The sequence below is a fragment of the Notolabrus celidotus genome, chromosome 6 (assembly GCF_009762535.1).
Source record: "Notolabrus celidotus isolate fNotCel1 chromosome 6, fNotCel1.pri, whole genome shotgun sequence".
In the NCBI taxonomy this organism is placed as follows: domain Eukaryota; kingdom Metazoa; phylum Chordata; class Actinopteri; order Labriformes; family Labridae; genus Notolabrus; species Notolabrus celidotus.
This window is the reverse complement of record NC_048277.1, coordinates 6939021-7499605: the sequence shown is the minus strand read 5'-3', so window position 1 is coordinate 7499605 and position 560585 is coordinate 6939021. Positions and strand designations below refer to the sequence as shown.

The 560585-nt window shown below is 40.8% G+C and overlaps 25 protein-coding genes and 2 long non-coding RNA genes across 48 annotated transcripts; 12 read left to right on the top strand and 15 right to left on the bottom strand.

The window, feature by feature from the left end:
- Positions 1 to 41397: 41397 nt before the first annotated feature.
- Positions 41398 to 42481, top strand: LOC117813954. The gene is made up of 2 exons (XR_004631495.1): positions 41398 to 41576; positions 42021 to 42481. It is a non-coding gene; the product is annotated as an uncharacterized LOC117813954 (long non-coding RNA).
- Positions 42482 to 68694: 26213 nt separating this feature from the next.
- On the top strand, positions 68695 to 74926 carry LOC117813953 (protein FAM180A-like). Its single transcript, XM_034685032.1, has 3 exons — positions 68695 to 69394; positions 73339 to 73436; positions 73513 to 74926. The coding sequence occupies exons 1-3, from the start codon at positions 69319 to 69321 to the stop codon at positions 73837 to 73839; spliced, it is 501 nt and encodes a 166-aa protein (XP_034540923.1). The 5' UTR covers positions 68695 to 69318; the 3' UTR covers positions 73840 to 74926.
- zgc:110789 (Xan_ur_permease domain-containing protein) lies at positions 73856 to 85322 on the bottom strand. The gene is made up of 12 exons (XM_034685029.1): positions 85275 to 85322; positions 84311 to 84451; positions 83713 to 83870; positions 81022 to 81181; positions 78517 to 78698; positions 77905 to 78025; positions 77661 to 77817; positions 77296 to 77549; positions 76340 to 76504; positions 76143 to 76251; positions 75947 to 76042; positions 73856 to 74808 (listed from the first exon to the last, which is right to left on the bottom strand). The coding sequence occupies exons 1-12, from the start codon at positions 85320 to 85322 to the stop codon at positions 74558 to 74560; spliced, it is 1842 nt and encodes a 613-aa protein (XP_034540920.1). The 3' UTR covers positions 73856 to 74557.
- A 7836-nt stretch (positions 85323 to 93158) lies between these two features.
- Positions 93159 to 98721, top strand: LOC117813952 (retina and anterior neural fold homeobox protein 2). Its single transcript, XM_034685031.1, has 6 exons — positions 93159 to 93189; positions 95198 to 96086; positions 96188 to 96247; positions 96350 to 96498; positions 97369 to 97482; positions 98372 to 98721. The coding sequence occupies exons 2-6, from the start codon at positions 95861 to 95863 to the stop codon at positions 98540 to 98542; spliced, it is 720 nt and encodes a 239-aa protein (XP_034540922.1). The 5' UTR covers positions 93159 to 93189; positions 95198 to 95860; the 3' UTR covers positions 98543 to 98721.
- Positions 98722 to 102784: 4063 nt separating this feature from the next.
- bicd1a (bicaudal D homolog 1a) lies at positions 102785 to 155199 on the top strand. Of its 4 annotated transcripts, none has more exons than XM_034685022.1 (10): positions 102785 to 103370; positions 138847 to 139059; positions 143466 to 143618; positions 145136 to 145624; positions 148017 to 148409; positions 148532 to 149287; positions 149401 to 149552; positions 149675 to 149885; positions 151826 to 151901; positions 153370 to 155199. In XM_034685022.1, the coding sequence occupies exons 1-9, from the start codon at positions 103155 to 103157 to the stop codon at positions 151871 to 151873; spliced, it is 2631 nt and encodes an 876-aa protein (XP_034540913.1). In that variant the 5' UTR covers positions 102785 to 103154; the 3' UTR covers positions 151874 to 151901; positions 153370 to 155199. The 4 variants fall into 4 exon arrangements, 2 of the variants coding, with proteins under 2 accessions (XP_034540913.1, XP_034540912.1); XM_034685021.1 differs by having other exon boundaries at positions 102807 to 103370; positions 148529 to 149287; XR_004631494.1 differs by having other exon boundaries at positions 102788 to 103370; positions 149675 to 151901.
- Positions 128322 to 132552, bottom strand: LOC117813951 (trichohyalin-like). Its single transcript, XM_034685030.1, has 2 exons — positions 132523 to 132552; positions 128322 to 129904 (listed from the first exon to the last, which is right to left on the bottom strand). The coding sequence occupies exon 2, from the start codon at positions 129831 to 129833 to the stop codon at positions 128400 to 128402; it is 1434 nt and encodes a 477-aa protein (XP_034540921.1). The 5' UTR covers positions 129834 to 129904; positions 132523 to 132552; the 3' UTR covers positions 128322 to 128399.
- Positions 155200 to 156441: 1242 nt separating the features above from the next.
- On the top strand, positions 156442 to 232269 carry fgd4a (FYVE, RhoGEF and PH domain containing 4a). 4 transcript variants are annotated; one of them, XM_034685023.1, is made up of 18 exons: positions 156442 to 156760; positions 198200 to 198283; positions 214356 to 214508; positions 216756 to 216954; positions 220434 to 220860; positions 225559 to 225648; positions 225855 to 226000; positions 226101 to 226257; positions 226683 to 226821; positions 226905 to 226963; positions 227047 to 227193; positions 227540 to 227712; positions 228023 to 228053; positions 228148 to 228228; positions 228318 to 228443; positions 228989 to 229126; positions 229252 to 229392; positions 229918 to 232269. In XM_034685023.1, exons 1-18 carry the CDS (start codon positions 156658 to 156660, stop codon positions 230185 to 230187), a joined length of 2664 nt encoding a protein of 887 aa, XP_034540914.1. In that variant the 5' UTR covers positions 156442 to 156657; the 3' UTR covers positions 230188 to 232269. The 4 variants fall into 4 exon arrangements, with proteins under 4 accessions (XP_034540914.1, XP_034540915.1, XP_034540917.1 ...); XM_034685024.1 differs by lacking the exon at positions 156442 to 156760 and adding an exon at positions 179092 to 179622; XM_034685026.1 differs by lacking the exons at positions 156442 to 156760; positions 198200 to 198283 and adding an exon at positions 206719 to 206803.
- Positions 232270 to 232765: 496 nt separating this feature from the next.
- nup205 (nucleoporin 205) lies at positions 232766 to 251017 on the bottom strand. The gene is made up of 42 exons (XM_034686700.1): positions 250806 to 251017; positions 249165 to 249307; positions 248902 to 249073; positions 248620 to 248764; positions 248361 to 248520; positions 248048 to 248276; positions 247755 to 247919; positions 247461 to 247636; positions 247216 to 247332; positions 246510 to 246647; positions 246247 to 246397; positions 245666 to 245871; positions 245322 to 245504; positions 245113 to 245163; positions 244724 to 244933; positions 244384 to 244621; positions 244109 to 244298; positions 243891 to 244011; positions 243195 to 243276; positions 242941 to 243105; positions 242703 to 242827; positions 242421 to 242535; positions 241109 to 241258; positions 240725 to 240799; positions 240402 to 240559; positions 240236 to 240316; positions 238968 to 239159; positions 238654 to 238855; positions 238457 to 238555; positions 238196 to 238344; positions 237760 to 237951; positions 237533 to 237654; positions 235668 to 235800; positions 235422 to 235548; positions 235246 to 235319; positions 234982 to 235110; positions 234621 to 234747; positions 234272 to 234444; positions 233994 to 234123; positions 233683 to 233808; positions 233451 to 233527; positions 232766 to 233304 (listed from the first exon to the last, which is right to left on the bottom strand). The coding sequence occupies exons 1-42, from the start codon at positions 250831 to 250833 to the stop codon at positions 233152 to 233154; spliced, it is 5979 nt and encodes a 1992-aa protein (XP_034542591.1). The 5' UTR covers positions 250834 to 251017; the 3' UTR covers positions 232766 to 233151.
- A 311-nt stretch (positions 251018 to 251328) lies between these two features.
- On the top strand, positions 251329 to 260489 carry agk (acylglycerol kinase). Its single transcript, XM_034686701.1, has 14 exons — positions 251329 to 251718; positions 251798 to 251837; positions 252742 to 252821; positions 253009 to 253084; positions 253182 to 253307; positions 253429 to 253523; positions 253613 to 253682; positions 253943 to 254022; positions 254108 to 254165; positions 256899 to 257046; positions 257149 to 257246; positions 257457 to 257527; positions 259758 to 259842; positions 259997 to 260489. The coding sequence occupies exons 1-14, from the start codon at positions 251609 to 251611 to the stop codon at positions 260129 to 260131; spliced, it is 1272 nt and encodes a 423-aa protein (XP_034542592.1). The 5' UTR covers positions 251329 to 251608; the 3' UTR covers positions 260132 to 260489.
- Positions 253816 to 256110, bottom strand: LOC117815055. Its single transcript, XR_004631685.1, has 3 exons — positions 256072 to 256110; positions 254318 to 254435; positions 253816 to 254055 (listed from the first exon to the last, which is right to left on the bottom strand). It is a non-coding gene; the product is annotated as an uncharacterized LOC117815055 (long non-coding RNA).
- A 3373-nt stretch (positions 260490 to 263862) lies between the features above and the next one.
- Positions 263863 to 272395, bottom strand: dennd11 (DENN domain containing 11). The gene is made up of 9 exons (XM_034685169.1): positions 271799 to 272395; positions 270445 to 270544; positions 270162 to 270320; positions 267968 to 268121; positions 267744 to 267882; positions 267054 to 267185; positions 266808 to 266958; positions 266526 to 266594; positions 263863 to 266409 (listed from the first exon to the last, which is right to left on the bottom strand). The coding sequence occupies exons 1-9, from the start codon at positions 272202 to 272204 to the stop codon at positions 266214 to 266216; spliced, it is 1506 nt and encodes a 501-aa protein (XP_034541060.1). The 5' UTR covers positions 272205 to 272395; the 3' UTR covers positions 263863 to 266213.
- A 1280-nt stretch (positions 272396 to 273675) lies between these two features.
- On the top strand, positions 273676 to 280231 carry wee2 (WEE2 oocyte meiosis inhibiting kinase). Its single transcript, XM_034685168.1, has 12 exons — positions 273676 to 273781; positions 275761 to 276038; positions 276793 to 277001; positions 277213 to 277270; positions 277639 to 277808; positions 277907 to 278028; positions 278128 to 278274; positions 278370 to 278474; positions 278698 to 278783; positions 278897 to 279067; positions 279240 to 279388; positions 279770 to 280231. Exons 2-12 carry the CDS (start codon positions 275769 to 275771, stop codon positions 279918 to 279920), a joined length of 1638 nt encoding a protein of 545 aa, XP_034541059.1. The 5' UTR covers positions 273676 to 273781; positions 275761 to 275768; the 3' UTR covers positions 279921 to 280231.
- Positions 280232 to 281675: 1444 nt separating this feature from the next.
- Positions 281676 to 286083, top strand: bida (BH3 interacting domain death agonist). The gene is made up of 4 exons (XM_034686546.1): positions 281676 to 281808; positions 282142 to 282416; positions 284641 to 284771; positions 285518 to 286083. Exons 1-4 carry the CDS (start codon positions 281762 to 281764, stop codon positions 285713 to 285715), a joined length of 651 nt encoding a protein of 216 aa, XP_034542437.1. The 5' UTR covers positions 281676 to 281761; the 3' UTR covers positions 285716 to 286083.
- Positions 286084 to 286175: 92 nt separating this feature from the next.
- bcl2l13 (BCL2 like 13) lies at positions 286176 to 310508 on the bottom strand. Of its 4 annotated transcripts, none has more exons than XM_034686542.1 (8): positions 310198 to 310508; positions 308342 to 308534; positions 306470 to 306565; positions 304552 to 304641; positions 303131 to 303287; positions 299371 to 299443; positions 299036 to 299164; positions 286176 to 288927 (listed from the first exon to the last, which is right to left on the bottom strand). In XM_034686542.1, the coding sequence occupies exons 2-8, from the start codon at positions 308469 to 308471 to the stop codon at positions 287902 to 287904; spliced, it is 1701 nt and encodes a 566-aa protein (XP_034542433.1). In that variant the 5' UTR covers positions 308472 to 308534; positions 310198 to 310508; the 3' UTR covers positions 286176 to 287901. The 4 variants fall into 4 exon arrangements, with proteins under 4 accessions (XP_034542433.1, XP_034542434.1, XP_034542435.1 ...); XM_034686543.1 differs by lacking the exon at positions 310198 to 310508 and adding an exon at positions 309560 to 309772; XM_034686544.1 differs by lacking the exon at positions 306470 to 306565 and having other exon boundaries at positions 310198 to 310504.
- An 891-nt stretch (positions 310509 to 311399) lies between these two features.
- On the top strand, positions 311400 to 323550 carry atp6v1e1a (ATPase H+ transporting V1 subunit E1a). Its single transcript, XM_034685313.1, has 9 exons — positions 311400 to 311585; positions 313907 to 313972; positions 314058 to 314167; positions 316057 to 316123; positions 316260 to 316349; positions 319936 to 320004; positions 320156 to 320250; positions 320334 to 320421; positions 323044 to 323550. The coding sequence occupies exons 1-9, from the start codon at positions 311553 to 311555 to the stop codon at positions 323104 to 323106; spliced, it is 681 nt and encodes a 226-aa protein (XP_034541204.1). The 5' UTR covers positions 311400 to 311552; the 3' UTR covers positions 323107 to 323550.
- Positions 323551 to 325158: 1608 nt separating this feature from the next.
- Positions 325159 to 338113, bottom strand: slc25a18 (solute carrier family 25 member 18). 2 transcript variants are annotated; one of them, XM_034685311.1, is made up of 10 exons: positions 337878 to 338113; positions 331705 to 332097; positions 331331 to 331453; positions 330258 to 330313; positions 329927 to 330017; positions 327550 to 327665; positions 327154 to 327340; positions 326513 to 326685; positions 325901 to 325976; positions 325159 to 325786 (listed from the first exon to the last, which is right to left on the bottom strand). In XM_034685311.1, the coding sequence occupies exons 2-10, from the start codon at positions 331722 to 331724 to the stop codon at positions 325645 to 325647; spliced, it is 984 nt and encodes a 327-aa protein (XP_034541202.1). In that variant the 5' UTR covers positions 331725 to 332097; positions 337878 to 338113; the 3' UTR covers positions 325159 to 325644. The 2 variants fall into 2 exon arrangements, with proteins under 2 accessions (XP_034541202.1, XP_034541203.1); XM_034685312.1 differs by lacking the exon at positions 337878 to 338113 and adding an exon at positions 333187 to 333476.
- On the top strand, positions 337671 to 394620 carry LOC117814159 (cat eye syndrome critical region protein 2). Its single transcript, XM_034685304.1, has 19 exons — positions 337671 to 337980; positions 368079 to 368173; positions 371270 to 371453; positions 372089 to 372216; positions 372441 to 372524; positions 374223 to 374299; positions 374460 to 374620; positions 381344 to 381436; positions 382622 to 382772; positions 383713 to 383842; positions 383934 to 383971; positions 384064 to 384155; positions 384312 to 384438; positions 385187 to 385566; positions 385709 to 385903; positions 386057 to 386861; positions 387413 to 389417; positions 389879 to 389946; positions 391609 to 394620. The coding sequence occupies exons 1-18, from the start codon at positions 337861 to 337863 to the stop codon at positions 389928 to 389930; spliced, it is 4917 nt and encodes a 1638-aa protein (XP_034541195.1). The 5' UTR covers positions 337671 to 337860; the 3' UTR covers positions 389931 to 389946; positions 391609 to 394620.
- On the bottom strand, positions 377990 to 402002 carry LOC117814166 (phosphopantothenoylcysteine decarboxylase subunit VHS3-like). Of its 3 annotated transcripts, XM_034685321.1 has the most exons (6): positions 401856 to 402002; positions 400901 to 400978; positions 399798 to 400816; positions 399568 to 399694; positions 378560 to 378664; positions 377990 to 378449 (listed from the first exon to the last, which is right to left on the bottom strand). In XM_034685321.1, exons 1-3 carry the CDS (start codon positions 401872 to 401874, stop codon positions 400281 to 400283), a joined length of 633 nt encoding a protein of 210 aa, XP_034541212.1. In that variant the 5' UTR covers positions 401875 to 402002; the 3' UTR covers positions 377990 to 378449; positions 378560 to 378664; positions 399568 to 399694; positions 399798 to 400280. The 3 variants fall into 3 exon arrangements, with proteins under 3 accessions (XP_034541212.1, XP_034541211.1, XP_034541209.1); XM_034685320.1 differs by lacking the exons at positions 377990 to 378449; positions 378560 to 378664 and adding an exon at positions 398726 to 399481 and having other exon boundaries at positions 399568 to 400816; XM_034685318.1 differs by lacking the exons at positions 377990 to 378449; positions 378560 to 378664 and adding an exon at positions 398726 to 399478 and having other exon boundaries at positions 399568 to 400816.
- Positions 400905 to 410218, top strand: LOC117814164. Of its 4 annotated transcripts, none has more exons than XM_034685317.1 (5): positions 400924 to 400992; positions 408625 to 408680; positions 408842 to 409201; positions 409289 to 409387; positions 409662 to 410218. In XM_034685317.1, exons 1-5 carry the CDS (start codon positions 400982 to 400984, stop codon positions 409769 to 409771), a joined length of 636 nt encoding a protein of 211 aa, XP_034541208.1. In that variant the 5' UTR covers positions 400924 to 400981; the 3' UTR covers positions 409772 to 410218. The 4 variants fall into 4 exon arrangements, with proteins under 4 accessions (XP_034541206.1, XP_034541205.1, XP_034541208.1 ...); XM_034685316.1 differs by lacking the exon at positions 400924 to 400992 and adding exons at positions 404766 to 404805; positions 408365 to 408400 and having other exon boundaries at positions 409289 to 410218; XM_034685315.1 differs by having other exon boundaries at positions 400905 to 400992; positions 409292 to 410218.
- On the top strand, positions 402232 to 430472 carry ada2a (adenosine deaminase 2a). 3 transcript variants are annotated; one of them, XM_034685306.1, is made up of 13 exons: positions 402232 to 402455; positions 417557 to 417612; positions 417774 to 418130; positions 418218 to 418271; positions 422012 to 422320; positions 424558 to 424777; positions 425730 to 425943; positions 426029 to 426156; positions 426268 to 426358; positions 428088 to 428196; positions 428751 to 428908; positions 429361 to 429563; positions 429667 to 430472. In XM_034685306.1, exons 2-13 carry the CDS (start codon positions 417564 to 417566, stop codon positions 429755 to 429757), a joined length of 1983 nt encoding a protein of 660 aa, XP_034541197.1. In that variant the 5' UTR covers positions 402232 to 402455; positions 417557 to 417563; the 3' UTR covers positions 429758 to 430472. The 3 variants fall into 3 exon arrangements, with proteins under 3 accessions (XP_034541197.1, XP_034541198.1, XP_034541199.1); XM_034685307.1 differs by lacking the exon at positions 402232 to 402455 and adding an exon at positions 414146 to 414217; XM_034685308.1 differs by lacking the exon at positions 402232 to 402455 and adding an exon at positions 415574 to 415600.
- On the bottom strand, positions 430460 to 436190 carry ribc2 (RIB43A domain with coiled-coils 2). 2 transcript variants are annotated; one of them, XM_034685310.1, is made up of 7 exons: positions 435809 to 436190; positions 433213 to 433294; positions 432480 to 432786; positions 432276 to 432396; positions 431083 to 431295; positions 430698 to 430864; positions 430460 to 430593 (listed from the first exon to the last, which is right to left on the bottom strand). In XM_034685310.1, the coding sequence occupies exons 1-7, from the start codon at positions 435917 to 435919 to the stop codon at positions 430524 to 430526; spliced, it is 1071 nt and encodes a 356-aa protein (XP_034541201.1). In that variant the 5' UTR covers positions 435920 to 436190; the 3' UTR covers positions 430460 to 430523. The 2 variants fall into 2 exon arrangements, with proteins under 2 accessions (XP_034541201.1, XP_034541200.1); XM_034685309.1 differs by having other exon boundaries at positions 432276 to 432394; positions 432469 to 432786; positions 435809 to 436182.
- A 1104-nt stretch (positions 436191 to 437294) lies between these two features.
- Positions 437295 to 445628, bottom strand: LOC117814379 (probable polypeptide N-acetylgalactosaminyltransferase 8). Its single transcript, XM_034685666.1, has 11 exons — positions 445221 to 445628; positions 443724 to 444048; positions 443367 to 443533; positions 441780 to 441966; positions 440985 to 441182; positions 440795 to 440909; positions 440225 to 440410; positions 439984 to 440121; positions 439089 to 439181; positions 438809 to 438979; positions 437295 to 438655 (listed from the first exon to the last, which is right to left on the bottom strand). Exons 1-11 carry the CDS (start codon positions 445396 to 445398, stop codon positions 438536 to 438538), a joined length of 1878 nt encoding a protein of 625 aa, XP_034541557.1. The 5' UTR covers positions 445399 to 445628; the 3' UTR covers positions 437295 to 438535.
- Positions 445629 to 447495: 1867 nt separating this feature from the next.
- Positions 447496 to 460111, bottom strand: LOC117813944 (probable polypeptide N-acetylgalactosaminyltransferase 8). The gene is made up of 11 exons (XM_034685018.1): positions 460006 to 460111; positions 457160 to 457409; positions 456365 to 456531; positions 456082 to 456265; positions 453009 to 453206; positions 452755 to 452869; positions 452460 to 452645; positions 449204 to 449341; positions 448526 to 448621; positions 448231 to 448398; positions 447496 to 448055 (listed from the first exon to the last, which is right to left on the bottom strand). The coding sequence occupies exons 1-11, from the start codon at positions 460109 to 460111 to the stop codon at positions 447921 to 447923; spliced, it is 1743 nt and encodes a 580-aa protein (XP_034540909.1). The 3' UTR covers positions 447496 to 447920.
- Positions 460112 to 462452: 2341 nt separating this feature from the next.
- On the bottom strand, positions 462453 to 473341 carry ndufa9a (NADH:ubiquinone oxidoreductase subunit A9a). The gene is made up of 11 exons (XM_034686571.1): positions 473213 to 473341; positions 469278 to 469451; positions 468783 to 468880; positions 468594 to 468685; positions 468166 to 468307; positions 466774 to 466876; positions 464117 to 464187; positions 463602 to 463678; positions 463014 to 463109; positions 462832 to 462898; positions 462453 to 462731 (listed from the first exon to the last, which is right to left on the bottom strand). Exons 1-11 carry the CDS (start codon positions 473265 to 473267, stop codon positions 462561 to 462563), a joined length of 1146 nt encoding a protein of 381 aa, XP_034542462.1. The 5' UTR covers positions 473268 to 473341; the 3' UTR covers positions 462453 to 462560.
- Positions 473342 to 474743: 1402 nt separating this feature from the next.
- Positions 474744 to 511663, bottom strand: dyrk4 (dual-specificity tyrosine-(Y)-phosphorylation regulated kinase 4). The gene is made up of 15 exons (XM_034684963.1): positions 511385 to 511663; positions 510705 to 510774; positions 485579 to 485662; positions 484024 to 484176; positions 483624 to 483774; positions 482844 to 483007; positions 481164 to 481300; positions 479957 to 480097; positions 478678 to 478816; positions 478402 to 478483; positions 477745 to 477917; positions 477398 to 477458; positions 477122 to 477251; positions 476809 to 476990; positions 474744 to 476528 (listed from the first exon to the last, which is right to left on the bottom strand). The coding sequence occupies exons 1-15, from the start codon at positions 511414 to 511416 to the stop codon at positions 476245 to 476247; spliced, it is 1983 nt and encodes a 660-aa protein (XP_034540854.1). The 5' UTR covers positions 511417 to 511663; the 3' UTR covers positions 474744 to 476244.
- A 1940-nt stretch (positions 511664 to 513603) lies between these two features.
- wfdc1 (WAP four-disulfide core domain 1) lies at positions 513604 to 535642 on the bottom strand. 4 transcript variants are annotated; one of them, XR_004631447.1, is made up of 7 exons: positions 535152 to 535642; positions 519368 to 519563; positions 519152 to 519235; positions 517174 to 517314; positions 515182 to 515241; positions 515031 to 515093; positions 513604 to 514951 (listed from the first exon to the last, which is right to left on the bottom strand). XR_004631447.1 is itself a non-coding variant. In XM_034684805.1 (7 exons), exons 1-6 carry the CDS (start codon positions 535248 to 535250, stop codon positions 515032 to 515034), a joined length of 633 nt encoding a protein of 210 aa, XP_034540696.1. In that variant the 5' UTR covers positions 535251 to 535642; the 3' UTR covers positions 513604 to 514951; position 515031. The 4 variants fall into 4 exon arrangements, 3 of the variants coding, with proteins under 3 accessions (XP_034540696.1, XP_034540698.1, XP_034540697.1); XM_034684805.1 differs by having other exon boundaries at positions 515191 to 515241; XM_034684807.1 differs by having other exon boundaries at positions 513604 to 515093.
- An 11524-nt stretch (positions 535643 to 547166) lies between these two features.
- Positions 547167 to 558923, bottom strand: si:dkey-246g23.4 (uncharacterized protein LOC559426 homolog). The gene is made up of 7 exons (XM_034684756.1): positions 558872 to 558923; positions 556791 to 557061; positions 554913 to 555056; positions 554141 to 554826; positions 552493 to 552733; positions 548028 to 548313; positions 547167 to 547315 (listed from the first exon to the last, which is right to left on the bottom strand). Exons 2-6 carry the CDS (start codon positions 557023 to 557025, stop codon positions 548177 to 548179), a joined length of 1443 nt encoding a protein of 480 aa, XP_034540647.1. The 5' UTR covers positions 557026 to 557061; positions 558872 to 558923; the 3' UTR covers positions 547167 to 547315; positions 548028 to 548176.
- Between the last annotated feature and the right edge of the window lie 1662 nt (positions 558924 to 560585).

Genomic DNA, 560585 nt, shown 5'->3' with positions numbered 1-560585 from the left:
ACCTTGGCCTAGTGATTAATTTGCATGCCCCAGGTACCCCTTTCCTGCATGTCAGCCCCCGCTCTCTCCCCAGGTTTCATGCTTGATTCCCTGTCATATCCCCACTAAATAAAGGTACAAAGGCTGTAAACATAACTTTAGAAAATAAGAAAAGAAGGCAGCATTTGTCGGCCGCATTTAAATTAGGACAGCTTCTGGCTCACAATTGCGATGCAATCTGTCTCAGATTGCACCCTCCAAGGTTGCAGCCCTTGAATTGGGACACAGCTTGACTCTGGGAGCCACCGCCAAATATTCAGGGCTTCTGGTCGACTTCTGGCCAAAACTTTCTTTTGCATGCATCAACTTTGTTTACAGTCTGACTAGTAATTTGAGATAGAGTTAGTGTTGAGACACAGCATTGAGGAGGGGATAATTAGCTGCACTTGCATGCAGAAATCATCTTCAATCTCTATTAATAGAGAGTACCCTGAGGCTGAGATCAAGAGCAACCAATTTCTGTCAGGTTAATACTCTCGGATCGAACAGTCTGCTTTCTGACTGCTCTGATTTTTGTTAATTAAAGGAAAAACGAAAGAGCTGACTTGAATTGAAGGTCGTAACGATGTAAACTGCCTGAGGGGATGAAAGTTTCTGCAAGGCTCTGTATTTATGTAAAGGACTGTTTACACTGAGATGGTAAAAGCCTCTGAGCAACAGGACCACCACAGTTCAGGTGAAAATGAAACAAACACACTCAGATTTATATTGATCGTTCATCATAACGGATGTCAGATATTGTGCTAAACACAGAAACTCCAAAGTCTCCGTTGCTCGGTTATTAGTCCGAGCAGATGTGAGAGTGCAAGTTCAAATCGTTCAGGAAATTAATTAAAGGGATTTAGATGAATTCAACCTTCCCGAGGGCATGAAAGCCAAATAATTAGTGGTCACACATGGGAGTGGGTTTCCTCTCAATTTAAAACACAAACACAGAAATTGCTGGTTTCTTGTTTGGTCAGACAAAAGGTCAGACATGACTCGTGGTAGAACTCCTCCGTAACTTCTGTTAGGAACTAATGTCGAGCCGTTGAGATGAAACTGGAATCTGAGAAGCAATTAGCCACGTTTTCTCTGCATGGTTTGTTTATGTTTCCACTGAACTTGATCTCAAAACAACGAGCAGTCTTGCATAAATACATTCTACCAATGGGGGGAGATTAGTTAAAAATAAAGACATACAAATTCCAAGATTTAAATTGGGAATCCAATTGCTATCACTGAAGCCAAACGCTGTAAAATAACGTTGTAAAACACAACAAGCTTAAAAGACAAATTTGATGAATTCAAGTAACTAAATATCAACATGGACAATGAATTTTCATGGGCAATGTTCTTTTTCTTTATTTTTTACATATTTTCCTAATGTGTTCTTGACGAATCAGATCCTTCAAAATTGGAGATGAACTTGAAGAATAATTTGAAAGTTGTAATTGTGGGACATAAAAACAAAATGTACTGTCAAAAAACATTGCACATACAAAAAATAGACTAAAATGATCATGATAAATAGTATATAATTAAAAAAGCGTGCTTTTAGAGCAGCTAAAGGTTGAAAAATACAACACCAGGTCTCAAAGGGTTAAGTCTCATAATGTGTAGGTCAGAAACAGGAAGCAGCGACACTGACCAATTAAAAAATACTGCTACATACTACCTACTAATGTAGTAGGCAGTACTGTCTACTACATACTGCATTTGAATTTAGTATGTGGTATGACTGTTCTGTTCGATCTGTGTTGCAGTATGCTCGACCAGAAGTCACTGAATTTCCTGTTTGGGAAAGCGAGGTAAACAACGGCGGAGCTGATAAGGAAACTGATTTTCTTAGCAACCACTTATAATTTAAAAAGTTAGGAAGTGGTTTATATGGAATTTAATAATTTTCACAGCACCTAAAAACTGAGTTCCCCCCGTCAAAAAAAGAAGAGAAAAGAAAAAGTGGAACGAGCGCTGTGCATTATGGGAAACAGTACGCGAGGCAGACTGGTCCGATGCATACTGTGACATTTTCCTGAATCAGTACGACATCCAGGGAGTTTTGGCATACTGCAGATTTTGCTCTTGTTCACTTGCTACTTACTACATACTGAATTTTGGCCAAATCAGTATGTACTGCTAGTATAGTAGGCGGTTTCAGAAACAGCCTCTGAAATGTTGAATCCACACTAAAGAAAGAGAAGGGGGGAAGTAGCCCTGCTGTGGTTCAGTGTGGATGTGTCATTAAGTGGGGTTTTCTTTTCTGCAGGAAACAGCGCCGGCCTGCAGAATTTACAAGCAGTGAACTCAAGAGTGATCCTTTCTTAATTTATTTGAACTTTTATGCACCTAAACATGCGACACATGGACAAAGAGCTGCACTGTGTGAGTGCTGCTTTGTTAAAAAAAAAAAAAATACAGGTATGGTTTGAGTCACACAGCAGCTTTTTGTGTGATGGACACCTGCAGGAAACAGTGAAGCGGAGAGAGGAGTGTGTGGGTTCAGATTTTACCTCTTTTTCTTTATGATTTAATGCCTGATGCGTGGCCCTGCTCAAAGTAAATGAGTCACTGTGCAGAATGTAAATATATATTATGTGAAACTGCACCAATTAATTAAGAATGGATAATTAATTAATCAGAGGTTCGGGTTCACAGTCGTCCAAATATTCTTTATTACATGTTCTACTCAATGTGCCAGACCTCTGACCAAACAAAGATGTTCTGTGAGCAGCAAGGAGCTACAAACGTTCACCTGTAATTACAAGTTCACCACGACTTCCTGAAAGTCCCAGAAGATCATAAATCAGTGCTGGGTCGGTCAACTAAAACACTCGTGTTAATACAACATCAACAGCAAATGAGCCTTCAAATGAACATCTGCAGGCCATACCGGCAGACTCCCCTATTAGCTCTGAGTGCAGGAGACCACATGTGAAATGTGTTGGTGATTCACAACTGACTCAACATGAAGGTACAGGTGAGATGAAAAGTAACACAAGGTTTTATATCCTGACACAGAGGGGGAAGGTGACCTGGGGAGGGGTCGTTGTAAAAGTGTTGCTGAAAGAAGGTAGAGCCACCTTTTTGTTTCCTCTGCCCTTTCCCTTGTTTGTAGAGGAAATGTATGCAGTGACCTTTTGTTCACACTCCACATCTGTAATGTCAGAGCTCCCACTGGAGCACCAGCTGCACCTGTCAGCCTGCTCACATGAAATATTTATCAGGGACATGTTCAGGGATGAAATCCTCAAATATCACATTACGAAGAAATAACCAGACTTTCGCTGACATTCCATCTAACTCTGTTGGCCATGAAGAGGCATCGGAATAAGAGTGAGACTATTACAGCATCAGTTAAAGACTCCTCACGGTGCCTCAATGCATCAAAGTTTGGTATGAGTTGTACTAAGACATTAAAAGTGAATGTTATACAAAATGGAGTTACTTGAAAAAGAAAGCCTTCACAACTTAAAGATCCCTTTTGAAGAAACTCAAGTTTTTCACCTTGGTAACACAATCGTACAGTGTTTTTAATTTAACACAAGATGTATCACAAATGAAATATCTGACCTTGGAGCTGCAGTGTTCCAATCTCTCAGAAACACAGATTCAGACAGCGAGGAGTTTCATACATCACACAAGAAACAAACCCTGCAGTGTGCCACTGCTGTCTCTGTTTCCATCATTCATCCAGTATCATTGCAAAGTCTTCGCGGGGTCATTGGTAGTGTTGGTAGTAATATTAAAAGCAAAGTACAGATACTCCCAGTAAATACTAAAGTAAAGTAAGAGATGAATATGACTCTGTTACATTGCAGCACTGTGCGGGTGGATGCTGGGTGGACATTAAATAATAAAAATGCTTTATGTTCAGCTGCAGTGACAAAGGCTTAGTATTCAGGTGAAGACAGGAGGAATGGCTGTGAAATATTTAACAGGTCTCCTTTGGCCGGTACACTGTGTTCATACAAAGGTTGCTTTGGATGTGTGTCACACTGAGAGCCTCAGTCGAGCTTTGTAGGGGCGTACACATGGAGGAGGAGGCTACACCTTCTGACTTATGGTGCAGTGAAGGAGGTATTGTGCTCTGTATGCAGCAAATAGAAAAACTAAAGAAATACTTAGAGGTTATTTGGTGGATAGGTGAAAAGACAGACTGACCATCAGGAATTTAGACTGATGGCAGAATGACTTTAGGCTTCATCGGCTGCTCAGGACAGCGTTGCATTGGTTTTAAAGATCACATTAATATAATACATTTCACTTTGATGTTTTGATTTAAAGAGTTATTTGAAAGGTTCTTCTCCAATAGACTAAGAAAGATAATTCTTTTGAATTATGTTGTCTTTTTGTTAAAAAAAAATATGCTGAAGTAATGATTTGTTCTTGTGCTGAGATATTGCTCAAGTTCTGCAGGAGTAGTATTTCATGTCATCAACAGAGTAACTTCAGCTTGCAGCACTGACTTCATAAAGTGAAGGCCTTTAATAATAATAATAATAATAATAATAATAATAAAACATTGTATTGCCTTTCAAAGGTCACCTTACAGGGCCTTTAGTTATTGTAAAATGCACTCTAGCTGCGCTGCTCTTTGGATGTTTGGACTTATCTCCTCTAGTCAGGGATGTGTGCAATCTGATTGGCCACTCCTGGTGCAACCCACCACCCTATAAACTATAAACTATAAGCTGCACTCTTAACTATGATCTACATTGTGATTTCAATGTGACACTTTTCCTTTTGTTAGGACCTTAAATGTTGACTTTGGACAGAAATCCTCTTTTTGCATCCTCAACATTTTAAATTAGAATATTTTGATTTTGCCACTGTAGAGTCAAAAAAATACACAGGAATATAACAGTAAATCATTAAAGTGGATAATTTGAATGAGAGAAGAGAGAGTAAATAATGTTATTCGTACATGTGTACTTCATGACACCACAAATGAGTCATAGCCCAGTGTTGGGCCACTTGAGTCTAAAAAGTCTGGGCACTGCCCCTGCGTATCATTGAGCGTGTAATATTGCGGAAACTGGACTGTATTTATATTTGTTATATGATTTCATGGCATCTGAGAAACTGTAACAATAATAATGTCTGACATTTAATTTGATTGTTGGTTCTGTTTAGCATTAGTAAATCTGTGATTTTGTCTACCTTCAACAGCTGAATTTACATGACCACTTTTTGCTATTCTGATTACAATCTCTCAGATTAAAAATTTGGTGTCATCTGTTACATGAGGCATGATCTGTTACCGTCTGATGTTTACATGCTTGAGGGGCTGATCGGCTGGTCATACCCTTAGTAGCATGACATCATAGCAGATTCATGGTAAGCCCGCAAATGATTTATGATGTTTAATTATTTTGAAATGTCCAACTGGACCCTTCTTTCATTGCAGTTTACCACTGCCATGTTGCTTCAAAGTGTTCACGTACGATCTCACTAGAGACAAGGAACACACATGCGCAACAAAGTACAATCGAAATGAATGTATACATGGATGTTTAATTGGAAAAAAAAGGAACACCCTCCTTTAATTCCAATCAGATCAACAGTTTCATTATGATCCAAATGTTTTTTTGAGTTTTTTTATTCTGTTTGGCATTTTTCCAATTCTAATCTGATTATAGGTGGTCACGTAAACCCCCCGCATGTCAACATTTAGGTGGGGTTGGTGTCCAGCGTGGAAAAGGTAATGAACTGCAGGTCTGCTGCAGTTCATTACTTTGTAAACAGAAACGTGTGGAGAGATAAGAGATGAGTGTATGCAACAGACTTTATGAACACCTCACAGACAAAGGGGCAGTCTTTGAAACTGTTTGAGTTACCAAACTCTAAACCTAGTATTTGAAGTTTCCAATTCGTTTAAAGCTTTTTGGTGTTCCAGAAGAAGTGGTTCACAGGCTGATTTATTGCCTCAAGTGATGTCACCGGGGTCAGCAACCATTAGGTCTGAGGACTGAGTTTGAATGTGACTAAATCTGAGAAGAAAGGTAAGCGCTCACCGTCTACTTGTTATTTACGCTGGAGGCCAACAGCCCGAGGCTACTTTGACTTCCCGAAGTCCAACAAACTTTGATGTGAAAGTGAAATGTCAGCAGTCAGGTCACATTGGCTTGGGGAAGAAGACTGTGTGAACAAAATAAGAAAAAAAATCTGGTACTATTGAGGTTTTCTGTGCAGACATTTCAGTTTAATACTCTCCCTTTTAAGTTTGGTGAAAACACAATCATATATGCTTCAAAGATAGAAACAATTTTCAACATGTCAGATTTGAGCATTAAAAACCTTGTCATGGATTTTTTTATCAGGCTTCAGCAGAATTGTCCAAGTTTTCATGTTTTGTAATAATTTGTAGCAGCATGTTATGTGAGTGTATCAATGCATCAAGTCAATGGCCTTAAATCACTCTCAGACCTTGTTGCATAAACACCAGCACTGCTTGTGAATGGTATGTGTCCATACTGTTTAGTTTTATGGAAACAAAACATTTCAAGCATTTCAACATGATCCAAACCATGTTCTGCTCTCGATCCAGCTCGAGTGGTTCAAATCTTTCAGAAAGATTACAGTGTAAATCTGTAAGGTAAACACAAACATTCTGCAGAGCCTGTTCCTCAGACTGGTTCACGTGAGCGCGTGGTTTCATTGGGGGGAATAAGTTGTGCAGCAGGAGAGGAAAAGGGAGTAAGAGAAGGAGGTGGACCATGCCAGAATATGTTGTTTTTTATAATTCATCAACATGTTGAAAGACTTTCCTTAAATTGTTTGCAAGGCTTTTCCATCTTTGCTCGTTCATATTTATTGTTCCACATCTTTTCATCGGTTATTTCCTCTGATGTGGTGTCTTTCATGGTATTTTGTTGCTTTAATGCTCTTATTGATCTATTTATTTGCTTTCCTTTAATGCTTAATTACCATTAAAGGTCTGTCTTATTTGTCCCTTTATTCCTTTCTTACAGCGATGTTTGTAGACCTTCTGTGTTGCATTTCATTGAATATCTCGAATACTCTGTTTTGCCCGATTGTTGAATGTCTACTCTGTTATCTTTCTAAGTTCCTGCCTTTGCTTTGTCTGTCAAAGCACTTTGTAAACATCTGTTTTTAAAGGTGCTATTTAAATAAAGCTATTACTATTATTATTTTCTTCTCCGGTTTTCCTGCCACCCTGCCAAATCTCCTCTGTTGGGTTTTACATGCCTGAGGTTATAGCAGGACAAATTAACCATTTACTGCTAGATTACCCAACAAGTGAGCACAACCAGCCTTGGGAGAGCTCCAAGGAGGAGATCAGAGGAGCTTTGTTTCTTTAAATGAAGCAGCATGAATCTGTTTATACGTGCAGCACAGAGCTCACTGGTGCACATACCTTATGCAAGATGATTATAGATTTTCCCCATGAAATCATCTTTTCAAAACACACTTGAGACCTCTCTACCTGAGGCAGCAGATTCTTGGACATTTACAGTAACTGTCTGGTCATATGCTGAGTTATTCAGAGTTTGTTTACACACCAGAAATGTGAGCTTAAGTTTTGTTTGTGTGCAGCTGAAGCATCCCAATATTTTGGCAGATTTGAGAGAGGCTGAGCTCCAGACAGGGAAGTCAAAATGTCGCTGCAGGTTCGGTTTCTTGTTGCAGAGATGTTTGGTTTTGTCCCCAAACAGCTACATAGTTTATATATCATGACCACTTTATTTTCAATTGTTAGAGTTAAAATAATTTATCTGAAATGATCCCCTTTTTCAAAGTAAACAAGAAAGATCATGGTAAGAACATTATTTCCCAGCTCCATTCTTTTTAAAAGTGCAAATTAAGACATTTAACACAGGCACGTCTTGTTTCCTGCATGTTCTCAAAGCCTGACTCTCTCTGACAAAGCATGACTTAACACACGGGTATATGATGTACTGGTTTAACCTCCATATCTGATTATAATCAAGTATGACTCACACTCTCCACAGATTGCAGTCCCCTGACATTAATCAGATATATTAGCTCTCAATCAGTGCACTCCTCACTTTGCAGAGCTCACTTGTCTCCACTTTACTAACTGACATCATCAAGAATCTGATGCTCCAACATCTGTGTTTCATCATACGCATCCTTACCCTGGATGGCTCCTTTTCACCGCTCATAATTTTTCAATAAACAACCCCAAAGGTCGGCATGTGGGGAGAAAACACACCAACGTATGAAACAGGTCTGCTTTGGTAATCAGCTGCAGCAGATGTCCACGACTTTGTACCGAGACAGGAAAACGTTTGGGAAATAAATGCAGCTTATCGTTTAAAAAGCTCCCGGTGGGCAGGACGCTTCATTTGTTATGAACATGAAAAAGTAGAGACGCTTTTCATTGCAGGGAAGGGCCCATTCGTCATGCCGTGGTATGACAGTGGAGACAGATGCCGTATAAGCTGATATGATAGATATTCCTGTTTCATCACAGTGATGTTTGCCAGAGTTTAGCTAACAATGCTGCAGCACAGTGCGGTGAGTGTATTAGAGAGGGGATCAGTCACAGCAGAGGACGCTTTGTAGTTACATTTTTAGCACTAAATGGTATATGAGCTGAACCTCTGTAACATCTTTACAATCTTTCAACCATTTAAAGCGCTGTAATTCAACATGTCATATTCCCCTCTCACACACCGTCTTACATTAATGTAGCTCAATTCTCAGCAAACAATCAGCTCTTCGCTCACTAACGTATGACATCGTCTTGAAAGCAATGAGAGATCAAGTGTCTTCTTTAAGGACACAAGGAAATGGAGACAGGAGGGGCTTGGGATTAGACCAGAGACCTTTGGATGAGACAGTAACTCTACCTCTGAACCATTGTTGGCACATTTTGAAAGTTTGCTTTGAAGAGAAAAATAACTAAATAACAGCTGTAGTCATTGGCTTGACTGTAAAGAACGTCATAGCCTAAAAACAGAGATATTGACAGCAAACCAATTCATTTAAAAGAGACAGAAATACATTTTGGCAATGTTATCTCTATGAAGTTTTTCCTCTTGTCAGAATTGTCAAAGATGAAAAACCTGAGATCTGACAGGAGTTGTAAGCTCTCCGCTCCAGGGAATGGATCCCCAGACACCTGATCATAGCAAACTTACAGCAAACTGGTGTCTAATGAAATGATGTATGTTTTTTGGCCAAATACCTGCAAAGCTGTGCCGCTTACATCAGACCTTGCAAATGTTGCACACTGATATGCTGAATTATCACATTGGCATTTCACTAAAAGTCTAACTGTGCCAAAAACAACCACACAGTTCACCGACGATAGCAACAGTGATTTTATTCATGAAGCACATATCATCAAAGGAAAGCTTGATGTGCTTCACACAGAGGATAACACATGTAATTAAAATCAGTAAAGGATGCTTCTACAGTTGTGATCAAAAATGTACACATTTACAGAGTTACTGTCATACACTTTCAAAGACAAATAGGTTTTGAGTTGAATTTATAAGTACAGACAGTTGGGATGATCTCAGGTCAACTGGAAGTTTGTTCCAGAGTGAAAGGACCACAGTAATCTCAATCTGGTACAGTTGAAAAACCTGTTGACCTGAGGGTCTGGAACAGGTTGTATTATGAGTGTAATCGTAATATACAGCATGCACACTGTGAAGAAATGAAGCATATGTTGGCTCTGGTTTTGAGCAGTGAAAATAATACAGACAATAAGGGCCTGTGTCGACTCAGTGTTTCTTTGGGCTGGATAGCAGTGACCATGAAGTTTGTTGTAAAGTTCTATGTGCTTTCTATTTACTTTTGTACAAAGGAAAATTCATAAAATAATGACATTATAAAAAAGTTATAAAAAACGTCAAAACCATTGGTAGAATAGTAGCATAGTATTAGCAGCTCTATACTTGTAAACTGTACCCTCAAAAAACAAGTGTGTTAGTTTCTCCTGCATACAGACCAAAGTTACAGGCCAAAGTTGTAATGAAATGTCCCACCCCTTCTTGATTTTGACTGGTCGGTAAGGGGAGTGATATCGTCAAGCGTATTAAGTTAGAGTGTTGTGTGGCCACAATGGAGCTGATTACAGAGCGGGTTTGCACCTAGAATGAAGAGCACTGAAACCTTGAACTGGATTGGTTCTGAAGAGAAATAGCTGCTGCAACCACAACAAAAGGCTGTTAGTGGACACAGGCTCTAAAGTTATTCTGCTGTTTGGTACAATCGATTTCAGACACATTTCTCCCTCCAAACAATTTACTTTGTTTATTTTCAAGAGAGAAAATATCATAACATCTAATTTATTTCTTCAGAAGTAAGCTATTAGTTTATTCTAAGATCTGTAAAGCTACATTATAAACCACGATGCATATGCACATTACAACGTAAAATTGCTGTGAAGCTTATCATAATAACTATCCCTGGCTTTATTCAGCATGTATTTGCTGCATGCTGCCTTTCAAGAAGAGCTGGCTACACTGACCATTTCAGTTCTCTACATTCTTCTTAATCAATCATCAGATGTATTCTTAAACACTTCTGAGAGAGCATTACAAACAAATCAGAGAATTCAGACAGTTTAAAGGAGACAGGAATGATCAAACTGTTTGATTATTAGCAGTCTAAACATTGAACTGTTGCCTAGTTTTATTTCAGAAAGGAAAAACATGAGGAATAAATAATTTTTGAAACCATCTTATTGTGGTGGACGTAGTTTTCAGGGTTTCTTTTTCTCTGACCCACATCTGGGTGGTCACTAACAGGCAAAAATCATGGTTATCATGCCATTCATCAAAGACTCAACCATCCAACAGAAACACTGTCAAACCCATTTAGTCTGTTTGGTTTTCCCTAATTTGAAACCACATTCCCATGTGTGTTCATTATGAATTGATTCATCTAAAGTTCCACATCAGTGAGAAAGAGCTGAGGAATCAATCCTATTTTCTCTGCAGATCAAAAGCAGAGCTACATTTTATTAAAGATGCAAACTGCATCTTATTCTCCATGTTCCTGTGAAAACAGCAGCCTCAGAGCATCTGACCCATGTGACACTTGTTGCATTATTTATCATACATTAATAATAAACTGCTCATCCAAACAACCCTAAACATCCCTCAGAGACAGCAGATAAAAATGTTTACATTCTGTTTTGGGGAGCATGATGATTATTAATTAGTCTGCGTGAAGCTGATCTGAAAGCTGTTACAGTAACTGCAGGAAAACAAGACGTGAATCCTGGAATAAAGGCTGGTAATGATTGATGTGTTTGTATTTTCTGAACTATTCTCTCTGGTGAAATGTATTTCATCTGACGTTGCCATTTTCCTGACACTGCTGCTGAATAATTAATCACCAAAGCAGGAAATGTACCCAGTAATTGCTTTTGAAAGAAACCATTTATGCCTGCATGAAAGAGTAGTTTTCAACCAACTTACATTCATTCTGTTGGCTTGTTTTCATCTGGGACTCGCCAGACCTTTCAGGATGTGGACTGTTGACTCTACGCCATCACAATTAGCTTCTTCGTTTACCACATTTCACTGCTCTGTTCATTAAGCCAAGAGAAAACTGTGCTTTTGGAGCTTCTGTCTCGTTCTTTTCCCCCCTGTACTGTACCATAACTAGTGTGTCTATAAAGACATATACTCAAAACATTGACTGTTTCCTCTTCTGGCATAATGCTAAACTCAGCCAACCACTTTCTGTGCTAGCTCCAATCTTACTGTAAGCCTCCTTGGGAGCTGTGTGGATATATTTTGTCTCAACTATAGACTGTAATAAAAGATGGATGACATGACAGCAACCCCAAAGTGGTGCCAAAATATTTGGAGCTCTCTGGCTGGCTGCAGGAAAAGTAATAGAGCCTCTTTTCTCCAAGTTAACAGGGTAGAGCTCAAAAAGTAAAAATTCAAGTCTTTATGGAGCCAGCTGTTAATACTTTTCTTTTTTTTTGTGGAAAGACAAGACAACATTACATTTTAAAAAGAACTTGGGTTGCTTTAATCAATGTTTTTTTGTTGTTGTTTTTTTACCTCTGCCTAAGAGCGATTTTACTAAACAGATCTTAAAGACATGACAACTTAAAGTTAGTCACCTTAAGTGTAGGAGGGGGTTGCCTGTCCCACAACAACAGCAGGAGGAAGAGCTGACAGAGTTTTTCGCCCTGAAGGCAGTTAAAGGTTCTACATTTTGGTTTAATTTGATGCACAGTGCTGATGCACTTGGTTAATGGTAGTTGTGTTCCCCGCATGCAAAAAATGTGTTTGCAGCTTGAATTGCATTTTGTTTCCTCCTTATCTTTTGCTTTGGTAAAATTTTAGATCTCTTCAGAAACAGCCATCCTCACAATAAGCTGACCACCAAAACTCTTCCTCTCTAGGGTTTAATACCTGTTGGCTCGCTTTAATTCAAAAACTGTAGCAGAGAGTTAACGTATGTTTGTGCAGCAGTGATTTGACTTAAATGATATGACTCGTCTCGTGTCTCTCAGTCGTCCTGGGCAGAATAGATATGCTTTTGAAAAATGTGGAACCCTCTAGGAAACGGGTCCTATTTTAGAAACAGGTTTCCATCCCCATCCCGAGAACAAGTGAGCTCTCCATAACAGTGAGTATCTGCTTCAAACAAACAGAAGAATCTGACCTGCCTCATTTGTTCCAACCATAGACTGTATAAAACATGGATGTGGTATCCGTGACGTCCATCAATCTACATCCATCATAGTACTAATGCATTGGACTCATATTTTTAGATAGGAGGTTGCCGCTTGGTTCCAACCTGAGAGATCTGTGACATCCTCCTGAAATGTGTGCAGAAAAGGCGGGCCGTCAATACCTCATGTCTGTGCAGACCCTGACTCCAAATAACGTCACCAGTCCAAGATATCAGCAGTACCTTGGCTTCATTTTTGTACAGCAAGAGGAGCTAGAGAGGCATCATTCATCTTCATATACAGTTGGTGATCTCAACTATTAGTATGCTACTATTACAAAGTGTAAACACAGCAGTTTCCAGTTTTACGACATGTACATTCGGCACCTGTTTCCTGCCTTAACGCTGAGCTAAGCTAAGCTAAGAGTTGTTAGCACCCAATGACAGTAGGGATGCTATAATGTTATTTATCTCTCATCTAACTCTTTCAAAAGTAAAATATGCTTTTATCCTTTGTTTCTTTTTAGTGCACTCACTGTGTGTCGATCAGAGAAATCTCACGAGCATCGTTCCACGGTTAAGTAAAAACTCTTAAAAGGTGCATTTAACACACACCCTTTGTTTCTTGAATGCAGTTGCCACTGCCTGTTGTGAATCCTGCTCTGACCCTTCACTAGGTTTCTCTCTGTGTTTAAAGAAAGAGCCTGCTTTCACTCTTGTCAGTCCTTTGCTAATTCAAGATCAGCCCTACACTCCTAATTACTCACTCATTCATCCTCTTCACACACTCTTTCTTCCGTTCTATGTTTCAGCACCAGCATGCAGGAATGCTGGGAGAGCGTCCTCATTACGAAGGAGGACAGCAGTTTGGGACTCTGTCTTTAAACACCAGTTTGGTTCCTGCTTTACTTGGAGAGATACCATCGACCCTGAAGTGTCCCTGCGGGGGGAACACTAAAGCTGAGTTATGCAGCCGAGTGTGGGAAGAAAAGTGTAATAACTTTCACCTGAATGCTTCCACTCTACCAAACACCATGGGTTTGTCATTCACAAGCATCAGACCCCCCTGCATTCAGAGAGGGGGCCTGCAGGGATCTTGCACTAATGAGGCAGCAGGCATTTCTCTGGCTCGTTACAAACTGCTGTGTGTGAAGCCTTTTTCTGGACTGGAAGCTTCACCCAGTACCAGCTACTATTTCTCAGAGTGAAAGGGATTCACAATTAATGATGCAATTATGCTAATGGAGTTGCCAAGCTGCTGGTTTGCCTCCCCTCCTACTAAGTATCAATCCTGTTGAAGAATGAGAGAGTGAAAGCATCAGTGCTCAGATTCAGGCAGCATGTCTGTGAGGCTGAGCTCTCCTCAGGCGGTGAGAAGTCGATGACAACAATTGGCTAAGAAATAACTGAACTCTTGTTTCAGCTTTTCATGCTTGCGCAGGGACAAGGATTGGCAGACAGGACGAGTAGTTTCAATCAAATGTTGGCCATAAAGATGGATTTCATATTGACAGAATGACATCATTTATGTGCTGCAGCCTCGGAGCACAGTGTGAGCTACTCTGACTCAAAGACACATGTTCCTTCTGTCAAGCGAGGTCAAACCCTCCACCCACCTCCAGGTTGTATTTACTTAGTTGTTGATGGTCTGATTGAGTGAATTATTTTGTCATACATGGACAGACCTAAGACATTCTTTCATTGAAGTTCTGCAACAGCATGAAGCTCATCATCACTACACCTTTGTACTCTTACGCTGAATCCAAAACAGCATTATATTACTGTTCCAGTGATTGATTTCATGAACATTACAGTGTTGCAAATTCACAAGAAGCACTACATGTTAGCCAACAGGAGGAGCTCCCCACAGAGACACTCAGACATGCACACAAACACGGCCTTGCTGTTTAACACTGATCTCACCTCACTGCTGTTTTGCCTCTGTCTCTGATGCCACCTCAGCAGTGGCACAACTCTGCCCGCCATTCCACCTTTTTCAAGTTTTGTATTGCAGTAACAGTAGCATAACTGTCTTAAATTGGCTTCAGCTTAAGATCAAGCAGGAAGACTGTTTCACGGCCAAATTCAACCAGATCCGTGTCCGGTCCGTCTCCGATCCGTCACGGCACCGGATCTGATAGATTACTATTCTAGTCAATGTGTCAACCCACACTGTGTATCTGATCCGTTGCGTTCCAGCTGCGTCTCGGAACGCAACGGATCAGATACACAAGACTTCCATTTTTGCCGGATGCTGGAGTATGATGCATCAATCTCAACAGAGCAGAAGGAGCAGGACAGAAATTCAGGCACTGGAGTCAACAGATCAGAGGTTTCCAGAGGCTGATAGTGACAACATGGATGAGGAGAGGAGGAGGATAATCCTTGATTCAGTGATTACAGCGGGAAAACCTCAGTCACATATGACTCCAGCTGTCCCACGGTCCAGACAGCAGCAAATCGGAGACGGACCGGACACGGATCTGGTGGAAGTCCCGTCTCATACTCATTCCTTAATTCCTCCATCAATTGTTCATGTCACTCCCTCTCTTCAGTTACTGCTCTGATGAACTGTTTATTAGCGTTAACTATTTAAGTACCAAACCAACCAGATTTCATCATGACCTCTCTATGAACCAATCCTCCTGCTGCTGTCTAATTTTAAAATCCATTCTCTCCCTTTTCTACATTCAGTCATGGTTAAAATCGGATCACTACAACCCTCATCCAACTCAAGCCCAGCTCCAATTTTCAGAATAAAACACTCGATAACACTCACACGTGTTATCGTTAGATAGTTTTTTTAACTTAACTATGACAACAAAATGTCATTTTGAGCGGAGGCAGTCCTGGAGTCATCAAGTCAGAGGACCATAAAGACAACATGGATGAGGAGTGGAGGGGGTAAATCCTTGATTCAGTATTACCGCAGGAAAACCTTGGTCACATGACTCCAGCTGTCGGACGACAGAGCAAGGAGCCGGACCATAGCTGATCAGAGATGGCTCAGACACGGATCTGGTGGAAATCCTGTGTGAGTTTAGTTGACCTTTACTTTTGCATTACGACCATCTGCCCTCTCCAATCCACATGTTAATGATTTTGTCACGTTGGAGAAAGCAAACAAAGGTGCAGGACCCAAAATGAAGACTAAACAAAAGGTTTTAATAACAAAATATGTAAAAACAACTTACCTAAATCAGAGTCCATCAAAGAAAACACAATAGTATCAGAGGGAGCATGAGAAGTCACAACACTGAGCATGATATAACAAAATGAACCGACACAGCAGGGAGGAAACACAGAGACTAAATACTCACAGGGGTAATCAAACACAGGTGAGACAAATGAGACACAGGTGGAAACACTCAGCACACAATCAAAATGGAGGGAAAACAGACGAAGACAGGAAGGACGACAAGACAGGACCAGACCCGACGCTAGGAACAACAACCACAAAATAAAACAGAAACTCTTCACACAGGTAGTACACACAAGACATGAAACACTAAAACCATGAGAAAGACATGAGGTCAACTTATAATTAACAGAATACACAGAGAGGAAACAAGACTGAAGCACAAGGTAAATCTAGAAAATAAAACAGGTATTCAATGACATAATACAATCAAGGACAACACAAATTAAACGAAAACCACTAATGACAGATTTTTTTATTTAGAAATATTCCTGTCTGTGTTCTTGGAATGAAAAAGTGGAAGCAGTTGCTTTCTCTGCTTTTGTCTTCAAGTGTTCGGCTTCATTACCATAATCTTTACACGGTTGCCATTGTTTGAAAATCTTGGCTTTGGAATAATCCGAACTGTTGGATGCCAAAACGTTCACAGCTTGGAAACAAACAACCAGAGCCAAGCCTTTTATCACACCTTGCATCCAGGAAAATAATTCCAAAGAAGTCAGAGGCACCACAAACTAAAATATGATGTTGAGTTTCTTGTTTTGATATGTCGAAACACTGATAAGAAATGATTTTGAAGTATCTTTGACTCAATGCCACACACAGATCACGTGCTGCATTATGCCAATTGAACCACATTCATAAACATGCAGAGGGTGAAGCTCAGGGGTGGTTGTGTTGTGATTAAACTTCAAGCTGCAGTAATTGAAAATGTTACACCTGAGAGTTTCTGCATAATCACATTACTTGTGTTGCCAAGATCTTTCCACTCCTCTTCTTTCACCAGAGACGAACTGTGTGATTGTGAGCATGAAGACATCTGTGTGATTGTTTTGCTCCACTGTGCTTTGGCTCACTCAGATGAGTAAAGGTTAATTATATCAGAAATGCACAAAGGACTCGTGTGTGTCAGCTGCAGATAAAATGCTGAATTAAATAGCTATACGCCTTTTCACTTACATAAACAGTTTAATGCCTAAAACTCTCATGACACTCAAACATTTTATTACACTTTCATACACTCTTTCATTTCTTTTCTTAAAAAGCCAAACGCAGTCAGCTCTCCTAACAATAACTGTCACATTGCACAACATCTAAAACCACACTACACAGGCTGAACAATGAGCACCCAGAGCCTGACAATCACACAGTGGAAGAAATGAATACTAACTAATGTTAGACAATCCTGTCTGTGTGAGCAGGGGCTTGTAAATGTGGGAGTATGGAGTCTGTGAGGGGTTCCCAGGAGGTTTCCCTGCTAAGAACAAAGCCAAGGCTGCCACAGTGTTTGCTCATGTCAGTCACCTGCCAGATGACGACAGAGACGAGCCAGCCAACAGCAGCTCCATCAACTTCAGACCCACAGAAACAGAAACACAGAAACACAGCCGCTTTCTTCTGACTCACTCTGCTGCTTCCAAACACGGAGTGGAGACAAAGTAGGTTAAAGTGATACTGAAGCACCAAGACTGTTTTCAGGATGCGTGTGCTTTATCTTGATGCTTTTCACATTTCATAACCATAAGATGCACTTTTCATACGCCTGAGTGCTGCAGCATCTTTCATAAATCATGTGACACTTGTTTTTTCACATTGAAAGCAAGTTAATGAAATGAAAACAACCATGCAGAAATCATAATAAGCTGAATATTTTCACAAGTGAACTAGAGCAGCAAAGAGCAGATTTCAGAAAGTGTTCCTGATGCTCAGACCTCACAGACTCTGCCGGGGTTCCTCACAGCTCCACATTTCATATGTGTGATTTATTGGAGGTGGAAAGCGGAACACAACACTTGCACAGACAATTAATGTTGTTAGTGAAATGTAGAGAATGTGGTGTAGCCTCCACAGATGGAAAGAGTTTAAAGGGATTCAAGCTGTCGCAGCACATGTTAGACAGGATCATTCTTCTTCTATGAATGATTACAAAGTGTGGTTTCAGAGTGACTCTAAACATCCAAGAAACATGGAACACGTTTTTTAACCATTAGAACAACTTACTTTCTGAAAAGTGTTTGGACTAGGGCAGGACGGAAAGGTCATATTTCCTACCCTATTATTTACAAACTGCATTAAAAGATAAGCACAAGGCAGCAACATGTACTATAAGAAAAAGACAAAAAAAAACCTCAGATTCCTCATTTTACAGACCAGTATGAATGCTTTGTTTTCAGATTTTGAACCATAAATTGTAAAGGCAACAATCAACTTTATCGATTTCTTATTCACATCTTGAAACAAATTTACAAACTTAAGAGGGAAATATTTATTTAAATTACTCCACTGAGTCCACAGCAATGCATGAGGCCCTTTAAGGCTCTATAATAAGCTAACCAGCATACCCACTGTGAAAATGCTAGCACAATTATGCTATAGGACATAATCTTCACCATCTGAGTATAGTATCCTTCTACATGCTGACACTCATTTTTGGCAGGTAGTTCTGCAGCCGCTGTAATTCAAACTGATTTCCCACCAGTCTCAGATACATCGGACCAATCAGGGCTGTTTATTTAGAAATCAGGTGGCTTCATAAAGATGACAACTCAGGAGTGTGTCTTCAGACCTGTTGTAAATAGCCATGATGTCAGCTTCTGCTGCAGGGAGGTCTGTTTAACCTGCTTCTGCAGCAGATTTAAATGTATTGCATGATGTATTTTGAAATGCATGTCGCTACTGTTTACATTTTTTGCTGCTCTGCGCTATGTCACACATCACATTGCTCTGGTCTTGGTTGCAGGTCTGTCCAAGAGGCACTTTTGTATGCAGCATGCTAATTCCCTTTGGAAAGAGGAAATTAATTAAACTGGTCCAGACTGAGGCTGTTTCCGAAATCGCCTACTATACTAGCAGTACATACTGATATGTCCAAAATTCAGTATGTAGTAAGTAGTATGTGAACAAGAGCAAAATCTGCAGTATGCCAAAACTCCCCGGATGTCTACTGATTCGGGAAAATATCTCAGTGTGCATCGGACCAGTCTGCCTCGCGTACTGTTTCCCACAATGCACAACGCTCGTTCTGCTTTTTCTTTTTCCTCATTTTTTGACGAGAGGAAATCCGTTTTTTGGTGCTGTGAAAGTTATCAAATTACATATAAACCACTTCCTAACTTTTTAAATCATAAATGGATGCTAAATAAGCATTTTATTTATCGGCTTCGCCGTTGTTTACTTCCGCTTTCCGAAACCGGAAATCCAGCGAAGTCTGGCTCAGCATGCTGCATGACAGATTGGACAGAACAGTCATACTACATACTAAATTCAAACGCAGTATGTAGTAGGCAATACCTACTGCCTACTACATTAGTAAGTAGTATGTAGCATGCCGTTTCGGAAACAGCCCTATTCACCCAGGTGAATCAGTCTGACGATGTCAGGCTAGAGGTCAGGCTCAGGCTGATGGGAAATTTACAGAAATTTAGTTCAGAACCGAAACTGTAAATTTGATCCTGATGATGGAGCGGCACAAAAAGTGAAGGGACAGAAAGCTGATTTGGGTTAAAAGTCTTGACAACATCTTCGACACAGACAAAGACAAGGAGCTGAGGTATGCCTTCAGCCTAGTGGTGTGCAGCCTCAACACGCTCGCCTGGCAGTCAACCTCACCACCAGTGTGTAGAAATCAAGAAATAAGCCATCCAGACCAAAACCACTTTTGTACCAGGCTGTAGACACGTTTATTTCTTCTGTAAAAATAGACTTTTCATTTTTTTTTTTTTAATACTTTTTATTTAGAAATTTTCACACACAAGAAACAACAACAAGGAAACAAAACAAGACAAAACAAAGACGTGGCAGCATGTCAGCATTGGATGAGTTTTCTTACATATATAAAAGACTATCTTCTGTGAGTAAAAAGCTCATTTTGAACCCATTCTTGAGTATAGGATTTGATACCCAATGCAGAAACACACTTTAAATAAAATGTACAAAGAAAAAAAATCTACAACGTCAACAAGAATAAACAGAGAAAAAAATAAACAAATATATAATAATAATAATAATAATAATAATAATAATAATAATAATAATAATAATAATAATAATAATAATAATAAAATAAAATACATAAATCATAATCAGATTTTATTTAGGCCTGGATATGTCTTTATTCAATGTTAGTTATTCTTTTCCATTGTGACTCAAAAATATCACTTAAATTCCTTATCCTGTGTTATCCTTTCCATGTTGTGAATTTCATTAATAGTTGCTTTCCATTTCAGTATCTGTGGTGGGGTCGGTTTCAGCCAGTTTTTAGTCACCTGTTTCATTGCTGATTTTCTTAAAATCCTGTACAGGTATTTATCTGATTCAAGAGACAGTGCCTGGGGGATTGTTCCTAAGAGCAGGTGTTGTGGACCTAGGGAAAGATTACAGTTAAAAACCATACTTATTTCCTCTCTGACTGCAGACCAGTACTGTTTCAACACAGGGCATGAGTATAATATATGAGTGTGGTTGGCTTCAGTTTCTCCACAGTTACGCCAGCAGCATGGTGTGATATTGCGGTTATATTTTGATTGAATAACAGGTGTTTTGAAATATCTCATTTGGAGTTTCCAGGAGAACTCCCTCCAGAATAACGAGCTTGTAGTTATCCAGGTGTTGCTGCAAATTTTTTCCCATTCTTGCTCTGATATGTTAATTTGTAACTCATTCTCCCAGCTAGTCAATGGACTTTTCAATGTAAGCTTTAATGAGGTTTCTTGGCTTTTAGAGCATCCTCAAGTGGACACTCACAGAACTGCAGTTTTTGGCACTTTCTTATGTGCTTCATTTTTCAACACTGAATGATACCACTTGGTTTTGATTCTCAGACAAATGTGTTCACAGTGAATACATCTGTGATTAAAACAATAATACTGGATCCGTTATGATAATTATAATGGACTTCACAGATGTATAAACTTCTATCTGGTTAGATCAAATATGAATGATATCCATACAATAGTTGTTTGGACATTTCAGTCAGAATCACTTGCATCAACTTCTCAATGTTAGAGGATGTGTAATGGATTTATCCCCAGGAGATCATGAATGTATTCATAAAAAAATCTCAAGAACCCATTAAATAGTTGTTCAGGTATTTTCACCTGACCCAAAGTGTTTGGCTGACCAGCAGAACAACAATCTGTGGAGCAGAGCCATTAGCCTGCTGTAACACACAGCTACAGTAGCTGGTCTCATGAATCAGAGCGCTTGTTCATTCATCCATAGAAATCCCATTTTCCTCTCCTTAATGTGTCCTTTATTGAATCATGTATGTGCTCGACTCTGCACCTCAAACACGACTGGATAAAAGTATCAGCTGACAGGAGATGAAAGGCTTTTTTCACCATTATTATAGCTCTTCAACCCAGTAGCTCTCCATCCAAATCCCACCTTTATAGCAGAGCCTATCAATGTGTAAAATATGCATATTAAATCTATATTTAGATTAAATCAGGATTCAATTTCCCCAGGAGCTCTGCTCTCCCTAGCAACAGAACAATACATCAGGAAACGGGTGGCCCACTCACTTAGTGTCTTTCTTTTTCACATTTCCATATTTCTGCCCTCACAGAGCTTTCTGACCGCCTCATTTACATCGCAGTGGCGGCTCTGGTGGTAGACTAACAAGAAGCCTTCAAAGTCATTGCCCAGAGCCTCTATTCAGATGTGGTCCACCGTTTGATGACTCAAATACCGCTCTGTCCAAAGTTTTCTTTTCTAGTGTGAGGAAATACTGCGGGCGCTGGCAGTGGCAGGGTTGTTGTGCAGAAACTTTTTCTACAGGTCTGTTTGGGCTTCACAGTGCATGGCTGGTGTTTACAGTAAATCCCTGTGAAAGGATGCTTTCTGTCTGAGATAGTTTGCTGAGGTTTCATTCAGTGGACTGGAGGAGGGCAGAATGAACACGGTGGCAAACATTTTGTCCACCACGTGGTAAATGTCAAACAGTCTTTTTAAAAAGGTTTAGGAACCAAACACAACATGGTGACGTTTTGGGAAACAATAAGAAGAAGGTTTAAACATAAAGTTGTTTGATTTGACTTCTCAAAATACTGAGGCAGTGTTTGTTCGACTGCCTACTTTGTTCTCAACATCCATTTCTCTGAGCATCTAAATCTGTCACAATAAGGTTTACAGGTTTAAAGGTTTAGTCACACACATTACTTCAGAAACTGCTATAGAAAAGAAAAAAATAAGAAAGACCATTTCCACAGCATCTGAAATAGAGAGAAATTAAACTGGAACTCCTGAAAACTGCAAATAGAGCATTAATCAGGGATCACTGGACGTCAGTGAGTAATTAAAGTTATCTCAGAATCACTGCACACCATGCTGACACTGATTGGACATTTTATAGATGCACTCCTACATATTAATTTATGTGTAATAGTGTTATCCTAAAAAAATGTAACAAAAATAAGCTCAGTATTTGACAGAATCATCACTTTGAACCTGTTTCCTACCTGTAAGTCATGGTATCAGACTGCACTGGTGCAGCAGTTCATAATACACTTATATACACAAATACACTTATTTGATTCCTAAATCAAGGCGCTGACAATAATTGCTTTACATTGTTATTATAGACTGAAAACTACAAATTTTGTACACAAAATAATGTAAGTTTAAAAGTATGATTAAAAGTGTGATTAAATGTGATAAACTTTAAAAATTGTGCATTTTATTGTGATTTTGAGAACTCATCTTTTGAAAGTCCAGCTTTAATTTTCTGTGAGGTTGCCAGTATTTTATGGGAAAGCAAAAAAGAGACAGGAAATGTGGGGAGGAGAGAGTTGGGGATGACAGGAAGCAAAAGGCCAAGGTTGCAAACTGAATAGCAGCCTATACAAGAAGGACTATTACCTCTATAGAGCAGCTGAGAACGACTGTGGCTCAGCGGTAGAGTCCATCGTCTATCAATTGGAAGGTCGGGTGTTGATCCCAGCTCCTGCAGTCACATGCGAAGTGTCCTTGTGCAAGATACTGAGCCCCAAATTGCTCCCTCTGTTGTTCAGCGGTGTGTGAATGTGTATGAAAGAGATTAGCTAATACTGATGGTCCCTTACTATAGCAGCCTCTACCATCAGTGAGTGAATGTGGTGTGAATGGATGAGCGTGACGAGAAGTGTAAAAGCGCTTTAAATGGTCAGAAAGACTAGAAAAGCATTAAATAAGTAAAAGTCCATTTACCATTTAAAATGGGTTAAACCAACCCATGAGCTGAGCTTTTTACTCCTTCTTCACTGTAACCTAGAGTTTAACGGAGGAAACTAATCCAAAAATATATTCTATAATAAAGAGTGGTGCGGTGGTGTGGTGGATAGCCTCACCTTACAGAAAGAACGTTCTGGGTTTGAATCCATCGTCTTATTGTGTGGAGTTTGCATGTCCGTCCCCCCCCCGTGCGTACGAGGGCTCTTTCCATATATGCTAGTGTCTTCCATCAGTCCAAAGACAGGCTCGTCAGGTTAATTGGAAGGTTTTGTTTCTCTCCATGTGTCGGTGCCCTGTAACCTGTCTAAAGTGCAACCCCCTCTCCCGTCAACTGTCAGTAGTGATTGGCTCAAGACCTCCCCCCTGAAACTCTTTAAAAACAAGCAATTTTTTTTTTGTGAATTAAAGAGATTTTGAGCTTTTGTTGTATTCATGCATAAATTTAACATATTGAATCAACAGGTGCATCAATAAACAAAGACGAGGAGTCCCCTTTGATGGCCCTATCATCACATGTCCAGAATAAATGAGCATCCCTTGCCTCCATTACACTGCTTGTCCCCCTCACACTGTGACATTTCAGTCATGTCCCCCATAACTGAATGTCAACCTGGGTGCTGTATCCCGGGCCATTAATCTCCCTAATTGAATAAAGATGAAGAGCAACCGCTGTGATGAGAAAGGGCAGGAGAGTGTCTGGGGTGTGATTTAATGACCCCAGTGATTTATGGCCGAGGATAACACCCCGTTTAGGACCGTGTGGGTGGTGTGTCAGAGGACAGCTTGCAAAAAATGCCCTTTTTGCCGTTTCCCTGTAGTGCTCCGAGCATTGCCTCGGCTGCACCTCAGCATCGTAAATTTCAAGAGAAGCCAGAGCCAGCGTGAGAAGGAAGGTTTGTCTCCTTAGTGGAATACATAAGCAGTAAAACCTGGAAGGAAAGGAGAGGAAAAAGGGCATGGAAGGATGGAAAAAGTTAGGGTAAAATTTAAAGAAAATGATACAGAAGGGACTGAAAAAGGAAGGAAATTAGGCAAAAAGAAGATGGGAGGATGGAAAATGAATAAAAGTAGGAGAAAGGACTATGGAGGAAAAGTAAAATGTCAAAGAAGGAATGAAATAAAAATGAAATAAATGGGCAGATAAAGAAAAATTTGGGAAATGCATGCAGATAAAGATGTGGATAAAAAATGACAGGAAAGGATGGAAGAAAAAAAGGTAAAGAAAATATAGTAGGGAGTTGAACAAAAAAATGGAATCAGGGAGAAGAAGACAGAAAATGGAAGAAACAAATTAAGTCTAAGGGAAGTAGAGAAAGGGAAAGAAGTGCAAAGGAAAAAAATGTTAGTGAAGGAAAGTAGAAAAGCAGAAAGAAGGGGAAAGACAAACAGAAGGGGAAAGAGAAAATTAGGAGAGAAAAGAAAGACACAGGAAAAGGGATGGAAAAGAAAAAGGAGGGTAAGGAAAAGCAGGGTCTGTAGGATGTCAGGTCAGTGCCTGTGGGCCTGGTCTGCTGATCACAGCATTAACTTGACAAATGAAAGGCAACCCTTGGTGGAGTATGGTCTCTTTCAAGCCTCATTGGGGTACAATCACAATTCTTTCATACTCTGTCAGGTTTCTGGCTGCTGGAGTGGCTACTGTAAATACACGCTTTAATTAAGACTTCAGGGCTCATGAGAGGGAGGGAAAGCACCAGTTTGGTCACTGTTAAAAAACCACCAGGAGCTTTAACAAAGGAGGAAGCCATAGAGTGCACACCTGCTTTTAAAAAGCCCAGCCTCCTTCCTCTTCTTCCCTTACATATTTCAAAGGAGGGCTAATGACATCCACAGACCCAGAGTGATTACACGGCATGTTAACGCTCCTGAAGACAAAGTCGTGTCTCAGGCCTGGAGGGGAAATGTATTTTACAGCAGGAGCAGCCCGACACAGATGTTAACAGAATCACGGCCATCTGCCCGGAGGTAGCCACCCTGCATGCCCCTGCTGCTAAGTCATGCCATGATAGTGCAACACCACACTGTGCCCTCAGCTGTCAAGTCACCCATCATGAAACAAAGGGTTAAATGTGAGCAAAGGCATGTTACACAGCTGGACACGCACACAGTGATATCACAGACACAGAGACAGAAGCTTCTCCGTGTCATTTGTACGCTGTCTTCACGCTCCGATCCATCACACAAAGCACAATGACTGCAGGTTGGTGATTAATGAGCTTCTCAACATGTCTGAGCCTCCGGGTGCTATCACAGAACGTGTGCGGGTGTAATATTAGATCCTCAAATACAGCAGGAACGCTGCCATGAGTGTCGTGCTGGAGTATTTTTATACAAGCCCCCGGCTGACTGTGTGGGCTTGTTTCAATATCTGTGAATTTGACTTTAATTCTTTTATTGTTCCCATTATTCCGACCTCAAGCCATATGCACTCAGTGAGGGAAACTGAATACACTCAAAAACGCTGAAATAGAGGCATACTTTCATCATGCAACTTCTCTAATGTGCAAAAGACATTTCAAAGTAAAATCAAGCAGCTCTCACATAGTGGTTTGATGCCAACCGAGGATCAAGGACCCAGGATGCAGCAGGGGTTTGTTTCCGTGGTGAAGCTGGCAGAGACCTTAAAAAGAGGAAACCAGCAACAGCTGTGACATTAAGCAAAGAGTGAGGCACTATTCTTGGATGACTGGCACCAAAAGCGACGCCAGTTTATGGAGAAAGTTGGAAAGAAGAGCAGAGGTCTCAGTTAACGGGTGTAATGATCGCAGAACAAGACGGCGAGATGGAAGCAAACGAAGCAAAACACCTGTGCACTCGTTTCCGCCTCTTCACGTCCCTCATGTGTTACACAAGAAAGGTGGAGGAGCCCAAAGTCAGAAAATCTTCAAATTCACAACTTTTAACTGGAACCTGTTTGAAGTCTGATCAAACATCCTGAGGTCTGACTGAAGTCACAGCTCTGCAGCTCCTGCAGAGTAATTGCACCTCAGTGGCAGCTCTTCCCTACAGCTGCAGGCCCCCGCAAGTGTGCATACATTCAGCCTCTTATTGCTACATTTACATAAAAAGAACAGAAGAAGGCCAGACTGTTGCTGGGAAGACAGCTATAGAAACACAGCGGCGCCCCAGAGGATTTATTGAATTTTCTGAAGCATGCTAATGCAAAAAGCACACATAGCTCGCATGATGTTTACATAATGTCTAAAAAGGTGAATCATGTAGTCGCACTCGGCATAAATATTGAATATTGTCTCTCAGAGACATATGGCATTTTAATGCTCGTGACAGCATGAGCGTGCATTTTCCCCAAGCCATTAAATAAGTGAATGTGTGAAATGCAGAGATAGGAGCACAGAGTCCCTGCAGAGTTGATTCTGTTTTCTCTCAGGTTTGAATTTAAATCAGGTTCATTAAAGGCAGACTGTGAAATTGAAAAGCAAAGTTAATGCTTTTGAAATCAGGAGCTGGGGCGCATGCATCAGTGAAGAGGAAACACTTGTCACTTCTTTTCGAAATGGAGTTGTTTATAAATATACGATGGTGCTTGTGCAACCAAGTGTTTCCATGTTTATCCTTAAACGATAGAAAACAATAAAAATGTTCAGAGTTTGATAAAAAAAAAGAAGAAGTGCAGCTTTCAGCAGATTTATTTAACAGATCTCTGCTTTGTAAGAGATGATTTGAACCAGTCCCTCTCTCCTTTCATATCCTATTGGAAACTTAAACTCTGCACCCACCACAGCCTTGATCTCGTCTGGTCTTTCCGATCATAAAGTGCTCAAAGTTACACCCTCCAGAGGTCACCTATATATCCTGATGATGCTCAACATAAAAGAAAGTAAAACTAAACATAAAAACGTCCTTCTCTTCCCACGGCCCGGTGACATCTCTGAACAGAGGAAATGTTGATAGGCAGAGTGAAGCCCTCTGCTGACACAAAGAAGGAATGCACCTTGCTTTTTACTTCTTTATTTTCTCTTTGCTAAATGATATATTTCCCTGTGTGGACGTGCGTGAGGCTCTAGTATTTTTGGTGTGATTTGTGGAGCAGACCCACCCTTAATGACATGCAAACATGTGCCCTTAAATCACATTCAAGAGGATCAGTCTCTGGAGCTCTGAGGCATTCAGTTAATTAAACACCACCCTCACCAGTGAAGCCCTTTTTGTAACGCAGGATTTTTATGTCCCTCATTAAATCCTCTTTTTCTTCTGCTCTGCTCAATGTTCCTCTTTTGGAAAGTTACCAAACAGCAGTCCATGGAGAAAGAAAATACACTTTTTGGCACTCCCTTCTGTTTCCCTGTGCAATATCTGTGGGAGGTTAGGAGGGCACTTCATGCAGTAAAGTTAACTTAAACATATAAGAGGTTAAGTATTTTACCAGGATGTGCCTGGTGCAACTCAGGAACTATGAGCTTAATAATGCAAGAATTTATATGTCTGATCAAAGCGTCCTAAAAACAGGCTGAATTATGAAGCTTATATTGCAGTAAGACCAAACTAACTCATTTAAATGAGCGTTTAATCAGATTCATGACTGGATCATTGCAGCTCTCATTCAGTGCAAAACAATACAAAAGCCCTCTATAATAGGAAACACAACAAGTGGTGAGAATTCCCCTGGAAGAGAAAATGATACAGTCAGTTCCCTAAATGACTCTTTACGCCCCACATTACACAGTAACAGCCTCTGCTGTACTTCTATGACCCTTTGAAAGTCAAGTAAATGCAAAAATAAAGCACCCTGCTATATTCTAAAGGTCAGCCGGGGCCTCCCTCTGTGATAATGGCAGTGCTTAACAAAACTTTATCGCCCTCTCGCTCAAACGCAGCTCTGCGTCTGAAAGTGAGGAGCACTGTCAGCATTTATTTATACAGCAGCTTTTATGACCATAAAGTGCAGAGACAGAAAAGAGCAAACAAACCATCTGTTTGGCAGTAAAACTTAAGGACGGTGATAATATTCAGGGCAGTGATGAGGATACTGATCATTTATTCAAAACCCTAATCTCTGTCAGCCCTCAACCGTCAAATCATTTACAATGAAACTCTGACCCTTTGACTCTGGAGTCAGAGCAGAGCCGACTGAAACATAAAAGAAAAGAGGAATAAAACTACTCATTGAGGACATAAAGTTTGTTTTGTGTCGTATCTGATACATCTGTAATGAATTTTTGAAATAAATACACAGAGCACATTTTTCTCCCCTTCATCTGGCTTAGCTAGGCTGCATTTACTTAAATAATAAAACTAAAAGTCAAGATCATAAAGTTTGTTTCATCACATTCATTTGATTCCCAAATCAAGACACTGGTAAGAATCGCTTTACATTGTTGATATGGACTTAAAAAGTGTTTTTATAATGCAAAATTTTGTCTGAAAATTAATTAAAAAGGGAACTATTTGTGATAAACTCTTGATATTCTTCAATAAATTGCAAGACTGTCCAAAAATTGTTTGACAATACGATCATAACTGATTCTGTCTGCTTGTCTGGAAATGAAAATCATCAATGAAGTTAAGGGCTTAATCCATAAAATTGGACTGTAGATCAGACAGTTTTGCTGTGTTGGGTTCACTGCAAGTGTCTAATAAACTCAAAAATACCTGCAACCCACTCATTGTTATAGCAGCTGAGTCATGTAGAGGCTAACTTTACATTTCCTGTTGTACTGTTGTCCTGTCACTGATGGCTCTGCTCAGATATCTCACCGCTGCATACGCACTGTGATAGCCGTAGTGAAATTAATCAATACTGACTGTAGACAACCGCTATTAGGCTTATATTGCATAGTCATTGTCCTTCCCTACTCAGTATGCGCAATCTCATGATTAACTTTTTTACTTGCCTTTTCCTTGTCTTCTTTCTTACCGCTCCTCTCTCCTTCACAAATAAGTCATGCACAACTCTTAGCCTCACCAAAAACCTTTAATGATCATAAAATATAAATTATATCACTTCCCATTTTTTTCATCAACCGAAATATCCTGCCACAGACCAATCATACATGACCCATACATGACTTAACCATTCATGTTTGTGTCTGTAGACTGTCTTTTATTTTTGTTAATGTTCCTGTTTTTGTTTCCCTCTTTCCTTTCTTCGTTATATCACACATGTCATGTTTTCTCACATAAAGCAAAAAAAAAAAAAAGTCTGAGCCTGTCACCATCTTCTCCTCAATGGTTCTCATATTTTGAACATGGTGTTCTGCTTACGAAAACTCTTAATTGTGGCACCCAAATAGCTGGACGAGACTGCATGTGAATGTACTTTCAGGTGAAAAAATACCAAAAAACTAATAAAAACATTTTAAAAAACATGTATCTATACATAAGTCTGAGTCCCCATTACTCCATACTCCACGTCTTAATGCTGGAGTTCAAGTCCAAGTCTTAGTCCTCTGTGTTGAGGTTAAAGTTGAGTTACGAGTCCTGAAAATCAGGTATGAGGTCCTAGCACTATAACACTGTCACTGCTTCACAACAGGTTGCTTATTAGAAATACAAAGAAGGTTAAAATATCCCTGTTTCCACTCTAAACATTCATTTAAGATGTTACTTTGCTGTATAGAGAGTATGGTGCAAAAAAAGATGACTGATGAAATCACCTTATAAACCTGCCGTGTAGAATTTGATTCACACGAATTGGCAAAAATGTCTGCAAAACCACATATGAGTGATAAACTGACAACCTCTACTTTGATTGTTATTATTAGCAGGTTATCTTATTTATACCTTCTCTAACCCCACAGGCTTTTTGGTGCATTGCATGTATCTCAATGTACTCAACTGGTTTTAAGAGGAAGAATAATCATACTGAGAATGTAGAGCTCTTAAAGGATAGTGCATCAAACATGATTCACTTGGTTCATGTCTCTTGATGATCAAGCAAATCCTGAATTCATGTAATCAGATGTTACTCTTGCTCTCACTTCTGTTTGAGTAGCTATCTAACTTTCATTCCCCCTGGCAGATCAAACAAAGCCCCTGATGCTGGCTGTTGAATGTGGTAAGCTCATCTGAAGTCATCATGATGCCTGGGATCGTCCCTGGACGTCACACTCATTGAGTAAGAGGCTTTGAAATATGAGAAACAGTGTGATAATCCCACAGTGACAGAAGATGAAGGATCCAGCATGACAAGCTCCGTTGAAAACCATAATCCCAGTCTCCATTTGCACCAATCCATCAATCTGTAATGATTCATGATGCTATAATCTGGTGCTACTTCCCTAACTCTCTCTCTGTCTCTCACACTTCTCCATGAAATAGTTTTGATGACACTCCTGTTGTTTTTAACTGTTGAATTATGAATATGTACAGTACAGGACACAAATAGAGTTGTGGTGTTGCTCATGTGTCTGACAGATGAGAGCAGAGTGCTCTAAATTATGGATCTGTTCATCTTGTCTTGAATTATAGAACTGCAGAAGTTGTTGCATTGTGAAAAGATAATCATTGTAGTCGTTACGTTATTCCAAAAATAGAGACACAAACGTAAGTGTGACTTTCTGATGCATGTTGTTTTATTCAGTAACTTATTCATTCAGAACTCTCAGACTCCATGTTGAAAAGTTTCACTCTTCTGATCTGTAAAAACACAAAGTTTTCTGAGTTTCAGACGCTTCTGTCAGCAGATATTACACGACTCTGGAAACTGCTCTGGGAAAAGTGTAATATTCCAAACAAATAACTGGATTCTGTCCTCTCTCGGCTTTATGAGTGTGTCAGAGATCTCATCCTTCAATATTCTGTAAGAGGACAAGCACACAGGATTATGAAAGAACTCCCAGTGGATTAAGATGAAGACAGATTCCTTTAATATCTCTGTAATAACATAACCAGGACACCTCGCCCTCTTTCTGCGTTTCTCAGAAATATTGTCCAGTCAGAAGTGATTACAGCTTGCTGGTAAGGAAGGCCACTGAGGGGAATAGGGAGCAGGTGTCAGTTCTCAGAGGACATTGAGACCATCAGTCATCTGTTGGAGGCTGTGACAGACAGCCTGAGGGAAAGACAAAGCACAAAGGCCTTTAGTTTCAAACAAAAGGCAAAAAAAAACAACAGCTTTGAATAAATAGTTCAACAATTATTCATAATTAATATCAATCAAACAGACCGGTTTGTTTTGTTCACTCATGCTGTGCAACAAAGCATTTTACTTTACACCTGCTTCCATGGCTTCCAAAAACACTCACACTCAGGGGAGGTGTAGAAAAACTCTACACAGCATATCCAGACTCTCTTTTATATGGTGTGATTGTGCCAACACAACAAACAATATCTTAGTTTGAATCAGTTTCTCACTCTAAGTGTAACGAAGCTGTGAAGAAGGGAAGAGCAGCTTCTGAATATAAATGTGTCGCTGTTGAGCTGCATTTCATTTTAAGTCTGCTCAACAGGTCGAGTGTTAACCCACCAAGGCATGTAGACAGTTTAGGTTTTATGACCCCAGGCTGATGGAAAGTCTGTCTATGATGTAATACATAGTCACTGGAGGTGAACTGAACTGAACGGTCTGATGATGGCAAAAAAAAAAAAAAACATTTAACAGGGCTAGAGTAACGCCTGAGGCTCAGTGATGCAGCCAAACTTTGCATCAAGCTTTATTTGAAGCAGGATAACAATCAACAAATAGGACAATGCTAATCTCCCTCATAGATACTAAGTAAGTAGCCTGGCATTGTGTAACCAATCTGCCAACTCATTTTCACTGGCAGGTAAGTTCAAGATTCAAGATTCAAGATTTAAGATTTAAGATGTAAGATTCAAGAGAGCTTTATTGCCAAGTGAGCTTGTACCCACAAGGAATTTGACGTGGTGATTTGAACACTGATACTCAACAACAATACAGTAAATAGGGACATTCAATAAATACAGAAACCTGAATCTAAAATTCTAAATAAAAATACCATCTGTAAAAAGAAAGGTATAAAAGTACTATTCAAAGACATAACTAAGTTTGCTTGAATCGGCGGCGTAGCCCACGTCGGGGGTCCGTGTAGCTCCTGTACCTACGCAGAGGCCTACACACGTACCTGACGTGCACCTCCTCCAAAATGTAACAACCTGTAGAATCAACGCGGATCGCAAGCCTTGTGATTGGTTCACTTGGCGGCTGGTATTTCCCACATTTACAACACCTCCGGGATCACCGTTCATCGGCTGCAAGTCGGCCGTGTATTTCATCTCCTCCTCTCTATTCTTCATGTAATCATGTCTGTATGATAAACAGCAAGATGTATCAGCTGTAGATTAACATAACACGCTCTGAATCTCTGTGGAAAAGTAAACAGAGATCAAAGCGGGGCCGGAAGGAAGCGACTGGCTACCAGAGAGACCACATTGCGTTTTGGCGGAGAATTGGTGCCTGACACGGACACATCGACGCACAAGTATGTGGTGCTCATGTCCACGTCAGTGACGCAGAAGTATAAACCAGCCTTAACGATTTCCTCAGATTCTCAGATTCACGGGACCAATCAGAGTCCTTTATTCAGAAATTGGGTGTGCTTTATAAGATGATTACACAGGTGTGCTTATTCAGCCTTTTCTTAAACAACCAAGATGGCAGCTTTCATCACAGGGAACTCCACTGAATCCACTGTTGCAGTAATTTTTAAACTAAATGGATTATGACATTTCAAATGCATACCACTGTCTGTTAACATGTTCTTGCCACTCTTTGCTACGTCACACGCTGCGATGCTCTGATTTGTTGCAGGTCTGTCCAATCCCTTCCAGAGACACTCCTGCCTGTGTCAATTCCTAATGTCCCCTGGAAAGGGTGAAGTTAAAAGATCCAAACTCATGCATGAAGGTGAAATGGTCTGACAACAGCCGGCTACAAGATAAGACTTATTTCTGCCTTTTTCCTGCTTCCAGTAGATTTCTATTCTAGTCTACAGAGCTGGACTGGCTGAGTGATCTTCAGACCAAACACCACTGCCCTCTCATCCTCCAAGCTTTGAAAGTACAAAAGGCTTTGACTCTCATCTGGGCTTAAGAACAAAGCACATCTAACAGTTATCCTGTTACCTGGAATTATCAGCGATCACAGTTTTCATTTCTACTCAACAAGCTCATGAAATGCAAACTTCAGGAAGAACTGTAGATCCTTCAGAGTGAAGGGGACTCTTGTTTGTGGTGTTTTTATCTTTTTTTGGGGTGTATTTATCTTTTTTTTATGATTTGATCACCAGAAATGAAGCTGTATTAACTTTAATTTGGTTGAAGTGTCAGCAGAAGTCTCTGGAAAGAAGATGAGAACAAACCAAAGCAGCTTACATGACCAAACCCTTTATTCTTTGAGTTACAGTGAGTACAAGTTTACGAACAAGAGGAAGGAGGGACTGGGGAGAGATCTGGTCTGAATCGTGATTTTAGATCATTTATAATTGTACACATATGTCATAAATAAACATCTGATGGTATTTCTAAATCATCCCACTGGTCCCACAGAGCTTATATTTACTGTTAACTCCAATCCAAAACAAGTTTTATGGACCAAACACACAAACCAGCTCTCCTCAGCCCTTAAGAAACCGTTTTTTACCTTATGACTAATGTTTGAGACATTCCACGATGGTGATGTGGTTACAAACATCCTGAAGAGCGCTCAGGGTGAGAACACAGAGGAGGATGTTAAATCTTCACGATAATTCATGTTTGACACTCACAGACAAAAGAGAGAGGTTCACTTCTTGAGAACAAGCCTCTTCTCAGCCACAAGAATGCGCGTGAGCCGAGTGTTTTCAATTACATAAAACCAGAGTGACCATAGGCTGCTTCATTTAGCTGCCTGTATCTGGGTCCACACAAAGTCCCCTTTCAGTAAATCACAGGAAATACAACATGTCTTTGTTCACTCACTGCTAATCAGACTGACAGAGAGGCTGTCACGAGTTTCTCATTTTCAGATCAAACTGGCTTTAGATGGCTGGATCTTCGTTCCAAAATAGGCTCCCTCCCCTGAGCTAAATGTACACTTCTGTGGCTCTGTCAGAAGAAAACGCCACAGTGACAATTATGAAATGCTCTCTGCAGAACATTGAACACTGTGGGGGCAAAGTGGTGCAGGATGTCAAGACAACTCTGAAGGACTTCAAAGACGATGTCTTGTATCAACACAAAGAATGACTTACATTAGCCTCTTTAACACATGCATATTATCAGGAGCTCTGCCCTGAAAGTTTACAAAGTTTCTTGTTCACACATGTTCCTCATTGTAACCTCTCACACGCTGCAAATCTGCATAGCACAGGAATAAATTCACACCATCACTACGCTCTTGTACTTACACACTGCACCCCAAAACAGAGACATATTGGTGTCTCTGTGTGTGATTCAGATACTCCAACGATACACATGGCTACTGTCTTCCCCTTATTCAACCTCTGAGGGAGGAACAACTCTGCCCCATCATTACCCCTCCATGTGTTAGATGAGACACAACAGGGGTGCAGATATCGTGCGTTGAAATGACAGTATGTAAGAGCCAAGTGTGAAGTCTCTCCTGTCTGTCAGATGAGGATAGTGCTGGGCAGGGGGTCGTAGATGAGTCTCAGGAGGCTGGACATGACATCAAGAGTCTGCTGTGAAAGCCCCAGTGTGACGCCACACAAAGCAACAGAGACGTACGCTATGTTGACAGTTGTAACATTTTTGTCAATGCTGTATGTATGCTTATGGATGTCAGACATCTTCACTGTTCTCTTCTTGAAAATGACACTCCTTCAACCTTTGATGATTTTATTCATCCTGTTACATGTCATGAGCTTTCGGAGTTTCCTCCGAGGGGAGACTTCAGAGAGCTTCTGCACCTTAGTATTGAAAGGAGCCAGTTGAGGTGGTTTGGGTGTTTGGTAAGGATGCCTCCTGGATGCCCCTCTATAGATGTTCTGTCCAGCTGGGAGGAGGCCTCGGGGTACATCCAGAGCTTGCTGAGGGGATTATGTTTCCAACCTGTTCTGAGAACGCTTTGGGATCCTCCAAGAGGAGCTGGGATGTCTGGGTCCACTTGCTAAGACTGCTGCCTCCTTGACCTGACCACAGATAAGCAGATGAAAATGGATGGATGGATGGATGGATGGATGGATGGATGGATGGATGGATGGATGGATGGATGGATGGATGGATGGATGGATGGATGGATGGATGGATGGATGGATGGATGGATGGATGGATGGATGGATGGATGGATGGACGGATGTTAACAAATATGGCCTGCTGTGATCTCACATCAGCTTAACCTGCTCTTCTGCATATTTCTCACATGCAGCCCAAACCGGAACATTTGAGGGACAATTTCAGGAGTTTTGTGCATGAGTAAGTACAACTAAAATAATATTTTCTATGAGAAATATAATTGATAATTATTCTAAAAAAAGATGGAGAGTCATAACAAATGAGGATGTGCATACATAATCATGGGGATAAAGTTTGGTGGTTTTTGCTCAGTGACAAAACTTGGATTCTTGAAGTTCTCTGGGTTGTGGTTTACCAGAACTCCCAGCAGACCCGACAGATCTTTCCCAGGCTCTCTGTGAGCCAAACAGAGATTTGTTTAATTATCCCTCAAAAGAAGAGACCGGTGAGCACAATGTGTGTTTTTATGCCCATCCACAGGGTCCTGGTTCCCACAACGTGCCCCCCAACACTCAGGGTTTTCAGACTGTGTAATGCCCCCTGGGACTCTTGAACATGGCTGTCACTTTGACTCTGGCTCATAGTTGGGAAAGCAGCCACCTTCTCTTGGGCAGAAATCTCACACCAGCTCGCCTTGGCCCGCGGACAGCAGGCTCACAGTTCCCAGTCCAGCTTCCTGCTCTCCATGGAGGCCCGGCTTGGTGTGCAGACTGGGAAAAGAGATTGGAGTGGGGACAGAGAGGAGGCAGCTGAGGGAAGAAGAAGGGGGCACATTTGAAGGGATATTTCCTTTCATGGCTTCCGCTCTTCTCATTTTCTCCTTATTATCAGGATGTCTGGTGCCAGACCTCCTTCTGATCTGGCTGAGGTGAGAGATGAGGTACAAAGTGCAGACAAAAACCTGAAAGTGGCAGCTGATGATTTTGAGATTGGGGGGGAAATGCCAGCACCAGTTCTGAGGTCTGCTTTTCATTAAGCTTTCAGCAGGAGGGGTTAAAGAAGAACAGTGGTCCCTCTGTATTTGGAGAAATACAAAAAAATACAAACAAGTTATTTATTCATCCGCCCACCCTCCCTTTTCCTAAACCCCTCTAGAATAATCCCCAATTCTTCATCAGCAGCTAAGTCCTCTTCACATCACAGCATGTGTTGCACCTCCTTGACTTCAGCTGCCTTCTATTCACATAAACCCACAAAGGCCTGTGCACCTCAACTCCCACATTGCTGCAGCCATGAAGGCAGATAAAAGTGTATCTGATGTTTAATTTACAGTGACCACTGCAACTGTACTCCCACCACTGTTGCTGCCCTCCTCCACCAGGCCACAACCTTTGCTGGCAGCGTGTGATGATCTGTGCAGCACAGCCAGCACTTTTATACTCCGCCAAAAAAAGAGTTGGGCAGAATTAAATTGTGCTGGTCTGCAGGGCTGCTGAGAGGCTGGGTGGTTTCTCTACCGCAGGGATCCACAGCACAGTTGGATGTAGAGAGACTCATGCACACAGAGGCATTCCAGACGTGTGCATGCATCTCTAAGGAAACAGACGGGCTCTTTCCCCTCAAGTTTCTAATTTCACAACAGGAGCAGAGACTGATTTGATTAGACTTTGTGACTTCATAGCCTAAACTGAAAACATTAGCTGTGTTTCACTGTTGTTTGTAAAGCTATTTAAAAGTGTAGCCTTTCAGATTTCTCTGCATAACTCAACGTTATAGGGTGATAACAGAACGTTTTCTTAATTGCTTCTTTAAAGACTCACTAAGCAGCTACTGTGTCACTAATAGTGCAGAAAAGACACAAATCCATTGTCACAGCTGTGTAAAATAATGCTGTTTACTTGTTTTAAAGTGAGGTCTTTCTTTTCTCCTTTTGTCTGGTCAGTTATTTAACATAGTTCTCATATTGAGTGGACAATAATAATCAAGCTCAAGATCATTGTGACAACAAGCATGTGTCATTCCTGCGTTCATACAGCACAGCACAGAACAATATTACTCTCCATAACTACTAGTAAAATCATTATTGATGAATTGATTGGCTTTTCCATCTGTTAACATGGAGAGGCAGGTTTCATGACAAATACCACAGCCAGCCACCAGGGGGACGATGATCCATCACCCCTTAGTGCCCCCTACAGGCCCAGTTGTAATGGTAAGGGGACTTTACACTTTTCTAGTCTTTCTGACCATTCAAAGTGCTTATACACCACTCTTCACATTCATCCCTTCACACCACATTCACTCACTGATGGTAGAGGCTTCCATAGTAATGGACCATCTAATCTCACTTATACATTCACACACCGCTGACCGCGTCAATGAGAGCGATTTGGGGTTCAGTGTCTCGCCCAAGGACACCTCGGCATGTGACTGCGGGAGCTAAGATCGAACCGCCAACCTTCCCATTGAGAGATGGGCGACCTCACCCATTGAGCCACAGCTGCCGCTAATGGCTAGCTATTCAGTGTTTTTCAGTGTCATTTCTTGGTTTGTGTTTTGGGAGTTGGGACTGTTTAAGTATCTGGGGCTGGCTGTGTTAAGCTCTTTTTTATTCTTAGCCCTCTAGAGAATTTTTTGTTATTATTTGCAGCACGTTTCCAGTGTTGGATTCGTTTGCGGCTTCTTTAAAGGTTTTTTGTTTTGGATTATTCTCTGAATTTGCAGCTCATTTCTCCTTAGTTCTTTTGAGCCACTGACGTTTTTCATTGTTGATCTGACTCTTAAAAGACTTAAAGACAACTGAAAAAACAGGCTCAAAGTTACAGACTTAGACAGAAAAGAAACGGAGAAATATAAATCTTAAGTATGATGACTTTCAATGGCTTTATGCGGTAGACAGTAACAGTAGCAGGTAATAAAAAGGAGTGCCAAATGTAATCTCACTCTCAGACTGCATGCTCAGACTTTTAAATAGATTCCTCGCATGCTTTTTCATGGCACATGGTTTTCTTTCCAGTTAGAACTTAAGCTTCACTGCTCTGCATTCACCGCTCCGTGGTGAAATAGATTATATGTTAAATCAAAAGTGACTCTCAGGAAAACAACAGAGAGAAGCTGCTGACAGCCTCTGCACAGACAAATAAAGAGTTTATTGACCCGGTCTCATTTACAGTCCAATTTCAGGCTTTTCTCTCCGGGCAACGATAAAGAGGTTCACCAAACTTCACTACCTAAAGGCACTGTGGTCTCTCTGCAGCTTAAAAAATCTACAATACTCAAACACATATGTGATTATCAAATCCTTTATTTTTTCAACTTATATTTTGTGGCTTTTTTGCCTTTATTAGATCAGACATTTGAAGAGAGATGTGAAACATGGAGAGCAAGGGGCAAAGATTTGTAGCTGAGAAACGAACACGCGTTTGCTGCTGATCATCAAATCTAATATGGAGGTTACCGGATACACCAATGATGCCACAACACAACAAACATAGATGTGTACGTCAGCCTGCGGGACATTGATGTATGATGGTTTCACTGCAGAGACTATGCTAACCGCTGAGGTGTGTGTTTGTGTAGATCAGAATCACTGATATTTCTGCAGCCGGTCCTGTTTCCCCTTCACCATAAGTCACTGTCATATGAGTCGGCCGTTTGTCCCTGAATATACACGAGTGGAAAAGCTCACACTCGGGGTCGTATTGAAGCTGCATAAGCAGAACAACTCTGAGATTGTGATGTTTTGCTTGCAGCGCACTGACAGGTCAGAAGAAAGGAGAGAAACTGGATAGTGTGCTCATTATGCTACCTTGACCTCTGAGGTCGGGGACAGGAAGGAAGCCGGCGGACACAGAGCTGAACTGGAACTGAGGTATTTTCTGTTTTCAAAACAGCCACAGATAATGAGATGTATTGTGTTCTACTGGAATGAGAAGGATAAAATCACTACTACTTTATTATTACAGGTCAGTGTTTATTTACAGGTATTTATGTGTCTGAGAAACTATGCAAGAATTCCAGACAACCAAAACTAAACAAATGAGACGTTTTCTGATCTGTCTGATCAAGATTTAGGTCAGCAGAAGTCAGGTAGATAGAAAATTATCTGTTACAAGATGAAAACATTTCTAACAATGAGGACAAAAAGAATTAATTCAGGCTCAGCAGTCAAACAGATGCTGATGTATGGTATGGGTCTGATTCAAAACCTGTGTGGAAAATTTTAGGGAATGTATTTTTAATGGCACCACAGGAACTTTACATGAATATGCCTGAAAAGAAGAAACACAGATACATTTAGTGTTTTTCCATTTCTTTAGTTCTCTGTTACTCAATACTTTCGAACTCTCCTCCCTGTCTGTGACATTTAACCAAATTTCTTCTGGCTCCTACTTCTACCTAAAGTCTAAAATCTTATAATGAGCCCACAGACATCTTATTCAATTTCCTCTTCTTTAGGACTTAATACTTCTGTAAATATCTATGCACAGTTTCTGACAAATGGAACTTCAGCTGGATTAAATAGTTATTTTGTTTGGGTTTGTTATCAGTGGTCGATGAAGACACATTCATATAAATTTGGTATTTATGAAAGCTAGCTGTACCACTTTGTGAGGTTGAGTCAAAAAATCAACAGTTCCCATATTCATGGCAGGGTGAGATAAGACGCTCGGTTTCACATTGAGGTCATGTTCACCCAGTCAGGCTTTTAATTTCCAGGCCCACCAAACTCACTCTACATTTATTCCGCTCATCACCTATCCAACAAATAAACACATAAAACAAGTTGACACAAAATATTGAGTTAAAGATGAGTGAAGCAATTTATTTGTGCAGCTGAAGAATAAAAGGTCTCTTTGATTTATTATCGGTAACGCCTTCATGACAGCAAATTCTTATCAGCCTCCTTCTGGGATGAATTAACTTTAAACGATTTATTTAACAGTCATTTAAAACAATAGCCTGCATATTTGTTACAATTCACATTAAAGCTCCTGTGAATGTATTGTTTGTGTCAATTTTGTCACCCCCTGTGGACAAAGCTGTATGTGTTATCCCTCTAAGGTTGTCGTGTACACATGTAAGAAGTGTTTCAGATGAAAGATTTCATTTTGCTGTCTTTAACAGTCAAATGTATCATCAATGTGGAAGAATTCAAAGGCCAGCTTTTATCTTCAGTGTGCAATCAATGGTCCGATTTAACATCTACCTCCTTACAGCAGTTACAGACATTAAAACCACAACATAGGAACTGCCAGACTTGTTGGAGATGGTCTTGTTGGCTTTTTTTAGGCCATAAGGAGGAATCACTGTAAATATCAGTCTGTTTCATGACCGGCTAAAAACTCTTCACAGGAACTTTAAAGTGAACATTTTAGATCAGGTTGAATTTAATGTCACTTTTGCTGTTGAGAATTAATTACTAACGGTATGGGGTTTTAACCAATCAGAGTTATAACAGTTTTTAAATAACAGTGTAGGACAAAGACTCTTCAGGCTTGAAAAACAAATTTTAGTGTATGGTTATTCAGGCTCCAAAGGGATGCTTCACAGAAAATGAAGATCGCTGCTCTTTGAAGCGCAGTTAAACATGCTTTATGTCTTTACAACGTGACATTATATTTGTTCTCTGGATAAAATGAAATCAGTGCTAAAACCTGTGTTTACTGTGCTTTCTCACAGTACTTTACAAAGAGTGTGGAGATCTGCAGCAGGCTTAAAACAAACTGTGAGTGTAGTCAGTGATTTACAGAGTATGGAAACATCCCTCTGGTTTGTATACAGAAAATCTGTTTTCTATTGCCTACAGTTTTAAATAAATGAATGTAAACTGGTTGCACCTCCCATGAGACCAGAAAACTGAGTCGGTAATGTGATGAAGCTTTGCTGGAAGGACGGAGGGTGAAACAAGGAGGGGACAGAAAGGGAGGGCTGGAGGAGGGAAGGAGGAGGATGCAGTGTGAAGAGAGAGAACACTTTAGTCTAATTAAGACTAATGTGCTCTGGGTGAAAGTCATCATGTTTAGAGAGGACTGGTGAGAAGGGTTTGGCACAGCAGGAGAGCATTACAGAGGAGTTTCACAGCAGATGAAGGATGGTCTGATGCAATAAAGTGTTTGATACCTGCAGAGTTGATCAGGATTTTTACATCCAGCAGGATGGGGAAGGTCAGACGATTTATTGGAGGACAATTAAGGTACAAAGCCATTTCTCACAAGGGTTTAAAGTTATTTTAAAATACATGCATTCGATAATTAAGACATTACTCTGACTATCATAATGTGATTCAGTGAAGCTTTTTTTTCTCTGTAATACTGTAAAACCACAAGTTTTGTCTGCAGATGTGAGATCCCCTGATCTCTCAGGGAGACAGGGTGAGACAGTGTTGTTGTAAAACATGTGGCAATCATTAAATTGTCATTATGGCTTCAAATTGTAATGATACGCACATTTTAGGATCAGCATTTGGCTCTAAGTGAGGCCAACAACAACTAAAGTCACAATCTGTTAGAAAACCATTTACAAAGGGACTTTTCGTCGGGGATATCCTTATAACATCATCTGCTGTAGAAAAACAAATCTATATGATTATACTGATGAAAGTGGAACAATTCATCTTCTACACTTTCCCCTTTTTCAGCATTTTGTGCGTCAGGTCTCAGCTGCAGAAATCCAGTTGACAAAGGGGAGAAGGATGGGATCTGTTTCAGGTCCAGGGCTGCGTTCAAAACACCATTAAACTTTCATCTCCATGACCTTGAATTCAACCATGAATTACAGAACCTCTCCTGCTGCAGACGTTTCATTTCACCTCTAAATGGAAACAGATATGTATGCAGGTCTGTGAGGAATTGTGAAATAAGGGTCATGAATAAAATATAAGGAACCCATGCAGCAAAATGTGTGTTTGTTATACATGCATGGAGAGATAATCACAAAAGCTTCTGCCTCAAAAACATGAAAATTCTGTCTCATGAGGAATTACCTTTTCGTTATTTGATACCTGGATGTTTTAATTTTGACCTTCCAAACAATTTCAGATGAAAATAAGCTGCATGGTATCTCTGATGTGAATTTGAAATAAACTGACATTTAAAAATATCACCGAAAGATGACTTTCTATTCTCCTCAGATTTTAAAAGGTAATCCATTTAATCTAAATTACGTTGTTGTTTATCTTTCCTATCTTCTGTCAAGTGTGGTCGAGATTGAAATGTCTCAACCTCTTCATGATAATATATGGGTTCTGACTTATTTACAGAATATGTTTTTTGAAATATTGTCTTGACTCAGGTTGGGCTTTGGGTCTGTATTGGAAATTAGCAGATGCCTTGGTCCAGTGGAGAGTGAATATCTGTAATAAAATTGTCTCGAGTTTGTCTTTCAAAGGTTTGTTTCTTGCAAGAAAGGCCAAACATTCAACAGAATATTAGGTCTGTAGAGGAGAAGTGACAAAATAGAGAATGTGCATAGATGATATATAGAAAAATAGGAAAACAACAAAGGAGGACTTAAATCATTCAGTCCACGTAGAAGCACACTGTTTAGGGAGTGTGAGACACAGTGTGCTTTCCCACAGCTATGTTTTGAGAACATAAGACACAATACATTTTCTCATAGACGTACCCGAAAACAACCTTCACTTTAGCAGACGAGCATGTGCGGCAACAGATAGCAATAGTGCTGTCTGGTAAACCTCCACTACACTTGCTGTCTTGGAAATGTTCCATTACAGATCTTAACAGGCTATACATAACATGGACGACTTTTTCATTTCCACCCATTGTGAGATGTGAAGCCAAAAGACTGCCTCGATAGGCGCTGACATATTACACTGATCCAGCAGTGGAATGCACACCTGTTAAAGCCTCAGGACTGATATCACACCCTTTCCACAACCTATGTGTAACCAAGCTAAGACTGGAAAGGGATTTCTGGGTTTAGAAGATAAAATACCAACAACGCCACCTTGGGACTTTCACCCAAAGAGTTTTAACAATATACTTATTTTTTAGTTACCGCCCCTTTAACAGAGGGTTTCCCCTTTAACAATACACAGGTTAGTCCACAAATGAACACAAAGGCATGGTTTAGAAAAATATATACACAATCTTTATTTAATTGGCAGACAAATAGTTTTAAAACACAATTATTATTATTACTTCAACCATCAACAGACATACTAGAAATCAGTGTTAGGACACCGCTAACTGTAGCCAGGTTATCTGAATCAGGCCTATAAATACAGCGCACTCACTACAATAACACACATCTAGTTAATAAATTAGACGATGCAAAGAACATGAAAAAGCCTGACACAATAAACTGTAGCTACAGCCACGGCTGCTTACACAGCCTGGACGGGGATACTTTAACACTGTTACTGAGTAGAGTCTTTAAATCACCCTGTTACTGAGCAGAGTCTGTAACTCAAGACAAAAAGACAAGCAAAAAGAGACAAAAAGACAAGGCAAAAGTGGCAATCTGCAACAAAATACATGAATGTTAACCACTTACATACAACAACAACACACGGCACATTAAGATAAACAAAACCCAGTTGAGATTTACCTCGGCCGTCCGCAACCCTATCACGTCACTACCTCACGCTCGTACCGCGTACTATATGCGTTGCCGGCACACAACGATCCGCCAACCAGAAAGGAACACCGTCCTGCTCTCAACCCGGAGCTCTGCAGAGACTGAAGGGAGCTCCATCACTCAATTTTATCCCCGCAAACAACCAGGTAACCGCTGGTGATTGGTTCCCACCCAGCTGTGGGGCAGGAGCGCTAATCAGCCGGTTACATCTGTATAAAATGTGAAAAATCCCTCAGGTAGGTCCAGTTCTCAGGTGGGTCGAATCCACAGCAGAACAGATTCTTGTGTGGGTTTGAAGCAGACCCTGAAAGTAATGTAAAGAAAGTTCAATGACTTTTGTTTTAGTAGTACGTTCCCCCTCAATTCTGATGACACGCGGGGCAGAACACTGCAAGAGCCTCATTGATCAACAGAACTGTCAATCACCTTTTAAATTCAAATAACAAATCAAAACTAAACTACTGAGGAATGTGAACACTTGGACATAAATCAGCATGATAACTAACTATAACGTCAGAAGCCTTGTTTGAAAAAATGCATTTGATATATATCTTAGTTTTCTAGTTTCACCCATGTTCCATCTGTTAACACAGAGGAGGCGGGGTTTATGATCTATATTGTTGCCAGTCAGCAGGGGGAGCTCTAAATCTTTTGGTTTCACAGTCATTGAACACTTGTGGTGTCCTTAGTATATATCTATGTTCACTACCAAGCAGGTTCAGATGAGTTTACTTTATTTTCTAATAGATATCTGCAGGAATATTACATTAGCAATAGTTTCAGCTGTACTTTGAATTTACAACAAATCAATAAATGCACGCCATCTCTAAATGACAAACTGGTGAACATTTTAAACATTATACCATGCCCTGCTTTTCAAACTGAATCTACGTATTTATTTTTATTTTCTCCAGTATGTTACACTCAATGCTGCGGTTACCCTACATAGAAAAACACTCTGCCACAGGATGCACACAATAACAACTTACAGCTTATCATGACTTTTGCAGAGAACCAGACCCTCTTGCCCAAACGAAGGTTGCAATGGATTGCTGAAAATTTGAATAACCTTCAAAAAACAGGAAATTTGGAGACACACGACATCATTTACCATGCTAGAGATGCCCATGTTGGTTCAAGTCACGTAAAGTTTCTTCTGCAGCTTTAAAGAAAGTTTCACAAAGAACCAAGAGAGCTTGCATAAAGTAAAGTGCGACTTTATGTAAAAAGAGATTTTGCTTTTTTATTCAGCATTTGACAAATATGAATAGGTAAAGTATATATTTAAACTTTTCAGGTAGACTAAACAGAATAAAAGTATGGGTCATTGAACATATCCGTGCTTGATGTCAGCATGTTAGCGCTATTGTTGTGCATGCTGATGTAACTGAAGTACAGCCTCATGGATCCATTAGGATGCAGACCCTCAGGCTTGCATCCTCTCGGTCACACAGGAGACTGTCTTTGAGAAGTGAGGACATAAACGTCTATTCTTATACTCTTACACTTTGCAGTTCAGCTAAAGAGACACTTTCAGTAAGTATTTTCACAGATTCTAGCTCTCTGTTGTCTCTCTAACTATCTCTGTCTCCAGAGTGTTGAGGTTTACACTCACAGACAAAGAACAAAACAATGTTGGTTTACAGTTGTGGTGAAACTTGTTTTTTTCATTGATTCTCTTTCTTTCCCACTTACTTTATTTCATGATCACAGGGGTCTGGATGGCATCCCAGCATGCACTTGGTGGGAAGTCAGGTTGTGGCAAAGTTTGATTTAAGCAGTCTGAGGTCTGGATTTTACGGCAGTCTGTGTCTAAACAGACAAGCAAACTTGCATAACCGCTTCCTCTACAGTCCTTCAGGGACAGTTTCTGCAGTAATAGTAATGGATACACCGCACTTCAAACTGGAGACACACACTGACACGTCCTTAAATCATGAAAAAGTGCTCTATTATTACATGTTCTATGTTTTGCACAGACACAACCACAGATGACAATAGAACAGACATGTGTGACCAATTTCTGTGTCTTTTATTTCATTTACTGTAATCGCAACAGAAAAAAATTGAACCCTTTAAACAGAGTATCGATGCAAAAGAAAGGAACGTGGTCAGCAACAAAGGCATGATTCACGTTTGACCAAGGTGAAGCTGGGTCCTCCTCAGCAGAGTGTTTGATTTACGTGAAGACTGATCTCTGTAAAAACCACACACAAGCACATGTAAACACATTTTGATCAGCTGCTTGGAGGAAGCAGGGGTGAGCTTTGGAGCTCAAACAGCTGCTCTCACATATCACCTTTCCCTGCCACACCAAAGGAGCAGCTCTGTGGGCTCTCTGATGTCCGTGTAGTTACAGTCTGAGAGGAAATGTCACACTTCCCCACTGAATGTTAATCAAGCTACCAAAACAAAATCCCACAGAGCCAGAACAACACGCAGGAATCCTTTAATGATACTTTAATGAGGATCTGATCTCCTCTTCTCTATTGCAACAGGAGATAAAACACTGGAATAAGAGCATAATTGCATCATGTATGGTCATCAATTTGCCATTTTCTCCTGGAAGAAAAACACAGAGTAATTGTCTTAATTTGTTCATTTTCATTCACAAACGCAATGCAACCTAATAACACGTAATCTTCCTGATTGCTGCAACCCAGTCACTCTGATGCTTACTCTTTTACGACTGCGTATTGAGTTATATTTTGGAATCATTATCCAAAGTAATTCACCCAGGTTAAATTCCAGCCACTTAAAATTACAACTAAAAGGCCGTCCAAGTGCGCTGATTAATGAGACTCTGCAGCAGACGAGGACATTACACAAAGAACTAATTGCTCTGCACTCTTTTCAGCATACAGTGAAGTTTCAGTTGTTACATTTGTCTGCAGCTTTTTAAAGGAAGATTGTTAAAGTGGATTATGTTGCCTCATCTCCATTAATTTACAAACACATACCGTAGAAATGAGTGAGACTTAGTTATTAGCCAGCTCAGCTCTGCTGTATCTGAGAGCGTGCAGTGTGTTTGTATGATTTGTGTTTTATTTAATTTATTCTGCCTTGTTACATTTTGTTTGGATAGCTTTCCTGCAGAGGCAGCATCAATCTGATGTTAGAAGATATTGAGTGCATTTCTTGAACACTAATACCTTTTTAATGATCAAGTTTGTGAAGTAGATTTGTCATGCAGGGGCGCCATAAGGAGGGGAAAAGTTGAGATGAGTCTAATGGAGCGTTTCCACCAAGTAGTCCAGTTTGGTTCAGAGAGGTTTGGTATGGTAAACCTTGATCTCGCTTGCGTTTCCACATCAAAGTGTACCCTTCGGCACTTCACTCAGGATGCATGACGGCTCCGTAAATGCTTGATTTTCATTTCAGTGTGTATGTAAACAGATCAGACCATTCTGCTGTTTTGGGCCGCAAGTCTCACACACTGAGAAATACAGAGAATAAGGTGATCTTTTTCTCTATTGCTGCCTGCAGATCTTAGCTAAAAGACACAGAAAAATGAAACATTATAGTCTGTATTGTCTTTAAATCAACTAATTTATATTTAAAGCATGAAGAATATAGAATGGAAGCACTTCAGGAATGCTTTTCAAAGCAAAATCCTGATCTGCTTTTTTCAAGAGGAAAGTGAAGAGACTCCACTTGTTTTCGCACGGTGCATTTGCTCCAAAGTTGTGCCCAGTGGTAAAGAAGTAACTTGCATAGTGCTTTATTTGAGTCTTGGGTGAACTCTTATTAGAACAAGTTATATAGATATATATAAATATTAAGTTATATAAATATTTTGTCTTGTGTGATCTCCCTCTCCCTTTGCATCCATCTCAGTGACCCTCTCTCTGCTCAGCTGGGGTCTTTGTTCAGCTTACGTTCTTGTTCACAAGATCGTTTTCTGACCAACCATGGCACGTGTACAACACTTGAAAGCATTCCCTGTTATGTAAAAAAAAATGCAGTAAAACAAAGTCACTATTAGCTAAGGTGCATAATTTTATTGATCAAATAACATCAGGTTAGGAGAGGTGTAACCCAGTATCATCTCTGCCTCCTCTTCAATCTCAATCAAAGGATTGCAGTGCATCTAGCTACATGTTCATGTGGTACCCCAACAGAAGGGTGCCAATAAATATGGATCGGTTGAAATTGGTGAAAGTGCCAACAAATGCGTAATGAATCGTACCATACCGAACCAGAGGGCTTGGTGGAAATGCAGCTTAAGGGCTCATAACTGACGGAGGTCCTAAATACATGAAAACACTAATTTTTTTCTTCATTTAGTCATTAACCTTTCACTATGAGAGAAACTCTCATTACAGGGTACTAAAAATAACAGTTTCTTTATTTTTGTTTTGTAATATTTAGAGCAATAGCAACATACGGTAACTTTTAGACTGCCCCTTTCTTGCTAACCTATATCTCTGTATTTACATGAAATAGTGCTACCTAAAATGTAAAGCAACTTTCCTGCTATGGAGGATTTGTGAGTAAAGTCAAAAGACTCTTAATTAAGACATCACAAATATGTGCAAAGACTGCAGTCTCTGTGCAAGCATGATCTACTGCTATAAAAAGCCCACAGTTATACAGCAGCAGGTGGAGAGAGGAGGTGTGTGTGGCACTGCCTGACAGATGCAGAGGAGCAGGTGTGTGTCAGGGAAGATGAGGTACATCATAAGCAAGTGAAGATGAAGCAACAATGAGCATTAACAAGCTAAGATGAGCATGTTCAAGCAGTGAGAGACCCTGCATACACTGTGTAAAGTGAGGCTGAGAGTAAAACTTAACCGTCCCTGTGGGGCGACTTGTTGTGCAGACAGTTGGTCCGCATAAATACAATAATACATCACAAGATTTATCCACTGTCACCATAGATCACTGTATCTGAGCAGATTTTAGAGCTGCAGGACTGATTGTGAAGACGGGCCAAACTTCAGCCCAATCATGCATTGATTGCCTTGTAGTGTACAGGGGGTCACAAGAGCCCAATCAGCTGCTCCAGACTGGTCGAATGAATTTCTGGCATCTCCAAAATTTTGGTCGGCCAACTGCACTTTCTCGCATCGTGAAAGCAGGGCAGGAAAGTGAGGCCCGATGAGATATTTCTTCAGGCGACAAAAACTGAAATCTCAGAAATGTTAATAGGCCCTGGATTTGAGGAGCACCTGACATAATAACACAAAAACCCTGTGGCATGGACACACCTGCCCCTTTTTACAACAGAACTAAACGTGCTCACAGCCGGGTAAAAAAATGTCACAATGGGAAAAACTGGACGAAGAACCAATGTGCAGAATTACAATAAAAGGTATTAATAAACAAATTAAATAAACAAAAACTTACTTAAATCAAAGTCCACTAGAAACAAGAAATTTCACAAAAAAAATACAAGGGTATCAAGGAACAATTCAATTGAGCAGGAGAAGGGAACACGACATAACATAATGAACCGACACAGGCGGGAGGAAACAAAGAGACTATAAACACACTGGGTAATGAGTAACGAGACACAGGTGAGAACAACCACGCACAGGTGTAGACAATCAAAGAGGAGGGAAAACACAGGAAGTAAAACTAAACCAGACACACAGGGAGCAATAACTACAAAATAAAACAGGAAACACAACTAGAAACACACAAGGATAACTATGTAACACACGGTTACAACACAGGACAAGAAGCACTAAACATTTAAGCAATTAGGTAAATCTACAACAACATGAATGGAAATCAAACAACACAAAGGCAATCAAAACTAAACAAATCAATATATGACACAAAAAGCTATTTTATATTTTGCTCTCCATAACTAATTTCTTAATTTGTGATAACTGCAGAGGAGGTACATTTTTAACAACACTATATTTTGATTATATTAAGGCTAAGTTACACATAATTAGGGGCGTGGCTCACGTATGTGCCTGATACGTGTGTATCTTGTACCTAATGTCAGGCAGGAAGGCTGTAGCATAACTCCACCGCTTTACTGGTTTCAAGAGTGATCAGTAGTTAGTTGTAAACAACCGCAGTCTTTTGGTGTCATGGTGCCTCTTCAGAAACCAGTGTGTGATGTCACTGAGACTACGTCCATGTTTTATGAAGTCTGTGGTTTTTATTCATATGATGTTGGTTTCAGAGACTGAGATGGTCAGAAATGACGACAAAAGAACACAGAGACCATCAGAAACCTGATTACTGTCATGATAACACATAGAGTAAGAATAACTAGTTTCTCATGTTCCATGTGAATACCTCATCATGAAAATGCTGAAGAGCAAAATAAAAGCACAGAACCAGACTATTCATGTCCATGAAAACACAATCTTGTGTCCAGCCAGAGGTCAGAGATCCTGTTATCATGACCAGTGTGTTGCTCATTTCCTTATTCCAACTTTGACAAACCATGAATCACATCGAGGACTGCACAGCTTCTACACACAGGGTGAGTATTGTCCACATACAGTAGTCTGTCTGTTGTTTATATAAATGTTTTTCTGCAAATAAATCATTTGTACATGTCATTTGTATATATTATTGTTTGGCTCTTGTCAATATGAGTTAAGGCATTAACAACATGTAAAGTAATATGCAGAGTGAACCACATGTGAGAACAGCAGAGAGAAAAGGACTCAGAGCGAAGTGAGCGTGTGTTCCCTAAGGCCATGAAACTTAGTGGGTTACTAAAGACGGTCATTTTCAGTAAGTACACTAAAGAACTAAATACCTGCTCACAAAGTGAACCAAATCCTCCCTTTAGTGCGTGACACAGTGAGCGGTCAGACCACAGAAGGACTGATTCACTCACAGCGTTCCCGTAGACAGAAAGTTGTTTTGATTTAGACTGTATCGCATGTGATGGAGGAATTATCCCTGAGACGGTGCAAACCTAATTCCAGTAAAACTATATATCCTGCCAGTGTAGTCATCCAAGGGCAGATTATTCCTAATTAGTCATCCAGCTGGGCAGATTTTGTTGTTTTATGAAGTGAGGTCTACGTTATGTAGAATCAACAGAGGTAGAAAATACTTAAACTCCTGTTGTTTACATAATAAGAAACAATTTACCCGGCACTCCCTTCTTTATTTACCACTGCACTCGGCCATGTGAACGTATAAGGAACACTGGACTCATCCGCTGCCAACACACCCAGTAGTTAAGATCTTTCACAGCCTAAACAGAGGAAGACGTCATACCTCATGTGAAGGATAATACTTACTGAGGAGATTGTGATGTCATGGATATAAAAGTCATCACTGAATTAAAAAGGTTTCAAAATACATGTTCAAAACAGTCTAAAAATATCTGGTTTAAAATAACATTATATGTCAAAAAACATTCAAATACATCTTTAAAGATACTGTGAAATTATTAAGGTCAAGGCTAAGGTTAAAATGTAAGGTCATATTGGTAATTGATTGGTTGCTCTATGATTTGTTATTATTGTACACTTCCAGTTTTAGCCAGTAGTTGGACCATGCTCTATGTGGCTAGTCATGACACTGTGAAATGAAAGCCAGCAACAACCTTACCTTCCAATTTTCCCTTTACAGGTAGGAATAGAGCTTGAAAATATATAAAACTTTACACATACAGTATGTTATCCTAGTTAAAAATAATATGATTGTGGTAAAATAGCTCTGTGTTTATTTAATGTTTGTAGTACTTAAGTGCCTAAAGATGCTAACATTTTTACTAGAGCAGGTGCTAGCTTAAAATCATACAGCGTGGTGTGAGAGACATACAGCGACATCTGGAGAGAGTTTGAGAGTTTGTCAGTATTTATGTGATGTTCAGTAAGGAAGTACTGCTGTTATGTTTTGTTGCACTTCAGTTGTATGATGCACTGCACTGGTAAATAGATTTAAGAGGAATGTATTTGTTTACTGTTGCATATTGGACCTTTGAATTTTTATGAAAACAACAAATGTTTATTTTTGCATTAATTCATTACATGTGGAATGAAAGCAGGCAACAATGTGTCTGTTTCTTTCCTTCCTATTTCTCCCCTTACAGCACACTGTGCAGGGGTGTGACAGTAACAATCAGATCATGTTATTCCACTTATCAAACTTCTGTTACTTAAAGATCATTACTCTCAAGATCTATAAAATGATCTGAACAAGAGTTCTTTTTTTTATTTTATTTTTTTTATTTTTTATTTTTTATTTTTTTATTACACAAAATTATAATACAACAACACAACTCTGACTGGACAAGGTCTAAACAAACAAACAAATATACATACAAACAAATAAACTTGATAACCTACAACAGGACAAGACATGGGAGCAAGGGGTGGAGCGTAAATATTGTTCAGTGTATACATAAAGCGATAGAAAATTGAAAAATAAATAAATAAATAAAATGTATACATTCATGTTCATTCAAGAATTCATGGGGTTTAAAACTCAGGTCAAGTATCAATAGGAGCCATCAAGGTCTTTTATCCATCACTGATAAAATAAAATTCAAAGAGCCTCTGTGGCCAAACCTGGATCTACAAGTGCTGATGCTGCTTGCTCCATAGATATCAGTTCTAAATAATCTTTAAGCCAGCTGTCTATATCAAAACATTTTGCCTTTCTTACCTTCCAATTCATTAAAATTGTCCGTTTTACAGATAGAAATGCTAACGCGATCAAGTGTTGTAATTCTCTGGATGTTATTCCATCTATCTTGTTTCCCAGTAGGGCCACTGTAGGAAATAATGATATATTGATATCAAATATTTTGCACAAAAAATCTGTAACATCAATCCAGAACCTTTGGATCTCTGGGCAATGCCATAGTTGATGCATTAGTGTTCCCATCATCCCACAGCCATGCCAGCACAGAACTGAAACATGACAATTCATTTTCTTCAGTTTTTGTGGGGTGATGTATGACCTCCACAGAATCTTCATTTGGATTAACTTGTATCTAACACATTTTGACAAATAATTTGAACGTCTCAGAATTGCTTCCCGTTGCTCTGCTTTGAGGGGAACGCCCAGATCTTTCTCCCATTGAGATAACACAGGTGCATGACAGTCAAAACGAATGTGGCACATTAATTTATATAGTTTAGAAACAGTTCCTTTGCCAGTGGCTGCATCTCTTAATTGATTATCAGTTGTTTTATTATTACCTAGGGTAATGTTTTTAAATTTCTATTTACGTAAACAAAGAGTTCTTAATGCTGACTTATCTTCCACCAAAAACCCTGCATACTCTGTTAACTGTTTTATGTCTTTATTTCACTTTGTACTTTTTTTAAATGACCAGTTTCAGCTGTTAACAGTACCAAAGCTTTGGCTTCTTGCACGCTCCTGCTTCTTTCATTTTTTATTTGTTTTACTTATGTCTATATATCTTGTCAACACAACATTCAGGGCTCCTTGTAAGTGTGACATGGAGATAAAACTCAAAAAATGGTGGTTGAAAATACTATTCTTATTTGTATTATGTAGAATATTTCTCTTTAAATGTCTCAGTTCATTCTCAGTTCTGTATTTGATTACAATTTCTCAGTTTCCCATAAACTGCGTCATTTAAGAACATAAAACTGTCTGTAATTATGTCGTGGTCACATCATTGAACAATTTAGACCTTTTGCTATTGTGTTTGTGAAATCAAAGGGTAGAGTAAATCAGCAGGATGCATCCAAAAACAGATTATAACAAGTTATTGCTGTCTATATGTCTCCACTACAGTCCGTGCAACACACCTGCTCACAGGGACATGAATCATGAGAGCAGCAGCAGTAATCTCATCATTCTTGCTGCATTAGAGCCGGATCTCTGTGTTTAGCAACGCCCGGCTCCATGATTTCATTACAGATTCTTGATTCAATACTAACAACTCCGATGACTTCAGGTCAATTACTCAATGACAGCGCTGCAGGCAACACCATCAATCACCTACAACTAACCTTCATCTCATCCCCCCCTGCATGCTGCAGCTCTACCTGTCCTGGTCTCTGTAACAACACTCTCTGAGTCTTCTTTTCCCCCTTTGAGCTCAGCTGTCCTGATACTGTACACACCACTCACTCCAGCCTTAAGCACCAGAGCCAAGTACACAGCTGCAAAAACAATCAATTCACATTTTTTATCTCACTTCCACAGGCTTAGAGTTCTTTAGTGCCTGGGCTGCTTGTACCTTTCTATTAACGCACTAAGGTCTGACGGGGTGAGTAAAAGAAAATCATCAGATTGACAAGATAAAGCTGCTCCTTCACCAGCCCAAGGTCAGACCGTACCCGCCTGGCCAATACAAAGGTGTTCAACTGGACTCACACACAGTGGAACAAGAGAAAAAGCAGCTATACAAAAAGTTTACAGCCATGCCAGCTGCTGTGTGAGGCTGCAGTTAAACTAGTGTGTCCTTGGTTTCATCTTTTCCCTACAACACTTTCTGATTTTGGTTTTCTTTCGCCTTTAACTGAAAAGAGGATTGTAGTATTCAGGCATGGACTTTATGCTTATAACTGAATAGCTTCTCAGTGAAAGCTGGCACTGGCTTTTTTTGTTTTTAGCATTGGAGCTAGCCAAGCCAACAAAACCGCAGTCAACATCCACAACCTAACAAGCTTTGACACCACTGGGACTGTTTACTGTGAGGCTGTCTGACACAAGCACGCACAAAAAGACAGGATACCAACCTTAAAGAGGACATCCGCCATATTTCTGACCTGACTGACAGACGGGCACTCTGCAGCTGTTAGACAGGAGGCTAAAGGCCTCAACACCGCCTCTGTTCATCTTGGTAAGTCGACTTAAAGTAAAACTGAATCAGAATTTCCAATATGATGATCGCCATTGAAAGGCTTCAAACCTCTGTATCAAAAACAAATGGGTGACATCACGTCAACCGAGGTCAATGGGAATTGCAACTAAATCTTTATGAAGGTGCAGGACATTGAACGATTAACCAGACATTGCAGTTTGAGGGAAGCACTCTATTTAATAGATTTGCAACAAATTCAACTTCAAGGTGACGATTAAGATAAAATTCACCCTCAGGGATTTTAAGTGTCTCTCAACTGCATGGTGAAACTTCTAGTAGTTGAATTAATATTTCAGTCTGGACTAAGGTGGTGGTCTGACTGAGAACAAGGTTGGCTTTCCTGTACTGGACTTGCCAAAGAGAGGGAGGATTAGGGCCTATGTCCTCTAACAGGTTTGCTATTTTTGGTTGGCAGCACCCACCATCTCACTTACAGCGCACAATGGTAGTGAATGCTGCGTCGGTACAAAATTTGTCTTGTTGCACTTCTGCTCCCCCTAATTTTTTAAGCAAGGAAACTTTACTTAGAAAAGTAAAGACAATGAAAATGAACATTATCCTGTTATCAGCAGTAGCTCCAGGAACTTGCACCCCGGAAAAAAACGAGTCTGGGTGCATGAGATAAAAACGCTCATGGATTAATCTCAGCCATTTTTGTGGAAGTTGATATTGGACGTCCCGCCTCTTCTTGGGTTTGATTGGTCAGAGGGTGAAATAACATTGACGAGCTTGGCAGTGTTTCAAAAGTTGAACTATTATCAGCTGATAGCTAATCAGAAAAGACAAACAGGGAGAACTCTGATTGAGACGGAGATTCAGGGTGAACCAGATAACAAATGCTAAAGTGACATAATAGGATCTTTATCTGCATGTGAAGGAGCTCTGATAGAAAGTCAGGAGCCTTAATTGTAAATTCAATGAAACTGAAGTCCATTAGGTTATTGAGTGCTGTGTCAAATATTCAGAGCCAATAGAAACACTGGTTCTGTATTTTCTGATGAGCTCTTATTGATCTTATTGGGATCATATGTGTGTGTGTGTGTGCCTGCACATGTAAAATGTTGAGCATGTGTGTATAAAAACTCTTTCCTTCAGACTGCAGCTCTCCATCTCCTCTACTTTGCTTTATAACATTTCGTTTTATGGGCACTAAAAGATTAAAAGAATGATTTAGGCCAGTAGGGCGAGACGCAGACCCACCTCCCAGCTCCCAGCAGGGCCCGCAGTTATAACTGAGGTAATGGTCTTGAACTACAAGAGCGTTCACAGGCTGAAACAGAGCCCTACGGTCACTTGAACAGATTACTGAGCCATTACTACAGCTTAACTATAAGAGAAGGAAGTGGAACCAAAGTCACTTCAAAGGGATGGAAGTGAGCGTGTTGTAAAGTGAAGTATTGCCCCAAACAGCGCTGGGCTGAAATCTATCTCTTGTGTGATTTTTAGTGTTTGTCTGCGCTCCTCATCACCACGTTCTCCCTCTGATTTGTGAGGAAGACAGTTTGCTGCAGACAGCCAATGTCAAGGTCGAGGCAGATGAGAGGAGGCTGCCAGAGCACAAAGACTTAAGAGGATGTGAGAGAAGAGGGATATATGGAGAAGGAGGAAAGGACCTTGGATTAGCATGAATGCCGATGTGGATCTGAGGATTTGCAGACACACATATATTGTTATAAAAGTGCAGACACATGCATGCACACACAAAGTCAAAGACTCTGAGAACTGGATGTGAGTGATGAGGGGTGCGTTCAAGGCCTTGCCACTGCAGACAGCTCATCTGTTGGCCTCAGAGATAAGAGGAGGATTCAGACGTGATGGATCCTGAATGTGAGACCGTGTCTGCAGGCAAAGTCTTCAAGTTTAAAAATGACTTGAACTTATCTGAATAAAAAATAAGGCCACAAAACAAGACTGTGTTGTCCTGTCGGCGTTATGTGTTCACACAACAAAGAAAGGAAGTTCAGAGCTGACAGTAACACTGCATCTAGAGGTCATTAAATTCATATTACATTATTTGACAAAATTCAAAGGGAAATATGACATTGAGATGGAATTTTTGTTTCAAAATGCAGGTATGATGATGGAGTAAACTCAAAGTTAACTTACAATTACAGGAATCGGCCTATTTAGCATAACCTTTCAATGAGTGAAATGAGGGAAGACACTAAATAGACTGTTTTTATAATCCAGTTATACGTAGAGTAACCAGGATCAGACCTTTAGGTGGACTCAGAGCCTAAAGAGGGCTTTTTTTGTTGTCAGTCCTGCATCAAATAATCAAATAGGGAATTTCAATGCATGCAGAATAATGCATCCATGTCTGTACAGGGTGATATTTTGAGGGCTGGCAGGGTATTAAGTATTGAAGTGATGAGGCCCAGTGTGATATTTATATATGGAACCTAAACTCCCTGAAGGCGCCCCTGTCTGCTAGTGCAAACCTGCCATTCTGAGCATGACATTTGGACGAAACCAACTGAAGAGAGAGGGGATGCTTTTTCAGAAAGGATATATGGCTTTAGTAGTGGAATATGTTTTTCTTAAAATGCTGTTTATTTTGCACACTTTCTTCAGAATGACAGATAGAATATTAAATTAAGACACAAAATACCTGTTGAATTCTAAAACCTGGTTGGACACATTCACGTTATTTCTGTTTCAAGGGTGCTGAGATTAAATTTTGTGATGCTGCAGCATCCCTGAAAAGGTCCAAATATGCTATAAAAAGTAATATTTCCTTCAGTGTCACCAAAATGTTGAATAAAGTTTCCATGAATGATGGAAAATATGTAACATCTTACCAAATCTAAAGGAGCTTTTTCAATTCACAGGAAAAAGTCGATGCATTTTTTCACAGTTGACATTTTTTCAAAGATGCAAATGAAAGAAAGACTTTTATTAAACTGCCAATCAATATTTACATCATTAACTTGTTTTTCATTCAGGTAATACTCAAGCTCTTCTGATGTACTTTTAAACAAAAAGAAAACAAAGCAGGGTTTTTTTTTTTCATTCATTCATTCATTTTATGTATGAGACACATCATCCATCATTTTGGCAAATGACATAAGCCTATATTAACAATTATAGACCATACTGTTGACTCTTCTGTTGGGAAAGATATTTTTATTTGTAAATGATCTACAACTCTGAAGCAGCTGTTATTTATTTTTATACAAAGAGCTGTGTGACCTTCTCTCTTCTTGCTGTCCTTGTGTCTCTTTAAAACCAAGAGAGAAAGAAAACCATCAGCAATCTTAGATTTACTATCGTGGTGTAGAAACAATGCAGTTGCTGCCTTATGCCCATATACGGCTTGATATTTGTTGCAACTTAAACCTGAAATGCAAAAACACATGTGATTTGTCAAAGTATGGTAACTGTGTTGGGTCCAGAGCCCAGAGTCTGTTCTTTTCCCACAATGTTATTTTCAGTCTCCTTGTGGATGCAGACGGTCCCAGAGAGTCACGTTCTGCCTGCTCTCTGTGGGGATTTTCAACTTCTCCATGCAGCTAATTACAGTTGTGGCTTTGCTCTTATGCTCTGTGTCTATGAGGAACAGATGGACAATGGCTCTGACAGCCTGACTCGATGACGCGTTCCTGCGCCAGCAAAAGATCGGGTCAGAGAGTGTGTCCCACAAGTCAGGAGTTATGAGAAGTTGGTATCATTTTAAAACAGGAGGGTGGCTGAACGGATCATAGACTGGGTTTGGCTTGAGGACAACAACACACAAAACAACTTCAGAGCGCTGACAGATGGTCTGTGAGGGAGCTGGGACGTGTACAGCACCAGGCTGTGAAGTGGAGACTGCCCAGGGTGTGTTAGGATGCTGTGTACAGTAACTCCAAACTCTGGCAGTGAAAATACTGATGTGCTGACAGGAAAGGTAAACATGTAAAAGCTTGCCAAGTTTGTGTTCAGAAAGGGATCCAAAGTTCAGTGCTGTTCTGTTGAGAGGAACTTCCCATACAGGCTCAAATAGTGATGAAATCATGTTCACGTCAGAGAGACAGTGTGTCTTATAGTGCATAAAAAGATGAAGGAAGACAACGTCAAACTTGAGTTTGGGTGTTCCTGTGAGGCAGGCCACAAATAGATGAGCTACTGCAGATAAATGCTTCCCTCTGGTGGAAGAGCACTGCTATTACAAACACAAAGCCTTATTGGAGTACATGTGTTCACATATTTTATACAGTTTCTTTAAGGGAAGATCTGAAATTATTACTATGCTTTAAAATGCCAGACACTCACTCTATGGTGTCGCTGTTTCATCACAGGCCAATCTCCTCAGGTACTTTTTGTTCCTAATGTTGATGTAATCTCCAAGAAATACTGGACTCTACAAGTCACTATGAGAGTTACAAAATGTCTAATAACTATTGTAATTTTGATCCTCTTCCAAAAAAGTGCATTCAGTGAATATCCTATATGAGTGTCCTCTCACAGAGGGGATTACAGGGGTTACTTCTTGGAGTAACAGCTTGTGTTTTGTGCAAAATTAACACAACGTCACTTCATCAAGGCCGCTGGATCTTCCTGTTGTCTTTTGCATCATTGACAGAGGAACAGTGACATAGAAAGTATACACTTTGTACAACAGCTTGCATTACAATGTGCTGAAGTTGTTTGTTGGCATATTTAGACTTTTATTAAGGATTCCATGCAATGTTTTATAAAGCGCAAGAGACCCTGGACTCTGACTCAGCCCACAACAATCAGTGATTGGAAACCTCAGAGCCATCAGCGATGATACCTTAATGTTGATTCATGATATTATTCAGGATATGACAGTGCCACTGATGTTGTGTTTGCAGCACAATATTCCAGGTCAACTCCAGTACTTACAGGGAGATGGAGGCACACTCCAGGTGTTGCAGGCTGGACTGAAAAACACATTAAAGCATACAACAAAAAGTAGTATAATTCATGACAAAACAGGTAATAAATGGGATGTATGATTACATTTCAAGAAGAATACCAACCTTAAATAAACCAGATTTTCTGTGGCACTTTGCTAGCCTTAAACTTTGTGAACTCTGTCTATGGCCAAGTTATTGTCCAGAGACATGAGGATGTCTTACTCCAGATCACAAGCGTGAATGCTTCCAGGGGCCCATGTGCTCTTTTTTTCCACTTGTGATGCGTTCAGTGACGGGGAAACTTCAATCACAGGCTTTTTATGTGTCACAAGCAGAGTGAGAAGGAACTTTTACTCGCTCACTCTTCTCACTCTCATGCCACTTAAGATTTTTGTGTTTCTGGTCTCACTTTATATTGGGTGTTAACTCGGTGCATGTAAATTAAATATTTGCATCAGTGCCCTCTATCACCTATCAGTGAAGCTGTCTGAAATAATGATATAAAATACAATTTGAGATAAATGTTCAGAAAAAATATTTAAAAATGAACACACATAATTTACAGATTTTCCTCTCTAAGCAGACAGGATCCTTCTTGGACAACAATATCTATTTACAGTTTATATCAGTGCAGATCTGGCATTTGACTGCAGACTGTTTTCTAAAAGAAAAAAGTTATATCAATACCAATGAGCTCCAAGATAGCAAACATTTATCGAGGTAAGATAAATATGTATACCTTTATATTTTAAACATTTTTAAATTAACAGCTGTATAATATCAAGATACTCCTGTTTATATTTACCTTATGCAGTTAAAGGTAAATAACCAGGAAGTCCCATTGAGATTAAAAATCTCCTTTTCTAGAGAGACCTGGCCAAGGTATCAGCATTACCAAAAGTTTTACTTTACAACCCAACATGGAGAAATCCCAACAGTCAACATTTTTAAAAGATATTCAAATACACAGTGGGCTTCAAGAAAATGTCCCTGTCCCTACACTCTTTTCGATAGTCTTTATGATAGTCTTAAATTTGTTCAGTGTTATTAATGTGTCCAATTTTAGCTCCTTTTGAAGATTGTTCCATGTCTAAGGTGCGTTATAGGAAAAGGTAGTTTTTCCAAGATCTTTCAAAACTCAGGTAACAACGAAGACCAACAATAAGAGGATCGTAACTGGTACCTAGTAGAGTTGGAGCAGAAGGGTACAGAGGTAAGATGGAAATTTTCCCAACCCCTGTGACATCCACCTGAGCATCAGGGTACCGGGATTCATTCTCCAGGTCCAACGTCTCTCTTGTGCTCAAAGACAAACCTGTTGACAGTTAAAGCTGGAGTAGGAGATCCTGAGAAAGCCGCAGCAGTTAGCTTGATTTTGAAAGCACACAGCCGAACAGAGCCCTCCCCCTCCTTCAGAGCAGCCTGTAGGGAGAGGGGAGGGACACGCCTCCAAACACATGAACGCGCTGTGGCAGACTCCAGCTGGAGGATGACGTCACGATAGCTAGCTGTGGAGCGACGAGCGATTTACTTTATTTTCATGGAAGGAAAACATGTCTACCTCCCATGTAAGTAAACCGCTTATATTACCACATTAAAAAGTAATGTAATTAGTTAGAATGCACCGCATAGCCTGCATGTTAGCTTTACTTGTGTGTTTTTATCATCTGAATACAGCTAGAGTAAGTTGTTGCTGCCGTGCTAATAACTCCTGGCTAGCCAGAAAGGTGGAAACAGTATTGTCAGCATTACAACTAAAGTCGGTTCTGAATGTTTATTTTGATTTAGCACCGCATTTCATGATGTTTAGTTACTAGACGGCTACAGTGCTTATATATTTATTAGCGTTCACCATTGTTGACAGTCTTCATTTTCGTGTTGGAACTACAACATATTGACTGTTTTTTGTGCTTGTTAGAGCTCTCATGATGACTGCTGATTACGATCCTGAGCCAAGCAACTCAGGTCGGAGAGGAGAGGACAGCATGTAGACTTTATACAACATCCCATTCATCCTGATACAGAGCAACAGAAGAGCTACCAGCTAACAGACCGTATACAGGTCTCTATAAACATAGCTACAAGCCGTTAGCCGGCCGCTAGCATTAGCCGAAGTTATCGCTAGCTGTCTCATAGATGAACTAAACCATGAACACAAAGACAAATTAAATGACATGATTACCTGTCCAGTAGAAAATCAGTAACCATGGCGTCACTTTAGAGACCCTTCTAATCCTTCAGCTGTCGCAGAAATGCAGCCCGAATATTGACTCGTGTTTGTATCTTCATCCAACGTTTTTTAGTCGTCTCCTTTTCCATCACAGTCTTCCTCTTCTTGCTCTGTTTAGCGGCAGAACTTGAGGGCAGAAGTTGGTTTAAAATCGTCTGTTTCTCTCTCTCTGACATGTTTATCAGGTGTTCTGAGTTAGTGAACAGCCTGTTGATGACGATCTCAGTCAGGTCACGCGCACTCCTGTAAACAGGAGGTGTGTCTTTCGGCAGGTCACAGGTCATCCGGCCGGTCAGCCAATCATTCAGCTCGGTGGCGAATGAATGATTGGACGAACTTATTGCAGCCTAGCTGCTGACACAGACAACTGAGATTTCTCATCTCAGTGTTAGATCACTTTGTGTATTACTCCCTACCGATGTATACATCGCTTTTTAACAGTAATTGACAACAATGTATCAAAATAACATGTCCTACTCCAGCTTTAAAGTTAACTTACTTTACTGCCACATACTGACCCTGCTCCTACAAGCCTAGCATAAATCCACTATCAGTGCTGTAGGGATCTGACTAGATCCCCCTAACCCAACAAACAAGCTGTTTTCTCACAGAAAAGCCAGTCCATGCAACTGCAGTGGTTGAATGTGCCCCTGACTAGCACTGAGTCAAACAAGAGCAGAAATGCTACACACTTAGTGTCACCATTGGTCTACTAAGGGAACGGGTGAGGGTTTAAACTAAACAAATGAACATGCCGGACAGTTTGTCAGATATATATGGTTGTCTTGCAGTATATCAACTATACAGAATCCCTGTATCATGATATTAGCATTATTGTAAACCACAAATATTGTATTTCACAGCATCATGAGTCCCACCTCAGTTGTGAAGCAGTCTCAGAAACTAAACCACAAACTCCAACACTCAAGAAGTGAAACAGCCTCTGGCAATACGAGCTCTCTCACTCTGTGTCCAACAAGATGGACGGTGCAGACAATTAAATCTGTCCTTGACGATTACTCTGTACTTTACTCTCTAATGACAGAAATTAATGAGAAATCTTTTGCCAGCAGGAAAACTGGGGGAATTTTTACACAGCTCGACACATTCAGCACATTCTTTGGCCCGCACCTGGAGTTAATGTGTGCTCTTTATTCTGAACAGCTGCAGGGACCTACAGACTGTAAACATGTTGTTACAGGATGCACACAAAGCTACACAAAGCTTTACTCTAAAAAAACATGCATTTGTTGAGTTCTACAAAAATGTGGTTTCAGAATTAAGAACTAACGGATGTCCCTTTGTAGACGAGGCAACAGAACACCATCCAAAGTTTTCTACTGGGGAGCAGGAAATAGGACTTCTGATGGTGAGCAGGGTGGCGTTATGAGCAGAGAGACCTGCATGAGGCAGCTGACTTGGAGCACCTGATTCTGTATGCTGACAAACTATAAGACCAAAACACTCTTCCAGAGTCTTTTCTCACCCTAATTTGCAAAACCACCTATCCACTAAACATCCCACTTTGTGAGGGGGGCTGTGGCTCAGTGGTAGAATCACAATATATGGTTGGGGGTTAAATTCCAGGTCCTGCTGTCACTTGAACCCCTATACTGCCCACACTGACCTTCCTCCATCCTTTTTAATCCTGCCCTGCATTTGACTAGCCTACAATGCCTCAGAGGATGTTGTTGTTCGAGTTTAGTCTCAAAAATAGCAACTTCAGCAAACTAGCAGCTTCAAAACACATGGATAAAACTGAAAAACCGACCACCTTCAAATTTATCTGAACCAGATTGTTAGCAAACAAACCATGACTGGTTTATTTTGGAGTGTTTAATATGAGATATTAATAGGATTCATGGTGTTTGCGTGGCATTAAAAGTGTCCCTGTGAATACAGCAGGATGCACTGAAGCTCCGACACTGGCACACAGAAAGGAATGCAGCCATAATTCACATTATTAGTTACACCTGTGTGTGACGCATCAGAGTGCCTGTCATGAGAGCAGGCTGAGCTGTGTCCAAAATCATTCTCTCCTTCACTAAGTCGTGCTCAGTGGAGGATTATTCAGCCTTTGAGTTGTTTTCTGAAGTAAAAGGAACAAAACAAAATTAAATTGTATTGTCAGCAAATTGTACTGAAAACAGGCTGTTTCTCTATAATAGAACATGGAGCTGAAAGATAAGCTGAAAAGGAGCTTTACTAATAAACTGCTGAACTAACTTATTGATGCACTCATTTATATGCAGCATTTCATGTACCAGACATCTTATAGCTGCTGTTGGTAGTCCTGGACTAAACATCAGTTCAGGGAGAGATTTTGAATGTCAACACTACCCCTCCACACCAGATTTCCCTCTCACTACACCCCTCTCCCCCCCTCTCTGCTCCTGTAAGCCCCGCCCACAAACAGATAGTAGTGCACGCTCAATCAGATGGACACGATGTAGGAAACCCATTAAGGAGAGTGGCTCTGATTGAACAGAGCTGACAGGAGCGATTGTAATTTATAGATTGCTGGATACAGAGGCAAAGGAAAATACAGAGATCTCATCATAATCTCAAAATACCTCATTTATTGATGGGTGCTGATGAGTGTTATGACTTTTTTGCCAAACACAGCACAAAATAAGTACTGTTTTTTTTTTACCCCAATCATACCAACTGCAGCTTTAAAGCTAGGGTTGGTAGTCTCGGAAAACCAGCATGAATTTGAATGTAGCTTTTCCTCATGACTCCGTCTAACCCCTCCCCTCCTCCCTCGGAGCTCCTCCAAAACGACGCCCCCCGCTCACATGCACGAGCGCTGCTGATTCTCGACCATATGATCGTGACTGATTCAAAACCGGTCCTCAACAAAACATTATCATAGTGAAAGTTAAAAACACAAACAAACATGGCTGCTGTTAGTACTCACAACTATCATGCTAGCAATATCCAGTTGTACCGGTGACACGATATCAGGAGAAAAGTTCTAACACATATATAATACTGTAACAACTCTACTGTTTGTTAAACGTGTTCAGTGTAGATGTTCTTAATTCCTACAGTGTTGACGGTCAGTGAAGGCATCAGGAGAAGTGTAGAGTGTGCGAGTGGGAGAGAGGAGAGACAGTCAAGAGGAGAAGTTTTTCATTCATTCAAACATTGATCGTTGCTTTGTTGGTTGGCGTGATCACGGCCGACAGTGACCGGTTATTAAAGCTCAACGTGTTCACGAATCGGCTCGTCATCCCTACAGCGTCCGGACGGACGCTACAATAAATATATATTTTCTGTAGGACTTACTGAACGTCATTAATTATTCTGCTTGTCAGAGCCCCCCGTGGTCAGAGCTTTTTAGACTCTGATCCGGACTACAGTCCTGAGCAAAGCACCTCATCAGGTCAGAGGGGACAGGCCCGAGGACGAGCGAGAGGGGCAGTAAATAGAGTCAGGGGAAGTAGAGGCAGGAGACGGGGACTCGGAGGAGTGCACGCTGGGGAAATGTACACGCAGGAGGTGGGCAGAACGGCTGGACGGGATTTGATTGGTTTAAAATTTGGGGAGCCAAAAAACGGTGATTGGTTGGTGTTTTCCCAGGTTTACTCCGGCTGTAGATAGCAGTTTTTTTTCACTCTTTTTTAGGAACACATCATGTAATGATTGCCATCAGGACATAAAGATCATTTTAACCAGTATGACAAAAAGTGTATCTAAATCTGATTACCAACCCCAGCTTTAACTACTGTTTCACTAGCAAGGACCACACCACACAAGGATATGAGTTCAGACATTTGATTAATTATTTGTTCGTCGTGTGGCCCAGCAGAAGGAGACTCAGGATGGGGGTTCAGTCTCAGCGTTATCCTGCCGAGCTGATCTTGACCCAGGCTGTACCTGGAATTAGACAAGGGCATAGAAGAAGCGAGAACAAGTTGAGTAGAAAGGAATAAGGAAAAAAGGTTAATTGAAGTAGAGTAAGGTGAGGGAGGGTGGGTTGAAGAATCACAGACAAACAGTTCGAGTAGGCTGGCTACGTTTAAGTAGGCTTGTCAGGTGATTGAGGGAGTGGTTAGGCAGGATCCTTCTCCCGAATTTAAATTAACATCTTCACTTCATTTCACTTGCAAAGACCACGCCACACAAGGATATAACTTTGAACATTTAATTAATTATTTGTGCGTAGTGTGGCCCAGCAGAAGGAGACTCAGGATGGGGGTTCTGTCTCAGCGGTATTCTGCCAGAGCTGATTTTGACCCCCAAAAGAGTTGAATTAGATGGATTTTTGTTAAGTGTGACCTTGATGCAAATCGTTGAGATTTTTGCAGATGTATGAGTTATATGCTTGAAATAACCAGCGCCTGAGTATCTGTATAGTTCCATCTGAGATGCCTGACCTGGTTGCTGTGGATGCTGCACGGATGCCGAATGAATGGGCTGAATAGTGCTCTGAGGTGATGCCTGAGATGCGGAGGACTTGATGTAGATGTTTATGAAACCAGAATCGAGCGGCCATTTTTCCGATTTCGGTGATGAAGAGTGGGCCGTGCGGAGATGCTAGATTGGCATACCGAGAGCTGATGTATTTCGTCAGTGGTTCATATGGGCTGAGTCAAGACAAAAGATGTAGACGAGGAAGGAGACCCCGAGCTGATCAGTTTTACTGCGTAGGAGCATGGATATTAGAGAATCTGAGGTGCGAACTGTGATGTCAGATAATCTGGGATGATGGGAAGGATTAAAGATAGATGAGGTAGGGGCAAATTCTGAGCATTGGATGAGACCAAAATATGCCAGTAGGAAGATGGATTCTTGGGTAGAATCAATTATAGAGGTTAGGTAGCCTGAACGGAGAGACTGGATGCAGAGACTGAGGAGGTCAGAGGTGAGTGGAAGGCACTTCGAGGTGACTGCAGGTTCCTGTTTTCTTAAACCTTTTATCAACATGGTTACATGGTAATTGGGAGATGGAAGTGCAGTGGAGGCCAATGGGTAGTTTAATGAAGATAATTCCAGTGAGGTAGGTTTGGATGGTCGTGGACCGGATTTTCTGAATGGAGTGAGCATGAGAGATGAAGTTGCAGATGGACACGATGTCGACGAGTTATCAGTTCAGAGTCATGTTATTGATACATGAGCTTAAAGTTTTCAGACTTGTGTGCATAGTTTCATCTTTTGTGAATAAAATGGGGAAAACTGTTATCTACAGCTACAGTCACCTGCAGTTTATCATCAGTCTACCTGTTGTTGGGGTTGTGCAAAGTTGAGGATGTAGAGTTAAATAGTTAAAAACAGTCATGCACAGTTCACTCATTCCTGCATATTCACCATCAAAGATCTCCCTCTGTGCAGTGAGTTATAAATCAAGATGTCAGACATTTATAAATCATCAGGATGATAAGTGGAGTCAAACTTTCAGCAGGATGTGAGTCAAACTTTTGGACCTTCTAGCGTTATATAATTGGCTCTGTCAGTCCACAGGCATGTCCTTTTATAAATGTTTATTCTCTTATCACTGCCAGCTCTGTTATTTCTGAGAGGAAGAATAGTAACATTATCTATCACAGCTTACCTTTTAGATTTACCAACCCATCATGAGCGTTCAGGTGATCGTCTACTGTCCACTTTTAATATTTTTTTGTCAAACATAACACAAATATGACCTTCCTCAGGCTCCATACACACCAGTGTTAAAGAGGAAATTATTTGGGATCCCGCCTGGAATAATATTGTCATTTCATTTGCCCAATGAAAGAATAATGTGTTTCTTTAAGCTCTTGAACTGTAATTCTTGGAGGTTTCACCGAGGCCAAGGTTCTGCTGCCAGTTCCAGCGCAGTCTGCTTCTGCATTCCTCTGCAGCAGACCGACCGTCTCGTCTCAGATCTGTCGCTCTCTGCAGCACAGCACAGTCTGACGGCCACATGTTCAGAAACAAAGCTAGAAAACATAACTCTGTGCTGCTCCTACATGTTGGCATCATTTTCATACTCAAGTGAGAAAGGTTAATGCCACAATAGTGTTCAAACAATAAAATACATTTTACAGGTTTGCACTTTAGCTAACAGCTCCTCGGGCCTGTGGATGACGTGAACTGTGCCAAACAGAAACAAAGTCCTTCTTTGTGGTTCCAGCATACGTGTTCCTGTAACAACTCAGGGTGCGTGCATTTTACAATTACAAATAACCAGATTCATGTTCAGGGAGTGTGAACTTTCCACACTGGTCCCCCTAAGGAGTATAAAGTAAGCTGATTGCCAGAGGTCATCCTGGCAGTGTTACATACACTGCACCCTGCCGTGAGCTGTGCTGCTGTTAAAACAGAGCAAACTTTGACTTCAGAAAGACACAAACCCAGCTACAGGAGGAGAAAACAAGGAGTGTCCTTTAAATAACAAACAGTGAAGCCAAGAGAAATCCCCTTTTGTTCCAGCAGATTGTTTCAGTTAGAGATGATGTACAGTGAGCAGGTGGTTATGCAACTAAGAACCACAACATGGTGAGTCAAGACAGAGAGGTCTTTCAAACCCTGAAAGGTTGTCATCCAAAAGACCCGCTTACTATACATTATTACCCGGCCACCTACTAAAGATATAAACAAGCTGACATTAAATATTGATTTCAGGATTATTTATTTCTTATCAGCACTCCTGGAGGACAAAGTTACATTAAAGTGAATATTTCCATGAAGGTAACGTAAGACGAGGTGACAAGGTGAACTGGACTTCAGCAGGAATATTGATGTTGACATTTCTGTCCTCATTCAGCTCTTCTTCTCTTTGACGTTGACACACCTTCAAGCATAAATGAGACAAATGTCTCAGCTTTGAACATTGTTGCTGTTATCTCTACCTCTTCTGGTTTCAGTGACTTTGTTGAGATCAACAGCCAACAGATGCTCTCTCCAGCTCTGCTATCGTTGTCTGGATTGCAGGACAGGATCTTGCTCCACTTTTCCATCTCAGAGAGGGTTGGGGTCCTCAGGCTGCTCTCACATCTGTGCTCGTTAAATGTCATTATTTAACTACAAAGAGGACACTTTTGCTTCAATGACTAGAAGGTAAATATGAACCATGAAGAAAATGATAGTAATGAAAAGGATAATGAAGTGTTATAATCATGTACCTGTTATCTGGTGAGAGCAGCGTGATTCAACAATGAGACGGTGTCTGTTTACATGATAATAACCAGATGAAGGTTTTAAAAGAGTGTTTGAGGAGCAGAGAAAGAAAAGTGGGAGAGGGGAAGAGATCAGATGTGGATGGGAGGGGGAGAGGAAGAGACACAGAGGGAGAAAACACAAGTGATGAAGAGGCTGCACAGAGCGAGTGAGGCAGGCTGCAGCAGATGCTCAGTAAAGAGTAGAGGAGGAATGCAACAGAAGAGCGCTGGCTGCTAACAGAGAGAGAGAGACTTTTGGAGGTGCCTGAGACCTCTGCCTGGAGCCACTTACATGCTCCTATCAACAGGAGAGAGTTCAGGCTGCCATGCTGCCCTGCAGGGTGCTCATTGTCTGCCTTTTCTACTGCTGCATCAGAGTGGGGGTCAGGACATCCAAACAAGGTAAGACCTGCACCTTCATTTCATTCAGATATCTATATTTTTCTTCACAGAGAACACAGTATTCTGCAGTTGTGTTGTCTTTATTAAGAATTTAACTGTGGATTAAATCCAGTATAGCTTTACTGATTTGTGCTCAGGCCACATGAGCATTTATAGCATTACATTTTTTAATAGTTGATGATGCTCCACAAAACTTTTAATTGAATATTTTACAAAACAGTTATAAGTCTGTACGGTCCTTTGTTTAACCTGTACTGTAATATAAACCCAGAGAAAACTGTGAAGTTACTTTTTTTTCAAACTGTGAAGATTTGACTAAAGTCCAAATTGCAAAACATTGAAGAAGACATTTTTTTTCTTCATGCATTAAGAGTGTAGAGGCCAGTACTCCTTTTAAACATCTCTGAAACATATTTAAAGCTTGCAGCTACACAAAATAGCATGAAAATATTTAAGTTCACAATCAGTTTAATCTCAAAGACAAAATATGTTTGCATCATGTTACAACCAGGATCAGATCTGCACCTGTTTCTGATTCTGACTGAAGAGGAAAAATGCATACTGCTGTGAATTGAGTCCAGCTCTGTCAGGAAATGCCTTTAATAAACTAAGATCTTCACGGATTTGATAAGAGTCCTCGCTTTCATCACTCACTGAAAAGAAAACCACACAAATGGAGAAGACTAAAAAAGGAAAGATGACTTCATGATGAAAGCTTTGCTGCTTAATTTTATTTTTCAGTTCAGTCGAAACAGCAGTAAAGAGTAGAGAGTAAGACTCTCTGTGTTAAAAATTTGGAGTCATTAAAGGTTCATGTTTGGTCACTTTGATCCATAGATACTCAGAGTTCAGCTGGTAAACATATGAGTTCTGATGAACATGACTTTTTTGGTATGTCTGGGTTTTTCACAGCGTCACCTCTCAGTGCCAGCTAGAGCTGCCAGGCATGAGGCTGCCCAGCAGATTGAAAAGAAGCATGTGATCTCAGGACAGAGAGAGAGAGAGAGAGAGAGAGAGAGAGAGAGAGAGAGAGAGAGAGAGAGAGAGAGAGAGAGAGAGAGAGAGAGACACATGATCTTCTTTGTTATTTCCGTTTTGGAATTTCCTCTTACATCAGCAGATTATGGGCCAACAGTATCGATGATACTAAAGGATTAAGCCAATTATTAAAAAACTGCAATAAGTTTTACGTCAGAAATCATTGTCAGGAAATCTCTAAGTGAAAAGGTTAGATGATTTGGTGAGATGTTGATGATGAGTTGGTAGAGCCACCAAAATCCTGAGTGGAAGCATTTATTGGCATTTCTGGCCCAGATCATTGTATAAACATTATGACAGACTGGCGTGCATCATATGATCGTGCAGAAGTCTATTAAGACGCCCTCATCTGGTTACACTTGTTGAGCCAGATGTAAACAAGTGGATAACTGTTGACTTTGGCTGAAACATTTACTGAAAGTGTTTGAGTTTCCTTACTTCTCTGGAATGATCAAACTTAATGAAGTAGCCACAACATCTTGATTTCAGACTAAACTGTTCAGGTTTTTGATTTTGTTGTGCTGTTGCTATTAAGAAGAAGACATCAAAACTCACAGAGCTGACACTCTGCCACGTCCTTGTCCCTGCACAGTAGGAAGTTTTATGTTCCATCTGCACTGACTGCGGCTCTATGATATCCTCTATTTGTCCTTTCCTTCTCTCCTGCTGTTCTCTCTTTTATTGACCCAACACTGTAACCTGGAGCTCACCCTGCTGCACCTGAGCTGTAACCTGCCTTAGCTTCAGATTAATCACACAATAATAAAACCAACCTGCGAAGAATGTATAAGATACTGGGCAGAAAGTGAAAACAGTCGTCTAGATCCCTCTATGGTCTCATCCTCTCATGGTCAGTGGACAGCAGTGTTAATCTGAAGAGTGGTGCATCCACTTTTGTTCCAGACTTAAATATTTTAACAACAATCTGATGAACTGATGCAAAATTCAAACCAGACGTTCAATTTTCCAGAGAAGGTTAAACCCTCTGTCTTTGATTCTCTGACTTCCTGTAGCAGAAGGAGCAGACCAAAGTTTTCACTCATCTGGTGAAAAGTTTAAATATCTGGTGAACAGACTTGTGCCAAATTTGGTTTGGAAATTCATGGTTTCCCAAAATGTTACTTTGAAGTTCCTGTGCGGAGGAGATTTTAACAGGATATGAAACAGACTGAAGTTAGGACTGATGCCTCTTTTTGACCTACCAAAGCAAACATGACAACCGGCATAAAGATTGATTATTTCTGTACAGCTATTTTGAACATCTAAAGCTGCTGCCAGGGGGCAGGCGTCAAGAGGCTTAAAGAAACAGGTTAAAGAAACAGTCTTATTTACATTTTCACAGCAAAGATCCACTGTAACAGATACATTTCAATGGTTTCCAGGATACAGTGACCTGCAATTCCACATTCAGGTCTGTACATAGTGTTAATTAGCAACAATTATGATGCTAAAATAGCTAACAAATGTAATATTATTATTCTTTTATTATCATTATGTTATTTCTATTTAAATTTTTTTTGAGTATTTAACCATTTCTTTCACTATGGTCTTTAACCTTGAGCACTGGGAAATGAAGCCATTGTGAAAGTGCAAAAAACTGCAGTACCTTGAGTGTCCACATGAGGCTAACTCCAAAAGCCTAGGAATCCCTGTTAACACCCATACTAAAGTGTCAATTTTTTATGAAAATTAAAGATTATTATGACCTCGTCCAAGATACATAGCTGTTGAGACTAACACCTTGTTTCCATTTGTGTAAGTCAACCCGATGTTTATTCATCCCTATTAGAATCTATGCAATGTGCCAGATAAACAGGATTTCACAGGGGCTGTATGAAAGCATGCTAGCTTAGCTAACATGCTGCTAACTAGTTCAAAGTCTATTCCCCTTAATTATGTTGCCTATGTTCATGTCAGATATGTTCTTATGAGTTAAAAGAACTCATTCACTTATAGTTTTAACACATTGTGAATCTGAGTAGTCTTGTTCTGTGGTTATGCCATACGGACATTCAGATCATCTTTATCAGTTATTAGTAACAACAATATTTTTGCCATCTATCATCTCAATGCTTTGTCATTTTAGCATGATAGCTTGCTAACAATACTTATTTTGCTTGAAGCTTGTGTAAAGCCTTACAGAGCCACTGGCATACTTAAAGATCCTGTGACATCTTCTTGTCTATTTATTTTGTTTTAAAATGTTTGAGCAATAAGTTATTTTTTGGTATAGTCATGTCGTATATGATTTTCTGCAGGCAGAGAGAGAGAGGGTTAGGGCAAATCACACAACAAATCAGGACCATAACATTTTGTTCATAATACAACAGCTCTGCACTGGAGGCTGTGTGCAAAGCAAAGTACTTCCTCATGCTCAGGGTTTTAACTTTTAGCTTTCAATTGACTGCCCCAGATTATTTATGCTAAACCCAGTCTAAACTGTGGGTTTAAGGAATGCTGTAAAAATTGGGCTAAAAAGCTAAGCCCATACTGTACATACTGAAATAATCTGCAGCCTGTTGTATAATCCATGTGTTACTTCACTGTAGATTTATTTTTGTGCCTTTGAAGTTTGAGGTCACGTCTCATGGTCTGCAGATAGAAGTCATCTGTAAGGTCAGAGATCACAGACTTTGAGTGCACACAGCACAGATAGACACCACTATACAGAGGCATGAGCCTGATGAACCTGGATGTCACATGTGCCAGATCATCAGCAGCTGGTAAATCCTGTTCTTCATGTTTTTATGGAGTCACAGGGATTCCCAACTTAACAGATTCAAGAAACCTTCTGGGTCCACTTCAGTGAAGCATGAGACTTAGAAGTGATGACATGTGAAGGAAAGGTCTGCTTAGGAATCTGCTCATGCCTTTTACCATCCTGTCTGTCTGTCTTTACCTGCCAGCCCTCTTTCCAGCTGCAAGCAGAGCCAAGAGAGGGGCAGAAGCAGGGGGAAAGCTCACATTTCAAAACTCCCTGGAGGATGTTAACCTGTTATATGAGGTGAGACAAATAGATTAATGATTTAGTATTTGTTGAATCTGCGGTGAAACCTCAATAATTTTCCTTTCATCCTTAGATCCTGCTGGCTGGCACACGCTTTGAGACCAGCGGGGAGTTTTCAGTGCACGATGCCGAGCTGGCTTCAATGCGCAAGACAAAAAACCTGGAAGTCATCTGTGAGGAGATCATTCCCAGGACGCTTATCGACATAGTTACACTCATCTCTAATCTTTCAAGTCATACTGGTGATTTGCACCCGGACGATTTTGAGCATATCTTGTTGACCCTGGTTTTTACTGCCCAGCAGATGGCCTCCTCCAACGAACAGCAGAGAGAAATGTGGGCAGAGTCCTTTGTTAGTTTGTACAAAGCCATCAAGCAGGACCTGACAGGGAAACACTGAAGAGATTCAGGCTGTGCACTGGCTCCATGTAGGAGTTTATTATACACATATCAAATACCTTTTTTTAAATATCCTTTAAAATAAGTGCACTTTGAAACAATGCATCTTGTCGAACTGCAGGACATGAGGAGCCTTTGTGAAACGTCCTGCAGACAAACTGTTGCCACAGTTTGATAAAGTGCATCGACTGAGCAAAATCATAAAAATACTGACTGTCAAAGGCACGTTGTTTCAAACATGAGGTACTGTATATACATGGTTACAAGCTTGGATTTGCATGTTAGCACACTGACATGTTGGATTTACTTGTATTCTTTTCTCTTCAGTGTTTGCTCTCTAGCACCCTCACCTTTAAGGCAAATAAAATCATAAAAACTAGTATAAAAATCAAGCTTTCACCCAAAAGATCAGTGTTGCTCTATGAATACAAATTACTTGAAAGAAAAGCAAATGAATTGAAGATTGTATATAAATGTCAGCATTTTATCATTGATACTTTACAAAAAATCCATGAACACTAACTACAAGTCCATGTGTTGACAGATCTAATGCAAGATGCCACTTGCAAATGTCACCTCAGAGTGTCATGTGAAAAACTGTGCCCATGTTTCTACAGTACAGAGTCTTTGAAGATGAACAGGAGGTCCAAACTAAGCTGCCTCTAACGGTAAAGTTTCAGAAAAATCCTACTCATGGCACTCTGAAGAGAGTACACTGCTCAGAGAGTGACTCCGATGATGAGCTGTGGAGGCTCTGGATGTCCCAGTGGCTGCTTTGGCTCCAGGGCGGCGCTCTCCAGCGAGGTGGACTCACCAGGAGGGCAGAAAGGTATGTAGCGGAGCCAGGAGGAAGACGAGTAAGAGCTGAAGCCGAAGGGAAGGTCGTAGACTTCTCCGCTCTCAAGAGTGTTGCTGGAGTCGTCCTCGTGGGCCTTGTTCCACGCCAAAATGCCTCGTTCATGCTTGGATCCTGTTGGACATGTTTAAAATGTGTTAAACAATGCCTCGAGATGAAATCACTGAATCTGCCTTTGTGATATTTTCTCATTTAAATTGTTTTTTTTCACAAAGCTGGGGAATTCTTTATAATGTGCCAGGGACTTTCTTGTTTTTAGATATTGTTCCTCTTTTACTTTGGAGAATAAAATGCTTTTGTCAAATATCTGTAATTTATACACTGCTTTGAATTTATACACTGCTTTGAATCTAACACTCAGTGAAACTGCAGCCAGGTACAAACAGTATAAGATGGTCAACAAGGCTGAACTTCATTAGGAGAAACCGGGTGCAAGTTTAGAAATCATGCAGATTTATAGACACATTCCAAATCCGAAAAAACGCAACAGCAGAAACGTTAAGCAAATGAACATAACAGGATATACAGACTACTGCCTTAACAGCAAACACACTTCAAATACATAAACAAAGCAAATCAGAAATCACAGAAAACACATGCCAAAGAAAAATGCTGCAAATCGAGACATGACAAGTGAACGCTGAGTGGACACAAACAGTTTTTCTCCTACTTAAACTTTACCCAAACTTGACATGATTGATTGTCGAACTGGAGAAGTGGAACAGTATTCAGAGCCTGACGCTGGGCAGGGTCAGGCAGTAGTACCACTAGCTGTGTGACTAACTGAGAGCCATAGCTTATATGAGCCACACTTAAAGGTAATAACTTTAGCTTAGCTAGCTGGAGCACTTCCATTGTCAAGGCTTGCTTTGCAGTGTTTTTTTTCTTTTGCACGTTTTCATTCATTGATTCTTAATTTGCAGCAAATTTCTCCTAGTCAGGATTCTTTACCCATTGCAGCTAAGTTAGCCTTGTTGGCCACTGTGTAAAACAGCTCAATAACTTTTATTTGGCTCTTACCTGCACATTTATTTTATTTTATGTAATCTAGTGTTGCTTTATAAATATCAAGTACAAACTCATGTCTGTTTGCTGAATCTCTAACAAACTTTAATGCACAACTTCTCCTCATCTGCCCTAATGTCCAAATCCGACCCCAACAAAATGACTAACAGATGTACATATGTTTAATTTTCTGAAAGTCTGATAAGCCTAAAATTACAAAACTATTTAGGGCAAATTTATGAAATACCTGGTATTGTGTTGTCCAGTATGAAGCCAAAGAATCCTCCTACAAACATACTGGTCGTCAAAAGAACCTGCAGCACCTGGTCCAGTTCAACCACACCTGAACACAACAAAGATTAAAGAGTTTAAAGTCTGTTAAAACTGAAAATTGAAAAGTATTTTAATAAAAACACACAGAGAGAGAAGTTTAGTTTGAGCACCTGTAACCACAGCCTTTTGATTTTTCAATATCCAGTTGGGAATGACCAAACCAGAGAACATGGAGAAGCCAAAAATGAAGATGTTTCGAGATGAATTCATATCTGCATACTGTTAACGAGAGAGAGAGAAAAAGCAGAGGTTTATTAAGTGTTATATTAATGTAATGTAAAAATGAGTGTCTCTTATGTAAGCATACCTGCAGATTAGAAACTCCTGCTGCAGCGATGACACCAAACATAACCAGGAACATCCCTCCTACCACGGGGGAGGGGATGGTGGTGAATATGGCGCCCACTTTACCAAACAAACCCATGACCACCAGCAGGACTCCGCTGGCGACTATCACCATGCGACTGCCAACCTGGGAAAGAGAAGATGGAGAAAGAAAAGACATGTCTTGAGTTTGTATCAACTGACCTTAAAATAATTAATTCAACTCACAATTTAATGAATGATGCCAGGTGCAAAACGTTTCATCATAACTTTATGAGGGTGTAAGAAAACAAAAGACACAAAAACCTCTGCTAGATCATAAAGTTCCAGGAGTAAATAAAAACAGCTAACATAAAAATCAGCAATAAACGATGTTGAATTTATTAGGACCCCCTGCAGAGGAACACGCTCTATGGAAGTTGTAAAGTTCTCTCTCTCTCTCTCTCTCTCTCTCTCTCTCTCTCTCTCTCTCTCTCTCTCTCTCTCTCTCTCTCTCTCTCTCTCTCTCTCTCTCTCTCTCTGTTCCCTGCAGAGCGTGTATCACAGTAGGTGTAGGGAGAGATCTAATGGTATGAGATGGCAAACTTTTATAGATACAAAAAAAGAAAAATGTTTGAATGGTCTCCAGATATTTTTGTCAGGCAGCCTAAGAAGGAAGGAAGGTATCTGAATGAAACACTGGTGGTGTATCCTAAACTGCAAATCTTCACCTTCACACCTCTATTAATCTGCAGACTCAAGAGATGTAATAAAGTCAAAAAAGAGAAGCCAAAGACAGATAGTGCCCTCTGTCGTTTTTTCACATCATCCTTCTATCATCCTGTACGTGGCCCCTTACTGTCACATCATTAATAAATAAAACAAGTCAGGACTTGCAACAATCAGGTTCCCAATTTACACATTTATATTTTACACCCCATGCATGGAGGCTCATCTCACCTTTGTAATGCCGAGGGCTCCTACGTTCTCGCTGTATGACGTGGTACCATTCCCTGTCCCCCAGGCTCCAGCCAGCAGACAGCCCAGTCCTTCAATCCCAATACCCCTGTTGATTGCATGTTTGGGAGGAGGTGGAGCCCCAGAAAGCCTGGCACAAGCATGGTAGTCCCCTACAGACTCTACCATGGAGGAAATCACACCAGCCAGGATGCCAACCACCCCTGCCAGGCTCACAGTCGGCACACCCCACTGACCTAAGTTAGGATTCAAACACAAGAGGACAGTGAATGGTTTATTATGGACAACCTTGCATACCTATTTCTATTAACTTACTGTATTCAAATATTTAAGTTTGTTAGAGTTACCTGGATAAGGAAAGGTGAACCATGGGGCTTGGCTCATAACGTCTCCCTTCAGATCAGTGCGAGCCCTGTAACCGTAGTCGTCAGGATCAGCAGGGAAAATGTTGTATATCGTCAAAATGTAGCAGACAAGCCAGGACAAAGAGACTCCAAGCAGAACCTACAAGTACATAGACAAAATAAGTCTCCTTTCATGTCCTGTTGTCTGTTAACTTTATATAAAAATGACAATTTGTGCAGTTCATACAGGGAGGATCTGGAAGACGTAGACACGGGAGGTGTGCAGCTTTTTGTCCTTGCTGTACATGGGAAAGGGCACGGGGATGTGACGGAGGTACTGTGAGAACAGGATGATCAGTGCTGTGGTCCTGTGAGAGCAAGAACAAAGACATGAATTCACAACATGAATGAACAGTGTTTAATAACGCTGTGACTAAGCAGAGCCAGATAGGTCGAGGTCTAATCAACATACAGTAAAGAACATTTAATAAGAGATCCTTTGGCACAGATTGTAATAGGCTTTTCAACCCTGTAAAGAGATTAAGACTTTACACTGATTTAGATTTTCATTTTTATTAAAACTTGACTGTACAACAGACTCAAAGAGTGTGAGCTGATTAACAATAACCTTTCAGACAGTTTGTTTGGCGAGAAAGTAGAAAGCTCTTAGTTAGGTAAGGAGCTTGTTAACTGCTTCATTCAACATGGTCAAAATGATCAGTTATTACATTATCTTAAATTATTTTGCAATTAAAGATTTGAGTAGAAAAAATGCACATTTTTTGAATATCCATTGTTCATAATGCTCTACAGTAAACACTTCTACATCCTGAAACATTTTATAGCATCTTCTACTCACATTGCAGAGATTCCCCAGTGGTAGCCAGCACTGGTACCAGCTGAGTCAAACAGGGACAGTCCGATGAGAGCGATGGTGGGAGCGATGGTGAGGGGACCGATGAAGCGCATGAAGAGGCCAATGAGGCCAGAGAAGCCGACAAACACCTGGAAGAGTGAGCCAACCATGATGGAGCCCTGGAGCTGGAGACAGACAAAGGTAAAGTATTAATTATTCTAGTCAAGTCAAATCAACTTTATTTTGAGAGCTGATCGAAGTTCTTAACAGACACAGTCCAGTGAGCAACAACTGATGTCTATGCTGAAATTTGGCAGAAAACATAAATTCAGGTTTGAATGTCCAAGACCTTTTTTTCAAATAATTTTCAAATGGCTAAAAACAGGCCATAACATGAATGTGTCAGAAAATAAAATTTGTTTTATACATTTTGAAAAAGGACTGGAGGATAGAAGTTAAGTATGACGTAATTTTAACTCCCTTTATTGTTCACACAAAAGCTAACTTCAGCGTATTTGACACATTATGGACTGTAGAAGAAGATTGGGAAAACAGTCTGTATGCACTGCTACTTCAACTGTGCAACTTTGACTACAACAGCAGAGCTACGTCTGGATGTTGATATAGGTTCTTGATGTTTTACAGACAGCAAACATTTTAAAAGCAGTGTGACTGACGGCAATGATCCCCCGAGCTGTCTGTGTCTGAATCCCGGTCATGGACTTTATTGTTTCAGTGGTGACTGTGATGCATTGCTGGTTTGCTCAATCATTGTTGCCACTATATAAGATTTAATATCCTTAAGTTTAGGGGCATTTAGCCTTTGATAGCTTGGAGTCAAATGGTAGCTGTAAAGACTGAGGGCTGTAACATTATAGTGGGGAATATAGCTGGATAGTATAAACAAAACCATGAAATGCTATGTAATGCTTTGTGATGAAGGGACCGTGAGAGATAATGTAGAGGAGGCCCAAGAACAGAGCTCTGAGGAACTCCACAGGTGAAAGATAAGATGGGGAAAAGTTATCGCTCACACTTACATAAAAACTTCTGTTTTTCAGAGACGTCTGGAACCAATTAAGTTCTGTTCATGGCTCACATTATTCAAGACTGAAAATAAGCAGCTTTAGTATTAAAAACTGTATTAATAAAATAATACAGTTCCCATTGTCTGAAGTAAAAAACAAATCATTAGGATATTTTAAAAGAGCTGACTCATTGCTCTTGTTCTCCATAACACCAGATTAAAAAGCTTACATATTTATTTGGCTATCACCCATGTCACAAAGATTTAATTAGAAAAGAACATACGCTTTAATCTTTGAACAAAAACAAAATGAATCATCAAATTTGTGTTTCATGTGCCAATTACATCTAAACAGCTGCTTTGCAAATGTCCACAGTATTTCCTGAAGACTTTGTGGTTCAGACAGGTCTCATTTGGATTTTCAGGGGGCAAAAGTATGTTAGTTCAAACTGTTTTGTCACCCATAAATACGTGATAAAATATGCATTAAAGATGCTGCTTTTTGAGTGCATTTTATCAATCTTCCAACTTGGACCGTATAAAGCAAAACGTTATCTCAGTTATATCACCCATTAGTTTCTGAAGCAGAGTGTTGAAGCCCACGAAGCCTGTTGGAGACTCAACCTAACTTTCAGTCAACTTAACAAGAGTCAAAGAGGCAGAGATGGGATGAAAAAAATGTAACCTTAAGACCTTCAGTAATAATTTTTTTCTAAACCTGTGTACAGGTAGAGAAATTATCTATTAAGACTAAAATTGTTTACGAACCAGACTGTAAACATGTTTATGTTTGCTGTAAAGATTGGCTTTTTGAATCATTGTGTATGTGGATGACTGGGCTTTTGGAGCCAGCCTCAAGTGGACACACGAGGAACCACAGTTTTTAGCACTTTCACATCAGCTTCATATTTCCACACTGGAGTTGTGTACTTCAAAGGATAAACCCTCAGAATGGACACAAGCTGCTGTAATTCCAAAAAGCCAGCATGGACTGAGGCACTCCATGAGCACTCACATGCTTACTCCTTTATGAAACACACTCCAATAGATGAGTAAATTCTATCATTACTAACCTCAGACAAACATTTTAATGTCAGACAGACACTCTGTACTCGGCCCTGTCATGTTGAAAGTAACTCCCATGAACATCAAATCTACTCTTTACTCACAGCCAAACCATGAAGTTTACACAAGTACATATGAACCAGCTAGTCTTTAGAGCATTCATTAAATGTATTAACATGTAAGTTTTCAAATCTTTTAACACAAGGATCTTTTTAATAACATAGAAATTTGGTGTTTGTTTTTAATCCAGTAAAAAGGCAGAACAACACGTTTCATTCCTATTCCAAAACTTGCGAGAGGCCATTTAACTGTGAACAAAACACTATTTACTGGATTTGATCATGCTCCAGTTCTCAACAAGAGCTCAGTAAGTTAGGCTGTAAGTTGTTATTAGAAACATCACATGGTTTACTTACTGCTCTCATGCGACTCTGCCACACGTCCATGAATTCGGGGGAGGAGGTGTTGACCAGGCTTGCATTTTGCGTCCAAGCAGGACATTTCCACTCTGGCATGGAGAGCATTGCCATGGAAGGTAACAGCAATGTGAAAGTCCCACCTTGGAGAATGGGCAGTCTGGAAATGAATAGCAGGAACACATCAGGTGTCAAGGTCAGACATCATCTACCCTCTTACTATATTTCACATAAAGTTTATTAAAGCACAACATTGGTCTTTGTCAGGTGATAGTTTTAGAAGTCAATGGACCACACTTAAATATATAGATTTTGCACAACAGTATAGGCTGACCAGCACTTTGATGGCTGGTGATCAAACATATACAGCCCAAAGGAAGAAAATATCAATAATAATATAATTCAGATACATCTTACAGATATAACTATAGGTCAGGAAATGTGTAAGTGAAATCTGATTTAAAACTATTACCACAAAATTAGTATTCTAAAAAAATTACATAAAACATAAAAAAAATTAACCTTGCAGTGTGATTAAATCAGAATGGAGAAAGCACATATGAAGTGTGTTTGAAATAGGGATGTGCACGTTTAGTTGACTTAATGATTAGACGCTGGCATCAGAGTTACGAGTTACTTCATAGAATTGTTGATATTGTGATAACTGTGGGTCCAAAATGTTGGTCGTTTGTCATATCGAAGCACGACCATCCACCAAGATGATGGCCACTGCCATAATGCTATAATGCTCTACTACCAGGATGTAAACAATTACAGATAGCAGATATCTTGTAGCGTGGCATGGTTTTCAGTTTGTTGATCTAGTAAATGGAGATATGGACTGTCTGGTTAAACTGACATGTAGCCACTCAATCAGAGCAATGAGTGAACAGCACAGGCATGCGGACATTAACCTGCAAGGAGGACTGAAGACTGGTGGTGCTAGCTCTGCTAGTGTTAGCCACACTCTGCAAACCAGTTTGATATAATTTACCTGCAGACTCTGGGATCCTGTGTTCAGCTGTGTTGAATAATCTGTGCAAAATGTTGTCTCTTTTCTGAGTGTCTTCTTACCTTTAGACTGTTTGGTCAGTCAAGGTTTAGATTTATGTTTATTTTTCGCTGCAGGAAAATCCCTATTTTTCATGCATTCTGCAGCTACTACATGATGTGCATATAACCAGCCATCTTCAGATAGACAGTACCTGGCATTAGTTTAAGAACATGTCAAGACAAAGTAAATATGTGATCAGCTGTCATAATCTCAGGAGCTAAACAGCTTCAGACGATGAGTAAATGAATGGCCTCAGTCCTTAAGAAAACTAATAAAGGTTTACAAGTTAGATCAAAATACAGCTCCGCTCTAGTCCACCTCATGAGACTATGACTGTATCTACAGTGTCTGACAAATGAAAAGGTAAATTAAAATCATGTGAAAGTGGAGAGGCGGCCCCTCTGATTCAGACTAACCGCTGCTCTAGAGGTTAACTGAGTTACAGTAATCAGCCATGTAATAATCCTCATTATGCTGCTCACTTCACTGTCTGCAGCTCACATCAGGCTGCAGCAGACACAGAACTGAACATTTTACAATGCTTCACAAGTAAGGAGACAATAATCTATGTAAAACTAAAAACTCAAGGAAAGAGCAGAGACACAGAGAGAGCAACTATCTTCAGATAACCTTTGCATATTTACATCCTGGAGGACATACATTATTGTGTTGTTTTTTGCATTTGTTGAATAATGCAGCTAAATATATGGTTTGTTTTCTTATAGCTGACCACCAGGTGTTTATAGAGAGACAAGAAAGCATCAGTGGAGCTAAACCAGAGGAATGCGGATTTAGCAAGAACTAAATTCCAAACATAATAAGATGGAAATTCCTCCACTAATCCTACTGTGACACTTATATTGACCCAGGCTGGGTAGTACATGTTTAGAGTAACAGAACATGGTTCAAGACTGTAGCTTTTCAAAATTTAGTCAGTCATTTCAAGACTTCTGTGCATCATTGAATGCTACAGGTACATCTCACACTGTGAAGAGAGTTTGTTTTGGCTACTCTGTTCTGGTTTGTGCTGCAAGAGAGACAGAGATGTATTGTCCTGGTTCAGCTTGAGTCATAATGTAAGCACTTCATAATCTTTGTGCATCATCATGTATTTTATTATGATGACTTTTTAGGACTTTAAGAGAAAAGGATAACATTTTTCCAGACAATAATGTTTCTGAGCATGAGATTATTTCTTTTACACATGATTGAAGCTAAAAATATTGTAATAATTTATAAGCATCTTAACATTTAAATTCTACATTCCCTTTGATAATCCCTTTAATAAAAAGCTGCACTCATTTAAACACCAGAATATTCTATTGTTTGTGGTCAAGACTGTGCAGTGCTAACTTTGGCAGAGCTCACACTTCAAAAGGAGTTAGGATGGAAAGCTGAGAGTTTGTATTGTTCTGCTTTCTAATCAGCGGGAGCAGCATGGTTAAATCCACTTTAGTAAAGCATTCACGTGTTAATTAATGCATGAACCAGCAGAGCAGGAAAACAACACTGAACAGCTTTCATCCAGATCACAAATTAAATCTATAGTCCATGGCGTCTTTAATTAAACCTTACATTTATCCACAGCATGCTACAAACAACCTCCTACTCATTAAACACTTATCCTTCTTTCTTACCTTATGCCGAAGGTCACTTGCAGCAGAGTGCAAAGACCAGAGACGAAGAAGATGGTACTGATGAGGTGGCTTTGTGTGAGGCCGTCATGTTGCAGACACAAGCCCTGAGACAAGATTAACGGGATGGCAACGATCCCTCCAAAAGCAGTCAAACAGTGCTGGAGGAGCACAGACAGGGGGACATCCAGAGACATGATTCATTTTGGTTTGATGGATACATGCACAAACAACAACAACATTAGACTAATGTTTAGTTTGAATTAGCCATGCAGCACTGATTTTAAAAGTGAATGGGACAGATTACAAAGTGCAAAGGGTGAATAGTAAACAGAGCTGAATCAGGGCTTCCTGGAACAGCTGCTAAATGCATTATCCAAAGTCTCCATGACTTCACGTTTCAACTGTATCTGAAGCTAATTTTACATACAGACCTGTGTGATGAAAACCAAGGCTAACTAACCGTGAATAACAGGCCTCTCATGTGACTCTGTGGTCATGTTTGCCTTTTTGCATCACATCAATAACTAAACAAGCTTTAATCAGGAAATGACTTCAGGCTCATTTACAAACATGACCTTAAACCACTCCACAGACGTACCTGGATTCCTAGGAGGATGCACAGATACCATGGAGGTACATCCGTTACACAGTATGCTAGCTTGTTGCTGTCTCCTTCCAACGACGTGTCCGTTTCTTCCACATGTTTCGTGTCAGGTAGATCACTGAAACGCTTTTCAAGCTTCAGGAGGCAAGACAGAGGCAGACAGAGGTCAGTTTGAGATCAACATGAGGAGATGGCATCCTGCAGATCTTTACTTTGCAATGTGGAAAATATAATTTTCTTCAGCATGTTTAGAACATTTCCTATCTTGACACTTTTGTTAGGGAGTGTGGCTAAATGCTTGTTAGTTCATGACTTTCTAGCAGCCATAGGGATTCAGGCTAGATTAATCGCATTGTATCAGACCCGTAGAACAGGATTTGAAAACAAGTCACAGTCAGATGACTTACTAATACAATAAGTTCAGGAGTTATGAGCAAACATTTCTTTTGTCCTCAGATATGATTCAAATCTTGTGATGAAAAACATTCTGCTTATTTTACAATGGTACTAAAACATTTGTTTTCCCATTTGAATATATTCAATAATATTTGAAGCTGCTTCTTGAGTTTCTCTGTTTCTATTATATAATGTGATTTCAGGCATGAAGGAGCATGGATGTCTGTAAGTTCTTTAGTGCTAGTTAATGAGTATTTCTACCTAATGTACATTTATTCCCCGGCTATTACATGGAGTTTCTGAGCAGAAACAGAGCAGGTTTCATCCAGTTCAGTGACTTTAAGAGGGATAACTCACCCTGTAATACTGATACACTAACATTCTTGGTTTCACATTCCTACAATAGAGTTACTCACTAGATTTCAAAGGTAGAAAACTGGAGTGTGACTCTCATGTTAGAGGTCAAAATGATCCAGGTTACCATCATAATAAAAAAGATTCACCAGAAGTCTGCATCCTTTTTAAATCCTTTTAAAACAGATAAAAGAAGAGTCATACTCACTGTGAATGCATAGTTGCTGAGACCATTTCTTTCCTTTTCTGGAGCCATGTCAGCTTCAGCCTATCGGCTCAGGTGGTGGTCTTCTGAGCCCGGGAAAACAAAACAGAAAAGTGAAAAAACATTTATGTGAGGGGAGGGAACACATCAAGAGAGAGTCTAGTAGTCTAGGAGAGAATGGAGAGAGCAGAGAGGTGGGAGTACAGGAGGGGTGGACCGTTTGGTAAGAAGGAGCAGACACGAGATCGCTGAGCCTGGTGATTGAAATGAGTCCCACCAGCAGCTCATGTGAACCCAATTACAACAGTAACAGCAGCTGACTGAGGCTGACCAGCTGACATCTGTCAGGCAGATAGTCTCCAGTCAGGGTCAGACAGATTTTCTCCTTTTCACTTTCTTTACTATCTCTTCATCTTTAATCTGTTAACTTGAACCCTCTATGGTAGCCTGAAAGAGTATAAATAATTCCTGGAGAGTGCTGTGGGAGCAATTCATCCCCTGCTAATTTCTCTGACCTGTTTTCAAGGTGCTGGACTGGTAAAACTCCAGCCTTCTGGGAAGAGCTTGCTTCTGTTTTGCCCTCTCCTGCCTTCTTTTCTCTATTTTTTATACCAAACATTTCCTCAGGGAGGGCAAGCTTTCATAACTATGACATGTGCCAAAGTGTCACATGGTAATACTGGCGATGAGTAAATGTTCGGGAAATGTTAACTTAATTTCCCAACTTTCCTAAAACCCCTAAAGAGAGATTAGATGAATTAGATTATTAGTCCAAATGAAGAGTTTGATAGTAGACCAAATCTACTTAATTAAAAAAGGTCCAATGAGAGTGTTTGTGTTGCTTCTCACACTGATTTTATGTGGGTCACAAGATTGTGCATCTGAATCTCTTTATTATTCCTGAGTCAAGATCCAGGTCATACACAGGCCGCTGCAGGAGAAAGAAATATGAGACATAAGAAATCACCTCTGCTGCAGGGACACATACACATCTTCCAGCTGTCTACTTCTGGTTAATGGAACACCTCTCTGCCAATGATGTGGCCACGGGTGTGCCAGGGTTAAATTCTGATTCAGGTATTTTTTCTATTCTCACTAAAAGATTAGAACTTAGATTACTGTTTTCAAAGTATGCTACTTGTTCATTTTAAATGTTATTTGAATTATTTTCGATTTCAAAAGAAACAACATCCGCCGACATGCAAGGCCTGCCAAATCCGCTAATAGTAGCTGACCTGACTGTGAACCCAACACCTTTGGGAGACGTTAGCCGCTTTCTAAACAATGTTACGTATGCCAGCTTACCAACATGAAACAGAGCTTCCTTCTTAATGTCTTCAAGAAATCTCAGTTTGATGGACAGCCACACATGAGGCCTACACCTGAAGAGGATGTCTCACACCAACAAGTGGACATCTCTGGCACTCGTACGCACAAGTCAGAGATGTGACTCCATTTATTATTTAAAACTCAGACAGACTGTTAGTACAGGCTCTAATGATAACTAACATCAAAGGAAGGAGGTATGCTATCTTTATTTTCTTATTGTTTAGCTGATGGTTCACATGGCTGTATTCTGTGTTGCGTGTGTAAACGATACTGTTTAGTCTTTATTAATGTCTTGGCCTGGTGGTTGGTGCTACAATACATTTTAGGATTGTAAAGAAGAAGTGTGTTATTATGTGTTCAGGGGTGTGTCTCTTTTGCCTGTATTCATAACAGTCAGAGTGGATGATCTGCAGGGTGTAAGATAGCGCTCATTGTCTTGCTATATTAACTGACTGGGTCTTCAGAGTTGAGCGACTTAAATAAAATAAGCATAAAAGTGTATTTCACTGTTGTGTTTTTCTTATAGTGCATATTGAACTTTTCTATTTTGTATCCTTACTTGTCTGAAAAAGTCAAGAAAAAAATGACCTAAGTAGTTTGGGCCCACCCTTAAAAATCAAATGCCTGCCAATCACTCTCTTCTTGTGCAGGGACTGGTTGTAGAGAAAATGATAAGTTAACTAACTAAATCAGTTGTTTTTTATGATGGGCCAGAGACCTTTGTTGCCCATATAGACTTCAGAGTGACTATTAGGCATGACCTAGTGCCAACCTCCAGTCTCAAAATATGAAGCCAATGTGGAAGTGTTCAAGTGTTCGAGCGTCCACTTGAGGCTGGCTGCAGAAACACCGGAAACCACAAACCTCATACACTCCAATTCAACCAAGCAGATCTTTACAGCAAATATAGACATGTTTATAGCCTGGTTAAAAAAAAAGTTTTGGTCTGAATAGTTAATTTCTCTATCGGCACACACTGTACAGAAGGTGAATGTTTTACAACTTATTTTTGAAGAAAGTCCGAGCAGGATTCACAAACCAGTTCAAGCCTTTTGGAGAGAGCTTTGGTCTGAAGTGTTCACGCTTTAGTAGAGGGATCTTGAGAATACAATCCAAACAGAAGAGTTGTAGGAAATTAAGCTCACATGAAACTCACAAAGCGTGGAGAGAAGCAGAGCAGGGACATCATGGGGTCTGCTGCTCTGCGTCCACGTGATTCTGTGCAGTATACTGTATCCAGGATCAATCACATGTCAGGTAGGGATGGCATTATTTAAAATTACTCTCATTGAAAGCTGAATTGAGATAAAATCACAGTATTATATAATGTTTCATGTGTGTGTTACATGAAAGCCATCATAATAAATGTATTTCAGCCTCAGTGGTTGAGTAATATGCAGCTAAGGTCTTGCTGTCATGTGCTCATTAAATCTTGTTAATCAAAGCTCTGAGCAAACGTAATTTGTGAGTGTTTGTCCCTCGCAGGTCTTTATTTTAGCTTGTTACCTGATTTGAACCTCAACCTGTTATTGATCTCACATCTGAGTTTCTACGTTACACTGTAACACAGCAGCACATGATCCCAGTAAGCCACAGAGACAGAAGTCCATAATCAAATTGGGTGAGGGGCAGTGTGTAATCAATCACTGAAGACAGGGAAGCCTTTGCAGAATAATGTGTTGCACATGTTGGATTTGAAGGTGGTGTCATTTAAGGTCTAAATTTAGCACGTGACCAGAAGGCTACTTAAAATCCAGCAAACATGGAAGGACATTTTCTTTTCTCTTTTAATTAGTTTTTGGCTCTTGCACTGTGAGAGAATTGGAAAACATTTCTTAGAAGACTTAGGGGGACAGTTTGCCAAATTAACAGTTCTTGAGGTAAAGTATGGGGGCATAGGAACCGTTTAGTTACTTGAAGAATAGTTCCCGGGGCTAAAAGTTCCTTGAACTTCTGGTTGAAATGCACCTTCGGCATTGTACTAAAAGGTGAGTTCTCTCTACTCGGGCCAGGTTGAGGCTCATTTGGGTCAGTCATGTTTGTGTTGCCTACCACTGGTTTCAATTTAGGTTAATCCTGCCGGCAACGCCATTTGTGACAACAGCAAGTGAAAGTATAAGCGACAATAACTGTCTGTTAAAAGAGTCCTCTCAGGTTTATTGAAAAAGGTAAGTGATTACTTTAAAATAGGCAACACTAAAACACCAGGGTTAAGATTAGGGAGCTTAAATACACGAAGATGGGGGAGGGAGGTTAAATGTTTGTGGCCAGGAGCACTCAGTTTTCTCTAATGCATGTGGCCAAGCCAACTAACATGGCAGGATTATTGTGCAGCTGGGCTGCTCAGGGGATGCGGCTGACCTGTTATAATGTCAGTGTCAGGTGTAGTCCTTCTTTGGAGCTCTTCCAGTCAGCTGTTTCTCAGGAACAAGCAGCTCGCCAAACACCAACCAAGCCACGGCATATAATTTAACACACCAAAGCAGGCTCACACCCCTCCCCTCTGTACATGATGTAACATGAATAGAGAAATACAGCACAGGGTCTTTAACAAAGAAGCTGTAACAGTCAGAGTGGGCCATGTCATTTATTCACAACATGCCAAAAATTGAGGAAATGATAGGAAGAAAGATAGTTGTACTACGGCCGAGATGCTGATCATCCACTGAGAAGTGGGTGGTCAGCATCTCATCAACCCGTCACACTGCACTGCATACGAGCCCACACACAGCAATCGACCCCACACCATACATGAAAACTACACCCACAAGGTGCTCATCAATAATGGTGATCACCACACAAAATCAAGCTGATACAGGTCTACCCTGATACACCACACAATCTCTAGAAGAAAATAGCAATGGCTTTCAATGTTGACATCTTACACTGCAGCCATGTGGCAAAGAACACTTTGAAAACTCTGAAAATCAACAAAACAATCTGAAAATAACTCAGTGTCTCCAGCTTGATCTGATGCCAGTTTCTGATTGACTAAGAGAATTGAGTTATCAACTTCTTCCCCGATGTACGTATGGCTGTAAAAATAGAACAGAATATAATGCCAAAGTTTGATGTTTCTCATGAAAGGAAAACTGTTTCCATTCACTTCGCTCCCAACACACTCGCATACACACAACTGGACAGGGTCGTTTTAAGACAACAGGAGAGTCATAAAAGAAGTCCTTGGAAGAAACTGAGTGGAAATCTTGATGTAGACAGAAACTGTTTTGGCAACTCCTCGTACAGGATTGTGAGCTGAGCTACCAATTGCTCAATATTAAGTTTAACAAGTAAATAAAGTTTATTTGGTATAGCAACTTTTACAGAGCATAACCTCAAGTTGACTAATAAACATCAATATGGGTGCAGCAAAAGTCAGGGTCCAGAGCAGCCTCAGAGTATGTTGCCACTGTGGTGTCTAAAAAAGAGAAAGGACAGTGAAAACGGCTATGAACTTTTATTTGAGCATCCCAATGTTCTTATTGCTGCTCAGAGGAAAGAGGATGGAGAAGAGAGGTCGTTGTCAGTATTCAGAGCTTCAGTGTTTTGGACCAGCTGAAGAGAGTTTAGAGACTTACAGTATTTGGCAGTCTTTTAAAGGGGAATTGCATTAATCCAACCTAGAAGTGACGAATGCGTTGTCTAGTTTCTGCATCTTAATGTTGCAGGAGGTGCATGATTTTTGCAAAAAATATTGCTAAAAAAAGACTCTTTGAATTTTGTTTTTGACCAGTCAATTTTTGCAGAATTCACAGTTGAGACATTTATAGGAGTGTATTGTATAATCAGTCGTATTTTTAAGTTGCTTTCGATGAGACATGAAAACATTCTGCTGTGAATGCAAACTAGAAGGGATCGTCTATGCACTACTTCAGAAAGATTTTGGGGTGTAGTATTTTTTCCCATTGATCAACCTGGACATCTGGATTCTTTCACTGGGTATTTCACATCTGAAGTGGTCTTCCCTCTTGTGGACTTTCCTGAGATCAGTGAAACAAAACAGGTTTAACTCTGCACTGAAAAAGGATACAGTAGATGTAATACTGTATAAAGTGGAACACCGAGTTCAGCCAAATAACAGAACAATTAAGTTTTTGTGCTTACTGTAATTTGTTTCAAGTCCCAAGCAGAGACAACCTCATAAATGGTCATTTAAAGTAAATACAAGCCAAAATCTTTCAGCTCCCTGACTGTTGTTCAACTTTAGGAGCTTTAAATAATCGCAGTGAGCTTAGTCGTCGGTGTCACACTCACAGGAAGCATTATTAGTACTGGTACACTGTTTCTCTTGTATCAGACCGCACAGTGAGTGAAAATCTGCTGCATCATATCTTAAGTTATAGCACGAACACATACACTGTCCATGCATTGGGTCTCATAAAGTCACAAACATTAAATGTTCCTATTTTCTTTGATATGAAAAATACTGCTGCTGAAGAACTATTTAAAAATATTAACTTGAAGTATTAAGTCTGTATTTTGTGCATGGATTTAGAACCTGTCTGTTTTTTGCAGTCGTGTTGATATTGTGATTTAACATGTGGAAAATACACTCATGAAAGGTTCACTTGTTAAAATGTGTGTGACGTTGGTACATGAAAGGTGCACTCCGCTGTTTTTACACGTGACTGTTAGCTCACTCAGCATGAGTACGACTCAGCCTGGCACTGAAGGATTCTTTTCTTCTTTTTTTTTGTTTTCTAAGAAAAGGATCCTGATGAAGTCATGGGGATTACCTCAATTAGATCAGAGAAAAGTACTTATGGCAGCAGAAATTTTACTTTATAACACAGGGTGTTTGATTTGAAAGTAAAGAGCATTCAATTGGCAAATAATTAATTACAGACATGTTTTTGATTGTAAATAAAGGAATAATTGGTTCCAGTATTTTTAGAAGTTAGCCTGAAGAGGCCAACTTGCCATGTCTGAGGAAGAGAGAAGAAGAAAACACAAACAAAACTGCAAACAGACATGAAAAACTGCAGTCCCTTAGATGTGGCCTTCTGTGGCTGTCACCAGAAGAGAGTCAACCTCATTCAGGCTCCATATTGAAACACCCAGCACAGTTACACATGTTAACGTCCTGGTACACACCTTGGTTTAAACTCAGTAATTCCCTTTTTTGACAAATGTACAACAATGATTTTAATAAAAGTAAACAGTATATGCAAGATGATGCAAACATAGAGGCTTGACTCCTTTTAGTTAAGCCAGTTACTGAACTTTACCTCTTATGTGTTTGTGTTGTTAATGATCTTATGTAAATATGCTATACGATCCTTCTTTTTCGGTGAGTAATAATCTTGTTATGTTGAAATAGTTTATTTTTATTTATTTGTCAGCACTAGTTTGCAGGTATTGTAGTCTGGGTTGACCTGGCTTCTTAACTTTTTAGTCTGTTTAGTACTTCTCATATGTCAATGTCTGTTTAGCTGCCTGTGTTCTGGAATCAGTATTGTCTTTCCTGCAGAGAAGGCAGCAGGCCAAAATGATGAGAAGACTGGTCACTCAAAACCAGGTTTGTGTCATTCAGTCACCGCTATGCCAATGAACGTGTGTGTTCCAGGGAACGGCTGAGTCATCTACATTTCACAAGCTCTCTTCTTTAGTCCGGTAAATAAACAAATCCAGTCACTACAAACAGAACCTTCTTCTGTGTGAGCCTACTAACCACTTAGTTAATCACAGAATTAGTGTTTGGTCATTTTTTACTGAAGCTTCGTGTGTTTGGTTATTCCTCTTCCTGTCTGTTGAAACTAAAATCATAAGATTTGGGCATCATAAATATGAAAAGTGATTTGGGAAGCGGTTCTGTGTTCTCTCTTGCCGTGTGTGATGAACCAGGCATAACACTTTTATTTTTGGCTCCAACATGCTGTTTATATTGATAACAGAAGCATGTAGGTGTGTCACATCCACCTTTTTAGTAATGAGCTAAAGAAAAATGAAGAAGTTATCTTCTAGAGAGCAGAGCATCACAATATGAGCAGATATTACTCTACAATAAATCCATATCATCACATAAGTGTTTCATATTCATTACAGAGGTCCTCTGAAACACAGCACATTGATAAATAGCTCTCATAGGAAAAACAGGTGTAAGTTAACTTCATACAAACACAACATGGGATGCATCTTCAATACTGCCCAGCAGAGGGCGCTCATGTCACATATACAATAGACTGTCTCAGTGCAATGCTCATAAAAATACATGATTAACAATTTATAAACATTAAAAAAAAAAAAATCTGTCACAAATAATGGCCGCTGATGGAATCATTACCACTGCTGCATTTATACAGGTCAATAAAATATGTGCACAAGATAAAAAATTGCATTTCCTAATCAGTGACAATCTGATCACACACTTCATATCCAATTAATCAGCATAAAGGAGTGCAGCACATTCCCGCTCTGCCTGTTGACACTGTGGTAAAAATGTAGGCTGGTCTTGAGAGTGGGGAAATAACGACAGTTAGCGGGCACAGATGTGAGAGCAGCCTGAGGAGCTACTGGACCCCAACCATCTCTGAGAGGGAAAAGTAGAGCAACATTCTGTCCTGCTATCCAGACAAAGAGAGCAGAGCTGGTAAGAGCATCTCTAAGCTGCTGATCTCTACACAGTCACTCAAACCAGAAGAGGTAGACATGATAACAGCAATGTTCAAAGCTGAGACATTTGACTCATTTATGTTTAAAGGTGAATCAATGCCAAAGCTCTGAGATGGAGAACTGAATAAGGACAGAAATGTCAACATCAGTATTCCTGTAGAAGTCCCGTTCACCTCATCTGACGTAACCTTTATTTTTTAACTTAATAAATGAATCGTTTTTATATCAATAAAATCATCTTAAAAGGTAAGTGGGTAGAAATAGTACTTAGGGATGTCGAGCAGTCAGACTGTACAGTGAAATGCTTGCTCACCCCTCCCATCTGTGAAGCTCCTATGATGCATCAGCAAAGACGAATTTGAATGCCCTGCCAAGCAATCACCACCAGATGGAGACAAACTAAACCTTATATGTGCATGTACTGCACATATAAGGATCAGCTGCTGGATCAGCTGTCAGTCTTTAACAGCTGTTTGTGTCTGCACACATGTGCACAGTAATAACTCTAATGAAATATTCATAGTGACTGTTCATTTTTCTCTATATTCTGTTATCTTTCAAACACCTGCACATGAAGAAACATCTGCAGCCTGTTTTGTGTGTTGGTAGAATCCTAAAAAAAAAATGTCATTATTATATAATTCATCAGTTATTTTTAATTGTATTCACCGATAAGCTAATGGTGAACTTTATTTTATAAAGAAGGCAAAAATGGAGCACACTAACACTGTGAAGGTGCACACCTACACAGCAACACTAAACACAAAAGTCAGCACACTCAAGGTCCTTTTCAACGAATTAATCCAGGCAATAACTCAGACCAGTAACAGACCAGTACAGCTACGGACGCGGTTTGGCACATAGCCTTCCTCAGCATAGAGGATGGCTATGTGCGGAAACACTTCCCTCAAGTCTAGAACCTCTATTTATACTTTTATGATGTCTAGGAACACTGGAAATGATTAACTACGACTAAGTTTATAGGAAAACAGAAATTATGCAACACTTTTCAAATCTGGACACTTATTTATGATCAGCCTGATGTAAAATTTTGAAGTGATGATAACTGTACAAAGTGTTTCTAATAGACACTAACCATAAAACACACTGACTACACATCTCCTCACGTGCAATAAATCAATTTGCATTAAATATCCTGCCCCCCCACCCCAGTGCAATACTCACAGCAATAAAACTGTTAATACAAAATAATTGTAAATACCAATTATTTTTTTAAGTAAAATAATAGTTGCTGCTACTGCTGTTTGTATGTATATTTGTATGTATGCATCAACGGAACAGCGCTCCTAATTTCATTGTTTTCTAGTCATGCAATGACAATAAAGGCATTCTAGTCTATTTTATTCTAGACAGACTCCTACTCCTTCAAACTTTTATTTTATTTATAACACAATTTAACAGGAGATATGACTGATCAAAAAGACAACATTTCTGTTATATCAATGATATTACACAGACGTTTTTTGTTGGTTAATCAGAAAAATATTTAGATATTAACCTTAGCGTATATGTTCAAATATTACAGTCTTTTCTTTATATTGACATTCTATGTACAGATAATGAAGACACTTGAACCGTCTCTGTTTGCTTTGAAAGTCAGTGAGGTTTGGTTTGAAAAATCAATAAAACAGTGTGCTTCAGATATTAACCTTAGCACTGATCTGTCTATTAGATTTATGAAAGTTATGCTCCAAATGTTTTGGTTAAATCTCACTTTTTAAAATTCCATTAATCACACACCAACTGTTTATAAATCAACGTTTGTTTATTATCTGTTTCAAGGCACCCCCTGGTGTCTGCTTTAAGGTCAATCTTTTCTCTGCTATTAAACTCTAGTGATTTGAAGGTTCAGTGAAGTCTGATCCACTGCAGGGTCTAATCAGGGAGTAATAAAGGTGTGTGTCTGTCACTTAAAAGACTATCGTGAAGGCTACTCTTATGTATTCTCGCTCATTGCTCCTCAGATTTCCCTCCTCTCTCCTCGATCCTCTCTCCTTTGTGCTGTGTGAAGTATAGCTGTGTTCTCTGAGTTTGTGAAAGGTGAACTGCAGTGTAAGGGTTATTCAGAGGCCAATGTGATAAAGGTTATCCTTCCAATAAAAAGTGGAGATAAGAAAGAGTAGCAAGAAAATTAAAGTTTTATGGTTGAATACTATCTTGGTGTTAATCAAACTACAGAACCGAGATTTGGCTGGAGCGCGGACATTGCAAGAGTTTGTTTTTATATAAAACAATAAAATCTCAGAACACATTCAACAACTCAACTCTATTACATAGTCTGTGAAGGAGTGATAAGAGCACATGATAATATCAGGAGAATAAGTTTACATATTTACAGTGAGCACAAACTTAAGAAGAGATGTTGACTTCAAGGGATGAAGATTAGAGATTTTTCCAAGAAGTGTGAAGCGGTTACATACTGATAATTGCTCCTCCCTATGGAGGATCATGTGATGCAGGTCAAACACAGGTTGATCTTAGCTAGCAGAGGGTTGAGCACAAAAAAAGATAGCACAGAGGAGAAGAAGTCATCAGAGGAATACTCCAGAGAGAAGCAGAAGAGGAGTTAAGGATACTTTATAAACCCAGGACACTGCTGAATAAGGACATATCTGAGGACAGAGGGGATGGCTGGTGATATATTAGGTGAAAAATTACTTGAAATGTGGAATAAAGAAGAGACAGAGTTTGGCATGGACCAAGAGCAGGAATCTCAGCCAAGCAAAAGATTATCCCACTCAATTGAAGAAATACTGAGGAGGCCCAGCTGTGTCAGGAAGGAGAAGAGAGTTCATCGCACCTTGTCTGTTATCAAAGAGAACACCAGGATATCCAACCAGCTCTCATGTGCAGGTATGAACCTTTAAAAACACCTGGAAAAGTTCTGCTGTTGTGTTAGTTTAATGAAATTTCACAGAATAGTCCTGTTAATGGCAGCATTCTCTCACTTCCAGTAGAGAGTCCAGAAATGAGACTACATGAAGAGTCCCCAAAAGCCACAACAGCCTGTATGAGTGAGTACATCATGTATTACATGTAAAGCACTGTAACAGCGACATGTTTAGATGTCTGTTTATCTGATGTGGAAGGTGTGAGTGACAATAATGTGTTTACAGGTCAGAGGAAAAAGAGGCAAACGAGGGTCACTTTCACGACGTTCCAGGTTCAGGAGCTGGAGAAGTTCTTCCAGCAGACTCACTACCCTGATGTGAACACCAGAGAACATTTAGCCTCTCGCCTGAACCTCACCGAGGGAAGAATACAGGTGAGACACATGGAAATCATCACGGAACACACAGAGTTTACTTTCTAACATACTTAATGATGCATATTATTTTTGTAATTTTAAGAGATGTAAATAAATCAAACTGGGGTTACTCCAAATGCAGTAAATGTCCTCAAACACTTATTTTATTCTAAACTACCACCTATTGAACAAAATGTATGTTCACAGAAAAATTATAAATACAACACATGACCTCATAACACCAGTAAACTGAGGCACACTCAAAAAAAACGTGTCGGTCGTCTAAGTAGAAAGGTTTTCACAAAGGAAAAATGTCACAAGTGTTTTTATGTATTATATTTGATTTAATTTAATTTGATTTATTTATAAAGGGGCCATGTACAATACTGAACATTGAACAACCATTTGATGCATTGTACCAGAGTTAGCTGTAAGCTTACATATAGTATATATATCAAAGTGAATAAAATTCAGAATTTTTGTGAGTATTTCTTCTTCCTTTGTGTCATACCTCACTCATTTCTCTGTCAAGTGTAAGAGATTCATCCTGTGGCATGAAAATAGTCATTAAATCGGTCCTCATATGTCACTCTTAAAAAATGAAGACTTAGAGATCATGTGTTTTTAGAAGATGTACTTTGTAACTGTTGTAATTGTTGCTGATAACATGCTACAGCAACATCTCGTATTACTCTACCTCTCTTTCTTTTTTAAGATGTGAACGCTGATATTCAGGTTCTATAGGCGCTTATTTCTTTGTTAACATTGAAATAGTCTAGTTGTGATTTTTTTATCTAACCCTTTCTGTACTTTTGTTGTGTGCTTTGTGTTTTGAATTCTCGTATAACACCATAAACAAACGGGATCTATGATGTTTTTGTTTTCTAGATTTGGTTCCAGAACCATCGAGCAAAATGGAGGAAAACTGAAACACTGAAGGACATCGAGCTGATCAGCAGCCATCACATACAGTCACCTACTCATCCCCTGATTTATTATGAGGTAACTAAACATCACTCATTTCATGTATTTCTTTTATTTTGTTGATGTACATATGTTATATTATGTTTGAATGCTCCATGTATGTGTCCATCTCTGTGATACAGAGCATTTACATACAATAAACACATTTATGATTTGATTAAACATCAAAACATAACACATTTTATAAATACATGTATTATCATTTTATTATTTATAGATTATTTGGGGTAACTACAACACCATAATTCACCAATAAAAACATGGCTTTTTTGAGACACAGCATCAATACTTTCATGATACATTAAGTTTAAAGGGAATGTGTGGCAACTCTAATACAGAAAATTTCAACTACAAGAGCACTGAAATCGCTTCAAAGAAGAGATAACAAGAACCAGGTCAAAGAGGAAAATAATCCAAACACAAAAATTCAACAAGGCAGTTTAGAAACTATGAAAACAAGACATTCGAGAACTAAGAGAGATACAATAAAAACACCTCAAATAGACTCCAAAATATAATGAGACTGATGTAAAATATAAAAGTTTAAGTTACTAAAAATCTGATTCAGAAATACCCTAATTAATTCCAAGGGGAGAAAGTAAAGCTTCACAGGTTCTCTTAGACAGAAAATACAGATTAAGGGATACAGGAATCAAGATGGAAGTAATAAATATGTTCAATATGTGAGTTATCCATTGATATAGAGGCATTGGAATAAAATAACAAGTATAAGCAGAATGTAAAAAGTGATAAAATAATAAGTAAAAAAAGAAAATGGGATCTATGAAGTGATCATCAGGTGTAAACAGGTCAAAGAGGTATCTAATCAGAGGTGATTACTCTGTACAGTTGCCACAGGTCACATAAGGGACAATGGGTTAACTTCTCATCTTCATGTCCTCTCCAGCTCTTACAGAGGAGCCCCCTGCAGGCTGCGTGCTGGCTGCCGTGCTGCTTACCTCAACCTGTTCAGTCCAGGCTGTTCCTCAGAGCGACTTCTACACCCTCCCTGCTGACCAGCACACATTCCCCACATCACAGGACTCTGTATTTTGACCCTCTGGGCACGGACAGATAGCACCCTGAGTGCTCTTACAAAACAAGACTCTATTGTATTGAGTGGTTTTTAAGGACATGTCATACAAAGATTATACAGAGTTCCTCTGGTACTCAAAGTACGACTAAGATAAGTTGGCCTTAGTTGTTTGAATATGTTGTTTATACTGTTTTAAAAATGTCAATAAATGTTTCAACAAATGAACCATTTATTCATTTATCTATAAATGTACTCAAATTGATATCCTTTTTTGTTTGTGCTGTGTTATTGTGCCGGAGAGCATTTTCTCTTTTTCATGACACCACACTTCCTTGTCAGAGATAAGATTTCAAACAGCCATAAAGTGTTCATCTGTTTGACTTTTTGACAACCTCTCCTTATCTTAATTTGTGTTCGTAAATCAGGGTTATTGGCAGGTCAGCAGCAGTCTCAGAGGACTTTTAGATCAAAGGGGAGCTGAATGTAAACCTAATATTTGTGCTGCAGATCCATTAAAACAGCTGTTCATGAGAAGAGAAGTAAACTTATAGATTTCTTCATCATGCTTAAAGATTGTCACACCTAAGGTTACAGTGAACTTCCTGTAATAATGCAATCTCAGTTGCTTCCATGAAAATATCTACATCTAACAGCAATAAACTTCTCTGGAAGTGATCCAACATCAGCATAAACCGATCCCTCACCCCTTCTTTCCTAGAAGTGTTACAAACTGTTTTTTCAAATAATTGTCAATTAAAAGAGAGATAACTCTGCATCACCCTTTCTATCGACACCATAAACTAATTAAACTTAACAAGCCTCTGAGTGTGGTTCAACTTTTCACCCCACTCATATCTGCTTTTATTGCCTCTGTTTGTTGAGATAACCGAACACCTGGCTGCAGGGCGAGGTGACAGAGGACAAAACCATTAGTTTATGAAGATGGACTCAAATGAAAAACCTTGACCAAGAAAAAAAAAAAAAAAAAAGAAAAACCTTGACCGCACTGGGTAACTAAAGTTTGGCCAAGACAATTAAAGATTGGCAAAACTTCCTTGTGTAAACAGTTGCTTTTCTTTTCCTGACACAGAGACAGTAGGCTCATTGTCATTGGTTTTATCTAATGTTAGTTAAAGGGGTTGCAAGAAGACACCAAAGAAAAAGATGCCTCATGAATATTCTACCTTATTTAAAATAGCATATTTGATATGAAATAATATATAATATATAGAACAATAGTGGTTAAAGTTATAAAACAGAACTGTGTCATCTGCATTTCTTTGTTGCCACATAACTCTGATGTGCTTATGAGATTAATGATAGCACTGGTTCAGCAGGTCACTTTACAGCAGCACAGTAAACACAGCGGTATGTGCACATACGTATGTTGGCTAATGTTTCTGCAGACCAGCTAAATTAATCTCAGGCTTTAAACCAGAATGAAACTTTGATGCACACAGACACACCTGTGCATCTGCTCCTTAAACATGCATGCTCTCTGTGATGAAGTCTAAACATGAGATTACTGTAAATCTGCTTCCTGTTTGGCTGGTGTGGTCTTTTATATTGTTTGAACAATAATGTCTGTTTTTGAAAAGGTCTACGGGTGCATGTGCACAGCAGTGTGTAGTGTTTAACCTCAGAGGGGAAGTGGTAGTCACCCGTCTCTGGCAGCATTATCTTAGGGTCACAGGCTGAAAAACTTTGGGAATCTCTGCTCTAAACAATTCTGTAACACCATGCATGTATTGTAACAATTGATGTATTGTACTACTGGCTGTAAACCCTGCCTTTAAATATGGACAACACGTCTCCATCTACGATGAAAAAGTGAAGCCAAAATACTTCAGTCCTGGGTGCAAAAATATTGTGCTGGTGACATTTTTGGAGCCAAGGCAAGTACCAATCATGATCTTGCTGGTGGAGCTGCAACCTAATTACACATTGAAGTTACAAATGAAACATCAAAGATTGCCACAGTCTACAGCAGAACAGATTCATGGGTTGATTCAAAGCAGACCCTTATGGCAACATTCAATGACTCTTGTGTAAGTGTTTGTTAAGTTTTCTCTCACTGTCCCTCCTCTACTCTGATAACCCAGGTACAGAACACTGCCAGAGCCTCATTAATCCACAGAGCTGTCAATCATGTGTCACATCTGCTCTTTGTAGCATCAAAAGACTACTTAAACCTAATCTGCAAAAATGATTATTTGGACATAAATCAGCATGATGAGAACTCAGTATAATGATAGAAACCATGTTTGAGAGATAGTTAAATGATGTGTTCTTAGCTTTCTTAGTTGGACCTATGTTCCACATGTTGACATGGAGGAGGGGGCTTTGTGACCTATATTGCAGCCAGTCAGCAGGGAGAGCTCTACAAGTTTTGGCCTCACTTTGAGGAGCTGTTTTTCTCATTCCAAATATTCAGAGAGATAAGTAAAACATTTCTTCTGAAGATGTTTAAATCTGAAAAATGAAGTTTTATGTTTTTATTGCTGTGTTTTCTGTAGATTGGTGTCTCTTTATTTCTGGATTTAAAACTATCTGTAAACATTCTGAGGGTCTCATGATTTTTGTTTGTTGGTTTTCAATATGTTAAATTGGACACTGCATTACTGTAAATATCTCTGGCCACTCGGGGGCATCACAAACATGTTGAGCACTGCTTTGCTGCTTTGTTGAGCTTGTAGCAACAATGTTTCTGTCCTCATCAACAGCAGTGGAGCAACTTTAACATACAACTGAAATCATATCGAGTGAATGTGAAATATTAACTGACTTTATCTGTCTCTGTTTATGACCTCTCATAAAGTCATGACTCAAATATTTGGTTAATTTGCTGATTAAAGCTCCACCATGTTCACCAGACACTACTGCAGAAAAACAGGGACAGCACTAAAGCACCGAAAAAGTGAAGCCAAGGCTTTTAGAACTCCCCCTGCTGACTGGCTGCAGTATAGGTCATTAATCGCGGCTCCTCCTTTATGAAAGAAGTAACATAGGTCAAACTAGAAAAACTGTGTTTTGCCTTCATGGACAGGACAGCTGCAGAGAGACAACAAAGTTGAGGAGCAGAGACTTGGGGAAGACTTGCAGAGAGGGGTTGCGGATGGGATTCAAAACAGTGACTGCTGCAATGAGGACCATAACCCCTGCACATGGGGCATGCACCCAAATTGCTAAGCCAACCAGCACTCCAAGAGTTGATTTTGGAGAAAGTGATTATAACCACCTACTTAAAGGGAAAAAAAGGGGAAGTGACATCATGATTGACAGCTCTGATGATAAATGAGGCTCCTGCAGAGTTCTTGATTATCAGAGTAGAGGAGGAAGGGCTACAGAAAATAAAGAACACAAACAAAAGAGTCATTGAACCTTCTATATCTGTGAGTGTTTGCTTCAAACTGACTGCAATTCATAAACTGTTCTGCTGTGGACTGGACCCACCTGAGGGATCTTTGACGTTTTACAGGTAAATTGAATGTGTTGTGGTTTGTGGAAGGGGCATAATATCAGTCCTGTAACTCCATCAGCTTTATTGCTTATGTCATGGCTAAGGATAACAAATAGGATACCTGCAACCATAAACATTTATACGACATTTTTTATTCCTTAATACAAAACCATATTAATATTGTGTTTCAATATTCAATATTTGTTTATCACTTTTCAATTATTAAAAATAAAATGCAGAAAGCCTATTCCTACCTGTAAGTGTGCAACTTAAAGCTGCTGTGAGGAACTTTTGTTTTGTATCGATTCTGGCGCCCCCTTGTGGACAAAGTGATACCTCTTATCTCTTGTCCTATACATGCAAAAGTAGTGTTTTCAAGAAAAATCTCATCCTGTTGTCTTTTGACAGTCAACTTTATCAGGCAATGTGATTATTTTCCATGAAAACAGTCAAATAAAGGCTGTTTCTGAGCGAGATGTCCATCATCTGGTCTGACACCTACCCCCTCAGGGCGGTTTCAGGCATTAAAGATGACAACAGAGAAGGTGTCTGTGTTGCTGCTGATGGTCTTGTTTACTATTGAAGGTCATAAAGAGGCATCAGTATCATTTTCAGTCTGTTTCTCAGCCAGTTCAAAACTCCTCACAGGGCCTTTAAGTTGCTCGCTTTCTCATCCAGCTGTGCGTAAAGTTAAAGTCAGATTGTTTTTTTTCTTCCATACCAAGTGATGATGTTAATATAGTTAGAGCACACAGGCACATTTATCTTGTTCAGCCAGGTGCATAGGTGAAAATAAACATTGGATGATATACCCTAAAGGTGCGGACAGGTGGCGCCCTTGCACCCATGAATAAGCAGAAATGATGTTTTGCTGAGTGTCACACAGAAAGCTTCACTGACCTGATTTTCCTTCTCCAAGCTTCATCTATCTGACACTATGGTGGTCTGAGTGTGATGTACCTGCCGTGAGGTGCTGCTAACGACACTGCGGAAGGATTCATGTAAGTGTTCCTCATTGCGTTTCATATTTCCTCTGCCTGTCCGGACTGGCTCTCAGGAGAGGGGGCGGATATTCTACAGCATCCCGCAGCCTCCGCCCGCCTCTGTGGCACTGTGCAGAGCTGACGGGGGACAGTGGGACCGCAGACCGACGGGAGGACGGAGACGCGTACAGAGAGAGACAGGAAAGGGGCGATGGCCGCTGGTGCAGGATGCGGGGAATCGGTGGATCAGTACCGGGCCGAAGTGGAGCGGCTCACAGCGGAACTGGCCGAGGCGAACCGGGAGAAGATCAGGGCTGCAGAGTGCGGACTGGCCGTCCTGGAAGAGAACCAAGCTCTGAAGCTCAAATATGCAGACCTGGAGACCGATCAGGAGACTCTCAGGAAGGAGTTGGAACAGTTACAGGAGGTAGGGGGAGCGGGCTCTGCTGCCGTGTGACTCTGCAGGCAGATGTGTGTGTGTATGTGTGTGTGTGCGTGTGTGTGTGTGTGATCAGCTGCATCGGCTAAGCAGGGTGCACCTGACATGAGTCATATCTGTTTGTTGTGTTAATTTGCACTCAGAGGGTGTTTATGAACTTGATTGGCATCCAGAGGAGAGTGTGGTCGTTGCGTTGTCTCCATGGGTGCCAGGACAAATGAGGAATACTTCAATGTTTCTTTAATTACTTCAAATCCTTTAATAGTGGGATATATATGAGTCTATTTCCAAAACGCTTCAAGCTCCATCCTCTATGAATAAGGTATAATTCTTGCTAAAGTGAATTATTGATGCTCTCTCTGTGTACTGGATTCATATGCAACAGCACTGAACATTTTAATGTCTGCAACGAAAGCTGAGGATTCTGCAAGAACTCAAAAAAACATCCAACTGCAGCCCTCACATCACTGTCATGGTTTCAGGTTCCTTCCCTGTGTGTGCATAGCAACAGTCAGTACTTTCAGGAAACTCTGCTGGGACTGTTTTGGATCTTTGCCAAGATATATATATATATATTTCTCAGAAATCCCTCAGAGATTGGATCTTTAAATTTGTCCACTGCTGTAACACGGTGGCTCAGTTGTCTATTGATCTTAAAGTCATGATCATATCTCCAAAGAGAACGAGCTAAGAGACCCGACGTATATCACCATCATACAGTACCACTGGTCTGATACCATGAGCTCAGAAGACAAAGGTGCTCTGTTACACTGTGTGGGATTGATCAGAAATAAACAGTTCAGACAGTATCTGAGACTGGTTTAAGGGTGCTAATGTCAGAAGTCCATCTGTCCGTGGTCAAACTCCCTGATGTTGTTGTGGATCAGATTGTGAATGTGTAGTGGGTATATGGATTCATCTGCAGAGTAGTACAGACTCAGGATATTGTTCCAAATACATCATTAGCTGCCTAAATCCTTGGTCATCTATCTGGAAAAATGATGGCTCATCCAGTGCTGTGAATTTACAGATTTTTGGAGTTGGTTGCCTCTGCGTTGGGTTGTCTCTGCAAAATGTTGTACATTTCTGTTTAATCTGCATGGCAGTACTCGCCATTGATTTGGTGCTAGTCTCGGTGGTTGGTTTCTTCAATACATCTTTGTTCCGATGACGACTTGCATTGAAATTTGAGGACCCTTTACCTCCTTTGAATACTTGCAGCACATGTTTTGTAAATTGAAATCGTGTTCCGATTGGCCTGATACATATCCTGCACCCCTATACATTCAGTTGTATTAGTTAGATATTTGTACAATTTCAAAAACAATGTTTAAAACATGAATGGGAAGATAGAGATAAATAAGACAAACTTGAAGGTTTGAGTTCTTGAAGTAAACACAAAGCTTGAAAGGCTTTTTTAGTTACCGTTCACACATCTTGAACCCAAAACTTTTTCCAAGATTCACAGCAGAGAGGGTGATGTGCAAGCCCGCTTGAATAATACATGCTCACTGTGTACGTTCGGTCATTATTGCATACATGCATATTGCAACAAGACTGGGATGCTGACAGAGTTCCCAGCTCAAGGTTACATATGGAGATGGAGAGGAGCCAAAGGACCCAGAGAAGGAGGAGCCTGACGCTCACTTTGAAGGCATCTTTAATTCATGAAGATCATATCTGTTTATGTGTACACAAGTAACACAAGTAAATGTGGTCAATGATATAAGTTCCTCAGTCAAATCCCAACAAATGTACTAGAAGCGTATTACAGCTGTTGCAGTATCTCTATCAATCAATAAGTTAAATTTCCGAAAATGTGTTTGCAGAAGTTTTTGAAGTTCCTGCATGGTTCTAGTTATAAAAGGCATCAAAGTGTTAAACATTGATGGTTACCCAAATTCAGTGTTAGGATTTTGCATTTGCTACATTACATTTTGGGGGGGCTTTTGCCTTTTGGTCGGACAAATAAAGACATTTGTGGTGTTTAATTATGATTTTAGGTGTTGTTAAAGGCAGCTATGAGCTGAAACATTACATTGTAAACACTGTCTGTTCTGTCCATCAATCCCCATAAAATGTTATGTTTGAAGCCAAAAGAGGAACTTGGTTACATCGTTGAAATCTAATTTAAAATAAATATTTACGTCAAAGGTTAAAAGAAGAAGGATTATCGTCTGTCTGCTAGATTACATCCCAAGGCTAAGGTTTTGTCTTCATTCATCCTTATCACACTTACTTAAATCCTGGTGTTAAACCAACCCAGATCTGTAGAGAGCTGTGTTTACTTTGGCTGACATATAAAATATGGTAATGAACCACAGAAACATGAGCAGCCTGAGCTGCATTTATCTCACTCTGTTTAGAAGAAACAAATTACCTCTGCATACAAACAGGGTTATTTCTGTGAAAAAACATTAAGTCAAAAACACAAAGTTAAAATGATATATTTCCATATTTTTGGTCAACATTTTAACGATAATAAAAACAGTAAATGCACATTTCACAAAATGATTCAGCGATGAAACATTACTCCCCATCAGTCGTCTCTTCTTGCAAAGCTGGCTCATCATACATGATGCAACCAAATGAAAAAATCATGAAACCGCTGCACCCACTGCGCAAACCATGTGACATTATGCATGCATATCATGTCACCCACTTTCCTCCGAGTGCCCTTTTCCTCCATTTCTCCACTAGTTGTACTTTTTGTTTTGACGTTCTCGCAGAATGAGAACGATCTTTGTGCAGCTCACAGCAGACTGTCAAAATAAAGTGACAGTCTGATGCAGACGGCAGCAGAGTGCTGTCCAGCTGATGTCTGGAAAGTTTGAATTATTGGAGGATGGGATGATGCAGCAGATGAAAGCGGAGAAAGAGACGGAGAGGAGAAGAAGCAGAGAGAAGCAAAGAGTTCTTAAATATGTGAAACAGTGCTTTGGTGTTTGTATGTGGTCCTCTTGGACTCAGCTGTCTGCATCATGGAAGTAAATCTTAGTTTCACCTCACTACAAAGTCAGCCATAACTCTGTTAGATCTGCAGCACTGCTCTTTTTGTGATCTGTCATCCGTTCACGTTGTATCCTCTGCCCCTTCCACCTGTCTGTCTCTGTCTGTCTCTACCCTCGCCTCTCTGAGGGAACATTTTTTTAAGAGCTGATATTACTTCCACAGAATAAACACCTCCTGGTTTCTATCTGTCTGTCGCATATTTCTCTGAATATGAGACCGAGTGCCAGAGTACAAACCTGCCACTACAATAACATCACATCTGCTCGGGCTGTACTCAGGAGAGGTGCATTAAGAAAGGTCAGGGGAACTGCAAATGGAAATTGGAATTGCTTCTGGGACTGGGTGGCCTATACATCCAGTAACTGTTGTCTATTGTCTATTTGAAGGACTGAAATTCCATTTCACAGCCTCTCCTTCTTTTTATTTTTTTTATTTGAGCATGCATTGTGTTTTCTGTGTAAAGCTGTCAGGGTTTATACTTCAAAAACTAGAGCCTGTTTTACCAGATATGGAGTTACATGACACAGACTGCTCTATCGCCTGCTATATCCTATAAATAATCACTTCATGCACGTGTTTTTGTAGATTTGTTCTTATTCACATAAACAAACCTGCAGAAAGATTGCTCTTATTTGCATGTGTGTTACCTTCGTGTTTGCATACGCTCTGTGGTGACACAAGATCTGCGTGCACTGGTTTTGTGCCCTCAGACCAGATCCCAGCTGGTGGGCACACACACACACACACACACACACACACACACACACACACACACACACACAGCCACATGCATGCAAAACTAAAAGCCATACTCAAATTAGACTCTGGGCACGAGTGAGAGGGCTGCTGTTAAACTGTGATAATTCTATGTTGCTGGCCGTCACTTGGCCGATTTGTATCTGGTGTGGGTTTGTATCTTGCTTTGATATGGAAACTATTGTATCACAACACAAGGTCGCTACAATAGAACATACAAAACCTCCAGCCCTTTTCACATACTGAATGCACTCACAAAAAAATCTAGAAAATTCCTGAACAGCCTCCCCAAACGATTTTCAAAGTTGCTCATTCAGCGACTCACAGTGTGACGTTGTCCCTGTCAGATTGGGGAGCAGGGGTCTCAGGAGGCAGGACATGACATAAATGGGATTTGTTGTAGTCACCATAAAACGTTAGCAAGATATCCAAAATGATGGGTGGAGCAGAGTCAAACACCATGTTGGCGTTTTATGCCTTTATAGCATGCTACCTGCTACCTCTTTGATATAAATAAGCATCTTGTTGCTTCAACTTGTATGCCTGTTTTGGATAATGACGATCTCTTGTACATTGACACCTCTGCTCCACGGCCTCATATGACTTATACAGCCATGCATCCTGGAGGTATATTACTAATTGTAAAGCTCTGACTCACCACTGTGAGTTGTACTCCCGGGTTAGATGGCCATCTCTGGCAACGCGTAGGCCGATGCATTACTACAACCTAATATAGAAGGCAATTCTTGGCCTTGGACCACACTATCTCTGTGTTTTTATCTCAAAGAAAAGTGCTGCCAGCGCTCCCTGGACTTCTATATGCTCTTCGTCCAAAAAGCCTGAACAGAGATAGGGGAAAGGTCTTTCTGTTACTCTGCACCCTCAGTCAGAGTTTACTGCAGAATGACTTGAAACTGAAGGAGCTGGTGTCATGAAATGTTTTAAATCTGAAATGATGGACTTTGTTTTTAGCTCACCTGGTTACACAACTGAACCCAAGATAGCTTCGCTGCTATTGAAAAATGTTAGTGCTTTAGTGAATCATACTGTTTCCCCGTGTGTCTGTATCTAACCTTTCTGGGTTGTTTTTTTGCTCCGGCCTGTCTCCCTCGAAAAAAAGAGCTTCTTGATCTCAATGGGACCAACCTGTTAATTAAAGGTTGTGTAAATAAATTAGACATAATCACAGTATCAACCAGTGAATGGAAAAGATCCCTCTGACAGCAGAAAAGAGAATATAAAGCAAAGATTGCACAGGTTGCACACCCGCTGAATGATATAAATGTCATCATATCCACTTGTTAAGGGTGAATTTCCCTGATTTTACCTGCTGTGTGCACAAATCAGCCATACAGACTTCTAGTGGAAAAAGGAGGCTGGCAGGCAAATTTCCCGATAAAGACAGGGTGACAGCTGATTTCTTACTCTTATCCAGAGCTCAGATTACCTGTGTTGTTTGAGCTGCATTAAATATCCAAAAGAGATTCACTTCAGATCATGTATCTTTTTTTGAAAACAAACATTTTACTGTGTAGAGTAATTGGTAAGGTAACAGTCACAACTTTTAGATTATCCCTCTATGTGACTTACAAAAAAATAATCAGACAATCAGCCAGAAGATTGACTGTTTCTTTATTTATATATATTTGAGATCTGACATCGCTGCCACAGGGTCAAAATCATATGAAGTGAGTTACAGCATGAAGACAGAAACAGCTTTAAGTTCCAAATACTTCTGCTAAGATGTACAGCGAGAAGAACTTTATGTTTACATTAAGATCAAGGCAGGATGAGATTTTTGTCAGACAACGCCACACATGTAGAGGAAAAGAGACAAATCATACAGCTTTGTCCACAGCAGTCACCAGAATGGATGCATAATGATAGCTACTCATTGAAGCTGTACAGGTAATAAAACAGTTGCAGTATCAAGTTGTTAATTGCTAAATCAAGTTATCAACTTATTGATTGATCTATAGTTAAAGTACAATACTACTTATACAACACACAGAGGATAAGACCTTGCGTTCTCTTCTCGCCTACTCAAATGTTAAAAATAGCAAGTTAAGGCTAATCATCACTTTCTGCTGGTGCTCTTCATTAATGTCAATCCTATTATTTGCATAGTGCATCCTTTCAAGAAAAGCTTCATGCATCTCATTTCCATCTGCAGGGTAATATCAGAAATAAGATGCCATAAGCATGTTTCTATCCTTTTTTCCTCCCTCTGCAGTTTCCTCTCCATTCCTATATTTTCCCTTCATCCAGCTCTTTCATTCAACCTCCCTGCCTCCCTCTCCGCCTGCCGGCCCCGATCACTCTCTCCTCCCTCGTATCTCTGCATGTACTGAATGTCTCTGGATAGCTGCCTAAGCAGTGACGGAGACACCATTACCCCGTGGTTCTGGCTTGTTAGTGCTGTCTCTGGGCAGATCAACCCCGGATAGGACACAGGAGGAGGCAAAAGGCGGAGGATGCCGTGGCTCCAGAGATGGAGGGAGAGTGTTTTTGTGTTCCCTTCAGTAATATTTGCATCACACTGTCAACAAGGCCACAAATAGATTGAGAGTTCTGGAAATAAGCCTTGTAGTCATGAAGTCATTTCATGTCAGGATTTTGTGTAAGTCAGTCATATGATGGGATTTTCTAAAAATGCCCCGTTTCATTCTCTCCTGGGTCTTCAATATGAAAACAAAGTTCCTCCCTCGAAGCATCTTGGCAACGTAAAGGTCTGCTAATGTGCGTGTAAAGTAAGTTAGTCATTTAATCCACTGTCATAACTTGTCTTTTGAGCTCTTTAAAGTCTGCAGAGTAATTGACATTTTTTATAAGTCGAGAGCAGGCCGTTCTCAGGTCAGCTGTGTTTCAGAGGCTTCAGGCTGAAAAGGTGACAAAAGAAATCTGCATCAAATACTTCATATGACATCTTAAAACACTTCAGAAGAAAGATTCAATCATGATTCATCAGGTCAGCTGAAATCTGCTGTTAAATATCTCCCAGCTACAAAGTCGCTCCGCTGCTTTAAACTGTTTTCCTTCTGAAGTGTTTGCACACATTCAACATCTGAGACTCAAAGTAGTTTCCTGCCATTCATCTTTCAAAGTAAAACACACCTTTTATGTTTTCCTTTGTTATTTTAATTTGTCCTGTTTAGGAGAGATGAGTTTATTATAGGCGAAAGTGCCTCTTTAAAACACACATCTTTAAATTTCTAAACATTTTCAGGGTCTATGCTGTGGAAATTATTCAAATGTCCCTCACAATGTGAAGTATGGCCTGTGGGATAAGGGGGTGGTGGGTGGGGAAAAATTACCAAAATTACATTATTGTATCCAAGGCTCGCTGCTTAATCGACAGTGTAATGTCTACATCATGATGGCTAATGAAGCAACAGAGATCGACGCCCTGACAGATGACAGTGTGCATTTACATCAGTGCTGTGTGGAAATGGACAGATGTGCGGACACATTCACTGATCTCGTCTGCAAAATGATTATCTATCAACATTGGATGTCTTTATTTACCCCATGGAATTGCACCAGTCGCATGTTACAAATATCATCCCCCCCTGCTGACATGCTTAATTTTCCAGAACATTATCAGCTGTGTTCTCACATCCACTCACAATGACTTCTTATTATTTAGGAGCTGGCAGGAAAAGTTGCAGGTAAAGTCAGAGGTGAAAATGTCTCCTGTTTACGATCCCAATTGCAGCTGCCATGAAAGTTTCGTGCTCATGCAGAAATAGTTTGTTACTTCGTATTTGTTGCATCATTTTTCTTAATTTTATTTGTGAGCTGTCATTTCACGCTTTCACACATTAGCACAGTTCATCTAAGCTAATCAGGAAGATTCTCTCTCAGCCATACATTTGTGACTCAGTGTGGTCACTAACACAGAACAGAAGATATGATGTATAGATTGCCTGTGCAAGTGACTTATCAGGACCTATATGTATTGACTGTAGAATATTATGACAGGAGGAAATAGGGTGTCAAATGAAGAAGTATGAAGAGGGTGTAATTCTGCGTAAGGTGGAGGTCAGGATGTTTGGATGGGTTGAAAGCTACAGACATTTACACAGTAAGCTGTTTGGATTGCTGTACATCAATCAAATGTCCTTGTAGACCTACTTTAAACTGTGTGTGCAAATTCTACATGATGAAACATGGCTTGTGTACATCCCAGCTTTAAACACATTAACTTTTTGGGGATTTTGTTATTTTAAGTTATAATTTGTGCATGTTTTGCCTTTATTGATTGGGCAGCTGAAGAGGGACAGTAAATGTGGGGAGGAGAGAGTGGGGGGAAGACGTGCACCAAATGGTCAGGCTGGGAGTCGAACCAATGACCAATGTGACAAGAACTATAGCCTCTATGAGGCACGCTTAGACCGCTAGGCCACTGGTGCCCCAAAATGTATTTACTTCAACCCAAACCATGATCTGAACTGTAACCCTACCAAGAAGTTTTGGTGGCTCAACCACACCAAACTGTTATGCTTTACAGTGCTAGCCTGAGTCAGAATGTTTGTCCATTAAGCCTGTTTCTGGTACTCTCATACCTGTTCTGACTTTTCCCTTCTTTCAGTCCTCACTTTTTGCCTCTGGCTTTATGTTTAGCTTGCAGACATTTGTGGCATCAATCTTCTGCAGCATTTTCAAGGATGTCTCAAAGATGAGCTCTCTTAGGATTGTCTTAATCAGGACTTTTAGATCTTGTTTCAACAACAGAACCTTTGACTTTCACCAGACCACACCAAACTTGTCCTTCAGAAAGCCTGATGTGTTTGTGGTGCTCAGGATGATAACATATTTCTTCATTTAGCCGCGTATGTTATAATCCTGCATTATTCTCAAGGGTCGGCTGTCAAAGTCAGTGATATCAACAACATGCTAAGGCTACACTGTAGATGATTGATTAGCTGTGAGTCCATTCCCTCTGAGGTTTTCTGCACAGCATCTATTTGCATAAGTTGAGCTAATATCAAACGACTTCTTGGTCATCAGGGAGCGGTGATCAGAGCGTTAAGCTGTTTCTCGACTTAACCCTCTGCAGAATAGATTATGAAGCCAAGAGAAAGACCTGAGCAAAGTCGCACTGACTCTCAAACCTTCAAGGAGCAGTTCAGTCTGAATGTAGGATAGACATGAAGGTAAATTAGCTGGAACATATTTCTCTGGTTGACTCTTGGCTGCTGAAGTTAAAATAGTGAGAGGAGAGAAGACACCAGATGTGACGCTGAAGCACATCTGGTGTTTTTGCTTCTTTGAGGTGCTGAATCACATTAAATAAAAGGATTAGCAATCCTTGAACACTTAGTAACATTTATTAACTTTTTTTTTTAAAACACTCAGAAACCCCTGTGTGTTTGACCTGGGCTCCAACTCAGAGACAACAATCCAACAAAGAGACTAGCTGTGGTTGTAAATCGGTCTGTCTTGTCTGAGTGGGGAGGAAGGATGCATTACAGGTTCCCCTCTCTCCTCCTCTCTAATGTTAGCTGGGGTCTGTGTGGGGGGGCAGTAAACATGTATGCAGGGGTTGAATCAATAGCTCACAAGAGGATTGGTGTTCCCTTCTTTCAGACCACCATCCCCCACCCTCCTCTGTGGTCCCCTCACTGGAGTGAAGTGGGAATTATTCATTGATTTGTGCTCTGTGTGGAGAAAAATGTTTCATGTCTGAGGGAAGCTGTGCACCATTGTGTGCACTGCAGCATGTATTGTGGAGCTAAGAGTGTGTTGGTGAAACACATCTGATGGATTTGATGTGATTTCTTCAAAGTGGATGATAAGAAACAACTGTTGAATAAGTTGTAAGGCTTTTTTGTCAGAAGTTGAACATTTAGATGTCTGCCAGAGACCAGTCCTGAAAATTAAGCATAACCAGGTTTAACAATCTTTATACTGAGCAATGATAAAAGCACAAAAGTCACAGACTGTTGTCCAAATGAGAAGTGATGCAACCACAGAACGGCTCTGTAACCTGTTGTTTGTATGTTGTTGTTGCTCCTGGCTGATCTGAGCTGCGCTACACATCAACACGCTTCTTGTGTAGCAGAGCGCACACTGCCAGACGGAGCAAAACTGTGGCACATACGGGACATGGTGCATGTATATGTATATATGCTGCAGGTTTTATGGCCTTTGACCCCTACAACAGGCTCAGGATGCAGTTGAGCATATAGATAAGGACCTGTCTGCCCTTGTGTTCGGCCTCTGCAGCTTTGTGTGGGAGTGGCTGATTTAGGTGTGTTTGTTCAGGACCTGAGGGGAAGGTCATTAGAGTTTGTGGTTGAGGGAGTCACACATCAAGGCCACTTTTCCTGCGCATATGTATGTGTGTGCTTTAATGTTTTTCTTCTGCGTCTGTGTGCAGTGGGAGAGGTTTGAGGGTTTGGGTGTGGATGTTGTGATGGAAGCTGAAGAGGGAGGAGCACAGGGATGGAGAGGTCTCTATCAGGGTCTCTTTGTTTCAGGTGTTTATGATAGAGGAGAGGGGACAAAGACACAAAGTGGTTAATGATCATTGTGCGTAGATGATTTCCGATTGTTGAGACATTAAAATAAAAGCATCATTGTTTTTGTTCAGCCTGACTCTTACTGTAAAGTTCCTTTAGTCCCTGTTTCTGTAATCTAACAATCCTTACATGAGAGAAGACATGAATAAATGAAGCTGTTCTCTTTCTCTCTGCATAGACGCCTGAGGCCCGCCCAGCCCTGCACAGATTATGTTTTTGAGAAAGCTCCTTTTTGCTGCAGTGAAATACAGGAGTGTGTGAGAGAGGGAACAAGACTCCCCTGCCTGCAGGCTGCTGTATTGATTAGTCGTCTACTTTAGCTGTGTGTGCTGCAAACTCTGAAAGCATTGCAAAAAAGCAGCATGTCCTCTTATAATGAAAACTTTGTCTGTGCCACCCAAAGGTCTTCCCTTTGCTAATTTAAGAACTATGCCATCTGCTGCTTATATGTATTGTAAATGTTTTCTTCCTTAAAATCAGGAGTTTAAACATCCCTGAATTCAGCTTCATTGGATGTGTCTAGACAGAGGGATTGAGTTTCAGTGACAGCCTTCTTTCGTGCATGCAGAGGAAGGCGCAGCCTCGTATCTGGATAACCAGAGGCCATTATATCCAGCAGCAATGTAGAACAATCACAGTGCACATATACCCTGGCATGCTTGAGCACATACACACCCAAACATGCTCTTGTTCTGTGTGACACAGAATCAGGGTCAGAGGATCCATCTCTGTCACTTCTACCCTGTTAGGGACGTAAAGCATTGGACAGGTATTGAATCATCCTCTACTTAACTCGTTTAATTAACCCCTTTCCTCCATCACAGGAGAGATGATGTCAGGTTAGGTTATATGAAGGAAAGAGAGGAGAGGAAGGGGGAAGAGTGCTGAAAAATAAGATCAACAGTGACCTGCTGGGTTTGTTGTCTGGAGAGAAGCTTTTTTTATCACCAGCTGATCTTTTATCTATGTACAACTATACCGTCTTGAGAATGCAGAAATGTATGAGGAGAAATCACCACAGCCATGTGAGACCAACATGTAGCCAGTTCACAATTAAATAACATGATTTAACTCAAATGAAACAAATCCATAAATCATAAAGTCACAACAGGAACAGGTCTGATATCATTAAGCTGAAAAGTGTTGAACCTGTTCAAAGGATGTTAACTTGACGAGCATTTTCCATATAAAATACATTTCAGATGCTGTTGTATGGATTTTATATAGACATTCGGTCCCCAGAGGAAGAATCCTGAATGCCTTTGTCCTCCTCTTTTAGCTTTGCCACATTAATGCTACAGATTAAAGTTGTCATTACTCAAACTGAAACAAAATCATTGTCTACAAGATGAACTTTTCCAACTCATGATTCCCTGAGGATTCACCCTAATGTCTGTGGTGCCCTAATGATCATCGGAGACAAAATTACACTCTCAATCCCAGGATCAATTGTAATTCAATTTACTTCACAAGAATAATTTAATTCTGCATTATTCTTCTAACACCCACAAGTCATTACCTCTTCAGTTTGTGTTTAGTGATAATTAGCAAATACTAGATTGGTAAATAATACTAAATTAACTGCACTTGTAAAATGCTCTTTTTGTCTTTTCTGACCACTCAAAGTGTTCAATATGGGTTGCATTTACCCATTCCCATCACATGGATACAAAAAGGATGCTGTATTAACTTTCCATCAGTATTAACTGATCTCATTCATATGGTTCACAAAACGCTGGTTGTGCCGACAGGAGCAATTTGGGATTTAGTGATTTGCCCAAGGATACTATGACATGTGGACTGCAGAATCAACCTACCAGCCGTCTCGTTGAAAGTTCACAGACTCTTCTACTGAGCTGCGGACGCCCCGATATAATTTAACTATAGACTGCTAACATGCTTACTGTACGCCTTTAAACTTTGATATGGTATCATAATAAGCACAAGAATGCTTTGTGTTTTAAATACTAAAGTATTTTCTATTTTATTAGAAACTCATCTGCAGTCCTGCAGCTTCACAGATCTGTTAGAATATCTGTCGTGTTGCTTTACTAATAATCCCACATAGTACAAAATTGATTAATTATCAAGCAGAAAAAAATGAAATAAGCCTTGTTTCAAAACTTTTACCACCAGTCTGTATGATATGTAATGATACTTGAAGAAAGTACAGCAGTTGTCTTGTGGTTGAATTCTTAGATAACTTGGATAAGAGAGGATAGGCCTTGTTTAAAACATTTAAGGGCAGGGTGAAATGCTTCCATAGACGTCTTATTTATAGTATCTTTTAAAAGCTGTTTACTGTACACAGACTCCCTCAGGTCTGCAGGCTGGGAATGGATGCTCATCTGTGTCTGCTCAAAAGCACTGAGTCACCCAGAGAGAGGCCTCATATGTCAATACCAAGAGGGTCTCTCTGTGCAGGCCAGCCGTTCTATTGTGATGTGTGTTTGTGTGGCTGGACTGAGTCCACTCTATCAGCAGGGCAGAGATCCACTGCAGAGAGAGGAGACAATGTTATCAGTTTTATCAGTCTGCTGTCGCTCTGTCTTCCTCCCTCTCTCTCCTGCGTCTCTGGATGAGTCTGCAGGCACTGACACAGAATACCAATCAGCCTCCAAACACCCTTATCTTTTTATCTCTCAATGCCATCCTCAAAGCTCACTTTCCCTAGCTGTGTTTCTTCCTGTTAATCTAAGGCTCTCTGTCCCATGGAGAACTACTATCTCCTTTATTTAAACAAAGAGATGGAGGACTGAAGAACGGAGGGAAGGGAGGACTGAAGCAAATAGGAGGCAGAGTGGTTCAGCCTCAACCTTCCTTACATTAGTGCTCTAATTCTTCTTCACCTCAGGCTAGTCCCTGAACACTTGACTGACTTAAGAGACTCAGTGCTTCCAGTAGTTAAGGATCACAATGGAAGTGGTCTGTTGTTATTTTGTTGACTATCAGGGGGGAAGAAACCACTTAAAGAAGAGAAACTGACAGACAAAAATAATCATCACAAAGTGTTTGTGCTCTGAGAGATCAGAAAGATTGTTTACTGTTTGTGTTAGACCTCTGGGATCAGGAAGATTGAAAGCTTTCATTAAGTTTCGTTGGTTCTGTTAGTTCAGTGTTAACGAGTTTGTTAAATGCAGTGAATCTCTGGCGTCTTTCTCAAACGTATGCCTAAAACTTTATAGATATTTTCAGGAGCTCTGTCCCTCAGGTGACCAAAGTTGCGTGTTCATGTAGGTCCCTTACAGTGTGATGTCTTACCTGTCAGATGAGAGGGGTGATGGGCTGGAGATGAGTCTCAAGAGGCAGGACATGACATCAAAAGCATACTGTGAAAGCCACAGTTTAATGTTACAACATGATGAAATGCACCACATGAGTTTTTCCATTTATATCAATACTTCACGTAAAGGGACAAATACTGACAACCTCACTGTTCTGGTCTCGACTCTTTAACCTCAGATCCTTTCTCTAGGAGTGTAAAGCTTCTCCGATCCGAATAGGTAACTGATCTTAATGTTAAAGACTTGAGTGCCTCTGTCTGCTGCACCATGGATCTGGTGCAGCAGACATATATTATATCGGCTGATGACCAGGCTTTTACCTTTAACACAAGTAATGTTAGTGTTAGCTCGCTCCTAGCAGGAAAACAACAACATAATTGGTGAAAGCATTTTACAGTCTCCACCTCAGAAATCAAGTCATGATTGAAAGAGATTATGTAATCATCTGCAAGAAAAATCCCACCTGATGAGATACATGAAGAAATCTATGCAATAATGCAAACATTAGCGAGCAGCAACCCGATCAAAAATACTCAGGTCCTGTAAACACTCAATGATGTCACAAGTGTCCGTTTCTGTTTTGAGTAACTGTCCTTGATTTATTTTGGATTGGAGGTGGGATTATTTAGGACTGTAGTGGTTCAGTGATTGAAGACATTCATTTTCTGTCAAAGTATTTATACATATATTCATTATTTGCTTTTCTAGTCCCTAAAAGTATAGAGTTAGAACAAATAGGAACAAATGAATTGTCAATCATCTGCAGCCTTGAAAGCACTGTTCTAGTATAATTCCTAACAATGGGTGGAGGGATAATCTGATGGTTGTGGGGTTTTTTGTTTGTTTTTGGGAATAAATTGAGCGAACTTTGGGTCCTGTCTTTCATTTTTTCTTTTAGTTTTCTGTCTTTTAGTCCATCTCACTAAAATAGGACTCAGAGCTCTGCATCAAACCCTCACCGCTCCTCCTCACTCAGTGCTTTTTGTATTTTTTTCCAGCCTGTCGGCTCTTTTTCTCTCTCCAAACGAACGTTAGGATTGAGAGATGAATATCACTGAAGTGCATGTAGGAGTGTGCCTGTAGCCCTGTGTGTTTTTTCAGCATGTATTTTTGGGCTGGGATGGCCCTAAAGGGTTTGGCCATGTGTTTTTGTGGTTGACTTGCTTGTGATCTGCTGCAGGGCACATTACCAAGCAGAGAGAAAGCTGCACATGACACAGTTCCAGCTGGTACAGTCTGTGCTCCAATGTCTGCTCAAGCTAATCAGAGTGTGCTTCTCAATGGCAGAGCTAAAAGTGCTATTCCTCTTTTCTCCAGTGATTCTGTCAGACATGACGGCTCTTTGACATTTTTGGCTGCATGAGCTGTGCTTTTGCTTCATGGTGTTCTTATCTTCTTCCCCCTTTTCTGTTATGTTTTCATAAAGTTTATGTGCAATATATTTTATTTTTGGTCTCTGTTTGCATTATAATAATTGGATAATTATTTGTATTATTTGTAGTTATCAATAAAATGGTGAAGCAGCTGAGGTGCCGCACTTTAACCTCAGACAAACTCTATTAGGGGACAGCAAAGTGGATCATATAATTTCAGGGCAACATGATGTTGTAAAAAACTGATATTGCAATATTTTCCTCTCTGCAGTCTACATTAGAATATGAAAAAATACCAGAGCTTACACCAGATCAATGCAACTGTGTCCAGACCTCTGACAGAGACTGACACCTGCATGGACAGACAGAGAGAGCATGGAGCATAGGCTGAGCAGCACGTTACTTCATAAACTTAACAAATATACAAATCACCAGTTATTTCTGACGATGTTTAAAACTATGTTTGATCTGTAGTTCGTACGTGTGTCAACAATGTTAACAAGCACCAGGACGAGCGATAAAAACACTCCACTGTTATTGGTCTCACAGAATTGCTTGAAGCATTTTCTAGTCTGAGACGGCAGCAGCGTTGTATGCATGTTTACATTTTACAGTCATGTAACACACATACAGACTGCATTCACAGCAAGCGGCAATGTCCGGTCTTAATTTATGAAGCCAATGCAGAAGTGTTAAAAACTGCAGTTCTTTGAGTGTCCGCTTGAGACTGCCAGCAGAAACACCAGTATCCACCAGGCTCACTTGACTGCTGGTGGGTCCCCTGTAGCTGTTAGAGAGGAGGCTAAGGGCCCAGTTCAACTCCACGTCTTTGCGTCATACTAGAGCGACCAATTTCAGTTTGAGTCAGCTTTTCCAATATGGCCACCACCGATGATAGGCTTTGAAACTCTGCTTCAGAAACAAATGGGCAATGTCACAGAGACTACATACTTGTATTATACAGTCAATGAGGCAAGGCAAGGCAAGGCAGCTTTATTTGTATAGCGCATTTCATACACGAGGGCAACTCAATGTGCTTTACATTAAAACATTAAAAGCATTGGAAACATTCAGACAGGCATAGAAGAACATAATTAAAATGACTAATATAATAAAACCGAAAAGAAAAGGAAAATTAGAAATATATAAAAAATTACATTAAAATTTTAATTTAAAGTGAGTTAAAATGAGCTAAGATAGGAAGGCAGTGGCAAATAAAAAAGTTTTAGTCTTTGATTTAAAAGAGGTGAGAGTTGGAGCAGACCTGCAGCTTTCAGGGAGTGTGTTCCAGATATGTGGTGCATAATGACTAAACGCTGCTTCACCATGTTTCGTTCTGACTCTAGGGACTGAAAGCAGATCAGTACCTGAGGACCTCAGAGGTCGAGGTGGTTCATAAAGTAGTAGCAGATCAGCAATGCATTTTGGGCCTAAACCATTCAGTGCTTTATAAACCATCAGCAGGATTTTAAAGTCTATTCTCTGACAGACAGGAAGCCAGTGTAGGGATCTAAGAACTGGAGTGATGTGGTCTACTTTTTTGGTCTTTGTTAGGACTCCAGCAGCAGCATTCTGTATGAGCTGCAGTCGTCTGATGGACTTTTTAGAGACCCCCATTACAGTAGTCTAGTCTGCTAAAGATAAATGCATGGAGGAGTTTTTTCTGCATCCTGCTGAGACATAAGTCCTTTAATCTGCATCTATCCATGAGCCGTCATTTCTCTGTGAGTATATGTGTGGGGCTCAGACAGACTTTCCTTGAAAATTATTTATGAAAAACAAAAAACTGTTGACTGTATAATGCATCATGGGTCCTGGATGTGACTGCTGGGCATGTGTACTAATCGATGGTCTAAAGACTTATCATTCAGCGCTTCATTACATCACGTCGTATCACACCATGTAATATTAAATCATGTCATATTTTACTTTTATCATGTCTTGTCATATCGTATCATATCCTATTGTATTATATCATCATATCTTGCCTTATCATATCTTTACATACCATACCATGTCTTTGTGTGTTGTTTCATTTTATTTCATTTCATATCATCTCCTATCCTATGGTATCATATCCTTTTATCTTTATTTTGGGTTTCATTTCGTATGGTTTCATATCATTTATGATATAGTTTTGTATCATCGTTTCATATCTGGACGTATTGTTTCATATTCCATGGTATTGCAGGATATCATATCATTTTGTTTTAAGTTTATTTCTGGGCTTTTGTGCCTTTATTGAGAGGATAGGATGGTGGATAGAACAGGAGGCTGGGAGAGAGAGTGAAGAATGACATGCAATAAAGAGCTGCAGGTAGCGTGTGATTTAACCATGAAGCTAAACTTGCACCATAGTTTCATATAATTCTGCATTGTTTCCTGTCCTACAGAATCACATTGTTTCATATTGTATCATACACCTTTAAAAGTGCGTATTGTTGAGAATGTAATAACTTTTTTCCTAAAGGAAAGATGGAAGTTTAGGAGGAGTAAAGAATATGAAGATGGATTCAAGGATGTTGGAAATAAAGAGTGGTTTTTAATCTTGCATAACAAACCCTGAGCCCAGCTGTCTCTCTGTCCACACATTCAATGTCCATCCAGCCAGACACAGACTGAGCACACTGAAGTGAATGTCATTCTGGGAATTAATCCAGGCATCTTTCTTATCTCGAGCAGACCCGAGCCAAATTGAATCACTCTAACAAGCCACCTCGGTTTAACTGAACAGATCCTTTCTCTGTCAGGCCGTCAGCTGTGGTGCACACACTGTGTCAGTAAGACGGTGACAGATGTGACGCTATTGAGGATTTTCTACTGTGAAGCACATTAAAGCTTTTATCCTGCATTTTAGATTTTTACCCCGCCTTAGTGTCGACATAATAGCATAATGCTATCAGAGGAATAACAGGCTTCACTGCACTAAATAGCATTTCAGTAAAGAGGAGCGGAAAGCAGGGCAATTCACATTTAGCCTCCTTACTATCTATAGAGCACTTCCAGTCGTTTGCTCAGTGTTTATGTCGACAGTGATTCATGAATAGCAGAGCTCTCCACCTACGAGGGAAGGTGTAAATACAGGATGTAAATGGTGCAGCAGAGCCAGCCTGTGCACTCAGCTCTATAATGAAACCTCTGTGGATCCAGTGGAGGACTGCTAGAGCTTTAAAGCACAAAACATAGCAAACATGTGATGTATACATTATCACACAGTTTCTGGTAGTAGGTCATGTTTTTTTTGTAACCCCAGCTGTAAAAATGTGCTGATATGTTGCTTCTATTTTTAGTAAGGTATACTTCTTCATCACCGTCTGCTTTAATTGTTAATTGTGTTAGTGTGACTGACCTCCAGTGCTGCAGGGCTGTGATTACCCAGCTTCCCCTCGCTGTTTGAAAATGTGCCCGTGTGTTTTTATAGATGACAGATCTCTTGACTTGGCACTTCTCCCTGTGGCTGAGAAGCACATGGGGACGTTTCTGTGTCCTTGTTAGAGGACAATGAAAGCTGGGGCAATGTTTCCCATAAAGCTGTCTCAGTGGCTCATTATGGAAATTGGCTTTAAATACGTCAGAGTTTCTCCAGGAATTTAACACACTGAAGACACTGAAGAAATTACATGCATAAAACATCATCCTTTCTCTGGCTGGATATCAGAGAAGATCAACTTTCTAAGAAGACTGAATAACTTTAACACCTATATGATTTTACAAAATATTCAGAGTCCTTGTCATAAAAAAGTATCGCTCTGCTAAAACTGAGCCCCAAAGGGAGCTCTTAACGTTTAAAAAGAAAGAAAACTTTGTGATATCAAATTGAGTATAGCATATAAGTATATAAAGTGAATATAGAGGGTCTGTGAAAGGGTTTAAAAGAAGTCAATCTTGAAATCTATTGGCTTGTATCTTTATGAAAATCAGCCTCTGAGAGCAAAAGACAACTTTTAGAGGCTTTCTGTTGCCAGCTGTTATCTGGATGAGCAATAAGGAACAGCTTAGCCAAGACTTCAACTTAATGAGACAGTCTTTGTTTTAGGTCCAATATCAAGTCAAGATGCAAGAAGTGAGTTGAAATGAAGGAAAACATCCAGGACTGGATTGTGTACTGCAAGTCCAGGATGATGTTTTATTAGAAATATGTTAAATACAATGTTAAATGATCCTATGAGTATGCCTAGTGTGACAGCTCAGTGGCTGTAGGAAAACTGTAACATGACAATAAAGATATTATTGCAGCACAGGAGGGTTCTAGTTCATAGTTAAATGATAAATGATAGAACTCAGTTTGTGTGTTAACAGTGATTTCAGTTAGAAGTAGTAAGTATTGAATACTAATATATGTACATTTTTACTCTCTAACTTAGCCTTTCTCACCCTTAAGTGTGCATAAACTAAACATTTTAAAATACAAGAATTAAAACTAAATAAATAACTGTAATCCAATCATTGACAGCCAACAGGAACAGGTTATTAATATATGTATATGTATCGTATTATAAAAATCTATATTGTGCATCCCTATCAGAGACATAAACGTTATTGGAAACCTGAACGTTCATATTCTGGTAATTGTTCACTCAGGGGATGTGTTTGAAGTTAGATTGCCATACAGAGTCTGCGATGTCTGGAGGTCGAAACTCAACATTTTCCTCTGAGTTCACTGTGCTGTTGTCCTCCACAGATGTGTGTGTGTGTGTGTGTTTTGATTTGTAAAAAGGACTGAATGTACCAGAGATAGTTTGGTTAATCAGTTGGGCCGAGTAACAGCATTTTGAAATAATCATCATTGGCTGGTAACTACACTCAAGTCACAAGGCCGATTAAAAAAATGAACACATGATGTCTGCAGACACTGCAGGCAGCCTCGTCAGCATGGCTGCTGTCGAGTGATGTAAATGTCCCTCTAAATGATAACAGGTTTTTCAATCCTGAATGACAGCTGATCAATCTGTAACAGTTACCTGCTCATGTTTAATATAAACTATGTTATGATGTAAAGAATAATTCAGTTTGATATTGCTTCTGACATAAATATCAGCCATGCTTTGAAATCTAGAGCATATCCGAATGTCTTTTTCATGAATCCATTACAAATCTATCCAGAACATGATACTGGCTAAGATTAGCAAGTATATTTGACAACAACAACAACTGCTACAACATGATATTGTCACTTTATATCAGCCGTGTTTCATTAATTCCCGTCAGGCTGCTGTGTCACGATGTGGTACATTGATTCTTGTTGTGACTGAGTTTGACACACATCAGGTTTTTTCTGACTTTAAGTCTTAAAGATATTTTTATAAACCCACATTTCCATCCCTCCATCTGTATGTGTGAGCTGCTCTTTTGTTTCCGCCTGCTTTTGTGCAGATTATCTGTTGATCTCAGAAAGTTGTTGTGGTTATCTTTGGTCAGGAAGAAAGAAAGCTTTAATGTGAATGACCCAAATCCGTTCAAAGGAGCAGTCGATTAACTGTTATGTAAGAAGTTGAAGCAAGGGACTTTTTTTTCTTTTTATCCATCCATTCATCCATCCATCCAGTCTCTATCCATGGTTCTGAAATCTCTCGTGTGTGGTTGGCTGGCTGACCATCTGGACAGGAAATAATATGGTGTGTGTGTGTCTCTGTCTCTGCCTGTGTGTATGTGTGTGTGTGTGTGTCTCTGTCTCTTTCTGTGTGTGTGTGTGTGTGTGTGTGTGTGTGTGTGTGTGTGTGTGTGTGTGTGTGTGTGTGTGTGTGTGTGTGTGTGTGTGTGTGTGTGTGTGTGTGTGTCATTCAAAAAATATCTTCTTATGAGTTATAATACTTTGATTCCTGATTTCCTATAGATGATCAAAATGTTGTCACAGCAGACAGATTACAGCTCGGCAGGATTGACATCTGAATCATTTCAACTCTCTTCCGTCTGAAACTGAGAAATACAATTGTTTCATGTCTCAATTTTTACCTGCAGAAAAAACAAATTGTTTTTTTACAATCATATAATTTTCAATCCCTCTTTATCATCAACAATATGAAGTTGTCCCTCCATGACTCTGCTGGCCGTTTATGTGATTGTTGAGCTGAAACATGTCTGATTTAACAACAGTCTTTTTCAAACATTTAAATGAAAGTTGCAAGATTTTTCGGCTCTTAGTTTACATATCTCCTGTGTGCAGCTACAATAAATGCTCCAATAACGGACATCTGTTTATTATAGATTATTTCAGGACCTGCACAGGTATAAAACCATTGTTACACTTGATGATGCCTGTGGGAAAACAGGGTCATAGATTCAATTTGTGGAAGAGTTGCAGAGATTGGTTGGTTTGCAGGAATTCTCTGAAACCTGAAACCTTATAACTTCATGGAGGAACTGATAAATGGTAAGTCTTGACTTTTCTTTGATCTTGTCACATTATTTTATTTCTGAGTGTACACTGATTCACAATCAATCAGTGTAGTAGTCAAGTCCCCAAAAGACCCCAAAGTCCCCAAAGACAAGTCTGAGTCGAGTCACCATTACTTGAGTACGAGTGACTGGGTGAGTCACTTCAGACATGTAGCTAGCAGCTAACAGTCTACGTAACTTTATCATCCCACTTACTTTCTGGTTGCATCCTGGACAGATGTCTGTTCAAGTTTCTCCTCTGTCACATATGGAGCATGTTCCACTGCTCATTCTGCATTCTTTGTAAAATCATTGAAAGCAAACCACACAGTCAGTGAGCCTCTTCGGGCATCCTGGCAGGAACTGTTGCTGAGCAAGACAGCAGGTGAGCACACAAGCCAGCAAAACTGAATACATTATTCAGGCGTTATATATTTCATAAAAGTGTATAAACAACAACAGTCTCTATCAATAAATAAGACTGAGCTCTGTTCATTTTTGAGTCCCAGTCCAAGTTTGAGAATTTGCTGCTTGAGGCAGGAGTGCTGAAATACAGGACTCAAGCCAGACTGGAGTCTGAATCCTGGACTTGAGTACCAGAGCACTGTAATTAACTGAAGCTGCTCTGAGTGTCCCCATCACTATTGATGTAGATAATTCAGATAATCTGATTAAAATCCAGGTTAATTAGAAGTTAAATACACCAGGACACATTAATAAATCATTAAAAATAGTTTGTATTCGTGCCTGTTTTAACATTTCTGCACTGTTTAAAGTTAACCTGAAGCGTTTGAGCATTGCTCTCTGACCTTTAAAGTTTGTGTTTATTTAATGTTTATTTGTTGGGGCCAAGAATGAAGCAGATAAAGCGATTTCACGCTCTGCAGCATTTAAAGCCTGAGTTAGAATGCAGTGCCTTTCCATGCTGGGCCTTTAAACACACATTAAAATCAACAACAAATACACAAGAGACTGTAAATGATCTAACTTCATTAAAACCAAGACATTTATTTAGATCATACCATCAAGATCATACGTTAAAGGATCGATCCCTCTCCTTGAACAGTTTCAGTCTGAGCTCCTGCTCTTTAAGGTTCACATCCCTCTTTGTAAATAAACTTGTTTTTTAACATCTGTGCTGCTGGGTAGACCCTGGGAATCAACTTACTCATGAACATTTGGTGGAGATTAATTGCTGTTGTAGAAAAAGTTATCTTTTCTTCTCCCTTCTGGGTTTAAAATTAGACTCCTGCTGTGTATACACATACACACACAAACAAGATCACACACTCACAGATCCTCCCCTGACTCCTCATTAGGAACTGCAGCAGACAGGGAAGGATTTTAGGGTTGCACACGCTCCTCCTTCTTTCACACTGGTGCAGCATTGGGTTTGTTGCTTTTGTCTGCTCCTCTTTCCATGGCCTCGGGGATGAATATCTATAGGAGGGGGCTCTTTTGTCTGGACTTTATCCACAGAGCCACAGAAGGCCGAGGAGCCTCAAGGTTGAATGTATTATCAGGATTTCAGTTCACAGAACTGAGCAGGCTGCCTATCAGTGGCTCCATATTAATATCATCCTGAGGAAATGTATTAAACTTTAATCCCCCACATTTTACCTCTTATCTTGTCTGGCTTAAATAACTGTGGTATGTTTGTCAATCAGGACACAGATACACGGCTATCCCAGCTCCATCACTATAACATGCAGCATACAGCATGCAGGACTGCAATTACCCTGAAAAATGCAGAGCCGTCACAGTGTTATTTTTAGCCCCCGAGAGGCCGAGGTGCTGCAGCATCAGGAGGGTCAGAGCGTGCTGTGCTCCTTTATGTGTAAACATTGAACCTCGGCTCTCAGTGTGTTCACTCTGTTCTCTTTTGAGAAGGGGAGCAGAGGGCAGATGGAGCAGTCCGACTTCGAGGAGCACGGCTCAGCCTGTGAGGGAGGCTTGTCATGAAACCATCTGCCTCTCGTTACGCTTCCAAGGTCTGCTGATTCACCGTGGATGAGTTAGTCTTGAATCACAACTTTTATCTGTGACCGTCTGTCTGTTACTGTGTACTTTTGGTAGAGAGGCTGAAATACCCAAGAAGTGTCCTCAGAGAAATCAACCTTCCCTCTAGGTGTATGGTTATGGAGCCAAAACGATGACTTTAATGTTTGGTATTAAAAATAAAATTTGGCATTGAAAACACACCTTGAAACTGAAAATAAAAACATTGGCATTGAAACACTTATATTGTAAAAAATTGTAACGGCATCAAAACAAGTATTGGCATTGAAAAACTTTCACTGAAGTTAAAATCACACACATTAAATGTTATATTATTTAATTTCTATAATTTTTTGCATTCTAATGAGTTTTTGAATGACAATCATAATACATTTATTTGATGTCACTTTTTTTTCAATGACTGATTTTTTTTCGATGACGTTTTTCTTTTTTGAATGCAGTTTTTTTTCAATTATTGAATTTTCACTTACAACTTTTTGTCACTGTTTTGGCGTGGAGGGGAGGGTTTGAGGGAAGGGGCCATGAGGGCGTGATTTACAAATAATTTGCATCATTTGCGTCACGTGACCACCGCAGAAGCATGGAGGCAGGCAAGGCAGCTTTATTTGTATAGCGCATTTCATACACGAGGGCAACTCAATGTGCTTTACATTAAAACATTAAAAGCATTGGAAACATTCAGACAGGCATAAAAGAACGTAATTAAAATGACAAATATGATAAAACAGAAAATAAAAGGAAAATTTGAAATATATTAAAAATTACATTACATTTTTAATTTAAAGTGAGTTAAAATGAGCTAAGATAGGAAGGCAGTGGTAAATAAAAAAGTCTTAGTCTTTGATTTAAAAGAGGTGAGAGTTGGAGCAGACCTGCAGCTTTCAGGGAGTGTGTTCCAGATATGTGGTGCATAATGACTAAACGCTGCTTCACCATGTTTCATTCTGACTCTAGGAGCTGAAAGCAGACCAGTACCTGATGACCTCAGAGGTCGAGGTGGTTCATAAAGTAGTAGCAGATCAGAAATGTATTTTGGGCCTTAACCATTCATTGCTTTATAAACCATCAGCAGGATTTTAAAGTCTATTCTCTGACAGACAGGAAGCCAGTGTAGGGATCTAAGAACTGGAGTGATGTGGTCTACTTTTTTGGTCCTTGTTAGGACTCGAGCAGCAGCATTCTGTATGAGCTGCAGTCGTCTGATGGACTTTTTTTTGGGAGGGCAAAAAAGACAGAAGTGACATGACTGCTTCCATTCATTTAGACGTGTAAAACCGTCTCTTCCTTACTGAAAGGACACCGTCAAGCCTCGACACTAAATATCAACCTTCTCCTTATCTTAACCGAGAACACTTCATCACCAGACTGGCAGGATAAAGGTGACCAGCTGGGTGATATTCATTTTAAAAACCAGACCACTAAGCTGCATACCATAGAAAATATTTCATCAAAAGCTTTTAGTCCAAAAATACCTCAACGCACACAAATGTTTTTAAATTATGTTGAAATGTGGGAACTTTGGTCATACAAGGAGCATGCAGCCTAGTTATGATTTATTTTGTATTTGATATTTGATAAGAAAGTCAGTTCAGCAACTTTAAAAAAATTTTTGAGTTTTTATTTATTCAGTTTTAATTGTTGTTATTTTTGTTGTTGCATGTATTGTTATTGGTGTCATGGTGGTGGGTTTGGAGAGGGAGTCCCTGCATTTCTTTTAAAAAAGTTCCTGAACTTTTTCTTGAAAGACATCTTTGGTGGTTTCCTCGCCTCCTCGACCTGAGTCTCTAGGTTCTTCAGTCTGTCCATTAAGCTGTTTTCAGTGTTGGTTCTGTCTTTCTCTTCATCCTGCAGAGACTCGTTGATGGCGGTTAAAGTCTCCCGGAAAGAGGTCTTCTCCTGCTCCCACTGCAGCTTTTGTTGTTTCAGCTCCTCTTGGGCCTTGTTCAGGGCGGTCTTTATCTTTAGAGCTTCTTTCTGCTCTTCGAGGAGCTGTGCTCTCTCCTTCTCCCACTCACACTTTTGATTATGCAGGTCCATTTTTGCCTGCTGCATCATGATTGTCTCCTCCTCACGTTCTGCCAGGAGACGGGACCTGTCCTCCTCCCACTGTTCTTCATTTAGCTTTGCCTTTTGTGCCATATCTCTGAACAGGAGCTTGGTCCTCTCCTCTGAGTCAAGGGAACACTGGGTCTTTATCTGGGCTTGACGCAGGTCAGCCTCCAGCTTGGATGTTGTCTCCTTTTGCTCTTTTAAGAGGCGTGACTTGTCTTCCTTCCAGAGCTGCTGCTTTTCCCTCAGTTCTTCCTGGGCCTGGTGCAGAGCATCCTGTAACTTGATGGATTCCTCATTCACCAACAGCAGAAAGGATCTTTCCTCTTCCCACTCTCGGCTTTTGTTCTCTAGTTCTTTCTTGGCCTGGCTCAGTGCAGCTTTCATGGTGGCGTTCTCCTTCAGAGTCTCGGCAAGGAGACATGAGTCTTTCTCCTCCCTCTGGTGGTCCTTGTTGGTTGCCTGATTGGCACAGGTGTTAGTGATCGCCTCTGTCTGGAGACGGGACTGGTCCTCTGTGGACTGACGCTTCATCATCTCTACTGCCATGTTTGCGTGGTACAGTGCATCACACAGTGTGGCGTTTTCTCTAAGGAGAATGGCTCTGTCATTTCCCCACAGTAGTGACTGATTCTGCAGGACCATGTATATGCGAGACAGCTCAGCCTGCAGTCTGATGACCTCTGTTTGCTGGGCTGGATGTTCGTCTGTCTCTCTTGGCTCCTCCTTTTTCATTTCAAGGGCTTCCTTAGGTTGTTCAGTTTGGAATTCAGGCTCAGGGATCTGAACCTGAACCTGGCTGGAACCTACACTTTCTTCTTTCGGCTCCTGCAGAGATTGCCTTTTTACTGGCTCCTTCTGCAGTGCAGGAAAGTCTTCAGTGTCCACCTGGTGGACTACCTTCACTCCCAACTGCCAGACTGGGATGATGGCATCCTCCTCGTCCTCTAGGTCCGCAGGCTTCATGTGCGTTCTGAGGGCATCTGCTTCCTCAGTCCACACCTGCAGGACAGGGACGGCGGTCTTCCTGTTCTTGCCTTTCTTTATGTTCTTCTTCATCTCGATGATAATCGTGGGTGTTCTGTTGAACTCTTGTCTGTCAAGTGAATCAAATTCAATGTCTGTTTGTCTCTCGCTCTGGTGGCTCGAATGAAAAGATTGCAGGAGAGTCCGATCATTTAAAGACTTTTTTGAGAGGCGCTCTGACATCATAGCTCAAGATCAAAGGCAATAGAATGTGACACTGAGGCTGTTTGTATGCATTCTAAAATTCCATAGTATGACTTTACAGTTTTTTCTCAATTGTTAACACACATTTTCTGAAAGCATGCCTCATACTCTCAGAACTGTACAGAAAAATCAAAACACACACACAAACACACACAATGGGCAAAACCCCCTCAGTTCTCCTGCAAAATGAAACTTTACATTCAAAAAAATGTTATTTCTTCTCAAAATGGTCTTTTGTTTTCAAATGACACACACAAACCACCATATGAACAGACATTTATAAGAACCAGTTGAACACTGATGTGCTCAATGGAAAACACTTCTTCTCCATTCATCATAATGACTTAGGCCTTTTTTTGTTCAGTGCTACACTTACTACAGACAGTACATACATAAGTGTGTTGTAAAACATTCTCAAAACACACAAATACACGGTAACAAATATATTTTATTCCCCCCCGCCAAAACGATGACTTTTAAGTTTGGTATTGAAAATAAAATTTGGCATCTACTTTTTTGGTCCTTGTTAGGACTCGAGCAGCAGCATTCTGTATGAGCTGCAGTCGTCTGATGGACTTTTTTTTGGGAGGGCAAAAAAGACAGAAGTGACATGACTGCTTCCATTCATTTAGACGTGTAAAACCGTCTCTTCCTTACTGAAAGGACACCGTCAAGCCTCGACACTAAATATCAACCTTCTCCTTATCTTAACCGAGAACACTTCATCACCAGACTGGCAGGATAAAGGTGACCAGCTGGGTGATATTCATTTTAAAAACCAGACCACTAAGCTGCATACCATAGAAAATATTTCATCAAAAGCTTTTAGTCCAAAAATACCTCAACGCACACAAATGTTTTTAAATTATGTTGAAATGTGGGAACTTTGGTCATACAAGGAGCATGCAGCCTAGTTATGATTTATTTTGTATTTGATATTTGATAAGAAAGTCAGTTCAGCAACTTTAAATTTTTTTTTGAGTTTTTATTTATTCAGTTTTAATTGTTGTTATTTTTGTTGTTGCATGTATTGTTATTGGTGTCATGGTGGTGGGTTTGGAGAGGGAGTCCCTGCATTTCTTTTAAAAAAGTTCCTGAACTTTTTCTTGAAAGACATCTTTGGTGGTTTCCTCGCCTCCTCGACCTGAGTCTCTAGGTTCTTCAGTCTGTCCATTAAGCTGTTTTCAGTGTTGGTTCTGTCTTTCTCTTCATCCTGCAGAGACTCGTTGATGGCGGTTAAAGTCTCCCGGAAAGAGGTCTTCTCCTGCTCCCACTGCAGCTTTTGTTGTTTCAGCTCCTCTTGGGCCTTGTTCAGGGCGGTCTTTATCTTTAGAGCTTCTTTCTGCTCTTCGAGGAGCTGTGCTCTCTCCTTCTCCCACTCACACTTTTGATTATGCAGATCCATTTTTGCCTGCTGCATCATGATTGTCTCCTCCTCACGTTCTGCCAGGAGACGGGACCTGTCCTCCTCCCACTGTTCTTCATTCAGCTTTGCCTTTTGTGCCATATCTCTGAACAGGAGCTTGGTCCTCTCCTCTGAGTCAAGGGAACACTGGGTCTTTATCTGGGCTTGACGCAGGTCAGCCTCCAGCTTGGATGTTGTCTCCTTTTGCTCTTTTAAGAGGCGTGACTTGTCTTCCTTCCAGAGCTGCTGCTTTTCCCTCAGTTCTTCCTGGGCCTGGTGCAGAGCATCCTGTAACTTGATGGATTCCTCATTCACCAACAGCAGAAAGGATCTTTCCTCTTCCCACTCTCGGCTTTTGTTCTCTAGTTCTTTCTTGGCCTGGCTCAGTGCAGCTTTCATGGTGGCGTTCTCCTTCAGAGTCTCGGCAAGGAGACATGAGTCTTTCTCCTCCCTCTGGTGGTCCTTGTTGGTTGCCTGATTGGCACAGGTGTTAGTGATCGCCTCTGTCTGGAGACGGGACTGGTCCTCTGTGGACTGACGCTTCATCATCTCTACTGCCATGTTTGCGTGGTACAGTGCATCACACAGTGTGGCGTTTTCTCTAAGGAGAATGGCTCTGTCATTTCCCCACAGTAGTGACTGATTCTGCAGGACCATGTATATGCGAGACAGCTCAGCCTGCAGTCTGATGACCTCTGTTTGCTGGGCTGGATGTTCGTCTGTCTCTCTTGGCTCCTCCTTTTTCATTTCAAGGGCTTCCTTAGGTTGTTCAGTTTGGAATTCAGGCTCAGGGATCTGAACCTGAACCTGGCTGGAACCTACACTTTCTTCTTTCGGCTCCTGCAGAGATTGCCTTTTTACTGGCTCCTTCTGCAGTGCAGGAAAGTCTTCAGTGTCCACCTGGTGGACTACCTTCACTCCCAACTGCCAGACTGGGATGATGGCATCCTCCTCGTCCTCTAGGTCCGCAGGCTTCATGTGCGTTCTGAGGGCATCTGCTTCCTCAGTCCACACCTGCAGGACAGGGACGGCGGTCTTCCTGTTCTTGCCTTTCTTTATGTTCTTCTTCATCTCGATGATAATCGTGGGTGTTCTGTTGAACTCTTGTCTGTCAAGTGAATTAAATTCAATGTCTGTTTGTCTCTCGCTCTGGTGGCTCGAATGAAAAGATTGCAGGAGAGTCCGATCATTTAAAGACTTTTTTGAGAGGCGCTCTGACATCATAGCTCAAGATCAAAGGCAATAGAATGTGACACTGAGGCTGTGTTTGTATGCATTCTAAAATTCCATAGTATGACTTTACAGTTTTTCTCAATTGTTAACACACATTTTCTGAAAGCATGCCTCATACTCTCAGAACTGTACAGAAAAATCAAAACACACACACAAACACACACAATGGGCAAAACCCCCTCAGTTCTCCTGCAAAATGAAACTTTACATTCAAAAAAATGTTATTTCTTCTCAAAATGGTCTTTTGTTTTCAAATGACACACACAAACCACCATATGAACAGACATTTATAAGAACCAGTTGAACACTGATGTGCTCAATGGAAAACACTTCTTCTCCATTCATCATAATGACTTAGGCCTTTTTTTGTTCAGTGCTACAGTTACTACAGACAGTACATACATAAGTGTGTTGTAAAACATTCTCAAAACACACAAATACACGGTAACAAATATATTTATTCCCCCCCCCCCCCCCCCCCCCCCCCCCCCCCCCCCCGTATGGAGCCAAAACGATGACTTTTAAGTTTGGTATTGAAAATAAAATTTGGCATTGAAAACACACCCTGAAACTGAAAACATAAGGAGAAGGTTAATGTCGAGGCTTGACGGTGTCCTTTCAGTAAGGAATAGACGGTTTACACGTCTAAATGAATGGAAGCAGTCATGTCGCTTCGGTCTTTTTTGCCCTCCAGGCTTCTGCGGTGGACACGTGACTGAAAATTATGCAAATTATTTGTAAATCACGCCCTCATGGCCCCTCCCCTCAAACCCTCCCCTCCACGCCAAAATAGTGACAAAAAGTTGTAAGTGAAAATTCAATAATTGAAAAAAAACTGCATTCAAAAAAGAAAAACGTCATCGAAAAAAAAATCTGTCATTGAAAAAAAAGTGACATCAAATAAATGTATTATGATTGTCATTCAAAACCTTATTAGAATGCAAAAAATTATAGAAATTAAATAATATAACATTTAATGTGTGTGATTATAACTTCAGTGAAACGTTTTCAATGCCAATACCTGTTTGGATGCCGTTACAATTTTTTTAAATATAAGTGTTTCAATGCCAATGGTTTTATTTTCAGTTTCAAGGTGTGTTTTCAATGCCAAATTTGATTTTCAATACCAAACATTAAAGTCATCGTTTTGCCTACATACATGGTCTGTACTTCAATTTGAGAGAATATTTCCTCATCTAAGTCATACATTAATACATGTTTTGCCTATTTTATATTACGGATAAAACAATACAACAACAAGGGATGTATGGTTTGTCAATTTTTTATGATAATTAACTTACAGAATAATAACCACCCCCAAAAATTAAAATAAATAATCACTTTCTCACTGTTTTAACGCTGCACGTATGAGTCATTTAATCCTGACTAAAAGAAATGTGTAAAATGCAACAAATGGTCATGCAGACCCCAATATACAAACTAGGCAGTCTGCCGGCCAGAGAGGAGAGTGAGAACACTTTGCAGGTCTGCTTTATAGCCTCTTCAACCACAACTACCTGAAACAAGAAACAGAGCCAGCAAAGGGGAAAGGCAAAACAAGTTGAAAGGCCAACTCTGAGGTTGACACGACTTACAAAATGAAAATAATAATTTGCCAAAGAGATGAGATGTGGATCAGGGATGCACACATTTAGACGACTTAATGATTAACCGTCACCGTCACCATCCTCGAGTTTCGTGATACTAGAAATCTAGCAGGTTTTTGGTGGCTCAGCCCCCCCCCCCCCCCCCCCCCCCCCCCCCCCGTATGGAGCCAAAACGATGACTTTTAAGTTTGGTATTGAAAATAAAATTTGGCATTGAAAACACACCCTGAAACTGAAAACATAAGGAGAAGGTTAATGTCGAGGCTTGACGGTGTCCTTTCAGTAAGGAATAGACGGTTTTACACGTCTAAATGAATGGAAGCAGTCATGTCGCTTCGGTCTTTTTTGCCCTCCAGGCTTCTGCGGTGGACACGTGACTGAAAATTATGCAAATTATTTGTAAATCACGCCCTCATGGCCCCTCCCCTCAAACCCTCCCCTCCACGCCAAAATAGTGACAAAAAGTTGTAAGTGAAAATTCAATAATTGAAAAAAAACTGCATTCAAAAAAGAAAAACGTCATCGAAAAAAAAATCTGTCATTGAAAAAAAAGTGACATCAAATAAATGTATTATGATTGTCATTCAAAACCTTATTAGAATGCAAAAAATTATAGAAATTAAATAATATAACATTTAATGTGTGTGATTATAACTTCAGTGAAACGTTTTCAATGCCAATACCTGTTTGGATGCCGTTACAATTTTTTTAAATATAAGTGTTTCAATGCCAATGGTTTTATTTTCAGTTTCAAGGTGTGTTTTCAATGCCAAATTTGATTTTCAATACCAAACATTAAAGTCATCGTTTTGCCTACATACATGGTCTGTACTTCAATTTGAGAGAATATTTCCTCATCTAAGTCATACATTAATACATGTTTTGCCTATTTTATATTACGGATAAAACAATACAACAACAAGGGATGTATGGTTTGTCAATTTTTTATGATAATTAACTTACAGAATAATAACCACCCCCAAAAATTAAAATAAATAATCACTTTCTCACTGTTTTACGCTGCACGTATGAGTCATTTAATCCTGACTAAAAGAAATGTGTAAAATGCAACAAATGGTCATGCAGACCCCAATATACAAACTAGGCAGTCTGCCGGCCAGAGAGGAGAGTGAGAACACTTTGCAGGTCTGCTTTATAGCCTCTTCAACCACAACTACCTGAAACAAGAAACAGAGCCAGCAAAGGGGAAAGGCAAAACAAGTTGAAAGGCCAACTCTGAGGTTGACACGACTTACAAAATGAAAATAATAATTTGCCAAAGAGATGAGATGTGGATCAGGGATGCACACATTTAGACGACTTAATGATTAACCGTCACCGTCACCATCCTCGAGTTTCGTGATACTAGAAATCTAGCAGGTTTTTGGTGGCTCAGCTGTCGCTGGGAGGTCTGTTCGGACTCTGACAACCCCTCATTTGTGGAGAGAATGCAAGCCCATTCAGTCACAGTGTGCTCAGAATTAATCAGAGGTTTTGTTCCTGAGGCCCTCCTTCTTAATGATTCACTACAATCAGACTGTGCCTCCCCAGAGAGCGAGAGAGAGGGCACGAGGGCGAGCGAACAAGAGAGTGTGAAACATGAAAGAGACGTGGTGAGAGAGGGACGATGAGGCAGAATTATTCTACAGTGTTTTTTGCATGAGTGGGACTCCCGGAGGATATTTTTCATGGTTGAATGGTGAAGTGTTCTGAGTATTTACAGGCTCTTATTCATATGCTAACTGTTACATTTGTCATGCAGAGACAAAACAAAAGGAGAACTGATTTGAATAAAATGTGAATAATGACTCTGAATGAACAGGTCTTTATTTACATGATTTACATCATGCAGATTCAGTGTGAACGTATATCAACAAAATTTATTTGAGATGTATGATTAAACCTGCAGGTATTATGTTAGGACAGTGTTGGCACAGACTGGTTTGTTCACCCCGGATTAACTGTTGCTCTGCTGCCTTGTGGTGCAGGTTTTATACAGCAGGTCATATGTATCAATCAATCAATCAATCAATCAATCAATCAATCAATCAATCAATCAATAATTCTATTATTAACAAAGACCCAACATCAAGACAGGATAAGATCCAGTCCCATCTTACAGACAGGACTCATCTGATCTCATCTTAATCCACCATGAGCAGAGCACTTTGCAGCATTTAGCAAGTTACAGTGGCAAGGACAAACTTCCTTTAACAGGCAGAAACCTCCAGCAGGACCAGACTTATGTTAGACACACATCTGCTGAGACCGAGTTGGGTTTGGAAAGAGGCATAGAGGGAGATGAAGAGAGAGAGAGATGATAGTGGTGAGACAGATAGTAGTAGTTGTAGCAGCTTGAGTCTGGCACGTCCGCAAAAGCAGGCTGTCTACGGCAGAGATCCAGAGGAAGCTATGAGACAAGGGACTCCAGAAAGGTCTATGGGAAATTAAATGGGACACAAAGATTTAAATTAAGTGACAGGCTGACAGAAGAGCGAGGGAAAGACAGGATTCCAGTGTGTCAGTTACCCCGGCAGTCTAAAGGCTGATTTTTACTTTTGCGTCGAATCGACGGCGTAGCCTACGCCGGGGGTCCGCGTAGCTCCCGTACCTACACAGAGGAGGTACATTTTGGAGGAGGTGCACATCAGCTACGTGCACCTCCTCCAAAATGTAACAAGCCATAGAATCGACATGGACCGCAAACCCTGTGATTGGTCCACTCAGCGGCATTGTATTTCCAGCATTCACAGCCTTACTTGGATCCCCGCTCATCGGCCGTGTATTTTATCGTAGGCGACCAGTTATCAGAGTGACCGCACTGCCCTCAAGCGTTTTGGCGGAGAATTGCTGCGTGACACGGACACATCGACGCAGAAGTATGTAGTGCTCATGTCCGCGTCAGCCCCTGCTGCGTAGGGGTGACGCAGAAGTATAAATCAGCCTTAAGCCTATAGCAGCATTACTAAGAGCTAGTCCAAGCCTGAGCAGCTCTAACTATAAGCTTTATCACAAATGAAAGTTTTAAGCCTACTCTTAAAAAGTAGAGAGGGTGTCTGATTCTAGGACCCTGACTGGTATGTGATGCCAAAGGAGAGGGGTCCTATAACTGAAGGATGTACCTCCCATATTACTTTTAGAGACCCCAAAAAGAGACTACTCTTATTAGCTCTTTCAGGTCAGAAGACGGATTTTAAATTATCTTCTTTCAAGAGGACAGAGGTTTGTAGAATTCATAATGAATCTCACTGTTGTCATATTTGCTTATCTCACTCCCTCACATGCAGTGTACCAATTTATTCAGAGATGATATCACAGTTATTATTTATTGGTGAGTCACAGCTTATTCCAGTATTTACACTGATTATCGTAGAGGCTGAATATCCGTAGGACACCCCTTTCTGTTTTTGTGCTGCTGCTTTACACACCCTGATCTGCACTGAAGTAGCTTTCTGACTGTAATACATCAGCTCTGAATAACAATGGGATGTCAGCCCTCTGAGTGGTGCTTACTTAAGTGTTTGCTCATGGATCAGAAGCAAATAGAAAACTGAAAAATGACGGTGGAAAGAAAAGACTGCAGTAGAGTGGAGCTCATTTATTCTCCAAATAAGAGATTGCTTGTAACTTATAAATGATTCATCCTGGACAGAAAACAATGTTATGATGTGGTGGTAGGATTGGGAGGACTTTAGTGAATTATTCATACTCTGGTTTTCCACAATATATGACTCCCTGATGATTTAGGTTGCAGTCAATTTGCTGAAGTGACCTTGTGCATGATAGCTCTAATAACTACCTATACTGTGTTGTTTACAGTTCCATGGCCATTGAAAACTATGAAGTACTTTTCAGAGGTAGCAGTATTGATCCAGGGTCTCTTGTTGAGGCAAGTGCAGGAAAACAAACTCATTTTTCTGCTGATGTGCAGGGAAAGTGAAGGAGGCTTCATAGTATTTATTGAACCACTCAGACAGCTGCTGCATGTGTGCACAGTTACAAGTGATGCAACTCTTTCCACACACAAGCAGGAAGACATTCATGCAATATAAATGACATGTTTTCACTCAGCCTTGCACAAAGTATCCATATTCTAACCTTCCTTTAAAGCCACAGAGCACTGCTCCATCTGTACTAGTTTGCTACAGCAGATCTAGTATGGTGAGGCTGGTTTGCTGTTGATGCATGCTTTGATTTTCTCAATCAAGCCTGGGCTCCTTTGTCATGACAAGTCAGCTCTCTGTGCTGTGAAAACCTGTGTCAGGAAAATGGGAACAGTGTGTCTATTGATCAGAGTGAAACATCATCCCACATAGACAGGGAGCAGGTATCCTTAAGGGACGGGCCCTGCAGCAAGTGTGCAGTCAGTGCTGGTGGTGGTGGAACATTCAGCAAGAGAACGCCTAGTGGCCATAACTCTGAAAGATGTAGCAGCTGTACTCTACATGCCAGTGGGCACAAATCCCTGCCGTGGATTAGGATGCTGATGTTATATGACAGGATTTGGATAAGTGTCAGTTCAATTCTGACTTTCAAAAGATGTTGTTTGTTATTTGGTTGCTTTTTTCTCAGAACATCACTGTTTTTTCTTCCCCAGGCATTCGGACAGGCGTACACCAACCAGCGTAAGGTGGCAGAGGATGGGGAGACCAATGAGGAGACGTTGCTGCAGGAGTCGGCCTGTAAGGAGGCCTACTACATGGGCCGGCTGCTGGAGCTGCAGACCGAGATGACGCTGAGCCGTTCTGTGGCGTCAAATGCGCAGAGTGAGAACGAGAGGCTCAATGCGCTCGTGCAGGAGCTGCGTGAGGTGAGCCGATCAAAGGTTAAAAAGGGAACCTTTTGCAGACGGGTTTAGATCTGAATGGGAATGCTAGAAACTCTTTAGAACTTGTGATTCTGGATATACAGTCAGTTTAATAGTGCCACAAAAAATGTCTTCAACTCAGACTTTATTTAAACAGTAAAACACAAATTGACCCACAAAGAATTTTTCAGGATTGTTACAGAAATGTAACAACTGGTTTGTGAGTCAATTTCTTAAATATTTACTGCTTTGTTGAGTTTGAGTAAAAGAGATATTCATTTTTAAAAGGCTTAGTTATTGGGTGCATTTTGGTTTCTTAAAAATTGAATAAATCTGCTAACTTTGTGACTTGAAAGTTAAGCCTGGCCTTGTCTACTCTGTGCATTAACAAGCTCAGTAAGAATGATAAAGGCTGGGGGTCTGGGTGATGGACAGAAGGAGGTCAAACCTCACAGAGATAACAATATGTGTGTGCTTACTTGCAAAGCATGAGTTCATGCATTCATACGTGTCTGCAGCCGATGTGTCAGGAGTGAACAGGAGTTCGAGTGAGGGTCAGACACGGCGGCCACGACCCCATTGTTTGGGGGCAAATCCGGTGCTAAGCTGGGGGCTAAGTGAAATGCCCTGAGCTCGGCACATGTGGAGGAACAGAGGGAGCCACGCTGCTCTCATCACACAACTAACACAACAAACACACACACATACACAGGCACACACGTTTTCATTCATCAGAGGGTGTATGCAAAGTATTTTAAACACAGCGGGTTTGTTAGGTAACATATTCAGCAAGTAGCGTAATGAGTTAAATCTGTATTTACAGTTGAACTGACATGTTATTCTGCACAAACACACACACACACACACACACACACACACACACACACACACACACCTGTCACCAGTTTGCATCCTGATCACAGCACTTTGATGATGTATTTATTAGATGGCTTCCCGCTCTCTTTGAAATCCTCATGCTCTCTAAGAAGGAGGAGTGTTCTTTCATCCTGAGGAAACATGTGTTGAATCCTCACCAGGAGCTTCGTTTGTCACAAATCGTGTCTTATCAAAAGGTTCAAGCGGGCTCTGAACAACCTGTCACAAACGTTATTAACAAAAACATTAAGAAGAAAAAACAGAGGGCCTAAAGGTTGTTTTTGTTTCAGAAAAGTTGACTAAGATGTTTAAAATGTAGTTGTGATAAAGAACATAAGATATTTTTAAAAAACAGTCAAAGAAGCCTTTTTTCATGCAAAGATCTCAGAAAAAAAATATTTTTGTACATTTACAGCACCCCATACAAAACTTAGATAGTTTATCTCAACATCTGCCCAACCTTCAAAATATCCTTAAAAAATCTACCTTTGAAAATATCACAAATGTTGTTACTGTAGTTACCGTCCGTCTTGTGTTAACATTTGTGTTTTTATTCCCTGTAACTACAGCAACAGTGGTGGCAGTGATGAATGAATGCAAGATATCTGGACTTGTGCCATATTTGCTTTTGTGTCATGAATCCAATAAAGCTGTCACTGTCCCCGTGTGTGCTGTGAACTCTGGATCGGGGGCGAGTCGCACACCCAGCTCTGCCCTGTGGCGGGCTCGCTGCCAGCTTCATGAGCCGCACTGTCCCTGACCCCGACCACTGAAGCCCCTGATCAGCTCTGCTTCTATAGAGCCACGCTGAATGATAATTGGCCTCTAATCCTTTGCACTTCATACCCAGCTCAGTGTAATTCCCCCACATTGACATGAATAAGTAATTAGACAACATGATGCAGGGGAAGGTCATTATTAACAACAAAACAGCATTCATCAATGTATTGTTGTATAATCTCACACATGTTAATGAGGCCTGCTCCTAAAATGTAATTTGGCTTCTGGTATCTTTTACAGGATTAGTGTAAAAGTATTTTCAGTGCAGCTGCGGCTCTACTGTACTTCTATTCTCTTTGCAGTCCCATTAGCTCCAAGAGCAACAGAGCTGCTGTCGGATACTGTACCAATCAAATGGTCAGTGCTTAATAATAGACTGTAGGTTCAGTCCAGTTTCCAGCTCCAAAAGCACCATGACCATCTCCAGTCACTAAACACACTCATTCATGTACTCATTCTGTAGGTTCAAAGCACAAAAGAGACTAAAGGTGTCGGTGAGTTTCTTCCTCCTTTGTGAGTGTACCCACCCACACACTCCTGACACTATCTCTGGGTCAGCACTTCTGCCATATGCACAGAGAGCTGCAGGGGAGCTGCAGGCAGCTCTGCAGTGCCTGAAGAGAACACATGGACACATATAAATTATTTTGTATCCATACAGTCAAGTCTTTATTCTTGTTTTTTTTGCATTGCACTGTACACATTTAATCAGTCTGTGGTAGGAAAAGGAGCCTAAATCATGTTCTGTTTGTCATTTCAAATTGAAAACACTCTTACACACTATCCAACTTGCAAAGAAGAACAACAGTTATCAGTGCAGAGATTTCAATCTTAGAGCTTCATGAATATATTTTTCTGTCTCTCTCCTCCCCAAGCGGCTATCCTATGAAATACAAGTATGACATTTTCCATTATACATGAAAAAAACTAGAATAATATTAGTTGTTGGAAATTAAGAAGAGTAATTGCTCTTAAAAGGGACCAAGTTTACAGAGTCAGATCTTTTGATGAAAACAGCATCAGAATCTGCCAGTCAGGGGTGTATTGCCTAGTATGTTTACACATTCTAGCAGGGGCGGATGCAAGGTGCTGCCCCCCTTGAAACCTGACTAGCCACCTGTGGTGCCCCCCCCCCCTTAATCCTAAACTATGATGCCCATTAGTTAAATTTAACTATTCTGTCTGTGTTTCAACAGGCTACTAGTAGCTTTTTTCATTTTAATGCAGCACATTTTCTTTTGTTGGGACTTTAAATTGTGACTTTGGACATACAGCTTGTTTTTGAGTCCTTAAAGAGTTAAAGTATAAGGATTTATATGTTGCTATTCCGCACACGTGAGTATAATATATTTTAGATTGTTTGATGATCATCTGTAACATTATCTGTGAAATGGTTAAAGAAAATGCTCCTCATCCATATGTGAGCACACATACTTCATGCCTCCCCTGTATCACAAAAAGTCTGGATCATAGACCATATAAAACATGGAAGTAGTCTCAGTGACGTCCCCTGTTGGTTCCTAAGGAGGAGTTATGAAGCTGAACAACAGTAACGGCCTGAAAAATCATTACAGCATGCCTGTCAATCAAATCAGCCAGGCATCTAATTATGCCTAATTATAAGAAGTTTAAACCCTCTTATATCTTCAGATGACTTACAAAACATTTCGCCAGCCCTGCAGTGTGTGCAGTTATAGAAATGTGCTATACAGATCTGAATTGTTTTTGTTCCAAGCCATAAACATGTTCATTTGTCCTATGAATACAGCCATTTTAAATCAATGTTAATGGGAATCCTGTTGTTTTTGGATCCAGCCTCAAGTGGGCACTTGAAGCACTGCCGTTATTTGCAATTAGGCATTACTGGAGGTTCCTGCTTGGTATGGATCTGCCCCTGCATACAACAGATTTATCTTGTAGTTTTTGGTTCATTCATTTAAACAAAGTGAACAGCAGGATCTCTACTGTCAATAAACATTTATGGGGAAAAAATACACTCAACATATAAAAGAATATATGTGCAAACATGTCTTTAATATATAGCAATGTGCAAGGTGTTGCAAAAACAGTGAGCATAGGTTCACAGTGTGAACAAAGAATATATACAGTATGTACAGAATCAGAATCCGAATCAGCTTTATTGGCCAGGTATGCTTGAACACACAAGGAATTTGACTTTGGTAAACTTTGCTCTCTTTGTACAGAGATAATAATCCAAATGAAGTGTGTAAATAAACACATGGAGACAGTTGTGGTGGCTTAGTATGAAGAGACTTTATTCATCTTTATCCCTTTGAGTAAAAGTTACTCTCAGAGGATGTGTGAATACAGATGATTTAATGTTCTCCTGATGGTGCTCCTTGCTCTCCTTAGATTTATGACTCATGTGGCTGCTGCATTTCTCTAATCGGCGATTAATCTGGTCCAGCATATGCTCACGTTTCTCTTTGTGCACAGCAAGTGACCTGAAATATGAATACGGTGCTGACTCGTGATACAGAACTGTGCCATAAACTTCCTCATGCTATGAGAGATGAAGAGTCTGAGCGGTGTGTTATGTATGAGTTATATTACGTAGAAGAGTTCCATTGTTCAGCCTTACGAGGCTGTGCATATCATCCAGCCTTAATCTGACGGGACAGTTTAAAATTGTGAGGCAGGGATTTACATTGTGAACTGAATTTAATCCTCTTCCTCCGCTCTCTTCATCGTACCCATCTTTTTCTCCCTCTTGTCTTTACTTTCTGCTCCAGAGTAACGAGATGCTGGAGCTGCAGAGGAGCAGGATGAGGGAGGAGATAAAGGAGTACAAGTTCAGGGAGACCCGGCTGCTCCAGGATTACACCGAGCTGGAGGAGGAGAACATCACGCTGCAGAAACTGGTGTCAACACTCAAGCAGAGCCAGGTCCGGATTAAGACTTTTCACTGATGTAGCACCTGAACACATTTGAACATTGTTACTGATGGTCATCACTTTAAATGTGAGACACCAACCCCAATCTTAGTTAATATGAATGAGTCACACTCGGTTTCCTGAGTGGTCCCCTCTCACTTCCAGAATGCCCTTCGTTGAACTATACACTCATTCAGATGTTTGTCATCTTTCATTTCATCTAAGGCACTAAACCCTCCCTTCTGCATCTACATACAGTTTTACTGTATCTGGATTGGCTTTAGTCAAAATTTCTAATCCCTGCGCTGGCTGAAGTAGATTAAGGTCATTTATCAACATGAAATCTCTCTTGTGATGTAGGACTTGGACGTTGCTGGTCTTATTGTATAGTAAGTCACAGTTAATGTTGGGTTCATAAGAGTAGAGGTGAATTCCTTTAAATCCTTGCATCAAATTAAAATAACAAATAACATTTTTAAGGTGCAGTGCGTAATATTAAGCGGCATTTATCAGAACAGACTTGGTAGAAATGGAATATAATACTCATAAGTATGTTTATATTAGTATATAATCACCTGATTATAAAAATAATTGTGGTTTTTTTTTAAACTCAGAATTAACCTTTTATATCTATATAGGAGTGGGTCCCCTTCCATGGAGGGGGCCATCCTGCACAGCAGTGTTTCTACCCTAGCACAGAACAGACAAATTAGTAACATGGTGTTTTTGTATTTAGCAAGTGGATAATATAATGCATAATGCACCAGTTGAAAACAAAGAAGAAGAGAGCTGCACAAAATAATTTGTATTGATAGATGTTATTGATGGTAAAAACATGACAAATAAAGGATCATACTTATTATGCATCACAGGAGCTTCTTGTCCTCAAAAGCCACCCTCGCTTCACCAACAGGAGGGGTGAGCAAGGGAGTATTTAAATCTCTAATCTGACTGCTGGATATCACTTAATACTCCCATTTCTACACTACACTACAATAAACCTTTAAAGAGAAAAAAGTCTCTGGAAGAGCTATACACTAAAAAAAGATTATGAAATATGCTGCATTTCTTATTCCCATCTATTTCTGTTTGAATGTAGTTCATACAATATCGAGAGAGCAGTCTTAATACTATTATTAAAATAAAATGCTAAAGGGGTTACTTTTCCTTAAAGAAAATATGAAAACAACATACTTTTTACATTTTAAATATTAATAAAGTATTTTGATTTATATTGTTTTGAAGTACATTTTGAAATGTAAAAACTAAATCACAACACTAAAAATGAGTGTTGTGTTTCTCTTCAGTAATTATTGCGTGAATCTTTAAGATTTCAAAGAGGAAACACTTCTTATATACCTGGAGAGTGCTTCCCTTCACTTTTCTGACTCATTTTTTAAAATGTACCCTCTGATTTGGGTTATTTCAGATCTTTTCGCCCTTTGAAAACAGGATTCTTGATTCGTAGTTTAATTACTTTTCTTCAACTCTTCTGTCTTCCTGTTCTCATCTACTTTCTTCTCTCTCAGGTGGAGTATGAGGGACTGAAACATGAAATCAAAGTTCTAGAGGAGGAGACTGTCCTCCTCAACAGTCAGCTGGAGGACGCGTTACGTCTGAAGGACATTTCTCAGGGTCAGCTTGAAGAGGCTCTGGACGCCCTGAAGAGCGAGCGTGAGCAGAAGAACAATCTGAGGAAGGAGCTGGCCCACCACATCAGCCTGAGTGACAGCGTCTACGGGGCGGGGGCCCATCTGGCGCTTACAGTTACTGGGGTCGAGGGCCTCAAGTTCCCTGAGGAGACAAATGGAACCAACGGCACTGCCATTTCTGCTGCTAACGGCAACAATGAGGACAGCAACCGCCGCAACGGCCATCTGCACGCCGGTACAGGATTGGCTAAGATGAATGGGGAGTACAGACCAGGCAGGAAAGGAGACGGCCTGCACCCTGTGCCGGACCTGTTCAGTGAGCTCAACCTGTCGGAGATGCAGAAGCTTAAACAGCAGCTGCTACAGGTGGGTCATCATCAAAAACCTTAATGCAGAGTGAGTTCAACCCACAGTTTATTAAATCACCCATCAGGTCCAATCACTAGAGTGACTTCCAGACTCATTTGGATCTTCCCTTTTATATCACATGTTCCTTTTAAAAGGTCAGTGATGATGCAAAGTGAACACCACATTTGAAAGAGAGTAACATCTATAAAATTTTGATTGCTTTGAAGCTGCGATTACTTCAAAGTCCAGGACGACTTTCTGCAGAGTGATGAAAAAAGCTGCTTGCAGCACATAAGAAAATGGCTCTATTGATCCTCTGCTTTCCCACAGCACATTGTAGATTTTAGTGTAGAAACTGAGGACTCTTATCAGCAATCCTGCTTAAGTCTCTGTAGGCGTTTGTTTGACTTTGTTTGCAGTGATAATCACAATTTGTCAGTGGTATCTGCAAGGGAGGAATAGAAAAAAACTGCATAGTTCACTGAATGTTAGATCTCTTGAGAATAAGTTATAGCACATAAACAGGACACCTTTTACATGTTCATTTTAGCCTTTGTCCACACTAATATATTCGTATGTCAGTGTTTTATAGACGCTGTACTGGAGTTGTGTGATAAATAGTACTCTTGGAAAAGAACAAAGAGTCCTGCAGTCGTAGCACAGGCTGTACATTTGCGTGTTGCATAGGGAGCACTGTCAGGGTGATTAGTGTCCAACAGGCTCAGGGAGCAGATGCAGAGATAAGACAACGACTGATTATTTTGCTTTACTTCAGAGGTAAGGTCACAGAAACAGGCAGTTAGGTATACATGATAATTAGTTTCAGCCCTGTGGGAAGCTACATCCATGAAAACAGAGGGTAAAAAAATAGAATTTAAACTTGAAAGTGTAGACACTGTTTACATACAGACACAATCACACTAAGTCACCTCACAGCATATCACTGATAAACAGGCACCACACACAAGAGTAATTCATACAGTGTGTTAAACGACATGAAAATCAAACGTTGGTTCCATTCATGCTGAAATCTTGTTAAGTCATTACTGCAGTTTTTACCCTCACTGAGCTCCTGAGGGAAATACAAGATTAGATTAGTGGCTGATATATAAGCAGTGTGCCTTTCTCTGTAAAAACAATTACTCTCCAATCAGTTTCCTTTTTCCGGTTGATTATTCTGAGACTGATGTGAACTCCAGCAGCATCAGGCATGGAGTAGTCAGGGGTGTTTTTGTTTTAATCAACTTTGTCTTTCTGAATATGTAGAAGAACATTCACACTTCTGTATCAGGGGGATATCATGCAGTAAATGGTTGGTTATGTAAATTTAAATCCCGACAGGGTGAGAAGCAGAGGGGTCTTTCTCACCCTGTCATGGTTAGAGGAATGTGAAGGGTTACTTTCTCCTTCCCGCAGGACTCTTATCTGAATATTGATGTAATAAGATGTGTGAGCTCAGGTTGTCCCTGGTGTTGTGTTTGCTATTGGGAATTAATGACTTTGTCATGGGGGTTTTGACCAATCAGGATCAAGTATTTCACACAGTTAGGTGATTAGTAAGAAAGCTGGAAAAGAAGACCCCTTAAACTTTTCTGTTTCTTATGCGTCCCACAGCGATTCTCATGAGTCAGATCAAGGAAGTTTTAGCCTTTCTATGCATGAGAGCACGCTTCCTGTCTGAGATAACTGATGATGAAGCATGCGAGCAGCACTTGGTGTCAGTTTCCATTGTCTGTTTTGAAAATATTTGGAGACAAGCCGGCTGCAGCATTTCACTCCTTCTTACAGTCAGAGAAGTAGAATGATGGGAAGCATCAGAAGCCCCGAATTTGTTTGCATTTGATGAAATGTTACTTCATAGAATAGAATTGATTGGTTAGTCTAAATTGCCCGTAGGTGTGAGTGTGTATGTGAATGGTTGTCTGTTTCTCCATGTTTGCCCTGTGATGGGTTGGCGACATGTCCAGGGTGTACCCTGCCTTCTGCCCAAAGCCAGCTGGGATTGGCTCAGATTGTGGCTCGAACAGGGATAAGCGGTCAAGATAATGGATGGATGGGTAATTGATTAGTAAAATAATTAGTTACTGCAGCCCTATCATAGATACAAATGCAGGCAACAGACCCTTTATGCATCAGCTTCTTGAGTTATGAATATGTGTAGGTCATAAAATGATTACATTTCTTCAAAATTTGGTCTACTTTAGTGTGCTATTAATCAGCTGCAGCTGGATGTTGCTGCTTTTTCATCTTAATTTTTTTTGTGCACAATCCTCTAAACATGCACACATTACTCTTGAACCACCGTCTGGCTTCTATGGATGTGTCTACCATTAAACACACACATATGCAGTATTGTATCATACTCTCACTTGCTCTCTCTCATGTAGTTGTGTATCCATTTGTTCTACAGGTGGAGCGTGAGAAAGCGTCACTGCACATGAACCTGCAGGAGTCTCAGACACAGCTGCAGCACACACAGGGCGCCCTGACCGAGCAGAGCGAGCGGGTCCATCGCCTCACCGAGCGCGTGAATACCATGAAATGTCTCAACGGAGACAAAGAGCTCGATGACCCACAGGAGAGTGAGAAGCCTGACGGGGGCTCAATATCACCACCAACCAATGGACATCATGACCCCGATATCCACGGGTTTGAGATTCTGGAGTGTAAGTACAAGGTGGCAGTGACAGAGGTGATCGACCTTAAGGCAGAGCTCAAGGTCCTGAAAGAGAAGTACAACCAGGCTGTGGAGGGTCAGGGAGACGTCCACAGCGACGACAGGGTGCAGGCGCTGACTGAACAGGTTAGTCATGGTCACATGATGCACACTTGTACTGCAAAGTGACAGTATCTTGTTTATCAGATGGTATTCCCTTCACACAGTTCTTTGATGCTGCAAACCTCTGATCTGTTTCTTCCAAGCAGGTAACTCATTTGGAACGTAGTTATCGTGACAGCAGGGAGAGGGTGGCGAGCCTGGAGGCAGAGCTCCGAGCAGCAACAAGCATGTCCACAGAGAGTCAGGGCATGCTGAACACAGCACAGGATGAGCTGGTTACTTTCAGTGAGGAGCTGGCTCAGCTCTACCACCACGTCTGTCTGTGCAACAACGAGACACCTAATCGCGTCATGCTGGACTACTATCGGCAGAGCCGCGTCACACGTAGCGGCAGCCTGAAAGGCTCTGATGACCCCCGTGCCCTTCTCTCACCTCGCCTGGCACGTCGCCTTGCTGCAGCAGCTGCAGCCTGCTCCTCTGACTCCCCTCGCAGTCCCATGGACTCCCCATCCAAAGACGCCCATCACAGTGAGACGACTCACACAGCAGACTCATCATCCTGTCATAGCAGCCCCACACGCATCCCTCCAGGCTCCCCATCCATCAACATCTCCCCCTGCCCGTCTCCAGTGCCCTCAGAGGCAGGCGGAGACCTGCGGAAGGAGCCCATGAACATCTACAACCTGAACGCCATCATCAGAGACCAGATCAAACACCTGCAGAGGGCCGTAGATCGCTCGCTGCAGCTGTCCAGGCAGAGGGCTGCAGCCAGGGAGCTGGCTCCTATGCTGGACAAGGACAAGGAGCTGTGCATGGAGGAGATCCTGAAACTGAAGTCTCTGCTCAGCACCAAGAGAGAGCAGATAGCCACACTCAGGCTGGTGCTGAAGGCCAACAAACAGGTCCAGAATTAATCTTGCTTTAACTCTACTTCTTTTTGTGTAAGTGATGCAGTCCAGTCATAATCTGAGTAAGACCTGTGTACTTAAATAGAACATCTTTATCCAAATTACAGACAGCAGAGGGTGCTCTGGCAAACTTGAAGAGCAAATATGAGAATGAAAAGGCAATGGTGACAGAGACCATGATGAAGCTGAGGAACGAGCTGAAGGCTCTGAAAGAAGATGCCGCCACCTTCTCGTCTCTCAGGGCCATGTTTGCTACAAGGTGAGAGAGGAAACATGAGACCATGAAGAGCTTAAACTTACCATAAATCAATCAAAGGGGATTGTGTAAACTAAATCTTTGCTTCTTCCCTCCTTTCTGTCCTCTCCTCTCTCTCCATGCAGATGTGATGAGTATGTTACACAGCTGGATGAGATGCAGAGGCAGCTGGCAGCAGCAGAGGATGAGAAAAAGACGCTGAACTCTCTCCTCCGGATGGCCATCCAGCAGAAGCTGGCCTTGACCCAGCGGCTGGAGGATCTGGAGTTTGACCATGAGCAGACCTACAGGGGCCGTGGGGCCAAAGTGCCCAGGATAAAAAGCAGCCCGCCCAAAGTAAGTCAAAGAGGTGCTTTCACAGCTCCCTCCAGCCCCACCAGACTTAACAGCCCCTCCCTCATCACCACCCAGACCCTGAACACCACCCTGACCCTTCACAGTCCTCCGTCCATGTCTGTGTGGACTCCAGAAACAATCCAGACCTCAACTCTGACTAGCATCAGTTACCCTAGTTTGTCCCTGGGTACTACGCCCATCATGATAGACCCCGAGAGTCTTACGGTAAAGTTCAGACCAGTGATTTTTTCAAGACAAGAAGTAGGTCACCTTACCCCACCTCGCGGCACTAATAGATCTTCTTCAGTATCTCCTCACCTGCGGCGAAAGCGGTGATTCTGTGTCACCTCTATACCCAGCATAGATGTCTGTTTTGTACACAGTTACCAGAATCCTCAGGTTAAGGTGGGACACAGAGCGGAAAACAAACTGGTTTCTCATGCCAACAATACAAGAACACTCAGGAAGATGGAGCCAATGACAACATGCTCCATCCTGAAAACATCCTGAAAAGTGCACTTTCTGGCTCTCAATGCTCATTAGCATAAGTGAAAGTTGGACTGCACTGACTTTCTTATTTAAAATGAGCATCTTTCTTGGCGTCTGAATAGCTTTTACTGTAAAATATGACATCATGTGCAGCTCTCACAGAGTGATGGGAAGTGTTTCAGAACAAAAAACAGGCAAAAAAGTGCTGCAGCATCTGCTTCAGCAGAACCCCAGTGACCCCCTGTGGCAGACGCTCTGAACAACATGTGATTTTTAAACTTTCATCAGTTGAAGTATATACATACATCCATTCTGTAAAAGTGATTATATTGTTGATAATATTTTAGCGATTATACTTTGATAAATGTTTACTTAAGTTATTTCATGCATGCCTAATTTGTCAAATCTAAAGTCCTGTCAGAAAGTATTTAACGGGCTCAAAGTGTGTCACATGATTAATGTGTGATTTCAAATACAATAGAAACCAGTCAACCCTCCTCTCTGTGCCCTGACCTCCTCTTCGATTGACCTCCTCTTACCTCATATAGCATGAAAATAAAAAGGGAAGGGAAAACTCACACAGTATTCCAGTTTCCCCAGTAGATGGCAGTATCAGCAAACATTTCCATTATCTCTTCTTTTCAAATGATGTTTGACATCTCACTCCCTCTCTCTCACTTCTTCTACCTCAGATAACTCTGATTGTGTAAAAGAGAAACAGCTTAAACAAGTCATGCAAACAAACAAGCAGATCATGCACTGAGTTAACGCAGCAGGTGTCGTGGAGTTGAGCAGGATGGGATTGTATGGCATCAGCCCCTCTGTGTCTGTCTTTCTCTTTGTGTGCTGCACAAATCAATATAGTATTGGATTTGGAAGTGTATGTGTGATTTAATTGTGTCCATGTCTCTGTCTCCTAGTGTTTTCCACCTCCAGTGTTGATTGCCTAGCTGTGCAGAGACTGGTCCTGTCAGATGAGGCTGGTTTACAGTATTAGTCACATTCACACTGTGCAGGAATGTAATTGGCATGTAGTAGATTCAGACATTTAGATTTTACTCAAGTGTTATTCCTGCCTTTTCTCCTCATGAGCTCATATTTCTCCACTTGCTTACTCTTCTGTCCGGCTTCTCACATTCATTCACATCCTAAATCACTGATTCCAACAGCAGGTGGATCAGTTTTCTTATCCCCGAGATTTAAAGCATCCTCTCTGGGTAACAACAGACTCTTGCTTTACGTTGCACCATGCTATGAAAAACAACCATTCAACAACAAGGATCAGAGCGCTGCTTCAGTATAAAACTAATAGCTATCACAGCAGTGAACCAGCAGGACCCTCTCTGTCCCTGACAAGGCGCCCCCTGTTTGTCCTCCGTGTCTTCTGTCTCTCTGTCTAACCCAGAGTGTCACCACTCTGTATATCTGTCTAATTTATCAGTTTCTTGTAGATTGTCAGCAGCCTGCTGCCTCAGTACCGTCACTCTCCCCACAACTAAGGCGAGGGAGAGCCTCCCGAGCCAGCAGGTAACCAGCTGTAGAACTAGAAGTAGGCTCATCCACATCTCTCTCTCTCTCTCTCTCTCTCTCTCTCTCTCTCTCTCTCTCTGTCTCTCTCTATCTATCTATCTATCTATCTATCTATCTATCTATCTATCTATCTATCTATCTATCTATCTATCTATCTATCTATCTATCTATCTATCACTGCAAAGTCACATTGATTTTCACATCTTTATATAATTAAAGTTTTAAACACTTTTATCTGCACAGGAGCAATTGTCTGCATGCTCTTAGTTTTAAAACTCTTCAAATATTAATGGCTGAGATTCTTGTTTTGCATAAATAAAAAGCACTTCTCAGGAACTGTTATTCACTTTGCATGTAGACTACTTTTTCACGTAGCAGTTCAAAATGAATGCTTTTCAATGCATCAGTTGCATTTTGTAATTGCACTTCAGATAAATGTTCCATCAAGTAAAATCTAACTTGAAGCTTTAACACTGAATACTCCAGGTAACTGTCTTACAGCAGACTTTCTCCATGACACACATGTTGGTTTCCCATGGCACCATCGGCACAAGTGTCAGTAATAATTTTGGAAGAGTCAGATTCAGCAAAGTTAGTAAGCCAGTAGCTTCAGTTAGCATCATTATTGTCTTGGAAAAGTCTTAGCATTTACTTCATGGGAGGTCTAGTTCTAAAACTCTGCATTCAGTCTATATTTAAACCAGGCAAACAAGTTGTCTTTATTTCTCTCAATGGACTGAAATGTTCACAGCAGACAACTTGGACACTGCTGACAGATCTGAGACTGTTTGGTTTTAGTTTTGTGTCACCCAGCCTTCTTCTCTAACTCTGTTTTGTTTTTGTTTTTTTAAGTTTTTCTCGACTGATACATTGTCTTAAAGTTTGATACAAACTGCTCCTTCCTTATGTCTGACATGGTTGAAGGGAAGAGTTTGAGTTTTGGGGAAATATGCTCTCTTGACAGGCACAGATGAGAATCATACCACTCTCATGTTGCTAGCAGCATTTTAGTTCAGCAACAACATCAAGCAAACATAAAACAGACAATCTGTTTAAAGCAGCATGTTGTGGGGTTAAATGATGAATTATTTCCTGACTGGAAGCAGTCACCTGTGAGTTTCTTATAGAAACTTTACAAAGCCTCTCCTCCTTTTCATCGAGCCAGACTTGCTGTTTCATACTGTTGTTGGTCTTAATGCTAAGCTAAGCTAACTGCCTGTTCACACAACTTTATATTTATTTTCCAGATATGAGTTAATTATTACATTTTAAATGTGGTTAAGAAAGACAATCAAAGTATTTCCCCAAAAGACTTTTCCCTGAAGAAACCATGTCACTATTTTTCTCGTCAACTGTTACATTTCATTTTGTTTAACCTTCTCTCCTCCATCATCTGCTCCCCTCTTCTGAGGCTCGTAGATAACCTATCTTAATTCTCTTCTCCTGTCTTTCTGCGTTCTTACAGTCCTAAATTATTGGCAGACCACACAGTCCTGTTGAGCAGAAGTAGTCTCCTCTCCCCCTGCGACCCTCTTAACTGTCTCGCCCAGCTGCCTCAGCCCCCCTAAACCTAACCCCTAGCCACCCCACTCCGGCCCGGGTCCTGGTCTCGGCCTGGTAGGAGTCCTGCAGAGATAGAAACGCTCTTGAGGGGGGGGCTCCCTTGGAATTTTCCCCACCCAGCCTACCTTGCAGTCTAATCTGGTGCTTACTGGACTCTGTGACCCCACCCCCTCCACCAAACGCTTGTGGTCTGGCCCTCAGCAGGCCTCCTGGTTACCTGGGTCGCAGAAGAAGAGCAGGACTCTCTCTTCTTCTCTGGAAACAAAGGGACTGAGTTGTAAAAAGCCAGAGTGACAAATCAGGGGAATCTCTTCCCCTCGGTGTATTAGTATTTATGAATTATTTATTTACTCTATTGATTATTTATTTACACATTGATTTGTGAATCTTTTTGAGCTATTTATTACAGGAATGTTTTCTCTTCGTTGTACGTCATTTCACAAGATGAAAAGTGTTTAACTGCTGTGGTGAAGAGGACGTGAAGCAGAAAAGTTCTTTCTGGTTTAAGAACAGGTTTAAACTGTAATAACACTATACAAAGTTAATCTGTTCGATCCTGATCATATGATAATCAAACACATGTATGCCATTTTTACATAGGAGTGTTAGTAAATTGGGTTTAACACTTGAAAGAGACTAATGAAGGTAAGCATGATATTACAGACACAGTGCTGATGTTGTGGTGGTGATGGGTGGATTTCGACTACCTTTCTAACGTCACTACTCTTTCTTTAGATGCTTGTGTTTTTTATACAGAGATATTATTTGCATATCATGTGCTTAAAGACTATTTTATACCTCCTATAATTTATATTTATTTTTACAGCAGACTCTAGTGACATGGGTGTGTCTGTTTCGTAGCTCAGATCTCTGCAGAGTCTGAGGTAGACGAGAGGCTGAGTGATTGAGGTCAGGACTAGGGCTGTTGGCCTGTTGTTTTATTTTATACTTTGCCTTTTGAATTGCACAGGTTTCAGTGACCATGGAGTGAACTGATCTCCAGCTTTTTAACAGTAGTTTAAAAACAGAGGATTCCTGAATGGTGTGCCTCTTCTAGAGTTCTCCTCTCTGCCATTTCAGCGTTGTATTCTCACTGTAAAGTATCGTATGTGAGATCTTTCATTGTATTAGTCACAACCCCAGGAATCTGCTCTTATAGTTCCTCCTACTGTGACAGAAATTAAATTATTCAGATAACAATGCTTCTCCTGTATGTCATCATTAAATCTCCATGTCCCCACATGCTTCCCTCAGTCAGTACACAATACTGTCCAAGCACAATTCTGCACTATGCATTAAAGCAATACATAATCTCCGGTCGTAGAATGATTTGAAAAATAATTACCGAAATCTTTGAACTATCTCTGTCACAGTGAACTAACCAGCAGGCTAACAGAGCAGTGTCCCCAACGTCCTCAAACACAGATAAAGACTGTTAGGTTCATGAATGAGGTGAAAGACGTGGATGTAATGTGGACGTTTGTTGCATAATGAAGACCCTTCTCTTTGTCTTTACTCCCTCATGATGTCTGTACTGTAACTAAACTGTTCTCCTGGTGGCAGTGAATCAGATAATCTACAAAGCCAGTGAAGTGTTGTGATTACAGATGAAAGCATTTCTTCCTCATCAGTGGTGGATGATTGACTCTTTCTGTTCTGTGTACATCTGTCGGATCTGTCTTTGTGCAGATTTGCAGCCACCAAGTGATAAAATAAATGTGGTCCAACAGAAGCTTCTGGACTCATGCAGGCTCATTGGTGACCTAACTCTCTTGGTTTGTTTGCACAATATAGCGATGGATGAAGAGAGACTAACCCAATGAAAGAAGAAAAAAAACAATGATAGTGATGGATGTAACGGTTTCTCCTCCATTAAAACATGTTTAATTGGTTTCACAAGTAAAATAAAGACCTGCCCTTGAATTTGTATGTGGCTTTGTGTCTGTGTCTGTTTTTCTATCTCACTCTGTTACAGGCATGGAGAGTTAGGGTGCTAAGATCAGACATGGACCATCACTGTGAAAGACATTTCAATGTTTTCTTGATTTTTTTACTAGGTTACATGTGCAGCTGTCAAACACTGGTTCATGTGTTACTTGTATCTTTATGTTTGACAGAACACAGCAGGTAGGGGCATTTCATCTTTAGAAAAACGAATCTGCATTATGATAAATTATGATAAGCATGTCAGAGGTCACATCTCTTATTCTGCATATTAATCTAATTCCATGAGCAACTCTGTGGAATTTCCATGCTTGACACAGAGATACAATCCAAATGTTAGGAAGTGTTATTTCTAATATGTAGACAAAATATCTTATTTCACTTACTGTAAGTCGCATTCACCTGACAAGTCTACATATATATGTGGAGCTTATTTCAAGACATTATCTTTCAAAATCGAGTACTAAATCATTTGATTTAAGTAAAATATCTGCAGATGCAGCAGGAAGATCTTTCTGAATATGTTTTTCGAAACAAGATTTCATAGTTATTTATTCTTTGTCTAAATTCATGTGCTAAATTCAACACAAGCCGAGTCAGGAGCTTTAATGAATACAGATTAAAAATACTTTCTCAACACGAATTAGAATTAAATTAATTTACAATCAGCTTCTCATAAGTTTGACTTTTGTATCATTTTTCATCATTCTGAAACTTTGTTTTTTGAAATCCTTGGATATACTTTTCATGTGACTGTATAAGTCACATTTTAAATAGCCTATTATCCTGTTTATTAAAACAACTGCATCTAGAATATGTAATCAGTACATATTGATTAGATGTCGAAAATATCGATTTAACTTAAAACCAGTTAAATGTGTGGGCGCGTGTGTGTCGTGCTGACCAACAGTAGGAGCATTGTCTTGCTGTAATAATAAGGAGGTCTGCACCGTCAGTACGCACAGAGGGGGGAGGAGGGCGGGGCTTTGAGGAACACCCCCATCAAGGTGACATTCCTCAAAGTGAGCTGGATTATGTCGACACACCTGACACATGTGCACAGGTGTTTACCAAACTCCGGGGTCCGTCTTTGGCGGGTTTTCGGTACTTACTGGCCTGCAGAAGAGATTCCGATCCTTCCAGACGCGCATGGTTTACGACCCTCGTTTTACCTGCCAGGAGTGGAGGCGCGCGCTACTTTCTCTCGTTTCCGGTCACTTTGAATGCGTTTCACTTTAGTATCTCGATGCTGGAGCGGTCACTGCCTCACAGAGGAATGGAGGGATTTAGCAGAGTCGCTTTTCGCAAGAAACCCAGGAGTCTGGACAAGTCGGATCTAGAAGAAGAAGGTGAGTTATTTGAGGAATACTTTTTTTCATATCAAATAACTGTCTCCAAAGAGATCCCCATTTCCCCTCTGTTATGGTCTTATTCAAACTATGTTAAACCCTGGGCTTGGTATATAGGCTACCTATTCTATTGTGCTGATAAAAAATCATATTGTGTACCTATGTCTGTCCAGTTTTGCTCGCTGGTTCTACATTATTATGATTTGTGTTCTATATTTTGCATGACTCCATATGGAAGCTGTGTGCTCTCACCTTTGCACTGTTTTGAAGTCTGAGTAAAACTTAAGAATGAGGCCATTACAGGCTTTAAAGTCTTTAGCTGGCACGCTGCTGATGACTAAGTGTTTTGACCCTGTGGCAGGTACAGGTCTTGTTTTAACCATCATGTTTTGTCAGGCTGATTGGGAAAGCATGGAGGCGGCGGACTGTAACACACCTACATTATAACCCATGTTTACACACCACTGGCTGTTCAGCAGGTATGAAGGTTTCTGAGGCAGGTCCCAGCCTGTTGTGTAACCATGTACATGCTGCAGGGCACATTTCTTTTCCTCATGGAGACCACTACTCTCAAGGAAGGCTGGGATCTGTCTGATTCCATCTGGAGCATGCAGAGATAAGTTCTCTGTGTACTTCTGATCCTGATCAAAAACAGTTTGTGGATCTGGCTTACAGATGAATCTTGCAGAGCCACAGCCTGGCAGCTGTGACTGAAAGTTTGCCCAGGCTTTAGTGTGATTAAGCAGTTATTTTTTCTCTGAAAACTGGAATCCAAATTCATGTCAGTACTCCTGCTGCGGTGTGTTACTGTCTGGGCATGACTGTCTTATCTTGCAGTTGTATGAAGTTCATGTGCAAACGTGCAGCTAAAGAAACTAAATGCAGTCTGATGTGAACTTTGCTCTAAGGTTTATATCGCCACTGTTATGATCAGAGAAGGTGTCTGTCAGCAGTCCGTCACAGTGTAATGAGCTGTGCAGGGCAGGAAGTGAGGTAAAAACTCAAACCCCCAGAGATCATATCTGTCAGTGAGTCACTGTGTTAGCAATACTGGAGTTTTAGTTCTATAGATTATTTTCATCATCATCAGCCTGCAGTATGTTTCCACTTTAAGCAATATACTGAACAATATCCCTGGAGGCTGATTAACCTGAAAACCATACAGGAGTCAAAGTACAGATATCATCATCAGTTCATTTATATAAATCCTCAGAAAACACATTGAGGGAGAACCCGAGGTACAGACAACAACAGAATACATTTAAAAAATAATAAAAACAAACAAACAAACAAACAAATAATTAGAGAAGGGTATGGTGGTGCAAGGGCACACATTTCCACAATAAAATACATTAAAACAATCGATAGAACAGTAAAAACAGTTAGGGGTCTGTGTATTGAAGCAAAATAATTAAAATCAACAAGATCAGAAATTAAAATTTGAAATTGCCCTAGTGTAATTCATGTGGTCAGTTTAAAGTTCTTCTGTAATAAATTCCAAGTATTGGGAGCATAGAAACTAAAAGCAGGTCTTCCTAACTGTGTGGATTAATATCACAGCAGACAATGACTCTGATAAAAGTGGAAACATTATTCCAATGTTATGTTGCTACAAATTTCTCTCCCATATTTTCTGTCTCCACTGTCCCGTTAATGAAAGCAAAGGCTAAAATATGTTGTTAAAAAAGAACAATAAGACAGCTGTCTCTGAAACCATCACTTTCCACCCGTGTCAATTCTATGCGTATCTACATTTTGGAGGAGGTGCACGTCAGCTACGTGCGTCTCTGCATAGGTACGGGAACTATGCGGACCCCTGGCGTAGGCTACGCTGTCGATTCGACGCAAAAGTATAAATCAGCCTTTAGACTCAGACTATAGTTGTGATATCTTTCCTGAGAGTGAAAGATCAAATTTGTGAAGATGAAAGGACAGTATGTGAAACATACAGAGCCACTGAGTCTGTTTTCCTCAGACTTCATTAAATCTGTTTTCTGTATCCCCCATCATCCTTTTGGTTTCATTACAGAGCTCTGACAAACAGTAATTCTGTTGTTGAATGAATCCTACCTTGAGTTGACCCGTGGCTGATTTAGAAAGCACTCAATCAAAAAAATGGGTACATATTGAGTTCCCCTTTCATGTTGAATGTCTTTCCATATGACTTGATGCACTACAGATAGATCTTAATGATGGAATGTTTCTAATGTGGCTGGCTGACCCCACATCTATTCATCATGAGTATGATTTAAATTGAAGACAGTACACTCTCTATGCTCTGTCCTGCTTTGTTATTTTGAATTTATACATGTTCTTGCTTTGGTTTTACCAGAGTGGGGTGATCTTAGTCGATATTATTAAGTAGTTCAGCTTTTGTTTCCTCTTATTACCTGAAAAATTGATGGAGAAGTGATTCCTTCTGCTTTTATTATGCAAACTTGATTCATTCAGGTCCTCCTGTTTTATCCATCCAGCTATGGCAATTAACATAACGTGTTGCGTTTTAGGGACGGTAAAGAAATCAGGCGCCTCATTGCTCTGACAACCTGGAAAACAATTAATATGTTTGGGCTTCTGATCGAGGCATCACAATGCAGCACAATTGCTTTGCACAGCTGAAAACAGGATCATTTCGTCTGCAGGTAAACAAAGGCAGATTGGTCATCCTTGTGTGGCTAACATTAGCAGAGCTAGCACCACCAGTCTTTTGTTCTCTTAGCAGGTTGACATCCGCATGCCTGTGCTGGTAACTCATTGCTCTGGTCAAATGCTTATAAACCAGTATAACCAGACACAGCCTACTAATACTTAATCTCCATTTACTAGGTCAAAATACTGACAAAACAGTCCGTGCAACCAGATGTTATCTGTGCCTGTTTATATCTTGGTTGTAGTGCATTGTAGCATCATGGCATTAGACTTTAACGGGAGCTGCAGCCCAGGCTAGTGGAGAGTGACTGCTCTACAGCTTGGACACAAAGTAAGGCCTACATTTTGGGCCCTTGATAATAAAATATTAATCATTAATTTAACAGACTTCTGATTCTGGTGCCAACTGTGTGGGTGACGACATTTAATTGTTCAGTGTTGGCTGTAACATTTGGTGTCATGGACACGACAGGTGTGTTATTCCACAAACTCGCCCTGTCTTTGTTAAAAGTGCTTTCACTGTTTTTCTTATCTTGATTAGCTACAGGGTCATCTTAAACCTGAGTATTCTTAGCCTAAAGGCTTTTTAAACCAGGATTAAAGATCATCTAACCCCTGTATGCACGTCTTACTGCTGAAGGCTGGTAACTTATCAATTGATGTCATTTCTTCTGGTTATAGACTGTTGTTTGTTCTTTGAGTGACTTTTTATGCCGCTTTGGATAAGAGATGACATGTCAATGGGAATATTGCTTGTTAGATAAAGTTTGAATTAAAGATCTGAAATAAAAATGTTTGCCCACTTTTCCTGGACAAATGATAAGTAATCAGCAGTCTATAAGTCTGGTTTGCTTTGGCCCAGCTATCTTTGAATGTATGCTGCCAACTGTATTTCCTGTCAGCTATATTTGTGAAATGCTTTGGTTGCACAATTGCTAACAACTTAACAACAATAACTTGATGTCTTTGGACACCATCACACACTTCAAAGAGCTCCATTTGTTTCTATGTCCCTTGTATTTGAAGTCAAGTTAGCAGAAAGCAGAAACATTCCGCTTTCTTTGAAATAAATTGAATTTCATGCTTCATAAACTTTACAGCACACTGCCTGAGTATATGTGTTATTGTATCTCACATGGAGTTACATTTATTTAGTGTTTAAAGCACAAATAGCCAGTGGGTGTTTGGGTTTGAGCTGCTGCTGGTGTGCGGACAGCTGTATCATTCCCTAACAAAGGATCAGTTTGTTTCCTGTGTGCAGAGACAGAAGCAGTGGGACTGTGTGAATCAGACGCTGTGTGGCCTGCTTGCCTCCTGCTCCGTGGATTGTTTTTCTGCTCTGATGTGCATTCATCCTGAACTGAACCCTCTCACTGTCCTCGGCAGGCTTTAACTTACTGCAGCAAACACTGCTTCTGTTGTGCAGCTCAGTTCATGAAGGCTCAGGGGTTATTATTTTTTGTGTGTCGTGCTTTGCTGTACCACATCAGTACACACTACATATAAATCACAGCTCTATAACCACTTGACATGACTGGTCCCAAACTACTGAGCAGCATTCATCATGTGTGATTGGTATCTGAACTCTGAAAGGTCAGTTGGAAAGTCTTCTTTCCCCTGTGCTTTGTGGTGAAACCAGAGTCAGAATCCAGTAAATAACTACTGAACTGAACAGAATAGAAAAAGAAATGTTTCTTGTCAGGATAGAAATCATGATGAGAAAATAAAGACATGGTGCGTTCAGGTTCCCACGGACCAAAGTGCAGAAACTTGTGAGAGCCCTTCATTTTACTCTTACTCTAAACTTATCAAGCTCTTTGTCGTTGACCACACAAACACACATTTCATGCAAATCTTCGGGGGTCGAGTGATGATCAGCAATGGTCCAATATCAGGGCTGATATTTAGCCTTTGGCCATTATCTGTGTCAGCATTTTATTTTACAAATCAATTACAAAATTACTGCTAACTCCTTTGAAAGATGTTGAAAGTTTTGATCAAACATTTCTTAAAGACATTTAAACAAAGTCATGTGTTTGAGTCTGTGACATTTGAAATTGTTATACAGGTTCTGCTGTTATTTTCTGCATCTGTTAAAATTGCCAACAGAAAAGCACTAATGTTTAGACTTAACTGTGACTGAAAATCTTAAGATTGATGTGATTTTTGAAAGTGAAGTAGGACTCTACCTTAGTAAAAGAGTTAAGTTAAATAATACCCCAACCTGCAAGTATGTCACTACTTCTAGGTATACCTAATGTTACTGTTACTGATAAATATAAGAGGAAACTTTCTAAGATGTTAACTTTCTGTGCCAGAAAGTGTATTCTTTTAAACTGGATCACAGATAGGGTCCCTTCCAAGGTACAATGGCAGAGAGTTATACTTGAATATGTCCCACTGGACTACTTAACTTGTAAACTACATTCCAGAGACGATGTTTTCTGTAGAACATGAGAACCCTTCCTGATATATATTGGGCTAAATGTTTCCACTATTCTTACTAGAGGCTTTGTGCTATAGACACAACTTTTTATTATCATTATTATAATTATTATTATTTTTTAATTATATTTATTCCCTTTTTCTCTTTTCCTCTATCTTTGCACCTCTGCAATGTACAATGTGAATCCTGTGCCTGACGCCTGTGTTAACTTAACTTGAATGCTAACCATGATATATATGTGAGCCAAATGTATATGTTTTGTTTGTTAAAAAACCTAATAAATATATTATAAAAAAAAAACAACATCCTGCAAGTATGATAAGAACACTGTTGGGTGCATAACAAACATTAGAATCTGAGGGACAATTTTTTTAGCTGCATATATAAATCCTCTTCAAATCAATACGTTGTTTCAGCTTGTCGTATCTTTAGAGAGTAAACGGGTAATAAATGGGATAATGTATAGGGGCGGATGGTTATGTGAATTAGAATCCTGACAGGATGAGACACTGCATTCCCCCCCTTCACTTCATGTTTGTGTATTATCTCACCCTTCTGGGATTCACCCGTTACACATTATTCCTTAGACTCTATCTGTGATCAGATAGAGTTTCTGAGTCACTGCGATTTGACCTGCTTGATAGCATGAAGCTCAGGTTTTCTTCTTTTTTTTAAAATCAGACTATTGTGATCAACAGTAACCTGTGTGATTTCACATCATGTTATGGCGTTGTGGAAGTGAGGGAAGCTCAGTTTTTAAGCACACAATGGAGGCGCTACACACATACACAGGCATGCACATACGCACAGGCTACACATCACCACTTTCTTCTGCCCAGATCACCTTTGTTCACCCTTCGGGGCAGGATCAGAGCAGGAATGACCATTACACAGCCACCGTGTGTTATTTACACTTTGCAGACATATAAAAAACTTACAGTAAATTTCCTGCCTTGAAATGACGGTATGTAAGAGCCAATCTTAAGACACCTTAGTCCCCAGCAGTAAATTAACTGTACTAGTCCTCACTTATGGGTCAGTGTTTAAACTTTGTTGTTTTTGGCAACAAAAAAAAAGTGTTATTAACCCTTTCTGCCTCAACCAGAAGAGAGACTCGGTGAGCTGCAGTGATTAGTTACAACTCTAAATAAATGTGGTGGTCTTTTGTAGATGTGACTCTATATTAATATCATTACTTGTCTTTAAACTTCTTTAATTTAATGTGAAATGACAAATTTAAGATGTTTGATGTCTTATAAGCACAGACTTCAAGCACTTCAGTCATTCAACTTCAGTGGAATTATTTTGTCTTGAAGATGTGTCCAGAGTCAGTGAAAACAATAAAAAACAATTCAAACACATACAAAGTAGCTATGTTTGTATTCATCATTTTACACTGAGCGAGTCTAAAATGGTGTTTGGTTGTTGACTTGTAAAAAAAGAACAAAAGCAGGAACATGCTCATGTTTAGTTTGGAGCTGCTTGTGTCTCAAACAAAAAATTTTTGGTATTTGCATTCTGTTTTTCTTCAGGCGCTCAAAACCTTTCAACTAAACTCAGATCAATCTCTGTTAATGCTTTTTAAATAAAGAGATGCAGAATTTATTATTTGCTTGTTCAAATAATTTCCCTGAGCTTGCTCAGCGATGCCTCACACTCAAGGTGAGTGTGTATGGAGGTGTGGAGGAGGTTAATGTTTACTCGATTGATAACATTGTCTGTAGGCTGCACTTGGCAGGAAGTGTATAATTCATGTACTTACTTGTGTAATGTTCCCTGGTAGTTGCACACACATACTGTCACAAACATCAGAGATTTCAGACTAGGGTTTTAGTCACTGCAGTTTGCACATCTACCAGTAGGTGGGGGTAAATGCTCAGAAAAGATCCATCCAGGGAGTTGCAAGTGAGCCTGCTGATCAGAGAGAGGTGTGGACACATGCAGAGTTTTAATGGACCACATTACAACAGCACTACCACCCAAAAACACTTCCCACTGTGCTGCTGCCCCCAAATCAATCAGATAATAATCAGAGTGATGAGTTTGGTGAGAGTTTCTGATGTTGATGCTTTTCTTTCCTGACTGACACTCAGATAGATTTAGAAAAGATGGAAATGATACATCTGGCTTTATGTGACTGACTGAGAAACTGTTCCTGTTGTTGTGGGAGGACAGGTGGACATTTCTCTCAGCAGGAAAAACAATGAGGTAGACAGAGGAAACTAACAGTGTGCTACTTTTAGACTGTTTGTGTAGAAATGTGAAACAAATGTCTCCAGAAGAAGGCTGGTTACGTCCTCAGACGATCTCTTAAATGATACCTTTTAGAGGCACACACCCACTAAGGCCAGAATTGCCTTTATACATATTTTTATAACCTCCTTACCTTATCAGCTCAGGATTCACTTAGTCTGAAATAATATGAAACTGTCAGCGCTTACTTTCAGAATCCTAAAATGCAAAGTCAATAGCAGACTAAATATCTTCTGTGTGTGGGCCAGGTCCCTCTGTTTTTCTTTCCATGAACCCGCCAGTGTTTCCTGATTGCAGTGTGTGTCGTTTCCCCTCCTGACTGGCATTGTTAGCCTGTGAGCTTGTCCTCCTCAGACTGCACTCTGTTACCACACAAGCCCAATCTGAGATTGTTACAGGTCAAAACTTCTCAACAACGAGGAACCAAGGGGGACTTTGAGGAAGTACCTTCACAGAGAGGAAGATGTGGGCCAATTCTGTTGCCCAACCTTTTTTTTCTCACCTTTGCGAAATTGAGGACATAACATTAGTAAGAGGAGGGAGGGATGGGTAATGTGGAGTGGTCGGATGACTCGTCTTGTCTGTCTGCCCATGAGCTTCTGAGTATTGTAGGTGTCAGTAAAGCGTCCTGTCAGGGGAGTAGAGGAAGGAAGGGGAGAAGCAGAGGTGTGTTTCAGGCCTCTGCCTTCAGCGGTTAGTACTTTTCCTTGACCTCCTAATCTTCTCATCCAGCTCATTTCTCTACGTCTACTTTATCTATTGCGGTCTGTCTGCGGCGTGGACACAGCATGGACTGCCTGACTGCCGCCTGCTGGAGATGCCATTTCAGACATGTCGTCTCGGGTAGGTGATCCTTACAGACCAGTCAAAACAGAGATAATGAACGCTGTCATTACTTAGACAAACACTCAAGTCAGGAGGAAAGCTTGGGTCGGTATTTCCTTTTTTTCCCTTTTTTTTCTTAAAATAATAGACACTGGACTGAAATGAAACGACGGCGCAAGTACTGGTTTTGGAGCCGGAAAGGTAAAAACTCAAAGATGTGTCTGCTCTGCTGTTATGGTAAGATTTTAAGACTCAATATTTGGCATCAAAGTTTCAGAGTTGTGGATAAATGGTGAAAATATCTGTAATTATGTGAAGGCTATAGTGTTCCTTCAGCCCATCCTTATTACCATAAAACATCCTCTTGACTCATTGTGGCCCTGCAGCCCTGTCATCCTTGTTTGTGTGATAGCTGCTCTTTTTAAACCTGCAAACAGAATCAATTTTCTAATTAAATCTGGTGGCTGCTCCTCCAACTGGACCATTTACTTTCCTCTCTGCTGATTTGAGACTTTTCCCTCTAAGTTACAGCTGCTCAAAACAAGCAGATTATAGAAATGTTCCTCCCCTCTGCAGTGCAGCACATAAGTGGATACTTTGACCAGGTTTTGCTAGCAGTCAATGAAGTTTGTCAGGGTGATAGTTTGGTAAAATGCAGTTGTTTCACTATTGATGGTCAGATTGTGTGCATAGCTCAGTAATGTATCTTAAAGATGTGTGGGTCATGTAGTGGCCTAAAGGAGGTCTTATCTTTTTCCCTTGTTTGTGTTGCGTATCGTATCATATTGTATTGTTTCATATCGCGTCATATTGTCTGGAACAGTATGATGTTGTATGATATGGTAAGGTATGGATTGTATCGCACCATATTACATTGTGTATCTTATCGGACCAAATCATAGGGTATAGTATGGTATGGAAAGGGACAGTTTGATACTCTTATTGTATGGCTAGGTTTCATATCATATCTTATTGTATGGTGTTGTACCTCATCGTATCTTTATGTCATTGTTTCTGTGACACGGCAGCGTGACGTGTATGTTTACACTTTACGGCCGTGCTCAGTCTCTGAAATACCTGTGTAGAAGTGTAAGATTCAAAAATGGAGAAAATTGCCGCGACCGTCGCTAATGTTTTCTTCTTCTTTTGCTAGTTAATGCAGTTAGCATTCTTCTTCCTCCAATTTCTAATGTGGTTAGTAAGTAGCTTTAAGACGCTCTATAGCCACCGTCTGGCTGGAATACCGTATTACAACCAGGCACCGGTAAATACGATGTACTTTTAAAATGAGAAAATATTTGAATTAACTCTTTGATTTTTACAAAGTGAACGAATATTTGAATATTCGAAAATCATTGCCCATCCCTAGTAATGTGTTGTATTCTGTTGTATTATATTGTACTGCAACCCGTTACATTGCATCGTATCGTACCTAATCGTAACTTGACGTACGGTATGTTATGGTTTAGAATTGCGGTGTACTGAACCTTATTGTTACTTTTTTATATTGAGTCATATTGTAATGTGTTGAATTTTAATGTATCGTAACCATAGACTGTAAAAACTCTGTTTCTGAACGCTGTTTTGAAGCCAATCGGCAGCGGCAGCCATATTGCTTCTGTCAAGCCAGTGTGGCGTAAAGGGGCGGGCTTTGAGCCTCCTAGCCAACAGCTGCAGTGTTCCTGCAGGCAGCTGAGCCTCTCATTGGAAGACTAGTAATCTCAATATCTTCGAAATTCCCGAATTAGATAAAAATTCACCCCCCTCACAGTGAGAGGACATCGAGACATGAGCTATTCAGACTACACTCATCTTTTGTACCAGGCTGTAAACATGTTTATTAATGCTGCAAAGATCGTCTTTTTCCCATTCATGTGTATGTGACTTCCGGTACTTCCGGAGCCAGCCTCAAGCGGATCCTCGTTGAACTGCAGCTTTTAACACTTCCGCATTGACTCATATTTTTAGACCGGAGGTTGCCGCTTTATCATAACCTTTTCTTTTGTATCCTATCGCACCTCATCTAAACTAAGCGGTTGGTTTGACATGGTATGATATGGTATAATAGGACTTCATGTTGTATCTTATTGTATAACGTTGTATCATGTCATATTGTGTTGCATTGGTTTGATATGGTATGGGATTGTGTTGTATTGTATCATTTTGACAGTTTAAATTGTAAACTGTTGTATTGTCTTAAATTGTATGGTACTGTGAAGGATCAGACCTTATTGAAACATAACATAGTATATATCACATCATATTGTATGGTGCAGTATAATCTGGTATTGGTAGGTACAGTGCTGTATTCTGTTGTATGGTCTGGTTTGTAGTTGTGTTGTATTGTTTCCTATTGTTCCGTATTGAGCTGAATCCTGTGGTATGGTACAGTATGGTACTCTATAGTATGGTATGAATAGGTATCAAATTGTTTCACATTGTATTGTTTAGTATCATACTGTATCGATGGATTGAAATTTGCCTCATGGTATTCTGTGGTATGATATGGAATCATGTTGTACCTTGTCGTATTATTTCATAACATTTCATAAACAGTGAGCATGCGTAGATGTGGTGTGTGTGGATTCACTGAGCTGCAGCTTTGGTCTCCATGTGGACCGGCCTGCTGCTGTGGAGCTGAGCATGAGGGAGAATTTAAATCCACCATGCTGGAAAGAGAAAGCAGTTTTGTTCTCAGAGGCCTGGGAACTGTTTTCCCCTCTTAAGACTCTCTTCCAACCACTCTGGACTTTTGGCAACATCCCCGATGGCCCATCACCCAGCTGCGTTTGTGTGTTGCGTGTGTTTAAAATGCAGCAGAGCAGAGTGTATGTGAGTGTGTGTGTATTGTAACATTGAAACCCCTCAACTGTGCACCTTTCCCTGTGGGATGTATTTTCAGTGAGCTGGGGTGACTCACCCTTATTTATTAGCAGAGCAGAGGAAGCACAGTGAAGTGTTCGGCTTTCATTCTCTCGGGCAGGAAGGAAAAGGTTGGGAGCACCGGCAGGCCGGGGTCCTTTCACCAACATCATTGTTCCTCTGTGGGAGAGGGACTTACAAGAAGAAGTGGAATACATTTTCAGTAAATATTTGAAAAGGTTTCTGTCAGGTAGTCGTGACATTCAGAGAGGGGTTGTAGTTATAACTTAGTTGATAATAACTGAACATTTTTGTTTTTGGTGAACTGTTCCTTGGTGTACATTATTCACTCTTGTGGGGATACAATTTCTAAAAGCAAAATATATGATTGAGGTAGTTACTGAATCAGTCTAACATTTTTAAAGTCTTTTAGACTTTTAATAAGTGTTTAATTGTATATAATTAAACCTCTAGTTTACCCTCTTGCTAGGGTGTTCTGAAGAAACTAATGAATACATTGAAGTTTTAATATATGACAGTCATTAAGGTTATTTTTTGCTCAGGATTTGAAGTAGTTGTATGTGAATTGAGCATTTATGAATTTATAAGACTGCTTTCCTGTAAAAATAACTTTATTGAAACACTGACATCATTATTGTATCCTGTACAAATTGATTGTTTTTTAATATATGCTCCATAAAGCATAATGGAGATATAAAAAAGTATGTTATCAGTGCATATCCTAAGATGCCATCTAATAGTGGCAGACAAATGGATCAGTCAGGTGGCTCTAATGTTATTTATTATTGTAAGTATACATGATCTGTACAAAATGAATCAGGATGATATAAGAGATAAAATATCTTTTAATATCAAACACCCCTTTGATTCTTTTCCTTAGCAGCAATATCATCTCTTGGACTCAAACAGTGGGTTGTTGAGCCTCCTTTTTCATCATTTTCTGTCCAAGCTTTAATTGTAATATTCCCTCTAAAACGTGTTTGTTGTTGTTTTTCATGACCCATTTTTACTCAGACTGTGCACAGGTTTTGACACTGAAGGTAACACAGTCAACCTCAGATACTGGACCAGTTCTCAGCCTGATTACTCAGGAACTTCCCCTGTGGCTTTCTTGCGTGTGCTCTGCTGCTGTAAAAGAACTCAAGCTTCATATCAGCACAGTATGTTCCCACAGATTAACCGATGTGTGGATGTCAGAGAGTGGAGATGAAACTAGCAATTCAGACAGTCAGGTGAAGTTGAGGAGCTAAATATAGAGCTGTTGTTTGTTTCCTCTTGCTTTGTGTCTTTATGTTTTTCAGCCTGCTCAGCAGTGAGGGCTTCTTGAAAGGAGCACTGTTTCTTCTTTCTAACAATCATCTCTTTCTCTCTCTTCACTTCTTCTCTCCCTCAAGATTCCTGTTCTCATTTTCTCTCTCTTCATTGATCCACATGCCTCCCAGCACGCCTGAGTCCTGACATCATGCTCAGGTTGTTTTACTGTTGAAGGAGCAGAGATATGTTTGCACACATATATTAACTGGTATGGCACTTTGAGACCAGAGGTGCGGGGACAAGGGCATTGAATCATTAATCACAAGCAAACACAATTCATCAGACCTGATTCATATTGAGCAGTTTATTCTTCCTAGACCCGTGCATGCTTGTTTTATGGACACATACTCATGGAACACATATACCAGGTCTACTCACCTATTGTTTAGAGGGGCCACGTAAGAAAAAGAAGGCACTGAGGACCTGATATTTGCTGAAATAAGACATCCTAGACCTCCAGGAACTTCTACTTAATAACAATGAACACTTCTTAAATTAACTCTTTACCTTTGAGGAGTTTTACTCAGTATTATTCCATTAAATGCTCTATGCTTGAATGAGATTATCATGAATCTTTATTGAGCCCCTGCGGGGAGAAAGTGCAACAGCTCATACAGACAATAAAATGAAATGAATACCAAGAGAAAAATAAAGAAGTACAGGTTATAGAAATTCTAATCTATTCTGTTCTGAGTCTGTTGTCACTAATACTGTATAACAGATGAATAACAGACAGAAAGTGATTGCACAGGATCAAATGCATACCCATAAACATACATATATCTGTATTTATTTAGCAGGTAAGAGGGGAAACTGAAAGTAAAAACTGAGCTGATGTTGTAGATGTGATGCTGGTGTTATTAAGTCTTACTGCCGATTGGATGAATGACCTGCAGTAGCGCTCCTGATGCAGGGTGGATATCACCTTGTTCTCTCACCCACCTCTTACTTTTCTCCTTTCACCTCCTCAACGGAGACCAGAGGACAGTCCAGGACAGAACCAGACCTCCTGACTAGAACAGCCTTGTTTAATTTAAAAAAAGATATGTTTCCTTTTCAGTGTCTAACAAAAGAAATAACTGATAAATAGTCTAAACAGCTTTCTTCTGTATGATGATCTTTTCATAATCAGACAATGTGCATTGAAGAGTGAACCGACTTTGACCCTGTATGGCTGCATTAACAACAAGACAATGGAAATTCTTATTCAGAACTTTTAATCTTATTTTTGAAGGTGTCATTTTCCCTGGATTATGAAAGGGCCTTATTTTGCCCGGTGATTGTGAGTTTCACAGGTCTTGTATATGGAAAGGTAAATATAGTTTTGCAAATATGAACATTAATTCTCTAAGAGTGGTTGACCATATCCAGTTTTGACATATTATTTATGTCTAAGTAGCTGTCTCTTTAATGTCTTCTGTTGTATTTGACCATATGTAACATCACTGATGTGAGGAAGCACCTGCTCAAGTATTTGATTAATTGTAATAACTACATAAATACATTAACACATAATAACAGGCCCTATAAACACTTTTTTAAATTGAACATAATTTGATATTGGATGTTGTGACATTGCACAAAAAAGAGCCCTCTTGTCAGAGGATTGTAATTCCAGATGTGGCCACCTGAGGGCTTCTGTCAGCAGGCTTGTCAGTCAGAGTCACCCATGAGCAACACGAGCACAGTGATCTCTGTGTTTATCCTGTTTGGAGCAAAACAAGAGAATGCTGGCTCAAGTCTGGCTCAAAAACAGTGAAAGTAATCAAATTTTCCATCTTTATGTATTAACAAGCTCAGATTATAAAAACCAAAACAAATACATAAACTCACTGGTTTGTAATGTTTTGCTTCAGTCAGCACATGAATGAAATCTAAGCCTCCCATGTTGCTTGTTATCAGTCAGAGAGAGCGACAAATCAGTCCAGTGTGCTGTAATGTGATTGCCTTTTAAGACTGTTGAATGACGTACAGGAGGACGTCAGTCAGTCGTCATTTATAAAAACCTGCACAGAACATTTATTCCATCAGTCAGACAAAAAGAAGAAGACATGTATGAAGTGCATCTGTGCTGTATCTTCACACAGCACTTACAGTCTGTTTTACCACTGCATTGTTTACCCTTAATACAACCCCAGTTCCAAAAAGTAGAGTAATATGTTAATGAAAACATAATTTGATGGTTTGAAATGATATTAAAAGCCTATATTAAATTGAAAATATAGAGCAAAAACAACATATTAAATGTTGACACTGAAAAATGTAATTGTTTTAGGAAAAAAATCTGCTCATTTTAAATTTGATGCCAGTAACACGTTTTAAAACAAAGAGGACAGAGGCATGTTTACCTTTGTGTTGCATCATCACTTTTAACAGCAATCTGCACGTTTGTGAATCCAGGGGACCAGTTTGTCCCAGTCTTGCCTGATATATGATTTCAGCTGCTCAACAGATCAGGGACTCCTTTGTCATATTTTCATTTCACGATGCTCCAAATGTTTTCAATGGATGACAAGTCAGGACTGCAGGCAAGTCAGTTTAGCACTGATCTAACCACTAAGGTCTTTTTCTGGATGGCAGCATATGTTACTCTAAAACCTGTATAGTTCAGCATTAATGGAGCCTTCATAGATGTGTAAGCTACCTATGCCATGAGCACTTACGCACCCTCATACCATGAGGGATGCTGGCTCTCAAACTGTGCACTGATAAAGAGCCTCACCTCTTAAGAGGTGAAAGATAATTGTCTTAACCTCCATGTTTCCAGCAGCACTTGACTTCATAAACATACCTCTTCTACACACATACTGTCTGTGAAGCTCTCCTAAACATAGAAATAATGAGGCACTTATCGCTCTCAGAGATCTGGCTCCCCTCTTAGAGTTAATTCAGGCTGGATTATTTCTGGATTTATTTTGTGTGTTTACTGCGAGGAAAGATGAGAAAGATAAGGTGGATAATGAAAGCAGCCAGGCGTGCTCGATGCTGAGATGTTTTTCAAACACGGGGAGTAAACTAATTATTGAATCAATTCCGTGTCTAAATGAACTCGATTGTCTGGCCGGGTTGTTGATGATATCAAAGTAGTGTTCAGGACCCACTCTGCACAGTCAGCTTTAATTTGAGCAGGTTTTGGCTTTTGCAGAAGCAGACTGACAGCATGGTTCGCAGAATAGTGTGTGTGCATGTGTGTGTGTGCGTGTGTGCATGTGTGTGAGGCTGAATATGGGAACCAGTCCAAGGTGAGTTGTTTGTACGATGCAGGGGCAGATGCTGACCTCGTTGCCTGCAGTGCCCTCATGACAGATGTGCCCTGCTGCTGTAGAGACACAGATTCATGGTGTGTGTACCTGGCCTGCTGTGTTCATCTCAGCTTTTGTTCCTTCATGTGTGTGTCTTTGATCATGTGTGTGTGTCTGCAGACAATGCCCATCATTCATCATTGACCTTCATAATGTGTGTGGTATATGGGGAGGGGGAGAGAGTCAATGAAAACAGCGTGGGCTCAAATGTAATGTGTGCATGCCAAATGTGTGAATGTATGTGTGTGTTGGTGAGTTTGCATTTTAAGTGATGGGGGTTTAATTAATGATGTGTGTGTGGGAGGCCCATGGTTCTGCACTCATAGAGATGTGGTGGGTAGTAGCCCAGAGCCATTCTGCCCCCCTCCCCTCTCCTCTCTGCTGAGGCCAGAGACAGGAGACAGAGGGGGGCTGGAGTATGAGTGGAGAGGTAGGTGGATGTGACAGAGCGACAGCTGAGTGTGCAGGAGGAGAGAGAAACGCCAGCTGCAGTGATAAGAAGGTAGAGGAAGGTGTGAGGTGGGCAGAGTGAGTGTCAGTGATGAGTGGGAGGAAGGTAGCAAGGCAGAAGGAAGGAAAGGAAGAGATGGAATACATTACAGCCTCAAAATGGGGCAAAATAAAAATCAAATCGGCCAGTTTGATGCTCTGAAAGAAGTCAACAAGCAAACGGAATCACTCATATCTGAATCCTCTTAACTCAAAATGAAATGGAGGCTTTTCTTTTCATCCAAAAATCTGACACAGATAAGAAAGACTGAGTTGGATGAAGAGTTCTGACAGTTTGAATTTGGATCTGCTCTGTATTCTGCAGCCAAACAGGAAGAAGCACTCAAAAATCCCCCCCACACACATGAGCTGAGCTGCAGTCATCTGAGGCTTCAGGTATGACCAAAAAAACAATATTTTTAGACTGCTTCCCGAAAGCTGAACTACTTATCTTTTTTATGATGGCCCCAATTATTTTGGGCATTTTCAAAAGAGCACTGATTTTTACACTTGGTGCATCCTTTGTGGATACAGTAGATTTTTAGTGTATTGGCCAATCCCTGCCTATGCGGATAAGGGATTATACATTTGGGCACATAAAAGTGTGTTAAATTAACAACAAAAGATTCCCTCCAACACTTAAATGCATCATTCCCTCGTTTTTGTAAACGTGAAAACAAAAAAAGGAAGGACAGATATGAGTTCAAACTGCCTTTAAATGAAAGACCAAACTCTCCACTACCTTAAGTCCACACAGGTACAGGGTGTCTGCATGTCGGGGCAGGTGAGAGCTTCTTCAGGGTTACCCGAGTGTGAAGAGGAGGGTTTGATTCGGTCAGAAATATATGGAGCCACACATGGTGCTGTTACGTGAGGAGTTTGATTATTTTAAAGTTTTAGCTGGATACAGAAAGGAAGTCGACTGTGTGTGTTTGTGTGTTTGTGTGTGTGTGTGTGTGTGTGTGTGTGTGTGTGTGTGTGTGTGTGTGTGTGTGTGTTTGTGTGTGTGTGTGTGTGTGTGTGTGTGTGTGTGTGTGTGTGTGTGTGTGTGTGTGTCGTGAGATACAGATAGGACTCTGACGTTCACAGTGTGTGACAACAGATTGATCTGTGGTTGTGAAGCAGCGAGGCGGGGCTTATCTTCCAGCGTGCAGTGTGTGTATTAAGTGTTGGATTGCTTTCCTCATTCCAAGCGGTGTGTGTTTGTGAGTCAGTGTCTTTTCATGCATTCATACTGTATGTCTGCCTCCCTGTGTGAGTATGTGTGTGTGTTCTTTGTGCTCGGGCCTAGTGTAAATAAATCTATGGATTTAGAAAGCGTCTGGTGTTAATGCCTTCATATTTGCTGGCGCGTTCACGTCAGATTACATCTTGTGTGGAGAATACTTAAACAGGCCCATTACTCACTGTCTCCCTTAAAAGCAATAGGCTACCTCAGTGAAGTGTCACCATGGAAACAATGTGCTGTCTGTTCAATAATAATCAATGAAAGCTTTGGTACATACAAGCTTTGATTAGCTTACTTGATATTCAAATACGCACCACACCCCAGATGACTGACGTCGTGTGAAAGTCATTTCCTGTTGAAATCCCTCGGCTCATAACCCCTGAGATAATAGCTGGACAGGTTCCCATCATCTCCACATCACTTGTTACACTGGGTGTGTATTTTTGCTGTGAGAGTATTTTTTACTGAGATACCCAAACAAGGCTAAATGTTGCTGAGTCATGCTGTCCCCTTTAAATCAGCTCTCTGTAACAATTATCGAGAGTCATGCAAACCCAAAGTGTTTAACAGAATGAGCACCAGTGATGCAGAAAGCTGAGATGCTCATAAAGAAACATGCAACACTGAGTTTAATAGATAGGTTCATTTAATAGGGTTAAGACACTGCAGTGCTTAATGAAGCCCTAAACCTCTGTCTTTAGAAGTAACCAGATCAATGTAAGATCACAGATTTCCTCTAAGTTCACTTTAAATTAGCTGACTAAATGTTGTCCTAAATGTTGCTCCACAGAGTAAGTCTGAGCAAAATGAAATGCTCACATGAAGAGAACCTAAAAAGATATGAAAGTGAAGTCCGTTATAAAGGGACTCTTTGAGCTCTGTGACTGATCATCATCATACGTCTTTTTATCAATGCTTTTTTTTCTCACCTACTTTGAGACCACATGAAGGACTCACTTCATGTGTTTCAGCCTAACTCTAGTTATAGAAACCTACAAGTGATGCTGCTGAGAATAAGTGTGTGTGGTGTTGTAGATATTTACAGAGATCTAACCCAACATAGGTTTAAGACTGTTGAAAAACACATTTATTCTGCTCTGTCCCTCTTAATCATCTGTTATAATTTATTCGTAAATGATATAAACTCAAACTAGGCACCATATCATCATGAACACGCCATTGATGAGTCATGTTCTAAATCAGACAAGCATGATTCAGACATCTGATGTTGGCTACCTTTAAAAACTTTGTGCTTTGCGTCTATGTAGGTTCAGACTGGTTTTACTTGTGAATAAATGAATGATGAAAATGAGTTATTAAGTAAATAAGTTGCGGGTGAGCGGGTTGTTGTGTGAATTAAAATCACAGCAGGGTGAGGCAGACAGTGTAACAGTGTAAATTGTCTTTCAGAGTAGTGACGTGTCGGCCATGAACGACTCGATTCTTAGAACTGACTCTTGTACGAGAAGAGACCTTCATAAATTCTGCTCAGTTCATGCAAAGTAACCTAATCCTAACAAGTGAGCTGTTACCACTGAGTGACCTTATCTGTATAATTATGTCAAATGTATCTACGAGAATTATGAATGGTTAGTTGATTACATCACATCCACATTAAATCACTACAGAAGTGCTGCATGTCATGTCTTTGCTCATTGTAAAATCAACTTGATTGGTTTTCTGGTTTTGTAGTTCGTTAAGCAGCACGTTTTTCCACTTTTACACCTTTTACTTTCAGTTCTTCACCTTTCTTTTGCTCCTTAATGTCATTTTTTCAGTTGTTGCTGTCATAGTTGGTAGAAATGTGCTAAAGAAGAATCTGCTGGTGTCATTGAGTGCCTGGTTGGAGGTGAAGGTGTGCATGGCTGCAGGCTGTGGCAGCAGCACTGGCCTGGTGGTAGTAATATATCAGCAGTTAATAGCCAGGAAGAGAGTGAGTGTGCAGTTATTTCTGTGGCACCCTGGTTTCCTGCATGTGGTTTACACACGCTTACAGTCCACGGAGACATCCAGGCAGCACACGTACGGCTGCTGATGGGGAGGTCTGGATGTAGTTATTGCTCCTTCGGCCTTCCGGTCACTAATTATGCTGTTGTGTAATGAGGTCTGCACTGGCTCACAGTGTGTATCAAGGTGTGTGTGACACTGACAGTGTGTATTTACGCCGTGAGCTGGTCGTTTCATGTAACTGCTGAAAGGATTTCATTTTAATGAGCATCCATGTCCGGCGCTATTTAGAGAGGGTTGACAATAAAGTGTGTGTTGAATCATTAGAGAGAGAACCACACACCACCTGCTGACTTTCCAGGTGTGGGGAAATGTTAGAAATTGGAAAGTGAGATGAAAAGAAGAGAAAGGGAGATTGGTGAGGAGGAGCTGGGCGAATAAGGAGGATTGAATAATGAGGTGAGGTTAAAAAGAGACAAAGAAAGAAGTGAAAACAGAGATGCAATGACAGAGAGGAGGAACAAAAGGAGGTCAGGACTGTAATGGCTGCCAGTCTGAATTAGAAAACAGACAGCGTGAGCTCCTCAACATGGTTTGCAGTTTATTTTCAACTGAATGCCCGAGGTGTGACTGTGTGTGCACTTTATTCAATAGCACGTCTCACAGACACATTTTCTGAAAGCAACACGTCTGTCTCTGCAACACGTATCGGTGCCTGTGGGTCATTTCACACTTTTGTCAACATGTGAACAACTGAGTTCTTTCTCTCGCTTCATCCTCTGCAGCCAAATACAACAGAGAGCTGTCTGCTCTGAAGCCCACTGTTTTGTTCAATGAGTTATGAAGTAATGAAGTAAAAAGCAATACATTTAATGCATCTCTTTAAATAATGCATTTTGCAGTCACAGGCCTCATTGTTTCGCTCTGAGTTGGCTAAATCTGACTACTTGTGTTTATGACGTTAACTTTGTACTCCGAATCTAAACACAACATGCGCTGTCATCATGCTACAAAAATATTACTTCCTGATATGTAGACACTTAAGAGGCCTTCAGAAGAGCTGCTCATTTACCAGTTTGAACTGGACCTGACTCTCTGTGAAACTGACATGAGACTTGAAGAAGGAAAAACTCCCATGGCCTACATTTTTACCAGGTAAATTCTGAAGTAAGGAACTATAATCTACATCCATGCAGGGCTTAGATAGAGCGGTCATGTAAGCTGAATGAAAACACCAACATAACCTTAGACTCCTTATTTGAAAGGACTGCTGGAGAGATAGGTAGAGGAGATAGATAAGATTAGGGGTGGACTGCTTATCTGCGTGGCTAATTATCAGGGGCTGATATTTGGCATTTGGCTGATTATCTGTATCGGGATTTAATGTTAATGACTGTCATTAAAATTTGTGAATTAAAAAGTTTGCTTTTTTGGCTCTACTGCAGGTGTGTCTTTACCTCCAGGTCTGTTCCCTCTCACCACTCAGTCTCTTCTAATGTGTATTAGTGTATTTTTTTAATTAAATGTCGACATCCTCAATGGTGGCAGATGTGATTTTACTGTAAATGCATATAATTTCAAATATTGGTGATAAAACTATGAATAACCGACCCTGAAACACCAATATTGGTGGATTCAGTGTAATTTCTGCAGTTTTTGATGAAGCTAATGTTGCTCTGTCTCTGTGTGGAAGTTATCTTTGCAATTAGCATTGCCTCACACCTTCAATAAAAGCTGATATTAAGACAGAACCTCTGTAGACTTCAGTGATATGCATATTAGGAGACACAAGATAAAATAAACCAAGAAATAATCTCCTTTATAAGCTTGTATTAAAAATAACACAAACAACAAAACTGGAGAGTATTTTTACATGTTAATACAGTAAGATATGGGATTAAAATGATCTATCTGTTATATCAAGGTCACATTTTGAGTTTTGAAACCTTCCAGGTGTTCCCAAATCTCCAGACTGTCACAGTGGCTAAATGCTGCCTCTTCCTGGGGAGCTGTTCTGCCGCATAACCTGTAAAAACGTCAATGTTTATACATCATATATCACCAAGTTTATACAGCTGAATGAAACCACACAGTAAGAATGCATCATGCTTCGAGTCCATGGTGAATATTTTAATCAGTAACATCAACTTAGTGCAAGAGCAGTCAGTTTCTCCAAATGCTGTGGTTGTCTTTTCCTAACTCCTTACCTCCACCTTTTCTTGACCCTGTGATGCCCTCCACCAGAGTTAACAAAAAGTGATGGGGAGAAGACTTCTTTTAGACTATCCCACCTGACCCACAGACTTTATATCAATCCATGCAATAGATGGTACTCACCAAGAGACTGGTCATCTACAGAGAAGCACTGCTAGCATGGCTAATAAAAATAACCCAGACTCAGACTGAAGACCCTGTCTTTACTTAAATATTTATGTATTAAACTAGTAGACTGAATGTACTAGCCTCCACTTTATAATGTTCCGTTTCTATAATATAAAATATTTACATCCAGCTTACAGTTGCCTTATGAAGTTGCTTAGCTCTGACTTGCTCTGAAGGACTTGAGACTCCATGGACTAGACTTGAACTTGATTCGAGACGAGACTCGGGAATTGTCTCATGAATTTGGATGTAAATAATAAACACATGTAAATAAGCTCCCTCCTGAGGCTGTGGTGTGTGACTGCTGGTTTTGTTGTCATGAGGAAAGAGTGGGTGGCATTTAATCCCCCTGCCTCCAACATATACTCTGTGCCAATCTGAATGAACTCCAAAGAAAGCAGTTGAAAGCACATCGTTCACGCTAAAGAAAAAAATGAAGAATGGAAAATGAGTTACTGTAAACTATAACCTCAGGCTTCTTCTTCTTCTTCTTCTTAATTCAGTTCTTCTTCAGTTCCCTCTTTCCTTGCCTCACCCCTCCTCTTTTCCTGGAGGGGGTTGTTTTGTGTCAAACTCAGCACCTATATCTGCTATAGCCACCAGCAGCAGGGGCAGCAGATGAGTCCGGCCATTGGCTTCCCCTCTCACTGGCCCTCCCCTCACCCGACACAATGGGACTGATTGTCCATGCGACACACACTTCGCACACTCACACACACACACCCACACACACACACACAGAGGGGGCTTTACTCCGGGGCTGAGTGTCGCTCCCCCGCCATACGCCCCATCTCCGCTGGAATGTGATTATCTTCACTCACCATCGAGAGGAATGAGGAAAGGATAAAACAGAAGAGAGCAGCATCAGAGAAAGGGAAAGGGCGAGTCAGTCTGTCACTGAGTGTGCAAGAGTGTGTGTGTGCGTGTGTATGTGTGTGTGTGAAGGAGAGAGAGAGGGAAGGAAGAGGATGCAACCAATGCAGCGAGGCAGCAGTTTAACACAAGCCTGAACCTGCCAGTGCAAGCGACAGAGCGCAGAGAGAGAGGGAGGGAGAGGTCTTTTCACCAGAGTCTAGCGGTGGATTTTAATTTCTTCTCTGGACTCCACCTCGCTGCTCTCACAGGAGACACAACCTCCACTCAGGTTAGTGCCTCTCTCTTTCAGACAGCTTTACTGGAGCACTGCGTCCATCGAGTGCACAATGCAGCCATGGGGCGTTGGGTTAACAGAGACGATAAACAAAATGTGGGTGGTTCATGACCACAGAGACACTTAAAATGCTGTTTCTTATGCTACACACACAGATACACACACACACATACACACATACACACACACACGCAAGTCGCCGGCTGAGGCTGATTGTTAACAAAGAGGGGGAGGACACATCACAAAAGACAAACCCTGGATATCACCACAGGATGTTCATCTGGTAGGTGCTGTATCTTAGTGTGGCAGTGGTGGTTGTGTGTGTGTATGTGTGTGTATGTGAGATAGAACTACAGTATGTGTGTTTGAGAGGGAGCTGCTGTACTCTAAGCAGTGGAGTTGTATTGGCTGGAGGGAACTATTAATTTTCTGTAAGGCGTTGTTTACTGAGCCTCTCAGCTGCCGGCTGTCTCAAGATATTCACTACACACGCACACACACACACACACACACACACACACACACACACCCACAAACGCACAACAAAACGCATGCTTTTGCACTTAGAGGCTACTGCTGCTGATTCCAGTTAACTCTGTTTGCAATGATTGGCGTAATCGGCCTCAGCTGTCCTCAGTGAGCTGTGGGAAAATATGCAAGTCTCTGTCTGGAGTGGTGTGTGTGCATGTGTGTATGTGTGTGTATTGTGGCTTGCTGTTTCTTAACCCACTGCAAACACAGCTATGATTTTAAGTCACCTTGTCATTACAGCTGTCATACGATCTCCTGCTCATGGATGTAATCCTGACTGCGTGTAGCTGCTGCACTCAGTCCTGATTCCTCAAGTAATTGGAAGAAAAGAGCTCCATAAATGTTATTGATAATGCAATAAAATGTTGCATTAATGACATTTTAATTATCAGGCACATAAAGAGAGAATATGCCTCAAGCTTTTTGCCTCTTTGAGCTTAATCTCCCCGCTGCATCTCCCTGCTGTGAGCACTCACTGTAACTCATTTGGCTATCACTGCAGTTGAAACCATTAACTCTGTCTGCAGCAGTATATTTCTTCCTCTCTCTAAGCCTGGCTTCTCACACAGGCTGCTGGTGGTAGGGCTGTTATCAGATCCTGCTGGGATGGAGTCCATGTGTGTCTGCGTTTGTGTGTTTGATCCCACAGAGGGGGTCTTCCAGGATCAAGGAAGTCCCTGCAACGAATCAAAGAGCTCAGTTTAAAACAAAGGGAGGTTAGATTCACAAGTGGAGAGGCCTATGTGGCTCAAATACCAATCAGTGAAGAGGATTTGAAGAGGAGAGTGGCTGTGGTCAATGGAGAAGTTGTCATGGAGGTGAAGGGTTTAGGTTTGGTGAAGACTTTGATTGCTCTCTACATTATTTATTTTTCACATTGTTTGCTTTTGTTAGAAAATATCAGCCTCTAAAGTAAAGTTAAAATTTTTTTGGTGCCAAAACATGCCCACTTTGTTCTGACAGTACACTTACCTCTGTTTGAAATCAACAAAGAGTAATATATAGTGCAAAATGACAGCATAATTTTTGACAAAGCATCACAACTCTACAGAACACCTGATCAATGTCATCAGCCTGCACTCCCTCGCCTGCAGTGAATTTTACTGAATATGACTTGCTCATGCAAATTTTACTGGGTGGAAAACTCCCATTTAAAAGTCAGGGTGAAAATTTGAGCTCTTTGTGTTCACACATGCCACACATAAAGATTTTAGTAGTTTTGTGCATGTTTTAAAGCATTATTTAAGACATAAATGAAAGAGGAGACAGTAGAGAGAGTCTAGAACACTGTTCTACTTAAATGAGCATAAATAAAACAGAAACTTTCCCCACTGGTTGAGTTCATGTTCTGTCTTCTTAAAGACGTACCATGGCGTGTGTTGTCACTTGACTCTGACACATCCGGCCTGTGACATGAAAGCAGCATAGAGGAGAACTCAAACAGCGAGCAAACTGAGAAACTGGAGCAGCTTGTACCAAAGAAAAATACAGTATCTGTTGTTTGGACACATTTTGGCTGTAGTGAATATGACACCGAACAAAAAGGAGAACAGTGCATGGCTTAAAAAAAACGAGGCTGACAAGCACCCAGCAGCAACTGCCTCCACATGGCAGCTGTCGATAACACGCACTAACAAATGGAAAATTTAATTCAAATAGAAGAAAGAGTATTGAAGCTTCAATAGTTGAGCATATTGAGGATGAAAACCTTGACAAGGAACTATGAGGGCAAAAACTTAATAATTGTCCATTAATTGTAATCAAGGTAAAATGTTCAAAGAATCCTGCTATTGATTTGAGGCCATATCGCCCAGCTCTACTGTTATGGAACTGCTAAAGCAGAAACAGAGGCCACGTCTTAGTACAGAGAAGGGAACTTGTCGTGCACACAACAGAGGCCAACAATTGGGTAAAAGATGGTTTCTTAAGAGAGCTAAAAGGAGGAAGGACTGCTGAGAGCTTCCCACTATGAATAATAACGTTCACATACAGCCTGAATAAGAGCCCTCTGCTCCTCACATCATGGCTAGCTCTTGCATTTTTAAAAGCTATGAGTGTGTATGTATGCATGAGTATATAAGTCCCCCCTGGCCGGTGTCTGGCTCCATGCTCTGCAGGCATCTTCATCACCGTGGGATTCATCCTCCTCACCCTCCCTGATCTCTCTCTCCCCTTTATTTCATGCTCTAATGTGGTTATTTTTTCTGTCCTCTTTCTGAAACTGCTGTATCATCATCGTCCTGCATGGCCTGTCTCTGGGCAGGTTTGTAGCAGCTGCTCGTCTTATCATTGTGCTCTCTGCGGACGGTGGTTTGTCTTTTTGCTGAGCCTCCCGTGACACAGGCCAGAAATGCTGATACTGTTTGACACTTTATTCCACCAGGACGTGTCTGATTAAATTTTGGTTGTGCATATGTGTGTGTCTGTGTGTGAGAGAGAGAGCAGGAGGGAGCGCATGCAGACGTAGAGAGAGGCAGGTGACTCAGTTTAATTGCACAGTGGGTTTATATAAGGAAAGTGCAGATCTGGCTTGACATGACAAACATGCTGTCAAAAATGAGGAAGAGGGAATATAATTTCTCTTTAAGCATGCCTCTTAGAAGAAGGAAGTTTGTGTCATGTTAAATGTTGTTGTCTCTCTCTCTCTCTTTCTGCCTCATTAATGTCCTGTTCTTGGCTGCCGGCAAGCCTGCAGGCTTGTTTTCAGGGTTGCAGGCTTTTCTGTGCATTCCAGCTCCGCGCTGAGAATCTGGGCTCCAGATCCTCCACTCAGAGAGGCTCATTCATAAGGAGCACAAAGATCCTGTTTGAGCCACAAGTTTGTACCCACGCTGTTTGATTGGCATTATTCAGCATCTACTTACTTCATCCATAATGCATTGGGTCAAATCAGCTTAGCATTAATGAAGCTTTGTGGCTTACTGTTTCTTAAATGTACCAGAATAAATAGAAGAACAAAAGAAGAGATCCAAATGTGGACCTCCTCAGAAGTATTTTAAATCGAAGGATGTGTTCAATGAATTGCCTATGCCAGATTTACTAAATTGAAGTAATTTTTTCAAAGACAGGGTTCTTGATTTCAAACAGCAGCATAATTCTCAACTCTAGCAAGCAAACATTGGCTCTGCAGACTGAAATACCAGATGCAGCAGATTGTACAAGTTGTAGCCAAGCAGCAGCCTCCTCTCTGCATAAAACTGCAGTTCCTCAAGTGCCCACTGGAGGCTGACTGTCAATCTCTAGGGAACCCAGAATAGAGCCCATAAGCAACTCTCATTTAACAACAAAAATAAATGTGTTTGCAGGCCAGTAAGGAAACGATTTTGGTCTCTTTACTTAATATAATAACACATCCATTTTGTGTATATTAACGTTATGAGCTTTGCATTGTTAGACATGATTTAGAGCATCTCTGATTTGACTGACGGGTTGGTGCGATGTAGCTGTTTGCCAGGCAGCAAGTCTCTGACCTTGACTTCACATGTTAGTTGAAGTCAACATTTCCAACATGTCAGCTGTTATCACCCTTTCACAAACGAATGAGTGACATTAATGAGCCTAGGGCAATGTTTTTCGCAGTCTATAGCTGCTTACAGATGTCAATGTCATTGCACCCTGAAATGATGATATATTGATGTCCAAATGTGTGATTTCATATCGTGCTGTAGGAGCACAAAAGTCACTGCTGGTAAACACACAGTGGGAGGGCAACTTACATAAAACACTCAGACATTTTCATGCACACATTGTTGTTCAACCCAGCTAGCTCAAACACGTCGCAACCTTTTTCGTTCATTCTGCCTCTGTTACTACCTCAGAGGGACGATGAGTGGTGGAACAACTCTGCCCCACCATATCGCAAACAGTAGCACAAGTTTCAAGAAGGGTTGCTTGAAAAATGTAGTCTCATGTTGACCATGTCCGTGTTTTAGGCGGACTTGTTTGAAACAAGAGCCCAGTGAAATGATCATTAATATGCACTTAAATTGTTTTGTTCTGAAAGCCGTAGCTTATGTTATGTTTCCAATAAAACTAATAATACTGATCATAGAGGGTCTTTCCTTGTTAACACATCAGTCACAGTGTAACGCTCATCCTCACAGACCTTCATTTTGCTATGGTTTGTTGTTGCAATGATCTGTGAAGACAGAAGTAAAGAAAGGACTCAGCCTTCTGTTTTGCGGTAAAGTACTGTGTTGTTAATCATGGTATTGTTACAAGAAATGCTGAAAGAGTTAAAAAAAAAAATCTAAGATCATGTTATGCTTAATTCTGTTATAGGCTAACTCTGTCTGAATGCTTATGCCAACCGATTTAGAAACAAATATTACATGATCTCTTATGGTTGTTCAGCAGTATATTTCAGTTTTCATATCATAAAAAGGACTTTATGAGCTAAAAATACATTCTAATAAATGCATATTTTGGGTGGTTAGTCTTCTTTTGAGTGTCTTTAACTAAGGAATTCATAGTGTAGGCAGAAATGTTAATGCTAACTAATGCTAACTAATGCTAACTAATGCTAACTGATGCTAATGATGCAGCTTCTACACATTAGGAGAAAAAAGCACAGGGCATGTCGTGCTGTGAACTAAAGTTTATCCTTTTTATGTAAACTCTAACCTTCCAAAATTAGGAAATGCTCCAAGAATTGCTTGGTCTTCAATATTCAGGCTAGTTACGGGACATGCTAAAATTTAAAGCTTCCATTAGTCTAGAGCAGATAAACATTCTGATTAACCCATTTGTTTCATTTCTGCTTTTGTATTTTTTTTGTTTTAGAGAAGCTTAAAAAAAACCCACCATAGTTCAAACATTGTGTTGTTCTGACTAACCCTGTGCACTCTGCTTCAACGTGTGCACAAGCCTCACTGATCTGCTGTGCATCAGTTACGGTTGCTATGCTGTTATTTGGCGTTGGCTGCTTGAGGGAAGAGTTTATCAAAAGGCCAATAAAATTCTTGATCATTGCGGTTTCAATCTCCATTTTCCTCAGTGCTTTTACTTAAATCAGAAAAATACTCTTTTTAAACCATCACTGTTACCAATTCAGTCGTTTTATACATAAAACAACAACACTACTTCTGATGTATTCTCAGATAAATATCTGTCCTCAGTGACCTTTCATGAATGTCACGCCCTGTCCCTCGCCTTGTGCAGAAAGCCTCTGTTGTGGCTTTATGCCTCTTACTCAATGCATGAGTGTATGACCGATTGCATGTCTTTTTTTTTCATCAGTGGGCAGCACGAGTTGTGACCGGCATTAGATGAGTATAAATAACAAACTGAGAATTTCTCATAAGGTTATTTTTAGGCACAGGGCTGGTGTATTTTAGCTTCAGGAAGTCATTGACTTTGGGTGCACTAGTGGAAATTCCGATGTTATTTCTGTGGATGTATTGCTTAAACATGGATTTGCATGAACATTGGATGGAAACAGCTTGATTGCAATAAAAAAGAACCTCTGGGGGGGACAGAAATATGAGAGTGCAGCTGGTGTGACTGAGTTTTAAAGACACATGCTGACATTTGTTTGTTTTTGCTTCTCTACACACATGCACAGAATAATGGTCTTCTATTGTGAATATAGGTCACTTTCACATATCTGCACTTAATCTGTGAGACATTTCAAATCCATTTGCTTCAGTCTTATCATAAAAGAGTGTGCTGTGTGAATAAGCTCTGTTGTCCTCTCGTGAACAGAGCGGTCTGCCGGGGCCCGGTCAGACGTGCTGATTGGGGGGACAGCGTATTGATTGACACATTTGGGAGCTCCAGCCCAGCAGCTGTGATCTGTTTTCCGAGGTAGACAGGCGGATCGTAGGGGGTTGGAGGCGGAGGAGGGGGTGGATGAGGAGGGAGAAAGAAGGTGATAAAGCCTAAGACTATAGACTGGCATAGAGAAGCAGAGAGGCCCAGTGAAAGGGAGGAAGTAAAGAAGAGGTAGGGAAAGAGAGAATGACTGCTGCATGTCGATGCTATCTTATTTCCAACAATCAATCCTTTACTCAGTTCTCACTCATCACAGAGTCCACTCTCCACTCTGCTGTTTGGATCTCAGTTATATAACATCAATAAATCTCACTCTTTTTTCTTTTTACATATTCTCATGTTTTCCTTCGATCTGTTGAAGAACTAGATGTGTCTGCTGTCTGATACCTAAAGCACATCAGATAATCAGCTGTAGTTTTGCATTATGATTTTAACACAGCTGTGACAGGACACTTTTTTCCTCTGAAGTACAGTCACAAAGCATTAACACGGGGAGGGGGTTTGGGGGTTCAGTTGCCCACTTAGCCTGCCCTCATTAGACACGGGCCACAGAGCATGTTCAGATCATGCTAAAAGCTTATCTTTACATGCTGGGGCCGTGCAGGGAGCATACTGGGACAGGACAGCGTTGGCACATGTTCAAATGTGCGAGGTTCATGTCTAGGGTGCAGATTGCGAAGAGCAGCAAAGAAAACAGGCAACGCTGGAGCAAAAAATTTTAACTTTTTGGAGGAAGGAAGTTGCATTACTAAGAACTAAATATATTTTGTAAAACAACAAACATTACCCTAACACTTGTGTTTTCCTACCATTCGCACGTGTGACTACAGCACCTCTTGTGCATTCATCTCAAGAAACAAGTCTTGCAAGAAGTTGCGAATGGAGAAGTTCTGGTTTCTGTTTGTAGAATCATCTGATAGCTACATTTGCCTTATGCAGAAAACAGCAATAGAGCAGGAACAATTTGTATATATATAGTCATTTATCTCTCTAAACAGACATCTGCATATGCAGGTGCAGCTAACAACAGGTCGAAGGTTTAGTCTCAAAATTCAGACTATTCTCACCTCTGAAGCTTCCAGTTTATTTTTTAAAATGAGCATGAACATTTTTAGAATCCATGAAACAAATGTTGCAGCAAAACAATTTGTAAAAGCAGGCATAGATCTTAAAATGCATAAATAGATTCACAGATCTGTCCACAGATTAATACATAGATCTGCAAATGCGTACATACATCTACTAATGTCTATGCACACCCTCAAATGCGTACACAGATCTAGACCAATTTGGCTTTAATGGCTGAAAAGTCTGAGTGCTTTTGCTCCAAGAGCTAAAAATACACAAGTCATCATTTAAAACGAAGGCGAGCCTCTCAGTTGGCTGACTATTTACTCATAGCTTTGGTTACATTACTGACATCGGTGACAAGTAAGATCTGCAAATTTGTCCCACTGTCTACAAATTAATGTTACAAGAGTTTGTTCACTTTGAGCTACGGCTCACAGGCTTAGTATGTCTTAGAGATGATTTGAAGCTACTTATTTACATACTATTTAAACATGAATTTAAATTCTGACTAACCGACTCATCTAAGGTAACTGTTGATGTCGATGGAGACCAAAACAAAGCTAAAAGGAGGGGAAATGTTTATGAACATTTGCAGGTTTGATCAAATAATCTAAATCGCTATAAATTTGCGATCAATACTTTATTAGCTTGTTATGTGTGAAAGGTTTGTTAGATGGAGGTTAACTACATAATGTGCCCATGTGTGCTCCAGGAGCCGAGGGTCTCATCTGGCTTCTTTCATCACATCAAGGTTTACAATGCCTTTTAATTTTCCCTCTATTCTGTTTGTGGCAGTACACCATAACTCTTTGGTAATCGTCCATTACAGAGGGACAGGAGGAGAGGAGACAGACGCATCTGGTCTCATTCAGCAGCCAATCTCTTCTGAGTCAAGCATGAAAACCTCCGACATGTGCTCACACACACGCAGACACACACATTATCACCACGTGAAGCAGGATGATTGAAGGGGAGTGACTTGGCATATGAATACGTTCTCCTCTCTACATTATTTATGAGCAACGTTTGAATGGTAGTAATATCGATGCAGAGCAGCCATGCTAATGAGGCCTTGGTTACTTTGCATTACTCTGTATATTTAATAGCATCTATTCCTCATCATTAGACTGTGATAAGTGCAGATCCCCCTCTGTGATGTGGGTTTTTAATTTCAGAATCTCTTTGTTCTGCTGCTCTTTATCGAGACTAAGATTAGGCTCAAATTAGGCTTGTTGGGGGGTGTGCAGTCAGATTTGTGTGAAACATTAAGCACAGGAGAGAATACATTTAGAAAAGAACACAGGCAAAAAGACGACACAAATCATGATGTTCGAAAGGTGTTAGATAATAGGTTCTCAGGTTATTTTGCAGAACTGCAGATGGTTAAATATGAACTGTTACAGCTGGTTAATTTTCATCGCTTTCACTTCTCTATGTGTGCACATGTTCCCCTCCCTCCTCCTCATCATCCCCCTCCATCTTCACTCTCTAGTGATTTACACTCACAGTTCCCACCCTCTCTTCTTCTTTGGTATCTCTCGTCTGCCCACTCCACCTCGCGGTGACTTTGTCCTTGAGTGCTGGCAACCCCCTGAAACATTATTATTATGGAAATGGTTAAAAGTGACTGGGAAGCAACGTCTTGAAGGACGGCTTCACCATCCTCCCTCCCTCCCTCCTTTTCTCCTCCCTCCTTCCCTCCCTCCCCGTGTTTCTGCACCTGGTGACTCTGGTTTCCAGGGAACCGGTTTGTGCAGTAACAAGGCAGTGTACTCTGATGGGTAAAAACAGACATGAAGTAACCAGCTGACGGGAAACACGCATGTCAGAGACGAGATTCATTCCCTGTACTGATGCTGTTAAATCTGATTTGAGGAGATTCAGAGATGGAGTATTATCCCCATGTTGACAGGAGACTGAAAACCAAGCCATACTGGAGACAAGAGTTCCCAGGTACTGTACAGGTGTTTTCTTTTCTTAAATAGCCACGGGGCTCAGAAATGTCAAAAGGTATACTTTGTTTTGGTTTCGGTGAAGACATTGGAGGAGAACTGTGTGTGAAACAGCAAGAAATGAGGTGGAGGAAGTGATTGTTTTACCGCAGAAACTCACACACATACTCACTTTTACTCACACACACAGGTGCTGCCAGACAAGTGGATCCATCAGTGTGTGTAGACTCACCTGAAAAAAATTTGAAACATGCAGCTCATGTTTTTAGAGGAAGTCATGCAGGTAATCACATATGACATGACGAAAGAAGGGAGTCTATATTTAAGATGTGGAAATTTTTCTCACTCATTGTGTTCAGATTATGAAACAAATGAAAATCAGGTGATTTTATCTTCTACTTTGAGCTGCGAAGTTAAATATTTGAGTACCAAATATGTGAACATGAACTTGGTTTCACATAATGTACTGATAAAATATCTTATTATAGTTTTTTTTACATCAGGACATGTTTGGGAAATTTACTCTGATTGGTTTAAAAGAGGATTTCCTTTGTTTTGAAAAACTGAAGTGTTTCTTTATCAAGTTTGACTAAAGTGTTTCATCTCTGTGTAGAAATAGATGATTGATATTGGAGTGATTTAACATTGAAACTCCCCGTTTGGAAATCTTTTGTCTTCTCTTTTGATTGTTTCAATTTTTGAAGTTTGTAGATCTAGTTTCTCTTTTCTTTTAAATTGAAGAAGAAGGTCCGGCCTTCCTCTTCATCTTTCTGTGGGCCATAAATAAGGGACATGTGAGTGTTATGTAAAACAGAAGGTCCTCTTTCCCATAACTCTTCTTGTTGCATTTTGTTTTTTCTCAACTGGACCTGTGACTCTGGAAAACCTCAGACTGAGTTGTGGTTTGTGTTTGCTTTTCTGGGGACTTATCAGCTGTGAGTGATCAATTATAGGTTTCATATTCCCCAAATAACTTAAAGATAATCATCATCAGAAAAATCATCCATGTTTTTAATTTGGCTGATTCTGAGCAGTACTTTTTTGTTTCAGGGCCAACAGAGGAGATGATTTGATATGATGGGTGTAATCAGGTTAATAACCTTTGTTATGGAGTTTTGAGCAATCAGAATCAAGTATTTAACACAACCACACTGTGGTTTGTTGGAAAGTTGCATAATAACCAAATACAGATTTGTTCTCATATGTTATGAGAACATGTGCACAATAGTTGGTAGTCCAGTATGGTGTTCAATGCCTTTCAAAAGTTTGGGGTCACTTAGAAATGTCCTTATTTTTGAAAGAAAAGCACTGTTTTTTTCAAGGAAGATAACATTAAATTAATCAGAAATACACTCCATACATTGTTAATGCGGTAAATGACTATTCTAGCTGCAAACGTCTGGTTTTTAATGGAATATCTACATAGGTGTATAGAGGCTCATTTCCAGCAACCATCACTCCAGTGTTCTAATGGTACATTTTGTTTGTTAATCGTGTTAGAAAGCTAATGGATGATTAGAAACACCTTGAAAACCCTTGTGCAGTTACGTTAGCACAGCTGAAAACGGTTTTGCTGGTTAGAGAAGCTATAAAACTGGCCTTTCTTTGAGCTAGTTGAGTATCTGGAGCATCACATTTGTAGGTTCGATTATACTCTCAAAATGGCCAGAAAAAGAGAACTTTCATATGAAACTCCACAGTCTATTCTTATTCTTAGAAATGAAGGCTACTCCATGCGAGAAATTTCCAAGAAACTGAACATTTCCTACAACGATGTGTACTACTCCCTTCAGAGAACAGCACAAACAGGCTCTAACCAGAGTAGAAAGAGAAGTGGGAGGCCCCGGTGCACAACAGTACAAGAAGACAAGTACAGTAGAGTCTCTAGTTTGAGAAATAGACGCCTCACAGGTCCTGAACTGGCAGCTTCATTAAATGGTACCCGCAAAACGCCATTGTCAATGTCTACAGTGAAGAGGCGACTCCGGGATGCTGGCCTTCTAGGCAGAGTGGCAAAGAAAAAGCCATATCTGAGACTGGCCAATAAAAGGAAAAGATTAATATGGGCAAAAGAACACAGACATTGGACAGAGGAAGATTGGAAAAAAGTGTTATGGACAGACGAATCGAAGTTTCAGGTGTTTGGATCACACAGAAGAAGATTAGTGAGATACAGAACAAGTGAAAAGATGCTGGAAGAGTGTCTGACACCATCTGTTAAGCATGGTGGAGGTAACGTGATGGTCTGGGGCTGCTTTGGTGCAGGTAAAGTGGAAGATTTGTAAAAAATAAAAGGGATTTTGAATAATGAAGGCTATCACTCAATTTTGCAACGCCATGCCATACCCTGTGGACAGTGCTTGATTGGAGACAGTTTCCTCCTACAACAGGACAATGACCCAAAGCACACTTCAAAATTATGCAAGAACTATTTAGGGAAGAAGCAGGCAGCTGGTATTCTGTCTTTGATGGAGTGGACAGCGCAGTCACCAGATCTCAACCCCATTGAGCTGTTGTGGGAGCAGCTTGACCGTAAGGTACGCAAGAAGTGTCCATCAAGCCAATCCAATTTGTGGGAGGTGCTTCAGGAAGCGTGAGGTGAAATTTCTTTAGATTCCCTCAACAAATAAACAGCTAGAATGCCAAAGGTCTGCAATGCTGTAATTGCTGCAAAGGGAGCATTCTTTGATGAAAGCAAAGTTTGAAGGACAAAATTATTATTTCAACTAAAAATCATTATTTCTAAAATTCTCAATGTCTTGACTATATTTTCTATTCATTTTGTAACTCATTTGATAAATAAAAGCGTGAGTTTTCATGAAAAACACAAAATTGCCTGGGTGACCCCAAACTTTTGAACGGTAGTGTAAATGTCAAAAAAAAAAAAAATCTGGATAATTGATTGATTCCTACAGATTTACATGTTACAGTGCAATGCTTTTAATAACAGCAATGCAGGTTTGCATAAAGGAGTAAGCTTTGTTTCTGGTCATGATTACTGTTAATTGGATTTTTAATGGATTTAATTTATTTTGAATATTAACGGTCAAACCCTTTTATTAATATTTCTCAGTATCACTTTTGTTGAGTTGTTGTGTTTCGTTTTCTTTGACTCTGTACCCGGTGAAGTGGGGATTCTTCCACTGTAACGTAGTCATCTATTTCTGCTCGCGATGGCATCTGGTCTTCATAAATAAAAGGCTTTTATAATCTACAGCACACCGCGGCCTCCCTCCACATCTTCAGATGTAAATCACAGAGCAGGAGTGGAGAGGAGAGCAAAGTGAAAAGGCGAAGGTTTCATTTTGTGTGTTGACTGAAGGCCAGACTCTGGTAATAACTCATCCTAAACACCTCAGTCTGGTGTTCCTGTTGCTACAGAGCAGGTGAATGTAAACAGAGACAGAGCGGCTATCAGCAGCTGAGAGAGTGACGTACCTGATAAGAGGTTTGTTTACAACACCTTTCAACAAAGAGATCCTGAACATCCACACACACAGACACACAGACACACAGACACAGAGTTATGGTTTGATAAATGTCACAGCTCATTTGCCGCCCTTCAGCAATCAAAGATAAGTCATCACTGCTTTAAACCAGCTTGAATTATTCAAACTAAACATAAATAAGACACAGACCATTCATTTGAAGGGACATCAGAGTGCTAAGGGAGCTGCCTCTACTTTCCTCCAAAGTACTTTGTTTCAGGAGGAGCGTCCATTAAAGAGCTGATTGCTTTCATTGTCAGCTAAATGACATTTTTATTTTCCTCGACTGCCACCATCGCTGGATTTGCTGCAGTTTGCCATCTGTGTTGATGCGATTTTAAATCATGACGTTAACTAGAGGAAGCTGAGCCCAGACACAATCACAAGGGAGATATCAGCTGTGTTTCTTTGTGTGTGAAAATCTTTCTTTTACTTGATAATGTTAAGGTTTATGAATACCAGAGCCTTGGCACCAGTGAACTCACTTGATCCCAGAGAGTGCAGTCCAAAATTTGGTCGCACATAATGTTCTTCAGTTTAATACCACTTGAAGATGACTTGCTGAAGACGAGAGCAGAGAAACTTAGTTTCTGCTCCATGTTTGAGCCGCTGTAGTGTTGGTAATAGGTCCCCTCAGGATGCCCAGTATTAAATATGAGATCTTCTTCTATGTCTCATCAAAACATCCCAGACAAAGCTGAACACTGATCAGAACTAAAGTGAGATTTTCTCATTTGTCTTTATAGTGACTCCTGAGAAATAAACTCTGTTCAGTCTCACAGATATCACTGTGGGTGTACTTTTATATTTCTTAAAGTTGTTTCATTCCTTGATCTTAGAAAAAGAAAGATTGGTGCAGTTTGATCTCTCAAATTAAGCCTTCATAGTGTGAGTCTGGAACAATGCTGTAACAAAAGCTCCACCCTCATCACATCTTTGTGCTTTCATATTGATCCTGCAACTGTGCTATATTGGCATCCCAGTTGAGACTATGTTGTGTTACTGCATCGACTAAGTCCTATGATCACACCTCAACTCAACTACTGTTTTTGTTTATATAGCGCCTTTCATACATTCAAGCATGCAGCCCAAAGTGCTTCACAAAAGAACAGAGACAAATCAAATGATACAAGGCTAAAACAAGACAGAGGAATGTGATATGAAATACTTCAAAATTATTAAATTAATTTAAATCAAATAAATACCAGAAAAATAAACTAAAACAATTCAACAAGAAGAATATAGAATAAGATAGAATAAAATAAAATAAATAAATAACAATGCTAAAACAATGGTCATAAAAGTAATGCTACTAATAATGCAGTCCAGGGCTAAAAGGAAATTACTCCACGTTAAAAGCGAGATTAAAAAGGTAAGTCTTAAGTATACTTTTAAAAACACCCAGAGAGCTCACTGTTTTAATATCCAGGGGCAGAGAGTTCCACAGCTTTGGTACTGTTGTGGAAGTTTTCGCCGTTACTTCCCGTTACTGCTGAATAATGAAATAGAGACTTCTGTCGGCCGACAAGGTTTTATTTTCTTTGCAAGGAAAAGGTCAGTCAACACCCGAGCGGTTGGAATGAAGAAAGACCTCGAACATGGGGAAAGCTTGAACATTTATACCTGAGGACTGCCCCCTAAGGTGTGTTTCACACCCTTTGTCTGTTGCAGGTATCTACATCAGGGCGGGGTCCCTAAGGTGTGTTTCACACCCTTTCACACCCTTTGTCTGTTGTAGGTATCTGCACCAGGATGGGATTGTGTATTCATCAAGGAGGTTTCAGGGTCTAGACGTCACAATTTAAAACACAATGGGACCTGGTGTCTTGATGAGGGGACAAGAGATGGGGCGTCTCAGGCAGTTGACCACAAAGGAACCAATTTTACCATTACAGTACATGAAACCAGAAAGCTCTCTGGCCGGCGCTTGTGAAGGATATGAACATTTAAAGGGAAGCATTCAAGGACCTCAGTGAACGTGGTGGAACATAAAATGACAGGAGATCAGTGATGTATGGAGGAGCAAGGCCGTTAAGAGCTTTAAAAACAATTAAAAGAACTTTAAAATCAATTCTAAAGGAAACAGGTAACCAGTGCAGAGTTTTAAAAAGAGGAGGTATATGATCTGTTTTCTTTTCTTTGTTAAAAATCTGGCAGCAGTGTTCTGAATAAGTTACAGTTTTTTAAGAGACATTTTTAAAAAGTCACCTTTGAGACATTTGAAGGGGAGATGTTACAGGGGCATCAATGTCATACTTTAAACTATATATGAAAATGACCACAGTCTGAGTTATTAAAGGGATGGTTCTTGTTTTTTTAAGTGTGGTTACATGATGTACTTGTCATCAGCTCGTGTATTACCCACAGAGGATCACACCACAGGTCAGGTCGGGCTCTTTGTTGAGAAACTGTCCAGAGAACAAAAACAGAAGCTAGACCATCAGCTGCTGCAGACGGGGTCAACTCTACCACGTAATTTAGATAATTTTAAGAACGTGTGACCCAAGCATTATTGTGGTTGTAAGTCTGCATGCTATTCAAAATGTTTCAGCACTTTATTTTGACATTAGATTTATTCTCAGATGCGCAGAAGGTTACCTTTTTAGTTCTGAGCCCTTTTTGTCACTTTGTGCTGTTTGTTGTTCAGAGGAGGCTGACTTACTGCAAACCAAATCTACCCACAGTATAAATAAAGTAACCTTGAACCTTGAACCTTGGAGACTGATGTGAGATCAAGGTCTCAAACGAATCTCAATGTGATCCAAACGACAGAAAACACCTAAGACATCTCAATTTGCACTTTTTTATGTGCTTCAGCTTCAAAGTTTAACTGTTTCAAACCTGAGCAATGTAAGCCGACAACACTTTTTTTTTTCAGTATAGCTGTCATGCATGACAGCAATGTGTCAATACCTGTATATCCACCTTCACCTGTGCAGTTTGTGTTTAATGTAGCTGACTCTTAAAAAGACAGACATGGATGAAGATACTCGACCTAGCTACTTCTACTGGATCTGTCATTTTGTGAGAAAAAATGTGATGTGCATTTGCATTATATTAAAGAGTGCATGTTAGTTATAACCAAGTTTCTGTGTCTATCTGATGTTCTTTGTGTTTTACACTCTTGACCCTGCTGAATCAAAATAAATCCATGAATGTTTCTTTAACGGCTAAATTGACATTAATTCATCTGAGGGTAGCTTATAGCTGCTTGATTTATTGTGTAGCCCTCCTTCCTTATAGATCCGATATATGATGAGGCATCTTAAACAGTCTGTCGGTCACTCTCAAGTGTGTGTCACTGCTTCAAGGATCAATGCCTCTCTGTCTTTGTGTCCATTTTGTAAACTGGTTGTTGTTCAGGCAGGATTTTGTGATGTGAAACCTCTGTTCATGTTAGTGTACTTGTTTTCTTAGTTTCTCTTTTGTTCTGTGGCCAGAGAGTCGCAGTGATCTCTAATGTTGAGACCTCCAGATTATAGAATATGAAAACAGGAAGCTGACAGTCAGGATGAGGAAGTGAAGGTCAGGCCAGTAGCTGAACCAGTAGACTTTCCCCATCATACATCATGTCTGAAGTACATTTCCCCAGCCCCACACACACCTCACACACACTAACAGAAACCAGTTCCTCTGACCTTTAAATCACTCTAAGATGTTCTGGCAGAGTGTGTGACATTAGGTTTTTGTTGAGTGTGTTTGTGTTGGCAGTGCTGACATAGAAACACATCCCCCACTTCAGGAAACAATAGGCGTATGATGACTCTGGTCACAGGGCTGACAGTCTGCTGAGGAGGGGGGGGTCTCAGTAAAGAGAAGCGTCTGATGCTTAGGTGATGATGATGATGGTGTTAAGCTGCTTGTGCACTTTATAATCGGAAGAGGGAACTTATATAACAAATAAGGATTCTCTCTGTGTGTATAATGGATACACAGACGTTTGCTAAAGGCTATGTGTGTGTGTGTGTGTGTGTGTGTGTGTGTGTGTGTGTGTGTGTGTGTGTGTTTGTGTTTGTGTGTATGTGTGTGTGTGTGAGCAGCTTGCAGGCCTGTCATGAGGAGTCCAGATGGTGGGTGGAGAAAGCCCTCCTTTAATCCCTATGCCAGGATATTATACCCCCCCATCCTCCTCTCCATTAAAACACACACACACACACACACACACACACACACACACACACACACACACACACACACACACACACACACACACACACACACACACACGCACACGCACAAACACACAGTCACACAGCCATCAGCACCTCCTCACAGCTGTTTGCATGGCCCCACACTGAGTTTGCCCACTTTCCTCCTACGTGGCATTAACCTCATGTCATTATATCGGCCTTGGTTCAGCACGTCTTTGTTGAGACGATACATCCTGTCTTAAACTTTCCAGAACAGGATGCAAATTACAGTTTAATGAGTGGAAACAGGAGAAATGATAAAATATGTCAACATGAAATTAAACTAAAAGAGGAACTCAGAGAAAATGTGTATGACTAGAATCAAAAATCCTGTCATGGCATTATGTGTTTCATACTGATTCTTCAGAAATCTAAGCAGACTCATGTTCTCTCTGAATGTTGAAGATAAAGATGTTCTAACTGTCTTCATAAATTAAAAAGAACACATTTGATTAATGAGCACCGTCACCCACTGCGGTAATGAAAAGGCTCTTGCCAAAGCGTGCAAATGAATGAATACAGATATTCTTTTTAATCCAACTTTTCCTTGTTCAAGACAACTTTTATCAGGATGCAAACTCTGATATATCACCGTTAGTTAGCTTACTGAAGGTGAACAGTTGACCGGTTTAGTGTTACCCATCACGATGTCACGATGTGAGCTCCAGTGTCCCAATAAATCTCTGAATAACATAATTACGCACACAGTTTAACCTTTTAGTCCTCAGAGAGCAGTGAAGCATTCACACGCCAAGTCGACAAAATCAACATTCAAATTAATTAAGAATTAATTAATTAAGACATCCATCTTCAAGTAATAGATGACCAGGAAAAGGTCAGTAGGACACCTGTCTTAGCTTTATGACTGATAAATGTGATTAACGCTGTGGTGAAAAAAGTGGACTGAAGTCACCTTACCTTCATTTGTGACCCAGCTGACATTTTGCTCTGTGTGCACAAGCTGCTGCACTGATCACTCACAGCTCTAAAGCTTTATATTTGATCAAACAGGGTGCACGCTTCTCTTTAATTGTGTCTGACTTGTATTTATGTGCGTTGGAGGGGGCAAACTGATACTCATGGGGGCCCATCATTGTTTTTACGACGGTTTCTATTTTCTCTTTAATCTTTTATGTGCATATTAAACGGCTGTGTTGATAGAGTATGAGCTCTCCCCGCAGATGATGCCCTACATTTCACAGACGGACTAATTAGGGTTTCTATCTCCGAGGGGCGGTATTTCCTTTTCATTCTCAAAACAAACACAAGTCGGCTCCTGATCTTGATAAATGCAGCTACCAGAAGAGAGCAGCACATGTGAATATCTCCAGCTCAGAGCGCTGCAAGCATACAGTCTCAGCCGTTGTTAGCCAAGAGACTGTGTTTAAAAAATGATAAAACATAACGTCTGTTAGCTTCCTCCTTTCCTTTATTCCTCCATTACTGATTTTTATGTCTTCTCGCTGAGCCTGTAAATTAAACATAAAGGTTCCCTGAAAGTGCTCCTCTTCTCGAGTCTGTGTGTCAGCTTTTTGTTTACGGTGAATCTTTTGTATTTTTGTTGCAGAAAAGAAAGGCAAAGCTGGATGTTTGCAGTCCAAGAGTGCTGATGAGGAGGCCTGTGTGGCGGTGAAGATCGAACACTCCAGAGGTAAGCAGCGTCACCTTCTCTCAGCATTAAACACCATTATGACTTCTTGAACTCATTCTCTTATATGTAGCTTTAGTTTTTATTTCTGTACGCGCTAAGTTAAATTCAGAATTGCATTCCTGTTCGCACACATCTCATTGAAGAGTCTCTCTTTGGTTTCGTCTGTGTCTGTTTCTGGGCTGGGGTTGAAACTGTCCATTTTCACCCTGTGATGTGTGTGGGAGACAGCGCTGTCACAAGCCAAATTAAGATGCAAAGCTTTTTTTACTTGACACTCACCACCTCTGATGCTCAGTAGGAGGTCTGCGCGTTTTTGCATTTGAAATCAATATCATGCAGAGAGGTGCAAATCTTTGGAGAACTTCTTCTGTATCTAAAAATGGGCCAGGATGAAGTGAACTGACAATAGGATGAAACAGTATCTCGCAAACTGTTAAATATCAGTATGCATAAAGAATTATTCAAATCTGTGAGGTGAAATATGACCTAAGATTGAGGATGTGCGCATTTAGTTGACTTAAAAATGAAATGTCGGCACCCCTAAGAAAAATTATTACAATTTGTATCATTGTTGGTCTGAAAAGCAGATCATATGATGTGTAAGATCCTGGCGTGGTTTGTCAGTATGTTGATAAAGTAAAAAGAGATAAAGTTGTATGTAGGCTGTGTCTGCTTAAACTGACATATAACCACTCCACCAGAGCAATGAGTAACCAGCACAGGCATGTGGACGTTAACCTGTAAGGTGGACTGAAGGCTGGTGGTGCTAACTCTGCTAGCCTTAGCCACACTATAATCATATTGACATTGTTTACCCATAGACTTTGTGATCCTGTTTGTCCACATTAAATAAATGATGCTCAGTTTTGACTTTTTTCTGCATTTTCTCATCTTGAGTCTAGTTGGTGAATCAAAGTTTCCATTTGAACAAAAAGCAAACAAGCAGTTCCAGAGCATCTCTAATAATGATACCTTTTTTGAAGCAGCATAGTGCGCTATCTGTCTTTGACTTCTCTGGTTGGACATCGTCATGTCTCTTTGGTCTGTAGCTGAATAGAGGCGTCCAGGCAGGGTCACAGCAGGTGGAGATTTGCAGATGAGGATTCAACCCCAGTGTTCCCTGCACATAGACGATACCTGAGCCCGCCAGGGGATACTTCAAGACAGCTTTAGCATTTTTCAAGCTTTTCTTTATCCATATAAGATTGTCAGTCTTTATCTGTAAACTAGTGGACAAACTCGCTTAGGTTTGACATTTTTTTCAGTACCAAATAAGGAGCCCGGCGTCACAGCTGCATGGTTATGGTGCCTAAATGTGTTGTGTATGCAGGAAATGATTATTTGAACTGTTTAGTAGTTTCACTAAAAACAGTATTATTTCATATCAACGACACCCATTTTTCTACAAGAAGTTTCCCTGAACTGACACATCATACCACAGACCTCCATCTGGGAACAATTGTTGATAGTTTTATTACAGATTGAAACCATGACCTAATCATGGCCCCTCATTGTGTAACTCAAAGATGAAATTGAAATTGGAACTAAATGATCCTAACTTGGGCCCCTTGTGACCCTCTTATTGACCTCTGACAGTGCCTGTACTCCACTTTCAGAACTTCTTTAGTAAACCTCAACATTAATAAGATAAATCACAGTTTGGAACCTTTCAAGAAAAATAATGATAATAAAAATATATATTTAAAATCCAAAACAGAGGTCACTAAGTTCACTTTTCCATGGATGTTTCGTTCTGCTCTTGGCAGCTTCAAGCAGACTCTTGTGAAAAAAAACAAAAAACACCATTACCACTCACATCTTCTGCTAGCGTAGCCTTCTTCTGCATCTCTGCAGCAGTATGCTGTGTAAGGTCATTCTCACCTTCATGCCCTCCTGCAAACACCCAGAAGGCTTTTTTTGAGTTGCTGCTGACTGAATCTTCTTGGCCTCTCATTGCTTGTTGTAACTTCACAGTCTTTTCTTTCACCACTTAATCCATTTTTATCTACATTAGTGCACAACAAGTCAACTAGTCAACCCAATCGACAAATTCAACTTATTTCTAGTTCTTGTATTGTTGTAGGTCAAGCTAATGCACGTGAGGGGTGTGTGTGATTGGATGTTCTACTGTCTGTGTCAGATCTGATGTAGGATCAGTGAAGTGTCGTCTTGTGATTACAGAAAAACAACGTCAGTATACGGGACAAGGTCAAATCAGTTTTGCCTTTTGGGATGTCCTGACTGTTACAGGATGGCTGAAACAACCGTAATCCCTCTTTCTCTCCCTCTCTCTGTTCTTTGTTACCTTGTTGTAAGTTACAGCTAACAGAAAGAGATATGAACGAGACACTTTGGATCTTCTCCAAGCTTTTGCCATTTGCTCCTGAAACTTTTCATATAAGAAGTACCTTTAGTGTCCTATCAAAATGAAATAATGTTTTTATCAAAACAGGAAATAGATTGGAGGCATAAGGAAGTAAAAGCATCATAAGCAACATTTCTTCTGAGGCAGACCTAAAGCTTCGACTGCACACACTTCAAAATTGTGGGAAGATAAATCATGTTTTTGGTTTCGTATTGTAAGTTGAGCGTATGGTTACATCCCTATTGAGACGTGTTTGTGCCAGGGGAGAGGATGCAGGACGAGGGCAGTATGAACAGCTTCCTTCTGCAGCTCACATCTTGCAGTGAAAGAAGCTGCAGGTCTCTGCTCTATTTTTATATCAAACTAGTTTCTGTGTGTCAGTGTGATGAATGGTGCCTTCCTCCTGCCCCCCTTGTGTCTTCCGGTTTTCACTTTTTCTCATTTTCTCCTCTCAGGTCCACTTTTTCATTCTGTCCCATAAATCCCTCTATCCTTTCACCTCTCTCCCATCTGGCTTTTCATCTGTCTGTCTTCTATTTCTTGCCTGCTGTCATCATGCCCTCACATCTCCCTCCTTCCTTCAGTCCCTTTCATCATATTTTTCCTCAGCCCAGTTGGAGGTTCCTCCGCTCCTTTTGCTTTAACCTCATCGTCTTCATCCTGCAAACAACACCTCCAGTTCATTCAGCTATTCCCCGTCCATGTCTCATCTCACTCCCCCCCTGCCACTTTTGTCCCCTCACACCACCAGCCTCCTGTTTCAGAGCAGGCTGGGGTTATAATCTCACTCTGGCCCTTGGATTAGGGGATGAGGGAGACTTAATCCGAAGAAAGTCTGGGTAGTTTAACCAAAACAGCTTATCCCACATGCCTCGTGGTTATCTGTCACCCTGTCTGTTACACACACATGCAGGCACGCACACTCACACACACACACACACACACACACACACACACACACACACACACACACACACACACACACACACACAGTCTGTGCCAGCTTGATGGACACAATGAGAGCTTCCTGTACCAGACATAAACTGTAACTATGCTCTCTCTAATCTCACTGAGTGATGTAGGGCAGCAGAAATGGTTAGAAACCAGGTTTTCTGCGCTTGTGTGTGTGTGTGTGTGTGTGTGTGTGTGTGTGTGTGTGTGTGTGAGTGTGTGTGTGTGTGTGTGTGTGTGTGTGTGTGTGTTGCTTGTGGGAAGGTGGGAGGAAGCTGTTACTGTCACTGTCTTTTCACACTTCTGCTGCGTCATTGAGATTTAAATTAAACCACTGCAAAAAAAAAACTGAATTTCATGTTTGTTGCAGGATGAGCATTCACAATATAAACCCTGAAAAGGTCTGAAATCATTGTGATAAATAATAAATAAGTATTTTATGTAAAGAAGCTTTCTCATGTGTATTTTTAGCTGTTGGATGGAGGCCTGAGTCAAACGTTCGTGCTTTCACACCATTTTGAAACAGTCAGATGAAACTAGGCATGCTTTCAGCTAACCGCAGATCAATTGGTACAGATTTTAGTGGTGGAAAAAAAACTGTTCATGTAGAATTTTTTTGGAGTCAGGAGTGGCGTGTTGCAAACTCAGTTGAGTAAAACATGCAGGGCAGCAGATAGAAACAAAGAAACTAGTAAACATTTTACTTCACTCTGGCTCAGATGATTTAATAACTGGTGAGCTGACTGATCTGATGACTCTCTTGGGAATCTGAGAAATGAAGTCCCAGTACAGAGTAGACCAAGGCCTTGATCAGCTGCCCCATTAAAACTAAAATGTCTACTATTGCATTTTGTACCTGCATGGCGGGGCCGTGACATCAATGTTTGACCACTTTGCTGATTTACACAGGAACAGAAGAGGTGACGTTTTCAAAACACTGTTTTCGAGGAGCGGGCAAAATTATTTTGCCCCCCCCCCCTGTGGGTAAAGTGGCCCTTCTCATTTCTTTGGTCTCGTAATGTTTATGTGGAAGTGAAGTGTTTAACAAAAGATCTCACCCTGTCTACTTTGTCATGAAACACCACTGAAGGATATAGGTGCATAAAGGTGTTCTTCAACACAGTACAAAATACTCTCAACAGAGAGTACACACTATTTAACAGGAAGTGTAACACACGTGTGTGAATGAGACTGGGAATTCAGAAGGGGTGGTGTTCAATTATACCTCTCTGGAACCCGGTTTCAAATACTTATTTCAAATACTGCATTTTCCGACACCTAAAACACCATGAATGAATGTGAATGAAGGGCCAAACAAAACTTTGCAACAATAGTTACGGTTGGTTAACAGTTCCCTACTGAAGACATTTCCTTGTTCACAGCCCTTCAGTTTTGAAATTGGGCTGGTAGCTGGTGAGGTGCCAGCTCACCGACTGGGCACTGCTGAGTTGCCCTTGAGCAAGGCACTTAACCCCAAACTGCACAGCGCTCATCCATGTCTCATCTCTCTGTTGGTGCATGTTCATAGTTTGTGCATGTGTGTGTGTTTCAGCCTGTGTGTGTGTAACACGTTCAACACCAGAGACAAAAACATCGACCTTCCCCTCAGCGATTAATGAAGTATAACTTCCTCCGAATAAAAACTCTTTCATATTACAGCCTGTATGTTGCACCTTGTTGTTATCACTAGGGGTGAGCCCGACTAAGGATTTGCTTAGTCGAATCTGATTCATCAGATTTTGCCCATAGTTGACGAATAGTCGAATGTTTGTTGTTTTTCCTTACTGACCCAAAGTCTGCATGATGGTGACCGCATGACAATATTACGCATAACCCTTTACAATTAAGAGACTCGGAGCTTAAAGTAAAAGGGTCAACAGGATATTATAAGCATAAAACTTAGATTTTTTAAATCTATATTGCAAAAACAATGAGGTGATGAAGAGAAAACTCAAATAAGACCACCATCCGTTAAACATCGAACAACGCGCCGTTATAGAATAAGGAGCCAGGAGATATTTAAACAGTGTTCACACAGAGGAGAGCAGCGCTGAGGAGGGTAGTTTGTCCAACTTAAGGCTAAACATTTTTATAATGTTCAAAATCAAACCTGAACCAGCTAGAGGGTTTTTAAATCTCTTAACAGTACCTTCTAAAACAGTCTTTCATCGCGTCTTTGTCCGCTTGAGTCTTTTCAAATTGTAAGCGAGGAAAACCATCGTGTGTACGGGCAGAAGTGCGCTCCTTGCTTTGTTAAACTGTAAATCCTGTTATAGAGAATATCCTCTCTGATGGCGTGGAGGTGGATGGGATGCTGTGGATTGTTTTTGAGGCTTCGGACAGCTTTGGGTATTCCTGCTCGTTCTTTTGGCCCCATACAGTTTTTGTGTGGTCCGGTAATCCTTGATCTCACAGCCCTCTTCATGAAGCTGCTCCTCATCTTCATCACTATTTTTTAGGACCAACTGAAGTTTTATTTCCTGACATTTTGAGCTACCATGAATGTAGAAAGATTTAAAGACCAGCTGAGGTACGTCTGCTCCACAGGTCCCGCTAAATGGGAGAGTCCACCTTTAATTACCACTTTGAGGAGATTTTACACTTCAAGAGCTGTTCTCAGAATTACATTAAATAAGTCTATATTTGTATAAAAATAGGCTAAATGAGACACTATTTTTACGGGAAACAGGAAAATATTGTAAAATTAGACATTGAGCACCCCTATGGTTTGAATGGAATGATCCACGTTTCATATGCAAATATTCGACTATGAGATTGGCAGTCGACTAAGGCTCGTTAGAACGAATCGTCGAATATTCGACTATTTGGGGTCACCCACAGTAGTAAATAATGAAATTCCACATTGCATTCTCTCAAATTATGCAGATCTGATTTACTTGTAATCAACCAATCTTTATCTCAATCAATCTTTATTGGTATAGCGCCAAATCACAACAAACGTTATCTCAAGACTCAGTCTTACCCCACCTTAATCCACCATGAGCATTGCACCTCGCAATATTTAGCTAGTTACAGTGGCGAGGAAAAACTTCCTTTTAACAGGCAGAAACCTCAGGCAGAACCAGACTCATGTTAGACAGCCGTCATGCCTTGTAAGGATTTCCAGGTTCCTCTCCTGTTTTTGACTGCTGATACAGAAAATAGATGTGGGTTGAATCCACTTGTTAAAACCAAGAATATTGCTGTTTCAGCAGAACAGGAGGGAAGGATTTGTTCATGGGTTTGAACTTCCACCAGTTCCGCATCAAGTATCACCAAAAAGTGTTACAAAACTGCTGAGCATATATGTTAACGCACCTCATTGATGTATGCAGTTCTGTGCAGACCCTGTTTGAGATCAGAGGTCAAATTTTCCCATCTGTATGAGACTCCTGTCAGAAATACGTCCGCAAGCCGCATCTTGCGTACAGACACTGACTCATCATGTCTGCACTGGTGAGAAACGAGCATGAGAATGCAGACTCTAGTCACAGTTTCGCAATTCACTTTTTTATTTTTCTTGTTGCATTCATTTTTGCAGATAAAAATCGATGTGTGCATCTCATCTCAGAATTGGATCACAATTGTAGGTGTGCATAAATCTCTGCAGGGCTCTACGTCATGGTACTTTGGAAGGAATGTGCGGATTGGAATTTGTTCTGGACAAACTGGTTTACTGTGGGAGGCAAATAGTGCCTGTCATTCCTTCTGATACTGCTTTGCTGTTGCATAATGCCTGTCAGAGAGCATGCAGGTGTTTGACAATGTGTGCACCATGTGTGTGAATTTGTGCATCCAAAACAGCATACATGAGCGACTTTAGCAAGATGACAAGAGCTATTTTTATTGTTATTATTTTTATTTGAGAACTTTACTTTTACTTTAAGACAGGAGTCCAAAGTGATTTCCTAAAACATGTTTAATGACAAAATCAAGAAAAAAAGTTCACACCGACAGCAGAAGCTACTGTTTTGGTTTGAACATCTTAACTCTCTTTTACTTTGTCTTGCTTTCATCTGTTTTGTGGTTGCCTCCTTCAACTCATTCTGCTTCACATGAGCTATTATTGTCACATCATACATTCTGGTAAACTAAGACTTCCTGAGCTGGTTGAGGGCTCTTTTTTTCTTTCGTGGTCGCGTGAGGTCTCACATATAAAACAGTAGAGCAGCTCGGACTCAGAGGAACAAACTCTTCTGAGCCTATTACTGGCACAAGTCAGTGCAGCCCTGCATACGGGATCTGACAGAGCATGGAGAAACATAGGTCCCAGTTCCCTGTGGTGACTTCTGCAAAAGGTATCTCAGCTTTACTGTTAATGAGATCTTTGTTTCGTTTCCATGTAAGTTTATTTAGTCATGTGTTGTTGGTGGTTTCACATGGTGCACATTTAACATTACTTTTTTTTGTTTTTTACCTCTTGTTGATCAGTCTCAGGGATCTCATTTAATTTCTTCAATATTTGCACAAGAAATGAGCCCGAGGAAGAGGAGTTGATGGTTTGGAATAAAACATCAGAGTCTGTTGGGCTTCATGTAGATTTTAGCGGGCACATGAGGGAGCTGGTGTTTGTGCTCCAGGCTGCTGTTCTGTAGTGTTTGTCAGTCATTGATCAGAGGGATGCTGGGGGTGGACAGAATGACAAGTGTGGTGGCAGTTATATAAGCGGGTCTGGTTCTTTTTGTGTTCAACCCTTCCGGCAAGCAAGGTTAATGTGATCACCTGTTCATACTCTGAGAACAGGAACAAGCTGGAGAGCACTTTAATAATGTTTCACCTGCAGGAGCTGTACATGTACTGCTGAATTTAATTCCACATTTCCCACCATGAAATGGATTTAGCACTGTTTATTTCTAAACGCTAACAGCTACACAAAGCAGGAAGGCAGCTGGGCTGAAGTTCTCACTTCTTGCTGCTAAAGTCTAAATGTGCAGATCCTGTGTGTGTGTCTCAGGCAGTGTGGCTTTTTAAGTCACTTAAATAGGGGGTGTGTGAGTGTGTGAGAGAGAGTGAAGGAGGAGTCTTGTGCAGCTCTGTGAGTTTCCTCGTTGGTCTGACTCACTGCGTCCGAGTTGCCTGGGAAGATCGCACCAAAGCTAAACTTGGTGCTCTTCAGGGACACACACACACACACTCTCACAAACACACGCACACTCACTGAGGATACTCTCCACAACTGTTTTCCCATCCATCTCAAGCACTGGGTGAGTTCATTCACTGGCATATTTAACCTGACTGAATCTTTAATGTCTTCTGTGTGTCTTCCACTTCTTGTTCGATTATTTTTAATCTTTGTTTTGTGATAATTTGCAGTCGACATCATGTTGGCAAAGGCTGAAACAAACTTGTGTTTTGTTTGTTGACCTCCTCTTTATCTGTTGATTCATGAGAATGAAACAATGATGCAATGTTTACCCTCTAAAGCTGGCTGAACTTTAGATATAATAAATAGTCTGCGTATGTAAACAGGTTCAGACAGGACTCTGGACTTTGCTCTTTCATACTTAACTCATCCTCACAGCTTTCAAAGGATGTACGGTCAACTGGAAAATGTGACTTTAAAAGATTTCTGATAAGATATGGCGGTTAACTCTTTCTCCATAACATCTCTATCCTTCTTCTTCTTCTCTAATGATTTCTGGCGCTGCCGTAGTCACCCAGACAATCTTTGATATGCCGCCCCGTTCATTAAGAAGAAGCAGAATGTGTAAAAAGCTCTCTCAGACATTCCTTTTGATATGAATATGGTGCCTTTGGGGCCAGTGGGACAGAGCACAGAGCCTGAGTTTCGAGCGGGGTCAGGCGCATGTTGTCCCAAGGTGCTGGCAGGGTGGGGACCCATTGCATCACACAGACAGGTGTGCCCTTTGTGTTGATACCTGCAGCTCTCACTGACTGAGGTATCAGAACACATTTTGCCAACAGAGTTTTGAAAGGAGGAAGAAAAAAGTGACGCGAGGGACATGTGAGGAACAGGAAAGGTTGCACTGCTGTCAAGTGAGGTTTAGATGGCATGGGTGTTTGGCAGAAATTCGTATGATCATTCACTTAATGCAGAACATAATGTTCTACTGAGAGGCTGAGTGACAATTAATTGGCATGCCTTCTCACCTGCAAACACATGAAGGGTATACTGACTTTTTGAGGCACTGCTGCACAAAAAAAGAGAAGTGTGCTGTGTTGTTTCATTAAATGTTAAGTTACTTTTTATCAGCACAGATCCACAGAAAACTTAGGAGCAATTTAGTGACCCCGGATCCTTACTTTGGGGTTCCCCGACTTGTGATCTGGGGTCTTATTCAGGTTGACCTTTATATCCATCTCTATTTATAATGTATTAAGTTCAGTTGAGCACAAATGTGTTGCACCTGCAAATAGTGCTTCAACAGCTGAAAACCCACATTGATGTTTAGATCAGAGTTTCAATATGTGATCTAAGTTAGTTGGTAGAGCTGACCCGTCTGCAGAGATTTTGATTGTCTAGCATCCTTGCAGGTTTTCTGACTGGTGGTAAAATGATTAGCAGAGAGTGTGCATGGAGAAAGTTGATGTAGCTCTTTCAGAAACATGTATCTTAGTAACTTGGGAACAAAGGCTCTGCTCCTTACTATCACCGGTGGCACACAGTTTTTGGACACAACTTTGGATGATTCACTATTTTCGGACATGGTTTGTTTTTTTTGTTGCAGAGGAAGATATTTGTGTCCGTGTGATACATTCCTTCATTCTTCTCCGCTGACTTGTGGTAAACTCATTCCTCCCCAGCTTGAGGGCATGTCTCTGCTGCTGCCGTACCATCACAACACTGCCACACACGCATTATGTACAAAAGAAACACACTGAGGTCAGGTAAACCACACAGGAGGTTACATCCACTGTGGGCTCATAGTAGTGGGGAAATGTGGCAGAGCTCAGTCTGACTGAAAGATTCACAGAATAAGGGGGGACGCGGATCTTGATTCGAAGGGCTCTTTGCTACCCACAGTCTGCATGTGTCACTCTTTCTCATCTACACAGCTTCAGACATCTGACCTTCATTAGAACATTTCTTTTTTCTCAAACAAGCTGTGATTTTTTACTTATTGAGGTAGAGGCAGATGTCTACTGGCTCAGTCCACTCAAAGATCATTTTTGCATCTTCATCAGGTGACAGGGACGTTGGTGATGGCAGAAACTCTTACCATCCTCCCACAAGAAGTGAGGTAGAGTTTGAGTTTCAGTTTGAGTTGTCAGTTTCTCATTTTTAGAGTTGCAGCAGCGCTCTAACAGTGTTTGTGTGGTCTCTGTGGATAGCAGATCTTACAATATATAGAATAAGACGAGCTATCACACCATCGCTTAAGAATAAAGATGCTAATTGATGTCTCGTAAAGAACCTCTTTGATGTGATAAAACATACCTGGCTGTGACCTTTCCCTGCTGAAGTTGCTTTCCTGTTTCTGTCATCAGCTAGTCTCAGATGCAGACAGCAGGGCTCATTCACTGTTGCACAGATGGAGGAGGAGAATCAAAGTGTTTCTGCTGGGTGGAGGTTTACTGCCACTAAATTACTATACACAGCGGTCTGTCACTTCTGCCAAGCCAGATTTAATGAGAAGATGCCAGAGTGAGCGTGAGCAGCAGCTCCTGCCAAGAAACTCTGGGTCTGGGAAAGGAAGTGGGGTTTATCTTTTATTTACTGTAACAGAGCCGGCTCTGCTACATTGTCTTAATGGTTCAGATAGCAGCTCACAGAACAATCATCCTGTCAATTATCACATATGCAGCACCAAATCTGAACAAAAGTTATCCCAGGGCACTTCAGATAAAGAGCTGGTCTGTTGTTATATTATTTACAAAGACCCTACATTAATCAGCCCTGAGCAAACGTGACAGAAAATAGCAGGTAACAGGGGTGAGAAGAGACTTCCTTTCAACAGGCAGAACCTCGGGCAGAGCTAGACTCATGGTGAACAGCCGTCTACTACAAGTGGAAGGGCCAGAGGGGGTGGGACTGAAGCCTTTCTTACTTCTGCAGCAGCTCTGTGACAAAGCTCTGCTGTCATTACGCCTTTGAACTGTTACATTGACTCTGCAGTGGTTACATGTTGATGTCTCAGTCTGTGATTTTACTTTATGTTCTGGTGTAATTGAACCAGATGGGAGGCGACGACCGAGCAGCATCATCTTTGAGAATGATACTTTGATTAAGAGACGGCCGTGGCGAGTGCTTTCAACTCAACTGCATGTCATACTTAATCTTGCTGTAAAGTTTTTGCAGTCTCAAACAAAAGTGCTCTATATTTTGATCAACATGATATGAGTCATGGTAAACTACAGCAATCTCATAGCCTGCGTGGTTGTTGGTTGCACAAATAATACGTCATAAGACAACACGTCTGCTCTGCCCTGTCTGCTCAGGTCTTTTACCGTCATCCTGTCTCACCCCTGTTGTGCATTTGTAACTACCTCCAACTCTGGCTCAGTGGAAGGAAGACTTGGTCCAATCATTACGCCTCTCCATATATGGAAGGCAAGTTCATACAAGGGTGTAAAAGTTTCTCCTTTAACTATCCAATGTAGAAGAGGCCATACATAAAGAGATGAGTAGAGACAGATGGAGTAACGGTGGCAACACGTCAGAGAACAAGGACTTATGGCTGCAATGCCAACAACAATAGTAACAGTAAAGTAAATGTAGCAGCTGGAGTCAGGCAGGTAAACAGACGCCGGTCATCTGCAGCAACAATCCAAAAGAAACCTTCAAGACAAGGCAGCTCAAGAACGTCAAGGAAAATATACATTTAACATAAGACTCAAAATAATAATGTGATGCTTTTTTAACTGATTTATGTTTTGTTTCAAACCAGCTAATAAAAAAAATAACACATGAAACTAAACGTACACAAGGGTTTCATCTTCAACACAAAGCAACAGCACATGTTCGAAAAGTGAAATGAAGTTTACACTTTCTTTAACCTACCCCTTTTTAAAGACCTGTCTGCATATATCTCTATTTACATCTCTGTTTCCTTATCTTACACTCTAACACTTAAAATACCAGCACATGCTTGGGTTGAAGTGAAAGTCTGCAGCACAAACATGATCTTCAGCTCAGGCCTGGTGTTTGACACCGACACAAACAACCCACAGAGACGGCTTCAGGCTGTGAGAGTGGACCCCCTCAATCTTGCAGAAAGATGCCCTAAATGGAGAACCGTCCGCAGGCTGAGGCTTCATTTTAAGCCTCACATATATAATATGGTGTGTAACTTGTTGCTGAGTTTTTTCATATATTCTCCTAATGTGGCCAAGAATGGAAGCCAAGCACGTAATCAGGAGAAATTCCTGAGGCTGCCTTTGGGATTGATTGGTAATTTCAGGGCCGTGTTTAGAAAGTTTGCTCCCCCAAACACGGCGTGGGACACTTTCCAGTCAGACAGTTTCTCGAGTTGTTGTCTTTAATTACGGTCAGGCTGTAAAAATAGAATCGTGACTGTATGATTCTGTGGCTGTTATTTTCTCTTTCTGTTCCAGGGTTGGTACGATAAAGATCAGTGTAGGGAAAATAAATAAGGGGTCCCAAGCTGCGTTTTTTGCTTGTAGTAACAACAAGCTGCATCTAAGAGGGTACGCCACTTATAGAACATCCATTTTTTACTCTGATGACAGTTGTTTACATACTACATCTTCAGATAACATTCACTACATCCACCATAAACAGGGACCTCCAATGTTGAAAAATGAAGCCAATGCTGAAGTGCAAAAACACTGCAGTACCTCAAATGTCCGCTAGGGGCTGTCTCCAAAAGCCCAGGGAACCCTGTTACAGTTATTTTACAGCAGAATTAGACAAAAAAAGGTTCATTACTGCTTCTGTTCCTACTTCTGATGATATTAAATGATGTCAGCCAACTATTATTCCTTTGTGTGTTCACAATACGTGAAAGACTTAAGATTAAGAAAGCAGCTTTCATAGTGCAGATTCAGTGGTTCGCAGCATCTCTGCAGGAGCGAGAGTAGAGCAGTATTTGTGTGAGAGGTTTTTCTGGAGTAGTGGAGCATTTACTTTCAGAGACTCTGGATATAAAACTTGATTTTAATATTTTCATGGCTGCAAGTAAATCATGTGCTCTGCTCTTGAGTAAATACTGGGACGAATTAGACTGGAACAATTGTAACCACACTTGCATACCTCTTTTTGTCTTTCTCAATAACAAAAATAAAAAATGCAAGTACAACAAAAGCAGCCAGCACACATGCCAACTTCCTTTTTTCTTTTTTAATTTAAGAAATTATTTTTTGGGATCATATTTGGTTAATTAAATTTTCAATTAAAGGAGGTGAAGTTATTTGTGAAGCAGGGTGAAAGATAATTGTCTAAAGATAATTATCTTATTTAATAATCCATTCTTATTTTAGTCAAGACGCTTGAAGCAAAATCTATTTTGGGACATGAAATTGAGACTGATGTGAAAATTTAGTTCCCAATGACTGATTTTCACACAAGAATAGAAAGCTTGTGCATATTTGTGTCACTGTTTGCCAAACAGAGGAGGATCAGACTTTTCTGCAGACCCTTGTGATACAACAGAACGTTTACCAAATGCTGAAATGTAAATGTAGTCTCTTTGTAATTCCTCTGTTTATTTCTACAAGCTAGCCGAGCACGGAGCTGCATTGATTTCTGCATCTAACCCATACATTAGTGTCACTTATTAAAACACACACAGCCAGTTAAATGCCCACCTTAAATGGAAACTAATGAACCAAGAGAGAGTAAAACAGCGAGAGCTCCGACCAACTCCTGGTTATTCAGTACCATAGATGGTCATTTGCCTTTCTGAGCACAGCAGTATGTCTGAGTACACACAATGGCCATGCATGTGTGAGTGTGTTTTAGTGTGTGTGTGTGAGGTCAAAGAGAGGTAGATTGAGGCTACTGTAAACACTGTCAGTCTGTGTCTGTCACTCCATTAAAGCGGTCTGTCTGCTCTCTAAACACTGACGCTGTACCATCTGTGGCCAGCTGGTCGGGTAAAAGCCTCACTGGAGATGATCATCAACCGGATCATTAGCTGGATAATCTGCTCAACTGTCTGACACCCTCTAATATTTAGCCTGCAGCTGTTTACCATAAACAAATTTACAGAAATAAAGGTATACAGTATGCCACATGTGTGAATGTACTGTGATATCAGGGACAAGAGACAGGGGGAGATATAGAGCACACTGAGGCATACGGTATGATATGATGGAAATCTGTTTCTCAAAGGCCCAGCTTTATAAACTGAATATTTAACCCTCCTGTTATGTTGCGGGTCAAATCGACCTACGATGGGAGGTGAAATCCACCCATCGTAGGTGAGTGAAACTCTCTCTGCAGACTGCAGAGCATCCTCCATCTTTACTCTAGATGAACTTTTTCTCTCTTTCTTCTTTTTGGTTTTAAAGGCAGTTGGCACAACTATGAACTTCCTTTGTATTACTACGCCATCCTCTTTTGCTGTTTTACTGGTGTTACCTTCTTTGGCCTGTTAACCTTCGTCCACGTTACCCTCATTCATGTCTTTAGCACCACTACGAGGAGCCATGAAGTAGTGACACACTGAGTCGTATTGGTAGGGAAATATGTTTAGAGTTCTATTATTTTCAATTAAAAACCTGTATTTAGTTGTTGCACATCAACAATTGTACTACACAAGTCAGGCCCATGATATATATCGCTGTATATATATTTTGCACACATGATGTATGACACACCATGTTTCATCTCTGCTCACTGTTGGTCTCTGCAGTTACTATCTTGAGGTGTTAGATCTGTGATATGCAAAATATTACAAGACTGTTCCCATAATGCAGTACCTCCTGTAAGTGAGGCAAGTCCATAATAAAAAACAGACAAAGATTATTTTTTGCAGAACCCACATAACAAAACGGCACCAAAATCTTAACGGCACCAAAGGACAACATACTGTAAGAAACAGATGTCACAGAAATCAGACGTCTGCAGAAATGACACTTTAGCTGTGCCTCAGTATCATTATAATCAACCTCACAATGTCAGCAGTGGTGCCTTTGGCTTGATAACACACCTGACAACATGCCTTTGTGACATATTGATGTACCAGTGCTGCCATTTGAGTTACAGATGCAAGACAGCAAGGCATCTGCCCAATTATTTGATAGTTTAACATGGAATGGTTGGGTGTCTCTGTGTGCTGATTAAAGGGGAAAAAAGAGTACGCGGTCAAAATTTCAATGATGTTTTTGTAATCTCAGTTAATTAGTTTGACCTTATAAGTCACTTCTGAAGTATACTCTCATCAACAGACTTTAAAGGGCCGGTAAATCTAAATTTCGTATCCCTTACTTTGATTTTTGTGCAGAAATTCAGCCAACACTTGATTTAACTCTGATTGTACAGGTGTGTAATTTGTATCTCTGTTAGTGGTCATGTTGTTTTAAGCTGTACTTGCAGATCTTACATCCTTTATATTGTTTGCTTCGTTGTGTAGACTGCAGTTGTATTTATGTTTTATGGAAAGCACTTCATAAACACTGTTTTCAAAAGTACAAATTAAGTTGTCTCAGTTTTCATTAATTGTACACAACAGTTTTGGACCTGTTCTCATGCTTCCTCTCTCTCTCTCTCTCTCTCTCTCTCTCTCTCTCTCTCTCTCTCTCTCTCTCTCTCTCTCTCTCTCTCTCTCTCTCTCTCTCTCTCTCTCTCTCTCTCTCTCTCTCTCTCTCTCTCTCTGTCTCTCTCCCCTTTAGCTCTCGGCAGCAGCCCAGCGTGCGAGCACAGCGCCCCGCCCAGCGTGCAGGCGTGTCTGAGCCGTGCAGGCGGAGGGAGGACTGACAAGACAAGTAGAGGGGTCAATGGAAGAGTTTCTGCCAGCAGGCCGGGCTTGCAGTCTAAACCACAAGGTACATATTGACTCACAGTGATTCAGCCAAACACTGTAGAGTGGGAGGGTCAGTTGTATCAGTGTGTGATTCATTTGTGTGGTTAGTAAGAAAGTATTGACTCATGAATATCCAGTTGTTTCAGAGTGGCTTTCCCGTTGTGTTAATAGTATGTATCTTTTTATGTGAACTGTGTTATTCTCTAAAAACACTTCATATTCTGTAAAGTCAGCCACACCTGAGGGTTAACGGCATACCTGGGGAGGTGGAGGAAGTGTTCAGATATTTCACTTAAACTCACTCTGAGGAGATTTCTTCACTGGTTTTGAAACAGTCTGAATTTAGTGCTGATGACTCCACATGACCTAAAAAGAGAATCAGGTCATCAGTTTGTAGACTGATTTCTTCAGTCAGCACTGTCACTGGGTCGATTCAGACAAAGCAGTTACAGCATCAAGGCAATGAGTAGTCTTTCTTACTCAGTAATGATGAACATACAGTAAATAAAACACATGGAAAGAAGCGGGCAGACTACTTAAACTATGCAGGACAGGGTCAGGAAAAAGCATTCAAGATTCATGTTAACATGGAAAAACTCTGCATGTGGGTACAAACGTGATATCAATTTAGCAGGTTTGCTCCATTTAAAGGTTTAATATTAAATATAAAAGACAAATATTAGTATGAATAATATCAATATAAAATGAAGTAAACTAAACATAAACAAACGTAAACAAACAAATGTTGAAGGTGATTATGTCCAAAAACATGAAGAATAAAGAGAAAAATATGGACATATTCAGCAGTATTTAGAAGCACACAGTGTTGAATAGCACTTGTGTGAGTCTTGTTTATTTAAAGTATTATTTCCTGGTAGAAGAAGCGGTTCTTTAGTGCTTTTGGAATCCTTTAACAGGAGTGTTCGCCATGCTTAGGTGCAACACTTTGTTGTCAGACATTAAAAGTTTGCTGCTAGCAGTATCAGGGATGAACTGGAGCAACTTATCTCCCAGTCGTTTCAAGTAAATCTAAACTCTGACTTTTCAACTAATGTATAGATAAGAAAGAAAACACTCAACACAGGATCACAGAGTCTGCAGGTAAATCATGTCAAATTAGTTTGCTGAGTGTCGAAACATTAGAAGTACGATAGAGGGAAGAGTTAAAAAAGAAAGGACAAGTACAAGTAAGAGTACAAGTATTTCCAATGTGTACTTATGGCACCTGTAAGGAGTTTTTAACAAGTTATGACTGATATTAACAGTGATACCTCTAAGTGACCAATAAAAGAAAAAGAGGCCTTCAGCTTTGAGACAGATTATTTCTATGCTTTCATTTGTAATGCCTGTAAACGTTGACAGATATGCTGGGCCCAGCCTAAACAGCCCTCGTTTATATTTTCCATGGAAAAGTTCTACAGTCAGTGATAGTTTCAGGAGGAAACACTTCTTAAACACGTTCAAGAAAAATCACCAGAGAGATAAGAGATGTTGCTTTGACAACAGGGGGCGCCAAAACTGACACAGGAGTAGGAGTAGTTTCTATGAACATAAAAATTGTTTAAAATCGTAATGTGTTTTAAGCTTTCCAGGCAACACATGATTTATAAAAAGCTGCACAGGAAAAAGTACAGGTAGCTGAGGTCGTCATAAGCCTATGCTCTTGTGCAAAGGTACATAGCTGCATTACACCACAGTACACTGTAGTTCTCCAGGTACGCAGGCCCCCTTAGCGAAAGTGTAAAAACAGGAACATGGTAATGTAAGGGGATCTGTGAACCTTGAGCATTGTTCCCTTTTTATTTGCACTGAGTGAATCATTGGGCAGAGATAAGAGCAGAGGCAGAGCTCTATTCTCTCTCTGCTGTTAATCATGAAGGAAGGGAAGGTCTATTCCTGGCTCATGATTTGTGATCGAATTAAAACTGCTCAGTTACCATGCTGAGCTGGAGTTTTAGGATGTTAAATAAAAGTGTCCCCCTGTGAGGTGTCAGTGTGGGAGCTTATACCGCCCCCTGCAGGTTTAATTTGACTGTGCAATGACATATTTTTTGATGAGCTCTGTTTTGTATTCATCCTGTATGTATCCTGTGTGTTAGGCACTTTTAAAAAGTGCCACCTTGTGTGTTAATGGCATATATTTGCACACACATCTGAGACAAGTTCCTGCCTTTTGCGTGCACAAGTATTTTCATCCCTCTCTGTTCTATAAAAATCAATGCTTTCATTTGTATCCACCCATTAATCTCTTCTCTGTGTTTTCCTCCAGTGCCTCCAAAGCCACCACATCTTCAGAGCCCGGTGACGGAGATTACCCCCTCGTGGGTCCGAGTCCAGAAACAACTGTTCAGACCGGGCATGGAGGAGGGAGTAGGAGTAGGAGGAGGGAGAGGGGCTGTAACCAGGGAGAGAGTCAGGGAGAAAAACTCCAAAGTCTCAAACCTCATCAGCCGCTTCGAGGAGAGCAGGTAGGCGCTCTTTACTCCCTGGTGTTGCGCTCCCTTTCACAGAGAGAAGCTGAGCTGAGGCTGGAGGGATTTTGCAGGATTTTGTGTATAATTGCTAACTTCATCAGATGACAGTCTGGAAGATTCTCCAGTGAAAGCTGGTCTAGTTTCAATCTGAGAATCCATCAGCAGTTGTCTGAGGATGGTGTAGGCTTCTGGGAAAGATGGCCAACTCTGCAGGTATTCTGGTGTGGCCTTTGGTTAAAGGACTTCCAGCCATGACTTCCTTTCTGTGCATTGTTTGCAGTCACGTAGCAGCTTGAGACACATTCATGTGTTCAGATCAAAAGGGAAGCAAATATTCCCCTTGGTTCATTATATCCCCCAGGACGGCACCTGTTTATCTGCTACAGTTGAGTCTCAGTTTCACTGTAAATAAGGAGCTACCCAGAGGCCTCACTCTGGCTTACCTCAGCAGTATGAACCTGAAAAAGAAACAGCTTTTCTTTTGCAGTACTGACATTGCCAGGTCTTAGATTCGCTGAAGTAACATCATGATGCAGAGTCGTAAAAAGTCAAACCTTTTCAGTTCTGTCCTCAAGAGGAGAAACTTTTGAACTTTTAATTTGAACTTTTAAAACAGTCAGATCTGTAATTTCTGATGCATTCCAGAAAGTTGGAAATCATATCACCTTAACAGCAGAGGGAGTGACGAGCATTTTTTTAATCGAGTTGAAATCTTTGATCTAGAGATTGTTCGCTGCACTTTACGTGCAGATATCTGTTATGGAGATGAATACATTGTTGTTAGATTGCCACAGCTAAAAGCTTGGATGTGGTTAGAGTCAATCCGGTTCCGCCTGCTTTTGCTCTCCATAAGGACTTTTTTTCCCCAGTATACACTAAAGCATGCTGATACACGATTAATCAATACTGCTCAGACTACAAACCTATCCCAAACGGACACAAGAAAACTTCCCATACTGAGAATCCAGACCCTCAAGTTGAGGTCTGTTTTAATGTAGATCTGTGAACAGAGAGTGGAGGCTTCAGTGAAAGTTACTCTGATTTAAAATAGTATCACACAGCCGTGTCAGGAGGTTGATAACTCATCCTACGTCACTTAAAAGCTTTTGAAACCAAACGACCTCACTCAGCCTTTTGTAATCGCAGTGACGGAAAACTTTGTCTTTCTTAACGTTTCCTAGCGCTGGTTATTTCAAGGATGAAAAGCAGAAGTACCTCCATTAAAGTCTTGAGCCTGACTCATTGATAGTAACACAGCAGACAGGACAAGCAGAGATTAGCCCGTGCTCCACGAGCCAAGCGTTAGCCAGGGGATGAAAGGAGATTTGTACAGGCGAGGGGAAACACAGCTCCTCATTCAGTGGTGGGATAGGATTCAGCGCTGTGAGATGAAGCCCAGGAGAAAGAGGTAGGATCTCCTCTGTTAACTTTAGTGTTTGATCTCACACTGACATGATGAGAGAGGTATTCTGTCGGCTTTGCTTTGACCGGCAGATTCTTCATTCAGATGCAGGAGAGATTGAGAAGTATCCACGATGTTTACCAAAAGCTTCCTCTGTTTTTGTGCATTTTTATTTTGTTCTTTTATAAGTTATGTGAGCTTTGATTGTCGCTGCAGCCCCCTCTATTTGAGGGAAGCTCATTGAGAGGCACAACAATGCTGCCCTTGTCCCCAGCTGTTCTTACAGTGAAGCCCTAAAATATTTGGTCTGCAGCAGTGTGCCCACTAAAGTTTCACTGTTCGGTCTGTGGCCTCGGATTCTGCCTCCTCTCTGCTCTGGATTTCTGAAAAACAGACTCAGAAAATGTAAACAGACTCCATGGCTCTTCTCCACAAGACTCTGAGCGTTGAGTCAAGGTTTTTTTTTTTTTTTTTTTTAAGTTATATTTTTGGCCTTTTTTGCCTTTATTTGAGAGGACAGCTGAAGAGAGACAGGAAATGTGGGGAGCAGAGAGTGGGGGACGACATGCAGGAAATGGTTGACCGGCCGGGAATCGAACCAGCAACCCCTGCGACGAGGACTATAGCCTCTGTATGTGGGGCGCTTAGACCGCTAGGCCACCAGCGCCCCAAGTCAAGGTTAATCAAATAAATTGGGTGTATCTTTGTTCATTCAGACACTGTGGTGCTGTGGGGATTAGCCCTCTAGTGGCTCTGAAGGAGAGAGAAGAGAAAGGCTTGAGAGAGCAGAATTAGCCTACTAATATACTAATCTGGTTCACATGGCACTAGGCTGCCTTAAAGGCACCTGAAAAGAAGGCCACATGGAAGGTGAGGCTGTGCTTAAATCTCATCTAGTTAGGCCTGTTTGAAAACACTGTGGTGTGCTGGATCACTTGCCGTGCTATTTGTATGCAAAGAGGAACTGCTGAGCACTTTAAAGCAGCGTTTTGTGTATGTGTGTGTGTGTGTGTGTGTGTGTGTGTGTGTGTGTGTGTGTGTGTGTGTGTGTGTATAGGTGTGTGTGTATTTTAATGAAAACTGATCAAACTATCTGCTGTTTGTGATTCAGTCTTCCTCTAAGGAGTGTGGACGGTATTGTTACATGTCCGAATGCCTCAGGTGGCCGACAGCCCAGAAGTGATTCATGTGCGGAGTTTTTCACCAGCTCGTTGTTCCTCTATTTTTACATACTTCCTGTTTCTGCCGGACAGCGACACTCAGTGCAGAAGTGAACAAAGCTCGGCCTGAAAATCACCTGCATGGCCTAAGATCTTTTGCGTCAGTTCAGGTCAGATTGCAGATATTGCATTTCTTGTTGCTTTCTGTTAGAGATGTGGTCCTCTGATCGATTTCCCTCGATCTGATTTGTGGCCAGTTTCACAACAGAAGTGAAATCAGCAGACCGAGCTAAGATACAGCAGCTACTGTACAGTTGGTTTCTGTTTGCTGCTCAGACTGGAGGTCTGGAGGGTCGTTTGCAGGGAAACAGCTGCCGGTACAGGATGTAGAGCGGATGAATAATGTCTTTGTACATGCATGTGAGTGCGTGTTTGTGTTAATCTCTAAGCTTCCATTCCTGCTCTGTATTTCAGATCGTCTTGAGCAAACTGTTTTTTCCATTACATTCATGTTGAATCATCCAATGGGAGAGATGCAAGAGTGCAGTGTGTGATTCTCCTTAGAAGTAGGACAGCGTCTCTCTCTGGAGGTTAATGCTGTAGCTCTCCCCCTCGTTTCTTACTGTACCTCCAGTCCTCCTGAGCTCACACACACTTCCTCTGCAGTGCACCGGCTCAGCCGCCTCACACAGGCAGAAGTTTGTGCATCGCAGTTTTATTTTTAACTCTCACACTCGCATGTAAAATCTCTCTGCTTACCGTCGAGTCCCACACTCCCTGCTCAACGCTCTGCCATGAGCAGCTCCTGCACACACTCCTGTAATCTGCCTGCTTTTTTTGTTAGTGAACTCTATCTGTGGTCTTGCAGCGCTGACTGACTTCCCCCTTTGCCTTTTCCTCTGTTCCTCCAGCAACACAGAGAGCAAGAGAGACGGCTCGCCGGTCAAACAGATCAGCAGGTCGTCCAACGGCAGCCCAGCTCACCGCACCCAGCAGAGGCCGACGGACTCCAGCGGGACTCAGGCGAACCAGTCCTTTGCTCTGGACGTGCAGCAGGATGCTCACAAACAGACGGCTAATGGAGTGGTAGTGCAGATGGAGCAGGAGAAGGAGAAGGAGAAGGAGAAGGAGAAGGAGGAGAGGAACAATGACAGTGTGAGGATAGAGACTGCAGGGATGGTAAACGGAGACATGGTGGATAGAAGCACAGAGCAGAGTGATGAACACTCAGCTGCTCACATGGACAGGACTGGTACAGAGAGCCACTCTGAGAACGAGGACAGTGAAACTAAGACAGAGGATGAGCACAAGAGTGAAGAAGGAAGCGCAGACCAGAAGGTACGTACCCGTCTGCTGGGTAACTTTTCATGCTTCCTTTATTTCACCCAACAGAACAGTCTATTTACGTCCTGTGTGTCCTAATATTCAGAGCTCTGACAGACCAAACATCAGCATTTATTTATGCTCTGGGATTTCAGTGTGATTAAATCTCCTGAACTGGCTCAACCGTAGGTTACTCTAATATTGTTAGGGTAGAGTTACAGGGGAGTGTGTATCCTTGTGTGTGTCTCTGTGTGTGTGTGTCTATGTGTGCGTCTCAGAGGGTTATTTTCTGAGAGGGCTGAACAGATGTCTTAAGCGTGAGCAGCTGAGTACGTGCTTCTGTGACCTCCCCCCTGTGGGAGCTGCTGTCTAGAGATTATAAATATCTTAAATTCAGATCAATCTGGGTGTCCTCACTGCTGAAAACAAGCACACAGTCTCTGTGATATCTGAGAGGAAGAGCTGCGTGCAGTACACAAATGATAAGTCAGCTGTGCAGTCAGTCACTCTACTGTGAAACGTACAGCCAAAACAGCGCATGTCTGCACCGCTGATACTGTCCTAACAGCGAGCTTCATCATGTTGAAACTTAACTTTAGTGATGGACTTCATTCTTCTGGTTTCGGATTGAAGCCGATGCAACTGCAAAACTTAAATCCGGAATCCATTCAGGTGCTAAATTAAATACATTGATTGAAATGTTTGTGCTGCTTGACTGCTGTAAGTGCATATTTTCACTCAGTGCTGGTCGGTACAAAATAATATTCCTCATACATCAAGGTTATGTACTTTATTTGCAGTTTGCAGTGGATGAAGTGCAGCTCAGGAATTTCAGCATTCACAACATGTTGAAATAAAGACTTAAGTAGTTTGTGCTAAATCCATTTAAGACCAATTCAGCTTTATTTTTGTCTGCAGCAGGACAAGAAATATCATTGCGATAAATACAGATGATCTTCTTGACAACAAAAAATGGGTCTTACATTACCCACAATTCAACCCAACCAACATTTTAGTCCAATGAAGCGCCTTTCACACATGACCTCCAGCCAACTCCTGAATAATTTGATTAACCTGCTGTTCTCACATACACCTCACAGCAGGAGAGACTCGCTTTCACAGTTCTAAATACTCTGCATGGTTTAGCTAAAGGAGGACTAGGTTGCATGTGCAGGGGGACAAGTAGTCGTCTTCTGAAAATATCATACCATGATGTTTAAGGAACTTTCTACAACACAAACTCAAAAGTCGAAAAATACTATGAAGCAGGGGCGCGGGTTTGGCTCTGTGGCTGGAGCACTGTGTACAGTGGCTGCAATCCTTGTTGCATTGGTTTTAGGTTTGATTCAATATTGGGAAATTGAAGTAGTGCAGTGCATGTGTGGGAGGGGATAGAAGTCTTCTTTTAGCGGCACATAGCCTCAAGCTGCAGCCTCAATCAGAGGTCTGCTGAGCTCTCTTTTCAAACTTGTACTTTGGAGCCTGTGAAGTGCTCTTTACCTGAGGCAACCATCATACTTTACTTCTGCAGCCACACATGGGATCATACAACCTTTTCTACTCCAGAAAATCAGTTGAATCACTTTCATTTTTTAAAAAGCAATGAGGAACATGGTGGTCTTGGGTGATTGTGATACGATCTAAGGTGAACATTGTTTGTTCTTTTGTTTTATTATGAGAAACTTGAAGTGAGAGAGAAAACTAAACCAGAGACTTGTTTACTTTTGTTTGTATCATGGATCATCAATAGCTGCTTGACGGTTTCATGCAACAAGCTGATGTAATGAGCGATGTAATTTTACAGTGAGATCATAACGGTCTAAGAGTTATCCAAAGAATTCTTCAACACCTCCCCTTGCTGTTAAACACCATTTCTACCTGAGTTATAATGATTTTGAACTGCAGTGGTGCTTGTTTTTTATAAAGACAACTCCCATGACCCCATGGTTCCTAATAACACCTTCAAACTAGGATAGAGTCATAAAATAAAGGACTCTTAGCTGCAGAAATAAAATAATGTGTATTTAATAGGCAGGAAACTATGAAAAATTCCTCTTGGCGAACCATTAACTGGATATTGAGTGGATAACACACCTTTATTTACGCCTATTGTGAGATGTGAAGTCAAAATACAGTCTTGGTGGGTGCTGACATATTGTGTTGGAGGAGCCGAGGCGTGCACTGAAGCGATCCGGCTGGTAGAGCCACGGGACTGACATCACACCCAGCGCTTACCAAACCACACATTTAACTCATTAATAAATCATCACAGCTCCCTCAGGTTGGTCCAGTCCTCAGCTGAACAGATTCATTAGGGGGTTTGAAGCAGACACTCATGGTTATGGAAAGTTCAATGACTCTTGTGTTAGTGTTCATTACATTTCTTCTCACTGTGCCTCCTCTACTCTGATAATCTGGTGTAGAGCGTTGCAGGAGCCTCATTGGTCAACAGAGCTGTCAATCAATCATCTATTTAAGATCCTACAACTAGTTAAAACTAAACTTCTCTGAAAAACACTGTGACATGAATCAGCATGGTAAGAACTGACTGCTTTGTCAGGAACCATTTATTCACCTGCAAAAACTCAAAACTAAGCCAGGGTTTTTCTTTTTTTTCCAGTAAAAATGTCTTATTAGACTCAATATCAGCAACATTCATCTGACAATGCTAGACAAAAACTTATTTCAAGAAATAACAATAACGATATAACGATATGAATGAGTAAAAAACAAAGTCTGCAAGTGGAGCAAGAAAAATGTACTCATCAGGTTTCTTGAGACGGGAGCTAAGTGTCTTCAAATGAGAATTAATGTCTTATTGCTCACCCATCGTCAGATGTATTTAAACTTATTTAAAGCAACTCAGGGCTTAGTTTTGACTTCAAATATCTAAATATGAGACATTCTTCTGGACGTGACAGGTGAATGTGGAAAATCTGAAAATCTATTATTTGTGTCTTTGAGAAACAGAGAACTCTCAAGTGGACGTGCTTCAACTCTTACACATGTGAAACATGTCAGGGGTCCTAAATTGTGATCCACAGCAGGTTTAATCTTTGCATTATGCTGCATTGTTTGAACTAATGTATTTAGTGGTAGAAGATCATCTCGTGTTGCTTTTGCAAAAAAGATCTTAAACTGCAAGTTAACACATTAATGGAGTACATGCAGCACAAAGAAAGGTACAATACCTCCTTCAGTTATTCCACTAGTATACATGTACCCAATGTTCTGGGTCACCCTCTGTTACAGGCCTTATCTGCTGTTCATGTGACTCATAATACTAAAAGGGATTTCTATGTAAATCCTCAATGATTACTGTCCATTTAAAAAACATGATATAATAGGTTCTAAATTTGGAGTCAGGTCAAACATGTTGATGCTTTATCATAATTAAATCTGTTATTGTTACATTCATATCAGAAAGCATCAAAGTAAAATAAAAAAAGACAGATCTACGGTCGTGTTTCAACCCAGAGCTGCTGCAGGAGACAGAGAGAGAGAGCAGCGGTGGTCGAGTTATACAGAGATAAAGAACAGAGAGTGAGCTTGGCTAATGAAGACAAAGAGGTGAAACAGGAAATCAGGTTATTTATCAGTGGGTCAAATGTTGGTCCGTCTTCAGTGTTTGCTCTAAACCAGCTCTATTTGTAGTGCTGTGATAAAAGATGAAAGATACGCAATCGTAGTTGCACTGGAGTTCAAGTGTTGTAGCCATGATATTAAGAAACATATTGATATGATCTGATTTGTACTAGTATCATATCAAAACTTAGAACTCTGGTGTTGTGTCAACTCTATTCTTGATGATTCTTGCAAAGCAGATTCATGAACAGAAAAGACCAGCCAAGGATTTACAGCTCTGATGATTTATTGACAAATAACTCATGTGGAAATGTGCTGATTTCTTTCAGACCAGCATTTCTGAGAGACACGATGCTCCTGTTTAATTCTGCCTGGCGTGAAATAACCTGCTGCCATCGTTGATATAGTGTTTTTATCTGTCCTGTCATATTCAATAACACACATTTTATCATGAGTGTTTGACTGGTTGAGGACATTTTGAGTGCACAGTAATTGTTTGCTAAACGGTCTCTGATGGACGTTGTGTCTCTTTGTTATATTTAGTGTCATTTCCCTTTGTCCATATTTTCATTTCCTATTCTGAGAACTCGTGCTACACCACAGGCCAGTCTACCATCAGCCCAGATTTCAGGACACACACTCTCACACACACAAACTTTAGTCAGTGCTTCATGCTGCTGTTTGCAGAAACAGAGAAAATAAATGTAACACATGGCTGCACTCAGCAGAGGAGTCACTGAAGCATTGAAACCGATTCAATACAATAACTGAAGAGTTTCTTAGATGGATACTTTCTTTGTGAGATACTGACGTGCATCACATGGTTCCTCAGATATACAGTATACTGCTTACAGCTGTTTAAAGACAACAGAGCGACGGGAAACTACTTCTGCAGACAACTCTGAAATAGGAATAAAACCTACAAGCAATAAAACCTACTGCAGACATTATCTCCACTAACATCATCCAGATCAGCATAACCTGAAAAGCTTTATTCTCTATGACAGACCAATCAGTCATCATTTGTGAGCAGAATAAGATCACTTTCATGCTTGGCCAGTTCACTAATGATCAGAAGTTCATTAAAATCACAACACGTATTTAAACTTCACTTCTCTCTGTTTTTAGGAGACGAATGAACAGAAGCTGTTTAAGATCGCCAGCGAGCTCCTGCAGACAGAGAAGGCCTACGTGACCCGACTAAACCTGCTGGACCAGGTGAGGGACTTTTAAAGCCTGGTTCATTTCTGTCTTTTGACGTGTCACACAGTTTAATGTTTACATTAATATGCATGAAAACTTTGATTGATTAAAACATGCAAGGTCAATTTAGACTAACAAATGTTTATTTAATACCCGGTGCTTTCATTGGGACAAACTCTTGAGCTGTTACTCATCAGTGTTGTATAATGTTTTATTCTTAGGTATTCTGTACTAAGCTAATGGAGGAGGCAAACAAAGGGACTTTCCCTGTGGACGTAGTGAAGAACATCTTCTCCAACATCTCCTCCATCAACGCCTTCCACAGCCAGTTTCTGCTCCCAGGCCTGGAGAAACGCATGGGAGAGTGGTGAGTGATTCGGCCTGCTTAGCTAACACAATCTGATGACACTGACATCTTCAGGGTCCAGAATAATGGACAACACACTAACCACCTTTTCCCCCAACAGGGAGTCCAAACCTCGGATCGGGGACATCCTGCAGAAACTCACACCCTTCCTCAAAATGTACGCAGAGTATGTGAAGAATTTCGACAAGGCCATGGAGCTGCTGAAACAGTGGACTGACCGCTCGCCTCAGTTCAAGGCCATCATTCAGGAGATACAGGTAGAGAGCAAATCCAGTCTGGAAAGATGAAGTTTAATTTCAGAAAGAGGATCAAATGACTGAATTCAGATGAAAAACAAAGAATATTTTTCTTGGGATAAACATACAGTGCCTTGCATAAGTATTCATCCTCTTTTAACTCCTCCAGTGTTGACGTGTTTCTGCTGCAAATTAAAAATAAATAATTAAGGGGTTGCATGGAGTGGGCCAAAACACAAGTTATCAAGATATATTAGTAATAATATGAGGATTCAGGTGTAGATGTTTGCCTTTATATCAATTCCAGGTTGTAGCATAAGACTACGGAAAAGTCCAGAGGAAGGGGGATGAATGTTTGCACAAGGGACTGTATTTCAATATAACACATTTAAAAAAACAAAACAAAGATAGGATATCTAAATAATTTTTGTGTCATTGTTGGACAGAGTACAGACGTATGTGGCAGCCTGACACTTCAGCATCACATGTTGGAGCCGGTGCAGAGAGTCCCTCGCTACGAGATGCTGCTCAAAGACTACCTGAAGAAGCTCCCTCAGGACGATGCCGACCGACGAGATGCAGAGAGTAAGATGAAAAAACTTAAATTCTCTCTGTCATGAACCATTTTTATTTGGCTATTTCAGGTAATCATTCTTTTCTTTCATCAGAATCGTTGGAAATTATCGCCACAGCAGCTACTCACTCCAACAGCGCCATCAGAAAATCTGTAAGTACAGAGGTTTCAAACTGAGACTGAATCTATCCAACACATCTACATCAAACTAAAGTAAATGTCCCATCTTGTTTCAGGATAATCTGAAGAAGCTGATGGAGATCTATGAGATGCTGGGTGAGGAGGAGGACATTGTACACGCCTCTAACGAGTTCATTAAGGAAGGCCACATCTTGAAGCTGGCAGCGAGGAACACCTCGGCCATGGAGCGGTACCTCTTCTTGGTGAGTGAAGCATCTTTTATCTAATGAAGGACTCTGCAGGGAAATATGCTGAGGCCAGACTTTGTCTACAATTGAAACAAGTGAATCATTTGAAGCCAGGATCACTCCTGTGTGAAGATGCATCAGGGGCACATGAACACATCTCTAAATTACACAGATGGCCAGATGATGAGATTATGTTCTGCCAGTTTCTTATTAACTCCGGGCTCAATGCCTCCCATCTGTGTAATCTGAGCTACCTGCAGTGTTTAAGACTGCACCCTTTGGAGGAAAACAACACATGAAGCCTGAAGAAAAACAGCACTAAAACCATCAGTGTGACGCTTTCTGCTTTATTTTCCTCCAGTTTAACAACATGCTGCTGTACTGCGTACCAAAATTCAGTCTGGGAGGGCCGAAGTACACGGTGAGGACTCGGATCGGCATCGACGCCATGAAGGTCCTAGAAACCACCAACGAGGACTACCCTCATACCTTCCAGGTGTCAGGGAAGGAGAGGATGCTGGAGCTACAGGCCAGGTTTGTTTTTATGCATAAATTTTACCAACAAGAGAGAAGTTAAGAAAATACAGCTTCTCTCTTATAAACCCTTTAAAGGAGTGTAAAAGCGTCCCGCCTTTCCCACACTGAAGGGTATAATTGTGTGACATTTGTTACCCATGCAGAATATTTTCACATATATGTGGGAGACCACCTAAATGAGCACACCCTAACTCCATCTTTCAGTTCTGTAAAGCTCTAAATAAACTCTTCTACCACGGCTGACTGCTGTGTGATTAGTGGAACAAGAACTGCTGTTTAATGGTTTGACTTTTTGTCCCCCTGTCAGCTCGGAGCAGGACAAGGCCAGCTGGATTAAGGTACGTACAGCACATAGGCAGACATTTTATTCTTTTTATTTGATGTTATGTGTTGATGGTGATAGAAACTGAATTCTGTGTTTTTGTTCTTCAGGCTTTCCAGGAGACCATCGAGATCTTCCAGCAAAAGAACGAATCCTTTAAGAACGCACAGAAAGACGTGGAGGAGGTGTCGGTCAGTGTCGCATCAGCACAGTTAAAAACCCATTTGTATAATTTCTGCTCCGTCATACCCGTACTGAATCTGATTTTCTTTGGATGTAGAATGCAGAGCTGGGGAAGCGAGCTCCTCGCTGGATCCGTGACAATGAAGTGACCATGTGCATGAAGTGTAAAGAGCCTTTCAATGCTCTGACACGGAGGAGACACCACTGCAGAGCCTGCGGCTACGTGAGTAATCTCATTGTCGTGAAGTCATGAATCATGCATACACAGTCCATAAGAATAGCTTAGTCATAGAACAAGGGGCTTTTACAGTCAGATACCACAGTGCTGATTTGAAACATGAAGAATTTACTAGATTTTAGTTAAATGCTCATGATGTGATCCTATTTTTAAAACCTGATTAGGAATTTACCACAAGCTCAGATCTTCATGAGTGTTGTTACTTCTGAACGCAGCACCCACTGTCTCTGTTTGAAATTAATATCTGGATTTTGGTGCAAAGTTTTACGCTATGTTTCCCACATCTACGAGCAAAAGAAATCCTGCAAGGAGACATTTCTTGCAAGTCATCCCTCCTTTCTCTCCCCTCAGCTTCTCTCACACTCAGCTTAAAATAGTCCCTGTGGCTTTAAATAGTTCCTGAAAGCTGAATTTAAATAGAAGATGCTCAAAGCCACTTCCAGTTAGAGATGGTAAATGGTTTGAATAAGAAAAAGTTATGTCATGAAGTTTCCTGTGATAATGACAGATCCTCTCTGTCTTCCTTACAGGTGGTGTGCTGGAAATGTTCAGACAACAAGGTGCCTCTTGAATATGATGGAAACAAAGTGAACAAAGTCTGCAGAGACTGTTTCTCCGTCCTGACAGGAGAAAGTGTAGCAGAAGGCAAGAAGAAGGGCATCCTGGAGGTAAGGAGGATGTATTGATACACATGCTCAATGTGTGCACATGCTGGGATCTCCGTTTATATTCTTGAACATGTAATTTAAAGTAGCTTGATCTGGTGTTAATCTGCGTTGTCTTCGTTGTGCAGATCGAGGCAGCTCAGTTCTCAGGCAGCAGCATCATGTGTGGCTTCCTGCAGTACTGTGAGAAGAACAAACCTTGGCAGAAGTTTTGGTGTGTCATCCCAGAGAAGGAGTGCCTGGTGCTGTATCTGTACGGAGCTCCACAGGTAAAACACCAAGAGCGTGAAGCAGAAAAGTTACCCGCTGTGCAGGGCATGCATGTGAGGTTACAGTATGTGGGAGTCACTAGGGTTACACCCACTGAGTGGGAGAAAACATGTACTTAGTGGCAGCGCCAGCGTTTAGCCTGAGGGCTGCCAAACACAGAAACAACTTCTTAAATGTGAAAGAGCTGTTGTGTGATTGACTCTACAAACAGATCAACCAGCAGCAGAGCCGTCTCTCTTCACACTGATAGAAACAGATAGAACCAGACACTGAGATGTTCACCTGCAGTTTTCATTCTGTGTCAGACGTGTTGGAGTTTGAGATGAAATCATACCTCAGGTTATTCTGTACCTACGACTAAATCTTTAAATACCTCACATCGCTGTCATGTCACAGGATGTTTTGCCACTCAGTCTGTCTTGGGGGTGTGTCCCGGTGGAAAAGTTATGTCTGCTCATATCCTCCATTGATTTAAGATCTAACCCTACAGTTAACATCCTCTTCCTTCCTGCCTCTCCCCACAGGACGTGAAGGCCCAGTGTACCATCCCCCTCCTGGGCTACTCTGTGGACGACATCGCCCGCCCCGCAGACCCTCCAGCGTGTTTCCGCCTCTCCCAGTCAAAGTCCACTCATAACTTTGCTGCAGAAACTGAGGAACTGAAGCAGCGCTGGCTGAGGGTGATCCGGGTGGCCGTGACGGGAGAGGTTCCAGAGTGTCCTCCAACTAACGGCAACAACCCCTCCATGATGGACAACAACAACACGCAGGAGGCGAGTACAGACAGCACATAAGGAGAAGCTGCTCATTAAAGTCATGGTGTGCACAGTGTGCTGCACACAAAACACAGATGTACACTCCTCATGCTGTCCAAATCTGAGTCTTTAAGACAGAGTGGACTGGATAAGCTGCCTTTCCTCATAAAGCTACAGAAGGACTTTGGGTTCACCGCTCGATCTGTGCTGGATTACTAAAGGACATGTCGGGTACAATCAACACTAGAGCAGAAGGCCTCAGGATTGATTGACTCCCCTCAAACTGGCACTGTAAAGGACAGCTCAAACTCACTCATCATGGACTTACAACCTGTGTCAGCTTCTCTTGAGCCAGTGGACCACCACAGACTTACACAGCGCCCTCTACAGGATGTGAATCAAAGCAAACTTCAGTCTGCTGGTGCTGTAACTCAACTCTGTGTACCTGTACAGTATATGTTATTTTCTTTTCTTTTCACAAAAGAATAATTGTGTTTTTATGTACAGAAATCAGTCCCTACTTTGTTTTGATAACATAGAAAACGACTAAGTATGATAAAGTATTTACAGTATTCCCCGTTTCTGTGCGTAAGAAAATGGATCCAAACCTGGAGAGTGATCCTGTGGTTGGATAACAATGGTCTCGCCTCTGTCTCTCACGTCTTAATGCAGAGTCATCAACAGTCTAATCAAACTGTGGAAGCATGATGGCTGCTCTGACTGCTTTGCAGATGGTTGCACCTGTCGTAAAAATGTTTCTTATAAGGAGCAATTCTGTTTGATTGCAAATCCACATGAAGGCAATATGCAGGGGCGCTGAAGGGAGGGGGTCAGGACAATATTAAGGGCCGATGACTGAAAGGGGTCATAATATGTGTTTGTGCATTAGTTGAAGTGAGCAGTAAAGTCCATTGTGGTATTTTTACATAAGACCCAAAGGTCCCTAAAAATCCTCTTTGCTACATGTTAGCATTTGAGCGTTCATTTTGCCAATGCATTTTATAATTCGAGTACATTATCAAGAAAACAAGCTGAGACACAGCTTACACTTTAAATAAGATAATGTGAATGTTTTTTTATCCTGTGACAAAATACCCAACAAAACAAAAGTCTTTCATCGCAATAATGCAGCAATCCTTAAGATTCATAATGCTGATAACTCAGGCTTGCTCACTGATTTCAACACCATCCATCAACAACATAGTTGTGCTTCTTTATAAAGTTTGGAGTATTACAGAAGATTTGTTTAAACTCTAATCTTCTAAAATGTTGGAGCCTACCATTCCCATGATGCAACTCATTAGCAACAAAAATGAGACGCTTCTCTGCTTCTAAATGCAGATTTTGAGTCGTATATTTGAAGAATAACCCGATGAAGTCACTGTGGCATCAGTCACATGTTAGGACAAGGAAATGCTGCCTCTGTAAAAGAGGATATAACAGGATGAGTGTTTTTAATCTGACAGTACGTTTTGTTTAACATCACTCAGTCCCGTGCCTCAGACAGTTCAGGTTTAGTTAAATAGGCAATCATGTGTATTCTAGTTCTGCATCACATCCGATGAATGAGAGTCATTACGTGAGAAGCTCTGAAGGAATCATTAAACTCAGAGCAGGATGGACCTCAGCGTGCGAGCAGAGATGAGCGCAGATCATTGTTGTCTTTGTGTGGCAGGTTTTCTACTTAACGCAGAACAATCACAGAGTTAGCGAGCAGGTGTGAGAAATGTAAATGTGTTTCTAATGCTGTAATTAATTTTATTATTTAAAGTAATTTATAGAGTATGATGAGCATGATCTGTTAAAAGTAGCACAAAGATGTTCCCTCAGTATCGACTCAGAGAGCAGGAAGTAGATCTTATTTTTCCACTAACTTACCAAACACATCACCCCGCTACGAGATCTCCCGTGTTCTCAATGCTGGTGCTCACCTGAGTCTGATCTCCCCCCCCCCCCCCCCCCCCCCCCCCCCTCAGTATTCAAATAAAATACAAGGGCACAAACTTCTGTGTGTAAGATCTGAATGTAAATCCAGATTTTTATGTCCTCTGAGAATCTGTGCACTTTACAGTCTTATAAAGTGTACCTTCAAAGAAAATAAAATGAAATTAATTATTGTTATTGTGGATCCATCTTTGTTTTTATGGTGTTTTTTCTCTGGAGTTCCCTGACCTGCAATTTGTTATCATAGAAGTTCATGTCAGTTCAGCATCTCAGGTGATATCAGTCTTTGTGACGCTACTTTTACAAAGAAACTTCTCGTTTCAGTTCCTTGTTTTGCCTCTCCTGACGTGTTTTCACTGTAAGTCACCTTAGGCATGCAGGTGAAAAAAGGTGAAGTCAACAGTTGCTGTTATCAGAAGAGGTGGACACTTGAGAGGTACCATCTCAGTGAAGCTTTGTGTCATCTGTAGCTGGCTTTTAAAAGTAAAAATGTGAGTTAAAGATTCACCATTAGCAGGAAGATCTTTGCAAGAACGATGCATACACACCTGAGTGCACGTCAGCAATTGGTGGATAGTGACTCAGGTTTTCAATAAGCAACAGCATGAACTTTGAACTCTTCATGGTGTGAATGAGATGCTTTGTTGTGTGAATTATGTTAACTAGACAAGAATTCAACAGGTTTAGAAAATGTTTATTTGCACAAAAGAGAGAAATCAATCCAAACAAAGGAATATCAAATTCTCTTAATGAGTAAAAATTTAGGAAGTGTTTGTGCAAGTCACTTAATCTCACTTCTTAGAGGAACACTTGTTGCACACAGTCAGTCAAACATAATTAGGAATGGTCACACAGAACGCAACACATGCTGATTGGCATGAACATCCAAAAATACTTCAGAGAAAGCTTCAACAGGTGAGTAGAAAAGAGTGCTAGAACCAGAAAAAGCAGAGTGACAGAAGGTTAACAGTCCTCGGGAGTTCTCCGGCAGAGGTTTTCATTCAATTCATGAAACTGAGGATTTGGGCTTTGGCCAGTCTTTGTGTCTTTGTGTGTGTCTCAGCTCTTTGACTGTCGCAGCAGGCCGCGGATCCTGCGGACCAGAGCCTGGATGAAGGTGTATCGGGAGCGAACTTGGCTGTACAAACCCTCCACCTCCAGCAGCTTCCTCTGCAGAGCCTCTCCAAAACTGGCTCCCATGTCGCTCTTCAGCTGCATGCACACAAACAGAACAAAGACAGACGGATGAGGGCTACGTACAGAGTTCAAATATAAACGTAGACAGATACATAAACAACATCATGCTGTCAGGGCAACATGAACTTTGAGCATGCTTCTAGATTACAGTCATTTCTTACCAGGTCCAGGTCTTGCTGGCTGACTCGGGACAGACTGATACCTCGTCCTCCGCTTGCCTGCAACCCACCAAACGAGTCTACGGAAAGGAACACTTGAATTGAGTCCACATCCAGAGGAAGTCTCTGCAGACTAGAGTGCTTTAAAAACAATCCCTGTTTTGTTTGTATTGTTTTCCCTTATTGAGATAAAGTCAACTGAATGCATCACTGGCTCAGTCTGCACATATCTCACCGTCTGCGAGGCGTGATCTAAATAAACCGGCTCCGGGCAGCAGGTCCTTTGGGTTAGTGGGAGTACAATGCAACAGGTAGTACTCAAGATGGCGCCACAGCACAAACAAACAGGTCTCGATAACGTCTGAAGAAGAGGGAGGTCAAGGCATTTCACAGGTTTTCATGGTGTGGCTATCTGCTTGGTATTACTCAGTGTTGAGAACTCCAAGGACAAAAACAATCTGTTGAAGGACATTATGCTAATTAATTGTAATTCTGGTCTCGTCTTCACTGCGATTACAGCTGAACCTGCAAAGGACCAAAGGATACAGGAGCAGAGGGCCAGCAGCTTCGCTCTGCTGTTAATAAGCTGCACCAGTCGTCGCTTTGCCAGCAAGTTCCTCTGAACTGATGGGATTTTCTCCACCCCTCCTGGACCGGACACCAGGCCCTGACACAGCTGATAGAGAAAGAAGGAGTCAGTACAGAGACAGAATATGCTGGAGTCTTTGAGGTGCATCCAAGAAAGAACAGTGGCTTATAATATTTAAGGGATTACAGTTAGATAAGTGTGTAAAAAGTGAATGCATGGTTTGATCAATCGATACCTCCTTGAGCTCCTCTGGAGGCAGCTGATCCAGGCTCTGAAGCTTCCCCAGGCTTTGTCTGTGACTCTGGTGGAATCTGAAGAAGTCTGTAGCGCTGTTCTTCAGCAGGTAGAGGACCAAGCCCAGGCTCGGGGCACGGGAGTAAGCTATGGAGGGCACAGTGGCTGGAAGATCTGGGGGGAAGACGAGGTGGTTAAACACTTAAAGACCATTTATGGTAAAAGGTAAGAGGGGATTAGGTTGAGAACTCAGAATCACTGAAAGCAGTGACATCAAAAATGACAGGTTGTGCTCAGAGTCACAGTCACAGGAGTCGAATTCGTGAGAGTACAGGCAGAATATCACTGACCTGTGCGTCCTCCATCTCTGCCAGCTGGTTCGCTGCCTGACGGGCTGAAGAGGCAGATGCTGAACTGGGCCTGGGTTGAGCTCTGCAGCAGCAGGGTCTGGCAGTACTCCATGATGTTAGCACACACCTGGACACAGAGGACAGCACCTCTCAGGTCACTTACAGAGGAGGACTGATGAATAATCATGACTATGGATATTGGACACCACATTCATTGTCAGTGCAATTTCATCCCCCATGCACCCACCATCCATCCTGCTGCGTGAATACATAATGAGTAGCTTCTTATGATGGATACGCTGACACAGCCACGTCTCAACATACATCTCTCACTCCTCAATAAGAAAGATTTGTGTCAGACCTGCTGCATGGCCACTTCCATCTCCTCTCGTCTCTCCACTGATTCTCCGGGTGCAGCGATCTCCGCCTGCTTCAGTAACCTCTCTCGCTCGCTCCCTGCCAGACGGCTCAGCAGGGACAGACAGAGGCGCTAAAAATGGAGAGACACGTTACTGTCTGAACAATTCACATGGTGGCGTGGGTATGCAACAGCAGGGATAAAGAAGGCAATAACAATATCTAATTTCTACTGTAGTGTGTGATTAAACAATGGCAGTAGTCTAACCTGGAATCTGTTGATATGACCCTGGAACTCAAGGAGGGCCGCACCGTTGACCTCCCCGCCCATCTCAAGAACACCTGAAGGATCAGGAAACACAAAAACACAACCGATCAGGGTCTCTGGATTTGATTGAAACATGAAAAGTGGACTATAAAGAGTATTTCTTATTTCATAAATACCTGGCAGAGCAGTTTTACTAATGATGCCTGTAAGCAAAGAGAGCTCCTGCAGAGCTCCCATGCTGAGCTCCTGACAGCGCAGCAGAGCCTGAATGGTGTCTGCATGGACTATGAGCCACTGGAGAACCTACAAACACAAGGTGGAATGAAAGGAATGATAAGCATCATTAATTACAAACAAACTCAAATTAATCAAATCCTCCAAAAACTCTGCTACAGTGATTTTACACCCAGCTGTGTGCGTACCTGTGCTGCCCCCTGCTGGTGGTTCATGGTGGTGGAGGTCAGGATCACCTGGAAAAGCCTGAGGGTGGGTAAGAGGATCTGCCTGTAGCGATCTAGAGGGCTGGGGATGAAGCCTGATGGGTCTCTCATCACTCTGTGGATAACGAGGGAGAAGACACAAACTTATGTTGGAGTTCTCCTCGACTGAGTTCAAGATTTTCACGGACACACCAAAGAAATAACTCCTCCTGCTTCCATTAAAACACATTGCTGGAGTCAGAGGAAGATTTAGAAAGAAGGATTTTTCCAGCAGGTTAGTTTACTGCAGCTCAACAAAGTTTCAAAACAAGCTGTTAGACAACTTTAACGTGTCTCAAATATCATAAGCGTCACTAAGAAATATGACCACATTACTCCAGTTTTAAATCCTTACTCTGGTTACCTGTTACTCAGAAAATTGACTTTAAAATATCTCTGTTGATGTAAAAGTATCTCTGCTCAGTGTCCAAATACATCTTCAACATACTTCTGACATATGAACCACCAAGGACCCAAAGAACATTAAGCAAATTGAACATACTCTTCTTTCTTTGAGTGAGCTGTCTCAACAAAGCCTGAAGCTCCAGTTAAAGGTAACAGGTGACACAGTTTAAGTTTCTCTCGCTCACATGAAAGAGGGTGTTTATCGTGTCATTTGATGATCCTTCTGCACAAAAACAACAATCACCGTCTGTCTGCCTCAGTCAGACTGATGTGAGATAAGATGATGAATATAAGTTGTAGCAGTAATAACCGACACTGCTGCTGCAGATAAGGACAGAAAATCTGCAGAGAATCATTGTTGATTCGCAGATTACCATAGCCTAATGATTTAACCACACTGTACAGTTTCAGTGCTTTCAGTCCTGTTAACTTCTAATATTACAACTCCACATAGTGCAACTGAATCAGTGTTAAGTAAGGTTGTGTCATACTATAAATGGAGATCAAGAGTAGAGAGAAATAAGAAGTCTGAGGATATTTCTACTTAAAGCTGCTGTGAGGAACTTTTGATTTCTATCAATTTTGGTGCCCCATTGTGGACAAAGTCATACCACTTATCTCTTGTTCTGTACATGCAAACGTAGTGTTTTCAACAAAAACCTCACCCTGCTGTCTTTTAACAGACAGATTTATCACTCAATGTGATTATTAGCCATGAAAATAGCTGAAATGGGGTGTTTTTAAAGCCAAATGTCAATCATGTGGTCTGACCATAGACTGTATAAAATATGGACGTAGTATCCGTGACGTCACTCATCTGTTCCTGAGAGCTGTTTTGAAGCAAATCGACGGCAGCAGCCATATTGGTAATGCGGAACTCAACTAGGCAGAGTGTGACGTAGTGTGAGTCTCTTAGCCAATGGCTGTGTGTTCCCAACCGGGAGTCACGTCAGTCATGTCCTTATTTGGGCAAAACTCATAATCTTAATATCTTCTTAACCGTCACGTTAGAAAAAAATTCACCCCCCGTACAGTGTGTGCCATTAGAGAGATTAGCATTGTAGGGTGAAGACGTTTTTTGAACCAGGCTGTAAACATGTTTATTAATGCTGCAAAGATTGTCTTTTTCCCATTCATATCTATGTGGTTTCCGGTGTTTCTGCAGCCAGCCTCAAGCGGATTTTCGATGTATTGCAGTTTATATCACTTCCGCATTGGCTTCATCGTTTGAGACCGGAGTTTGCCGCTTGGGTCTGACACCTACCCCCTCTGAGTGGTTTAAGGCATTAAAGAGGCATCAGTGTTGGTTTCAGTCTGTTTCTAAGCTGGTGAAAAACTCCTCATAGTGCCTTTAAATAAAATCTTTAAAGACAGAAACGGTTTCCTTCCACTTCAGTCCGTACCTGTGAGAGTCACTGTCAGGTACCATGTCAAACACCTGACACTCGATCAGCTGAGCCACCAGACCACAGCGCAGCAGCTCCACAGCTCCCAGTCCGGTCTTCGCCACACGGGTCAGCAGAGCCTGAAAAACACAGCACAGTTTGAACCTGAGGAATCTTGCTCTGAGTCTGGTTTTAGATGGAGGCTGTTCAGCCCGGAGTAGTCTCAGTGTCAGTGCACATCTCACCATCTTGCTCTCATAGATGTAGAGAGGTTTGAGGAGCGGGGGCTGAGGAACGAGCAGGCTCTGCAGGGCGACGTCATCCTGTCTCAGGCTCTCCACCAGTGAGCGCAGGTAGCCGCTGTTACAGACGTAAGTGAGCCACTGGTTTTGGCGGTCTATGGACAGGATCCGGTCCAGCACCGCCAGAGCCAACATCTGACAGACAGGGAGAGGAGACAAGGTGAGAAAACAAGCACTGAGTAAGACAAACATGCGTGGCTTGGTGGTTAAAGGGTAAAGACTTGTCTTAGATTTTTAAGATATTCTGACTCAGTTCCTCCTTTTTATTTAGCTTTGCTCTCAAGTGAACTCTACTCCTTGTGGCCCTGCTCTTTACAACTATTTAATTTTTTTAAATGTAGAAAACTTGTGAACATTTCCATCACATGTTGGCTCTTACCCTGCTGATTTCATGGCCGTCACATGCATCCCGACACACCACCTCCATCAGAGACTTGCCGTAGCTCTCGATGATGGCAAGGTTCTCTCTCTGCAGTTTGGAGAAACCGTCTTCAGGGGCCGTGAGACGCTCCCACATCGCTTTCCCAGCTGCAGGAATGGAGAGAAAGTCTTTTTCAAACAAGCAGACAACTATGTAGATTGTTTTATTTGACATCAGGACCCATAAAAGACTGTTTCATTAAATTTGTCTGAGCCATACCGGTCTGCAGAGTGTCTGGCTCTTCAGGTTTCTGGGCGATTTGAAGGTAGTACAGCAGAGAGCCGTACAAGTGAGCACGCAGACGCTGGTATCCACCTCCTTTAAGAGTGAAAGACAACATTATAAACTTTAACCTGATCAAGGTTTGCCTAACCAAGAGTCACATGTGAGAAATGTAGGAGTAAATCACTACACACCAGTACAAAGGATGAAGTCCAGCAGCTTGCGGAGAATCAGGTGGAGGGCTGAGTTTGCGATGGATGCAAAGCCGGAGGATGCTTCTAATCCCGCCCCCTGCTGCTGCTCGGACAGCACTGATTGGCTGAGATGAGCCGTCAGAGTGAAGACTGCCCCCGCGACAATGGGCATCAGCTCTCCTGCTGCGTCCTCAGATAACACCTGGACAACGTGCAGCAACATTCAGTTTGGTTTTATAACACACTGGAGATCTGAGATGGACTTCAGTTCACTCCTGTATGGATAATATCTGGGGTCTTATTCCCTCACTGACCTTATCGTGCAGGTCCAGCAGCAGGTCTCTGATGATGAGCTGTCTGTCATCAGCAGGTATGAGATCAGAGGGACAGGCTGTCAGCAGAGTCTCCACCAGACTCCTCCAGGACCGCAGTGCGTGCCGCTTTGCACTCAAACTTCTGCGGACACGATTGCGTTCCACCACCTGCTGCAGGATGGAGTTCACCTCCTACAGGGACACACAGAGGGACACGGTTACAGAATAACAATCAACTGTGTGATTGCTCCTGGAAACTACTGCTGTAATGGCTCTTTGAAATAAAAAGCTGTGTACCAGTCATCTTATCGAACATGGCAACTCTATCCTGGATTATATAGAAAACCTCCCAACCTGCAAATGGCCATACCACTGTGTAGTCTGACTACAGCCTCTATCACACCTGAACCTTTTTAAATATTTGCCTCCTCAAATTTCTAAAGTTGCATGTTCACACATGTCCCTCACATTGTGAAGTGTCCCCTGGTGGATGAGGGTGATAGTGGGCAACAGTTGAGGGGTGTGCCTCCTCAGGAAGAAAGCCACAGAGTAATGTTTGAAACATGACGGCAGACGAAGAAACAGAGACCTATGCTGCGATGGCAGCTTGGTTTCTTTTTAGCAATGGATGTGCAGAAATCTTCCCTGTTCTCATCTTAAAAATGATTCTCCTTCTTCGACCTCTGATGCTTTTATTCATCCTGTTGGGTAGAACTCTTCAAGGTTTGCATCAGCAATATTCCTGCTGCATTCTCACATCAGATCACTCTTGACTTCATGTGGAAACTTTACGAGGGAACTTGCATGAAAAAGTCTGGTGTAGTTGGGGTGAAAAGTGTGGCTGTTTGCATTCACACATGCAGCCAAACCCCCAAAATGTGAGAGGTTTTGTGCACATGTGAACACAGCTTATATCAAAACACTTCATCGGCTTCCCGTTCAAAACAGAATCCCTTTCAAAATCATATTATTAGTCCATAAAGCACTCAATAGTTCAGCTCCCCAGTACATCTCTGACTTGCTCACAGTGTAGAACCCGACCCGGACCCTTTGTGTATGGTTAAAAGTCTTCCATCTGCTAACCTGAGTCAAATTAAAGTCTGGTGAAGGGGCCTTTAGCTACTGTGGAAGTTGACACGTGTCTTCCAGTATTGAGTTTTGTCTCTTTATTTTGTTGTCTTCTAATGATATAAATACAGCTCCTGTCTGTCGATGTGTTCACATTTCAAAAAGCAGAATAAAACTTGAAACAGTCTTTGTTCACTCACCTCCATTAACAGGGGCCTCTGCCCGATGGCTGCCATCCCCTGCAGAGCGTTCACCTCCGCCACCAGCACTCTGTGCAGCAGCTGAGACGAAACAAAACATGTTACCGGATGATTGAACAGAAACGCTAAAAGAACAGATGATTACATGTTCGACCTGGAGGCTCACCTTGACGTTGCACACGGTGTGTCCTTGCTCGTTGACGTGCTCACAGTTAGAGATCACCTGCTCTATCTGAGTGCGCTCAAAGAAGTCCAGCTGCAGCAGCTCGGGCATGTCCTGACTGAAGTCGATGACGTCCAGCACACTCAGGAGCTTCCTGCGTACTGATGGCATCAAGCAGAGACAAGGTGAGAGTCAAAGTCAAAATCAAATGAGGGTTCAGGGTCAGATTCTGAGCCTGACATGACAGCGTAAATACTGAAATCTATAAGGATGTGAAGATGGATGAAGCAGAGTTAGATCAATGTTTTTACTGGAGAGGCACCGACCTTTAGAAACGGTGTCAAAGTGAAGGAAGCCACTGACTGATCTGGTTTCTTCCTCCATGCCAGATTCTCCATCCACTGAAAAAAACAGATATTATGAGGATCCTTTAGTGGATGCATGAATGAGACTTTTGTTGATCATAATTACTGGAAAAGCATGTGTGAAAAAAAGAGAAATTGATATTTTAGGTTAAATTATTGACAGGCTTTGGACAACATAAAGTTTGAGATCTTTTGAACAAAAAAAAAATAATAATCAGAGTCAGGAATATTTGTCTTAATAAAGTAAGTGTATATACATTGAAATGTCCAAATATCCTGTGTAGAGAAAGAGATGTGTGATATTTAAGACCTTTACACCAACAAATTAGCTGAAAACAAACATACCTGTATGCTGAGTGTGTGGCTGGTCATCCAGCAGGAGGCTGACGAGGCGCTGTGTGTGTGAGCGCTGGCGGTTCAGTGAGGTCACCCTCAGCTCGATAGCAGCTGTCTTCATGAGCCAAGACATCTGGGAGAGGGCGGCGATTTGATTGCCTTAAAAAGCAAAGAGAGGAAAACTAAGGCCATGAAAAGACGAGACATGCATTGAATTTTTATCAACACTATCAGGGTGGAGGATTTCAACATGCCTCAACATAAAAAGCTCATGAAATCCAAAATGTTTGACAGAAAAAATCTAAAAGCTGCTGAATGAGCAGAAAATAAACTTCAATTAATCACCACAGACAACTATCCTCTCCCCACATCATGTGTATTTACACACACGTCTGATAAGTACGATGCATTTTTATATTCAAACATGCCGTCAGCTTGAAAGCTTGCATCAATGGGAGTCGTTGCTGTTATTGTACTTTGTCACAGAGATCTGCAGCTCTCTAGACGCAGAGACTACACTGAGCTACACAATCAGAGTGAAACTTGACCCTGAGAGCATTTAAACAGAAGCTGTAAATATGGCTCCTTCCTACAAGTCTGTGCAGAGCTGAGTGGAGCTGTGGCTGTGTTTGTGAGTGCTTCAGGACTTAAAATGAAGAAAATAACGCTGATGTCTCTGACTCCGTTTTCTTCTCATCAACACTCCTCATCTTCGTACAGTCAAGCTCGCATGACCACTACTCTGCACACACTTGCTCTTTTTGAATTTTGTTATCTTTGATTCAGGCAGTCAAGTTTTATTATGTTTCAGAGTATAAATAAAACAGTAATTTATTTATGATTAGATTATGATTACGTGGAGTCTAAATACCAGGAAGAGGTAAATCCTTGCTGTTCTGCCTTTTAAGAATAACTCAGATAATCCGATTAATCACATTATCCAAATTCGGGATTTTTAAGACATCATAAAAACATTTTTTGTTTATTAAATGTTCAAAAATATATCAGGGAAATCCTCTGACTCCTGTCACATGAAGTAACACAGACTATTTGCCCTGAATGGAGCAGACTGGTTATACCTGCTGCTGTAAGAAATCAACCCAAAGGCTAACTTTGAGTCAGAAGAGCCCTGACGTCCACACACCTTCAGAAGCACACTACAGTTTAACATTCACTTTCCAGCACGATACAAAGTAAAAGCTTATTTTCCCTTTATTGCCGTTGACATCCTACCCATTTTTTTATTCATGCTATTTCATGTTGACATCTGATTGTTCTTATATGTTTAGAGTAAGTTCATCAGCGTGGACTCTGTACTCACTGGGCAGGATGAAGGGGAGATGCTGCAGGTGAGAGAACAGGAAGTCCTGGCTGGTTCTCAGGTAGCGCATGGTGGGTCCTGATGTGTCCGGGAAGGCGCACAGCTGGTAGATCACCTGAGAGAGGGGAAAAAATGATGGAGACACTGATTAGACAACCAGACCAGGTATGAATACACAAACATTCAACCTGCTTCAAACTTATGATATATAAAAGTGAGGTGCTGCTGTGCTTCATCATGAGCTGCAGAAAGGGACCACTCTATCAGACGGTTGAGGATTACCTGGTAGCAGAGCTCAGCCAGGTGTGGGGCTTGCTGTGTGAGTACAGGTCCTGATCTCTTCTCGGTGCCTCTCTGCAGCAGATTCAGGATTGCGTGAAGGCAACTCCTCGGACATCCCAACACACCTGCAGCACACAAATGCAACCATCAACTCACAAGTCTGCAGATTTTAACATGTAATGACGATATGGCTGAAACAGCCACCAACATAAAAAAGCATGGACTTGTTGTGCCTGACCTGCGTCCTGCAGGTTGGTAGTGGACACAGGTTTCTTGACCTCATAGCCCAGAAGATAGAGGGCCAGGTTTGGTGTCTTCAGCTCCAGGGACGTGATGAGCAGGTTCAGGATGTGGATTTGGGTTTCATGTCTGATTCTTGAAACCTTCCTTTGTTGGTCAGAGTCTGGAAGTATTTGTTGACATGTTGAGTTCTTACAGCATTTAAACAGCAAATTAAATACACAAGAAAGTACAACAATATGTTCCTCTCACCGTCTTCTTTCTCTGCTCCCTCCTCGGCCTCTTCATTGTCCAGACACTCCACGAAGCCCGCCATCAGTTTATCACTCACAGTCTGAGGGGCAGAGAAAAAATCTCCTCAACCTGAACCCCAATTCAATACTGACCCTAGAACAAACTTCAGTAACAAAGCAAGATTTGATACTTCTTTTAAATAACATCTAAAAGTTCATAAGAGAGAGCTCCACTGACGGAAACAGTGAAGTAATTTGTTTGGTATCTTTTCTCAGTGATGACACTTTTAAACCAAACTAACGCTCTCAGACATCTGCAGAGCCCCTGCTGGACGGTGCAGACTTTTGTTCAATTGCAGCTAAAAGCCTCGATCATCCCGCCTGCTGTGTGCGGTCTGCTCTGTCATACCTCCAGCTCTCACACAACCACGACACAGCAGAGCTCTCAGTCACAGGTCAACAAATACAGAAGTTTGTAGACGTGTTAAGACCACAAACACAGCAAAATGATAAGACAGTAAGAAAATACAGAGAGCCGAGCCTCTGCAGTTATGGAAACCATCATTTTTTTCTAGGCTGTGAAATGAGCTATGATATCATTTATATCACAAGTATTATAACAAGTTGACAAATGCATATCATCTGCATATACACTTATGCAAATGTTTTGTAAAAAAAGTTCTCCTTAATTCATTCAAATTCAAGATATCTGTACCTGATCATGTGTGAAATCTCCCACAAGCCTGTTCTGGATGTTGGGGTAGTTGGCAATACGGCGCAGGATCTTGGCACTCTGGAAGGCAGCCTCTGGGCTGGTGCTGCTGTGGTACAGATACCTGCAAGGGACAAAGGTAGATACATCACGAATAGTAACTAATCTGGAAAAGAAGGGAAGGAAGTTGCATTAGCATACTAAAACCTGGGTGCACATACCTTGCAATGTTGACTATGTGATCAGCCCTTCGAGTTTGAGGACTGACCCCCTGGAGGAGCTGCTCCAGTGGGGACACCAGGAGGGAGGACTGGCTCTCCCTGAGGAGGTCCATGAACATCACCTCCTTCTGTAGAGCCAAGTCCAGCAGGCAGAGGCAGTGCAGCACGGCTGACTCCAAGTGCTTCTTACCTGTCAGCAAAAAGAAACAGAGCGTGTCGTCACAAACACACACATAGACACAAAAGCATCTGTTTTCTTGCATACGTTTTCTCACCAGGGAAGGGTGCGTAGGTGTCCAGCTGGCGTACGCCCTCCTCCAGCAGGCTGAGGCAGAGCGCCAGCATGGGCGAGTCGTTGAGCAGGTGGAACATGATGCTGTGGCCGGGTGGTTTGTCGGCTGGGAGCTGCTCACCCTGCAGCTCCACCATCTCTTGGACAAAGTCTGACGGCTGCGGCTCATAGTCCTGCAGCAGCTTGTGGAACACCTCTAGGACAGCATCCGCAACTTCCCACTGGGGTAAAGTTTGGGAATGAGAAAGAAATGAAGAGATCTGTGTGCTGCTGTAAATGCCTGCATGTTTAAAAGTGTGAAAAAGCTCAACATGCTACTTTACCTTCTCCGCTGGGCGGCGATATGCTCTGGTGGGGAAGGGCAGGAACACAGAGTCACGCAGGAAGTTTAGGTAGGGTTGAAAACCTGGGACACGTAGCCCCGCCCCCAAATTAACTGGCATGCTGCTCTCGACCAATGTGCTGGTCAGATGACAGAAGCCTCGTGTTAGGGGATACTCCTCGCAGCTCGACTCAATCTCATTCAGCTCCACCTGAGAGTCCAGAGAAAAAACATGAGGCAGCTTGCAATATATACTGTGTGTGTTTCTCTATATTCAAGGAAGAATGTTTTCCACCGTGATGAGGAGGAAGCCAATCATTAGTCTCCAGATTGATTGTTTGTATCTAAAATCACATCCATGGGTTCTAGAAATATCTGCAGAAATCTCACCTCGATTCCAGCAGCCTGCCTCTGCCCTGGGGCTCGCACTGTCTGAAGGATCTACGATAAAAGATACAGATGAGAGAATGAATACACTATTAGAGAAAAACAACAGCTACATGACGTTAAAGTTTTACAGTTTAGGTCCAGTATTCACAAAAACTGACACTTGACAGACTCTCCTTCTAAACTGGTTCCCTGAGTCTATAAGTGCTGACCTGTGTGTACTCCAGAGACTGCCACAGTGACGCAGCGATCTCTGGTGACTTCCCAAACGCAGCCAGGCAGTGCAGGAGATCAGCCTTCAGGACGGGAGGAACGCTGCACTGCAGCAGCCCCAACATCACAACAACCGGGGTCCACTGGGGATGCTCACACAACGCCAGACGAGCATTTTCACTCTGGAGAGGAACAAACATCATAACACAGTTTAAAATAATCTCATTAACATGTATAGAAGATAAAAAAAAATAACCTGATGACTCATTAAACTTCACATCATTCTTGTTTTGAATCTACATAACATGAGAGTTTGATTCTTCTGATGAATGTTGTCCCATACCCAGGTAATGATGGTGGTTAGTAACTGAAGAAATGAGGTGAGTCCCTCCAGCTCTCTTTGTGTGATGCCCCTTAGTGGTGGGTGGCGGTACTGCGACGCGTCTGGATTTGGAAAGTCTCTCCGCAGGTTCTCGTGGTACAGCATGAGAGAGTGAAAGAAATGCTCCCAAGACACGGGGCTGCCAGAAACTCCCTGGATGTTGTCACCTGATCACGTGAACACAAAGTCAGATCATTCAGAGACGTTCTATGAGAGCGTTGGTTTTGGTGCAAAATAATGGATAGAATAAAATAAAGAGGGACTAAATGGCAGAACGTTTACAATCAAGAAACTAACAATACAAGTCTTGCAATATAAAATACAGAGGTATCGTAAAGAGACATGAACACAGACTAATACTCCAATGGTGGATATCCCCAATCCAGATTACCACTTAATGAAAGTGTTTCCTCAGAGACACAAAGCTGAGACATCCAATGTTTTCTCAACAAGCTTTCATTCTAGAAATCATTCCAAATATATCTGAACTGAGTCTAAGAGATTAAAAAGCCTTTCATGTTATTACAGCAGTCTTCGCTTACTGTGTGTGGCTCCGTTGGTTTTCAGCAGGCTAAAGCAGTAGTGCGCACACTGAGGACCGTTGGCGAGGCCTTTCAGCATCCGCAGGTACGAGATGTAGAGGGTGGAGGGCAGGAGGTCTCCCATCTGACGCACAAACTTGGATAAAACCACCTGCATCAAAGCACAGGGAAAGATTTTGAAGAGGAAGAAGCACAATTTATGCTACACACATTTCAGATTTGAACACACATACCTTAAATACAAGTCTGTGAGGCGCCCTTACCTGTTTATGTGGAGGCCTCTGCAGCGCCATTCCCAGGTAGGATCCCTGCAGCGAGGTGTGCTGAAGAGACTCTGTGGGACACCAGAACTCCAGACCCAACTCCAGCCCAAAAGAGTCCTTATTGTAAAACTCTCCAATCTGAAAGACAAATATTAATCATGACTGTTAAAACCTAAAACAATGTTCTGTTGTTCTCCATGTAGATTATCACTCATTTATTTCTGTTTTAATATATCTTTTTTATTGTTATTCTTATTGCTTTTATACCTTTTCCAATTATTATTTTTTTAAACATTAACATATTTATCTTATTGTAGTTTCACTTTATTTATTTTCCTATTTCTTTATCTATTTTCTATTTTAAATTATCATCATTTATTATTATTGGTTGCTATTTCGTTCATTCACTTACTGTGTCTCTTATATAAAAAATATCACTTGCTTTAATTGTTTACATTGATCTTTTGGATGTAATGTGTAAAAATTCAAATAAACAGATATTTGAAAAAAAAAACTAAAACACAAACAGTCTGCAGTGTTTCAACAGTTTCATGACTTTAAACTTTTAATGCTGCTCATCTCAGATGTGAAGCTTGTTCTCCTCCACCATCAGTACCTCCATTTTTGAAAACTTCAGTGAAACGCACTGTGATATGTTGGCTGATGTGTTTATGTACGTGTGCATGTGATAGGAGAATAGACGTACAAGGATCATGAGGTGGTCCAAGTCTTTGCGTAACGAGGATGGAAGCTCACTGTCCATCTGCATGGACATGTGCACCAGGCGTGCATCCTCATCAGCACGGTTACGGAGCTGCTTCACCTGCAAAGACAGAAAAAGATGTTAACAGCGTCTGTCCTGTTATCGTCGATTCAGATTAAAAATTCTAAGATATTTAACAAAAGAATGTTTTGTTTGCAATGGGAGTGGAAACCTTTAGAATCTCTCACCTTCATCGGCATGAGTGCGAGGAAGTCTGTGATGAGCGAATGAAGGCGGCGGATATAAAACTCTTCCTGGGCAAAACTCTCACATCCCAGCATGCCCTCCTTCATAAACAGAAAGACGTCCCCCAGAAGCGCCTGGTCAGCCAGAGCCTCGTCTGCCTCAGTGAACTCCACCAGGGCTGCAGAGCACATGTACAAAAAAAATACCACGTTTAAGAGTCTACGATGTTTGAGAGATCAACTTTGGGTTTGAGGATTTTCTCCAAAATGCTGGAATCTGAGAAGTAGGGTTCTCACCAGATCCCTGTGGAAGCTGAGAGAGGACCCTCAGAGACAGAGCCCAGGCCAGTCGACACACAGCCTGCAGGCCTGGGAGCTTCCAAGGCTGACCGTCCATCAGACGACTGTGCACTGCAGACACATACTGCCTCTCTGTCAGTAACGGCAGAGCCTGCAGGAGGTCTGAAAAACAAAATAAACACAAAATGTCAAAACAAAAAACAGGGAGGTAACATCAGTCCTGCGCATTCAAAAGTCAAAGAGTTTAAATAAACTGTGACCTGTGTGTAATTGACAGTCTGTGCTCTCACCCTCTCTGTCTTCTGTTCCCTGTTCTATGAAGCTGACGTCCAAGCAGTACAGCAGAGCCATGACCAGAGCCATGTTCACACAGTCCAATGAGCCGTCAGCTTGAGCTGTGACTGTCTCCAGGTGGCCAATCAGAGCCAAGGTGTCATCTTTCGTCAGCGGTGACTGACAGGTCCATGAAAACAGGCTGTCTGCAAGAGCCTGTCTGCACTCTTTGATGAGGTCAGAAACCTGGGGACGAGAGGAGAGTCAAATAAAACCTTCTGTACAGAGATCCCTCCAATAAATGTTCCCACCCTGGTCCCTTCATCACACCTCTTTCCTGTGTTTCTCGTTTCCCAGGCCGCGCTCCTTCTGCAGACGTTCAAACTCTCGTGTCACACTTATCTCTGACACCAAGGTTAGGATGCGTTTGGTCAGACCCTGGTTCATCAGTTCATCTGTGAAGCGTGTGGTGAAAGCTACCAGCTCTCCACTGAGAAGGAGCACACACAACAGCACAGGTCAGTTATAAAAACACATAGCTCTTTAGCTCTGTTAGTGCTTGGATGTTATTCACAGACAGCCTTCTTACCTTAGGTCCAGGGTGAAGGTCTTGCCCTGGCGTGACTGGATGAGTGTGCGCAGAGAGTTTGCCACACAAAGCTTTCCATCCCAGTAGAGGAGCACCGCTACAAGACCTCGAGTCAGGCCGGGAAAATGGGGCTGCTGCTGCTCACCTGGGGACACATGATTAGTTGTGACAAAATGTCTTTATCACTGAATGTGCTTTAAGTCCAAATCATGTAATCATCAGAGAAAACCAGCAACAAAACAGCTGTTCTATCTTTTGTCACATGTTTTATGTCCACCTTACCTGCTAACAGAAGCTCTAAGGCGGCCAACTCTCCGATGTCAAACAAATCACTGAGGATAAAAGCCTCCTTCAGAAGCTGCTCCGGGAGGAGACGTGACCCCTGCTGACCCTGGATGGCAATGCCTTCTGTGCTGGCTTTACGCACCTTTTCTCTCTGCTCTGCACTCTTGGGCTAAAAAATAACACCAGATGATATAAATATTTAAGTTTTAGAAAACACACTGTATGACAAATCTGATCAACGTGTGTGCACAGCATCTCACCGGGTTTTTGAAGAGTGAGAGGAAGTTGGCTTTGTGTTTCTTCAGCAGCAGATCCAAGAGGTGGACACACTCAGGCTGTCTCCTCAACACCGCCCCGTCCACCGTCTCCCACAACTCCTTCAGCGGCCCCCACAGACTGGCTCCTGGGTGGGTCAATTAAAAGGTTGGTCTCACGACTCCTCCAGAGAACTGATCTCTACCACTCTAGTTATGGTTACTTCTTTTCTTCTTTGATCTAATCTTATGGTATTTTTTTTCTTAACATGTTAGTGTATCTTGTCTGCATAACACCAAGCTCAGTCCTGTACACTGTAAACCAAATTATACAAACTAATTACTAGATATATAACTTAAGGTGTGCTGGCAGCTGGGTAGAGCTTCATATGACTTCATCCAAATGGTTTAAAAGCATGCCCATAATGTAAATAAAATACCTGACCTCCATCTAACAGGTGAAATATACACGCTGAGTCTGAAAAGATTGATTGTATTCATTAAACAGTTTCCTAATTTAATACGATTAATTGAGATTTTTGTGATGTAGCAGTAGTTTGCCATTTACAACTTATCAACAGAACTTATGTTGGATCATTGACTCTTTCATGATGTTGTTATATCATGAAAGAATAACCACAGACATGTTTGTGTAGGCCTTACACTTTAATATGACTGATTAAAGGCGGATATATTAATACGAGCTTCCTTTTTTAATACACCTGTTAAATTAATAACTTTAGTTAAAGTCTCATTCTTGTAGAATGCTCCTTTTATGTTGATATTATCACGTTTTTATTAATTGCAGTATTAAAAAACCTACAGAAAGCCCAGAAGTCACCCAATCCGGTGTTGCGGTTCATAATGTTACCCTGTGAACTGGCGACTTTAAAATGAACGCGTCTGTGGTTGCCGTAGTTACGTCTTGGCCCCACCTGTTAGTTTGGTTTTCACTGAAGACATGTCTGATCAGTACATTTCGACATGATTATGAAACAGGGACTTTCGAGGGACTGTCGTGTTGTGAATGCTCATTGAGCTGAAAGTCGCCAGTTAACAGGGTCACACATTAAACCGACACACCGGTAAGGAAAACAAATCTGACCAAGTGTCACAGGTAAACAAGTGAAATAGACACATTGCTCACTATTGGTACTTTAGACTGAGGGTTGGTTTAGTACCTGTTTCATAAAGTTAATCGAGGCAGACTATAACTGTGAGTGAAATTACTTTATATATCAAACAATGATGTCAAACATTCATCTGCTCTCTATGTCACAGTTTCACTTTTGTTTTCTGATAAATAAACTTGTTGCTGGTTCATCTGAAACAGTTTCTTCAGGTTTTTCACAATACCTTCACAGAATGACCTAACTTTATCGTACAGGTGTATTTACTCAGTGTGAAAACGTGCTAGCCCAAGAGTGTTCCCTCATCAGCTGCGTTTGCATGCAGGCTAGGCCCAGTTAGCCTAGCACAAGTGCCAAACTTGAGCGCCCCATCACCATAAGGTGACATTAACACCTGCGACTGAGCTGGCGCTACAAAGGGGAGGGTGTCCGTGTTTCTGTGTGGCAAACAAACTAGTAGCAATACATATATCTGTAAGCGTATGTTTATAAATGAAAGAAAATATGTGATTCATACCCGAATTTACCGCCATCTGCGCCGCCATGATACTCTCTGACAATCAGCAGGAGGGTCCGCGCTCGTGCCGGTGTGAAATTTAAAATTATCTCAACAAGTTAAAATCCGGTTCAACCAATCAAATAAATAATATCTACATGCATATGAATGACCTACAAAGAATAAGAGTATGATTATAACATTACAATAATTTTCTTTAATTCTTTTCAGGCGAGGTCCTCGGACGGTTGAGGCTGCCTTGTTGGAAGTGAGTTGTAGTTTAGTTGTGTATACAAGAGGAGTAGTGCATTAATTATATTTCAGCTAGGTTTGAGGAATAAGAAAACACCACCCTATTTTACTAATTGTACTGTAGAAAATCGTCAGTGTACAATTTTAAACTTTACGATATTTTTCTCTAGTTTTCTTCAGGCGAGGTCCTTTGGTCTAAAGACCCGCCTTGCTAACTGGGAGTTGTAGTTTATATATGTAAATACGATAAATATGCATTTGTATTGAAGTATGACCGGTTTATGTGGATTCCATTTTCAATACACGGTCAAATATTTATTTTTATGAATCTTCTTTGAAAGAATCCTTGTGTTTCATGAAAATATGTCATGATAATCAAGCGGCTACAACATTGGTTCCGCCCTGTGTTTCTCCGTACTGTTTTGGAGTTACACCAAGATGTCCATGCTGCTGACATTTGTAGACCAGTGACCGCAGGGATGGAAATTTGTCATTCATGACATTAGCGCGTCGGTATTGACATAAATGTAGCACTTTATAAGACATAGGTTTGGGGAGTTTTAATCTAAACTATGGCTCGGGTTGTGAAAATGTTCCGTACTCTGCGGAATCACTGGAAGAAGTCCACAGTAGCTGTGTGTCTGCTGTCATACGGAGGCCACTGGCTGTACGGAAAGCACTGGTAGGCACCTCTGGTTCTGATTACAGGTTGAACACAGTGTTGTTCATGTTTTTAACATTTATTCATTGTGTCTCACCAGTGACAATGTTCTGCGGAGGGAGGCCTGTACCGCTGCCAGGGTAAGACATCACTTATAATCAGGGATGGAAAATAACCTATTATACTATACTGACGTTACTGCATTATGGAGGAGCGTTTTATGTACTTGTGCCTTTCTAAAGAGCTTTTTACTATCAGTGCTTTTCATTTTACTTCGGTATTTTCTTAAAAAGGGTATTTCACTCCGATACATTTTACATAGCAGCTGTTACTGAGTAAATAAAGTGCTAAAGCCTCCAACTCTCCTTTACCTACATGACAGCTGATTGGATGATGCACAAACTGACTGAATTTGTCTAATTGCTAGTCCAAATATTGAATTTAACTTAATATAAGCTATATTGACCTGACAGGTCCAAATACAAATCAGGTTTCAAGATATTTCATGCCAAAATTTCCCCTTACTGCATGGATACAAGTATTACATCTTTTTTGAAAAGCTTATTTTTCTTGCTGCTTTTGTTTGTATTTTCACTGTTACCCTACATTAATTTCTTAATTTTGCTTGTAATAATAAGCCTCTCTGCACCAGCAGACATGACTTGAGTATGTATGGACCGTCTACAAAGTGCAGCAAGAGTATTCAATACCTTCACCCTGGATGGGTGCAAAATCAGCCCACACATTAATGCTGCTGGTTTTATAAGTTTGGGAAAGTGTGCTTAAATTTGGGAGGCATGATACAAAATGCATGGATAGACTCCAGCTGCTTCTCTCTCTCTCTCTCTCTCTCTCTCTCTCTCTCTCTCTCTCTCTCTCTCTCTCTCTCTCTCTCTCTCTCTCTCTCTCTCTCTCTCCCTCCCTCCATCCCTCGCTCCAACACGGTCTCAGCAGATATTCGTCTAACATGAGTCTGGTTCTGCTCTAAGTTTTCAAACATGTGAAACCTCTTCTTCATCTCTGTGTCTGATTCTGTCATCTCAGGAATTTGGGCGGCAACTGATTCAACCACAGGAGAGGCTGAGGAAAGCAACAGTGATCTTAAACCCTGCAGCTTGCAGCGGGTACGAACACACGCATATTGTTTACTGTTTCAGCCTCAGATGCCAGTTTCATTAGAATATGCACAACCTGTGAAGTTGTGTTTATTGTCATTCATTCATATACCAGGCAAAGAGTTAAATGAAATATCTGTTCTCTAATGCAAAAGAAGAAGTGCACATAACAAAAAAGTGGTCTCTTGTTTCTCAGGAAAGCCAACAACCTGTTTGAAAAGAATGCTGCTCCCATTTTACACCTGGCAGGTGTGGAGATTACAATAGTAAAGGTACGCTGAAATTATGGAATCCATGAATATTATAAAATCTTGCATGAAAAATCCCCTTTGTGTGGCTTCATGAAGTGTTTACCTTTTTCCTCCACAGACAGATTATGAAGGCCAGGCCAAAAAGCTGATGGAGTTCATGGAGCAGACAGACATGCTGATCGTGGCCGGAGGGGACGGCACGCTGCAGGAGGTCGTCACAGGTTTACTGCGAAGGCCAGATCAGGTGAGCATCACACAAGCTTTCATTTTGATCTCTGACCTGGCTTAGCTTTATGTCTTATAGAAGAACAGATGTATTTAAACTTTTCTTTACTCATTGACTGACGGGTGTTTGATGACTACAGGACACATTCAGCAGCACTCCCATTGGGTTCATTCCTCTCGGCGAACACAATTCTCTGAGTCCAAGTCTACATCATCTCAGTGATAACAAGGTCAAGTAAGTATCTCAGCAGCAGAACACGTCCCCTGATTATCTTTATATTGGATGTTTTTCATTTATTTAATACTTTTGGAACATTTTTTCAGAGACATTGTGTCAGCAACACTGTCCATCCTGCAGGGAGAAACTGTCCCTCTGGACGTGCTTCAGATCAAAGTGAGACACTCCTCTTTACTCTACAAAGCTGTTACCTTCTTTATTTCTTGAAGATAGATACCTGCCCACATCAGCGTTTGTTTTCAGATTAACGAAACATCATTCAAGAAAATAGTTTTGAAATAATGTCAAATTGTTGAACATATGTGTCTTATTCAAATGAAGTGATAAGATTACATTATTATGAAGGATGATAACTTTATTTGTGCGAGGAAGATTTCTTCTGACAGCACAAATGTGTGTTTGTCCATGTTCTCCAGGGCGAGACGGAGCAGCCAGTCTTCGCTCTGATGGGTCTACGCTGGGGTGCTTTTAGAGATGTTGCTGCAACAATCAGCAAGTAAGATGAAACATTTGGTTTCCAAGATGAGTCCTGTTGAATCATATCAGTAAATCAATGAGTAATCAAACATTTCTCTCCACAGATATTGGTACCTTGGGCCAATGAAGACCGAAGCAGCACACTGGTTTAGTACTCTACGGGTAAGGCTTTATACTTTTTGTCCCGGTGTGCTTTGGTCAGAGTTTAATATAGAGACAGTGGGAGCCTTTCATAACAATATCTGGTATTCTTATGCCTTGTACAAAGAGAGCACAGTTTACCAAAGTCAAATTCCTTGTGTGTTAAAGCATACCTGGCCAATAAAGCAGATTCTGATCCTGATATTGGTATTAAGCCATGTCAGCTACTACCAAGGAGGATAATCCGATATAAGAACACTATGTTTCTGCTGAGTATCTCTTGTGTGTCACCTGTTTTAAAGAAGAAAGATAAAAATAGATTAGTCTCAAAGAATATTCTTTGCCAGGTTTCTCCAACATTACAGTTCAAAATAAGAGTAACACAACAGAATGAAGTGGTGTGCCAATAGACCAATAAATCATTGACATGTCATGACATTTATCAGTCATTGCAGAAAGGCTGGCTTGTGATATTGTAAACATCATCATACCGTATACTGAGTTGCCCTGCAAATCCCACACCTCATCATTTATGTCAGATATTACAGGATTATTTCTTCCATAAAAGTTAACTCACATGCCGTATCTTACAAAATACAGCTCTGGCAAAAATTAAGAGACCACTGCAAAATTAACAGTTGCTCTGATTTTACTATTTATAGGTATGTGTCTGAGTAAAATGAACATTTTTGTTTTATTCTATAAACTACTGACAACATTTCTCCCAAATTCTAAATAAAAATATTGTCATTTAGAGCATTTATTTGCAGAAAATGACAGATGGTCAAAATAACAAAAAAGATGCAGTGTTTTCAGACGTCAAATAATGCAAAGAAAACAAGTTCATATTCATTTTTAAACAACACAATACTAATGTTTTAACTTAGGAAGAGCTCAGAAATCAATATTTGGTGGAATAACCCTGATTTTTAATCACAGCTTTCATGCGTCTTAGCATGCTCTCCTGGCGCAAAAATTCAAGCAGCTCAGCTTTGTTTGATGGTTTATGACCATCCATCTTCCTCTTGATCACATTCCAGAGGTTTTCAATGGGGTTCAGGTCTGGAGATTGGGCCGGCCATGACAGGGTCTTGATCTGGTGGTCCTTCATCCACACCTTGATTGACCTAGCTGTGTGGCATGGAGCATTGTCCTGCTGGAAAAACCAATCCTCAGAGTTGGGGAACATTTTCAGAGCAGAAGGAAGCAAGTTTTCTTCCAGGATAACCTTGTACGTGGCTTGATTCAGACGGCCTTCGCAAAGACGCATCTGCCCGATTCTAGCCTTGCTGAAGCACCCCCAGATCATCACCGATCCGCCACCAAATTTCACAGTGGGTGCGAGACACTGTGGCTTGTAGGCCTCTCCAGGTCTCCGTCTAACCATTAGACGACCAGGTGTTGGGCAAAGCTGAAAATTGGACTCATCAGAGAAGATGACCTTACTCCAGTCCTCTATGGTCCAATCCTTATGGTCTTTTGCAAACCCCAGCCTGGCTCTCCTCTGCTTCTCATTGATGAAGGGCTTTTTTCTTGCTTTACACGACTCGAGCCCTGCCCCTTGGAGCCTGTTTCGAACCGTTTTTGCCGTGCACTTCACCCCAGCTGCCATTTGCCATTCTTTTTGTAGGTCACTTGATGTCATCCTACGGTTGTTGAGTGACATTCGAATGAGTTGACGGTCATCCCGGTCAGTGGAGAGTCGTTTTCGCCCTCTGCCGGTCTGTAGCTTTGTTGTCCCCAATGTCTGCTGCTTGACCTTGTTCTTATGAACAGCCGTCTTAGAAATTTTAAGGATGGAAGCAACCTGACGCTCACTGTATCTCTCTGCCAGTAAAGCCAGAATTGAACCCTTCTTTTCCTCAGTCAAAACTTTTCTTTTCAACTCTTTTGGCATGGTAAATAGCTATTTTTTGATTCCAATTACTTTAGAGGTTTTTCTAGCACTGTTTTTGCCATCCAGCTGGTCCTATTGCAAGAGACTAGTGATGACCTCAGCAGTGGTTTTTATACTTTTCCTCGTTAAATAAGATTTGTTTCAGGTGATCACCTAATCAGTACCTCATTAAGTAGAATGAGGTGTGCTTGTGTTGGAATTCAACATACACTGGAATAGAATGGCTGTCATACATGTAGAGATGTTGATTTCAGAAAAATGTGCAGTGGTCTCTTAATTTTTTCCAGAGCTGTATATGTGATTACTTTGTTTGTTGTTTGTTTGTTTGTTTGTATGTTTACATCCAAAAGTGCATACCATACAGTGGGCTAAAACATGAGCTTACACACTTGTAAACATTCAGTTAATGTGACATTAAAGATTAAAATCAATGTATCATTCTACCTTAAGAAGCTGCCCATCTGAAGTCCACTCACCAAAGTGCTGCTGTAACTTTTGGTATCATGAAAGAGAAATACTTTTAATTTGAAATATGATTTAAATTGTATTTACATTTTAATGCAGTCTGCAGACTGATGTTCATTGTTTTGAAATCTCTTGTGTCCAGGCTTTCTGGGTACAAAATTTTCAGCGGTCGTCTTTTTAAAACACATCCCTGATTCAGTGGAACAAATCTGTTGAGATAGAGGTTACATTAAATGATTCAAAGACTTACTGTAAAAATGTTCACTTTGATTGGGTCAAGATTGAAGCAGACATCATGGGGTTATCGTTAGTTATCTATAATCCTTATAGTTTCATCTCTGATTCAGTGCCTGGTCTCTGTTTTAATCTTACACTGTGTTGATATCTATCAGGAGTGGCCTCTGGCCCGGAAAGTCTCCGTGACCTACACAGCTCCCAGCCTCAGGCCTCCAGATCTGCCCCCTCAGAAACCCACCAGACCCCACCTGCTGCACCGCATCATCCGCAGACTAAAAAACTACTGGAACCCACCCGTTGAAGGTAAACTGTGTGTTTGAGTGTTGATATATGGATCACAGCATGGAAACTACACACCAGATCCTGACAGTGAAATGTTGTTGTTTGGTTTGTGTTTCCGCTCAGAGCCTCCAAAGGTGGAAGAGCCAGTGGAGTGGAAGGAGCAGCAGCTGTCGACGCTGGAGCTGTTCGTTCAAACGCACAACAAAAACCCAGTGCAGAGGGTCAGTCCAAAAATGATTAGGATCATTGATTATTGATCTTCAGAGGAGACACGTTCGTCTTACAGTAGATCATTGAAAGAGAAAACTAGATAAACAGAGGGTTCACATTTACTCAATCCACATCCATGTTCTTCTAAATGATGAGCACTTGATATCTGATCTAATCTGATGTTCACCGTGTCTGTCTGTCTTTTTATTTGATTTCTGCAGCGGCTCGATGATTCCCTGATGATCTCTGCTGAACCAGACGACTTCACAGTGCGCGAGTTCATCACTGTCGGGTTAGTAGCATACATGTTTTTAATAGTCTGCTGCAAACAGAGAATGATGCCACAGTTATATTGATCAGGGATGTTCCAAAGCGACATATTTCCAAATCCTTTAAGCAGAAATTGAAACTCTGACTAACCAACCCGTGTAAAGGTCAGAAAACAGCAGAAATTCAGCACACAGCTAAACATGGGGTGACAGAATCTGCAGGTGAGTGAGTCTAACATGAGCAGAGCTAGCACCACCAGCCTTCAGTCCTCCTTGCAGGTTAACGTCCTCATGCCTGTGCTGGTTACTCATAGGTCCAGTGGTTATACACTAGTTTAACCAAACACAGCCTACATACAACTTTATCTCCATGTTGTAGATCAAGATACTGACAAAATGCACCCTGCTATGGGATGCCATCTATCATAAGGATCGGCAATTAATGGAAACTAAATCACAACCAACATTCAGAACCTCTCACTGACATAACCTTGGCCATGCTGGTTCCTTCTTTTTTATTATTCTGTTGACAGTATGAAGATGGTTATGAGCAGCACAGGAAGGATAATGTTAGGACATGTAAGGGCTAAAATGTGAGGTGATAATGGTGGTTCTGAGGTTGAACTCAACCTGATGTTTTTGAATAGACAGCGATGAGCCATGATAGCTGTTTGAGATATTTACAGGCTCTGATGCACTTTAAAATACGACATTACAGCCAACAGCTCCGCTAAAATAGTCTGATTTGTTTTCTATCAGCGCTTTGTTTCTGTGTCTTCGTAAAAACTTCTGTAATCACCTTTGATGAGGTCTTAAACTCTGAAGCTGTATCCACATTTAAAAACCCTATGTTTTTTTTTTACTTGTGTAGTCAGAATGTCGTCGCTCTTTTCTTTGCATGGTTGTGTATTTTGTAACGGAGTATTCAGAAGCAGCACACCGTTTCTCTCACTCACATGCAGATGCGAGTATGCATTGTCATTGTCATAGTCGTGGTCCGTGTCCATCACTGAAGCTTTCTTCTGTTCATACGAGTCCATTATTAGCAAAGCTGTAGATCTCCTCTTTGTTGCATGGACTTGGCTGCCTGACATCATTTGTCACTGAAAATAATCACAGTCTGATTGATCAAGTTTAAGTTTCCTTTCTTGTAAATGCTTTGAACAAAAAATCCAGTGATTTTATACAACGCTGCATCAACCATACTGAACATACGCTCCGTGTTTGTAGCCTTCCACCCTAGAAATTCTGTGGTGTTGAAATACCGCTGAAACCGAAGTTTGTAAATGTATCAAATGGTATCAACAGGATCCATGAGCGCGTTTTATGAGCTTGTGTTTTAAAGAAGAGATCAACATTTGACATTACCTGAAATTGGATACTAAATTACATGGATTATATATCATTGTGCGTTTGTATTTTCCTGCTTTTCTGTCTGATGCCATCACATCCCTGATAAATAGTTCAGTTATTGTAAAATCACAAAGATGAGACATACACTTATTCATTAGAAAAACATCCCAGCTTTAATATTTGAGGTTATTTACAGCACAAACCCCGTCAGTGATCTGAGAGGGCAAAAAACAAAATGATCATTCATTAATCGAGCATCTGCTTTAGGCTGCAGAAACACACATACACACCCATTCAAAAAAGAAAATCTTTGCACCATAAATAAACATGTTTACAGCCTGGATCAAAAAACGGCTTCAGTCTGAAGAGCTAATTTCTCTATCGGCACACACTGTACGGGGGGGTGAAGATATTAAGATTATGAGTTTTGACTGACTTGACTAACAGGCGGGAACACATAGCTGTAAGTGAGGAGCCTCAAAGTCCGCCTCTTTACCTCACACTAGCTCGACAGAAGTTATGTTGAGTTCAGCCTTTGCAGTATGGCTCACGCTGACGATTGTTTTCAAAACAGTGCTTCAGAAACAGAGAGGTGACGTCACGGATACTACGTCCATTATTTATACAGTCTATGATTCTAGCATTATGGTCGTAGCCATTAACCAGAGCTACAGCTCCTACTAGTGGTGGGGGGATGCGTTACAGCTTGGACACAACATGCGACCGACATTTCAGAAAATAATATGAACATGTATATGTATAATAAAACTATAAATAATCTGCTCGGCTGATAAGTGAGGGAGATGACAATTGATCCTTTGGTTGACTAAATGTGAATCATTAACATTGGTTATATAGGAAATCCTTTTAATGTAAATGGAAAAATGTTTTCTGTTGCAGAAATAAAAAAGAAGAGGACCCAACAGTTTTCACTAAAAACTCCACCAAACTGGAAGTCAGTGCATGTCAGCTGCAGCTCCCAGAGGTGAGACTCCTTTCATGCACCTTCGTCCTTTCTAACCGTGTCACTTCAGAAGAAATCAAAACTGTTTTTGCACAGCACCAGAATCACTGTGTTTACTTTCTGAAGCTCACATCACTTTCTCTCTCGACATTTAACGTTCTGCCCGACCTTGCAGGGTGCCGGAGGTTTTTACAACATCGACAACGAGGAGTATGAGGCCATGCCTGTAGAGGTAAGGCTGTTGCCAAGGAAACTACGATTCTTCATCAGTGCAGAGCGGAGAGAGCAGCTCCTCTCTCAGACTCAGTGATGAGAAAAACATCAGACCCAAAACCCAGACGAGAACAGAAGAACAAACACTGATTTGAAGAGAAAGAAAAGGACCAGATGGCATGAGAGTCAGACGTGGATTTCTGGTTTTGAGCAGTTTTAAATCCAGAACTTGTGATTTAAATAGATGTTGTTTTCTACACATAAAATTTACAGAAAATATAAGTTAAAAATATTTTAAAGAATCATGAGGAGGATTATATTACAAGCTGTTGAATATGAAAGGACCAAGGCTTTGTTTCCAGGTGCAGGTTGTCTTACAACAGACTTTATGTTTACTGAATGGTTTACTGTCACTACATCTGAACGTGGTCAATAAAAATGGCTTTCCAATCACAGTGTATTTTTACTCTCATAATTCCTCATAGAAGCATTTAGCAGATACCTGCTTTGGGTGAGGTATAGAAGTTTGTCGCATACATGCAGATGAGGATGCAAAATACAAGTTTTGGACACGTATTCACAGCAGAAGGAGAAAGGATTGTAAATCAACAGTGTTTTAAAGTTTGTAATAATCATTTTATTGTCTTGTGTTGCTACATCAGTGAGGATCTTTAAGCTACTGGGGCTCATAAGAGTTTTGGGAGGTGATGGAGGTATTATAGATGGCTGACTGAGGAAGAATAAAGGGATGCTGCGTCGTTCTGAAAGGTTTCCAAGTGCTCATAATCTCAGATGAGGAGTTTGGCAGACTCCCCGTGAGGCTGGGTCTGATCTGACAGATGGTGCAGACAGAAAATCTGCAGGATTAAATGAGAAGCTGCATTTCCGGCCTCATGTTGGGATGTTCAGGAAACAACAAAGGAAGGCTCCTGGTGTAATATTTTCATAGATGATGGTCAAATCTGATGAGAACCTTTTACATTTAGTGGTTGTCTTGTCTTTCATTACAGGTTAGTACAAATATCTTCTTTTTAATTCAACCTTAAATTATTTTTAACATTAAAACTCTGGTGTAGAACATCTTAGTGCCTCAGCCTCTTAGTGCTTTGATGATTTTGATGTGTTCCAACTAAAGCATTTATAGACATTAAAAATAAGCACATTTAAACAACGAGTTTTGTCCCTGAGAGGCATGAATCAAAACATGGGGATTTTTACTGGTGGTCACATACATATCCGGTCAGTCGTGCAAAATAGTGTTCAGTCATTACAATAGACGACAAGGTCCATGGCTAATATTTGTTGTTGTTTGTGGATGATAACAAGGTCAACGTAAAGTGTGAGTGTGTGTGTCTCTTTCTTTATGCATGAGAAACAGTGCACATCAAAGACAGCATGTAAGATGGAGTACTTGGTGGTATCTAAATAACTAACTAACAAGTCAGTGTGTTAGCTGCTTCGCTCGTTAGTAACACAGTTATGAATCAGCTAAGTCATTAGTTTGTTTGTGAGGAAGTACCCAATTAACTACCAAACTACCTAACTAACTAACAATTATAGAAGTCACGATGCGAAATTAACACAAAAAAATGACTTCTTCTTCTCACAGAAGGCAGACTTATCAATGGCAGAGTTGTTAAAAAACAGACATCTTTTGACAAACATTTCTCTGAAACGGAAACAGAAGAAAACTGTCAAACAATACCATCTCCAAAAAAGTTGTGATACTGTTTAAAATGTGGACAGAAACAGAAAATGTTGCTTGGCAAAAATATTGAGACCTATCTAACTATATACAGCCTATGGATATGCCTGCATTTGCAGATACAGCAATGAACTGTGTTCAAAGCAGTGGCGGAGCCAGACAGTTTTGACTTGGGTGGCCAAACTGGGGCACTGACTGTTGAAGGGGTGCCCAGGCGTGGAAAACATTAGGGGCTTATCTCAAACCAAGGAGGGTTACTTCCAATAATCACATCTACTTTAACTTCTTTTTATAAAATAATTTAACAAATGTTACATTTTTGTGGATTTCTAACATTAACATTAAAAATGTAACTCGACAGAGTATCAACATTTAAATCTGCTGAACTGAACTCTGTAAGTACTCAAAATGAAGATGATTATCCAAAGTAAAAGCATCAACAAAAATAATATTCAAATCAACAGAAACTACTGTCTCTACAGCTTATTGAAACACAACAACACATTAGCTGATTTCAACATAAGCAATGCCTGTGACATGGCAAATAGCCAATCATGTTTAAGAATTTCAGGGTGGCCACACGGGTGGCCAATCAGTTTTCAGAGGTGGCCATGGCCACCCCTGGCCACCCCCTGGCTCCGCCACTGGTTCAAACACAAAGGTATATGGTAGTAATTTTTCAGTCCATGCAGTGATTTCTACTACAGAGTAATGCCTATTTTTAATTTAAACTCAACAGCCTCTATGAAGTCACCCTCTGTCAACCAGAAAGCTGTTTGTAAGACTTTTTCGCAAACAAGCACTAAAAAAATAACATCATACTTATTTTACTTATTAAACAACTGTGAGCTGTCTTTGCTGTAAAAAAGTACTCAACATTACATGACAGTTTATGACAACCGAGTCGAACTTTCTTTGTAAAACTAGCAGAGTGCTTTTTTTCAAACCTTAAAATTAGACATACTTTACTTGAATATACATCCACTTTAACCAGCAACACAGTTAAATGCTTCCTATTTGAAATTATAGATTAACTTAAAAAATGTATTAATAAATAAAAACAAGTGATGGCTGTTTTCTGCACAAGTCCTATTGATAAAGGTTCTTTATTCGGGCTGTGCAATTGAATCATTATCTGAATTTGAGCATGTGTAATAATCACATCCCAGGAATCTGAATTTGTTGCATTATATATATATATATATATATATATATATATATATATATATATATATATTTTTTTTTTTTTTTTAAAACACGTAATGCTTTCTCATTCAGCATGCACTAGCTACATTTGTCTTGATTTCAAACACAAAGAAGTTTGAGTTGTGTTTGGTTTTTATGAAAGGTGCTCTACATATGAAGCTTAATTGATTCCCTTAGATTGATTAGTACAAATTCAGTGGTGAAAAACAACCATGGACTTATTCTGGATGCAGGAGGGACATGTTAGAACAGGTAATGTGTTAAACATAAAGAAACAGCTGATCGACCAAAACTGTGACCTATTGCTGAAACACACTGTTTATCATATTACACCTGCTCTTGATGAGCATTTTGTTGGACTTTTTTAAATCAACATGAGGTATTCTTGTTCAAATGTAAAGGATAAGCGCTCAGTGAGGAAACTCACCCACACTGCACTTTCATCCCAATATATATACTCCTTATATCCCCCATAACCCACACATAAAGATGGACGAGGATAGATGGGCAGTGAGAGCCAGGACACCACTGGTATTTTGTCAAGTTAGGCCAACAACACCTTGGGGAGGGTCAACAGCTGGCTACAGCATCCTGTAACCTCCTGTCTCCGTGCTCGCTCTCACTGCCCATCACACCCAGCAAATGAAAAGAAATGAGAAAAGCAATGAAGAGGGACTAAGTGGAGAGATGTCAGGTAGAGAACAGGGTGAGGTGACAAGCCTGTTTTGGCCCTATCTCCCCCGACTGCTTTTGATTTTTTCATTTCATTGCAGCTGCCGGAGTTCTTTCTTTGTTTGCCTGGATCGTCCTAAAAGTTTATTAGAAAACAATGAAAGCTGTAAATCTGCTGAGAGAAGGAGGAGAGAGGAGGAGGCTGAGATTATTTAAGAAATAGATGAAAATAGTGATGCAGAGGATTAGATAACACCTTACTGTATCAATGTTTTATTGTTTAACAATGGCAGTACAGTGAAATTAACAGTTGCTCATGCTATTGAGTTCATGGGTACGTTACTGACATTTCTTACAGTGTTTCACATTATTAAGGTGAAGACTTATTATCCAGTTATTCAGGTGAAAGCTCTTGATTTACAGTACAATCCAGAAGGAAAACATTACGTGGATGTGTTGCTGCATGTGTGCAATACTTTTGCTGTCTTTGACATTCAGTAGAGTGACACACAGTACAAACAACTCACTTAGCTAATGCTGGTACACATTTGTGAACGGCTCAACAAAGAAGGCATTTTATACAGTAGTGTGTGTTGTGTACATTCCCTTTTAAATTTAACGTACACCTGTAAAGCAAACATCATTACAGGCATCAGCCACTGTGAATGAGTCAACGGTTAAAGGACAGTCTTCTTAATCTTTTAGCAAATACTGTTGACGCGCAAACAGAAAAAAGTCAGACACTTTGCTGTGGTAAGCATGAGAACATCACAATTCCTTAAGGCCCCATTTAAACAACAAAGCTTTAGTGCCTTTCTCTTTATAATACAACACTTGGTGCACTTCTTCTTTTTTATTACCATCCCAGAAAAAGCTCACAGGATCCAATCAGAGCACAGAACTGGCTTTAAGACCATCAGTAGTACTTAATCTGGGGAACAGTCCCCAAAAAGGTCGTTTCATCAGCGTGAGAGTAAAAAAGTGAATCAAAAAGATGTGTTAAAAAAAGACTTGGTATTTAAGCTTGCATGTTTGAGAACCACTCAGTCCAAATTTTTGAGGCGAGCATCCGCCTCATGTGTTCCAACATGGAACAAATTATCTCTCTGATTGGCAATGTGATGGAGAAACTTAACCAGTCCTGCCAGGCAAATTCAAAAGACACAGTTGGCCCATCTCTAGAGCTGGATTCACTCAATGAGACTGTGATGAAAAGGCGGAGAGAACCCCTCAGCTGGAACCGACGGGGGGGCCTCTATATAAATCTGCCCAAAGAGGACCAACACCAGATCCTCCAAACACAAAGAGATCTTTGTCAAGGACGCAGACAGACAGACAAACAGGATCTCTTTGAAGCTGGTCAACAAGTAAACCACAAACAGCTCCATCAGGGACTCTTCCAAAAACAGGAGCACAGAAGATATTATAGAATAGTGTCCGCTGGTCCTCAAGCCTCTGGTTCAAGTAAAAAACAACAACAGCCTGCACTTGCAGACTGTAAGTCATTAACATAGTTTAAAAAAAGGTACAGTTAAGCATGGACACCGTGTGCAACGAGAAACAATCCAGTGTTTTACAAAGTGCAGCATTCATGTTAAGTTAGTCATATGGTCACATTCACTGACAGTAAAAACCTCCAGCTTACGAAGGGAAAACGTGACATAAGTGTAAGTCTCCATCAGACCTCCATCACACAGAGACACACAATCAGATAGATTTATGTTCAAGGTGCAAAAATGGTGAACAGCTTTTCTCATTCTGCAACACAGCTTCATTATTAACTATCTTTTTCATGAAAAAACACTCAACAAACTTCTTAAACTTTTCTTTTACAAACACTCAACACTCTTTCACGTGTGAAAGTTATGGCTGATGATTTTAACTATGAAACAGACTCCTATTGCTTCCTTTTCCTCTTAATAAAGCATCTCATATACTGCTCCCTCAGAGTCACAACAACAGAAACAAAACCATCCATATCATTGTTTGATATTTTTTTGGATGGATAGATGGATAGAATATGTCATGAAGTTCATTTCCAGCAGTAAAAACTCACCCATATAATGTGAATCTTTCTTCATGTAAGTGGTCACTAAAGCTGCAAAGGAGTGAAGGTCTGGGTGTCTTCTTTGCTGTGATTGGTGCAGAGGATGACGACTAATCATCACCCAGCTGTGATGACCACAGCAAGATGTTTAATCCAGTGCTTCAGGGTGAGCTCTCAGTCAAAAAAGCATGAATTAGTGAACAAATATTCCTGAAACATGATGCAGGACTTGAATGGAAATAAGAGCACACTGCTGCCCAGGGCACCGTCTGATAGGCAAGAGTGTTTATCAGCCACCGTGGGACCTGTGCAACAACATTAAGTGTCTCTGTCATCCACACAGGACGGAAACGAGCTCCACAGGTCACATGAGACACACACAGAGTAAACAGACACCCACAAGGGGATTGCAGGCGTCGGAAGGAGGTCCCAGGGAAGAGGCAGTGTCTCTGAGTGTGTGTGTGCGTGGGTGTGTGTGTGTATGTGTGTGGGGGGCCTTAAAGGCACAAATATCCAGTGGTATTCTGAGTTTCTGAAGCAGAGAGAGGCTTAGGGACAGCAGAGAGTGTCTATGACCAGGGTGACATCGATGCCGTAAACCTCCAGCAGGTCGATCAGGAAGGAGCGATCGCTCTGGGGGTCGAGCCCCATGGCCCTCATGTGCTCCTCGGTGAGGGTGGGATCAATGCTCCCTGCTACCTCAGACAAGGTCTGGAAGATGCGGTTGTTCAGCTCCATGAAGAACCTGGGAGGACGGGTTGAAGGACAGCTGTATCATAAACCCTCCACGACACATTCTTGTGACAAAACCAACACAAAGCAGCATTATCCTTAAACATGAAACACTTTTCAAGGACTCACAGGATGAAAAGATCCTCTTCATTTGAAGTGCAGTCTCCATCTACCTCCTGAGAGTACAGCAACAGTTGTCTGGAACACAAATAATCATCTATGATTAAAACATCTGATTAAAAGATCCTCTAGCCTCTCATGTTGCATGTCCTCTTGATGATCCCTCTGCAACTACAACCAAACCTCCCTCGCCTTATTTTGTGAGTCTATTTTATTTCTTGCAACATTTTTCAGTGCGTTGAAAACATTTCATTAATCTGATGGTAGTTTTAAGGTGTGCTGTGTATGTACCTCTGTTCGCTCAGTTTTCTGTACTTCTCTTTATCCGATGCGTTCACTCGAAGCAGCGACTGCAGATGAGCTTTGTGAGTTTTCACATTCTGGTTATCAACATAAACATCATACAGCTCCTTCTTCTCCTCAAAAATCTTCTCAGTGGTACCTTGAAAGTAAGAAAACATGGACACACATTAGGTGTCATTTAATAAAAAAAATTACAAATAAATACAAACATTTTCACAGCAAAGTTTCACTCACAGGCTACGTATGACAGCTCGGTCTCCAGGGCGGGGATGTCTGCAATGTTGACGTAGAAGAAGGGCCGTAACTCAGGCACAGTGACACCAAATCCAGGCAAGGAAACATTGGCCAGGCAGCAACAGCAATACACTAAAGGGGCACAAGAGCACAGTGAATGACATATCTCAAGGACTTCAATATAAGAACACATCTAGGACATTTACAACACTCTTTGTACTCAAGAATAAAGAGACAGCAGCTCTGATGTGCACGGATTTATAAGAGCATGATCATTTTGAATAGAAGGGGATGCATTCATTGTTGTTGTACATTACACCAAGAAATTTGCCGTGCATCACTTGAAACAGATAATGCATTTTCCACGTGCTCCCATTAATCTCAACCACAAGTAGTAAAAACGAGGTCAGGCATGTATTTCTTAAAGGAAGTTTTGCAAATCATACAAATTTTATTGCAAAACAAAACATTATTGCACATTGAGTTATATTTCAAACTAAATGTTTTCATTCTGTTAGTTAATACAGTTTAAATATCAGTGTTGTTGTGTTAAGTGTTGTGATGATGGTAGTGAGGGCAGTGCTCCCGGCTCTGAGGCAAACCCTGTTTATAAGTCAGACTCCTATTTACAGTGATAATAAGCATTTAAACAGCTGTGTGTGTGTAAGTGTGTGTGTTGGAGCCTCTCACCTCTGTAGCAGACAACGCCAACAGGTGGGGGAGAGAAAATGAGGATACGTTTCCTAAGTAGTGCCAGCTTCCACAGCACCATAATCTGCTCCCCAAAGAACTGGATGAACTGAGACATGCAGCCAGCTGGGTGAGTGATCTACGGGGGGCAGAACGGGACAAAAAAGGGTCATAATCTGTGAAGCAAAACTGGTTTTACTGACAATACAGGACTGTTCTCAGACCTTCATCTCTGGGTGCATGCAGCGATTGATGGTAGTAACACTCCAGGTTGGGCAGGCGGTGACCAGACCGTTTCCTGCAGGGGGGAGCACCGCCTTTTTATCATCGTAGAAGGCCTCTAGTGGAGAATACTGGCCTGGACACTGCAACTGGTGTCTGAAGGAGGAGGAGGGGGAGGAGGAAGAGGAGGAGAGAAAGAAAATGTTCAGGTACAAGTCATCCACGTCTAACCAGCTTTGTAAAATAAAGGAGACAAAGCATGCCTAAGCATGTTCAAACAAATCACATATTCATATCAATGCTCTGTCAACGCTGCTCTGTTATGAAAGCGCATCACGGTCACACCTCATGCTGTGTAAGCCAATAGATTTAAATAATAAAATAACTATCAGGATTATTTTACTCAATCAGTGTTTGTCTGACATCACAAGCAGGAGGACTTTTTAACTGGGCGGACCCAGCAGGGTGCACAGACATATGCAGGGGTGGCATGACGTATGTGTGCACAAACGCACACTAATGAACAGTACCCTTTCTACCTCAAATAATCACATCTACTTTATCTCCAAACATCATGTATCAACAGATATTAGATTCATTTTTTAACTTAAGAAATAAAAAGCACAACAAAGTGGCAGCACATAGATCTCCTTTGCTTGATTCTTTAAAGAAGATGTTTGTCCAAAGTAACGGCAAAAGAAAATATGCAACGCTGAAACACAAAGAAAGCTGGTCACAACCAAGTGGAAACCTCCGGCCGCTAGAATTGAAGCCAATGCAGAAGTGTTAAAAACTGCAGTTCCTCAAGTGTCCACTTGAGGCTGGCTCCGGAACAGCAGAAATAAACATGTTTACAGTCTGGTACAAAGGAGGAGTGTAGTCTGGACAGCTCATTTTTTTCAGAACGTGGAAGTTAAGATGATATTAATTGTACCAGTTTTTCTGTTATGAGAGGCACAGCTGACTTGACTGACAGGCGGGAACACTGTAGCTGTTGCTTTACCTCACACTAGCTCGACAGACATTAGGTTGACTTCAGCATATCCAATATGGCTGCTGCCGACGATTGGCTTCAAAACAGTGCTTCAGAAACAGATGGGTGACGTCAGGGATACTACGTCCATAATTTATACAGTCTATGGTCAACACAGTGCAAAAAGATGATCTTATCACACAAGTGACATTTCTGACAAGCCCAGGAGCCAATCAAAGCTGAGGGACTTGGGGTGGCCAGTCAGATTTCAAGGGGGACCTATACCACCCCCTGACTGAAAAGGAAACCATTACTCAGGCCACTTGTATAATAAAACTGCCACTTTACTATTTTTGTTTCACCACTGTAGGAGCCAAATCTTAAATACATTAAATTCCTATGGAGAATATTTTAGTTGACTGCGTATGTGCCCTTTTTGATACACATTAGTGAAACAAGATGGTATAAAAGACTCCTTTTGATGGCGTCATCTTGATAAGTTGCCGCTGGAGGTGCTTCAGGATGCCAATTAATGATCAATCTCAACAGGATTTTCCTTTGTAAGGGTTTTTAGTTTGAAGCAAATCTTAGTTGTGTCTTTTCTCTGGGTTGCAGCTGCACAGCCTTTAAAGTTTAACAGCGTTCTGTGCTGAACCAAAGAGGACATCATACTGTGAGAAACCTGCTGGATGAGCTAACCTTACTGTGCACAATGCTTGGTGAAAGAAATATGGCTAGAAAGAAGCCATAGCAACCACTTTAACCATTTAGTAATCTTCACTGACCTACTTCACCATCTCAGGAATCTACTTGCTCCAGCACAGAGACTTTAAAACACAAGACAACCCAGACAAATGACATTTTAAGCCTCTCTTTTCAGATAGAGGTCTGCAGCAGAGGAGCAGAGCTACTGGAGAAAATAAAAGAGAGGCTGTCAAGGCTTCATCTACTTCCGTGCTTATGCTTAAAACAAAACCTGCATGGAAGTGTGCTACTGTGATGAAAGCTGAGCTGGGACTCTGAGTTCATGATAAATGGATGAGGGGAAAATGTAACAAAGCAGCAACAACAGGAGGCAAGCATAAAAAGAGAAACCTGTGGCCACAGTGAGGGGAAAACAAATAAAGGTTAACAGGATACAGAGGAGAGGGTGAATGCAAAGGTGGAAAAATAAAAAAGGAACTGAAGGAAATGGACACATGACGCACTCATGGACGACTTACCTAACTTGGTTCTCCAGGAAGTGCATGTAGCGATAGAGCAGAGTGTAGGAGGGAGACAGGATTCCCACAGACTTCATCCTAGCTCCACGCTCCAGCTCGCTCTCCACAGGCATGTTCGCGAAACAGGCCAGCCCAAAGTAACAGCCTTTACGGAAATATCTAGCCAAGGGCAAAACAGAGAAGAGGAGTAAACACAGAGACAGATTCCCTGCAGGGATTGAAGAGGCAAATGTTCCCCCTCAGGACTAGATTTCGTGTTTCCTGATTTGGTAAAGGTACATACATGAAGTCATTGGTGACCCGATGGGAACCGCTGGCCATCGATTTGAACTCAACCCCATCTAGGTTGATGTCATGGGGCAGGCACCACTCCACCATGTTCCCTGCACATGACACACAAGCAGAAAAAAATGAAACTACTTCCCATATTCTCTGCTTTCATCTTTGCGTCTTCCCTTCAATCTGTTTGTGAGTCATGTGGTGTCAGGAGGTCAGAGACAGTAAGAAAGCACGGACTCAGCAACTGTAAACACCCATACACTGACATCCTCTTTAAATGAAGCCCAGTGCTGACATCCTGGCCTTGTTTTCAATGTTTTTATGAGGTCTGGCAAATTATATCCTAATTGAATGAAGGGGGTGTTTTCATTTATACAAGATGGCCTCATTCACTCAATTCTTTCTTGCTTACAGTACATTTGATCACTCAGGGAGTCAGATCAGGAAGTTCATTTTCTGAGAAAGGAGCGTTATTTCACCAGCACTGAATGATCGTGTATCAGTTTACTTCTTCTTCATAATTAAAATGTTTGAAAGCCCAAACTGAGCTGAAAGCAGTGTGCATTATTTTGATGACTCAGTATAATGCACTTTAGCTCATTAGACAGGAGACTGGTGTTTACAGACTACAATAATAGGATTAACATTTTAGAGATGTAGTTATCTTGTTCAGCTGAGATGTTTAGTTAAAAGATCATAAGGGTGGGACAAAATGCTAATATGGCAATATGCTGTAGTCCTGACTCATGCAATATGGTTATCAAATCACTGACATCAAATATTAAAAAATAGGTGCTTTTAATGAGTTTTAATCACTGTGTCACTACTTCATGACTTCTTGTGGTAGCATTACTGACATTTATACTTATATCTAAAAGGGACATTTGTCAGTCAGGAATCGCGATGGATCGTCTAACAATTTTTAAATTATAGCAGAATGGCAGTTTGGTGATATCATCGTTTTCATGGTCTCTGTAAATCAATCAATCCGTTTATATTATTTGTTTTTGTTTTTTATGACAAAGACCAATATAAATCTATCATTTAAGCAAAACACTCAGCAGAACTAGACTCATGTTGGAGAGCCATCAGGTGCAACTTTGTTGGTCTCAGAAGGTGGGGCAGGTGATGCACAATATGGATACAGACAAACAACAAAAACAACAACAGATAAAACAGATTTATGGCTCTAGGGTAAAGACCAAGGATGAAAGTATATGTGGAATGAGCAGGAACAGGAAAGTCTGATAATCGACTGATCAATACATGTCGATAATATGGGGAGCGCTGGTGTATCGTGAGTCCCCTGTGGTTCCCACCCTTTGCTCTTTTTGTTTTTTTATAATGTGATATCTTACCTGATCTAGTATCAAAGGTAACTACAAACACAGCCACGATCTGGTCTTTCTCCTCCCACTGATCCCTCACGGAGAGGCCGGGGAAGGGAACATTACGATCCGTACCGAGGAGCTCCGGGCGATCCCAGCCGTGCCCAGAGATCCCTGTCCGCGGCCGACCCGGGCTTCCGTTCCCGCTGGCCACACCAGCTGTCAGGCTCCTCGTCGGGCTGCAGGTGATGGGGCCGTTCCCGTTACTGCTCCACCCAGTCCCGGCCCCGGTACCGGTGCTGGGTGTCCCCCGGCCAGTAGGCTGAGAACTTTTCTCCGCCGGTGCGTCAGGCTGCGGCGGGGCCGTCTGGTTCGCCTCGGGTGGTGGGGTCTCCTCCCAGTCCAGCAGCGGGGCTCGGTCCGACTTCTTCACCATGGTGCTGCTGTTTCGAAAAAGGAGACAAATATCCGTAAAGTCTGCTGTCCGGTTGATTCGAGCGCACTAAACACGGTACTGGAGCCGGATCATGGTGTCCTGCTGCTCTCTTGGTTGTTTTCTGTGTATTTGTAAGCGTGTCACATCCACTGACGGACTACTTTCCCTCCGCCCGTCTCACTGTTTTGATGACGTCGCAGACTTCCGCCCACGTGTCTTTATTACTATTTAATAAAATGACCCATTTTTGGTTCGACGCAAACTCTGTGCTCTTATATTTGATCAAAACTCAGTATAACCCTTTATCCAATTCTCATTTAGGTCACTTGTAATTTGAATGGCACAGTGTCTTCTCCTGTGTACTCATACCATGGTACCACAGCATCTGTAAAACCTGTAGATTCTATCTTATTGATAAAACACACAGATTGGTTTGGTGTGACATTAATGGTGGCTTTGTAATGTTCTCCTTTGGGCGCACTGTTTTCTACCACTTGTATAGAAATATTATTTTTATAAAAAATATTATGGAGTTATTAATAAAAGAAGGAAAAACATTTGAAGACACAATTTCTTATTTTTTGTATTTCGACTTTTATTTATTTTTCTGTATTTTGTTCTATAACAATATAAATGTTCTGTGGTGGCCCTGAAGATCGTCTGCAAAACATTTCATGACTAAAAAAATGTTTCACTCATCACCAAAATAAATTCATGAAACAGATAATTCATGACAAAGATTTGAATAAAATGCAAATATATTGGGGCGATGTTTGCCCCCGCCCCCCAAATTCAAATGTCCCATCATTAATGGAAAAAGTGCCCAAAATTATGCAATAATATTTCATGAAATGTACATATATTTTACAAAGGCAAACTTGTTTCATGAAAAACAAACATCTCACAAAATGCAAAAAATATTTGATAAAACCCATGAACCACTCACTGCCAATAAATGTTTCATGAAAGGCAAATTATTTCTTGAAAGACAAATATATCATAACTCTTGAAAGAATTTGCAGAACTCAAATATATTTTTACCTTTTATGATTTTTTATATGAGACGTAAATGTGTTTCATGATGTATTTGTGTTTTAATGTTTGCATTCAGTGGAATGTTTTTTTGCTCATCATGAACTGTTGTGCGGTTGACCTTCAGGGCCTCCGTAGTTTCTCACATGGTAATCTTCGAAAAATCAGGTTAATATATTTTTATAACGGATCTTTCTTTTTGTGTATCATGAATGTTTTGTTTTTTATTGTTCTTTCTTCTCGTCAAACATGTTTTACATGTTATTTAAGCAGCCATTCAATGTGAATGTGTGTGTATTCTACTGTGATAAACTAATAAACATGCATCCTTGAATTTCATACATCGTCCTTCATGGTTTTAAAACGCTGTTTAAAGTTGTTTATGCAATCAACAACCATTTTAAATTCAGGTGTGCCGAAACCTTTCAGCCAATCAAAGAGCAGGGTGTGTGTTCACCAGGTAGCAAAGGTCATTTAAGCAGGAAGTAATTTACATACAGCGCGCGAGATTCAAACGTGCTGGTGGTGGCAGAGGAGACTTCATCGTGAGTATTTGGCAAACAGACAATATCAGACTAATGAAACATAGTAAAGTCTGATTTTATGACTCATTCTGTGAAGCTTTTCAAATAAGTGTGACATGTGAGCCTGGGGGCTGCATGATTTTGAAATACTTGAAATATTCCTCCTGGAAACACACCAATCAGGGATATTAAAGGGTTAATTTATTTAGAGCACACAGTTCATAGCAGAACTTAAGAGATAATCAAGCAGCATGTTGTGGTTTTTTCCTCTCTCTTTAAGATATTAACTATATTTTACTTTTTCATGTTTCAACCAAACATTAAAACGAATTTAATAAGGTTGCATGATATGAACCAATACAATTGGCTCACCATTTTAAAGTATGCTGGGTTCAAATTATTTATAAATGGAACATATTAAAGGTTTATTTGCATACAGGCACAGTAATAAGAGTACTAAAATATTCGACTCAGGTAAAAGTTCAGTTACTTTGATGAAAATCTACTTTAGTGGAAGTCAAACTAACAGCCTGAGAATATACTCAAATGAAAGTAAGATGTACTTTAAATGACATTTACTTGAAGTAGGAGTACTTACTTTTGAGCCTGGAGAGGTGATTTTATAGACACTACACTTATTTAAAGCTTGATCCAAAAAGACACTGGACCTGGTCACTATTGATGATGACCTCAATGACTTGTAACTTCCACATACACTAAACCTGTCCATGTTTTTCAGTATTGCACTTCGTAGACAGTCACTGAACACAAGTCCCAGCCTGCTGTGCTTAGAGGCCTGTGTTAATTGTCCAGCTCGCAAGATGTCTCTTTCTGATGAAACATTTATAATTGTGGCCTGCTGACTATTTTATTGAGAGGAGAGAGGTGTTGGATTTGAAAAAACAAGTAAGATTAAAATGACTCATTTTGAAAACTACTCAAAAAGTACAAGTACACAAAAAAGCTACTCAACTACACTCTCATAAGTAAATCTAATGAATTACTTTCTACCACTGCTTTAAGGTTAACTTGCACCCTTGGCCCAGTTTTTTTAAAAGTAATCTGATCAGATTAAACCATGAAAACTGGTTGTTAAAAAATATTTATCTGCACAGATTAGATCAGGTGCAGCACATGAAGGACTCACACACAGAGAACAAAAGGCAAACGGATGGGAGTTAGTTGTAAAAATGCGTGTTGAATAAAGTGAGCCAGCTTTAACTTTATTCAACAATAACTTTTGCAACCAAGACTCCTGTCTGTCTGTCTTTTGTTCTCTGTGTGCAAATCTTTCATTTGCTGCACCTGTTTGTTCCTGACTACCGCACCAGAGAAGACATTACATGTAGGAAAGTTCCTACAGACGCAGCACAATACCTGTGCAGCTTAGATCAGATTGTATCAGGTCATCCAGTCTTGTTTTTATCTGTATAAAACCATTCAAACTGAAGGCAGGTTAGAGAAAATATTTTAATGATGTTGAGACTTTGAACATTTGTTCAAACTTTGGTTTTGGATTGCTTAATTGCTACAAACAACATTGACGAGCCAGACTTTGATGCAGTAAAAAGAACAAGGGATCTTGTCCCAATAAAATGTTTCACCTTTAGCTGTTAATATCAAACAAGTAATGATATTCCAGATTTGGTACAAGTCTGTATCTGGATCAGGTTTATCCAGTCCAGTTTTCTTTAAAAAACCAGGACGGAAGCGAGTTGTCTTACCTAGTCATGTACGGCAATAAAAGTGGAGTCTCAAATCTGCATCAGTCTCATTTTTATTCAAATCTTAAAGGTTAAAAAGCCAGATCAAGTCCATTTGAACTTCAGCTTGTACCTGTGGAAATGTGGAAAAAATCATGGGTTGGGAACAGAAACTCAAATGCAGGTCTTGTTGTATATTGCACAACATTAATCCCACGTCATTGTGTATTGAGTGTTTCATTTTTGTCAGAGGTGGTCACATGACGGATATTTACAAGATATCTCTGCCAAACACAGGCCCAATTATGGCGACGGTGTTTGACGGGATCAGCCAGGCGCTGGACTTCTCAAGCTGTGGAGAGGAGGGGAGTAGCAGTGACAACAGCTCTGACGACTGCACCTTCAGGATCAAGAGCCCCAGGATCCGCAGTCCCGGCTCTGCATGCAGGACGCCCAGGGTGCAGCGCCACCGCAGCAGAAGTATCACTATATCTTCCCCTAGACATTGCACCAGCCCCATACCCTACGCTTCCTGGAAGAAACTGCGGCTCTGTGACTCCCCAAGCACGCCAAAGGTGGGGATTAATCCAGAGTGAGTTTGCACCTGTAGATGATTTGTAAAAGCTTGTCTTAAATGTCACGCCAGTAAAAGAAGCGGTATCTTTAAAGACTGTAGAGCGAACTCCTAGAGAAGATGACCAAACAACCTTGCTCCATTTCTGAGAAATATTGCAAATGTTCCAGTATCCCAGTAAGATGCCAAAAATCTTCTCAAGGCATTTATCTCAAGTAGACTTGGCTACTGTAATGCCCTCTTTCTTGTATCGATCACAGTCCATTGATAAATAATATCTAATTAAGGTCTCTACTTCTCTACTGCCAGACTCTAAAGATGGCATGAAAGAGAAAGCATATCAGCCCAATTAAAGCTTACACACACTGCCTCCCCCTGTCTTCAAGGACTGATTCAAAGTCTGTTTTCTCCTTTACAAGGCTTTTAACGGTGTAGGACAGTCCTGCATAACTGATTCTGTCATTTTGTCATCTTCACAGCCTCTTATGTCCTCTACTGAGAGTTTTCTAAATGCAAACTGTCACAAAAATAAGAAAAAAACCTGCAGCTCTGTCTTTAACTGTTGATCTGCCTCTATAAGGCTCTGAGAGATATGGACTCTGACCATTTTATTACACATTTCATTGTGCACTTTGTTCTCATATCTTATTTTGATATTCCATTGACTCCTTTTGGGGCTTCTTTAGTTTGATTTTGGGGTTTTATGCTGCAGTATTTGTTCCCTTACTGACATGACTTCCCTTTCCCCTCCGTAGAGCCTGCTCTCTAAAGCGACCCAGCCTTGCTCCAGCACTAAGATAGGTCGTCATCAGAGGACTTTGTGTTTTGTGTCAGCTGCTCCTAACCTCGTCCAGGTCCCCTCTGTCAACGTGAATCCTTTCACCCCTGACACGGTCCGCAGGGACAGCGAGATGCATAGGAGGACCAACTTTAGGAGTGATGATGATGACGATTATGGACGCAGGTAATGTCAGCTTTATGATGTATCTTAGATGTAGATGACTGAGTTCTTCACACCTGAGCACTTTGAGCACACACAGTGCACTCAGGTGAAGGTTTAAATATCTGACTTTCTGTGTTCAGCGCACTAACTCAGCTGACTCTTTAATCCTTTACTAACACAGTATGGATCAGAGCCTATCAAGGTCTAAAGGCCCATTTTTTATCTTTGGCAGGTTGAAACACAGTTTAACGTCATCTGAGGAGGATGATGAAGCCTTCCTCCCACCAAAGGTACAGCTATTTTTATCAGTGCTTTCTGCTGGATGTAACCCTCCCTTTCAGATGCCTCTGATATGATTTCATCATCAGGCTTTGTCATCTTCAGCCGCCTCCTCACTTGTTGTTTGGTCCAAAATTACATGCTGTCAGTCCTGCTTCCGGGATATCTCTAAGGAATCTCCGACTAAAAGCTCCGTCAGAAGCCTCACCGCACATTTTCCACATGGAAGTGCGACCATATTTGGTGAAGCACCAAAGACAAAACAACCTGGATCTCCTGGCCGTCATCAAACCAAGCCTGAGCTCTGTGACGTATGTTCCTCCTTTTAGACATCTCTTTGGTTTTTCACCACCCGGCCCTCTGTCTGTTTCTCTGGCAGAGACGAGCTGTCCAGGCCCTCATGCTGTCGCGCTATGAGAGTGAGTTCCTGGAGCTGGAGTGCATTGGCGTGGGCGAGTTTGGGGCAGTTTACAAGTGTGTGAAGAGGCTGGACGGCTGCTTGTACGCCATTAAACGCTCTCGCCGACCCCTGGCAGGCTCGGCCAATGAGTGAGTCGACATGTTGCTCTCTGGCAGAAACAGATCTGTCCAGTTTTGTTTCATGTTGGTCACAATGTCTTCAAATTGATCCCTTTATGTCGTCTCAGGCAGCTGGCCCTGAAGGAAGTGTATGCACATGCTGTTCTCGGGCACCACCCACATGTTGTTCGCTATTATTCAGCATGGGCAGAGGAGCATCACATGATTATTCAGAATGAGTACTGTGATGGTAGGTTTTCCCTTCAGCATTAGAAGCTCATTTAGTCTGACGTGTACTCCTAAATAGATTGAATAACTCAGTTCTGAAACTGTAATGTTTGTGTGTCAGGTGGAAGTCTTAACGATGCCATCCTGAAGAAGGAGATGCATGGTGAGCTGTTTTCAGAGGCTGAGCTCAAGGATCTGCTCTTACAAGTGTCAATGGGGCTCAAGTACATCCACAGCTCAGGCCTCGTACACCTGGACATCAAACCAAGTACGTCTCCTTCAGAAGTTTGTATCTGTCGTTTTGGTCTGTCTAAAAGAAAATGCTCCTGAGCATGAAATCTACCTTGGGTCAAATCTTTGCAGGCAACATATTTATCTGCCAGCGCTCCTGCACAAGTGCAGAGGGAGAGGGAGAGAGCGAAGAGGAAGATGATGGAAGCAACTCAGCAGGAGTCATTTACAAAATAGGTATTTAATGTTGAAGTGTGGACACATTTCTGCCTTTTACATACAAGAAAAGATGTAATTGTATTGTCCCTGTCACAAACATGGAACAACAAAAGTAATCAACAAATCCACAAAAGACAGAATCTGATATCCCAGCACATACGACATATGACTCATAACTGTATTTCCTTACCTGTGGTCAAATCTATCGTGCTTGCTTTTATCAGATTTTTCTTTCCTGCAGGGGATCTGGGTCATGTGACATCAACAAACAGTCCTCATGTTGAGGAAGGGGACAGTCGCTTTCTGGCCTGTGAGGTCCTGCAAGAGGTGAAAACATTACGCACAAGGAGGATTTCTCTCTGTCTGCTTGAATTAAAATAAATAAGGTAGTTGTGTTGTGTCATTCATACTGATTATTCAGTCATCTTGATGTCATGCAGGATTATAGCCAGCTCCCAAAGGCAGACATCTTTGCTCTAGGCCTTACGATGCTGCTGGCAGCCGGCGCTCCCCCTCTGCCCCAAAATGGAGATGAGTGGCACAGCCTGAGACAGGGACAGCTCCCAATACTGCCACAGGAGCTATCACCTCCCTTTAAAAGCCTACTTCAGGTACTCTTCATTACTGGAATGATTAGTTGTTGAATGTTTGAATACAACAGAGCTGAAGATTGATGCTTAAGCTCCCACCTGTTTAAAAAGCATTAATGAAACCACTTTACATTAACTCTTGTCTTCAGCAGTACTCATTGAAAACTTTATAATATGTCTTCTTTTTCTTCAGTCTTTGCTAGATCCAGATCTGACAAAGCGACCCACTGCCAAGGAGCTGTGCAAGCACACAGTCCTGAGGGAGGAGCGGACTGGGAGGTTGGCTGCTCAGCTACGCAGAGAGCTCAATGTGGAGAAGTTCAGGACGGCTATGCTTGAAAAGTAAGATTAAAAATATGGTTCTGAGGTGCTGGTTGGCCTTTGCAGTGAGCTCCTGAACTCCTTATCGCAGCGGTCACTGGTTCAACTCATGGCCACAACCTTTTTCTACATGTGATCCCCTGCTCTCTACTTCCTACATTTCCTGATTCTCTTCAGCTGTCCTATTAATAAAGGCAAAAACGCCCAAAATATAACTTTAAATAAGGACTGGTTCAGCGTTGTAGGCCCTTGTTTTCTTAATCTAGTCACACTATCCCTTAATCAATGAAAACAATACTTGTGCCAAGTTTCTCCAAAATGATGCAACAAACTCTGCTTCTGATCTGTTTAACTTTCCATGCTGATGTTTAGAGCGTTCACTTGTTCCCATTTTCTCCACAGAGAGCTCCAGGAGGCTCGTCAGGCTGCTCTGTCCCCCAAGCAGACCCTCTCTCTGGGGCTGAAATTGTCTGCAAAGATGGGTTCTCTACCCAAAACAGGGAGGAGGCTGGTGGGTAGGAATACTGCACGCTCCATGAGTTTTGGTTGCTAAGAGTGTGAGGCCCACATGCCATTTCTTTGCTCTGATGCAAGTCTTGGTAAGAATGCAGCATGTATACATGAGACATTATAAAAATGTTTTTGTTGGAAATAACTGGAAAATCCTAAATGAGTCTTCTGAGTGGATGTGTTTTTTTGCAGTGTGTTTGAAGGACTTAAGAGCCCTGACAAATGTTGATGAAGAACTAATATATTACACTTGAAGTGATTTTGACAGCTTGTAACTGCTGCATGCCAACATACTTAACCAAGCATGAACTTTTTTTTTAAACTGTAAATAAACTTTTAAAGCTTTTTATCAGATACATTTCAGTGCTTATTTGCCTCTAAAACTATTGTCTTAATGGCGCCCCAAGTACAAAACATCACCAGGGACTTTCCACTAAAAAATGCTCCTCTTATCTCTAACTGCAGCCAACCACATGGTGATTTGTGGTTCAGTGACTTGGAAAAGTCAAGGAAGTGTGAGCTAACTGAAAGTGAAGTTATTATTTTTTTGTCACAAGATAAGAGTGTTAAACAATCCTTGGCTTGACGATTGAATTCAATTTTAACTGAAGTATATCACTGCATTTATTTAACAATATACAATTTTGAACAACTTGGAAGTCACAAAGGAAAGTACATCACTCAGGGATTTCAAGTAAGAATTTGGTTCATAGGTGAATAAAAGATGAAGCTAAACGCAACTAGAATGTTTTCCTCTTTGTGTGGTGACTTGGTTTCTGTTTTGATTCCCCTAAGTGATTTTTCAACGTCATTGAAATGAAACCATCGAGACTATTTCCGACGGTATTTGAATGCATACTAATGCAACAATGGACTCTGGACCACAACCGACCACACACATTTCGACGAAGCTCTGCTGCTCGTGTAAAGATCCGCGTTCAGGTGATGTCCAAATAATCGGACAAACAAGTTTCCAGCTAGGGGGAATCCATGCACCCTAATAGTGAAGCTGGGACAACAACTAGTAAAGTTTGTAAAAAATAAATGTTATCCGAGTTCACAGGGTTGACACAAAAAATATGGCTGTTCAATAAGGATATATATTCAAGTGCCATTTTTCTCATTTCATCTTCAATGTGCTATTACTCCTGAACTATGAGCTCATGTTCACTAGGTGGCCTCAAGTATAATTAAATTAACGACTTGGAAACGTCGAGCTTTCAGTGGGTGATTTTAAAAGTAGACTTAAGACTTACTTTTTTTACTTTAGCTTTTAATTTGGTGTAATTCATTTTTAGCCCTGCACTGCATTATTATTTTTATTATTTTAATCATTGCTTTGACATGTATTTATCTTATTTAATGATTTATTTATCTATTTATTTCCTCTATTCATCTGATCTTAATGCTACCTTATTTTTAGCTTTTCTTTCCACTATCAATTGTTAATGGAAGAGGATTAAGGCCACTGAAAAAACAAAATATATATATTATTCCTTTTTTCTTAGAACAATTATAAAAAAAATATATTGGACCTTAATTCATTTACAGTGGCCCTAATCCTCTTCCGTACTTATTTTATTAATTTTACTGTATTGATTTTATTTTATTTGTAAGTATTTTATTCATAATCATGCCTTTTATAATTTTACCATTGCTGTTTTCTGTCTCTGATTATTTTGTGAAGCACTTTGGGCTGCATGTTTTTATGTATGAAAGGTGTTATATAAATAAAGTTGAGTTGTTTTGAGCTCAATAGCGCTCAGTATTGCACTGGAATATGTGGTTTCCGACTGTAACAAAGGCAACGTGAGGCATTCAAGGAACCATCCCACCCATGACCCCACCCCCTCTCACTCTTCAGATAATAAACCGAGCAGCACGATGAGCTCCTCGGGTTGTTTAGGAGAAGCTGGTGTACTATCTGGACGGTGAGCGGTACCCAAAGACACATCACTTTCTAAGATACTTTGAAGAAGTCGAAAACTTAATTTCAAGTGATAGGAAACGAATATGAGTACAGGGAGTTATTCATAAAGTGATGAAGCTGTAACTTTGTTTTTTGTTGAACTTAAACTTTGATTAACAGAAGTTAGCATTAGCTCATCTTTCAGCTAGCTTATCAGTTAGACAGCAAACATAATTTATTACGTAGAAATACTTAAAAGTGTGTATTCAGTTTGTAGCAGTCAATAGTGTGTAGTTGATTCATGTTAAATACTCACGTTAGTGAGTAACTTTACATTCCTATTGTTGTGTTGAAGGTCTACATCCCGAGTCTCGATGGAGGACTTCAGAGGGGGACAAAATGCTGCTTTGGTCGTCTTGACTTTTCTCCAAGCGGACTACAGAAATCCTGAGTACGGGAAGGAGCTTCACTCTTTGGGGAGGGAGATCTGCCTTGCCCGCGACATCAACGCGAACGACCCCCTGAAGGATGGTGTGGACGATGGAGACCTGCAGACTGACGGTCATCAGATCAGCTGTGTCAGGGCTTCTCTGCAGGGTCTGCAGCCTTCAGCGGATCAGCCGTGGGCCAGTGAGTGACTACATCTGTGACTTTAACCTGCAACATAATGTTCATATACACAGGTAACATAAGCTTAACTCAGCTGTGCAATACTCTGCCCTTATTAATACTTCCACTGATATTTACATCAGTAACATCCTGTTAGATGCACATTTATTTACACATTATCATGGTGTGTGTTGCTACATTTCTTCAATCAATCAACCAAGCTGTATTTATACAACACCTTTCATACCAGTCAAATGCAACCCAAAGTGCTTTACAGCGATTGAAAACAAGAAAGAAGCAGAAATAAAATAATGGCAAGACTTATTTTAAAAATAATAATAAAAATTGATTTTAAAATAGAGACTAATGCTCACCAACAACAATACAATATTTGTAATTAAAATAAGTTAAAGCGTCAAATTAATATTAAGAATATAAATCATTAAAATAAATACAATTAAAGAAGGGGAATCAGAATCAGCTTTATTGGCCAGGTATGCTTGAACACACAAGGAATTTGACTTGTGTGTTCAAGCACACTGTGCTCTCTTTGTACAAGGCATAAGAATAAGACCTACAAATAAAAATAAAATGAAAATAATAACAACATCAGCTATAAATACAAAAGAACAACAAATAGGCATGACTACTGTAATATGTACAGGCTAAAACAATATGATAAAAGTGCAGTGGTGAGTAGCAGAGGTAGTTTTTTCATTAAAAAAATAGCAGTTAAATAATAAAATAAATAGAAATATGGAATTCTGCTTGGAGAATTGTTGCATTGTATATTTACATGTATGTTTACAGGGTATTGATGGTAGAGTGTAGAGGATAAGAGTTGAAAATAAAATTAAGGCTAAAAATGTCAATAAAACTGAGTAGATAAATAAATGAATGAATAAATAAATAAATACAAATAAAATAAGTGAAACAGTTAAAATTAGCAAAATAATAAAGCAACATTTAAATCAATATAACAGTAAAAAGGTAAGTAATAATATTGTTAAACCCTACATAAAATCCAAACTGAATAAATCCGTTTTTAGTTTACGTTTAAAGGTCTCAATATCTCAATCAGCTCCTCTCAGATCCTCAGGCAGGCTGTTTCATAGTTTAGGAGCGTTGTGGATGAAAGCAGCGTCACAAATGTTTTTGTTCCCCTCTGAGGAACAGCTGAAAGAGAGGAGCCGGAGGATCTGAGAGACCTTCCTGGTTTATACACTAAAAGCATCTCTGATGTGTAGTCTGGTGCGAGGCCATGCAGTGCCTTAAAAACTAGTAAAAGAATTTTAAAATCAATAAGAAAAGTAACAGGCAGGCAACCAATGTTAAGATTTTAAAACAGGTGTAATGTGTGCTCTCCTTCTGGTCCTCGTTAAAACTCTGACTGCTGCATTTTGTATTAGTTGCAGTTTGTTTATTGTGCTCTTTGGAAGACCAGAAAGGAGAGCATTACAGTAGTCTAGCCTGCTGGTTATAAAAGCGTGCATTAGTCTCTCTGTGTTGCTCAGAGAGTTCATTTCTTAGCTAAGTCCTATATATGTTATTGTGTTGTGTAGTTTTATTGAATACTATATATATATTTATAAGTATATCTGATAGCTTCATGCTTACATTCTGTCCAAAAGCAACAGAAGGAAAATAAGTGAATATAAAAAGTAGAATCTAAATTAAGTTCGTACACACACCTGCTTACACTTTCATATAAAGAGTTATGTCTAACACAGTCCAAAAGTCAAGAGTGCTGACACAAACATCTGATAACTCGTCCTCTTTACAGCCTCTTTATAACTTAACACATAGAAAGTGAAAGAAGGAAGTTTTTAGTCATCTTCTTCATTCTATAACACCTTTGATGTGAACTATGTTCAGACTTGTACTTCTCTCACTTGAAACAAACAAAAAAGATGTGCTACAAATTAAATGGTAAACCGTGCAATACACTGTGCAGTATCCCTGCCACTTTAACATCTTTGTATATAATAGCTTAATTCCCAGCTTTTGTACATAGCTAATTTGAACTATTCTGTATATACTTTATTATTTTACTCTATTTTATGGATCTTTGTTTTATTTTATTTCTATTTCCATCTTATTTTACTCCTTCTTTTATTAATATTTTGACTTTCTTACATACTGTTTCTAAGAGCTCTGTAATGAGCTGTATGCTCATGAATGGAAACAGTTGTCAGAAACATGTTAGTCCTAAGTGTGCTGATGGTTTAACTATCTGATTGTACAGGAAACCGGGATGAGGCAGGACTCCTGCGGGTTGCAGAGGAGCTGAGAGAAATTGCAGACCAGCTGGAGCGCAATGTGATGGCTCAGGCGACCCAGAACCTCGGCAGGGAGATATCAAGCTCCCCCTTACATGTAAGTGCGTCCCTATGCACAGGTATTTTCATGGTTGATGTTATAATGATTATTCTCTGTAATGAATGAAAAAAACTCTACTTCTCTCCATTTCAGTATTTAATATATAATGCTTAAAGATTTCAGAGGTTTGTAGTGACTGACTTCCTTCAGAGCCCCAAATTATTTGTCTTTAAAAATCAACCCACTGGGGCCACATTTGAGTTAACCCATTACTATCAGGTCAGAGTTACAGGACCATGACAACATGCACAAACAGGCTGTGGAAAAACTTCTCCCCTAGAGCTGTAACCTCAGTCACCACCTCATACACACACACACTTTTCCACAGCTGCTGATAAACGATCAGACAATATGCCATTTAAATTGAACATTCAATTTACACAGATTTGTAGTGTAAACCTGCTGCTGCTCATTTATTAATGACACACTTCATCCTTTAAGCATAACATTGTTTGGGATTTTGTGTTGCTTTAATCTTTTAAAAAATGTTGATGCAAGTTTTTATGTGCATCATTTGTTGTATAGCTACAATAGCAAAGTGTTATCTCTTGACTTCATGCACCCCTGCACAAATAAAGAGGTATATTGCAATCTTTTTATCTGCTTGAATTAACTTGGTTAAACTTTTCATGCTCCCAGAAACCACTTTGTATTAAGTTTAGACGTCATGCATATGTTCCTGCTTTTGAAATAAGATGCATGAAGCTTCACTGTTTGATCCATGTGTTCTCTGTGCTTTGCAGCAGTGGAAAGACCACCTGACTCGTGAGGTGGATAGGGTGATGAGACAGGGAGTGGGTCTGGAGCATTTGGCCCAGGAGAGGGTCGTTGTAGCCCTGACTCTGACCCTGGTGAAGGGAGTGTGCGAGCAGGCGCCACACCTGCTCAGAAACCTTTTCAACATCGCGCTTCAGTACGTCAGCGATGGAGGGACCAGGTGACTGTAGAGCTGAGAGGAAATAACTGAAGAATCATGAAGAGGAAGATGACTGAATGTGAAAGTGGCTTCTGCAACCCGTTTCCTGCCGTCTGTGATCAGGCAGAGTGCAGAGGAGTAGAAATGAAAGGGAAGTAATCAGTTTGTTTACAGTCAGTATTTAAAAAAGAAGAGGTTGTGTTTAAAACTTGAATCTTTCATTAATGCACTCTTTTCTTCTGACTCCGTTTACTTTGATGAATTGTATCTTTTCAAATGACGCTTGAAATAGATGTACTTCTTTCTTTCTTCCATTTTTTACTTTTAGCATGTTTAGAACATGTATGACTGTCAACAAATTAATTGTAAAAAAATAAATCTATTTTTCTTGAATCTGAGTTTTATTTCAAGCTTGAGTAGTGCCAGTTAATCTTTTATCAGCAGGTCAAGTTACACACAAGAATTTCAACAAACCACCACAAATAAAGGTTCTGAAATATTCAATCTTTTATTCTCATCTCAAACAAAATATCGTAGGAAACTCAGGGTACAAAGTGTCATGTTTGGGACCTTTTGACATCCTTCCTGCTCTGTTCCCTTAAAGTTTCCCTTTAAAAGTCCATGAGAACTACTGTGTCTAACATGGAAACATCCCTTCTGTACCAAACATGCTTCGACAGCAGGTCATGAATTCTCATGGTGAAACAACTAAATGATTCCCAGTTTCTCCAAACAGACATTTTCGAAGTGGTGATGCAGTAAGTGGGGGATTTTAAGGGCAGAGAAGGAAACTTCTTTGTTCCTGATTTAACGGGTTGGGAAGCCGGGGGAGATTCCACCAAGGGCTCACATATTCAGTGGAAAGACTCCTGCACTGTAGTGTTTGTTAGCTCGATAGTAACTGCACAAAACTCAGCAAGTGGGAGATGTAGTCATGTATTTCTAAGCAATCTAAAACTGGCCTCTCTATGCACGAGGAACCATAAAAAGAAATTGATGCTGTGTTGATCGTTAAAGATGAAATACATTTTGCGTTTGATACGGCGGTACCTTACTTAAGTGCTTTCTTTTAACTCAAAGAGGGGTTGGAGTCCTAACTATCAAACAGCATGTACGACCAGTTTAGGTAAAGGTATTAAAAAAGAACTGAAATGAGAGTGATCAAATTATGTAATAATTAAATCCATTGAAGGTTAAAAAGATGACTGAAATCATGTTCTGCAGACTTTCTTCTGTCGTCACGTGTAACTTTGAAAGTAAGAATAATCAGTGGCTCAAAAGCCGACAGTGCTGAAGTGAAGGATGAAGAGGGGGAAACCGATGACAAAAGGAGTCAACCTTTTGTTACTTGATGTGTTAAACTACTCAGCTGGACCTTATCAGTAGATTTAAGTCTATTTAAATCATATCTGATGATGGCATAACAATGGCTCAGGAGTAAACCCGGCCTGATGGCTCTTTCATCATCACATGTAGCAACTTTATCGTTGTTTAACTAGAGACAGTAAAACACGCTGCCTGTAGAGGGATACAACTCCCCTGTGCAGTATGAAAAAAAAGAATGAGTCAGATCCAATACTTCCATTCTGTGTCAGAGGTAGTTTCTAAAACTGACACACAAAATCAAAGTACTTGTTTTATAACCATATCACATTTGGTTTAGTTCATCAGAGACAGTATCTGATCAACCCGTCACAGTGAGAGGGGAAAGAAAATATAATTGCAAAGGAGGGAAGGCAGTTGGAGTTTGAAGTTGGTTCACCTACGCAGAAATTCAATCAGTTAACCACAGACACAAAAAACTGAAACTAGCAGGAGGAGGACTTGAGTTCACACACTTTCCAAAGTTTGAAATGATGAGGCGGAGTTTGAAGAATCTGAACACAAGCTTGTAAGTGAACCCGAAAGGTTTGGAAGAGAAGACATAAAAATAAGAAGTGTGGAGTGCATGGTCTCCCCCTCTCTGTGATTACACCTGACAGAGTGAAGCAGCCAGGGCTCCCAGCATTAAGGATGAAGACGTGTGAGATTCTGGTTCTCTGCAGGGATGTTTTCACAGACTCGTGACCTCTGAAACCTGATGTGAAAAAAATGCAGCCTCGTTTGATGTCCAACACACTTTGTAAGGAGAGTCCCACCACGTGTGTGCTAGTACATTTATTTTAACCTTAACATCTTATAATTTGCATTCCCTCCCCTGAGACAGACGCGTTACTTTCTCCTGTAGCTTATGACTCCGTAAGCCATGACAGCGAACAGAGCCACCAGAGCAGCTCCTCCGTACAGCAGCACTTGGAGATCTGTGTTGATCTCTGGCTGCGCCGGGGGCTCCTCAGCAGGGGCTTCTGGGACAGGAGGTGCAGCTAGCTGGGCATCTGGTTCTTCTGCAGTCTCTGGTTCTGGCTGGGGAGGCACTGTGACAAGCTCTGGTTCTGGCTCTGGTTCAGGGGCTGGTTCTGAGGTGACTTCAGGCTCTGCTGGTGCAGCGGGGGTTTCCTTGGCCAAAGATTGGGGTGCTACCTCAGCAGGCACTGGGGCAGCGTCAGCAGCTGGTTCTGGCTCAGGGTCTGGTTCTAATGCAGGAACAGATAAGGGTGCTGCGGGTGCTGGCTCAGAAGGAGGAGGGGCAGCAACCTCTGGGACAAGAGGAGGCAGCTCTGGTTCAAAGGATGTGAGGGAAGGCTCTGCTGATAAGATTGTAGGCGTCTCTATAACCACTGGCTCCTCTAATGAGAGCAGGGAGGCCGGGGTTGCGGAGTCCGCCTCGGCTGGCTCTGGAACAGGTGGAGTCTGGTCTCTAAATTCTTCCCTGAGCTCAGCCAGCTCGCTCTCTGTTCCTAAAACGCTCATCATGCTATCTTCTATTGCTCCTTCTTCTCCGCCTTCCTCCAGCAGCTCAGCCTCCTCGCGCTCAACGTGGACAATGTCCGAGTTTGAGGAGTTGTTCTCGCTGCGCTCCTCAGCAAGAGCCCCGCCCTCAGTGCTGTCCAGGCTTTTGGCGTCCTCGGGGTCCATCGCAGCGACCTGTGCCCAAGACTCGTGGCCTGCCAGAGACACGGGCAAGCTTTCTGTCTGCCAGGAGCTGTGCCCGCTGCTGTTGTCTCCTGTGCAGAGCAGAGAGGACGGGGGGCTGAGCTGGTCTGGATGCTGCTCCCCTGAGAGGATGTAAATATCGTTGCTGTCTTCAGCGATGGTCACACCTCGCTCCTCCTCGGACTCAAGGCTGTATATTTCACCCTGTGGTAAACAAAGACAGAGATGTTATCAACTTATGTTCGTCATAAAATATTTTATTAAAGATCTTTGGGTTGTAGTAGAAAAAGTCTAATCTGTGGTTTTGACATGACAGAGATAAGAGAGACAGAAACGTTCATTTAAAGCTCAGTGTGGGGAAAATGAAACCTCCAGCACTGTTCATCTTTCCAAAGTTCACCTTCAATGCCACCTAGTGGTATCAAGCATCTAACCAACAATAGATCAGACTATCTGCAGAGCTCTCTCATTATGTAACAGGCATATCATATGATCATCTGACACAGAGGTCAGCTCACTGAAACAGAAGGTGTTGAAATAAATCAAACAGAGGAATCTGCAGAAACACACATTTGTCCTCAGAATACTCAAAAGGTCAAACTATTGCTCTGAAGCTTTCACAAACAAAAATAATAACACGCTTATCTTTGCATTGTGCTGAGTGTGCAGTCATGTGCTGCAGAATCTATGGCTCAGAAATGGGACAGAGAGGGTTTATAATGAACCAGATACATCCTGACAGGCTGACTGTCCTGAGGGCAGAAACACTGAAGGGATGCACTGCAGTTTGCTGCAGCTTGAATTGAATGTTATCTTTCCACACATTCAAAACAGAAATTAAGTCCAGGTTACAACCTCAAAATCTTGACCAGTACACATCAGTACGATCGCTTAAAGCTCCCCCGAGGACAAACTTTAAATGTGTGCTGACCTTTAGTGACCCCTGGGGGAAAAGCAGTTTGTTTTATCACCTTGCTGTTTAAACATATCACTCACTGTGGACATTTACTGTGTAATAAGAAAAAACTGTAAAAAAAAAAAAAAAGGAAGCTAATTCTTCAGCATGCTGTGAATCGTCGTGTCTCACACCTACACAACCGCATCAGTTACAAGCATCGGGTTACAAGAAACCTTCACTCCAGCTTTGAATAACCAAAGGGCAAACCATGAGCCATGAGCTGTCACCAGAACAATGCAGAATAACTCACAGCACTAAAAACACATGATCAAACCTGTTCTCTTTACGAGCTGCTGTTCTTAAAGATTCACAGCAATGCTAGAGGCTTTGTGAAGCTGTGACTGGACCAAGCAGTGCAGAGCTAAATGCTAACTTAAGCATGCTACCATTCTCATCATGACAAAACAAATGCCAATGTTTAGCAGGTTACACTTTTTAGCATTACATATCAACCAGTTTGTGTAGTACAGTTGCCAAAGGGAGGGTATCTGGTCCTCAACCATAGTAATGTACTTTTATCCTCCCATAAACCAGGACCCAGTCTGAGATCCTCTGACAGCGCTCTGCTAGCTGTTCCACGGTCTACACTAAAAACTAAAGATGACAGGGCCTTTGCTGTCAGAGATCCCCGACTGTGGAACAGCCTGCCAGAGGAAATCAGACTTGCAGATTCAGTCCCTAATTTTATTTCACCAATCAAGACACCTTTTTAGTAAAGCTTTTAATTTGTGACTTTATTTTAATTCTTAACATTCTACCTATCTGCTTTTATTTTCTGTTTGCTTTTATTGTTTTTGTGAAGCACTTTGTTACTTGTATTGAAGAGTGCTATACAAATAAAGGTATTATTATTATTATAATTATTATTATTATTGGTCTCATTAATGTGTTGAGCTGATGATGTCACTGGAGGTGTAGCTATGACTGAAGTAATATTGCTAAGAGACTAAGTGAGCTCGTAACTGATGCATGCAAATCATAACAAAGCCCAGTCCTTTTTTTTAACGTTTATCAAACGAAGGAAAACTGAAAATGAATCTAATACATAGAAAGCATGTGACACTATCAACTTTATAATGAAGTTATCCAAACACAGTCATCCTCTATGTTTACCTACAGCCTAATGTGTTAAAACAACGTGATGTAGTGAAAATAACGTTTAGCCTTGCTGTGTTAAAAGCTTGATTCTGATCGGTCAAAACCCTTTAACAACAGTGATCAATTCTCAAAGGCAAAAGTGGCGCAGAGGACAAAATGATCACAAACGCCATATCAAATTAACCAGCATAAAGCAGTCCATCACATTCTCCCTCTGTTTATACTGTGGTAAACACATTGTAGTGGTCTCAGGCTGGACTTGAGAGTGGCTAATTAATGATGGTTAGTGGGCACAGATGTGAGAGCAGCCTGAAGAGCTACTGGACCCCAACCATCTCTGAGAGGGAAAAGAGGAACAACATCCTGTCCTGCCATCCAGACAACAACAGCAGCAGAGCTCGAGAGACCATCTCTAAGCTGCGGATCTCTACAAAGTCACTTAGACCATAAGCCTTTGTGATAATAACAACAAAGTTGGGACAATTGTCTCTTGTGTGTTTAAAGGTGTGTTAACTTCAAAGCTCTGAAAAGGAGAGCTGAGTGAGGACAGAAAGGTCAACAGCAATATTCCAGAAGAAGTCCTGTTCATCTACCTTCAGTGGAAATGTTCACTTTAACGTGTTTTATCACAAATATGCATAAGCAACCCAATAAATAAACAACCCATCCTTTGTGTCAACTTGTGACTGGGTGATAAACAGGATGATTTATGGCGAATGTAAACATCACTTATAAACCTCACTGTGGTGTTGAAGGAGACATACTTCATCCTCGAGGGACTGTGAATGACTTCACATCAAACCAACATGTCTATGTTAAGACATGATCACACTTAGTGGTCATATCTATTTGATCAGGTGAAAGGGACAGTGAAAGAAAGCTGGCTGTCTGATGGATGACTGATCAGAGCTCACAGATCAGGAACCATGCACGCCTTGGTTGTGGTTAAATTTGGATTTGTCACTCTACTGTCACATTCCTGTAGGTGTGACCTGAACAGATGAGATTCAAACTGACAGTGGGCACTGAGCTGTTTGTCTAAAAGGGAGGGTGTATGTGTGTGTAAGAGTGTGTGTTCAGCAGACAAACAGGTTCTCACAGAGACACCTTCCAGTTTAAGAACATGATAACACGTCGTTATCCTCTTCAGATTGTTAAACGCCAATTTGCATCTGATCAACACATCATTTAGCTGAGCAAGCTCGCAGTGTGAAAACTACTGTTGACCCATGGAAATGTGATGTTTGAATGACATGGCTGTGTGAAGGTTATTTGCCTTACAAGGACACTCTGCGGCGTGCACGGCAGCTGCATCAAGGGAGGCAGCGAAGAGATTAAATCGAACAGCGCTGCATCGTTATCCAACATTTGCTTTTCTCTGTAAGCTGATTTTCATGTGAGAGAGAAAACCCTGGTCCTCCTCAGGGGGCAGGTCCTCATCAGCTGGACGGGACAGGGAGGCCATGTGTAAGAGCCAGAGCTGAAGGTTGCTCTGATGGTTTTCATGAACCGAATCGATCATGCTGTCTCGTGTTTGAAGTTTCTGATGCCAGCATGAGCTGAGCTATCAGTAACCCTTAAAGCAGCTTTAACTGAGCGCAACAGAGATGATCAGGTCAAGTTTTACTGTCACGCATAAAGCACAGATTGTTCAACCCATTTCCTCAATAACTTTTCATGCAGTTCGGTGATAATAGTTAAAGTATGTGGATGTACACGGACATGATCACGAAGTCAGCGACTGAAGTCCAAGGCTCGAGGCCTTTCACACATACAAGCTTTTGAACAAACAAATTAACGACAAAATAACTTTTAAACCTGCAAAAATAAACCAACATGGACTAAAAGATCTTCAAAAACACACCTGAGGAGACGATCCACTCTGAATCTGCTGGTTTCTAAACTCCACACTGTTGTCCTGTCACACTGCTGAGGCTGGGAAACACACTGACTTTAAAAGAGCCGTTCTCTCTCCACCCTCGCCCCGAGACAAAGTCTATAAAACTAGAAGAACACATTCCTGCTGCAGAGCCAAGGGTGTACTGTACTGTGGGTTTACCTGTCATTGATTTGCATTTCTTCCCTCCCTGAGCTGCCTGTGCTGCACTGTCAAACATCACACAGCTGTAAAGACTTTAACAAATTACTGTCTCTGAATAACTTCAGATTTTTGGGAGCAGAAAATAGCTGCCACATTCCTGTGACTGTAACGAGTCCTCGCTATGAGACCACAAACTGCCAACATGCCGCGTGCTCCTGCACATACAACACTACAAAAAGCTCAGTGTGCTTGAACACAACGTCAGAGAGAACACAGGACATTTTCTAAATAGATTCCTGAATCAAATTTAAACCGTTCACCATCAGGATTACTCTCATCAGTGTAATATTCTGGAGCTCATATCTACTCTTGACATTTATGAGGATTATGTAATCTGTGGACAGGCTCCGCAGGAGGTCACAGCAGCTGGTCGGTGTTAAACCAAACCAGGACTAACAGGGAGTGATCATCAGGGTTTCATTGTGCTTTCATTATAATTCAATGAAAATAAAACAGTGTCAGTCGGACGTTGCTCATGAATTAGCTTTTTACCACCCAGTATCAGGCTGTGAAGAGTGTGATCATTCACATCCAGATACACGCAATATTAAAACTCTCTGAATATAAAGCAGGCGACATCTATGAAGCAGATAACAAGGAGCTGGAACAATAAAATCCACCTGAACTTAAAGCTATGGTTTAACATCAGTGATGAGGGATGACTCAAAAAATGCAAATGAGACCTTCCCCAAAGACAGACTGGGTACACTGATATTATACAGATCCAAACGAAGACCTGCAGTAAACAACATCCCCTAAAAACATTGTCTCTCTCTTTACATGTCATCTGTAATCACTGCAACTAAATAAAGTCAGAAGAAATTAAACTGAAGGCAGACTTTTTATAAACACCAGTGGAGATGATTTGTATTCATGCTTTAGTCCAGATTCTGCTGGACGCTGAAACCTGTGAGCGCCCACGTCTCCTACAACTTGCTCCAGCAAATAACCAACAACCAGTCTCACTACTTCATCCACTTTTTATAATTTATTTTCCTCTAACACCGTCTTTTGACTGAATGTAAAGAAAATAAACCCCCTTTTAGAGCCTATAATGAGTGTATTGTAAAGTTTAGACACAGGATGTCACGTTTGTGCATGCAGAAGCCCCTGACAGTTAAGATGTGTTTGTGGACTCTGACAACTCTGAGAGCCTCGAGCAAAACCCCTGTTATGTGCAGCCAGACAGTTGCATCAGTAAATATTGGTTTTGGCCAGTCATCTTACTGTGTTGTGGCAGCAGTGATGCTGATTGATAGAGGGGAGGACAGAGAGAGAGAGAGAGAGAGAGAGGGATGGATGGATGGATGGATGGATGGGTGCCCTGTTTAAACCCTGGAAGTCAGCCAGAGCACCGCAGCTGTGCTGAGTTCCTCAGCACGCCACAAGTGGGCCGGTCGAGCCCCTGGTGGAGATGCTTTTAGAGGATTATGGGAGTTATTTTTGGGGCTTCCTCAGACTGCACAAGCACTTTACTCAAGTAGTCCAGGGCCATGTTGATGAGCTGATACAGGGATGCTCACAGATTTCCTGGAGCGGGTGAGAGAGGGAGCTTTTACGTAATAGGGGGAGCACTGTGGCACACTGAGTGCAGCATGATGAGCCCTGACAGGGAACCTTACAGCACCCTGTCCTCAAAATACCATCACTGCTACATCACTGTCTCCATGCAGCATTAGCATCAGCTCCTGTATAACTGAGGGCGTGTAGAAGATGCTTTATTGCCTTTCAACATATGCTGCTTTGACTATCCGTCCGCTGCAGTGAAATGATGACTTTATCACCTCTTTCTCTTTGCAGAGAGGTCAGGTGCAGTCGTTAGTGTGCAACTTTTAAACCTCAGGAGTCACATTACATCCCGCTCACAAGGACGGTAATCTGAAATGGCTAATGTGCAAACTCATGCAGCGGTTATCACTGTCGGACTCTGAAGGACAGTCGTCTCGGGACTCAAGGGGACAGAGAGGAAAGCTGCACGCGAGCAGACAAAAGACAGACTATTACAGACAACCTAAAGCAGCTGTCTCTAGCATGACTGTAAACTGTGTTCTCCTGTTTTCTTGTACACCTCTCTTATTTTAGAATCTGTCTCTCTGTAGACACATTTTTTTCTCATCTCCCCTTTTGTACCTCCCCAATCTAGTCCCCTCAATCCCTCCCACCGGCCCCAGGCTGTGTTGTCTGAGGGCTTCAGGTTTTGTTCCTGCCAAATGAAGTGTGCATCGCATTAGGGTCATCATAATCCTTATTGTACTCGAATGTGAGAAAGAAAAGACAATATGAGGGGCACCCAGAGCTAAGACGGGTTGTCACTTTTACTACAGTTCTAATAATCTCCTAGAAAACTAGATGTTCAGAATGTCGACTTATTATCAATTCAACACAGAAAAGTCACCCGTCATCATCCGTGCAAAGGTTGTTTCTGCAAGACATACCCTCTAAATAAACGTCACAACACAATTTTAATGCACGTTGAAAATGTTCGTTTTGTGCTCCATGATTTAAATAAATGTAATCATTGTGCTACAATACAATCAATCCATGCAGTATGCTGACACGCAACTGAACAGAGCTACTCAGCTGCTGGGAGTTTGTCACTGCTGCACACTCGTTCTCAGAGGACACACTTGCACGCACACGTCCAAACCAATGAACTCACTCGGAGGTCGCTAACATCAGAAGTAAATCGTCCTACCTCAGAGTAAAGTGGTCGGCGTCCCTGGTTTCACCTGAACAGACTAACTTGGTGAAGATGGAGTGGATGTAGAAGCTGGCTGCAGAGAAGTGTGAACGTGGACAGCTGTCAAACTAATGGAGATTTCACTTTGCTCTTACTGGCCCACCCCCTTTCCTCACACACCCCTCCCTCCTTCTTACTCCCTCCCTTCATGCAATCGCTCTCCTCCTTTCTCTTCATCCCTCCATTGCTGATCATGCCAGGCTTTCATTCGTTCATCCCCTATGACATAACAAAGGGTAATAATGTGTCTTTGTTTGGAGGGATAGCACTCTCTGTTCACGTTACACTGCACGAAACATAGAGGAGCATCATCACGATGAGATAATGGCGACCGGTGCGACAGTTAATAGGTCATGTGACCCTCCATCAGTGTGACCTCATTCGTAGGGATCATCTGTGACGCAGTGTTCCACTTTTTGTGCTTGGAGCATCGCCAAAGAAACCTCAGCCGATATTAATACTGAAGGAAGAACTTGAAGCAGCAAAATGTGTATGGCGTGAAAATATGCTCCGAGTTTGAGCATGGAGAGCGTGAAGAAGACAGGAAGTGATGTCGCTGCTCTCGCCTCATTCCCCTGAGCAAACAGAAAACTGGAGACGGTGTCTATCAGAGTTTTACCTGAGGACATGTCAGTTACAACTTTCACAGAAACTGCAAAGATTTCTGTCAGCGTGAGAATGCACACACACAGAGGTCATAGAGTGAAAGATTTCTCTCACAGCTAAGGAGACAATCTGCTTTTTTTTTCCTAAAGAAAAAGGCAATATCTTGTGTAACAGAAATACAATCACATTGTTGTCCCTAACTATGATTGAACAATGACAAACAGACAGATGTTTCACAGATTACATGAAACATTAGACCTGATCATTGTGATAACACTTAAATACTGCAGGTTATTTCTGGAGATGATCTGCTGAGGATTTGTTGTCACACATCAGGGTATGATGTATGTTTTAATCCCATGTACGGGCATGTGCTAGTTGTGGATCACTGAAGGATCGGGGACTTTAGGGTATGAAACATCTGTACAGGTAGCTCACTAACGCCCTCGTGTGGATTTTTTTAATTCTGCACTTCACTGAGGGCCTGACTCACTGAAAGGACTGAGCTGCTTTTGTGAAACTTGTGCAAAACAAGCCCAAAAAGAATGGCTGTTTTCTACTATACTAGCAGTACGTACTGATTTGGCCTAAATTCAGTATGTATGTAGTTTGTGAACAAGAGCAAAATCTGCAGTATGCCAAAACTCCCCAGATGTCTACTGATTCGGGAAAATTTCACAGTATGCATCGGACCAGTCTGCCTCTCACACACTGCACAGTGCTCGTTCCACTTTTTCTGTTCACTTCTTTTTTTGACAGGGGAACTCAGTTTTTAGGTGCTGTGAAAATGACTAAATTCCATATAAACCACTTCCTAACTTTATATATATATATATATATATATATATATATATATATATAGGCATTACCAAGCGTGTCGGATACGGCCCTGGTGGTGAGGCTTTCAGCAGTGTGACTGCCCCCTGGTGGCTGGCTGCAGTATGGGTCAAAAAATCCGTCTCCCCATTCATTTGAATGGGGGAGCAGTCAAACAAACATTAAAAAATAAATACACGTTGTACGAATGTTTCTCACATCCGTATGCTCTGGTTATATGTAGTTAGTATTTGACTGTTTTGTGTCCGCGCACTCTTTTTTCTGAAAAGTTTATTTTTCGTTAGTTATTAGAGTTTAAAAACGGGGTTTTACTTCCGGGTTTCCTTTGATTCTCAGCCGCCGTAGAACGAAACTTCAAAGGGCACACAGCGTCTTGTGACGTTACGCTGTAGGGCGGAGCTTATTACAAAGGCTTCACAGGCTCTGGCTGCACAATGGCTGCGCCCAGGAGAGGGATTTTTTGGCTTCAGAATTGTACAACGGGAAGAGGCGGAGCAACGCTGTCCATTTTTATTTACAGTCTATGGGCATTACCTACTGCCTACTACATTCGTAAGTAGTATGTAACAACCATGGTCTAATTCAGAACACGCATGCAAAGGGTTTAATGCTCCACAAACTGTGCTATAATGTCACTCTGTACTGGTGTTTCTTGCACACATTGCAATGAGCTGTTAAGCATTCATTTTGGACACATGCCCTGTCTGAGCAAACAAGCCTCATTTCTAATAAAACCTAGTTCACTTACACTAGTGCTAACAGCCCCGCACAGTGGGCTGCAGTGTTTATAAGTACTGTTACGCTCAACACCACAACCTCTGGATGACCTATAATAGAGTAATACTAAAAGACTTTATGTGCAGATGTACTGACATTACTATTGTTATAGTAATGAGGGCTTTAATCAGTGTGAAGTGGTCTGAGGATCAACTCCTGCACATACGAGCTGTGACATTGCGCACAACAGTGTGTTTGTTTTTTCCTAAACAAGCTGTTTTTTATGAGCTCGCTCCAGCTGGACAGTAAAGGTGACATTTGTGTCAGATCTGTATGAATCTGCTCCACATCAAACTGGTAAGAACTTTCCCTCTCCATCCAGCTCACCATCAAAGTGGACAGAATTTAGCTGCATCAGGATGAGACCTCACAGCAGAGCGTGGAGATGCTTACAGCTCCTCTCAGTCACATTGAAACACAAAACTGAAGCAAACTGCACAGAGCTGCAGAGCTTTGAGGACTTCTCTATGCCTGAATATCATTAACATAGTTTACTTTGTGAGTTTGACCTCAGACGGAGCAGATGGAGGGGCAAATGATGCACACTTCTTCCCTGAATCTTTCCGTTTCCTTCTTGGTGCCTTTTGAACATTCTTGCATGATATTCAGTTATTTATTGGAGCCGATATATTCTGCCCTTCAGTCCTCACATAAATGTTTTGTTTGTTATATGTTAGAATTTCTAACACTTTATGTTTCTGGAGGCCTGACAATCAAAAGCCCTCTGAACACATCCTGTTCAGGACAGGTCTGTAACACCTCTGTTACACGTCACTGTCTGTGTTAAAGGTAAGGAGGTGATGTTCCACTACTGAGACAGCAACAGAGGAAGTAACAGCGCTGTTCCATCCTGCTATCGTCTATGTTTTCACAGACAGTTTTGCCACTCTGTGTTACACCTCATGCCTGTTTGGTTTCAGCTGCGAGGTGAGGAAGAGAAAAATCAAACTGTGACACTATTATGAAGTGTCACAGTGTGATTTGTGTGTTGTTCAAGTATAAAGGCTGTGTAATGTTTTTGGCGTCATTTGGAAATTTCTGTGTAAATAAGGCAAAAAATTTAAACATCTGAACATCTCTCGTCATTTTAACGCTGAAAAAAACCCCAACACTTTTCTTCCATTTCTTAGTGACTTTGGAATACACATACAGAAAGGTTTGCATCATCTCATCCACTGTGTGCTTGAAAACTCACCCATCCCCCCTGCTGCATGATGAAGCCAGCTTCATCCTCCTCTAAGAAACGCACCCCGAGATCTAACAGAGTCGTCAGTGACTGTCCCTTGCTTTCTAAAGCCTGGAGCAGCACCAAAGGCACTAACACCTGAGAGACAGAAGAGAAGAAGGTGTTACAGGTGAGGGGAAGAAGAGAGACCATGCACAGACATGAAGAGTGCAGAGGTTACAAATATAAGAAACAGGAATCAAATACTGCACTGTGGCATTGGTTTAATTGTGTGTTTTGAAGTTACAATGTCATAATAAAGGCTGATATACATAAGGAACATATAACACTGACGGCAGGCTCACCTTGCTCCAGCCTCCTTGTGTGTGTGATGAGAGATTCACTGATGTGTCTCTGAATCTCTGATAGTCCAGAGGCCTGGAAGACAAGAACAACCAGACTGGAATAAAACACAAGCTCTTCATAAGTAAGAAGAATTAGCGTTTTAAGACTTGAATCCGTACAAAAGTCAAGAAACACAAACACAAGACTTGGATCGCAAATAAGTGTTGATGCTGTCCAGGACTTCATTTTCATTTCAGTGATTTCTGTTAGTATCTGCTTGGAAGGAGTCAGATTTAAGTTTGTAAATGCACATGTGATGAGTTCTGAATCCACATCTTTCCCAGTCTCGTTCACACCTCTGACATCATGTTGCGTTTGGTACTCTACAGTCTTGTACTATGACAACAGATTAGTGTGCTTTCTCCTATTTCTGCATGAGTTTTGTACTCTGCGAGGCGGTTGGTGAGAAGAGTCTGCGACAGTTATATTCTGCTGCACACTGTCACAGTTAGAGGCTGCCAAGTTCACCCAAAGTCTTATCTGTTGGCCACAGAGCGGCTCTGCTGGAGCTGCTGCTGATTCAGAGTCTGTCTCAGGTAGGGCTGCAACGGATCACTAATCTCACAGTTTGGATCGCAGATTTGTGTTGTGCACTGATCATTTTTCAAATCAGCCTCAGTCTGGGCAGATGTGTGTCTAACATGAGTCTGGTCCTGCTGGAGGTTTCTGCCTGTTAAAGGAAGTTTGTCCTTGCCACTGTAATTTGCTAAATGCTGCAAAGTGCTCTGCTCATGGTGGATTAAGATGAGATCAGAGTCCTGTCTGTAAGATGGGACTGGATCTGATCCTGTCTTGATGTTGGGTCTTTGTTAATAATTTAACATAAAGTACGGTCTAGACCTGCTCTGTTTGGAAAGAGTTTTCAGATAACATTTGTTGGGATTTGGCGGGGTACAAATAAAGATTGGTTGATTGATTGATTGACTCTGATTGCACACTTAAGGGCACAACTAATCAAAACGCTTCTCTATGCAACTCAATATGTATCACAGCCTCTTTTCACTACTTTGCCACAACGACAATAACAAATACAAGCAGTCAGACAAAACCTGGAATCCCTTTTCTTTCAGACCATGCTTTTAAACAAATACACCAGGCTGTGATATAAAAAGCTGAGTCATGTTAATAACAGTATGTGTTACTCTCCAACCAATAATATTAGCACGAACATGAAACAGACATCCTTCTGAGAATAACATCAACATTACAACTTTACAGACACTGTGGTGGCACGCAGCCACCAGCTGATGCTCTCATAATAAATACAGACACACTGAGAGTGAGAGGAGAAACCACAAAGCAGGTTTGATTCAAAGGAACCATCCACAGTGAAATATTAACACTCTGAGTCTCACCTTCTTTTGTAGTGTAAAAACTCTGACGACCTCAGAAAGTTATCGTTTCATGAAATCGCTCATAAAAAGCCTGAAATATTGATGTGGACAGATGAGCAAAAACTGGAAGGGTTGTTTAATTTTGACGAGTTTTAGCTCACTGATTTCCTTTTAAAAGTCTGGAAAAGAAGACAAGATAGTCTCTTTTAGCTATGTGTATTTTCATTTAATTGGTGTGCGCTCTGACCCTGGACTGCATAAAATTCATGGTGTCTCGTAAGCCCACACGGGCTGGGCATATAAATATACTACTCATAAAAGTTAGGGATATTTAGACTTTTGGATGAAATTTATGGAAAGTGTAAAAAGTTCATGCTCCAGTGATATTATATCATGAAAGTAGGGCATTTAAGTGAAGCAAGCAATGGTCATTTCTTCATCTTAAACAATTGATTGAAGCAAATCTAACAACAGTGTTGGGTATACCAAGACCAAAAATGTTTCAATAACTCGTCATGTGTCCTTGAGCATTATTAACAGCTCGACAACGACGTCTCATGATGTTCACAAGTCGACTTATTGTCTGCTGAGGCGTTCCACTCTTCTTGAAGGGCTGCCCTCGGGTCATTCAGGTTCTGGGGTTCTGGGGTGCAGGGCTGCGACCCTCTACACCAGAGAATCCCAAACTTTTCAGCCTGCGACCCCCAAAATAAAAGGTGCCAAAACCTTGTGACCCCAACTGTCCCTCCAAGTGGTTAAATGTTAGGTCATACTTCATTCACTTCATACTTCAAAATGAGTTTACCTACATGCACATGTGGTTGTGTTTCCTCTGCTTCTGTGAATTAACCTGCTCCTGATCTTTTTGTTAATTAGCTGTTAGCTAACCCTCACTCTAACTTTAGGAGTCATCTGGTAACAAAGAAAGGCAGAAAACTAATGAAATGTACTTATTTGCAGGGTTTTATTTCAAATGTAACTACTATTTGTGTAAAATAAGCAAATTCAGATTACTTAGAAAAAATACAAAAACCGGAAGACATCTCGCAACCCCCCATTGGTGGCATGTCAGGATTCATTGGTTGGTGGACAATGTTGCGTCTGAATGTACCCAGAAGGTAGATCACAAATGAATCATTGGTTACTTCCTGTTTTTTTACTTTTGGGATGATGGGACTTTCAAACTTTGGAAACCCTGTTCTATGTGAAAGTTTGCACAACACTTGCTCAACAACATAAAACCCCCCCCAAAAAACTGAACAGTTTTCACATTTGTTCAGCGGGTCTCCATGGTGCCTTCATGCACTACTTTCACTCTGCTTTTTGTTTGACCTGGCTTCAAATTATTCATCAATCCACAGATCATATGCTGAACCGAACCATGAGAGTCTATCCAACAAGTCGAGTATCAGCTGAGATCTGTTGAACCTCTGATCTCAGATTAGCTTTATTTGTGGGTGTCTCATGAACCCTCTCTCAATTTAAACTGGTTTGATTGTATGATGTGTGTGCTGTCTCACATCACACAGGATGTCAAAAAATGATGTACATACTGTATTTCCAGCACACACTACTGTCCTGGGATTTTCAAATGTGTCCACTGTATGTCAGAAGTTAGCCTCGTGGTTTCACCGCCTGTTCCCATACACAGAGGATAAAGTCCTCGTCATGGCAGCTGGGACCCTGTGCTGCATATCTGCCCCCGCTCTCTACTCCCCACATCTCCCCTCTTTGGACGTCCTATCAATAACAGCAAAAGCGCCTGAAAAAAATTACTTCACAAAATTGTCAACTGAAGGAAAGTACAGGTGAAAGTGTAGAAAAAATTTAAACAAAGTGCATTAGAGTGAGAGTAAGAGGTAGAGAGAGGTAGAGAGTAAGAGAGAGGTAGAGAGCAAGAGAGAGAGAGCAAGAGAGAGAGCAAGAGAGCAAGAGAGAGAGCAAGAGAGAGAGAGAGAGAGAGAGAAAAGAATATGTGATTTACTCTAACAAATTCAATAGAGAAGTGTGTGCACATGTGATCGTGTGACTTTGTTTAAGTTGGACAAGGATGTTCATTTAGACGATTATGAAGTGAGTGAATGAGTCTACACCCTGCAGCACAGAATCCCAGTTAAAGGTCAAAAGTTCACAGAGGAGAAAATGGAGTGAGCAGTGGATCAGTATGTCAACACTGACTTTGTCAACACTCTAAGATTGTACCTCTCGCTGTGTGGTAACAGAGTTTCCTCACACTGGAGGAATTTATTCTGAGATTAGCTTCATGAGGAAACTGTGACTGAATGTTGAGCAGTGTTGTTGCCTCTCGATTCTGTTTGTTAAGAACGATCTCTGTCAGGGAAAAAGACAGGCAGATGTAATACAAGACACAAAACTGCACACTGACCCTGCAAGGAGTGTTTGCACGGCTGCTGTGAGGTGTGTGTCGAGCTCTCCGGCCACCCGGTCTCCCACCACAGCGAGGCAGTCTTCAGCAGAGGTCTCTGGGTTGGCTGGGTTGAACACCAGAGATCTTTGCTGGTCAAAGCCTGATGTGGAAGCAGCTGCAGGACACACAGAGGACAGAGTCACGTCTCACACAGGAATACAACGTGTTACAAGACAAGAAACAAAGGAAACCGGAGAGAGGTGAAAACAGAACTAACAAAGAGGTTTCTTTGTAGCTCCATGTCTCTGAGTGGGAACATCTTCTGATAATAACCTTGTGTCAGGAATTATTCCACTTACTGGACTTCCACTTTATCAAGAGTCAAAATGAGAGTAGAGTCTAATAACACAGTTTCACAATAACCAGAAAATTAGTTCCCAACTAAGAGCTCCCACGTAAAGACTCTCTCCTCTCAGAACAACTTGATGGTTGTAAACTTGTGTATTTTAATCTTTATCTCATGAAGTTTCTAATACACAGTTTGAGTTTAAAACTTGTCGCCTTCTACATAAAGGGACCTGGATTGATTCAGAGCCAGCATCTTCATAACAGTTCCATGTTCATTCAGCATTTAACACAAAGGTTCATCAACATTCCAAAGTAAGAGAGAGAGCTTTTAAACTTGGACAGTGGTGAGAGCAGAGTTTCTCTCATGTTACATAGAGAACTGGAGTTATGTAAAGAAACCAAAGTTCTCCTCTAAAGCATACATTACACACTTTACTCTGTCAAATATTGACTTCTCTACTCAAACTGCTCCTGTACAAAAACCACAGCAGAGACAAGACGGAGAATGATAAGGTATAGGAACTTCTTTGTAACTCTCCTGTCTGTTTTTCAAAGAGCCAGGAGGTTTGATGTTGTCAAATTGTTGTTGAGAGTCTGTGCATTTGAAACATGTCTTAAGTGACGGTGTGATACTGTGACATCTTCTTTCATGTTTGACTGTGAAAACAAATCAGTTTCTCCAACAGATGTCTTCTGCCTGTTTAAAAACCTCCTCTCTGAATCTACAGTTAGGTGGATGAGCTTCCCGGCACTGCATTAAAGATGATATAAGATACGGATAAACATCAACGTCTTATATCGATGCATGGTGCATTATTTACTGATCTCCTCAACAGGCTAGTGTCAGCTATACCAATGTTCAACTGATAGATCTCATCCATACATAACTGTGTTCAATATTTATCTGTGATCTTAATGAAATGTACAAACAGAGTCACAGAGGTGTTATTGAGCAATTAGGAGACATGACCCCACATCAAAGACAAGAGGCCTGAAGTACTGTGTGTGTGAGTGTGCGTTTGCGTGCGTGCGTGCGTGCGTGCATGCGTGCGTGCGTGCGTGCGTGCGTGCGTGCGCGCGCGCGTGCTTACAGGCAGTGATTTCATCTTCCAGTTGTCTCAGCTCTTCTTCTATCTGTCCTTTTATCGCTGTCGTCCTCTCTCTCTGGTTCTTGGAATCTCCTGCAAGAGAAAAGATAAACATGAGAGTGAACCAACCGTCTCTCACCCTCTCCCTCTCTGCCAATCACTCTTTATGAAAACAAACAAACAAACATCAATGAAAGAGGAAACACTGGATAGAACTTGGGTGACAGCGCCTACACAATAAGCGTGACACTTGAGTCCACAGTTTGCAGAACGAGCTCGGCGTTTAATTTCAGGTGAATTTTCTCTGAACTCAAACAAGACGAAATATTTGAATGGTGCTCTCTCATCGCGTGCTCACAGGGTATGTCAATTATTAACAAGACTCAGTCTGCACTGCTGGGGGCATAATGAACCAAGCAAGGGGAAAACTCAGACAAAAGGCAGCAGCAGAGTTTGACCACAAGCTTTTTATAATCGCACGAAAATATTCTGAATGTCGCCTTTCAGTTTGTACAAGATCTAACATCATCTGAAGAGGGAGGGACACGCTGTCTGCTGCTCACTCACTCATCTCCTGCCATCAGATTTCTATCCATGAGGACTTCATTAGCTGTGTTTGAAACAGCTGAACAAGGCAGACAACTACTGAAATGTAGCTATCATTATTTATAACTTGTCAGCTGACTGATATGACACAATGTTTTCTAAACAGGAGGGATGTTGACCCGCAGCAACCCCGGTCTCTGCTCTGTTTGTGTCCCTGCAGTTCATACATGAACTCTCTGACGGTCTCTGTTGGTTTTTCGGAGCTTGGATGCTGTTTCAGCATTGAGCCAGACAGTTAGCTGGCCAACCACTCTGTATTGGTCCATCGGCGTGTGAGTAATCCTGCGGTGATTACACATGACAGGCTGTCAGAAATTGGACCGGGTCAAGCGGAAAGCAGGGATCAGCCACTCCTCTGCCTTTCTCCGCCCCTTTCAAGAATGCACACGACAAAGAAAGAGACAGGAAGTACCTCACCATTTGACCATCTCCTTTTTGTTCCTCATGCTTAACACGCTAAAGCTTTTTAAAACCTGGCTGTGTTCATTTCCTGTTCAGACACGTTGCCTTAACTGACCCTGACCTGAAATGTTGGAGGTGTTTCTCCTTGTTAACACAACGGGTTCTTGAGCGAGGTTATGCTTTAGTTTTGCAAAGTAACAGTCGTGAACTGGTGGCTGACGGGGAGAAGTGGTTTCTTTCATTAATTCTTTAACAAATAACAAAGCACCATATTTAGATTATTACACCTGACATGGCAAACTCTTTAAAGCACAGCCTTATTGTGCGATTGTTTTTGGTGTGCAACACACACATGTGAAGTCTGCTGCAGCATCCCTAAACTTCAGCCTGAGTGAAACCTCTGAGCTGTCAAAGAGTTTGAACTTAGCTATTCTTAATTCTTCACTGAGAAACTTACATGTTGCTCGGTAATGTTCTAAATCATGATGAACCTCTCTGAATACACACACACTAATCTAATCCCATTATCATCTCAGAGCAGTTTTCATGCTTAGCATCCTGTGCTGCTGTTGATGCTGTGAGATGTAAATGTACAAGTGAAAAAAAGTCTGAATTAATTGCTGTTAATAATCATTAGATAAAAAGCACTCTGCTATTTCAATTATTACCAAGACTACAAATATCAGGCCGTATTTTATTTTATTTTTATCATTACTATTATTATTATTATTATTATTATTATTATTATTATTATTATTATTACTATTGTTATCATATTTTTAACTATGTAAGTACAGTGTTGTATTCCCCTGTCCTGTGTTGTAAGCTTCTGGAACAAAATAAAATTCCTCCAATGGGGGATCAATCAAGAATATCTTATTTTATCTTATACATCTGACATCATCGTACTGACCACCTCTCTCTGCACCCTCAACCACGACCCAATCCCACTCTTCACCAGTGGGGGCTTGCCGATAGAGGGTGTTCGGGCGCTGCCCCACCACATTACCTTCAATAAGACATAAAAAAAATTAAATTAAAATGAAATAATAAAATAATAGTCTGAACTATATATAAATATATTTTTAGATGAGCAAGATAAATATTATATAGTTAATGATGAGTAAAGTTGTTTCGTTCATCTGTGTTGTCTGATTGGTGACGTGTTTTCGCCCTGGGCACAAACATTTTTGGCCATAGACTCTCGTTAGAAGAAGTTGTACATGCGCAGTAGCTCCTCTTCAATACAAGAGATAGGACCATGTCTGGGTGCACCTTCTCTGCGCCCAGAGCTGAATGCAGCTGGATGGGGCCGACGTCACAGCCGTCTGTCATAAAGTGCGGCTAATTGATAGGTCGAGCAGAGGTCTAGCCGTGGGAGTTGGAGACAATCGGACAGGGATGCAGAATGGAGAGAGAAATTAAATCATTCAGTGAAATCACTTAAGACATCACCTTTTGAGAGGAGAAAGTACCAGGAGAAGCTTGACGTGAAAGAGCGCGGACCTGATCAGCCCAACATCACAATTATCAGCAGTCCAAAGACAGAGGGAGACAATCACCCGGTCTTTTTCCAGGACCTTGTTTAGCAACAAGGCTTGGCTAACTACATGCAGTGAGGCTAATGCTTTATTCTGCTTTCCCTGTCTCCTTTTCCAAACGTCAGGATCTGATCCAGCATGGATTAAGACAGGTATTACTGATTTGATACCTTAATATATGTTTGCTTGCTTTTTAGTATATGTTTATTTTGGAGTTATAGCCCTCCCCCAGGAGAAAACTCCACCAGCCGCCACTGCTCTCCACCCTCATGGACTTTAGTGATCTCAGGCGTACAGTGTGTGAGTCCCTGAAGGTTTGAGTTGGTGTAAAGATGAAGAATAGGACACATGGTTATGACTTCATAGGTGCCTGAAACGAAAACGCTGCATTAAACTATCAGAAAAGTAAACCGACCTCCCGAGTGTATTTGTGTTTCTCTCACCACATACAATGAATGATCAATAAGTATAAACAAAGAGGAACAAATAACAACGCACAGCCGTTTAAATCGAGTAGCTGAACAGTATCATCCTAACCATCTCTCGATGTTCAGACTGAATTCTGGGTAAGTCCCACTGAGAAGTCGGCAGAAATGCTCACTCATACGAAGAGTGGAATTTGGAGTTGTAAAGTCCACATCAGAGCCCTCAAACACTTGGTGATTTGATGGTGTGACAACACTCAGCGAGAATGCGCCTTAAAGTCTGTGGGTGTCGAGGTTGGGATTTGGCACAACAGACTTTCATTGCCTTGCAGATGCATGGTATGAAAAACAGACATCCTGATGCCTGGAGCTACTTTGGACACGACACTGAGAGAATTGAATTTGGCCTCACATGGCATCTGTTTGTTTACCGTCACTGAATGTCATGTTTAAGAATGAACAATTCTCTGGATGTGTTTCTGTGCTGATGTGAAGGAAGATTGTGCTGAGCCGGGGAGCAGGTGGGAACCTGCAAACACACACCCTGAATATTTCTGTTTTAACTGCCCTGCTTGCATGAGTACTCAACTCTATTTGTGTGCTGTGTGAATACCCGAGCGTGACGTCTGCCCTGACATATGTGTACCACATTGAAGAGAGCCCTGAAACAGAGCGGCCTTGACACAACTTGAACTGCAATAAAGAGCTGTGTCACTTCAGGATACCATCATAAGAAGCAATACCTCCAGTCTGATTACACTGAATGAAGTTATGAATCAAAAGAAAACACAGTCGCTGCTTTCAGACCTTTCTTCTCACCTTGAGTTGTGGGTTGTGATCTGCCAGCAGGCAGCAGTCCCAGGTAGTTGAGCACAATAAACTTGGTTTCATAATGAAAACCCTCAGGCACAGTGGTGGAGGCAGAAAAGGTGGAGCCTGAGGTAGCCATCGAACAGACGTGTGTCAGACTCTCAGGCACATACGTTCTTACAATTAAAGCTGGACGTCTCACCTGAGGACAGAGACAGCAAGAGGAGGAGAAGTGAAGTTAGCGATGTACAGACGGAATTAATCGAATCAGGGCCAGTGCTGATCCTGATGTTAAAGATAACAGTACAGCAGACAGGAAATACCAGTGATTCTTATTTGCTTTAATAAATGATGTTGCTTAGTTATTTGTGTTGCCATCACTTCCTTTGTTTGGGTCAGGGACTAAAATAAAGCTACATTATAGAACATCAGTGAGCATAGACACAGTCTTTCTGGCCTTCATTAAAACATCTTCAAGAGAGGAGGCATACAGTTATACAAATTATAGAACAACTTTATTTTAACTTCTTTAATCAAGAAGTTTCAAAAGCCTCTTTAGCTGCTTTACATCACAAACTGAGTAAGAAGACATTTTCAGTTCTTACACAGCCAAACAAAAACCGACTTAAAGATTAAATAAATACATGTTACAAAAAGATTAAAGCACACATCTGTAGAAAAGCAATAACGAGTCAAAATTATATTAAATACCAAAAAAAACTAAGATGTAAAAATGAATAAAGGAGATAAAAAAAGATGTCATTCATTCTCTTATGTTTTCATGGATGTGACGCAAGTTACGCAGATTAAAGCTACTGTAATCAATTATATCTAATAATTTGCAGATAAGCCAATACAGATAGTCAGTCAGTCAGTACTGTGCACCACTAGTTGTGATATTCATGTTTGCTGCATTAAAGCAGCCACATGTGGGAGTCCAGATCAGAAGTCACGATGCAGCTGGTTGTCAATCAGCTGTGATATTAAACAGCTATTACACCTACACCAGATGCATGATAGTGTAAGAGTAGACGTCACATTACCATTGTGCCAGGTGCACATGCTCACCTGCCCATCTGTTAGAGGGGCATTGAGGCTGATAATGTAATCTCTCTGAAGCTGCATGATAGTTCAATGAGAGCTCAAAGGGAGATAACCCTAAGACATGTCAGCCTTACATATGGGTACGTCTTGTACCTTCATCATACATGACACAATGCAACTTACATAACCCACGTGGTGGACAAAGGGGCGTGAAATGTCCTTCAGCCTTTAGGAAAGAAAAGTATTGCTGCTGTGCTTTATCCACGCGTTTTCAGGATATTTAACTACTGCTGACAAACTCATTTATTGGCAAGTGTGAGGTTAAAATGTATTCGTCAAGTTTTCGGTATCTGATGAGGCGCCATGCGGGGTGAAAGCGAGATTGATAAAGTCAAGTTTGTCAAATTAAACGAAACACTTCCGGCTACAACTATCAAAATAAAACCTTACACTTTAAACAGATTCGTATCGCAGCTTTGAAGTTCAATTTGATTTACCATAAAGAGTGGTGTACTAAAAGGTATAACAATGATATGCTATCATTGTTAGAGTCTCTAAACTGACATTACTTCAAACGATGGCCCCAAAAAGGTATAATGTCACACCGAATAAAAATCAGACATGTAGCTCACGTAACATTGCATGCTGCACATGTATGAGTGCAATCCTGTAAAGTCATTTTTTACACACACGAGTGGTTCCTTGAACACATCAGCACATCTACAAGCTGCAGCTAGCTTAACGGTACACGTTTTAAGAGCCATTTCAAAGACGCAAAACTCAGCATGAATTTAAATAAAGAACACTTAAAGGTTTCTCACCGTCCTGGTCTAAAGGCAACCAGGTGCTGACAAACGACAGGCTGAAGGACACAAAAACGAGCCAGACCCGTGCAGAAGTGGCAGAGGAGGGCAGACCACTACTGGCTGAGAGCAGTAGCACTAGCACACTGTGTGCTTTGAAAGCTGCACAAGTCAGGGACAATATATCAGCAACCTTCCTGCAGGGACCTTCAGCATAAGACTTCCACAGCGTCACATGGAGCAGTTTGCTTCAGAATGTCATAAAAAGCAGGATTTAAATTGGAAGTGTATTTTATTTATCATTGTTTGAAGGGGAAAAAAATCAAAATTCATTAAATGTTCGCATGTATCATAGCAACCGAACATGAAGGGCAGGTAAGCATGGAATTTCGCGGGTAACCTTACACGATAATGAAAACATTTACTGAATAACAAACTTGTATTCTTAAAAATGAAACTGCACAGAAAGTAACGATTTTCACTGAATAAATAAATAGACAGATAGACAGATAGATAGATAGATAGATAGATAGATAGATAGATAGATAGATAGATAGATAAATCACACATCTCGAGAGGGCAACGAGGGACACGCCCCCTTCACATATCTCAAGAGTCCCAAAATAAGACGAACCAGTAACTCAGATGTTCAAAGATATATTTATTTAAATAATATTAGTGATATTCATGATATTCTGTCTGCAGCTCGAAAATAAAAATGAATTTACCAAAATCCAGCGATGGGTGTGTCTCCTGACGATCTCAATTCTGAGGCCTGTTCACGTGCTCCTCTGATGCTCGGAATTACTACTTGTCGTAGCTGTTCTTTCAAATTTGTTTTTACACACTTTAAATCGTAAAGCAAAAACAATGTGCTCTCTATTAAAATACGGTGTGTAAGTTTTTATAGCTTAAAAATAAAAAATTGAGCAAGCGCCGCCGGTTTATGACAATGAAATTCAGATGGCTTTAAAAAGAAAAGCAGTGAGTGGTAATCAAAGAGTTTGTACGTCACATGAGGAAGCTTGTGTTAACGTGCAAGCAGGGCAATCTTTTCTCTAGCATATCATGTTGTTCTTCCCGTGTATTGTGCAGGGGGGGGGGGGGGGGGGGGGGGGGGCTTTAAATTGAATTTAACATGTATGGAGCTCATTTTTCCGATTGTTGAGACACCACCTGAATGCATGTTCTGTAGTATTTTGAAAGCTGTGACCGGAAGTCCTGCTCCCGTCTCTGAGATAGCTTGACATGATTGTAGCAAGTAGTGCAAAGCGTTTTCTCCTGACAGTGAATGTTTCTCTGGACTGATCAAGAGGTCGAGAAGACTTGTTGTTGTCAAACTTTAATCAACCAGAGGATATTTGGGAGCAGACATGGCGCTCACCGACGCAGACGTCCAGAAACAGGTAAAGAAGAAGGTGTTTAAGTGTCAATGGTTAAAAAGAGTTCTTCGCGTTAAAGTAGCTGAACTCAACAAACGGGCTAAACCTTCAAAAACAGCGACATGCAGGTTTCTGTATCACTCACACCGTTATTGTTACACATGATCACAGTTTACTGTATTTATTTACTGTGTTCCTCACCTACACAGTTAGCAGTCATCTGGTTACTTTTCTTAAGAAGTAAACATTAAAGTGAAAGTTTACTGTAAATATCCAGTCTCTGTTTCTGCAAATTAATATTATAAACACCCTAAAAGTCTTAGCAGCGACTCACTAACACAAGACTCTAACCGAGTATATAAATAAAACCTTAAAACCCTGAGGAGCTGAGTCAATATACTGACCTCATATCTGAAAACAATGAGGATCTCAGATATATGACAAGCATCTCCAATGACTAAATATGTTGTATGAATTACTTTGTTTCTCAAAATGATCAGAAAATGTTCTATAAAATGTGACGAAATATCTAAAAAAAACAACAACTTAGTTCATCAAAGTTACCTCAAATACATGAACTTGTGTCTGATAAGTATTACAACATTTCTCTGTTTGTCGAACAGATGACCTAATATCTCAGATTTGTGAAAACTTCCAACAGTTAATGACTTATTGTCATAAAGTGATGCTAAACTTTCATATCTTAAAGATTTAACATCTCAAATTAATGGATAAATATATCAAACTAATGATTAAGTAACTTTTAAAGTATGACTAAGTTGATCTAAGTCATTTTTAGTACCTCAAATTAATGACTTAGCTGCTCAAAATTACTAGAAATAGTTAAAAGTAAGAGCTTAATATCTTCATTCTTTTTTAGAAACGTCTTAAACATAAACTCATATTTCAAAATCACGAGAAACTGTCTGTAAGTAATAATAACAACAACAATAATACTTTTATTTGTATAGCACTTTTCAATGTAACAAAGTGCTTAACAAAAACAATAAAAACAGACTATAGAAGAAGAGAGGCAATGAAAGCAAACAGAGATAACAGCAGAGAGGTAAAACGTTCAAAATTAGAATACATTCACAGAATAAAAGCTTTACTATAATATCAAGGTGTGTCTTGAGTAGTGAAATAAAATCAGGAACTGATTCTGCGAGTTTGATTTCCTGTTCAACTGTCGGTGGCTCTCCCAGCAGAGGACTGTTGCCTTTAGTTTTTAAGATAAGATAAGATATTACTTTATTGTTACAGCAACCCAGACATAAGTACAATCAAGAAAGAAGTTTCAATAAGTAAAAATAAAATAAAATAAGTAAAAATTAAAATAGATTAATAAAGCTAGAATACAATTTAGATATATACAATGATATATACAATGTTACAAATGGAATTTAAATTAAATAGAAGTAATTACAGGCAGTATTAAAACATTTCAGTAGTAACAGGTTGACATGGTGTGATTATGGTTGGTCATAACAAATTAAGCAATAAATAAAAATAATATGGGTATGTAATATGACCATGAGTTGTAGTTAGAATAACAATGTAATATAACATAATATAATATGGCAAGATAATTATAATACAGTATGTTATGCATTATAAGTGCATTGTGCATTATTAGTGCAGAGCACTGCCAGAGGGCCTCAGACTGGTCCTGGTTTGAGGGGATAACAGCTCAGAAATGATTGAGGGGCGAGTCCGTGTTGTGCTTTAAATGTGATTAAGAGTATCGATGACTTGGTACCTCAAATCATTGACTTAGTTTCTCAATAATCTTCTGAAGAACAAGTGACTTAGGATCTCTAAATAATGAAGAGGTTGTTAATGAGAGAAAGTCTGATTATTTTTAGATACTTCATCATTTTTTTATGAAACTTTTCTCATTGTAACAACTTAAAATTATATCACATATTAAAAATATACCAAACAAATGACTTAGTGTCTGAAGATCAAGATAAACTTTGTTACAGTAACGACTAACTATCTCAAAATTTGAACAACTTTCTGTGAGAGGTGACTTATTGTCTCCAAATAATGACTTTTTTTAGATTCATTTGAAATACCTGGTCATAAATGTAAACATGTATTCATTATTTCAACACACAAGGCTTTATTTAGAGGTATTCTCTTGTGAATTCTGTACATTTTTTTCATGACTTTCAGGCGCCTTTATTTCATTACTCTAGGCAGGGATTGTCTCCGATAGTTTTTGTAATAAAATGTGTATTATCCCTGTTTTTGATTTACATTCAGAGAGCAGACATTGTGTTAAAGGTTTGAACTTAGTGTAACGTTTATGTGAACTGTTTTGTGCTTGTCTCCCATGTCAGATAAAACACATGATGGGATTCATCGAGCAGGAGGCCAAAGAGAAAGTGGAGGAAATCGATGCTAAGGTAAGTGAAGTCCATCCCTTTGCAGTCTTGTGATTCTGTGCAGCGCTGACAGAAACAAGCTTTGTCACCTCCCGTCTGTTTACAGGCCGAGGAGGAGTTCAACATCGAGAAGGGCCGCCTGGTGCAGACTCAGAGGGTGAAAATCATGGAGTACTACGAGAAGAAGGATAAGCAGATAGAACAGCATAAGAAGATGTAAGTATGTGACGAGGCAGTGTGGAGGGATATTATTCTCACATTAACATTCCCTGCAGATCTTCTTCACCTGTTCACTCTTCCTTATTTATCCACACATTAACTTTGAAGTGACACAACCTTCACCAAAACATATGTCAGCTCTACTCTGACTTAAAACACCTCCACAGGCTTTACTGTTATTATTTTCTGGAGCTCAGCTGGGGTATTGATTTCCCTCTTTGTAAGTTCTGATCACTCTGTTAATCTAAATCATTATAAATTTGTATTTAAGACATTATACAAGACTTTTCCATCTTTGACTCCAGAGGGACTGAGAGACAAGCAGGGAAGTAACATCCATAGATTTTTCTACTTGTCAAGTCTGTCAGTCACCTCATGGAGCTGCCACCATGCTGTTTGAGTGTCTCTTTCTCCCCTCTGTTACGGTCCCCATGTTAAACTTTAACCATGCTGACCTGTGTTATCTTTCAGTTGAGCATAGTTACAAATTTGTGACAAACTTTCTGAATCTGTACATGAAGACTCTGAGCTCTAATGTCAACATATCTGCTTCTTACAAGCCAGTAAGCCAATTCTATGTTATATGTGTGTGTCTGCAGTAAATCAGAAGCTGGACAGATCTTCTTTCTAGAGTTTTATCCTCTATATTTATTTTTTGGATGAAATCTGCTTTTTCATGCATGAAAATAAAACTTTGCACACGAGTCCAGTCTTGTCCCAGACTTCTTCAGCTGACCTTGAGGGCTGATAGTCCAGTTTGTTTGGCTGCATTTAATCTTTAAAGTTTAGATTGGGCGGCAGCTTTTCAACTTGAACCAAAGGTAGGCAGAAATATTCAGACAACACAATCCGACATTGATTATCTTCTGAATTGTATCCCTTTATGGATTCTTTCTCAAATACACTACCAGTTAAAAGTTTGTAAACACCTTCTCATTCAAGGGTTTGTATTTATTTTAATTATTTGAAACACTGTAGATTAATACTTAAGACACCAAAACTATGAAAGAACATATATGGAATTACTGAATGAACAGAAAGTGTTAAACAAAGCAGAATATGTTTTATATTTTAGGTTCTGTAAAGTAGCCCCCTTTTTCCTTCATGACAGCTTTGCACACTCTTGGTATTCTCTCAGTCTGCTTCATGAAGTGGTCTCCTGGAATGGTTTCTAATTAACATGAGCCTTGTCAAGAGTTCATTTGTAGAATGACTTGCCTTCTTAATGTGTTTGAGACCATCAGTTGTGTTGTTCAGAGGTAGGGTTAGTACACAATGGATAGCCCTATCTGACTACTGTTGTCATCCAGATTATTTCCTAGTTTTTGATCTCTTCAGTATTAATCTACAATGTTGAAAATAATTCAAATAAATAAAAACCATTGAACGAGAAGTTGTGTCCAAACTTTTGACAGGTAGTGTATATTTTTTAATGTTATTTAAAATTTTAACCTCTTGCAAGTTAAAACATTTAGCAGAGAAACAGAGCATCTCTAATATTTATCTTACATTGCTGGAGTAATCGATCTTTGCAAACTAAATATAACTCAACTCTTAATTCTCTGCATGAACTACAAACATCTTTTAACTTCATCCTTGAAAACTACATGTTTCACATATGTTTTTCTCTGCCTTCTGAAGCAGCCAGAGTCCTCTGCTGGTTCTCACTTTGCAGGTACAGCACCACAGAGCGATGACTTGATCTTTGTCTGTGAGCTTGTTTGTCTTGCAGAATAAACACACTAAAGCCTCTTCAAATCTGAGCTGTGGGAATCAGCATGATACAACTTTCCTTCCACTTCTTCTTTCTTGTCTAAATGCCTCATCTGACTCACGGCTCAGAGCAGCTTTCACTCAGTTGGTAACTTTTCCTCCCCCTTCTGCAGCCAGATGTCCAACCTGATGAACCAGGCGAGGCTGAGGGTGCTGAAGGCCAGAGACGACATGATCGCGGTTAGAGATCAAACCTTGTTTCATACCCATAACCTCACATCCTGTTTGTATTGAATCTTACCGTGTGAATAATACTATCTAGGAGACATCAGTGAGCAAACAGTCTTTTTTTTTTCCACATGTGCTTTTCTCTCAGGACTTACTAAACGAGTCTCGTCAAAGACTTGCAGAGATAGTCCAGGACCCTGCCCAGTACTCAGTCCTGTTGGAAGGCCTGGTGCTTCAGGTAAAAAGTCCCACTGCTCATCACAGCTCATTAAAGTCCAGTATCTCAAATTATCAGAATATTTAATCAGATGAATCTAACAAAGGATTAAGAAATACAGCAGTTTTCAACTTCTGAAAAAGTATGTTCATTTATACACTCAGTAGTCGGTTAGGACTCCTTTACAACAAGTCACTGCATCAATGGGGCGCGGCATGGAGGCGATCAAAGACTACTTTCCCTACAGGGACAATAAAATACATCGTATCATATGGCTCTCAGGTGTTGTTGAAGCACAGACTGCGTTGATAGCGTTCTCCAGCTCGTCTGTGACAGCTGTAGTCTCTATCCTGAAGACGTCTGTGTGTGGTGTCTCTTGATGCTCTGACTCCAGCCTCAGTCCACTCCTTGTGAAGATCTCTAAAGTTCTTCAATCAACTTTTCTTGACAATACTTTCAAGGCTGCAGTCATCCGTGTCTCTTGTGCACCTTTTTCCTGCCACACTTACCTCTTCCAGTCAAATTTCCATACAGCACTCAGCCTAGTGAAATAAGTGATTTGACTGAGAGGTACACACAGACGATCTTTGTTGGTGTAAAATAGCTTCATAGCAATATTTTAGGACTGTACGGTTTTCCCGGTAAATGTATACACGTGTAAACACTGCTGTGGTGATTTGAAATGTTTTTATTTGTATTTAATATGATAATTTTTTCGATTTTTATCGTTTAATTTGACTAAATCAAAGATGGCGACTGAGCTGTTTTTTAAATAATGCTTAAAATCAGTGTTTCTGGGTCACCAGGGAGAGGATAGAACTTTCAGGGAGGTGAAGTCAGAACGTGCAGATGAAAACAAACTGACTCCTGTGTCTGAGTTTGATTTAATGAGAGCTTTCTCAGTCTGTCAGTACAAATATTAGAAGATAAATGAAGCAGAATTAAAGAATCAGAACACAACAACAGCTCAGTGTGGTGAAATAAACTGTTACTGTATTTAAAACCAGAGCTGATGAGTTCAGTCATCTAACAGACATGTTGATGTTTTCATACTGAAAAGTGTACTGAAAGGTTAATAGTTGCTGCATGTAATAATGGTAATAATAATAATTATAATGATTATTAATTGTGATGATGATGATGATTATTATTAATATAACTATTTATATATATTTTTTATGCTTTTAATGTATTTATCTATTATTATTACTATTATTATTAATTGATTAATGTATTATTATTTAATGTTTGGTCTCCCTATTAAATCATTTAGATTACACCCCCACAAATTTTGTTTCGATTACCGTCTCTCACCCAGTTTATCTCAAACTAGTGTCCTATTTGCTGCAATTAAACATACAAAGAGACACACGCCCACACACACACACACACACACACTCTCACACATACACGCACATGTACACACACATAGCTTTCATAATTTAATAGAGTGGTCTAGACCTCCTATGTTTGTAAAAGCGTCTTGAGATAACGTTTGTTTTGATTTGGCGCTATACAAATAAAGATTGATTGATTGATTGATTGATTGATTGATAGTCTTATTCTTTAGACCAAAATGTCTGTTAGTTTTAGTCTTTTTAGACCTTTATGATTTTAGACTTTAGAACTTTATTTGTCCACAATGTGAAAAATTGGCTTCGGCTTCACACAGACAAAGAGACAATACAACATTTGTAGATACAAATATGTGCTACAGTTAGTTATATTAAGAACTTGGTAAAACTAAAAAGTGAAGTTTCAGTTTGATTTTACAATTTAAGAATCTAATAATTGAATTGCTCTTGGAACAAAAGAGTTCTTGTAAACATTCTCCGTGGTTCGTGGCAGTCTAAAACGCCGACCTGAGAGTGTACAGGATGGGACGGGTCACCTGCGATGTTCAAGGCTGTCTTCCTACTAATCTGTACATATCTATCACTGAGTGGAACCTGTGGTTGCCCTATTATCTTGCTGGCTGTATTAACCACTCTTGTCAATTTACCTCTGCATTTGACATCCAAGTGCCCGTACAATGCAATCATATTAAAGAATAAAATACTTTATACTAGATTCTTAGACACCATTTCGAGAATTTTCTGACTGACACCAAAGTCATTTATGTTCCTGAGCAGGTGTAGCCTCTGCATCGCCGTTTTAAAAACATAATCTGTGTTATCTGTGAATTTAATGTAGCTGTCAATATAGGTGCCGAAATATTTAAAACAACTGACCTTTTCCACAGGGTGTCCCATGATTATAAGGGGTTGGCATGAATCAAGAATATTATGTTTACATGTTATAACCATTTTTTAAGTTTTGTTTATGTTTATGTCCAGAGCACTCAACACACACCAGTCCTGGAGGGAAGTCACGTGATTAAAATACTCACTCTCTCCTATAGTGTCCCCTATGCGTAGGAGGCCAACAAGTGCCATATCATCAGCATATTTAAGGAGGCTAAAATCTGGGTATTGGAGTCTAAACTAATTTGTGACAAAATGGTACCTTGTAGTGCTCCTGTATTTAGGTGGGTCAGTTATGGCGCATAACCATTTGAGAATACTCTCTGTGGCATGTCAGACAAAAAGTCTCTGATCCACAGAATAAGACTACCATTGACTTCCAAGTCCAAAAGCCTTGTATAGTTTTATTCCAGTTTAAGTCTTTAAAAACTCCAAACATTTTAGTCTAGTTTAAGTCACATTTTAGTGTTTTATTTTAATATTTTCTCTCTTTAGAATTATTAATGTAGTCGATCAGATGTCGGTACCAGGGTTATACCGAGTGTTAAATCAGCAACATTTTACTCTTTGATCACTTTTACTTGTGTAATATCTTGAAATAATATGTCCCTGCTAAAAAGTCAAAAGAACTCATTCTTGATATGACCACTATGAAGATATTTTGATTCTTTTGATTCAAATAAAAAAGTCATGATCACAAAATAAGGGCTGTGTTGCACTTTTAAGACCAGGGGTGAAAATCATGAATGAAAATGAGACAGAGGCATGGAGGCGGGGAGCTGGTTCACACAGCACTCCTGCTGCAGGTAGAGACCAAGCTAACACTGCTACCACTAAAATAATAAATCAGCCTGTCACAGGACTGCAGCTCTCTTTTATTTTGAAAGATTAGACCCACAGCAGGGGAAATATGGATTTTGAATGTCCGGCATTCCGCCACTAATGTTTTTGTCTTGTTAACAAAAACTAAACATACCTGAGGCACAGTTTTTATCACCAGTGATGTATTTTAACTCATCATAGTCTCATCGCAGTCCTGAAAAATAAGGGTCATTGACGAACATTTATCGTCATTATTTTCCTTAAAGAAATGAACATTGCTTACCCTTCTAATGGTCAATGATCGTCCTCTGGACAGTTTTCAAGTCAGCAGTTCTTCTCATGATTGTGGTTTTATGTTCTGAAGTAGACTGAGAGACATACAGTGTTTAATCTGTTTGAGGTTTACTCAACATGAAATATTCACATTATGTGATGTACATTTTATTAAATAACTGATGGAAAATGTTGAACTTTTTCTTGATGTTCTCATTTTTTGAGCTTCACCTGTTTCTGGTTTCTGAGTTTGTGATTTCATTTTTCAGGGATTTTATCAGCTGCTTGAACCCAAAGTCACTGTTCGCTGCAGAGAGCAGGACGTAGAAATGGTTCAGGTGAGACAAGCTGACTGAAGGTTTGTATGTTGAGATTAATGTGACACCTTGTTTAGGAAAGCTCAGGTAAATGAAAATCCTGTTTGTCTTTCGTTTCATGATAGCCGGCGTAATGTATTTAACTTCTTAGCTTTGTTGTGTTTCTTGTCAGGCTGCAGTCAGTAAGGACATCCCGATCTACAAAGAGGCAGTGAAGATGAACATAGTCGTCAGGATTGACCAGGAACGCTTCCTCCCATCAGCGATGTATGATTATTTCATCTATTTCAACATCAACACATATGTTTTCCTTACATCTTTGTCAAAGGTGTTGACTGTTGTTTTTACAGCTGCGGAGGAATTGAAATGTACAACGATAACGGGAAGATCAAGGTCTCGAACACACTGGAGAGCAGGCTGGAGCTGATGGCACAACAGGTAGAGCAACTTTGATGATGTATCTAAAAACTGATCTTAGCTTATGAACTCAAATGCAAGAAAGGTTTTGTTTTCTTTAAATGCATCTGAAAATGTTGGATTGTCTTATAATCTTGATCCGGACCTTTGAATGTCAATATTTATTCACAACAGTGGATATCATATAGACTAAAGAACAGTGGACAGCGCCACGCATTTGTAAAACAAGTGTAGCCTGGGGGATGAAAGGTAGAGTGAAGGTGTCTGTCTGTAACAAAGTGGGTCAAGTTATTCAACTACTGAGGCAGAGTTATGATGCAGGTTATGAGATATTAGTTATCAATGCAGCAGATACATTAAACAGCTATAACTAAGCTGAAATATGAAGTCACACAGCGTGATGTCAGAAGATGCTGAGCCAAAAAAAACCCCAACTTCTTAAAAGTCAGAGAAAATCTTACAGTGATGCTCAAAGCAGTCACATCCAAGAGACTGACAGGAGAGTGTGTGTGTGAAAAACATGTCAAAGGTTACCATTACTAGAGCCATCAGAGAAACACCGGAAACCACATATACACCTGTTGAAAAATTACGATCTTGGCTTTGGTCGGCACACACTGAACGGGGGTGAATTTTGTGAAGATATTAAGATTACGGGTTTTACCCATTTAAGGACATGACCGACTTAACTGACAGGCGGAAACACTGCAGCTGTTAAGGCTGATTTATACTTCTGCGTTGAATCGATGGCGTACACTACGCCGGGGGTCCGCGTAGCTCCCGTACCTACGCCGAGGCCTACGCACGTAGCTGACGTGCACCTCCTCCAAAATGTAACTCCCCGTAGAGCCGACGCGGACCGCAAGCCCTGTGATTGGTCCGCTCGGCGGCTTTGTCTTTCCCGCATTTACAGCACTTCCGGGATCCCGGACATCGGCCGCACATCGGCCGTGTATTTCATCTCCTCCTCTCTATTCTTCATGTAATCATGTCTGTATGATAAACAGCAACATGTATCAGCTGTAGATTAACATAACACGCTCTGAAACTCTGTGGAAAAGTAAACAGAGATCGTAGCGGGACCGGAAGCAGGCGGCCGGCTATCAGAGAGCACTGCCCTCAGGCGTTTCGGCGGAGAATTGCTGCGCGACACGGACTCACCGACGCACAAGTATGTGGGGCTCATGTCCGCGTCAGCCCCTGCTGCGTAGGGGAGACACAGAAGTATAAATCAGCCTTTAGCGAGGAGGCTCAAAGCCCGCCTCTTTACCTCACACTAGCTTGGTTGAAGTTTGGTTGAGTTCAGCATTTCCAATATGGCTCCCACTGGCGATTGGCTTCAAAACAGCGCTCAGGAACAGATGGGTAACGTAATGGATACTACATCCATTATTTATACAGTCTATGGCTAAAAGCCTTGGAGATCACCTTGAAGGAATACATATGGTTGTTTCTTTAACTGAGACAGATGACCTGATAACTAATAAGTTACAGATTATTTTAATTTGATATGGTAAATACAGGCAACAGAAAAGTTTAATTTACTTGTGATTACTTTTTATTGAATTTTTAAATCTTACACTTTAAAATAAAATATTGAAAACAGTTTTATTCAAAACGTGTTAAACAACATACTGTAACTTGTTAAATTCAATTTGTTTCTATTTTTATTTTGTTGTACAAACAAGATTTTAACTATTTTATATAAACTGGACTTGAAAAGAATTTATTCTTTTACAACCAGGCTTGTTCTTAATTCAGACAGATGATGGCGGTGATGACAAACTAAATGTAGCTTCAACATTTCGCCTGAAGAGAGCAGCAGAGCCCACCAAGAGGTAGAAATTAAAACGTCTGTACACAAGATGTGTGTGTACGGCACACAAGCTTTACACATCTAAGTGGATCTCACAGATTCTATTTACTTTGTGGAGTAGTAACAGATATTACTAATTCATTTATGTGAGAAATTCTACTTCACATATTTATGCTTTGAATTTCTAATTCCTCAGAGTCTAACAGCTTAGAGAAATTAATTTAGATTTTTTTGCATTGTTGTTTTTTTGGGGGGCTTTTTTGCCTTTATTGATAGGACAGCTTGGAGAGAGACAGGAAACATGGGGAGTAGAGAGCAGGGGATGATCGTGCACCTCAGGTAGTTTCTGCTTCCTTCACCGCAGCAGATGAAGTCGATCCAGCAACTCACGACAAAGTGAATTTTCGTGTTATTGAATGATGAGTTCAGATGTGTGCGGAAAACAAAGAAAATCATCCTCTTAGGACAGACCTGCAGGTTCATGTCATCTTTTTACCATGGTTCAACACAAACCTGCATACATAGGGAAGTTAAATGAAGTTAGAAATAAGTAGAGGAACTTTGAATATAGGATGTTAATATGAATAAGTAAACATCAGGCATGACTATTAGCAGCCAATGAAGGTGAAAGTATTGTTTGCATCCATCATTACAGTGCAGACATAGAGGCCATGTGTTTGTTCGTATTAAAGAAACAGTTAACAGAAAGCTATTTTGCCTTTTATGAAACACTGCATTCTCATATATCATGCCTTTTTTATTTATCCAGAGTTTTCCTTTCAATGTCTCTTGTGTATTTCTGTGTGTCCTCACTTCACACCTGACAGATGATGCCTGAAATCAGAGTCAACTTATTCGGTGCCAACCCCAACCGCAGGTTCCTGGATTAACACTGGATTTGCAGAGAGGGCAGCGCGTGCTCAGGTGGAGCATTTAAGGTGACACCAGACCATCACCATAGTGAACAAGAGTCTGTGCAATCACCGACCGGCACTGTGGGTTAAAGACCCTGGCTATCTTCAAGGGGTTCAACAGATGTGTTGAATACGTTTTTATTTTTGTACTAATGAACTGATCAAAATGCAACACGTGCACTTTCATGGCAAGTGTTCTCTGCTTCATCTATCCAGGGTTTCCAAAAGGACTGCTTTAAAGTGAAAGGCATTTTAAAGAGGTGTTCCCTCCTGTCATTTTGGGTAATCTTTTGCGCTTTAACTCTTCTTTAAGGTCACCAAAGATACACTACCAGTCGAAAGTTTGGACACACCTTCTCATTCAATGTTTTTTTATTTATTTTAATTATTTCAACATTGCAGATTAATACTGAAGACATCAAAACTATGAAATAATCTGGTTTTGCCATAATCTGGATTACAACAGTAGTCAAATAGGGCTATCCATTGTGTACTAACCCTACCTCTGAACAACACAACTGATGGTCTCAAACACATTAAGAAGGCAAGTCATTCTACAAATGAACTCTTGACAAGGCTCATGTTAACTAGAAACCATTCCAGGAGACCACTTCATGAAGCAGACTGAGAGAATACCAAGAGTGTGCAAAGCTGTCATGAAGGAAAAAGGGGTCTACTTTACAGAATCTAAAATATAAAACATTTTCTGCTTTGTTTAACACTTTTTTGTTCATTCAATAATTCCATATATGTTCTTTCATAGTTTTGATGTCTTCAGTATTAATCTACAGTGTTTACAATCATTAAAATAAATACAAACCCCTGAATGAGAAGGTGTTTCCAAACTTTTGACTGGTAGTGAACACTTTAAGTTACACAAGTTTTCTACGTCTTTGAATTATGAAATCTTTAAAGAGATCGTTTGTCATGTATGTTTGCCAAATGTTTTTTTCTTACGGACTGTGTCTTTGTATGTGTGTGTGTGTGTGTGCGTGCACGGGCAGAGAAGGGAGATTCACGATTGTCTAAAGCACTTAACATACAAAAGCCAAAGAAATAAATATATGTGACACGGAGACATCTACTTGTATGAGATATCTTTATTTACAGTTTGTAAACAAACAGTTTACTTAGGCTATGGTCTCTCTACAATGAGGAAATGTAGTAGCCTAGTTACTCTAGCCACAAGTCAAAATGTGTTTTGCATTAAAAATGTAAAAAAAAAACTTGAGTGCCACCCAGTGGACTTAAGAAATGGCAAACAGTTGGCAAGACAAGCTGCCATACTTTCTCCATGGGCCTTACAAATATAATTGTCCTCGCTGAATTGGACTCAAGAACCAAATCAATGTTTGAACCCCGCCGTATCCACTGAGCTCCCTTAAGACTTACAGTTTTGATCCTTTACACTATCTGCATTAATAAGGCTTTAATTGCATTCTTGTTTAGTTGTTGTGCGCACATCATTTGAAGCAACAAAATTTATCAATGTGTAACCAGAGCAGTAAATCAGCTTCTCCAGGTGTTGTTTGCTGAGCTGTGGAGAAGAGGAAGTCAAGGCTACAAGACAGCGGCCCAGCAGTCTAACCTATGGCCTTTAGGCAGGAAGTTAGCTGTGTGTTAGGGTATATTGTACTGCTAATACAGGGATTAAAGCATTACCGTCAGATTAACAAGTGACCTTACAGACCCTGGCAGGCAGCACCTCCCAATCCAGTGAAGGCATCCAAGATTACAACTCAGACCTCACGGATGGAGTGGGAGGAATGCATAACAGGATAGGCAGAAGGAGATTGAGATGCTCTCACAGAGACACACGTTTAACGTTGAAATGATTAACAGTTGAAGATGAGCCAAACACCAAGTGTGGGCTCTGACATCTCAGGATGAAGATTGAACTTACATAGGATGATGCACAGTTCTCCATCATGACCGCACAATTGGTCAGGTTTGTAGGCATTTAAGTTAGCAGCCTTGAACAACATGCAGCACCTCTCTCATAATAACCAGGCAGATTAATCCCTCAGCTGAGAGGAACACACCTGGATATTTATTACAGCCACATGCTGGGATAACCAAAACAATTTAGGACACACACCCATAGATTAGTCTCACACACACACACACACACACACACACACACTCACACTCACACTCACACACTCACACTCACACTCACACTCACACTCACACTCACACTCACACTCACACTCACACACACACACACACACACACACACACACACACACAAACAGGACCCTGTTTAACCTATGGAACCCTGCTGACAGAATGAAAAACCTAGCGAAAGTTGATTAGTGTGAACCCAGTGATCCACGTGTTAGTAAAAAGAACCTCTCTTCAAGCCTCCCACCATCCCTCTTCCTTTGGTTAGCAGATTGTGGCCAAATTCCCCTCTCAGTAGTCACCGTTCACCTAGTGTCAATTACTGCAGATTAAAGCAGCAAATTATCTGTACAGAGACAACAAAACCTCCACCACCGGTGCCAAGCTCTGTTATCCCAGCAACCCAAGCACTGTCTCACCCACCCCCAGAAAGTAGACACCCTGCGCAATGCCAAAGAGAGGAGCGATGACCAGAGCTCGACACGTCGCACCCTTTAGGAATGCTGATGGGCCCTCACGCGTCATGATGCGCCTGCAAAAGTGCACACACAGGGCAACAGGAGAAAAACAAGGAAGGGAAACGTTACATTTCTCTTCACCATTACAAATATTTAGACTATACTTTTTGTGAGGGCCGAAATCTTACCGTGTGCAGTCGACAATTCCTCTGTACGTGTCCTCCCCCTCACCCTTTTGCAATGTCTGTAGACGAGTCTTGATAACTGTACAGAGATTCAAAACAGGATGTAAGAAACCCATTACATCAACTCGAATTAGACTGTGAGTCAAAGCTAAAGAATAACACTACTACAAGAGTTATTAGATTATACGTGTAAAAATATGTAAGGTCTTTTCTGAAAAAGGAATTGTCTAGATGGTAGCATATCTTTCTCCAAAACCTGTTTATATCATTCAGCATTAATGGAATCTTTCCAGATGTGTAAGCTACCCATGCCGTGGACACTTACTCATCCCCATATCATCAGGGATGCTGGCTTTGAATTGTGTGTTGATGACAAGCTAGGTGGTCCTCTCCTTTTAGAGTAAAGGAAGCAGGTTTCATGATTTCCAAAAAGAACGTCAAATGTGGATTTGTCAGACCACGGGACAGTTTGCTGTCTATTTTCAATGTAGTGCTGCCTGAGATCCTATTGTAAGATAAGATATATCCTGTCTGTACAGCTATCAGATTCCTCATTAACATCTCAGTTCTGTTTTTCCATGTCACATAAGTGATCTGTTCCTTTGCCCCACTCACCATCCAGTGGTGTCACAGCCACAGCTGCCACAGAGCCTGCACCGCAGCCGGCCATAAAGGACTGCCAGAATGGCGCGTGGGCCTGCACATCCCCCTGTCCCGGCACACTTTCCCGGCCCAGAGCATTTAGGTTGGCAAACAGCGGGAAGTATATCATTGAGAAGGGGACATCCCTGGAAATAAAATTGGAATAAATAATCAGATGGAATGAGGTGGAAAGAAAAGTGAGAGAGGGAAGTTGTATAAGGGTTTGTTTATGCATTGCAAAAGAAAAGGGATGGACTGAAACAAAGTGGGAGGAGTCTCCAGAGAAAGATACATGGCCCTATTCAGCTGCAGCACAGCAGTAGACATAGCTGCAGGAATCTATTGATTGGTTTTGATTGGATTAGGTGTCAGGAAATACAACAAACACTCTATGAGTTATGTAATGAAAAAAAAACTCATTAAAGCGATGGAGTGGAGAAAAACTGGTGAACACAATTTCAGTGCTCATGTATGTGGCACCTTTAGTGGTTTCCAACATGGCAGTGAAGTATACACAACATTCTCCCTTTTATTGTGAATCTGTAAGTAAGCATGCATCAACAGTGGGGAATGTATGCAGAATGAGTGTGTGTGTTAATGTCAGTGTGTATGACCTCATTAAGGTGGCTCCAGCCCCCCTGTAGAGACCAGCCAGTCCTCGAGTCTTCAGCAGCTCCAAGGTGATGCTGGTAGCTGAGGCCCGAGGTGGAGGGTTCCGCTGTGCTGGTGGAGGGGCCACCAGTGATGGAGCTGGGCCAGGAGCGGCAGCCTGAGCTGGAGTTCTTACAGGTCTCTGAGCAGCTGAGCGTCACACACAAACAAACTCAGGTTAGAAAACACATACAGGCTAATGCTACCTCGAACAGAAGATAGACTATGAACATTGTCTCTCAGGTTTCTGTCAGATCAAAACAGGAAGTGTGCCAAAATCCTTTTAAACTGAAGTGAATCTTGGTAGATGCATTTTGGTATCTGTATCTAGAAAGATCAAACCTCAGTCACAAACTTACCAAGCCTTCCAGCGTCCTGCAGCTGGATCTTCAGCATCTCCATGGGAGTGGTGACAACCACCTGACACGTCCCAGCCCCACACCCTGCCAGCACCTCCCCCCACAGGGGCAAATGACTGCAAACAATGTAGAGAGTCATAAAGCATTAACAACATAACAACAGGCCATGGGTCCATACAGTGATTATGAGTGTAAGAGCACAAGCTTGATATATTTAGTTTGTCTGACAAGAGTTTGCTAAAGAATCATACATCTCAACATGTGTTCAATTTCAACAGCCTCACATCAGCTCTTTAAAGGCACCATGAGGAGTTCTCATGCTGTGTTGATTCTGGTGATCCCTGTGGATGAAGGCAGTAATGTTTGTCCAGGATGAAGACTGCATTTCCCATGAGCACCGCCACCCACCAAAGAGGAGGCTCTTACAAAAGTGTGCGAGTGAATGAACACAGATCTTCTTTTTAATCCTACTTTTCTTTATTCAGACGACTTTTAACAGGAGGTCATGTATTGATTTGTAGCCAAGTAAAATTATTGACTGTAACATAACAACGACTAAACTTAGTAAACTCTGAATTATTACCGTTAGCTTACAGCGGGTGTGCAGATGTAGCGGTTTAACGTTACCCGTTACAGCCCCGGTGTCATGATGTCAGCTGATATGTCCCAATAAATGTCTGAACAACGTAAATATGCACACGGTTTAACTCTTCAGTCCTCAAAGAGTCGTGGCACATTCACACGCAGGCATAAACGTTAAATCCTGTTCATAGACATTTAGCTCTTTTAGCTTGCAACGCCCTGGTTGTATAGTTTCTCTGTCTGATAATCCTGTTCTAGTATCAGCCATGAGGACAAAACATTATGTCAAAAGAAAATTATCTAAAGAAAAGAAACTCCTCCTGTTTGATGACTTACTCTCACTGAAAAACTTTAGCAGAGCTTTAGACAGAGACACTTCAGGGTGAGGGATAGATATTGACATATGTGGAGCATCTCACCTGAACACAGACACTAAAACTCATTTCAAAAAAATAACCAATCTTATCCCTCATAATCTAATTTTAATCTGTAGGTCATAAAGAGGCTTCAGTTTAAGGGTGAGACTGTTTCAAAATCAGTAATAAACTCCTCACAGGGCCTTTAAGCAACATCATTTAAAGGTTTTCTGACTACAGAAGTATTATGATAATAATAAGGATTATGTTTTGGGTTATAATGATTATTTTCAATTGACAAATGTGTATAAAGTAAATGAACCATCATTTATTATTTATGTATATATATATTTAATTCAGACCAGCATTTTCTTATATTTCATAAAAGCATCACAAACAAACAATGATTAAAAATTGTAATTTTATATCTGGTGTTGGATATTGGTGCTGATGTATTAAAGTTATACTAAACAAAGTTATTTAACCTGCAAATGATAATGTAAAATGAAGAACACATTTTAAATAGTGCTCATTAACCAATCTCAAATAAAGAAAGTATTATTCTGTTATAATATTTATTTCCAAAAAAATGATTTTCATCTACAACAACACAGAATGTGAGGACATTAAAACAAAAATCCAGTGACGACCTGTAGCTGCTAGTTTTGAAGTCCTGTTAATCACTGGAGAGGGATGTAAAAATCCAGAAAGAGTTTAAAAGGAGCCACATTGAAATCCACCTCAAAGTGCAGGATGAATCATTGCTCTTTTTATATGTTTTTCAGGAATAACAACTTTAACATTTGACTACAAATACCCCAAAACCACTTTTTTTTTTATTGTCAGGTTAGATATTGGAGGATACTGGCAGCTATGCTAGACTCCTAATTTAAAAATATTAACTCTGACAGAAAATGAATAAAATATCTAATTTGTGTTTGATTTAAGTTTATGTGTGAAGGTAACAAATTTAATGTACAATACTTAATGGCTGGGACCTGTAACTTTGTTTAAAGCTCCTGTGAGAAGTTCTTAGCAGGTGATAAAACAGACTGAAATTAATATTGATGCCTCTTTATGACATAAAAAAGCAGAAAAGGTCATCAGTGACTAAATTGATTACTTATGTAGTAATAATGTAATTAATTTTGTGCCTGTAACTGCTGATGTGGGGAAGGTGTCATACAAGACTAATTAACCGCAAGCTGCAGAATCAGGGCAAAGATTCAGATTCAGATACATTTGACCTTTAAAAGAAAGAAGGATGAGATTTTGTTTGAAAACACTACATATGCATGAGATCAGCAAAAAGAAAGGGTTTACTGCTTTGTCCACAGGGGTCGCCAGAACCAACACAAACCCTACGTCTCTCTGGAGGGGTTCTAAGAACATATTTATGTAGCTTCATTGTGCGATGTGAAGGACAAAAATCAATGTACCCATCCTTTGAGAGCTTCTGTCTGAAGACATCATTGGCAGCCAGCTTGATGGCTTTCTCTGGTGTAACAAGAGTGAGGTTCACAGCAGCTCCTGGAAAATATAATCAGGCTGCTGACCATGTCACACTAAAGTTTCCATTGAGTTACACAACTAGCACAAACATACATGCACAGCAGCTTATAGCTCAACATCATGGGCTTATGGGTGAGGCTACAATGACAAAAGATTGAGCGCTCACAGGGAAACAACAGCGTAGGAGGTAAGATTAAGCTTATAGTAAAGCACACGTACAGTGCTGTTTGTCACAGGGATTAGAAATGCAAAGAATACCTCTGTAGCATCCAAAATAGCCCTCTGAGCGAACCGTCTTCGCCAGGCAGTCCAGCCTTTAAACACAAAGAGGAGACTTATTTATGCTCAGTCAGTTTTTTACATTGTTTAAATAAATTGGATCTTTAGTTACATCATGACATTGTTCATTAATATTACTGGTAACTCTGCTAACAAGCAATTAGGTGAAATTTGTAGTTATACTTCATTCATAAACATCATTACTGCCATCATGTCTGCTCCAATGCTCCTTTTTTCTATGGTGGATCTATCTGGAAGTTTTTTGTTTTGTTTCCTTGCACAAAAACAAATAACCAATCCTTGTAATTTGGGCCTTGGAGGGAGTAAGTTATCCCCATCATGTGCCCATGTCTGACTCACAGTGGAAAACCACAGTCTGAAATGTTTGTGCTGGTGAATACATGAAGGCCACGCCTTTTCATCCAGCAGTATTGATGCTCAGCAGATGTGTGCAGTCTAAATTCAGAGTCAGTGTGTCTTTTGAGGACACTGTCAGTCTGCATGGGTTGATTTTGTTTCTGAGTAAAACTTAATCTCCAGAAGAGGTTATGGAATATATCTTTTTAAGTGCATTTGATCAAACATTTCTCAGGTTTTGAATAAACCAGTTATCATTAATCGGACACTTTCTGCAGCCAGACATCTTTAATAATCCCACGAGTGAGTTCAGGACAAACACACAAAAATAGTGGTCCAAATATGGGAAGAGTATGTTGAGTTTTACAGCTCCAACTCCACCCTCTGAGATTCATTGGAAAAGTATGTGAGCTGGAATATAATTCGGACTTGTTTTTAGATCAAATTAGAGAGTGCTGTTTAGCAGACGCCACATTTATTACCACTCATCAGCAGCAGAGATATTCATAGCTTACATTTGCAAAAAAGAAACATCTCTAGCTGTTCTGTATCTTTAAAGATTAGTAACTCCGAGGCTTTTGTCTTTCTTGATCACTCCAGGACGCTGAGACCGCAGTAATGAGGAAGCCCTCGTCTTATGTGGCAGAATAATTACAGTAAACCAGGTTAACTCAGGCCAGGGGAGCCCTACTCACATTCCTTTGTAGACTTGGACACCCTGCTGGTTCTGAAGGCGTGTCTTGGCCAGGTCGATAGGAAATACACATGTCACACCAACCAGGCCTGCCACGCCCCCATTAATCAGCTTAGCAGGGAGACTGTGAAGGGATCAACACAGACACACGCACACATGTATGCATGCCAGACCCATGCAAACATCGTCACCAACACAAGACATGCAAATGACACATTCATTCATGGACAGAAATAGAAGATAGGCACACAAAGAGAACACACACACAAGCACACACACAAAGACAGAATCAGAGACCAACATGAACACAGCTGCTGCTTCCACTGAGTGAACATTGTCTTCATTAATCTGAACAAACAAGGTAAAGAAACCTACCTAACCTTCTTCTGCGCCATCCTGCTTTTGTTTGGGCTCCAGGCCCAGGTCCACTACTCCTTTCCTCCTCGTCCCCCAACCTCCTCCTCCAACTACTCCTACTTTTCGTCTTACGTTTCTTCTTCCTCTCTCACGCTTGGGCACTCAGCCCAAAGTTGTCACCACAGTCCGACTATCACCTGCCAATGAACGCCAAAAAATCAGCTCACCGTCTTTTTATTATGGCAGCAGCTGACCTCTTCCTTCCTCTTCTTCCTCGTCTTCCTTCTTTTTTGATCCAGCAGGAATGTACACCTATTTTCAGTCGTGCCCAAAACCACCAATGTTTGATCTGTGCCTCCTGGCCAGCCTCTCTGCTTTGATGGACCTCACACAGAAACCCAACTCCACCACCTGGACACACAAACACATGCAAACAATAAGAGTGCAAAACTTACTGTGTTCATTACAACCCACATGTATTGTATATCTGAACAGCCGCACTGAATAGACATTTGTGATGGCTTTATACAAAGGTAGGAGGGTTTTATTGCAATTGAGACTTGACACACCTCACACTGACTGTCAGATCTACACAATCCAGGCAGAACCATTCATAAAAGTGAATAGCTGCATAACCCTGGACTCCCACACTGAGACAGAACATCTTGAGTCTCACTAATCTGCGAGCTAAAAGGGATAAGAGTATTTGATCTAGTAGGTGGGCAGAACTGAAAATGAAGGGCTTACACTTAGTCTTTTGCCACATTTGATTTAATCCTTTACAAAAGAACTTAAAGGAGATTTGTGTTGTAATTTATTTGACACATTTTTTTCTTTTTACTGTGCTGGAAGTATAAAAGCACGTAGTCTAGCTCACAAACTGTGCATCATAGATAGAAGATGATGTTAAAACTTGATCAGGCGTTCACAGCTTCTGTTTTCCTTTACTATGTTCTCTGTTTCTTTCATTCTTTCTCCCTTTTCCTTCCCTGACTTCCCCCTTTCCTTTAGCTCCCTAATTAATCTCTCTCTTAATCTGTCCACCTCCATTACGCCTCTATTTTTATCCCTGTAAACCTCACTGTTTTCCTGTGAGTAACGGAAGCAATCTGTTAATCATCATGAATCTTATTTTAGTTGTCCATCACCTTTGCTTTTCATCTCACAATATTTTTTCTGACTAAGTTCCCCATACCCTGTCTTTTTCCAGTGCCGGACCCTGGTCACATTCTACACATGCCTTTCACTGAGCCTCTTTCTGTGAAACTTTCTTTCAGCTCAGCTTTCATTCACACAGTAGTGACCCTGCCAAAACACAGACAAGGGTGCCTCACCCCGAGCGAACCTCCAGCTCTCCCAGACCTCTGTTTCCCCCAAAAAACTGCACCGTGAAACAGCCCGCTCTCACAGCTCACACAGCACAAGCCCCACGAGACAACTTTCAAATTAACTTAATTTTTTTCCATCACGGAGACACAGCAGTGGGGAACGGGATCTTACCTCTGTCGGTGCATCCCACAGACAGGATCAAGCTGTCCACTTTCCTTTCACTCCAACAATGTGTGCAGCAATGGTAGTCAAGCGAGAGCGATCTGAGAGAGCCAGCCGCCACTCAGGGGCCGTTGCACAAACACCAGCATTGTCCTGCTGCCTAAGTCCCTCCCTCTCATGGTGACTCCCTGTGTGACACAGCCCCGGCAACACAGCTCTGCACTAACACAACTCGACATAAACTCATGCATGTGGAGCTGCTGCCACAACACGCAACAGACTCTGCAGGGTCAGATAATCACAATTATAGCTGTCTTCTCTCCTCTCTCCAAGAACATCTTTATAAGAAATACAACTTAAACTGCCAAGAAAAGAGGCTTCCCATTCCTAATGAGCTCTCCTCTCAGCAGTCCAAGGATTACATAATACCACTTTGCTCAATGAATACCACAAATGTTCACAGACTTACAATTACTACCAAGGTAACAGTGATGCTCCAATCATTTTATAACTGTTCTATATTTAGATTTATAACTGGGTCATTTTATAATCAGGGAACATGCAAACAGAGGTAATTAAAGGACAAGTAGTTATGTAAAAAACTCCACAAAAAGAGCATGTGACCACCACAGCAACCACTCACTGCCCCTAAAGTATTTTCTCATGAGCATCGACTGACGTATTGATCCCTGTTAATGGAAAAAAAACAATTGCTATCAATGACCATGTCACTCATCAGCATCAAAGATGACTTTTTTTAGCTGTCTTTATATTTAAAGCACTTGGTGTCACCACAGACTGTTACTTTGCAGTGAAAATACAAAACTGCTGGTTATCTCTGATTCAATGAAGCCCTTATCAAAGTGAAAGAATGTCTGTCTGTTTCCAACCAATAATGTCTGCAGCCAGAGTTCAAGATCAAAGGTTGTTTGACAAAGGAAAACTTGTTTAAGAGAGAACAAAGAATTCAACTTTGAGTCTGAAAATCAAATGAAAATGCTTGAAAGGTAGGTAAAGGGTCTTCTACGCTACATTTTAAAATATGCTTCAGAGATATCATACACCACCTTTTATTTAACAGCACCTAAACACATGTAATTCTCTGTAAGTGTAAAAGTATTGATGGATTCAGTTTTACATTTGGTCAGATATGCTCCTTAGTTATTACAGTAAACAGTTTAACTGGTAAACATGCTTTGACCGGTGACATGTTTATCCAAAATACGATTTTGAGGATGCGTTTCATCACTATGTGTGGACAGATGTAGCGTGAATACTTGCATTGGGAAATAAAACCACAAACTTGTAACTTGTGTTAGTCTGCTGGGGTAGAAAAGCTAGTATATTCTTCACTGAGGTAAAAGTAGCAATACGTTTGTGTGAAAATTAAGTCTTGCAACTCACTCACATATCATGCTCCAGGTATTCACAAACTGATTTACCACCCACCACCTGAGGCATATGTTGGATTTTAATGTTGCATGTGGGGGAGAAAGTTTTAAAGTAAAACCACTTTATGATGCTGTCTTATATTGTCCATCTGCAACCAAATTTTAATAAAAAAGTGGGATGCTGTGTGAAATGTAAATAACACCAGTTTGATTATCTGCAAGACAATGACACCCCATGTTTGTAGAAAACAGTACAAAGACAACTTACTCAAATTTGAAACTGAAAAACGTTTATTGTTTCATGAAATGTATTGCCCTTTTTTAATTTGATTTCAGCAGCGAGTTTAATCTCACAATTGATGACATCAGTATAAGGCTAGTATGATGATGCGTATGAAAAGAGCATAACAGAGGCTGAGTCTCTCAGAGGAAAAACAGAGAGGAGTTCACTCTGTGAGGAACTGTGTGCGCAAGTAGTTCAACAATTTCAGAATAATGTTTCACAGCATTAAAATAGCAAATAACAGGGGTTTCAGCGTCTACAGGACAGGATAATATAAAAAAGTGGAAATCACTGCGTGAGTTGAAACTCACTTCTAAAATCCATGTCTGTGAACACAGTTTGTCGCTGCACCCACAAATGCAAGTTGAAACTCGATCATGAAAAGATGAAAACCCTGTATAAGCCAGATCCTGAAACACCAGCGACATCACTCCAAACCCTTTAAAGATGCACGGAGGTGAAAGAGAAAACTATCGTGAGGTCTGGTGATTCAACATTTGAAATTCCTTTTGGAAATCATGGACGCAGTGCCCTCTGCTCTAAAGAGGAGAGGGACCACCTGGTATGTTGTCGGTTCAAAAACCGGTATCCATGATAGTATGTGGATGCATTTGAGCACATGACATGGGAAACCTGCACATTTGTTAAAGCTCCTTTAATGCTCAATGATTTAGACAGCTTTCTGGAGCAACATCTGCTGCCAAGTAGATAACATCTTTATCAGTGAAGGACTTATTATTATTTCGCCAAACTACATTCTGCACTCATAACAACAGCATGGCTCTGTAGTAAAAGAGTCCAGGTGCTAATCCGGCCCGCCTGCAGTCCTGACTAGTCACCCAGTGTAAATGTTTGCTTCTCCATGTAATTTAGAATATGACAGAGGAGACCCTGAGACATTGAACAGCTGAAGTCCTACATTAGACTAGATGGGATAACAATCCACTTTCAAAATGATTTCAACTGGTTTCAGTTCCCAAATGCGTTCAGTGTAGCTTCTGCTCTTTTACCATTCATGTCAGTGCCAGTGATGTAACGGCTCTTCTTGGGGGTTTGTAATTGAGGGACACCAATATTGTCAGGGTTACTAGTTACAGGGTTACAGGGTTAATAATAAAATCAACCTCATGGATCCATCCTAAATCTGAATAAGAAAACTGATGACATCAATAAATAGAGTTTTTAAGGTACACACATTTCAGCTTTCAAATGAGATTTAATTTTAAAGAGTTAGCTTCTAAATATTGCTCAGTTTAACACCACAAGTTGCTGGACTGCTTGCAATAAAGAGTGAGCCATCACCAGAGCCTTCCTTCACTAGAAACTCATATGTTGTTCATGATTTGACTCCATGTTGGAGAATACATGACCTTCCTTTATATCCCAAATTAAAGCCAATATCTCAGCTTGCACACAGGACATCTCGTAAATTTAATTCTAGATTTTGATCATTTTGATGTAATGATATTTGCCAATCATACTTGTGCTCCCATTAAGACAAACCGTTAATCTCAAGGAGACCATAGCCTTCCCTCTGGTGCCACCTTCAGGGCAAAACTTTTTCTCCTACTGTACAGGTACAAATAAATGCAGTGTTGTGAAAGAAGCTGCAGATTGTAGGGGCCTCTTAGGTGGGTGTGAGTTTTGGGATTTATGTTTTGATATTGCTGATGTATGTCTACTTTTTGTATTATATTGTTACTTTTCATTCTGATTGAAAGAGTTCACAGTAAGAATACGGGGGTTATCTCATTCAAGATTCAAGATTCAAGAAAGCTTTATTGCCAAGTGAGCTCGCACAAACAAGGAATTTGACGTGTTGATTGGAACACTGGTACTTAACAACAAGACATTAAGGACAATAAATATATAAACCTAAACACAAATACAAAAATTCTAAATAAAAATGAAAATACTATCTGTACAAAGAAAGGTAAAGAAGTACTTTTAAAGACATGAAATAAGTTAAATTAGCCGAAGTCAGAGTGCACATGTAGTAGATGAATATAATAAGATATGTTATGGAATAAATTACAATATTGTAAATGGTTATTGAGGTGTTGCACGGGAAATCAAAGTATTGCGCATGTATGTGATTTGTCATGGGAGTCTTTAGGTGATTATCTCATGACATGCTCTTATAGTAAATAAGCAAAAATCACAATTTAGTGATATGTGCATGGACATGGGATCTGAGCGGATCTGAGGCAACATGTTACTCACTGCTGACTGACCAGTTGAATAATGCACTTTTCACATAATGCGATAGAGGGAGCCCCTGTGTAGTATATAGCTGCAAACTTCCACTGGCCTGTTGTTTACAAAATGTTAATGAGATTGTAATGTACAAATCGCGACTGAAGTCACCAGGACCGAATTCAAGGACTTTGGCGTGTTTGGAAGCAGTTATTGTAATGTATCAAATCATGTGATTTAATAATGTACATGGTATTGATAAAAAAAATAAAGATAGAAAATATATCAAATCATGAAAATAAAATAGTACATCCGCAGAAACAGACACATTAAAGTGACTTGGTTTAACTTTACTGTTTTATCATCCATTTACCATTCAAACACTTCCCTTTAAACGGGGACCGCACTATCAGGCCGATAGGGTACGACCATCTTTAAAGATTTTCTCAAATGACAAATAGACTGAAATGTGCGCAGCATTTCTGATAATAAAACACATTTAATGTAAAGAAGTCGTCATGTTTGACACCACAGAGTGTTTTTTGTGCTCTTATAGAGTAAACCTCTGAGAGATGAGTAAACACTCCCCCCCTCGTCGTGGTGTGATGGTACGGTCCTTCCCATCTGTTCAGCTCCGATCAGACTCTGATTGAAACAGATTGAAACGCTCCTCCGCGGGTCGAAATGGCAACTGTCCGATCAGGACGGCTACAGCAACTTTCCCCGTGTTTGTAATGTTCCGGAGTCGATATAAGTCGAGTGAGAAACTTTCGGATGTGAGACACAACAGGTGCACCAATTATTAGTCCGAAAATGTCCCCTGGATGTACCGTTTCTGTGGAAGAGATCCAGTCTTGGTGGGAAGTCCCCGCCATAGCCCACTTCTGCTCGCTGTTCAGGACCGCGTTCAGCCTCCCAGACTTTGAAATCGAGGTAAAACAGAGTTCTGACTGCTGAAAGTTACTCAAGTGTCTTTAACAGCGGAAATGAAAAGTTGTTTGTGTCAGCTTTTTTGTCTACGTTGGCAGTTGAGTTCATAACTAACTGCCAGGTTTACCAGCAAGTGTTTCGGTTTATCCAGTGACCCTGTTAACTGGCGACTTTCAGCTGAATGCGTCAGCGGTTGTTTCAGTCATAACAGCTGTTGAAACACAGACTGAGTCCTCGTCTGGGTTAGTTTTTCATTTTCATGTCTAAACACAACCATGAGACATGTCTTTAACGAACTAACACACCAACAGGCTTTCACTCGGGTGTTTTCAGTACATGTTTTAACTACAACAACCACAGACTCATTCGGCTGAAAGTCTCCGGATAACAGGGTCACTGTTTAAAGCGAAACACCAGCTTATGAACTTCTCCTTCGATAACGTTACTAAAGCAATCCTGTTAGGTAACCTGAGCCAGCTCGTTAGCACTGCTAAGTGCTAGCTCTGATGGCTCATTGTAGGTCTCTGAAGTTATAAAATAAATAAAAAGAGACATTGTGATGTAGTTTAACCGGTACAGCTCCATAGTGATATCACGCTGGGCTCAGTATATGAGGACAATTGAGTGTGAAGTGTGTGTAACTTTAACCAGAAGAGCTCCTGTTACTGAACCATGTGCCCCTCGTTTGTTTTCATTCAGCCTCACGTCGAATCATATTCAAAACAGCTTCATTATCTCTGTAGGGAGCATATGTTTGCACATTTGTATACTTGAGACATGTACTGAACTGAAAACAGCGATATACAAACAACGTGTATTACATAAGAACCTTATGAACTAAACCTGAGGGGAATAAGCTGCAAGCTGGGTAAAACTTTGCAATAATGAAAGGGGAAACATCCTCAAAGAAGTCTAAACACTGTGTGATATCTGATGATATGATAGCAGAGGTAATGATCGATCATGAACAGCACTTAGTGTGAAAAGAAGGTAAAACACAAGGACCTCCTGAGTGATGGCAACAGAGAAAAATCCCTTGAAAACACGTGTTCAGGAGCAGCTTAAATCCTCCCAGCCTAATGTTTATACTGAGCAGTGACCATCAGTTCAGGTCAGATAACACAAATACTCAGAACACTGAGTGGATGTTTACAAACTTGTTACCAGTAAGTTGCATCCCCCTTTTTAAGGATTCTAAAGTTATTTATTCGACTTTTGAAAATGTGGACGGAGTGAAAAGTCGCACAGGTATCTGGTTCTGTTGTGCTGTGTACCAAGTGGACTGAGCTACAGTGTCTTGTTTCTGTTCCTCTCATATGAAGTTAAGTTCAGTGCGTGAGGTTCGAGTTTATTGTCTTGCAGCCATCTGGCTCGGGTAGCCACAGGGACGCAGATGCTCTTCAGGCATTGTTTGCTCCCCCAAGTCCTGTTTTGTTGTAAGAAACGATGGTTTTAGTGAGTTTTTCCGGTATCACATTTGTATCAGAAGTCATAGAGGGAAAATAAGCAACACACTTTATATTTAAAACGAAATGAACAACGCTACGATGACATAAATCAACTTTACTCCTCGTTTTGACCCCCCTTTTTCTCTTCCAACGCGTGCGGGTTTGTCCAAAACATCTTATTCCAACACGATCCTGTTACAGTGTCACATTGAAGTGATCCGGATCCTATGATCTATCGAGGAACGATCACACTTTGAAGAAATTGTTAAGGTCAACATCACGCATCAACAGTCTCCATCACTCATTCATCCCCACCCCCTTCTGCAGAGACACACACACGCAGGCAGCGCTTTGTTATTAAAACAGGAGCAGGCCAGATGGGGGATCGCATTGCGCCTAGTTTACATGAAAGTTGAACGTGTTGTGTTGTTGGATTTATCCTGAATATCTGTTCAGATTAACCCGAAAAACACAGTGTAGTCAAAGCTGATAGTTAGTTACTCCTTTGCAAAGAATCAATGCTTAATACTTTATTTTTCACTCAACATATGCCCTTGTAGTTTGTATTTCTATACATAAGGCTCCTCATCAGTTGTGACTGCAGTAACAACTCTTCTTCCTTGGGCACAAACAAAATAAGACAACACAAATATTAGATTTCAAAGAACAGCAAATAAATAATAGAAAATGTCCTTCAAGAATCAAGAAAGCTTTATTGCCATGTGAGTTTGCACACATACAATAATACATACAATAATAATACATACAATACATACAATAATAAAAACAATGCAGAAATTAAAAAGTCAGTGATGAGTTAAGAAGTAAAAGCATATTTTAAAAAAAGTGTGTTTTTAAAAGAGGACAAAGATGTGGCTTGCCTGATCTCCTCTGGCAGGTCATTCCAGAGTGACGGGGCCCTGACTGCAAACAAGACAGTAAGGACAATACATATAGAAACCTAAAATCTAATCAAAAAATTCTAAATAAAAATTAAAATACTATCTGTACAAAGAAAAGTATAGCAGTACTATTTAAAGATGTAAATAAATTAATGTAGCCTAAGCCAGAGTGCACATTTTGGATATAATAATAAATAATCTTATGGATTGAATTACAATATTGCACGTGGTTATTGAGGTATCATAGGATTAATGCAACAATTATCATTTAAATTGTTGTCCAAACTGATTCTGTTGAATGATCACATTTCTGAGTCTCTGATCTTATGAATAATCTGAGTTAAATGAAGAGGCAGGTTATTCTAATTCCACACACAGCCGTGTACAGTCCTCTTTGAAGTAATGTGAAACATAAAGGCCTGCCTGGTGTTTTGATCATGTCTTTGTTAGCTGTGAGTATAAGTATGTAGGTCTTCTTGAGCCATACATGTTTCTGTATAAATACGAGCTCTGTTTAGGTTTCATTGTAACACCAGGGTTTCTCTGCAGCTGCTGTCCATTACAGATCTAATGTATTCGTCTTTAAACGCATGACTAAGCAGATCACATGTATGGATACACCCCCTCAGCTGGATTTCCAGGAAATATTGAGATGGATGTTGTGGTCGTATTCTTTGACATCTCATTCAGTCATTCCTGCGATCAAGGTCACAGCTCCTCTGCTTGTTTTGGTAATTATCTGAAACTGCAGTTACATAATGGTTTGATGGTGAACAGGGACAGAGGCTCACTGCTTTAGACCTTTGATTTGAAAACAGTCAAAGGACATTTATAGAGAAAATATTAATCTATGAGCTGAAACCTACACACAGGGATCCACCAGGGATCTTTGGACCCTTGTATCCATCACTTCACTATCACACATGCTCCTGTTGTCAATGGGGCCTCGGTCAGTCCTGGGCCCATAAACCTCTTTATACTAAAAGTGTGAGCTAGAAGAGACACATACGTTTAACTTTATTGCTGAATGTGTTTTGAGCTAGTGCCTGGTCCACATCCCTGAATGACAATCATCATTGGTTTAACTGCAGTTGAGATGATTGTGATCAAGATAAATTAGTCGTGTGAAATTTTTAGATCCTGTTGTGTGAAACTAACCCAGTAAAATAATGCATAACAATAGATTATTCTATTGGTCGCAGCAAATATATTTAGATTTAGAAGTATGTACTGCAAAGCTCTAAACAGATTTCTGTTCCAAGTTGACTACATCACTACTTCATGACATCTTGTGGTGGTGCTAATCCTGCACTTTACCTTTTGTGGGGCATTCAGCATGTTTCAGTAGTCAGATATTGTGATGTAATCATAGACTGTATAATTAATGGATGTAGTATCCGTGACATCACCCTTTCTGAAGCGCTGTTTTGAAGCCAATCGTCGGTGGCAGCCATATTGGAAATGCTGAACACAACCTAACTGCTGTCGAGCTAGTGTGAGGTAAAGAGGCGGGCTTTGAGCCTCCTAGCCAACAGCTACAGTGTCCCCGCCTGTCAATCAAGTCAACTGTGCCTCTCATTAATGAAATTCACATGAAATTGAAGGGTTATGTAAAAAAAAATTCACCCCCGTACAGTGTGTGCTGACCGAGAAATGAGCTGTCCAGACTACACTCATTGTTTTGTACCAGGCTGTAAACATGTTTATTTCTGCTGTAAAGATCGGCTTCTTTGAATTGGTGTGCATGTGGTTTCCGGTAGCCCGGAGCCAGCCTCAAGTGGACACTCGAGGAACTGCAGATTATAACACTTCCACATTGGCTTTAATTCTTGCAGCTGATGGTTTCCTCTTTGATGTGACATCATATGTTTGTAAAGAAGACTGTGTTGTGTTGTGTCATGAGTCAGCCTGGATTTCACCTCTAATTTATATTGCTCAGAAACACAAAACTGACCAACAAACCTAACAAAAACATCTTTTGAGTTTCTGCATGGCAGGTGTTTAAAATGAAAGCATATAGACCCTCGGTTTTGCGTCATCCATTCATGTACAACTCTTGACGCAGTTATTGACATTTGATGGTGAAGTTTAAAATAACAGAACCAGAGTCTCGTGTCTTACTGTTCACCATCAGCATTAATATGTGCAGGTGATACATTTTCAAACACCCAATCACCTGCTGTCAACCTAAACAAACTTTAATTGTAACGAGTGTTTAAAACAAGATTTCCTCTGTTACATAAATGTCTCTCTGGTGGTGAATTGAGCCCTGTGGCTTTCTTAGTTTGTACTGTACAAATCCAGCTCCTCTAATGCTGTTATATCTGGGCAAGAGGAAGACTAAATCTACTTAAGTAGCTGTTTTTATAAAGAGACTTTTATTCCATTTGAAGTTTAGCCTCGGTCAAATTGAAGTAACTAATGAGTGCCGTCATGTACACACACGTTACTGCTTTGTTTGTTTGAGCACAGACAAACGGTGAGAAACTGTGCAGAACTTGGTGGTCTGGTTTTCTCTTATGTTTCATTTAGAAGCACGTCAGAGCTCATCCCTGTTTGACTTTACACTTGTATGCATCTTCTGCATTTGGAGCATAAGTCAAGTGTTAGTGGCCTGAAGGAAGGGGATGTGGAAAAATACTGATCAGTACAACCAAATTAGTTTACCTATATGATAAATAAAGTTCTAAAATCAAAGAATAATAAAGCATTAAGGCCAGTGCCTTTGTGAACAGATTTAATCTGTGTGTAGTCGACACATCAACATGACAGGAAAATGTTGACATGAAAGAGACTTCAAGTTCATTCAGTCTGGACATTATTTAGTTCAAAGTTAGAATTTGTTCTAGAAATGTATTTATTTATTTATTTTTTATTTTTTCTCTCCTTTAATTTTTTTTTTGCTAGTTCCTTCTCTTACTCCTTCAGTTTTGAACTGACAACTTTCCAATTGCTAATTTCATATTATCATATATTATTATTATTATTATTATTATTTTACAGCAGTCATCTGAACTTTGTTAAAGTGCCCTCAACTCTCTACCAGTATACTTTCTATTATTTTTCCCGCTGTTCCATGTCATGTGTTGTGTACAATTTTAACTGTCCTTTTGCATATTTGTCAATCACGAAAATCACTAATAAATAATAATAAATAATAATAATATATATAGATAAATAAATGGGGGGAAAAAATGGTTTTGAAAAGGTAAACAAAAACAGTCAGGTAAAGTTAAATAAATAAATGGGGGGAAAAAATGGTTTTGAAAAGGTAAACAAAAACAGTCAGGTAAAGTTAAATAAATAAATGGGGGGGGAAAATGGTTTTGAAAAGGTAAACAAAAACAGTCAGGTAAAGTTAAATAATTAAATGGGGGGAAAAATGGTTTTGAAAAGGTAAACAAAAACAGTCAGGTAAAGTTAAATAAATAAATGGGGGGAAAAAATGGTTTTGAAAAGGTAAACAAAAACAGTCAGGTAAAGTTAAATAATTAAATGGGGGGAAAAATGGTTTTGAAAGGGTAAACAAAAACAGTCAAGTTAAATAACACCTAGCTTATCAAGCTAACATATCAGTCCATTCACTTCACTGCGTTTCTAAGGCAGCATCCAGTATGTAACTATTCATCTGGATAATAAAGGTCTGATACTTGCAATGTTTTCACTTTCTAGTAAGACATCAATCAAAAAGATAGAGCAGAAAAGAGAAAGTAATCATCAACTAATTGTATCCAGCATAATTCAACACAAATCACACAATCTGAACCAAATCTGAAATAGTTTGAATTTGTTAGAAACAAATAACAAGTAAGAGATAGTTAGCGTTTCATTGTGTGATTCTCAAATAGAGTGAGACTCTGTCCTGCCTTTACCATCTTTGCAGTGCACATGTTGTGTGTAATGTGACACAGAGAGGATCAGGCTATGCTGTTTTGCTAATGAAAGGATAAAATGCTTATCCCAACACATGTGGTGATGCAGATGATGTGTAATGTTTTTAGCCCGTGATTAAAAAAGACATCAGCGTACATGCCTATGTGTGATCGTAGAACTGGGACGGGGAGAATGTGCAGACACAATGATTTCTCTGGATCTGCAGATCACAGACTCTAACACTTCACAATCTAAAAACCTCCTATCACACACTCCAAGTGTCAAGAAACCAGAAGACATAAGATGATGAAGACCAAAACTCTCTTTTTTTTAATCTGAAGTGGAGATTCAACAAAGACTCCACACAAATTACTGACTGACAACATCAAGTTTTTTATAAACTCAAATACCCAGACAAAGCTCTGACCTTCATTAATGCCAAACAGTCAGTGATAGAGCGTCCAGAAGCTGAACATTTGGATCCAACATGTTTACTCTTAGAGGACTTTGCTAGTAGACATAAAAGGAAACAGACAGACGTGTTTGTTTTGCTTAATGCCACATACCAGCAACAAGATGAGCTGGCTCGGGCACTGTCACGAGTGTGGCTCTGTGGTCTGACTGCTGTGCTGCTCTCAATCTTGATTTGTCTGATAAGGTTGTTGAAAAGTGATGAGCCACGTTTTAATCAATGTCAAACAAAGTGAGCTGAAACTCTTTGAGTTTGAAGTAAATGTTCTTTTGTCTTCCTTAAAGGGATGCTCCTGGCTGTGCTTGTGTAAGAACCGTTGGGTAATGTCACTCCACTCGAGCTGTGATCCTATCTCTGCATGCAAAGGCGGGATTACTCAAGATTCAGGGCTGGAGAAGGAGGCAGGAAGTGGCTGTCATTAGTCATGACAGAGTGGGGAGCGTGGAGTGATTTTACTCTGTCCTGGGCTTAAGTGCCAACGTTTGCTGACATGCCATCAGTTATTTGTTTTGGACACAATCTTCTATTGGCTGTGTTTGTTGTGGTCAGTCTTTGCCCCTGTGTTAAAGACATCAGGTGTCGTTAGATGTGATTTTCAAATAACTATTTAAGTGTAGGAGTTGGTCCCCACTGGTCTAAATGTGAAGAACTAATTCAACCAGATAATTTTTGAACTGTTGTGTTAAAAATAAGTTTTATCACCATTCTTTCTCTACTAATACAGAAGTGACAGAACTATCCCATCCCTCTCAGGCCGGTGCATACAGGTGGTGAAAAAACCCTCACTCCTGACATTTGACAGTTTGACTGATATTATTACACTCTCTGTTGTTGTTGTTGTTGTTGTTGTTGTTGTTGTTGTTGTTGTTGTTGTTGTTGTTGTAATTTCATGATTCAACTGGAGCCAGTTTATTTTCTCGTGTTTCCTAGACATGTAGATTGACCGTGGCATACTTGCAATATCTGATACTGCATACTACTTGTATTATTAAAGTCTATCGCCCTATTTTTCTCTCAAAGGAGAATTTAAATCTGAAGATGTGGTATACGAGGCTGGGCTCACAGAGGAGATATTGCTTTGTAAAAACTGTGTTGTGAAGCTTTTATTTTCCTTAAAGTACTGCCTGCTGCCATGGTTATTATATTTCAGCTTTCAGTAACATATGTGCTGTAATTTTGTAAGGACCCAAAACGTACACTCCCTAGCTTCTAAAGCAGGAGATGATAATATCTGAAAGAATGATCAACATTTGAGCACCACCAGATTAGGCATCAAGCTCTGAAGTTGTTGTAACGCGCTCTGTCATGCCTCTTTTATCCACATATGAGATCTGGAGACATTAAGCAACACGAGAGAGAGGGAGAGAGAGAGGCCATTGGCAATCTTAGGCTACGTCCTGACGGCATGGGTTCATCAGATATTACGTCACATCCTGTAGTAATGGATGCTAGCTGTCCACACATTGCATTCATCAAACATACACATCTGTAAAGTCATGTAAACAAAACATATTGCTTTTAGCTGTGCACCAGAGACCAGCTGGAGACATCTAACATTGAAGCGTATTTTCTAATTATCCGTAACCATTGATGTATCTATCTCAAATCAAAAACTGTATGCTTACTGGAGCCCCCACTGCCTCAGACAGTCTTCCTCCAGCCCGCTGCTTTGTTCTTTAGGTTTTAGTCATGAAATAGTCGTTTTAGTCCCAGCTCTTTAAGAAGCACTATGCACTTAGCTTGAATATTCTCCACTGTTGTCCTCAGTGGCAGATCATGTCTTCCAGCTACAATTGACTTGCACTGTCCTGCTCTACTCTGGGAATCTGTGTTCAGCTCTAGAGTGACCCAGCACTTGGTACTTTGGAAATTATTGTGGTGATGACAAGTGAATTGTTGATGATGATAATGGAAGGTCTTAAATAGTTTGGTTGCTTCAGTGTAGATGTTCCTTATTTTATTAAGAAACAAAAAAAATCCTTACTTTTGTGCATTGCCTTTACACTGCTTGGCAGTACCTGCACCCAAATTGACTTGAAGCACTTTGTTACTCTTACTGATCTTGTTTCCTCTTGTCTAGATCTTTGCTTGTGTTGTTCTTGTTCTTGTATGTATGTCACTTTGGATAAAAGCGTCTGCTAAATGACATTGTAACATTGTAAATAAGGAGGTGTACATGTAACTACTCATCTGAACACCATGAATTTAATGCTTCTCTTCAATGACAGGTATGGCAGTAGAAACAGGCAGTCAGGGTTATGATGGTGTGTTGCTTGGAGGCAGTTTGCACACTCAAATAGGAAACAGTGTTATGTTGCTGATTTAGTTGAAGACGATCACTCACGTCACATGCTGTTAGATCAAGGGGCAACTTTTGGTCTCAATCGAGTTCATCGAGCGTCTGCTTGAGGCTGGCTGCAGAAACACCAGAACACCCATTTAAGGACATGACTGACAGGTGGGAACACTGTAGCTGTTGGCTAGGAGACTCAAAGCCCGCCTCTCTACCTCACACTAGCTTGACAGAAGTTTTCAGCATTTCCAGTATGTCTCCTGCCGACGATTGGCTTCAAAACAGCGCTCAGGAACAGATGGGTGACGTCACAGATACTACATCCATTATTTATACAGTCTATTCTTGCATCACACGCTGTTGTGAAAAAAACAACAGCTAAAAAAAAGTTAAATAGTCTGCAAACATACAGTGGCAGACTACCCAGGTATTTGGTAAAGACTGGTGGTACGTGCACAGCTTCAAAATCTTCACCTGCTACGTCTATGCCTGTATGACTCGATTCAGCTACGCACGTAAGAAATGTAATTACGTCCAGAGGTCAAAGGCAGATAGCTCCCTCTGCTGTTTATCAAAGGTACCACAGTGTTTTTGTCGTCTCATTGATGTGAATTGTCCGCTGGGATGATTTTCGACTGTCTTGCCCAGGTCACTGACACACCTGCTCTTTAGAAAGGAGACCTCTGTAATAAACGCCACACTACGGCCATCATGTTTTGTAGCCTGTGATTCTGTGAAACCCAGATGTCCAGTCAGACCATACTGTTGTGGTTCTGTAGGGGTGGCTCTTCTCTCTCCATGGTGCTGCTCAGTGATAATAGAAGCTCCCCCCAGTCTCCCTGGCTAGCCTTACAAAGCAGTCCCTCGCACATTGTTCCTTGGCTGATACACTTCACTGTCTCTGGTTTCCACTTTCCTCTGGCTGTGTGTGTGTGCGTCTGTGTGTATATCTGTGTGTGTGTGTGTTGATGAGAGTCGAGTGGGTGAGATAAAGAGAAAAGAAAAAGAAAGAATAAGCGGGAGGAAGGGAGAAAAAGCATCCTAGAGTTGAGATCAAGTCCGCCCAGAAGTGACCTGCAGGAAACCCAGGGTCGGCCCGCCTGTCCCTCTTCGCCTGGCTTCTTGTCTTGGTGGCGTACGCTTGATTTCTTGGCCATGTATCTGTGAAATGATGCTTGAAATCCCAAAGCCAACAGACGCTGCAGGCCTCTGTCGCTGGATCCTCAGACACAGACCTTCATGCCAAAGACCTCTGTCCCTGTCATCTTCACTCTCCATGCTCTGCTGGCAGCCTGATTTGGCAAACTGTCACATGTTTTTCCTGCATCTTCATCAGCCGCCTGTCAACGTCCCTGTTGTGTCATGACTTGGCCTTCGCTTTGAAGATGTTTTTTATTCATTTTGTTCTTTTCTTTTACACTTCATAGAGTTTGTTGGACACATGGGGCTAAATTGAATTAGTTGATTTGAAAGACTTAAACAGAAAAACAGATATTACACAGACGTGGGTTAGCAAGGCCTTTCTTACAATCAAGAAACTCAATCAGTCAGTAAACTTTCTGCTTCTTCCCTGGAGGATTTATCTTTGAGCTGAAGATGAATATTTGCACACACACTACTACATCTCCTGGAGAGAATGGCACAACGTTTGGTGAAGACAGGATGGATTTTTAGGATGTTTCCTCAGGGTTGTAGTGGTCTTTGCCTCTATTCATGCAAGAAAGTAACAAGAGAGGTATAAAAGAAAATCCTCATTACTTACCTGCAAGAGTGATAACCCTTTTCTCTATTTTGAGCAATGCAAAACTGGTTCTAGTTCCGGGCTGGTGCTGGCGCCAGTTCGGAGCTGGTTCAACTTGCAAACTAACTCAGCACCGGTTTGTTTTTCCACCTGCTCGAGCCCGTGGAAGAGCCACGTCATGACGTCACTTCTACGTGACCGCTTCTCCCAGCAGCAATAGCATGAACTTTCCCTCACAATAACAACGATGGCGGACAACTTGGCATGCTTGCTGGTATTGCTCCTGGCTTTTGGTAATTACATGAAGTCCCCGGGAAAACTTATCCAATTTTACCAACACTTCTGTGCTAATCGTTGTGCTTTACTTGGACGGTGACTAGGGTTGCAAAATTCTGGGAATTTTCAAAGTTGGAAACTTTCCATGGGAATTAACTGTAATAAACCAAGAATTTACTAAATTGAAGGTCGGCTCTTAAGAGGGAACTTAAATATAGTTGGGGAAAATATATTTTAGCATAATCCCATCTTAACCTCCCATGGAAATTTACCTGGAAACTTTCCACCCCTTTGCAACCCTAAAGGTGACTTCATATGAGAAGACCCCTCGCCCCCCGCCCCTCGCCCCTGACATAAGTGGCCCTAGACCAGCAAAGAGTTGGTGTTGCTCTGGAACCTGTTTTCCTGGTCGGGGGCCGGATCTCTCGCAGTCGAAACACAAAAATGGTTCTCAATTGAGCACCAGCTCCAAACCGGCCCTGAAACTGCCTCGGTGGAAAAGGGGTATGAGGGCACCCCCATCAGCCCCAGTTGTGCTTGCTGTTAAAGGCTAGCAAACCAAAATGTGCATGCTATGTTATTGAGCATCTTAACAGGCTGGCACCAGCATTATATCAAATACCTGATGCACCCTTAGTCTACTTTTAAAACTCAGAGTGATTTATTAGTGCTAGTTTATTTCATCATAGGAACAACTATCTCTTCCCCATGGTTGATGTTATGAAATCTGAGATTTCAAATATGAAGATGTCAAAGCAGTGTGTGAAGTCGACCTTGAATACTGGAGTGGTATAGTGGGCAGTCAGGATTGTAGCTGCCTGTCTTTTACAGCAGGTCTGGTTTCAGTCATGACCCAGACAGTTTCAAGTGAGAGGCGCTGTCTCTCGCTGCACCCCTGAGTATGAATATAGTTGTGCAACAGTTGCTTCCAACCATATCAGCTGTGCTTGATGTCATGTTGCAGATTGTTTGCATAGAAACCAATCCCATTAACGACTAGGTTACGCTTAGGTTTGGAAGTCCTGTCTGCTATCACTGTCTCCAGCCTGTCTCTACATGAGCCACAACACTGAACGTATTCTGATATTACTCTGAGAAGCTGTATAAATAAAGTTGTACATTCAGTCAACACGTAGAAACACAGTGCAGGTGCTTCGTCCTCTTTTTTTGTTTTTACTTAGCTTCTCTTTCCGTGGCTCTGCTTGCTGAACTACACCGAGGGTTTGTGATGTATGGTGTACAGGCATCAGTACAAAAACAGTCACCTTGCCATTGAGTCCACTTCCTCTTGCCTCACTGTACTTTAGTGTCACCACCTCACCTGACCCAAAGGAGGTATTTCCAGTAAAGGAGATCACATCCGTCATAGTCTCCTGCTGTGTGCTCCATGTCTGAAAGGGCGATTCAGGACACGGTGAGGTCCTTGATCCATGTGTAGTTTCCAAGGTTCATACGAGAAAAGAGCTTCTGTCTTTCCTTGTAAGTTAAATATATCGCTTGTTGTTTTAAAAAAAAAAAAAAGATACATAACAAGATACTTAACTTTCTTAAAGCGAAAGGTGGCAAAGTCTGCCAAAACACCCTAGAGTCCAACATGAGTTACAGGTCCATCCACGAGCTATTCACTCCATGTGTCATATGTTTATGTACGTGCCTTTTGTTACAGCCTGATTGATTCATTTAAAGGATGAGTGTTGCAGTTGCTCTGCTTGGGGTTGACCATAGATCGTATTCAGGAAGAGGTTTACATTCACACAGAGAAACCGGGTTAATCATATCATGTATACAAGATAAATATTTGTAACCCACTCTTTGATGACTGCATCTTATTCGTGTTGCAGGTGCCTGTGTTGTTTATTTTCTACTGCACCAACCACAGAAACTCTGAAAAAAAACAGACCACTGTGGCTTATTGCGAGCTTAGCAGTATTCAATACCAACACTGCATTGTAGATCTGGTGTATCCCCTACATCTCAAGCTGCGAGAGAAGGCTGATCGCAAATATAAAACATGTCCTGATCTCTGACTGGTGTCACCCCATCGGGCAAGGGAGCAACGGTTGAAAACGTGCTGCCGATTGTTGGTACAGAGACATCAAGAACATGTAGTTTCTTTGTCGCTCTGGAGTTGAGATGCTCTCATTGGCACTGACTGTTTGAAAGAAAGCAAGATTCACTGCACACCAGAGTTTTGCATGTAAAGATGAATTCCAAATGAGGTTTCTCAAAATTGGACTAAGAGCTTCTCCCAGGTACTGATATTTGGACATGATGTTTAAATGCACGAACCATAGACTGTATAAAATATGGATGTAGGATCCGTGACGTCACCAATCTGTTTCTGAAGCACTGTTGGCGGCAGCCATATTGCTGCTGCTGAGCGATTGTGACTTAAAGAGGCATGCTTTGAGCCTCCTAGCCAATAGCTACAGTGTTCCCGCCTGTCAACCAAGTCAGCTGTGCCTCTCATTGGAAGATTCGTAATCTTAATATCTTTGAAATTACCACGTAAGAAAAAATTCAACACCCTACAGTGTGTGCCGATCCATAAATGAGCTATCCAGACTGCACTCGTCTTTTGTACCAGTCTGTAAACATGATTATTTCTGCTGTAAAGATCGGCTTTTTTAAATTGGTGTGTATGTGGTTTCAGGTACTTCTGGAGCCAGCCTTAAGTGGATCCTCGATGAACTGCAGTTTTTAGCAATTCCAATTTGGACTCATATTTTTAGAACAGCAGTTGCCACTTGTGACAAACACATGATTCTTAAAACTCCACTTCAAGTAAATGCTCTTACTCAGCACAGGATCATTTCTCTTGTCCATCCATCAGTTTCCATGACACCCAGGTATTTGTTTTCCTAACATACCCCTCCTCCTGTCACACCTGTCACACTTCTCAAAATCTAACCTTTCTGTTCATTGAGTTGCACCTGTTAAGGTTGGGCACTCATTATCTTAACAGTTGTTTCATTGAGTTGGTACCTTACTTCATCACACAAGATCTCATAAGCAAAAACCGTCTTGAACACCAGTTTGGAAACCAAGCTTCATCTACAGAAACCCCCTCAAACGGCCGTCCTCTTATGACTCTCTCCAAGCCCTGTGCCATCCCTATCCCACCGCCCCATAGATCTATTATCATCCCTCTGCCCCATCCCCTTCTCCAGCCCCTGCCCCTGGCATCACCATGACTAAACCCCAGATGGTGGGTCTTTTTCCCCCTTCCCCCTTAAAGGGTGGAGGCTTTTCACTCTGACTGGGTGCTATCTGCTGCTGCTACAGGCCTTCTAGGGAGGGGGCTCCTGTTTTGGTAAAGCCCCTAGTGTGATTGTAAAAGAAGATTTAGTCCTATTAGATCTGGTAAATAAGCGAGAGCAGGCTGTGTGTGAACACGTCCTTGTTTCTGTTGTCTGGAAAGAAAATGGATTAACAGGGAGAATAGGATCAAGGCTTAAATGTTGCTCCATCATAATCCAACTTTGGACAGAGACGCACATGTTTTGTGATTTATAACGACACTCAGGAGGCAACAGTACGTGTTTCCAGTCTGGCTGGTTGATCTGGCATGAGGGCCAAGGATGGTAACAGAAATCAGAGGTTTGATTAGGTCGTTCTTCATCTATATCTTCTCTAAAACCTGTGCTGTCAGATCGGCATCATCATCCTCATCATCATCATCATCATCATCAGAGATCGGTGGTCAGTGGCTTGAACCGGTGATAATTGTTTACCTTCAAGCTTGGGCTGCTTCATCTCCTTTGTCGGTTCCAGGGAGGAGATTGGGACCCCCCCTCCCTCCCACGCACACAACAATGATCCTTTCTCATCTCAGATCTGCACAGTTCACTCATCCCTGGCATCTTTTTTTCAGTCAGTCCCACCCACTGACTCATCCCCGCTCAGCCCTTCTTACAGCCTCACAGACACCAACCTCTGACACGTTAGCCTCCAGATCAGCCCACAAAAACCTGTTCCAAACTTTTGCCCACTCTGCGACCACCCCTCGAAGATCAAGACCCCCTTTTGCACGTCTTTTTTAATACCCTTCTTTGCATGAACTGTGTGTGTGGGGGGCTGTTTAAGAAGCTGCTGCCCCTCCCCCAGTTGTGATTGACAAGTGAGCAGCAGTACATGCATCAGATGGTTTCACATGGAGAGTGTGTGCACAGAGGGGGAGGTAGAGGGGAATACACCGGGGTTTGTTTCAGCCAGTTCCATTGTTGCAGCTCCCCATGGTTCCCTCTCTCTGTCTCCAGTCTGGGGCAGCATCCCTCCAGCGTTGCTCTCTCACTCTGCGCCTGTGCTGTTTGTTATGCAGCAAAAATAAGAAAAGTGATGGACAAGAAGTGATGACAACATTGTCACACCAGGTCTGATCAACTCAGAACCCTGGAGAACTTTCTAGAGTCGCTGCTTAGTGTCTAAAAACTGTCTGTGTGTCTTGATATCATGGGTTTGTATTTGTGTGTGTGATGCAACAGTCAGAGGAGATAATCTTGCCATTGTTCCTATAGAAAACGCACAGAGTGATCAGAGTGTACAATGCAAAAAGGGAGGAAGCATTGTGGGTCTTTAGACAGTAGTATGAAAGCTGCATAAGAGGGTGTAAAGGATCAGAGTGGACCTGTGAGGCTTTAGTGAGGTGCAGACTGGCACACATTTGGCCAACTAATGAATTGCAGAAGGCCAGAAGTTGAAAAGGTTTCTGGTTGGCACACTTGATTTCAACCTCCAGTGTTTCTGTCTACTAGGGGTGTAACAATCCATCTACTATATTGATGCTCCCGTACCTATGCAGAGGCCTACAAACGTAGCCGACATGCACCTCCTCCAAAATGTATCTACATGCCTAATCGATGCAGACCGCAAGGCCTGTGATTGGTCCGCTCAGCAGCATTGTATTTCCCGCATTTACAGCACTTCCTGGATCCCCGCACATCAGCCGTGTATTTCATCGTCTTCTCTCTATTCCTCCCTGTAATCTTATCTGTATGATAAATAGCAACATGTGTCAGCTGTAAGTTAACAGAATCCCTGTGAAAAAGTAAAGAGACCGTAGTGAGGCCGGAAACAGGCGACCTGACTAGCAGAGAGACCACACTGCCTTAAAGGTGACATATCATGCAAAATTGACTTTTTAATGGTTCTCTACCTGAAATGTGTCCCTGGCATGTCTACAAACCCCCCGAGAATGAAAAAAAAAACATTCTGCCCCTGTTTTGATTTCTCCACCTTTCTGTAAATGTGTGTGAAACGAGCCGTTTCAGACTTCCGTGTTTTTGTTATGTAACAACAATATCCGGTCTGTCACGGAGTCAGAGCTCGGAGCTTGTTCAGCCCATAGACTGTATAAAATAATACTGAATCCCTCCTCCGTTTTTCATTCCCTGCACAAATGTGTGCTAACAAGGAGCTTAGGAGGGAGGCATGCTAGTTGCAGGCTGTCTTAATGAACACAAAGGTCGGTTTTACTCCCCACGTCTGCAGATTTGAAGATCTAGTGGATGATTTTTATTTATCATGGATAAGTGCTAGCGCTAGTTAGCATAGCTACATAGCTACATGTCGTAGCTGTAGCTGTGTACCAAGACACACATCGACATACTGACAAATAAAAAAACAAGAAACACAGAATCTGTGACCAATCCTTCAGAAAAGGTCCTGCTGCCTTTCTGGCAGAGGTCGGTTTTACTCCCCACGTCTGCAGATTTGAAGATCTAGTGGATGTTTTTTATTTGTCATGGATAAGTGCTAGCGCTAATTAGCATAGCCACATAGCTACATGTTCATAGCTGTAGCTGTAGCTGTGTACCAAGACACATGTCGACATACTGACAAATAAAACAACAAGAAACACTAAATCTGTGACCAATCCTTCAGAAAAGTCCTGCTGCCTTTCTGGTAGAGGTCGGTTTTACTCCCCACGTCTGCAGATTTGAAGATCTAGTGGATGATTTTTATTTATCATGGATAAGTGCTAGCGCTAGTTAGCATAGCCACATAGCTACATGTTCGTAGCTGTGTACCAAGACACACGTCGACATACTGATAAATAAAACAACAAGAAACACTAAATCTGTGACCAATCGTTCAGAAAGGTCCTGCTACAGGCGCCTCTCCGTCAGGATCAGATTCTGGATCAGATTCAGAGGGTTGAAGTAACGTGATCTCTGAGCAGCCGTGTATATTCAGCCAACATGTAAACATTAGATCAACGTGCTGGACAGCCGAGGCACATCCACTTCCTGAGGGGTGGCATGGTCAGAGAGAAAACAGAGTGTTCTGAGGAGGACTGAAGAAGAGGGTTTTTCAGGCATGCCAAAATCTGATTTCAAAGTGTTTTTTTGAGCATAAACTTTAAAGACATGTTTTGGGGACCTCTTAGACCAATATATATTGATGAAAAAAGCGTGATATGTCACCTTTAAGCATTTCAGCGACGAATTGCTGTGCTTCCAAGACACATTGCTGCACAATTATGTGGTGCTCACAGCTGCGTCGACCACTGCTGTGTAGGGGCAACCCAGAAGTATACACCAGCCTTTACATCACTTCACCTTTGTACTTACACAACCCTTCCAAAACAGCATAATAGTGATATCCAAGTGCAAGATTTCAAACTGCATTACAGCAATGTGGGAGCAGGAGAGGTACGGTTAACCTGCCAGTGTCATTAACACAGGTGGAACGACTTTGCTCCACCAATACCCCTCTCTGTGTGTTATACTTTGCATATAAGGCGTAACAGACTGTAAATAAATACCATGCCTTGAAACACAGTATGTGAGAGTCATGAGTAAAATGTGTTCAAGTCCGAACACCGAGAGGGTAGAGAGAATTGTCTTCTGTAGTGGTGACTGTTTGTGTTTTTATTAGTTCAACATGTATAACTATGTTTCCTCAAGACAAACTGGGCAGTGGAAAACAATAAACATGCAACTTATCATCACACTGCTTTTACACTCTTCATCAGGATGCTGGGAGGAAATAGTCTGGTGTTTGCGTTCACACATGCAGCTCAACTGAAATGAAGTCTGGAAATGTTCATGAGTGCAGTAACTGTATGTGAGGGGCATGAGTTAGTTTAAGTGGATCATTTAGGTGTAGAAAAAGCGTCTTAAACTCCAGTCAAGGGCTTCACCTAACACGTTGTCTATTTCACCTACCTATCAAAACACTTTAAGTAGATCAATTGAATCTGATAAATTAGTCTCTCCTGTGTGTGAGTTGCTGTATTGTATTTATTTGATCAAATCTAATAATCAGTCACATTTCTCATAATAATCTTGTTTGCTTTCATGTATCATATTAGATATCAGTATTCATTTCAGCCTGTTTTGTAAAGATTTTTAGAGAAATCGGCCATAAGTGCCCAGGTAGCTTCAGGTACAAGCATAGCAGTTGTGACAAGGCCATGTGTTGTATCCTAATGAAGAACCTGTAATGCTATGCTAACCACAGCCTCTCTTTAGCCTTCATATCAGTCAGTTAGCGAGAAAGAAACTTAGATATGCTCTAAAACAGGGGTTCCCAAATTGTGGGTTGGGACCCACTGGGGGGTCGCGAGACACAATTGGAGGGTGGTGAGATGTCTTCCAGAATGTTTTTTTTCTTAATTATCTAAAAATAGCACATTTTACCTATTATAGTAAAACATATTGACAAAAATAGTAGCTAACCTTGAAATAAAACCTTGAAAATAGCCATTTACAGTTAATTATCAAAAGCATCAGTAGCAGTAGGGGAATTCATAACAGCACAGGAAACACACATACATGCTCATATAGGTAGGCTAATTTTCTGCAGACCAGCTAAATGAAGCCACATTAAATCACTTTGAGGGACAGTCGGGAATGCGAGTCTTTGGCACCAATATTTTGGGGGTTGCGGGCTGAAAAGTTTGGGAACCCCTGGTCTAAAATGACTGACATGTTAAATCTGTTTCTGTCAGACGTGTATCTCTAAAACTGTCAGTCTGAACCTGACATGTAAGCTATCACTGTGTCATTAGGAGTCAGGACCTGTACGCAGGAGACAGACTTAAAAAGGACTTCACTGTGTCATCTCACACCTTTGTTAAATTTAGACTCAACAGCTAGTTGGATAACGTACATCTCTACACCTTTAATCAGCTCATCGAATACAATGTAAACAGGAAGTGTGTGTCACTGCTTAACCACCCGGTTGTGTTTGTTAGAAAGCTCTCCAGAGATGGAGGTGAACACCTGTTTGGAGTCTTTGCCACAGAGCAGAGCCTGAGAAAAGGGTGCAGTTGTACTCTCAGTGCAACCTTCCACCTGTCAGAATGCAGCATTCTTCTAAAGGCTTCTTTTGTTTGCTAAATAACTCTTCCTCGTGTGTGTGCGCCATCTGCTTCACCCTCAAACACACAGGCCAGGGACTCTTTTTTTGTGGCTGAATTTAAACTATCTGTTTGTGTGTGTGTGTGTGTGTTTGTGTGCGTGTGTGCAGGCATACAGATGCATGTTTATGTAGTCAGAGAATGGGACCTCTGGGATGTCTGCTGAAGCAGGAAGCTCCCTTTTATATAGGGAAGTTGATGATGTGGTTTCCTCAGAGCTGGTAGTAGAAGCACGTGAGGTGCTGGGCTGCTCTGGGTGGCCTCTCATCTCCTGTGCTTAATGATTTTCTCCCACATAGCCAGGCCAAGGCAATGGGTCCCCTTTCTGCCTGGAGAGAGCATGTCTCAGGAAAGATCTCTTCACTGCCCTAAACCCCTCACCCACAGCCTCTCCTCCGCCCCCTCTCAGTGCAGCACATCCACCTGTCCCACCTGGCCCTGACACTGTAATGAAACTAGCCTTACAGTTGTGCAGCTATATTTAGTGTTTCCTTCTGGTAGTGCAGCTCATTAACAACAACCTGCAGCGGTTCTTCCTGTTCACATATTTCATGAACAAATGGTGTCCTCGCCTGGAGGCTCTCATTGTCTGAATGTGTCAAAATGCTGGTTAAGGCAAGAGTGGGGGACTTATCACTGTGCCTCAAACAAACATGTTGTTAATCAATCAGACTATGTAGAAAAATAAGTCAACAAGTTCTTGTTTTGATGCATCAGTCAGATGGAAGATGTTGATGCTTTTCTCTGATTATCAGATGAGTGCTACATCCTCAGGATGCGAGGGCGTTTTCCTGTGGTGTTATGGCTGCGTGTGCGTGTTTGTCATGTGGCAGGAGGTGGTAACGTGTGGGGGAGGAGGGTGTTGTCAGATGATGGCTCCTGTAGGAACCATGTGTGAGATGAAAGAGGGAGGGAGTGGGGGAGGAAGAATAAAGAAAGAAGCAAAGAAGAGGAAGAGAGGAGCCTTTACACAACAAACAGGCCTCCCTTCCCCCTCCAGCTAGCCGTGCACTCGTCCTCCAACTGTTGGTGATATAGACCCCGGAGGAGCTGTTAACGGCAGTGGCATGGAAAGTGTCTGCTGTGAGCGTAGCCAGAGCGGCCAACCCCCTGATACTACAGGCTCTGTGGATCTGCAACAACCTTCAAGCTGCTGATACAAACACTGCTGCTCTGCTTATCACAACCTCATCCCTCTCTTCTTCACACTCACAGTCTGCTTTGGCCCGACACACACAGGAGCCATTTATCTTTCTCTTTCTCTCTGTAGATATGAATGGCTCGCATGACGGAGCCATGAGTGTCCACTGAGGAAAACACATCTTACTTTTATCTTTGAATACAGATGGTCTGCTCTGCTTGATCTTGGTCTTGCCTTGGTGTCTCCTTTCTTTTAAAAGTCGGCTCCTTTCCTCCTCTCTCTTGATTTATTACTCACATCTCAGACGGCTACTATCCTGGTTTTCACAGGCCAAGGGTTTGGTATGCAAAGGGAGACCCAACTTAAACATGGCATCAGTCAATCCCTTTCATTCTCCAGATGACTGAGTAATGGTGTCAAGGTTTTCTGAATGCACTTGTGACTTGATTTGGACCAGTTCTTGTGAGGGTGTGGGTTCATTTGTTGTTGTCGCCCTTGGCAAGACTCCAGTGCCGAACATTTCTTTGGTGGACAGTAAAACAACAGGCGATGGAATCTGGACACTGCTGTGTAGAGCTCTGAGTGACGCGGCTCTGCTTGCCGGTCTTTTTCTCTTTGTTAATGTGCACCGTATTCCTAGTTTGAGTTGGTTAAGTGTCTTTTAAACATCAGTACCTTATCAGTTCATCGATATCTGCACCCGTTCAAGGCACATCCCTCCAAAGCCGGAAATCCAACTAAGAGTCAGTCATTTATTAGCCACGGTTGGCATGAGGTCTGCAGTGAGGGTTGACTCATTAGTCAAAGATTTGCTCTTAATGAGCAGAAAACTCTGAGGAGACCAAAATGTGATCTGTGCAAAGTGTGGTATTTATTTATGCACGTTAGCTTCATCTTAAGGGGTCAGTCCAGGTACCCGTATTTCATCTCAAAGATGTGCTAAGAGATTGTTCCACTGCAGAGCCGGCAGAGGATGAAGATGACTTCTGGAAAGTTCTCCTGCTTCAGCCGGATTGGTCAACCTCTGCCGTCAGTCTCTGAGGTGTTTGATCTGTTCAAAGGAGTTTTATCAAGCTTTAGTAAAATGAATGACATGTTGCCGCTCACATTGTCAGGCTCTATTGATGCTTCAGGCTGAAAACATGAAACATGTAAATTGCAAATTTGCACATCAGAAATGAACAAGTGAACGAGTGTTGTTCTGGTAACGATATTCTGAAATTTAGCTTTTTCATTGACTTCACAGTAAGAGGCTCCATCATTAATAATAATAATAATAATAATAATAATAATAATAATAATAAAGGAACAAACTCAGGATACACTGCCTTGATATCTTAATGAGGAAACAGTGAAGGTAAATCAAGATGTTAAAACTCAACACAGGAAATTAAACTCAACAAAATAAAATACATTTCTAAGAAAATAAAACACTCAAATATTAAACCAGTAAAATAAACTAACTAATAAACTACTATGCTATATTTTAAAAAGTGACAAAAATTTGAGAATATGAGAATAAGACTCGAGATTGCTTTTAAAAATGTTGACACTGTGCAGCCCACTGATCTTCAGGTAGGGTGTTCCTCAGACGTGGGCCGTGATGATAAAACCTCTCTGTTGATCTTTGTTCTCACTCTTGGTACCATTAAAAGTCCACTACCTGAAGACCCGAGGGCTCTCACTGGCTCATGATAAATCGAAAGACTGTATAAAATATGGACGTACTATCCGTGACGTCACCCATCTGTTCCTGAGAGCTGTTTTGAAGCCAATCGACGGCGGCAGCCATATTGGAAATGCAGAACTCAACCAGACAGAGTGTGACGTTAAGGGGCGGAGTTTGAGCCTCCTAGCCTACAGCTGCAGTGTTCCTGACCGAGAGTCCAGCCAGTCATGTCCTTTTTCTTCTGAACTGTTGAGTTAGAAAAAAATTGTGTGTGCTGATAGAGAGATTAGCTTTGTAGAGCCAAGCCGTTTTTTGAACCAGGCTGTAAACATGTTTATTTCTGCTGTAAAGATCGTCTTTTTTTTTATTGCCCTTTATGTGGTTTCCAGTGTTTCTGCAGCCAGCCTCAAGTGGATCCTCGATGTATTGCAGTTCATAACACTTCAACATGGGCTTCCTCGTTTGAGATCGGAGGTTGCGCTTGGATAAATCTGATAAATAGGAAGGAGCAAGACCATTAAGAGATTTATAAACCAATAAAAGCATCCAAAAATCTAAAAGATACTGACACTATGAGTTGTTTTATGTTGTCCCTGATGAAGAAGAAGAGGTTGATCGCTTTATTTGTCTCTTTAAAAACTTCACAGTAAAATGGGTGCTTCTAGCTGTCATGCTGCCCCCATCATCCCCACAGTGAAGACTTGGAGATCTTCTGGGTTTATAACAATGCTAGCTCAGTGAAGCTGGTGCACCAAAGGGACAAAAACAATGTGTTTGTTTTTTTCAGTCATGTGTAAGTCGGGAACTTATATCACGAATGATTAGTCTCTGCTGTTTGATTGCTGATCACATTCCATTAAGGGTTGAAGCTGCATCAGGGCAGCTCCTCTACACTATACGTTTTGGGAATATAAGCCATGCTGCTGCGTCCTCAGCCTAGCTGGATAAACAAAGAATGTAAACCTTCACTGTAGGTACTCTATCTATGCTCCAGTCACAGCGTATGATATGTATTAATCAAGCGACTGATGCAAATTGTCCCACCATTACTCTGCCACTGGAAGCAGTAACAGAGTGTCCATGTCTCAGTCTCAGCGTGTGTATGTTGAACTCCCACTTAGTATTTTCAGATCAAGCCTCTTGTGCTTTTATAACATCTCCACCATATGTATGTTAGAGATCAGCATTTTGTTCAGCAGTGATTATGCTCTGATAAAGTGGGCAGGATTCTGTTCTAATGCACATCATCCTGTGTGCAGTGTGTCTCTGCTCTACCTCTTATACACCTGCAGACTTAACACAGCTACGACACTGCTAAAGGTTCTTTTTCACTGGTAGAGAGTTAGAGATGTTCGGTAAAGTCCTAATGTACAAGTTATAGAAAAGTCCTGACCTGCAAAGTGTGAGCTGCGAGCTCCATACCTCCTCACGATGATTGACACATAGATATGAACCAAACACATCAATCAATCAGAAAATACAGACTTACAGGCGACATCTCACACCCAAACTATAGGTTATATGACAAGACCTAGTTTGATCCATCATAAGCACATTTAATTTATGAGAATCATCGCCAATCAAGTCCTCCTCGGTGGAGAGTCTTCAGTCCTGAGCTGCAGTGAAGCTGGACCTGGCTTTAGTGTGGACTGTGTGTAGGGAGAGCAGAGATAAGGAAGACAGAGAGAGGAAAGGAGTGGGGTGGAGAGTGGAGCTAGGGTGTTGTCAGGGGAATAATAGAATGCCTCAGAGGCCCTTGTAGACCCCGGGCAGCAGAACAGGATGGGGGGGTGGGAGGAAAATGGTGTGGAAGAGAGCAGTTAGAGGTTAAGCTAGAGAGAGAGAGAGAAACACAGCAGGGGAGTCGGGTGAGAGAAGTGGCAAATACCTTCAGGCTGAATTGCTGATTGCGAGGCCGGCCCACAAAGGCGCTGTAGCGGTGATGACACACCTTCTGAGTAAGCCTTGAGTCACCCTTCAATCTTTGTCCCGGTGTGTGAGTACGATTAGCCTGTTTGGTCACTGCAGTAGCTGGCAATAAATGTGATAGCTTAGCTCTATGAGGTATACCTTTGGTAGCTGGTCACTTATCAGCTCTCTTATCATGACCGCCCATTGATCATTAATGTGGAGCAGCCGAAGTACTCACTGTGTTTACTCTGTTGAGACACGTGCATGAATGAATGTTTGAAAGAGTGAGTGTTTTTGTCTGTTGTTGGCTGTTTGACAAAGGTTGTCCTTCGATGTATGCGGTTGGTTACTACTCTGTGTGTGTGTATGGGTGTGGGCCTCTAATGGGTTCCTACAGGACATGTCCAGCTGCAGCAGAGTGACCCTTGCAGAGTAGAGTATTGGTGTGTTCTCACCAGGCGGAGGAGGGATTGGCGGGGTGGATGGATGGCTCAAGAAAGGGCACGCACACCACATTAATTCCCCTTCCTTCTGCCATCTGAGATGCTGTGTGGCACTTCAAAGGTGGAGCAGGGCGGTGTTAATCCAGGGGGCTGTAGCAAGCCCTCTACTCTGCTGCATGGTACTCAACTCTCCACTCTTCCCCCGGCCCTGGCCCCCAGCTTTTTCCAAGTGTGATCAAAGTGCAGTCTGTCTCTGATGGATGGGCTCTCTCTGTGGCCTGGAGGTGGCCTGAAGGACCAGGAAGTGGAAGGGAGCATGACACAGGAACTCTTGTGCACACAAAGATCTACACTATCTTTTGCTCCTTTAACAAGCAGAGCTAATGGTCATGATGACATATTTCTTCAGCTGTACGGGACACATAGGTTTGAAAAAGCCAGAAACATGCTCGCATAAGAGGCCATTTAAAACACAGTCAGTCCTTTGGTGTCAGAGCTCTCCCACCTGTCTGAATGCATGTGCGCTGACTTTACAACGTAGAGGCTTTTGTAGGTTTGCAAAATAAACGTTCATACTTGAGGGAGTACTCCACGGCACGCTCCGGATCACTGGTGAGATCTCTCGCTCTCTAGTTGTTGTCAGACGTCCTGACCCTGAAGTTTTGTTGTTAGTGTGAGATGAAGAACCCATCGATCCATCATGTGTGTGCTCAAAGGTTTGTGCAGCAGGGGTCTGTATACAAATGTGCTGGTTTTATTTATCGGCATGTCCACATTTATATAGTTTTTGTTTATTTTTCAAATTGGAAAAGAAGCCTTTCTCTGTATGTAGAGCTTGTATGTTCCCCTTGCAAATTCACAGGTTTTCTCCGGACACTCTGGGCTCCTCCCACAGTCCACAGACATGATGGGTGGGTTAATTGGTGGATCTAAGTTGTCAGTAGGTGTGAGAGTGATTGTGTCTTGTTGTCTCCCTGTGATGGACTGTGGAGCTGTCTGGTACAGAGAATGAATGGATGGACAGATTTTTGATGTGAATTTACAGCCACCATATGGAGTCAATTACCACCAATTGACTATGTTCAGATCAGAAGGTCAAATGTAAGCTTCAGGGTTGCTTTTAGATGTTTCCTCTCAGTGTGCATCATTTACATGGCAAAACAGGAATTATTTATTCAGCAAACAATTGACTTCCTTCTACCTGGAAGGTGTGTCCAGACTCGAAGCAAATTTCGTGTGGCTTCATCACCAATGAAGTCTGTGCCAAATGCCAATTTGCGTAGCCTGGCAACCAAATTTGTTTGCATAACTCTTGCAGACAGACCTGATGAGCATGAATGTTTCCCTTCCTAAAAGCCAGTGTCATGAAGTAGTCATTTGAGCGTCCTTCAGATCTATTTATTGGTTTGAAACAGGTGCAGTGAGCCAGATTCAGGACTAGCTACAATTAGATTGGTGGACAGGTGTTCCAAAACTGAAACAGAACGTACTTTTATATTTATATTAGGTGAGCCGCTGGAGTAAGAGCTGAGCCTGACCAAGCTCACAGATCATCAAACTTGGCACTGGTCTGTCTCAAGTAGCTTAAAGTGGAAGTAAATTTAACCCAGACAGTGATAGGCAGTGAAATTCACCAAGCTGAGGGCACCTTGGAAGAACGTTCTAAACTCTGAGGACACGGTTACTTTCTACCTGAAAAACAAAACATTGGAGGGCTGTGTTTGATCACAACAAGAAAACAAACACAACTTAGGATGCATGGATCTCATTTTAAGAATAACAATTAAGCCGATTCTGGTACTAACTAACTGATGACACTTTATGGTTTTTGTAGTTATTTTCCCCGTCTGTACCAGAGACCCAAATATACAGTCATTCTGAAACATTAGTGTGCTTTGTTAAAGTCATTCAGGCTTTTATTACACAAGCACAAATTCAGATCTAATAATAACCCCCAACAATTAATTTGACCCTCTTTCACATAAAAAAAAAATATATATATATATACATTTTTTAAGAAAATAATACTAAATCCTCCTCCGCTGCCTTAACACATTTTAGTACTAACACAGCCTAGGAAAAATCTATTTCAAAAGACCAATTACAGCTAGAGTAGAATTACATTTAATGCACAACTTCACAGAAAAGCAGTAAAAATATATTTGAAATGATTGTTTTTATGTCATAAGTAGGATTATCATTTAGCTTTTCAAGCAACACATTATCTATTGTTTCCGTAAGTAAAAACATACAGCTAGCTGAAACATGGCGCTTATTCGCTTGACATCATTAAATTGATCCGTCTCAACTAGGGATGTACATTTTAGTATTTTCCGTGATCGATTTTTGGAAATGTTAACGATCAATTATCGATTAATTGATTAAAAAAACATTATTATTCTTACGTCAAAAACAATGCCAAATACGTTGTTTTCCCCCTAATTGTATTTTCTACAGCAACATAATGCAAATAACTGACAGTATTGAATACGGGTACATGTTTGACACGCAGAATATCAACGATCAGGCTCATAAAAATATTCTACGCGGACATAGTCTTATAAAGTGAAGGCTGAGACTACTAACAGGAACGTACTTCAGACTCACAGTGTCCAGTTTTCTGTCTACTCGTTCTTATTGAGAAAAATAAACGTGTGTATTCGATCAGGTGTCAGCCGGGAGCGCAACCGGGTCATAATCAGTCCAGCGTCAGAAAAGCTCAGACGGATCTGATGTTGCTGGTCAGCAAACATAGCGCACTAACATTTCCCACCTGTCTGTTACCTTTGTATCCAAAGGTGGGAAATGTCGGGTTTAAAGCTGTCAACTTTCGTGTCTGTGTTGTTGTTGGCAGCAGTTTTGTATTGATCCTCTTTAAAAAAAAAAGCGTACGTACAGACCTGACGTGCAGCCGCAGCCCCCAGCTGAGCGTCTCCGCTGTTCGCAGCACTTTTAACAGCTGATTCACATCGAAACATGCTTTAAACTTACAACACCTCACTGATAGCTGAGTGTAATATGAGACTTTCCACATGACGGAGAATTGATAACAAAATGCGTGTTTCAAGTAATTTCTTAACAATCAATTAATCGATAATCGATTAATTGTGGTCATCCCTAGTCTCAACAGATAAACATCAGCTAATGCAGTCAGTAACGGCTGATTTCCACAGGACAAGAATTGGCAGATATATTGGTGCATCCCACGTCCTATCCCATCGTGAAGACTTGAGTGCTTGTTATCAGAAAATAGATATAGAGATATAAATCTCTCTTTACTCTCAACATGCACATACACCAATCTGACCACATTGGGTTCTTCTGTTGTTGAGGGACTCCTAAAATCCATCAGACCCTATCCCACTTTCCACTCTGAGCACGATGATCTGTAGGCTTTCAAATTGCTGTTTAAATGACCTCATTAAAATTAATGAAGTGTTCTTCCTTTGAGTCGTGGGACGTAGGTGATTTTTATCTCCTGTCATCAAACTCCCTCTCCTGGCGTCTCTCTATAGAAGATCGAGTCAGAGGCAGGAACACGCCGTCTTGTCTAACCCTTGAACTGTTTTCTTTTCTAACCTCAAGCAGAAACGTTCAACTCATCCTGTTTTTCAACTTCTTTCCTAACCCTCCTCTTACTCTCCCCTCCTCCTCTTCTGTTTTTCATCGCACTGACTTGTTGGCTCCTGGTTTCCGTCGTTCTCTGTGGCTGTGAGGTGTGTACGCTGACCTCTGTTGACCTCGGTGCTCGGCCTAGTTTCTCCAGAAAGAGAGGGAGGTGGACAGAGGAGACATGAGCTAGTGCACAACAATCAAACACGCCTCCTTGCCCTTGAATTAATTTTAGACTACTTTCCCCCGTCAGACTTCAGGAGTAGCTTTGTGAATGTTTACACCACAGTGGAAGAGTGCCAGAAGCCTTTTTACTACTTCCACAAAACTCCTGATAGTTCCTCAGTCTTGCTGAGCTTCATGTGAAAACGAAGACAGATTTTTCACCCAAATTCTTCCTGCCAGCCGCTCAGTAAGATTTCTACAGATACAGAGATAAGGATGTAAGGGTCGTGTGCACACTGCATAGGGTCTGCCCTTTAAACACTTCACTCCTTGTCTAAGTTAGCAGTGTTTTGTTTTTTTACTGTTGTTTTTTCTACATTCTAATATATATGTTGCAATGATCGAAACCATAGAATGTATAAATAATGGACGTAGTATCCGTGACATCACCCATCTGTATCTGAAGCGCTGCTTTGAAGCCAATCGTCTGCGGGAGCCATATTGGAAATGCTGAACTCAACCTAATTGCTGTTGAGCTAGTGTGAAGTAAAGAGGCGGGCTCTGAGCCTCCTCCTAGCCAACAGCTACAGTGTTCCCACCTGTCAGTCAAGTCATCTGTGTCTCTCATTATGGAAAACTCGTCATCTTAATATCTTCGAAACTGCTGCGTAACAAAAAAATGTCAACCCCGTACAGTGTGTGGCGATAGAGGAATTAGCTCCTCAGACTGAAGTCGTTTTTTGAACCAGTCTGTAAACATGTTTATTTCTGCTGTAAAGATCGTCTTCTTTGAATGGGTGTATGTGGTTTCCGGTGTTTCTGCAGCCAGCCTCAAGTGGACGCTCGATGAATTGCAGTTTATAACACTTCAACATTGGCTTCATATTTTGAGATCGGAGGTTGCCACTTGATTAAAACACACAAACAGATGCAATTATGGACTGTTGTTACACGTGTGTGAATGACAAAGTCCTGAAAATATCTGCACCTGAACGTCTTGAAATGATCGAGAACATGTGTGAAAGGGATAGAGAGAGAGAGTTTGGATCAGTCATTGGTGTGAGAGCAGGACCCAGGAGGGGTGAGGAGAGATCAGCTGCAGTCAGTTCTGTTCCTTTTCTAAAGAGCCACTGGTTGAGCTTCAGCCTGAAGGGCTGCTTTGCATCCTGCAAAAAGGGGGCTTTAAGTGAAATGGACACTTGGCTGACGGAGCACTTTACATTTGCATTTCTGCCCTCTCAGCCTCCTGTTCTCCCTCTCTCGCCTCCTGTTCTATTTCAGAGCCTTTGGGTATCATTGGGGAAAGCAGTGCATGCTGGGAAGCCGTGTGGGGTGCTCTGTCTTGGTTGGTCAGCAGAGGAGAGGAGGGGGGCATGGCTGTGTTGCAGCTCCAGGCCCCTGCTGCCTGCCATCTCTCCTTGGTGCTTTCAGGTCTTTTAGAGTTTGCTCTGCCGGTTACTGCCGCTTCATAAAACCTGAATGGCTGAAACACAAAGCTAGGCAGGAGAGGGGTCATGGCTGAACTTGAACCCAGGCTCCAGCCAAGCAACAAGCACTGGCAAACCAAGAAACTCAACTTGCAAATTCCAACCATCCCTCCTGCTGTTCACCTCTGCCAGCTCACCTTACACCGATCACTGATACACACCCATTAGTCACCGAGCAACTGAGCTTTGGCAACACCAACACTGTATTCTATATGTTAAGTTAAACCTTTGTACCAATATCTCTCTCATCTGTTTGCTCTTAATGGGTGCACTGACCCTGCTCTCTCTTTGTTGTGTGTCCAGGAGCTGGAGAAAGCGCTGTCGGAGCAGGACTTGGACTTCCTCGGGGACCTCATTGCTTGTCTTTTGCAAGGATGCTACCAGCGCCATGACATCATGTGAGTTCATAATTTATCAGTCCATACAAACCTTTCAGTCTTTAGGATATTTGCTGCCTGGAAAGGGTTTCAATGTAAAAGAGTTACTCATGCGTTGTTACTCCTGACACTCTGTGGCCGACACTTAAATTAAAGTAGGCAGATTTCACGCATCTTGTGTTCTCTAAAACTCAGCTCAGGATCAATGAATATTCAAAAATAAGATACTAAAAAATATGTTTATTTAGCTTTAGTTTTAAAAACAAGAACACACGTTTATTGATAATGTACATAGAGGATAAAATTTACCTTCTGTGAAAGTTAAGAAAATCAGGCCTTTTTTAAATTAATGTCTTCAGGACATCAAACTTCACTTCAGCTCTAATCTGAAAAATATGTATTGAGATTACAAGTAAGCCTGGTTATGAATCTGGGCAGAAATTAAGCACAAGATTTGTGAACCTGCACTGGCTTGTTAAGTCGAAAAAAGGTTGGTCACAGTGAGATACACATCTTGACTCTCACAACTGGAACAAAGCATCTTGTGGAAACATCAGAGGCACTGCAAACACACAAAAAAAACCTTAAGCTTGATTTTTATCTTCTAAAATATAATCGCTCTTTCAAACTCAGCAGATCAGTCATTAGTCATGGCACCCAGGAACCCTCACAGGAAGTGAGTCACCTATATGACTCGCAGAGGAGTCAGAATTTACTCAACGTATCCTGACTTGTGGTGAAATCATTCTCTACTCACACGCTGATGAATGACAGAACAACCACTGAAACTTTTCTTTCCCTCACAATCAAGCGACAGGAGAAAGTGAGTGTGTGGCAGGTGGTTGATATTCACATTCACAGATATGACTTCTCTCCCATGGGGCTTACCCCCTTTATGCACTTCCTTCTCTGGTCCATCATTAGGGAACAGCATTGTGGTACCAGTGAACCGATAAGCAGAGAGACAGGAATGATCCAGTTTTTCCGCCCAGGCAACCGGTAACAGGAGGACAACCTGCTTTATTGGACTGGACAGGCGCTGGCATCCTGGGGGTGGCTGCTCAGCACTGGCCTTTCACTGAGCTGCCCTTTTCATCCGCACGTGTTAAACGCTCTGGCGGAGCCGGGGAGACGAGGGAGGGAGGATGTAGGAGAGAACGAGGGACAAGGAGTAGGAGAGGGAAAGGGATGGGGTTGCTAGGAGGAGGGGAGCCTGCAGCTGTGTGAAAAGTGCACGCTGCTCTTTCAAGATAAGCCATTTTTTTTCTGTCCCTCTTTCTCTGCGCTGCTGCATAGATGCTCACCCTTGCCCCAAAGCCCTTGTTCTGTTCATCTGAGTTGGAACTGAAAGGTACAGATTAATCGGCTCGACCTGAACCGGAACCAGCATTTATTTACCCGCTCCGACTCATAGCAGAGATACAACCCCACTCCCATTCAAAGAAACTACTCTGTTTTTGTCCTGCTCCACCTCCTCTGTCTAACTGTGGTAGTTTGAACTCTACTTGTTTTCTAAACTGCACACCACAAAAGGACACTAGCTGATATCCACACATTGCACACAAAATTTGCAATTGAATTGATTGCATCTATCCAAAGTGACAGATTCCAGTGGACCAAAACACCTTCTGTCTGGTTTCTTTCTGATGGTCACAACTGAGAGTTTGCAAACATCTTATTTTAGAAGTCATCCATCGTTATGCACCTTATTACCTCATAACCTAGTGATAATTTGTAACAGCAGTCGGAATCATAGACTGTATAAACGTAGTATCCGTGACGTCACCCATCTGTTTCTGAAGCGCTGTTTTGAGGCCAATCGTGGGTGGGAGCCATATTGCTGCTGTCGAGCTATTGTGAGGTGAAGAGGCGGACTTTGAGCCTCCTAGCCAACAGCTACAGTGTTCCCGCCTGACAATCAAGTCAGCTGTGCCTCTCATTGGAAGACTCGTAATCTCAATATCTTCGAAATTGCCGCGTTACAGAAAGATTCACCCCTGTACAGTGTGTGCAGATTGAGAAATTAGCTATCCAGACTACGCTCGTTTTTTGTACCAGTTATTTCAGCTGTAAAGATCGGCTTTTTTGAATTGGTGTGTATGTGGTTTCCTGTACTTATACAGCCTCAAGCGGATCTTCGATGAATTGCAGTTTTCAGCACTTCCGCATTGGTCTCATATTTTTAGACCGGAGGTTGCTGCTTGGTCAGAACATAAATAAGCTAACATGAATGGATCTAAAAAATTTTAAAGAGGAACCTACGAGACAAGGGAGCTCAGGGACTCCAGAAAGGTCTATGGTTAGTAACTTTGATGGGACAGGGAGACTTTAATTAAGTGACAGGCAGACAGAGGAGAAAGAGAAAGGCAGGATACCAGTGTGTCAGTTCCCCTGGCAGTATAAGCCTATATTAACAAAACTAAGAGCTGGTCCAAGCCCGAACCAGCTCTAACTATAAGCTTTATCAAAAAGAAAGGTTTGAAGCCTACTCTTAAAAGTAGAGAGCGTGTCTGCCTCCCAGACCCTGACTGGTAGATGATTCCAAAGGTTAGGGGCCTGATAACTTAAGGCTCTACCTCCCATACTTCTTTTAGAGACTGCAGGTATTAGAGCAGGCCTGCATACTGGGAGCTGGTTCTCCAGAGGGATGATAGGGCACTATGAAAGCACGAATAAACCATGAAACACATTGCATGTAGTCAACACTTCTGAGTATTGGCACCACCAACCAACCAACCAAACTCACAGAACAACTTTTAAAGCTACAAAATGGACAAAGTGAGGTGTATTAGAGAGTGATTCTGAACCACAGAGGCGAACTGTGCAGACAAAACAGTAGAATAACCCTGCCGTGTGTCACGACATTCAGACAACAACAAAAGACAACTGTGATAGTCTAATAAAACATTCACTGCTTCCTTCACGTATCATACCTGTGATAGCACTAGTTTCAGTGAATTTGCTGTTCTGACTTGTAAAGAAACATCAAGTAGTTATTATGTTTTGGGATTTAATCTGATGTTGTATCTGATCTTATTGGTTGACACCTTGACAAACATTTAGAACCTGCCTCACTCACTCTTCATCCCTCTGCTGTTCTTCCTCTTTGCCCTTTAGACCCCAATCATTTAGCAGCTACCTTGATGACATCATCAGCTACAGGTGGGAACTGGAAGAGGGGAAGCCCAACCCCCTGAGAGAGGGCCCCTTTGAGACCCTCCCTCCTCGCACTCAGGTTGAACTGCTGCACCGGCTGTGTGATTACCGTCTGGATGCTGCTGATGTCTTTGACCTGCTGAAGGTACACATCCCAAAAGATCAGTATTTATAAACTGAACATGTTTGTTTTACTCGTGCAGTCTGATAAAAATGGTTTTATTCTTTTTATTTAGACTCCTCTCCATTAAACCAAAGCTGTAAAATGTAAACACCAGTGAAAATACATTAGTATGATGGTGTCTTAGCTTCCAGCATTTTATTCCATTATTACTTCATGGTTAAAACATGAAACTGGTTGGTGAATATTTAAGTGTCATAAGCTTTTTATTCTTTGAATCATTTAGCACTACAGGAGTGTTTTAATGTGGCCTGAGCAGGATCTGTAAGATTTTCATGTACGTGTCTTTTCTTCTATCAATCTAACTGAATTTAATGTCGCTTTTTATAACACCTTAAAAAAAGAAAACCCATATTTCACCACCACTTTGTCTAGAATTGTCGAACCACTGTGTTTTCTACATGACATAAGATGTTTTTAAATAATTTATCAGCTTGAATTTATGAATGCACTCAGTAAGACACTGAAAAGGCTTCATGATTCACAGCTGTGTAGGTTCATAGGACTGAATGACATCACCCGGTAATGACTGATGATTTAAAAACAGTCCCACACATGGTTGAAGAAATGCTTTTTCCCCACCCACTACCCCCCATCAGGGCCTCGATGCAGACAGCCTGCGGGTGGAACCCCTGGGGCAGGATGGAAATGGAGCCCTCTACTGGTACTTTTACGGCACTCGTATGTACAAAGAAGAGCCGGTCAAGAGGAGAGCAGAGAAGACCAGGTAAGGAATCACAGGGTGTATATGTCCTGTAACTTTCTCTGGAATGAGTGTTGTTTAAAACTGTCATGTTTTCTGTGTTACGACTGCATGAGGTGTGTAATTGCAGGGGTACTTTGACACTAATTTACAGGCCTCTAAAGGGTTAATTATAGAGGTATCACTTTGCTAATTACCTCTGCAAAAAAGCTATAATTTTGAATGGTTCTTCTCTCTTTTTTTTAAAGCGAATCCCCCGAGTTAGCATTTCCAGAGAAGAAGAAGAGAGGAAGACCACCAAAGAAGAGAAAACTAGAGGACCCTCAGCTAAGGTGAGAAAAACATTTTTTGTTTGTTGTCACTGCCAACTGCTTCCTGCATAGATATGTCTGGGTTAAGTTGCGCATGTGTTGCACAGATGTAAACGTGCATTTAACTGTCACAGCAGATGGCATGGCTGTATGCCAAGTGGTTTTGAGTACGGTTACATTAGTGACGGTTTTGGCAATCATCTTAGTATTTATTATTTAATCAAACCTCCATATGAGCAGCAAAACCCATTAAGGTTTCTCTAACCTACAAGGATGTGGAGATAAAGACAAGTGCACAATCAAAACAAACCAACAATTACAACACTCAGAATAAACAATGGCACACTGAGGTAAAGCTGTTTCACATTGTCTGGATTTGGCTTAAAAATGAGTCAAATTTGCTCCTGGTCCTACATGATGTTTTTTCAAGAATCTTTAGATTTGCTGCCTATAAAGTGTAATAGATCATGAGTAAAGTGTCCACATAAAAATAGTTGTACAAGATGAGAGTAAATTCAAACTAACTTATTGTCTGCCAGTTTGAGTCTCCAGAGTTTTGTTAATGTTTTGGTTTTATGATAGGAGTGCAACGGTACACAAAAATGTTTGGTTTGGTACACAATTTTGAGGTTTCGGTTCAGTACATTTGGGGTACGGTAAGGGGAGAAAGAAAAGGTACAAATAAAATGTATTTTTCATTATTAAGAACTTGAAGAACTTTTACACACGGTCTTAAGTGATGCATCACCAGGTCAGGCTTGTAGACCTGCTCTGATTCATTTTATTTTCCTCTTTCTATTTGCATTTTAATTGTAATATAATGTTTTAAAGTATTTTATTAAACAATTATAGATTAAAATATAGAATCATGTAGAATCTTCTCCAAGCACTGAATGCAAGCTGATTTTCCATTTGGTGAGTAAATGTCAGATGTCTATTCGCCACATAAAAGTTAAATATCTGTCCCAGAATAGTCACGTTATAATAAAAACTATGCTTAATTTTTAGCACCCTGTCTGTCCTGCTGCTTCGCTGCCTGTTGGTGCTCCGCAAGGTCGGGTTGACACACAAACACATAAACACAGACAAACACAGGAACGTCGGCGCCACTGTTTACCACTCTGAACGTCCGCTACCCAGCCGCTGAAACCAGGTTTTTGGGATTAAGACTTTATGACGGAGCGACTACCTTGAGGACCATTCTAATTTTGTTTTTTATGAACTCGCAAGAGGCTTGATGTTTATTTTTTACCACAAGATGACGCAATCTACTCAGCACTCAGTGCACTCTCTGCTCCACAACACACACACACACACACACACACACACACACACACACACACACACACACACACACACACACACACACACACACACACACACACACTGACTAACACACACAGACACATACCAATGATCACAGGTAACCAATGTTTGAGTTCACAGCACAAAACTGATCACAGGTAACAGACTCAGTATGTTTTTAGGTGATATGTTGTGAAAGTGACTGCACTGAAACAGTAGCCTACCTGACGGGCTGTACATGCTGTGTGTGTAGTGCTTTCCTGTTTTCAGTCAGTGTGGGGACCTTGGATTTGCACTACGTTTAGGACTTGGCTGTACCGTTACGGTATGCGTCTGAACTGAAATGAAAGGTTTGGTACGAATACATATACTTTTACATCCCTATTTGATAATACGATGTTTTTAACCTTTCAGTGAGGTGGAAACTGAGGTGACTGAGGTGATAGAAGAGGAGACAGAGAATGGGCTTGAAGACCTGCGACCCAGCACAGGTGAGAGGATCCCCCTAACATATGTTTTTGATTTTCTTGTTCAGTGCATCTCAGAGTCAGTGTCTACGTGCTTTATTCAAGTTCCATTCATTTAAATTTCACTCCACATCTTCTCCTTGGAAATATAAAGTCTCTCTTTCTTTCTCTCTGCGTCTGCCAGGCCGTAAGCGAGGCACTTGGTCCCTGGTGTGTGATACAGAGGAACAGTGGGTCAGTCTGGCAGAAAGCATCAAGGACAAAACCTCCCCACAGGACCGCCACCTCCACCGTGTCATCAGCCAGAACTTCCTGCCTGAGATCAGCAGCATGATCGAGCACAAGGTCAGACACGGAAGAGGCACCACAGCTATTAGTCTCAATCAAAGCAGTCCACAGTGCTTTCTGTTAAATAGAGTCTGGGAAGAGTGTGTCTGCTGTTACCTCAAGCCCAGCTCACTAAGTAGCAGACCGCAGTGTGAGCAGGACCTGTTAAAAGTGGAAATTTCTATACTCAACACTGTGTTTTTCTTGCTTTGCGCTCTAATTTAAATGTTACAGTTTTCTCGCTGTTACGTTAGAGATGTCAGCGTCCAAGGAGAGTCTGTTAGTCTGTCATCGTTGTAAATGACACGTGATGCTGATCAGTCAATTAAATCTTTTACTCTGATAAGCATTGAGAGTGTATGCGAGGATACAGATACTTAAAGGAGCCAGTCAAGACAGGAGTAGGACATAAGTGAGTTAGTGAGATGTAAACAAGGTGCGCACTAAAAGGAGAAAGGTACCAGATACCACAGAAAGTTTGAAAAACGCCAATGTCGACTGTGAACAGCATGCTTTAAAATGTGCCTAGTTTTATATCACCATAATGAATAGTCCATTCACTGACTCAGACCCTGCCTTACACAAATCCAGTCCAGATTATTTAAAAATCAGTACAAGGCAAGCTAAAGTCGGTATGAAAGCGGATTATGAGAGTAGAGGAACCAGAAAAGCAGTAAAAGCTATTTTATTGTTAGTTTTGTTGAGATAGTTTGAAAAATGAAAGTGAATTGTCAACAAAGAGGAAGAAAAATAAAGTCTTTTGGTTCTTAACAGTTAAATTGGCTTTAAAATGCTTCACTCAGTACTTTAAGTGTTGGCAGGATTTGACAAAAGCCCATTAAGTGAGATGAACAGAGGAGTTCAGATTTGTGTCTGTGGTAGTTATGACAAATCCTATCCTAGCTTACTGTCAAAGTGAGACACCATTTAGACTTCAGTGGATATATAGTGAAATAGTCAAACTAAGCGTGTCTATAGTAGGCCTAGTGTGAAATGAATTGGTGGGTTTTGTCCTCACAAGCAGGCCTCTGCTCTCCTCGCTTTCCCTGGGCCAGCTGCAGGACAGGAAAGGTGACAGAGAGCCGGTCTGTGCTTGTTCTTAAATCTTCACATCACCTTGGTAAAGAAGTTTGCCCTGGGCCTTTAACTTGAAGCTGACTGCTGAGTGCTACAGTAAGCTTTCTAGTTTGGATGAATGAGGGCAAAAGTCCTGACCTTGGGCTCGGCCGTCCTTTGGGTGAAGCTTGTTTGTCCATCATATCTTTCCTGGAATGTGTTAGATAGCTCAAGGGGAGTTCACAGACATACTGTTTACGCCGTTCACGGCAAGAATGACTCAAAACCAATCCCACCTGCTCAATTTAACCTCCAGCAAAGATGTATAGTTTCCAAGTTTCCATTGGATATTGAATAATGCAGCTGGTGCTCATCCTACCTGTTAGTGAAAAGATCATCGATCACTCCACTGATGTTGACTCCCAGCCTTTCTACATCTGTTACACGCAAATTTCAGAATTCTTTTGCAGGTTTGATGGCGGCAGAGCGGTTAGTCATTTAACTCAGGCAATCATTGGATTTAAAACTCGGCTGTTAGACTCTCACTCATATTACAGTCATCCAAAAAGAATCACCGTTTGTAGTCCAAAGTTAAAAAAGCTCAGAAGAAGGAATGAGTAAGTCAGCATTTTTCAGGGTTTCCTTTAAGTTGCTTTAGTGCTCAACCAAGAAAAGGAGGGCAGCTCAAAGCTTCAAGCAAGTAGTGGAGGAACATTTCAAACCTGCTCAGATACAGGAATCCATAACTCATTTCTTTTTGAATGCAAACAACTGAACAATGATTAATGTCAGTTATTAGTAAAACTGTTTTTAAAGGTGACATATCATGAAAAATTGACTTTTTAATGGTTCTCTACCTGAAATATGTGTCCCTGGCATGTCTACCAACCCCCCGAGAATGAAAAAAATCCATTCTGCCCCTGTTTTGATTTCTCCACCTTTCTGTAAATGTGTGTGAAACGAGCCGTTTCAGACTTCCGTGTTTTTGTTACGTAACAACAATATCCGGTCTGTCACGGAGTCAGAGCTCGGAGCTTGTTCAGCCCATAGACTGTATAAAATAATACTGAATCCCCCCTCCGTTTTTCATTGCCTGCACAAATGTGTGCTAACAAGGAGCTTAGGAGGGAGGCATGCTAGTTGTAGGCTGTCTTCATAAACACAAAGGTCGGTTTTACTCCCCACGTCTGCAGATTTGAAGATCTAGTGGATGATTTTTATTTATCATGGATAAGTGCTAGCGCTAATTAGCATAGCCACATAGCTACATGTTCATAGATGTAGCTGTAGCTGTGTACCAAGACACACGTCTACATACTGACAAATAAAACAACAAGAAACACTAAATCTGTGACCAATCGTTCAGAAAGGTCCTGCTGCAGGCGCCTCTCCGTCAGGATCAGATTCAGAGGGTTGAAGTAACGTGATCTCTGAGCAGCCGTGTATATTCAGCCAACATGTAAACATTAGATCAACGTGCTGGACAGCCGATGCACATCCACTTCCTGAGGAGGCGTGGTCAGAGGGAAAACGGAGTGTTCTGAGGAGGACTGAAGAAGAGGGTTTTTCAGGCAGACCAAAATCTGATTTCAAAGTGTTTTTTTGAGCATAAACTTTAAAGACATGTTTTGGGGACCTCTTAGACCAATATATATTGATGAAAAAAGCGTGATATGTCACCTTTAAAATAGGTAATCAATGAAATAGGTATTAAAGTGATTAAATTGACTGTCATAGCTTAACATATTTGAACTTAATGTTGGGACTGCTCATGATTAAACCACAATTTTTTTTTATTCTTTCTTTATTGAGGGAGAGCAATCACTTTACAGTCAGCATTTATTCTGCAGCAGAATGTAACATGTATAGTAGGCAAAACATACTTGATCCTTCTACAGCAATTTAGCTCTTCAATTGTTGTTTTTTTGGGAACTTAAGACATACAACAGAACATAGGAAGATCACATTTTAAGGGTATAGATGGAAGAGACGGCAAAAATCAAATAAAGAGCAAGCCAAATATAAAATAGAAATGAACCATATCTTCACTCCTTCACTACATTCAGTCAGAGGAAATCTGGCCTCACAGGTTTAACATATTCTGTCCATTGGGACCAGATTCTGTAAAATCTTATCAAACCACAGTTTCATGGTTGTTGCAGTTGGAGCAGTGACAATTAACACCTTGCAAAAGTCTGAGATGATTGTTTATATAAAACAAGTTATCTTATTTATCAAAACCTGCACATTCTCCTTCAGCATGTTTACATTCTACCTACATATTAGCTACTGTCAGACTGACCATGGTGCTGACATAAAGGATGTATTTTAAACTCAGGATAGAGATAATGTAAATTATGTTAAACATGAAGAACAGTGGAAAAGCATAGCACACAGTTTTATGCACTCTAAGATTTTAATTTGTTGTGCTTCACATATTTATTTATATTTAAATGTTCATCACACACCGTATTTTTTCCCATATCATGCAGACGTACTGGTGTGTGCATGGAAGCATGTCAAATACAGAGTGTGCAGCCACTTGAATCCGTCCCCTCATGTGTCTCAGGCTGCTGTCACCAGCCATTTCATGGGGCACTGACAGCAGGCAGGAGCTCACCTTGAGGCAGAGGGGAGCCTCTTGAATGACAGCTCTGCTGTGCTGCAGGATTCTGTCGACCTCTCTAAGTGGTGACACCAGAGGCACTCTATGCTCTGCATGCTGGATGGAGGGGGTGGGTGTAGTGCTGGTGGTAATGTAGGGAGGGACTCTTCAGCCTGGGGATATATGCTTCACGATAAGACAAGGCAGAGATGGAGTGAGGACAGAGGAGTCATGGAGGGCACAGATCATAAAAATCATTTACACCTACATTTTCCTATCCTTTTTTTCCTCCTCACCTGCACACATCAAAATGCTTCATACTGCTGCATTTCCATAAGGACTCCCGTGGTTGTTTTATGGGTGGTCAGGAGCCTGAGTGTGACACCTCTCTGTGCTGTTGGCTGACAGTAATTCACAGTCAGGCTTAGCTGATGAACTCTGACATGAGCCACTGAGGCCGGTCCCTGATCAGAGACAGGCCTTAAGTGATCTGCTCAAAGAGTGATATATTAGCTGCCCACCCTTTCTTTCTTTTTTTTTTTACTGTGCACCTTATCTTGCTCACTGATGTTTCACTGATGTGGATAGTAAACTGAAGGACTGAAAATATGCACATGTTGCAGGATTGGCTGTTTAGTTCTGTTTCACTGTAGCTGAGTTTGAAACAGGACACAGATCTGTACCTTTTATTATTCCCTTAGTTTCTCTACTGGAGCTAATTATAAGATCTTATTAGGGAAGTCATGTGTAAACACAGGGCTTGATTCTTCCTCTAAGCTTGTGTGCAAACTACAGGGGAAGGTGGGGCCTACTCATGTGGCAGAGGACTGAGGGTGTCTTGGGGGATGGGAAGAGCAGAGCCAGTGACCCCTCGACACTCACTGCTCCTCCACCACTCCCCGGGGCCTGTCAGTGAGTTGGCTCGTGTGTGCTTGCCCGTGTGTCTTTCTGTCTTGAAGACTCAATCAGTTATTTGTTGGACACTGACAGGCAGACCTACATGTGTAATTCACAGGGGACAACAGGTATTATCAATGAATAATGTTGATTATTAACACTTCATTTTTTGATCCTGTGCTGCTGTGTAAGAGAGAGAGGAAGGAGGTTACTACCAAAAAAATAAAATCACAATTTCATAGTTTTTGCAACGTGACCATTCGTAATAAACATGAATAAACAAAAGTCATAATTTGTTGCAGTAAATGAAAAATATAGATATTAAGTGAACAATCCCTGCATTCTCACCCAGCATGTGTAAATTTGACGTGTTGGATGGAGCTCTGTGTGTAATGTCTATGCCTTCACACCATTGAAATGCAGTCAGGTGAAGATGAGCTAGCTATCAGCGAGCAATCCTGTACAAATCTAGACACATATTAAATTATAAGGCCTTACATATTATATATTGCTAACTGATCGTTCCTTACATGTCTTACTGTGTAGAGGTGTGGGGATCCACCTATAAAACAATTATAAATTAAATAATGGTGCTGCAAACACGAGCCATATGGGGTATCAACAAGGCTGACCCTCTATTTCTTAACTCTCATGTTCTGAAATTCAAGGACTTATTCATTTACAAAATAATACAAATAATGTTCAAAGGAAAGTCAAACTCACTTCAACACACTGTACAAAAATTATTTTGGATTTGGGAGAGTCGGTATAATTTGAGAGACGTGTAAGTTTACTGTACAAAGAGCTAAAAAAGGTATTAAAAGAAGATGTTTCTGTTGTTGGGGTTACATTGTGGAATGATGCCAGTATAAATTTAAAAACTTGGGATTCACTTTTAGTTTTCAATAAAATGGTTCAACAGGCATTTTTTGAAGGCTTTAAGAGTTCATGATTCACCTATTTGTTAAGTTTAGTTTAGTTTCTTTACACTTGGCGCGCTGGTAGCTTTATTTGACAAAATGTAGGCTAGGCTTAAACAAGCATTATTCTTCTGCCTAGGCCTTTTCAGTCATCACTTGATGCACTACTGGTGCTTTATTGAAAGTGTCTGTACTGTAGAGATTATGGATGTACATTTTAAGTATTCTCCCTCTTCATCTATTTTTCTAAATCAATTATCGAGTAATCAATAAAAAAAAACATTGAGTTTTCTTACGTCAAAAACAAAGCCAAATACGTTGTTTCCCCTAAATTATATTTTCCACACAACACAATGAATATCTGACAGTATTGACACACAACATGTTTAACACTGATTATCAACGATCAGGCTCATAAAAATATTCTCTACAGGTATTGTCTTTTAAAGTGAAGGCTCGGGGCGCTGGTTTGTCTAGCGGTCTAAGCGCCCCACGTACAGAGGCTACAGTCCTCGTCGCAGGGGTTGCCGGTTCGATTCCCGGCTGGTCTACCATTTCCTGCATGTCCTCCCCCGCTCTCTACTCCCCACATTTCCTGTCTCTCTTCAGCTGTCCTATGAAATAAAGGCAAAAAAGGCCAAAAATATAACTTTAAAGTGAAGGCTCATACAACTAACAGAAAAGTACTTTAGACTCAAAGTGTCCAGTTTTCTGCCTACTCGTTCTTATTGAGAAAAATGAGCATGTGTACGTGGTCAGGTGTCAGCCGGGAGCGTAACCAGGTAATAATCAGTCAGGCGGCAGAAAAGCTCAGACAGCTCTGATGTTGCTGGTCTGCAAACAAAGCGTATCAGCAAAAATGTGTGTTTTGAGTAATTTCAGTAACAATCAATTAATCGATACTTGGTTAATTGTTTACATCCCTGGTATAGATTATTGTGTTATGTATGATGACTGAATAAAACACACTACTATTAATACTACCTTCAGATTAATTGGTGTCTACTCTGGGGGAAAACAGTGTCATATTACAAACACAATGAGACAGAAACTGTGAATTATGGCCATTATTCTCTCTTCAATGTTTATTTTTCACACATTTTTAAAGAAACAGAGACATTGTAATGACACACCTCATATTTAACTCATATCATGCAGGTTGAGTGCAAGGTTCTCATTTTGTTTACACTTGGATCATTGATTTTACCTTTAATGTATGTAAGACACAAAGCTGATCAACAACTTTATTTTGTTTTATTTCAGGAGCGGGAGCAGAAACAGAAACTACTGGACCCGACCCCAGTGCGAACATCGCAGCGGTTCTCTGTAAAATTCAACAACCATGAAGAAGACAAGGTGCGTGCTCTCACCTGAGAAAGTTTTCTAATAGTATTTATATAACAAAAAACACTTGTTACAAACTGCAGTCTTTAAATGTTCTGACTGTTTACTTGTTTCTGTTTTGATAATAAGTTGTTTGTTTATGGGTATTTTTTGTTTTGGGTGTACCACTTACACTACCAGTCAAAAGTTTGGAAACACCTTCTCATTCAAGGGTTTGTATTTATTTTAATGATTGTAAACACTGTAGATTGATACTGAAGACATCAAAACTATGAAAGAACATGTATGGAATTATTGAATGAACAAAAAAGTGTTAAACAAAGCAGAATATGTTTTATATTTTAGATTCTGTAAAGTAGCCCCCTTTTTCCTTCATGACAGCTTTGCACACGCTTGGTATTCTCTCAGTCTGCTTCATGAAGTAGTCTCCTGGAATGGTTTCTAATTAACATGAGCCTTGTCAAGAGTTCATTTGTAGAATGACTTGCCTTCTTAACGTGTTTGAGACCATCAGTTGTGTTGTTCAGAGGTAGGGTTAGTACACAATGGATAGCCCTATTGTTGTAAGCCAGATTATTTCATAGTTTTGATGTCTTCAGGATTAATCTACAATGTTGAAAATAATTAAAATAAATAAAAACCATTGAATGAGAAGGTGTGTCCAAACTTTTGACAGGTAGTGTATATTTTTTAATATTATTTAAAAATGTAACCTCTTGCAAGTTAAAACATTTAGCAGAGAATCAGAGCATCTCTAATATTTAAACCATTGAATGAGAAGGTGTGTCCAAACTTTTGACTGGTAGTGAGCTCATAACGAAGCTCCACAGTTATCCCACCTTTGTACTTTGAACACTATGCCATCTGACATTACATTACACTGTTGCAGAAGCACGAGAGGTAAACACACAGCAGGAGCTTCGCACGCACGCACTCACTCACTCACGCACGCACACACACACAAACAAACAAACACACAAACAAACAAACACACTTAGACATTCAAACACTCACGGCTCTGTCCAACCATCACGCCTGAAAATGGCTTCTGTTGCTTCTGTGTATTGTGTTTAGTGTGATATGTCCAAGAATTATAGAGCTGCAGCTTTACGACTGTCAGCTGCCAAATAGTCATTACCAGATGTCCTTCCTCGAGTGCAGAGTCAACTCATGGGGTAATTTGTCTGTAAATCTCAGGATGACATGAATGCCGTAGCTGACGAAGAGAAGAAGAAAGATGATGAGCTGGACAGGCAGGTTCTGCTGGCTGAGCAGCGACGAGAAGAGGAAAGACTTCTGCAAGAGGAACTACAGAGAGAGAAGATGGAGAAGATCAAAGCTGTGGAGGGTAAGACGGATGGTTGTGATGATGGATGAAAACGATTGAAAGACGAACTTTTCTCTTTTTCCAGATTGAAATTTATATTCAGAAAACGCACTTCTAAAGTGCTACTTGTAAATATGCATAACGATTCAACATTAAAAATAGAGTTGAGAGCAAGGAAAGGTTTTAAGGGACTTATTCAGATTCCAACTTTTTGATTCACCAACTTTTCACAGCAGGTGGAAGCTTTCATACTCTTCTCCTAACTCAGGGATGGGAGGAATGGATTGTTATGGGTACCCCATGCACAGAATTTCCTTACCCGTCTGCGGTGCCGTGGTTCGGCTCTTACTGGTTGAAAAGTCTTCAGTAGCAGCCCTGGGAGCCTTGTGATTTATGTATAGTACAGAGGGACTGTGAGAGGGAATGTTCAGGTCCTTTAATCACAGGATCACTCCTCTTTTTCTCCCTCCCTCTGATGTCATCTGTCAAGGGTTAATGAACTGCTGATTGTGCTTCAGTGGAGGAGCCTCATTAATGTATTATAGATGAACAGCAGGACCTGAGCTGCTCTCTGTGTGGATTGCATATGAAGAATCCTCCTTCAGACCTCTTTAATCCACACAGCAGGGGGGCTGGCAGGCCTCTCATGTTGAAAGATAAAGCAGCGATACATGTGCACTCTCCCTGCTCTGTTCTGCTCTTTTGATCAACTGGGCCTAAGGAAAGATAGCTGGCCAATCTTTCTCTTTCTACTTATCTGAGCTGCTGCCTCTAAAGACCAAGGCCTGGTTTTCATTCACTCTCCTGATAGCCTCAATGGGCAACAAGCACAATTTAAACTGTAACTCAAGAGCCTAAAACGAAGCAATTAAAGCATTATTTACCTGCTGCCTCCAGAGACTGGTGTTATTTCAGTGTTGGAGCCTCTAATTAACCCCTTGTTGTCCTGCTTTTCTCTCAGAGCGAGCAAAGAGGAGAAAGATGCGGGAGGAAAAAGCCTGGTTGTTGTCTCAAGGAAAAGACCTGCCACCTGAACTCCTCAATCTGGAGCCCTCTTCCCCTGTGCGCAGAAAATGCAGGAATAAAGAGTTGTAAGAGGCTTTGAACATTTGACTTCAAATCTTTCTCTGTATCTGAACGAGTTACAGTTCAAGTTTTTAACTCTCATATTCATCTTTTCAGCTATGAAATTGATGACGACTACACAGCTCTTTACAAAGGTATGCTTTCTGAGTTATTACTTAAGGGTATTGCTTTCATAAAACTATAAATCTGTTTGTTTTTTATATCTAACACGCGATCTCTTTTACAGTGCTGGAAGCCTTAAAAGCCCATAAAGACGCTTGGCCTTTCTTAGAGCCTGTGGATGACTCCTATGCCCCCAACTACCATGAGCTCATTAAGGTACCAAAGACAGGCAATGATTGCTGGCATGTTATGCAGATTTGTGGTGATTCTTTGATGTTGTGGTTGTGTCAGAGTGGTTTGCATCGTAACAAAAATAGTAAGCCACAAAGATCTTACTTGTGTCATACATTATTGTGCTTTGTATCCCCTCAGACTCCCATGGACCTCTCCACCATTGAAAAGAAGCTCAATGATGGAGACTACGTTGCTAAGGAGGAGTTTGTTGCTGACGTGAAGCTCATGTTTGAGAACTGCATTGAGTACAATGGAGAAGACAGCGGTAAGTGAACACAGAGGCTCACACATTAACCAGTTGCACCTCAAGAATTGTGCCTCCTCCTTTCCTTAGTGAGAATAGTGTCACATTAATTTCAGTTAGTGTATGTAGTAAGAAGGAGGCACATGTATGAATTTTTGGGTGACTGGGAGAGAGCAAAAGAAAGGGGGCCGGACTTGATGCTGTGTAGGGGCCGGGGCCAGGGCAGCCTTGACAGTGATTAATGAGGAGTGATTGAGCTGTGCTCCAGTGCTCAGGGGGATCTGAGCCCTGCAGTGCCAGAGAAACATTCCAGCCCCTAAGCCCCCTGTCTGGAGCCATCCATCCAACTGAATACTCTCCCCAGAGACAGGGGGGTGGAGAGTGGGAAGGGGGCCCAGGGTGCAGCAGGGGGAGGAGGAAGGGAGTAGAGGTGCAGGGGTCGACTTACGCCCTCTGACCTGGTCAGTTGGCCAGCGCTAGGTTGAGAACAGAGCAGCAAGTGTGTTTGTTGTTACATGGCCTCCCTCCTGGTTGTAGTATTGGTGTCTGAATGAATGACTGAGGGACAGAGAGACGTGTCTGTGGGAGTGAGTGGCTGTGTATCTCAAAAGAAGGTGAGGAAGCAGAGAAAAAGCTGTTATTGAAATCTGCAGGAGTGGATGTGCTACAGGTGAATCCAGAAGTTGGAGAGGATGTTTTTTTGTACATCATACATATGTTGTTTTTTTTTTCATATAAGCATAGTTTGTTTATGTGCATCTCTCTCCAGAGTACACTGTTATGGCGGAGTCTCTAGAACGCTGTTTCAGCCGAGCCATATTGAAACACTTTCCATCAGAGGACGGCGACACAGACGAGGAGTTCCACATCGAGAGAGAGGACAAGGAGCGCAAAGACAAAAAGCGCAATCGTGGCAGTAAGTATCCAGGACCTGAGAGTCTGATCAAGGCCACTGAACAAGTCCAACGCAAGAGGAGCTTCCTGGGAGGTAAAGGAAGTACATCTGCAGAGGAAGAGGACAACAAGCCGACACAACTACATCCTCATCCTCACTGGGCCAATCGTCCCCCTCACCCCCACAGCCTCCATCCAGGCCAGCAGCACATGCATGAAGGAGGCATCAGGGGCATGTACCATCCAGGGCAACAGGTATGCCTTGGACTCCTCCTCTTTTTAAAGCTCTTTTGTTTTGCCTAGATTTTATGCCCCTGATTTATCATCAGTATTCAAACAACTATTTGAATAACTTAAAGAAAGGCTAAAAATAGTGATTTCTCTGTGTTCATACCAGCTCCATCGCCTGCCTGGTCACCCTGGTCCTCATGGTCCCCCTGGTCCTCATGGTCCTCATGGTCCTCATGGTCATCATGGTCCTCGCATGTATGCTCAAAGAATGCCAATGGATCCCCGCTTTGCTTACCCAGCTCACATGCCCAGACATGGAGACCCTGGTTTTAACCGTTTGCCACACAACTTTAACATGCAGGTGTGCACTTTTTTAATGATACCTGTCTGATATCAGTTATAATCATGATGATGCTGCAGTCTTTTCAGCAAATCCAACATCTTGTGCTTAATGAAATTTGGCCTGAATAACAGGTTTGTTGATCAAACACATAACTATATTTTTTGTCCCTAGCATCGCTTGGCTGAAGGACATCACATGGGTCCACGGTATCCAGCGGGCCCAGACCCTCACCATCAGCAGCCCCCACACCTGCAGCAGCACCCATACATGGGTCCGACTCATGGACCATCTCTGGGTCCACGTCCTGTGGCCCTCCAGCCTGGACCTCCACCTGAAGCCAGCATGTACCCATCCCACCACCGTCCAGAGGGCCACAACATGCACCCCATGGGCAACAGATTCCCAGGGCCAGAAGGACCTCCTCAGCACAACTACCCAAGCATGAGGCCACCTGGTATGGGACCCTCTAACATGTGGACTGACATGAATCACCAGGAGAGACCCAATGGGATGCGCATGCAAGATCCCAACATAGGGAATCAGCACAACTTTAATTATGGTGGTGTCCCCCCCCCAGTGGGGCACAAACCATGGCTTGAAGCTGCTGGATACCCTCACCCTCCTCCAAATGCCCAGTATCAAATCCCCGCTGCTGTCAGCTCCCCGGGGCCCATGTCCTCTCGTCCCCCTGTTCCCCACCCAGACCCCTCTGGCAGGACACGCTTGGCTTCCATGTTGGAAAGCCCAGAGATGCTGGCCCTGCAGCAGCTGTCGGCCTCTTCTAGACCCCCTGCTGGTACCCCTCATCAGCACATGAGCAACTTTCAGCAGCCCGGGCCCCCATCAGGAATTGGCAGCATCCCAGCTCAGCCCTCTCAGCAGCCTCCCCCTGCCCCTGAGGTTCAGCTGCTGCGTCCTGCTAGAGACAATGGGCCAGACAGCCAATCTTTCCAACGGACAGACATGCACCCCAAAGGTAGACCTGACCTTCTCTCTCAGTTTTAACGCAGCCGTCTGTCTTCTGCATGAAGAAGCCACATCACAGTCTAACCTTTCTCTAGAGAAATGTTCTTACTAGAGTCTCTGTTTTTACTCCCATCCTCGCCAGTCCTCTGTCTGAAATGCATTTTCAAATTTGATTTTAATTAAATTTTCACAGTAAGTGGCGAATCGAATATTCATTAGTTGAGTGAAATGTTTTTTGGTGGCTTTAGGGAACAAAAGAGATGGCATGTCATCAGTAAAGCTTCTCTGGCAAGACTACAAATGTGATTGTTGTTCTGCCATGATGGAGTCAAATCCAACAGGAGTTTTGTGTTATTAAATTGACTTGTTTGGATAAACAGTATAAAATGACACAGGCATTAATTGTTGCCTGTTTAACTTTGCGTAGAAGTGTTCCTAGAACTTAGCATATTGCAGTATCATTAACAAAGACATTGATGTGGTGCAGTCTTTTAATCTTCAATACTAACCTGTCCCATTTTTCTTTAACTCTAACAACATTTCATTGTTTTATGTCAACAGAATCAACATTAAAGAACCCAGTGGCTGCAAACTCAATGTCTGATGAACCATCATCACACAAAATTCCTGTTTCAACTCACCCAGAGCATCCGTCCATCCAGAGCCCAACAGGACACCACTCTGGTCTACCCGAGGACACGCAGAGCTCCTCAGGACACGACTCAGGCAGATCACTGGAGACGCCGCCTGGATCAGAGCTGAGTTCATTAGAGAGCCAAAAACATGACAGAGATGACCAGAGACAATCTGCCAGCCACAGTCCCTCTCATCAAGTTTGTGCCAATACAGTACAGCCCCATGTTAATGCAAGGAGCAACAATTCCACTTGTTCCTCTTCACCCAACCACCCCCAGCAATCACAGAACAGCCCACATCAAACATATCCCAACACAGCACCTCCTCATCAGAGCGTCCTGCTCCAGCATGGCTCAGCATCTCAGAATTCAGCTCAGCAAGTGGCAGAGAACAACTTTCAAAACATGCAGAACACAAATCAGCAAAGTGAGCACCAGCAGAGTGCCCAGACTAACCCCCCTCAGTGTCCCTCTCAGAGCTCCCCGCAGCATATGACCCAGAACACGCAGCAACACAATCCTCTGCCTTCTCCCCAAAACACGTCCCACCAACTTCCCACACAGAACAGCTCCATGCACGGGATGCCTCAAAGTGCCACACAAGAAGCCCATCCTGGACCCCCTCAGCCAGCCCCTCTCACCTCTTTGCCACCCAGTCATCCTACCCCACTATTACCCTCCCAGCCCAGCCCTGCAGACCATGGAGATCAAAGACCCAGTGAGCCTACAAGTAGACCGGGAACAGACAGCACTGCCGCTCCCCCACAGCACACTGTGATGAAACCTGGACCTCAAAATGGTGTTTATAAACAGCCGTCTTTCAGCCCCAGTCACCATCAAACCTCACTGGTGGGGAATAACTTAAGTCTGCAGGTTCAGAGAGGGCAGGCACCCCCTCACTCCCAAGGCCAGGCAAATGGAGCCATGGGTCCATATGGCATGGGAAACTCTCCAAATCCAAACTACAGCCAGACAAACATGAGCAGGCCCATGCCTCCGTCTGCTCGCCACCCTTATCACAATCAGGTCATGAGCCCCCTCCACAATCCTGCTCACCACCCCAACTACCACCAGCAGGGAGCGCCCTCCTTCTCCTACCACTTACCAGGCCAGCAGCACCCTCAGGCCCACCCCAGCATGTACCCCCCTCATCAGTACCAGCAACAGCACTACTACCCACAACCGCATCCCCAGGCTCAGGCCAACAGCAGAGGGAGCTATCCTCCAGAGGAGTGGCTTCACTCTCACTATCAGACCCGTCAAACAGTGCCGTCCAATACCCAGATACCTGCAGCCAGTGCCAGGGGAAATGGTCCGTTTAAAGAGAGCAGTATGTCTCCACTCGGCTCTGAGGGCTCCAGTGGTGCTTCTTTAGTGTCCCCTGGACCTGTGCCTGAAGTAGGGCCTCACCCCGGAATCTCAGGGGAGAGGAAGAGTGCAGGCAGGGAGCAGGCCAGTGGAAGCATCCCAGCAGGTCAGGCTCACACAGAACGGCCTGAAAGTCCTAAAGAAATCCTGGACCTTGACAGCCATAATGCTGCTGCTCGTCGCCGAAGCACCATGCAGCCTCAACATCACCACCACTCTCCAGCCTCTGCTGCACACATGGTGTCTGGTTTCATGTACGACCCTCGTGCCGTGCACCCTGGGATGCAGCAGGGTGGCGTTCCTCCTCCCCACATGATGTCTCAGGCACGGGGAAACGCGAACGGAGCCCCTTACCCCAGCCAGCAATACCAAGATCTCGGACGATATAGCTCTCAAAGACCTCACCCACACCTGATGGAGGCTCTGCAGCGGCCCCAACAGCTGCCCTACTCACCAGGTCAGACACGCATGGCCATGTACAGACACCCTCGGCCTGTGGGGCACTTCCAGGGCATGATGATGCAACAGAGAGGCATCGCACCAGAACACTTCCTACACCCAGGGTACAGTGATTATTCTCTCATGTCTAAGTCCTCTTCTTGAGAAGTAAACTTTACACACATACTTTTCTTTTTGTGAAGTTGTTCTTCATTATGTTAAATATTTACTACCTGTGAAAGTTAGGTTGGCAGTTCCCTCCAAACAAGATTCGCACATGAACAGAAGAGCTGGGACCACAAAAAGCGTTGTGGCAAAAGAAATGGAAACTTTTTTAAACTGACTCTTTTTCTGTGTTTGAATATTAAACGGTATTCTAAACAGAACATTGGGATCTCAGTAAACCAGTGAGCATTCTCTGAAGGTCTACAGGTGGGCTCATCTACAGTATAAGTTCTACGCAGTCTGAATTCGAACACAGAAACAACCATCACATGTTCAGTTTTGTTTGGGGTGAACTGCTCAACAAGCTGAGCTCTGAATGTAAGATGCTAACATTCATTGTTTTGTTACTTTGTGGTCACAGGCAACAGATGATGGCTGCTCCAGGAGGTCCGAGCAATAAACAAGGAGTGTGACGAGTACCTTATTAGTGTGAGTAAAAATAGACGTGACATTTTTAAATGATATATATTTATATATATATATATATATATATATATATATATATATATATATATATATATATATATATATTGTCTCACAGCTTTCATGTTCAACATCCTGGAACATCATAAATTTAAACACAGTGTCTTGAAGGGCGGCATGAAAGTGGAAAAAACCGACAGACTAAAAAAGGAACAGGACTCTAGATCTCATTCCAGCCAACACAACCCCTCTCCTACTTCCATCTAATTTTGTTAACAGCCCGTATAAGTAACCACAGCACCAACTAGCACCGGGACAATGTGCCGCAGGTAACAGGAAAACACTTTGTACCTGTGTTTGTCTGGATACTCCCACTGACACTGTGACAGCAGCAAGCAGGAGATCTCTAGACTCTGAGAGCAGAGTGATCTGATCACTCTGTGCTCTGATGGAGGAGTGCAACTAATGTGACGTTAGACGGCCATTTTCATGGAAGATGACAAACTGGTCAGTTTTTGTTTTGCATCAAAAAAAAAAAAGATGTAGCTTCATGTGTTGCAGTTACTTTCCTCCATAATCTACTCAGTGGTGTGTCTACTGCACATGTGCACATCACAGTTGAATTAATTAAACAATATATTGATGGAGCGCTGGTGGCCTAGCACAGTGTTTTTCAACCTTTTTTGAGTCTTACATTAATAAAATCCTGAGTCACACCACCAATCAAAAGTGTTACAAAATGACACATTTAGTCTCTCGATATATGAATCTATTTATCTGAGAGGGGGACTTTCACTACTTCTTTAACTGCGCCAGGGTGAAGCATCACATTTACAATAGCTTTTGCAGGTCGTATTACTGTCTCTGCCACAGTGTGTGGCTTTTTTGATTTGGCTACGAGTTCAGCTACTAAGTTGCTAGCTTTGAGAGCTCTCGCAGACACCGTTGTAGTTTTTCTCATTAAAGTTGCCTTTTCCACCACCAATATTACACTCTTCATCCGGGTTAGAATTTATCCAGGGCCCAGTTTGGAGCTTTCCTTTTTGAATATTCATCCATCGCTATTGTACGCCTACTTCTTATCACATACACCTCTCGCGCATCATTAATTCTATTGTCCCAAATTAACCAGGCCATTAGTGTGCTTTATTGCCACCCATTGGGTGGGTAGCACAGGTCAGTATGACGAGTACTTAATTACTCTGCCAGTCACTACACTGCAGGCACAGATGCACTACATGGCAAATTATTTGCAGCATATAAATAATATTTTTTGGACTATTTAAGTGAAATTGGAAAATGTCCCACGGCACACCTCACGATCTGTCACGGCACGCTAGTGTGCCACGGCACAGTGGTTGAAGATCACTGGCCTAGCAGTCTAAGCGCCCCACATACAGAGGCTATAATCCTTGTCGCAGAGACTCCCGGCTGGGACTATGTCCTGCATGTCTCCCCCCCTCTCTGCTCTCCACATTTTCTGTCTCTCTTCAGCTGTCCTATCATAAAGGCACAAAAAACCCCAAATATCCCCCCCCCCCCCCCCCCAAAAGGATGCTAAAAATGATTCATAAACCTCAGAGCCAAAAACAAAGAAATGGTGCATTGTGGAAAAGTTCATGCCACATTCGTTCAACCTGCTTGACTTCATGTTTCTTTTCCTTTCAGGCATGTTTTTATCAAAGGACAAAGCAGCGAGCCAAAAGGAGGGATGTGAGGGCATGCTGACAGAGACTGTAGAAGGGAAACTTTTCTCACGTCTCTCACTGATTTTCTTACACTGGACTAAAACGTTTGGCTCTGTTGTTGCTCACCAATGGACCAGAGGCTCCGAGCAGGCAGCAGGTGTTTCCAAGATGATGTGAACCCTGGAGCACATTTCTGTTTTACTCAACATGATCAGGGCATTTATGAATTTCTCAATGAAGCTTTGTCTTTCTGGTTGCTTCCAAACAAATAAAATTCAACTTGGATCATCTTGCAGAAATGAAGACTTTTAACCACTCGGCCAACTTGCCAAATAAAGGGATACTGCCTTCAAGAACACTGGACAGCCCTCTCCTCTGTGAGCTGTGACGAAGACAAGAGGGACTTTTATTCTTTGATGCTGTTTTCTGTTCCAACCATATATTTAAACTCAGGTTTAGAAAAGGAGGTACTTTTTGACTGTCACCAGACCCAAGTCAGCTCTCAGACTCCTTCCGATGGCCTTGGTTTCCTTTGTGAATGTATGAGTGAATGCGTGGACCATTAGGACACAGAAACACTGATTAGTCTGAAGCATGAGCTGTCCTGAAAAAGGCCCACTCATTGATCCACTCCCTCACTGAAGTGTTTCTCTAGTTGTGGAGCAAACACATAGAATATGCATCTTTCAGAGCTGCCTTCATCGTTAAGAATGTCTCTAACAGAAAAGGACTAACAAAGATGGTGCAGTCTGTATCCGGCTGCACCCACTCTGTTCTGCACTATGGAGTTTGTTAGTCTTGACATCCTGAAACTGAGTGGCCTTGATAGTCTTATTTTAAATCAAACACATAAATGTATGAACATTGATCCTTACCTCTTGTCCCAGATGAGGAAATTCTAAACTTCTTAACTGTGACTTTTCTGAGCTGGGATATGCACATACACATAAAAACCTACACATTGATCCCCTCATTGTTGTTTTAGGGGCACATTTGTTGCATTCCAGTTCTAAGTTTGTTGCTCTTTGTTCCTTTGCATGGTTGCTTCTTTGAGTGCTTCCTCCTCCCCATGTTAATACTTAACGTATCCTCAGGGTGTACAGTTTCTATATACGGGTATTTTTCTGCATGATTTTAATGAGGAGCAGCGTGAGGACGGTGCGACTGGAAAATCAGTCCAGCTCGTGTGAAGAACAGATCTTTTTGGGGGTTGTTGTCCTGAACAATATTTGGCTCAGCACACTGCCAACCTGTTGGACTTATGTACCATAAAAAACAAAAAAAAAGAACTTTTCTTACCGCTGACGAAGAGTGAGACGGATCACATTTGGGCTTTCTACATTCCTGATGTCACTGTTTGTCAAGACTGTCACAATCTACCTCATCCAACTGCTCAGTGGCATCTACAGACTCCTACATGTACTAACCAGCAGATGATTTGAGCACCACTTTCAGTTTGCAGGCTTACTACACTGATGGTGCAATGGCCTTAAAATACCACGAGAACCCTGAAAGGACACACAGCCAGACATTTTATTTAATCCATTTTACCAGGATAACAATTCATTTCCTGTTTCGTTTCCCTCAAGATCCCCACCTATTCGTCTCCTCATCTTGAAATCACAACCCTGGTTTCCCTGTGACGAGGGCACAAAATCATCATAACTCGTTTCCCCTGAGTTGCAAAAGCACAACACAAACAGAGAAAAAGTCAGAACTAACTTTGCTACTGTGGTGTGGGCGATCACCAGAAAATAATCCTGTTAACACAAGAAAACAAGCTGTGTTATCTCAACATAATGAAATACTTAAATGGAAAAACCAGCTTTGTCATCCTGGAGTAACTGCATCAAAAGTAAACCAGTGTTCTCTTAAGAAAACATCCATCCAGGTATCCAGAAACAACCGGGGATTACTTGCTATCACGCTCAAACAAAGTGAATAAAAAGTATGGTTGTGTGTCTGCTTAGGGCTTCTGTACAATTCCCCACCATCCTCTGTGTCAGACTGTTGTGTCCAATAACCGTCAACAAGATGCTGTCATTATTATTCGACTGTGTTCGAGTCTCATCACAGGTGTACTAGTAAAAGAAGCAATCCTTAAAGTGCACACTATGCTTTGAATAGATGGCACTTTCACTCTCAGTTTCTTAACACCATCATTGGTGTATGATGGACTATATCATAAGTCTGACGTGATGCTCTGCAAGCGCGTCTCTTTAGTTGTACAGGTTGCATGAAAACAAAGTCGGCTGTTTTCCAGTCTAGAGTCTGAAATAGGTTGTATAGAGTTTGGCAGCGTTGTTGGGGATTTCTTTAGTAGTAGGCATCTTTGACTTTGTAAAGAAATTACTGAGGAGGAAGATAAAAGCAGAGAGTGCTGGATGCTGTGATAAAATGTTGTAACATGTCACGCAGGACTTTGTGTTTTATTGAAATAGGGAACTGTCTCAATGCTTAGTGGGTCTGAAGGGCCACTGTGGAGGTAGAGTTCTCACTTGTGCTGTCTTATTTATGAAGGACAGGTTTGATTTTAAAAGTCTGTGAGGTTGTGATACCATTTTATGGTGAACAGATGTGTGTGTTTGTGAGTGAGTGTGTGTGTGTGTGTTTCTGGTGTGTAGAATCGACACCAGATGATCAGAAAGTGTGTATTCAACTCTCACTTGTTTCTGCTGTCATCCCTCTGCACTAGTGAGAACAATTTAGACGTTATTAAATGTGAATCATATTTATTTGCTCTTTTAATAATTTTTGTACATTTTTGGACTTGTTTTAATATAAATGTGGTGTTTGTTTCCTTTTTTCTTGATGTTTTTTGGGCAGTTGTCTTTTACCTCAGTAGCATGGCAGCATTGAAAAAGAAGACCTGTACTTTCGTTTTTCAGTGACGTTTACAAGTTCTTATCTGACTGACATAGATTATTTTGGAAATGGAACAGAATATTTTCTATACTGTACATTTCTTAGAAATAAATAACTTTTTCTCAAACAGTTTTGTTGTGTCGATGTCGATACAAAGATCATTTGAAAGGAAAAACACTTTCCATGTATAGCCACAGCAATAACAGCATATCAGTATGTTTGTGCCTAATGAATGCCACATGTATCTGTTGTTAAAAAAACTGAAGCACCAAAAGTTATGAAATGCGAACACAAAACATGAGGTTGAATATTAGATCTAATGTAGCACCTCACACCATCACCTCTGAATACTGCCCGTCCTCTTCACAAAAACCTTCACAGACTGAGTGAGCCGTCTGTTGGACCCTTCTCTTGTCTGCAGGAGTCTCTGCCCAGATGTGACGTCAGATTTTGAAAAAGAAGCACCACATAGCTCCTCAGGCTTAAGTCAAGCAGCTCTGTGTGAGCTAATGAGTAATTATTCTTTTTTTTGGACCTAATGAGGACAAACTTGGCAGATGCTGCATGTAGGGCTGATTAAAGTCCTTTAATTGAGCCTAAACAGGAAGTCTGGAGAACAGGAACATGTATAACAGTAAACAAACAGCCTTTGACAGAAATTCCTGCTGTAAGAATTCATATTTTTGGATTTTGTCTAATCATGTTAGCCTACCTTAACAACATTATTGGTGTTAATGTGCATATTAACATTATTTAAAAACTGCATTCTTCCACCTAAAAAAACATTGCCCGTCTCCGCCCCTCCCTTTCCTTCACTGCTGCTGAAACACTCATCCACGCCTTCATCGCCTCAAGATTTGATTATTGCAATAGCATCCTCTACGGAAGGGGGTTCCCAAACTTTTCATCCCGTGACCCCCAAAATATAGGTGCCAAAGACTTGTGACCTCCACTGTCCCTCAAAGTGATTTAATGTGGCTTCATTTAGCTGGTCTCAAGAAAATGACCCTACCTATATGAGCATGTGTCTGTGTTTCCTGTGCTGTTATGAATTCACCTACTGCTACTGATGCTTTTAATAATTACCTGTTCACCAACCCTAAACTTAGGAGTCATCTGGCAAAAAGAAAGACAGAAAACTCATTACATTGTCTATTTTCAAGGTTTTATTTCAAGTTTAGCTACTATTTTTGTCAATATTTTTTTTACCTATAATGGGTAAAATTCACTAATTGTAGATAGCTGTTGTCATTCATCTTTTTTATTGCATTTTTTCAGTATTTCTTTGTTCACCACAAGTTAACAAATTATTTATAAGTAGCAAAAAAAACAACAAAGAGAAGAAAAAAAAAATAAATACAAAAAAATACAAAAATAATAATAATAATAATAATAATAAGCACATAATAACAATTAACAGACTAGTTCAAACAAAAAGGAAGATAAACATGGGAAAACAAGGTTAATAATTTTTTTTATAAACAATAATAATAATACATATTTATAGATAACTTTAAAAAAAAACATTCTGGAAGACACCTCACAAACCCCTATTTGTGTCCCGACCCACATTTTGGGAACCCCTGCTCTACGGTTCACCCAACACCCTCCTCAACAAATTACAATACATGCAAAACTCAGCTGCACGACTTCTCACTTCCTCCCGCTCCAGAGACCACATCACCCCGGTCCTCCAGAACCTCCACTGGTTCCCATCACCTCCAGAATACAATACAAGATCCTCCTCATCACCTACAGAGCCCTCCATAATCTAACTCCCTCCTACCTTACCGACATTCTGCAACCATACAATCCCACCCGCAACCTCCGTTCCACCAATGCCAACCTCCTCCTCACCCATCTCACCAAACCCAAGCACCAGACCTGGGGGGACAGGGGTTTCTCTGTCGCTGCCCCCACCCTCTGGAAGTCTCTCCCCCAACACTTCAGACTCTCTCCCTCACTCACCACATTAAAATCCAGACTCAAAACCCACCTCTTTAGAAAGACTTTCACTGTATAATTGATTTTAAACAATGTCTCTGTGTCTTTATTTATCTTCTCTAATTACATATCTATTCTATAATTTATTTATTTTTCTTAGAGAAACTTTTAAAGCGATTTTATAAATAAAATGTATTCTTATTCTTATTCTTATTATTCTTATTCTTATTCTTATTATTAGAATCAGAATCCGCTTTATTGGCCAGGTATGCTTGAACACACAAGGAATTTGACTTAGGTAAACTGTGCTCTCTTTGTACAAGGCATAAGAAATGATTAATTATTAATGTACAACAATGAAGGAAATCAGGTTTATTTCACCATATTAGGACTCATCGGAACATATGAGTCGTTTTCCAAAACCATGACATTTCTCAGTCTCTACATTTCAAATGTTATCTATGTTCTATTTGTAAGTTAAATATGGGCGTTTAATGTTTTGCCAAGCATCATTTTCTGTTTCTGTCCACATTTTACACAGTATCACAACTTTTTTGGGGGATGGTATTGTTTGACAGATTTCTTTTGTTTCCGTTTCAGGGAAATGTTTGTCAAAAGATGTCTGTTTTTTAACAACTCTGCCTTCTGTGAGAAGAAGAAGTCAATTTTGGTTGTTAACTTCGTGTTTTGACTTCTATATCTCGTTATCTTGTCATAACAAAGCTGGTTTCAGTGAAAAGAGCAATTGAAACATATATTATTTCATATATCCAGCAGGGGGAGCCATTGGGCTGACAAAAATCCAACAAATCCAAGAGCATTGTCTGTAAAACTTGCAGTCTTTTTAATTCTAGCTGGGAGCCCTCAACTGGTTACAAAATGTCTAATGCTAAGGAAGAAAGTAATTTCTTTAGAATACAACATCATGAAAACCACTGTTTCTCATACATAAAGAGACAGACACTCACTGACACACACACACACATACACTTTATGCTCATCTTTTTTCAATCCTCAAACAAAACAATCAGGTAGTTTGGTAGTAGTTGGGTACTTCCCATTTTTTGGGATATGACAGTTGAAGGAAATCCAGTTTATTTCTTCATATTAGGGCTCATTGGAAAATACTAGTCGCTGTCCGTGCAGCCTGAAACCATATTTGAGCTCCTTTCATCTCATGTTTATATCATGAGTTTATCAAATAAATTAGAATACGATTCATTCACACACGCTCAGAGATAGTTTTCTTGATATAATCCTCAAACAAAACAATCATTGCCACAGACCTTGGCTTGACCGCAGGAATACAGAACACTATAACGCACGACGCACCGGATATATGTGTGATCCAGCAGTAAAATTTGGGTTAGGTAACTCTTGGTCGAAATGCACCTAGTTAGTTGGGTACTTCTTCACAAACAAACTAACTAACTAAGCTACTTAACTGGTTATTAACTAAGTTACTAACAAGCTAAGCAGCTAACACACTGACTTGTTAGTTTGCAGTGGTGGACAGTACCCAAGTAAAGTACAGTATCTGTACTTTACTTGGGTATTATTTTTTGGGGGAACTTATTACTTTTACTCCACTACATTCAGAAGACAATTCATTCTAATTTTGACTCCACTACATTTCTATCAGTGCTCTAGTTACTCACTTCTTTGGCTTTGACATCAGTTCATGAATTTCCTTCTCTTTTCTGAAATCTGATCCTAAGACAGTAAACTGTGTTTATGTAGTTCTGTTTGTCTCAGTGGTTTAGTCGTACCTGTATATCGTGCGTCTCGAGCAAACACAGAGCAAATTTTACTCAGATCAGGCAGTTCATTCAGAGGTGGTAATGATGGCTATAATTTTCCACATGAGCACCCATGGTCATATCTTCAGCCTGTTAGGGGTTTTTGAAACGAAGAATGATACGTATCATATAGAGCTACATAAGATTTGTTAAATTTCAGATGAACATTTCAAACTAAGTTGTCTGTGCTTGGAGTAATTTAGTTTCTGTTTTTATTCCATGGTATAGTTTTTAGAGATTTCAAGTAATGGTTTCTAAATAAACATAATGTACCAGAATGTTCTCCTATGTATTCTTGACGGCACTCATGCTTTGTGAAAATACGTTTAGAGATCTTTTAAAAAGTACTTAAAATTCTTAAGTATTTTTAAAAGGAAGTACTTCAGTACTTTAACTCAAGTAATAATCTGACTGAGCAACTTTCACTTGTATTGGAGTAATATTTGACCAGGAGGATCTATACTTGGACTTCAGTAATGAAGACGTGTACTTTGTCCACCACTGTTAGTTTGTTATTTATTTGATAAATCAGTATGGTTATTCGTTTCAGATGTTTTGATCCTGTCCTTTACAATCGGATTTCATTCACTCTATTTTTTCGTTGAGTGGTGGATGGGATTTTGTTTTCTTCATGCAGGAAATGTTTAAGAAACAGAAGAAAAAACTTCTGTGAGATATTTTATGGTGGAGTCAGAGATGATATAATGACTGTCTCAAGAAAGTGTAAATAAATGATATTCATTCTTGTGGTGTAGTAACAAGGCTTCTGTTTACAGTCTGGACTGGATCAGGGATTAGCTCACTCACTCTAACCTTTTAATGTTGCTGTTCACTTGTTGTGTGGTTAAGTTAACTGTTAAGTTTTATTTCTGTAAAGAGCTCTAGGTTAGAGTTTTTTGTGCGTTCTTTCCTTTATTGATTATCAGCACCCAGGTCCATTAAAAAACATTTGCATCACAGCTGTTATTGTCACCTTCAATTTCACTTATTTTTGTGATGAAAACTTCACTTTACCAGAACCCTCTGGTTTTATGCTTTTATGCACTTTTCCCTGATACAAACTAACATCTGTGTTTTTTAGTATTAGAGATCTGTTTGATCACTCCTTAGCTCAGCTCCACAAGGACTTGTATAAATATGCAGTGTGAACATTTATAATCATGTCTATTTTTTATATGCAAGTGGCCTTTTTTGTGTTTGTGCAGGAAGATGTTCCTCTCTGAGTTCAGACGTTTTTTTGGACTGCTTTGAGAATAATTACACAATTTAATGATATCACTACTTTATAAATCTAATGTTACTGTTGTTGTCTCAGAGAGGGGTTCACTTACTGAGCGCACTGAAAGAAAGGCTACCACCGCTCTGCAGCAGGTCCTCTGCTCATCCATCCTTCTCATCTGGTCCAGAATATTCTTCTCTCCATGTTCAGTCGTATTCCTCCTCATCGTCACTGCTGGTCTAGGTAAAACAAGAGAGTGAGTCGGGTTAATAATGAACTTATGAAACCATAATCAGAGGTGCAGGAGAATGTCATCAGCATAATCTTTAAATAATACTTTACCTTGACCACATGGATTCAGCCATTACAGCCATTTAAATCCTTATCACTCAGTCCTTTAAATGATCAGTGAGTGGGATGGAAACTTACAGGAGAGTTTTTAATGTTGTGACTGAGTCTTAACTTACCTTTGTCTGCTTCACCTTATCATGAGAAAAAACACTGACAGAGTTAGTTAGAAAAATAATCTCTGAATTACTGAGAGAATAAAAATGTGTAGAACTTTTTAAACAGAGACATTCATCTCTACTTACCTCGTGTGCAGACATCTATTCATCAAGAAATCAACAACAATCGTCATAGTTTGTATTTCTAGTGTGTGGGTGCATGTTTGTGTGTTTATGTGGGTGTATACTTTCCCTTCCTGCAAAGAGTAGGCTCTGTGTTTCAGTCAGAGTCACCGTCCTCGATCCATCTTGTGAACTGGAAAGGACCGTGCCAGGATCTTTGGTTGGTGCTGAAGCTGAGGCCTGATGTGGAAGGAGCTCAGTCTTCAGGGTTTTCTTCACCGCACGTCCTCGGCCTCTTTCTACTTACCTGCTCCGTGCTGCTCTCCTCCCTGCTCCTCTTCAGGAAGAAGTTGAGGCCTGAGGTTGAGGGTGCACACTCTTCTGGACACTGCGGGATGAAGGGTGGACTTGAAGGACCAGCAGAAGGACCAGGGAGGACAGGGGGACCAGCAGAAGGACCAGCGAGGACAGGAAGGCTAGCAGGGTCTTCATCTTCTCTGTCTTCATCTTCTCTGTCTTCATCTTCTCTGTCTTCATCGTCCTCTTCGTCCTCCTCATCCACCTCATCAAGGTCCATCAGGCGTTGGATGTCCTCGTCAAACTCATAGTCAAACATTGAGTCGTGGCCAGATTCTTTACTCTCCTCGTCTGAGTCGTCACTGTCGTCTGGGTCTTCATCTTCTCTGTCTTTATCTTCTAGGTCCTCTTCGTCCTCCTCATCCACCTCATCAAGGTCCATCAGTCGTTGGATGTCCTTGTCAAACTCGAGTGGAGGAATGCCTGCACCTACACCTGCAAGAACAAGCACATCACCATCATCATCGTCACCAACAACATCATCATCATCAGTGGGGATGAAGATTGGAGCATCGTCACCTGGGTTGTCGTCCACAACCATGATGACATTAGGGACGCCGTATTCCTCAGGAGGCTCGATGATGAAGTTCCAAACTTCTGATGAGAAAAAGGTCAGAAAGTCGAGTTTAAATTTTAACATCCTCTTTAAAAATTTGAAATTAGAACAAAATATAGAACATTTCAATTCACATAAGGTTCTTACAGCTGTACTCCATCACTGACTCAGAAACACAGAGGACATTTAACACTCATATCAGATATCAACCACTCTACTTTAAAGAAATGAGGAACACTTTATTCTGCATTCTGCACAATGTTTAAAATCCTGTGAAAAGTCAAGCTAAAAATCAAGAGCTAAACTTTACTGAAAATGTACAAAAAAACTGCGTCATTTATTTCATACGATTTGCCATACATGCGTCATTACGCATGGAGAAGTATGGATACATTTATACAACACCATTAAAGAGTTCAGCCATGCGTAGGCAACAACACGACCTCTTCAGAATAACCTCCGTGACATCTCTGCAAATCAAAAGGTTTATAACTCATTATTGTTTCAGTTTATGGTCTGCGTATCACTGCACGAGGGGTCTCATCCTGGACGCAAGGCGCTCTCATCCAGATTACACACACACACACACACACACACACACACAAATTACTCAATCCCCCCTCCAAAATAAAACCTATTTATAACAAGCAAAGAGCGAGCTATGAAAAATCATCAAGTCAATAACATGCTGTGTGATGATTAAACACAACAATCAGACATCGCTCACTTTCAGTCATGTTCCTCTAACAACATGAATCAACCTGTTTATCTTCAGGGGTATCTATAACTTCATAACTGACAGGTATCAATCAACTACGTCATCATCCAGGTCACCTTACTCTGTGACAGATAAATATTTTATAACGGTGACAATCTAACCCACAGAACTCGGTTAAAATACGCTTTTAGACTGTTTACGTGGAGCCGTGGGAACCATAGATGGAGCTGTCAGTGTTGATGTAGAAATGTCTGTTAGAGACTTTACTATCTCTGAATAGTTGGGTCCTGGTTGATCTCCAGTTTTAGCTTGGTATCTTGTGAGCACCAGATACTTTCTCGTGCGCACGAGAAAGTATCTGGTGCTCACGAGAAAAGTATCTGGTGCTCACGAGAAAAGTATCTGGTGCTCACGAGAAAAGTATCTGGTGCTCACGAGAAAGTATCTGGTGCTCACGAGAAAAGTATCTGGTGCTCACGAGAAAGTATCTGGTGCTCACGAGAAAGTATCTGGTGCGCACGAAAAAGTATCTCGTGCGCACGAGATACTTTCCAAAAAAAAAATTCTACACATGTCACTTTAGGGGCTCCATAGTATTGTGCTGATGTGCCGTGTTCATATCAATGTTGCCATGACTCCGTTTCCGGGTCTGGCGCGTCTTCCTGCTTGCAAAAACTATATTTTGACACACGCGGACTAATCCCTGAAAAGGTTTAGTATGCGTTCACTCAAATATAGCAGCGTCCACACCTCCTCTTCTCTCAATGTGTTCTTCCGCCGAGAGAGAGAACTGTAACAAGGTGAGTGTGTAACCCTTTCTTCATTCTGCTCTCATGTCTTCTTCTTTTAGGATCAAAGCAGTCTTCAACTAAAGCTCATCAGTTTGTGTCTTCTTCCTGACATTTCTTGGAGACATCTTTTCTTTCTCCTTTATTTGAACATGTTCAATATGTTGGAGGTCCCCACGGGAGCAGAGGCTCGTGGAGCTGTCAGTGTTGATGTAGAAAAGTCTGTTAGAGACTTTATTATCTCTGAATAGTTCTTCACAATCGCTGATCCCTCTGCAGCTCTGAGGAGAGACTCGGGGACTCACAGAGCTTCAGGTCTGCTGAGAGAGACTCACTGTGAGTAATGAAAGTGCTGGATGAAGAGAGGAGGAGTGGGTGAAAGACGATGACTGAAAGTTTGCGATCTATGAACTACTGCTTCAGATTGTTAGAAGTGATCTGGTTGAAAATTGTAAACTATTAATCTGAAGCATGAGAGTAAATCAAAGACATAAGGTGTGAAATATAAAGTGTCTAATAATAATAAGCAGCATGTTCTCAGATAAGAACTAAGGAGCTTCTCGTGTTAATATTCTGTCTTGATATGAAATAGTTTATGTTGTTTGTGTTTGTAGTATCAGGATGAGGATGATGATGATGATGTTTACTGCAGACTTGTTCACTCTCTTGTTATGATGGGATTATTTAACATACAAGAGGAGATTGCTGCACTTCATTCTGGTGTGAGCAAACCAAGGAAGGAACCTATGGGGCGCCGTTTGTAAAGTTGTGCACACCGAAACTAACAGCAACATTTCTCCACATTTAGCTCCAAAACTTCATAAAAACGTAGAGTGGTTTTTTAAAAGTCACTTTTTTATCACATTTAGAGAAATATTTGTGATCTTCCTCACATTTAATTTTGTTGTGAAAAATATATTAAGTTGAAATAATTGTTAAATCCAAATGCTAAATATAAATCTAAATGTTAAATGTAAATCTAAATATTAAATCTAAATCTAAATGTTAAATCTAAATCTAAATGTTAAATGTAAATCTAAATATTAAATCTAAATCTAAATGTTAAATCTAAATCTAAATGTTAAATCTAAATCTAAATGTTAAATCTAAATCTAAATGCTAAATCTAAATCTAAATGTTAAATATATATCTAAATGCTAAATCTAAATCTAAATGTTAAATGTTAAATCTAAATGTTGCTCTGCGATCCTAAATATTTAGCTGATATGCAAATTCACACTGCAGCCCAGCGGAAATACCAAAATAAAAGCTTCAGAAAGAGATACAGACTTAGCAATAGCAACTTAGCTTGTTCGTACCATAGACTGGGTTAGTCCTGTCTCTGAGCGTTGTGAAATCCCTTTATAGCCTCCAAAACGGCCTATCCACCATTTTTATGGTGGGCAGTCCGGCTAGTAACCCGTAGGAGTCATACTGACAGCCTATGGTTGGGATATATGTATCGCTTTATGAAGCTTTTATTTTGGTACTTCCGCCGGGCGGCAGTGTGACTTTGTATTGGGCGCTGTTAGTACCAAAATAAAAGCTTAAAAAATTGATACATATATCCTAACCATAGTCTGTCAGTATGACTCTTACGGGTTACTAGCCGGACTGCCCGCTGTAAAAATGCCGCATAGGCAGTTTTGGAGGCTATAAAGGGATTTCACAACGCTCAGAGACAGAACTAACCCAGTCTATGGTACGAACAAGCTAAGTTGCTATTGCTAAGTCTGTATCTCTTTCTGAAGCTTTTATTTTGGTATTTCCGCTGGGCTGCAGTGTGAATTTGCATATCAGCTAAATATTTAGGATCGCAGAGCAACATTTAGATTTAATATTTAACATTTAGATTTAGATTTAGCATTTAGATTTATATTTAACATTTAGATTTATATTTAGCATTTAGATTTAGATTTAACATTTAGATTTAGATTTAATATTTAGATTTAGATTTAACATTTAGATTTAGATTTAACATTTAGATTTAGATTTAATATTTAGATTTACATTTAACATTTAGATTTAGATTTAGCATTTGGATTTAACAATTATTTCAACTTAATATATTTTTCACAACAAAATGAAATGTGAAGAAGATCACAAATATTTCTCTAAATGTGATAAAAAAGTGACTTTTAAAAAATCACTCTACGTTTTTATGACGTTTTGGAGCTAAATGTGGAGAAATGTTGCTGTTAGTTTCGGTGTGCACAACTTTACAAACGGCGCCCCATAGGAACCCGCATCATGCTGTGCGCGACCGGAAGAGGACTAAACTATTACTCTTTAGTCTGACTCCTCTGATGATATTTGACCTCAGTAAAAGTCAAAGTAGTAAATGTTTAAAGTTCAAATACTGATTTGTATGGAAAGCCGTTTGAGCATTTATTCCATATCCTTGATATCAAGCCTCAGTTCCCTGCACTAGTGAGGTCTTTTACAGCACTAGTTAACTAGTTGAATGTTGAAACCCTTACTAGTTAACTAGTCGACAGCAAAAACTCCTACATGTCGACTAGTAAAGGCCAAAATCTTTACTAGTGTTACTAGTCAGAGGGATTTTAACATTACTAGTTAACTAGTAAGCCTATAAAAAGTTTACTAGTTTACTAGTAATGACAAAAATGTCCACTAGTAACACTAGGTAAAGTATTTTCTGCAGGACTAGTTTACAAGTAAGGTTCAAAATTGTAACTAGTGAACTAGTGACAGCCAAAAGTCCAGTAGTAACACTAGTGATTGAGTTTGGCTTTTACTAGCTAACTAGTAAGGCAAAACGATTCACTAGTTAACCAGTAACCACAAATAGAATACTCAGTTGACTAGTGAGTTTCTTTCACACCTTACTTGTAAACTAGTGAGGTGCCAAAGGGGACACTAGTTAACTAGCTAGAGCAAAATGTCACTAGAAATCCTAGTTTGAGTCTTTTGGAACTGACTAGTTAACTAGTAGGGCTGAAAATATTGACTAGTACTACTAGTTAAAATCAAACTGCACTCTACTTATACTAGTTACAGAGGATGCTAATGAGTAGGCGGAGAGATTCATAAACTGAAACGTTCCATTGGCTCTCCAGAGAGAATAACACCCATAAGAAAATTAACCTCTTGAAGCCTGATGATATTTCCCTGATGCTAATCACACAATCTTTTTCACCTTGGCATGATTTTCTATTCAGTATATAAAAGCCTGTACTTTATTTCTGATTTCTTTCCGTTGGCTTTTGAACAGCCATATATTAATCTATGTAGATCATATGTATCTTCTTATTATTATATTATTATTAATAACAATAATAATAATAATAATAATAATAGTTGAGTGCAACCTTGAATTAGATGAAAAAATCAAAAGGGTTGTCATTGCCCTTGTCTGTGTTGCCTCATTCTCTGTTCAGATGAGAATGCTTTTATTTTGAAAGCACACAGGAAACATCTGTGTTACTAGTAGTACTAGTAGATGTTTGCACTTTGATATCACAGATATCAGGGATATCAAAGTGCAAAAATTCTACTAGTAGTACTAGTAACACAGATGTTTCCTGTGTGCTTTCAAAATAAAAGCATTCTCATCTGAACAGAAAATGAGGCAACAAAGACAAAGGGAAATGCAAAACCTTATTTTTTTTAAATCCATGTAAAGCTGCATTCAACTATTGTCCTTAAAACCTGTCTCTAGGATTATCTGTGCTATTAGTTAAACAAAAGGAAATTTTTTAGAAACTTACAAGAAAACTTTTGTGTTCATACAAATGTTTTTACACACGTTACAAGCCCCGGATCTCACCATCTTACCACTCTATACATAAGCAAAAATAACACAACATCAATTACATAATGTGAACACACATTCCTGTGCATCACACATGAAAATGTAATTTTAAATGTCTCATGGTTTTTTATGTGTACATGAGTCAAAAATGTATTCTGTTAAAGCATAATCAGTGAATTGCAATTCATGATAGTACAAAAAAGAAAAAGGCAACCCCTCAAACTGCTGCCTTAACTCAAGTTACAATTCTAAACAGGCCCTTTAAGACTTTTAAGAACACAGAGCAGACATTGACCAATCACAATCATTGTCCCGCCTGCTTCATTTGAATGCCATCCACTAGTGACACTAGTCCAGCATGTTACACTTAACATGTCAACTAGTAAGGACCAAATGTCCACTAGGAATACTAGTTAAGGTCTTTAGAACACTACTAGTTAACTAGTTGGGCTCAAATGTATTCACTAGCTCACTAGTATGGCAAAATGTTTGCTAGTACTACTAGTGAATGGTATATTGACATCACTAGTAAATTAGTGAATCTGTAAGGTTTACTAGTTTAACTAGTGAGGCACACAATGCTTCCTAGTTGACTAGTTAAGGCAAAGTTTCAAACACTCATACTAGTAAAGCAATGTTTAAAATTACTAGTGAACTTGTAGGAGCAAAATTGTCCCTAGGAACACTAGTAAGACTGTTTATGACGTAACTAGTTCACTAGTGAGTCTTAAAACTGTTGTCTAGTAAACAAGTAAGAGCACAAATATCTACTAGTTGTACTAGTTGGGGTCTTTTTTGCCTTACTAGTTAACTTGTGTGAGGCAATTTTTCACACTAGTTCACTAGTTACAAATATAAGTGCTTACTAGTAGTCATTTGTGAGCAACTAGTTGAACTAGTTACACTATAAAACATGACTAGTTAAAATGCATGACAATTGCAGCCCTTTGCTAGTTAACTAGTAAAATGCAAGTGTCAACTAGTGCTTCGCTTTTTCATTACCTAGTACACTAGTAGGGTAAAATGTCTTCAGTATTCAACTAGTGAGGCCAATATGTCTTGTACTAGTGTAACTAGTGGACATTTTTACTCTAACATGTTTACTTTTTAAAAATTAAAAGCATTACTAGTTGACTAGTAAGGTCTTAAATGGCCTCACTAGAACAACTAGTGATTATCTGGATCATCGTAGTGAACTAGTACACACTTTTGAGTCACACTTGTGAAACTAGTGCAGCAAAAAATACCCCAACTAGTATAACATGTCAATTTTATTATTTCAATAGGCAACTAGTTAGCTTTAAAAAGTCTTCATAAGAGCAACTAGTTGAATTGTTAGCCTTAACTAGTTAACTAGTGGGCATTTTTACCTTACTAGTGAACAAGTAAGGACAAATAGACTCTAACTAGTTCACTAGCTGCATTCCTTTGAAGCTAACATGTTAACTAGTATGCAATATGTTGATTAGGGGAGGTGATAATATCAAAATCCTGAGTCCTGATTTGATGTCTTTTGAATTTTGAACATGAGAGCCAATAGAATGCCATAATGAAAAATATTTCCGCCTCTTCATTACCAATTTGTACAACTAGTGTGACTAGTGAGCCTTTTTTCCCCAATAGCTTTACTAGTGAATGCATTAAGCCAACAAGTTCACTAGCAAGATTTATAAAACGTCACTAGTGCAGCAAGTGGATATTTTGGCTTTGCTAGTTGACTAGTGAACATTTGAGACCTCATAAATTAACTAGTAGGGTTCCTTGTTCCATCCCTAGTGTTACTAGTTGACACATTTTTGCTGACTAGTTTACTAGGTACAATTTTGAGCCTTACATGTAAACTAGTACTGCAAAAAATACTTTACCTAGTGTTACTAGTGGACATTTTTGTCGTTACTAGTAAACTAGTAAACTTTTTGTGGGCTTACTAGTTAACTAGTAATGTTAAAATCCCTCTAACTAGTAACACTAGTAAAGATTTTGGCCTTTACTAGTCAACATGTAGGAGTTTTTGCTGTCAACTAGTTAACTAGTAAGAGTTTCAACATTCAACTAGTTAACTAGTGCTGTAAAAGACCTCACTAGTGCAGGGAACTGACGCTTGATATCAAGGATATGGAATAAATGCTCAAACGGCTTTCCATAGATTTGAGTTCAGAGAACTTCCCGTTAACCCATGAAGGTGAGGGTGGAGTGAGGAAGATACTCTCTTTAAATGATGAAGCATATTTTCACAAAGTGACCATCAGAGCTCTCTGATCCCTGCAGCTTCATGCGAACTGGTCTCATGCTGTCACTGACTCCCTCTAGTGACAGAAACACGTCACTGCACAGAGAGTGTTTGAATGATCCAGACAGACTGTAGGAGTGACCTTTGACCTGATGCGTGTGTGTCTCCTCTGACAGGGAGAAGATGATCTCCAGGTTCCTGCTGCTCATGGCGCTGAGCTGCTGTGACTGTGGTTAGTTTCCACTTTCACTTTATCCTCCACAAAGAGAAAAGAGGAGATCCACTTTGAGACTCACTGAAACACTTCAACACTTCCATTAGAAACTCTGTTTACAGACTCACATGTTACGGTGTTTTTCTGCTCCTCTCTTTCCCTCTCTGTCTCCTCTACAGGAACATTAGTAGTGAATGTGGCTCACACCTATCAGGCAGAGGAGAACCAGGACGTCACACTGGAGTGGAGCTTCACACCCAAACCTGACAGCTCAACACAACTTTGCTCTGTCTTCTGTGACATGTTCACTGATCACAATCACAAACACCCAATCCTGTTTCATTTCCATGAAGGAGTCGAGGTCCCACTGAAGGATGAAGAGTTTTCAGGACGAGTCCAGTGTGACAAAGACGTCCTCAGAGAGGGACGAATCAGACTTCATGTGTCCTCACTCAGGACTGAAGACTCAGGCTGGTACAGGTGTGAAGTGTTCACTAACTCTGGTTCCAGCTGGGCCCGATGTCATCTCACTGTGACTGGTGAGTAAAGTCAGTTGAGTAAATCACAAACATCTTCAATCTAGGACGACATGAAACAGTCATCAGTTCTATTATTGTCCTTTACAGCAGCTGTTCATGAGCCTGAAGATCAGAGACCAACAGAGAGACCAGAACCAGGAGATCAGAGACCACCAGAGAGACCAGAACCAGAAGCAGGAGATCAGAGTAGGGGAAGGATCGGCCTCTATGTTGGACTGACAGCAGCATTATTACTGACTGTCTGTGCCTTCAGTCTGTGTGTCATTAAATCTGATCCTAACAACAGAAACATGTTGCATAGCCTCAGAGAGCACCTCAGACATCCCATCAGGACCTCTTAAGAGTCTGAAGACCTGAGCGTGAACTAAGGATGTCTTCGTTTCACTCGTGATGTAAACTTTGTTACAGAAGAAGAAAATAATGTTGGTGTAAGTGAACCTTTCATTGTTCCATGTTGAAGGTTTGAGGTCCAACATGGAACAGGGACCGCTGTGGCTCAGAGGTGGAGCGGGTCATCCTCTAACTGGTCCGGTGGTTTGGTCCCCATCTCCTACAGTCCATGCTTTCTAAAGCAGCCCCTCAGAGAAACGTTGTCTACGTGATCTCATCAGTGGACGTTTTCATAGACGTTACTTCAGCATCAAACTTCTCCTCCATCTCCTGCGGCTGTTTTGGAACAATAAGAAGGGACTACGTTTCTTCAACACTGAACATTGCAGCACCTCTCCTCTCCTCCTGATGGGACTTGGTGATGCATTCACTTGGGCTCGTAAATTAGACTTTTGGTTTTGAAAATGTTCATAGTCATAAATGTTGTGTTGTAGAGCATGTTTTACCCTGGTAGATCTACAGATCTAATCAGGTCCAGAGTTTATTGAGTCTGTTGGTAAAAGTCTCAGCTCTCCATCAGGTGTCATTCAAACCCAGACTGTAGTTTTATACAGTTAAAATTATCTGCTGTCAAAATGCACTGTTTGTAAAGTCTTCATGCTGTAAATAAAGTTATATTTTTTCTGACTGTTTGTACGTTTTTCTTTGTGACACAAGAAGTTAAGAGTAAAAAAAAAAGTTAACGTGAACAAACAAACTTTAGTGAAATCTTCAGAGTTTGAGAGATCAGTCAAAGAAACTATAAAAGTAGTAGTAATATCACTAATAATAGTAGTAGTAGTAGTATTTATAGTAGTGGGCTACTGAAATGAAATGTTAAAAACAGAGTAAAATATCATAGAAATGAACATCACATACTCAAAAGTGTCTGCTAAAAAAAAAAATGACATTGTAACATTGTAACATACAAAAAGAGTAAAACACTTCCTGTTGTTTAAACAGTAAAACCTCAAACACTTTTAAATACATCAGAAAGTTATTTCTAAGTGAAATAGTTGAAAGATTTATGAACAGTTTAAAGTAAAAATGAAGTCTGAAGGTGGAAGTATGCATACGTAGTATTTCAAAGATGAAGGGGTTTGAAGCAGATTTTTTATTTACAGTCTATGGTTTGAAGCAGATTCAGAATTATCCCATCTGTTTCCATAGTAAAAATTGTTTAAATAAAGTTGAATCATTCAAAAAGTACAAGGAGTAGAAATGTGAAAGGTAACAGACACAATCTTCTGAAGAAGCTGAACAAGATAAAAGCTGAATGGTAAAAATCAGATAAAGTTTGAAGGCTGTGAAACGTACAGAAGACTCCTACAGAAGCAGGAACATTTCAGCCAGCCTGTTAGTTTGAATGAGCTCAGCTGAAAGTTTGAGGAAAGAGCTCCCTCTACTGGTCTTTGTTCTTACTACACCAACAAAGCTGATTACAATAAAACAGGACTCTGCCTCACATCAACTTACAGACAGAGTTTAAGAGGACAAAGAACAGCTGCTATCAGGTTACCTGCTCATACACCTGTGTGGACATGAATTGGACAAGAGGAGCAGCTGATGTCTAGATTAAACTGTGAATCATGAGTTAATGTTCAAACACTAAACAGATCATGTTCAGACAAGAAGTAAAGGAAAAGAGATAGTTGAACAGTTCTTCACAGGGCCTCTCTGATATCATCATCATCATCATCATCATCATCATCATCATCTTCTTCATCATCATCATCATCATCCTCATCTTCATCTTCATCATCATCTTCATCATCATCCTCATCTTCATCTCCATCTCCATCTTCATCATCTTCATCATCTTCATCATCATCATCATCATCATCATCATCTTCATCATCATCATCATCGTTATCATCATCTTCATCATCTTCATCATCATCACCATCTTCATCATCATCATCATCATCATCATCTTCATCATCATCAGTGATTCAAACTCCTCAGCCTTGTTGTTGAAGACTTCAAGTATCAAATGAAACCTTCTCACAGTTTTCAGCTTTCATGACATTTCTGATACAGTCCATAAGATTTGATCCCACCAGAGATCAACGTCTGAACTGGAACACACACCACCAGAAGAACTCTGTGTTGAGGTCAGCTGGTTGAAGTTCGACTAGTTTGTCTGTCGGGTGACACTCAGAGACTCAGTGACTGTCTCTGACGTTTGTGAAGCGTGACTTAACCACCGTACAGGACTGCAAACTGCTCGATGTCTTCACTCTGATACAGAACAGACACAGATATACTTTTTAGCCTGTGAACACTTTCAGACTGTGTCACTTGATACCAACAAACCAAATGTCACAGTTCCTTCTCTGTGACCTCTGTGTGCCTGCAAGTGTGTGTTTTTGTTTTCCCCTCCCCCTCCTGCTCTGCCTCCTTTACTCTCTGCTCAGCTGCACAGGATCTGCAATCAGCACTCCTGCCAGCCACCGTCCAATCACCACCGCTTACAAGAACCCTGCACTGACATCCAGTCCCTGCTGGAATTGTTGTACCTAACTGGTTTGTTTGTCTAGTGGCCAAGTCCAGCTCTGATTAAGATAACTTTTTGCATAGCTTTTTCCTAGTGATGGTGAGATGAAGCCTCATGAGGCAATGAATCCTTTCTTGAGCCAATTGGTTCAAGAAAGGGTGATGTTACATACTGAATTTTGGCCCAATCAGTACATACTACTAGCATAGCAAGTGGTTTCGAAAACAGCCTATGTGGAGCGGTATCTTCTGAATCAACCAATGAGTGCGTCCGCATAGTTTACCTGTACCAGGACACGCCAGGACACGCCTCTTTAAGTTTTTGAATAGAACTAGGTTGATAGAGGATCTAGATTTGAGAGTGTTATGTTATTCTTATTATTATTATTGTTATTATTTTTGGTTTTACTTTATTTTTCTCTATTTATTTTTTGTCTTTTGGTTATTTCTTTGTATTTCTTTATTTATTTATCGTTATTGTTATTATTTCTCAGGAGAGATAGGTAATAGCCATAGACCAGGGGTGTCAAACTAATTTCAGTTCAGGGGCCACACACAGCCCAAATTGATCTGAAGTGGGCCGGACCAGCAAAATCATAACATAACATGTTTGTATGGTCTTTTTTGCCATGATGAGTCTCACAGTGGGCTTTTGCTCTTTAAGCACTGAGACCTGCTGCGAACACACCAAACACACAAGTTATCCATTCACCTGACACCGAATTTAATGTTTACTGCAAAAGAACAGATAGATTATAATAATGAAGAAGGTAAAGTTGATTATTTTGGACTCCTCAGTTCCAGCATGACCAGTTTGCTTTCTGGACAGTGTTGTATGCAGCGGTGTAGGAGCTAGTGTTAGTAGTTAGTGGATCATCTTATAGTGCCCAAAAAAATCTTTATAAATCTCAATCGGATTATGCAAACAGCAAGTCATTTATTTTATCACTTTGAGAAAAAAAGTCCTGAAAAAAACAAAACGCTTTTCAGCTTCTGGTTCACTCAGTCAGCACCATAGACTGTGTAAAATATGCTGCTCGACTGCTGTCGAGCTTTTGTGATGTAAAAAGGCTGGCTGACTAGCCAACAACTACAGTGTTCCCGCCTGTCAGTCAAGTCAGCTGTGCCTCTCATTGGAAGACTCATAATCTTAATATCTTCCAAATTGCAGCATTAGAAAAAAACTTAACCCCTACAGTGTGTGCCGATAGAGAAATTAGCTATCCAGACTACACTCGTCTTTTGTACCAGGCTGTAAACATGTTTATTTCTACTGTAAAGATCGTCTTGAGCCAGCCTCAAGCGGATCCTCAATGAACTGCAGTTTTAGCACTTCCACATTGGACTCATATTTTATAGACCAGAGGTTGCCGCCTTATCTCAACTGAATTTTGCAAATAACAAGTAATCTATCTTCTCACTTTAAGAAAAAAAGCATTGTTCAGGTTTTGGTTTACTCCTATGTGACCCCCCAGAGGACAAATCTGAAATAGTACTTACTTTCATTGAAAAATTCCAGTTAATGTGTTCTCTGTAATTTCTTCACTTTGCAAAGTGGTTCCACGGGCCGGATTTGAACCTTTGGAGGGCTGGTTTTAAACCGCGGGCCGCATGTTCTACACCCCTGCCATAGACTGTATAAAATATGGACGTAGGATCTCTGACGTCACCCGTCTGTTTCTGAAGAGCTGTTTGAGACCAATCGGCGGCGGCAGCCATATTGCTTCTTGAGCCAGTGTGACGTAAAGAGGCGTAGTTTGAGCCTCCTAGCCAACAGCTAAAGCGTTCCCGCAGTCAGCTGTGCCTCTCATTGGAAGACTCGTAATCTCAATATCTTCGAAATTGCCGCATTAGAAAAAAATCCCCCCCCTCACAGTGAGAGGACATCAAGAAATGAGCTATCCAGACTACACTCATCTTTTGAACCAGGCTGTAAACATGTTTATTTCTGCTGTAAAGATCAGCTTTTTCCCATTCATGTGTATGTGACTTCAGGTACTTCCAGAGCCAGCCTCAAGCGGATCCTCGATGAACTGCAGCTTTTAACACTTCCGCATTGGACTCATATTTTTAGACCGGAGGTTGCCGCTTGAGAAGGACATGCTTCTTCTCTTCCCTGTTGTAATTCTGCAGCGAGGGAACTGTAACAAGGTGAGTGTGTAACCCTTTCTTCATTCTGCTCTCATGTCTTCTTCTTTTAGGATCATGGTCTGTTAGATACTTTATGATCTCTGTACATTTCTTCACAATCCCTTATCCCTCTGCAGCTCTAAGGAGAGACTCAGACTCACAGAGACGTTAGGTCTGCTGAGAGAGACACACCCTGAGTGTGTTGCTGGTTAATACCATTTTATACAGTCTATGGTTGATACACAAAGGAGAACTGAGCGCGTTGAAGAAAAGGCACACTGTAAGGTCAATGATTGAACCTATGATTGAAGATCTATGAACTACTGCTTCAGATTGTTAGAAGTGATCTGGTTTAAAGTTGTAAACTAATAATCTGAAGCATGAGAGTAAATCAAAAGACATAAGGTGTGAAATATAAAGTGTCTAATAATAATAAACAGGATGTTCTCAGATAAGAACTAAGGAGCTTCTCCTGTTAATATTCTGTCTTGATATGAAATGGTTTATGTTGTTTGTGTTTGTAGTAGCAGTATTAGGGGGGGGGAAATCGGAAAGCGGATTCGACTTAGAACCTTAGAACCAGTTCCAATTGATCAGTTCCATCAGAATTGTACACCTCAAATGTTATCGATTCTTCTTAACGATTCATTTTCCAGCATGACGTCTAAGGCTGTTTCCAAAACGGCCTGCCACATACTACTTACTAATGTAGTAGGCAGTAGGTATTGCCTACTACATACTGCTTTTGAATTTAGTCTGTAGTATGACTGTTCTGTTCAATCTGTGTTGCAGTACGCTGGGCCAGACGTCACTAGATTTCCAGTTTCGGAAAGTGAAAGTTAAAAAACGGCGAAGCTGGTAGAGAAACTGCTTCTTTAGCATCACTTATGATTTAAAAAGTTAGGAAGTGGTTCATATGGAATTCAATAACTTTCACTTCACCCAAAAATGGATTTCCTTCAGTCAAAAAAGAAGGAAAAATAAAAAGCGGAACGAGCGCTGTGCATTATGGGAAACAGTACGCGAGGCAGACTGGTCCGTTGCATGCTGTGGGTGCTTCTCAAAGCTCTAAACTGCAGTCTCCTCGCTCCTCGGCCGAACAGGAAGTAGTTACTGACGCGCCATTTTAACTTGCGTCCCAAAGCTCTAAACACTGCTGGAGGAGAGAGGAGCGAGGAGACTGATCAGAGGAGGGATAATCGAGGGCTGTTACCGAAACGGCCTGCTACATACGACTTACTGATGTAGTAGGCAGTAGGTATTGCCTACTACATACTGCGTTTGAATTTAGTCTGTAGTATGACTGTTCTGTTTGATCTGTGTTGCAGTCAGGGGAGCATCCGGTTCCCTGGTGGTGAAGCTTTCAGCAGAGCGTCTGCCCCCTGGTGGCTGGCTGCAGTATAGGTAAAAAAATCTGTCTCCCCCATTGATTTGAATGGGGCTGCAGTCAAACTTTAAAATATAAATACACGTCGTACGAATGTTTCTCACATCCGTATGCTGTGGTGATATGTAGTTATTATTTGACTGTTTTGTGTCCAAGGCCTCTTTTTCGTTATTAGAGTTTAAAAAACGGGGTTTTACTTCCGGGTTTCCTTTGATTCACAGCCGCCGTAGAGGGAAACTTCAAAGGACACACAGCATCTTGTGACGCTACGCTGTAGGGCGGAGCTTGTTACAGTGGCTTCCCAGGCTCTGGCTGCACAATGGCGGCGCCCAGGAGCGGGATTTTTTGGCTTCAGAACCTTACAACGGGAAGAGGCGGAGCAATGCTGTCCATTTTTATTTACAGTCTATGGTTGCAGTATGCTGGGCCAGACATCACTAGGGGTGCATCTCAAAGCTCTAAACGTCTATCCTTGCGCCGTTTCCTCGCGTTGTTTCCTTGCGTCTTGGTTCCGCCCACCAGAGATGCGAGAAAATAAACCATAGGAGAGAGGAGAGAGGAGATTTGTATTTAGAGAAATGAGACATCCACTCCTCCGGAGCGTCGGTTTGTGATGACGGCTTTAACAGCTGTTTGTGTCTGCACACATGTTCACTGTAATAACTCTGATAAATATAAACAGTAACAGAGCTCTGTCTCTGTGCTTCATCTGTTTGACAAACACCTGCACATGAAGAGAATCTGCTCTCTGTTCATTCTGTCCTGAAGCATCACGGATCGATTCACCGGTAAAATGCCTCATTATTAAATTATTTATTACTCCAAGGGAAAATAGAAACCATGCAACTCCTTTCAAACCCTGTGCTCATTAATGATCAGCCTCGTATGAAACTTTATTACCCTGACAGGAAATGTAACAAGCGTTTTACTGACAGACAAACTTTTATTCAGACTTCTCTTCATGAAGTAAACGAGAACAAACGGGGGAAACTAACAGGAGAAATAACTGATCATTAATATATATTATATCTATGATATTAGACTCTATTACTCTATTTCATTAGACAGTAAATCGGACGTCTCATTTCTCTAAATACAAATCTCCTCTCTCCTCTCTCCTCTCTCCTCTGGTTTAATTTCCTTGCATCTCTGGTGGGCGGGACTAAGACGCGAGGAAGAGACACGAGGAAACGGCGCAAGGATAGATGTTTAGAGCTTTGAGATGCACCCTGTGAAATTTTCTCTTATCAGTAGACATCCGGGCAGTTTTGGCATACTGGAGATTTTGCTCTTTTTCACACACTACATACTGAAATTTGGCCAAATCAGTGCTGCTAGTACTAGTGTAGTAGGCGGTTTCGGAAACAGCCTAATTTTCATCCGTAGTCCTTGGCAAGAAAAGGTTCCTTTTGGTGCGGAAGACTGTGTAGAACTACTTTTTTCCCCGTAAAAAAATACTCAGGAATCGTCAGGAGAACTGATAAGGAATTGGATTGATAAGTAGAATCGCCAATGGCATTGACATTGATAAAATCTTATCAATTCCCACCCCTAATCAGTATGAGGATGATGATGTTTAATGCAGACTTGTTCACTCTCATGTTATGATGTTGTGATTATTGAACACACACATGTGGTTGAATGCTGCAGGTAACAGGAGTAGATCATGATCTGCATTCAGGGGAGGGAAGAGAACTTAACTTACTCTTTAGTCTGACTCCTCTGATGATATTTGACCTCAGTAAAAATCAAAGTAGTAAATGTTTAAAGTTCAAATACTGATTTGTAGTTCAGAGAACTTCCTGTTAACCCATGAAGGTGAGGGTGGAGTGATCGAGTCAGTCTGAGTTTAAAGATCACTGTCGCCCTGTAGTGACAGAAACACGTCACTGCAGCTTCACAGAGTGTTGGAATGATCCAGACAGACTGTAGGAGTGACCTTTGACCTGATGTGTGTGTGTCTCCTCTGACAGGGAGAAGATGATCTCCAGGTTCCTGCTGCTCATGGCGCTGAGCTGCTGTGACTGTGGTTAGTTTCCACCTTCACTTTATCCTCCACAAAGAGAAAAGAGGAGATCCACTTTGAGACTCACTGAAACACTTCAACACTTCCGTTAGAAACTCTGTTTACAGACTCACATGTTACAGTGTTTTTCTGCTCCTCTCTTTCCCTCTCTGTCTCCTCTACAGGAACATTAGTAGTGAACGTGGCTCACACCTCCTATCAGGCAGAGGAGAACCAGATCGTCACACTGGAGTGGACCTTCACACCCAAACCTGACAGCTCCACACAACGTCTCTATGTCCACTTTGAGATGTTCAATGATCACAAACACTCAACCCTGTTTCATCTTCATGATGGAGTCGAGGTCCCACTGAAGGATGAAGAGTTTTCAGGACGAGTCCAGTGTGACAAAGACGTCCTCAGAGACGGACGAATCAGACTTCATGTGTCCTCACTCAGGACTGAAGACTCAGGCTGGTACAGGTGTGAAGTGTTCACTAACTCTGGTTCCAGCTGGGCCCGATGTCATCTCACTGTGACTGGTGAGTAAAGTCAGTTGAGTAAATCACAAACATCTTCAATCTAGGACGACATGAAACAGTCATCAGTTCTATTATTGTCCTTTACAGCAGCAGATCATGAGCCTGAAGATCAGAGACCAACAGAGAGACCAGAACCACAAGGTCAGAGTCGGGACAGGATCGGTCTCTACTTTGTAATGGCAGTGTTAGTATCAGCTGTTTTCTCTGTCTGTAGTGTTTTTTTTTCTTTCGCTCTCCGTGTAGTAGAAAACTTGTAAACAGAGTCCAGTCGTTGTTTAAGAAAGGGGACAGCTCAGCATATTATCAGAGGACACATGATCCTGTTCAGGTTTGTTAGTGGTCCTGTGTGTGTATACGTGTCAACATGTTTTGAGCTCTTCAGGGATAATGTATAGTGAACAGGTGAGAGGCTGAGCAGGAGGCCTCGTCCTCATATCAGGCTCCTGCTCACCTTGTTGGGATTCTAACCCCTTGTTCATCACACATCCTCCTGATAATTACCTGGAGAGAGCTTCAAGATGGAAACAAACTGACTCAAAGTATTTATTCTGGAGGATTTCACTTATTTCAAAATTATTTATTTATAACGCTAAAAAAAACAGTACCTCAGATTTAACGGTTGTTGATGTTTCCAGGGCAACGTGTTCTTATCAGCTTCCTTGTTGTTGTTCAGAGCTAATTACACAGTGATTGGCTTTGACCAATCAGAATGAAGCATTTAACACAGCTTGGTAATACAATCAGGTCAATTATTCTATGTTTCTGTAGGAATGCATTATTGTTGCTTTATCTAGTAATAATTTCTAAAATCAGTCACTATTGACTAAATATTTTTTATTACGTTTTTAACATTTCATTTATCACAACACTAATGTGTAATACTTTATTCAGTTTGTGAACAGTTTTTATTTGTATGCACTATGGTTGGATGTTGCTGGAAGTATAATCAGTTTACATACAGTCTATTTGAATTTTTAAAAACATTTTGATTTTTAATTAACTTTATTATTTATTTTTGGGGTTTTATAAGTAAGTGCTCAGATGGTCATTGTTTGTCCAGTAGGGGGCGCTCAGACTGTGAGTGAATGTTAGTATGTAGACATGCATGCAGCCAGTGTGTGCGCTCATGTCTGATCCACCTCTACACCTTCAGCACCAGGTGATAAAGGTATGACTTTGTTGCCATTTATAGAAACAAGACACTCTGGAGACCTCTTTCACCTGGTGGTAACTGTGGTGAATTACAGACATCTTAAACTCAAGTCAGAAAGTTTAACAGTTGCCTATCAAGCATCCTAGTGAGGACTGTGCTTAAGTAAATTATTTGAGTATCTGTATTTTACTTGAGTATTATTTTTGGGAAACTTATTACCTTTACTCCACTACATTTGAAAGACAAATATTATACTTTTGACTCAACGACATTTCTATCAATGCTCTAGTTACTCAGTACTTTTGCTTTGAAGTCAGCTGATGAATTTCCTATTCTGAAATCAGATCCCAAAGACTGTAAACTGATCGTGTACTTGTGTTTGGTTTGTCTCAGTGTTGTAGCCGTACCTAGGTTGAGCGTAGAGCAAAGGCAGATGAAACGCTACTCAGATCAATCTGTTATAGATAAAGATAGATAAACAGAACGTAGCAGAATGTATACCCATGTATTCCTGACTGCACTCATGTTTTGTGAAAATCCATTTTGATATATTTTAAAAAGTACTTTGAATACTTAAGTATTTTTAAAAGCAAGTACTCCAGTACTTTAACTCAAGTAATAATTTGATGGAACAACTTTTACTTGTATTGGAGTAATGTTTGACCAGGAGGATATTTACTTTGACTTAAGTAATGCAGACGTGTACTTTGTCCACCACTGACAATGATCGGCTTTGTGCTTTCTATGTATCAACCCCCTGAGTACACCACTGAATATAACTGTCCAAGCCCTGAACAACAATACAGTTGTTCATGAAACAACTGCACACGTATGGTTAGTGTAAAAAATTCACATTTATTAGTAGACATAGATGTTGTATTTGTCTTCTGGCGTTGTAATGTTTATTGATGTCAAAAAGTTCACAATCTAAAGCAGGGGTGTCAAACATGCGGCCCGCGGGCCAAAACCGGCCCACCGTCAGTATGGATGTGAGATGTGTGTGAAGTGGTCAATGTTATGGAGTGGGTGGGATCTTAAGGGTGTTTGTGTTATTGTGTTTTATAACATCACCCACAGAACTCTGTTACAACTATTACATGTCACAAAACCTATTGTTTGTCTGTCTGTGCATTAAAAAAAACAAAAAACAATAAAGAAACTTTGGAATAAAACCGTCCCACCAGAGGTTCCAATCCGGCGGGCAGAACGACTTTGCAAAGTGAAAAAATTAATAAAAGGAACTGCTATTTCAGATTTGTCCTCTGGGAGTCGCATAATATCAAAGGGCTGGCGGAGCGCACCAGAACAGCGCTTTTTTTCCGGGACTTTTTTCTCAAAGTGAGAAAATAGATTACTTTATGTTTGCATAATCCGGTTGAGATTCATAAAGACTTTTCGAGAACTAAAAGATGATCCAATTAGCAGTAAAGTAAATATAAACATTTCACAGTAGGAACGGTGGATCCACAATCTCCGAAAGGAGCCACATATTGTACGTGTGCTTACCTTACATATGCATGCATTACAGGTGTGCTCCGTCACTACTAACACTACACCCCTTCATACAACACTGTCCAGCAAGCAAACTGTTCATGCTGGAGCTGAGGGGTCTACAATAGTCAAGTTTACTGTCATCATTATCATAATCTATCTGTTCTTTTGATGTAAACATTACACACTGTGTCAGGTGAATGAGTAACCTGTGTTTGGTGTGTTTGCAGCTGGTCTCAGTGCTTAAAGAGTAAAATATTCGGCCCACTATCAGAGACTTATCATGGCGAAAAGTACAACAGCTGTTTTTGTAGAAAGATAGTTCATTAAATGTGAACATTTTCAGAATGTACTTGTACTTTTTTGCACTAAAAAAGGGAAAAATGTGGAGCTTTTGTTATTTATAGGCTATTATGCTATGATTTTACTAGTCCGGCCCACTTCCCCTTGGGCTGTGTATGGCCCCTGAACTAAAACGAGTTTGATGCCCTTGATCTAAAGCAATATCTGTTATTTGACAGACTGTGTTTATGTTGAGGGATTTTATACCCTAATCGCAGTCTGGCAGGTTTCTATTTACAATCTCAGCCATTCAAATGTTTGAAGGCTCAGGGTTCGTCCAATCAGAGCAAAGGGGGTGGGGTCAAAAAGCAGCTGGAGAACACTTGCCTGACTCTCCCAGTGCAGGGGAGAAAACCTCAATGATAGGTTTTAGTAAACAAACCCTACAGGAGCTGTCGTGTTAGCGCTCTTTGTTCACACTGTAGCTCATTGACACTGAGTTCATCAGTAAGGTTTAAAGGATACTTAAAGGATCACGTTTAACGTAGTTTGTTGTTTCCGCTGTTTTAAAGTGTTTAGCGTTCGAAGCTCCAGCTGAACAATTTCTCACAGACCGTCATCGTCCCGGTAGGATTTCACCCTCCGGGTCCTCCTCAGACCAGCACAGGTCCCCGGAACGAGTGGACCCAGCACTGGGGTTGGTGTTATCTTATTTATCCTACACGACTCACTTTGAGATGTGTCAATAAAAGGGGAACAGTGTGTCTCTCTGAACTCAGGATTTAACAACAAGGAGCAAAAATCCCTGCTAAGCCACAGGGTTTTAATTTCTCTCTCAGATTGGAGATATTTCTTTATTTCTAGCTCAACATAAGTCAGAAGATTTGAAGTAATGCTAAAATGGGGTTTCCTGAAATCTGTCTTGTGAGTGAGGTTTTCTTCTCTGCCTGCACAGGGACCATGGCAGTCCTACCACAGCGCCCCCTCCTGGCTGTCGTCGGTCTTCTCTTGTGCTGTGTGAGCTGCGGCCTGTCAGTCCCTGACCCCCGGCAGAGAGACGCCCTGATGCGGCTGGAGGCCTCCATGCAGACAGGTGGCCAGGTGGTTTTGACTGATGCTGAGCAGCGTCTTGATGCTCTGCTGTCTAAGATGAAGCAGGAGGAGATGAAGAGAAAAGACTTTCCTCCTGCCATGCACTTCTTCCAAGCGAGGGACCTTATCAATAATAGCCCCATCTTCAGCTTGCTCCAGAAGATGCCCAAAGGTATGTTCAGGCCAGGCCAGGCAAATTGATCTGTTAGGCAGCATTCATATATGGAGCAGATCAAAGTGGTTAATGCGGTGAAACACGCATCATTAAAAGCATTTATGTAAATGTGATGCCCTGCAGGGAGTTTTTTTTACTATTTTTAGACCAACCAAATTTATATGAATGCCTTTTTATGACCTACAAAAACAAACAAGACCATAAGCAACAAGACTGACAGTTTACATGGCTGGTGCTGCAGGGTCAGACCAGATGGTTGGCAGCACACTGAAGAGAAAGCCTTTTTACTACTTTTTCCACAGTAAATATTAACAATGAGTAACACATTGAACTGGTTTCACTGGTTGGACCCTACACATTAATGCAATAAAGCTGACAGCCCTACTATATTTTATTCTGGTCATAGCTCTGCAAACAACATCATTCCTCTTTATGCGTATGTGTGGTAAAGAGGTAAGAATTACTCAGGAACAGAGTACCAGACTCTACCTTTCTACGTGTACTCATCAGCTGACCCATCGCTCAGTCCTTCCCAGAACCTTTCTCTTTACATACAAAGTGAAAAGAGGAAGACAGACCTACAGGTTCCAGATCCTGAAACCTTGCAGTTATATGACCTTAGTTCCTCTTTTTTTTTCTTTGGTGAATCAGAACAATGAACAATACGTATGTGCTTCAGTCTCCTTCCTCTTTAATCATAACTCGTCGGTTTCAATTTACCTTAGTTTGTAAAAATCACAGAATCAGACTCGTCAGCACGCTCTGTCTCTCTGCTTGCTACCTTCGCTCATGCAGCTCTCTTCATAGATTCATGTCTGTGGGTTTGAAGAAGCAGCTAAATCAGCTTTGCTGTCATGGATGCACAATCTTAACCTCATTTTTTCAAAGTAAGCATCTTCATAAACATCATAAAAACATTCATTTGAAGGAAAATTACATGCTCGAGGAAACAACAGATGCTGACACAACTTCATGTAGACCTAATTTATGCTCCAGTAGAAATAGACAAAACATCCACAATGAGGACAAGAGGGTGTAAGTAAAGTGAATTTGAGAGACAGGTCATCTTTTCATCATAGAGACAACAAACACTCAGTACCTTATTTTGGCACAACCAGCCTACAAGAAGCAGGGTTCTCAGTGCAACCTAGATAATGTTGTCTTATCTTGAAAAATGGTTTACGTCTTCTCTTCATTTCTTCACCAGATATTGATTTTCTCAACATCCTTTCATTATAACAACGTTATATATATCTATATAAAAAGTCTCTCTGGGGTGTTTGGGGCCAACTGTTGTTTATAGTCCCTCAATCCATGAGGGGATTAACAGAAACATAATCTGGGATTGATTATTACAGATAATTTAAAGCTTCACATTGTGAGTTTGGCTGATTTAAAACTCTCTTTTCAGAATACTTTGGGATTTTGGGCCATCAAGTCTCACAAAAAAAGACCCTCTATGACATTTTTCACTATTTTTTTAAATGTGCACCACCAGTCAAAAGTTTAGGCACACCTTCTCATTCATCGTTTTTATTTATTTTAATTATTTTCGACAGTGTAGATTAATACTGAAGACATCAAAACTATGAAATAATATGGGTTTGCCATATTAACAACACAACTGATGGTCTCAAACACATTAAGAAGGCAAGTCATTCTACAAATGAACTCTTGACAAGGATCATGTTAATTAGAAACCATTCCAGGAGACCACTTCATGAAGCAGACTGAGAGAATACCAAGAGTGTGCAAAGCTGTCATGAAGGAAAAAGGGGGCTACTTTACAGAATCTAAAATATAAAACATATTCTGCTTTGTTTAACACTTTTTTGTTGATTGAAAAATTCCATATATGTTCTTTCATAGTTTTGATGTCTTTGGTATTAATCTACAGTGTGTCAAATCATTCAAATAAATGCAAACCCTTGAATGAGAAGGTGTGTCCAAACTTTTAGTGTTTAAGTAGTGTATAAGATAAGAATTGATTCAGTAAATTTATATTTTTGTTAGATTACTAAAGAAATGTTCAGCTGTGGTTATAAACTCGTTTCAGTGTTCAGACATTGGTTCTAGTTTTTGCCTGAGTTACATGAATTTGCTGACAGTGATCAGAAAATATGTTGAAATTTTGTTTTGTACATTCAGGGAAATATGAACAAAGTTTTAATGAACACAAAAAGCACTGAGTATGTTTGTGTATTTACTCATTGAGTTATTGTTGTGTTGTTCAGGCGCAGCCCTCCATGTCCATGACTTCTCCATGGTTGCTGTTGAGTGGTTGGTGAAAAACGTGACGTATCGTCCAAACTGCTACATGTGCTGCACCGACAGCCGCTCCATCAGGTTCATCTTCTCGTCCAACTGGCCCAAAGCTCGGCCTCACTGCTCTCCCTGGACGCTGCTGGAAAACCTCAGAGCCAAGACTGCCAACACCACGGACCTAGACAACAGGTGACAACAACACCATGTTTCTGTATAATGTCATGACTGGGCTCAGAACCACTTTGAACTCTGATCACTGTTTATCACATAAACACCTCCCTGCAAAGTACATGGATCAGCCATGACATTCAACCACCCACAGGGGAAGTGAATATTGGTGATATGTTAGGCAGGAGGTGAACATTCAGTCCTTGAAGTTGATGTGTTTGAAGCAGGGAAAATGGGAGAGTGTGAAGATGTGAGCGACTTGGACAAGAACCAAACTGTGATGATTAGGTAACTGTCACCCGGGACTTCCACCAGATTCGCTGCAGTCCTGCTCCGTGCTCTGTAATCCGTGAACACCCACTAGTTGTGTTTGCAGATTGCAGCACAGAGCATGACCGCCGGACTGCTGGAGTCATGTGCCTGAGGTTTTCCCGTTTTTAAGTGAAAAACAATCAGGTGACAACATACCTGACAAGGATCTGCTGCTAATGTCTTGGTGCCAGGTACACCTTCAGAGGTCTAGAGAAGTCCATGTCTTCACTGGGTCAGGGATATTTTTGCCTGACATGATGAGATGGAGGATGGAGCCAGATGGTTATAATGCTACAACTGATCGATGTGTGTTCACGTTTTTAAATATTCTAGTTTTATGTTGTGTTCTCGTCTCATATCATATTTTATATTCAAATGTGTTGAATTGTCTTTTGAAACAAGGTGTTGTGTAGAGATATCAAACATGTAATGAGTTAAAGGGACAGTTTGGTAGGATTGGCAGAATATTGAAAATGTTTTGAGTCACTGGTGTTACATTTTGGTCTCACGTGAACTGCAGCATGAAGGTCCAACTTTAAGTGTATTGTTTTCTGGAAAGTTCAAGCTCTTATACTCAGAAATCTAAAGACACACGTGTTTAGTGGTCCTAAAATGAAACATGTTTTCTGATCACAACCATGTCTCCGTATTTAACCTGCAGCATCATGGGAAACCTGACGCTCTTCACCGACCAGGATCCAGAGTCAGTGTACCCCAGCCAGGATGTGGTCTGGGGTCGGTTTGAACAGGCCTTCCTGGCAGTGTGGGGTCTGGTCACGTACGCTCCTGTGTTCAGAGACTATTACTACGAAGGCCTCACCCAGCTCTACATGGACAACATCATGTATCTGGAGCTGAGGGCATTACTCCCTGAGGTACTGACATGTAACACCTGCTGTCTTTACAGTCTCACCTGTCTGTTGAAGTTCTGTAATGAAATAAATAATATGTGGTGCTCAGATATACGAGTTGGACGGGAGCACTCATGACACAGCGTGGGCTCTGAAGACCTACGAGGAGATCACCAGACAGTTCACAGCCGAGCACCCAGACTTCTTTGGAGCAAGAATCATCTTCACAGTTCACAGGTGACCGTACTGAGTGTCCTCAGAAACACTGTATTCATTATTCAGATTAATAACCTGCTTATTGAGAAGCTGTCGTACATTTATCTCACGTCAACACTGCGTGTGTTTCAGGGGAGTGGATCTGTCTGTGATGGTTGGAGTTGTGGAGGAGGCTATGAAGCTACGGAGAGACCTTCCGGACATCATGGCTGGTTTTGACCTGGTGAGAGGCAACAGCAGTTCTTTTGTTCTTCAGTGTCAGGTACAAAAGGAACTACAGGAGGGAACTTTTGTTCTGACTGTTATTTGGATAGACTGAATTTTCTGTGTGTAAAAACACAAGTTTTGTTTAAGTTTAAAAAACGTAAAATTAGATGTTTATGTCCTCTGCTGATCGTTGCATTTTGTCTGTGTCTATGGTCCAACAATGACAAAAGGTAGGTATAAGGATATTTCAGGGCATTTGGTTTTCATAACCCTAACCGAGCGCCCATTAATTAACCAAGAAACCAATTTACCACTTTAAAATGAGCAGAGGGGTGTATTACAAAATGAGTTTGGAGTTTGGAGGATCTGATGAGTCTAAAACCATCTGCCTAACGCTGTCCTGTTTTTAACCTGGATCAGCATGGTGACTCACTCTGCAAAGCTAACCTGGATCAGTTCATGTTCAGAGTTTAGCTGTAAAGGGATTTTCTTTCAGTGATAGTTGCCCCGTGAGCAGTGTAGAACTTCTGCCGATGTAAAATGTATGTGCGATCGTTTGGATCAGAGATGCTTTTATCATATAGTAATGAGTACTGTATGCATCCCATCATAAGAGTTCTGATGCATTGAATTGAAATAACCTCTCAGATCATCACGAGCAGTAAAACAACAGGGGATTAATCTCTCAGTTTGATCTCATATTTAATCAAATCAAAGAAATCATTTGACTTCTGTTCGTCCACAAAGTAAAGTTATATTTATGAATTTACATGAAAGTTTCCAACCAAGTTTCAGTTCCTGACTTGATACTAAAATGTATCACTGTTAGAGTTTCAGTGTTGTGCCACCTGCTGTAATCATTTCCTGCAGTACTACTATTTTCAGCTTCTCACCTGTATTCCTCGCCTCTGCTCTTCGAGTCAGTCTGACTGAAGCACACAGCTGGTGATCTTTTCCTTTTGTGCAGGAGAAGTTAAGAGATGTCGCAAACTCCCTCTTTTCTGTGAACCAGCTCAAAGCCTGTGTTGAACTTGCCTTGTCGTACACCTTTTAGGTCCAGACCTCTGTTGTGTTTTTAAAGCTCATGTGAGGAACTCTCAGTTTGTGTTGATTCTGGCGCCCCCCAGTGGACAAAACGATAGCACTTATTGTGCAGGTGGTGTTTTCTGAAGAAAAACTTAATCCTGTTTCCTTTTGTCTGGGGAATGTAGCTCTAAATAGTTATTTTCCCCAGGTAGTGGTTCCATATACTGAATAAATAGTCAGGTTTGTTTTCTCTTATAGGTCAATAAGAGACATTAGGCTTGATTGAGTCTGTTTTATACTGAAGTGAAGTCAATTGTATCTATATATCACCTTAAAAACTGTCTGCCGACCAAAGTGCTTCACAGAAAGAGGTTTGACTCTCAGCCACAACCACTGTCTGCATGTCTTACTCAAATCTCTGCCCCCCTCATGTCCCGTCTCACTTCAGCTGTCCTCTCCAGCAAAGGTGAAAATGCCCAAATGAATAACTTACAATAAAAAAATAAAAAACAGAAGCTGGCATTTCTGTTTGATAATATTTTCTTGTGCTACACTTCTGGCTGCTGAAAAAAACAGTGAGTGTCTGTGACCGGTTCCTCCTCAGCTTCCTTTTATGAATGAAACACGTGAGAACTGTAAGTCCTGTGACAGTTTGGAATCAGCATCTGAAACCCGTCTTCTAACACCAGGACTTCTCTTATTTCTCTCTGTATGTCCAGGTGGGCCGTGAGGACAGTGGCAGACCTCTGTGGTACTTCAGAGAGGCCTTATCTATGCCAGGAGAGAAAGGAGTGACTCTTCCTTTCTTTTTCCATGCTGGAGAAACAGGTGAGCTCCTCAGTGACACGCTGTGTAAAAGAAAGAGTCTCACTGGACCAGTATTACACATTATCTGCCAGACAGTGTGTTAAAGAAGTAACTCACCTTTTGCATGTTAATTACTGAAAATCTTAGAGTGCCACAACAACATGTGCTAAAATGTAGCTATGTGATATAAAACACAAACATGCTTCACTATCCTGAACTACCTTCAAAGAAAAAAAATCATTCACTGAGGAAATTTACTTTTTTAGAGGGAGAGAGAGAGAGAGAGAGAGAGAGAGAGAGAGAGAGAGAGAGAGAGAGAGAGAGAGAGAGAGAGAGAGGAGAGAGAGAGAGGAGAGAGAGAGAGAGAGAGGGGTGAGGAGAGAGAGACGGAGAGAGAGAGAGGAAGAGAGGGAGAGAGGGAGAGAGAGAGAGAGAGAGAGGGAGAGAGAGAGGGAGAGAGAGGGGAAAACAATCAATGTCACACACTCCAAAAAAGAAAAGAAGAAAAATTAATCATATTGAAGATTCATCACACTCTGTCAGTAAAACATCACATTTCTGTCTTCATCATGCAGACCTGGAAGGCACGGAGGTGGACCAGAACTTGCTGGATGCCCTTTTGTTGAACACTTCTCGTATTGGTCATGGGTTTGCTCTGCTGCGCCACCCAGTGGCCAAAGATATATCCAGGAAGAGAGGGGTGGCTGTGGAGGTGTGCCCCATTTCAAACCAGGTACACTATCACTCTGTAAACCTGAGGTTCTAATCTGGTTGGTCAGGACCCGAAAGTGGGTTGTTGAGCTGTGTTCTGTCATTCGTGGATTCGTGGTTACAAGTCTTTGCTGCATATAACCCATGAGGCCATGTGCCTGCAGTAGTTGGACAATTTATTTACACTCAAATACAGCAGGTGGCTATAACGCGCCTTAACACTCATGTCATCTGCTACTGAAGAACTGTGGGTCTCAATTGTGGTTAAAGGAGGAGGTAGTGGGTCCTGAGATCACACCGTCTTCTTTAAACTGAACAATCATAATTTTATATATATATATATATATATATATATATATATATATATATATATATATATATATATTTATAGATTTAATACATCTGTAGTGTAATACTTTGAATCTTATGTAACAACAGAGGTAAATAAATTGATCTCTTCTTGTCCTCTTGTAGGTGCTGAAACTTGTTAAAGATCTACGGAACCATCCTGCCGCTGCACTGATGTCAGAGAATCATCCCATGGTCATCAGCTCTGACGACCCCGCCATGTTCGGGTCCTCTGGACTCTCCCACGACTTCTACGAAGCTTTTGTGGGCTTTGGTGGGAGCAGTTCTCATTTAGGCTCCCTGAAACAGCTGGCTATGAACTCTATTAGGTGAGGTTCAGCAGAGATCGTAGGAGATGTATTTAAAAAATGACGGCTGAGTCTTCACATGTTTGAGCAGACGGCTCTCTAACACGTCCTCTCTGTCTTTCAGGTATAGTTCTTTGAGTCCAAAGCAACAGGAGAAGGCCCTGGCTCTGTGGCAGAGAAGATGGGATAAGTTTGTCTCTGAGAATGCTCTTTAGGAGGAAACAGGAGCTCTTTACATGGTGAATGATGAAATGTGAATAGGAAAGGTTATTTCCTGTTGTATCTGCTGTGATAACAGTCCAACTGTCCACGTCGTCACAAAGGGAAATTGACTGTTTCCATTACATGCACTGGACAGCGGGACACATAGCTGAGCTATATATGGTAAGATATCGGGGGATGATTTCACTACACAGGTGACATGGATTCAATCTTGAGGCTTGGTGTGGATTCCTGCAGGGCTGTGATGAGTTTGCTCTCTGAGGTGCAGGTTTGTGTTTGAGGACAGTGACAGTGCTAGGCAGGATTGTTTCACCAGTATTGTTTTGTTAAGCTGCTTTGAGTGTGTTTGTGTTGGTGCGTGCTTTGTGTGAGTGTTATAGATGCTGAATAATGTGTGTTCAATTCAGAGAGTTATGAAACTATTTTCTTAAAAACAAAGTTTAGACAGTTTATTGTCTTTTTACTTGAATGTACATTTGAAGGTTTTTAGTTAAAGTTCTATAAAAGGGTGTAGTGGATCTATGCTCTAGTGGTCATATTTTAAGTGTTCATAAGAAAGCTCCAAAGAATCAAAAGAGAATCCTTCATACATCATTTTGAATCAATTGTAAAGATTTGAACTACTGTCAGCATCACCCAGAGATCTTTAACTATTGTCATCTGTCAAACCTTATTTTGATATTAAAAGCAACTGATTGATGTGATCGAGTTTATTCACTGATTTGTGACGGAGCAGTCATCAGAGTAGTTTGTCCTCCATCATCTGCTGCAGGTGTTGAACTGAGAGAAGAAGCTGTTGTCAATTCGCCCTCTCTCAATGTCTGGTTTCCTTTGAATGACAACAAAAGCAGTGTGAGTCAAGAGTCTCCATCTTCTTTAATTCACTCTGTGTGTTTGAGTGATTCAAAAAAACCTTTCCCTGCTGTTACTGACCGTTCTTTGTGTACTTCCGCCAGTCGGACGTTGGTGTTGTCCAGGTGTCGTCTCAGCTGTTTGTTCAGTCTGGCCTGCTGCCTCTCGATCAGAAGAGCTGCACGAGCCGAGTCCAGACGGACACGATCGTGTTGCTCCTCCTCCTGCTTCTTCTGTAGTCCCATCCTCTACACACGCACACACGCACACACGCACACACACACACACACACACACACACACACACACACACACACACACACACACACACACACACACACACACACACACACACACACACACACACACACACACACACACACACACACACTGTAAAAAGCTTCAGCTCTTTTTGGGTTGAACATTTTTTAACAAAGAAAGCCTGGGCTCAGTTCTTCCTGTTTTACCTTTTTCTCCTCAACTTGGTTTTTCTGGAACTGGATGACCTGCTGTACGCTCTCCTGAGAGGTTCTCCTGTCATCTCCAGGATAAAAACCAGGAACTCCCACCATGCCTTGTGGGGCGTCTTCACCTGTCAGCTGTCCTTGCAGATGTTTCACGGTTTTTACTTGATAGTCTTCCTCAGTAAGATCTGCTTTCTGACGGCACTCCTCTTCAATCTTTGCCCATCCAGACAAAGCAAAATAAGAGGGATGATAGAACATGCTTTAATTGCACCTCAAAGTTTGGCTCAAGTACGACTTCACTTCATTGTTGAAGTTAATCAGAAAATGTATCATTTTCTATGTAGGTATATCGGTGACACAAAAGCTGTATAACTTGGATTTTACACGGCAGGAGTAGGCTACACCATGACTTAGTTGTACGGAGGAAAAACTGTCTGCGTCCAATCTAATGTAATAACATCCCAGCTCCAATCGGCCATGCTCTGCTCACAATCTACATCTCTCTATAAGCAGATGTCTGCATGCACGTGCAGCTAATAATCTGTCCCACATAAAACATTCAGCCTGAAACAAAGCTGCTGGACGCTGTGTGGCAAAAGCAGGTTAGCATTCAGATTTCCAGACTTCCTGGAATATGCATCAGAAATGATTGGTTCTCCATTCAATAAACTAACACCTTAAAGGTAATCTTCTTCTCCTCTTGAGGACAGGCAGAACAGAGCTTGTATTTTTAATTTTTAAAAATATGCATTATGTTGTCATTTTGGAAAACTCTAGAACAGTAAATTGTGAGTAAATCACACAAAAAAAAATCACTTTTTTTACAGGTCCACACAGCTGAACTGAAGCCTCTTGCATACAGTGAAACTGAGACTCGCCAGAAGCATATGAATGGGCAACACTCCATCTTGTTGTAATAAACAAAGTAATGATGGGGTTAATTTTGCAGACATCTCTGGAGGGGGAAATCTGGCTTTACTACTGATCTGAACACAGGTTGGTTGTTAATTGGACCTTGAACAACAAGAATGTTTTAACCCTAACCCCTGGCTGCACTGAAATTGGAGTTGGCCATCTTTCCCAAAGTTGTCAGACAAAAACTGTCAGCCCTATAAGGATCTGTAAATCCATGCCTATCAAAACCAGTGGCACCACCTTCATTGGACAGACTGAGTGAATACCAAATGTCTCACCTGAGCCAGGTTGAACTCTTTAGTGGCCACAGCTGCAGCTTTTCTCCTTTCAGCGTCCAGGCTGTGCAGTTGCAGAGCTCTGTTGTCCATTTCTACTCTGCTTTGGTTGTCGCGCTGCTCTGAAGGACAGCAGGGGAAAAAGTAAGCCTGTGTTTCATGTGAGTGAGAACCCTGTGTCCTTTGTGTGATCTACCTTCCAGCTTTTGTTGATGCCTCTCTGATGCTCGCTCACTCTGCTGCTGCATGAGCCAACCTCTGAGCTGCTGCCTCTGTCGCAGCCGTCTGTTTTCACTGTCCGGATCTTCGCCCACCAGGCCAGGGAGCATCATCTGCGCCTCAGCCAGCTCTGTTTCTCTTCTGTCTGGGTTGTTCAGATCAAAGCCCTGCTGTGTACACGGCTGCTGGAACTGATGCCGGTAATTAACAACAGCTTTTTCCATCGCCTGCTTCTGCTTCACTTGTCTGTTATGAAGGAGATTGGCCACTTTGCTGTTCTGGAGCAGTTCATTGTCTAGAGGGAGGACACATCAGACACACATTGATGATCATTTTAACAGCCATATGTGTCATAACTAATTTTATTAATTTTATTTCACATTTGTATTCATTCATGACCAATCTCCCTCTCATTTTATGAACCTGGTGGAGATGGGCTTCCATATCACCCAAACAACATTACAACATGATGACTATGGATGAATTAAACTAAGAAACGTGTGTTAATAACAAACCACTTTTTGATGTACTAAACAGTGACATCATTGGATTTTTATAGTGATGGTTTTAACAATCAGTGAATTGTGTATTTAATCAGTGAGTCATATGACACACTTTTATCTGCTTGGTCTGCTGTTGTGTGATAAATCTCGGCCTAGAACACATCACATTTCTCAGAAGAGGTCAGGTAATATTGGGATACAATGTTAACCTTGCTCACCGTAAGCATTGTGCTCCTCTTTTGCAGCCTCCTCGTGTTTCTTCTTCTCTTTTATCTGCAGCTGGAGGGCTTCCAGGTCAACCTAAATAAAAACAGTTTTCACAGCACAGTGGTGAAACATTTACTCTCATGCTTTACATCCAGGCACCTCTGAGGTACTTGTATTTCTTCCACTGTACCTCATTCCTCTTTTTTACTTTTACCCCACCAAAGCAAAGAAGGAACTATTGTATGTTTTTAAACATCATATAAATGTATTAACTTTTAATAGTTTTCCGGTTTTGACCTTTTAAGTCCTGTGGCAGCATTTTTCTTGTACTATTATCAGAATTTTAACATATTAAAAAAATAAATTGAACAATAAAAAAAAATAAATATATCCCTCATAAAATAAATAATGATCACAATCTTACAACAAATAATTGTTATAAGACCACAACATCCAACCAAAGTATTCAAATCCAGCTTTTGTGTTGATGCAGGAGTAAAAGTAATGTAGTGTACGGAAGCCCTGTGTGGCCATGTATCAAAATATTTCATTTGCACTGTTTTACAATTAAAAAAAAGAAATTTAAGGGTTTTTCATAATCTTAAAATGTATTTTTCTTGTTATCTCAAGACAACAAAGCGAGGCGTCTCAAATGGAAGATGAATTTATCTCATCATTTTGAGATGACTGAGATGATAAAGCATGATGTCTCATCATAACAGAATCATTTCATGGTACAGAAAAAAAACAGGCCGTGCAGTGTTCATTGGGTCAACAATTCTTTGATGATAATGTTTAATTACCTTTTCATTTATTCCATAATGATAAACTAAAAATTCACTCCCCATAATACAAATTCTGACAAACATATGTTTTGTTTTCATTGGCACGACGGAACTATAGACTATAATAAATGGACAAAGTCTCTGTGACGTCACCCCTGTGTTCCAGAAGCGCCAATCTTCGGCGGCTGCCATATTGGAAATGCTGGACTCGACCTAACATCTGTTGCACTAGTGTGAGGTAAAGAGGCAGGCCTTTAGCCTCCTCGCTAACAGCTACAGGATGCCCGCCTGTCAATCAAGTCAGTCATGCCCTTATTTGGGCAAAACTCGTAAGTGTAATATCTTCGAAAATAATTAATTATAAAAAAATTCACGCCCCATACAGTGTATGCCGAAAAAACTGCAGTTCCTCCATTGTCCACTTAAGGCTGGCTCTGGAAGTGCCGGAAACCACATGCACACCCTTTAAAAAAAAACGATCTTTACTGCAGAAATAAACAAGTTTTCTGCCTGGTACAAAACAATGAGTGTAGTCTGGATAGCTCACTTCTGACTCGGCACACACTGGATTGGGGGTGAATTTTTTCAGATTGTGGCAATTTCGAAGATATTAAGATTACGAGTCTTCGAATGAAACGCACAGCTGACTTGACTGACAGGCGGGAACACTGTAGCTGTTGGCGAGGAGGCTCAAAGTCCTCTTCTTTACCTCACACTAGGTTCGGTTGAGTTCAGCATTTCCAATATGGCACCCACTGACGATTGGCTTCAAAACAACGCTTCAGAAACAGATGGGTGCTGTCACGGATACTACGTCCATTATTTATACAATCTGTGGTATCGATATTGTAATGAGCTATTCAGCCAAAGAAACGTTTTTTGAACCAGGCTGTAAACATGTTTATTTCTGCTGCAAAGATTGTCTTTTTTAATGGGTGTGTATGTGGTTTCAGGTGCTTCGGCAGCCAGCCTCAAGCCACTAGTCTGCTGGTTGGAATTTAAATTTCTGTTTAAACATATAGGGAATTAGTCGCTTCACAACATCCTTAATGTATTTGGAAAGTGCATACTTCGTTAGACATTTCACGGTTTTGATCAACTCTTAATTATCAAAGGTGACAGTAAACTGACGGCCCTTCCAATGTTCAGTGCATTTCAATTTGAAGTCCAAGAAAATTACCATAGCCATAGAGACCATAGAACTAATGTTCTATTTTATACTAAGAGTTAGGATCATTCCTATTTTTTACCACTTTATCTGTGTAATGCACTTTCCTTAGATCAGCAGGGACAGCACAGCAGCATTACAATGTGGGAGAATTTAGTCTGAATTATCCAATGTGACTTCAACAGATTTAAAACATTTGGTACATTTTGATTCTGATCAGCTAATTCAACTTGTTAAAGGAGAGGAAACGTTTTGCCTAAAAGTAATGACTTTTTACCGACTTAAATCAGACTAAAATGTTTTGAGTTGTTGTCGACAACAGGCAGGAAAAGTGCAAAAATGGTTAAAATGTGACTAAAACAGGCATTATCAGCTTGAAACTAACACAAAGTCTAAAATATATATGACATTTACTCTATGTTAAGGGAACAGCTGAAATAAACTCATTATTACAGGAAAACATTAAATACAATGTTTGGATGTCTGATTATGGCTTCTGTAGTGTGAATAATATCTAATAAAATGTTGTCTAATCTCCCAGACATTTCATTTCAATCCTGAGTGAGTAGTTTGTGTATAAACCCTTACACCTTGAAATCTGAACCCTCTTTTAATAGCACAGCTCCCCTTCAGGTCCTCTGTTCCTCAGCTTACCCCGATAGTCCTCTCTTTATGGTTGAAGACCCGCTCCTTCCTCTGAGCTTCATGGTCGCGTCTCCTCTGCAGGCTCGCCCTCGCAGTGCGGTCCAACTCACTGTTTAACATTCTGACTAAAAATACTCAGTAGTTTTTTACTCTGTGCTCTCTATGAACATCTCATCTACAGCAACCATACAACAAACACTGGGGTTGCTAAGAGACCGCAGTTCGTGAGCGGTCGGACTATGTCGGGTTTTCCACGTGACATGCCGAGCTCTGCCTGCCATGGCCGTCTTCAACCATCGCTACAAAGTGAACTCTATTCACAGCCACAGGTGAAACACGCACACTTCATTTAATTGAGCTATTGGACTGACTCCACTCACTCCCTGGAAACAGTCACACACGTCACACCAATTAGCAGGGGCGTAGCCTGTAATTCTGGGCCCCCTCTCAGTGGGCCCCATCACTTCAGCCAACCCTACAAAATATAACATTGATGCTATAATACTGGTTTATTTGCATTACACAAAAATATATGCTTAAAACTATCCTGGTTTACTGACTCAAATCTAAGCTACATATCAATATTATTATTATTATTATTTTTTTTTTTTTTTACAATTTCTCCAAATGTATCTGCACAATGTTGACTGTTCACCTCTTTAAACAAGATTATTTGAAGCCAAGTGACTTGTTGAATAAAAAAAGAGGGCACTATTTGGTATAATCTAACCTCATGAAGTCAAATAAAACTCTAAAAACCTACAGTTTACATTCAATCAGATTCAGCCACACTTGATGCTATGAAAATATGACAATTCCCCGCTTTAGGCATGCATAGACAGCTGTTTAAATCACAGTACTAGCCCATTGTATATACATTTTTAACTTATTAATACATAAACAGAGACTCCCCTATTTTCCAGAAAAGAATTCTGAATGTTTGTTTATTTATTCAGACAATTTTAGTGATCTTATTGCAGTTATAACAAAACAAAAGAACAGCATAGTAGAAAACACATTTAATTTCAGGCCCATGAAGGGCCCCCCTCCCCACTTGGGCCCCTAGGTCGTCAGTCCAACTATTCCCCCCCACTACGACGCTCCAGCCAATTGGTAATAAGTGATCTTCTCATTAACAGTCATGCAGTAATAATATCCCGTTCGTTGTTGATTCACTGAAAATGTTTAGTTGCTTTGATTTGAAACAGAAAAGCAGGCTAATGTTTAGCATTTGGGATTATCAAAATGTAGAATTTGATGTTAATTGAACCCAAAAGTTGGCTGATAATGTTGCCTTTGAAGCACTTCCAATCATGTGACCACTGGGACTTTTCATATTTCAACATAAATCATTTTTAAACTTCTTTCTTTAGTAGATAGCCTGGTGGTAAGTGGGGTCATGTAAATTGAGCGTGTGGATGAAGTGGATGGGAACCCGCTTGACCACAGTATTTCTGTTTACAATGTCTGTTACAGACCAAGCAGTGAAGCATGAGACAACAGGAGTGTTTTTTATTTTTAAAGAAAGGGTGGGAATGTATTCAACTCAAACAAGAATACCACATTAACAAACCTAGAAGAGGTCAACTTAATATAACAAAACATAGAAAAAAGGAACTGGTTATGTCCAGTGAACTGACTCTAGATTTAAACAATGTAAGGTTAAAGGCACAGTGTGTAGGAATGGAAATGTTTAGTGATATCGATAGCAGTCAGATTCCAGACTGAAAAGCTGCCTCGCTCAAACCTCCTGTCAGCAGAGCGACTGTGACCTTTGAGAACGAGAAGGTCCTGCGATGCATTATCAGTGTTATCCTCCATGCTCCATGGCAGCCCATGTCTTCTTTGGACCACTTTTGGTCCTGCCCTCTGCAGACCGGGAACACCCCGCGAAAGCTGAACTTTTGGAGATGCTCTGACCCAGTTGTCTTGCCGTCACAGTTTGGCCATTTCAAAGTCGCTCACATCCTCACACTTAGCCATTTCCACTGCTTCAAAAACGATGACTGTCTGTTTCTCCAGTATGCAACAGTCACACCACAACTATTTTCCCAAGGGGAAATTCAATATTTTCACTGTTTTGAAACAGGTTACACAGACAGGCCGAAACACACTCAGACAGGACACTGCTGTGAACATGCACTATAGGAGAGGTGCAGAGTAAGGGGGCTTAAACATGGAGGAGCACCACATGAAGTTCAAGATTTGATGCCTTGATCAAGAGCACATCAACCATGCCCCAGAGTGAGAACTGGCACCACTCCAGCTACAAGCCCAATTCCAAACCTGGTCCCTACCAGAACTTGAACCCTCTAATTCCCAGCCAAAGTCTTTACAGATGTAGCTACTGCCGCCCCATATAAGAAAGAAAGCCTTTAATACGCAAACAATAAACGGGTCCTGTTTCAGTTTGATATGGTTGGAATGTGATGAATAATTTAGACTTGTGGTTTTTATTATTTTTGGTTAAGTGGCAGAATGACAAAAAACAGCCATTTTATAAGGCAGTCAGTTTCTACATTTCTGTTTCCAGGGAAGAGTTGGAACATTTCATAAAAGTTGTACAAAATAAAACATATTTACTTCCAAATAAAGCAGATTAAATAAAAGCAGGAGTCCCAAAAGAACTCCAAGTGCACTGACTCTTCCTTATTTCTTTTTTTTATACCTACAGGTGTTTGTATCCACTGATCACTAAAAATACTGAGGAGTGCACTTCTTGTTGACGCACAGCTTTCACAATTTTTTTATAATGTTTTGGATTTCCCATCGTTGGCCGGAGCATTCCTTTATCAGAAGTTTTCCCTTTTCCATCTCCAGACATCTCCCTGTCTGTCTGTTCTTCACTTCTTTGCCCTGGAAAAGAAAATGCCACAGTATGCACGTACAACAACAATCAATGTTTTTAACAGCACAAGTCATCACAAAATGTAAACTCTTAACTTCATCATACAGTGATTTCTATCCTCTATCATATATCAGTTTGATAATATTTGATTTTTGTAGTACCTGTTTAAAGTCCCAGTAAATCCCCATTCCTTTCTGCATAGCCTCTTTACAGTTGTAAAGGCCGGGCTCCGTTTCTTGGTTGCCGACGTCCGTTAAACACCGGTTGTCGTTGTACTTGTGAGACTTCATGCCACCGATGTAGAGCTCACCACTTTGGCGATAATAAGCTTGCTAAAAATAAAAAAAAAAGCAATCAAGCTGACTTTTGTAGATTTTTCTAAAGACTAATGCAAGATTTTGGATTAACATGTTTTGATCATCAGTCATTCATATAACTTACCTGAGGTCCATAGTAGTAGCAAGTGAAGGCAATAGGAGTGTGACCTGGCACCGGGCCTTGATCGAGGCACATTTCAGCATCCAGATTCTTCATCTGTAAGTGGAGGGAGAAGTTGGTCATTTTGTGGTATTCAGTGAAAGATACATGTGATTTTTATGAGCAGATATATGGTGGATCCATCTGTTTCTCTTTCATGCTCTGTCCCACACTCAATATGGGACACGATCTGTCCTGGATCTCTGAGTCCAGTCCATTATAATTAATGATTCGAGCCTTGATATGATGCAGTTTACAGGAGCGGCATATGAGACCAGAGAAGGGCTCATTAGAGTATGAAATGAAGCTGCAAAGTGAAAACAACGGTGTTTTATAACGTAGGTGTGTGTGTTAATCAAACAGACCATTTAGTTACCTTTACTGGAGACTTCAGTCTGCAGTGGATTTTTATTTATCACAGATGAACTAGAGAACTGTAGGTGAACATTAGGTGTCATGAACAGTTTCATATCGTGTCATCACTTCACTCTATGATCACCTGCTCTGCTTTACAGCTTGTGTACAAATAAGTTTCCCTTCTTGTGCTCCCACACAGATGCATGATAGGTGCTTGTGTTGGAAAATGTCCCCCCATTATTTCTGCTGCATGTAGAGATAAGGCAGAGGCATGGACCCCGAGTCCTTCTTGCTCGAAAATATGATGCAATACTGGAAAAAGAAATTGGGTTTTGCGGCTTTGGTGAAAACAGCCACTTTTTCCTTCAAAGCTGTGTGTCTGCAACTTTGTCTTAACATATCCTACACCCTACATCCTCGTAGATCGCATGTGACTTCAGTGATAGCAGAAAGATGACAAAGACCGATCATATCCAGTGCTGATGAAATAAACTATGCTTACTCCTCCATAGGCAAGCAGATTATCCCAGGGATCCAACTTGGGATACACATTTTCCAGGTACCATTGGAAAGGTTTACATTTCAACCTTTCTCTGAGTTTTTTCCTCTCTGAGATGTCCCCGATGTCGATTCCGTGATTCTGCAGAGGTAAAAATGATGGCATGGTTTGCTTGTGATAATGTTTTAAAAAGATTAGATATGCATGCAGAGTGCTATTTGAAGGCTTATGATATATGAAGTACCTCAAATGGTAAGTTCCAAGCCAAGTTAATGTTGTGCTTGTACTCATCCATCCAGACTTCAGCTACCCTCAGCGCGTTTCTCTTCATGGCCGGAGCCAGGTCAGGCATGTAGGGCTTGTGGGCCCTCTCGATGTGGGCGATCTTGGAGCATGGAACCACTTCAACACTGCCTCCACATGTCCACACCTAAGGAAGGAATAGGAGCATGTTTTATCTTTGACTACTCAAAGTGCTTATATCTGTAGAGCTTGTTTAAACACTGTACGCCCTACAAATGTCATACATCAACAGGTAAGATAATCGGTGCTAGTCTCAGTCTGATGGATGTCACATTAAAGAGAGACAGAGACAAATACTGATGAATTAAGAGCTGCAGTTAAGGCATTAAGCAGACATGTCTGTGAATAAAGTGACTTATGAATTGACACACTATTACAGCAAGTGTCCTCTGTTTTGTGTGTTGCCAGCTGGTTTGAGAGGCTTTGCTTTGAGTATGCTACTATGTGTCCACCAGACAAGACGCCTGTGGCATCAGATTTCTTTCACGTTAGAAAAGTGATGTCTACTCACACGGATTCCTAGCTCAACGTTTTCTCCACCGTAAACTTTCATCCCTTCATCAAGAACTCCGATCTCTCCAAGGAACTTCCGATCAGCAACAAAAATGCCCATGACGGATGGACTCCTGAAGTCAAAGTGAAAACTGTTGGTATGTGCAGTTACAAATGTGTTGTTTAGATACGTTTTATTTTCAACTTACTTTCCAGGTAATGAGCTGTCATTGAGTTTGTAATAGTCAGGAGAGAAACCCTCATACATGCACCATAAAGCCCAGTCGAAGGCGTGTGCCGATGGAAAGTAATGAATGACCTTGAGGTCATCAAAGTTAACTCGGTCAAACACAGGGGACACCACCACTGTTCGATCCTTCTTGATCTGTGTCAGCAGAGGTTCAGCCCTGAAGGAGGGAAAGAAGTACACTGATTCAACAACAACAACATACATCCTTAGATCAAATAAGGGCTTTATATCAGTCTGTCTGGGGGTAATAACTGAAACTTTTCTGCAGGAGCTGATACGTGCAATAGATCAATCTTAGCAAACAAAAAAATACATAACTCTTGTGCAGGGCTTTTGCAAGAGTTTTCTGAGGTTGTGGCTGAGATTAGACAGCGGCTGTGGTCAGAAGTTGCAAAAATACTAAACCGTCTCAACAAGGCATTCCTGAAAATAATCAAGACCCTCACAACAAAACCACCCTGGTTACACAAGGGCTCAAATTATGAATCAGGCTCACTTTGTAATTACCCCATTATATGTATGGGCATTAAAGGAGGTGGTTATGTGTGTCCCTCTGTTGTCAGCTCTGGGGGTGAGCTCAGAAGAATGAATGAAATAAAAAAGTATGCAGTTCGAAATGACACTAGTTCAAGAGGCAAATCTATAACATGCTTCTTCTTCTTATAGCATGTTAAATCATCAATTACTACACGTAAACGTGTCACAATGTTAACATGCAGAGTAGCAATGGGGTGTATCTTTAGCACAGTCTTACCACATCTCATGCACTTCAATGTGTGCGTCCAGGATGGCCACCACGTCTGCGGAGGCGGACCTCCACCCCGAGGCCCTAGCGTGAGCAAGGCCATGCTGCTCGGTATGCCGCACTCTTTTAATTTGGAGACCCGGGTTCTGCTGCTCCAAGGACTTCAAATATACATCAAGATCCCCTTTTAGATCCTCTAGAGTGAAAACATAGTAAAGGCATGTGCTTTGTTAGATGAGGCAGATTTCACAACTGTTGTCAAGAAAGTAGTAGAAAGTAGGGAGAAAAGGTTGTGGCTAAGGACTTCATGATTTTGAAGTTGTGGAAAGGTTGTTGATGATGCACTGACTTTAACAATGTCTTACTTAATCAAGTATTTTGATAGGATGGACATCAATTGAGCAACACAATGTTGTTAAATGCATCATTTTACAACAATAATAGCTAAAGCCACAAGAAGTCTTTTCAAGGCTCTGTCAAGAGTTTTCATGTTAAAGTAACTTTTTGTCTCTCACTGTTTTTTTTTTACTGTTTAATGACAGCCCTTGTTCCGTAAAATACATTTACCTTATGAAAATATGCTGTTAGCTTTTGCAGGGAAGACTGAGCTGAGATGATACACTATACAAACATTACTGTTAGTCAGACAGATCACGTTCAGCATTTGTTGCTCAAAAGGATCTCAAATTGGATGCAAAAATATTAAAATTCGAATACCTCATACAACCTTAGTTTCAACAAAAAACAAGTTCCCAACTAAAAGAAGTCATAGCAAACACAGCAATACTAAAAACCCTGGGATTGTACCAAATAAGCAACAGTAACTTTTGGGGGATATGAATATTTGCTCTTTCGCTGACGGTTAGAGCACCATGCTTAGCTGGTTATAAACTACTAGCTTGGCTCTGTCCAAAAGGTAGCCGAATCCATCATTACCCCTCTAAAGTCCACTCAAAAACACAAAAACTCTCTTGTTCAATGAGTACAATAAAAACGAGTGTTTTGCTGGGCTTTACCTCCTAAATTATGCCATTACCACAAAGTTAGGAAGCAACTTTGGGACTTTGCCTCATAACTGCTGGCTGTAGCTTCATACGGTCTGTATTATGCAGATATCAGAGCAGCAACAACGGTTTAATTCAAACCATTAGCAAGAAAGTGAAGAGCTTAAAAGCAGGATTTCTTTAGACTTTCAACAAAATATGTAAATTAAATTACAAAACAGACACCTGGACTGAATCTGACAGCACCAATTAGATCTTATAAGTATCCGTGAAAAGACTGGACAAGAAATTATGATTAATTTGTTACCAAACCTGAATATTTAATGAGATAAGGTTTGATTAAATTCAGTTTGAGAGAGCAGAAGAAGCGCCAACACAGCTCCAAAAATAAACAGTTGAATCTCATAACTTCTGCAAAGTTATGTTTGCATTGTTAGGCATTTAAACAAAATCTTGATTTTGTGCACTGTTAACTGCGTGTTAAAATTTCTCTCCTGTCTTCCTCTGATCTGGGCCGCCTGTAAATACCACATGAGCCTCTAGTCTTAAAACTTGCACAATCTGATGTTTGGCAGTCAGCCAACCAACCAACCGTTGGAGCTGTTGTCATCCACCATTATAATCTCCTTCAACAGGTCTTTAGGGGTGCGGTCGATGATGCTGCGCAGGGCTCTCTTCAGGACAGATAGAGCCTCGTTCAGGTAGATCAGCACGACTCCAATGCTTGGCAGATCCTTTGGATAAGTCTTTTTCACACACCTGTTCAATAATAAAGGAATTTATAATTATAACCACTGCCTTCATTTCTTCTTACGATTATCTGCATAAAATCTTCATGCACAGGCATCCACAAAGGCAAGGATACATTTGTGAAGTCAACAACAATGGAATGAGTTTTACAACGTTCCTCTGTGCGTTAAGTGTAACAAGTCTGACATTAAAGCTTTACCTTGAATCCCTGGTATCGGGAAGAGTTCGATCTAAAGGGAGGCGATCGCTGAGGAAAACATTGTAGCCGTACTTCTCAAACAAACCCTGTGCCTCTCTTTGGTCATCCTCAGACAGATTCTCCCCCCAGTTCTTGAACAGGCTAGACTTAGGGTACAGTTTTTTAGACTTTTTCTCTTTTGGGCCTTCTTCCTGGACCTTGGATTCACTTTCATTTTTCTGCTGTGGCTGTTGAAACTCTGAAGACTTTCTTTGAGAGTCTCTGTCTTCTTCCAGGAGTTTCTGCATGGTATCCTGCTTTTTCTCCATAGCCCTGAGTACTTTGTCTTGAAAGAATTGAGGAAAAGACATGATCACTATCTCCAGTAAAAAATAGGACTGGAACCAATCACCAAGTTGCAGGGATAGTTTGATTTGTGCAGGGTTGTATGAGGTATTTGTCAAACGTAAGTATACCCCGGGTAATATAAGGGTCAGAATTTGTTAAAATTAGATTATGATGCCTTCAAATGGGACTGTTACTGTGTTCATGAGTAAAGACCACATGAACGCCCCTCTTTTCAAGCTCATGATTGCCTGACTATATTTATAGAAATGATAGAGCCAATGGAATCCATTTTTTTCACCTTTACTTCAGGCTTTATTGTGTAAAACCTGCATTGCAACAATCCCCCGGCCAAAGATCTGTAACAGTGCAGCAATTGTGAACAGATGACATGGCATCTTTCTTGTCATTCCACTTGAACTGTGATATCCTAGATTCCATGCTGGCTCTCATGCCAGTTTCTCAACAAAAGATCCGAGCGAACCAGGATCCTCTGTGGGTAATACACTTTCACACATGACAAGTACCTCAAATAACCAAACTTTTAATACATCCTACTATCCCATTAAATCATTAACCTTAAAGTGCAAGTTGTTTCTCTGCTCTGCAAGGTAGCATCTCCTTGACACCTAGCTTGAAATAAGTTGTTTAGCAAACAAGACAACTTTTTTATGTTATTGAGTTTATTTAATAAGGAAAATGCACATTGATCAATATTTCAGCAGTATGTAAAAATGCCAGAATTAGCAAAATAGCTGAATTTCCTCCATAGTCTTAAATCACCTATATTACATAAAAATCTCTAAACTTAAAATACACAAATGTATCATCCACACACCAGAGAGGTCCGAAAAATAATCTGCCCAAAATAAAAAAGTTAAAAGAAACCCCCGATCTTAAAATGTGGCTGAGAAGGACATCAATTAATACGTGTCACTAAAGGAAGCTCTAATGCACTTTTTCCTCAGAGCAATGACACTAATTGTCTTTTTTGTTGGTTATCTTTAAACATGCACATTATTTTCTAAGTAGTAAACACCATGATGGACTACAGGGAAGCACTGCTGAGGTTAATTAACTTAACCTGAACGCAATTTTTCACTTTTTCTCATAATCAGCAGTACAAGGATAAATCTTTAAAAACGAAAATACCCATGTTGATGCTCTACTCACAGAGATTGTTGATGTTTTTCTCCAGGTCAGAAAAACTCCTGACCATGCCCGGTGTGTCCGTCTCCTTGTCAGTCCCTGCTGCATGCTCATATCCACTCTTTAGAAACATGCCAATGTAAATGACGAGCCCAATTCCCCCCAGTGAGATGACTGGTCGCTTGAGCCACACTGCTCTCATATTGTTATCACACCTGCCGACCCCGGAGGGTGAAATAATCCTCAGAGGAGACGCTCACACACTGTGCTTACACTGCAGGGCAGGTGAGTTTAACCTGACACCCGAAGAGAGGAGCATGATGACTTTTTTTTTGTCTTTTTTTTTTGTCGTAGGACATGACGATTGTTGAGACAAATAAACCAACAGCCGCGTGAGGTTGGAGCTTTCTTCCCTCGGTAACAGCCCATATTAGGCTCAGGTGTTAACAATCAGGGAGATGACGTCAGGATTTGAATCTGCGGCTCCTTGATTGCACCAAGAAATCAATTACTGCTGATAACGGGCACCAAACGAAATTCATGCACATGTTTATATAGAAACAAGTAAACTTCAGGACACAAAGATGAACAGCAGTTGAGCTTTTTACATTGATTTTAATGTAAAAATGTTTCCTTCAAATGAAAATCAGTTGGTTAAAGTAGGATTTAGATCACAGTATAAGTGGTAAAAATAATACATTCAACCAGAATGGGGGGGACGCGCCAAAGTCCCTCTCGATGCCCCTCAAATAAAACACAGAAAAGTGCCCTCTAGATGCCCCTCCAATGTATAAAACTCAAAATGTGCCCTCTGGATGCCCCTCAAATGTATAACATGCATAAAAGTGCCCTCTGGATGCCCCTCAAATGTATATCATGCATAAAAGTGCCATCTGGATGCCTTTCAAATGTATGGCATGCATAATGTGCCCTCTGGATGCCTTTCAAATGTATAACATGCATAATGTGCCCTCTGGATGCCTTTCAAATGTATAACATGCATAAAAGTGCCATCTGGATGCATTTCAAATGTATAGCATGCATAAAAGTGCCATCTGGATGCTGCTCAAATGTATAGCATGCATAAAAGTGCCATCTGGATGCCCCTCAAATGTATAACATGCATAAAAGTGCCCTCTGGATGCCCCTCAAATGTATAACATGCATAAAAGTGCCCTCTGGATGCCTTTCAAATGTATAGCATGCATAAAAGTGCCCTCTGGATGCCCCTCAAATGTATAACATGCATAAAAGTGCCCTCTGGATGCCTTTCAAATGTATAGCATGCATAAAAGTGTCCTCTGGATGTTGCTCAAATGTATATCATGCATAAAAGTGCCATCTGGATGCCTTTCAAATGTATGGCATGCATAATGTGCCCTCTGGATGCCTTTCAAATGTATAACATGCATAAAAGTGCCCTCTGGATGCCTTTCAAATGTATAGCATGCATAAAAGTGCCATCTGGATGCCTTTCAAATGTATGGCATGCATAATGTGCCCTCTGGATGCCTTTCAAATGTATAACATGCATAAAAGTGCCATCTGGATGCATTTCAAATGTATAACATGCATAAAAGTGCCATCTGGATGCTGCTCAAATGTATAGCATGCATAAAAGTGCCATCTGGATGCCCCTCAAATGTATAAAATGTAAAAAAAAAAAAAAGTACCGGATGGATACCCATGTTGTTCATTGTTATTTTGTGTTAAATTTGTATTATAATCAATAATATAGAAATAAATAAATAAATACATTTGTGATTTCCTTTTTCATAATTCAATTTCCAGCACAATTAGTCTCCTTTATATTCACCAGAATGCAGGAATTAAGTATTGTTTGAATGGTCCCCCCTCTTGCAGGAATGAGGGTAGAGAGACCCATTTGATGACTGTGGAAAGTTGTTGTATGTTAGTTAGGTATGACAAATGTGCTGTGCATGCTGCACCTGCACCTGTTCTATTGTCACTTATGCTTTCTTATATTATCTGTTATTTTATATGTTACTACAGACGTTTTTTGATATTTAAAGCGAACAGCTTTCAGATGCCCTGCAACCACCGTCACCACTTACAATGTTGTGAATATATATGAAGGCGCCATTTAACAGCGGAGAGAGGGACACCAGCTGGCTCAGATGGCAGAGCAGGCGCCCACCCACAAAAGCTGCAGGACTCGTCCTCTTTTCCCATCTATTAAAGGCTAAAAGCCCCAAAAACAATACAAAAAAACCAAAAAAAAAGTGAAAATAAAGACAGAAAGATTCAAAATAATGATCACGAGGAGTTGTGTTTGGAGGTTTACCACCTGGTGTTTGGGGCATGGTACTACAAACAGTTAAAATGGTTTACAAATGACTGTCTACTGGAGTGCACCAAGTACATGAAAGGGTAACATTCTGGAAACTGCAACTTATTTAGGTTTTGTTAAAAAATTCAGCACAACATCAAACAAATTTTACTCAAATATGATGAAAAGTAGACAAAATTGAAACACAATACAACCTGACGTAAAAATATGTTTACAATAGCAGAGGCTTCTTTCAGTGTAACACCTGCCTGTATGTAGATTTACCACACAAACAATATGATTCCTCATCTCTGTGTTTTGGAAGTAAAGTCATTGGAAACTTTTGAAGGGTGGTGAAACAAGTTTCTGTCAAACAAACTCATTGTTAACACTTACTAAAAGCCAGGCGCAAGTTCTTTATTCATTATCCTGAGTTAAAAGCTTGTGATGATATGATCAATCCTCCAGCTCTGCCCGCTGCACTGCTGAATGATAAGTTCATAGAAAAGGTTTACACCCTGGGCGACCTCTAGACATCTGTTTGTCGCCTTGTTTCGGATGGCTCCACCCTGCAAAGATTTCATCAAGAAAGAGGCTATCAACTGCAATCAGTACTTCCAACAACGTCATAATATCTTTATTTCTATGGCTCTTAGTACTGGTCATTTCTAATAAGTTGCAGCATTGTGCTGGACAGGAGTCTGACCAAAGTACTGGCTTATATATGTCCATATAATTTCTTACTTGTTTGAAGTCCCAGTGCATGTGCAGCTGGTTTTGTTTTGCCACCTTACAGTCCTGCAGAGTGGGAGTGCTGCCAGAGCCCATATCAACCAAGCAACGGTTATTGTTGTAATTGTGAGATCTGAGCCCCCCGATTATGATTTCACCATCTGTGTTGTAGTAACAAAGCTGGTGAAAAATACAGAGTTTGTGATTCAATAATGGTGTTATTATTATTATTATTATTATTATTATTATTATTATTATTATTATTATTATTAAATTGTTAGTTTTTTGTCTTATCTTCAGAGGTTACCTGTGGCTGAAACATGTTGCACTCAAACAGAATGGGGATATTTCCAGGAACAGCTCCTTGGTCCACACAATACCTCTTAAGAAGGGTGTTCTGCAGCTGGACAGGTCAGAGTAATTTATTAATTACAGAAATGTTACAGCTAAATGTAATGTTTTTATTAAGGATGCAAGTTGTATCTGTTTGATAATTTCTCTGCCGATCATGGGAATATTATATAATTATTTATTATTCAGATAATACAGTTTTAACTAATAGGAACAACCGGTTAAAGTTATTTTAATTTACTTATTAACAAGCCTACGAATTCTGACACAGTGGGAAGCAGTATGCGATCCATCATTACATACAGAGGAGAAGAACTAGCACACCAGCAACAAGCTGACAAGAGGATAAAAATGGAGTCATTGGTGTGGATGATTTTCACTCTTTCAGAGGAGGGCATTAGGATCGATGTTTGAACAAAACATGTTCTGCAAGTATTCAGAGAGGATGAATATATTCCTCAAGTTTTAACACAACAGGTCTAAGTCATCTGAAAAGTCATCATCACAACAATTGGATACTTAAACATTGATACTACATTCTGTGTGCAAAAGGTTCATGCTCATAAATCAAATACTCACATCAAAAATACAAACCTATAGATCAGCAAATCAAAGACTTAAAAATGTCCCTTACTGTACCGTATCCAAGGACGTTATCCCATGATGCCAGACCTGGATAAACAGTGTCCAGGTAATACTGGAAGGGTTTACACTTCAGCTTTTCTCTGAGTTTCTTCCTCTCTGACACGTCTCCAATATCAATTCCATGATTCTGTTTGACAAAATGAATATCAGATCAGTTTAAACAATGCAACATTTCAGTGTAACACTGTGAAATACTTGCTCTGATGACATCGTCTCATGCTGATGTTTCTTTCTTGATTTGACACAGAAAAATGGAATAAGTGAAGAAATGCAACAATTAAAAAAATGCCCCTGCATATTGTCTCAGTAATCGTTTACATTTCGATGCATGAAACTGACCCTAAAACTGCAACAGCTTCAGTAAATAAAGCCATAATTCATTTTGTCATCAGCACTTTGCTTATCCTGCTGGGGGTGTGACATTTGAGTTTCATCTCAATATTTTAAACGCTCTTTTGAACATACGATTGAAAACAGCTGCACCTGAGACACCTGAGACTCTTTGTCTTTTTTTATTCTGACAAACTTTCACCTCCTCTGAACTCACTCCCCTTGGTCCATGTCAGTCTAGAGATTATGATAGCCATGCATGTTTGGTTTTCTAACAGTTAAAACATTTGGGATAGGAGACATCCTCGCCTCTGTTTATTTATTTTGGCAGCACAGGCTGTGTCTGGAAACGCAGCCTCCAAGTACCAAAAGTGAAGCCAGTGTTAGAGGGCCTTTCCTTAATAAGTTTATGCTCTGAACTCCTGGTTTCAAACCAATTAGACAGCGTGATGGTTATTTGTAAATGTTGGCCCCACTTCGAGGACAAGGTGGTGCAAGGGTTTGCGTTATGACACTCTGCCATGGTGACCTATCAACCACAGTAGGGTCTGAGCATGTTTTTCCACGTTCTTGTCCATGTATGGTGATTCCAGCCTCCAAGATGGTGATTGCCAAAATGCCAAAAACTTGAGTTTTTTAAACCAGCTGTGTACTAACTAAAAGATGACACCAAATTGCTGTGTCCAATTTTTCTTCACAGTCCTTGGTAAGCAGTGACAGCCAGCCTGTCGTAAATGTGTTTGGAAAAATGAACCAAACTGTGAAATTGGGCAGGATTCCGTCACACTCCAAAGCCAAATATTGAAACCACAAAATAGAACCTCTCGGACAACCAGCTCCCTTCACTGAGCAATTATTCCATTCATTATTTCAGTGTGCGGCACAGTGGTGCAGTGGTTATCGCTGTCACCTCACAGTATCTCTGGAGCCTTTTTATTTGGAGTTTACATGTGCTCCCTCAACATGGTACTCCAGCGTCCTCCCACAGTCCAAAGACATGCTTGTTAGGTTAATTGTTGACTTAACATGGCCAGTAGATGTGAGTGTGCCTGGTTATTTGTCTCTATATGTCAGCCAGTGATTGACTGACAACCTGTCCAGGTTGTACTCTGTCTTTCGTTCAATGACAGCTGGGACAGGATCAAGCCCCAAATGACCCTGAACAGAGGTATAGACAACCGAAAGATGGATATTTATCCTGCTGTAATATGTGAAATTGTGTGCTGCAGGTGCTGCAGGTCTGCAACAGAGGGCTGCTTCAGTGAACCTTGTTTATTGAAGTATTAAATGTTTACAAGCCTTGGAAACTGGTCTGTGTTTACTGTCACAGCTTTATCATTGTTGTTAGATCACTGATGGCAGAGGGGAAGAAAACACTTAAATTCAATTATTCCAGAATAAATAATAATGAGTAACTAAATGAGAAATTAATATATTCAAGACAGATTAGCAGAAGACAGGACAGGATGCAACTGTTACACAACAGCTGACATGATAAAAAAAAAGATGTTCATGTTATCTTCATCTTTTTTCATTGTCTTCTTAGATCTCTTGTATTTCTTGTCTCTCTTGTCTCCTTTTTGAGTTCTCAAAGCCTTGTCCATGCCCCTTTCTTAGCTTCTCACCAAACTTTTTATGCTATTAGTTTGTTTGTTTCAATGTCCCTCAGTTATGTAGCCAAATCAGTCTTCAAATAACTTGTGTTGTTAGGGCATTCTTTTGTGTGCCACAGAGGAGTGAATCTAACAGTTTGAGTTTATCCTGGTTCTTGGTTTCTTTGTCTTGCATTTCATGTCTGTCCATTTTTCAAAGCACAAGCAGGGTCAGGGTAATTGGGGTATTTGAAGCTTGTAATGAGATTGATTAGAAGTAAAATTACCCAGGGACAGAGGGGAGAAATAAATATAGTGGATACATAAATGTGCCTGTGCTTTCTTTGAAAATGCATAGCTTTTCGGTCAACATTTGGTTGGAAATCAACAACTTTAGTTTTTTTTTTTTGAAATTTCTGTCCGAACTTGAGCATATTTATGCAAAGCAGGACTTTTGGAGGCTGCAGGTATTTAAGCGGACATTTATTTTCAATGTGTTTGATTTGTATTGGATTGTTTCTTTGTTGGCGGCGGCAGTAGCTTAGTCCATAGGGACTCGGCTTGGGAACCGAGTTGCCGGTTCGAGTCTCAGTATGGACGAAGTTTGGCAAGTGGACCGGTGGCTGGAGAGGTGCTGGTTCACTTGCCTGGGCACTGCCAAGGTGCCCTTGAGCAAGGCACCAAACCCCCAACTGCTTGGGGTGCGCTGATTGATGGCAGTATCCTCACTCTGACATCTCTCCCAAAAGTGCATGTCCACTGCATGTGTGTGTGTGCATGATTGTATGTATATATACCAAAAAACTGTGCGTGTAGCATGATCGAAAAACAACACAAGTGAAAAAATTGAATTTCCCCCCTGGGGATTAATAAAGTACGTTTCTTCTTCTTTCTTCTTCTAATAAACTGGTTTTGTTTTATGAAGCTATATTTGTTTTCTGGATATTCCATGCACAACTCTAACAGGGTTTAAGGGTTTCCAGTAAGGGTCCTTAAGGTTTGACAAAGCCTATCCAGATTTACTGAAAAATGACAGTAGCTTCTGAACCTAGAGATAGTGATTGAGCTTAAATAAGAAGTCATTTTTTACAGTTTAATTTCCACCCTTTAAAGGTAGTGACCCTTTCTTAACAATAAAAAACACAGTACTAATTTTCACAAGTTACTCATGAAACAATATCCATGCAATATCCATACCACTTTAACATCCTTTTATATGTCACCTTCATTCCCTGTGCTTTTGTAAATAGATAATTCTAAAGTAATAAAGTATTTCTAATTCTGATTCTGAAAAACTACAGGAACTCAGATCAATGTGCAAACCTTAAGAGGAAGGTTCCAGGCGATGAGCACATTCTTCTTGTAATCATCCAACCAGATCTCTGCAGCCCTTAAGGCGTTTCTCCTCATGGCAGAGTCCAGATCAGGTGCGTATGGTTTATACGCCCTCTCAATGTGCGCCACTCTGGAGCAGGGCACGACCTCAACACTTCCCCCACACAGCCACACCTGAGCAGCAGGAACAAATGGGAATTGTAGGAAGCAAATATTTGACCTTGAACAATGTAGCCTCGGCACCATGTTAAATTTAATTATATCACAGCTTTTGGCTTCTCACCCTGATCCCAAGCTCCACATTTTCTCCCCCGTAAACTGTCATTCCTCCATCAAGCCCTCCAATCTCTCCAAGGAAGCCTCTGTCTGCTGCAAAAATCCCCATAACAGAGGGGCTCCTGGGAGGGAGAAACTTCAGATAATCAACGTTTTTATAAATGTGTTAATAAAACTTTAAGGCAATCTCAAATAACTTTCTGTTAAAGCATCATAAGTCAGTTATTTCAATGAAACCATGAGGGGACATATTCCACTTACTTCCCGGGCTGAGAGTCATCGTTCATCTTATACCAGTCTGAGCTGAAGCTCTCGTACATGCACCACATAGCCCAGTCGAAGCCATGAGAGGCTGAGATGTATCCCTCCACGTGAAGGTCATCATAATGGACCTTATCAAACACAGGGGACACCACGACTGTCCTGTCGGCTCTGATCCTGTCCAGAAGAGGTTCTGCCCTGGAGAGGAATGCAGAGAGGGAGAGTATAACAACCTCAAGAGGAGGCGCTGAAATTGAAATAACTATAAATGTATGAAAACAGAAAGAGCACAGATTGAGATTAACGTTATTGTCCTACAAGAGATAATATAACAGACAGTCAAATCAGAGACGATTAAAGCTTCCCTTAGGGACTTTCAGTTTGTGTCAATTCTGGCAATCCTTTGAAAAGTGAGAGATGTCCCTTTGCTGATTGTATCCAGTCCATGTGCAGGTAGTGTCTAATCAGTTTTTGTTGAATAGCAGGGTTTCACCCATAGTGAGCATTTGCTGTGGAAAGTATGAAAATTTGATGTTTTTTCAGCATCCTGCTATACTTTTTGTGTGTCACCTTCCTCCTGGCAGCAGGTACAGGCATTCAAAATCACAAAAAAGAAAGCGTCAGTCTTCTCTCTTCTTACTCTCGTTTGCTTTTGTAGGTCATATAGAAACATCATGGTGAATTTTAAACTTTCATAACCAGCTAAAAACTCCTCACAGAGGCTTTACAATCAGACACATTATAAATGACACAATACCAAAATACAATATCAACAACATCAACAGAGCTTGTGCAGAATGGAAATGTGCATGGCAGAAATGCTAATTAGCAGTGCATATAGAACAACTTAAGTGTTCATGGTCATTAAGCATGAAATACAGTTTGAATCTATGAGACAGAGAGTTGTATGCCCAATCCAATCTCCACACTCAGAGTCTGAGGCACAGTGACGGTAAGTGTGAGAGGGCTCTGCTGCAGAAAACGTCAAATTACCCCACTCTTACTCTTACTGTGAGTCTGCAGGACTTTCCCAGAGTTCAATGCAATCCTAGCGGCGTGTATGAAGGATGTCATAACACAACCCCCAACACAAACAAATGTTTGGAAACATCGCTTATATGTTCAATTGTGAAGAGAGATTAACATTGATGGTGTTTCTGACCTCAAATAGTTTGCTGAAATAAATCAAATGCAGTGTGAGAAAAACAATAACACTATGGAGGTGATTTTATCCTTTCATGATAGTGTGTCCAACTTCCTGTTTTGAAACCATCTTAAGCTCTCACTCACTGCACACCTGGCGCCACTTTAGTCCATGCGGGTAAATGTATGTATAAAGGACTACCTTATCTTATCTCATATAGTTAGGCTTTAGGGTGGAGTTATGGTTTTACAGTTTTCTGCACCTGTGCCCAGTGTATTGCTCAATTAAGTCCAACTCCATTCCTGATTTTCAAGACTTGTGACTTGACTTGGACTCAAGCCCTGATGATCAGACTTGAACTTGGACTCAAGCATTGACTGCATTAGAACTCAGACATGAATATAGATGTAGACTGTTTAATGTCTATGTTAGATTCTTGGCAGCCTTTACAGAGAAAAGGGCATCGCGTTTTGCATGCATGTGTGTTCATTTGCAGTTTGTTCAGCTACAGTCACTGCAAGGAAAAAAAGACACTATGAATCGTGTGTTTTGATTTCAAAGATTTCACAGTAGTTGCAGCAAGAGCAGAGCGACATGTTGGTTTATAAAAAAGAACCATCATGGAAAGGAGAGTACAGAGATTAACTTTAACAGACATCTGTCCAGGATAAACCCAAAAGTTAAATGCTTAAGTTACTTCAGACTGTTGATTAGTTAGTTATTACCCGGCTCCCTTACTGATCTTCCGGTTGTGTAAGATGCTTGATTCTAATTGGTCAAAACCCCTTGATGTTGGTTATTAACTTTCACTCATATGAGCAATGCCAGAGGCAAACTGATCACGCATCATGTCAAATCAATCTGTGGAAAAGAGTTCAGACACATTCCAGTAATAATAGCAATGGCAGCGGAGCAGGTGAGAGAAACTTTAGGTTAGCGATCTCTACAAAGAAACTTAAACAATGAGCAGTGGTGATGATAGCAGCAGGGTTCAAAGTTGTGACATTTGTTTCTTTTTAAAGGTGTTTGAACCGCAGAGCTCAGAGAAGAAGGAGAGCTGAATGAGGACAGTTTCATGTTCAATCCACCGCAACAGGCAGAGAAGAATCCATCACCATGGAACGATCACTGATGTGTAATCACTAGGACTATTTTATAAAAACTGGATACACAAATCCTTTTTAAATTGATAAAATAATCCTTTGACCAAGTTTTTTTGCCACCGTATTTGTATTTTAAGTTAGCCAGGTAATAAGTGGGACACTGTATGGTTAGCAAAAGTCCGCTTTGTGTCGGGGTCTTGTCTCACCCTGTTGGGATTCTGTTTTCCGTAACTACCTGCTATACATTATCTCTAACTTAACAAGCTAACGGTAATGTTAAAGACTAAAGTGACTCAACTTTTGGGTCAAAGATGTTCTGTTGGTTAAAATCGAGGTTGAGTTTATTTAACACCTGCAGCAGAATGGATGAGTGCCTCCCCTCTCAGTAGAAATGAGGTGCACATTTATGCCTGACACACTGCTGTAACTTCATTGACCATTTAAATCCCCAGACATGGCAATAGGATCTGTCAGAATCTAATGTTATTAAATGAAATGTGTTTTCTACACATCCAAAGGAATCCACACAGTCAGTCCAGGTTCAGACAGGAAGAGTTTGGAGTGAAACAGCAGCCCTATTTGTAATAATAATACATTAATAATGGAGCATGAACACAGAGTTGACTTGGATTCTTCTCACTTCAAACTCACTCAATGCTGGATGATTCTGGCAGAGCAGTAGTAGAGCACATTCCTAGTCTGTGAGGAAATAACCTGAAGCCTAACCTGATGCCCCCTGAGATATTACTGACTGTTCGGACAAGAGAAGTGCTAAAGATGGAGAAACATAGCACACAGAGTTTCCTTAAATGTAACCTTTACGTACCATCCCTCTGAGACTTCAATGTGTGCATCCAATATGACAACGACATCTGCTGTAGCATGCTCCCAACCTGTGAGCCTGGACTGGGACAGACCCATTTGACGATTATGCCGGACTTTCTTTATGAGTCCAGGCTGCTCTTTGTGAATCTGCCCCAAGTAGTTGTCTAAAGCTTCTCCGAGGTCATCTGAAAATGTAAATCATAGTCAAATCTACTGATAGAGCAGTGCATGCGATGTAAATCAGAGTATCAGGAAGAATATCACTATTACATGAATAAACTTACTGTAGGTGCTGTAGTCGTCCACCAGAATGATCTCCTTCAGCAGATGCTTGGGTGTGCGGTTGATGATACTTCGTACTGCTCTTTTAATGACAGAAAGAGCTTCATTTACATAGATCAGCACCGCGCAAATGCTTGGTAGGTCCTTGGGGTAACTCCTCGTTTGGCATCTAAAATGGTGTGAGAAGGATGTAACACTGTGGGTAACATTTCAGCCATTCTCATCCAAACGCACTGTAACACTCAAAACATATTACATGTGATGAAAAGGGGCTGCAAACTCAGAAAGTATGCAAATTTAACTGCTGCAAGAAGGCAAATCAAAAAATCTAACAAGTAGACACAAAGTCATTAACATTAAATATGAGAACTAATGCAACTACCCACATAGCAGACAGGTCTGGGCCAGATCTGGCGTCAAGCCGGCACTGCTGGCTAACTGCTGGCTAACTGCTGGCCTGGCAAGTGGTATGTCAACCCGATGTGGACCAGGTCTGGCAATGATGGCATTGTTTTTATGATGGCATGCCACATCTGGCCCGATTGTGGCTTGGTTTACGTGGCCCAGATCTGTCCATGACGCATCTGGGCCGATTAAGGTTGAGCTCTGGGTTAAGCTGGACCATGTGTGGGCCATCTCTGGCAAACTATATCTGGGCCACTTAAGGGCCATCATTCTTTGCGGTATGTTGGCCGAGTCTAAGTGTATTGTGGGCCAGAACCGGGCCAGACCAATTTTGCTATGTGGGAAGAGCTCACATGTGTCAGCGTCTTTAGCCAGTTTTGAAAAAAGGTTACCTGTTATCTCTTGTGTCTGGAAGCTTCCTGTCTAACGGCAGCTGATTGCTCAGGAAGACGTTGTATCCATAAAGCTGAAACAGATTCTCAGCCTCCTTCTGTTCCTCCTCTGACAAACCATCGCCCCACTGAGCAAACAGGATGGAGTTTGGATATAACTTTGGCGACACACTCTTCTTTTTTTCTTGGGCAACATTTGTTGAAAGTTCTTTGGTCGAGCCCTTTCCATCAGAGTCTTCTATCAGCTTTACTTTGAAGGAAATGTTCATAAAAAGAAAGATGAGGTTGGGAATCAAAATTATCCTTTTGTTCTCTAAGTTTCTCAGCAGAAGTATTTTGTTTGGCAACTCATCTGAAGTTCATAATGAAGTTATTACAAAGGAGAAAAGAGAGGAGACGTCAGAGGAGATGAACAGCGGCTGAATCAGTGTTGGAGGTGATACAGAAAATGTCAATGCAGGAAATGATGGTGCTACCCAGCAGACCAATCACAAGGCTGGCATTCTGCGTCAGGTGCATGTCAGGCTATGTGCGTAGGCTTCTACGATGGGACAGGCTGACTGAACCTGCGGGGTATGCTGTGGCAAAATTGGATCACCCCCACCCCCATATTATCCTACTGTGCTTTTGATGACTGCAACAAATTCTTGTCTTTCTTTGTTAACAAGGTAATGGATAGAAGGTCCAATCTACATAGACCCCCTCTGCCATCCGTTGCTAATCCATCTCTCACCCTGACTGTTTCTGATTTCTTCCGCACCATCAATGTACAAGACTTAATGGATTTGATCAAAAAAACAAGGCTGACTTCTAGCCCACTGGATATCTTATTACCTGCTCTGTTTCTGAAAGTCCTGCCTGCTATTGGCCCCTGAGTTTAATCTATTATTACTCTGTCTTTGTCCTCAGGAAGCGTCCCCTCCTATTTTAAGCATGCATCTATTCAACCCATACTAAAGAAAAACAGCTTAGACCCTGCTCTACCCCATGAACTCAAGGCCGATTTCAAAACTCCACTTCATGTCAATACTCCTGGAAAGATTGTTGCCAATCAACTGATTGATGTGTTATAGAGACACAACACAGAAAACTTCCACTGAGACAGCACTTCTTAGAGTATTTTTTAATAGCTGCAGACAAAGGTGACTGTTCAGTCCTAGTGCTACTCAACCTCAGCTTGGCCTTTGACACTATAGACCACCATATCCTGCTAAAGAGACTGCATGATTGGGTGGGAATATCTGGGAGCATGACAACGGTCCTCTCCTCTGCCATGTGGTGTGCCACAGGGATCTGTCTTGGGGCCCCTACTTTTCTCTCTTTATCTGCTGCCCCCAGGAGAGATCATAAACAGTTTTAACATATTAACACCTATCTGCAAATTACATACAACCTCACGATGCCTGCAGGTTACCAAGCTCCTGGACTGCATAAACTAAGTTAAGCTATGGTTGACTGACAACTACCTCCAGTTCAATAATGACAAAACAGAGGTCTAAGTTGATGCCCCATAATTTTATTCCCACCATCTCACAAAAAATTGGGTTCCTGTCTGCTGGCATTTTCTCTAACCTCAGTAATTAGATATTTAATCAAACTTCATCATTTGACAGCCACGTTAAAAAGCGTACTGGTTCATGTTACTTTCACCTGAGAAACATTAGTAAACTGAGATCTATATTGTCAGCCCTCTGAACTTGAAAAGCTCACACATGCACTCATCTCCTCACTTATCGAGTACTGCAACTCTCTCGTTACCTCCCTCAGCACGTCCGCCCTCAACTGCCTGCAATCACTTCAGAGCGCTGACTCCAGAGTTTAAAATTCTCATTCTCACCTACAAATCCTTACAGGGTCAGGCCCATAGATTACTTAGTTGAACTACTTCACCCCCATAAGTTGACCCAGTCCCTTAGATCTAAAACAATACACTTACTAACAGTCCCACGCACGCACTTAAAAACCTGAGGTGACAGAGCCTTCCAGGCTGTAGCCCTAAAGCTGTGGAAAGACCTGCCCACATCCTTACGCTCTGCAGAGTCAGCCAATGTTTTCAAGAAGCTTTAAAACTCACCTGTTCAGACAGGCTTTTTGTTAACTACGGTTTACAAGCTATACTATTTTAAACTGAAAATTATTATTGTTATTATTGATTTGACTCAGGCTTCACGACCTCTTCATGACCTACACCAGAACACACAACACTGACCAGGGCTGTGATGTCGGTTCACAAAGTTGAGTCGTTGTTACGATACAGTTAAAAACTTGACATAGCTACAAATCAACGCATCAGAACATCACTCTGCATCCTGTAAAAAGTTGTCTTAAACAAAGAAAAGTTGTGTTAAAAATAACTGTTTTCATTCATTTGTTTATAAAATAAATGCATGCTTTGGCAAGAGCTACCTATTTACGACAGTGGGTGATGGTGCTCATGGGAAACGCAGTCTTAATCCCAGAGAAAGACCACAGATTTCTTTCAAGAAACTTCCTTATAGTGTCTTGAATCTGATGAAAAATTGCAACAATTTGTGGTTTATTTCCCCAAGCAGTTAAAAGAGGAGTGTGAGATCAACATCAAAAGCCTGTCTTTAAACTTAAAATACTGCACTAAGACTCAACAAGACTGATAATACATGGGGATTTTCTGCCAAAGATGTTTAATTTACTGTATATGAAGCTAATTTATTCAGCCTTAACAATCTCTTTCAGCTAAGTGACTCTTTCTTGTGCAACACTTATGAATAAATTGATTCCTTTCATTACTTCTTTAACACAACACCATACAGTCAGAACTCCAAACTACACCTCTAAGTCTTTAAGGTTATTCCTGATAGTGCACTCACCCAGCTTGTCCAGGGTGTGTTCAATCTTCTCCAGTTTCTTCCTCACTACGTCTTGACCCGTCAGTCCAGCAGGAGAAGAGCTGCTTGATTTCCAACTTGAAGTCATATAGATGCAGATGTAAATTAAAATAAAAAAGGCTCCAGTTTTCCCAGCTTTTAGCACATAGGACTTCATCGTGGATCACTTCACAGTCATTCTGTCTTTTCAATTCACCTGTCCAGATTTTACGGCTCCAGGCACCGACAGGGAGCGTCTTATCTGCAAGATAAATTCTCCTACCTCTTCCACATGCACCTTTAGAGACCTTTAGATTCTCAGGCAAGTCTTTCCATTTGTATTCACTTAAAAACAAAACAGCACACCTAACAAGGCATTCACAGAAACAGAGTCAATATAGATGTTAAAATAACTAAGTAGTTGAATGTAAATGGCTTGTGTGCTTTACTGACTGGAGGCTGGAGAAATGGTCTGATTAGACACAAACTTACAACATAAGTGCAGGATTCAAAGTACACTTCTGCATCCAAGGTGCCCCCAAAGCATATTCAACCACCCTTTGATTAGAGCTTAGGTTTAGGTTTTACTGTTTTATGGCAGCTAATAACAACAGATTTAACGTCAGGTAGATTATCTACTATGGCTGCATGTACAGTACTTCTGGGATCAACAGTTCTACGCTGATCAGTCTTTATTACTTGAACCAGTACAGTACTTCCACTACCTTAGGGAGTGAGTGTGCAAATTAAATTCATTCTCAACAAAGACTAAGGCATCTCATTTTCTCTGCTCAGTAGGCCTATAGTTATTTCACCTTTAAAATATCTGTTGACATTTAATCAGGGATGTGATTTGAGGACCAAAAAGCAGCACACATACATTTTAACTGCACAAACAAATGACCTACAGGTCAAGTTTGAGTGCAACAATATCTGAATCCTGAGCTCTATCGGATTGAAAGATGCCTATTAATAGTTAGTTTCATCAGAGTAGATGAACTAAGGCTCCCCAGCACAGAAAACATGGACCAAGTAGAAAAAAATTCAAGCCTAAAAACTTTATTTTCTGCATTTTGGCAAATTCTCGTGCTCATTTCATAAGTTAGGTTGGAAAAACTTGAAATTATGGGTTTGAGGCTCCGCTAAATTATTTGAGTATGCTTCAGGTAAAGAACAGGGTCTCCAACTCAAATCTACAGGGGTCTTCCACACTTTCAATTTCCCACATGTGGCGCCATCTTTCCTGTCCTGTGTGGATTTTATCGCCCTAAAGGTGAGTATTTTGTTTGAGTATTGTATTGAAACTCTAGCTTTACAGTTGGTCAATTGATGGTGAGTTGTTTAATTAGTTAGTTTAATAAGGCATGGTCATTACCAATATTTAGCCGCCTTGAACATTAGCTAGCGACCTTGCAAGTGGGAAAACGTTGCAGTAATGTGCAGTAACAAAAAATAAGTTGGCACAACAGAACAGAACTCAAAACTTGTTATATGAAGTTTGCTCAGAATAAACTCTAGTTCCACTAACATGTAATAGACATTTCTAAAGTAGGCCCACTCCTATCTAGTTTTCAAGTGATCATGATGGTGTCCTCATTGAATCTACCACACAAACAGCACATCTGTGTTCAGTGTTTGCTAAAGGACCAGAAGGGTATGGAAACCAACTGCACCAGGTTGCTTTTTTTTAGTATTTATCTAGGCATTTGTATGTCTTTATTCAGAGAGGATAGGACAGGGGGAGAGCAGGAAAGTGGGAGAGAGAGAGATAGGGAGCAATGGCGTGGTGCAAAGGGCTATAGGGGACTATAGCCTTTGTACATGGCATGTGCACGATAAGTCTAAAGGCCAAACTGACGCTGCAGGGTTTTTGTTTGCTGTTATTATAGTGAAAATGATATCTTCAACAAGTAACAGCATGGCCCACCACCTCCAGGCTTCAGGATGAGGATTGTGTTTCTGCTGATTTATTACAACAAACATCATTTAAAGTTCCTGTTAGGATCTCTGTGGTTTAGCAGTTTTTGGCACCCTCCTGTGGACAAAGTGGGACAGTTGCTGATCTCTAAATGAACATATAGTATATGTCAGGAGTGTTTTCTGAATAAAATTCTCATTTTTAAATGATTATCACATGACTGACGATGAATCTTGGACGTTTACAATTTAAAAAAGGTTGTGCCTGCATTGTGCAGATGATCACCTCATCTGACACCTACTCCCCTGTACTGACGAAAATTTTAGATGGGATAAATAATTTCATGGGAATGATCAATCTGGTCTCTGCTGACCTATTTCTTTTGTGGGACATCCAGAGGTATCATCATTCTTCCCAGTCTGATTCATTTAGGATTCAAAAATCCTCCCAGGGACTCTAAATTGTAAATTTAATGTAAAAGTAACTATTTGCTGACAGTAAAAGCTAAATGCAACAATAGAAAAACAAGGAATCCCTCGAAGGATAATTTTTTATTTATTTACACAATATAGTTTAAGAGCAGTTAGACATACTGACACACTCTGGCTGTCCACGTGACTTAGAGAAGTGGGTTTGGGGTTTAATAATTGACTGTTTTTGCTGGCTTGGCCACATCCAGGTCAGCCTCCAGATAACGGAATCGGCGGTGGCGACGCAGAATCTCAATAGCCTTCTGTTCTACGCTGGCGGGAGTGATGCCAAGGTCCTCCAGACCAGGAAGTCCAGGGTACTTCATGTCTGTAAAGTGAAACTGGAAGGAAAAAAGCAGCTGCTAATTATCTCAGAAAAAGGCACATCCCATTTCTCAAAACCTTAGGTTCAAAATAACTTCAACATTTGAGTTCTTTTACCCGCTCGATTTTGTCAGGACTTGTCCAGGGCTCAAAGGGGTTCATTGCGAAAAAGGAAGCAGCAAGGCTGAAAAAAAGTAAAAGATTCAGAACACGTCATTCCTCACATTTTAGAGAAGTATTAAACAATTTTTCCATCATTCTGGTGATGACAATTTGCCGCCTGTGTATCAGGAACTTACTGATAGAGAGGGCGGGGCAGGGGGTAGGGCACAAAAGATCTGTGTGCCACTGCGTAGATGTACTCCACCAGGTCATGAAGGAGGTAACGGTTGGGTCTGGACAGGAAGAGAAAGAAGAAGAGAGGAGTTTTCATCGTGTAAGTATGTCTTTTAACTTGAAATCACAGCATTCCTGTCTGTTTCTTTCTCTCTATGAGCTGAACTCTCTCACACAGACTTTAAATCATGCCCTTTAACCAGAAACATAAGGTCTTTAGTGCAAGTAATTTTAGGCTCCTTTCACACCTGCACTGCACTCCTGAACACGCCCTGGTGGGTTGCATGCGAGAGCACAACTGTCTTATTTTTGCACCTGAGCCTTCAGTGAAACGGCTTTGTAAAGTCGGGGTGAACTGACGTGTGAAAGCAGCAGGTGACAGAAAATTGAACCACGTTGAGTATCGTTGCTTCATCCTCTTCCCTGCTCACCTCATTCGTCTGAATTGAGCTGCTTACTGTTGTACATGATGCACAAACATCTTTTCATATGTTGTTGTGAGCTCAATGTTAAATGAATGAACTGAAGATTATAGAGCGCTAACCACCTACCCAACTAACGCGTATGTCTTTCCGTTAGCATCGGGGTCTCTGACAGCGTTTATGATGGCCTTAGCCACATCCACCACCTGTGAGAGGAGAGACACGGTTTAGTTGATTTCATGTTAAGTGTGTGTTGAATATTTGAGCTCAAATGGGACTGTTGTAAATACTAAGGACCATCATGTACTTTTAAGTAAGAGCACTAACAGTTAGGACTAGGACTGGAACTTTAAACTCTACAGCTGACTCCAGCAGACAGCTTTGGTGTTTGGAGTCTGGTCTTAACAAGTCTACAATCTGTAATCTGTGAACCTCTGACTTCTGATTTCAAGTCATTCAGGCATCTCACTCAGGCTCAGCTTTGGAGACACTTTTAACAATCAGTATGCATTTTACAGTCGGGGCTTCCCTGTAAAATAATCACACAACATTGTATACTAAAAGCCACACCCGGATACACGGTGAGAAATTATACCCAGAGGTTTATGTTGATCAATATAGATACTTTAGTCTGGAAAACTTACATAAACAGGCTGCTTCACAGTCTTCTTCCCCATGGCCATGAGTGGGACAGCATTGCCGAACCAGCGCATGTCTGAAAAAAGTTTAGAAATCAAATTATAATCAGCTGAAGAACTTAATGAAGAAAGAACATTGGAATGAAAATTACAGATTGACCAATTAATCCGTCAGGCTGATTTATCGAGCCGATTGGTGATGTTTTGATTCTGACCCGGTTGTGCTCCTGGTTGACACCTTACCACATTTAAATGCTCATTTTTCTCAATAAGAACGAGTAGACAGAAAACTGGACACTGTGAGTCTAAAATGTGTTTCTGTTCAGTTGTCCTGTTGCAGTAAATCCACATGTTGTAGACATGAGTCTTCACTCTATGACCATGTGTCCACAGAGATTATTTATAAGCCTGCTCCTCACATTGATATTCAGCGTGTTAACATTTTGAACACCTCACTATGATCTGTAGCTGTTTAATACCGTCAGTTATAGACACTGTGTCATGAAGGAAAATTTGATTTAGGGGGAAAAAACGCATTTAGCTTTGTTTTTGACATGGAAAACTTTTACGTTTTCTTAATCAGTAAATGATAATTGATCGTTAACATTTCCACAGGAGAATGCTTGAAATTTTCATCCCTAATTTAAAGAGATTTATATTATTTGTTTTAATATTTAATACTTTTATTTGGGAACCGTTCACTTTCTATTTCTCTATAATTGTTCTGAAATTTTCCAACAAGATACACTATATTACCAAAAGTATTCGCTCACCTGCCTTGACTCACATATGAACTTAAGTGCCATCCCATTCCTAACCCATAGGGTTCAATATGATGTCGGTCCACCTTTTGCAGCTATTACAGCTTTAACTCTTCTGGGAAGGCTGTCCACAAGGTTGAGGAGTGTGTTTATAGGAATTTTTGACCATTCTTCCAAAAGTGCATTGGTGAGGTCACACACTGATGTTGGTCGAGAAGGCCTGGCTCTCAGTCTCCGCTCTAATTCATCCCAAAGGTGTTCTATCGGGTTCAGGTCAGGACTCTGTGCAGGCCAGTCAAGTTCATCCACACCAGACTCTGTCATCCATGTCTTTATGGACCTTGCTGTGTGCACTGGTGCACAGTCATGTTGGAAGAGGAAGGGGCCCGCTCCAAACTGTTCCCACAAGGTTGGGAGCATGGAATTGTCCAAATGGTTTGGTATCCTGAGGCATTCAAAGTTCCTTTCACTGGAACTAAGGGGCCAAGCCCAGTTCCTGAAAAACAACCCCACACCATAATTCCTCCTCCACCAAATTTCACACTGGGCACAATGCAGTCCGAAATGTACCGTTCTCCTGGCAACCTCCAAACCCAGACTCGTCCATCAGATTGCCAGATGGAAAAGCGTGATTCATCACTCCAGAGAACGCGTCTCCACTGCTCTGTGGTCCAGTGGCAGCGTGCTTTACACCACTGCATCCAATGCTTTGCATTGCACTTGGTGATGTATGGCTTGGATGCAGCTGCTCGGCCATGGAAACCCGTTCCATGAAGCTCTCTGCGTACTGTACTTGGGCTAATCTGAAGGCCACATGAAGTTTGGAGCTCTGTAGCAATTGACTGTGCAGAAAGTCGGCGACCTCTTTGCACTATGCGCCTCAGCATCCGCTGACCCCTCTCCGTCACTTTACATGGCCTACCACTTCGTGGCTGAGTTGCTGTTGTTCCCAAACTCTTCCATTTTCTTATAATAAAGCTGACAGTTGACTGTGGAATATTTAGGAGCGAGGAAATTTCACGACTGGATTTGTTGCACAGGTGGCATCCTATGACAGTTCCACGCTGGAATTCACTGAGCTCCTGAGAGCGGCCCATTCTTTCACAAATGTTTGTAAAAACAGCCTGCATGCCTAGGTGCTTGATTTTATACACCTGTGACCAGGCCAAGTGATTAGGACACCTGATTCTGATCATTTGGATGGGTGAGTGAATACTTTTGGTAATATAGTGTATTTTTGTATGGTCATTTTGAGTTTTTTTTACAAGGTGCTAAAAAAATAGTGTGCAGTGGTTTTATTTGAGTTACAAAACACCTCAAAAATTAAAAAGGATGACTTTGTTTACAAATAAATATAAGAGAAGAAATATATATCACAACTGTCCATATCTGAGAATTGAAATGAAATAATAGTTATATAATTTTGAATTAAATCCAGTTTCCTTGAAAATCAGGATTCCAATCGTATCGTGAACCAAAAAACAGGATTTGAATCTGATCGTGGGTTGAGTGTATCCTTACATCCCTACAAATTTGTGAACAAGGTTTGAGAGAAACAGATTGTTTGTGTACAGAGAAAAAGTCTTAGATCTTTGAGTTCAGCTCATGAAAAATGGGAGCAAAAACAAAAGTGTTGCATTTATATTTTTGTTCAGTGTATATATCAACAATGTGATATCTGCAGACCTGCCCTCTAGTTATCGACATTGGCCCTTGAAAAAAAAAAGATATCAGTCTACCAGGAATAAATATATATGAGTATCTGTGACAGAGCACTGGATACATACCAACATATAAGCATGACTTTATGTCACACCGTCATCATATCATTTGCATCTAATTAAGAACCATCTACGAGCGCTCCCACAGCCTCTTTATCTCAGACATGTACTACTGACTTACTGGCATAGTAGTTGAAGAATCGGTCCTCCCTTCCAAAGACCTCAGAGGGCTTCATGATGATGGCGTCAGGAAACTCATCCCTCACTGCTGTCTCTCCTACAGCCTGTGGTAAACAGCAGTAGCATTTTGTTTACAGAGCACATTTCATTACAGATAGCTTCATGTGCTTTATATTGAATTAAGAATTAACCCTGTACCATCATGAATGGGAAATCTCCCATACAGAGAAACTACTTTGAACACCACGGAGAACAGAGGGGATATGTATGATTGACCTCTAGTCGGCAGGAAGTCTCTTCCAAAAAGAAGGGCCCTTGTAATGTGATTGTATCCTGAACGTGGAGTCAATGAAGTGTTTTCAAGACTGGAGTGAAATGTTGAAATGTATTTGTATGTGTCAGGACTCTGGCTCCTGAATTTTGGATTAGCTGGAGCTGTCCAGCTGATTATTGGGATAGCTCCGCAGAGAGAGTGATCAAGATCAATGCATGGACTAACTTCTCAACATAAGTTTAGGATACCAAAGATCCAGACCTTTATATGCTTTTTAAGTGGTGCCTGCTATAAGATTTTCAAAGTTCAATGCCAAGATCTCTGACCTGCTCACTGTATTTCAGAGACTTCAACTTCAAGTGTTACGGCTAACTTCCACCAGATCTGTGTTCGCCCTGATACTTTATTTTTATCAGCACTTTGCCTGTCCTTGCTTTTAAATGGGCAAAAGTTGAATAGTTATTTCTATTTTTGTAGCAGCCTAATGAGCAGCACAGTTCATAAATAAATATTGCTGAATGAAGTAGTCATCTTTATTGTCTTTACTGTCTCTATTGTTAGCGCATGCCTAAAAATATCTCAAGCTCAATTCAAAAGGCGATGTCTAAATAAGAGCCACTGAATAGGTGTACACTTCATAATCCGATTAGTCGACTAATTGTTAAGATAGTCGATAGATTAGTTATCTATCAAAATAGTCGTTAATTGCAGCCCTACACTGAATATCTGAACAGATTCTTGCCAGAAAAATGACAAAACTATGTGTTAACTTTCAAACAAAGTATCACTTTATGAGAAGACAGAGGATGTACAAAGGAAATACAAATCAGGGTCTTATCTGCTAACCTTTACTGTGTAACAGTCACTCTACATTTCATTAACAATTGTTGGTTGGAAAGAGTCGTTCTTTAGACATGCAACTCTAAAGTTTGGCACACTGCAGATAAATGAGTGTTGAAGCAGCTCCTCCATTTAAAGTGTACTCTAGTAGTCTTTAAAAGTCCCATGCTAGTACTAAAAAGTGCAAACTACTTAAAATAGCATTAGTTAAATAGAAAGAAAGATCCCTTATCTTGACTGTATGAGAGATGTGCAGTGTGGGAAGAAGCAGCCCCTCACCTTGTTCCTCAGGTATTTGGACGGGCTGCGGATGTCGGCGTTAAGGTGAGACATGTGAATGAACTTTGTGATGCCGGCCTCTCGGGCTGCCTTGGCGATCTGCTGAGGGATGCTCACGAAGACGTCCTCAAATTTATAGTTCCTTCACACAGAGAGGACAAATGTGATCATGTTTACAAACATCTTAACTGGCTTTTTTGCAATGTCTGTCAAATTCACAAATTATATAATCATTAATCATTACCAATGAGCCACATCCCTCCTGTTCTTACATGTATATCTGTTTGCCTGCCATCCAATTTCTTTGAACTTGTTGAAATGACAACAAAGGTCTATCTCTCTTATGCCTTCCTCTCAAAGTCACCGAAAGATTACATTCTTATGACATCCAAAACAATATTCCTCAGATTCTTTAAATCCAGGTATACCTCGTCTCCCACTCTCTGCCCACCAGATTGATGACCACGTTGGAGTGCTCCAGCGCCTGTTTGATGGAGTCTTTGTTCCTGGCATCCCACTCCTGCAGCAAGAAGGAACAGAAACATTTGTGCTTTATTCAAGACGTGCAAATTAAAGACTCTACCATCCATGGGTAAGGGTGTCCGTCTGCTTCTTACCATGAAAAGGATCTGTCCCAGATCACCCATGGGCCTCAGGTACATGACGTCGTACTGATCATTGCGGTGAGGGATGACAATCTGAGAGCCCATACGACCTGCAGGTCATCAGAAAAGACAAACTTACAATCACATCTTTACATTTAACGGCTCTTTATAAATAACTTTTAACATTGAGCTTGTGAAAGCAACTGGCTTCAACCCAACATCTCCACTCACGCTCTGTGTATTCTGCCTTCTACACCACATAGAGCATTTCTAGACATTACACACTTTAATGGCCATGTTCCAATGAGTCACAATGGCGTAAGCTGGTGATAACGCCAAGTGGCAACCTGAAGGACTAGTTTCACTAAATATTAAGCTCCAAAAAGTGTTGAGGCACAAAATCACAGCTATGGCGCTGACTACTAATCACCACCTGAACAACAAAGCATCTTGGAACACATGCATCTATCTTGTATTGTGGTGAGACGGCCGTTATTTTTTACTCACCCAGCCGGTTGACAACATATCGACCCAGAAAACCGGTGGCACCAAACACTGTTGCTGCTATTCCACTGGAGGAGGAGCGTCCTCCCTTCCCTTTAGGGATGACAGCATGGTGCAGCTTCCTCTGCTGGACTGTGGAGACGGACACTGCAGACAGAACAGCAGGGCAGCAGCTACCTGTGGACCGGAGAGGGACACACACAGCTTTTGCTCAGCATAAGGGATTACAATTATTCAAGGCTGGTTTATACTTCTACGTCGCCCCTACGCAGCACTGGTCAACACTGATATAAGCACCATATACTTTTGTGTCGAAGTGTCCGTGATGCGCAGCAATTCTCCGCTGAAACGCTTGAGGGCAGTGTGGTCTCTCTGATAGTCGGTTACCAGCTTCCGGCCCCGCTACAATCTCTGTTTATGTTTTTTTACAGCTCAGTTAATCTACAGCTGATACATGTTGCTGTTTATCATGCAGACATGATAACATGAAGAATAGAGAGGAGATGAAATACACGGCCTATGTGCGGGGATCCCAGAAGTGCTGGAAATACAATGTTTCCTAGTGTACCAATCACAGGGCTTGCAGTCTGCGTCCATTCTACACGTAGTAACATTTTGGAGGAGGTGCACATCAGCCATGTGCGTAGGCCTCTGCGTAGGTACGGGCCCAACGCAGACGTCCGACGTAGGCTACGCCGTCGATTCGACGCAGAAATCTGGCTTAAAGGTGACATATCATGCAAAATGGACTTTTTAATGATTCTCTACCTGAAATATGTTTCCCTGGCATGTCTACAAACCCCCCGAGAATGAAAAAAATCCATTCTGCCCCTGATTTGAGTTCTACACCTTTCTGTTAATGTGTGTGAAACGAGCCGTTTCAGACTTCCGTGTTTTTGTTACGTAACAACAATATCCCGTCTGTCACGGAGTCAGAGCTCGGAGCTTGTTCAGCCCATAGACTGTATAAAATAATACTGAATCCCTCCTCCGTTTTTCAGTACTTGCACAAATGTGTTCAACAAGGAGCTTAGGAGGGAGGCATGCTAGTTGTAGGCTGTCTTCATAAACACAAAGGTCGGATTGACTCCCCACGTCTGCAGATTTGAAGATCTAGTGGATGATTTTTATTTATCATAGATAAGTGCTAGCGCTAGTTAGCATAGCCACATAGCTACATGTTCGTAGCTGTCTACCAAGACACACGTCGACATAATGACAAATAAAACAACAAGAAACTCTAAATCTGTGACCAATCCTTCAGAAAGGTCCTGCTACAGGCGCCTCTCCGTCAGGATCAGATTCTGGATCAGATTCAGAGGGTTGAAGTAACGCGATCTCTGAGCAGCCGTGTATATTCAGCAAACATGTAAACATTAGATCAACGTGCTGGAGAGCCGAGGCACATCCACTTCCTGAGGGGGCGTGGTCAGAGAGAAAACAGAGTGTTCTGAGGAGGACTGAAGAAGAGGGTTTTTCAGGCATGCCAAAATCTGATTTCAAAGTGTTTTTTTGAGCATAAACTTTAAAGACATGTTTTGGGGACCTCTTAGACCAATATATATTGATGAAAAAAGCGTGATATGTCACCTTTAAAGCCTGATTTATACTTCTGCTTAGTTAGGTACGCCTTTCTAAAACTTGTACAATAATAAATCTCTCATAACTGCTCATTAAAAAATCATTTTTCTGTAGACTTCTAACTTCTTGTATGGAGGTAAGGCAATGCTGAGTATTTCATTACCACAGAATACACCCTGAAAACGACAACTGCTCTATAAATACAGAGCAATGTAGCACTGAATAACAGTGCAGTGGTAGCAGATATAAGCAGTTTTTAATAAGATCACTAGTTTACAAAGCGCTTTATTCTGTCTCTGTCTTCAACACACAAGCTGCAGACTTGTTTCTACTTCCTCATTAACATCCTGACTCTGCACAGCAGCCCCTGAGGCTGAATAGGACAGGTAGAATAAAGAATTGTGAGGTAAGTCTAGAAAAGAGCTACAAAGGTGCTGTCTGTTTATTATTTACTTAGAAGAAGAAATGTAAACCAGATCAAAGTAAACAACAGTCTTTGAAGGGAGCTGTGTGAGTGGATTACTACTGCATTAAGAATACATCAGTGAGTTATTTTAATGAAGTAACATCAGCTCTGTGTCATTGCCAACAGATCAGAGTCCTGATTTGAAAATTCCTCCATACAAACAAGCGAACGGACTGAAAACATCATCTACAACAACGAAAGGCATAGAGGAGACTAAAACATCGATCACTTGTTAATTTGATTTACATATTTAGTTGGAGGATTCTCCTGCACTCTGCATAATCTGAAAATGCTTCTTTGTTAAAAACACACCTGTTTAAACATGTGGTGAACCATCCCACAGTTTCTAATACATTATGAGTTCAATGTTTTTGTATTCAAAGGTTGTTTTCTCAGATTCTTACACATGCCTGTGGATGGTGTGACCACATCACTTAATGCTGCCTGTTTGTTTTATTCTGTTTCTTATTTAACTGAACTCATTTTTATTTATAGAGCGCCTTTCATACACTCAAGGATGCAGCCCAAAGTGCTTCACAAGACAACAGATAGAAAACAACAACAATATATAAAAGTGGAAAAATCAGAGAAGTATGAGAAAAATAAAATGTAATAAAATAAAATATAATACGATAAAATCAAATAAATTAAAGTGATGCTAAAACAATGGTCACAATGATAATAATGCAGCCCAGAGCTAAAATGAAATTACCCCTCATGAAAAGGATGTCTTTAGTTTACTTCCAAAAACATCCAGAGAGCTTGCCGTCTTAATGTCCAGAGTTCCAGTTTTTCTCTTTGTAAAGCACTTTATGACATTTGTCTGTGTAAAGCCCTGAAAAAAAACAAAAATTACCATAAATCCAAACTCTTCTGTAACGACTGGTAACTATCCAGATATCTTCCTTACATGTATAATGTTTTTGGACTTGTCAAAGTGCTCATTCTTTTTAAGTATGTTGTTTTTAAACTAATATAAAGCTGTCTAGATTTGTATTTGTTATTGCAATGATCTTTTGTTATATTAAAAAAAACCAATTGTAAATAAAAATATAAAACATTATCTTCTTAATCCAATGCACACTTTGCATACATTTTAATGTGTTTTATGTACTTAATAGATTTTTGTTGTATTATTTTCCATTCCAATAACATGCATAAGAGGAGGGTTCGAGTTAAAACAAGTATACATCTGATGCGCATGCTCCACCACCTCATACGACTTTAGTAACACATACAGCACATGGGACAATAATCACCTTCTGACCATGTCAACAAAAACCGAAAATATAAACCTTATTAAAGTAGACTTTATGACAAAGCTGGATATTAGAGGACAAACTACACGACTAAACAGTGATCGTTGTAATAATCTGATATCTACCTCTGTAACCAGTGAACATGAAGTCTGAACCTTAGTTTTTAAACAGAGTTATGTTTGGATATGTCTTCACACCACATTGAAGCTCTTCGTTGTTTTTCTAGAAGCAGAAAGTGTTTTGAGCCTCCTCTGACTTCACCGGAACACGTCAAAGTAGCAAACTAAAAACCTGCTGAGCATTTCTGCCTCAATGAATTATCCTACTAATTAACAATAAATAACAATCACGATTATCATGCGCAGCCTGGTTTTGTGATCAGCAAACTGATTTAGAAACCTCATGAGTATGAATAAATAATATAATACAATAGACTTGAGCTGCTCCTCTGCTAAAGCCCAAGCTAACAGTTTCTAGCTAATCGAGCCTGTTAGCAAGGTCACTGCAGCAGAGTGTTCTCGCTGACTGTGAGTCTGAGTGAGAAATATATATGTTTGAAGAGTTCACATATAAAATAAGTACAATATGGCATTTGAACCTCATTAAATGGTCGCTGTTTTCGCATTACTCACTTGATATCTTTGGAAGGACACTCACAGGACGGCTAACCAGCGCCACGGTCGCCATCTTTCCAACTACGGCAAACCGTGAGGGCCAAAATACAAAGACGTCACTTTGTCGCGTTGTTGTGTTCCGCACATTAAAACAGCTCGTACACTTCAAATGTTCAATCACAAAAGGCTTCCCAGTATAAAGCTTTAGTCATTCTTTCATTTTCTTTAAATTTGTAATAGAAAGCAGTCAACACACGCATGATATTGGAGACCTTTTACCACGTGTAAAATGGTTTATGGTGATTCAAAGTTCAACTCGAGCTGAGGATTTTATTTTTAAATAATTAAATTTGTTTGATTTGATTTGTTAGAATAAAGATATATGATGATTTTCACTGTTGGCTGTCTTCTCCTCTGGTTTGATGGCCGTAAATATGAATAAAAGCTCGGTTTCAGTGTGTACTGTTTGTGTTAACTTCGTTATTATTAATTTCTATAAATTATCAACTCGATAATCCTTTGCGTTTTTCAGATTATGCAATTTTATATCGTAATTTTTGATACCTTTAAAACTTTATATAGCGTATCTTGCAAAAACAACATGAAATCAAGAGCGGGCCACCGATATAACTATAATTTGTCAAGCTCTAGTGATTATTACTTATATCCAGTGATTATTAGAATAAATCGACGAGTCATTCAAAAGCTTATATCAAGTAATACACATATTTAACATGCGCTAATAACCATAGCCAATAACCTGCTAATATTCCAAAGTAAGGTCCTGCTTCACACCTGTTCCTCTGCACAACAGTAGGTGGCAGCACTGTACAGGACGTCATGCTACAAAAAGCCAATCAGAGCTCCTGCAGCTTTTCTGATGGTTGGACATCAGTTTACCTGAAGGTTTACAAAATAAGAAAGAAAACGAGCATATCTTTAATTTTATGGAGCAAAGGGAAAACTGGTCATATTTAAGAATGCGGGGAATTTAGTTTTAGAATTATGATATATATTTGTTTAAAATAGAATTAAGTGAGTTATTGTTTTCTCTCAATTCCAATTTGTGAATTTCCAATTTATTTTTCCAGTGACATTTTCTGTTTCTCTTATGACTTTTTTTTTCCTGTTTCCTTTATTGTTTTATTATTTATTTTATAAATGTATTTACTTTTTCCCATGACCACCTCTGACCCCCTTTATCAGTCTTGCTTATATTTGTATTTTTATCTATCTATTAATTAATTAATTTATGGATGTACTGTTTTTTTTTTCTCTCATGTAATGTTTTCTTCTTCTTAAAACCTTTTAATTTTTATCATTGTTGTAATTATTATCATAATTTACAATGTTATACTGAATACCAACAGGTTTGTGAAATCAACCCATTAATAGTCATTGATGTTAAATTGGAGAACATGTTCTAAAATAAAGAACTTGTGTTATCCTCTTTTACAAGTGACCTTAAACTGTTGTATTATTGCAGTTGAATAAAGTAAACATTAACAGAAAATTGAGGACAAGAGATAAAGTATAAAAACACATAATGTATTTGAAACAGATTTTTATTTAATCAAAAGAGACATAAAAATGTTTTTTTTTTACTTTTCTCATTTTAGCTACATCCATCCTCTCAGTATCTCTGGCTGCTAAGCTTACAGTAAGAGTGACTCTGTCTTCAATTGTTGATTGGATCTCTGCTGACACCTAAAAACATTTATCAATAATAAAAAGATGATCATTGTTAGAACATTTTTCTTCATTTTGCTATGCAACAGTAATTTAGAGGAGACATCAATCTGTTCAATGAAGGGATCCTGGCAGGGTCGTCTGTACCCAAAAAACCCAACAAAGTGTGCACACACGATAGTAAAGTGCAACATTTCTAATACTGAAAGGCACAAACTATCAATAAAAGGATTGTCTGTTTGTTTCTAATATAAAAAATATGAATAACACAGACATACAAAATGATTTCATAGAGAAACATCACAACAAGTAGAACCTTGTCTAACCCCTCGACAAATATCTGAAATATTTTCTTAAAATATGTTTCTTATACACGTACATAGGAAATCAGAGCAGAAATATATACAATATACTCTATTACAAAGTCATATTTTATGCCTATTGAAGTAAATCAAGGAACAAATATGAAACATATTACATAATAAATAAGTGAACTCATTTATGATCACCGACTACATCCTACACTTGAAACAATATAACAATTTTTTCTTTGATCACTTGTTAAAAAAACATTTTTGGCTCAGCCTGTATTGCACACATATTTCATATCACCATTATTAAAATAATGCTAAAATGTCTTAAAGAAAAAGAAAGGTGGTAAAGCATAAACAAAGACGTCAGTCAGTTTTCTACACATGCACTTTCTAAAGTCAAATTATTTCTCTAACATGGAAACTGTAAAAAACTGTGGAGTGTGAAAAATGATCTGTTTTCAAAGATGCAATGCTCAGCAAAGACTTGATTGATAACAGGAGACACTGGGAAGAAGATCTTTGTTCTGTGTTATGAAGAAGTTTAAAATCTTTTGATCTGGCTTCAATATGAGTGTAATATCTTAATCCAGACACATTTAAAGAAAACACCTACCTGTAACCACAATCTCAACTGCTGTATCTAAAAATGAACCACTGGTTGATGATTCACTATCATACCAGCTCAAAAGAAAATAAAACACTAAGACTGCATAAACAATAAATAGAGGAGGTCCGACTCTGCTGAATCTCAGTGTTAGGAACTGGTTTGTTTCTGTCATCATCCACTTGATCTCAGAAACTCAGAAACTACAGACTTGGGTTTAGCTCACCTCACATGTCTCTTGAGATCTTGTGAGGCCAAAGAACCAACATGGCAGTATTTATAGCAAATATCTTTACATTTCCAGTGTGAGCAGGACAAAACAAAACTTTCTCTAAGTCGCTTCCACTTCAGTGACTCACTTTCTCATGGGTTGGAAGTGGAAAACAGAGTCTGAGTAACCAGATTTCCTAATTGTCATGAATGCAGCACAGTCCCCTTCACTGTTACATGATTGGGGGTAAACACTGAGACGACTCCTGGCTATCTTGTCTCTCTGAGCCCGGTCCCTCTTGAGGTCTGATGATGATGTGAACAGGCCTCTCTCCTCCTCCTCCAAACTCTTGCTGCTGACTGTCGGAGGAGAGTTTACCCTCACTCTCACACACTTCCTCCTCAGCTGAGGCTCCGATGGGCCGCAGACGCTCAGCGGGGGTCATCTTTGTTCCTGTTGATGAAGTGTCCCTCTTCAGCTTGTCATTCATGCTGTTCTCTGAGCTGGCTTTCTCTGCTGCAGCATGGACACAACAACATTAAACATCAGCTTAAAGTGAACACAGAGAACTTGAGAGGTTTGTCTGCAGGTATGACAGAGTGTGCAGGGTGTAGTTAAACAAAGAGTGTGTTCAGACCAGAAGCAAAGCACATCTGTCTCATTTTTCAACAAGAGGTTTAACTGTGGTATATCATCATTTTTTTCTGATTTGATTTGGTTTCTTTAATCTAAGGATTTTAGGGCTGTCAGGATGAACGTGTTAGATGATTATAGATGATAAAAGTCCTTCTCTCACCAGGCTTGCTGTTAACTTGTTTGTGCAGAGTGTAGTCACTGCTGTTGTCTGTGCTTGTGGAGCTGTCTGAGGTCTTCTTCACTGCTGGCCTGGTTCTCGGCCTGATTTTGTTGAAATTTCCCTCCAGGATCCACTCGTGCTGCAGCCCCTCATCAGGGGTCATACGCTTGGTTGGATCCCAGCTGGAAAGAGCAGAAACATAATTTAAGTATTCATGTGCAGAATGTTATGTGACCTTCATTAAAGTACCCTGGCTCTTATGCATGCTATGAGCAATTTGAAATAGAAGAGAGAAAGTTTGGAGTGAACTTACGTGAGGCAGCGTTTGATGAAGTCTAAGAACAGAGCATCATTAGTTTTCAGTGCAGCAGACAGCTCCTTTGAGTTGGGCCTCCTCTTCTTCCCCTTGCTGTTGGTGATGTTTCTAGGGTTTCCCTTTGAGTCTGCACACAATTATCAAACAACACTGATTCATTATTTCAACTGAAAATTTAACAAATAAAAATTGAAAAGCTTGATTAATTGTTCAAGTTTAAACTGATGGCTTTTATCAGCCTGCATCATTAAAGTATTTTCATTTAATTCTCACCGAAGAAGAGCCTCCTCCTTGATGCAGACTGAGCAAAATCATTCGGAGGCAACCCAAGAACCTGCAAGTGAAAGATCAGGACACCTTAACTCACATTCAGTTATTGTGTTACTTTAATGCACACTTGCACTCCCATCTTCCTGCACAAATAAACAGCTCTCCATTACAACTTTTGTGAATGTTTTTTAGTATTTGTTGTTTGTTTTTCTGTGTTCATTGTTTTTGCATCAAAACACCAAGACACCTTCTTTGTATGTGTGAAACTTACTTGGCAATAAACCTGACTCTGATTCTGATTAAGAAATGATAGCAACAAATATGGACACATATTTATTTCCTTGTCTTACCTCCATGATGCAAGCTATCTGCTCTACTTCACTCTCTCCTGGGAAGAGGGGATAGCCCGTGTAGAGCTCAGCGAGGATGCACCCCAGACTCCACATATCAATGGCCATGCTGTAGTTGTGACCGAGGATGACCTCTGGAGAGCGGTAGAAGCGACTCTGGATGTAGGTGTAAACTGATGAAAAAAGAGAGAGCATAAATGTGAAGATAAAAGAAAACATGCAGAGCAGGTCTGATCTAGCAGGAGAGTGAGTGGCTGGACTGAACCTTGAACCGCTAAGCAGAAAGCAGAGGAACTCAAATAAAAGGTGTGCAAAAAGATCACTCACACTGACACCATAACCAACACAGCCACTTCAGTTCAGGCTGCAGATACATGTCGGTCCACTTTAAGATCAAATGAGCCATGTGAAGCTCTGTGCCAACCTCAATCAGACTCATTAACACCTGAGCTGTAGACGGCCCGTCCCTGTTTGTGGTTTAATTATTTATTTATTTGGTGACATTTTAAACTTGTTTTAAAAAACTGCACCTCCATGTCATCCGCTCTTTGTTCTCAGTTTGTCGAGCTGTGTTTTAAGTTTGCTCAAGTACTTTTTACACAGACAAAGTTCCAAACAGATAAATACAGTTCATTAAAGGATGTTTTATTTCCTTACCTCTTTGTTGTTCGTAGCAGCTTGATCCAAAGTCGACCACCTTGATGTTTCCTGGCCCTCTCTGAGACAGGAGGATGTTCTCCTGATGAGTGGAAGAAAAAGTATTCAGACACTGCAATACTGAAGTGCTCCACAAGATGGAGCTACATCCACACTGTGACTCTCATAGTGAAATACCCGACAAGTGATTGTTGAAACCTCTACATGATAAAAATGAAGTCTCATGTTGAATCTACTTTAAATTAACTTGGAGTGTGACAGAGATGTGTTCAGTACCGGTTTGAGGTCACAGTGGATGATCTTCTCCCTGTGCAACATCTGTAGGCACCTCAGGAGGGCGTGAGTGAAGCGGCGGATGAGAGCCAGACTGAAGCCCTGGAAGTTGTTTTTTTTGATGAGCTCGTATAAGTTCACCCTGAGGAAAAAAGTAAACATGATACAAAACGTTGTTAGAGGAAACATTTTACTCTTTAATTGAATTCAATCTTTGCAACCCCTGTGGACACAGCGGCATGTTTGATCTCTTTCGGATGTTGTCCTGTACATGTGTGAACAACAAAACCCTCCTTCTCTCATCACTCTGGGACGCTCATTGAGCATCTTTTCTGCAGAATAGGTAAACAAACGCACCTTCGCTCTGCTCGCCGTGACTCACTTCTTCTAAAACAGTACCAGCAACAGACATTAAAAATGGGTGTATCCAGAAGTCTTGTCACTGTTTGTGTTAGCAGGTTATACAGAGGCATCTGTTTTAAATTCAGTCTATTTCATATCACTCTCAAAAGTCTTCACAGGAACTTTAAATAAGAAGTAATATTCCCCTCATTGCAAAACGTAAAAAAAGACAAATCAGATCCTCTTTTTCTTTCGCTATATTTGTTCATGTACTTCTAGGGAAGACATGGCAGAGTGAGCTTGATACAGATTCACTTATATAACGATGCACCACATTAAGAAGTCTTCATATCCCTCAAATAAACGCTCTGAAAAAAGAAGAGGGCTCAGTTTGACACCTCACATTACCCCTAATAAAACACCGGCTGACTGCCAGCTTCAAACTTGAACATAATCTGTGATTGTGCTCAGAGTCGGGGGGAGAGGCACAGGATGTTTCCTCCTGCTACTCGTGAAGGGCATTAACTTCTTCAAACTGTGTAACCTGAGCCTTCACACCATGAAGCAAGAAGAGGTAAGAGATAGGGCTCCAATCAAGACCTTAAGTAAAGGATTCAGTGACGGTAATGTTAGACAAGGTGGCAGAGCAAGACGTCCTCTAAAGGTCATTCAGCCTTAGTGATACACAAACGATCTCCACTCAAACACATATCTGTTACGATTCAAACATAACACACAGAGATCAGCTCTCAACTGACTGACTGCAGTCACGTAGTGTTCAAAGTAATGTATAGAGACAAGCAAGAAGCTCTTTGAAGAGGAAAGGTGCCCTCCAACATCTTTGATCAACAGATTCATTATTCAGTCTTTATAGTTGCCTTTAGACCGTAGACCTGTAGGCCTTCTTAATTACATGCAGGATGTGAGAGAGCGGACTGACCCGAGGAGCTCAAAGGAGATGCACAGGTGATTCCTGAAGTAGAAGTACTCCTTCATGTGGATGACATTATGCAGGTTGTCTTTGTCTTTCCTCTTTATCACATCCAGGATCTTCAGCTCCACCAGAGCTTGGTGATGAAACCTAAAGACAGACAAAGACAAAATCTAAGAGGTTACACAAAGCAAAGATAAAGAGGAAGTATAAATTCTGACTAGTTTTAATGAGTCTAAATTCACACTAACAGAGGCTTTCCTAGCACTGGATACTTCAGAGCTCTGCTTTGAGAGTTTGCACCCTTTTTGTTTTCTGCATTATTGAAGAGGCCGAGATGGCTTCAGCTTTAAACCTGCAGGACGAAGGCAGTCACTGCCTCTGTGATCCTCACGAAGGAAGCACAGATAAGAAAACAGCTTCATATACCCACCTTCATGATGCAGTGACAGGATTTCAATGATTTTGCAGCTAAAATTATACAAAATGATCGTGCTGAGGTATCACTTCTCAAATGAAAGCAAAAAAAAACTTAAATGCAGTTGCACCAGTGTCTTTTTTACAGGGTCCCCATTCAATAGATAACAGTATCATATAGCATCACCTTGAAATGCATGGACACATAAACATACGTCCATATGCATGAAAAGAAGATACCGGACATGTCCTTTGCTAACAAACTTTAGCTTGAAACGTTGTCTGAAAAAAATCCAGAATTGTAATTTCATTGTGTGACGTCTCACTGACACTTTTAGAAAGGAAGCACTCAAAAGGGACATTACAACAAAGAACTTACAAATTGTTAACATGTGGGCGGTCCTCTGTTGGTGTAAGTGAAGCCAAGGGCGAGCCAAGAATGATCTTAACTTTTTAATATCGTCCTTGTTTCATGAGTTGTGACATTTGGTGTAGACTTGTCAGCCTTTGTTTACCTGGCAGTCCTTTTACAGACTTGGCGCGCTCTGCTAGCAGTGCAGGACTGTCTGCATCATTTTTATTAAGCCTTGCACGACTCCCTGGCGTAACTCTGGACACTCTGGTAGAATCCTTTCTTTAATGTGACGTCTATTTCACTCTATAAAGCATCAGGTGAGGTGTGATTATTCTAATGCATCAATAGCAAAGGCTGTACATTTTGAAGGTATTATTAAGAAAGGTTCGGTCTAAAGTCAAGCTTGATCAGAGTTAAATGAAATGTGTCAGAATGAAATGTCACCTTTTCTTGTTGCGGATCATCTTAATGGCTACAAGCTCGTTTGTCTTGTGGTCTAGACATTTCAGGACCTGCCCAAACGAGCCCTTCCCGATCACTTCCAGCACTTCAAACCTGTAGGCAATGTGGTCATGCAGCACCTGGAGAAGCAAGAGGAAGAGCATGGTATTAACACATAGCTGCGACTCTGACCTACATTAATAACTGCTCTATTGTTTCACCGTTACTGTCACTACAAGCCTGTAAGCCCCAAACAGGAACACAACTCTAAACAATGACCGTCAGTCAGCTTCAAAGGCTTATTCATCACATGTGGTCTGATAAAAGTCTGCCTGTCAGTCACCCCATCGACACAGGTCAGTTCAGCCAGGTGTCACAGGATCTGCTGACCTCAGATCAGTTTATTGTTTACAGTATTGAACAATGAATGTTAGGGTCTTGTCTGCAGCTGCTGGATTAAGGTCATATTAACACAATGCAGCTCAGACATGTGAGATTTTTACTTTAAAATAATGACATGTATGTGCACAGTTACATGAATATGACCATACAAACTCTCAATAATCATGAGGCCTCCTTTACATATACTAATGTATTTGTTTTCTATCTGAATTAATTTAGATTATAAACTGCAACATAATTTATTATGGATTGAATTCTTGTTTTTCTGGTGGCTCAAATTATTATTCCGTTTGATGCACATTTGATTAAATGTTATAAATATCCTGTTTCCTCTGATGTGGTTTAGAAACAGCCTTTTATTCATCACACTGAACATGTATTCATCTCGTTTCTCATCAAAGCTGGGCCCGTGTAGAGACGTCTGAGGTTGTGTGCCTTCAGGACTAAAAGAAGCCTTTTGGGGTGCACTGGAGCAGCTTCAGGCTGTGCCAGACGCAGACAGAACAAACCATGAGTACAAAACCAGGAGAAGATGTTCTGGGCTGGATTGTTATATAATCTTTATCAACCTTAAGGTGAATTTGTGTCTGTCAGGAAGGTAAAACTCTGCAGCTGGTGACTCTGGTGGGCATTCAGGAACAATTATTTAACAGTAATTACTCACATTTAGAACATTGTAATATATACAATGACTTTTCTTAATCTTAAATTTGGATAGACATGTAGCAAAGGGCCGTGGCCAGGAACTGAACCAGCGTCGGCTGCGATGAGGACTATGGTTTAGGTCCATGGGGCGAGTTACTTAACCACCAGGCCAACCAGTGCCCTGATATACTTTATATTTGAATGTCTTACTTTTCTCTTTTAATTTTGTTAATATTATTAATGTTTCATCTTTGAATTGATGGTGCTAAAGTAAACATGCCACGATGCCTGCATACATCTCTTTCATGATGTTTCTTTAATGTATGCGTGCTGGGCTTGAACTTAAAAGAAGAAATATTTGAATGTCCTCCTTTTTCACAGCTGACAATTGATCCACGGGACAGTTTTAAAAAATGGAAGGATATGTAAATATTGACCAGCTGTTGCAAGATTTATTTAATTATTTACTTCCTTACTTACTGAATAGTCTTTTCATTTATTCATATATATTTTTGATAGCTCCTATAACGCTGATTCAGTACAATGCTGAAATGAGAGTTTGAGTGTAAAACAGTAAGCATGAAATAAAATATCTGACATGATTTTTTAATTCTCTATCTAACACTTTATCATTACCCTGATGTAGCTTCCATGCTCGTCGTCATATCCAGAGTTCTGCGGTGAACCTTGAGAAGCCTCGATCTTCTGAGAACCCAGACCCAGGTACCAGATCTCAGCGTAGTCCATGATTTCCTCCTGCTCGAACTCCGTCAGTCGATCTTGGAAGTTCTTCAGTGCCTCTGCAACAGGAAGTAAGAGGAGGAGGAGGACGAGATGAGTCACTTTCATATCGATCACACCTCTGCCAAGAGCAGAGGACTGTGAACAACAGACTTGAATGCCAGTGGGCTATTTTTACTGCATTGGTGGAATAAAAAAAGTGTTTCTTGGTTACATCTGAGCCCTCAACAGATTCAAACAGCTTCTCATTTCCTTTTTTTTTTATATAATCTCAATGTCAGGTGCACAAAATATCTGAAAACTTTATCTGGCTGCATTAAGAACATAAAAACACACATTTTCACTCCTACTTTATTCCTGCAAGAAGTCAGAGTAAACAGATATGTGAACGTCAGAAAAATCCACAACAAGTGGGCGAAATGATGATAGTCATGTTTTTCAGAATTCATCTGCTTTATACTCTTTACTCTTTACTTGTCTGCATTTTGTTTTCTACAGATGTCTTTGTGTTGTGGAAATGTCCTTGTGCATGATGTAGCTAAATATAAACACAGGAACTCTCACCTAAACCAAACAGATGAGCTTATAAGAGCAGAGATGCTCTCCTGCTGTGAGGTGCATGGCTGAATGTCCTGAAGCTATCTGTGGTTCATGTGTGAAAGGAGTTTAACTTACCTGTGGGTGACATCGGTAACCTCTGTCCCTCGTATGACTTCTCCTTCTCCAGCTTGTTGCTGATAATCTTGCTGTTGCGGGAGACTGAAACTTTGTCCATTGTTGATCCAAAGCGCATGGTATACTGCTGGGTGGGCTTCGGCCTCTCGTCCTGTACAAACAAACACAGATAGAAAGAGGAGACCCCTCTATGATGAGCACAGGAAAGATAAACTAACTCCAGTGTGAGTTCTTTCAGTGTTATGACAGTGAATGTTATCTCAGTTTTGAATCTTAAAAGCTTTTCTTTTTGAAAACCTAGTGAAGTCTTTTGCTTCAAAGCAGAAACATAAAGCGACACTTTAATGCAAAGAGGCTGTGATGTGAGTTATGACAGGCTGTGTGTGAGTTGAAGTCTCACCGGGTGAGTCTGGAAGTTGTTTTGACCCCCTTTAATAGCAATCTGGGGAAGGATGTTTTCCGACTGCTGGTGTTGGTTTTTAGCATTGCTGACCACCACCTGCACCACCGGTGGCTCAAGCTGAGGTAAGGTCCCAACACCTGGTCCAAACTTCTGCAAACCAAAGGGATTATTTGGATGTTATTGACTTGAGTGAAGAAAAAACTACATGAAAAGATGTAACAAAGAAACAAAAGTGGGTCAGACGACAGAAGATCGACTGGTGTGTTTAATGTCTGAGAGCTCAGTTCTTTAGCAGAGTGACTTAGATCAAGACAAACTGACATCTCAGAGATAAACTGAAGATTTTTAAGGCTATCAAGAAAAAAGATTGCCAACTTCCAAATGCATTGATAAGTTACTGCAGGGAATATCTCCCTCTGCGTTTCTGTACAGAATAACAAACTCTGACATCAAAACAAAAGCAGCTACAGAGAGAGTAGGTCAGCGAGTGCCACGTCTAAATGCATTATTCTTTTTACACTGTAGCTACAAGCGTGTTACAGACCCCTTCATTTTTTCATGAGTATGCGTTTGTGTTGGAGCTGCACTTTGTCAGTTTCAGTTTGTGTTCTCAGCTGCATCCCTTTCACATGCATTTGGACAGTGCAGGCTCAGGTAACCAGGACCTCCAGCAGCTGGCGGCTGGAATTACTGATCAGGGCGATCGTGAAATGGGGACAAAGCCTGTGAGGCTGGGCCCTGACAGAGTCTGTCTGTGGAGGCTCTGTGGGGGAGGAGAAGAGCAGCAACCTGCTTTTCTCTTACTGCCATCCTGCTTGCTCTGAGAGCACGATTACATGTGTCACAGCCTTGGCAGGCTCAGGATGATGGCGGTGATGGGCAAAATTAGACTTCTGTCCAATGCCAAACTCAAGGGGGAAGTATGAGATATCCTACAGAGTTAAATCTGTGTGGTGAGGGGCATTATTTAAAGATACAGGGTTCATTTAAGACAGGTGTTAACTTTTTGAGTTGAAAGTTTTCTCACATTTCTGCTGAAAATATTCAAAACAGAGCTGTCTCATCTCTACCATGCTAGCTTTAAGCCACACGATGTATTAGCAACACAACAAATCATCTTTCATTAACTGTTCACAGCAATCCAGGAACAAAGAGCTTCCTCGTGCATACAGCAGATTATTCTGATATATTCTGATATATATTTGCTCTCATGTGTGAAGAGGTGCTGCAGGATCTGCCAACTTAGTTATGACGCATAGAGATAGTGCTAAATATAGCTGTGTGCACCTGCCACAACAGGCAGAGGAAGTAAACACTGTTACATGCTCGTACATAACTGGAGGCATGCTGATCCATAAAGATGCATGTGTGTCGGGGGACTCTGCTATGCATGTAAACACATAACCACATGTGTGCAGAAAGATGTTTACAGTCACATCTATATACTTTTTTTGAATCACAGGGAGATGGTAGAGCTCCACGTGGCTCAAACACTGAGGGTGACTGTGGGTTCATTCATGCAGCTTGTAGTGAGGAGAGAGGAGGCACTGACCTGTGAGCATGGCCGGTTTGATCCGAGACGGTTGCCTTCTGATGTGATTCTGTGAGGGTGAGGGAAGGCCTCTGGTCGTGACGTCTGTGGGAGGTATAAGAGAGAGAGTTTCATTCAGGTTTCATTACATAAGATGAGAAAAATGAGCTGTGGTCATACATGTGCTTTTTCCTTTGACTGTTTGTAATCATACTTCTTGTCAGCATTGATTTCACTCCTACATGACAACATTTTCACCACAGTTACATTAGAGCAGTCATGTTAAGTAATCATAAAACTGCTCCTTGTGTTCATGCTGCATGGATTCTCCAGTCTCTTCAGAAACACACAGCCTGTGGGCAGCTCAGCAACGCTGCAGCCAGATGAGCAAAAATAATGTACTGTGATCCTAAAATAGATTGTGACTGTAAAAAAACCCAGCAACAACGACCCTCTCACTCTAGTTCTCCTGCTGCTTTGAGCAGGTGTGTGTACATGTGAGAGTCCATGTGTTCAGTAGAGAGTGCCCACGTGCTTCAGAGCCTGCTCTTGCCTGAATGTGTTAAAGGAAAGTGATGAATGTTGAGACAAATCCACAGAGTTCTGGATATTCTTAAAATAAAAGGACCAAAAGCATTTTGGATGATTGTCCCTGCTTCTCAGTGACATCAGGCCAGCTTATGTGCCTCACTAATCCACGGGTGAGCGTGCAGCTGTGATAAGAGCCAACATATGGATGAAATAAAGCTAAGCTCCATATGGGGATCCGTGCTACACTCACTCTGCCAGCCTGGCATGCAGAGAGGGAGGGAGGGAGGGGGGGGCTTGTTTTCCAAAGGTGCTAATAATAAACATCTCTAATCAATATCTTTATTATTTACAATGATCAGTGGCCGGATCAGAGAGACAGCAGTGATGATGTCCCCAGGGAGGAAGAGCTCATTGGTCCAGCTTCACCAGCTTTATAGATGCAGATGAACTGACCTGTTTCAACTTCTCATTGTTTTTACTCATCACAGATAAAAAGTTAACTAATCCAAAACACTCCTTGGCTTTGCTCTATGCACTAATGTTGATGGACAGCCAAACAAAGGTGCGATGCGTTAATGAAATCATGTTGCACCTTAGGAGCATGATGAGTAACAGCAGGAGTCATGTAGGTCAATGTGGCAGGCTGTCTTCTCAAACATCACCTGTACAGGTCTGCTGTAAGCCTGGCTTATGAGCACTGAACCAGATGAATGCCAGTGACATCAGAAGATATGCCAAAATAACCAGCAAATAAAAAGTACTGACTGTGACCTTTGTATCCACTGAGACTACTGAGTGTCAGTGTGTGAATCTGAAAAAATAATCTGATTCAGTAGGTCAGGTAAAAATTAGATATGGGTGCAAACATTTATGTACTCCTAATCCTTTGTTATTAAAACTTTAGATATTGCATTCACTATTTAAGATCCAAAACAGCAGGTTCCATTAATATTGCTGTTGGTCAGTTTGTACAAAATTTAAGCCTGCACAGAAAAAAGACAGATCTTCCTCCAAACATGGATTTAACTGCACATTAATGCAGACCATTCACTCTGCACAAATCTAACATGAACACAAAGGCACTTAGAATTAATGTCTGGTGTCATTAATAAGTTAAGTTAGAGAGCAAGAGGAATTAGAAGTCAAGAGCACTGAGGCTCTGTATCTATGTGAGCCGGGTCTTTGCTGGAGGTTGGATCATCCCAGCAGGTGTTTGAGAGCAGCTTTGACACATTAAGACCCTCAAGGGTCAATTGGTCAGAGGGTCAGTACAGCAATAAAACAGTGGGTAAACATCAACACAGTTTAAAGCTGTATGCACCCACACGATCAACTGTCAGACATGCATTTTTTTAAAGCAATCTCACTCCCAAGTCGTTTTCACTGCACGACACAAGCTGTTGGTATTTAATGTGACCACAGGAAAGGATGCATGGTCAGTAAGCATTTAACCACTGATCAATACATTTGATCAAATGCTTGCAAGGTATCGTATGTTTTCAATTTGTGTGCAAATAGGTGAAAAATAAGGGGAATATTCTTGCAAGATCTAATAACAGCACGGGTTAAATTTACATCAGTTCCCATGTAAGGTGTGAGAAATATACCAGAACACATATAGACTTACATAATCTGTCAGCACAACAAACGCAGCAATAAGTATAGGTTAAAGAACGACTGAAATAGAAATGGATCCCATTTTTCATTAGAACTTGGCAAGCAGTCAGGAGAAAGGGGGCGGAATACAAAAAAGGTATTCAAAAGGGTTAACTTGGAATGAAAATGATCCCAAAGTGAGATTAAACTGTGTATCGCTGGCATGGATCAAAGCAGATGGAAGAGAGAATGTTCAGTGACTTGGGTTTGTTTTGGTTTGTCACTGTGGAAGGATACCTGTGGAGGGTTTCACCCAAAAAAGGAACAAGTCTGGAGTGAGGCCCTGTAACCGGGCAAAGAACATCTTATTCCAGAGAAAGTCAGCTCACTACAGAGAAATGTTAAAGTGATACTGTGGGAGGTAACAACATTAAACTCTCTGAATGACAAGAATATAAAACCAGCCCTGACATTGTTAGACAACCACAAACACACAGACACATTCACAAATAAAGTCAAGAAACTGCTTTTTAAACCAACACAATTACAAACAAATCAAAGTTCCTCACCTTGTTATTAATTTCTGGCAACATTCTGAGTAATGAGTGTAAGTTTTAGCAGCTGTTTGACAATCCAAACACACAGGAGAGATTATAAAATCCAACAAAGACTCATTGTATCCAACTCTGAAGGTTCAGCATGAAAACCTCAAGGAACACTTTCCACTAGTTCAACTCCGTGAAGCTGAGTGAGACAAGACCGATGAGTAAAATCCTGATGACTGATCAGATCCACTAAAACCTGCCGTACTCCTGGTTTTACGCGCACGAGGTGAATGCGCTGTCGTCACGGAGGAGATTAACGAGAGAGGCAAGCTGTTGAGGGTCTCTGCTAAGACACCGAGGGAGCCACCTGTTCAGGTTTCTGCCGCTGACAGCTGGGGCATTCCCGATATAGATTCGTTTTGACCCGTTTGCTGCCGTCCACCTTCTGCATGCAAAGTGACTGATGCGCTCTGCAACACCGACGCTGCAGCTACAGAGAGGTTTCCACCGACGCGCGCACGTCGTGGCCACACTTTTTCAGTAAATGTTATGTAGGCTGCTCTCTCTCTCTCTTCTAGTGAGAATATCCACTGTCAAAGCGCTGTCATATGATCCCCTGTCTTTCGGGAAGTCTTGCGTTTTCCCCATCCAGTGAAAAAAAATCAGTCAGTGTCACTTTCAGCGTCTCTGGTGTCAAGTGATTTCACACTATGAGAGGAAAGCTGGATGTAACAGATCACCTGCAAGTTGGGCTCTATTGAAAAATAATGATACCATACCGCAAAAGTGTGAGATTTCATGAGTGTTTGATAATGTGTAATATGTTAAATGATTAAACTTTTGACATCTCTCTGAAACATTTCGTGCCTTACTCTGAAAGCCTTCTCAGATTGAGTCATTATTTTAAGTAAGTTATATTGACGCCCAACACCGGCAGTGCCAAAGGATATAAAGTAAACTACTTGTGCCCGCTTTATTTTACTTAAGACAATAACAATGTGTTCAAATCATGTTCCTATTAAAGCTTGAATGCTGCAGGGTTTCTAAAAATGCAAAGTTACTTTATAACACAATTTTATTGGCACAAATAAACACTGCGAGGCAGACAAATAGCAATAGCAATAGCAATTTTATTTATAAAGCACATTTCATTACACGTAAGTTCAATGTGCTTTACATTGAGAATTAAAAAAATTAAAAAAATTTTTTTGAATAGAATAAATAAAAACAGAAAATCAATAGATACACCCAACATACATCAGACACAGCAATCAAACAAACCGTTGTTATGGCCCTGAGGTCAGCAGGCAGTTTGTTCCAAAAAGATGGACCACAGTAACTAAAGGCCTCTTCACCGTACCTTGATTTGACTCTGGGTACATTTAAAAGACTTCCACATGCTGACCTAAGGATCGTGGTCGGGTTGTTGGAAACACAAACTTTTCCATGAACAGGTGGGATCTTAATCTCTGACTAACATGGCCACAGCAAAGGAGGTCAAAGGAAGAGTGACAACAAGCTTATACAAACAATGATCAAATGTGTCAGAAGTGTCAGAAAGAAATGAAAACCCACTTGCTCTTCAAACAGCCACCCCCTATATTTTCATGAGACATATAACAGAATTTAGGGACAGATTATAGACCTGATATGCAAACAGAGAGCACAGATTCTAATCAAATATCTGGATAATAAAATTGATTTAAAAGCTTTTTCACATCTTATTAGATATCATATGTTTAAGAAGTAACCAGACTCCACAGCGTGAACACAGTGTTAGCGTCTTGATGTCAACGTTGAACGAGAACATTCGTTTTCCCAATAAGTAATCACCACCACAGGGGAGGAAACCACCCAGTAGCTTTATATGATGAAGAGCCCAGAAAGGAGAGAAATATGATGAGGTGACAGCTGTTATGCAACAGCGGTTGCCACTTCAGTAATCAGCCCCAGCTTTGGAACAGGTTGAGACGAGCTGTGGAGAGTTGCCTCTGCTCCTTAATGCACTATTCTGTTCCAATATTCTTCAATCTGCTGTTGCATTTTAGAAATAAATCACTCAATGAGCTCTAGATGGTCATTGAGTTAATTCACAGGAGCAAGAGCAGACTGTGCTGCTAATAAGCACGGCCAGCCCCCTGCTGATGGAGTGGCCCTTCAGGAGTTAGGGGGAGACAGAGAAACAACAAGAGGGAAAAAGGGAGCAAGCTCAGGAGTGGGAGGCTCCTTTAAATCTGCTCTGATTAATAATGACAAGGGCAGCAGTGGGAGGCTTTCATATTATACAACCTGGATTAGAACCTCATATGAACAAACAGGTTTTATAAAAGAGGACAACCTGTGGGGCAGACAAATGAAGCATAACGCAGAAGTGTCGCAACTGCAGTTCCTGGAGTGGCCACTTGAGGCTCGCTCAAAAAGAGAGCCAATCCCTATACAGTCCCATGTTAAGTTCCCAACTTTACATAAAGGTAACACGTTTACAACCCAGAAAAGAAAACCATTTTGGCTTCTATTCGTGGCATTCGCACTGGAGGTTAGCATAACACAGTTTAAACATTAAACACAGTAAATCTTAAAGTCTTACATAGCTAGGAGGTCAGGAGTGTGTCTGTAAGAGGTTGGCCTCCTATAGGGCTCATTAATGCTCCCTTTATGAAAGTAGATACATTCATTTAAAATGATAAAACCTTCACAACCCACAGATTCCCATGCATGCCTTACATGGATGTTAAACCATGCATCCACTATATAACACACCTCCACTTCTCCTTCGCTGCTGTCTACCTGACATTCAGTCCCCGTCCCCTAAAGGTCTAATAAAGGTCTTACTAACTCACACAATCTGTCCTTAAAAAGTTTGGCTATCTTCCAAAGCAATCTACTTCTTTGTGTTGTGCTGGATAGGCTTGAACTGTTAGCTACGCTGCTTCACACTGCCCCCACAATTTCCAATGGTACTGCAACGAATCGCCAATATCCGTAAGCTTCTGGAAAACATGCTGAAATGTAAGCTGAGCATGGACAGATGGCTCTGTTAGTATCGGTATGGTTGTCAACGGTAGAGTAAAAATCACCCTTAAGCTGTCTTATATGTGTCACCTCATAAATCCCTGAACTTTACTCTTTGCTTCTTTGCAATCTTGGTTCCTTTTGGAGTTTTTTCAATGCAGAAATAAGACAAATGTCTCGCAGTGGCACCAACCATTCAAAAGTTTCAGAGAGTGAATCACAGTATTAAGCTTTTAACAATACTTAGAGGGTATCAGAGTCACAACACCATTACCCGTGTTGTTATCTCTCAGAGTTTCTCATGCATTGATTTATCTGCAGCAGACGGTGGAGTCAGGGTTATTGCAGGCTTTTTCCTACACAGAGGATTGGCAGCTGTTGGGATGAGAAGATGGGAGCTAATTTTGGATGCATTAAGTCTTAAATCCTCCTGTCCAGTCTGCTGCATGTTTCCAGAAAATGTGGAGGTCAGCTTTTTTAAGAACAGACAGGTTGGTAATTGTTTCTGATGCCGGTGCGTTCAGTAAATGTTGGTGAATGTTTTTGTCACTATTCGTTTGGCTCCATGTTTTCTGACATTGAGCCAAAGATTTAGATCTACAGAGGCTGACCTGTTTATGTAAAAGTTTAATGTTTTTTTTTAGTCGTCTGTCTGATATAAAACGTTTTGTAGGGTTCAAGATAAATGGGGCACATCATATAAATACATCACTACGGTCTTGCACATAAAAAAGGATGGTTGTAAAAGCAGTTCAGCTTAAGGAGCTCATTTCAATTTGCTCCTCCTCTGCTCTTTCTCATAAGTTTGCCAGAATCCTAAATCTCTCTAACATTTCTTATTAATAAAGCACTTTGGACAGATCCAACATTTCAAAGAATCTTGTTTTTGTTGGAAATTATTAATTTAATTATTTGAGTTAATTTAATACATCTTGCACACACTGTTATACCACTGTGAGAACACTTAGAATTTGCCAACTACTCCACCCTTTCCTCAGAATAAGGTCACCTTATGCTACCAAAAAACAACATGGTGATGAGGCTTCAACACAGCAATCCACAAACTAATGAGTGATGCACTCTGGCTGTAGTAAAACAGTGTTAAGCCCAGAGACTTTATAAAACCATGCTGCAACCACTGCTGTTGAAATATGAAGCCAATGCAGGAGTGCTAAAAACTGCAGTTCCTGGAGTGTCCACTTGAGGCTGGCTGCAGATGCACTGAAAGCAACCTACACACCCATTCAAAGAAGACAATCTTTATAACAGAAATAATCATGTTTGCAGCCTGGAACAAAAAACTATTCTGTTCTGAATAGCTCATTACTCTACTCAGGGGTGAATGTATTCCGTAACTCATTACTTTTGAAGGTATTGAGGGAACAAGTTTTGCATTATTAGGGGCATGGCTATCTTGTCTCGCAGGTGAGCACACTGTCGCTGATAGTGAGGAGGCTAAATGCTGCCTCAACTGCACCTCTTTGCCTCTTGCTCCAAAGTTAGGTTGAGTCAGCATTTCCAATATGGCGACTACCGTCCATATGCTTCAAAAGTCTGCTTCAGAAATCAAAAGGGGAAATCACACCTCCATGTTTTATACACACAATATATAAAACGGATAGACTTTTCCTTTTAAGATGTTTAGTTTACTTTATTCACTCACATCATCAGGATGAATCAGGTAGAGAAAATGGTGAGCACAAATCTTGCTTAGATCTATACTGCAGAGGTCAAATACATAATTAACCCTAAAGCAAGTCAGCCACTGTAAACCATGACACAGTTCATGTGAGAGAGTCATTATGAAGTGTGCGTTTTGTCACCCCGGTGATGAAGCACAGAAAAGTCGCTGAAGCAAAACAATACACATACAGTTTATCTAACCATGACAACCTCATATCAGTGAAACAGAGTGTCACTGTCACTGTTTTTGTATGAGCACAAACAAGGCTGATTGTGTTGACAGTGAGTGATGCTTCAATAGAGGCTTCAGTGATCTGAACAGAGAAACAACAAACAATAAAAGGGTGAAATAAAAAGGACACGCTCAGGAGAGAGTAGTGACCCATCCTGCTTCACGTACCTCAGGTTGGACCCTCCTGTTCCGGCCCCAGCAGCAGCCCTGAAGGAGGCTAAAACCACAGCAGGGAGGCGAGGTCCCGTCTCCCCACATAGCACACCTCCCCCATGTTGCCAGGACAACACCTGACGTCCAACTCAGCCTCTGGACACCATTCCCCAATGACAAGGGTCAACTCAACAGCAGGTCAGAGATCAGACGGGTGCGCTCCAAAATGAAGGGTGATGATGATGATGATGCCAGGGCTGCTTTCCCTCCGACCTTCAGGCTAAGACCTATATGCACGGGTGTTGTTTCTTGGCTTCATTGATAAAAAAATTAATTCTCTTGAAATTAACAGAACCAACATTGATGGTATAAAGCTCAGTTTAGAAGACATATCCTGAAAATAGTAACTTCATATCACAGAACTTCTCGTAGTTGGTCGACTTACTCTCAGCCATACTTTTCTGCATCACATATTTTCTGTGAGCTCGAGCTTTCTGTGCCTCTGTCTTCCTCCTCCTTAGAGATAGGTTAGAGATATACTGTAAAGACCGATCCCATGATCCTCCCAGGGGAGCTCATCATGGGGCTGAGGAAGTCCGACAGCAGGGAGGAGCTGCAGCTCCGATAGGCCTCCCTTGGGGATCCACAGACAACTTTCCCTTTGCCTGCTCACTGCCACTGTATCTTAGAGACAAAGCCAGTGGGGCTGTCAGCTTCCTACCCCCCTCTCCATCTCATCTACTGTTCTGCACCAGCTCTGCTGCTGTTACAAGCCCCTGCGGGATGCCACAGTCACGCTGACAAATATTGTGCATACAGGTGAAAGCTTATCCCACCACACCCTGGCTGCTCCTGGCCTCCTGCATGCTGCACACAGCAGAAAGGAGCCGCAGAGTCTACAGCAGACCGGAGTATGAGGTTTATACTGCAGGTAGCCAGGGGAGCATTAAGCACTGTTATCACCTCTCTGCACATCTTCATCTGCTGTCAATGATTCAGTGATTTACCGCAGTAACAGATGACATGAACTCTGTGTTTAAAGTGGTTTGGTAGGTAACAGTGCTGGATTTCATTTTAAATGTTTGCATTCCAAAGCACATGTCCGCTTAGTGACTACAAGAACCTCTGCTGATATTATTTCTGCTCGGATACCCAAAATAAAACCAGTAAATCATACTGTTTTGGTGACTGAAAAAATGTTTCTATTCCTGGAGCATGAAGCGGCAGGCTGCTGTATTTCATTACTGCCCTGTCAGCTGGTCTGGACACATTTATGACACAGAGGGAGCTGCTGTACCTCTTGTCTTTCTACCAGAGGTGGGAAGTTACACTGTACCAGCACTTGTTTACTGTATTCGCAGGACCTTGTATTTGTATTCATTTTAAGACAATTTTTTATTTTTGGAGCATCAAGCTAATAATTTATTATTGTTGTTTTTCAGTGTAGTGGGGTTACTTCAGAGGACCAAGCTTATTTCTAACACATAAAAAAGTTATGCATCTCCAAACATATTATAACAGAAAAAATACGTATAAAGACAAATCAGACTGGCAGATAATCAAGTACTACTGTGGACAAGAAGCCGACATGACCAACAATGCTGTAGCACATTTGGAGCAGTGGGACGCGCCCCATCTGACTGCAGTACACATATGAGTGAAGTTTAAGATTTCTCCAGTAGAGTGTCTGTTTGTTTGTTTGTTTGTTTGTTTGTTTGTTTGTTTGTTTGCTTATTTATTTTTGTGAGGGGTGTTTATCAGGCTACAAAACAAACTGAGATGAAGGCTGATGCCTCTTTATGAGATACAAAAACAAACAAGACCACCAGGAGGGACATTGGCTATTTATGTTGAGTTATTTTAAAGGTCTGTATTACAGCCAGTGTGGGGGAGGGGTCAAAGTCATTACAGGGACAGTACATTTTTTTGAGGGGGGCTGTATGGGGTACTTGTCAGTAGTAGCTGTATTACCCACGGGGAACATGTATGCGCCCATTTGTAATGCAAAAGCCAAAGGGCTTTCTGATCTCAAAGTAAAGCACTGAAAATGTCTTAATAGAGTGTACACGGACACAAAGAATAATATTTATTTATTCATTTATTTATCAGTTGATTTGACAGGGACATTTTTACATCTAATTAGAGTGCAAAAGATTCCGTGTTTATTACACTTTCAGCCATGGCTAGGCTCTGGTCAGAGTTTATTGAAGTGATCTAAATTAGGTGGTTGAGTTGACCCCGTCAGCGGTGGATTATAGCCTAACTTCTGCCCCAACTCTCTGGACGGTTTCTCAACATTGAGGCCAAGCTGACCGGGATCCATGTGGGTAACATATTCTCTATTGAAGAGTACGTCATTCAACCTCCTCAAAAAATCACAGACTATTCCTTTAACCACACTCGGTTGAAACAACCTCAAGAGGATGAAATCTTTTGTTAAACACCTCTTGGCACAGGTTCAGGACAAGATCATAAAGAAATAAGGCAGACTACTTTGCCAACAGGGGGCGCTAAAATCTACATAAACCAAAAGTTCCTGACAGGAGCTTTTAAAAAGTTTAGTGAGTATCAGAGTCTGGACTTCTTGCTCTTTTTAATGTCAAAAGCTGAATCAGTATTTAAATATTTTCCAGTCTTTCTTCTGAACAGTTTCTGAACTTCTATTTGAGTAAATAATTAGTGAACCCATGTCTCTGCTTCCAATACATCTTTCTTTTCATTTAATCTTCAGTTTGAAAGTCATTGCTCTTAAACCAGCTAAAACAAAGTCATTTGAGCATCTCTTAAGCCACCCCTTCGCTGCGTGTCTGAACCATCAGGCCATGTCCACAGAGCAAACAGCAGGTGGTTGGTCTGACGACTCCAGGCCAGATGAGTTGAAGCAGGAGCACATTACCCCCTCTCAGAGGCCATAACCTGGTGCCTTACATTCTGTCGGGCTCTGGCTAATTGCTGCCAGCTGCCAAACAAGGCACAGTGAAGCTGTCAGCCAAAACAGACAGTATCAGAGTGTCCCTCAGTTTGGCAGAGAGGACTGTGGGTAGTTTGACCTTGCTGGCAGGTGCACTGCGGCATCTGCACTTTTAGCCTCTCAGTGACAACGTGACAGCATGTGAGATGTGGGTCAAGTTCACAAGTTGACACAAGTGAATACATTAACAGCCATCAAGGCAATTATAGGCTCAACTAGATTTACATGCGATAATTTACGACACCTGATGATAGAAATTGGTCAGTGAAGAAATGCAGTTTGATAAACTCTGCATGGTGACAATTGCTCAGCCCTGAATCCAGCTGCTTCTCAATGTGAAATCAGGGGAAATAGACTTATAGGGACATTTCTTTTCAATGCAATATAAAGTTATTGTTAAGGTCAGCTCTCTGTCTCTTTCCCAACTGTGAAGCGAATATTTCCAGAAATATAAAACTGATCCTCTGCTATAAATAGTTCCTTGTCTAGGCAGCTTCAGTTCCACTGAGGTTTCATATTTGCACAGAGACAACTGACTCAGCTAAAAGTACTGTAACAATAGCAGCTGACAAACATCCAGAACTCAGTCAGTGTATTTAAGGAACATCCAATAAGCTGTTATTAAGGAGTAATTACAATCAGATCATGAGGGTTTGTCTAATTATCCTCAACTTGGTCAAAATAACTGGGTGATTTCGAGTGTGTGTGTGTGTGTGTGTGTGTGTGTGTGTGTGTGTGTGTGTGTGTGTGTGTATGTGTGTGTGTGTGTTTCTTTGTTAAAGACATGTGCACAGTAAATCTGTGCACATGTAAATGTGGATTGAGACAAAGCTGAAAATTAAGCAGGGCTAAAGCTAGGCCAAATCTCATTAGCCATGTGGAGAGGCTCACTCCACCACGGTGAAGAGGGTGAGTCAACAAAAAACCCCTTCATTCATCTTGTGACCAGCAACAGGAACACCAGAGAGGTTTGAAGGGTCTAATGCATCAGTCACAGTCCTTCTGTGAACTATATGTCTGCTGGGGAGCTTCAGGAGCAGGACATGCTGTACTGCTGCAACATATAAATATACACGCTGGTGTCTGCACCTCAGATGACATGTACATTTAGCTGGTCTGTGACAGGAGAGCTTCAAGTAAACAGGAGCTGTATTCACATTATGCACAAAACTCCAAACTTCAATCTACTGCTCTGACTTAACCTGATTTTTTCCTGCCTCCTGGTAAAATCTCCCTGAGAGTTCAAGGTGAACCGATGTGAGAGAACAGCAGGAAATAATTCACAACATGCAGGTGGGTTGGCCTGATTTGTGTAATGCTACTGAAGAGCAACACGAAACAGAATAATAACTAACGTTAGAGGTTGACAAAGGAAAATAATGTCAAGACCGGAGCAGCAAAGTGTTTGTTATAAACTGTCATCATGGCTCAGGTCTCTGTTGCTTTGTCCACCATCATGTTGTTAGAGTTGTAATCATAGACAATATAAAACATGGATGTAGTCTCAGTGATCTCACCAATCAGTTTCTGAAGCACAGTTTTGAAGCCATTGGATGGCGATCAAATGATGACTCAACGTAACTTTTGAAGAGGAGGTTAAGAGGTGGAGCTGAGCCTTTAGCATCCACACTAACAGCGACCATGGGCTTGCCTGTCAATCAAGTCAGCCCAACACCTAATTATGCAAAACACACAATCATAATATCTTCCAACTAATGAGTTATAAAAACATTAACCGCCCGTTACAGTGTGCACCGCTAGAGAAATTAGCTATTTGGACCCAAAGCATTTTTTTATTCAGGCTGTAAACATGTTTATTTATGCTGTAAATATCTGCTTGTGTAGGTGGTTTCAGAGACTTGTGCAGCCAGCCTCAAGTGGACACTAGAGGAACTGCAGTTTTCATATTTTCAACATTGTCTTAATAATTCAACACAAGGATGCCCGTTGTATACACGGAGCCTTTTGTAGCATGTTTATGATGTCACGTCCTGCCAAAAGACACTCATATCCCACTACCTGGCAACTGTGGCTCATTGGGTAGAGTCGGTCGTCTTTCCAGCTCCGGCAGTCACATGCCAAAGTGTCACATGCAAGACACTGAACCCCAATTGCTCCCGCTGTTGTTCAGCGGTGTTTGAATGTGTACGAATGAGATTAGCTAACACTGATGGTCACTTACATTAGCAGGCTCTACCATCAGTGAATGAGTGTGAAGGGCTTGAATGTGACAAGTAGTGTGTAAAAGCGCTTTGAGTAATCAGACAGACTAGAAAAGGGCTATATAAGTACAAGTCCATTTACCAAGTCCATTTACCTGCCCACAATCATCTCCCTCGATAAAAAGGAAAAGTTCACACTGTGAGGGACAAGTGGAACAAGCAAGGGGTGCATTGGTGAAATATTGAGACTCTATGCAGCAAATTCTTAAGTTGGTAGAGTATCCACTGCAAAGTGTTTAAATCAGTCTACCTCACAAATCAATATTAAACTGAACATTTTCATTCATGATGAAGTCCAAACATCAGTGTTTTTCTGTTGGCACTCCAAACAGATGTAGAAAATAACAGCAGCACCATACAAAGTCCTCTTCACCTGTAACTTCTCACTCAGCAGGTTTTAATGTCTCATATCTTATTCTCTGCTGGTGACGGGTCAGCCATTAACCACCAATCTAAAGTTCTGTACTCTAAATTAATTGAGGGTAATATTAAAACTATCGTCTGCGCTACTGTTAGCAGGAAGAGGTGAAACTATGAACTTAATAAATGTGCCGGACTCCCTTCGGCAGATTGATTTGATATGACGTGTGTGGTCAAGTTGTCTCTGGTGTAGCTCTAGCCGTTCAGAATAAATAACCCTTGTTATGAGGTTTTGACCAATCAGAATCAAGTATTTATCACAGCCTAATGATTAGAGAGAAAGTTGGGTAATAAATCTCAATAAATCATGCAAACAAAATCACACATAAACCAACAAAACGGTCTCTTTGAAGCCATGACCTTTTATGTTTAAGATGTAAGTAGTGTTTTGTGACTTTGAAGTTAACGCTGAAATGAGATTATTAATTGAGACGAGTGAACTAAGCAGAACAACAACATGATTATTAATTTTCACAGCGTGATTAAGCTGAAAGTGATCACACAAACTTAATTATGTCTTGGTCGTGATGTTCTAATGTGTTTGGATATGTGTTCACAATTACACTGTTTCAGCCTCCGTGCATCTGCAGGTGTGTTTGCGTGGGGTTGTTGATGGAGGTGGAGGTGGAGGTGGAGGCTGACCTAGAACTACATATTTGTGTCAACCGTGGCGGCCCAACAATACCACCTACACACAGACACCACATAATCCTCTCCTGCTCTACAATACATGACAAATCATTTCATGTCCTGTGATAAACCCAGAGCAGACATACACCATCATCCTGTCTGTCTGTTTTTCCAGACATTGACCCAGGTTGTCACCAAAATGAGGCCACGGGTCACGTCCCTGTGATTGTTTTTGATGACTGAAGCATGCTGTTATTAAAAACAAGTGTGTTCAAAAATTAATCCCTCACTTTTGAGGTAAAAGACAGACCTCTCGACTAATCCTGAGCCAGAAGGGGTGACACAAAAAATAAAGCTCTGCCACACGGCAGTAATAACATCCATGCTATCAAACCTGCCTGCACACAGGACTCTATTCCTGACTGTTCTTTCACACCACCTCTGATTATTTTTGCATTGCAGCCATATAGAGATACATCCTTGAAAGAAACATGACCTGAGGGAAGTCACTGATACAGAAGATGCTTTAAATAATTGTTTGAAATTAACTCTCTTGAAACATTTATTCCCAGTGCAACAGAAGAACTCAAAGTAAAAACAATGGCATGATAATGTCTCAAGGTAAAAGGGCAGATAGAGACAAAATCCTTTTTTCAGTTCATGCAAAAACTTTGTGAAGTTTCAGTAAAACAATGCAGACAGACATTTAAGTTATTGCTCTCCCTATTGCCTTCAATTATTAAGAAGCCTGAAATGTTAAATGTTTGCATGCTGACTCCATGAAGATTTTATAGATGCCGCTTCTATAAAAATAATTGTGAAAGAAAGAAAGATTTTATAGATGTCTCAATGAGTTTCAGTTGTTGACAACCAGTTTTTGCATCCTTTCAGTTTGGTTAAAATACGAAAATTTAAATGACAATCTCCATCATTCATACTCAAACACACTGGAGGCTTCTTTATCTCCCACAACTACCTCCATGTAAAACTATGTACGTCTTTTAGAGCAATATAATCAGCTGGTTTCCTCGTCAAAATACCACCGTCTCGGAAATCTTACCTCTAAGTTCAGCGCTTTCCCATCCCTGGAGTGTGATCCAACCCAGGGCCCCATGTCTGAATATCTCTGTTATTTTAATGAAGCCAAACACATCAAAGGAGTCGCGCACTTGCAACTGGTGTGGCGTACGATTTGCACAGAGTGTGTATGCAATTTCTCAGGCCTGCGTATTTATCTCCATAATCAAAATGCGTGTGTCATGGGTTTTGGTGCTAAATATGCTTACAACACTCCAGGCTTTAGCCCGTATCATGTGCAGGTCAGGTGTTGACCTGAATGCCCCACACTCTCCCCTGCCAGGTCTGAGAACCTGAGGATGGAGGAGACGCACCCGGGCAGCCGGGCCTGTGTGAGTGATGATGGCTTGGCATCTCTGGCAGCTCTGGGGTCAAACACCTTGTCCTCAAATGGCTCTGATGTTGCCCCTAATGAATCATATCAACTGGACAACACTGTGCAAATCACTATATCACATTACCATTTTTAATTTACTGGAAACCCCCTCTCTATCTGCCGTCCTCGTACCTTTCTGCCAGTGCTAAAAGCAGCTTAGTTACAGTGAGTCACAGCCCGGCTCCGTCCCCGCAGCCTGCCCTCTGAAGCCTTTTATCTCTCCTCGGTGCTACAGGGGTGACGGGCAGAGGTGAGCTTTGTCACCCAGGTAAGACGAGCATTGTTAGCCCTTCTTTTGACCCCATAAACACTAACTCTCATGTCACCTTCCACAACAACCTTGCAAGGTGATCCGCTTTTGTCACCACCTGGGCACAAAAGGCCCCATGTCCAACCAGACGGACACAGACAATACGCTGCCTTCAGATTGTAACAATTAGAGCAAATTAGAGTTAATCTGGTGACATGCTCAGCAGATGCAGACAATGAGGACTGGAACGCTTGTTGTCTTTGAGTGCCAAATACAAGAGGCTCCACTATTCCACACAGTGTCACCAAAACACAGCTGACGGACAGGCTGCGAAGAAGATCCCGTCTTAAGCTCTTATGGCTTCATCATCCAGCTCAGGTGTAATCTACTGAGCTGGCATTCAGGACTTCCTCATTTAACAGATGCTACAGGTTTATACTGACACACTCCGGCCTGAGAGACCAGCACAGGTTAATCAGATTATTGTGGTCACTATTACGTAACTCATTTATCATCAGTGCTTATTCTACTACAAGCTATGCATTTAATAGTGGTGAAAAAACACTTCTGGTGCATTTCATTTTTATGTCTTTTTGTATTTTGAAGCTTTAATTTCATATTCATATTGATTGTATTTTATTCAAGTGTCATGCACACAAAGTGGTCAACCCTTATGAGTTTAACACCAGAAGTGTTTCATTTGATTTATTTATATGATCCCATTAGTTATATAACCACAGTAACAACTACTCTTAGTTAGTTGTTGCAGTAGTCCAACAATTCACATTACAAAGTTTCATGTCCCTTTGACGGCTTGATGTTAAATCAAATCATCTGCCTTTTTCCATCACCTCCTCGGCTTTGCAGATAAAATCTACAACAACTCTTCTATAGCACAACTCAAGTTTTTAGTTATCATCAAACCATGAGAAATCAACATGAGTGGAGGACATTTTACTAAATAATTTATTCAACAAAACCTCTCTGAGGTATAATCTTTTTTTTTTTAAGTGGAGTTGTATCAGATACTTGCTCATAAACTGCTCTGAGAACTGGAACTAAAGCTAGATCATCAACCTCTGCAGACTGTGTGAGCTCTACCACATAATCATGCTCATCTTAAGAAAGACAGACGCAAACATTAATGTTGGTGTAAGTGAACGCTATGTTCAGAAACATTCAAGTACTTTATTTTGCAGTAAGAAAGCCCATTAATTTATGCACTTTCTTGGATGCAACACATAAGCCTACATATTCTTCTGATCAGCTGTTCAGGTCTGTGAAGGAGGGAGAAAACTTGACTCTTTCCCAATTCGCTGATATATTTAGAATTTTTAGATTCTTTGCTCCTCGGTTTCAAGATAATGAGGCAATAAATGTTTAACATGATAGCGCAGACACAGTAATGTGTGCAGAGTTTATAATTCCAGCTGCTGGTACCCTCTGATTCAGAAAGGTCCTGAAGTAACGTTGTTCCCAAGTCCCACAAAGCCCATTCATGGGCTCATAGTTTACACACCTGCACCACAGGTAACTTGGGATCTCTTCTGCTCTCCAGTTAGCACGTACGTTGTGTTCTTTCTCTGTAAACTCAGGTTCATAAATGTATCCATGTCCACAGTACGGAATGTCATCATTGCTGTCAAAATCTCCCCTTTTTGGTTTGGTTGTATTTTTGTCTCTTCTGAGGCTCGCAGACCCGAACAGCTGATCTGTTGTGTTGCATCCCTGAATGGTACATCACAGATGGCCTTTTTGATGCAAAGTGATCTTACTCACACAACTAACAAACTCTGACCTCCTGTGGACTGACATTAAACCTGCAGGGCTCTGAAGCTAATGGTAGTGATCCTGAATCTCACTGGATGCAGAAGGATCTTTGACTTCTGGATAAATTATGCTTACAAGGATTCTACACCAACACTGTTTGTTATGAGACAATTAGTTTAGAGTTTTGGTTGACACCATATATCGACAGACATTTTCTCTGTGCAAGAGAAACAAAATAACTACCAGTAGGAACACAAACTGAACACTCTCAAGGAATTCTACAAAGTACAATGTGTAATCACAACAAATCAAACAGCCTCTGGTGGATTTGATAAATCTACATGTGTGTTTGATTTATTCTACTCTTCCTCCTCAACGTAAAATCATTTTGAGCTGCATTTTTTTGTACAAACATAATCAGAGCTATGTGTTATAATTCAATCTGACTGTAAACAATTATTGCTGGTCGTTTTACAGATACATGTGTTTAAGGAGCATTGTACTGCAGCGGCACTTGTACAATATTGTGACAGCATTTATAAATTGGCTAAAGTGACGTTGATTCAAATCTTATAAGAATCAGTGAGTCTCACAAGGTAACAGTAGCTGTATCCTCTTATATAAGTTCATTTTAGATAAGACCTCACACATTATTACACAACAGCTGAGCTTATGGGGATGGAAGGAGAGGGTGCGACGGGGGAGGACGTTGGCATTCCCTGTTTAGCAGCTCTGTGTTGCATGAGTCACTGTTAAAGGAAAACAGACACTTCATGTAACCAATCTGGCACTCATTAACAAAAACTCCCTGGGTGGCTGTTCACCCAGCATTCTTTGTAAATCCAATTAATGTTTATCAGACTCAGGGAGTGTCTCCATCCGGATGTCCTCGCTAGAGTGTCACCACGAGTCTCCTCAACACAAAAACCTACATCTGGGACTCAGCAGCCTCGACTGTGTGAGGCCTAACGCTGCCCAGGCTTCACAGCCCTGTGTGGACCAGTGGGAGGGAAAACAGTCATCCACAGCAGAGAGGATGCTGCGTGCCTGGGTCTCTGACAGAATGTGGAGATTCACATGTTGAGAAGCATGGGCCATGTGACAACAAGCTAGAGGCCCTTCTGTTTGCACACATGAACGCTGCTTTCACACATGAACGCTCACAAGAACATAAATATGGATACAACTTACACCGCTCACATGACAGCACATTTCTACACACACACACACACACACAGAGAAGCAGAAATACAGTTCATCTGAGCTGATGAAAATATGGCATGGGTAGGGGTTAGTTTTCCTGTGATATTAACTGAATGCATGCACAACGTTGTAGGTACCTGCGCATGTAATGTAATGTCAGCAGCAGTATTAACATAATGCCAAACTGGGTTAAAAACATCAGCACTTTATAGTCATTGTTAAACTAAAACTCTGAACATAACCTCCTTCAAACCAGCATCAGCAATCATAATGATCAACCCTTTTAATGATTATTAACAGTATTAAGAACACCTGAGGCTGGGTCTCCAGATGAAGCATGCGCCCCATGTACAGAGGCTGTAGCAGCAGCCTTCCGGCTAGGACCCTCATCTGCATCTCTACTCCCCACATTTCCTGTTTCTCCTCAGCTGTCTTCTCTAATACAGGGGGCCAGCAAGCCTAAAAAAAATACATGCAAAAGGTTCTGCATTGCTAGCAAAGCATAGTCGATTTTTGAAAGGACTGCCAGGTTAATGTACTCACTCATACTTGGCTTCACCTCCATTAATGGTTGGCCGTTCACATGTTAGGTTTTGGAAGTTGCATGTTGCTGTCACTTAAAATTGCTTCTCTTGTTGTTTTTCAGCAGTGTCACACACAGAAGTTACGAGGCCATATATTTTGCAGAATAACATTTCAAAAAATTCTTAAGGTACTGGAATTTGTTAGAAAAACGTGTCTGATAGGGTGATTGAGTGTATATTGATTTGTATCAATGGCAGATCTCCATGATTAATTATTCCCAGTGAAATGAGCATTTCATATATCCACACTGACATTATTACTATCTACAATTGTCATTTGAGATATCAACGATGTTCTTCATGTCCAAAATGAACATACATTTTGACAATTGAAGTCACCCTATAGGGAAAACTCATTTTTTTCTTTGTCTAGTTCCTTTTTCATTCATCTATCATTGCACTGCTGTTTTTTTTACTTAAAGGTGCCAAAATAAAATGTATTATCATTATAATAATGACAATTGTTATTATTGTTCACTCAAGTTTTTACCCATCAAATGCAATTTCTAAAATACAAATTTGCATTATGATTGGTCTGAAATCAAAATCTGACATTCTTTTTGGAAATCATGGACGTACTCCACTCTAAAGGGACAGGGAGAAGTCAGACCACCGGGCTTGTTACAAGTTTGTTATGGGGATGCATTCAGTAAGTGTCAATGGCATGGCTAGCTTACACATCTGTTAGGGCTCCATTAATGCTGAAGGATATATACAGGTTTAGGAGCAACATATGCTGCCATCAGACGATTCCTTCTTCAGGAAGACCATACATATTTCAGCAAGACAATGCCAAACCACATTCTGCACGTATTACAATAGCATGGCTCTGTAGTAGAAGAGTAAACTGGCCTGCCTGCAGTCCTAACTTTTCATCCATTTAAAATATTTGTTGCATAATCAAATGAAACATACAACCAAGTAGACCCTGAAGTGTTGAGCAAATGAAATCCTATATCAGGCAAGATTGGGACAAAATTTCACTTTCCAAATTCCGGGAACTGCTCTCCAAACGTTTACAGAGTGTGGTTTAAAGAAGAGATGATGCAACACATGTCCAAACTTTTTTTAAACGTCTGCTGGCATCACATTTAAAATGAGAATAGATTCTGTTAGCATAGTTTCTACAGCTGGACCTGCGCTCATGGCAACAGTTGACTCTGTTGTCTCCTTAAAATGAACTAACTTAGCTGTTAGCTACATTCAATTGAGCACTTTCACTGATGGAGATATTTGTCCGTCATAACCTACCGTTTTTGTATCCTTACCCTCCCCTGCTTTTTCTCCCCTGCTTTTCTTTTTTCCCACAGTAAAAACAGAGACATTAAATCATCCTGACTTCTTTTAGTGGACTGATATGATAACAGTTAGCCCACCAGAAGTCCACTGGAGAGAAACAACAGATCTTAGGATGTCGTAAAAGACCATACAGAATGAAGAATTTCACACATTTGTGTAATAAATATAGTCAAAGTCCCACTCATGTTGTTCTCTATTTCAGCACTCATGAGATGCCTCTTGTCCAGTTAGATTACATGGTTGAAAATAACTGTTATATAATATCATTTATAAACAGACTCTGGTGCACGTTAAAGGAGCAGTGTGAACCCTGTGCTCTGAGACACTGATATCACTGAGTAATTCAGCAAGAGGTGAGCACCTCCCTCCCTCTCTCTCTTCCTCTCTCCCCCTCTCTCTCTAAATGACAGGCTTTTATTCAGGGGGTCCGGTGTCAGCATGCGACAAAGCTGTGATGAGAAACCCTATCAGGGGCAGGGTTCATCAGAATAATGGGGCGGCACGCTCCCTATTCCCCACTCCCTGGGGGTGAAGGCTGGGCCAGGTGCTCGGATCTTAAACATCACTCTTAAGCACGCTGTGATGTGTTCAGAAAGTGATTATAGTGATGAGCTAACAGAGTCGTTTAGCACCAACAGATCCTATAGTATGCCAGTTTAATGTTTAGTCGTGTATTTATAAGAGTTGTGAAAAGGATTCAGGGATATCTCAATGCTCAAAATTATTAAATAACAGTCTTACATTACAGCAATTAAAGATCTGGTAAACAGCGTCCTCTGATTCAGGCAAATGCATACAGCAAGAGCAGCAAGAGAATTTGAATATGATGCCTGCTGATCCTTAGTACAGATTTTGAAAGCCCTTCTGTAAAAAGATCAAGATATTAATATGAAAAGCATGCAAGCATCGGATTTTTCAGATATGGTAACATAACTTTTTCTTTTTGATCTGAATTGCTGCAAATGAAAATTATGCAAAATAAGGAAATGGCTTTAATGAAATACTGAAGTCCTAAAAGCTTCCCCACATCATCATCAGAGATGCACATTAAAGATGCATTTGAAACAAAGCAAGATAAAATTGAAGTCATAATTATAGATTCAGTTTTAGTCAGATTTATACTTAACAAGCGGTTTTGCAGATTAGAGATTTTTTCAGAGTAAGATCTGTCTGTTTATGGATACAGTACAGAACAGAACAGGTAGAGGATTAAATAATGGGCTGCAGCAGCTCCGTCTGAAGAGATTTGGCTTGGGAACCAGAGGGTTACTGGAATGCACTGAACCTCTAGCTGCTGGTGAAAACTTTCCATGTGCAGCTCCTTCACTCTAACATCCGTCCTTTACCATATGTCCATTGGACCCTGTTTGTATACGAATATCAGCCCGTGTGTGTGTAGCATGTTCATATCAGAGAGTAAAAACTGAATGTAGTGAAGTAAGTTTTTTTTTTCTTGATACTGTCTTTTTGAGATTGTTTGTTTATTTGATGATTGTTTGTTGTTATTCCACCTTGCATATAGTACAATATGTTGTGAGTTTATTCAGTGTAGACTTGCAAAAAGATTTTGATCCGCAGATGATTAATCTCAGATTATTCTATTTATCAATTTATTATGTAAGTTAGTTTACACAAATAGCTGTGGTTGTTGATTCTCCAATGAAACGAATGGCTGGTTTGTTTCCTGGACACAAAATATCTCTATCTTATGGACTGAAGATCTTCTGTGCAAGGTCTCTAACATGCATTTTAACTGTTTTATGATAGTATACAAATCAAATGATTGATCAGATAAATCAATGATGAGTTGCAGCCCTACAGGAACAGTAATCCTGCACAAGTCTCAAGGTCTTCAGGAGAAGAAAGCACAAAAATAAGCCATGTTCATGCAGCATAACATAACATATTACTGGGAGGATCCGACAGCTCTTTCTGTTATAAAAAGACGCTTAAATGTCAAAGGTGGGCTCCCCTGGTGAGTCATCCAGTATCATGTAAGAGCCAGAAACATGAAAACACTCTCTCTGCTGCAGTCTTCGAGCATTTCACATCTTGAAGGTTTGCGATGCCTCTGCTAAGAGCAGCTGCTTGCGTCTGTATTTTGCTATGACGCAAATGCTCTCTATTGATACCCCATCTTAAGAGGGAAAACCTTTTGAACTGACACCCCGAATGTGCATGGGTCCACTCATAGCAAGAGCTCCAAATGATGCCTCAGATACGAGGCTCTCTATTACTCTCTGTTATATAAGGATCTTATTATCTGGACCATCTTTTAGCACAACAACCTTTGAAGTGCGATTGCTCCTCGTTCAAAATATCTGTGTGCGAGGCGCTTTTAATGCTGAGATCAAACAAAATGATAAAATCTGCTGGGATTCATCATCAAAGGATGGCTAACACATCCAGGATGAAGCTCGAGTGAAAGTTCAGTCAGGAGGACTTTATTTGCATGCTAGTTTGCAAACGCTCCCCCACACATACTCATAGCTTCCTGTAGCCATCAACTATTCTCCTCACCTGGTCACATCTGTCCAATAACACTGCAACCCACACACACAGCCTCACTGTGAGCCTGTAACATTACCTTTTCAACTATGGCTTTGCTTTAAGTGCATTCATGCAACCCTCCACCTCCCCATCATCACCCTGTCTGCCTCATCAGCGTCATCCTCTCATCAACGACTCAAACGACATCATCCACCATCACCTCCACCACCAGCGTCTGGACCCCACGGGGGAATATAGTGCTGCTGCTCAGGTCTGACATCATCTGATCACTGTAACGCCCTCTAGAGTTCAAACACATTCATTCCAGAACAAAATAAATATTCACATCATCTGTTTATAAAAAACAATTGTATTTACTACATTTACTTGTCTGTTAGACGGATCAGTAAAGTCTGAGCTTGGTTTGAAGTCTGTTTTACTGATTGAGATTATGCCTCAAGTCCTGTATTCACATAATCTACATAAAAAAATGTCTGATGTCACCTAGGGCCTTACCTAAACGGAACCCTTCTACCTCTCCCTACTCACTTCCCCTCAGATCGAGTGAAGGGTCCGCCACATTGAGTGCCATCCAAAACCTCTGAGTGTGGAGTGGGAGTGGGTTGTCAGGCCCTCCAACACCGAGTCTGCACTGGTGCTACAGACCAGGTGTAAAGTCGTTTACTGTTTGTCACAGTGGTCACTCTGTCAACTACAGTCCCATGTTGTAACCGCACACATAAACAGATATTAACCGGATAGAAATAAAACAGTCACACAGAAGTTAAATCTAAAAGTTTGAAGTATATTCAGGATCTGATAAGCTTCTTTCCAGTCTTGATCACCACCTTTTTTATTTGATCATGAGGTGTTTTTTCTTATAGTATGCTTAACGGCTATTTACGTACACGGACAATACACATGGATACATAAAGTTCCTGTTTTTGCTTGATTGAGAGGAATTTGTCCCAACACAGAGGGGAACCGGGGAGGGACTGATTCGAGAAAGGGCTAACTTTGACTAATCTAAGAGGTGGAGTTAAGGCAGCTAAAGCACACCAACCTGTCAGTCAAACAGCCACGCCCCTTATTCTGCAGAAGTCTTAAGCCTTGATCAAAATAGATGAGGTACTTAAAAATGTCTATCTCAAACACACACACAGTTAGTAAAAATAAAGAAATAAGGTTCAGAGACTAAAACTGTCTTTTGTCCCTGCAAACATAGAGCGCCTCATGTAGAAGCGTCCTCATCACAGTGGTTGCTGGTTCAACACATCAGGTTGTTGCATGTCGACTCCACTCTCTACTCCCTGCATTTCTTGTGTCTCTTCTGCTGTTGTATTCAATAAAATTATAATAAGCCCTAAAATATAACTAAAAAAGGAACAGTTTATTATAGACTCTTGATAGGATTAATTTGCTTTTTGAGACAGCCACAAGTGGACACTTGAGGAACTATAGCCCATTTATTGCACTTCTGCACCGTCTGCATTTTTCCACACCACAAGTTGCCACTAAGTCCTCCCCATTCACCTAAGTCTCCATCAAAGAGCGCCGACACAATGTAATGAGCCTACATCAACCCTGTGCCCCAGGAAATCTAGAGTTAGACTGACATCGGTCTAAGAGAAGGCATCCAAACTGTATCATAACTTGTACATACAACTCCTATAGAAGCTCTCTGAAGGAGGTCCAAGCTGCAAAGTTGTGTAACTTTCCAAGAGAAGAGGCAACGGCAGGGTTAACCCAGGTGGCATCAACACCAACCTCAGATGTTGTATATGTCCGTATGTGGCCTGTAATGACCCGGAGTTGTGTAGTTCTGTCATCTAACATTTGTAGATAGTGAAAAGGCATCTATCTCGGATGGTTCAGGGTCACCAGCCAAGAACATCACCAGGCAGGATATGTTCTCAAGTAAATCACTTCTGCTGAGTGCACACAACTACCTAAATAACATTTATTTAACAACCTGCTGGGTACACTGAGTGTAGGGTTGCTTCGAGGCACACTAAAACATGACTGCGGCCACGACTGAGAGCCGAGCAGGTTAGAAGACACAGACAGACTTTTGAATATGGATAGACTAGTCTGTTATCCTACCTTGATCAGCATTGGGAAGGTGCTTTTTCTCTCCTTTAATAGCTTATCCAGCTTATTTTTGGAGAAATTTCTGTGTAAAAGGAAACTCAGTGTTAAATATGAATGTTCATAAGCATAGTTCATAAATATAGAAGATATTCTTTATTGAGTGAATAACTTATTGTCTCATTTATGACTCAAAAATAAAACAATTACAGAGGATACAATGTCCAGGTTGCCTGTCACATTGATAAACTAAGCATAAAAAGAAACCCACAGTGTGCATGAAATAAGTCAGTGGGCTATTTCTACCAGGAGGCTCAGTTCTAGTATTAGACCCTTTATTTGCATTGCACAAACTACACTGACATCTCCTGGGCAATGTTTAGTTCTTCTCAGAAAACTCACTGCGCTGTTTACTCTACAGAGGTTTTGACTTCCGATGCAAAACTACCAGAGGGGTTAATTAGCCTACATAATTCAGTAAATATAAAAGCTAATAACCTGGATTAATATATTCTGTGACTAGTACCTGGGGAGTAATAACCACATGTACCTGTTATTAGCCTGCATTAATCTGACTTATAGGCTTCACAGGGAAATAAATGTAAAGCAAAAAATAATGCAAAGATGCTCCCATAAAAGGAAAAATGATCAAACAGAAATTGTTTTTCCCAAAACTCACTGAAAACTGAACTTACCGTCTCTCTGCTGATTTGTTCGGCGTGCTCATAATTAAATAAATCAACAGGGTGGAGGTGATGAAGCGGCGGCAGTGTGCGACATGCCAAACACTTAGTTAGCAAACTCTGTCCTGATAAAAACACAGACACACACGCACACAGACAAACACACACACACACACACACAGCTGACAGCCTGCGTGCAGCACAGTGTCACCACCACCGGCTTTATCCCGGACACAAAGGCTGTTAAACTCTCCTCTAAACACTCACGGACAGTTTGATTCTCTTTTTTTCTGACGCAGCGTTCAGGTGCATGCGTGCCTGACTGCGCGCGTGTGTGAATGCCAGAGAGGAGGGGGAGGATCAGAGCGCGAGACAAAGGGAAGAGAATGACACCCACCGGGCTATACATTTCTCACATAGCTGACTGTAGGTCATAATCACTCACAGAGGACAGAGGAGGAAGAGGAGCATAGTCAACAAGTGAGAAAACTTGTCATATTTCATCGTTAAATCAAACTTCAGAGAACAAAAAAAGTGAATTAATGTTTTCAGTGAAACTCAGGCTAATGATAACTTGTGCCCATCTTCCCATTTGTATTTACTTTTCTGTAAAACTACTGTGGAATAAAAGTTAGAACAGAAAAACAAACATAAACATGTTGAGAAAAGTTTGTCACTTTTTTTGTAAACACAACTTTTGACAGAATTGACTGTGTGATGGAAAAATAATAAAAAAGTAAAAGATAATCACAAATTTTTACCCTTGTTCTCAGTGTGCCTGTGATTTATAGCTACAGCTGAAGAGGAGATGGCTGTGCTCTCAGTGTATAACCTGTAATGGATATATTATGAATCTTTTATGAGGGATTTGTCTCTGTATTGTGAAATGAAACTCTCCTTCAACCCCTCAATGTCCAAACAGAGCTCTCCTAAACACACTGAGGAGGGCACACTGAGACTGATGCTGCTACAGTGAAATGAATGGAGATAAATGAAGATACTAAAAGTTCATATGTTACTAAAATATCATTATTTAGTCAGCATGAGCCAGTGCATTTTGTTGTAAGGGTGCATGACCTCTGCGTACAATTTATTTAAAAATGAAGGGTTGATTCCTCTACCAAAAACTTCTTTAACAGATGTTTTCTTTCCACAGTATTTGTCTAAAATATAGTAGGTGAAGAAAAGGTGATGCGTCTAGCATTAAAGCTAATGGATGGAGTCAATTTCAAGCTGTGTCAGTTTAAAAGAGTTGTAATGAAATCAAGCCATCATCGGATCAAAATGTTTAATGTAACAAAGGCTCATGTTTTTAAAATGCTCTTCCTTTCTTATAATCTGTTCCCTCAATGTGTCATAGACTAGTTTGAGTCCAAGAAGAGTCTCTGCAGTTCGGACCCCTACAGAGGTAATAAACTTACACTCTGCTGAAGCTAAATCACATCAGAAACAGTTCCAGTATGCTCCATACATTTGATCACTGTGTTTTTAAGAGCTTCATTTGCACTTGCAAACTCCTCTCAGTGATTGGTTGATCAGCAGCAGGTGTGCAGAACCTCTCAGCTTCATAATCAAAACAAATGTTGAAATAAACATGCATTTAAAAAATGCAAGAATGCTGCAATTTATGTTCACACAAACATTTTTTATATCACATTGACCCATCAAAAGAAATGTAGTTCATACTGTTACTTTATATATTACCTCTAATTTCAGTAATATACCGTGTGTGATTACTTGAGACAGGCGGATCAAGGCAAACTGTGCTATTCTGCTCTGACACAATTGATAGTAATCAGAGAATGATCAAACTTTAAGCTAAGGCCATTGTGTCAAGATGTGTCCTGTTTACTGAATAAGATATTCTGTTCTAGTCTCTTCATAATAAACAGCCAGAAATGAGTTATTCAAAGCAAGAAAGGAAGAAATATTGTCGAAACACCTTCTCTAGTTTAACATTTCTTGAGATAATCTGCAGAAAGACTTGCTCTTGGTCTAGTTCAATATTTCATGCTGAATCTTTCTCATTTTCTTTTGATCAAATCCTATTTTCTTTTGAGCCAAAAAGAAAAACATCAAAAACAGTCACAATACTAATACTACACAAGGTGAAGTCTACAGTGATGTTATCATATTAGGTATTATATTTTTGGCGAGTTATTTTTCAGTTGGTACCATGAAATGTGTCCTGAATCCTTTCACAAGCTGCAATAAATCACGAAACACAGTCCCAGACTTCAACAATGTATTTTAATGAGAACATTGGAGCACCAGTCAGAAGGCAACATTCAGACATCACTTTAGCTCTGCAGACAGAGAATGGTTACAGCTTTAATGTCACACCTTCAGCTTATTATGAGACCAGCTTATTGTTCTGTTGTTGTCTGCAGCAATGAAACGTAGCACCATTTGAGAAGAGACAGCTCGAGTTGAACCGTCCACTAAAGCATAGTATGGTTGAGATACACCAGAAGACCTTTGACCGATTTAAAATATCTGCTCTGTGCAAAACCCTTTTTCATGTTTGTGAAAACATCATGAGAAGTGATTGTTCAAGGTCGTCTGAATAATCAAAGTGCACAGGTAGATGTTGGTTTCCATCACTTTTGGGAAAAAATATTGCGGACAACATTGAAAGGGATAGTTCAGTGTTGTTGAAGTGGGGTTGTATGAGGTACTTGTAATTGGTCCGCTCCTTTGTTTGAAAAAAGGTCCATACCTCACACAACCCCACTTTGTTTACACTGAACTGTCCCTTTAAGAGGACAAGTCACCCAAATAAGGCTCCTCAGCACCAAACACTTGAGCTCTGGTAGCTTACCCTGTTGTTTTTATCTTTACATTTGTTGTAATTTCCTTGTTTGCAGGTGAGCTAAGGATCACTACATCTGTGTCTTGAGTAAACTACTTTATCTTGTTTTAGTAGCATCTCTTTGCTGTTAGAACCCTTTAAGATCCAATCCAAACACCAATAGGTATTTGATTCTTTCAGTCAGTGTAATTAGTTAGGATGTAAAACCACATTTGGATCTCATTTAAATATGCACAATAATTCAGCTGGAATTTGACTTATTTTTGTCTGAAGTTTTCCAGATTCCAGGTCAGGATATATGAGCACTGTCTCTGAGAACAAGAGAGATGGATCAAGACAAGGGCCAGGTGGTCCTGATTTTCTCTGCTGACTGGCCTTAACAGTACAGAATGTGTTCATGAGTGAGGATGAGAACAAGCTGAAGTGAGGGAGAGGATTGTAAAGTCGCAACAAAATATATATAAAAAGGCATGGCGTCCTTTTAAAAAAACGAAGGAAAGGAACTGGAAAACAGCTTTGGTGCGAATCCTGCTCACTTCTGAAGCACTTATTTCTTTGGTTGTTTTCTGTGCGTACATCAGGTTGTCTCCCAGAGGATTGAGTGACATAGCACCGGCTGCGTGACAGAGAGGTAGCCGCTGTAGCTCTGGCTAATAAAAAAGGTTTGATGTGATCCTGGTTCAGGTGTGACGAGAGCAGACGAAGAGGAGTGCGCTGATGTCTGAGGTTGTGTTATGGTCATTGCTGAGGCTGAGGTCAGGGTTGATCTGGAGGCATACATTATAAATACATAAGGCTGTGTCTAAAGGGAGACTTAATGATGGTTTGATGTGGATTCAAACGTACTTTATCCCTGCAGGTGCTTGTGATGATTTTTTTCATAGCCTACTGCATTGTTAGAGCTGGTACCTGTCAGAGAAAACAAACATCTTACTGTCAGGCAGATTCATGTTTGTTCTCATTCAGAAAAAGTGCAGGTTCAGGTCGTCCACATTACCTCACTTACCCAAGTAGTCCTTGTAGTCCTTGTAGTATTTGTGTCTCAGACCGCGTCCATCTGAAGATGAAAAAGACAAAATGACGTCCAGTCTCCTCTTTACACAAATTAAACTTTATATTCTTGGCAAAGAAAAACACAGAGGTGCATAAAATAAAAGTTGTTTTCTGATCTTTAGTTTTTAATATTAGTGCTAACAGCTCCAGGCAGGGATCATACCTTGAAGTAGTGCTCGTGCTGCCAAGTCATTCCAATTTGTACATTATTTATGAACTTATTAACCGGAGAAACTTGGCTTCTAACAGCACACAATCTGCCAAAAGAAACCAAACCAGACTCAGAGACAGCTGCTGGCACTGCCCGGCATCCTGCCTCCTGCTCATAGGGCCCCACAGGAGCACAGGCTGTGGAGGGAAGCTCCAGTAAGAGCAGATAAACAGGAGATTATGTTTGAAGTGCTGGTAGTGTAAAGATGGGAGATAATGTGTGAGAGCCTAGAGTCAAAGCACAAACGCATGAGGCAGTGTTGTGTTTATACGACTTGTGACTTGACTTGGACTTGAGCAGTGACTGCATTTGAACTACGAAGATGGAGGAGAGGACTGAGGCTGCGTCCACACGTATACAGATACGCCAGTAAGTAGTGAGAACGTGTTTTCAGTCTGTCACATCAAACACAAGGTGGTGTACATTGGGTGCATATGTGTTGAGCATAGACTGTATAAAATATGGACGAAGTATCTGTGACATCACCCATCTGTTCCTGAGAGCTGTTTTGAAACCAAGCGACGGTGGCAGCCATATTGGAAATGCGGAACTCAACCACGCATAGTGCGACGTAGTGTGAGCCTCCTAGCCAACAGCTATGTGTTCCCGACTGGGAGTCACGTCAGTCATATCCTTATTTGGGCAAAAACTTGGAATCTTAATATCTTCTGAAAAGAAATTCACCCCCCGTACAGTGTGTGCTGATAGAGAAATTAGCTTTGTAGAGCCAAGCCGTTTTTTGAACCAGGCTGTAAACATGTTTATTAATGCTGCAAAGATCGTCTTTTTTCCATTCATGTCTATGTGGTTTCCGGTGTTTCTGCTGCCAGCCTCAAGTGGATTCTCGATGTATTGCTGTTGATAACACCTCCACATGGGCTTCATCGTTTGAGACCAGAGGTTGCCGCTTGGTGTTGAGCATCTTCTTGGGCAAGTGTAGACAGCCTGCTGCTGTGGACGTCCCAGACTCCAGCTGCTACAGCTACTACTATCCATCTCACCACTATCATCTCTCTCTCTCTTCACCTCCCCCTATCCCCCTCTCCAACACGGTCTCAGCAGATGTGTGTCTAACATAAGTCTGGTCCTGCTGGAGGTTTCTGCCTGTTAAAGGAAGTTTGTCCTTGCCACTGTAACTTGCTAAATGCTGCAAAGTGCTCTGTTCATGGTGGATTAAGATGAGATTAGACTGAGTCCTGTCTTTAAGATGGGACTGGATCTTATCCTGTCTTGATGTTGGGTCTTTGTTAATAATAGAACATAAAGTACGGTGTAGACCTGCTCTGTTTGGAAAGAGTCTGAGGATAACATTTGCTATGATTTGGCGCTATATAAATAAAGATTGATTGATTTATTGTAAACAGCATTCTTTGAACTGTGAGTGAACTGCAGAGATGCAAATTAAGAAATATTATTATTATATAATCATATTTGTTCGCCTTTGTGCAGTCATTTAATTGTTAAGGACAGCAAGGCTTCCTTCCAAACATGCAATGTTTGGATCAAAGTTACCCCAATCCTGCTCAAAGTTTTGAACCCAGACTGGAAATGTTTACAGAATAAAATCTAAGATTTGATGACCTTAAGTTCCCTGATTGTTTTTATTGTTTTTTTCGTATTTTTTCTTTTAAACAATCTAATTCCAAGACTTGAACCAATCTGAAATCTTTAGTCAGATCAGATTACTTTTGACTAACTGGCTCCACGGGGGTTTTCCAGCATTACCAGAGTTGCCGCGTTGCTTGATGCACTGTCCTCTGTTGGGGATGCCCGCAGCAGGGTTTCCTTGGTTGATGATGTGGCACTCGTAGCCTGTCGGACAGTGAAGAGGCTCATCTCCGTCCTCTGTTGTACTGCAGGCCTCAGCTGGTAGAGAGAGAGAGAACACACCAGGAATCAGAAAAAGACCTGAACACACAATACGTCAGGGTCTCCTTGTGACTCGTCCTGTCCTGTTTGAGTTTTTCCTTCCCCTGCCCCTCCTCCACCTGTCATGTCTGCTGTTTACCTTCACTTCATGTATTGATTTGCTTCCTCTCCGGATGAGAATACAAATGCTGGGAATGTCATAAAACCTGCAGGAGCTTTTATTCATTGAAGAGCAGCTGTTTTCCAGTCAAGGTAAAGACAAGAATTAAACATGTGGATTTGTTTTCTTTGAGTCTTAATGTAGACATGTCGATCTCTGCTCTGTTTTATAAAGCTTTGGATCTTATCTCTAACACTGGACATGCAAAAAAAGGACACATTTCTGTGTTGACTGCTAATAATGGACACCAAATCATGACTCTGACTGCTGACACTTAACGTCTTTGAACATCTCACAGTTAAACTCCTGCTGCACCGAAATAATGACCCCAAATATTCACCACAGCAGTGCACACAACAGCTGAAAACTAAATGTGCATATGAAGGAAGAGATGGAGGGCACCTCTAGCCTTTTGTCTGCTACAGTAGACATCGGCCGGTATAGGGGGGAAATATAACCAATAAGTATGAATCAATGTATTGAATATTTATAAGTATGTGTTGTTATGGGAAAACTTCATTACAAAGAAAATATTTTACTTTTAATATATTTCTGGATTTACTTGATTTGTTGTTGTTTTTTGGCCTGTTTCATTTTTTTATACTAATAAGCAAAATTTATAATAAAGTTAGATTGTGGTAATTTCCCCACTAAATAAAGTGATAAAATAAAATAGATAAAACAACAAGATAAAAAAGGAAAAGGTAAAATACAACACAGTCAAAGGTCTGCTTTTTTACCTCTCTGTTTCAATGTTCAAGAGTATTTTTTCCACCTGCTAGTCTGTTGAAAAAAGGTTCAAATGAGACCACCTTTTCAAGTTCAATGACTCATCCCAATAATCCAGTTCTCCATCCCCTCAGTAGACTTTCTGCCTGACTTTATGACTGTTTGGATTAGTTCTGCTTATCTGCAGACTCACAATATCGTTGGGTCACCCAGCACATATTACCAAAGAGAGAATTTTTAATTATCTTGTCTTCTTCCTCATATTGTCATGGATTTGTTCCTTGAAGCTTTAAATCTTGGAGCATTGCAAGAGGGCGGTAACGTCCCTTATTACAAGCTGTCTGCTGTGTTTTAAGGCTGAGTGATACAAGAGGGCAACCAGTAAAAGAAAGTCAGTATTTTAAACTGAATAAGTCTAACTTTATGTCCCTTGACATGTTTCTATGATTTTATAATATCCTATTCAATTTGATCTCATCAAACAAAAGCTGTTAATCTGTTTCCCAATTAGTTCTGAGGTGGGTGGAAGTGGCCTGACATAGTTTCCCAGAATAACAATGAGAGGCTTCATGACCAACCAAAATGCTTCATGGAGTTAAAACAAAATGTTGGTAAAGATCATCAAAACCAAGGATGGTGGAGGGGCAGGGCAGTGTAGCCTGGATTAGATCAGAATAGAAGTCCATGTGTTTGTTTGAAGTTGTTTCATCTCACTTCTGTAACATCTGTCCATTATATTAACAGGAAGTGTTTGTGATGACTCAGAAATCATGCAAAGAAACCTGCTTTGTATGCTTCTGGTTTCGAGGGCTGAATTGTATCAAAGAATGTAAATGCTAAGATGCACTTTCAACTTTAAAATTGTGCTTTGGTTAAAGTGTTTCCTACAAAAAAATGTTTCACCAGGAGGGAGGATTTTTTTTCAGGTGTGTGTGCTGAACTCACCCTGCAGGACCTCCTCAGGACCGTCCAGCAGCCAGCCGTTACCCCCCAACCACCGAGGCTTGGGCTGCACCAACCAGTCCAACACTGATCACAGCACAAACATAACACACAAGGATATAGAGAGACAATGTTTTAAAGAGAGGAACAATTCATTCACAGCATGACTTATCTATACTTTTACTAAACAATGCCAGTCTGTAAATGATATCTTCTGACCTGGAGGCGGCTGGACGGACTCCAGGCAGGCGTAGATGCAGCCATTGTAGCAGCACCGTTTGTGTCGCTCACACTCAGAATCTGAGCGACAGCCCGGCACCTCACAGGCTCTCTCCGGAAGCATCTGGGGTGGTGGAGGACACCGGTCGTTCTTCTGGTGCTGTGTTGACTGAGGGTGGTTTGGGTACTCGTAGTCCTGAGGGACAGAACAAGAAGAATGTTAAAGTGGTGCATTTATTTCATGGGAGATATCCATCATCAGTTCAAGGAAGGTGTCCATGGCTTTGAGGCATTTAAGAAGCTGCTACATGCTCCAGCTTGGTTTGCTTAAGTTCGTAAGAAAGTGAACATTTGCAGGAAGGAAACCAATAAAAATTCATGTGTTGATTTTACAAAAGATACCAAGCAAGAGAGAGGTCACACAAGGCAACAAGACACAGCATAAAACAACCAGATGTGAAATGAAGCTGGCGCTGAGCTGCTTTGATCATGGAGGGAGTTTTTAGTTTTGCTGTTGTGTAACAATATTTCTTGTTTTAGCATCTGCAACCATGGAAATCGTCAAATTACATAAGAGCATAAAATAAAGCAAGAGATAATAGGTCAAACAATAAGCCTCAAACAGTGGAATAAATACCTTCCAGCTCACTGTCAGAAAACAAACAGTGATTTTGTTTTCCTCCTGTTCTTCATACAAAGAAGACTCTACAGATATGTGAAGCTGCAGCGAGACACAGCTGTGCTTTTAATAACATAATGTAAAATGTGTCATAGGTTTTGTAGGCATGATCACAACCAAAGTGTCAGACGAATTAAAATGCAGACCTCAAGATGAAGCAACAATCATGTGATGACTTAAATCTTTGATGTACATTATACATATGAACAAAATTTTGCACAAACTTCTTGTGCAGTACACATTGAGGTATTTCACTAGTTTAAAGTTGAGTCTGCATGCACAGTTCACATTTTACACCAGTTAGGACTAAATATTCTGATCAGGAGGTGATATTTATTTACATGTACACCTGTGAATCATGAACCATCTTGGAAGGCAACAGAATTAAAAGATTGCATTTTTCATCAACAGTTCTTGCTCTTCTTGGATCCAAACTGAGAAAGACGTCGAAGTGGAACAGCGTGCTCATGGAGCTGCAAACAAAATGCACTTTTTAACCACAAGAGGGCGTCAACGGATCTTCATGATCCCTATTTAGCTCTGCAGATACAGCACAGACACTGAGGGTTTGGCTTTAGTATGCATGCCTGCCTGCTAACGTCTTGACCTGGATTGAGGAGGTGATTCACTGTGGGAAAAAACACTTCCCAAGCGAGTCAGAGGAGAAAAGTAGGCCACGGAACCCTGAGCCAAGAGAGGACACACTTCACACACTTTGGCAACTCAAAGTTTTGGCCAATGTGCACATTTACAAGAGTGAGCATACACACACTTAAATGCTGTGGAGGAGATTTGCTCTGGGATGCCTTGCACTGACATAATGGGATCTGTATTACAGCCATGGTGCCTGTGGTTTAAGAGTTTGTACCAAGCTGTAACTCTTTATTGATTCATGCTGATTGGTTTGGACATGGGTGGGTTTATACTCTTTCACAATGTTGGTATCAGATTTCACAAGTTTTGTGCCATAGAAGAAGCAGCTTTTCATTGTTCTGGGTTATTTACACATGGGGAATATTAAAACCAAATCCCAAGAAACACATCGGCCTCTCACTAAACATTTATACTCAGATTTTCTCATGCTCTGTTTCTGTTTTAGTAGAACAAGCTGCAGCGTGATCGAGTTTCAAGTTCATTTAACTGTTTTCTTCTCACTGCTACAAAACAGCAATTAACAAAACTTTGGTCTGACATCAGTTTAACAGAAACCAGTGAAGATTATAACAGAGATCCACTACAGGGCGTTTTTTGGGGCCAACGCCTGAGTCCTAAACTTCTGGAGGTTATGGAGCTGTTTGGTTATCAAACTCCACTCCTCCACCTTTTTTACCCTCTCTCAGGATTTTTGGGGCACTTTCTGCCATGTATTGTATTGTATTTGTAGTTAAACAATGATCACTGAAGGAAAGTTGTTGGTCCTATGGTTGGTTCTCAACCTTTCTATTCTGACTTAGGTAGACTTGCTGGGCGATTAATAACAAACTGCAGTGTCTGTTCAAGTCTGTGACATGACCTTGAACTGTACTACTTAATTTTACATATTTATGTTTTCAATCGGACAAAGTGGGTAGCCACCCATATTTCGATCGCTGTTGTTTGTTACTTGTAGAGTTATCCAGGTGTCCCCATTGCAAACTATCCAGCATGAAGGAAGAAAGCTCTCTGCATCAGATGTGTGCTTGACCAGCAAGTGGTATCTGAGACTCAACGAACTCCAGTGGTAACTCTGTGCACATTGACACTAAATGCAGATAATTTTGTCTTGTTGAGAGAGCCATGTGGCAGAGCTTTAAAGACAGTGTTGTCTCTAAGGTTTGTTTCTGCTTGCCTAGCACTACGTTACTAATACATCGCCTTATGATTTCCAAAACAAGGTGATGGGTCATGGGTCATACACACAGATTACCAAAAAAAAAAAAAAAAAAGGCAAAAAAAGGAGTTTGGGCTTAAGCGTTATCACGTTAACTTTGACAGCCCTGGTCAAGAGATACATTTACTGGACTTAAATCCATATTTATAATAATCTTAGCTTGTTTCATCTTATTCTTTACACGTCCTTGTAAAAGTTTCACACATTAAGTCTGAGAACAATAAAAAGTCTTTGTTCAGCAGTTATCATTGCAGCAAAGTTGTTTGACATTAGGTTGGGATCACACGCTGTTCCTCTGAGACACAAACAACCACACAGTCTGTTTTTCTGAATGTTTATGTTTTCAGTCGTGTGTGGGTGACTTTCTCTGACCTCCCAGTCCAAGCCACCTGGGAGGTCGTCCCAGAGAGAGAGAGAGAGAGAGAGAGAGAGAGAGAGAGAGAGAGAGAGAGAGAGAGAGAGAGAGAGAGAGAGAGAGAGAGAGAGAGAGAGAGAGAGGCAGGCATTGGTGTTGCTTCTACACTACATCAGCAATTAGATGTGTGTTTCACTCAGTAATTAAAACCGTGCTGTTTATTTTGCAACCTTGCTGAAAGACAACAAACAGAGCAGGAAAATGAAAGCAAATGTTTGGATCTGTGTTGTTTCACTCACTCTGTATCTGCTGTCTTAGTGGGTAGATGAGCATTTAGGGTGGGATAAGAATGAACACTATGAAGGGTTGGAGACAGCAGATTTTAGCTCAGTCAATATGATGATGTCTGTCATACTGAACTTATGTCAAAAGTGACAGTTGTAATTGTTCATAGCTTCAAATGCTGGATACCAAAAGAGAAATATTTTGGGTAATGACAATTTTTCTTGTTCAGCTGTTTTATGATTTCAAACTGCTCAATGAATGAAGTTCTGTTAACAATAGATTCAGTCTGGATTATAAAAGGTGTCAGGCACAATGACAAGTCTGCAAGAAAATCAGATTAAACTTTTAGCATCTTTAAGCTGATGGTTTTGGTTTGCCTCACTTATATTCAGTGATTTAAGTAACACGTGACTAAGAAACAAACAAAAAAAACATTACTATTTGTGTTATCTATCAGTGTTTCTAGTTAGTTTTTATATCCAATTATGCCACAAGAGAAATCTAAAAGGACTCGCTACCCAGCAGTTTACGTCAAATAGCAGAAAGCTACGTAAGATTAAGAATCCTATTCGGCGGTAGAGGTTCTGCCTCCATCAGCACAGGAGCAAACTGGGAGAAAGAATATCAAGCGAAGTCAACACACAAGGCTGATGATCATTCAGGCATGAGCTCTCAACCTGTGAAATACCTGCATAATTTTTCCTCCTCAAGGCAAAGGACCAGAATATAGTGCTGAGTTGTAGTCTACGCATAGGCAGTACACCAAGACTTGTCTCATGAAGCCTAACCAAACAACAAGCTTCTACTTAGTTTTCAGAGAGCCCAGTGCTGCAAACACTCGGGACCCAGCTGCAGCTCACGTTAGCTCGGCAGGCCAAGGAGGAACCGCTCCATCCAAACAGCCAAGACTTGATTTTAAATCTCTGCCAGCTCCACAATCTGTAAGCCAGGAAGGACTAAACAGACATGTAATGTGTGCTGTTGTTGACATGTGTAATTGTGACTTTATTTAATATGCCCTCTCTTCTTAATTGGTGCTCTCACAAAATATTTCTAGCGGCAACTTCAACTTGCGTTAGTAACTAACTAAAGTGACTGACGTCACCTAACCTGTACTCAGAGTATAATTCTACTGAGCCTTTTGGGGCCAGGAAAAAAACTAAAAAAGGAGCCAACAAATCCATGGGTATGGATTCATAATCAGTGGGGAGCGGTTTGTGCAGGAAGATTTGCAAAACATGCATATGCCCAGGTTTTCAAATCTGTATTTGCACATGGCTCTTTTTTATTCCTTGACCTGACATGGGAGCTTAATTCAGCAGCTGAGGAGCAAAATCTTTCAGCAGGAGTTCTCTTTCACAAGAGAAAGCAACAACAGTGAATGCTAACGACTGTGAATTCTGCTTTGTGTCGGGTTATGAAAGCCACATTTCAGTTTTATGACTTTATCTGTTATTTTAAGGAAACCAACAAGAATTGGACTTCACATTCTCAGAATCGCTGATAATTTCCTCTCAGATGATATAACAAGAAAAATCCTTTTAGTGCCAGGAAATAAAAGAAATAACAGGAATCCGGAGACAGTGGTCCCCAAGTGAGAGAGTAAAGCAGGAGATGGGTCTATTTTCAGATTAAACATAAAAGTGTAGAGGGCCTGAGTTTGTTTGTAGTCTGAGTATCATTAACTAATCATGTCAGTAGCCTTTGGTGTGTGCAGGAAAAACACTCTGTATGAAAACACCATTACCACATCTCAGCTTCCATTGATGATAATCTGCTGACTATTTATTCATCTCAACAAACTGATATCTACATGCAAGTGCTGCTTACAGTTAAAGGGGACATATCACGCTTTTTTCATCAATATATATTGGTCTAAGAGGTCCCCAAAACATGTCTTTAAAGTTTATGCTCAAAAAAACACTTTGAAATCAGATTTTGGCATGCCTGAAAAGTCCTCTTCTTCATTCCTCATCAGAACACTCTGTTTTCCCTCTGACCACGCCCCCTCCGGAAGTGGATGTGCCTCGGCTCTCCAGCACGTTGATCTAATGTTTACATGTTGGCTGAATATACACGGCTGCTCAGAGACCACGTTACTTCAACCCTCTGAATCTGATCCTGACGGAGAGGCGCCTGTAGCAGGACCTTTCTGAACGATTGGTCATAGATTTAGTGTTTCTTGTTGTTTTATTTATCAGTATGTAGACGTGTGTCTTGGTACACAGCTACAGCTACAGCTACAGCTATGAACATATAGCTATGTGGCTATGCTAATTAGCGCTAGCACTTATCCATGACAAATAAAAATCATCCACTAGATCTTCAAATCTGCAGACGTGGGGAGTAAAACCGACCTTTGTGTTTATTAAGACAGCCTACAACTAGCAAGCCTCCCTCCTAAGCTCCTTGTTGGCACACATTTGTGCAGGTAATGAAAAACGGAGGGGGGATTCAGTATTATTTTATATAGTCTATGGGCTGAACAAGCTCCGAGCTCTGACTCCGTGACAGACCGGATATTGTTGTTACGTAACAAAAACACGGAAGTCTGAAACGGCTCGTTTCAGACACATTTACAGAAAGGTGGAGAAATCAAAACAGGGGCAGAATGGATTTTTTTCATTCTCGGGGGGTTTGTAGACATGCCAGGGACACATATTTCAGGTAGAGAACCATTAAAAAGTCAATTTTGCATGATATGTCACCTTTAATGTTAACTTCACACACTTCAGATTAGGCGACTAATCAGAGACTCACAAGAAACAAATGAGCACTCACTGCCCTACTCTTTCTCACGTATGCACAAGTGATCGACTTGACTTTGATGTGCCAAAGTTCAGAAAAAATGGGACACCTACACTTTGCTGCTATTTATAAATAGTTACTTTTGCATTCACACTGTAGACTACAGGTCTTTACTCTTCATTCATGGCTCTCAGTGGAGAAACAGAGGTTCACAAAATTGCCTGTTACAGTTCCCTCCGTGAAAGAGCACTACAAAGCCTCCTGTGACCTGGTAATGACATAATGACTACAACCGTCTCCTCTTATCTCACATCCGATCCTTTCCTAAAGTCTCCTGCAAACGTCTCCTGCTGAAGGTCAAGTGTGCCTTTCCTGTTTATTTCTGTCTGTCTTCGTTGTGAGTTTGCTTGCTTACGTGTGTTCTGTGAGTTTATTCTCTGTCCAATTTTCCACTTTGCTCTGGCTTACATGCCTGTCATCCTGCTCTTACTGTAACTGCTCTCAAGCCCCTCGTCTCTTCTTTCCCGCCTTCATGTCTTTGTATGCCAGAGGGACCGCCATCCTTCACATCCTGAGCTTCATCACACAATCCTGCCCACATCTCTCTGATGTTCCACATTGTTTATTTACCCTCCCGTCTGCTGTGCCGCTCTCCTGTACAGACACTGCCAGCGGGCCTGTGTGTGATGTTCCTGTCTATCTGCGGGCATGTTTTTCCTCACACTCTCAGTCTGACACATTTGCACTGTCTCCCTTCTTCTACATCTTTTCTAGCTCCTTAATTTATTACTGAGCCACTTTTCTTAGTTCTTGGTGTTTTTAAAAAAAAAAAAGCTCTAACAAATGATCCTGAACTGCTCTTTCACTCTCTCAGTCTGGGTTTCCCTCACTCATGTTGGCACTCCTGCTCTGTGGTTTGTGGAGAGTTTAACTGCACTGAGATCAGACCGTTCATGATTCAATGCAAAGATCTCAGACAGATACTGAGATCTTTGCAGCCTTTACACACACACACACACACACACACACACACACACACACACACACACACACACACACACACACACACACACACACACACACACACACACACACACACACACACACACACACACACACACACACACAAACACCCTGTAACAAACTCAAACTCAGTTAACTGCAAGCACAAAACTGCAGGGTCAAGGTTGTGCACATATTTATATAAACAAGGAAAGACTGCCTTCTGTCATATAAGTGTCAATACTAATGTGTCAAAATGTGTCTACTAAATGAAGTAGGCCACAGCTCACATCTGGTTAACTTTTGGATTGTCAGGACTCGTTTCCGTCTCTCTAGCAGCATTCAGTTTGACAGAGAGACAGACAGACGTGCAGAGAGAAGGTAACACAGCAGGCTTACTGTGAGACAAACCCACAGCCTGTAAATCAGTCGGATATGAGAGTTTCAGTGACTGATGGGGGGACATGCTGACAGACAAACAGGTAGCTGCACAGCTGTGAAAGAGGAAGAGGTCCTTGTGCTGGGAACACACAGAGCAGGGTCTAACCTTGAAAGGTAGACGGACACATTGAACGCATGTGAGGTGAGAAATGTAACACAATAGGACAGATGTAAAAAGAACATGACGTGTAATTAGTGCTGGGAAAGAGTTTGAAATAGCGTCTGCTGTCTGTCATACATAATCGAAGGTTACAGGGATCAGGGACGTGTCCAGACTTTTTTGAACTGGGTGGCCGAACCCTGGGGTGCTGACTAAGGACGGCCATTTCAAGCCAAAATACTATTGGATAGCCATTGGGAAATATTTAACAATTATTCAAATAGTTCACCTTCAGCTGCGTGGCGCCTCAATCTCTGTGCGTAGTTTAATAAGTAAACTCTCATTGAAATGGTCAAAACTTGACTGCAGCAGAACATTGAATTTAACATCTAGGCTCTGAACCTCATCACTTCTCACAGGTTAACTTTTCATGCAGAAATTGAGAAGTGATGAGATAATATCTGAAAGTCCCTACAGTCAGATCCTACAGGTGGAGACTGAAAGTTTGAGCACAGTTTGTTTATTTTTCTAAAGGAGTTCCTCACAGAACTCTTTGCCAGCTTTAGGTTTATCTGATTCCAATATGTCTCAGCCCCACACATGTTTTACCAGCACCTGGCTCTGTATGCTTTCTTCTTCTTTTGCTCTTAACCAGTTGATTTCATACTGCTGTCAGATCTGTCAGTTTTACGACTTTATCTGTTATTCTAAGGAAACGAACAAGCATTGGACTTCACATTCTCAGACTCGCTGATAATTTCCTCTCAGATGATATAACAAGAAAAATCCTTTTAGTGCCAGAAAAAGAAAAGAAATGACAGGAATCTGGAGACAGCAGTCCCCAAGTGAGAGAGTAAAGCAGCAGATGGGTCTGAGGTAATTTAAATTTTCTGATTCTACATAAAAGTGTAGAGGGCCTGAGTTTGTTTGTAGTCTGATTAACCAATCATGTCAGCAGCCTTTGGTGTGTGCAGGAAAACACTACGTATGAAGACCAAAAGCAGGCAGAACAAAATCCACTAATGCGACATCTCAGCTTCCACTGATGATAATCTGATGATGATTTATTCAGTTTATGTTCAACTTCACACACTTCAGCTTAGGCGACTAATCAGAATCAGAATCAGAATCAGCTTTAATCAGAGACTCATGAGAAGCAAATGAGCACTCGCACATATTCACAAGTGATCAACTTGACTAAAGTCAAGAAAAATGGGACACCTACTCTTTGCTGCTATATAGTTACTGCTGCATTCACACTTTATACTACAGGCCTTTTCCTTAACTGGCGGTTATCAAACTGCTGTCAGATCTGTCAGGTTTACTGCATTACAACCAGGCAAGGGTAAAAATGATGGACATGATCGATTGTTAAGATCAGATAATAGCATTATGAACTATTTTGATTTTATTTAAATTAACGGCTATTCGAATATTTGACAATCATGACCCATCCTCAGTACTTACCCATGCAGGGGTGACATGAAGTATGCAATACTTTAAGGCTCCAAAACAGAGATGCATGTCCAGTCACAATTAAAAGACATTTAAAAACTTTGGTACGAATATATTGCAGATAAACGTACTATTGGCAGGAATACAGTGAGCAGAACTTAGCAGAATTTATTGAAGGTTGATTTGCACCTGTTTTATGAAATAAATGTGTAGTTTTCTTTTCTACAATTTAAAGCACTAGAAAAAGAAAACGTTAAGAACTTAAATGCAAAGAAAACTACCAGCAGCTTGTTGCAACACAACCAAAGTTTATTTCAATGTAAGTCTCGCCTCTGGCATGGCAAAAAGCCATTTAATCTTAAAGATTTCAGGGTGGCTGATCAGGTTACAAGTAGGGCCACACCACCCCGAGCCGCTCCTCAAGACACACCCCTGGCAGGGATGTCCTTGATAGGGTTCCCAACATTCTTCTCGTGATGCAGCTGCCACAACAACCAAACTCTAGCTGAGTCTTCACTTTGGTATGTAGAGTTATAGATACAAAGACACTCTCAGACTCAGCCATAGACTTCTGTCCTGTTGATGGAGGAGTTAGGTGAACAAAATGTTTTCTACCAGGTTATGTCGGTAGCATCAGAGCATCCAGGTGAAACAGTAAAGCAGAACTCTGTGTGTCTGTGTGTGTGTGTGTGTGTGTGTGTGTGTGTGTGTGTGTGTGTGTGTGTGTGTGTGTGTGTGTGTGTGTGTGTTCTTGAGTAACAACAACCTCCAGAGTAAATCCTGTATTGTGCCTCTCTTTTTCTTTGTTCTTTCCAGTATTGTACTTCAGACCAGCAGGCTCCCATCATCTGACTGGGATTAGCCCTGCTTACAGCTGCACACAACCAGTTCACAGACCACAGGGAAACTCTGAGACTGAGTGACTACAATTACATGTTTGAAAAACACTGTACCCAAAAATGTAACATATTAATAATAAAATATGCAAAAGTAAGTTGATTGCATTTCATCTGACCTGTATGCTCTTTTTGTTTATTTGCTTAAAGCCTGGCCCACGTTTCAAATCCTAACAGATATTAAAAACATGAAAGAGCCAAAAAATGACGACAAATAATGACAGATTGAATAGCTTGTCTTTTCTGTATTGTGTGGAGAGTAACAATACGACAACTCAATACACCACATACTAACTCACACCTTTCACAAATGCTGCAAAAGCTTGAAATCTTGCATACTCTTTTGCAGTGAAGCATGACTTTAGAGTAGAAAAAAATACATGGCGGATGACGAGATGGTTGTAAATCTAAACATTGCTTTCTGCTTGAACATCTGGTACATCCATTGTGATAGCAGCTTCTGTTCAGCTCCTCTCCGTGTCAGCTGGATTGTGGTTTCTTTTACAGACAAGTTGGTCCTCCAGCTCCCACATCAGAGTAGGATGAGTAATCCTGTGGAGTTGCTGTTTGAGACAAAGTCTAACGATGCCTTTAAGATTTATGTACATTTAAAAGCATTATTCAATTTTCAAAGTAACCAGATACATAAATAATTATCACACATGGTGTGGAGTTACAGTAATAAATTACCTAGTAATATGTTACTCAAAATACCATTTATTATACCTTAAAATGAAAGTTAATGGCGCAACACAGCTCATTGGATTCCTCTACTTTGAACTCTGGGCCTCCCACGAGGCAGCAGTGTCAAGAAGAAGAGTAATGGTCTGATTTCACAGGTCAAAGCTCACAGATGTTAAACTCAGCTCTAAAAGTTTCACCAAATCCACCGCTCATGATTCCTTTGAAAACTACCCCAAACTACCTCAAAAGGGAGTCATTTTAAATGCTGGTGTGAAGAGGAGATTATAAGATCAAAGCTGGTCTTGGATATTACATTGGTCATACATTCAGAGACTTTGTCTCTGGTGAATATTTTGCTGGCAAGCTAAAATATGGTCCTTTCAATGAGCAGTAAAATGCAACCTGTGTATGTTTGGAGCAACTGTGATGACACCATTGAATGTGTTGAAGATGGTTGAAGGCGATTATGCCAGAAACAGACTCAAGTGATGTTAGCAGGTTGAGATAAGAGAACAGGAAAGAAAATGTGACTCTAAAAAGGTCTTTAACGCTAAAAAGATTTAACTTTATAACTCTTTTAGTTTGAAAGGACCAAAGTTGTACTGCTTAGTCTACCAGTCAAGCGGCAACCTCTGGTCTGAAAATATGAAGCCGCTGCGGAAGAGTTAAAACTGAAGTTCATCAAGTGTTTGCTAGAGACTGGCTGCAGAAACACCAGAAACCACATACACACCCATTCAAAAAAGACGATCTACAGCAGTAATAAACATGTTTACAGCCTGGTTTAAAACACAGTTTGGGTCTGAATCATTAATTTCTCTTTTGGCACATTGTATGGGGGGTGAATTGTTTTATAACTCGTTTTGAAGATATTACACTTACATGTTTTGCCCAAATAAGGGCATGACTGACTTGGTTGACAGGCGGGCATCCTATAGGTGTTAGCGATGAGGCTGAAGGCCCGCCTCTTTACCTCACACTAGTTTGGATGAAGTTATGTTGAGTTCAGCATTTCAATAAGGCACCCGCCAACAATTGGCTTCAAAACAGGGCTTCAGAAACAGATGGGTGGCATTAAGGATACTGCGTCCATTTTTATATAGTCTATGCTACCAGTGTATTACTGTGTAACATTTATTAAACTGATTATCGACGCAGCAGCAAAAATACCCCCTTTAATTCCCTTCAATCAAATGCATGATATACTTGCCTTATTACATAATAGTAATTATTTTTCCTAAACTGATGTTACCATAACAAAGTATGACACGCTTGATAGCTACAGTTTCCCTCTGGAACAAATCCGTACACAAGCAGCCAGTTTATGGATCTGTTTAGTCTTCTGTAGCACCCTGGGCCAAGTCAGTCCCTGAACAGGAAGTATGTGTTTCTGAGCATCTGCAGGGCCTCTCTCTGTACAGTTTACCAGGTGCTGTTCAAATGGCCTCCATCACATCAAATACATTAAACTGTAAAGACTTATGATGGTAGCCTCAGACACTGTTCATGCTCACTGACAAGCCTGGGCAGGTGTCTGAGCCAGACTGTGTTATGGCTGAGTGAGACAAAAATAAGCTATTCTCTCTCTCTCTCTCTCTCTCTCTCTCTCTCTCTCTCTCTCTCTCTCTCTCTCTCTCTCTCTCTCTCTCTCTATCTGTGTGTGTGTGTGTGTGTGAATCTGGAATATGTGCATATGGAGCAATAATTTCTTAGGGAGAAGGCATTCATATGTGCTGCAGCTGTTGTTAGGGAAAGCTTTTTACCTTCAGTCACAAATCTCGAGGAATCTTTAATCTCAGCATAGATCGTAAAGTTAGGACTACCACAAAGATTCCAGCAAAGTGTGATGATTATTCTGCACATACATACATTACTCATACTCATCCCAATAAAAAAAATATTTCTTTCATACAGCAGTTCTCCATACAGTGTAATTAAACTGAACATTTTTATTCACATTTAAGTCTGAATATTAGCCTGGGTTACTGTAAGACATCACATTAAACTCTTTAACATAACCCAAAGACCTGGTGAATGACACTCTTCCATGCCTCTCTTCTCTACCCTTCTGCTTCCATGACCATATTTTTCATTTCTCCATCAAATGTGCTCTCTTCACTTGAAGTTTCCCTCTGCATGTTTTACCTTTGCAATCATTGTACAGGTCATGTATTAATGTGGCAGGTCCTTTTCCTTGTAAGGCCCAAAAAGGAAATGAGGAAAGTGCCACATTTGACCTATGAACCTTGTGTTCTAGATAAGAAATGATGGATACGACTCTGATCCCAAAGACCACTTGATCCAGGGGTCAGAAAGAAACTTTCTTGGGTTCAACATGCAAGTTAAACGAAACCAGTTAAACATTATGTAGGAAAAACGTGATAATGTCTTATTTAAAACTAGCACTTGTATGAACAAAGACTAATGGTGCATAAATATCATGAAAAAGGAATGCAAAGATAGGTCAGTCTCCTCTGCAGATATTGTACTTTCTACCTTAGTCAACTTTTTTTACTTGTTGACCACTTAAAGCTCCAATAAGGAACTTTCTGTCTGTGTTCATTTTGGCACCCCCTGTGGACATTATCATACCTCATGTCTTTGCTGATCTTGTTTTGTACATGTGTAAATAATAGATCGAGATAGATAGATAGAGTACAGTCACCTTATGCTGGTGGCCTTAAGTTTGTTTTCAGACACACCATTCCAGCCCCGACATGAAATAGTCAGTGACTATAATTTGTCTCTCTGCAAAAACCCCAGTGTTATGAACAAAGCTGAGGATGTGTGTGTGTGTGTGTGTGTGTGTGTATGTGTGTGTGTGTGTGTGTGTGTGTGTGTGTGTGTGTGTGTGTGTGTGTGTGTGTGTAGGAGGTGGTTAAAATTGAAAGATTAAAAGATGCAGAGATGAAAAGGTTCAGAGGGAAATAGACAAACTCCATCTGCAAAGCCGTCTCAGCATGTTCCAATTACAGCAGCTTTGAAGCAGAGTCCAGCAAGATGTTTCTTCTGGAGAGCCGGAGGAGACCAGAGAGAAGTGATCTGAAGGAGGGAAATTCTGGGGAGATATGCTGGGATGGGCGAGGGGATATCAAAAGAAGAGCAGGGAGAAGGTGAAAGGGTAACTATTTTATGTGAGAGAGTGGAAGAGAGATGAAAGCTGGGAACGAGGGAGGGAGAAAGGCCAACGAGGGCACAAACCAGTCAGAAAGTGAGAACATTGGAGCACCAGAGGTTGCAGGGAGGGAAAGAGAAAGAGACGGCAGCACGCTACAGTGAGCCCTTGTTAGAGATGATCAATCAGCCAAACTGAGCTGAGTTAACAAGCAGGGGCCCAGTCTGCAAGTTCAGTTCCTGCCCTGATTATCCACAGCAAACACACACACTCTCAACACACACAGACCGAAGCTGTACACCCGGTGTGAACCTCAATTACTCATATGGAAACTCGAAAATCAGCGACTTATTCCAACCTGTTGCACTCAACTTTCTGCTGCTCATCAACACGGCAAAACTCTCTCGGCCATGCAGATTTTTAATGCTTTAGAATCAAAGCGTCTCTCCCATCCATTTTTAGATCCTCAATGAAAGCACAAGGCACCACATTTTCAGAAGCATGATCATCAAAAACAAGAATGAAAGTCTATACCTCCAAGACCGAGTGTCAGAGATTAATACAACTTTGGCTGCTCCAAGAAATATATATTTTTTCTTTTCAATCTCATAATCACAAAGTCAGTGGGTATCCTCCCAAAGTTTTCAAAGGGTACAATTGTTTTTAGGTCAAGCATTTACGCCATGGTTTTACACAGCATGCAAACTTCTCTGCAAACTCATCTCCCTCTTTTGATGGACTCAATTTGTCAAGAAAAAAGAAAAGCATGTCACCTTTCACTGGCCAATAGGAAACAGTCTTTATTTACATCTCCCTCTCACAGACAGGCACCCACTTAGAGAGGCTACAGTTCTCCTCGCACTGGTTGAAGGATCGATTCCTGATTGGTGTACATCATTTCCTCACTCGCTCCCTACATTTCCTATCGCTCTCCTGCTCTTGTAACAAATCAAGGCTAAAAGCCATAAACATAACCTAAAAAACCCCACTACCTTCCCGTACAAGACAAAATCAGCAAAGACACACAACCCACCAGTTTGTCCACAGGGGGCGCCAAAACCAACACTAGCCAGAAGTTTCTCACTGAAGCTTGGAGAAAAAGTTCATTAAAATCCCATATAATAACACAAACCAGTACTTTGAATATAAGACCACAGCCAAAACACAGGTAGCTTAGCTTAGCATAAAAACTGAAAACGTGACAACACTTTTTTTGTGATCTAAATGAAACCAAAAGCGGAATTAATAAAATTGTATAATCTTCACAAACACTGAAAGGTAGAAATATTGAGGTATGTAGGACGTCACCGCTAGCGGTCCAGAAAAACTTCTTCTACAACTGTGATATTTTGTTTTGTTGTATGAATTTGATAAAGGTGTTATTTAGTGTGCTTTAGAGGTGCTTGTAGGTGGCTCTGTTATTCCATGATAAGGAAGCCAGTAAGAAGTTTTGAATACAACATTATGTGAAGCCTAGCTTGTCAGCTTTGCTGCAGACTTTAGGTTAGTGTTAATTTTCAACACCCCCTGTTGACATAGCAGCATCTCATCTTGGCTGATTTTGTCATGTAGATGAGTAGGTTGTGTTTTCTGATCTAAAACTCTCATCCTGCTCAAATACTCATTATAGACAGCAGGGAATTAGAAATGACAAGATTCCTCAAAGTACCCGTCTAAAACTGAACAGTGGTGTCAGGCATTGAGATTTATAGTATGAAAGTAATAATTTTGTTGCTGATGTTTCATTTTGTAGCTCATACTGAGAAGTCCCTTTTAAATTCAGTCCGATTTATAATCTGATGAAAACTCCTCACAGGGGCTTTAAGAAAAGTCTTGATCCTGTCATCTTACTCTGCAGAGAAATTAGCCTTTTCCCACTAAAGGTTCAAAGTCAGCGGCACTCAGTTAATTTTCCTCTGTTCTGTTTCATGACCCAATTAAAGCACTCACACCAGGTCGACCACCTCTCACCTCAGCAACAGAATTTCTCTGACTGTGTGAAGCAGCTCTCTGTCACAGAGCCGGTATTGTGCTGTAAAGCTTTGAGCTTTCACCTACTTCCACTTTGCAGCACACTCAGCCATCAAACAGAGATATGGAAGAAATGCAGACACTCGTCCAACACATAATCAAAGGGGAGGTTTGCAGGCTCACCTTATGATTGAGTCCTCTTTTCCTGATTCTTCTGGCATCACTTCCTGTGGACAGGACCAACAGGGACAGCAGCAGCAGCAGCAGCACAGAGCCCGGCATGGTCTCTGTCCTGCACCCCTACTCCAAACTGTCTCCTCTCTTTATCTCTCTCTGTCTGCCACAGAGGTATTCCTTCTTCCTCTCCCAATTCCAAAGTTTGTCCTTTAGGCGTTAGTGCCGTCCTCTGATATGTTGCTTTTCCAGCTGAAGTAATAACTCTCTGGTGCTCATGTGCAGTCAGAGATTACACAAGCCCTCTCCCTCCAACAGGACCTGCCTTTTTATCCGCCTGAGGAAAAATACGTATCAGAATGACAAAGTAGATGGAAGGAAGGGGAAAGTACAGAGGGGAAGAATGGAGGCAGTGTAGGGGAGAAATGAAAAGTAAGGGGAGCGAGAGGAGGGGAAAGGAGAAACAGCAGCTGTCTGTGCATCAGTTGCTGAGAGCTGAAACCGTGTGCTGGCACAGTGTGCGCACATGTCTCTGGGATAGAGGCGGGGAGGGGGGAGAAAGGAGGGAGGGGAGAGTGTTAGAGAGGGCAGTGTGAGTGAGACCTCCCCTTTGCCCCCTCGTTGCATCTTGCAGCACATCTGGTGATCTTTATGTGAATGTGACAGAGTTCTGTCAATTTGCAGTGGGGACATATTTTATTTTCTGTGGTTTCATGTTGCATGTTTTGACTGCGTGCGGTATTGTAGGAGGGATAATAAATGGCTCTGCTAATTGTGGGGTTTGAAAGTACTTGTTGACTTCTAGCTTGGAGTCAAAGCATGCATTTAGACTATTAACCATGCATATTTACATTCCTGATTTTCTCAGGGACTGGATGTGCATGATTTATCTGATAGTGTGGCAGGGAATACTTGAACACCTAAAAGTGTATGAGTGTGTGTACAATCTGTTTGGAGAAGATGCCGTGTTATTTCAGTGCCATTGACCCATAAAGAATGAGAGCAGGCAGTGTTTCAGGGAAAGGGGCCTCTCTATCTCTTTCTCCATCTTGTGCTTCACTTCTCTTCCTTTTTGCACCATTCCCAAGTTGCACCCTCTCAAACTAGGACATTTCCCCCACATTTCACCCCCCTCCTCCCACCTTACCCCAAGACCTTTCTCCCCTTTCCGTCCCCTCCCCTCCCTCCACCCTCAGTGTCTTGCACTGAAAGGGAGAAAGAATGCTAAGCCTGCACAAATCTCGGTCATTATTAGTTTTACAGGAGCAGGGCTCATGTCACTGGGAGGCCCCGGCTTCACTTACACAAAAGGCAGAGTAAAGAGTTAGAGCGGGAGAAAAGAGAGACAACAGAGAGGGAGGGGGTGTAGAGATAGTGGAAGAGACTGCATGAATGAATACGTGGGAAAGACACAGATATGAGGCTGTCCTTTATTGGAATGTGTGGAATTATTATACGGCCTATATTTGGAAGTAACTTTCATTAACTTTCACTGTCGATTTCTCTAACTTCTCATATGATAAAATCATTTCAGGGGGATAAATGTGTTAAATGATTGTTATATGATCTATGATAACCCATAACTCCATAAAATAATGCAGCAGGCCTATCAAATGCTTTCTAGCTTTGGTATAAGCAGTTGGTAAGGTTGTTAGCTGGTCATGCTAATTCTTGTAGCTCATGTAAAAGTAAACAATCCCAATGTCTAATATATAACAGCTTTTCATCAGAAGTCTTCGTTTTGGAGCGGCTGATAAATAAAAACGAGTGAACTTTTCACATTTATTGTAAACGATGTGCAAGACAGATGACACAGGTGCTGACAAATCCTGCTGCTTTGTTACATCAGCGACTTGATAAATGTCAGCATATTCAGATTATAAGGAAAGAAAAATTTGCCTCTTCAGGTATCCTTACAAAATGAACACTGTCATTTCTTGGTTCATTGCATCCTCTGGAGTAATGTGTGTTTATCCATTTATGGTCAGTCCCAGTTTCACTGTAAATAGTAAGTTATAAAGATACTTTCCTCTGGCTTCCTCCAGCTGAATGACCCCAAAAAGAAAGCAATTTTCTTGGGATTTACTTGCAAATAATGGGTCTCGAGTTTCTGAAATAACATCATATAGCAGATTTGTAAAACGTAAAAAGTCCAGTTTTGTCAAGTCCTTCCTTATGAAGATAAGAAACTCACTTTTAAATGTTTGCTTACTGGATGGAGGTCTGATTAATCATTTATGATGTATTGCAGGAAGTCAGGAAAAACAAAGGCTGATTCTCTTTCGTTATACAGCGTCGAGTAAGGTTGATGCTTAAGTTGAAATGTTTGACCTGGGATGTGTTGTTAGCTTCACTTGCACACAGATATCAGTGAATAAATCATCATCAGATTACCTCAGATGAGAGCCAGGTGTCATTATGGCAGAATGTGTCTGCTTTTGCTCTCCTTTAAGACACTTTTCCAACAAATTAACGAGCAAATATGTGATTCACTAAAATCCAGATCTGTGCTGACAGGTTCTATATTTCATGTAGAATCTGTAACTTGAGATTAGATGAGCCTGGAACAAAAGCATGAAACAATGTTGAGCAGAATGAAATCAAGAATCAGCTCTGTTCAAAATCATCTTGTCATATTCATGCTTAAACTACACCACACCCTCAGCGTTCTTCAGTTCTCTCTCTGTTAATGGAGTAAAACTGCAGCTGCACAGTTTCCTGTTGTGACTTTGTGCTGATATTTCTCACATACATCATCCATATGATTTCTCCTCTCTTAATCTGGAATGTATACATGAATATTGAATAAACCGCAGAGATGTATGCATGAACAGGATGAGGGGTGAAACATTCACACATTCCAGCCTAATGCACACCCGTCCTGTAACTCAAACTGTACAAGACACACATAAATCCAATACCAAACATCACATTCAGTCTGCACCCGGCTGCCATCTTTACAGCTGAGTCTGAGAGAAACTGATGAATCTCAAAGTAGTGTAAGAAGAACTATTAGAGAGAGGAAGGAAGATCTCAGAGATAAAGCTGTTCAGTCTGCTCAGAGACAGAGATTCTTTTCATCTGAGAGGCGTTCTCTGGAAAGACACACACATCAAGCTGTTTCTGCTTGGTGGAGTGTCCTCCAGTCTCAGTGGACTTCATATAACACTCTCCTCCTCTGTGATGGTCAAGATTTATTCCAGCCTGATTCAAAATGAGAAGTTGGAAGCTGTCCAGAGACAGATCAGGCTCAGTGATGAGGCTGCTCCTCAGCCACATGGGACAATTATTCGAGAGTGGTTCTGTTCAGCTGGATGGGAATTTATGCGCGGCATGTGATCCATAATGAAATCCAGCTTGTGCATCTGGTCAGAATATGTGATCTTTGTAGACTTTGTGAGAGATTCATTGATGAAGTTTAGTTTCTGTGTCTGTGATAAAAAATGTAACAAGTGTTTTATCTGCAGATAGTTGACATTCATTGTAATTGAGAGCTGGTTCAGGATTCAAGATAGTCTTTATTATCCCTGTGATGGGAAATTAGTTTAGCAGCCAGCAGTAAAAAACAATACATACAACATATACAACACTAAAATAGCCTCTTTAAATCCAAACTTTTTATTTGATGTGAATTTTAGTTTCCCCTCAGATTAATAGGACCTACCAAGTTTAACACTGAAGCACTGTATTTAGATAGCAGGCATTTAAAAAAAAAGATGTCCTCATGGGGACTATCAGTTCATTTTACTGTATAACACAATAGAATCGGCTGTTTATAACATATTGTAAAACATACATTTCAGTGCCTACACCTGGCTGTCACAAATAGTATGATGCAAAACATGATTCAAAACACACTTGAAAACAACAACCTACCTCTGCTGCAATATGTAAATTTGTCTGCAGGAGCAACACATGGCTGAGTGTGTTTTTGACCAAGGCTGTGCAAAACTTAAATGGTAAACAGTCAAACTTGTGTCAGTCCATAAACTGTGTATTAAAATGGACCCACAAGTATTTGCTGACTGTAAAGCCAAAATATTTAGAGCTCCCCCTACTGACTGTCTGCGTCAACAGATAGAACATAAGTCAAACTATAAAATAAATGTGTTTTTCAGAGACATGGTTTGTTGTCATTGTGTTGATTTATGTCCCAGAGCTAATTTTTTGAGAAGTTATTGAATCTTAAAAAAGAGAGGATGTGACATCATGATTGAGAGCTCTGTTGACCAAAGAGGCTCCAGCAGCACTGTGTGCACTGTGTGCACCGGGTTATCAGATTAGAGGAGGAATGACAAGAGAAATCGTAACAAACACTAACGCAAGAGTTATTTAACTTTCCATAACCTTGAGTGTATTCTTCAAACCCACACAAGAATCTTTTTTGCTGTGGACTGGACCCACCTGAGGGGTCTCTGATGTTAGGTTGGTAATTAATGTATGATTTGGGTAGTGTTGCAGGTCCGAGGGCAGTCCTTCGACACGACGATATTTTGGCTGCAGTGCTCACTTTGGTGGAAACGAGGTGATGCTGTCCATTCAGTCAGTGAGTTAGTCTGTACATCAGGTATGGAATCGGCCTGTCAGTCAGTCAGTATATGAGGTATTGTGTTGCTGTCAATTAAGTTAATGTGTGTTGGGTCATTAAAAGGTGGTGACAAAGAAAAGCTAAAGAATCACTTATGTCAACTTCCAGAGTTCAGGATTTTCTATAAAAGAATGTCATGTTAATTTATTTGGTAATTATGAAGTTATTTCAGTCTGCTCTAAAGTGGTGGATTGACCTGCAGACCAACAGACCACAGAGACATATTAGTGGTTTAGCTCAAAATAAAAATCATAAAAATCTATATTTTATAGTTTGATGGAATATTTTATTGTTTTTGCATTCCAAGAGAGAGATTGCAGCAGAACGCTGACAGGGTGAAAAGGACATTGATCATTTAACTGTCACTTTAATGTTTATTCACACACCGAGCTCTCGTGTCAGCTAAACCCTAAAGCAGAAGCCCGTCAGAGACATTCATTCCAAATCAGGGCTGTCAGCTGGGGTTTAGAGGTCAGCTGAAAGGGTCAAAGGTCGGCTGTGATTGGTTGGTTTAAACCAGGCTGCTAGATTTGTGGAGGTATGAAAAATGCACTTAGAGGCTGTAACTCATCGAAACATGTGCAAAATACCCCCCCACATGAAATGCTTATTTGTGTGAGTACAAACTAAGTGAGTCTTCAGAAATGAATTGCTCATAGTTCATCTGCTTTTCTCTGATGTGATTTCATCCTGCAGTGCTGTGCCAAGAGGGGAGGGGCACACATATTTGTAGTTCAGATTGTACTTGTAGGTCTTGAAATAGGGACTTTCAGCCCTTTGACTCAAACTAATTCCCTCTCTTTGATGTGCTTTATATCAACAACAATAAAAGTCTACTTACGCCTGTTTTATTGCCTCTCCTGCCTCTCATTTAAAAAGCTCAGAGAGCAATAAATGCTCCCCAGCATTCACTTTTAATTTGTGTCTGAGAGAACATAAACCTCCAACAACAAATCTCCAGATAAATAGGCCGATAAATCTCTGACCTAACAGCTGTTTGAGTCTGTGATTGGTTGTGTTTGTCTTTTTATATAGTTTTGGTAAGTACGATGCAATTAAGGACACACACACACACACACACACACACACACACACACACATACACACACACACACACACACATATATATACACACACACGCACGCATGCATGCACACAGAGTCTAGACTCACTCCAAAAAGATTGTGTTGTGAATTTATTTGACTTTAAAGAGGCCGTGAGACGCCATCCACTTACTGCACTGTCCACTTGATACAACAACACAGTGGAAAAGTTTCACCTCTTTGATGTAATCCAATAACGTTCCTCTGCATCTTCACTCTTAATAGTCAAATTTATGAGATGTCAGAAATGATTTATTGGTGCTTCTGATATTGAAACCCAGCGGATGGAAGTAATAAGAGAGGATGCCTGGATCGAGGGAGAACCAAAGTCCCAAAGACGGTGAAAGATTAGAGAAATATGGACCTGACATGAAAGGGCAAAAAAAAAGGTTGTAAGGAATGACTGAAAACAGATGTGGAAAGGTTTACACGTGCCAGACTGTTGCATCCTTAATCAAAGTTTTTTCCTTAAAGGTACCGTGAGGAGTTTTCATGTTGTGTTTATTCTTTTACCTGTTTGGATGAAAGACTACATTTCCCATGAGCACCATCACCCACTATGGTAAAGATGTGTCTTCTTTTTAACTCAACTTTTCTTTGTTCAGGTGACTTTTATGAAGATGCAGCGTGATGAGGTCATGTGTTGATTTAGAGCTACGTCAAATATAAACTGTTACGTTACAACAACTAAACTTTGTAAACTCTGATTTAGGTGAGCAGATGTACCGTTACCCGTCACAGCCCCAGTGTCATGATGTGAGCTGATATGTCTGGATAAATGGGGGACCAACATAAATATGTACGGTGTGAAGCTTTCACACCGGCATAAACATTCAATCCTGTTCATAGACATTTAGCTCTTTTAGCTAGCAAAGCTCTGGTTGTAAAGTTTCTCCATCAGAAACTTCAGCAGCAGAGCTCTAAACAGAGACACTTCAGGGTGAGGGACGAATAATGATTCTGCTTTCTTGAGAATCTGTTCCAGATCAGTTAAGAGGTCAGTTTTTCATAATCAGTTACAAACTCCTTGCAGTGCCTTTATGTGCAAGGAAACAGTTTGTTATTTCAGAGCTGATGCTTGGACTAGCCCTGCTCTTATTGTAAAGTGTCCTGAGATAGATTATATTGTATATCAAAATATAATCTTAAAAAAAAATAAAAATAGTTAAAGCTTTCATTTATAGCACTTTCAAAAACAAGACTTGACACAGTGCTGGACAAAAAAAGCAAATCACAAAACTCAGAAGGCACAAAAATGTTTGCAGACAACATGGCTAGACACAGTGAGAGGATGGTATGAGTCATTATGGCCTGTGTAAAGATATTACAGCTATAGAAAGATATGAAAGTAATACAAAGAATATAGCAATGAATTAAATCAAAACAGACAAGACAAGTAATAAGATAGATCAAAAAAGTTAAAGGATGAAAACAGACACTGAAGGGATACCATCACACAAAAGTAAATCTTTAAAAGTGAGTTTTAAAAAGTGAATGAGAAGATGTCACTGAATCTGCATGCCATCAGGAAACAGCCTGACCTCCGCAACTAGGAGGCCTCACCTATGGATATAAGGCTGTTAGCTCGATCAACAGGTGTCAACAATTCTGCTCTGCAGTTTGGGGCCACATCATATCATTTAAGATAATCGCAAAAGAGGACAGTTAAAATCATGGACATAGTCTCAGTGCCGTCTCCAAGGAATCCCTACGATAGCAGCTGCCGTATTGTAAATGCTCAAAACCAATGGTGTAATGGTCCAACAACAAATGAACAAACTTTTTTCAGTCACGTAATAACATCTCAGATCAGCTACAAGCCGTCCTCATGTTAAACTGTCCTTGTGCACTGCAGTAACCTGTTTCAGCGTGCATGTCTCTGCCTGCCGTGGAGAAGGTGTGTGAGGGTCTGGTTGCTGTTAATGCTCATTAAGCTGAACCCCCTGTAGCTCCTCTAATCGTTTCTCATTACCATCATGTCTGTCACTTTTCCTCTCATCAGTGAGAGGGTTAGAGCCATGCCTGATCCGTTATCATTATCCCGTTACAGGCCCAAACATCACAAAGTCTGACTGTCCTCAGCTTCCTCTGAGGGTTTACCCCCATATACAGTAACTGCTTCGTTTTCATTCGTCATCTCTTTTTCCAATCTCCTGCTCTCTTTTTCATTTCCGACTGTCTCTCTCTGCTCTTGTGCTCTTCCCCTGCTTTAAGTTTCCCTCCTCATGTCTTCCTTCCTAACTTTCCCCTAGCTGGTTTCTCCTCTTTCACATGCAGTTATCTCTTTCCTCCCTTCTCTTGCCGCTGATTTCTATGTTTCCCCTCCCTCCTCCTCCCTCTCCTCTCACCTCTCCATTCTCTCGTCCTGCTACTGAGAGCTTTGAACTCAGGTAGCTGTGCAGCATTCCTTAGTGTGACCCCCGGGAGCAAGGTCAGCTTCGAAGAAGTAACAAAAAAAAAGGGAAAAACTATTTCAGCTGCTTCTATAGCGACTCTTAGCCCTGGGGATCCACTGCGGGGTCAAAGCGTCCGGGAGGTGCTTCAGTAAGTTCTGTTAGACTTCAAAGCTCTTCCTGTGTTTGCTGCTTTGTTGGAGTTGATGTTGGAAAGGTCAGATATAGAAAGAGCCATATCCTTCTTCTTCTTCTCTCTCTGCATTCATGCAAACACAATCACAGCAGACTGTGGCTGCAGACTGTACAAAAGAAATGTATGCAGCCCCAGGATCTTAAAAATGAGGACTTGATTATGCAATCCTTCTTATGACCAGCAGGGGCAGACTCCAAAAGCTGCAAAGCAGGGTCAGTCTATAGGAAGATTAGCCAACTTATCTCCTTTTACCTATACCTCAGGGAACAATGTCTTGATATCTTAATGGTACCAATCTCTTCCTTCATATATCTTGATATTCCTTTTGTTCTGAATGTTTCCCTTCTTCAGTAAAATGGACGATAAAGACTGATGTGCTTTACTGTGCAGCCACCTTGTGGTTTATCTTTATGATCAGATTTGGCACATGGTTGAAACATTTGTAGGCAAGTGACAAGAGTTTTGGTTCTGTTTTGGTTCAGACTTTGGTGGGACTGACTGCATAAAGAAGGACTACATGACAGCACCTCAGAAGTTAAGTCAAAGCTTTAAGAGCTCCCCTATTGACCGGCTGCATTAAAGGTCTCAAAGCCCGCCTACTCTGTTACAACAGAAAGAACATGGATCAAAGTGATAAAAAATATATGTGAAATAAACTTTTATTGTTTGTTCTCATCCCCTCATTCATGTCCATGTGTTCATTTTTTCTGAGAAGTTTAGCATTAATTAGTTATTTGATGTTCAAAACATTTTGATATGACGTCATGATTGACAGCTCTGTCGACAAATGAGGATCCTGCTGCCGGTTGAGTAGAGTACAGAAGGAATGATGTGACAAAACTTAACAACACTAAAGCCTGGATTAGACTTCTGCGTTGACTCCAGCTGACACCGTTGTGAGCACTACATACACTACCAGTCAAAAGTTTGGAGACACCTTCTCATTCAAGGGATTGTATTTATTTTAATTATTTTCAACACTGTAGATTAATACTGAAGCCATCAAAACTATGAAAGAACATATATGGAATTACTGAATAAACAAAAAAGTGTTAAACAAAGCAGAATATGTTTTATATTTTAGATTCTGTAAAGTAGACCCCTTTTTCCTTCATGACAGCTTTGCACACTCTTGGTATTCTCTCAGTCTGCTTCATGAAGTGGTCTCCTGGAATGGTTTCTAATTAACATGAGCCTTGTCAAGAGTTCATTTGTAGAAGGACTTGCCTTCTTAATGTGTTTTCATTGTGTACTAACCCTATAGGGTTAGTACACAATGGATAGCCCTATTTGACTACTGTTGTAATCCAGATTGTGGCAAAACCAGATTATTTCAGAGTTTTGATGTCTTCAACATTAATAAATAATTAAAATAAATAAAAACCATTGGATGAGAAGGTGTGGCCAAACTTTTGACTGGTAGTTGGACTACTGTGTTGGAGTGTTGCATTGCACTGCAATGCTCCGCAAAAACGTGTCTGCTGTTCTTTTTCTATGCATAATGCAAGTTTCAGGTCCCACTACATATTCTGCTTGTTTGTGCACAGGAAACTATGGCGACTCCAAGCTATTATATTGAAGGTGAAGTTGATAAATGATGAGCAGCAGTTGATCATACTGCAATTATTGCAAAGAAGAAAAGAGGAGAGGTGAAATGTACGGCTGATTTACTGTGTGGGAAATCTGATGCTACCCAGCGGACCAATCTCAGGGCTTGCAAGAAGTTACATGTTTAAGGAGGAGCACATCAGCACATGCTAAGGCCTTTGTATAAGCACAGGGATATGCAGACCTAAGTTGTAGGCTACGCCGGGGAGTCAGTGCAGAAGTACAAACCAGGCTCATCACACAAGTCATAAACAGAGATCGAAAAGTGAATTTCGATAAACTAGAAAACGTTGCAGATGGTACTGACCTGAGGGAGCTTTGATGTTTCATCAGTCAGTTATTGAGTGTTTGGGTTTGTAGTTAGTTACACGGCTCCACCAGCCGATCACTTTGAGCAGGTCTTGGTCACCAGAGCAACATGTCAGAGCCCATCGAGCCTGTATTTTAGCTTCATGTTTATCAACAGAAGGAGATGGAGGCACATCGTTCATGTTCTCTTACAGTCATTGGGTTAGACTCAAAATCCCATCAGCCATGATCTTCCAACAATTTATGTTTAGCATTTTGTGAACTGGATAAACAGACATCTATATAACAGTGCTGGTAATAACGTGGTCATAGATATCTCTCAGCTTCTTATCAATTTTCTGTTTTACAAGATACCAGGCAAAGTTGTAAACCATGAAAATAACAGTGAAAAGAAAGACTTGGCCTCTGATGCCGTTCATCAATCATCTGAAAGACTACTGGCTACACTAAGTGCCTGAAAATGTGCTCCTGGCCTCTTACACTGGGTTACTTCTCAAAGCTCCAAACCTTCAGTTTTTCATGCCTCCTGTTAAAACTCTTTAAAGTGTGTAGTTCTGAAAACCCAACCCTGGATTACGGGAATGAAATCATCGGCTAATTTTTAAAACCAATTTGAAGGCTTTTTCTTTGACCACAGACGACATCCCAGAACTGATTTTATCATATGAGACATATTCTGCAAGCTAAGGTAAAAAAAATAATAGAGGGTAAAGTTAAAGTTGTTTTTAGGGACATTAATCTAATAGTTTGAAACAGAGGAAAAGTTTCTGTGTCTTTCAGGTTTTATTGCTCAGTCACAGATTTTTACATGCAATACAGTAAATAACAGTTCAAGAATTTCAGGTTGTAAGAGAAGTAAGAGAAGCTTTGGGTTCATTTGAAGGATTTAAAACCTCTGATCATCTTGAACCCTTTCCTCTCTCTGATGATAGGTGGTCCCCTGGCAGTCAACCATTGCACACAGTAAGTGTGTGTCTGTGTGTTTGGTTTCCACGCTGAGCTTCCAAGAATCATGGATTTTGTTTTCATTCCTGTCTCTTGGATCTAAGATCTGTGGTACTTGTGGTCCAGCTCTCTTGTTGTGGTGAGTTCTCTTTTCTGCAGTCTCTGTCCGTTCTGTTTATCCATGTATGAGTTCAGTGTTTGTGTGTTGAATCCAGTGTGGGCCACTGTTTGTAAACCTGGGTTTGGAGTTTGTTATTTCAGATTTATGCAGAGTGACATGTTTATTTAGATTTGTTATTAACACATTATGTCAGGTTGAAGATGTTTATCAGCTGCCTCTGGTTGGTTCGGGGTTATGAAAGCTTGTTTTCTTGATGGTTGCACATACCAAACATTCTGCAGCAGAGCAGAGGAGGAAAATGAAGAGACGCTTTTCTCACTGGGTCACAAGCTGCCGTGGGATTAAAATTCACTGAGCCATTGAGAACTTATTTTCTTCCTTCATCACCTTCATTCAACTCTTCAGGCTGGTTTGAAAATCTGACTTGCATGTAAATTATTACACGCTTCATATATTTTACTTGCAGCATCACAAGGAAATGCATTCACTTTGATTACAGAAACAACATAATGTAATATGCTGCAGTTTGTCATTTAGTCTACATCTTTACATCCACCAGTTATTCCTGGCTGCAAACTTCATTCAGATCACTCCTGCTGCTGTACAGGTTAAACATGCAGTATCAGTACGTTTTCACTGGAGGGTGCTATAGTCACACTTTCACTTTGAAACATAAAGTGTCTCACCCCAGACTGTGATGTTTCAAACTGCTGCCATACATGATAAATAAGAAAGGATATTAATAGAAAGAGTGACACACATTTGAAATTAATATTTTTATTTTAATCAATGAATGAACTTTTCATAGAAATCTTCATAAAGACACGTGATTGACACATTTCACCTCAGTGACATCAGTAGCTGCAGTTTACTTGGTAGGGGGATGAGGTGAAGACGTACATTTCAGGGACTAGAATGGAAATGGAAATAATTGGTGCATTTAGGGAAGGCAGGAGGGAATAAGTCACAAAAATGAAATATTGAAATCATTGAAGACAAAATAAAAAACAAGATCTGATGTGGAATTTGTAGTGTCTTCATATTGACCAATAATGCATATAAGTAAAAGTCAAATTAACAAAGCACACACTCTCCTCCAGGGACAAGGAGGAAAACACTTTAAAAGAGATCCTGAGAAACTTTTGAAATATCCTAACTTTTTCCTTTCAGGTGACACACACACACACACACACACACACACACACACACACACACACACACACACACACACACACACACACACACACACACACAAACACAAACACAAACACAAACACAAACACACACACCTGCCTAAGATGCAAAGAATCTAAATCAGTGCTGGTCAGGAAAGTTCTTTTTTTTAATGTGAGAAACAGTTGAAGCAAATACTCAGTGTCAAGCACACAATCTAACCAATGTCTGTTAAACTGAGATGTTTACAAACTCAACCTGACTCATCAAGGGCACGGATAGCTTTTACAAAACCTACACCTCTTTAAGTCCCAGGAAAGGTAGGACTCCCTCTGGGAAAACCAGGACAACTAGTGAACACCTCATTTATATTGTCATATTTGAGACCCTTCTCTCCAATGGGTGTGTGCACTCTCTTATAGCTCAAGTTACCTGGAGCTGGAACTCACCTGGATGAAACACAGGATCTCACAGGGCAGGGTAAAACATCAGTTTCTTAGTATTCCTGTCCTTTCTCTCTGCTATGAAGTCTTTATCTTTGAAAAGTTTCGTCCATTCACATCATGTCCGGCTCTTTGGTTTCAGCTCTGGATGTGTTTCAGTTCTTGGTGGTTGACCTTTGACCCCTGCGGTTCATCTGATGGAGGAGGAGCAGGAACATAGCTGAGACGATGAGAGCCACTCCTGCCATGAGGAAACCTGTCCCGTAATCACTCATCTTATCTATGAAGAACCCTGAAAGTAAAAAAAGAAACACATGTTTGAGAAAGCTTCAATCTGACACAATCATATGTTTGTTACTTTAAAGTCATAGTGACCGTGTTCACACAACTACAATTTCCCTCTGATGTCATGCTCAGAGGAAGCTCAAATGCCTTGGCGGTGTCATATCTATAGACAAAACAAATGTTGTTAGGTGCTTTAAGAGGGTTAGGGTTACGGTTGTTTTTGTCACTGTGCTCTAAGTTTTGTAACATATCTGAATTTTTTGATGTCTCTTTACAATCATCAGTCAAAATCTAGAAGGGGTCAGACTTCTGATATCAACTTTGACGATGGTAAAGATGATGGCCATCAGAAAGTAACCACACTTCCTTTAAGAGGTAAAATGTCCAGGTGTACAGCTGCTTTAGATGCTTAAAAACATTTTCTATTCATGTTAGCTTTAAGCTAACTCTGGTTATACATCAAATGGTATCATTTATGTTGAAATATTGTACATCGTCCCATTATAAATAAATACAATAAATAATAACAGTTTAAACAGTAACCCAATTTTTAAGTAGAGTTTTGAAGCCTATCATCAGTGGTTGCAATATTTGAAATGCTGACTCAACCCAACTTTGGTCAAACTAGCTTGAAGCAACAGCTACAGTATGACCTCCCGTCAGTCAAGTGAGCCACACATCTAAATAAAGTTTAGATCTAATTATGCAAAACACAACCTGAATATATTAAAACTAACCAGTTATAAAAAGATTCACTCCCTACAGTGTGTGCTGAAAGAGAAATTAGCTATTCAGACCATAGCTGTTTTCCTTCTTTTTTTTTTACCAGATTGTAAACATGTTTAGTTCTGCTGTAAAGATCAGCTTTTTTGAATGGGTGTGTATGTGATTTCCAGGGATTCTTTAGCCAGCCTCAAGTGGACAGTTGGGGAACTGCAGTTTTAGCACTTCAATTTCTCAAGACAGGAGGTTTCCGCTTGATTTTAACACATTTGTTGGTATCAAAAGAGAGAACATGTTGCATCTTAAAATATGGAGTGATATCCCTCCAGATGTTCACTATGCCTTCTCGATTTAGTCCCCTATCGACTGAGAAGTGGTGGAATTAGAGCGAATGAACAGATTTCTTCATCATTTTAATCCTGGAGTACAGCAGATCAACATTACAAAGCATTTCAGTTTCCCACCTTGAGCATCACACCAGAGGAAAATGTCTGCTGTGTGAGAACTGTGAATTACATTGTTTATTTCTGACAGCAATAACTGCTGGAGCACAGGAAAATCCCATTTATGGTACAAAGGCAGATAGTTAAGAGCAAGTAAAACACTGAGGCAGAGATAAGGAAAAGAAGGACTACACGAACATGAACATTAATTTCATCCTGAGGCAGTAATGTCTGCGCTGTCGTTCTGTGAAGGAAACATAATTAGAACGCTTTGATGAATCCTCAACATCCATCAACTCTCTGCTCTTCAAAGTGAGCAAAGTACTGAGCGGTACAGTAAATAAGTTAGAAATAGCCTCTGTGTCAGTGGGACCATGTAAAGTTATAAATAGGACACTACCTTTGCTTTAATTAGGTCTTTATTTGAGGTCACTTTCAGCCTTAGCGTTGTGGTGAATTTCTTTTATCCAAATGGGTTTTCAGAAACATGTTAAACTACGACTAATGGAGGTGTTAAATATGAAGAAGGTGCAGGTGAATAACAAGCATCTTTAATGTGTGCCAGCTTCCCTCTTCATGAAGGACACACTGCGGTTTTAAAATGTACTGAAAAGAGGTCAAATCCAGGTCCCTCTACATTTCCATCCAGCAGGAGCTCAAGCTCAAATCACTCTCTATGACCACCCTTCTTGGAAATCCGTAAATACCATCACATGAATGCAGACCACAGCTATGTGAATGTGTTAGTTTTCCACTCTGTTGGAGAGGTTCCCCAGCTGATTTATCGCAGCGTGTGCTCCGAGGCAGGACACTTTCTGGCAGGAGGTGCTGTGCCCGACTGCCAAAGTCAAGCTGGATGTTTTTCAGGCTGTATTTACTGCTATTGTTTGGAGATGTGTGTGAAAATGGGTCGCAACCTCAGCGATCAGGTTCAAATGCTTGCTGGTGTGTGGGACAGTGCTGTGGGTGGTGTGGCTACAGAGAGAGATGGTCGGCACAGAGAGGGCAGGGAAACAGGATTTTTACTCTGCTGGGTGTGAACACCAGGGGCAATTTATTTCAGTTTAAGTGTAATCTTTGCCAAAGTGTTTCTTACTCATTTATTCATTCATTAATTCAATGGAATACATTTATGTAGATATGTGCAAACGTAGTACTAAAGAAGGCCACCTACACTTATTGTCATGTGCGAAGAAAGTGTGATGAGTCACTCTTCTTATTCATTCATTTTTCTAATCTATGCTGATCTTAAAGTGTACATTATTAAAAATAAAACGAGTTCAAGTGAAAGTAGAGGGAGACATCTGGAAGATGTAACATTTCAGAAGTTTCAAGGGAGGTTTACTTACTTTACTAAATTGTCTGTAGGAGTGAGTGTGTGCGTGAATGGTTGTTTGTCTCTGCATGTTAGCCCTGCTATGGACTGGTGACCTGTCCAGAGTGTACACTACACAACTTCACTTTGTTTTCCACCCTCACAACTCTCATCACAATCATGTAAATCTGTTTGTAAGTCTTTTCATGTGCTAACTGTCTTCTGACAATTAAAATTACATTAAATTAAATTAAATCAAATCAAATCAAATCAAATTAAATTAAATTAAATTAAATTAAATTAAATTAAATTAAATTAAATTAAATTAAATTAAATCAGAGGCTTTTTCCAATACACCAGCCAACAGTTCAAGCAAAACAGAACACAATTTAGTAAACCCGCTGCCTGCTCCAAAAGGCACACATTAACAGTCAGCTGCTAGCTGGTGAACATAGTGAACCATTAGGTTGTTGTTGAGACAAATATTCTCATTTATGAGTTGGTGGTTCTAAAACTAAAGTAGCAGGAGAGTTAATATTTACCTGCATTAGTCCGGGGGTCAGAACTGCACATGAATCATTGTGGTATCTCTAACCTCTGAATGCATCTTTTACATTAACTCCTGTATATTTTCTCATTTGTGAAATATTGAAAGTGCATCTGATACACCACAGTGTATGGAAAATCATCATCATGACACCTTTGATATATTTCCATCAGCCTCCACTGATGGAACGCTCTCTGCATGTCTCTGTTTTTCTGAATGCACCCAAAGGCAGCTGAGAGTGGATGAAAATACTCCTGATAATGGGAACCAGAACACCTCTCACACCAAAACTCTTATCCCTCTCCAACAGTTTCTGCATTCATGTACAGAACATGTTTTTAGGCCAGACATAAAACTACAGCCTTAAGAACCAGAACTGGAAGAGGTCCGTGTTGCTCACTGCTCACTGCTGCTGACCCCTAGTGGCTGAAACACAAAGTTTGAATGTGACAGTAAAAGGTGTCTTGGATTTCTCTTCTTCTTTTGTATGCCAGTAATGTGTTTCATTAGTTCTCGTGCTGTGAAGGACAGGATGTGTGAATATGGACAGATTTCACGTGAAGCAGAAAGGAGAGTCATTTGGGGAAAAAACTCAATTTGAAAGGAGAAAGGAATCTTTGGGAAGCAACCAGCTGTGAAATTAATACAATCATAAAAAATCATGATATCATAATTCTTGCACAGTTGCTCTCTGAATAAAAGCCCCCGGATCCTGAGGGACGGATCATTGACAAAACCCATGAGTAATTGAAGGGCGGTGCTGCAATGTCATGGAGGTGTAAAAATCTCATTTTGGTTGAATGGGCTCGCTGAGCTGTAGTTACAATGCAGAACGATGTATAAGCACATCAATTGTGTGAGGCTTAATGTGCTGGAAGAAAAGGCCCGGGGTAATGACTCTGTAACCTTGAGGAAATTATTGGGATGTTTTTTCAGTAGCAAACAGAAATGTTAATGTGGGAGAAATGCAAGTCTGCTCTTTTCTTTCACACTGTGCAGTTTCTTGTATATTTGGAGTTTGCAGATAGCCATCATGGAGGAACACATCACAGGGAATTCTAAAGCAAAAACTCAAAGCTGAAATCCATTTCTGTCTGATATGCACAGTAGGAACCCTCTGTATTTGCAGTTGACTATCAAAGCATCTTTTTGACTCACCAGCAATGGGTGGTCCGAGCAGGCCTCCGCTGCTGCGTATGAGCATGAAGAATCCCAATGCACTCCCCAGCCTGTGGACGCCCACAACCTCAGCCAGAACGGTGATGTGTATGGAGACTGTGGCACCGTACACCAGGCCATACGCTACACTGAAACCAACCAGCTCAGGGTATGAGGAAGCCAGGGGGCAGAGGAGGAGCACGGTACCCTGCAGGATCACTGTCGCTGTCAGCTGCTGCACCTGAAGGGAACAGTGACACAGGTGACTGTCAGTTATTCAAAGCTGCTGTGAGGAACTTTTTTCAGGGTGATTTATCTTTCCTGATTTTGTACTGCATGTGTGTAAGTAGTCTTTGTAGGCAAACATTCTTGTTTTGTTTCCAACATCCAACATGCAACCCACCATGAATTTTTGACACAGAAAATGCAAAAAATAAAAAAGGCTGTTTCGACAGCATACCTCTTGTACAATATGTGGCAGGGTCAACAGGTGGGCCTATATACAGATGCCAATTATTAGAGATTCATGATACTGATAACCGATACTTATATACAGTGGGGCAAAAAAGTATTTAGTCAGCCACTGATTTTGCAAGTTCTCCCACTTAGAAAGATGAGAGAGGTCTGTAATTTTCATCAGAGGTGTTTTTTCAGACCTGTTTGAACTCGTTATCTGTATAAAAGACACCTGTCCACAGCCTCAAACAGTCAGACTCCAAACTCAACCATGGCCAAGACCAAAGAGCTGTCGAAGGACACCAGGAAGACAATTGTGGACCTGCACCAGGCTGGGAAGAGTGAATCTACAATAGGCAAGCAGGTTGGTGTGAATAAATCAACTGTGGGAGCAATTGTAAGAAAATGGACATACAAGACCATTGATAATTTCCCTCGATCTGGGGTCCCACGCAAGATCTCATCCCAAGGGGTCAAAATGAATTTGAGAACAGTGAGCAAAAATCCCAGAACTACACGGAGGGACCTGATGAATGACCTGCAGAGAGCTGGGACCAAAGTAACAAAGGCTACCATCAGTAACACACCAAGCCGAGAGGGACTCAAATCCTGCAGCACCAGGCCTGTCCCCCTGCTTAAGCCAGTACATGTCCAGGCCCGTCTGAAGTTTGCCAGAGAGCATATGCATGATCCAGAAGAGGATTGGGAGAATATCATGTGGTCAGATGAAACCAAAATAGAACTTTTTGGTAAAAACTCAACTTGTTGTGTTTGGAGGAAGAAGAATGCTGAGCTGCATCCCAAGAACACCATACCTACTGTGAAGCATGGGGGTGGAAACCTCATGCTTTGGGGCTGGTTTTCTGCAAAGGGGACAGGACGACTGATCCGTGTTAAGGGAAGAATTAACGGGGCCATGTATCGTGAGATTTTAAGCCAAAACCTCCTTCCATCAGTGAGAGCATTGAAGATGGAACGTGGCTGGGTCTTCCAGCATAATATCATCTGAAAATGGCCCAAAAAGTCACAAATTCTGCCAGGGTATGTAAACTTTGAGCACAACTGTAAACACCTCACGCAGAGGCGAGTAGTCCAATCCGGCCCATTCCAAAGCTTGTCCATTTATTTAGGTTTCTAAAATGCTAATTTTGAAATGTTCTCTTGTTCAGATTAAACATTAAACTGAACTTACTGTATCCACCAGTCTCAAATTTGCCACCCAGCCAAAGAACACTCTTCCAAACAGGTCCAACACTGCGGAGATGGACATGAGTGCAGCCGCCTGGTACTCTTCAATCCCCTTACTACGAGCGTATGGAACCAGGAACAAAGCAGGTGCAAAGAAACCCAGAGCAGCAAACACCCCAAACATTGAGTAGACCATAAATCGAGGATTGGTGATGAGGGTGTAATCCACATAGAGAAGGATTTTGGTCCTTAGCTCAGCTCTTTTAGTCCTTCTGTTTGGGTCTGCCATGGTTGAGGTCTGCTCCTCCTCAGGGTCCTCAAGACAGGCCTCGGTTATCGCCAGATCATCAGAGTTCCTGCTCCCCAGAGGCCCTTCAGAGTCCTCTTTTGATTGCAATTCCAGAGACAAGCACTCCTCCTGTGCTTTGACCTCACATGTCACATCTCTGAGGACTTTTAGGGGCCTCAGCAGCATCCCGCACACACACAGGTTAAGCTGCAGCCCTCCCAGGATCAGCAAAGCCCCCCTCCAGGAGTAGCTGTCAATCAACAGCTGGAACAGGGGTGTTAGGACAAAAGTAAGGATGCACTCTCCAGCACTGGCCAATGCGTTTGCTACTGGACGCCTCTTTTCAAAGTACAAGCCCAGCATGGTCACTGTGGGAGTCCACGTGAGTGCATAGCCAAAACCTGCAGCAGAGAAAAACAGTAGGTTTCAAACTGTGTGCATGATTTGTAGTTTTTTCTTGATGTATGTGTTAAATATAAACACTCACCGTTTAAGAACCCCACTGTAAGATAGAGTTCAATCACGTTACGAGAAAAAGACCCAAGCATGACTCCTAAGCTGCAGATCAGTCCTCCCATTATCACCACAGAGCGATGGCTATAACGGGTGCTCAGAGCAGATGCTACAGGAGCTGAGGAGAGACACAGAGGACATTCATTATCCTAATTTAGGACATGGAGAGTCATTTGAGGAGAGAAATAATTCACTATACTATTTTCCGTTTCCTAAAAGGTCAGGAGGTATTTTCTTTTAAAATGCGAGAATAAAGGATTTCCTTTAAAAATGTAATCCTGTTTGACTGATATTCTCTTTGACATTCAGACATTTCCTTCTTTAATCCACAGAGGCTGTTTTTCAAAGATGATTTTGCCCATTTTGACTTCAGTTAATAGTGAAAGCAGAGATGGTAAAAGAAACGCAGCAGAGTGCAATGGGAGCAAGGACTCGGCCTTGATGTGTTTTTTCTGATGAACAGCTGAGGTGTCCCCAGAAACCTGAACAAGTATGAGAGGTTCAAAAAGTGACTCTTGTCAAGTATTCATTAGTTTACGTATGCAGCTGACAGTAATTTGTTTTTCCAACACACTTAATTTAAAATCAAAAGCAATCTCAGATTTTTCACAAGATTTGTGGTTGACTAAAATAAAACACAAAAACCAACGACATCTTTAAAGGGAAAGTTCAGGGATAGAAGCTGGCAACAACAGAGGCTCAGCTATTAACAATTACAGAAAGGGTTAACTCTATCAAGTAATGTTGTTAGTTTTAATAAACTCCAATTGAAGCATGTGTTTGGCTATATTTGGAAAGATGTCAAGGCTTTAATTGGCTGTCAAAAAGCATCTTTGTTTGCATTATTCTCAGACACGACACATCCGTGTTCCTCTGCCTGCAGTGCACTGATCAGCTGTGCGAGTCTGTGGGCTTCAGAACACAAAAATCCAACCAAACTAAATAATGAGAGATTCTGACAGCAACGGATACATGCAGTTTTACCATGGACCCAAGAGGACACTTTCATGAACCAGTGTGTACAGAGGAAGAATAAGACTCAACGGAGCTAAGGAGAGAGGAAAGAAACTTCTGAGCTAACTGGAGAGCGAGAGAGATCCCAGGTTACCTGGTGGTGCAAGTGTGTAAACTGTGAGCTCATGAATCCAGAGAGCAGGAGTGGGACTTGGTAACAACGGTACTTCAGGACCTTTCAAATCAAAGGATATACGGCTGCTGTCTGCATCACTCACTATCCAGAGTTCCCTGCAGCCTCACTGAATGAAGCTGATTTACCCCCTTTCTTCACTTTTCAGAAGTTAAATCAGAAAACCAGAAAAGCTGAATGGAAGAGCATCTACAGAGTAAATTTTCCGCTCTCACTGCTTTTTTTATTACATATGACAGAACCCATGATCCACATGATAAATCAACCTTATCAAAACACACTGTGTTAGCTGCATAAGAGGAGGACTAAATAGAAATAACAAACTCTACAGACATAACTGCATCAGCTGAACAATCTTAAGCATTTGGTGCTTGAAATGATGTCTGAATGAGATGCAAAAATAGCACAATTTACAATCTATCACTGGCTCCTACATCATAGACCTGAAGAGCTCATCAGTGCGCTGTAGGCAGAGAAACATGCACGTGATACGTCAAAGGATCGTGGAAAAACAAATGGGCTTTCTCACAACAAAACAAAGTAATGAAACATTTCTAAAGAGATGTTAGAAAGAGACCCCTGGTGATCAAAACCTAAAGTAATCCATAGAGGACTTAATGCCAAGGAAAAATATAATTACCCCAAAAAAACACTACAGTTGTTAAAGACACGTGTACTTTTAAACAGGGAGATTGTGATATTTACCAATGATGTGAATGGTAGCCACAGCAATAGAGGTGATCCACGATGTTCCTGTAGCTGTGGTTTCAAAGTACTGATGGATCTCAACATAGAAAACACCGAAAGCTTTGATGACGCCAAACGTTAGGCCAAAGACCAGGAAGCAGGCAAGCAGGATGAACCACCCATAACCTCCATCAGGTGCAGCTGATGGTGCTACAGGTACCCTCATCCTCTGAGCCTTCACTGAGGAGTCCATGGTGATCTGTGATGGTTTACTGCAACACTAAGATCTCTAGAGAGAACAGATTACAGAGTTACATTTACTCATGGCACTGTAACAAAATGCTTCTGTGAACTTTCACTTTTTAGATACTGAAAATAATCTAAATCGAAACAACATGTAAGCATTTTGTCATTTCAGAATTTGTTCTTTGCTCCATCTGTAGTTGAATCCATTCATCTCCAAACTTGGTGGTTTTGGTGCACCTGATCCAAATCCTCAGTTTTGAGTTTTGTCATTCCTTGAAGCTAATACTGCTTCTAATTTGACATTTTCCTGAGTACGGTGACATTAATTTTACTCTCCTCTATTTGTTTCATTCATGTTTGTGGAAGAATCATCAGACTTTAAAGATGAATAGATATATTCTTATTGATTTCAGTTTACCCTCTCTTCTGAAGTGAATTACTTGGAGCTTCCTGCTCTGATAACAAAAGAAGCAATACGCATTTTTATTACTTTAAGACTGAAAGGAAAGGCGTGTTTGTTTATCTTGCATGTTTCTGCAACAAGGCAACTCAGACTCAAGACATTAAAAGGATCATGATGGAAAATACTCATTAAAAAGAAGACATTTAAAAATCATTAAAAGAAGCCATTAAAGGGATGCACAGAATGAAAATAAGAACAGGAAAATATTAGATTGAAATATTAATAGAGTTTAAAAATACAAGCATAAAGTTATAGTGCAGTGCTCTGGAGTTAGGAATTAAAATAAATGTATCAAAATAATCGAATAAAAGGCAGCTGTGAGTTTTCAGCCTGGATTTAAAAGAAGTGAGAGTTTCAGCAGACCTGACATTTGGAGTATAAAAACTGGACGCTGCTTCTCCATGTTTGGTTCTAACTCTGGGGACAGAAAGCGATCGACCAGTGATGTTTTTTTGTCCTTTCTGTCCCTTAACCATTCAGTGCTTTATTAACCAGCAGCAGCTTTAAATTCAAATCACTACACAGATTTCTAGCTTGGTCAGTAGTTTTTGTGATGACATGAAATCCTGTATTAGCTCAATCAAGCAAGACACAAGTGCCTGTGTGGAGAAATGATCAATTACTCACTGTCACGTTTTAATTTACAACAATAAAGTCAACCCACAACTTGTTTCTGTTTCATGACACATGCTATAACTTCATGCATAAGAAATAAACAGATCATGAAGCATTGCCTTTGACATTTTTTCCACACAGATTTGTTCTTTGATGATTTACACATATTTAAAAGAACAAGGCTGTGCCTCTGACCAACACATTGAATTCAGGGGACAGCTGAGTGTTTTCATTTACACTATAAATCTTTTTCCAAATAACCTGCTGTAAGCTAAACATACAGAGCAACACTAAGATTCCTATCACCTGGACTGGGCTGGATGATAAACCTAATGTGAATTACTTGTCTTTAACATTCCCAGAAAAAGGTTGGGATATTAAACTGTTAAGTCTGTCTTTATTGGATCGGAGTTGATCATTTATGACATTCTTGGAAATCTCAGACAGCCTGTGAGGAATTAAAAAAACGCTGTTTACTGTTTACAGAAGAAAACAAAGTTATAATTCTACTACCCTCGGCTCCTTTTCTTTCTTTGTGCTACAGTGAGCAGATTACATCTACCAGACGCGACAGGATTAAGGATAAACAGTTACTAACAGAGGATCTTCAAGCATTATAATGACTGAAATTAGCCATGTCCTGACTGATTGGTCTTCTAGATCCACACCTTGTTAATGGCCCCAACAGGTCAAAAGTTAATCACAAAAATAAGTTCACACTACGGTCTAGACACAGAGTACACAACATATCATATTAAAAATCATTTTACCTTACCTGCAGTCAGTGTGAAGTCATCCTGCCCCTGGCTCCACAGGCTTGGTGTGGCATCATTACCTGACTGCAGCAGTTCAACTTTTATCACGTGCAGAGGCTGTTATGGTGTCACTCACACAGCAGAGGACGCACATGCATGACAGGTGTTCTGGGAAAGCAAGTTCCAGTTTATTGAGTGCATGAGTCAAATATGACCCAGATTAGACAAAGAGGGAATAAAAGAACAAAGACAGAAGGAGTGTTAGGGACGCAAGTGTTAAGTATCTTTACCTTAAATGCTGATGTTAATGTGTCTCATGGGTCCTTTCACGTAAGATCCAAGGCATCAGTGATGGTAAGCACGTGTGCACGGACGTAGTTGACCTGGAAAGACCTTTGTAACTAATTCCTGTGGATTCCCAGCTGTGTCGGCACACTGACAACAAGACATAAATAAGCAGGGCAAAGTTTCATCTTCAGTTTATAACCTTTTGTGTTAGCATGAGATGCAGGGTCAAGAATGAAAGCAGGTTTGAACAGGAACTTAAACTTCTGTCACCATTACTTTACTGTACTCAGTATGTGATTACAGCAACAGGGATGTGAACTGCACTGATAACATAATTAGAGTTAAGTTGAGGTTCAATGATATTTGTATCTTTATGCATATAATTGATTATATATACCCAACAAATCTTTCAAGTTTTTATTTCATCACAATATTTATTGTCACCAAGCTCTGAAACTATGGGCTATGTCTCATGATGGCAAAGCCTTTGGGAACAAAAACCAGAGCCAGGAGTTTCTTCTTAGCACTAAGTTACTGGCCAGCAGCCAAGATCTTCTTTTCCTAGTATGTGTCATTGATTATAGAGGAAGAAAAGTTTTGCTGTGACTGTTTGTTTCATTGTTGTTTTTATTACCCAGCTACTTGTGTTACAGACTTGATTCTGACTCCATAACATTGGTGATTAATCATTAACCGCAAAAGTGACTAGGGAAAACCTAATATAACAATCCACAGAGAGTAGTCGGTCACATTCCCCTCTGCCTGTTGACACTGTGGTAAAAATGGTAGTGTGGTCTCTGGCTGGTCTTGAGAGTGGGGAAATAATGATTGTGAGCTGGGGAAAGATGGGAGAGCAGTCTGACGAGCTACTGGACCCCAACCAGCTCTGATTGGGAAAAGTGGAGCAACATCCTGTCCTGCAATCCAGGCAACTGCAGTTGTTCGAGCAGACAAATACTGACACATTTTTTATACTGTAACCATTTTGTTTTTGGCTTTATGAATAAAAAGACACAGATCTCCAGTCTCTGTGACTGTGAAACTCTCCACACACATCTCCTCAGTGTGCAAAAACTCAAAGCCTGACAGGCCAGCTGTGCCAAGCCATGAGCACTGTTTGAGAGGAAGGGTTCAGTGAATGGTCAATTGAGAAAGGCAATTTTAAAGGCTTCAAGGAGAAGCATAGCGGAGTGTGTTTGGTGAAATGTGTTTAAACTGAATGTTGTTGTGGCACAATGCAACATAAGGGTCATATGGATTAAAAGAGTCAAATGGCAACTTTTTATCCAGGAAACATTAAGATTCGCATACACTTGAAGTCAAAATTATTAGCCCCCCCAGGAATTCTTGAACATTTTCCTTAAATTCTGCCCAATGTTTGAATCATTGATAAAACTTGATATAAGCAAACATTCACCATTGTTCTTTAGTAGCTTTGGTACATTT

Coding starts and splice junctions, on each gene's coding strand:
- LOC117813953 (XM_034685032.1), top strand. CDS start 69,319: ATGCTGCCCTGCAGGGTGCTCATTGTCTGCCTTTTCTACTGCTGCATC. Junction 69,395..73,338: donor GGTCAGGACATCCAAACAAG/GTAAGACCTGCA, acceptor TTTACCTGCCAG/CCCTCTTTCCAGCTGCAAGC. Junction 73,437..73,512: donor ATGTTAACCTGTTATATGAG/GTGAGACAAATA, acceptor TTTCATCCTTAG/ATCCTGCTGGCTGGCACACG.
- zgc:110789 (XM_034685029.1), bottom strand. CDS start 85,322: ATGGCTCCAGAAAAGGAAAGAAATGGTCTCAGCAACTATGCATTCACA. Junction 81,182..83,712: donor CAAGTGACCTTCGGCATAAG/GTAAGAAAGAAG, acceptor ATTCATTTCCAG/ACTGCCCATTCTCCAAGGTG. Junction 76,252..76,339: donor CAGGAGTTTCTAATCTGCAG/GTATGCTTACAT, acceptor TCTCGTTAACAG/TATGCAGATATGAATTCATC.
- LOC117813952 (XM_034685031.1), top strand. CDS start 95,861: ATGGCTGGTGATATATTAGGTGAAAAATTACTTGAAATGTGGAATAAA. Junction 96,248..96,349: donor AGCCACAACAGCCTGTATGA/GTGAGTACATCA, acceptor ATGTGTTTACAG/GTCAGAGGAAAAAGAGGCAA. Junction 96,499..97,368: donor TCACCGAGGGAAGAATACAG/GTGAGACACATG, acceptor TTTGTTTTCTAG/ATTTGGTTCCAGAACCATCG.
- bicd1a (XM_034685021.1), top strand. CDS start 103,155: ATGGCCGCTGGTGCAGGATGCGGGGAATCGGTGGATCAGTACCGGGCC. Junction 145,625..148,016: donor TTAAACAGCAGCTGCTACAG/GTGGGTCATCAT, acceptor TTTGTTCTACAG/GTGGAGCGTGAGAAAGCGTC. Junction 148,410..148,528: donor TGCAGGCGCTGACTGAACAG/GTTAGTCATGGT, acceptor GTTTCTTCCAAG/CAGGTAACTCATTTGGAACG.
- LOC117813951 (XM_034685030.1), bottom strand. CDS start 129,833: ATGAAGAAGAACATAAAGAAAGGCAAGAACAGGAAGACCGCCGTCCCT.
- fgd4a (XM_034685023.1), top strand. CDS start 156,658: ATGCTGGAGCGGTCACTGCCTCACAGAGGAATGGAGGGATTTAGCAGA. Junction 227,713..228,022: donor ATGCTGGAGCTACAGGCCAG/GTTTGTTTTTAT, acceptor TCCCCCTGTCAG/CTCGGAGCAGGACAAGGCCA. Junction 229,393..229,917: donor ATCTGTACGGAGCTCCACAG/GTAAAACACCAA, acceptor CTCTCCCCACAG/GACGTGAAGGCCCAGTGTAC.
- nup205 (XM_034686700.1), bottom strand. CDS start 250,833: ATGGCGGCGCAGATGGCGGTAAATTCGG. Junction 243,106..243,194: donor GGGAGCAGAGAAAGAAGACG/GTGAGAGGAACA, acceptor AAATACTTCCAG/ACTCTGACCAACAAAGGAAG. Junction 240,560..240,724: donor CTTTGACACCGTTTCTAAAG/GTCGGTGCCTCT, acceptor TGATGCCATCAG/TACGCAGGAAGCTCCTGAGT.
- agk (XM_034686701.1), top strand. CDS start 251,609: ATGGCTCGGGTTGTGAAAATGTTCCGTACTCTGCGGAATCACTGGAAG. Junction 254,023..254,107: donor GTTGCTGCAACAATCAGCAA/GTAAGATGAAAC, acceptor TTCTCTCCACAG/ATATTGGTACCTTGGGCCAA. Junction 257,247..257,456: donor ACAAAAACCCAGTGCAGAGG/GTCAGTCCAAAA, acceptor TGATTTCTGCAG/CGGCTCGATGATTCCCTGAT.
- dennd11 (XM_034685169.1), bottom strand. CDS start 272,204: ATGGTGAAGAAGTCGGACCGAGCCCCGCTGCTGGACTGGGAGGAGACC. Junction 270,545..271,798: donor TACCTTTGATACTAGATCAG/GTAAGATATCAC, acceptor TGTCATGTGCAG/GGAACATGGTGGAGTGGTGC. Junction 266,595..266,807: donor AGAAAACTGAGCGAACAGAG/GTACATACACAG, acceptor TTTGTGTTCCAG/ACAACTGTTGCTGTACTCTC.
- wee2 (XM_034685168.1), top strand. CDS start 275,769: ATGGCGACGGTGTTTGACGGGATCAGCCAGGCGCTGGACTTCTCAAGC. Junction 278,029..278,127: donor TCAGAATGAGTACTGTGATG/GTAGGTTTTCCC, acceptor TTTGTGTGTCAG/GTGGAAGTCTTAACGATGCC. Junction 278,475..278,697: donor AGGAGTCATTTACAAAATAG/GTATTTAATGTT, acceptor TCTTTCCTGCAG/GGGATCTGGGTCATGTGACA.
- bida (XM_034686546.1), top strand. CDS start 281,762: ATGAGCTCCTCGGGTTGTTTAGGAGAAGCTGGTGTACTATCTGGACG. Junction 281,809..282,141: donor GCTGGTGTACTATCTGGACG/GTGAGCGGTACC, acceptor GTTGTGTTGAAG/GTCTACATCCCGAGTCTCGA. Junction 282,417..284,640: donor AGCGGATCAGCCGTGGGCCA/GTGAGTGACTAC, acceptor CTGATTGTACAG/GAAACCGGGATGAGGCAGGA.
- bcl2l13 (XM_034686542.1), bottom strand. CDS start 308,471: ATGGCTACCTCAGGCTCCACCTTTTCTGCCTCCACCACTGTGCCTGAG. Junction 306,566..308,341: donor ATCACAACCCACAACTCAAG/GTGAGAAGAAAG, acceptor GTCTTATTGAAG/GTAATGTGGTGGGGCAGCGC. Junction 299,444..303,130: donor GTGCAAACACTCCTTGCAGG/GTCAGTGTGCAG, acceptor CTTGTCTTCCAG/GCCTCTGGACTATCAGAGAT.
- atp6v1e1a (XM_034685313.1), top strand. CDS start 311,553: ATGGCGCTCACCGACGCAGACGTCCAGAAACAG. Junction 316,350..319,935: donor TGGAAGGCCTGGTGCTTCAG/GTAAAAAGTCCC, acceptor TTCATTTTTCAG/GGATTTTATCAGCTGCTTGA. Junction 320,005..320,155: donor AGGACGTAGAAATGGTTCAG/GTGAGACAAGCT, acceptor GTTTCTTGTCAG/GCTGCAGTCAGTAAGGACAT.
- slc25a18 (XM_034685311.1), bottom strand. CDS start 331,724: ATGGCGCAGAAGAAGGTTAG. Junction 330,314..331,330: donor GTCCAAGTCTACAAAGGAAT/GTGAGTAGGGCT, acceptor TTGTGTTTAAAG/GCTGGACTGCCTGGCGAAGA. Junction 325,787..325,900: donor GGAATTGTCGACTGCACACG/GTAAGATTTCGG, acceptor GCACTTTTGCAG/GCGCATCATGACGCGTGAGG.
- LOC117814159 (XM_034685304.1), top strand. CDS start 337,861: ATGTCCCCTGGATGTACCGTTTCTGTGGAAGAGATCCAGTCTTGGTGG. Junction 384,156..384,311: donor ACTACCATGAGCTCATTAAG/GTACCAAAGACA, acceptor GTATCCCCTCAG/ACTCCCATGGACCTCTCCAC. Junction 389,418..389,878: donor GAACACTTCCTACACCCAGG/GTACAGTGATTA, acceptor TTGTGGTCACAG/GCAACAGATGATGGCTGCTC.
- LOC117814164 (XM_034685314.1), top strand. Junction 408,681..408,841: donor GCTGAGCTGCTGTGACTGTG/GTTAGTTTCCAC, acceptor TCTCCTCTACAG/GAACATTAGTAGTGAATGTG. Junction 409,202..409,288: donor ATGTCATCTCACTGTGACTG/GTGAGTAAAGTC, acceptor TGTCCTTTACAG/CAGCTGTTCATGAGCCTGAA.
- LOC117814166 (XM_034685321.1), bottom strand. Junction 400,817..400,900: donor GGTTGTGGACGACAACCCAG/GTGACGATGCTC, acceptor TTGTTCTTGCAG/GTGTAGGTGCAGGCATTCCT.
- ada2a (XM_034685306.1), top strand. CDS start 417,564: ATGATCTCCAGGTTCCTGCTGCTCATGGCGCTGAGCTGCTGTGACTGT. Junction 418,131..418,217: donor ATGTCATCTCACTGTGACTG/GTGAGTAAAGTC, acceptor TGTCCTTTACAG/CAGCAGATCATGAGCCTGAA. Junction 425,944..426,028: donor TGAGGGCATTACTCCCTGAG/GTACTGACATGT, acceptor TGTGGTGCTCAG/ATATACGAGTTGGACGGGAG.
- ribc2 (XM_034685309.1), bottom strand. CDS start 435,919: ATGTTAAACAGTGAGTTGGACCGCACTGCGAGGGCGAGCCTGCAGAGG. Junction 433,295..435,808: donor ATAAAGAGAGGACTATCGGG/GTAAGCTGAGGA, acceptor GTTTTTATTTAG/GTTGACCTGGAAGCCCTCCA. Junction 430,594..430,697: donor GCGGAAGTACACAAAGAACG/GTCAGTAACAGC, acceptor TGTCATTCAAAG/GAAACCAGACATTGAGAGAG.
- LOC117814379 (XM_034685666.1), bottom strand. CDS start 445,398: ATGAGAGCAGTGTGGCTCAAGCGACCAGTCATCTCACTGGGGGGAATT. Junction 441,183..441,779: donor ATTGAAGTGCATGAGATGTG/GTAAGACTGTGC, acceptor TCCCTCCTTCAG/GGCTGAACCTCTGCTGACAC. Junction 439,182..439,983: donor ATCTGCTTGCCTATGGAGGA/GTAAGCATAGTT, acceptor CTCCACTTACAG/ATGAAGAATCTGGATGCTGA.
- LOC117813944 (XM_034685018.1), bottom strand. CDS start 460,111: ATGACTTCAAGTTGGAAATCAAGCAGCTCTTCTCCTGCTGGACTGACG. Junction 457,410..460,005: donor ACACACCCTGGACAAGCTGG/GTGAGTGCACTA, acceptor TTTCCTTCAAAG/TAAAGCTGATAGAAGACTCT. Junction 448,622..449,203: donor ACGTCCTTGGATACGGTACA/GTAAGGGACATT, acceptor TGACCTGTCCAG/CTGCAGAACACCCTTCTTAA.
- ndufa9a (XM_034686571.1), bottom strand. CDS start 473,267: ATGGCGACCGTGGCGCTGGTTAGCCGTCCTGTGAGTGTCCTTCCAAAG. Junction 468,686..468,782: donor TGGGACAGATCCTTTTCATG/GTAAGAAGCAGA, acceptor TTCTTGCTGCAG/GAGTGGGATGCCAGGAACAA. Junction 462,732..462,831: donor GTCCTGACAAAATCGAGCGG/GTAAAAGAACTC, acceptor TTTTCCTTCCAG/TTTCACTTTACAGACATGAA.
- dyrk4 (XM_034684963.1), bottom strand. CDS start 511,416: ATGAGCACGCCGAACAAATCAGCAGAGAGACG. Junction 477,459..477,744: donor AGATAGCTTGCATCATGGAG/GTAAGACAAGGA, acceptor TTTCACTTGCAG/GTTCTTGGGTTGCCTCCGAA. Junction 477,252..477,397: donor AAGGAGGAGGCTCTTCTTCG/GTGAGAATTAAA, acceptor AATTGTGTGCAG/ACTCAAAGGGAAACCCTAGA.
- wfdc1 (XM_034684806.1), bottom strand. CDS start 535,250: ATGCCGGGCTCTGTGCTGCTGCTGCTGCTGCTGTCCCTGTTGGTCCTG. Junction 519,564..535,151: donor AAAGAGGACTCAATCATAAG/GTGAGCCTGCAA, acceptor TCTGTCCCTCAG/GACTACGAGTACCCAAACCA. Junction 515,242..517,173: donor CAAGCAACGCGGCAACTCTG/GTAATGCTGGAA, acceptor TTTCATCTTCAG/ATGGACGCGGTCTGAGACAC.
- si:dkey-246g23.4 (XM_034684756.1), bottom strand. CDS start 557,025: ATGGACTCCTCAGTGAAGGCTCAGAGGATGAGGGTACCTGTAGCACCA. Junction 554,827..554,912: donor TACAGTGGGGTTCTTAAACG/GTGAGTGTTTAT, acceptor TCTCTGCTGCAG/GTTTTGGCTATGCACTCACG. Junction 548,314..552,492: donor GCTCGGACCACCCATTGCTG/GTGAGTCAAAAA, acceptor TTTTACTTTCAG/GGTTCTTCATAGATAAGATG.